At 36.5% G+C, this 576,716-nt stretch overlaps 1 long non-coding RNA gene and 1 pseudogene across 1 annotated transcript; both read left to right on the plus strand.

Moving 5' to 3' along the window:
- Nucleotides 1-51,290: 51,290 nt before the first annotated feature.
- LOC781502 (armadillo repeat-containing protein 1-like) lies at nt 51,291-52,539 on the plus strand (annotated as a pseudogene).
- Nucleotides 52,540-100,670: 48,131 nt separating this feature from the next.
- On the plus strand, nt 100,671-433,877 carry LOC132345473 (uncharacterized). Its single transcript, XR_009494816.1, has 7 exons — nt 100,671-100,808; nt 181,134-181,201; nt 375,441-375,505; nt 405,617-405,800; nt 409,208-409,474; nt 418,843-418,924; nt 433,824-433,877. It is a non-coding gene; the product is annotated as an uncharacterized lncRNA (long non-coding RNA).
- The last annotated feature ends 142,839 nt before the right edge of the window (nt 433,878-576,716 follow it).

Raw genomic sequence — 576,716 nt, forward strand, 5'->3', positions numbered from 1 at the left:
TTTTGGGAACATACTCATTTTCTGCCTCTCATCCTTTCAATCAAATCACAAAAGGCTTTGATAAACTGTCACAAACTTTTATTCATTAAATTATACTTTTAATAATTAACCATATTCATCTTCAGAGTCATGGCTTCTTGATTTTCAATTTGTGCCTATTAACTATAGTAGAAGAACAGTCATTAAACAAACATTTGCTGAGAAAATGAATACATATTTATTATGTGTCAGAACTATACTGGGAATTTTGAAAAACATCATGTCATATAATCTCATAATAATTCCATGATTGAAATAGGATTACTTGTTCTACTGATCTCCTGAAAGTGAAAGTGTTAATTGCTCAGTTGCATCTGAGTCTTTGGGATCCATGGACTGTTGCCTGTTAGGCTTCTCTGTCCCCAAAATTCTCCAGGCAAGAATACTAGAGTGGGTAGCCATTCCCTTCCCCAGGAGATCTTCCCAACCCAGGGATCAAACCCAGGTCTCCTGCACTGCAGGCAGATTCTTTACCACTGAGCCACCAGAGAACCCTCTATTGAGCTAATGAGACAGCAAAAAAATTTTCAACGTTCATACAATGTTAGAGCTGGGATTTACACTTTAAATGTTCTGACTCTAGAGTCAGTGATCTTTGTTTCCATATAATAACACATCTGAACTGTTGCCCTACCTTCATATTTTATTTAACATCACCCAGTAAAGTGTGTATATACTTACACACAATACAAACAGTATTTCTAAAGAATAGACACAATTAAAAATATTTTTTGAATTTAAAACATATATATTACCTAATTTTTGTATAAATTAGTTTGATTCAGGATAGCATATTTTTTGCATGGTAATAAAATTATTTAGTATAGGAATGTATCCAATACTATTTCTTTCATATTTCAGTAATCGACATTTTTCTAACTAGAATAAAACTACCAAATGTTACTATAAATGAAAAGAGAAGCAGAGATCTTTACAAAACATCAAATCAAATACAATAATATTTAAAAGGATAAGATATAGTGACTATGTGAAGTTTGTTTCAAGATTAGGAAACTGGTTTAACATTAATGAATAAATAAATGCAACTTGTGAGGTTAGTAGACTGTATGAGAAAAATCATAAGATGCATAGAAAGTAGTCAGCAAAATTGAAAACCTATTTGTGATTGTTGCTGCTGCTAAGTCGCTTCAGTCATGTCCGACTCTGTGTGACCCCATATATGGCTGCCCACCAGGCTCCCCTGTCCCCGGGATTCTCCAGGCAAGAACACTGGAGTGGGTTGCCATTTCCTTCTCCAGTGCATGAAAATGAAAAGTGACAGTGAAGTCGTTCAGTCACGTCCGACTCTGCGACCCCATGGACTGCAGCCTACCAGGTTCCTCCATTCATGGGACTCTCCAGGCAAGAGTACTGGAGTAGGGTGCCATTGCCTTCTCCAATTTGTGATGAAAAACTCCCAAAATTCTAGAATAGAACTCCCTTACCATAAAAATAGGCTATGAAGATGGAAGCATTAGTTACTCAGTCGTGTGCAACTCTTTGCAATCCCATGGCCTGTAACCCAACAGGCTCTCTGTCCATGGAATTCTCCAGGCAAGAATACTGGAGTGGGTTGCCATTTCCTTTTCCAGGGGATCTTCCTGACCCAGGGATCAAACCCGAGTCTCCTGCATTGCAGGCATATTCTTTACCTTTTAAGCTACTTGGGGAGGCCCTAAAACAGGCTATAGGTATGTGATACAGAATGGTGAGAGACCACTGCTTCAGCTGCTGCTGTGTCTTCCAACTTTTTGCAACTACAAGGACTGTAGGCCACCAAGCTCCTCTGCCCATGGGATCTTCCAGGCAAAAATACTGGAGTGGATTACCATTTCCTTCTCCAGGGGATCTTCCTGACCCAGGGATTGAAAACTCATTTCCTGCTTGGCAGGCAGATTCTTTACCACTGAGCCACCAGGAAATACTGAGAGACTACTACTTTCCCTCTAAGATCAGGACCAAGGAAAGGATGTGTTCATCTCCGACTTCTGTTCAACACCATATTAGAAGATCTAACTTCCCTTAGGGCAATAAAGGAAGAGAAAGAAAGAAAAGGATGCAGATAGGAAAGAAAATTGTGTTCATCTTCAGATGAAATGATTTTCAATACATTTTCAGTGATCTAGAGTAGAAAATGTCAAAGAACAGACAAAAAGCAAACAAACAAAAAAAGCAAGTCTCTAAGTAGTAAGCTTATTTGGCAAGGTTGCAGAATATAATGTTAATGTGCAAAAATGAATTGGTTTCCTATACCCAAGCAATAAACTACTGAATCTGCAACTTTAAAAAATAACATTCCAAATAGCACTACAATCATGAAGCATTTGTGTACAAACCTAAGAAGTATGCATAGGAACTATACATGGAAAACTACAAATTACTGGAAAAAATATAAAGATCTAAATTAATGGAGGTGTATTTTGCATAGATTGGAAACATAAGGTTGGAAGCCTTGGTATTGTTAGATGTTAATTCCTCCCAAATTGATCTATTAATTCAAGACAATTTCAATCAAAATATCAGGAGAATATTTTGTGGATATAAACAGACTGACGGTAAGATGTATTTGGAAAAACAAAGGACACAATATAGTCAATATTACATAAAAGAAGAAACAAGTTGAGAACTTCCTACCCAATTTCAAGACTACAGAACAATTGAAATCAAAAGCACATGATGATGGTAAGATACTAAAAAAGAGGTCAATAAAACATGATCGAGTGCCCAGATATAGACCTACATAAACACAGTCAACTGATTTTTGACAAAAGACAAAGGGATTCAACTGAGAAAGGAGAGTTTTCAGCAGATAGAGCTAGGACAACTGGATGCCTATATATAACAATTGAACTTAGATACAGGCCTCTCACCTTATATAAAAACTAACTTAAACTGTGTTATAGTCCAAAACTCAAAATGTAAAACCATAAGCTTCTGGACAAAAGCACTGAAGAAAATATGCATGACTTTTGGTTGGCTAGTGAGGTTTTGCACAACACCAAAAATATTATCCAAGAAGGAAAATGTGATAAGTTGAACTTCATTAAAATTAAAATTGAATTAGGCCTTCTTTGGGCTTCCCTTGTGGCTCAGATGGTAAAGAATCTGCCTGCAATGTGGGTAACCCAGGTTCAATCCCTAGTTAAGGAAGATCCCTTGGAGAAGGGGCCTTCTTTAGCCATCTGAAGATCATTCCTTCATTCTTGAGGGTCTAGACAAATAACATTTTTACCAGAATTGGGTTGCTGTAGTTTTCCACTGACTTTAACCATAGTGAAAATAAAAGTGTTAGTTTCTCAGTCGTGTCCAACTCTGCAACCCCATAGCCTGCCAGGCTCCTCTGTCCATGGAATTCTCCAGGCAAGAATACTGGAGTGGGTAGTCATTCCCTCCTCCAGGGGATCTTCCAACCAAGGGGCTTAAGCATGGGTATCCTACACTGCAGACAGATTCTTTATCATCTGAGCCACCAGGGAACATAAAGTAATAGTAAGATACACTGCTGCTGCTGCTGCTAAGTCAAGTCAGTCGTGTCCGACTCTGTGTGACCCCATAGATGGCAGCCCACCAGGCTCCCCTGTCCCTGGGATTCTCCAGGCAAGAACACTGGAGTAGGTTGCCATTTCCTTCTCCAGTGCATGAAAGTGAAAAGTGAAAGTGAAGTTGCTCAGTTGTGTCCGACTCTTAGCGACCCCATGGACTGCAGCCTACCAGGCTCCTCCATCCATGGGATTTCCCAGGCAACACTCTAGGGGATTTCAAATAACACAGGTATACTCTTCCTTACCTTCAATGTGGAGTAGCAGCCCAATTACCACTTGGAAGGCAACATTAATTATACAGATTTTTGCAAACTTATCTAGAGGCATGTGGTATCTAATATTGCCTTGTAGTAGCCGTAACTTTCAGTTTATTGAAATAATTGGTATGTTTCTTCATGTAGATATTTCTCCCTTTGGGACTAAGACCTTTATGCCAGTTGAGCATAAGGTCACAGTGACAGAAAGCAAAAATTTTGGTAGTGAGTTATTATGCATAAGAGAGAATGATGGCACTTTTATTCTCACACTGAACCTCTGTATCTTGGCTATGGAAGAAACAGTATCATATATTGGACTCTACTTGAGAAACTATATAGCCTTCTGATAAAACTGCCCCAGCCTTGCAAGATGTTGCCCCTTAGCTACCAGTGTAACTGAGTCTTCAAACAACTATCAAGCCAGTTGCTTAAGGATAATGGGTTACATGGTAAGACCAATGAATTCCATGAGTATGGGTCCATTCCCATACTTCATTACCTTTGAGGTGAGGTTTTCATTAAAAGCCAGGCTGTGTAGTATATTAGTATATAAGATATTGTGTAATCCCATATATAGCAGTTTTGGTAGAGGTATTGCAAGTAAGAAAGGCAAATCTATATCCAGAGTAAATATCTATTCCATTAAGAACAAAAGACCTCCTGTGACAGAAGCAATCCAATGTAATCAACTTGCCACTAGCTAACAGGGTGGTTATCCTGGCAAATGGTGTCAAATCAAGAACTGTGTTGATTTCTGATGTTGGAATATTGGACTTCATCAGTAACTGTGGACAGGCACACATAAGTCTAGTTCCTGAGCCTATGCATAACCTCCATCCCTGACACCATGCCCAACTTTGTCACATGAGCAATGACAAGTGTGCCTGGGGAAAGAACCCAAGGGTATCCACAGAACAAGTCATCCTATCTATGTTCTGATTAAAACCTTCCTCTGCTGAGCTTCAGTTCAGTCGCTCAGTCATGTCTTATTCTTTGTGACTCCACGGACTGAAGGACACCAGGCTTCCCTGTCCATAACCAACTCCTGGAGCCTACTCAAATTCATATCCATACAGTCAGTGATGCCATAAAACCATCTGATCCACTGTCATCCCCTTCTCATTCTGCCTTCAATCTTTCTGAGCATCAGGGTCTTTTCAAATGAGTCAGTTCTTCACATCAGGTGGCCAAAGTATTGGAGTTTCAGCTTTAGCATCAGTCCTTCCAATGAACACCCAGGATTGATCTCCTTTAGGATGGATTGGTTGGACCTCCTTGCAGTCCAAGGGACTCTCAAAAGTCTTCTCTAACACCACAGTTTCAAAAGCATCAATTCTTTGGTGCTCAGCTTTCTTTAAGTCCAACTCTCACATCCATACATGATTACTGGAAAAAACATAGATTTGACTAGATGGACCTTGTTGGTAAAGTAATGTCTCTGCTTTTTAATATGCTGTCTAGGTTTCTCATAGCTTTTCTTCCAAGGAGCAAGCATCTTTAATTCCATGGATGCAGTCACCACCTGCAGTGATTTTGGAGCCCCCAAAATAAAGTCTGTCACTTTTTCCATTGTTTTCCCTATATATTTGCCCATGAAGTGGTGGGACTTGATGCCATGATCTTAGCTTTCTGAATGTTGAGTTTTAAGCCAACTTTTTCACTCTCCTCTTTCACTTTCATGTATACCTGTGGCGGATTCATTTTGATATTTGGCAAAACTAATACAATTATGTAAAGTTTAAAAATAAAATAAAATTAGAAAAAATAAAAAAAAAGAGGCTTTTTAGTTCTTATTCACTTTCTGCCATAAGGGGGGGTGTCATCTGCATATCTGAAGTTATTGATATTTCTTCTGGTAATTTTGATTACAGCTTGTGCTTCATCCAGCCCAGCATTTCTCATGATGTACTCTGCATATAAGTTAAATATGCAGGGTGACAATATTCATTTCCTGATTTGGAACCAGTCTGTTTTTCCATGTCCAATTCTAACTGTTTCTTCTTCACCTGCATACAGATTTCTCTGGAGCCAGGGAAGGTGGTCTGGTATTACCATATCTTTCAGAATTTTCCGCAGTTTATTGTGATCCACACAGTCAAAGGATTTGACATAGTCAATGAAGCAAAAGTAGATGCTTTTCTGGAACTCTCTTGCTTTTTCAATGATCCAACAGATGTTGGCAATTTGATTTCTGGTTCCTCTGGCTCTTCTACATCCAGGTTGGACATCTGGAAGTTCATGGTTCACATACTGTTGCTGCCTGTCCTAGAGCATTTTTGAGAATTACTTAGCTAGTGTGTGAGATGAGGGCAATTGTGCAATAGTTTGAGCATTCTTTGGCATAGCCTTTCTTTGGGATTGGAATGCAAACAGATCTTTTCCAGCCCTTGGTTGGGTATGCCAGATTTGCTGGCATATTGAGTGTAGCATTTTCACAGCATCATCTTTTAGGATCTGAAAGCCTTCAAATGGAATTCTGTCACCTCCACTAGCTTTGTTCATAGCGATGCTTCCTAAGACTCACTTGACATTGCATCCTAGGATGTCTGTCTTTAGGTGAGTGATCATGCCATTGTGGTTATCTGGGTTTCTGGGTCAGAAAACCCAGAGGGTTTTCTGTATAGTTCTTCTGTGTATTCTTTTTATTGTTTCTTAATATTTTCTGCTTCTGTTAGGTCCATACCATTTCTGTCCTTTATTGGGCCCATCTTTGCATGAAATATTCCCTTGATATCTCTGATTTTCTTAAGAGATCTCTAGTCTTCCCTATTCTACTGTTTTCCTCTATTTCTTTGCATTGATCATGGAGGAAGGCTTTCTTATCTCTCCTTGCTATTCTTTGGAACTCTGCATTCAAATGGGTATATCTTTCCTTTTCTCCTTTCCTTTTTGCTTCCCTTCTTTTCACAGCTATTTGAAAGGCCTCCTCAGACAACCATTTTCCTTTTTTGCATTTCTTTTTCTTGGGGATGTTCTTGATCCTTGCCTACTGTTCAATGTCATGAACCTCTGGCCTTAGTTATTCAGGCATTCTCTGTCAGATCTAACCCCTTGAAGCTATTTGTCCTTTCCACTGTATAATTGTAACGGATTTGATTTAGGTTATACCTGGGAGGAGCTACCCCAAGCCCCCACGCCTGAGGCCTGGGGCGATGGGTGGGAGGAGCTACCCCACACCCCTAAGCCAGAGGCCAAGGGCGGCGGTGGGGAGGACCAACCCCACATCCAAGGAGCCGTGGCTGCACGGGCGCAGGAGGGCCTAGAGGAGCTATCCCACATTGAAGGTCAGGAAGGACGGCGGTAAGGAGATACCCCTCGTCCAAGGTAAGGAGCAATGGCTGAGCTTTGCTGGAGCAGCCGTGAAGAGATACCCCATGCCCAAGGTAAGAGAAACCCAAGTAAGACGGTAGGCGTTGCAAGAGGGCATCCGAGGGCAAACACACTGAAACCATACTCACAGAAAACTAGTCAATCTAATCACACTAGGACCACAGCCTTGTCTAACTCAATGAGCACCAAAGAATTGATGCTTTTGAACTGTGGTGTTGGAGAAGACTCTTGAGAGTCCCTTGGACTGCAAGGAGATCCAACCAATCCATTCTGAAGGAGATCAGTCCTGGGATTTCTTTGGAAGGAATGATGCTAAAGCTGAAACTCCAGTACTTTGGCCACCTCATGTGAAGAGTTGACTCATTGGAAAAGACTCTGATGCTGTGAGGGATTGGGGGCAGGAGGAGAAGGTGACGACAGAGGATGAGATGGCTGGATGGCATCACTGACTCGATGGACGTGAGTTTGAGTGAACTCCGGGAGTTGGTGATGGACAGGGAGGCCTGGCATGCTGCGATTCATGGGGTCACAAAGAGTCGGACACAACTGAGCGACTGATCTGATCTGATACCTGAATGGTTTAGTGGTTTTCTCTACTTTACTCAATTGCAGTATGAGTTTGGCAATAAGGAGTTCATGATCTGAGACACAGTCAGCTCCCCGTCTTGTTTTTGCTGACTGTATAGAACTTTTCCATCTTTGGCTGCAAAGGATATAATCAGTCTGAGTTCAGTTTTGACCATCTGGTTATGTGAGTGTACAGAGTCTTCTCTTGTGTTGTTAGAAGAGGGGGACCAGTACATTTTCTTGGAAAAACTCTGTTAGCCTTTGACCTGCTTCGTTTTATACTCCAAGACCAAATTTGCCTGTTACTCCAGGTATCACTTGACTTCCTACTTTTGCATTTCAGTCCTCTATAATGAAAAGGACATCATTTTTGGGTGTTATAGAAGGTCTTGTAGGTCTTCATAGAACCATTCAACTTCAGCTTCACCAGCATAACTGATCGGGGCATAGAGTTGGATTACTGTGATATTGAATGGTTTGCCTTGGAAATGAACAGAAATCATTCTGTTGTTTTTGAGATTGCACCCAAATACTGCATTTGAGCTTACCTACTGTTGAACAATGAGAGGGGACAAAACATTTTCTTTTGCCACTTAGAGAGGTCTACTTATACAACTATTCCTCAGAATTATTTGTCACCAAATATTCAGTCACATTCCTTCCAAGTCTCTGACCATACAGTTGAAACAGTGATCACAGTCCATGAAATGGTATTTAATCACACATCTGCCATTTTTCCTTTCAGGCAAAGTAAACTGTCTATATGTTTATCATCTCTGACATTGTAGTTTTCATGTTTAGATGTTTGATTGGTTTGATTCTAACTACATTATGAAGGTAAAGCAAACAGAATGTATTGATGAGTTCAATATGGTGTAAGAGAAAAGTCAATGGTGTATATTTTATTAACAGAGATAGTGAAGCAGATAAAAGGGAAGCCTTTTGCAAAAAACTCTTTTTTTTAAAATTAAAAGACTGATAATCATCGTTAGACCTGTTTTTTTTTTTTTTTTTCCAGGTATCACTCAGAGAATCAAACATCAAGAAAGTTCTAAAGAAAATGTTTGAGCTTGGAATAATTATAATAACATGGGCATACAGTGTTTAAAGTCTTGAGCTGGAATAACATCATCAAGTGATTAAATATACATTGAAAAGAGCAGCAGAGACTTAATACTTATGTTGACAAGAAGAGGAGAAAATAGTACAGGAGACTGTAAAAGAGTAGAGTCTGTGGTAAGAAGAAACCGAGAAAATGGTGGTATCTAATAAGCAAAGATAAAATATAATAGAGGGAGTGAATTGTCCTGCTACTTTCAGAAGTACCCTCAGGATTGAAATTTTGCCACTGCATTTGGCAATGCACAAGTTAATTATCACCTTAGCTTTAGAGTTTCTGTTCATTAATTGTAAGGAAAGCCTGTTTAGAGTAGACCTCAGAAAAAAATGGGTGAAAAGGAATTGGAGGCAATGCCTATAGCAAAGATGTTTGAATTTTGTAACATAAGGGCCAAAGAAATAGAGTTGTACGTAAAGAGCAGATAGTGTCAAGAGTAGTTTAAGATTATGAGAGAAAAGAAAAAAAAAAAGAAACATTAATCCTGATACAAATGCTCTAGTAGACATGAAACACACAAAGTAACAACAACCTGATGACAGAGGAGACAAAGATGGTAAATTTTGGTATGCCAAATTGATTAGATAAGAAGTGGAATTGTATGTCTACATGGAAACCCTTCATTGACTACTCTAAAGCCTTTGTGTGAATCACACCAAAATGTGGAAAATTCTTCAAGAGATGGGAATACCATATCATCTTACTTGCCACCTGTGAAACCTCTATGCAGGTCAAGAAGGAGCAATAAGAACTAGACATGGAACAAAAGACTGACTCAAAATTGGGAAAAGAGTATGTCAAGGCTGTATATTGTCACCCTGCTTATTTAACTTATACTCAGATTACATCATGAGAAACTCTGGGCTGGATGAAGCACAAGCTGGAATCCAGATTGTCAGAAGAAATATCAATAACCTTAGATATGCAGATGACACCACCCTTAGGACAAAAATCAAAGAGAAACTAAAGAACCTCTTGATGAGTGTGAAAGACGAGAGTGAAAACACTGCCTTAAAACTCAACATTCAAAAAACTAAGATCATGGCATCTGGTATCATCACTTTATGGCAAATAGATGGGGAAACAAAGGAAACAGTGACGGAATTTATTTTCTTGGACTCCAAAATCACTGTAGACGGTGACTGCAGCTATGAAATGAAAAGATGCTTCCTCCTTGGAAGGAAAGCTATGACAAACCTAGATAGCATATTAAAAAGTAGAGACATCATTCTGCCAACAAAGGTCCATATAGGCAAAGCAAAGTTTTTTACATTAGTCATGTGTGGCTTTAAGAGTTGAATCATAAAGAAGGCTGAGCACTGAAGAATTGATGCTTTCAATCTGTGGTGTTGGAGAAGATTCTCGAGAGTCCCTTGGACTGCAAGGAGATCCAATCAGTCAATCCTAATGGAAATCAATCCTGATTATTCATTGGAAGGACTGATGCTGAAGCTGAAGTTCCAAGACTTTGGCCACCTGATGCAAAGAACTGACTTATTGGAAAAGACCCTGATGCTGGGAAAGATTGAAGGCAGAAGGAGAAGAGGACAACAGAGGATGAGATGGTTAGATGCATTCACCAACTTAGTGGACATGAGTTTAAGCAATCATCTCCGAGATGGTGAAAAACAGAAAAGCCTGGCGTCCTGCAGTCCATGGGGTCACAAAGAATCAGACACAATTGAGCAAATTAACAACAACAAAAACACAAACCCTGTACAGGGGAATGGTGGAAAATATTGCCATACATTTAAGAGAAAATAAGTGCTCTATATTTGTTCTTCTTTATTATAAAGGCCTATCCACTCCAGTATTATTGCCTGGAAAATCCCAGGGACAGAGGAGCCTGGTGGGCTACAGATCATAGGGTTGCAAAAGAGTCAGACAAAACTTAGTGACTACAAAACAACAACAACAACATTATTAAACTGTAGCCTTAAATATTTTAACACTATGTTGCCACATTTACATTTATCCTTTATCACAATATTGTGTGAACTATTATTTTGTCACAGATTATATTATGCTTTATAAAGATATTTTTTCTGTCTTTTTTTAAATTCCCTTATTTTACGATATTGAAGTCTGTAACTTAGCTTTCTTTTAGGTCACATGTCCCTGCTATATCTTGTTCATTCCTTCATATTTGAACCCCTCTAAATCTTTTAAGGGTTTCCCTCATGGCTCAAGTGGTAAATAATTTTCCTGAAATGCATGAGACCCAGGTTCGATCCCTGGGTGAAGAAGATCCCCTGGAGAAGGGAATGGCTACACACTACAGTATTTTTGCTACAGTCCCACAGACAGAGGAGCCTGGCAGGCCACAGTCCATGGGGTTGCTAAGTGACTAACATACACAAATCTTTTAAGTTTAAATGATTCTTTATTGCTGCAGTAACTTTTTTTTTTAATTTATTTATTTTAATTGGAGGCTAATTACTTTACAATATTGTATTGGTTCTGCCACACATCAACATGCAGTAATTTCTTAAATCATCAATCTGAGATTTCTGTTTGTTTTAATTACTGAGTTTTATCACATCAATATTTATTATGCAGTGCAGTGCTAAGTTGCTTCAGTCATGTCATACTCTTTGCCACCCCATGGACTGTAGTCCATCAGGCCTCTCTGTCCAGGGATTCTCCAGGCAAGAATATTGGAGTCGGTTGCCATGCCCTTCTCCAGCGAATCTTCTTGACCCAGAGCTGGATACTGCTCAGGGATCAAACCTGTGTCTCTCATTGCCAGCACTGCAGGAGGACTAAACAGCTGAGCCACTGGGGAAACCCACACAAAACAATCTCTTTGAGCTATTTTGCAGATTCCAAAACCACCTCCAGGTGGTAGAAATTAAGGATTACCTACGGTTTGCTACCCACAATCACACAGACCCCAGACTATAATAGCCAAATAAAAATTATTTTCCTTGACTTTGTTTCAACATCTATTTCCATAATGATTCACATTATAGCCAAAGCAGTAACTGTGTAGAGTTCTACTCTGCTGCACACATAAAAACTGTCATGTAGATGTCTCACCTCAACACTCTGAGTTTCTCAATGAGTTAATCAACTCATTTGCTAATTAAGTAACTTAAATACTTTATTTTTATGAAATTAATTGTTAAGCTATATAAACAAATGTGTTACTGATAATCATTTTCCAAACCTGTTTTTGTTTTTAGTATAAAAAGGACTTAGACTAAATTGCAACTATATTTTTGTGACTCAATTCACCATTTATAACTTTGCTAGTAGTCAGGGGACTTCTACAATAAATAAAAGGATGAGCTATGTATCTCATATTATGGCTGTAAATTCTCACAAAGGCAACATTTCACTGCTATATGAGCTGAATACCAGAAAGGTTTCCATGTGATAAATTTATCAATGTCTAAACTCCCTGTTGAAATATGGCTGCTGTTGTCCTTAAAAATGTGAATCAGTCAATGCTACTGAGAACTTATCAGTGAACAATTTTTAAATTTATACTTGAGGTGTTGATTAAGCTTCAAAATTATTTAGTCTTCTCTGATTATTGTTGCTGTCAGAATCTGTTTGTCTACCAAGTTTTAGAAATAAGAACTTACACTTATACATCTTACTTGGTATATTATTTCAGTCATAATTGCTTTGTGTTTGAGTTTACTAACACTAAATAATCACTAAAAAAATTAATCAATAATTGTTAAATAGCCAATACATGACCCTCATATCAATTTGCTGTAGTTACTTGTAATCAGTGCTAAGATACACATTTCAATAGTTTGATGTGTAAAATAAATACTCTGCTTAAATATTCAAACTTTATAGGGAAAATTTATGTAAGTGTACTGGAAATTGTTTGCAACAGACTCTAGAGTACATATCTGTGTACAGTACTGACTACTCTGACAGCTACATATTAAGAAAACAGAAATTTATAGATATACTTGACATTTTCAAACACAAGTATAGAAATGCTGGGATTGTTTCTGCTTTTACAAAGAGCTGATAAGAATGAGCCTCATGCTAATATAGTAACTTTTCCTGTGATTATTTGCATAGAGTAAAGATTTTGGAATAAACAAAAAAGGTATTAATATATCTGTCTGTACACATTATTTCATCTTGGAAAAACAAAATCTTGGATGGATATCATTGCTTTTACATAACAGAAAATATCAATATAAAATCCTTTATCATATATGCATCCAAATGTTAGATTAGATTTACCATTTTAGCATTACATAATTTTCTTCCACTTATTCAGAGCTTCTCCAGGGTAAAAATAACATTTTAGTAAATTGTTAATCTTCTGAAGGCTATATTATTTTTAGACCACTAATGTGTCATCCTATCTTTTTTTAAAACAAATACTTTAAGGATGAGCTAAATTCCAGTATGGTTCACTGAGTTATTTCCTATAAACTATATAAATTCACCATCAATTATTACTCAATAAAATAGCATGGTAACTATCCTGTGCTAACTAGTATTATTTTTGTTAAGAAACAAATGAGATTAAATTGTATATATTTAAAGAACAAGGTATGAGCAAAATGTTATATAAGAAATTGAAATTGAATTTCAATGAAATCTAAATACATTAAATTTGAAAGACATTTTTCCTGTAATTCCATTGTATATACATGGAATCTACTTAAAAAAAAATATTTAACATAGAAACAAACACAAAAACTAACTCTGACTCATGTTTCACATTTATTTTGTCTTATATCTTAAATACTTTTGTAGTCAAACTGAAATTTAAAAAAAATTTGGTGTGGTCCTGAATATATTGTTCTTTTTTTATGGGGGGCGGGGGGTGGAGGACGTATTAATTCTACAAGGTCTTGTAGGTCTTCAAATCAGCTTCTTCAGCATTAGTGGTTGGGGCATAGACTTTGATTATTGTGACATTGAATGATTTGCCTTGGAAACGAACAGAGATCACTCTATCATTTTTGATATTGCACCCAAGTACTGCATTTTGGACTCTTTGTTAACTACGAGGGCTACTTCATTTCTTCTAAGGGATTCTTGCCCACAGTAGTAAATATAATGGTCATCTGAAATAAATTTGCCCATTCCAGTCCATTTTAGTTCACTGATTCCTAAAAAGCCAATGGCCACTCTTCCCATCTCCTGTTTGACCACTTCCAACTTACCTTGATTTATGGACCTAACATTCCAGGTTCCTATGCAATATTGTTCTTTACATTATCAGACTTTACTTCCATCAGCAGTCACAACCACAACTGGGGAATTGTTTTCACTTTGGCTCTGTCTTTTCATTGTTTCTGGAGTTTTTTCTCCACTCTTTTCCAGAAGCATATTGGGCACCTACCGACCTGGGGAGTTCCTATTTCAGTGTCCTATCTTTTTGCTTTTTCATACTGTTCATGGGGTTCTCGAGGCAAGAATACTGAAGTGGTTTGCCATTGTCTTCTCCAGTGGACCACAGTTTGTCAGAACTCTCCACCATGACCCTCCCATCTTGGGTGGCCCTACACAGCACGGCTCATAGTTTCATTGAGTTAAATAAGGCTTTGGTCTGTATGATCAGTTTGATTAGTTTTCTGTGATTGCGGTTTCCATTCTGTCTGCCTTCTGATGAATAAGGATAAGGGGTTTATGGAAGCTTTCTGATGGGAGAGACTGACTGTGGGGGAAACTGGTTCTTGTTCTGATATGCAGGGCCATGCTCAGTAAATCTTTAATCCTAGCCAACCTAAACACCATATTAAGAAGTACAGACATTACTTTGCTGACAGGGATCTGTGTAGTCAAAGCTATGGGTTTTTTTTTTTTAGTATTCATGTATAAATATGAGAGTTGGACCATAAAGAAAGCTGAGCGCTGAAGAATTGATGCTTTTGAGCTGTGTTGTTGGAGAAGACTCTCTAAAATCTCTTGGACTGCAAGGAAATCAAACCAGTCAATCCTAAAGGAAATCAGTCCTGAATATTCACTGGAAGAACTGATGCTGAAGCGGAAGCTCCAAGACTTTGGCCACCTGATGAGAAGAACTGATGAATTGGAAAAGACCCTGATTCTGGAAAAGATTGAGGGCAGGAGGAGAAGAGGGTGACAGAGGATAAGATGATTGGATCGCATCACTGACTCGATGGACATGAGTTTGAGCAAGCTCTGGGAGTTGGTGGTGGACAGGGAAGCCTGGCATGCTGCAGTCCATGGGATCGCAGAGTTGGACAAGACTGAGTGACTAAACTGACTGAATATACTGTTGTTGTTGTTCAGTTGCAATGCTGTATCCAACTTTTTGCAACCCCATGGGCTGTAGCACATCAGGCCTCCCTGTCCCTCACTATCTCCAGGAGTTTGCCTAAGTTCATTGAATTGGTGATTCTATCCAACCATCTCATCCTCTTTCACCCTCTTTTCCTACTGTCTTCAGTCTTTCACAGAATCAGGGTCTTTTCCAATGAGTGGGCTCTTCACATCAGGTGGCAAAAGTATTGGAGCCTCAGCTTCAGTATATGTGCTTCCACTGAGTGTTCAGAGTTGATTTCCTTTAGGATTGACTGGTTTGATTTTGCTGGCCAAGGTAATCTCAAGAGTCTTCTCCTATACCACAATTCAAAACCATCAATTCTTCAGCATTCAGCCTTCTCTATGGTCCAACTCTCACATCTGTACACGACCACAGGGAAGACCAGAGCTCTGATTATATGGACCTTTGTTGGCAAAGTGATATCTTTGCTTTTTAGTATGCTGTCTAGGTTTGTCATAACTTTCCTTCCAAGAAGCAAGAGCCTCTTAAATGTCATGGCTGCAGTCACCATCCACAGTGATTTTAGAGCCTAAGAAGAGAAAATCTGTCACCGCTTCCACTTTTCCCCCTTCTGTTTGCCATGAAGTAATGGGACAGATATCATGATCTTAGTTTTTTGAGTGTTGAGTTTCATGCCAGCTTTTCACTCTCTTTCTCCTCATCAAAAGGCTTTTAGTTCCTCTTCACTTTCTGCCTTTAGAGTGGTATCATCTGCATATCTGAGGTTGTTGATTCTTCTCCTGGCAATCTTGATTCTTGTAACTCAGCCAGCCAAGCACTTCTCATGGTGTGATATATATAGTGTGTGTGTGTATATATATATATATATATATATTCAATATACATATCCATAATTAGACAAATACTAAGTGTTTATTTATATTCTTGTTCATAATATTCATCCTCTTTAGTTTGAGGACAAAATTTTAGTTTGAAATTTTAAACTAACTTTGATATTTTAAAATAGATACAATGTGTGATAAAAATTCATGAAAATAGAAACAGTGACAAAATATAGGCAACATCATGCATTGCATGGATAATAAAATAATGGCTACACTACCCCATGAGGGAGAAAATTAGAAATTGTCCTCTTTCACAGAAGAATCCAGGGTAATCTTTTAAATTACTCCTTCCTCTGCTCTTTAGTTCATCTGTTTTTTAGCATTGCACCTAATTAATGATAGGCCTGCTGGTGGTTCTGAAGGTAAAGAGTCTGCCTCCAGTGCAGGAGACCTGGGTTCGATCCCTGGATTGGGAAGATCCCCTGGAGAAGGAAACAGCAACCCACTCCAGTATCTTGCCTGGAAAATCTCACGAAACAAGGAGTCCGGCAGGCTACATTCCATGGGGTTGCAAAGAGTCAGACACGACTGAGCGATTTCACTTCACAATTAATGATGCTCCAACTTCATCAGTACCCAGCATTATGTCGCTCAATCTTTGATGTGGGCTGCAGCTGTTTTGGACAAATCCAATGTCCCTTTCACTGACAACATCTCAGGAATGCCTGGTATCTTTCTACATTCTTTAAAGCATTCTATATCATCAATGTATTATTTCTCCTTGTATATATGTGCAGCTTAAAAATGTGGGGCAATTAATCTGTTCTCCCCAGCTGTAATTCTCAAAAATGGAGAATGAGACATGATTCAGCCTTCAGTATGTCAGGGATAAAATTCTGGGAAACTTCTGGTAAAATTTCTAAAGGTCCTGGATAATTGAGCCCTTGTTGCCTACAGCAGCAAATCCAATGATACATCTTTATATCTACTTCTTTTTTTCCTATTCTGTTGCTCTTTCTTTTACTGACTGATTTTGGTCCATTATACATTCTTCACAGAGTATCTTATACAAAATATGTATTGGAAATGCTTTCTTTCAATCTATGGTTTCTCAAATCATCCTCTTTATTGTACTATTTTAAGATATAAGTTCATGATTTTATTGTAGCTCAATTAATAAACTATTTCTTTTGTGGTTAGTACACTTAATTCCCTGTTTAATATATTATCACTTATTCAAAGTTAACAAAAGGATTGACCTATGATTATTTCTCAAACATTATTGTTTCACCATCACATTTAGATCGGTGATCCATTTAAACAGATGCTCTGTCTATGGTAAGCATCAAGATTCATTTTTTTCCTCGTGGATATTCATTTGACCTAAATTCACATATTAAAGATAGGCATCATTTCCTCAGTCCACTATCACTGCTTGGGAAAGTGTCTAGTTCTCTACTAAGCTTTATTTGACAACATCTGGGCAGTATAAGATGGTTTTATATTTAATTGGGCTTTGTTGGCATGAGTGAGTAGGAAGCCCGAAATTTTATGTCTGTGGTATTTTGAATTTACTTTCTAAAATATTTATGTCTTGCTAGTTTTCTATATTTCTCATCTTTTGATCTGAGAAAGTAGGCTCTTGTTAAATCATTCTTATCTAACTCTGTTGGCATTTCTGGATTGTGGATTCTTGCATTCTAAATCTAGCATATATGAAGCAAAACTCCAACCCAGGATATTTTCCTATAGATTTTCCTTTGGATCTTAAGTCCTGTAGGTGACTTTCCTTCTTCTGTCCATTTTTCAGAGTCACTCAATTTGTTTAGTGTATAATTTGTTTGTTCCTTGTCAAAAAATTTGGAAAAGTATGGATACTCTGCCTTCATTAAAACAGAAGTTTGACCTCTTTTCAGATTTTAATGCCTAGCCTTACACATCTTTGAGAGAAAAGACAAAATAAAAAACCAGAAAAACAGAGTGATATGTTCTCCACATCTCCCTGTGCTTCCCAAATCCCTGAGATCAAGGCCCATTAAACTGTGCTACTTGGCATGTCTAAGCTCAGTTAGTTTTATTTTTCCAGCCCACATTATTGCTGATAGTTCAGTTGGATTATCACCTCACTAGTTTAATATCTGGATTCTAATTTCTAATATGAATGGCTCACAATGAATTCTAAATAGATGTAATAGGTAAAGAAAAATAGTTAATTATTAGATTTAAACTAAAGATTTCTAGAAATGATATGATACACATTCACGAAAGAAAAAAAATTCTTATTGGGATTTAAAAAATTGCATTATAGATATTATAATTTTATATGCTCATTATGCATTGGGTGCAATTGATAATTAAATAGAATAAAAGATTTACAAATGCTTTACTACATGACAGAAGGTGACTGATTAAAATTCAGGTACTAACTGGCAAATATGTATGTATTTTTGATGAGTCCTTTTGGCACACAACATAAGGAAACATTTCTACTTTTATTTAAGAGTTAATCCTAAAAGACCTATCAGTAATTAAAATAAATAGTAATATGTAATCACTGTTGAGATTCCTACTCAGTTTCTTACTTCCACATGACTCTCACATCTTCTGCAGGAATTTTTATTATTTCTTTTCTTTTTTTTATTTTTTATTTTACTTTATTTTATATTTAAACTTTACACTATTGTATTGGTTTTGCCAAATATCAAAATGAATCCGCCACAGGTATACATGTGTTCCCCATTTCTTTTCTGTTTTTGGAATACAACATAGAGTTACTAACAGATTTCTAAAGTTTTCTTATATTTGAAAGTATCTTTAAATTAAAAACCAGAAACATTCATAATATTTAATGTAAAATTGGGAACTTCTTTTTAAAGGGATGCTAATTTTAAAAATGTAAACTATTAAGTGGTAATTGTGGTTAATGTAAGAAGACAGCTTGTCAAGGGAATTAGAAAGTGCAGATAATATGTACTTCCTCATCATTTAAAAGAACAAATATGATTAAAACATCAAATTTTCTTTCATTCTTAAAAAAAATCTGTATTTTTCTAGATAAGTTTCAGTTCAGTTTAGTCACTCAGTCATGTCTGATGCTTTGCGACTCCATGAATCGCAGCACGCCAGGCCTCCCTGTCCATCACCAACGCCCAGAGTTCACTCAAACTCACGTCCATCAAGTCAGTGATGACATCCAGCCATCTCATCCTCTGTCATCCCCTTTTCCTCCTGCCCCCAATCCCTCCCAGAATCAGAATATTTTCCACTGAGTCAACTCCTCACATGAGGTGGCCAAAGTACTGGAGTTTCAGCTTTAGCATCATTCCTTCCAAAGAACACCCAGGACTGATCTCCTTCAGAATGGACTGGTTGGATCTCCTTGCAGTCCAAAGGACTCTCAAGAGTCTTCTCCAACACCACAGTTCAAAACCATCAGTTCTTCGGAGCTCAACTTTCTTCACAGTTCAACTCTCACATCCATACATGACCACTGGAAAAACCATAGTCTTGACTAGATGGACCTTTGTTGGCAAAGCAATGTCTATGCTTTTGAATATGCTAGCTAGCTTGGTCATAATGTTCCTTCAAAGGAGTAAGTGTCTTTTAATTTCATGGCTGCATTCACCATCTGCAGTGATTTTGGAGCCCCCCAAAATAGTCTGGCACTGTTTCCCCATCTATTTCCCATTAAGTGATGGGACCAGATGCCATGATCTTCATTTTCTGAATGTTGAGCTTTAAGCCAACATTTTCACTCTCCTCTTTCACTTTCATCAAGAGGCTTTTCAGTTCCTCTTCACTTTCTGCCATAAGGGTGGTGTCATCTGCATATCTGACGTTATTGGTATTTCTCCCGGCAATCTTATTTCTAGCTTGTGTTTCTTCCAGTCCAGCGTTTCTCATGATGTACTCTGCATAGAAGTTAAATAAGCAGGGTGACAATATACAGCCTTGACGAACTCTTTTTCCTATTTGGAACCAGTCTGTTGTTCCATGTCCAGTTCTAACAGTTGCTTCCTGACCTGCATATAGGTTTCTCAAGAGGCAGATCAGGTGGTCTGGTATTCCCATCTCTTGAAGAATTTTCCACAGTTTATTGTGATCCACACAGTCAAAGGCTTTGGCATAGTCAATAAAGCAGAAATAGATGCTTTTCTGGAACTCTCTTGCTTTTTTCATGATCAAGCGGATGTTGGCAATTTGATCTCTGGTTCCTCTGCCTTTTCTAAATCCAGCTTGAACATCTGGAAGTTCACAGTTCAGGTATTTCTGAAGCCTGGCTTGGAGAAATTTGAGCATTACTTTACTGGCATGTGAGATGAGTGCAATTGTGTGGTAGTTTGAGCATTCTTTGGCATTGCCTTTCTTTGGGATTGGAATGAAAACTGACCTTTTCCAGTCCTGTAGCCACTGGTGAGCTTTCCAAATTTGCTGGCATATTGCATGCAGCACTTTCACAGCATCATCTTTCAGGATTTTAAATAGCTTAACTGGAATTCCATCACCTCCACTAGCTTTGTTCATAGTGATGCTTTCTAAGGCCCTCTTGACTTCACATTCCAGGATGTCTGGCTCTAGATAAGTTTATGAGTATGTAAAGTTTATAATCAGGGTCCTACGATTTTGTAAGCAAGAACACTTCATCGTTTTTTTTTTTTTTCCCTTGTGGAAAAGAAATAGCATGTGAAAACTTCAGGCCCTGTTTATGATTTGCAGTATAACCTTCCGATCAGTTTTTGAAAATCATTTTGAACCAGCACTATCTTATGGTTATGTGATTTAAATTTTAATGGTTATGTGATATTTAACCAATACAGTATACTAACGCATATATATGGAATTTAGAAAGATGGTAACAATAACCCAGTGTACGAGACAGCAAAAGAGACACTGATGTATACAACAGTCTTATGGACTCTGTGGGAGAGGGAGAGGGTGGGAAGATTTGGGAGAATGACACTGAAACATGTAAAATATCATGTAAGAAACGAGTTGCCAGTCCAGGTTCGATAATGGATGCTTGGGTCTAGTGCACTGGGACGACCCAGAGGGATGGTATGGGGGAGGGGAGGAGGGAGGAGGGAGGAGGGTTCAGGATGGGGAACACATGTATACCTGTGGCGGATTAATTTTTTTTTAATTTTATTTAATTTTTAAACTTTACATGATATTTGGCAAAACTAATACAATTATGTAAAGTTTTAAAATAAAATTTAAAAAATAAATAAATAAATAAAATTTGTGGTTATGTGATTTAAAGCGCAGGCAGCTGCAACGGTCACACTAAAGTGCAGGCGGCTGCGATGGGTGCGCTAAAGTGTGGCCGAGAGGAGCCACCCCACGTCCAAGGATAGGGGCAGAAGTCAGGAGGACCCCATGCCCGAAGGGCAGCAGCCAAGAGGAGTTACCCCACGTCCAAGGTCAGGGGCAGCGGCCGAGAATAGCAGACTGCAACGGCGCATGAACGGCCTAGAGGAGCTACCCCGTGTTGGAGTTCAGGGGCGGCAACGAGAGGAGTTACCCCGCATCCGAGGTCAGGGGCGGCGACGAGAGGAGTTACCCGTGTCCGAGGTCAGGGGCTGCGACGAGAGGAGTTACCCCGCATCCGAGGTCAGGGGTGGCTACCAGAAGAGTTACCCCATGTCCAAGGTCAGGGGCCACAGCCAGGAGGAGATACCATACACCCCAAGCCCGAGGCGAGGGGCAATGGGCGGGAGGAGCTACCCCATGCCCCTAAGCCCAAGGCCAAGGGCAGCGGCCATGAAGAGCAACCCCACACCAGAGGCCAGGGGCGGTGGCCGGGAGGACCAACCCCACATCCAAGGAGCCATGGCTGCGTGGGCACAGGAGGGCCAAGAGGAGCTATCCAACGTTGAAGGTCAGGAAGGGTGGTGGTGAGGAGATACCCCTCATCCAAGGTAAGGAGCAATGGCTGTGCTTTGCTGGAGCAGCCATGAAGAGATACCCCAGGCCCAAGGTAAGAGAAACCCAAGTAAGAAGGTAGGTGTTGCAAGAGGGCATCAGAGGGCAAACACACTGAAACCATACTCGCAGAAAACTAGTCAATCTAATCACACTAGGACCACAGCCTTGTCTAACTCAATGAAACTAAGCCATGCCCATGGGGCAACCCAAGATGGGCGGGTCATGGTGGAGAGATCTGACAGAATGTGGTCCACTGTCGAAGGGAATGGCAAACCACTTCAGTATTCTTGCCTTGAGAACCCTGTGAACAGTATGAAAAGGCAAAAACATAGGATACTGAAAGAGAAACTCCCCAGGTCAGTAGGTGCCCAATATGCTACTGGAGATCAGTGGAGAAATAACTCCAGAAAGAATGAAGGGATGGAGCCAAAGCAAAAACAATACCCAGCTGTGGATGTGACTGGTGATAAAAGCAAGGTCCGATCCTGTAAAGAGCAATATTGCATAGGAACCTGGAATGTCAGGTCCATGAATCAAGGCAAATTGGAAGTGGTCAAACAGGAGATGGCAAGAGTGAATGTCGACATTCTAGGAATCAGCGAACTAAAATGGACTGGAATGGGTGAATTTAACTCAGATGACCATTATATCTACTACTGCGGGCAGGAATCCCTCAGAAGAAATGGAGTGGCCATCATGGTCAACAAAAGAGTCCAAAGTGCAGTACTTGGATGCAATCTCAAAAATGACAGAATGATCTCTGTTCGTTTCCAAGGCAAACCATTCAATATCACAGTAATCCAAGTCTATGCTACAGAATGAAGCAGGGCAAAGACTAATAGAGTTTTGCCAAGAAAATGCACTGGTCATAACAAACAACTCTATCAACAACACAAGAGAAGACACTATACATGGACATCACCAGATGGTCAACACCGAAATCAGATTGATTATATTCTTTGCAGCCAAAGATGGAGAAGCTCTATACAGTCAGCAAAAACAAGACCAGGAGCTGACTGTGGCTCAGACCATGAACTCCTTATTGCCAAATTCAGACTGAAATTGAAGAAAGTAGGGAAAACCACTAGACCATTCAGGTATGACCTAAATCAAATCCCTTATGATTATACAGTGGAAGTGAGAAATTGATTTAAGGGCCTAGATGTGATAGATAGAGTGCCTGATGAACTATGGAATGAAGTTCGTGACATTGTACAAGAGACAGGGATCAAGACCATCCTCATGGAAAAGAAATGCAAAAAAGCAAAATGGCTGTCTGGGGAGGCCTTACAAATAGCTGTGAAAAGAAGACAAGCGAAAAGCAAAGGAGAAAAGGAAAGATATAAACATCTGAATTCAGAATTCCAAAGAATAGCAAGAAGAGATAAGAAAGCCTTCTTCAGCTATCAATGCAAAGAAATAGAGGAAAACAACAGAATGGGAAAGACTAGGGATCGCTTCAAGAAAATCAGAGATACCAAAGGAACATTTCATGCAAAGATGGGCTCGATAAAGGAGAAAAAATGGTATAGACCTAACAGAAGCAGAAGATATTAAGAAGAGATGGCAAGAATATACAGAAGAACTGTACAAAAAAGATCTTCACGACCCAGATAATCATGATCACTGACCTAGAGCCAGACATCCTGGAATGTGAAGTCAAGTGGGCCTTAGAAAGCATCACTACAAACAAAACTAGTGGAGGTGATGGAATTCTAGTTGAGCTATTCCAAATCCTGAAAGATGATGCTATGAAAGTGCTGCACTCAATATGCCAGCAAATTTGGAAAGCTCACCAGTGGCTACAGGACTGGAAAAGGTCAGTTTTCATTCCAATTCCAAAGAAAGGCAATGCCAAAGAATGCTCAAACTACCGCACAATTGCACTCATCTCACACGCTAGTAAGGTAATGCTCAAAATTCTCCAAGACAGGCTTCAGCAATATGTGAACCGTGAACTTCCTGATGTTCAAGCTGGTTTTAGAAAAGGCAGAGGAATCAGAGCTCAAACTGCCAACATCTGCTGGATCATGGAAAAAGCAAGAGAGTTCCAGAAAAACATCTATTTCTGCTTTATTGACTATGCCAAAGCCTTTGACTGTGTGGATCACAATAAACTGTGGAAAACTCCTCAAGAGATGGGAATACCAGACCACCTGACCTGCCTCTTGAAAAACCTGTATGCAGGTCAAGAAGCAACAGTTAGAACTGGACATGGAACAACAGACTGGTTCCAAATATGAAAAGGCTGTATATTGCCACCTTGTGTATTTAACTTATATGCAGAGTACATCATGAGAAACGTTGGACTGGAAGAAACACAAGCTGGTATCAAGATTGCCGGGAGAAATAGCAATATCCTCAGATATGCAGATGACACCACCCTTATGGCAGAAAGTGAAGAGGAACTCAAAAGCCTCTTGATGAAAGTGAAAGTGGAGAGTGAAAAAGTTGGCTTAAAGCTCAACATTCAAAAAACGAAGATCATGGCATCCGGTCCCATCACTTCATGGGAAAAATGATGAGGAAACAGTGGAAACAGTGTCAGGCTTTATTTTTCTGGGCTCCAAAATCACTGCAGATGGTGAATGCAGCCATGAAATTAAAAGATGCTTACTCCTTGGAAGGAAATTTATGACCAACCTAGACAGCATATTCAAAAGCAGAGACATTACTTTGCCAACAAAGGTTCGTCTAGTCAAGGCTACGGTTTTTCCTGTGGTCATGTATGGATGTGAGAGTTGGACTGTGAAGAAGGCTGAGCGCCGAAGAATTGATGCTTTTGAACTGCGGTGTTGGAGAAGACTCTTGAAAGTTCCTTGGACTGCAAGGAGATCCAATCAATCCATTTTGAAGGAGATCAGCCCTGGGATTTCTTTAGAAGGAATGATGCTAAAGCTGAAACTCCAGTACTTTGGCCACCTCATGCGAAGACTTGATTCATCGGAAAAGACTCTGATGCTGGGAGGGATTGGGGGCAAGAGGAGAAGGGGACGACAGAGGATGAGATGGCTGGATGGCATCACTGTCTCGTTGGAAGTAAGTCTGAGTGAACTCCATGAGTTGGTGATGGACAGGGAGGTCTGGTGTGCTGCGATTCATGGGATTGCAAAGAGTTGGACACAACTGAGCGACTGATCTGATCTGATATAAAAATTAAAGATGTTATATTCTCCTAATATGAAATCCAAAGCTAATAAAAAGAGAGAGAGAGAGAGAGAGAGAGAGAGAGACATGTATATGTAGCATTCATATAGAGGAATTGTGCTGCACTGTGTCACTCAGTCGTGTCCGATTCTTTGAGACCCCATGGACTGTAGCCCACCAGACTCTTCTGCCCATGGGGATCCTCCAGTCAAGAATACTGGAGTGGGTTACCATGCCGTCCTCCAGTGATCTTCCCAACACAAAGATTGAACCCATGCATTCCCATAATGCAGGCAGATTCTTTACCATTTGAGCCACCAGGGAAGCCCAAGAATACTGAAGTGGAATTATGAACATGTTAAAGCTCAGACAGTGTTCTTAGAGAGAAAAAAGAATTCTTGTAATATTTTCACTCTTTTGATTTTATTTTTTAATAAATATTTTGTATTACATTTTGATGCAAATGTCTTACAAATTTTTGTTATGTAAGCAATTATATTTTGGAGGTTTCTTGGGTGGCTCAATAGTAAAAAAAAAAAAAAAAAAAAAATCCTTCATCAATAGAGGAGACTAAGGAGACATGGGTTCAAGGAGACATGGGTTCTATCTCTGGGTTTGGAAAATCCCCTAGAGGAGGAAATGGCAACTCACTGCAATATTCTTGCCGGGAAAATCCAATGGACAGAGAAGGCTGGAGGGCTATAGTGTATGCGGTCGCAAAGAATTGGACAGGACTGGCAACTGAGCACACACACACACAAGCAATTTTATTTATAGGCTAAATAACTGTTTGCATCTAATTTTTTAATACATGATTCAAGGAAACAAATTATTTCTATGAAATTAACTCAACTAGCTTTGACATTGGAGAAGGCAATGGCACCCCACTCCAGTACTCTTGCCTGGAAAATCCCATGGATAGCGGAGCCTGGTAGGGTGTAGTCCATGGGGTCACTAGGAGTCGGACACAACTGAGTGACTTCCCTTTCACTTTTCACTTTCATGCATTGGAGAAGGAAATGGCAACCCACTCCAGTGTTCTTGCCTGGAGAATCCCAGGGACGGGGAAACCTGGTGGGCTTCCATCTATGGGGTCGCACAGAGTCGGACATGCCTGAAGCGACTTAGCAGCAGCAGCAGCTTTGACATTCTTAGTATGCATTAAGGCTATGCGAATGGAATACACACTAAATGATCAATACTCTTTTTAAAGAAGCTATGACTTCTTTGCAGGTGTAAATATTGCAATTGCAAACAATGATAGTGACAAACATAAATCTAATTTATTCAACCATCATCAAAAAGGATAAAATACCTACATATTTACTACGTTAAAGTATATAAACTTAATTATGGTTTTCACAAGTATTATATCAGTGTTTTCAATATATTTTAAAATTATTCAAATCATTTAAAAAGGTATAATTTGGTTATCTTTTCAATTCAAAATATTTCTGTATCTTTTTCTGTTTTAATATGCTTTTATGGTATGTCTTTTGATTTTGAAAATCAGAAATTATATTCACAATAAACAAACCAGGGCCTTAATGTTAGAATTCTAATTATTATTTTATTATTTAATGTGCTTTCCCTTCTAAGTTCAATTTAAATAGGTAGAATGTTATTCAATTAATTTCTCTCTAATATATCTATGATCATATCTTTAAAATTGTATGTTTTCTGTCAGCTGGAGATCTACTTATTTATTCCTTTAAAACTCACTAAGGTTCTACTATATAACAAGAAATATAATGGAGAATAAAATATAATCTCCACCCTCATGAGCCTTAAATTATGACAGAGAAAGAGTGAGCAGGCAAATAAGAAAAGAAATATAAATTCTTCAGCTGCAAATTAGCACTTGCCAAGGGCATTTGCCAGTGACTGAATGACAACAAAGGCATTTGCCCTTGCCTCTGCAAAGATTGAACCATGTGCTGCTGCAACTGTGGACACTTAATACCACCTAAGGGGAATTCAAGGTGGAGAGTGAGGCTCTCCAGGCCCCAGGGAAACTAGTGGAACAGACCTGTATATAGTTAGATATTTTCAGGAATGTTTTTTTTTTGATCCCAATCTTTGTATCTCCTTATATCTAAAGTGTGATGAAAGTGATAGTCACTCAGTTGTGCCACCTCTTTGCAACACATGGACTGTGGCCTGCTAGGCTCCTCTGTCCATGGGATTTCCTAGGCAATAATACAGGAGTGAGTTCATTTCAGTTCAGTTGCTCAGTCCTGTCAAACTCTGTGTGACCCCATGGACTGCAGCATGCCAGGCTTCGCTGTCCATCACCAACACCCAGAGATTGCTCAAACTCATGTCCATCAAGTAGGTGATACCATCCAACCAACTCATCCTTTGTCATTCCCCTCTCCCACTGCCTTCAATCTTTCCCAGCAATGAGTCAGTTCTTCACATCAGGTGGCCAAAGTACTGGAGTTTCAGCTTCAGAATCAGACCTTCCAATGAATATTCAGGAAGGATTTCCTTTAGGATGGACTGGTTGGATCTCCTTGAGAGTCCTAGGGACTCTCAAGAGTTTCTCCAACACCACAGCTCAAGTATCAGTTCTTCAGCACTCAGCCTTATTTACGGTCCAGTTCTCATATCCATATATGACTACTGGAAAAACCATAGCTTTGACTAGATAGACCGTTTTCAGCAAAGTAATGTCTCTGCTTTTGAACATGCTGTCGAGGTTGTTCATAGTTTTTCTTCCAAAGAGCAAGCATCTTTTAATTTCAAGGCTGCAGTTACCATCTGTGGTGATTTTGGAGGCCAAGGAAATAAACTCTGCCACTGTTTCAATTGTTTCCCCATCTATTTGCCATGCCATGATCTTAGTTTTCTGAATGTTGAGTTTCAAGCCAGTGTTTTCATTCTCCTCTTTCATTTTCATCAAGAGGCTCTTTACTTCTTCACTTTACACCATAAGGATGGTGTTGTCTGCATATCTGAGGTTATTGATATTTCTCCTAGGAATCTTAACCCAGCTTGTGCTTTATTTAGCCTGGAATTTCACATAATGTACTCTACATATAAGTTAAATAAGCAGAGTGACAATATACAGCCTTGACGTACTCCTTTCCCAATTTGAAACCAGTCTGTTCTTCCATGTCTGGTTCTAACTTTTGCTTCTTGACCTGCATACAAATTTTTCAGGAGGCAAGGAAGGTGGTGTCATATTCCCAACTCTTTCAGAATTTTCCACAGTTTGTTGTGATCCACACAGTCAAAGGCTTTGGTATAGTCAATAAAGCAGAAGTAGATGTTTTCCTGGCATTATATTGCCTTTTCTATGATCCAACAGATGTTAGTAATTTGATCTCTGTTCTTCTGCCTTTTCTAAATCCAGCTTGAACATCTGGAAGTTCTCAGTTCGCGTAATGCTGAAGCCTGGCTTGAAGAATTGTGAGCATTACTTTGCTAGCGTGTGAGATGAGTGCAATTGTGCGATAGTTTGAGCATTCTTTGGTATTGCCTTTCTTTGGGATTGGAATGCAAACAGACCTTTTCCAGTCCTGTGGCCTCTGCTGAGTTTTTCCAAATTTGTTGGCATATTGAGTGTAGCACTTTCACAGCATCACCTTTTAGGATTTGAAATAGTTCAGCTGTATTTCCATCTTGTCCACTCCTTTTGTTCATAGTGATGCTTCCTAAGGCCCACTTGACTTCACATTCCATGATGTCTGTCTCTAGGTGAGTGATCATGCCATCATGATTATCTGTGTCATGAAGATCTTTTTTGTACAGTTTTTCTATGTATTCTTGCCACCTTTTCTTAATATCTTCTGCTTCTGTTAGGTCCATACCATTTCTGTCATTTCATTGTGCCCATCTTTGCATGAAATATTCCCTTGGTATCTCTAATTTTTTTAAAGAGATCTCTAGTCTTTACCATTCTATTGTTTTCCTCTAATTCTTTACATTGATCAGTGAGGAAGGCTTTCTTATCTCTTCTTGTTGTTCTTTGCAACTCTGCATTTAGATGGGTATATCTTTCTTTTTCTCATTTGCCTTTAGCTTCTCTTTTTTTCAGCTATTGTGAGGCCTCATCTGATGACCATTTTACCTTTTTACATTTCTTTTTCTTGGGGATCGTCTTGATCACTGTCTCCTGTACAATGTCACGAACCTCTGGCCTTAGTTCTTCAGGCACTCTGTCTATCAGATCTGATCCCTTGAATCTATTTGTCACTTCTACTGTATAATTATAAGAGGTTTGATTTAGGTCCTTTGAATGGTCTAATGGTTTTCCCTTCTTTCTGCAATTTAAGTTTCAATTTTTCAATAAGGAGTTCATGATCTGAGTTACAGTCAGCTATCCGTCTTGTTTTTGCTGACTGTGCCCTGCCAGGCTCCTCTGTGCATGGAATTTCCTAGGAAATAATTCTGGCATTCCCTGGTGATAATGGCTACTGGGTAACCATTCCTTTCTCCAGCAGATCTTCCTGACACAGGGACTGGACTCAGGTCTCCCCTCTTGCAGGCAGATTCTTTATTGTCTGAGCCACCAACCTGAGATACTAGGGAAGCCCCCTCATATCTAGAACAGCACTAAGTCTCTTTATGGTGACATCAGCTCCTCGTGACTTAGCAGAAATCTTTTTTAAAGTAACCACTTGATTTCACTGAACTCCCCCTTCACCAAAATCATATAAATTGACCTTCCACCTCCTTTTTGGGAACAGTCTCTCAGAGTTACCTGAGGTGCTCTCTCCTGAGCCGCAATCCTCATTTTGCTTCAATTAAAACTTAACTCGCAACTCCAAGTTTGTGCATCTTTTTAGTCGACAAATTTAATATAATATATTCATATGTTCTAGGAGTATAATGAGGAAAGCTAGGGTATTACAAAGTGAAGAATAATGTATTTTAGACAGGTAAACTGGTGAAGACCTCGTCAAAGGTGTTGAAATTTGGGTACATGACTGGAGGAATGAGGGATAGATGCAAATCTAAGTGCAAGAGGTTTTCACAGTCAGTCAGTTCAGTCGCTCAGTCATGTCCGAATCTTAGGGACCCCATGGGCTGCAGCACGCCAGCCTTCCCTGTCCATCACCAGTTCCTGGAGCTTACTCAAACTCATGTCCATTGAGTCGGTGGTGCCATCCATCCATATCATCCTCTGTTGTTCCCTTCTCCTCCTGACTTCAGTCATTCCTGGCATCAGGATCTTTTTGAATGAGTCAGTTCTTCACATCAGGTGGCCAAAGTATTGGAGTTTCAGCTTCAGCATCAGTCCTTCGAATGAATATTCAGGACTGATTTCCTTTATGACAGACTGGATGGATCTCCTTGCTCTCCAAGGGAATCTCAAGCGTCTTCTCCAACACTATAGCTCAAAAGCATCAATTCTTTGTAGCTCTGCTTTCTTTATGGTCAAACTCTCACATCCATACATGACTACTGGAAAAACTAAAACTTTGACTAGATACATCTTTTTTGGGAAAGTGATGTCTCTGCTTTTTCATATGCTATATACGTTGGTCATAATTTTTCTTCAAGAGGCAAGTATCTTTATTTCATCACTGCAGCTACCACTTGCAGTGATTTTGGAGCCAGAAAGATAAAGTCTTTCACTATTTCCACTGTTTCCCCATCTATTTGCCATGAAATGATGGGACCAGATGCCATGATCTTAGTTTACTGAATGTTGAGTTGTAAGCCAATTTTTTTACTCTGCTCTTTCACCTGAGGAAACCAGAAGGGAAATAGACACGTGTACCCCAATGTTCATTGCAGCACTGTTTATAATAGCCAGGACATGGAAGCAACCTAGATGTCCATCAGCAGATGAATGGATAAGAAAGCTATGGTACATATACACAATGGAGTATTACTCAGCCATTAAAAAGAATACATTTGAATCAGTTCTAATGAGGTGGATGAAACTGGAGCCAATTATACAGAGTGAAATAAGCCAGAAAGAAAAACACCAATACAGTATACTAACACATATATATGGAATTTAGAAAGATGGTAACAATAACCCTGTATGCAAGACAGCAAAATAGACACTGATGTATAGAACAGTGTTATGGACTCTGTGGGAGAGGGAGAGGGTGGGATGATTTTGGAGAATGGCATTGAAACATGCATAATATCATATATGAAAGGAGTCACCAGTCCAGGTTCGAAGCACGATATTGGATGCTTGGGGCTGGTACACTGGGACGACCCAGAGGGATGGTATGGAGAGGGAGGAGGGTTCAGGATGGGGAACACATGTATACCTGTGGCAGATTCATTTTGATATATGGCAAAACCAATACAATATTGTAAATTTAAAAAATAAAATAAAATAAAAAATAGATTAAAAAAAAACTAAAGGCTTACTAATCAATTTATAAAAATGCAGCTTAATATTATAAATAATAAGTACATAATAATTAGGTTGGAACAGAGACAGTCCTTAAAATACCGAAGAAACATTGCACATATAATTCTGTGTTTAAAATATACAGAGGAGCTAGGTACACTAATAGGATTTGAAATTAAAGAGAATCAATATTCCAACCTTTACTATCATTGAGACTTACAATTTTTGTCCAGTATGAAAACTAATGCAACTGTTAACTTTGCTTTATAAAGAAAATAAACAAAATTGAAATGATATTGTAAAAAAAAAAAAAAAAAGAAGCTCTTTGGTTCTTCTTCGCTTTCTGCCATAAGGGTGCTGTCATCTTCATATATAAGTTTATTGATATTTCTCCTGGCAATCTTGATTCCAGCTATGCTTCATCCAATGCAGCATTGCACATAATGCACTCTTCATATAAGTTAATAAGCAGGGTGACAATATACAGCCTTGACATACTCCTATCCCAGTTTGGAACCAGTCTGTTGTTCCATGTCCAGTTCTAACTGTTGCTTCTTGACCTTCATACAGATTTCTCAGGAGGCAGGTCAGGTGGTCTGGTATTCCCATCTCTTTCAGAATTTTCCACAGTTTGTTGTGATCCACACAATCAGAGATAATAGCAAATACAGAACCTCTGAGGCTGGAGTGTGTGTGAAAATTTGAGGGACAAAAGATACATAGTCTTGGAAAGTGTTTTTGAAGATTAGTGATTAAGAAAATAAAAAGATGAAACACTAGCCAAAAAGCAGAGCATTTTTTATATTTATTGGTAGGCCCAGCTGAAGTCTTCAGATTTTATTAAGGATGGTTTGAATATACAATCTTATTGATGAGTGAAATTTAGACGGTTAGGTGTAAATATCAGTGAAACCAAGAGTAAGACCATTGCAGTTGCATAAATGAGAGATGATTGTGGCTTGGGCTAGTTTGACAGAGGTTGTGATCATGAAAACAGAAATTATATAATAATAATTATGTATATATCATATATAATATATATCTCAAATAAAATATATAAAATTATATATACACTCTCATGTACATACATACTGAAGAGTGACATCAGTTTAAATTTGGGTTCAGTTCAGTCACTCAGTCATGTCTGACTCCTTGTGATCCCATGAACCACAGCAGGCCAGGCCTCCCTGTCCATCACCAACTCCTGGAGTTTACCCAAACTCAGTTCCATTGAGTCGGTGATGCCATCAAAACATCTCATCCTCTGTTGTCCCCTTTTCCTCCTGCCTTCAATCTTTCCCAGCATCAGGGTCTTTTCAAATGAGTAGGCTCTTCGCATCAGGTGGCCAAAGTATTTGGAGTTTCAGCTTCAACATCAGTCCTTCCAAAGAACATCCAGGATTGATTTCCTTTACGATGCACTGGTTGGATCTCCTTGCAGTCCAAGGGACTCTCAAGAGTCTTCTTCAACACCATAGTTCAAATCATCAATTCTTTTGTGCTCAGCTTTCTTTATAGTCCAAGTGTCACAGTCATACATGGCAAATGGAAAAACCATAGCCTTGACTAGATGGACCTTTGTTGGCAAAGTAACATCTCTGCTTTTTAATATGCTGTCTAGGTTGGTGATAACTTTCCTTGCTGTAATCACCATCTGCAGTGATTTTGGAGCCCCCAAAAATAAAGTCAGTGACTGTTTCCCCATCTATTTGTATGAAGTGATGGGACCGGATGCGATGATCTTAGTTTTCTGAATGTTGAGCTTTAAGCCAACTTTTTCACTCTCCTCTTTCACTGTCATCAAGAGGCTCTTTAGCTCTTTACTTTTTGCCATAAGGGTGGTGTCATCTGCATACCTGAGGTTATTGGTATTTCTCCCGGCAATCTTGATTTCAGTTTGTGCTTCATTCAGCCCAGTGTTTCAAATTATATACTCTGCATAGAAGTTAGATAATCAAGGTGACAATATACAGCCTTGACGTACTTCTTTCCATATTTGGAACCAGTCTATTGTGCCATGACCAGTTTTAAGTGTTGCTTCCTGACCTGCGTACAGGTTTCTCAAGAGGCAGGTCAGGTGGTCTGGTATGCCCATCTCTTTCAGAATTTTCCACAGTTTATTGTGATCCACACAATCAAAGGCTTTGACATAGTCAATAAAGCAGAAATAGATGCTTTTCTGGAACTCTCTTGCTTTTTCGATGATCCAGCAGATGTTGGCAATTTGATCTCTGCCTCCTCTGCCTTTTCTAAAACCAGCTTGAACATCTGGAATTTCATGGTTCAGATATTGCTGAAGCCTAGCTTGGAGAATTTTGAGCATTACTTTACTAGCGTGTGAGATGAGTGCAATTGTGCGATAGTTTGAGCATTCTTTGGTATTGGCCTTTCTTTGGGATTGGAATGAAAACTGACCTTTTTGTCCTGTGGCCACTGCTGAGTTTTCCAAATTTGCTGGCATATTGAGTGCAGCACTTTCACAGCATGATCTTTTAGGATTTGAAATAGCTCAACTGGAATTCCTTCACCTCTACTAGATTTGTTTGTAATGATACTTTCTACAGCCCCGTTGACTTCACATTCCAGGATGTCTGGCTCTAGGTGAGTGACCACACCATTGTGATTATCTGGGTCATGCAGATCTTTTCTATATAGTTCTTCTCTGTATTCTTGAGCATTGTTTAAATTGTAATGGCAGAGGCCTAGATAGTACAACGTATATATTGATGAGTTCACATTTTTGAGCAGAAAATACAAGTTTTACAAGCTGTTCTTACATTTTGAAAATACAAGAAAAATAAAGCAATCTTTACATGGACCCATATACTAGAGATGAGTTAAGTAAAAATCTTAACAGAAAAACTATAAAGTTAATTAGATACAAGATATGAGAATGCTGTCAGGGCCAACTTTTTGTGGATAACAATGTCTTAGGCAAGAACTCCAAAGCACAAGCATATTTAAAATAAAATAAATAAAAACAGGAAGACTGTGAAGACTACTTTGGATACAGCAAACAGAAGTTTGCCAAGAAATAACAAATAGGTGATGAATCCCCCAAAAAAGTAGAGAGTAAAATATAAAAAGAAATGTCAAAAGATTAACAAGCATATGAAGAGATGCTTAAATTCATAGGAGAGATGCAAATTATAATAGCAATGACTAATTAATGTTTAACATTAGATTTGTTCACTTTAAAAAGGTGGCTAATGCTAAGAGTTTCCATGGATTTAGAGTCGAGGAAAATTATAGACTGGTGCTGCAGTCTTAGAAACCAAATTTAATTTCCATTAATCCAGTTTCTGAATGTATTATAGCTCAGAGGAAGTTTCCAAACTATCAGTGAAATTCTGTATACAAGAATTTGGAAAAATGAAACTTCCCAGAACTTCTCAGTGTAGTTATAAAGTCTCAGCCTCCTGAGATATAGGAAATGATATACTGTGAAGACAGAGTAGGTTTGTTTTTACTTCCCAGAAACACTTTGCATTTCACCTAATAAGATAGTTCATCTGTAGCCATTTGTCTCTCTAATAATATACCTAATTGCGCCTCTCCTCTGTGGTAAAAAGGGTTATAACTATAGACCTGAGTTACCGCAAAAGATGGTTGAGTAACAAAAACTCTGCAGGGATTCAGAAGTTATTTTAGTAGGGATTTACATTTCAAAAGAGACGAACATCTGGGTTATAAATCTGGAGAAGTTAAATCTCTCCCATTTAGAAATTTATCTACATACCAAAGGGTGAGAATAAGAACCCAGGATAACTTGCTGTTTTGCTAAGGAGACTATCTCAGAAGGTGACTGCTGACAGCTGCCTCTTTGCTCCATGTAAGAAAAAAAAAAAAAAAAGATATTTGTGGGTTCTTTGCCTAAAATATGGACCTCATGTGTGTAGGGTGAGATTTAGCTTTCATTGTGCTGCCTCATGCTAAATATTGCGGTGCAGGTGAAATAGAGCAGGACCCTATGGTCCTTGCCCACTCCCCACCCGCATGTCCTCTGCCTGTCTTTTGTCTGTGGAAAACTTAGTAAGTTAATAAGTTAAGTCAGAGAAATGAGAACATGTAGAACAAAGGAAAACAGTCAAGGAGATCAAATAATAATAATGTAAACATTAAGTATAATCAAGAACCTTTAGTTCCTCCTCAAGGGGTATAAGTAATATTCTGAGCTGTCTTGTAGATACTTAAACCTTCAACAGGTGGAAGACATTAACTACATAATGGCCAGACTGTGCCCAAGACATAAGCTGCCACAATTCCAAGAACTGGCCTTAAAGAAATGGAAACAAACTGACCCTGGAACTGAAGATCAACTGTACTGAAAACAATCAAACAATCAAGATGACACTGATCAGATCACCAATGATGAATTTCAAGATGTCTGTCAGAGCTGACGGTCTATTTCTGTATGTAGGCCCCTCTATCTGTTTATAAAAGCTCTTGTCCCTTGATTGCCAGTGGAGAGAGTAGACCTTTAGACAGACTTCTGCCTTCATTTACGTCTCCCACCAGATGATAGCATCCTCTCCACCAACCTGGTCTCTTTATTGGCTTCTGGGAAACAAACAGCCAGACCCCACTTTTGGTAATACAGGGAAACCAACTGTCTATTATTTGTCATAAATAATAATCTTCTTATTCTTGTTAAGTTGCAAAGTCATGTCTGACTCTTTGTGACCCCATAGACTATAGGGGACTCTCCGTCCATTGGATTTCCCAGGCAGGAATACTAGAGTGGTTACCATTTCCTTCTCCAGGGGATATTCCTGACCCAGGGATGTAACTGCAGTGCAGGAGGATTCTTTACCACCAGGGAAGCCCAGACGTTAACCTCCTCTGGTTCAAAAACCTTATGTGTGCTTTCAAGATAATATTAATAAATACTGATATTAAAAAGCTAACAATGAATGCACATCATAGTATTGTCTGTGTTAAAGTTGGAGGTGTCAAGCTCATATATAAAATAGTGAGTTATCTTACCAGTAAAATGGGTTTATTTGGAAATAGCAGAAACCTGCAGTTTTGGATAGGCAAGCTCTGGTGAAACATAGGCAAGTCTAGAGAACAAAGGTGGGGGGAGCTTGCTTTTATTAAGTCTTAGGCGAAAACTGGGGACGGTCGTTTTGAACACAAATTCACTGTGGGAGAATAAGAGTTTGAGGTTGTGGAGGTTTCTCACTGAGTGTAGGCCATGGCTAAAAGAACAGGATCAAATTCCCAAGTGATCAATGTACTCCTTCAGGCCAGAAGAAAAGCAATATTCTTTTCTTCCTTATGTCTGCAGGCTGCAAAAGTGGTATGTACTTGAGTGGTATTTGCTTCAGGGCTATCTGACTGTATTTTAAAATGTAGTTTTCCTTTATTTATTTTCAGAGAGGTCATCAAGTTGTCCAAACATAATATGAATTGTACTAGTACATGAATTAGGAGCCACATCTGATGTTTGAATACCGACAGATTCTGTCCTTAACCAAATTCTACTCATGCTCCTCTGAGTTCCTTTCCAACAAGGCTTCAACTTTGGGCTTCTGTGTTCATCTCTGTGTTGTTCAGTTTTTAGCAAGAATAATGCTAAGTCAGTTTAGCTAGAACTCTTCCTTCTCCATATCTGATCACCTTCAATATCGAACTAAGTTCCTTATCCTGCCCCATCTCCAGGTTATAGTCTGCTTTTAACCAGTTTAACCAGAACACCCTTTTACTCCTGACTGTTCTTCTTAGTAATTTTCCATCCACTTTACCTTCACTCATAGACTTTTGACTATAAATTCCCAAATTCCTGGTATTTGGAGTCAAGTAAAATCTTTCTCCTCCACTATAAGATCCAGTGCAGAGTTCCCTATACCTATGACAAACTCACCTTGAATAAAGTCTGCCTTACCATCTTTAACAATTATCATGAATAACTTTTTAAAAAATCAATGCTGTGAAATATGATTGGCAAACTGAAGTAATGGACATCAAATTACATAGATGGACATAAAACTGAGTTGAGAGGAGAAAAAACTTTAAAAAATGAAATCATGTCATGATTCCATTTATAGCTGAATTCAGAGTCCAGAGTGCTCACCATAAACTCAAGGAACCTTGTGCTCCTTGAAAGAAAAGCTATGACAAATCCAGACAGTATATTAAAAAGCAGATACATTACTTTACTGACAAAGGTCCATACAGTCAAAGCTATGGTTTTTCCAGTAGTCATGTATGGATGTGAGAGTTGGACCATAAAGAAGGCTGACCACCAAGGAATTGATGCTTTCAAACTGAGGTGTTGGAGAGACACTTGAGAGTCCCTTGGACTGCAAGGAGATCCAACCAGTCAATCCTAAACGAAATCAATCCTGAATATTCATTGGAAGGACTGATGCTGAAGCTGAAACTCCAATACTTTGGCCACCTGATGTGAAGAACTAACTCATTGGAAAAGACTCGGATGCTTGGAAAGATTGATGGCAGGAGGAGAAGGGGACGACAGAGGATGAGATGATTAGATGGCATCACCAACTCAATGGAGATGAGTTTGAGCAAACTCCAGGAGATGCTGAAGGACAGGGAAGCCTGGTGTGCTGCAGTCCATGGGGTCGCAAAGAGTCAGACATGACTTAGTGACTGAACAACAACAAATACAGAGAATAACCACACACATTTGTATAAAACATACACAATCAAAAGTGTAGCTATAGCTATCAAATACATTAGAATCCCTGCTGCCTAGGGTAGTAATAGTAGGCGGGACAGGATGGAAACAGGAAATAGAAAAATTAAGTATCTATTAATTTAAAGGAGAAAGTGATATATCAAGTACTATTTGACATGAAGTGGGAAATATTAATGCATCCTTCTGCTTTTGATGAAAAAAGTGAAAATATGTCTTTCTGAAATACTTAAAATATTTGAATAGGTTAATCACAATCATACATATTAAAATTATATTTTATTTTTGGATTATCATAATTGTATAGCTTTATATCCATGTTAAAACTGAAGACTTCCAAAGATAGGATGACATTTATGGAGACGAAAATGAAATGTTGTCATTATCATACTTTCCAAGTCCTTCCTGATAATTGAATAATCTAGAAATGGTAATTAACATTTTATTTGAACCTATGATTATTTATTAATGTTAAACCTGCTGAAAAAGAAGAAAACATCTCCAATATGGGCTTCCTAAACTCTGCATCACCAAATTGATATATAATTAATCACAGTTTTGGCTCTCTCAGAAATGAAATTTTAAACCAATCAATCAGAAATCACCTGGTCAGCAGAGGTTAGGTAATCAGCTTGATAGATCCCCTGCTGCTGCTGCTAAGCCACTTCAGTCGTGTCCGACCCCATAGATGGCAGCCCACCAGGCTTCCCCGTCCCTGGGATTCTCCAGGCAAGAACACTGGAGTGGGTTGCCATTTCCTTCTCCAGTGCATGAAAGTGCAAAGTGAAAGTGAAGTCGTTCAGTCATGTCCAACTCATAGCGACCCCATGGACTGTAGCCCACCAGGCTTCTCCATCCGTGGGATTTTCCAGGCAAGAATACTGGAGTAGGGTGCCATAGCCTTCTCCAGATAGACTCCCTACCATCCCCTAAAGGAAAGTAACCTTGAAATAACCAACACATTTTGCCTAATATAATTTCCTTCTGCTTGCTCCCTCTGGCTATAAAAATCTCATTTTATACAGCTCCTCAGAGCTCCTTTCTATATACCTCATTGGATGCTGCTGGGTTTGAATCCATTTTTGCTCTAATAAATTTTTTAATATGCCTCAGATAATCATTTAACAGTTAAGGAGTCAAAAGAGGAAACCAAAGGAAATGCCCACATCGTGGAGAAGCAATGCTGCTGCTGCTGCTGCTGCTGCTAAGTCTCATCAGTCATGTCCGAGTCTGTGCGACCCCACAGACGGCAGCCCACCAGGCTCCCCTGTCCATGGGATTCTCCAGGCAAGAACACTGGAGTGGGTTGCCATTTTCTGGAGAAGTAATGAGCAGCCAGATATAGGTATGAGTTGGGCCCCTTGAGCTCTCTGCTTTCTCCCTGCCTCTGAGGGTAAAAGGTCAGCCCCTCTTGGTCCCAGCTCCACAGTTTTTACATTGTAAACTTTCAGACTTTTTTTTTTTTTTTTTTCCCCAGATGGAGTCTGGAAACCACTGGAGTCAGACTAGGTCTCAGTTAGAAACAGATTTGGTTCAGGTTTGGACTGAGTCCCACTTAAACTGGATTAGGTCCAATGTGAGGTGACAGGTGAATACAGTTTTAAGACTGAACAAGCAGTTTAGTCCTACCAAAGATAATCTTGAATTACAGTAGACACATTGAGAGTTTTCAATTTAGGCTTATCCATTTAAGATATGCCCTAAGGAAAAAGGGGTCTTAACTGAGAACTCACCATAAAAAGTAGAGAGAAAATTATTCTCCCTCCTCTATAGTTTCTGGTGACCAGAAGACCCATTAGGACATTCCACTCTCTCTGCATTCAGAATCCTGGGAAAACTGGTAGAAGTGAGAATACTCTCTAAAGTCAGCGGTCCTTGATTTCTTTCTATGGTGTCTAGTCAAGACAGGAAGTTAAAATGTCACTTTGTCCCTTCCTTTCTAAATTCGATTTGGCAGGAAAAAAAAAAAAAAAATAGTAAAACAGAATTAGATCCTTGAATTGTGACTTGAGAATTTCCCTTTGGATACCCACTGGTCATTAATCTTCTTTATCTCCAGACATTGTTATTATCTTCTTGTTTGTCTCATATTGTGCCCTGAGAACTTTCTTGGCAACCTTAAGGTTGAGGGCTTGAAAAATACAGCCAGGTAGAAATTTGAGGTAAACTTCATTTGCTGCTAGTGTTTTACTATTGTCAGCTCTCAGGAGAACTAAGTCTTTCTTTTGAGGGGATATTTTTGGAATTGGCTCTGGATCATGTAGGAGCAGTAATTTTTGTATCCTTCTGAGGGATGACCCTTGCATTCATGGGCTTTCCTGATAGCTCAGTTAGTAAAGAATCTGCCTGCAATGCAGGATACACCAATTTGATTCCTGGGTTGGGAAGATTCCCCTGGAGAAGGGATAGGCTACCCACTCCAGTATTCTTGAGCTTCCCTGTGGCTCAGCTGGTAAAGAATCTGCCTGCAATGTGGGAGACCTGGGTTCAATACCTGGGTTGGGAAGATCCCCTGGAGAAGGGAAAGGCTACCCACTCCAGTATTCCGGCCTGGAGAATTCAATGGGCTGTATAGTCCATGGGGTTCAAAGAGTTGGACACCACTGAGCGACTTTCAGTTTCTTGCATTCATGAGGTAGTTCAATACTGCTAGGAATATTTACTGCTTGTTTTGGCTGAAACCTGACAGTATGCAATACTAAAAACTTTTATTTGTATTTAAAAAATAATTTAAGTAGCTCTATAATGAGAAGTTGGCCAAGCTGAAGCTGATAATTCAGAGTCATAAAGAAACATTGCTTCAGCCCTTCTCTCCTAAGATAAAATCAAAGTATGTACCTAAAAAGAAAAAAAAAAAATTTTTTTTTTCTCCTGAAAACTCTGTGGAAGCATTTACTAAAATATTCCAAAGATACAGAACTCTAAATCTAGAACATGGTAATATTTTAAATTTCATCATAGTTGAAGATTTTCTGCCTTATATAAAGAAACAGACTAATGTAGCTGGTAGAGTGTGTGAACCTCTATTGTTCACATTGCAGCCAACTTCTTTGAAGAATTAAAAACAACTATTTTTATTTTACAAATTGAGTCTTTACAAGAATTGAAATGTGGCTCCAGAAACAATTCAAAAGCCACCTATCGTTTTTACAAATTCCAAATCCTCCCCTCTTGCTGCTGCCAAGTCTCTTCAGTTGTGTCCGACTCTGTGCGACCCCATAGACAGCAGCCCACCAGGCTCCCCCATCCCTGGGATTCTCCAGGCAAGAACACTGGAGTGGGTTGCCATTTCCTTCTCCAGTGCATGAAAGTGAAAAGTGAAAGTGAAGTCGCTGAGTCAGACACGACTCAGCGATCCCATGGACTGCAGCCCACCAGTGTTCTCCTGTGTCCATGGGATTTTTCCAGCCAAGAGTACTGGAGTGGGGTGCCATTGCGTTCTCCAAAAGGCTTACAGATACTATAAAATATCTGGACTTAGGGAAAAAAAGGTGTAGCTTGTTGAAACTTGGACTTTTTCTCTGTGACTTTAATTTTTCTTGTAAAAAAAGTTAATGAACAGAAACCTAAATTAGTCAGGAGATCAGAAAAGGAGTTCTCTTCCCATGAAGACAGCAGAGTTCAACAGGGAAAAGACTCCTGTCCTGGCTACAAGTCAGCCAATTAAAAGCTATTGGCCTCTGTTTACTATAGTCCTCCCAACTTTCTTTTCAGCTATAAAAGTGATCATCTTCCTTGCCATCCAGAAATTTTATTGCCATCCAGAAATTTCATTGCCATGCTAACAGATACTATTCTCTATTGATCTTGAATCCATCTTGATTGGAAAAATATCTGTCAGTCTATTTGTTTTAGGTCTACACATTCTACCTGGTCGCCTCTAGAAACCAAGGTAATTCTTATCAAAAGGAAAAAAGTAAAAAAAGAGGTTATTTTGAAAACAAGAACTATGAAAGATCTTAAAAGGTTGCTTCACATATGTAAGTAAAAAGCTCTAGCCATGTGAGCAGGTAAACTTAACTTATTCCATCTGCCAGAAACAAGTTGGACCCAACTTTTCTCATAAAAACTAGTGAGTTTTGAATTATCATACTCATCTCCAAGACAGGAGATGTAAGAGATGAGTTTGATCCCTGAGAAGGGAAGATCTCCAGGGGGAGATCAGAGCAACCCCCTTCAGTATTCTTGCCTGGAGAATCCCATGGACAGAGGAGCCTGGTGGGCTATAGGCCATAGGGTCACAAAGAGTTGGACAGGATAAAGTGAGGTAGCATGTGACAAGCACTTGATCTCTTGGCTAAAATCTTAAAATAAAAGCTATATGTCTTGTTTCTGTCTATATGTATATCTATGTATATATGTTACAGATGTGTGATGTTTTTCTACCTCTGGATGGAATTACCTAAGTTCATTTTGTTAGATAGTTATAATAGGAAAAAGGAGTCCAAAATAGCAGTGGCTAAAAAGACAAAGAAAGGAAAAAGTCCGTAAAAATAGAACAAGGAAGGTCCGAGGACCGGAGTGAGAACCTCAGGTGAAGCAAACAGACCTCCTGGCTAGCCTAATTTACCTAGGATTGGTTCAGAGGGAGGACAAAAACCGTATAAAAAGAGGAGCCAAAACTGAGCCTTTCTCTTCTCTTTTCTGCACTTCTTTTGGGTGTAACACTGGTCCACAGTTTAAACTGAGATGTAACCGAGCTGCAGCATGGGTCTGCCATTTAAACTGAGCTGTAACCAAGCTATAATACTGGTCTGTCTGTCGCTTCAAATTTTTGCTGTGGTGAGACAGAACTCAGGAAATTACACACTCCCCTGACAATTTGTTCATGAGCTCTATTTAAATAGCTTAAAGACTAACAAATCCAGTCTAGATTCAGAAATATGGAAACTAAACCAAATGTTTTTTTTTTTTTTCAATTTTCCCTGATCTAGCATAACATTTGGTAAATATAAGGTAGCTTAGGTTTATTGTTTTAATTAAAACAGATATGCCTTTAGAGCTATCAGTATTAAATATAATTCAGGGAGAGAACTTTAGTTCTACCTAAATTTGAAAAAGTCAAATAAACTCATGTTACCTCTGTTATAGGATTTGTCCAAATAATTATAACTTAAGATGATGGTTATCTGTTTAATGCCATCATTTCATAAAATAATTTTATAAAGGGAAAGTAAAGTCTTTATATTTACCACATACCTATTACTTCTGGTGATTTTGCTTTTTAACATTGCTTCATATATTGCTGTTTATATTTTGCCTGAAAACCTTTTTAATTTCTTATATAGTATTTGTCTGCTGGCAAAAAATTCCCTCCACTGTTTTGTCTGATTTTATTTTGGCTTTATTACTGCAAAAATTTTTGTAGGTGTAGAATTTTAAGTTTTTAGGTTTTCCCCCTCCTCAAACTTATTTCATCAGCTTATTAAATAAGTTGTTAAACATATCATTCCATTGTGTTCTGTCTAACACTATTTTTGATGAGAAGATTGTGACTGTTCTTTTGATAGCAAATGAATTGCTCTTTCTCGTTTAAGTTTGAATGTTTTTATAATTTTCCCAAACATTAATTTTCACTAATTTAGGTTATGATGTCCCTTGTTGTTGATGTTTAATTATCCTGTTTAAATTTTGCTGCTATTTTAGACCTGTAGATTACAGTATTCATCACACTTAGAATATTTTGGGCTATTTATCTTTATTATTTTTCTGCTTACTATCATCCATTGGAGATCTAATTATTTTGGACATTTTCTCTATGTGCTTTACCGTGGCTCAGCATTTTTCAATTGGACTCTACAGTGATAGAAATGTTTTATAATATGCACTGTCTAAAGCAGTGTCTCAAAACTTTGTGTGAATATTGAGTACTGAAATGTTGTGTGGTGAATTGAATCTATCATACTGGAAAGTTCATGTTTTGATGGTTTCCATGGCTCTGTCTTCATATTTTCTTTTATTTTTCCCAGTGTCTAATATATTGTTAAGCCCATTTAAAATTTTATAAATATAATTTATTGTGTTTTATTATTTTTTTTTTCAGTGTTACAGCTCTATTTTATTTAGAAGATAGCAGGAGAGAGAGAGTGAGAGAGAGAGAGAGAGAAAGAGCGCACACACGCAGGAGAGAGAGAGTCCGCGAGAAAGCGTGTTGGCTCCTCCTTTTATAGGTTTTTTCCTCCACCTGGGGCTGCCCTATGCAAATTGGGCTTAGCCAGGAGTGCTGTTTGTTCTGTTTGTTCTGCCTGAAGTCTTCACTCTGGTCCTCAGACCATTCTTTGACCTTCCTTGTATTTTAGCCACTGACATTTTGGACTTCTTTCCCCTATTCTACCTACCTAACATTCCCCCCTCAAGAGATGGGAGGCCCAATTCTTTGGAAATAGAGGCGTTGAGGTCTTCTGGCTACTTCCTGCTGAACTGGGATGGCGAGGGGTATTGGGCATCCCCCTCTTGCTAGTCTCAATCCTCAGAGTCCTTATAGCGGTGTCCAAGGGTGTGTGATATTTTCCGTGGTTGGCTGTAGTTTTATATCTTTGTTGAACTGGCACTGCATGATATTTCTCTTAAGGTTGCATTATCTTAATTTCAGTATATATCTAGTAACGTTATTAGATATAGACATTACCAAATTTTGAGTTTCTGATTATGTTGTCTTACTATATAAGAAGTTTTAAAATATACTTAGGCAAGCAATTAAGCTATCTGAAAACTAGATTGCTACATTTATGATATTTTTATATTTGTGGGTGCAAATCAATATTAGCCTTTATGCTAGGGCCAGTTTAGCTCTTCTACTATTGGCTGATCCTTCTGGAGGTCATTCCTAAATGTCAAGGAGTATCTTTATTCTTGTACATTGACACTTGAATTTTTTTGAAGCTTGTGTGACTGAGAGGGTAACAGGCAGGAAGGCCAGGGGTCTCCAAATGGAAGAATTAGGCTGCAAGTGTCAGAAATTTTTATCTCTCTTAAGCAGCAGGAGGAAACAAGCTAGCTATATTTTTTCCTTCTCTATACAAATTTAAAAGGAGGTTTCCCTTAAAATACTGTGTTGCCATAACACCTGGTTTCACCTGAAGTTAATTATTCTCAAACCTTGAGTTAACCAATGCATTTTTCTTATGGAAATGTTTTTCTTAAGCTATGTTAATGTACTATGCATTTACCCCAAACTCTTGTCTTCAAGTTGATTCCACCTAATGGCTCAGAACCTACTTGACAAACCAGTATGTTATACTCAGATATTGTTCCCCTAATCTATGTAAATGAAACTATTTGTATGGTAATCTGGCCTTCTACAAAATTCAAGTCATTTGTTTTATGGCCCAGGATGAATCATCTGGTGCCAAGATTATTCCAAAATACATCTTATGGATGAGGGGCCTGGTACCATTCTGAGTTTTAAGACATTCCTTTCTTTCATTTACAGACTGCTAGTGACTGTATAACATCCAGCTGAAGACTAGCAGGGGGTACTCTTTCTGCTCCCTCTGATGCCTATGTTAGAAGCTTTCTCTATTGCCTTTATCCTTTAATAAAACTTTATTACACAAAAGCTCTGTGCGATCAAGCCTCGTCTTTGGCCCCAGACTGAATTCTTCTCCTCTGGAGGCCAAGAATCCCAGCATCTTTTCGTTCAGCAACAACCTTTCATGACATTTTAGAATTGTTTAGTGTACAATTCCTCTGTATATCTTTACAGATCTCGAGGAGTTTCAATTTAATGTTTAGTCCCAGCAGAGGCAAGCAACTACATATGTGATTTAGAGAGCTCTGTATTTTTATTCACTGCTTTTTCTATTACACTCCTCCATGAATTTCAGCTGCTTTAGCCTTTCCAATATTCAAACTTTCTCCAAAACTCAGTGCTCTACTTGGCTGCCTCTGACTCTGCTGCAGACGATAAAGCACTTCCAGGCAGACAGCAGTATAACCATCAGGGCACCTTGTTCGTTTCTCATTTTTATGGAATCAGAATCCTATGCTATGTGTTGTTTGGAAACAATTGAAACCAGAATATTACATCTATCTCCAATATGACAGAAGAATAAAATATTTTCTGGTACACACAGATTAAGAATGCTGAAGAAATCTCTAGATGTAGTACTCAAACAGGGTGAAAGGAAATCTTTATATATTGCAAGAATAATGAACATAGATAATTACTGATGCTTGCCAATGATATAGTCTATAGATAATGAAATAAAGCAAGAAAAGTGAATCAGTGTCATGAGGATAAAAAGGGAGAAAATACTGTCATTATTTATAGGTGATACAATACCCTACTTAGCGAAGCTAATGAATGAACAAATAAATTAATTACATAATGTAGCACATATATGGGATACAAGCTCAGCCTACAGAAGTGAAGTGAAGTGAAGTCGCTCAGTCGTGTCTGACTCTTTGTCACACCATGGACTGTAGCCTACAAGGCTCCTCTGTCCATGGAATTTTCCAGGCAAGAGTACTGGAGTCAATACTAATTATCTTCTCATGTGAGAGCCAATTATAAAATTTAGGAAAAAACAATATACAATAAATACTTGACATAAATACTGTTTTCCAAAATCTTTTTAAGCAATAATGCAAAACAACTCTATATTAAAACATTTACTTCTGATAAATACATCTGCTCATGTACCTCAAAAACAACTTTTTTTAGCATATTTAGAACAGTTTAGAAATTTTCAAAGATATTTGCTATTAATAATTTTAAAGATGTATATGTGTTTAGAAGTGAGACTTTATTATTTTTTATGGATAAATGTTTAAAGGTACTGAACAGATTTTTTTAATGATGCAAAGAGAAGCCAGTAAAAATGTTGAAAAATACACAGTACCTATATAATAGAAAGAACTTGCATTTTTCAAGTTTTAAGCATTGAGTTTAGTCTACAGGACTGGCAGTTTAGCAGGAAATACAGAGTATATTTTGAGTTGAAACTGACACAAACAGACTGTTTCTGGATCACTGTTTTAACACAGTGACCAAGAACAGTTTGTGTTTGTGGCAGAGACCCAGATATGAAATAGGCTAAAATAGAATTTAGTGGAATTAAACAGCTTAGAAAGAAACATGTTCTTGTTGGAAGAGTTGTGACTCTTGGAAAAACACCAGTTTCCAAAAAACTTGGGACAGTTTACAAAAAAAAAAAGATGCATCCTTTCCTTTCTCTCTCTGCCATCATACAATCAACCACCTGTTCTTCCAACTTCCTGGGGAATATTATAGTAAAATATAACATCTGGGTGATTTAACTAAGATATAAGATTTCCCATTACACTAATGACATACTTTTCTACAAAAAGATGGGTTTTCTGCACAACTACATAAGCTTGGCTAACTTGGAGTTCAGTGGAAGAAAATGCGCTTGAAATTTAGAAGTTTATTGTTATTCATAGATCTGCTGTCTTTCTCTTTATTGAAGCCATTCACAATTAAAATTGGTATAAGCATATTCATGAAATTTCTAGCAATTTTATATATATATTATTTTAATAATAATTGTATCTCAATATATTGAGATATATTAAATATATAAAATATATATAAAATATATTTAAAGTCATGTATCAAAGGGATTATATTAATCAGACATAACTATTCATGGAAATTAATCTACTTATTGCAAATCTCTGCATTATTTGAAACAATGCTGAAACTGTTTTCAGAGTCTGACACATTTATTAAAATGAAATTAGAGGAAAAAAGGGTGTATTTATTTATTATGTATTTTATTGGAAAAGAGCAAGATAAATTTAGAAGCTAAATCTAATACCTAATATATATATCACGTTAGGTAATATCTGAAAAAGAAACCTCAATGGGAAATAAATACCTTAAAAATAATCTTTACAAGTCACATAAAAATCACTCAAGTCATATGTATGACATATACCATTGCAAAGATATACCAGTTTTTCACCACTACCTACTTACTATACACAATATCTCTGCTTTCTCATGTCCTTCTAGCAATAAGTTCAGACATCTCTACTTTCCCATATCTGGAATATAATGAAAACAATTTACTGATCCCAGAAACACACACAGACCAGACTACTGAAACTCCTTCATGTTTGTTACCTGTCTTTTTTCATTCAGTGTTAGCTATGGAAGTATCCCAAGCATAAGTGTGCTCAAGGTTATGTATGCTTACAAAATTCTAAATATGTTTTGTTGATTCCTAAACATTGCAGTATAATAAAGGAAAATATTAGTATAGACAAATCATTAGCTTTCATATTTTTATTCATTTAATAGATGAACTATGTTTTTAGTTGATATATGGACACTCATATACATATACCTCATCAACTTTATAATTATTCTGGCATCAATTTTCTCCACATATGTAAGAAATAAATGACAGAGGTCACCTTGTATACAGCCCATGGGGGTGTGGGGGGAAACAGTAATGAGTGTATTTTTAAATATATTTAAAGAGATTCATGTCATATAGCTAATTCCTAGACAACATTAATTACAAAACTTAAAACTTAAAGGAAAGATAAAAACTATTCCATATAATACCTTGTTTTAAAGTTCAGATAACAGAGCCAAAGAAATAAAATTTCAGGCTGTATTTTTATCAGTCAAAGCTAAATACAATTAAAATATGATTTTTCTTGAAAGAATATTTGATATCACACATATAGAAATTCAAAATAGAGTGGCAAGTGATAACTGAAAATCAGAAAAGAAAATTATGATATTTGCAACCACTAGTATAAACTTATCTAAGCAAATTCTAAGGTATATATAACATTGCTGAGATTTTATTTTATAATGTTAAAAAAATCCTTATTCATTAAAATTAGTCAATAGTGTCAATAAAACAAATGAAGTCAAAGAGAAGAAGAAGGTAAAGTTAAAAAGAAAAAAAAATGGGAAGGGAAGGGGAAAAAGAGGATATGAAGAGGAAATAAATTGAAAAAGATATAAGTGAAAATAGCAGGTTTAAAAAAAAAAAAAGTTTTTCAATCCTAAATCTTCCCTGATAGAGGAATAAATTTACCAAGGTAAAATACATAATGCATATATATATATATACACACACACACACACACATACATATATGACTATATTAAGTGTATAATTAAAAGATTAAATTCCTTAAAGGTATACAATTTTAAAACTTAAAATAATTATATACTTCAAGAGATGTCTCCTCTACATAGAAAACCCTAAAGACTCCACCAGAAAATTACTAGAGCTAATCAATGAATACAGTAAAGTTACAGGATACAAAATCAACACACAGAAATCCCTTGCATACCTATATACTAATAATGAGAAAACAGAAAGAGAAATTAAAGAAACAATTCCATTCACCATTGCAACGAAAAGAATAAAATGCTTAGGAATATATCTACCTAAAAAGCTAAAGACCTATATATAGAAAACTATAAAATACTGGTGAAAGAAATCAAAGAGGACACTAATAGATGGAGAAATATACCATGTTCATGGATCAGAAGAATCAATATAGTGAAAATGAGTATACTACCCAAAGCAATTTATAGATTCAATGCAATCCCTATCAAGTTACCAACGGTATTTTTCACAGAGCTTGAACAAATAATTTCACAATTTGTATGGAAATACAAAAAACCTCGAATAGCCAAAGCAATCTTGAGAAAGAAGAATGGAACTGGAGGAATCAACCGGCCTGACTTCAGGCTCTACTACAAAGCCACAGTTATCAAGACAGTATGGTACTGGCACAAAGGCAGAAATATAGATCAATGGAACAAAATAGAAAGTCCAGAGATAAATCCAAGCATCTATGGAGACATTATCTTTGACAAAGGAGGCAATAATATACAGTGGATTAAAGACAATTTCTTTAACAAGTGGTGCTGGGAAAACTGGTCAACCAGTTGTAAAAGAATGAAACTAGAACACTTTCTAACACCATATACACAAATAAACTCAAAATGGATTAAAGATCTAAATGTAAGACCAGAAACTATAAAACTCCTAGAGGAGAACATAGGCAAAACACTCTCTGACATACATCACAGCAGGATCCTCTATGACCCACCTCCCAGAATATTGGAAATGAAAGCAAAAATAAACAAATGGGACCTAATTAAACTTAAAAGCTTCTGCACCACAAAGGAAACTATAAGCAAGGTGAAAAGGCAGCCTTCAGAATGGGAGAAAATAATAGCAAATGAAGCAACTGACAAACAACTAAATCAGAAATATACAAGCAACTCCTGCACCTCAACTCCAGAAAAATAAATGACTGAATCAAAAAATGGGCCAAAGAACTAAATAGACATTTCTTCAAAGAAGACATACAGATGGCTAACAAACACATGAAAAGATGCTCAACATCACTTATTATCAGAGAAATACAAATCAAAACCATAATGAGGTATCATTTCATGACAGTCAGAATGGCTGCGATCAGAAAGTCTATAAGCAATAAATCCTGGAGAGGGTGTGGAGAAAAGGGAACCTTCTTACACTGTTGGTGGGAATGCAAACTAGTACAGCCACTATGGAGAACAGTGTGGAGATTCCTTAAAAAACTGGAAATAGAACTGCCTTATGATCCAGCAATCCCACTGCTGGGTATACACACCAAGGAAACCAGAATTGAAAGAGACAAATGTACCTAAACGTTCACCGCAGCACTGTTTATAATAGCCAGGACATGGAAGTAACCTAAGAAAGCTGTGGTACATATACACAAAGGAGTATTATGTAGCTATTAAAAAGAATACATTTGAATCAGTTCTAATGAGGTGGATGAAACTGGAGCCTATTATAGAGTGAAGTAAGCCAGAAAGAAAAACACCAATACAGTATACTAACACATATATATGGAATTTAGAAAGATGGTAATGATAACCCTGCATGCGAGACAGCAAAAGAGACCTAGATGTATAGAACAGTCTTTTGGACTCTGTGGGAGAGGGGGAGGGTGGGATGATTTGGGAGAATGGCATATAAACTAGTATAATATCATATATGAAACGAATCACCAGTCCAGGTTCGATGCATGATACTGGATGCTTGGGGCTGGTGCACTGGGATGACCCAAAGGGATGGTATGCGGAGGGATGTGGGACAGGGGTTGAGGATGGGGAACATGTGTACACGTGTGGCGGATTCATGTTGATGTATGGCAAAACCAATACAATATTGTAAACTAATTAACCTCCAATTAAAATAAATAAATTTATATTTAAGAAAAAAATAAAAAGTGAATAACCTGAAAAAAAACAAAAGATGTCACTCAGTACTGTAAGGCAGAAAGCCAAATATGTAAAACACGACAGTACAGTTATATTCATATTTTATACTTATATTACACACATAATATTTATATGATAAACATTCATATTTATTCATGTTTATAATCAAACAGGAAAAATGGGAGACTTTCATTTCTCCCACCAGTATCCTCGCTTCTAGGCTTCAGAAGTCAGCTTGGTCGTTTGTCATCGCTGACCCTGCTACGCGACTCTGGGTTCCTCTACCTCATCGTCGATGTGGCCCTAATGGTGCGGCAGGGTGTAGATTCCTAGAGCACTGGAGTGAACTTAAGAAGATTTTGTCCACGTGTACTGCATAGAAGATGAATTCGTCATCTTCCATGATGAATGAGGAACCTGAGGCTCTCGCTGTAGTTAACCAGCTCCGAGACCTAGCCACAGATCCTTTAAACCGACAAGCCATTGTCCAGGATCAGGGATGTCTGCCCGGACTTACTTTATTTATGGACCTTTTGCTTTTCGATACTTGGCAGAGTACCATGCCAACAGAGAAAAGATGAAAGGAGAGTTGGGAAAGATGTTAAGCTTGCAAAATGTTATACAGAAATCTACAATTCCAGGGGAAACAAAACTGCTAGCCTCTGAAATCGATGACATTCTTCAATCTTCCAATATGGCAGTTGGGGATAGTTTCAATGAAATGAATTCATGTCGAAGGAAAGCTCAGTTTTTTGGGGGGGACTACAAACAAATGTGCCAAAACAGTGGTTTTGCATATAGATAGTCTTGATGATATGTCCCTGTGTGAAGTGGCCTTGTTAAAAATTAAAGGCGTTATTAGCTTTACTTTTCAAATGGCCGTTCAGAGATGTGTGGTGCGAATCCATTCAGATCGTAAAGCTTTGGCATCAGCAATAGCATCAACCCAGTTTATGAAGGCTCAGCAAGTTGTGAAGAGCAAAAGTGGAGAAGAGATACTAGTCCCATTCCAGGACACACCTGTGGAGGTAGAACAGAACACGGAGCTGCCTGACTACCTGCCCGAGCATGAGAGTCCCACAAAGGAGCAAGACAAAGTGGGCAGGACAAGGCGGTATCCCAGGTGGGCTCCGACCCGGAGAGCGGAGCCAGCTGGCTGAGCACAGCTGCAAACTTTTTATCCAGGTTCTTCTACTAGTGACTTCTCTTTGGGGCTCAAGGACTGTATAAGCAAACAAGGGGCCAGTTTTCCACTGTCGTGGTGAACTGTCAAGTGCAATTTGCAATAAGTTATCATGAAAAGTTTTTAGATCCCATGATTGAGAATGCTGCATTTTACATTCTACCAGACATTTTACCCCACTAAGTGGTAAAAGGGACAGAGGGGACAGGTGGAGTTGTTCTGTTGATGAAGGTATTTTGGTCTTGTTGTCCTTTGTTTAATTGCCTCACTTCTATTTAAAAAAAAAAAAAAAAGGTCCACTGTTAAACCAAATATGTATTTGTGCAGCTTTACATTTTACTTGACATGAAGCACGTGATTAGGAAAATTCGTTTTCTCAAGCTTCAGGGCCTAGAAGAGAATTTTTTTTTTTTTTTAGCTCAAGTTGCACATGAAGTTGGAGAAGGAAATGGCAACCCACTCCAGTATTCTTGCCTGGAAAATCCCATGGACTGAGGAGCCTGGTAAGTTACAGTCCATGGGGTTGCAAAGAGTCAGACACGACTGAGCGACTTCACTTTTCACTTTTTCATTTCATTTACTAGGGATATAATTTTTAAAATATTGACAACAAAGTATAAGAAGAATTTCTCTTTTCTGTAATAGTAAACTAGATATTTTTGTGCCACTGGGAAGTTACCAAGGAGACAAGGATTTATAGGACCGAATAAGGAAAGGGAGTGAAAAGCTCATTGACAGGGACTCATACTGACCCTTGAAGCACTTTCCTAGTTTACAGCTATAGCAGAGATACTAAGAAGTTGAGGTGAGTCTCCAGTGAACTCTTACAATAATAGCCAAAATATTACCAACTGAGATTTAAGTCCTGCCAAGAAAGAGGTTATCCCTGATGACTCATGCAGTAAAGAATCTGCCTCCAATCCAAGAGCAACAGGAGACATGTGTTCGATCCCTGGGTCAGGAAGATCCCCTGGAGGAGGAAATGGCAACCCACTCCAGTATTCTTGCTGGCAAATCTCATGGATTGAGGAGTCTGGCAGGCTATAGTCTATGGGGTTGCAAAGTGCTGGACATGACTGAGCCACTGAGCACACAAGAAAGAGGAGACATGGCTAACATGCAGACTTTTCAGTTGGTACAAAGGGCAAGGGTGAACCAAAAACAAACCCTACCTTCAAAAAATTGAAGACCAGCTTCAAGTCATCTCATCCCCTCCTTATTTAATCAGTATGGCCTGTCACAACCTAGTTAAAATAACTACTAGGTTTTATTATGAACACCTTTCCTTTCAACTTTCTTCTCTGCCCATCAGGGTACTTGATAGAGCATCAAAATATTTATGGCTTTAAACCACTCCCAAATATTCTGATTCAAATAGTTTGGGCAGGTCTTAGACATAAGATTTCTTTTATAACTTCTCAGGTGATTCTAATGTGAAGTCAGTGCTGAGAACTGTGTTCTACATGTTACTTGCCAAACCCAATTAACCGCACAGTTGTCTTTCTCCTCTACTGGGCTGGAACTTTTGAGGATAGGATTATGGTTTTTACATTTAGAGCCTACACATCTAAAAGAGTGCCAGATACCAAGTAGGTGCTTATAAGTTAGTTAGTGATAAATGACTGACTTTCAAAAGATGGTCATTTCAATTCAATTTAATAGCTACTAATCAAGTTCCAATTGTATGCTGGCCTATTGGTGTACAAAAGTAGATAATACAATGCCAGCCTTTGGGAGAATTATTGTTCAACTCAGTGGTCACAAAATTATCATTTACTATTATACTGATAGTGCTTTTAAGTGACTGCATGTCAAATTAATCTTTCAGAGCTCCAATGCTGCTGCTACTGCTAAGTCCCATCAGTCATGTCCAACTCTGTGAAACCCCATAGACAGCAGCCCACCAGGCTCCTCCATCCCTGGGATTCTCCAGGCAAGAACACTGGATTGGGTTGCCATTTCCTTCTCCAATGCATGAAAGTGAAAAGTAAAAGTGAAGTCGCTCAGTCGTGTCCAACTCTTAGCAACCCCATGGACTGCAGCCCACCAGGCTCCTCCATCCGTGGGATTTTCCAGGCAAGAGTACTGGACTGGGTTGCCAGTGCCTTCTCCGTCAGAGCTTCAGTACTCTCAATCTAATATACCAAGTCATTCTTTCTTTGAATGGTATTCCATTATCAATAAAATAATAAATAGAATGCATGTCAACTGCAGAATACGTATTCTTTACAGGTGGGCCTGGAACATATACAAATACTGACCTTATTCTAAGATATAAAAAATCAACATGTTTCAAAAAATTTTATTATTCAGAACAGATATGATCCTATTGGCAAATAGGGAAAAAGCCACAAATATAATTGGAAAACTGTGTATCTGTTTGAAAATTATGCACTCCACTTCAAAATATTCTTAGTCAAGGAAAGGACATATCTCAAAGTTAGAAAATATTTTGAACTAAACAATAATGAACAGATAATGTGTAAAAGTTGGATGATGTGGTTAATCATATCTTAGGGAGAGACTTATAAAGGTTATATATTATAGAAAACAAAGCTGAAAATGAATTAAGTATGCATCCATATTTTAATAAATGACAGCAAAAAAAAAAAAGAAAATATGAAGGAATAAGATAATGAAGATAAGAAATCAATGATATAAAATGAATTTAAAATAAAAAAAAACTTCTAATAGAGCTAAAATTTGGAGTTTGAAGAGCACTTTTTTTTCAAGAAAAAGAGATGATGAATACAACAATACTGTTCAGTGACAGAGAAAATATATAAGTTGCAAAGACTGGAAAGGACTAATGGATCACGCTACAATATCTTTACAGAAAAAAAAGCCAGATAAACAATCAACACAGAAATAATCTATGTTGCTAGATTCAAATACAAACTTTAAAAGCAAATGGTGCCTCTATATCCTATAAGTAATTGAATAGAAAACATAAATGACAAAATATGCTATTATGATACCATCAATGAAACAAAAAGCCTCCTTAAATTTTGTAATACATTTATGGCAAATAACTATGTTAAACAGATTGATATAGTATTTAATAATAGATTGAAATTCTCATATTTATGCAACTCAGTTTCCCCAAAATTTGACATCTAGATTAAATGCAATATTGTTCATAATCTAAATGGGTAAAAAGAAACAAAAGTCTACTGCTGGTATACTCTCTACAAGTTATGGCAAGGGAAATTTCAGGCAGAAGGAACAGAATACAAGACAAAAATATTTCAAACAACGAAATGAAGAGCACTGAAAATGAAGTAAAGATAACATATTTAATTAAAGTTCAGTAAAAGACAATGAACTATCTAAAACACAATTAACTGCAAAAGTATTTATATTTATAGTTTATTAAAATATTTATGCTTTCTTTAAAGTTTAATAAAATTGGTACAAATATTTAACAGAAGAAATGAAATAGAGTCATACGAAAAACTCACTTAAGCTAAGAGAAGTCAGAAAAAGTGGAAATACATAGCAAATGGGAGGGATTTTCAGCTCAATGGGTAAAGAATCTGCCTGCAATGCAAGAGACAGAGGAGACACAGGTTCAGTCCCTGTTTGCGAATATCCCCTAGAGGAGGAAAAAGGCAATCCACTCTAATAGTCTCACCTGAAATATCCCATGGACAGCAGAGCCTGGCAGAACACAGTCTAAAGGGTTACAGAGTCAGACACAACTGAGTGACTAAGCATGCAATTCCAATCATTATCAATTATCACATTAAATTTGAATTATGTAAGAAAACCAAGTATTGATAAAAGAGAATCACTGGGTTAAAACAAACAAACAAACATCTAATTAGATACTACCTATGGTAGCCTGCTTTAAATTTAGAGAAACAGACAGGTAAAAATTTAAAAAAAAATCATACCATTCAAATACTATTCAAAACAAAGCTAGAGAATTATGTGTACATACTGAACAACAAAGAGTGTTTTAATCTACATTGTACAATGATTGACAGAATTTAGAGGAAAATAAACAAATCTAGAGTTATGCAGACTTCAAAGCTTTTTAGTAATGGATGAAACAATTAGGCAGACAACAAATATGGATACAGGAGACCTAAACAATACTATCCATCAACTTTATTAAAATTGACACACAACTAATCAACAGCAGAGTAGACATTCATCACAAGTAAACATGAACTTTTCACTAATATAGTCCAGATCTTGGATCCTAAAATAATCCTCAACATATTTAAAAGAAAACAATACACACAAAGATGGTCTCAAAATATAAATGATTTAAACTCTGAATCAACAACAGAAAGATATGTAGATAAATCCCAAGCAACTGGAAATAAAACAATTAACTTCTAAATAATTCAAGGGTGAAAAAAAGTATAGAAAGAAGATAAAAATACTTTGAATTAAATGAAAATAAAAATATTGAAACATGAGGGATGAAACAGAGCTGTGATTAAAGGAAAATGTAAGCAGAAAATGTTTATGTTATTTTTTAAAACTCAATGTAAGATTACCTAAACTGGAATATGATCAAATTAAACTCAAAACTAGTAGAAGAAAAAATAGAAAATTCACAGAAAAATCAACATGATTTTAGAACAGTTACAGAGCAAAATGTCAATGTATAATAATTGGCTGCACTTGCATATAATTACAATTGAAACTTTAAATAAAATATGACATATATTAACATAAAATGTAATAGATATAAATCTCACAGAAATATACAGCATATGCCTAATGAACCTGGAAACATCCATGAAAGAAGTCAGAGAACAACTAAATAAAGGAAAAGTTTTATCATGCTTCTGGATTGGAAGACTCAACATTGTTATATCAATATTTTCCAGTGGGACCTGTAGCCTTGAATGCATTCTGAGTTAAAATCAAGTTGGATAGCTACTGACTAACTGATTTTTAAATTTATATACAAAGATGATAGAATTTGAAAAAAATGATATCAAACCTTATGAAAAAGACAAGACAGCATTCAAGAAAATACTGTTGAAAGGATAAACACATTGATTAGATAAACATCTAAATCTAATCAATGGATTAGAATAGAGACTACATAAATAGATACATGAAAATGTATTTAAGTCATTTTTGATGAGGGTAAAAATATAATTCAATAAACAAATGATAATGTTTTCAAAAATCTTACTGGAACATTTGGACTTCAACATATATAGCATAAATCAGTTCAGTTCAGTTCAGTCGCTCAGTCATGTCTGACTCTTTGTGATCCCATGCACTGCAGCACTGCAGTCCTCCCTGTCCATCACCAACTCCCAGAGTCTACCAAACTCATGTCCATTGAGTTGGTGATGCCATCCAACCATCTCATCCTCTGTCGTCCCCTTTTCCTCCTGCCCTCAATTTTTCCCAACATAGGGTCTTTTCAAATGAGTCAGCTCTTCGCATCAGGTAGCCAAAGTACTGGAGTTTTAGCTTCAACATCAGTCCTTCCAATGAATACCCAGCACTGATCTTCTTTAGGATAGACTGGTTGGATATCCTTGCAGTCCATGGGAATTTCAAGAGTCTTCTCCAACACCACAGTTCAAAAGCATCAATTCTTCTGCACTCAGCTTTCTTTATAGTCCAACTCTCACATCCATACATGACTAATGGAAAAACCACAGCCTTGACTAGATGGACCTTTGTTGGCAAAGTGATGTCTCTGCTTTTTAATATGCTGACTAGGTTGGTCATAGTTTTCCTTACAAGGTGTAAGCGTCTTTTAATTTCATGGCTGCAATCAACAACTGCAGTGATTTTGGAGCCCCCCAAAATAAAGTCAACCACTGTTTCCCCATCTATTTGCCATGAAGTAATAAGACTGGATGCCATGATCTTAGTTTTCTGAATGTTGAGCTTTAAGCCAACATTTTCACTCTCCTCTTTCACTTTCATCAAGAGGCTTTTCAGTTCCTCTTCACTTTCTACCATAAGGGTGGTGTCATCTGCATACCTGAGGTTATTGATATTTCTCCTGGCAATCTTGATTCCAGCTTGTGCTTCTTCCAGCCCAGCATTTCTCATGACGTACTCTGCATATAAGTTAAATAAAGAGGGTGACAATATACAGCCTTGACGTACTCCTTTTCCTATTTGGAAACAGTCTGTTGTTCCATGTCCAGTTCTAACTGTTGCTTCCTGACCTGCATACAGGTTTTTCAAGAGGCAGGTCAGGTGGTCTGGTATTCCCATCTCTTGAGGAGTTTTCCACAGTTTTTTGTGATCCACACAGTCAAAGGCTTTTTGGCATAGTCAATAAAGCAGATATACATGGGTTTCTGGAACTCTCTTGCTTTTTACATGATCCAGCAGTTTTTGGCAATTTGATCTCTGGTTCCTCAGCCTTTTCTAAAACCAACTTGAACATCAGGAAGTTCACGGTTCTTGTACTGCTGAAGCCTGGCTTGGAGAATTTTGAGCATTACTTTACTAGCGTGCGAGATGAGTGCAATTGTGCAGTAGGTTGAGCATTCTTTGACATTGCCTTTCTTTGGGATTGGAATGAAAACCGACCTTTTCCAGTCCTGTGGCCACTGCTGAGTTTTCCAAATTTGCTGGCATATTGAGTGCAGCACTTTCACAGGATCATCTTTCACGATTTGAAATACCTCAACTGGAATTCCATCACCTCCACTAACTTTGTTAGTAATGATACTTTCTAAGGCCCACTTGACTTCACATTCCAAGATGTCTGGCTCTAAGTGAGTGATCACACCATGGTGATTATCTTGGTCATGAAGATCTTCTTTGTACAGTTCTTCTGTGTATTCTTGCCACCTGTTCTTAATATCTTCTACTTCTGTTATGTCCATACAATTTCTGTCCTTTATTGAGCCAGTCTTTGCATTAAACATTCCCTTGGTATCTCTAACTTTCCTGAAGAGATCTCTAGTCATTCCCATTCTATTTTTCTTCCTTTATTTCTCAGCATTGATCACTGAGGAAGACTTTCTTATCTCTCCTTTTATTCTTTGAAACTCTGCATTCAAATGGGTATATCTTTCCTTTTCTCCTTTGCTTTTGGCTTGTCTTCTTTTCACAACTGTTTGTAAGGCTTCCTCAAATAGTCATTTTGCTTTTTTTGCATTTCTTCTTCTTGGGGATGGTCTTGATCCCTGTCTCCTGTACAATGTCATGAACCTCATTCCATAGTTCATCAGGCACTCTATCAGATCTAGTCCCTTGAATCTACTTGTCACTTCCACTGTATAATGATAAGGGATTTGATTTAAGTCATACCTGAATGGTCTAGTGGTTTTCCCCCACTTTCTTCAATTTAAGTCTGAATTTGGCAATAAGGAGTTCATGATCTGAGCCACAGTCAGCTCCTGGTCTTTTTTTTTTTTTTTTTGCTGACTGTATAGAGCTTCTCCATCTTATAGAGCTGCAAAGAATATAATCAATCTTATTTTGGTGTTGGCCATCTGGTGATGTCCATGTGTAGAGTCTTCTCTTGTGTTGTTGGAAAAGGGTTTTGCTATGACCAGTGAATTATCTTAAGCAAAACTCTATTAGCCTTTGCCCTGCTTCATTCTGTACTCCAAGGCAAATTTGCCTGTTACTCCAGGTATTTCTTGACTTCCTCCTCTTGCATTCTCATCCCCTATAATGAAAAGGACATCTTTTTTGGGTGTTAGTTCTAAAAGGTCTTTAGGTCTTCATAGAACCATTCAACTTCAGCTTCTTTCTAAGAAGAAATGGAATAGCCATCATGGTCAACAAAAGAGTGTGAAATGCAGTACTTGGATGCAATCTCAAAAACGACAGAATGATCTCTGTTCGTTTCCAAGGCAAACCATTCAGTATCACGGTAATCCATGTTTATAGAATAAATAAACCTCCATAAACTATATACTTTAATCAAAAATTATCATCAAATGGCTCACTGCCTAGAAATAAATATCAATTTTTCACCTGAAAAATTTCTAAAAGTTACATGAAACTCTGTGTGATCTTGAGTTTGGCCAAGAGTTTATGGCCTGACATCAAAAATATAATATTTTGTTAAAAAAGTATTTGACTTTATCAAAATTCAAGTTTTGCTATGTAAAAGTTGTTGAAATAATGCTGACCAAAGGAGGGTACAGATTAAAAGTAAATATTTCCAAAGCATGTATCTGATAAAGGACCTAGTGTATAGAATACAACACATACTGGTAAGAAAGCAAGCAATGAAATTAAAAAATGAGAAGATCCATGAATGGCAAATAAACATGTGAAATGGGCAAAAGATCTTTCAATATTAGGGAAATGCAAGTTACATTCATAAAGAGATGCCAGTATATACTTTATAAAATAACTAAAATCACCAAACCTGATACTATCAGTACTATTAAGGATGGAATCTTAACATTCAGCAATAAAGAGAAACAAACTATTAATTCATACATGCAAGATATTAAATACATCTTATTAAAGGAAAGAAGCTAAACTCCTAAGACTATTTATTATATGATTAGATTTATATGATTTTCTACAAAAAATAAAAATATGGAAATGGAAAATAAATCAGTGATTACCATTGGTTGGAGTAAGAGATGAGACTGGCTGAAAGAGACAACTTGAGGGAAACTTTGGGCTGACAAATATATGCTGTATGTTATTGTGGTAGTAGAAAAATGACTATCTGTATTTGTCAAAACCTATAGCAACTACACAACATGGAATGAATTGTGTAAGTGTATATAAATTTGAAAAGTTCAATCATGGTGTGCAGGGAATTCAAATGGAATGTAGACAGAAAAATAAATCTACTTGTGCTACAAATGAATTATGTATCCAACCAGTCCATTCTGAAGGAGATCAGCCCTGGGATTGCTTTGGAAGGAATGATCCTAAAGCTGAAACTCCAGTACTTTTCCCACCTCATGCGAAGAGTTGCCTCACTGGGAAAGACTCTGATGCTGGGAGGGGTTGGGGGCAGGAGGAGAAGGGGACGACAGAGGATGAGATGGCTGGATGGCGTCACTGACTCGATGGACGTGAGTCTGAGTGAACTCCAGGAGTTGGTGATGGACAGGGAGGCCTGGTGTGCTGCGATTCATGGGGTCGCAAAGAGTCAGACAAGACAGCAACTGAAGTGAACTGAACTGAATAGTACTTGAGGAGATGCAGAAGAAAAAAGTTGATCTAAGTAACTTTGGTAAATAGTTTAAAGACCAAAAGTAGTGTATATACTCTGGTGAATTTGTTTCTCACACGTTTCAAGATTTCTCTACCCAAATATGTATTGATTATAAAATTGAAAAATGTGAGAAGTGGAGAAAAATAGCAGATACTACCTAAACTATGTGATCAAAGCTTACATCATCAAAATGAAGAGATTGAAATAATGTTTGATATGATATATTGAAAAGGACACTTTTCATTTCTGTAGCATTATTTCTGAAAAATATAATTTCAATTTAATCAAAGGTACAGGGAGGGAGGAGGGAGGGGGTTCAGGATGGGGAACATGTGTATACCTGTGGTGGATTCATGTTGATGTATGGCAAAACCAATACAATATTGTAAAGTAATTAACCTCCAATTAAAATAAATTAAAAAGTAAACATCAGATATCAAGGGGCAATGTCAAGTACACAATAATTGACAAGTACTTTTGAAAAGTGTCATAAAAGACAAAGGAAGATGAACTTAGAACTGTTACAGGCTGGAGTATCTGTGACATACTCAAAATAATCCTATATAATCCAAGTAATCCTAATAGCATATATGGTTTATATATTAGTATTATACTGGTACTAATTCCTTAGGTTTTAGTTTTTATATTGTGCAACTGTTATAAACATTAGGGGTACTGGCTGAGGATAAATGAAAATGTCCTCCTAATTTTTTGCAATGCTTCTGAAACTTAAAATTATTTAAAAATAAAATCATACGTGAAAATGAGTATACTACCCAAAGCAATTTATAGATTCAACGCAATCCCTATCAAGCTACCAACAGTATTCTTCACAGAGCTAGAACAAATAATTTCACAATTTGTATGGCAATACAAAAAACCTCGAATAGCCAAAGCAATCTTGAGAAAGAAGAATGGAACTGGAGGAATCAACCTACCTGACTTCAGGCTCTACTACAGGGCCACAGTTATCAAGACAGTATGGTACTGGCACAAAGACAGAAATATTGATCAATGGAATAAAATAGAAAGCCCAGAGATAAATCCATGCACATATGGACACCTTATCTTCGACAAAGGAGGCAAGAATATACAATGGATTAAAGACAATCTCTTTAACAAGTGGTGCTGGGAAATCTGGTCAACCACTTGTAAAAGAATGAAACTGGACCACTTTCTAACACCATACACAAAAATAAACTCAAAATGGATTAAAGATCTAAACGTAAGACCAGAAACTATAAAACTCCTAGAGGAGAACATAGGCAAAACACTCTCCGACATACATCACAGCAGGATCCTCTATGACCCACCTCCCAGAATATTGGAAATAAAAGCAAAAATAAACAAATGGGACCTAATTAACCTTAAAAGCTTCTGCACATCAAAGGAAACTATTAGCAAGGTGAAAAGACAGCCTTCAGAATGGGAGAAAATAATAGCAAATGAAGCAACCGACAAACAACTAATCTCAAAAATATACAAGCGACTCCTGCAGCTCAACTCCAGAAAAATAAACGACCCAATCAAAAAATGGGCCAAAGAACTAAATAGACATTTCTCCAAAAAAGACATACAGATGGCTAACAAACACATGAAAAGATGCTCAACATCACTCATTATCAGAGAAATGCAAATCAAAACCACTATGAGGTACCATTTCACACCAGTCAGAATGGCTGCGATCCAAAAGTCTACAAATAATAAATGCTGGAGAGGGTGTGGAGAAAAGGGAACCCTCTTACACTGTTGGTGGGAATGCAGACTAGTACAGCCACTATGGAGAACAGTGTGGAGATTCCTCAAAAAAACTGGAAATAGAACTGCCTTATGATCCAGCAACCCCACTGCTGGGCATACACACTGAGGAAACCAGAAGGGAAAGAGACACGTGTACCCCAATGTTCATCGCAGCACTGTTTATAATAGCCAGGACATGGAAGCAACCTAGATGTCCATCAGCAGATGAATGGATAAGCAAGCGGTGGTACATATACACAATGGAGTATTACTCAGCCATTAAAAAGAATACATTTGAATCAGTTCTAATGAGGTGGATGAAACTGGAGCCTATTATACAGAGTGAAGTAAGCCAGAAGGAAAAACATAAATACAGTATACTAACGCATATATATGGAATTTAGAAAGATGGTAACAATAACCCGGTGTACGAGACAGCAAAAGAGACGCTGATGTATAGAACAGTCTTATGGACTCTGTGGGAGAGGGAGAGGGTGGGAAGATTTGGGAGGATGGCAATGAAACATGTAAAATATCATGTAGGAAACGAGTTGCCAGTCCAGGTTCGATGCATGATGCTGGATGCTTGGGGCTGGTGCACTGGGACGGCCCAGAGGGATGGTATGGGGAGGGAGGAGGGAGGAGGGTTCGGGATGGGGAACACATGTATACCTGTGGCGGATTCATTTTGATATTTGGCAAAACTAATACAATTATGTAAAGTTTAAAAATAAAATAAAATTAGAAAAAAAATAAATAAATCATATTTATAAATAGCACATTCAAATTTTTTAAAATTACTTGCAATATTTTAATTATTCCTTATTGGGTTATTAAGTAGGTCTATAACTATTTTGGATGTAACATAATTGTTCTGAAAATTAAGTAATATTTTCCGTAAGTGCAATCAATTTAAATGATACCTGTTTTATGCTAGAGTTTTATTTCTCATTTTATTTGTCACTCCTTACTAATTTGATTCACCACTAAATTTATAGATGAGACTTTATAAACTTTAACATTCAGTATTAATACACAAATCATAGCTATATAATCCATCAAATGCTCCAAAACAAGAACAAACATAATTAATTTTACAGAAGTATGGGTGAAAAGTCAAAGATTTGTGTAGACAACAAAATGTCATAAGTTTTAACAAAAAACATGCTATATTTGGCTGTCATATGAGGATTATAAAATTCTAGAAAAAATTATGTATCAAAGTCTTAGCAAAAGCACAATATATTAAACTATTATTTTAAAGGGATTACATTTTCATAATAACGAGGCTAGTTTTACTCTGCTGCTGCTGCTAAGTCACTTCAGTCATGTCCAACTCTGTGCGACCCCACAGACAGCATCCCACCAGGCTCCCCCAACCCTGGGATTCTCCAGGCAAGATAGTTTTACTCTAAGTGATACATAATCTAAGGTTATGCATTACTCTTCTAATTCACAATATGACATTTTACTGCCTATTATAATTATTTAAACCAAGAACAACATGGCTATCTCTTTAAATCAGGTAGAAACTCCTATAATGGGAACTAGGCTAGCGATATTCTATTATTTGGCCAGAGATGGCTAATATTCAATATAAAAAACAATAACAATTGAGTATATATGTATTTTTTTCTTTTCCCTGTAAAACCATGAATAGATATATTATCTGCCTTGAGGAGTGTATTGTAGAAATTTGACAAGGATTCTGCAACATATTTTTCTTTTTTTAACCTCAAAATAATAAGGGTTGAAATTTGTTGTTGCTTAGTCACTAAGTCGTGTCTGACTCTTTTGCCTGCCAAGCTCCTCTATCTGTGGGATTTCCCAGGCAAGAATACTGGAGTGGGTTGCCATTTCTCCAAGTATCTTCCCGAACCAGGATCAAACCCTCGTCTCCTGCATTGGCAGGTGGGTTATTCACTACTGAGCCACCTGGGAAGCCAAATAATTGAAATAGTTATACCCAAAATATATTTCTAACCCACAGAATGCTAAATTTGAATTCAACTTGAATATTTACTAAATTCTGGGTACTTTGGGTATCACATTTAACTGAACTGACAAATTCCCTATAGTCTCGGAGTTTACTTTTTGAAAAGCAAGACAGACATAAAATAATTAAGAAAATCAAGATGGAGTGTTGTCAAGATGACCCTTCCATTGAATAGAGCAGAAAGGCAAAATAGGATTTTTGTGAAGTCTAGAGCTGTAAATCACTCTTTCTCATGTAGGTGAAAGATGTGATTGTTGTAAATGGTGTACTTTGAAATGATTTTAGATTTATAAAAAGAGTTTCAAAGGCAGTACAGAGTTTCCATATCCCCTCTGGTCACCTTCCTGTAATGTTAACATTTATGTAACCATGGTGAACATATAAATTTCATAAAATTAACATTGCTACAAAATTGACAATACTACAAAGTAAGTCTTAGACTTTATTCACCAGTTTTCCCACTAATCCTTTATTGATCCTAATCTAAACATTTAGTTGTCATGTCTCTACTTCAGTTTGCTACAGATTCTCAGTTTGCCCCTGTTATTCACAAACTCAATATATTTGAAGAGTGCTGACTGGCTATTTTGTAAAATATCTTTATGTTCCATGTTTTCTCATGATTAGTCTGGGATTACTGATTAGGGGGAGAATATCACAGAGGTGAAGTGCCTTTCTTGTATCATATCAAAGAGTATGAAATAATATGTTATTTGGTGGTGGTAACCTGAACACCTGTTTAAGGTGGTGTCTGCAAGGTTTCTTCACAGTAAAAACACTATTTTCCCATGTTGTGCTCTAGTCATTCATCTGTGACTTGGTATTTGCTGTTTCATTTTGTGAAAAGTTCATTTCTAAACTTTGTTGATTTTGTTCTGTAGCTCAGTTAGTTATATTTTTTTTCTTACTTAAACTGTACAATTTAATGAGTTTTTAATAAAGTTATACTCTTAAATGCCAACACAAACAAGATATAGAGCATTTCCATCAACTTAAACAATTCTATTGTGCTACTTCTTAATTTCTCTCATTCTACTCTTTTTTTAAAATTTATTTTAATTGGAAGCTAATTACTTTACAATATTGTGGTGGTTTTTGCCATACACTCACATGAATCAGCCATGGGTGTACATGTGTTCCCCATCCCATCCCTCAGGGTCATGCCAGTGCACCAGCCCTGAGCACTCTGTCTCATGCATCAAACCTGGACTGGCGATCTATTTCACATATGATAATATACATGTTTCAATGTTTTTCTCTAAAATCATCTGACCCTTGCCTTCTCCCACAGAGCCCAAAAGTCTGTTCTTTACATCTGTGTCTTTTTTGCAGTCTCGCATACAGGGTCATCATTACCATCTTTCTAAATTCCATATATATGCGTTAATATACTGTATTGGTGTTATTCTTTCTGACTTACTTCACTCTATATAATAGTTCCACTCTTAAATATAGTCAATCAATGTTGGTTTTTGTTTGTTTGTTTGTTTGTTTTTCTGCCTATAGATTATATTTCCATTACTAGAGTTTCAAATAAATAGAAGCACCCATTACATATTTCCTCAAGCATCATTTCTTTCTCTCACCATAGTTTGTCCTATGTTCTTTCAGGTTGTATGCAACAATATTTCCTTTTTTTGATAGATCAATATTCATTGTAGAGACATAAAACAACCTATTTATCCAGACATTTTAGCTTACTTTCAGTTTTGAATTATTTTTAATGAAATTACTGTGAACATTTCTGTCCAAGTATGTGCTGACCTCTCTCTTTCATTTTGGGTAACTATGTTGTACCACAATTGAAAGGTCATATATTAAACATATATTTAATTTTCTGAAAAAGAGCAAAACTGGTGAGAGTACAGCGTTAGTCATGAGAATCCACTAACATTTCTTGGCTACCATCGTGTCTATTCCTCCTATTGTTCTTCACCACATTTGGAAACACATCAAACTTGACACATGATTTCCAGCATATGTCTGTAAACTTACTGGTTGTGATATCATTCTTCAAGCCAACGCTTCTTCTTTTCTGCCTTTTAGATATATCTGATAATTTCTAGTTAAATAAGCTATCTAGTTACTTTATGCAATTATAATTTTATAAGTTTCTATTTTATAATACATGCATTTCAAAGATTTGGTACAGGAATCTATAATACATGTTCAGTCTCTACCAAATGTAATTTTAGTGACAAAAAAACCCTACAAAGTAATCATATAATTTAATACCAAAACTGAGACACTGCAATAGTAAAAATATTACTAAATACAGTCAACATTCTAAAACACTTATTTGAAGATTAACCCATTTGCTTCATCATATTTGTAAAATTAAACTATTTTAACATCAAAATCTATTCTAAGAAATAAAAGCAACTTACATTTATACACTAAAATTATTTTAAATACATATGTATTAGGTAAAATGTAAATTATGTCATGGGGGTAAAAAATATTCCTGGTGTAATTTTATGAACTATAATAAATCCTACCATTTAATTTTCTTAAACTGCATCACTGTTTTTTTTTTTTTTTCCTGTAGGTTGTATTTGTCTGATTATATTTTTATTTGATAAAATTACAACATATTTTAAAATTTTATATTTTATGGATGTGCATGCATGCTAAGTTGCTTCAGTCATGTCTGACTCTGTAACCCTATAGACTGTAGCACACGAGGCTCCTCTGTCCATGGGATTCTTTAGGTGAGAATACTGGCGTGGGTTGCCATTCCCTCCTCCAGGGGATTTTCACAACCCTGGGAGAGAACCCACATCTCATATGTCTCCTGCTTTGACAGTAAGTTCTTTACCACTGTTGTCCCCAAAAGCCCATATGTTATGGATAAAATATATCAAATTATTGACATATTCAATTGGATCTGCTCCATAAATAATAATATTTTCCTGCTTGGATATATTATTACAGTAGATAATAAGGTCCTTGGTAACCTTCGAGTAAATTATATAAATGAAGAATATTCTTAAATCTAATTTTTGGTAAGTATAAATCAAAGATAACAGATTTAATATGAAAAATAATCTTACATGTACATGAAGCAAGGTGAAATGCTGAAACAACACAATAGTCTGGTACTAAAGTGATTTATGTTTTACATTTTCAACAAACTTTACATCATTGAGAACCTACTAGTGCTGCTCTCACACAAGAGCTTCATAAAGTGTTCTTCATAGTTTCAACAATCCAAATATTCCTTCTCCTTATTTATCACATAGCTATAACATATTTCTTACATCTTGTGATTTAGTATCACATCGAACTATATATGTTCAAACTACAAAGCTGTTGAAAATTTTAGAAACATTAACATTCAAATGCCAACTTATGGTTGCATCCTCGCAAAAAATACTATCTGTATGATGCCAAACACTCAATGTATGTGGATTCATTTTTGTGAATGAGCTTACATTTTTCAAGTCTACAAATGTCTCCCTCACTTTACTCAAGGCATATGTAAAAATGTTCCTATTTGATAGGATTAGTATTTTGGTAGCAATTCTAATTTCCCCCAAAGTTCATTTTTCACTCTTGGATGAGATTGGAGTACACCCAAGCATAACATAAGGAAATATTCATACACATATGCATAAGACTCCATCCATGGCAGAACCTCATACAAATAAATTAGCATACACATAATAAATTCAACACAACATCATCACACAGAATGAATAGCATTTAATTATTTCACAAAATCTGTTCCTCTATAAATTTCAGTGTGAATTCTTGGCAGAATATTACAGTCCTTATAATATTAAACTATTCAGTCTTATTTCAGAACTTGTATTATTTAGTAAAGATTTTTGGAAATGTCTCATAATTTTGATTCACATTATTTTTTATGGATCAAAAACTTTTAAAGATTATATTTACATCTTGCATCTGAATATGTTATAACTACAACTCTTCAGTATCAATAGATTTTTTAATCTTTATTGAAATCTGATTGATGTGCAAGAAGCTCTATATATTTAGTATATACAACTTGATTTTGGATATAAGTATATAACCATGAAAACATCTCCACAATCAATGAAATAAACATATTCATCACTTCCAAATGTTTCTTCCCACTCTCTTTAACTATTTGTGTGTGTGTGGGTATACGTCTGTGAGTGATATGGATACAAAATAAAATCTATTTTCTTAGAAACTTTTAAACTATAGTTAAGTATTGTTAACTATAGTCACTAAACTGCAGAGTGGATCTCTAGAAGTTCTACATAACTGAAGCTTTGGACTGTTTGACCAATACCTTCATATTTTCTCCTATCCCCAATTCCTGGCAACTACCATTCTCTTTGCTTCTACGAGCTTGACTTTTAGATTCCTTATACATGTGTGATTATGTAGTATTTGTCCTTCTGAGTCTGGCTTATTTGACTTAGCATAACATCATCCAGATAGCAAATGGCAAGATTTCTTTTTTTTAAAAGTCTGAATAATATCACTATATGTTGATACCACATTTTCTTTATTCACTTGCCTGTCACGAGGAAATAAAGGTTGATTCAATACCTTGGCCATAGTTAATAAGGTTGCAATGAAATTGGGAGTCCAGGTATGTCTTTGAAATACTGATTTTCTTTCTTTTGGAACAATACCCAGACATGGGATGTCTGAACGATATGGTAAGTCCATTTATAATTTTTTGAGGACATGCAATACAGTTTTCCACAGTGGCTGCATCAATTTACATCCCCACTAACAGTCTACAAAGTTTTCCTTTCTTCACATCCTTTAAATATTAGTTTATTTGTTGTATGTTGTTTTGTATTATTTTTGTTTTGTCTTCTAGGAGCAGCCATACTTAAAGCTATAAGGTGATATGTCATTGTGGCTTTGATTTGCATATCTCTGATGATTAGTGATATTGAGTACCTCTTCACATACTTACTGGCCAAATGTCTTCTTTGCAAAAATGTTTTCAGTTATTTTGCTCATTTTTAAATTGGGTTGTCTGTTTTCAGCTACTGAGTTATAGAAGAGGTGGTCTGTAGGCCAGTTGTTGAGATCCCTGCACTGATTGTTGAGAACTCCCGCCATTCTTTGTTCTTAGTTACCCCTAACAAACTAGTTCAGCTGATTCCCTTAGACTCCTAGGCGCAACGCATTAGAAACAGACTTTTTGGGTAGTGTTCTGAAACACTGGGAGGTCAGGTACCCACTTTGCCCCCTATTTTCTCCACAGGATATGCCACAAAGGGCTCTCTCTCTCTCAGTGCTGAATTGAAAGGAGAAAGGTGACTGAGGTAAAATGAAACTGCTCTTAACCTTTTCAATGCATCTTTTCATTTCTGTGTTCAACTGCAGTGCTATAAGGGAGACTCATAAAGGTATATTAATCCATAGACAGTTAACAAATTGGTGTTTTGTTGGAACATGAGGACTGAGACGTCTTATTCCACCGTTTTGCTGATGTTACTCTCAACAGAATTTTTAACAAGCAATTTTCACCCCTTTGATTATTTATAACTGTCAACATTGATTACAGGGATATTTAAAAATTCTTCATTGGATATAATGTATTCATGGGAACTGAACAGTTTCCTATGAATATTTTTAAATAAATTCCATCATGTATCATCTTTTTAGGACCACTTTCTGTTCCTCTGAGAGAACACACACACACACACACACACACACACACACACTGATAGTATGACTTAAGGTTAAAGAGCTTACTATAATTATTTAGCAATGTATCACATAACCTGAATGTGAAAAAAGCCATTCTCAAACTATCTATTCTTTGATTCTAAAGTCATAGAAATTGTTCAAAATATCTATGGAGGTATATCTACTCATATCTTGTATAATTTGTAATACCCCTGACATACAAAATATCAATCTGATCAACATTAAATTGTAAATTTCAGCTAGTTAGTGAAAGATCTCCATGTTATTCATATTACTAAACCAGTTTTTCCTTAAATAATAAGAAAGCTGACACCTTGGGCAAAAGTGATTTTCTGACTGAACCAAACAGTCAACATCCCTGAGATCTTTACTGGAACATCCTTCAGAAAGTCTTAAAACTCAGGAGGCAGCCTTACAGTATTACAAAAGACATGTACAGTCCTTTTCCATAATTATTCCATGTTATATCAAGGAGAAGGAAGTATTAAGCACTTTCAAATGATGCTAAAGAGTTAAGTGAAACAAGACAGACAAGTTCTACTGGATTTTGTCCTATAGCAGCCTTTGGTGAGCGAAGCAGGAGTTGTTTTTTTGAAAAAATGAGGAGCCCTATATTAGAGATAAGTAAAATGAATAAATTACAAAGCAATCACATCTATATTCAAGGATATTTGATGTAAGTAACCAGTACATAATTCAAAGAAAAAAGTTATCTATTTCCTAATATTACTAAAAGTTCGGTGACAAATCTTCTGGCAAACTACAATTCAAGACTTCATATTATGAGATGATAGGTCTAATTCTCTCTTATTTCAGCTCTCCTCTCCTCTAATTATTACTTGATAACTTCATAGCTAGCTATCAGAAGTGCAGGCTTACATTCCCTTAAGTTTAAGGTCTGGTGATGAAACAGACAGTGCCTCTTTTAAAACTGAGAACATTATTAGTTTTGAAAGTCTCTGAGACAAGTAGTCATTTCTAACCAAATACTCTGAAGAGTATACAATGCTTTGACCAGTCAAGCTGTGTTCACACATTCAACTCTGAAGTCAAAGAAAACCATCAACTCCACATGAACCATATTTGTCAGAATAGAGTAACAGTGATTCCCCCTAGGAAAATTCCAATGATGTTATCAATGTTGAATCCTTGAGTACATTTTTTTATTTCAATAGACAAGATATAATTGGAAGAGGGGGCATTCAAAGGATTGGAGGAGGATTTGGCATTAGTATGAGAGACATAGTCTTTATTATAATTGAAGAACAGAAGAAATTAAGTGAATTCAATAAAAATAGTTTTGCACATTTGTGAACAGATTTAGCAGTAGACCAGACGTTCTCCTAAGTGGAGTACAGTAAGTAATAGCAGTGAGGGCTCTGAGGTTTAAAGAATGTGAAAAAGGCTAAGAACATTTGAAGATTATAGCAGAGTTGTGTGCACATACACAATAATATATTTCCCAGGAACAGTTGAAGGTTCAATTAAGATACTAAAGTATGATTTTTGAGTAAGTTTCCTCTTGCTTATTGTGTGATTCATTCCAGCAGAACTTCCCCGTTCAAGTGCAAGTTAAGAAAAACAATAAGACTCTTCTGGAATGTTAAGGGTTGTGAGACACGGGAAACAAAAGACAGAAGGATAGGATGGCTTAGTGAATATATTAACATGATATGCAATCCCAGCTACAGAATACAAACTGAATAAGTGAGTAATGTATTCAGTTCAGTTGAGTTCAGATGCTCAGTCGTGTCCAACTCTTTGCGACCCCATGAACAGCAGCACACCAGGTGCCCCTGTCCATCACCAACTCCTGGAGTTTACTCAAACTCACGTCCATTGAGTCAGTGATGCCATCCAGCCATCTCATCCACTGTCGCCCCCTTCTCCTCCTGCCCTCAATCCCCCCCAGCATCAGAGTCTTTTCCAATGAGTCAACTCTTCGCATCAGGGGGCCAAAGTACTGGAGTTTCAGCTTTAGCATCACTCCTTCCAAAGAACACCCAGGACTGATCTCCTTTAGAATGGACTGGTTGGATCTCCTTGTAGTCCAAGGGACTCTCAAGAATCTTCTCCAACACCACAGTACAAAAGCATCAATTCTTTGGCACTCAGCTTTCTTCACAGTGCAACACTCGCATCCATACATGACCACAGGAAAAAGCATAGCCTTGACTGGACGGAACTTTGTTGGCAAAGTAATGTCTCTGCTTTTGAATATGCTATCTAGGTTGGTCATAACTTTCCTTCGAAGGAGTAAGCGTCTTTTAATTTCATGGCTGCAATCTACAACTGCAGTGATTTTTGAGCCTCCAAAAATAAAGTCTGACACTGTTTCCACTGTTTCGCCATCTATTTCCCATAAAGTGATGGGACCAGATGCCATGATCCTAGTTTTCTGACTGTTGAGCTTTAAGCCAACTTTTTCCCTCTCCTCTTTCACTTTCATCAAGAGGCTCTTTAGTTCCTCTTCACTTTCTTCCATAAGGGTGGTGTCATCTGCATATCTGAGGTTATTGATATTTCTCCTGGCAATCTTGCTTCCAGCTTGTACTTCTTCCAGCCCAGCATTTCTCATGATGTACTCTGCATATAAGTTAAATAAACGGGGTGACAATATACAGCCTTGATGGACTCCTTTTCCTCTTTGGAACCAGTATGTTGTTCCATGTCCAGTTCTAACTGTTGCTTCCTGACCTGCATATAGGTTTCTCAAGAGGCAGGTCAGGTGGTCTGGATTTCTCATCTCTTTCAGAATATTCCACAGTTTATTGTGATCCACACAGTCAAAGGTTTTGGCATAGTCAATAAAGCAGAAGTAGATGTTTTTCTGGAACTCTCTTGTTTTTTCCATGATCCAGCGGATGTTGGCAATTTGATCTCTGGTTCCTCTGCCTTTTCTAAAACCAGCTTGAACATCAGGAAGTTCGCGGTTCACATATTGCTGAAGCCTGGCTTGGAGAATTTTGAGCATTACTTTACTAGCGTGTGAGATGAGTGCAATTGTGTGGTAGTTTGAGCATTCTTTGGCATTGCCTTTCTTTGGGATTGGAATGAAAATGGACCGTTTCCAGTCCTGTGGCCACTGCTGAGTTTTCCAAATTTGCTGGTATATTGAGTGCAGCACTTTGACAGCATCATCTTTCAGGATTTGAAATAGCTTAACTGGAATTCCATCACCTCCTTAGCTTTGTTTTTAGTGATGCTTTCTACGGCCCACTTAACTTCACATTCCAGGATGTCTGGCTCTAGGTGAGTGATCACACTATCATGATTATCTGGGTCGTGAAGATATTTTTTGTACAGTTCTTTTGTGTTTTCTTGCCACCTCTTAATGTCTTCTGCTTCTGTTAGGTCCATACCATTTCTGTCCTTTATCAAGCCCATCTTTGCATGAAATGTTCCCTTGGTATCTCTAATTTTCTTGAAGAGAACCCTGGTCTTTCCCATTCTGTTGTTTTCCTCTATTTCTTTGCACTGATTGCTGAGCAAAGCTTTCTTATCTTTTTTGCTATTCTTTGGAACTCTGCATCCAGATGCTTATATCTTTCTTTTTTTCCTTTGCTTTTTGCTTCTCTTCTTTTCACAGCTATTTCCAAGGCCTCCCCAGACAGCCATTTTGCTTTTTTGCATTTCTTTTCCATGGGGATGGTCTTGATCCTTGTCTCCTGTACAATGTCATGAACCTCATTCCATAGAACATCAGGCACTCTATCAGATCTAGTCCCTTAAATCTATTTCTCACTTCCACTGTAAAATCATAAGTTATTTGATTTAGGTCATACCTGAATGGTCTAGTGGTTTTCCCTACTTTCTTCAATTTAAGTTTGAATTTGGCAATAAGGAGTTCATGATCTGAGCAATGTGTTCTCACTAAGTCGCTTCAGTCGTGTCTGACTCTGTGTGACCCCATAGATGGCAGCCCACCAGGCTCCCCCATCCCTGGGGTTTCCAGGCAAGAACACTGGGGTGGCTTGCAATTTCCTTCTCCAATGCATAAAAGTGAAAAGTGAAAGTGAAGTCACTCAGTCGTGTTCAACTCTTAGCGACCCCATGGACTGCAGCCTACCAGGCTCCTCCACCCATGTGATTTTCCAGGCAAGAGTACTGGAGTGGGTTGCCATTGCCTTCTCTGGAGTAATATATTAGGGCTACTTAATAGAGTGAAATTTATCCAATGAATTAGATTCTAGATTTTATAAATTATAGGTATATTTTCAGTTATTGAAGGAAAAAAAAAAACACAGAAAGACGGGATGCGATGTTTAGGAAGCAATATAAGCTTGTTAGTGATACTGAAATTAGGAGGTTTCTGTTGACAACAAGTGTTTTTTAACAAGTCAGGGACTGATGGCTAAAAAGGACAAAGGTAATAAAGCTGAAGATTGGATGACATGGCCTACATTTGAGATAGATAGTGGAAACGGTGCCATATAGGAGGGCCAGGTTTTACATACTACAAGGAAGAGATTTAGAATTTAGGATAATTTTCTGGTAATACACCAGGAGGAGAAAGTAGAAAGAAATGGGAGGAAAGAAGTGACAGATGGAGTCAGAGGCAATTCAGTACTTATCATTATGAAGCTGATGATAAAACTGAGCAGAGGCTGGCAAGATATGACCCTCAGGACAACTTCAGCCTGGCACCTGTTTTTACAAATAGAGTTTTATCGAAAGATAGTTTGTTGTCTTATTTACAACTTATCTATGATTGGTTTTGCATTACAGTGACAGAGTTGATTAGTTATGATGCATACTGTATGATCCACAAAACCTAAAGTATTTACTATATGGTCCCTTAAGTGAAGTGAAGTGAAAGTCACTCAGTCATGTCTGACTCTTTGTGATCCCATGGAGTATACAGTCCATGCAATTCTCCAGGCCAGTATACTGGAGTGGGTAGCCTTTCCCTTCTCCAGAGACATTCCCAACCCAGGGATCAAACCCAGGTCTCCTGCATTGCAGGCAGATTCTTTACCAACTGAGCTATCAGGGAAGCCCCATGTCCTTTAAAGAAAACATTTTTCTTTAAAGTGGGCGATGCACAGGGAATCCTGGCATGCTGTAGTCCATGGAGTCGCAAATAGTTGGACATGACTGAGTGACTGAACGAAAATTAGTAAACTCAGGAATTATATTTGAGTGAATTTTTACTGACAAAACAGGTATGAGATAACAATATCTTCAAGGAGGGCACGTACTTTCACAAAATGATTTCGTTTCCACCTACAGTCTTTGCCAACTTAATGGCTAAATTACCCTGTGACTGCCATGCCTATCTGTGTCTACCCTTGCCAGGTAACCTGAAGTAATGATGATTATAAAGCCTGCAATACTACATTTGGAAGAACTGGATGGAAAGCTATTCATGAGATTGCAAACTTTACCTGGGAGCCTAGGGAAGAGATGATACTAAAGTTGTCAGGATAATATAACTGCCCTAGGATGGTATGAATTTTCCTATAGAAAACTCTTCTGTGTGAAACACAGTATATTGATGGTGAAACATATGAACCAAACAAACAGGAGAGAGATCTGTCTGGAAATATTCTGTGGATTTTCCATTTCATCTCAATCTTTCCCTACCTTGAAAGTATTGTGCTATGTGAAAGTAGTCATAAAAGCCAGATACAAAAGGCCAGGTATCATATGATTCCATTCATATGTTGTGTACAAAATATGCCTATAAACAAAGTATAGAAGTTGTAATGTAGAGTTTAAGAGACTGGGGAATAATGGGGAGTTAGTATAATGGGTACACATTTTCTTTCTGGGGAGGGAAAAGTTTTCTAAAATTGACCTGATGATGACTGTCCAACTTTTTGAACATGTTACAAACCACTGAATTATCCAGTTTAAGTTGGTAAATAATACTGTATGTGAATTATATCTCAATAAACTTAAAAAAGAGACCTAATATAAAGAAAAGTAATAAAAAGTGAAGATTAAGATTTGTTTATATTTTCTCATTGAAATACAAAATAAAATCATGCATCAAAAATAACATTGGCTATTATAGAGAATGGCATTGAAATATGTATAATATCATATATGAAACGAATTGCCAGTCCAGGTTTGATACATGATACTGGTTGCTTGGGGCTGATGCACTGGGATGGCCCAGAGGGATGGTACGGGGAGGGAGGAGGGAGGGGGGTTCAGGATGGGGAACACGTGTATACCTGTGGCGGATTCATGCTGATAAATGGCAAAACAAATACAATACCCTAAAGTAATTAACCTCCAATTAAAATAAATAAATTTATATTAAAAAAGTAACATTTGGGTTTTATGAAGAATGAAGATGTAAAATATCATTCCTGAAGATTAGAAGAGATAATTGATTAGAGAAAGTAGAAGCATCACAGTGTATTCCAAAGGCTTTGCCCAAGACTTGTGCTAATTTATACAAAGCAAGAATAATGATCAAGTTAAGGGTCTTTTCTCTATCCACTTGCTTTTTCTCAATTTTAGGCATGGAGAATGCCAAAAAAAATAAAAGATTTAAATATAATATTATTAAAATCATCACACTAAATAATCAATTCAAGGATTTAAAGTTTAAGTATGTAGGAACATACATGTTATAACCAGGTTATTGGTTGTGCAATTGCCCACTGACTTTTTTTAAAAGTGTCATCCTATAATTTAGTATAGATTAAGTTCTGTAGGTGGAGAAAATTACCTTCTCTATGCAATATAAAATATACTGAAGACAAAACTTAGGTAAAAATATACTTCAGATGATTGATGCCAATATTCTCCATGATCTTTTTGATAACTGTAATTAATCATGTAACTGTAACTACTGAAATTTATAAATTATTGTCATCCTCAAAGAATCATTTGAACACTAAAAACTCATCAGTTTCATATTTCTTACCAATATTTAAGCAATATTAAATATTAATATTACATAGCAAAATGTCCTTAATATAACAATTAAAACATTGGTATATGTTTCTTCTAAAATATAAACATCCTGTTTTTAGACATCGTTTATGAAAAACATTATTTTAAGTGTTCAAACAAAATTTACATCAATTAAAAATCTTAATGGTTTCTAAGTCCAAATTCTTTTTGTGAGAACTCTTACATAGTTCTAAAGTCTAAAATTTGGAAGCACATTCCATGTACAGTTGACATTTTCAGAAAAAAAGAAAAACACATTTTATTATATTTTCATTATTTTTGTTTAAAGTTTTCAATCTGATGAACTGCTGCATAATAGATACTATAATAGCATCAAGGTAATATGTTTATACTTTTTGCTTCCACAATGGTTGATTTTTTTTAACTGAACTGTAACTGAAAATGTAGTGATATTAATGATATTTCAGAGGTAATCAGTATATGAGTATGCAAGGAGGCATGCCTCTGCCAAACTGTCAGTTTATGTAACTGCCTTGTGGCAAAACCAGTATTAATAGTTGAGAGTTCTTAATGCCCTAGGGCTCTCCTCATTTGCTAAGATATGATAATCAGCTGTGTCAGGCAATATGGCTGCATCTCTGCCAACTTGTGAACAGATTATTCAAATGAGGATCATTAACAGATAGAAGTGTAAGCTGCTTCTGTCTTTAAAGCCTTCTGTCAAGAATTAGAAGCTGGGGTGTTGTTGGGAAAGTAGGAGGCAAATAGAAGTCTTACTTAAAATGCAACAGATTAATGATAACCCTTATTGGAGAAATAACCATTAGGCCAGTATTCAATTTTACATGATCTTAACATAATACATAAAGAACACTGCCATCTCTAATCCTAAATATCCTAAAACATAAACCATCTATAAGTGAGGTATATTCTTGTGAACTCACTAAATTTCAAGAGAAAGATAGTCTTCTGGCATACTATAACAAGATGGTGGCTTGAACAGATTATTTAATCATTTTACCTTATACTCTTTCATGTTATAACTCATATGTTTCTTACAGATGATACCTATGTTTTGTAGAGAAAAATGCATTTATGTTTCAATACTATAAACCGAACTACATTTTATTTTTACTGCTACAGCAAAATCATTACCAATCCTAGGTTACAAATATATACATTTTACCAAATTAATAAACTTAAAACCAAAATATAATTTTTAATGTGTTTTAAATAATTAGCCCAATTTACAGCTGATGCTGTCAAATATGTAAATATACACTGGGTACATTTACATTCAGAATTTAGTCCTAACTTCTCCAGCAATGTTTAAATTCCACTCCATGTTACAGAAAACACAAGCATATTTCTGTAGGAAAATAGGCTGCAGTCACACATGGTTTGTAAAAATATAAGTTTTTCACATAATTCTTTGTTTATACTACTTGATTCATATTTAACATTTATAGAAAAATATTAATTGAAAAAAATTTCCACCAATTAAAATTTAGATTTTTAGATTATAAGGAAGCAAAATATATGATTAATTGTTCACTTCACTTTTAAAGTTCTGGTCTTTTTATAATTGTTAATTAACATTATTTAATTGTAAACATTTAAACAATTGCATGTACATAGCCAAATTTGTGTAGTTACAAGTAAGCCTCATCAGCTACCAATATTACTTCATTCACTCAGAGTAACTTCAAGAAGAAGTTGAAACTATTGCTCAACTTTCAGCAGCCCTTCTATCTGCCAGCAACAGCTGGGCAATCATTCATAACTATTTTTGGTGAGTAGCAAGTTCATGGCCAAGTCAATAATTATAAAATCAAATGGAACATCAGTTTCCATCCAAGATTTAATTTGGCAGTCTAGTGCTGTGAAAAATTAGACCCTCATATATTATTGCTACAATTTCTGATTTACTGGTTTACTAATGCTTCTGCCCGTTAGTGTAAATTATCATGTTTCCATTAATTTGGTAATGTAATTATTTAAAAATTGAATTTTGATAGTAACTCCCTCACTTAGAAATATTGTACATTTCTTGGTTTCTTATAGTAATTTTTAAACTATGATGTTTTCATTTTTATCATCTTAAATAATACTGCAAATACCTACTTATTTTTTATATACTTTTTTTTGAAGTTGGTTTATTTATGCATTCTACTTTTAGATATGTTTCTCAGTTCTAGATTAATTCAAGGCAGGTTTTCTTTTTTTTCGATAGAAAATCTTCTCATATTAAAAATGATGGTCTTGTCTCACTTTAGGATTCTATAAAACAAATGAACTGCTGTTCACATGGCTTACTTCCAAAATTCTAATCCTCTCTCTTGCTTATGCTATAATTGTTTATAATTCTCCCCAAATATAGACTTCTGAGGAAATACACTACTGTAAACACTTTATATATACTCAAAATTTTATTGGTGAAGTTGGCTGCCTCCAATCTGAAAAGGCGTTTATGTTAATGTGAGCTTCTTGAACTAATACTTGCATCTCACTGTGGTTACTCTACTGTAATTATATTAGTTTGGCTTTATGGAGTCAAATGAGTTTATGGAAGATCTTTCGTTGCAAGAAACACAGATGTTATAGTATTGTGAAAATCATCCTGTTCATTAAGTCAATATATATAAATATATTCATTTTCAGATAAAATATTATTATGGTTTTCTATGCCTTATATATAAGCACTTGTTTCTTTGTGGGTTGGGTGACTCTTGGATATACAACAGAAAGTCTAAAATACTGTAAAATAACAAATAGTGAGTATTAATTTTAAGTATTTTTAAAAGAAGTGATGAAAATGAAGGAAAGGGTAAATAAATTATTGCAGTAAGCTATAATAGGTTTCAAAGGAGCTGCAGTGAAAATTGCAGAATTGCGAAGATGAGAGCAGATTTATTGTAATCTTCACTAATTTAGAGTACCATTGATAGGTTTGTTACTATTCTGATTTTCTCTTGCTAATCTTGGCTTCATGCTATCAAAAATCTCTTATAGTGTTGTTTGTTGTGTGTGGAGGAGATAGAATTCTAATCACATAAAGGCATTTCCAGGTTTCATTATTAATAGCATACTTTCAATATGCAAATACTTTTAATATATTACAAAATCACATTGAAGTTTGAAAGAGTAGGCTTCTAAATTAGCAATATGTAGAAAAAACATGATTTTTTTTCTATTTTAAGTTTAAGTGTACTGGGACGACCCAGAGGGATGGTATGGGGAGGGAGGAGGGAGGAGGGTTCAGGATGGGTTCTTAAATTTGTAAGGAATATATTAAATTAAAAAAATAATAAAATAAAATAAAATGATATAAAAATATAAAAAAAAAGTTGAAATTAGTTAGCTTGGCAATGTATTTTATATGGAATTTGATATTACTCAAAATACGTTTCTAATATAAGTTTTTAGGATAAACCAACCAAATTAATTTTTCACATTTGTGTTAAATGATTTTTGAAATTATGTTAATGTATTTTAATTCATTTTAACAATTTTATTTCTATTATATTAATATAAAATATATTTTAACTGTTATCAGCATAGTTTTTGAAGAGTTTGAATAAAATAGTTGACTAGCTTAATTCATGTTTACAATTAGTGCAGCTAAGAAGGGCTTGGCACCCCACTCCAGCACTCTTGCCTGGAGAATCCCATGGATGGAGGAGCCTCGTAGGCTGTAGTCCATGGGGTCGCTAAGAGTTGGACATGACTGAAGCGACTTAGCAGCAGCAGCAAGAAGGGCTTACTTTTTAAATTTCCTGTGGGTTATAAGTGTACTAAAATAGGAAAATGAAAATAATATCTTGATGTGGATGGGTTCATAATGTATTAAAAAAACTTTTATAATATGATGTCTACAAGCAAAATTTATATTTCCTGTATTAAATTATATCAATGTGTATGTTTCTGTAAGACTAAACATTTTATGAAAAAATTTCTTATACATTAACATTGGTTAGATGTTAGGTTTTTCCAACATAGAAAAAATAACCTTATAAAGTGATCATCCATTTTTAGTATTCTTTTTTTCCTAATGTTTAACTTTGTACCTGCATTATTTTCCCTAAATTTTAAATTTCCCAAATGTACCAGCTATTGCACCTTTAAAAATAGTGGCTGACTTAATTGTTTTAATAGAAGCTAAGACAACTGTTTATTGGACCTAAGCATCAATCAATTATGAAAAGTTCTATATAGTTAAAAGGAAAAAGGCAGACACAGATGAAACACAGAGCAGAATAAAACAACACTCAGAATAATATTCTCAAAATAAGCAGAGTTGAATAGATAGTACAGGGGATTCTCAGAGTATTTGAAACTATTTATATGATACTGTAATTGTAGATATATGACACTAAGCACGTGTCAATACCCATAAGACTTAGCACACAGAGTGAACCTTAATGTATGTAAATTAAAAAAAAAATCATTTTGTAAGACAGGAAATTATAGGATGGGATGCAAAATGAGAGAAAACAATTTAACTGAATTATGCATATATGAAAGCTCCATGGTAAGCAGAAAATGCTGACTAAATAACTTTGGAAAGAATGGAGTTTGTAAAATAAAGCATATTATATTGTACATAAACACTGCAGTTTGGTTGACATACTTGTGTACATTGGAGGTCCTGGTTAACAGTTCTAACAATGCCCTGGTGGCTCAGAGCTTGCAATGCAGGGGACCCAGGTTTGATCCCTGGGACAGGAAGATCCCCTGGAGCAGGAAATTGCAACCCACTCCAGTATTCTTGCCTGAAAAATCCCATGGACAGAGGAGCTTGGCAGGCTACAGTCCATGGGGTCGAAAAGAGTCGGACACGACCAAGCAAGGATAGCTTCTATACATGATATTGGAAATGAACAATTAAGTGAATGGATGTGTAGATAGAGCAAACTTTCTCACTTTTGGAGTGGGATTCATATGAGTTCAAGACAGGGCAAAATTAGTTTATGATGACTGGTATAAAAATGATTGTTATCTTTGACAGGAATGGTGCCGAAAAAAATCTACCAGGATGTTATAAATGTTTGATCAATATATTTATTAGGTGGTGGCTATAGATATGTTTACATATGTAAATATTTGTCAAGTTCTTTACATATAAATTAATTTATTTTTGTTGTTACGCTTTAATCAAAGAAAATGATGAAATATAATCTCAAAAAATACTGGGAAAAAGAAAGTTATAGTTGAGGAAATCATTGGTTACCTGAAAAAGAGCACCAAAAAATAAGTAAATTATAACATAAATAATGGAAACACAAAAGCTTGTGAAATACAGTTATATATTCAAGAAACCTTAAAACACTAAGCAGAAATATACATATATGGGAAACAACTGCTGAAAATCAAAGACACATTGCAAATTTAAAAATTACCGCAAGGTGGTTGGATTGTCTCAAATAAGTAACAACTGCACTGAAATCTGATATTTTATGAGGAACAATGGAAGCCAGAATCAACATGTTTTTCTTAGTAAAGAAAATATCTGCTAGTCCAGAGTCTCACTAAATAACACTTTATTCAAATAGAATAAAATGTAAAAGACTTTTCAGGAAAAAAAATAAAGTGAGATAATTCATCAATAGCACATCTGTATTTACAGAAATACAAAAGGCAGAGAGGAAATCATCCCAGATGGTTGAGAGATTTGACATCAAAAGATCATTTAAAATAGAGTATCTGTCAGTAAATGTGTGTGTGTGTGTGTGTGTGTGTATACTTCAAAAATAGCAATAATATCTTATGTAATATTTTATATCTTTTTAATAAAAGTGATCAGTATAACATGAGTAGAAAGGAAATTTGTAGGGTTCTAGCATTCTTCTCTGTCTAGAGTGTAAAAATACCAGTCACTTTGTACTTTCTCTTATATCAAGAATATAAACTTGTTCACTTTTGCTTCTCTACCACTACTGTAGTATCTGGAAACAATATATAGAATGACTGTTCCATTATATATATATAATGCCCTCACTTATCTCAGATACTCAACTCCTCTAAGAGTCAAGGAGTTGAGTATCTGAGATAAGTGAGGGCATTTTTCTTTTTAGAGAACTTGTCAATTCTCATCCACGGTAAGAGAGACTGAATGGAAAGCAGTAGTTCGGGGATACTAGTGCTAAGTATATGCCTTCCTTATGACCCATTCAATTGCATCAAAATATGATTCTTTTATGAAAAACAATGGGAACCACTGTTGGGAAGAAGAGGTTGGAATTTAGGACTGCAAAGAAGACTAGCACTTGAAGGAGGAGAGAAAATTGCAAGGCAGGATCTTAATTTTTGATGACCTTGTCGTCAAGATTTTTGTTATTTCTCCAATTGTACACTTTTAGGAGAATACTCACAAAACAAGCAGAAGGCAACAGCTGGGAGGCTAAACATGCATGCTACGATCTTCCAACTATTGGAAATGATAGTCTGTTCCAATAGTATCTGGAAAACATCTGGTCACCTTAGAGCTGCTGCTGCTGCTGCATCACTTCAGTGACTCTGTGCGACCCCATAGACGGCAGCCCACCAGGCTCCCCTGTCCCTGGGATTCTCCAGGCAAAAACACTAGAGTGGGCTGCCATTTCCTTCTCCAATACATGAAAGTGAAAAGTGAAAGTGAAGTTGCTCAGTGGTGTCCAATTCTTAGCAACCCCATGGACTGCAGCCTACCAGGCTCCTCCGTCCATGGGATTTTCCAGACAAGAGTACTGGAGTGGGGTGCCATCACCTTCTCCGCACCTCAGAGAGTCTGGGGCTTTTGGTAACTTTCCCAATGTTGTGGAATGGTGTTGACTGGCCGTTATCTCCTTATCTGGTATTGCTGGTTGGTTTCAGAATGCGTTTACCCCTGTAGCTTTTGCACTCGATTATTTTTACTCCTCTAGCCAAATTGCTGGCCATTTAGTCTTTAAGCAGTCTCTTTACATCTCAGTCCTCCAGCAATTTTTATTAAAGTGGTGGTTTAGAATCACCTGGAGGCTTTCCAAAAAGCTCTCATACTTTGTATTCATACAAGATTAATTCAATCAGAAACTCTGGAAGTATTTGCCAGAAATTGACTTTTAATAGCAAACACCACTCCAGGTGATTCTTTATATTTTAACAGAAATACTATACACATAGTGTAAAATGTACTACTGTTTGATGTGATACAGTTTGATAATATTTTATACATAAATATCCTTATGTAACCAGCACCCTAGACTAAGATATATGAGATTTTCCACAAAAGCGTCTCTCATTTCACATCACCGTCTATAAGCCACCTATAGGAGTAACTGCTATCTGACTGCTATCACCAGAGATTTACCCTTGTTTTTGAACTTTACATGGGTGCAATTACATACTATATACTGCTTGGAGTAAATGTTTTTGCTCTTCTATTTCTATTGAATTGACACATGTTGCATGTAGTAGTGGTTTGTTACATTTTACTGAGTTTAATGTTCCATTGTATTAACATATCAAATTTATCTTAGTGTTGATAGAATTTTAGTTGCTTCATCTTTGAGGCTAATATAAACAAGTATTAAAAAATACAAACTTTCTGCACATTTTTGATGGATATTGGTACTCATGTTATTACATACCTATCTATCTATCTATCTAGGAGGGGAATGAATGGGTTATAAGGAAAGCATATATTCAGCACTAGTATACATTCTATATAGTTTCCCAAAGTGGTTGTAACAATTTCTACTTCGAAAAGCAGTGTATCAGTGTCTCAATCATTCTACATTTTTATCAAAGTCAGTATTGTCAGTTAAAAAAAAATAGCATCAAGGTAGGTGTATGTGTTGTGCTTGGTCGCTCAGTTGTGTCCGACTCTCTGCGACCCCATGGATTGTAGCCTGCCAGGCTACAATCTGTTCATGGGGATTCTCCAGGCAAGAATACTGGAGTGGGTTGCCATGCTCTCCTTCAGGGGATCTTTCCCAATCCAGAGATCAAATCCAGATCTATCACTGGCATTGCATGCATATGCTTTACTATCTATGCCACCACATTAAGGTTTTAATTTGCATTTTCCTTTTGCCAATGATATTAAGATCCATTACAGATGCTAACAGAAATTTTGTATTTATTCTTGATGAATTGAAAATTCAAGTGTTTTTCTTTTTTCTTTTTTCTCTATTGCATCATCTGATCACTTATTATTGATGTTTAGGTGTACTTATTATAATCTGGATATGAGCCCTCACTTTCCTTTTCAGTCTAATAATGCCTTCGGTGACCAAAATTCTCAGTTTTAATGAAGACAATTTTATAAATGTTTCCTTTTACAGTTAATTTTTTCATATTTTGTCAATAAATATATACTTACTTAATATTACATTGAAAATATTAACTGCATACTTTATCTTAAGCCCAAAGAAAGCATTTGTGATTTTTCACATTTTGAATCAAATGACTTTTGATATTATTAAATATTACTAAATAGGTCTCATATTTAGCAGTTTATACAGAATAATAGCCCCAACAGATAGCCATAGTCTAATCCTCAGAATTGTTGCATAGGTTAACTTGACGGCATAAGGGATTTTGCAAAAATAATTAAGCTTAAATAACTTAAAGATGGAAGATTATCATGAATATCCTAAGTGAGCACAATCTATCATGAGCCCCTAAAAAGCAAAGGATCTTTCCTACTTACAGAGACCAAGTGAGATGGCAGCATGAGGACCCTGCCCACCACTGTTGACTTTGAAGATGGAGGTAAGGGCCACAAGGAATGCAGGTGGTCTCCACAAGCTTGGAGAGGTAAGGAAGTGGATTCTCACATTCTTCCTGCTATTTTTCTCCAGGAAGAAATACAACCCTGCTGATGTATTGGTTTTAGCCAAATGAGACCCATGTTGGAATTCTGACCCCAGAATTCTATGATAATAAATTTGCATTGGTTTAAGCCACTAAATTATTTTAATTTGTTATAACAATCAGAATGCATGTACATATATGTGTGTATATATGCATATGTGCCTAGTATATTTATCTTTATTTTTACATGTATAATGTGTTATACTTCCTCAAAGGTCATGCCATTGCACTTCTAATTTCTCTAACCCTTGTAAGTAAAGAATTCATGATAGATCTATCACAGAATCAAATCTAATATTTTCCAAACATTTGATGAGCAATATTGGCAGAATAAGTAGGATGATTCTTACTATTTTTGATGTTTTACTGATGGAACACAGGAATTCTGCATGACTTATAAAGTATGCAGCCTGAAATAAAAGCTAAAACACGAACAATGTAAAATGTTTTGAAAAATGTTCAAAGTAATTTAGGATGTTCTGGTAAAGGCAAGTGAGAACAGATGGCTGATGGTGGATCATCATCAATCTCAGTTACTTAGACTGAAATAAACTTCTAAAATAAAGAGTAATTCAACAGGATACAGAAATATTAAAATCACTTTAATTCCCTCAATTTTTTATTTTCTGTTTAGAAACATAATACTGAGCTACAGTTGTGTCTATTGTGTGAACCTGCTCCCAAACTGGAGGATACCCTATCCGAACAATTGGTCTCATTTCCAAGACAGACTTAAAGCTTAGACTATTTCAGCCTACTCTGCTATTCTGCTGTTATAATATATGCCTGACTCAAAAACTGAAATTGGTAAATTTATGAAAACTACACTTCTTACAAAATATTATGCAATCATATTAAAATATATAGGTTTATAAAAATAATTTGAAACAGACATTCTTTAAAATATTTAAGTTAACAGGAATTTATATGTGTGGATAATACTTAGCAAAACAAGACAGTCAACTAACATATTGATAGCACGTTTACATCATGGCTCATGGAAACACACACATTCAATTCACACATCGACATGAACATAAACACAAATTTATGCACTGAATTGAAAATACTACAAATGTAATTCTGATATCAACTCTCCTATCTACAACTTTCTTAGATGCTGTTGAAAACCTCTAATAATTTCTGAGGGCCAAGATTTAAGTTGCAGATTTGATAGACATAAACTTCAATTTTCCTTATATAACACCATAGGTTCATGGTAGTATTGATATAATGTGTATTAATATATTAATGTGTATTAATAATGCTAATGTGTTAATATAATATTTAAAATATAATATATAAAAAACAGCATTCTTCTGCTCCACATTCTTTGAGTAAGATAGTCTGTTTTAATTAGGGACCATTCCCTATAAACTCATTAGTCTGTGCATGTGAAAATGGTTTAATGTCCATTTCAATACAACTCTGCCTATTGGCTCCACGGAAGTGTTTTCCTTTCATTTTATTTCACAAATGTTTGAAGACTACTTTACCAAGTATTTCCTTTCCAGTCAGTTGAGTAAGAAGATTTTATAAAATCTTTACAGAAAATACTTTTCTTCACAACCATTGGAAAATATACATTATAAATGAATTATAACAACCTGCAGATATGTAAAAACATTTTAGACCTCTTTTGCCTTTAAAAAAAGAGACACTGATGTATAGAACAGTCTTATGGACTCTGTGGGAGAGGGAGAGGGTGGGAAGATTTGGGAGAATGGCAATGAAACATGTAAAATATCATGTAGGAAACGAGTTGCCAGTCCAGGTTCGATGCACGATGCTGGATGCTTGGGGCTGGTGCACTGGGATGGCCCAGAGGGATGGTATGGGGAGGGAGGAGGGAGGAGGGTTCGGGATGGGGAACACATGTATACCTGTGGCGGATTCATTTTGATATTTGGCAAAACTAATACAATTATGTAAAGTTTAAAAATAAAATAAAATTAGAAAAAAAAAAAAGAACAAAAAAAAAAAAGAAAGAAAAATTTACACTGTCAGGGCGTGGAAGTAGCAGGTATCTTCCTTTGTCTGGGGGCAGAGGTCCTGGCATAGGGTTTCCTCTGGGTTTGGGATTCCTCAGAGTGAAGGAAGAGTCCAGATCAGGGCTGGCCTGCTGAGACGTGGAAGCCAGAGTCCTCTGGTGACTGAGAACCTCAACAATGAAATCCTGTTCTTTGCTCCCACTGTTCTAGGTGGAGTCCACCTGTGGCACCAGGTGTCCCTGCTCTGCTTCTCTGCAGGTAGGAGGCCAGAGCAAGGGTTGGGAAAGTATTTAGGGGCTAACCTGTCTCAGGTGACTTCTTTCCAAAGGTGTCTCTGTGGTAGGGAGCCAGGTGAATACACTAAAGTTTCCTTCTCTGGGTGCATCACCGAGAAGAGGTAGCCCCAGCCTGGAGACTGTAGGACTGGCTTCCCAGGTGAGCTGGAGATGTGGGCAGCATGTGAACAATGCTCTCCACAAGCATGGTTTGGGAGCATCAGAGAACTGCTCACAATAGCTTCCAGTCAATACCTACATCTGAGTTGGAAACTTCAACAGTAATCAATATTCTGTGGAAATTTTTCACTTACAGAAAGGTCAAATAAACAACCAAACAGAATCTAGGCTATGTCTGCCCTGTTCAACCTTTCAAATTTTCCTTCTAACAGTAGCAAAATAGTCCTGATACTTTTAGAAATAATTTTGTACCAGAAAGATGCATATGTCAAATTAAAGAGAGATATTATTTGACTAGAAAATAATCGTATAGGTCATTTTAGAGTTCAGATCCACTCATCTTTCACTGAAGGGGTCTTTCAAAGAATAAGTCCTCCTTCACCATACAGAAAAGATGGACTAAGAAAACAGAAACTGACCATGATACTGGATTATGATGATAACTGCACAGCTGTATAAATGAAATAATTGAACTGTACATATAAAATGGGTGAATTTTATGGCATGTAAAATTACGCCCCATAAAGATCTTCATAACAGCAACAACAGCAACAAAACTTACACAGTCAAAGTTTTGGAATTATGTATTCATACATAAAGCAACTGGACAATTTTAAGACCAGAAATTATAACCTATAATTTTAAAATAAAAGATACTTGAATATTTACCAAACACATGTTAATAAACTGAAAGCCTTTTGAACTATTATAAATGAAAACACTGATTAAAATATAAACAAGATTGATAAACTGGGCATTAATGTCCATGTTAAAACCCCATGGTACCCATGTGAAGTACCTAGCCAAATAGTAGTACTTCTAGAGTCAACTCATGAAAATGATCAGTGATCATGAGTATAAATATTTCAGGTATGTTAATTCTATTTAAGTTTGCTTTATTATTATCTTATTTTATATGCACTATAATATTACTTTTGCAGTGAAAACTAATTAATATATATCCACAGAGTGATTAAAATGTTGTTATGAAGAAAAAATTCAGAAAAATGTGCAAAAGACACTATTGTGGTAATAACATTATGCCTATAAATACATAATCAAAAAATGGAAAATTCATGAAATCAAAATTCAAGTTAGAGAGAATATTTCAACAAAATCAAGTGTAGTAATTTGGAGAGAGGGAAAAAAAAAAGAAACTTCTGAAGTTTTTAATTCTAATTTTACACTTACAGAAATCAAGTAAGTCCATCTGGCCCTCATGTACAATTCCTGGAAGCATGGACAAGTCAGGACCTGTGCTCCAGTCCCAAATTTCAGACAAAGAGAAGACATATTATGAACTCAAATTTTCACCCACTTGTATATAAACCACTTAGGAACATACAGCTCCTCCTCTGTTGTTGTACAGTTGCTCAGTTGTGTCTGACTCTTTGTGAACCCACTGACTGCAGCGCACCAGGTTTCCCTGCCCATCACCATCTCCCAGAGCCTGCTCAAACTTGTCCATTTAGTTAGTGATGCCATCTAACCATCTCAATCTCTGTCATCCCTTTCTCCTCCTGACTTCAGTCTTTCCCAGTATCAGGGTCTTTTCCAATAAGTTGGGTCTTCACATCAGGTGGCAAAAAAACTGGAGCTTCAGCCTCAGCAACAATCCTTCCAATGAATAGTCAGAGTAGATTTCCTTTAGGATTGACTGGTTTGATCCTCTTGCAGTCCAAGGGACTCTCAGGAGTCTTGTCCAACACTATAGTTCAAAAGCATCAATTTTTCAGCGCTCAGCTTTCTTTATTGTCCAACTCTCACATCTCTACATGACTACTGGAAAAACCATAGCTTTTACTATGCAGACCTTTGTTGGCAAAGTAATGTCTCTGGTTTTAATATGCTGTCTAGGTTCATTATAACTTTTCTTCCAAGGAGTAAGTGTCTTCTAATTTTCTGGCTGCAGTCACCATCTGAAGTGATTTAGAACCCAAGAAAATAAAGCCTGTCACTGTTTCTACTGGTTTTCCATCTACTTGCCATGAAGTGATGACCCTGGATGCCATGATTTTAGTTTTTTGAATGCTGAGTTTAAGCCGGCTTTTTCACTCTCCTCTTTCACATTCATCAAGAGTCTCTTTAGTTCTTCACTTTCTGCAATAAGGGTAGTGTGATCTCCAAATCTGAGGTTGTCGCTATTTCAACACCCCCTTTATATAAATGTATTTATTTGCCCCTAAATTTCTGAAATTATGTATGCTAATGAAAAATAAATCAAACCTCCTTTACTAATATTCTTAATTAATTGCAATGTTTTGACTGAGAAGGCATACTTCTCATATGGATTATTTGTAACATTTAACAAAACATGATATATTAATCCTGGCTTGGGAAAAATTTACAATAGAATGGAATAAATTTACATAATAAACTATTAATGAGGATTTATCCAATTATATTTATATATTTACTTGACTATTTTGTAAAGAAACCAAGTTATTTAGACAGTTTTTGCTATTATTTTTATTTTGTTTATTTATTGTTATTTCATTGTGTTATTTAGACAGTCCTTTTGTTATTTTTCAGATATATGGGATGATAATAACACAACTGGGGGGATGAATCATACTATCATAATTTTCTTACACTTTATATTACATAATGTAACGTTACTTAAAGGAAGAATATGTGTGTGTGCTTTTGTTCTCAGTTGTGTCCAACTCTTTGTGACCTCATGGACTGTAGCCCACCAGGCCAGGCTCCTCCATCCATAGAATTCTCCAGCAAGAATATTGGAGTGGGTTGCCATTTCCTTCTCCAGAGGGTGTTCCTGCATCAGGGATCAAACCCATCTCTCCTACATTGGCAGTCAGATTCTTTACCACTGAGCCATCTGGGGAGCCCCATCAACTAACTTTACTTAATGACATTTACAGAAGCTACAACCAATGATAGCAGAAGCCATATAAATACATTTAAGTACCTGTGAAACAATCACAGGTAGACTATATACTGATGTATACAGTATAGACTATATACTAAATGTAGACTATATACTGATCCACTAAACAAATATCAAACATTTAAAATAATTGATATTGCAGAGGGTACAGTATCTGACCATAATAAAATGGAGCTGAAAACAAACAAGGGAAAAATATTTTTAACATAAAATAGTTTTAAAATGAAACACTTGTATGGATCAAAAAGCCCAAAAGTTGTGGAAGCTAATAAAGTCATTCTTTAGAGAAAAATACATATACATATGAAGGGGGAAAATATAAAATTAGTGAGTTAAGCTTTCAATTTCACAAACCAGAAAAACAATCCGAAAATTTAAATGCAAAACAAGGACAAAGAAAATAACACAAACGAAAATAAGAATAAATGAAACTGAAAATAGAAAAACAGAGAAAATTAAAAATCAAAATTTGAAAAGATCAATAAATTGATAAACTTTCAGAGACAAAGAGAGACAAACATAGAGTTCTGGTGTGGGGATGGGGTAGATGAGGTTAGAGGCTGGAGAGAGGGGAAAAGAAAAGAAAGAGAATGATATACAGAGAGAAGAATACAAATTACCAGTATCCAGAATGAAAGGGATATCACTACAGACCCCAGCAGTGTCAGACGGGAAAGTAAGGGAATACCTCAAACAACATTGCATACACATAATTTATTTGTCTTTATTCACTGTCTCTGAATCAAAGGCTAATTATTGATTTCCCCGCCCCCCCACCACCACTAACACACAGACATACAGAGATTTTGTGTATTTTCCTTTCTTGAGGAGTGTCTTTTCAAAATTCTGGTAAATGACCAGTGCTACATATAATCTGAAGCAACAATGGAGTGAGTCTTGACATAGTTTGTTACGATATACTGAATAGCAACCATGTTAGGATGGCAGTAAAGATGTGGCTTTGAAAATATGAGTAACCACCAAGAAAGTCTAAAGATCTGTTCACAAATATGTAATTTAGGAGCAGAAAGTAAGAAAGACAGGGAAAGGACATATGACACTAGAGCCCATAATTACTTATAAGACAGACATTTGCTTGATTTGAATATTTATATGAGACATGAATAAAGAACAGAAATCTCATGTGGGTGATGATATAAGTAATTTAAGTAAATGGTCTGGCTATATTGGCAGGATTATGAGGGACAGTTAAACGGTTTTTGAGATATGCAAATATGGTAGGAAAAATAATGGCTCCAATCACAGGAATCTATGAATATTTAAGAGTACATGGCAAAAGGGAATTTATGTTGTTGATATGATTAAGATTGCTAATCAGCTGACTAAAATAGAGGTTAGGGTGATCTAGGTAGGCTGATTGTAATTATAAGTATCTTTAAAGTAAAAGAGGAAAGTGGGAGAGTCAGAATTAAAGAAGTGAAGATGGAAGCAATGTTATAGTGATACAATGTTAGAGTGATCAGGTCTTCTGACTGAAAAGGAGGGAGAAGCCAAGAGTCTAGGAATGTAGGTGGTCTCTTGAAGCTAGAAAAGAAAATAGATGATATCCCAAAGCTTTCTAAAGGAAACACAACTCAGTTGATCCCTTGATCTTAGAACAGAAAGTCAGTTTTGGACTTCAGATCTACAGAACCATAATTGAGGGGTCTGGCACTGGCAAAAGCATGATTTTTTAGGACCGACTACAGGCAACTACAAAAGTTTTATTAGGCAGGCCTCGGAGAAGGCAATGGCACCCCACTCCAGTACTCTTGCCTGGAAAATCCCATGGATGGAGGAGCCTGGAAGGCTGCAGTCCATGGGGTCGCTGAGGGCCAGACACAACTGAGCGACTTCACTTTCACTTTTCACTTTCATGCATTGGAGAAGGAAATGGCAATCCACTCCAGTGTTCTTGCCTGGAGAATCCCAGGGACGGTGGAGCCTGGTGGGCTGCCGTCTATGGGGTCACACAGAGTCAGACATGACTGAAGCGACTTAGCAGCAGCAGCAGCATAGGAAAAGCTGCCCTTTCCCCCACACTCCACCAAAGCAGGCTTTGTGTATAGCCAGTGCTTTGTAATCTCTGAAGGGAGTTGCAGTAAAGGACTCAGACCCTTTTATATGCTCTTTATATATTTGCATTCCTAGTTTAATTGCCTTCATTTCTAGGTCTCTTTGAGACCTTGTGCAGAGGTCCTCTTCAGGCATGTCTACCAAGGTCTTCTAAAGTAGGGGAGGTGGGAGAAATCTCGAATTTTTTTTTCCCATCCAAACTTGGTACCTAGTACTTTTCTACTTCTAGATTCTCCTCACCCCAGAGTCCATATAACTGCTGTACCCTTTTGTTCAGGGCTATATCAGTGAGATAACCCTCACATCTGCACTGATTATTCTAACACTCGACTGGGACAAAATTCCATAGAGGAAACGGGACAGGAGTTTTCTCCAGTTTTAGCCTCTTGTTTATACCAGGATAAGATATTAAAGCTTTAATTCTCATTTTCGGCTCATTGTTTTAATCAGCTACTCCAACACCTAGCAGTTTAGTTCTCAATTCCAGCTCAGTTGAGTTCTTGATACTAAGTAATATATCTATGTTGTTTTAAGGCACTCAGGTTGTGATAATTTGTTACAGTGGCAGTAGAAAACTGATACAACAACTAAGACTTTATCAATATTCAATTAGAAACTGTATCATTTAAGTACATGTAACTTGCTTTTACTAAGAGAAACATTTTAAATAATCCCAAGTAAATACTTTTGATCAGGTACCATGTTTTTCCCAGTAACAGAAATCTTGAAGCACAGCTTAAACAACAAAGTTTAGGATGGACAAGTTCCTCGTTGGCAGCATGAATAACTATGTGAAATTTCTCTCCAGTAACATAAACATAATAAGGAAAAGTACTTAAGAAGAGCTATTTAAAGGGTATGGAGATTATCCTAAGGAATTACAGCAAATGAAAGAAAAAGCAGCTAAACATACCAAATCATGGAGGAAAAAAATGAGAGTCTGTGGCATTAGTTCCATGACCCTTTCTCACTGTACCATTTCAGTGACAGAAACTCAACTCTGGGCAGAGGTGTCCAAGAAAATGGACTCCCCCCATCCACCTTCCATCCCCAACCAAAGCTTATTGTTTCTCCTGGAAGGGACAGGTCACAACCAGCAGCCTCACATTGCAAAAGCTCTCTTCCAGGCAAGAGTATGACCAAAAGATTCTTTCTTCCCAATCACAAGGCAGAATAGCAGAGAATGGTGTATCCTGAATCGGCCCTTGCCAAGGCTGAAAGGCTGATGTAAGGCAGAGGTCCCATGCTGGGAAAGCGCTACCTGTGAAAACCAGAGCTTAAATATCGCTGCAGGATTCTTGACAAGTGAAACTGGTGTGTCAAACTGAGAGAACCAGGGAAAGAGACAACTAAGAAGAGCACTCCTGGGGTCTAAACTTTTTGAAGTGTTGAAAGACAAAGACAAAAGAAACCTTGAAAGCAGGAACAGAAATGCCCTCATTATATGTATACAAGAACCCTGATGAAATTAACTGGATTTATCATCAGGAGCAATGAAGTCTAAAAGGTTGTAGGATGATATATTCAAAGTGCTTAAAGAAATCCTATCAGTCTAGAGTCTTCTCGCCAGGAAAAAAATATTAATACCTTTCAAAACTGAAGGCAAAGTAAAGACATTTTCAAACAAACTAATACTCAGAGAATTTATTTATTGCACATGGCTTTACAGGAAATATTAAAAGACGTTCTTTGGGCTGAAAGCAGGTGACTTAGTAATTTGAATACACACACACACATGCACATAGAGGCCCTTGAAATGTAATCACATAATGTAAAAAGGTATGATTTTATAGTTCTTCTCCTTTCTTTTTTAACTGATTTATTAAAAAGTTGAATTTAAAAACAAGAATATAATTTTACTGTAGGACCTGTAACACATAGAAAAAAATATATTTGAAAATAATAGCAGAAACATAGTGACTGGGAACAAAACCACTGGAGGAAGGTAAGGAAACAACACTAGGCAGTAACTCAAATTCACAGGAACAAATGAACAGAAACAGAACTGGTAAACAAGGAGGTTAATATAACAAATTCCGTCTATAGATGCGACTTTTTAAAATTTCTACTAGACATAAAATTATATAAAGTAATATTTTCAAAATGCATTTCTGGCTTACAACTTATAAAAATGCACTATAGAACTAACACCCAAAAAAGATGTCCTTTTCATTATAGGGGACTGGAATGCAAAAGTAGGAAGTCAAGAAACACCTGGAGTAACAGGAAAATTCGGCCTTGGAATACAGAATGAAGCAGGGCAAACACTAATAGAGTTTTGCCAAGAAAATGCAATGGTCATAGCAAACACCCTCTTCTAACAATACAAGAGAAGACTCTATACATGGACATCACCAGATGGTCAACACTAAAATCAGACTGATTATATTTTTTGCAGCCAAAGATGGAGAAGCTCTATACAGTCAGCAAAAACAAGACCCCTGGAGCTGACTGTGGCTCAGACCAGGAACTCCTTATTGCCAAATTCAGACTGAAATTGAAGAAAGCAGGCACAACCACTAGACCATTCAGGTATGACCTAAATCAAATCCCCTATGATTATACAGTGGAAGTGAGAAATAGATTTAAGGGCCTAGATCTGATAGATAGAGTCCCTGATGAACTATGGAATGAGGTTCGTGATATTGTACAGGAGACAGGGATCAAGACCATCCCCATGGAAAAGAAATGCAAAAAAGCACAATGGCTGTCTGGGGAGGCCTTACAAATAGCTGTGAAAAGAAGAGAAGTGAAAAGCAAAGGAGAAAAGGAAAGATATAAACATCTGAATGCAGAGTTCCAAAGAATAGCAGGGAAAGAGAAGCCTTCTTCAGTGATCAATGCAAAGAAATAGAGGAAAACAACAGAATGGGAAAGACTAGGGATCTCTTCAAGAAAATCAGAGATACCAAAGGAACATTTCATGTAAAGATGGGCTTGATAAAGGACAAAAATGGTATGGACCTAACAGAAGTAGAAGATATTAAGAAGAGATGGCAAGAATATACAGAACTGTACAAAAAAGATCTTCACGACCCAGATAATCACGATGGTGTGATCACTGACCTAGAGCCAGACATCCTGGAATGTGAAGTCAAGTGGGCCTTAGAAAGCATCACTACGAACAAAGCTAGTGGAGGTGATGGAATTCCAGTTGAACTATTCCAAATCCTGAAAGATGATGCTGTGAAAGTGCTGCACTCAATATGCCAGCAAATTTGGAAAACTCAGCAGTGGCCACAGGACTGGAAAAGGTCAGTTTTCATCCCAATCCCAAAGAAAGGCAATGCCAAAGAATGTTCAAACTACCGCACAATTGCACTCATCTCACATGCGAGTAAAGTAACGCTCATAATTCTCCAAGCCAGGCTTCAGCCATACGTGAACTGTGAACTTCCTGATGTTGAAGCTGGTTTTAGAAAAGACAGAGGAACCAGAGATCAAATTGCCAACACCCGCTGGATCATAGAAAAAGCAAGAGAGTTCCAGAAAACCATGTATTTCTGCTTTATTGACTATGCCAAAAAGCCTTTGACTGTGTGGATCACAATAAACTGTGGAAAATTCTGAAAGAGATGGGAATACCAGACCACCTGACCTGCCTCTTGAGAAATTTGTATGCAGGTCAGGAAGCAACAGTTAGAACTGGACATGGAACAACTGACTGGTTCCAAATAGGCAAAGGAGTTTGTCAAGGCTGTATATTGTCACCCTGCTTATTTAACTTCTATGCAGAGTACATCATGAGAAACGCTGGACTGGAAGAAACACAAGCTGGAATGAAGATTGCTGGGAGAAATATCAATAACCTCAGATATGCAGATGACACCACTCTTATGGCAGAAAGTGAAGAGGAATTAAAAAGCCTCTTGATGAAGGTGAAAGTGGAGAGTGAAAAAGTTGGCTTAAAGCTCAACATTCAAAAAACAAAGATCATGAGATCCGGTCCCATCACTTCATGGGAAATAGATGCGGAAACAGTGGAAACAGTGTCAGACTTTATTTTTCTGGGCTCCAAAATCACTACAGATGGTGACTGCAGCCATGAAATTAAAAGATGCTTACTCCTTGGAAGGAAAGTTATGACCAACCTAGATAGCATATTCAAAAGCGAGACATTACTTTGCCACCAAATTTCGTCTTGTCAAGGCTATGGTTTTTCCTGTAGTCATGTATGGATGTGAGAGTTGGACTGTGAGAAGGCTGAGTGCTGAAGAATTGATGCTTTTGAACTGTCGTGTTGGAGAAGACTCTTGAGAGTCCCTTGGACTGCAAGGAGATCCAAACAGTCCATTCTGAAGGAGATCAGCCCTGGGTGTTCTTTGGAAGGAATGATGCTAAAGCTGAAACTCCAGTACTTTGGCCACCTCATGCGAAGAGTTGACTCATTGGAAAAGACTGATGCTGGGAGAGATTGGGGGCAAGAGGAGAAGGGGACGACAGAGGATGAGATGGCTGGATGGCATCACTGACTCGATCAACCTGAGTTTGAGTGAAGTCCAGGAGTTGGTGATGGACAGGGAGGCCTGGCGTGCTGGGATTCATGGGGTCAAAAGTGTCGGACATGACTGAGTGACTGATCTGATCTGATCTGATGTATATTATTAGCAGCACAAAGGGTGGGCAGGGGTAATAAAACTGTATGTGAGAAATGCTTTTATGTTCACTGGAATTAAGCTCTTTTAAATCTAAAGTAGATTCAGATAAGTTCAAATGTATATGGTTAAAAAAAAATGTATATGGAGCTGCAGTACAACCATGAGGGAAACAAGATTAACATAGCTAAAAATCTTTAGAGGAATTAAAATATATATATTAGAAAATACTCATATAAAGCAAAAGAGAACATCAGAGTAAAAGAAAAAAAGAGATAAGACAGAAAGAGACAAACCGTAAAATGGCAAAGGTAGATCCAACCATATAAATAATATCCTTAAATGTGTATTGATTAATATTATCCATTTAAAAGACAGAGGTTGTCCTCCTATACAAAAAAAAAAAAAAGATCCTACTATATTGTCTATCACAGACATGCTAGATTCAACACACTATTAATAATAGTTCGAAAAATTTTAAAAATGGAAAGTATGTCATGTAAACAGTAACCTTAAGAAAGCTGGAATGGTTATACTGTTATCAAAGTAGATTTAAAACAAGAACATTCTTAGAGATAAAGAGGATCATTAAAAATGGCAACAGAGACAATCCATCAAAAAGTTATACGAATTACAAAAATATATATACATAAAAACAAAGCCCCTGTGTATACAAAATAAAAATTAAGGCAAGTACATGATATAGCAGACTTGAGGAATACAACACAGCAAAGATAATTTCAATGTCTAATTTTCAACAGTTGATTGGACAACTAGGCAGAGAATCAATAAAGAAATAAAATACCTTAACAACACTATGAACTATAACTATAAACTAGACCAGACATAAGTAAAATATTCCACCATAAAATAGCAGAACAGAGATTATTCTCAAGGACACATGGGACACAATCCAGAACAGCTGAAATCCTAGACCATAAAACTAATTTCAATTAATTTAAAAGTCACAGAACAATACAATGCCTATTTTCACACCATAATAGAATAAAATTAGAAATGAGTAATAGAACAAAATTAAAAATCAAAACCATGTGATGATTATATAACATTATATTCCTAAAGAGCCAATGGGTCGGTCAATGAATAAATCTCAAGAAAAATTCTGAAAACTTTTTGAGATGAAAAACAAACACTGAAACTTGTGGTATGAAATTAAATCAGAGCTTAGAGGAAATTTATAGCTGTATAAATGCATATGTTAAAGAGAAGGTCTCATATCAAACACCTCATTATAGATGCCCTGTAAATTGATCTACTGGAATGATTTGTGAAATGTGAAATAATGTGAATTAGATATGAAATGTAAGGACGCTACTATAAGCCCATTATTATCAACAATATATGACGTTATCTATTTGATACATTAATTTTAAATGATTAAGGCAAAGTTTTCACCCTTTTTCTAGATATAGTTTACTCTATTACTAGAAATTGTTAAAATAAGTTAAATTTCAATATATAATTTAGTTTATATAAATTTCTCTTCAACAGCACTTATCTGAAACATCAAAGCAGAGCAAAAATTATTTCCCACCTGTCATTTTAAATCGTGAAAGAAGTTGCACTCTATAAATATACATCTCCGCAAACTCCCAGTTCCTTTTTCAAGAAGCCGAGAACAGAAACAAAGCTGAAAGAGATAGATTTGTTTGTTCATTCACAATCTGGGGAGTTGTGGTGAAATTCCAAACTGGCCCCCCCTTCTGAGGAGGGCGAGGAGAGGACGAAGAGAGGGACAGACCACCTCAGACTGGTAGGTGGTGGATTTACGTTTAAATAAGCAAGGCGACTTACTGGGGAGGTTCATCTTTGACGGCCAAAAGTGAGTATGTAGACTTCTGCTCTCGCCAACCAGAAGCTTAGAACTTTTTATAAAGCATTCTTAATGCGGTTCCATCACCCTTCAGTCCTCTCTACTCTAAGTCACTAGCGCATAGCTCTGCGGCATAGGCTGCGCCCTCCGGCAGAGCTGCGACTGCGCACTGGGAGCAGTGGGCGGGGCCTAGATTCCGAGGCCCAGGAGGAGGGGATGGTGCCTTGGCGAGCCTGCTAGTCCGAGCCCTGGGGATTCGTCCCGTCCTGCTCTCGGTTCAGTCAGCCGTTATGTCCTTTCCGTGACCTCCTCCAGCAGGGTTTTAGGTAAGTAAATACTGTTTGTCTTGGTCCATCCTTCTTTGTTTATAAGTAATACTTTTTTTTTGAAATTCTTTGGAAAAGGAACTAAAGAAAGAGGCCGTTTTCTCAGAGATGAAATAAGATACTACGTTTTTGTAGGAATTTTTCAAGAGACCACTGAACCATAAAAGACGTATTTTCAAACTTGAAAATTGCACCGTGTTTCAAAAACATGTAAGTGGCTGCTTAAATATTTTAGTAGCAAATACACTCTGAAAATACATATTCAGGTTAATGATCATTAGGAATGTGGCTTTCTTTTTATAAAAAGGCCGTTCTTTACTTGGTATGATTTTTGTTGTTCAGTCGCGTCATGTCTGGCTCTCTGTGACCCAGGGACTGCAGTATGCCAGGCTCCTCCATCCTCCACTGCCTCCTGGAGTTTGCTCAAGTGTTTGTCCACTGAGTTGGTGAAGCTCACTAACCATTCCCAGGTGTCTCAGTGGTTAAAGAACCGGCCTGTAGGAGACTCAGGCAGACATGGGTTCAATCCCTGGGTAGGAAGATCCCCTGAAGGAGGCCATGGCAACCCACTCAAGTATTCTTGACTGGAGAATTCCCATGGACAGAGGATCCTGGCAGGCAACAGTCCATAGGGTTGTGTAGAGTTCTACACAACTGAACCGAGTTAACAATCATGCAGAGACCAAAATGTGTTTTGCATTATCTTTTCTTAAGGTTATTTGATCCAATACCATTTTTTTTTAATGACTAACCATTTCTGACTGAGCAACTGAAAAATGAAATGTGAAAAAATGTGAAAAATCTCCTGTGATTTTTCTTTATATCTTTGTAAAAAATAATTGATGTATATAGGTGTGTATATATTCTTGAGCAACTTGATTGCATCTCTGTACTCATATCAGAATCACACCCTCGTAATTAATATTGTATGATTGTAACTTTCAAAATCTGGTAGAATAAATCCTCCAACTTGGAATTGTTTTTCAAGATTGTCTAGGCTATTCTAAGCAATTTTATTCAAATATAAATTTTAAGATCATGTTGCAAAATTTCACAACCATAAGACTGTTAAAGCTCCTTGGGATTGTATTTTTTTTTTGTATTACATCTGTTTTTATTTATGCTGAAATTTTTATTTTAATTGCAGGCTAATTACTTTAGAGTATTGTGGTGGTTTTTGCCATACATTCACATGAATCAGCCATGGTGTACATGTGATCCACATCCTGACCCTCCCTCCCACCTCCCTCCTCAGCCCATCCCTCAGGGTCATCCCAATGCCCCAGCCCTGAGCACGCTGCCTCATGAATTGAACCTACACTGGTGATATATTGTATTGAATCAATATAACATGAGGAGAATTCACATCCTAAGTTATTTGCTAATTAAGAAATATGAGCTGAGTTTGTCTTTTAAATTTCTGTCAGCAACATGATCTGACCATATTAGACTCTTCTTTGATAATTGGTATATTTAGGCTATTTTAGAAGAAATTTTAGATTACATTTTTAATTTCACATGTCAGTATGTTGAAATATAGTTGATTTGTATGTATTGACTTTATATCTAGCAATTTAATTGACTTATTACTAATAGTGCATTTTATAGGTACTTTTAAAGTTTTCATGTATTCATGTCAATTGCACAAGAGATTTATGTCTTTTAAATCTTTAATCTGTGTTATTACTTTAGTTAGGAAGTCCCTCATAATAATGAACCAAAGAGTGAACAAAAATGCATCTTTATCTTTTGTCTTAAGGACAAGTTTGATAGTTATAAGATGCCAATAGGGTATTTGTAGATATTTTTTGTAACTTTGGAAAGACTTGCTTCTGATTCTAGATTACTTCCCTGATAATTCTAGGGTTTCCCTGATAGCCCAGTTTGTAAGGAATCCTCCTGCAATGCAGAAGATTCTGGTTTGATTCCTGGGTTGGGAAGATCCACTGCTACCCACTCCAGTATTCTTGGGCTTCCCTTGTGGCTCTCCTGATAAAGAATCCACCTGCAATGCTAGAGACCTGAGTTTGATCCCTCGGTTTAGAAGATCCCTAGAGAAGGGAACATTTATCTCTTCTAGTATTCTGGCCTGGAGTATTCAATGCATTGTGTAGTCCATGGGGTCACAAAGAGTCGGATGCAAAAAGCAAATTTGACTTTCATTGTTTCACTGTATTACTGGGAATTTTATCATAAGGCATATTGAAGTATACTATGTTTCTTTTATTCTGTTAATGCAGTGATTTTAGCAATTCATAATACAAATTTGCATTCTTAAAATACACTAGAATATCCCATGGATGGAGGAGACTAGTAGGCTGGAGTCCATGGGGTCGCTAGAGTCGGACACTACTGAGCGACTTCACTTTCACTTTTCACTTTCATATATTGGAGAAGGAAATGACAACACACTCCAGTGTTCTTGCCTGGAGAATCCCAGGAACGGGGGAGCCTGGTGGGCTGCCGTCTATGGGGTCGCACAGAGTTGGACACGACTGAAGTGACTTAGCAGCAGCAACAGAAATATTCCTTTTTTTTTTTTTCAGTTTATTTTATTTTTAAACTTTACAAATTGTATTAGTTTTGCCAAATATCAAAATGAATCCACCACAGATATACATGTGTTCCCCATCCTGAACCCTCCTCCTTCCTCCCTCCCCATACCATCCCTCTGGGTCGTCCCAGTGCACTAGCCCCAAGCATCCAGTATCATGCATTGAACCTGGACTGACAACTCGTTTCATACATGATATTATATGTGTTTCAATGCCATTCTCCCAAATCTTCCCACCCTCTCCCTCTGCAACAGAGTCGATAAGACTGTTCTATACATCAGTATCTCTTTTTCTGTCTCGAACACAGGGTTATTGTTAGCATCTTTCTAAATTCCATATATATGCGTTAGTATACTGTATTGGTGTTTTTCTTTCTGGCTTACTTCACACTGTATAATAGGCTGCAGTTTCATCCACCTCATTAGAACAGATTCAAATGTATTCTTTTTAATGGCTGAGTAATACTCCATTGTGTATATGTACCACTGCTTTCTTATCCATTCATCTGCTGATGGACATCTAGGTTGCTTCCATGTCCTGGCTATTATAAACAGTGCTACGATGAACATTGGGGTACACGTGTCTCTTTCCCTTCTGGTTTCCTCAGTGTGTATGCCCAGCAGTGGGATTGCTGGATCATAAGGCAGTTCTATTTCGAGTTTTTTGAGGAATCTCCACACTGTTCTCCATAGTGGCTGTACTAGTTTGCATTCCCACCAACAGTGTAAGAGGGTTCCCTTTTCTCCATACCCTCTCCAGCATTTATTGCTTGTAGACTTATGGATCACAGCCATTCGGACTGGCGTGAAATGGTACCTCATAGTGGTTTTGATTTGCATTTCTCTGATAATGAGTGATGTTGAGCATCTTTTCATGTGTTTGTGAGCCATCTGTATGTCTTCTTTGGAGAAATGTCTATTTAGTTCTTTGGCCCATTTTTTGATTGGGTCGTTTATTTTTCTGGAATTGAGCTGTAGGAGTTGCTTGTATATTTTTGAGATTAGTTGTTTGTCAGTTGCTTCATTTGCTATTATTTTCTCCCATTCTGAAGGCTGCCTTTTCACCTTGCTAATAGTTTCCTTTGATGTGCAGAAGCTTTTAAGTTTAATTAGGTCCCATTTGTTTATTTTTGCTTTTATTTCCAATATTCTGGGAGGTGGGTCATAGAGGATCCTGCTGTGATTTATGTCGGAGAGTGTTTTGCCTATATTCTCCTCTAGGAGTTTTATAGTTTCTGGTCTTACGTTTAGATCTTTAATCCATTTTGAGTTTATTTGTGTATATGGTATTAGAAAGTGTTCTAGTTTCATTCTTTTACAACTGGTTGACCAGTTTTCCCAGCACCACTTGTTAAAGAAATTGTCTTTAATCCACTGTATATTCTTGCCTCCTTTGTCAAAGATAATGTCTCCATAGGTGCTTGGATTTATCTCTGGGCTTTCTATTTTGTTCCATTGATCTATATTTCTGCCTTTGTGCCAGTACCATACTGTCTTGATGACTGTGGCTTTGTAGTAGAGCCTGAAGTCAGGCAGGTTGATTCCTCCAGTTCCATTCTTCTTTCTCAAGATAGCTTTGGCTATTCGAGGTTTTTTGTATTTCCATACAAATTGTGAAATTATTTGTTCTAGCTCTGTGAAGAATACTGTTGGTAGCTTGATAGGGATTGCATTGAATCTATAAATTGCTTTGGGTAGTATACTCATTTTCACTATATTGATTCTTCCAATCCATGAACATGGTATATTTCTCCATCTATTAGTGTCCTCTTCGATTTCTTTCACCAGTGTTTTATAGTTTTCTATGTATAGGTCTTTAGTTTCTTTAGGTAGATATATTCCTAAGTATTTTATTCTTTCCGTTGCAATTGTGAATGGAATTGTTTCCTTAATTTCTCTTTCTGTTTTCTCATTATTAGTGTATAGGAATGCAAGGGATTTCTGTGTATTGATTTTATATCCTGCAACTTACTATAATCATTGATTAGTTCTAGTAATTTTCTGGTGGAGTCTTTAGGGTTTTCTATGTAGAGGATCATGTCATCTGCAAATAGTGAGAGTTTTACTTCTTCTTTTCCAATTTGGATTCCTTTTATTTCTTTTTCTGCTCTGATTGCTGTGACCAAAACTTCCAAAACTATGTTGAATAGTAATGGTGAAAGTGGGCACCCTTGTCTTGTTCCTGACTTTAGAGGAAATGCTTTCAATTTTTCACCATTGAGGATAATGTTTGCTGTGGGTTTGTCATATATAGCTTTTATTATGTTGAGGTATGTTCCTTCTATTCCTGCTTTCTGGAGAGTTTTTATCATAAATGGATGTTGAATTTTGTTAAAGGCTTTCTCTGCATCTACTGAGATAATCATATGGTTTTTATTTTTCAATTTGTTAATGTGGTGTATTACATTGATTGATTTGCAGATATTGAAGAATCCTTGCATTCCTGGGATAAAGCCCACCTGGTCATGGTGTATGATCTTTTTAATGTGTTGTTGGATTCTGATTGCTAGAATTTTGTTAAGGATTTTTGTATCTATGTTCATCAGTGATATTGGCCTGTAGTTTTCTTTTTTTGTTGGATCTTTATCAGGTATTGGTATTAGGGTGATGGTGGCCTCATAGAATGAGTTTAGAAGTTTACCTTCCTCTGCAATTTTCTGGAAGAGTTTGAGCAGGATAGGTGTTAGCTCTTCTCTAAATTTTTGGTAGATTTCAGCTGTGAAGCCATCTGGACCTGGGCTTTTGTTTGCTGTAAGATTTTTGATTACAGTTTCAATTTCCATGCTTGTTATGTGTCTGTTAAGATTTTCTATTTCTTCCTGGTCCAGGTTTGGAAAGTTGTACTTTTCTAAGAATTTGTCCATTTCTTCCACGTTGTCCATTTTATTGGCACATAATTGTTGATAGTATTCTCTTATGATCCTTTGTATTTCTGTGTTGTCTGTTGTGATCTCTCCATTTTCATTTCTAATTTTATTGATTTGATTTTTCTCCCTTTGTTTCTTGATGAGTCTGGCTACTGGTTTGTCAATTTTATTTATCCTTTCAAAGAACCAGCTTTTGGCTTTGTTGATTTTTGCTATGGTCTCTTTTGTTTCTTTTGCATTTATTTCTGCCCTAATTTTTAAGATTTCTTTCCTTCTACTAACCCTGGGGTTCTTCATTTCTTCCTTTTCTAGTTGCTTTAGGTGTAGAGTTAGGTTGTTTATTTGACTTTTTTCTTGTTTCTTGAGGTGTGCCTGTATTGCTATGAACTTTCCCCTTAGGACTGCTTTTACAGTGACCCAAAGGTTTTGGGTTGTTGTGTTTTCATCTTCACTCGTTTCTATGCCAATTTTGATTTCTTTATTGATTTCTTCTGTGATTTGTTGGTTATTCAGCAGCGTGTTGTTCAGCCTCCATATGTTGGAATTTTTAATAGCTTTTCTCCTGTAATTGAGATCTAATCTTACTGCACTGTGGTCAGAAAAGATGCTTGGAATGATTTTAATTTTTTGAATTTATCAAGGCTAGATTTATGGCCCAGGATGTGATCTATCCTGGAGAAGGTTCCATGTGCGCCTGAGAAAAAGGTGAAATTCATTGTTTTGGGATGAAATGTCCTATAGATATCAATTAGGTCTAACTGGCCTATTGTATCATTTAAAGTTTGTGTTTCCTTGTTAATTTTCTGTTTAGTTGATCTATCCATAGGTGTGAGTGGGGTATTAAAGTCTCCCACTATTATTGTGTTATTGTTAATTTCTCCTTTCATACTTGTTAGCATTTTTCTTACATACTGCGGTGCTCCCGTGTTGGGTGCATATATATTTATAATTGTTATATCTTCTTCTTGGATTGATCCTTTGATCATTATGTAGTGACCATCTTTGTCTCTTTTCACAGCCTTTGTTTTAAAGTCTATTTTATCTGATATGAGAATCGGTACTCCTGCTTTCTTTTGGTCCCTATTTGCATGGAAAATCTTTTTCCAGCCCTTCACTTTCAGTCTGTATGTGTCCCCTGTTTTGAGGTGGGTCTCTTGTAGACAACATATGTAGGGGTCTTGTTTTTGTATCCATTCAGCCAGTCTTTGTCTTTTGGTTGGGGCATTCAACCCATTTATGTTTAAGGTAATTACTGGTAAGTATGATCCCGTTGCCATTTACTTTACTGTTTTGGGTTCGAATTTATACACCATTTTTGTGTTTCCTATCTAGAGAATATCCTTTATTATTTGTTGGAGAGCTGGTTTGGTAGTGCATAATTCTCTCAGCTTTTGCTTGTCTGAAAAGCTTTTGATTTCTCCTTCATACTTGAATGAGATCCTTGCTGGGTACAATAATCTGGGCTGTAGCTTATTTTCTTTCATCATTTTAAGTATGTCTTGCCATTCCCTCCTGGCTTGAAGAGTTTCTATTGAAAGATCAGCTGTTATCCTTATGGGAATTCCCTTGTGTGTTATTTGCTGTTTTTCCCTTACTGCTTTTAATATCTGTTCTTTGTGTTTTTTCTTTGTTAATTTGATTAATATGTGTCTTGGGGTGTTTCTCCTTGGGTTTATCCTGTTTGGGACTCTCTGGGTTTCTTGGACTTGGGTGATTATTTCCTTCCCCATTTTAGGGAAGTTTTCAACTATTATCTCCTCAAGTATTTTCTCATGGTCTTTCTTTTTGTCTTCTTCTTCTGGGACCCCTATGATTCGAATGTTGTAGCGTTTAATATTGTCTTGGAGGTCTCTGAGATTGTCCTCATTTCTTTTAATTCGTTTTTCTTTTATCCTCTCTGATTCATTTATTTCTGCCATTCTATCTTGTAATTCACTAATCCTATCTTCTGCCTCTGTTATTCTACTATTTTTTGCCTCCAGAGTGTTTTCAATTTCATTTATTGCATTATTCATTATATATTGACTCTTTTTTTTATTTCTTCTAGGTCCTTATTAAACCTTTCTTGCATCTTCTCAATCCTTGTCTCCAGGCTATTTATCTGTGATTCCATTTTGATTTCAAGATTTTGGATCAATTTCACTATCATTATTTGGAATTCTTTATCAGGTAGATTCCCTATCTCTTCCTTTTTTGTTTGGTTTGCTGGGCATTTATCCTGTTCCTTTATCTGCTGGGTATTCCTCTGTCTCTTTATCTTGTTTAAATTGCTGATTTTGGGGTGTCCTTTCTGTATTCTGGCAGTTTGTGGAGTTCTCTTTATTGTGGCGTTTCCTCGCTGTGTGTGGGTTTGTACAGGTGGCTTGTCAAGGTTTCCTGGTTAGGGAAGCTTGTGTTGGTGTTTTGGTGGGTGGAGCTGTATTTCTTCTCTCTGGAGTGCAATCAAGTGTCCAGTAATGAGTTTGAGATGTCTATGTTTTTGGGGTTTCTTTGGGCAGCCTGTATCTTGAAGCTCAGGTTTGTGTTCCTTTGTTGCTGGAGAATTTGCTTGGTATGTCTTGCCCTGGAACTTGTTGGCCCTTGTGTGGTGCTTGGTTTCAGTGTAGGTATGGAGGCGTTTGATGAGCTCCTGTCAATTAATCTTCCTTGGAGTCAGGAGTTCCCTGGAGTCAGGGTTTGGATTTAAGCCTCCTGCTTCCAGTTATTGGTCTTATTTTTACAGTAGTTTCAAAACTTCTCCTTCTATACAGCACCATTGATAAAACATCTACGTTAAAGATGAAAAGTTTCTCTACCGTGAGGGTCACCCAGGGAGGTTCACAGCATTACATGCAGAGGAGAAGAGGGAGGAGGGAGTTAGAGGTGACCCGAATGAGATGAGGTGGAATCAATAGTGGAGAGAGTGGGCTAGCCAATAATCACTTCCTTATGTGCACTCCACAACTGGACTGCTCAGAGATGTTCACAGAGTTATACAGAGAAGAGAAGACGGAGGAAGGAGACAGAGGTGGCCAGAAGGATAAAAGGTGGGAATGAAAAGGAGGGAGACAGATCCAGCCAGTAATCAGTTCCCTAAGTGTTCTCCACCGTCTGGAACACACAGAAATTCACAGATTTGGGTAGAGTATAGAGGGGTTAGGGAGGAGACACAGGCGACCTGGTGGAGAAAAAGGAGAGTCCAAAGGGAGAGAGAGCAGTTAAGCCAGTAATCTCGTTCCCTAGTGAAAAATGGGTACTGAAGATTGGGTTCTTAAAGGTACAAAATTGGTAACAAACACATAAAAGCAAAAATTAAAAATCTAGAGTAGAGTTTGGAATTTTAAAAGTATGATGTTAAAAGAAGGAAAAGAAAGAGAGAAAAAACGAACAAACAAAAACAAACAAGGTTGTGAAAATTATAAAGAAAATATAGGTACAAAGTAGATAACTAATACCAAAAAGCAAAAGTTAAAAATCTAGAGTAGAGTTTGGAATTTCAGATATACAATATTATATAAAAGAAGAAGAGAAAGAGAAAAAAAAAAGTCACAGAAATTATAAAAAAACTATAGGTACAAAATTGATAACAAATACCAAAAAGCCAAAATTAAAAATCTAGAGTAGAGTTTGGAATTTCAAAAATACAATGTTAAAGAAAAGAAGAAAAAAAAACCAAGGTAAAAAATTATAAAAAATATATATATGAAGTTTGCTGAAGAAAAAAAAATAGGGTCTTTTTTTTTTTTTTGCAAAGTAATAGGTTATAAAAGTGAAAATTAAAAGAATAAAAGAGGACTTAAAATTTTTTAAAAAAAATAAAAAAGAAAGAAAGATCGTAAAAATAGTAAAAATATATCGAGGACTTTCTCTCGTTATGTTGTGAGTATTGCGGGTTCAGCTCATTTTTGGCTAGTTCCTTGGTCCGACTTTTATTTCTCAAGATCTATAGGCCCCTTCCTTTGTAGTCGGTAATAACCACAGGGTTTTAATCTATTGCCTGTAGCTTCCAAGGTGGTTCCCTCTGTTATAGCTTCTTCTGTTTGCTGGACACTTCAGTGTCTGGTTTCCGCCCTGACACAAAGGGGACGGTGGAGGACACTTTTTTTTTTTTTTTCTTTTTAGGCTCGCTTGTTCAGTCGCACTGTGGGGAGGGAGGGAGGGATGCTGCAAACAAGTAACACTGGCGTGTGCTCACAGTGCCTCAGCCACACTGGGTCTGCCCCCACTCACGGCGCATGTAGCCTCCCTGCCCACACTGCTCAGGCTCTAGGTTGTTCTGCCGGGAACCATCTGAGGCCGGCCCTGGGCTCCCTGCACCTCCCAGGTCCAAGCCGCTCAGGTTCAGGCACTCAGGTAGTCCTCAGAGGTGCAGACTCGGTTGGGCCTGCGTTTTGTGCCCTTCCCAGGTCCGAGCAGCTCAGGTGATGAGGTGTTTAGCGAGCGCGATTGCTGCGACTTATTGCCTCCCCTCCGTTCAGTTATCTAGGTGTACAACCAGTGCACCTTCTCAGGGAGATGTTGACCGTCCAGACCCCCCAAGAAGTTTTAGTTAGCAAAGAAGCCTGCTTACAGTTTTATAGATAATGTCTCTCTGGGGCTGTGATTGCCCCCTTCTGGCTCTGGCTGCCTGTCACTGGAGGGGGAAGGTCTACAGCTGGCTACCTCTGTTCAGTCCTTTGTTCCGTGCGCAGGCCTGGCAGTGTCTTAGGTTAGGGCTGGCTTTTCACGTGGTAGATATCCCACAGTCTGGTTTGCTAGCCAAGATTATTTCGCTCAGATAGCGCTCAGGGTTTTCAGGCCAGGTCCTTACTCTAAGCGATGCAGCCCACGCCGCGCCTCACTGCCCAGCCCCCACTTGCTAATGGCGTGTGCAGGCGTCTGCACTGCTTTTCAGCTGGGGGAGTTACAGTAGGGCTTGCAATCTGCGAGTTTTAATTGTTTATTTATTTTTTCTCCCTGTTATGTTGCCCTCTGTGCTTCCAAAGCTTGGCACAGATTCTGCAGTGAGAAGGTTTCCTGATGTTTGGAAACTTCTCTCTTTTTAAGACTCCCTTCCCAGGATGGAACTCCGTCCCTCCCTCTTTTGTCTCTTTTTTTGTCTTTTATATTTTTTCCTACCTCCTTTCGAAGACTTGGGTTGCTTTTCTGGGTGCCTGATGTCCTCTGCCGGCATTCAGAAGTTGTTTTGTGGAATTTACTTGGCTTTTAAATGCTCTTTTGATGAATTTGTGGGGGAGAAAGTGTTCTCCCTGTCCTACTTCTCTGCCATCTTGGCTCCTCCCCCAGAAATAGTCCTTACTGCTCTTTAGTTTTGTTCATTCACTATGAAAAAGAAGTGTGTTAAAATATCTGATTATGTTTATAATTTATCTATTTCTCTTACTCTGATGTTCCTTTTTAAAAAATAAGCTTGAAATTCATATTATTAATATGTTTGCTATTTATTGGCCTTTTTTCATCTTTATGGAATGTCTCTTTGAGTCTGTAATGCCTCTTTTCATTTAAATCTCTTCTGTATGATATTAGTATAGAAGTTTACATTTTATTTCTAAAGGTTTTCAGCTTTTTACTTTCGAACAAGTCATGTCCTTATTTTTAAAATCTGTAAGCTTTGAATTTTAATGCATTATATTTTTTATCTAATGTAAGAAACTTTAGCTTTTCAGTAAAGAAATAAGTCCTTTCATAATGAGTATAATTTCTAAATTAGTTGAGCTTAATTTATCATTACCTGTTTTTCTTTTTTCCTGTCCTTTCTGTTCTTTGCCATTGTATTCCTCATTTCTCAACTTCATTTACATACTTTACATACTTTTTACATACTTTTCCTTTAATTTTTAATGTCCACACCTTATATACATATTTTACTGATTATTCTCGAGATTACATTCTTCACCTGTTATAACTGAACTTAACATAATTCAACTGCATTTCCCATTCCTTCTTTTCTATTATTTAGTCACGAAATTTTACTCATATATTTTATATGAGTAATTTATATTATGAGTATTTTATATGAGTAATTTAAATTTACTCATAAGTTTTATATATATATGTTAAAAGACCCCACAAGACATTGTTATAATTACTGCTACAAATCATTGTTACATTTATATTATATATTTGCCTATTTTAGTACATTTCATTATTTGTTTCAATTCTACGATTTCATCTGAAATTACTGACTTTATCCTGAAAAAAATTCCTATACCTTATCTTAAAATTGAAACTTATTTGAAACAAAAATCTGCTTTTTTTTTTGTTGTTGTTCATTAATGCCTTCATTTACCTTCACTTTTGTGCTCTTTTTGTATGTACAGAATTTTAGGTTGGTAAGTGCACAGGTGTTGTTGCTACAGTTATTGTCATTTTCAGTACTTTAAAGACATCATTTTATTGTCTCTTGCCTTCATATTTTCTGTTAAGGAAGGCCTTAGTCTTACTGTTGCTGCTTTGAAATTATTGTCTCTGTTAACTTTGATGAGTTTTAATATTTTCTGCTTATATTGTCTTTTCAGCATTCTAAGACAAGACTAGATGTGATTTAGTTTCTATTTATCCTACTTGATATTTACCAAGCTTCTTGAATTTTTTGGTCATGATATTCATCATTTTTGGATGATTCTCAGACATTAATTCTTCAAATATTGTTTCTGTGCCATTTTCTTCATCATCTTCTGATATGCCAATACACACAATTTAGACCATTTAATTGTACATATTATGTGCATCTTGGCATTATATTACCATAATTGAAAATAAAACCTTTAATGGACAGGCACCTACTGGGAGACTGGCTGGAAATGGAGAAAATTTTAGAGAAAATGTGTATAAAACATTCCAGAGGTCACAGTAAGGTTGCATTTATGAAACTGAGCAACAGGTGAATGTCTATGAGAAACATTGGTCAAGGAAAACAGGAAGTATAAAAACAGAAGCAAAGAGAATGTTATACTCATGAAACTATTTAAAAGTATAGGTAGCCAGACATATGAGAAAATGAAAATGATAACAACTTTTACTAGGTATAACTCTGTTATACAAGTTAAAAAATAAGGAAATCAGAACAAATGCTTATGACAAGAGAATACACACAAAGCATCCTATGTAGGTAGAAATGGATGACCACATTCCAGAAACAATTAGTGTGGTCTTAGACATCTCTCACTGGGGTACAGCAAGTTCTTGAACATTTTCATGGCACTGCACAAATCTGAGAGCAGGACAGTGGGCATGAATATCATAAAAGGGATTGGAAGAAAATAACTGCAGATGATGAGTTTCCTTTTATAAGTCTGGAGAAGGCATTGGCACCCCACTCCAGCACTTTTGCCTGGAAAATCCCATTGATGAAAGAGCCTGGTAGGCTGCAGTCCATGGGGTCGCTAGAGTCAGACACGACTGAGTGACTTCACTTTCACTTTTCACTTTCCACTTTCATGCATTGGAGAAGGAAATGGCAGCCCACTCCAGTGTTCTTGCCTGGAGAATCCCAGGGACGGGGAGACTTGCTGGGCTGCTGTCTATGGGGTCACACAGAGTTGGACACGACTGAAGTGACTTAGCAGCACAATTCTAAGGAAGAAAATAAAAAAGTATAGTTAGAATAATTAAAATTTAAGATATTTACCCTTTCATAGTGGCATATTGCACACTTATAAAATATGAAAGCACATCTACATCTTCAAAGGAAAACTTTCTTAGTATCCTAGAAATTATTTAGTTTTACTTTTCATAAATATTCAGTTAAATGCTCTATGCTGCACACTTTAAGAAACAGCTTTCAGGAGTTCATGTATTTTGTGATTCTTAAAACTATGAACAAAAGTTGATATTTTGTGAATTTGTTCATTAGCTCAAGATCAGTTTCTAATTGTGTCATTACTTGAATGCAGTTTTTCATGTAACTTTGTTATTCTGTTACTAATATCAGAGGCATTAACCAAATTCTCTTAGTTATTTTGAGAAATTACTTTGACATGAATTTTATATAAGTGTTTTATGAGGCATCAGTTCAGTTCACTCGCTCAGTCATGTCCGACTCTTTGCGACCCCATGAATCGCAGCACGCCAGGCCTCCCTGTCCATCACCAACTCCCGGAGTTCACTGAGACTCACATCCATTGAGTCCGTGATGCCATCCAGCCATCTCATCCTCTGTCGTCCCTTTCTCCTCCTACCCCCAATCCCTCCCAGCATCAGAGTCTTTTCTAATGAATCAACTCTTCCCATGAGGTGGTCAAAGTATTGGAGTTTCAGCTTTAGCATCAGTCCTTCCAATGAACACCCAGGACTGATCTCCTTTAGGATGGACTGGTTGGATCTCCTTGCAGTCCAAGGGACTCTCAAGAGTCTTCTCCAACACCACAGGTCGAAAGCATCAATTCTTTGGTGCTCAGCTTTCTTTATAGTTGAACTCTCACATCCATACATGACTACTGGAAAAAATAGATCTTCACTGGGACTAAAATTCAATGTTCAATTTAACATCTGTGTTATTAATAACTTGTGCATGAGCTTTAATTTTTCTGAATGTATTTGCTCAAATTTAAAATAATAATACTGATGTCTACAGAATTGGAGCTTTGTTAAAATATCCATCTTTATGTATTAAATAAACCATTTAATTGTTCATAGAAATTTCCTAGATTTTGGGGGTAAAATGCCTTTTATTGTATGAGTTTGTGTACCTGTAATACTTTAGTACTTCTATTCAGTTTTCTTAACTACCAATAACAACCAAAAAATACTCTCATATTTTTTATTCTCAAGAGAAAGGGCTCTTTTACTCTTCTATTCTTCGATGCTGATATTGTAAATCAGTATAGACCAGCCAGTTAGCTAGGGTTAGTTCCAGATTATGCTAGTTGTACCAGCATAGTTGTCAGTAGCATCTCCTTTTACTCACAGAATTGCCCAACTAAGACAATAGTATAGTGTCCCATTTTGTATGGCTCCAGCAATACCTCTGTGTTCTGCTTTGGTATGAGTTATTGTACACTCATTTTGACTTTAATTAAATTGACAGCTAAGGCTAAGTCTTCCCATTGGTACCTTTTTCTTGTTTAAGTTTCTGCATACTGCCTTGGATATAGATGTGACAAACAGATATTTACTGAGCTGTGTTTCAATCTTGATATTATAATTGGCATTATTTGGTAAAATATTTTTGTGAATGCTTTCATACACTTGAGGTTGGACCTTCCATATCAGAAAAATCTCTTCCTGTACTTACATTGTTTAAAGTTTGTATGAATGAGTGCAATAATAATATTTAAAAGGTCATTAATAAAAAGAGATATTATATAAGAGAAATTATAAAGATTTATTATCTTTTCATTTTTTAAGAACTCTACTAGATTCATCAGACACAGAAATAATTAAAAGGAAAAAAATAAGCCTCTGCTTCCTTGATCTCAAAGTGAGATAGATTGGTAATTGAAAAATATCTTCCCAGAAAAATCATAAATATAAATGTTAGTAATTATAAGTGGTTTAGTTAAGTTTACATAATTGCTGCACTGGAATAGAATGTCAGATAGTGAAACCTAGAAGGTTTCCCTGAATTAGGGATTATTTGCTAAAATCTGAAGGAACATACTTCTGTTTCTGTTAATATGATGGCTTATATATGTTTCAAAATTCTCCCAGTGGGGGAAAAACACAAGAGCTTCTTAAAATATGATTGTAAGTGTAAATTTACAAATATATTTACTTTCACAAGATAATAAGGAATAATCAGATGAGAAAATGAATAAAGAAATGAAAAGTTTTAGTATGTTAGAATCAAATAACTACTTTAACAAACTCAAAATCTCAGAAACTTAAGATATTAGAACTTAGTGGATTTTTTTTTTTTCTTCTTCTATAGAGCAATTCGATGTAAGTGTCTGGTGATGAATTCCATGTAGTAATTCTAAAATTACTCCTCACACATAGACACTCATTAGAGACTTGGAGTTCATTGCTTACATTTTCGGCTTATAATAAGTTACCTTTTGCAGCTCTGCTGGCACAACATTTTTGCCTTCTATTCCATTTTGCTTGGCTTGTAAAAAGAGCAAATCCTCTTGAGCTCAACAGTTTTGTATCTAATGTGTTTCTAAATGTAGCGATTTGCTACCAATGTCCTTCTAAAATACCATTTTCAATTTCTTCTACAGTTTTAGCTTAGTAGGCACTTGATCTATATTGCAACTTATATATCTCAGCATTACTTAGCATGGGTATAGTGCAGGTTACACTAAAAAACCAAACAACTTAATACCACAGTAGAATGAAACGAAACATTTCTCCTACCTTGATTAACGATTATATATCAAATTACTGTGTGACTCTGAGTTTTGCTTTGCGACATCTTTACTCTGAGCTGATAGTACAGTTACTTCCAGGAAGATTGCTGGTCAGTTGAACAGAAAAAAAAGAGAGAGGTTTGTAGAACTAATACCGTCTAATTAATGCTCTAGTCCCAAAGTGTTATGTTACTTTTACTTGTAGCTCATTGGATGGGACTAGTTCAGGAGGACCTCATTCAACTACAAATGAGGTCTTCCTGAACTAATCCTGTCCAGTCAGCTACAAATAAAGATGACAAGGCAATGGCAACCCACTCCAGTACTCTTGCCTGGAAAATCCCATGGACGGAGGGGCCTGGTGGGCTGCAGTCCATGGGGTCACTAGGAGTCAGACACGACTGAGCGACTTCACTTTCACTTTTCACTTTCATGCATTGGAGAAGGAAATGGCAACCCACTCCAGTGTTCTTGCCTGGAGAATCCCAGGGACGGGGGAGCCTGGTGGGCTGCCGTCTCTGGGGTCGTGCAGAGTCGGGCACGACTGAAGCGACTTAGCAGCAGCAGCAGCAATGATGGCTCTTCGCATTGAGCGACTGAACTGAACTGAACTGAATGATGGCTCAGCAGCTGAAGAATCTCCCTGCAATGCAGGTGAGGCAGTAGTCTCAGGTTTGAGTCTTGGCTTCCGAAGATACCCTGGAGGAGGAAATGACAATCCATTCCAATATTCTTGCCTGGAAAATCCCTTGGACAGAGGAACCTGGCAGACGTGACTAAGCACGTTACATGCTAAGTTGCTTCAGTCATGTCTGAGTCTTTGTGACACTATGGACTATTGCCCGCCAGGCTCCTCTGTCTATGGGATTCTCTAGGCAAGAATACTGGAGCAAGTTGCCATGCCCTCCTCTAGGGGATCTTCCTGACCAAGGGATTGAACCCACATCTCTTATGTTTCCTGCATTGTCAGGCGGGTTCTTTACCACTAGCACCACCTGGGAAGCCCATTTGGACGACAACCACGAAGGAACTGGGAAATGTAATATATGTGTGTAGGAAATGTGCTGAGACAGAAATATTGGGAAACAGCGGTAATTACTACTAGTATAGATCCATGTTTCTTCTAATTTTATGATGTTATGTGTTCTATGACGCCTCTACCAGCATCTTCTATGAATCTTAGCTGTTGTCACCTAACATTAAGGAAATGCCCTATGAATTATTAGAGCACTGCAAGTGACCAAATTATAGATTAGATAAAGTAATGCTAGTGCTGTAAAAGTTAAACCTAAAACATCACTGCCTTAACACAAGAAAGTTTACTTCTTGTTTACAAAAAGTTAAATAAGTGATATTGGAGCCTCTGCTTTAGGTGATTTAGGATCTACTCTCCTACAGTCCTGTGGCTCTGCCATTGTCAGTCAGCACATGGACACTGACCAGGGGACCGAAGAAAATAATTAAATGACTCTGTGAGAGATTTTTAATGTCTAGATCTGGAACTTTCATTTGTTACTTCGGCACATGTTCCGTTGTCTGGCACTTGGTCACACCACCACACCTAAATAAATATACATGAGCCAAGATAATGTTGATCTTGGTTGATTAATAATATTTCAGTAACATTTTAAGCTATGTAAGGAGATCTAAAAAATTTGGTGCAGGGCTTCCCTGGTGGCTCAGACAGGTTAAGAATCCACCTCCAATGTAAAATATTTGGTGCAATGTCATTTAACTCTATCCTGGCCAGATATCACCTTAAGATACCATCTAAGTTCTAGTAAATTTAGATGTTAGGCATCTCTTTTGAAGTCTGTGCTTTAAAATAATTCAGAAAATAATATTTGTCCATATTAGGGAATCTAGTAGAAACTTTTATAGAAGTAGGATCATAAACAGAGACATCTTCATATATTTTCATTATAATATTCAAGAGAAAAATAAACCCACTCTGAAAAAAAGATGTCTCTAAAGAATTTTTCTTGTCCTGATTCCTTTATTGAGTAGGTGGGGAAAAAAATTTATGTTTAATTTGCAGAAAAGACAACGGTCATAAAATAGCATGGATAAATTTAAACTTTATTTTGTGAAATATATAAAAATAAAATGAGGCCATTTAAGAAATTATTTTGAAGTGTTCCTTATTTACAATGTTGTGTTAATTTATGCTGTATATACCATACAGCATATACACTCTATAGTATGTATATGTATAGTTTTATATATATATATATATATATATAAACACACACACGTTATTTTCAGATTATTTTCTATTATGGTTTATCACAAGATATTTAATGTAGTTCTCTGTGCTATACAGTAGGACCTAATTGTCTGTCCATTGTATATATAATATTTTGTGTATTCTAACCCAAAACTCCCAATCCATCCCTCCACAATTCATTCTACCTCTTGGCAATCATAAGTCTCTTCTCTATGTCTATAAGTTTGTTTCTATTTCATAGATAAGTTCATTTGTGTCATATTTTAGATTCCACATATAAACAGTACCATATGCTATTTTTCCTTCTCTTTCTGACTTACTTTGTTTAGTGTGAGAATCTCTAGGTCCATCCATGTTGCTGCAGGTGACATTATTTCATTCTTCTTTTATGGCTGAGTTTATATATTTCATTGTATCTATGTACCATGTGTTCTTTATCCATTCATCTGTTGATGGGCATTTAGGTTGTTTCCATGTCTTGGTTATTATAAATAGCGCTGCAATGAATATTGGGGTGCTTGTTTCTTTTAAAATTATGGTGTTATCCAGATACATACCAAGGAGTGGGATCACTAGATCATCTGGCACCTCCATGTTTAGTTTCTTAAGGAACCTCTATACTGTTTTCTCCATAGTGGCTACGCAAATTTATATTCCCACCAACAGTGTAGGAGGGTTCCATGGGGGCATTTTTATATCAAGTTGTTTAAGTTGTTATCACACTTAGCCAACTATAAATTCAAATTCTCTCTGGAAAAGCACATATTCAAAACAGACCTCAAAGAATGTAGATTAATTTCCCAAGCATTTGCACTCATGTCAAAACACATGCATTCAAAAGAGAACCATGAGTGAGAGACACAGGGAAACAAAAAACAAAGTAAATTCTTTGTTTTTGTAATTTTATATAGAATGCAATATAGATTAAATTTATACAACTCAAAATCAAAAGCTTAAAGATAAATTAAAAATAAGAATTACAGAAAGCCCAAGAGAATTTTATAAGTAATTCTAGAAACAAAAATCATAATACATGTTATTAAAGCACACTGAAATCTTAAGAGGCACACTAAGATAAACTTAAAGAAAAACTTAATAACTTGTACTTGAAAAAAATGTAAAGACATTAAAATATAGTACAGATATATAATTAGAAGAAATGGTGAAATTAAGATACATGAAAGGTAATGTAAGAATGCTCATAAGCATAGTAATATTCAAGTAAAAGATGATAGAATGAAAAAGATATGATTTTTAAAAAGATATTAACCATTTCCATAATTGCAAATATATATTGTATTTAAAATATACAAACACTTTGCATTGGTGTTTAGTGAACAGGGCCAAGGGACTAAAAATTTTGCAAAAGCAATAGCTAAGAGTCAAAAATTGATGTCAAGGTTCACCAAATTATAGCAACAGTACTAAACATGCAATAAACTTATCTTCACAAAGGCCTGAAATCTAGTTCCAGATGGGCCCCAACCCATAAACTAATCACCATGTACTTTTTTTTTTTTTTTCACCATGTACTTTAATAGCGTGCTAGAGAGCAAAATTAAATGTTTAGAGGAAGGTACCATTAGAAAGAATTTAAATTATCTCCATCATTTTTCATACCAAATAGCCAATTTTTAATAAAAGATCATAAATCATGTTAATGGAAAGAGTTAAGTACAAAAAGAAGAGGAAGAAGGAAGAAAAGAAAGAGGTAGAGGATTGGGCAGAGAGGGGAAGAAAAATCAGAAGATAATAAGATAATAAAATTACCATACATGGATTTTAAAATAACCATGCTTAATTTATTCAGAAAATAGGTGATAAAATGGAAAATGAAGAATGTTGCCAAACATTTGTGATCAAAAAAGAGGGAGAATAAATAGTCTATGGATTGCTAACCACTACCAACAAAAACAAAGGAAAAACAAACAAACAAACCTACACTCACTGGAAAAGTTAACCTAGGAAAATAAAATAATTCAAACTGAAAAATTCAATAGAACAGTGAAATTATTTAGAAAATTTGTAACCAGTGAGGCAAATCAACATAAAACACACAGGTAATGATGTAAATAGAGGAAGAAAAAAAAAAAAAGATGTTAAATGACCAAAAAAATAACCAATTTAGTAATGCGTTTGATATCCTTTATTCAAGGAAAACATTATGGATTGGGAGAGTTCAGTGCTCATAAGCAGTGGGGTACTCTTTCTGACAGATGTCTAGGCAAGAGCAATTTTTTAGGGTGTTAGAAGCAGCAGTGCAGAGATGGCATGGTTTTGGCTGGGGTTGCATGGCTGACCGTCTTTAGAAAGATCAAGGAAAAGGGAAATATGTATACAGCCCAGAGTTGGCTTGGTGGTTCAGGATTGACTGACTAGATATTCTATGTTTCTGATTAAGAGGAGCATTTGTAAGAACAGGAAAGTTCAGTTTGCTTCCATGGCACCCCAGGCAGAATGACTCCAACTTGGGCCTAGAAAATGTTTTCAAGGAAACATTGTCTCAAGAAAATTATCTTTTTATATGTGTGATTACATAATGAAAACTCATCTGGATGTAGGTATTATTTTTTTTTTTTTCTGAAAGTATAGTATACTTCAATAAATAAGTTTATTTAAAGCATTAGTACTGATCATGGCATCACATTACCAGAAGCTTCTGGGGACAAGTAGAAGTCAAATCACATAGCATTTCATGAGGCAAATATTAAAGATTTTTGTTTATGTATAAGGTAATTGAAGATCCATTTACATATTTTAATAAAGGGCTTCATCTCAGCATCTCACTTACACTTTAGAATTCCCAATTCAGAAATGGGGAATGAAATGAAAGAGGGAAAGTGGATTTGGCAGAATAACTAATATTCTCTAAGATACGTAATGAGCACTTGTAACTTGAACTACTTTGTGGGTGTGGTTAGAGAGGGGCAGGGAGGGGGAGTTACTATCAAAATAAAATGATTACATTTAATGGATATAATTTAGGTTATACCAGTGGGACTTGATGCTGGGTCTGATTTGGGCATGGCTAGAGAAGGAAAGCGGAGAAGGCAATGGCACCCCACTCCAGTACTCTGGCCTGGAAAATCCCATGGACGGAGGAGCCTGGTGGGCCACAGTCCATAAGGTCGCAAAAAGTCAGACATGACTGAGCGATGTCACTTTCACTTTTCACTTTCATGCACTGGAGAAGGAACTGGCAACCCACTCCAGTGTTCTTGCCTGGAGAATCCCAGGGACGGGGGAGCCTGGTGGGCTGCCATCTAAGGGGTCGCACAGAGTCAGACACAACTGAAGTGACTTAGCGGCAGCAGCAGAGAAGGAAAGGGTTAAATAATATCTCCAAAGTTTCTATCTTGTGTAACAGAATAACTGGAAATATCTTTTATTAATAGGTAACAATGCAAAATGTTTACTTACATAGTAACATGTAAACTTTCTGCTATGGTTTATAATGTTGAGGATGAAAAATTTTTAAGACATTCAAATAGAGATGCCAGAGAGTCTTTTTCCATCATAATCTCTGAGGAGACATCAGAACTGATGACATATTTTTGTAAATTTTCTATGTGTAAGTGTATTTTAAAACCAAGAATATGGGTAAGATCATCCAGAGAGAGGACATTGATTGAGAAGAAAAGTCTTTCTAGGTCCAAACCTGGTGGGACTCAACTTCAAATTGTATTGCAGTTGAAAACAAATCTGCAAAGGAGACTGTGAATTGGGGTTCAGTGAGGAAGAACGAAAATCATGAGAATATTACAAAAGAGAATGTAGGGCAAATGGGAGTTCAGGAATGGACAGGGAAGGAGCCACACTCTGGGGTAGAAGGAAGGCTGGTTTTAGTGACAGAGAAGCTGTGGTTTGGATCCAGTAGTAGGACTGTTTTGGTCATTGAGGCAAAAACCAGTGTGGTCAGTCACAAGTCATGTATGTGATAGAATCAAAACAATAAAATAAGTGAACGTTTTGAGAACATTGGTTATGAAGGAAAGCTTCTTATTGGGAACAGGGAGAAGAGCGGGATCCACAGAATTTTGTTGTCATTGCTTTGCTGCTGCTGTTGTTACTGATTTTTGGAATGATGAGGTTTGAAAATATATTTTTAAAAATGAGAAAAATGTAGTTACATGCATCTGATTACATATTGAAGAGAAAGAATAGATAATAAGTGAAAGAAAAGATAGCCAAAAAGAGCTCCAAGGCACAAATTGAGGCACTCTCTTTTCAGAGAGGAAGAGGTGCTCATCTGCTGCAGCAGGTGGTTGGATTCCAAATCGATGGGTTTTGTAACTGAATAAAAGAGAGACTGCTTCCAAATATGTGATTTTGGAATCAATTTTAAATATACCATTTTTAATATAAAATTATGTCCAAGCTTAAATTTTTAAGAAAAAAGTGTATATGTTCAGATACATAGTTTATATAATATGTGTGTATGTTGCTCAAATTGTATTAAGTGAATAAATTATTTGAAAGGAAGATTTTGCTATAACCAAGAGCAAGTCACATTGCTTACATAATTCATCAATTCATGATATACTCCTCACAATGCTCCATTTAAAACTATGGATATAGTTTTAAAACTATAAAACTATAGTAAAACTATAATTGATATTATTAGCATTTACATACAGTTTAAGCATTTCAGATTTTAGGAGGTAATTCCTGGTAATGAAAAAGTTATCATCTTCAGGTTTCCGATTCTTGTATTTAAAACAAATTTAAATATTTTTCCCTTTATTACTTTAATAAGATGAATTATATTCTTTAAAAGAGTATTAGGATTATATTTTATTATAATGAATATCTATTTACATAAAAATAAATGTAATTGAAAGAGTGACTCTATTTGTATCTCCATAACCCAACCTTTTCCTAATCTTTATTCAGTTGGTTTTATGTTGTGGATATAATAAAACATTTTAGTTACTTGAGTTCTTTATAAGAAGGCATAACACCAAGCTTAGAGTTACATAGTGCTTGCCTCTGCAACAAGCAGTCAAAACTGAGTTCTGATTCTGAGATAAATCTTCTTGTCTCTTACATTCAGATATTTGAAAGTTTCAACAGTTAAAATGCATCTTAAGGCCAATATCTTAAGAAATTTTACAGCTATCAGTTAAGAGACAAAAATGATGATTTTTAACCCAATTCTTCCTTAATAAATTATGAGATTTTGAAATCTAGGACAGATAGGTGAGACCTAATTCATTTTTTCCAAATAATTACCATAAATGGGCAGAAATATGTAGCGAAATACAGTACGGGAAGGGAGAGGACTCTACAAGTGTAACCAAATTTAAACAGCAATACACATGACTCTAATCCTCTTTAATATGCATTACAATTTCAGGTGTACAAAATTCAAGACTACAAGTATAGGCTTTAGAAGGCAACATGTGATCAATACTGTGTTTTTATGATGCAGAACTGTTTATGCATTAATGTTGTACAAAAGAATCACTTTAGATTATTTATTATTATTAAATAGTTTAGATTATTTTTTATTGAAATACTGAAGAGATACATTGTAAATAAATATAATCATTAATTCATTTCTAAGCCCTCTAAAGCTCCTATTCAGGCTTCCCTGGTAGCTCAGCTGGTAAAGAATCTGCCTGCAATACAGGAGATCCCAGTTACATTCCTGGGTTGGGAAGATCCACTGGAGAAGGGATAGGCTACCCACTCCAGGATTCTTGGGCTTCCCTTGTGGCTCAGGTGGTGAAAAATCTGCCTTCAATGCGGGAGACCTGAGTTCAGTTCAGTCCCTGGGTTGGGAAGATCCCCTAGAGAAGGGAAAGGCTACTGATTCCAGTATTTTGGCCAAGAGAATTCCATGGACTGTATAACCATGGGGTCACAAAGAGTCGGACACGACTGAGCAACTTTCACTTAAAGCTCGTATTCAATACACATGATTTCTTTTAACAGTGGGATCTCAAATATGATATTTATTATTTGATTTGCTCAGTTTAAAATACATGAATACTAGCACTTCTAAGAAATTGATAGATAAACCAAGAGAAATAAAGCAATTTTGTAATTTTTTATGTGTAGATTAACCTCTTTAACAAATGATGAATGGAAACAGTTTAAACATTTATCTCCACCTATGATCAGCTTCACTTTCCTCTTCACTTTCTGCCATAAGGGTGGTGTCATCTGCATATCTGAGGTTATTGATATATCTCCCGGCAATCTTGATTCCAGCTTGTGCTTCTTCCAGCCCAGCGTTTCTCATGATGTACTCTGCATATAAATTAAATAAACAGGGTGACAATATACAGCCTTGACACACTCCTTTTCCTATTTGGAACCAGTCTGTTGTTCCATGTCCAGTTCTAACTGTTGTTTCCTGACTTGCATATAGGTTTCTCAAGAGGCAGGTCAGGTGGTCTGGTATTCCCATCTTTTTCAGAATTTTCCACAGTTTACTGTGATCAACACAAACTAAAAAGCATCTTGATGAAAGTGAAAAAGGAGAATTAAAAAGTTGGCTTAAAGCTCAACATTCAAAAAACTAAGATCATGGTATCTGATCCCATCACTTCATGGCAAATAGATGGGGAAACAGACTTTATTTTTGGGGGGCTCCAAAACACTGCAGATGGTGATTGCAGCCATGAAATTAAAAGGCACTTACTCCTTGGAAGGAAAGTTACGACCAACTTAGATAGCATATTCAAAAGCAGAGACATTACTTTGCCAACAAAGTTCTGTCTAGTCAAGGCTATGGTTTTTCCAGTGGTCATGTATGGATGTGAGAGTTGGACTGTGAAGAAAACTGAGCGCAGAATAATTTATGCTTTTGAACTGTGGTGTTGGAGAAGATTCTTGAGAGTCCCTTGGACTGCAAGGAGATCAGCTCTGGGATTTCTTTGGAAAGAATGATGCTAAAGCTAAAACTTCAGTACTTTGGCCACCTCATGTGAAGAGTTGAATCATTTGAAAAGACTCTGATGCTGGGAGGGATTGGGGGCAGGAGGAGAAGGGGATGACAGAGGATAAGATGGCTGGATGGCATCACTGACTCAATGGACATGAGTCTGAGTGAACTCCAGGAGTTGGTGATGAACGAGGAGGCCTGGCATGCTGCAGTTCATGGGGTCACAAAGAGTCGGACACGACTGAGCGACTGAACTGAACTGAACTGATGATCAGCTTCCTAGATTTGCACATTTTACTGTATAGATGTTATTGTAATTATGTCATGATATAAAAAAGAATTTATAAAAAGATAACTTTTAGATACAAATGGGGGAAATTTTTAGTTCTAAGTGAAACAGTATAAATAGACCCAGGAAAATTGTCCTGTTTTGATTCAACAACTGAAAAAGTTACATACTGGGTTAACTTAATGTTGATCTAGATTTGACAGTTTCAGAAAAGGCAAACTCTCTTCTTCTATAAACTGTTGTTTTGTAGTGTGTGCATGCATGTGCTAAGTCACTTCAGCAGTATCTGACTCTGTGACCCTATGGACTGTAGCCCACCAGGCTCCTCTGTCCATGGGACTCTCTAGGCAAGAATACTGGAGTGAGTTTCCATGCCTTTATCCAGGGTATCTTCCTGACCCATGGATCAAACTTGTGTCTCCTGTAACTCCTGCATTGCAGGCTGATTCTTTACATTTGAGCCATCAGGGAAGCTGGTTGTTTTGTAGTATACATACTATATTCTAAGGCTAGCTTTCCTTATGGTGGCAAAGTTACTGGCAGCAACCTCTAATGCTAAGACGTTCCATGTAGAATCTGAAGGATGTGAATGGAAATTCTAAGGAGCTGCAGCTGATTTCTCCTCATGTCTCATTCAACAAAACAGAATTATTGCCCACTTTTTAGCCAGTTACTCTGGATAAATGAGGAGAAGTGGTAATCAGGTTAAGAAAATCAGGTTTTCCAAGGAATTCCAGAAAATGATGGGATCAATTTACTAAAAAGCAACTGGGTTACTTCCAGGATGTGTGGATATCCAAACTAAAACTATGGAACTGTTACAGATGTAACTGAAGAGTATACCTGAGCCCAAACTGGTAAATGTGGCATATTTGTACTTGTAAACAATTACCTGTTAATGTTTACCTATATTGGGTTTCCTATATATAGATTTTCTAGAAAGAAAAAGAAAACAAAACTAGAAAATATGAATTAAACTGAAGAACAGTTTTTCTATTTCCCAACTTTCAAAGTGAACTTAAGATTATGGTTTATGTATAGCCTCATACATGTATTCCTTATTGACAGTAAGCAACAAATGGAAAGATAATGAAAATAGTGTATGTTTAAAAAAAAGTTTTAAGTGCTTGGAAAAATATAGCTGAGCTCTTCTCAACATGTATTATTCAGTTCAGTTGCTCAGTCGTGTCCAACTCTTTGGGACCCCCATGAACTGCAGCACGCCAGGCCTCCCCCAGAGTCCACACAAACCCATGTCCATGGAGTCAGTGATGCCATCCAAATATCTCATCTTCTGTCGTCCCCTTCTAATCCTGCCCTCAATCTTTCCCAGCATCAGGGTCTTTTCAAATGAGTAAGCTCTTCCCATCAGGTGGCCAAAGTACTGAAGTTTCAGCTTCAACATCAGTCCTTCCAATGAACATCCAGGATTGATTTCCTTTACAATGGACTGGTTGGATCTCCTTGCAGTCCAAGGGACTCTCAAGAATCTTCTCCAACACCACAGTTCAAAAGCATCAATTCTTCATTGCTCAGCCTTCTTTATAATACAACTGTCACATCCATACATGACCACAGGAAAAACCGTAGCCTTGACTAGACTGACCTTTGTTGACAAAGTCATGTCTCTGCTTTTTATTTTTTAATTTTATTTTATTTTTAAACTTTACAATATTGTATTGGTTTTGCCAAACATCGAAATGAATCTGCCACAGGGTGTTCCCCACCCTGAACCCTCCTCCCTTCTCCCTTCCCATACCATTCCTCTGGGTCGTCCCAGTGCACCAGCCCCAAGCATCCAGTATCGTGCATCAAACCTGGACTGGGGACTCGTTCCATATATGATATTATACGTATTTCAATGCCATTCTCCCAAATCATCCCACCCTCTCCCTCTCCCACAGAGTCCAAAAGACTGTTCTATACATCAGTGTCTCTTTTGCTGTCTCGTATACAGGGTTATTGTTATCATCTTTCTAAATTCCATATATATGTGTTAGTATACTGTATTGGTGTTTTTCTTTCTGGCTTACTTCACTCTGTATAATAGGCTCCAGTATCATCCACCTCATTAGAACTGATTCAAATGTATTCTTTTTAATGGCTGAGTAATACTCCATTGTGTATATGTACCAACGCTTTCTTATCCATTCATCTGCTGATGGACATCTAGGTTGCTTCCATGTCCTGGCTATTATAAACAGTGCAGTGATGAACATTGGGGTACACGTATCTCTTTCAATTCTGGTTTCCTCAGTGTGTATGCCCAGCAGTGGGATTGCTAGATCATAAGGCAGTTCTATTTCCAGTTTTTTGAGGAATCTCCACACTGTTCTCCATAGTGGCTGTACTAGTTTGCATTCCCACCAACAGTGTAAGAGGGTTCCCTTTTCTCCATACCCTCTCCAGCATTTATTGCTTGTAGACTAATGGATCACAGCCATTCTGACCGGCGTGAAATGGTACCTCATAGTGGTTTTGATTTGCATTTCTCTGATAATGAGTGATGTTGAGCATCTTTTCATGTGTTTGTTAGCCATCTGTATGTCTTCTTTGGAGAAATGTCTATTTAGTTCTTTGGCCCATTTTTTGATTGGGTCGTTTATTTTTCTGGAATTGAGCTGTAGGAGTTGCTTGTATATTTTTGAGATTAGTTGTTTGTCAGTTGCTTCATTTGCTATTATTTTCTCCCATTCTGAAGGCTGTCTTTTCATCTTGCTTATAGTTTCCTTTGTTGTGCAGAAGCTTTTAAGGTTAACTAGGTCCCCTTTGTTTATTTTTGCTTTCATTTCCAATATTCTGGGAAGGTGGGTCATAGAGGATCCTGCTGTGATGTATGTCGGAGAGTGTTTTGCCTATGTTCTCCTCTAGGAGTTTTATAGTTTCTGGTCTTATGTTTAGATCTTTAATCCATTTTGAGTTTATTTTTGTGTATGATGTTAGAAAGTGATCTAGTTTCATTCTTTTACAAGTGGTTGACCATGCTATCTAGGTTGGTCATCAATTTCCTTCCAGGGAGTAAGCATCTTTTAATTTCATGGCTGCAGTCACCATCTGCAGTGATTTTGGAGCCCAGAAAAATAAAGTCAGCCACTGTTTCCACTGTTTCCCCATCCATTTGCCATGAAGTGATGGGACCAGATGCCATGATCTTAGTTTCTGAATGTTGAGCTCTAAGCCAACTTTTTCACTCTCATCTTTCACTTTCTTCAAGAGGCTCTTTAGTTCTTCTTCACTTTTTGCCATAAGGGTGGTGTCATCTGCATATCTGAGGTTAGTGATATTTCTCCCGGAAATCTTGATTCCAGCTGTGTTTCCTCCAGCCCAACATTACTCATGATGTACTCTGCATAGTAGTTAAATAAATAATTAGGGTGAAAATATACAGCCTTGACGAACTCCTTTTCCTATTTGGAACCAGTCTGTTGTTCCATGTCCAGTTCTAGCTGTTGCTTCCTGACCTGCATACAAATTTCTCAAGAGGCAGGTCAGGTGGTCTGGTATTCCCATCTCTTTCAGAATTTTCCACAGTTTATTGTGATCCACAGAGTCAAAGGCTTTGGCATATTCAATAAAGCAGAAATAGATGTTTTTCTGGAACTCTCTTGCTTTTTCCATGATCCATTAGATGTTGTCAGTTTGATCTCTCGTTCCTCCACCTTCTCTAAAACCAGCTTGAACATCTGGAAGTTCACGGTTCATGTATTGCTGAAGCCTGGCTTGGAAAATTTTGAGCATTACTTTACTAGCATGTGAAATGAGTGTAATTGATTGCAGTAGTTTAAGCACTCTTTGGCATTGCCTTTCTTTGGGATTGAAATGAAAACTGACCTTTTCCAGTCCAGTGGCCACTGCTGAGTTTTCCAAATTTGCTGGCATATTGAGAGTAGCACTTTCACAACATCATCTTCCAGGATTTGAAATAGATCAACAGGAATTCCATCACCTCCACTAGCTTTGTTTGTAGTGATGCTTCCTATGGCCCACTTGATTTCACATTCCAGAATGTCTGGCTCTAAGTGAGTGATCACATGTATAATTTTTATCAAAATTACATCAAATCTAAAATTTGAGGTTCTGTCAATTGGGTAAAATTTATTTTTAATGAGATTAAATATGATGAGTAATTTTAATTTAGAAAGAAACTGTATGGAATTTTAATTAGCACCAAGCTAATTATTATTGGTATAAATTTTTATTTTGCTTTTCTTTTGTAGTATTGGCTCCAATATATGTTGTGTGATTGAAAAAGTCTTAAAAAAGTAAAACATTTTTAATAGTTTTGATTAATTTCTTCAGAATAGTTTTACATGTGTGTAGCAGGAAATTCTGATTCTAAATATAAACTCATCCTTTCATGAGAGGAAAAAATGTGCTAACATTACCCTTGTTATTTAAAATAATTTAATGAATGCTACATCACATATTTTAGTATTTATTTTAAATGTCACCATGGATATGTTAATTTTGATATTTCCCTTATTCTATTTAATCTCTTGAGATGTGTCTTTTTTTAGTACTAGAAAATGTACAGTGTGCAAATAACATTCATGTTTTTATTTTTTAATTTTAAATTTATCATCACTGGTAACTATCAAGTTGTGTTTCTTTACACCTCAAAATGGAGATACTCTGTTTTGCATGATTATCTGAGGACTATGCTTTGTAATGTTTTTTACCTTCAAACTTTTAGAAATTTGCAAAACACCACCTGAATTTTCTAGCAAAGGAAAATACAGTAAGAAAGAACTCAGTGTTTTTTACACCAAGCCTTACATCCAATAACAAATATGTATCTGAAATTCAAAGGTAATGTTTTCTTAAATTATACAAACAGTTTTTTGTAAGCCTATTTTTTTTTAATAATCGATTCAAGTAAAAGTCACATTCCATATATCCCTTAACTTTCCATTATACCTCATGCTCTTAATTCACCTATGTTCAGTATTATCTTCTTACATTCTACCAGAATTTCACTTTTTAAAAACTATCATTTTATAGACACAACATTTTGAACTTTAATTTTCTTTTCTTTAGTGAAGTTCTCGGGCCATGTTTTGGATTCTAAAATCAGAATGTTAAATTCAGTTGTGTGATAAGGTGAGAGTTGTAGAACACATCTCTCTTTTCATTAAATTAATATTTTAGCAGGAATATTTTGAAGCAATTTTCTCAGTTTTGTTTTCTGATCCAGTGGAATGAGCATAATGAACAGAGGGTGATCACAGATAGAAAAGAATGGTGACTTCCCAAAGAGTCATGAGGAAATTGATTTGGTAATGCCTAATTTGGTGATATACCAGTAAAATCTTTTCAGTTCTTGCTTATTTTATGTCCCCCTATATAGATCTTTTTGACTAGACTCTTATGTAGGTGTTAATGTGATTTAAAATATTTATGTAAATCATCAGAATCATTGGTTAATAGTTAATTCAGTCGAGGGAAGAAGCTAGCTCAGTAGACTCTGAATGGCACATGCTGTTTTCCTCCTTGTATCTGTTATATATGAAAATGAAGATTAGATGCTATCAGCAGAAAAAAAGATTGTTTTAAATATGAGACTTTTAAGCAAACCTCACAGTAACCACAAAATATGTGCAGAGTGGAGACATAAAATAATAAAAGGAAAATTGTGAAAAATATCATGTAAAGCCACCAAACTAAAATGGCAGAAACAGAAGGAAAAAGAAGCAATCTGTATACAGAACAACCAGAAAACAAAAGAAAAATGGCAATACTAAATCCTCAACTATCAACAATTACACTAAATGTAAATGGATTGAATTTATCTGTCAAAAGACAAACAGTGGCTAGATGGATTAATAAACAAAAGACCCAATATATGCTGCCTCCAAGACATTCACCAGTTCTAAAGACAATCAGGCTAAAATTGAAGGTATAGAAGGTGATACTCCTAGCAAGTGATAGCTGAAAAAAGCAGGTGTAGCTGTACTCATATCAGAAAAAATAGACTTCAAGCCAAAGAGGTAACAAGAGACAAAATTGGAGATTGTATAATGATAAAGGTGATAATTCATCAAGAAGACACAATATTTATTAATGCATATACACCTAACATAGGACAGCCAAAATATATAAAACAATTATAACAGACGTAAAGGGAGGAATTGACAAGATAATAATAGTAGGGGACTTTAACACTCTACTTTCATCAGTTGATGAATCATCCAGATAGAAAGTCAACAGGAAACAGGGAAAAACGGCCTTTGGTGAAACAGTAAACTGGATAGTTTGATATGTTTCTACAGAATATTCCATCCAAATGTAGCAGAATGCATATTCTTCTGAAGTGCACATGGAACCTCCTCAAGATAGATCATATGCTGGGATATGAAACAAGTCTCACTAAGTTTAAGAAGATAGCAGTTATAACAAGTGCTTTTTACAACATGAAGTAGAAATAAGCTATAAAAAAAGAACTGGAATTATGTTTAGACAGAATAGTGTGCTTCGGAACAACTATTAGGTCAATGAAGAAATCAAAGGAGGAAAAGAATACCTGAAAGCAAATAAAAATGAAATAGAGCAGTACAACATACTAAAATATATTTAGTGCAAAAAAAAAGAAAAAATAGTACTAAAAGGAAAGTTTGTAGCAATATAACAATACAGGCCTACCCCAAGAAACAAAAAAAAAACTTCAAATAAAGAATGTAGCCATACACCTAAAGGAACTAGAAAAAGTAAGAATAAGAACAAATGAAGTCCAGAGTTAGTAGAAAGAAGTAAATAGACTAAAATGACAATATAAAAGATAAACAAAATTGGTAAAACTTTTAGCTAGACTCACTGAGAGAACAAAGAAAGTGCTAATAAATCAGAGAAGAAAGGAAAATTACAATGGATACCTAGGGGGGAAAAAAAAAGGATTATAAGGGAACAATATGAGCTGCTATGCTATGCACAACAGATTGGACAACATAGGGGAAAAGAGGGAAAATATTAAAATCATGCAAATATTCAGAACTCAATCATGAAGATATAGAAAATCTGTACATTCATCAATAGTACAGAGATTAAAACATTAAACACATCGTTCCTCCTCAGGGGCTTCCCTGGTAGCTCAGCGGTAAAGAATCCTTCTGCCAGTGCAGGAGACACAGATTCAATCCCTGATCTGGGAAGATCCCACATTCTGTGGAGCAAATAAGCCCATGTGCCACAAATACTGAAGCCCATGCATCCTCAACAAGAGAAGCCACTCAATGAGAAGCCCATTCACCACAACTAGAGAGTAGCCCCTGCTTCCTGCAAATAGAGAAAAGCTCCGTTCAGCAACAAAGACTAGCACGGCCAAAAATAAATGAAATTTTAAAATACTTTGAAAGCTCCTCCAAAATATAAGGCCAGAATGATATGGGTTCACAGGTGAGTTCTACCAAACAGTCAAAGATTTAATACCTGTCCTTCTCAAACTATTCCATAAAACTGAAGGGGAGAGAGCACTTCCTGTCTAATTTTATGAGACCAACATCACCTGATACCAATATCAGACAAAGACCATACAAAAGAATGAAAATTACAACAAATGTGTCTGTTGAACACAGATATAAACGTCTTCAACAAAATATTAGCAAGCCAAATAGTGTAATGTATTAGAAGTATCAGGGATTCCTAGGTGGTTCAGTGGTAAAGAATCTGCCTGCCAATGCAGGAAATGCATGTTCAATCCCTGAATCGGGACAGTCCCCTGGAAAAGGAAGTGGTAGCCCTCTCCAATGGGAAATCCCATGGACAGAGGAGCCTGATGGGCCACAGTCTATGGGGTCACAAGAAAGTAGGACACAGCTTAGTGACTAAATAACAACAACATTAGAAGTATCACATATCATGACTAAGTGGGACTTATTCCAGGGATCGATGATGGTTCAATATTTGCAAATCAATCAACATGATGGACCACATTAACAAAATGAAAAATCAAAATCTGGGATTATCTAAGTAGATGCAGAAATAACTTAAACAAAATTCAATAATGATTTATGAAAAAAAAAATCTCAATAAAATGTAGAAGGAACATTCCTCAACATAATAAAAGCCATTTATAACAAACCTGCTGCTAACATCGTACTGAGTGGTGAAAAGCTGAAAGCTGTCCTACAACAAGGAACAAGACGACAGTGCCCACTCTCACCACTCTTACTCAACAGAATATTGGAAGCCTTAGCCAGAACAATTAGGAAGAAAAATCAATAAAAGACGTCCAAATTGGAAAGGAAGAAATAGAACTTTAACTACTTGTGGATGACATGATTTTATATATAGAAAACCCTAAAGACTCCACAAAAATAAATGAATACAGTAAAGTTTCAGTGAGCAAAATCAGCATACAAAATACTTTTGCCCTTCTGTTTGCTTACAGTGAGTTGGCAGAGAAATTAAGAAAACAATCCTAGTTATAATAGCATCATATATAATAAAATACATAGGAATAAATTTAACCAAGGATGTGAAAAATCTATACACTGAAAACTATATGACATTGTATTAAGAAAATGAAAACTATATAAACAAATGAACACTCTGCTCACAGATTGGAAAATTAACATTGTTTAAATATCCATATTGGTTCAATGGTCCAACATTGGTCCATATTTCCTAAAGCAATCTACAGATTCACTGCAATCCATATCAAAATCCCAATGATATTTTTTCACATGAGAACAAAAAAAATTCTAAAATTTATTTGGCAGCACCAAAGACCACTAATAGCCAAAGTAATCCTGAGAAAAATAACAAAGCTGGAGGTATCATACGCTCTGATTTCAAGTTCATTATAAAGCCAGAGTAAACAGAACAGCATCGTGTTGGCAGAAAGATACATAGGATAGTACATACAATGGAACAGAATTTAGAGCCCAGAAATAAAAGAACACATATATGGAAAATTAATTTATGACAGAGGAGCAAAAAAAAGGGCAAATGGAGAAAGCATAGTCTCTGTAATAAATAGAGTTGGGAAAACATGAAAGCAACATACAAAAAAAAAAAAAGAAAGAAACTAGACCACTCTCTCACTGTAAACACTCATCAACTCAATATTTGTAAAAGACCTGAATATTAGACTTGAAATCATAAAACTCCTAGAAGGAAACCCAGGCAGTATGCTGTTTGACATGGTCTTAAAAAATATGTTTCTTGATTTGTCTCCTTAGGCAAGGGAAACAAAAATGAAAGTAAACAAATGTGATTGCGTCAAACAAAAAAGCTTCTACACAGCAAAGGAAATCATCAATAATGCAAAAAGACAACCTGCTGATTGGGAGAAGATTTGCAAATTCTATAACCTATATGTTTTTAATATCCAAAATATATTAAAACCTTAATACCACTCAACAAAAACAAAAACCCACATGACCCAATGAAAAACTAAGCAGAGGTACTGAATAAACAGTTTTCTAAAGAAGACACACAGATGACAATAAGCACATGAAAAGATGTTCAACCTCACTCATTATTAGGAAAATGCAAATCTGTGATTATAGCTATAAAATTTAATAATATATTTTCATTGTTTGTTTTGAGGACCCCGATTAACTCATTAACATACAAATTATTTGTGTAATTGACATTTAATAGCCAAAAGCTTTATGCTAAGCATATAATAAAACATTCACTTGTCCTTTATTTTATACCTGGTGGAAGGTGAACTACAATTTGTATCCATAAAATAAGAATAAAGTTAAACACCTTGCCTTTCAGTAATATTTATTGACGAATCCCTTTTGTCCCATTCCATAGATATATACTTCCAGAGTCTCCGGGACTTGCCATAATCTCCCTTAAATTGACATGATCAAGAGGGATATTAGAACACAAAACAGATTGAATAAAATGTAGACAATAAAACAAAGTTTCTTTCTTTGTTGAATAGTTTCAAAGAGAAGAAAAATGAAAAACATCAATTAAACAAACATGGCTTCAGTACAGCAGAAGTACAACTTTACTTATAAAATAAAAATACATTTGAAGACAGAGAGTTTATCACCTCATTAATATGCTATTAGTCCTCTTTTATTTTGTACTTGGTAATGGCCATAGCTGTTTTCGACGTTCACAATTTATTGATGCCTCCTCTCTGTACAGGGTTGAAATTTTTTTTTTTCAAAATTTATACTTGAATCGATAGCATATTTAAGGGTATATGATAAGGCCAGAGTAGAAAGTGTGGTGAAGAAAGAGTAAATGAAAATAAGGGTGAGGAGGCTCCCTTTCTTCTTTTATTATTAATTCAGGAATGGAAATATCTCAGAATAGAAGTAGGAACAATGCTGAGCATAGGAAAAAAGATTGTTTCAAGTGATTAATAAATTAGATAAAATTATTTGTTCAAGTTTCTACATAATTCTGTTCATTAGGACGAGTAATATGAAAGAAATATAATTGGGACAGATTATTTGCATTATATTCATTTACCTGCAGAGATCTTTCTATCTAGTAAGTAAGTAGTGACTGAGTGACGAAAGGAAGAGGTTAATACATAAAGGAATGAAGGATAGAGATACAATATTCACCTTGCCCAGTTCCTCTGATGGCATCAGTGAGGTAATCAGAATGTTCTAATAATACACGGATTCCTAAGGGAAAAAAACTGCAAACCCATCAATCACCAGGTGGAGTAAAATAAATTTTGAAATCATTCAAGCTTTTTTGAAACTTTTCCAGCAACCTTTTGCAGGTGTTTTTAATAGAGAAAATGTGCCCATCTGCGACTGTTTACCCACAAAGACTGTTTCAACAGACCCATAGATTCAAAACAGCCCAACATTCAGCAGACTCATATTATGTACATAAGCATGTGTGATTAATTTTATTTACCATAGTGTATTACTGTGTGTATTTATTCAAGAATGAACAATGGGGAAGATATGGACCCAGCTGTCTGTGATTTAGCATTCAAGTTATTTGGACCAAGTGACTAAGCTATTACATGCTCCTCCAAAAAGGAGTCTATGATAGTCACTAAGCACCTGAAGCTCTGAATGTTGTTGCTGATTGCCTTTTGTTCAGAGTTTTCCATTTGTGAGTGGTATTACAGCATGCTGTGCTATCTGCAGCTGCGTCTTTACTAAAGCGTTGCTGTGGCGCTGGCATCGAAACCCAGAGGTGACTCTGGAGTTCACAAAAAACATGTAGAGGAAGAAAGAGTGGTGGATCTCTGTGAGACAACTTACTTGCATGGTTCTCATCTCTGTCTTCACATTAAAACCATTGAAGGAGATTTCCATACCTGCCAGCACTGATCCTATCAATTAATTCAATATCTGGGATGGGATGAGGGCATCATCTTTTATATTCACTTATTTTCACATCTCCTCAGGTAATTTCTCTGTGCTGTCAGAGTTGAGAAGTCCTTTGCTGTATAGAAAATGCATATATTATTTTGAGAGAAATAGAAAATAAATATCAAACGTAAGATTTTTTAAAAAAAACTAAAAGAAGGGGATCCAAATTTGGTGTAAAGAGTTAGGTAAGAACAGTAATATAGGAATAGCCCAAATTTGATATGCTTTAATTAAATATAGTTTATAACAAAGAAGTAGAGGAAAACAACACAATGGGAAAAACTAGAGATCTCTTCAAGGAAATTGGAGATATCAAAGGAATATTTCATGTAAGGATGGGCATAGGAAAGGAAAGAAATGGTAAGAACCTAGCAGAAGTAGAAGACATGAAGAGGAGGTGGCAAGAATGCACAGAAGAACTGTACAGGAAAGGTCTTAATGACCCGGATAACTAGACTGCTGTGGTCACTCACCTAGAGCCAGACATCCTTTTTAAAAAAAATTAATTAATTTTAACTGGAAGCTAATTATTTTAAAATATTGTGGTGGTTTTTGCCATACACTGACATGAATCAGCCATGGGTATACATGTGTTCCCCGTCCTGAACCCCCTCCCACCTCCCTCCCCATCCCATCCCTCAGGGTCATCCCAGTGCACCAGCCCTGAACACCCTGTCTCATGCATCAAACCTGGACTGGCGATCTCTTTCACATATGATAATATACATGTTTCAATGTCATTCTCTCAAATCATCTGACCCTTGCCTTCTCCCACCAAGTCCAAAAGTCTGTTCTTTACATCTGTGTCTCTTTTCTGTCTCGCATATAGGGTCATCGTTACCATCTTTCTAAATTCCATATATATGCGTTAGTATACTGTATTGGTGTTTTTCCTTCTGACTTACTTCACTCTGTGTAATAGGCTCCAGTTTCATTTACCTCAGTAGAACTGATTCAAATGTATTCTTTTTAATGGCTGAGTAATACTCCATTGTGTATATGTTCCACAGCTTTCTTATCCATTCGTTTGCAGATGGACACCTAGGTTGCTTCCATGTCCTGGCTATTGCAAACAGTGCTGCAATGAACACTAGGGTACACGTGTCTTTCAATTCTGGTTTCCTTGATGTATATGCCCAGCAGTGAGATTGCTGGGTCATAGGGCAGATCTGTTTCCAGTTTTTTAAGGAATCTCCACACTGTTCTCCATAGTGGCTGCACTAGTTTGCATTCCCACCAACAGTGTAAGAGGGTTCCCTTTTCTCCACACCCTCTCCAGCCTTTATTGTTTGTAGACTTTTTGATAGCAGCCATTCTGACCAGCATGAGATGGTACCCTATTGTGGTTCTGATTTTCATTTCTCTGATAATGAGTGATGTTGAGCATCTTTTCATGTGTTTGTTAGCCATCTGTATGTCTTCTTTGAAGAAATGTCTGTTTAGTTCTTTGGCCCATTTTTTGATTGGATCATTTATTTTTCTGGAATTGAGCTGTAGGAGTTGCTTGTATATTTTTGAGATTCTTTGTCAGTTGCTTCATTTGCTATTATTTTCTCCCATTCTGAAGGCTGTCTTTTCACCTTGCTTATAGTTTCCTTCATTGTGCAGAAGCTTTTAAGTTTAATTAGGTCCCATTTGTTTATTTTTGATTTTATTTCCATTACTCTGGGAGGTGAGTCATAGAAGATCCTGCTGTGATTTATGTCAGAGAGTGTTTTGCCTATGTTTTCCTCTAGGATTTTTATAGTTTCTTGTCTTATGTTTAGATCTTTAATCCATTTTGAGTTTATTTTTTTGTATGGTGTTAGAAAGTGTTCTAGTTTAACTCTTTTACAAGTGGTTGACCAGTTTTCCCAGCACCATTTGTTAAAGAGATTGTCTTTTCTCCATTGTATATTTTTGCCTCCTTTGTCAAAGATAAGCTGTCCATAGGTGTGTGGATTTATCTCCGGGCTTTCTATTTTGTTCCATCAATCTATATTTCTGTCTTGGGGCCAGTACTATACTGTCTTAATGACTGTAGCCTTGTTAATATAGCTCTCCAGAGAACTTTCTTGCACTCCAGAGATAAGAAATTCAGCTCCACCACCAGGACACTGACACAAGATTCCCTAACTGGGAAATCTTGATAGACATGCTTTAGTGTGAAGTCAAATAGGCCTTAGGAATCATTACTACAAACAAAGCTAGTGGGGGTGATGGAATTCCCACTCAGCTATTTAAAATTATAAAAGATGATGCCGTTAAAGTGCTGTACTCAAGATGCCAGGAAATTTGAAAAACAGCTGTAACCACAGGACTGGAAATGATCAGTTTTCATTCCAGTCCAAGGAAGGGCAATGCCAAAGAATTGTCAAACTGCCATACAATTGTGCTTGTTTCACATGCTAGCAAGGTAATGCTCAAAATCCTTCAAGCTAGACTTCAGGAGTTCATGAGCCAAGAATGTCCAGATGTACATGCTGAGTTCTGAAGAGGCAGAAGAAGCAAAGATCAAATTGCCAACATTTTTTGGATCATGGAGAAAGCAAGGGAGTTCCAAACAAACATCTTCTGATGTTTGATTACACTAAAGCCTTTGACTGTTTGGATCACAGCAAACTGGAAAATTCCTCAAGAGATGGGAATACCAGACCACCTTGCCTGTCTCCTGAGAAATTTATATGTGGGTCAAGGAGTAACAATCAGAACTGGACATAGAACAATTGACTGGTTCAAAATTGGGAAAGGAGTATGACAAGGCTGTATATTGTCACCCTGCTTATTTAACTTATATGCAGAATGGTGGTGGTGGTGGCTTAATCACTAAATCCTGTCTGACTCTTGCAACAGCATGCACTGTAGCCCTCCAGGCTCCTTTGTCCATGGGATTTCTCAGCCAAGAGTCTTGGAGTGGATCGCCATTTCCTTCTCCAAGGGATTTTCCCAACCCAGGAATCAAACTGAATCTTCTTCACGTAGGTAACCTTTTTCACTCCAGGTGGATTCTTTTCCACTGAGACACTAGGGAGTATATCATGTGAAGTGCCAGGCTGAATGAATCACAAGCTGAAATTAAGATTGCTGGGGGATATATCAGCAATCTCAGATATGCAGTGATACCACTTTAATGGCAGAAAATGAAGAGATACTAAAGAACCTCTTGATGAGGGTGAAAGAAGAGACTGAAAAAGCTGGCTTGAAACTCAACATTAAAAAAACTAAGATCATGACGTCTCGTCCCATCACTTCATGGAAAATTGGAGGGGAAAAGTGGAAACAGTGACAGATTTTATTTTCTTGGACTCCCAAATCACTGCAGACTGTGATTTAATTTCATGGATTGCAGCCATGAAATTAAAAGATGCTTGCTGCTTGAAGGAAAAGCTATGACAAACTTATGAAAAAGCAGAGACATCAATTTGTCAGCAAAGTTCTGTATAATCAAAGCCATGGTTTTTCCAGGAGTCATGTATGGATATGAGAGCTGGATTATAAAAATGCTGAGTGCCTAAGAATCAGTCCTTTTGAGTTGTGCTGGAGAAGACTCTTGAGAGTCCCTTGGACTGCAAGGAGATGAAACCAGTCAATCTTCAAGGAAATTAATCCTGAATATTCATTGGAAGGACTGACACTGAAGATGAAGCTCCCAAACCGGCCACCTGATGTGAAGAGCTGACTCACTGGAAAAGATCCTGATGCTGGGGGAGATTGAAGGCAAAAGGAGACAGGGGTGGCAGAGGATAAGATGAGTACATAGCATAACCGACTCAATGGACATGAATCTGAGCAAATTCCAGGAGATAGTGAAGGATATAGGGAGCCTGGTGTGCTGTAATCCATAGCTTCGCAAAGAGTTGAACAGGACTGAGTGAATAAGAACAACAGTGCCTCTTCTGCTTTGTACTTCTTTTATTTAACAGTTTTCCTTTCTCTCCCTAATCATGGATTTAACGCTTTTGTTTGACTTTGTCTTGAGTAATTACAAAATCCTTCCTTACCCTTGATTCCTCTATGAATCTTGTTTACAAATGCATACCTTAACTGGAATATAGCCATCCATCTTGACTGTCCTTCCCTTGCAAAATTCTCAAGTTATGGATTTTTATTTTTCAATATCTGACTCACATGCATCATGGTCAGGAGCTCGTGTCCTCTGTTGTCACTGAAAGTATCAGATCATTACTAACCTATCTTCTTGAGACAAACACAACTTATTTGAGACAGATTGAATTTTGTTTTCTTAGTATTGTTATTGACTCCTTTCTTTAAAACTTACCTGCCTTCACTGAAAACTTTGAAACTGAATTTAATCTTTCCTTCTAATCCTATGACCTACTGTCATCTAGAATGATGTAAATAACAGTGCATATTATCTATCCAATATCAAAGCCACTTAGTTTATTGTTCCTGCACTCCAAGAATGATCTCCAGCAGCCCTTTCTACAGACTTCTTTGTTCATGTCTGAATTTGGCATTCCCACTTTTGAGCTTAATATTTCATACTTACTGAAGCACTATGAAAACAATTATTATTTGACTTTATACTTCAGTAGAGTTCACACTTCTAATTTGTGTATGCCCATCATCCCTTCGTCTCTGTATCTCCTTTTCCAGCTAAATTTCCTGTGCCATCTTTTAAACATCCTCTCTTACTGATATCTCATATATCTGGGATTCAAGAGTAGTTTAGGGGTCATTTGCATGCAGGTTCCATGTAAAATTGTGGAACTGGATGGAAAACAAAAAGTGGCTGAAACTCTGGTTAAATTCTATAATTATCTTAACATGACTTACAAGGTTATTTTGTGCTTGTTGCTGTGCTAGACAATATACAAAGTTTAATACCTGGGCTTTTCTAGGTTAAAAAATGTCTGAAATTTATGCAAAGTTTTATTTACTCATTTGTGGTATATATAAATCTCATCTTTGGAATCAGTTACATCAAAAATAATAGATAAATTCACAGACAATAATCCACATCAGTTATCATTCTAATTTCATTTTTCCACTATGGTTCCAGTGCAGCTTGTTCTTATGAATGAGACATTCTTCTCCAGAATAAATGTGATTTCAAAGTCTTGGCTTGACTTTATTACTCTAAATTGTTAAAAATTCTTTTATTCTAAAGTCAAAAGGAAGAAGTTAGTCTCAGATCATCACTGAACTTGGACAGACATGCCAGGTCACAGCAACTAAATACCATACCTGCAGTGAAGGCTTAGACTTTAGTAAGCACTTTCATTCAAAAAGAAATATATACTATAGAAAGACGATAATGATAACCCTGTATGCGAGAGAGCAAAAGAGACACAGATGCATAGAACAGTCTTTTGAACTCTGTGGGAGAGGGAGAGAGTGGAATGATTTGGGAGAATGGCATTGAAACATGTGTAATATCATATAAGAAATGAATCACCAGACCAGGTTTGATGCTGGATACAGGATGCTTGGGCCTGGTGCACTGGGATAACCCAGAGGGATGGTATTGGGAGAGAGGTGGGAGGGGGTTTCAGGATGGGGAACACGTGTACACCTGTGGTGGATGCATGTTGATATATGGCAAAACCAATACAATATTGTAAAGTAAAAAAGAAAGAAAGAAATACATATCCGAAACAAGAGAGCTCTCAGTGCTTCTTTGCAAAACCCATGTTTGATATAGGAACTTATTTAAATTAAGTCAGAAGATTAGGTTTATTGAAGACTGGCCCAACTGACTTATTCTACTTAGAGCTAATTCAGGTTATTGACTTATATGGCTAAGGCTCAGCATAGAATAAAACATTAGGACTTTCTTGTTGATCCAGTAGTTAAGAATCCACCTTCCAATGCAGGGGACATGGGTTTGATCCTAGATCTGGCGGGCAACAGTCTACAGATCACAGAGTGTGACAAGACTTAGCAGCTACACAACAGAAACAACAGGGTTCCCACACACTGCAGGGCACCTTAGCATGCTGATCCCAACTACTGAATCCATGCCCTGCACCTAGAGAAGCCCTTGCACCCCAACAAAATATATTGCATGAGGCAAGTAAGACCTGATGCAGTCAAATAAATAAGTATTTTAAAAAGAATAAAGCAGTATCTCTTACTTTTTGCTTGTCTAACTTCAAATGTGCTGACTATAGTGGCTCAGATGGTAAAGAATTTGACTGCAATGTGGGAGACCTGGGTTTGATTGATCCCTGGGTTGGGCAGAACCCCTGGAAAAGGGAAAGTCTACCCACTCCAGTATTCTGGCCTGGAGAATTCCATGGACTGTATATTCCACGAGATCTCAAAAAGTCGGATACGACTGAGCGACTTTCACTTCACTTCACCCATTCCAGTATTCTTTTTTTTTTTAATTTTTAAACTTTACATAATTGTATTAGTTTTGCCAAATATCAAAATGAATCCGCCACAGGTATACATGTGTTCCCCATCCTGAACCCTCCTCCCTCCTCCCTCCCCATACCATCCCTCTGGGTCATCCCAGTGCACTAGCCCCAAGCATCCAGTATTGTGCATCGAACCTGGATTGGCAACTCATTTCTTACATGATATTTTACATGTTTCAGTGCCATTCTCCCAAATCTTTCCACCCTCTCCCTCTCCCACAGAGTCCATAAGACTGTTCTATACATCAGTGTCTCTTTTGCTGTCTCATGCACCGGGTTATTGTTACCATCTTTCTAAATTCCATATATATGCGTTAGTATACTGTATTGGTGTTTTTCCTTCTGGCAAAACCACTATGAGGTACCATTTCACACCAGTCAGAATGGCTGCGATCCAAAAGTCTACAAATAATAAATGCTGGAGAGGGTGTGGAGAAAAGGGAACCCTCTTACACTGTTGGTGGGAATGCAAACTAGTTCAGCCACTATGGAGAACAGTGTGGAGATTCCTTAAAAAACTGGAAATAGAACTGCCTTATGATCCAGCAATCCCATTGCTGGGCATACACACTGAGGAAACCATTCCAGTATTCTTGCTTAGACAATCCCATTGACAGAGGACTCTTGCAGGCTACAATCCACTGAGTCACTAAGAGTTGGACACTGCTGAATGACTAAGCATGCTGATTGTATAAAATGTATTAAACATGAATTTCAGTTTACCATTTACTATTAAACTGACATTTTTTTTTTTTCTAAAAGATCCAATAGAGAATAAAATGCACATTTCAATCCACATAATGACTTCCCAAAGAGACAACTTTAAGTAGTACTATAGTTCTCGTAGAGGTTTGGGTATTTTCATCAATTTGGAACTCATTTATAGGCTCAGGGATTTAAGGAATATTACCTTGCTCTATGAAACTTTTGTTTAACAAAAGAGTCTTAAAAAAGATATCTTATACATAATGTTCACCATTCCCAAGAGACTTATTTAGGTTCTTTTTCACATAAATTAATTCTAAAAAATTGTATCTGTCACTACCAATTTATCTGTATCATCGTGCTTCATATCAGGTACCTTGGCTTAAAAAAAACCCTAAAGGGAAATATACTGGAATATATATTTCATGCAATTAGGAATATCATGAAGTGTTAAAACTCTGTTTAAAATATAACAGGGTAAAAAAGGTCATCTTTTATCAAAAAAAGTATAGATCATATATCTAATATCTAGTTTAATAAATATTTTTCTTTAAATAATATTTTAAAATTTTGAGTAATAGTTATAAGTTAATTTACTTCCCAATGTTTAAAATGAAAGTTTTTTTATATTAAGGAAAAGTATTGGACTTTTTATTCTTTTTAGTTCTCTTTTTAAAAAATATTTACACCTTTATTGTAGTATATATAGAAATCACTGTGAAAGTGAAATAAAATGACAAATTTGTTATTCGATATAATTGATTTTATTTCATGAATAGCACAAATAGTATTCAAAAGAAATTGGCCTTGGATATTACTATTTCAATCAACTAAACATGTCTGATTTATATTCTGTTTACTTTACATTGACAATAGATAGGGAAAAAAAGATAAATCTTGGCTGTGTAAGCTTTATTTTAAAAATGACCATGTACCAAGGATTTCTGTCACTAAATCATTGATTTATCTGGATTGGGAGGCATATTTCTGAACTAATATACGTGCTTATCTTATTATGTAAGCCCTGCTGCTAAGTCACTTCAGTCGTGTCAGACTCTGTGCAACCCCATAGAAGGCAGCCCACCAGGCTCCCCCATCCCTGGGATTCTCCAGGCAAGAATGCTGGAGTGGGTTGCCATATAAGCCCTACCTCTCTTCAAAAAAAAAAAAAAGTAGATAGTTCCAATGGTTGTAGTTAAAAGCTTTATTTCCTGGGTAATCTCAAGCAGCATACAATTATATCTCTAAATATATAATTCCAAGAGTTGATACAGAATCAGAAAGACTCACCCAGACTACATCAGATTTATACTTCTATATGTCCATCCCTCCTTCCCCAAAAAACAAGGTCTCAAAATACAGTACATCTGAGAAAAGAGAAGATTAAAAAAATCTCCAAATGTGCTCAGTTGCCTTGACAAAGCTTTAAAAATATTTTCAGAAACAGAAAGAATGATCAGAGCAGTGTATGTTGAAAGACAGGGTCCTTCCTACATTATGTAAATCAAAAACTATAAACTACATCTGAGATCTGTTTAACCAAAGACAGCACAGATCATCAAAGTTATATATGATCTAAAATGATTTCAGAAGACTCCAATAGATGAAATTGCATGAGCTGTGCAAAACTGAAGTAAAAGCTGGGCCTATAAGCCTGAATATTGGGCTCTCAATTTGGAAGAGGAAGCAAGGCAGAAGATAAATTGAAGTAAGATGAGAATGATGGTGAGGGACTTATTTTATCATCGGGATTCTTTTGAAAACCTTGATAGGCAAAGTAAGATGTGAAAATGAAACAGAGTAGATAGATCATTTAGCTTGGCAGGCTGTAGTCCATTGGGTCACAAAGAGTTGGACATGACTGAGCATAGCACAGGAAGACAGGAGGTAAGAATATTTGACACAGAAATGTGTGGGAGAATGATTACATGAACTAGAGATAAGCAGGAGGAAAAGATTAAAATATACCTTCAAAATGGTGGTATATTAACATGCTTGAGTGACCACAACAAAATACCACAAACTAGGTAGCTTAAAGAACAGAAATTTATTATATCAGTTATAGAGACTGGAAGTCCAAGATCAAAGTATCCACAAGGTTGGTTTCTTTTGACCCTTTGGAAAGTCTGTTTCATGCCTTTCTCAGTTTCTGGTGGTTTGTTGACAATTTTTAAAAATTCAGTGGCTTGCAGAAACAGCACCCTGGTCTCTAGATTTATCTTCACATAGGGTTCATCTTGTGTGCATATCTTTGTTCACATTTCCCCATTTTTAAGGACACATGACATAATGGATTAGACAGGCAACTTGCTTCAGTGTGACATTATTAATTAATTTTCTATAATTCTATTTCCAAATAAGTTAACGTTCTGGGTGCTAAAGGCTTATGGCTTTAAGATATAAATTTTTGGGTGGAAACATTTCACCTTATAACAAGCGGGGATAAAAGAAACATGCAAAGTAAAATTTGATGTAAGTTATTTTGCATAAATTTATAAAATGAACAAAGAAATGGAATAAACACCTGGACAACTCCAATATAGGGAATTCAGTATGTGGAGGAATGAAAATGTGATATACTTCTTGTCAAATCCATTTGAAAATATATTTGTTTTTGTGTATTAAAGTTTTCTGAGTTTACAATGCAAAATAGTTTTCAGATAAGATCAGATCATTTGCTCAGTCCTGCCCGACTCTTTGCGACCCCATGAATCCCAGCACACCAGGCCTCCCTGTTCATCACCAACTCCCGGAGTTCACTGAGACTCACGTCCATCAAGTCAGTGATGCCATCCAGCCATCTCATCCTCTGTCGTCCCCTTCTGCTCCTTCCCCCAATCCCTCCCAGCATCAGAGTCTTTTCCAATGAGTCAACTCTTCGCATGATGTGGCCAAAGTACTGGAGTTTCAGCTTTAGCATCATTCCTTCCAAAGAAATCCCAGGGCTGATCTCCTTCAGAATGGACTGGTTGGATCTCCTTGCAGTCCAAGGGACTCTCAAGAGTCTTCTCCAACACCACAGTTCAAAAGCATCAATTCTTTGGTGCTCAGCCTCTTCACAGTCCAACTCTCACATCCATACATACCACTGGAAAAACCATAACCTTGACTAGACAAACCTTTGTTGGCAAAGTAATGTCTCTGCTTTTGAAAATGCTATCTAGGTTGGTCTTTCCTTCCATAACTTTCCTTCCAAGGAGTAGGTGTCTCTTAATTTCATGGCTGCAGTTACCATCTGTAGTGATTTTGGAGCCCAGAAAAATAAAGTCTGACACTGTTTCCACTGTTTCCCCGTCTATTTCCCATGAAGTGGTGGCACCGAATGCCATGATCTTTGTTTTCTGAATGTTGAGCTTTAAGCCAACTTCTTCACTCTCCACTTTCACTTTCATCAAGAGGCTTTTTAGTTCCTGTTCATTTTCTGCCATAAGGGTGGTGTCTCTGCATATCTGAGGTTATTGCTATTTCTCCCGGCAATCTTGATTACAGTTTGTGTTTCTTCCAGTCCAGCGTTTCTCATGATGTACTCTGCATATAAGTTAAATAAACGGGGTGACAATATACAGCCTTGATGAACTCCTTTTCCTATTTGGAACCAGTCTGTTGTTCCATGTCCAGTTCTAACTGTTGCTTCCTGACCTGCATACAAATTTCTCAAGAGGCAGATCAGGTGGTCTGGTATTCCCATCTCTTTCAGAATTTTCCACAGTTTATTGTGATCCACACAGTCAAAGGCTTTGGCATAGTCAAGAAAGCAGAAATAGATGTTTCTCTGGAACTCTGTTGCTTTTTCCATGATCCAGCAGATGTTGGCAATTTGATCTCTGGTTCCTCTGCCTTTTCTAAAATCAGCTTGAACATCAGGAAGTTCACGATTCACATATTGCTGAAGCCTAGCTTGGAGAATTTTGAGCATTACTTTACTAGCGTGTGAGATGAGTGCAATTGTGTGGTAGTTTGAGCATTCTTTGGCATTGCCTTTCTTTGGGATTGGAATGAAAACTGACCTTTTCCAGTCCTGCGGCCACTGCTGAGTTTTCCAAATTTGCTGGCATATTGAGGGCAGCACTTTCACAGCATCTTTCAGGATTTGGAATAGCTCAACTGGAATTCCATCACCTCCACTAACTTTGTTCGTAGTGATGCTTTCTAAGGCCCACTTGACTTCACATTCCAGGATGTCTGGTTCTAGGTGAGTGATCACACCATCTTGATTATCTGGGTCATGAAGATCTTTTTTGTACAGTTCTTCTGTGTATTCTTGCCATCTCTTCTTAATATCTTCTGCTTCTGTTAGGTCCATACCATTTCTGTCCTTTATCAAGCCCATCTTTGCATGAAATGGTCCTTTGGTATCTCTGATTTTCTTGAAGAGATCCCTAGTCTTTCCCATTCTGTTGTTTTCCTCTATTTCTTTGCATTGATAGCTGAAGAAGGGTTTCTTATCTCTTCTTGCTCTTCTTTGGAACTCTGCATTCAGATGTTTATATCTTTTCCTTTTCTCCTTTGCTTTTCAGTTCTCTTCTTTTCACAGATATTTGTAAGGCCTCCCCAGACAGCCATTTTGCTTTTTTGCATTTCTTTTCTGTGGGGATGGTCTTGATCCCTGTCTCTTGTACAATGTCACGAACCTCATTCCACAGTTTGTCAGGCACTCTCTCTATCAGATCTAGGCCCTTAAATCTATTTCTCACTTCCACTGTATAATCATAAGGGATTTGATTTAGGTCATACCTGAATGGTCTAGTGGTTTTCCCTACTTTCTTCAATTTCAGTCTTAATTTGGCAATAAGGAGTTCATGGTCTGAGCCACAGTCAGCTCCTGATCTTGTTTTTGCTGACTGTATAGAGCGTCTCCATCTTTGGCTGCAAAGAATATAATCAGTCTGATTTCGGTGTTGACCACCTGGTGATATCCATGTGTAGAGCCTTCTCTTGTGTTGTTGGAAGACGGTGTTTGTTATGACCAGTGCATTTTCTTGGCAAAACTCTATTAGTCTTTGCCCTTCTTCATTCCATATTCCAAGGCCAAATTTGCCTGTTACTCCAGGTGTTTCTTGACTTCCTACTTTTGCATTCCAGTCCCCTATAATGAAAAGGACATCTTTTTTGGGTGTTAGTTCTAAAAGGTCTTGTAGGCCTTCATAGAACCGTTCAACTTCAGCTTCTTCAGCATTACTGGTTGGGGCATAGACTTGGATTACTGTGATATTGAATGGTTTGCCTTGGAAACGAACAGAGATCATTCTGTCATTTTTGATATTGCATCCAAGTACTGCATTTCGGACTCTTTTGTTGACCATGATGGCCACCCCTTTTCTTCTGAGGGATTCCTGCCCGCAGTAGTAGATATAATGGTCATCTGAGTTAAATTCACCCATTCCAGTCCATTTTAGTTCGCTGATTCCTAGAATGTCGATATTCACTCTTGCCATCTCTTGTTTGACCACTTCCAATTTGCCTTGATTCGTGGACCTGACATTCCAGGTTCCTATGCAATATTGTTCTTACAGCATTGGACCTTTCTTCTGTCACCAGTCACATCCACAGCTGGGTATTGTTTTTGCTTTGGCTCCATTCCTTCATTCTTTCTGGAGTTATTTCTCCACTAATCTCCAGTAGCATATTGGGCACCTACTGACCTGGGGAGTTCCTCTTTCAGTATCCTATCATTTTGCTTTTTCATACTGTTCATGGGGTTCTAAAGCAAGAATACTGAAGTGGTTTGCCATTCCCTTCTCCAGTGGACCACATTCTGTCAAATCTCTCCACGATGACCCACCCATCTTGGGTTGCCCCACGGGCATGGCTTAATTTCATTGAGTTAGACAAGGCTGTGGTCCTAGTGTGATTAGACTGACTGGTTTTTTGTGAGTATGGTGTCAGTGTGGTTGCTCTCTGATGCCCTCTTGCAGCACCTACCATCTTACTTGGGTTTCTCTTACCTTGGACATGGGGTATCTCTTAACGGCTACTCCAGCAAAGCTCAGCCATTGCTCCTTACCTTGGACGAGGGGTATCTCCTCACTGCCACCCTTCCTGACCTTCCCAAAATAGTTTTAACAGCCATGAATTCTAGGCTAGAAGATGGGATGGTACTTAGAAAGTCGGATGGATACTAGGGAAGAACTTTGTAAGTCACTCCAAAAATAAAACCAGAAGTCCTACTATAAGTAATGAAAACAAAGTATATGCTATATAAAATTTTTAAATTCTTTAATCAAAAAGCAGAGAAAATCAGGCTAAACTGAAAAAATACATATATCACTTTATGCTAGGTTAGTGAAGTGAGTGAAAGTCACTCACAACTCGCAAAGAGTTGTGTCCGACTCTTTGCGACCCCATAGGCTATAGAGTCCATGGATTCTCCAGGCCAGAATACTGGAGTGGATAGCCTTTCCCTTCTCCAGGGGATCTTCCCAATCCAGGGATTGAACCCAGGTAAAGAATTGCAGGTGAATTCTTTACCAGCTGAACCACAAGGGGAGTCCTATGCTAGGTTAAGAGACATCTAAAAACAAAATGAGAAGAGTTAAAAAGTAATTAACAATAATATATCAAACAAATGAGATTATTAAGAAAGCAGAATCAATATTTCATATTCATATTTGATTTTGTACTGGATTATCTTATTTTAATATTCACATATTTCAGCTTTGTGTATCAAGACATATTTTAAGATTTTAAGATCATATAAGCAATTTCAGAAATATATTACACAGGAAAATAAGAACATTTATTAACATATTTTTATGAGCGAATTGTTGGCAGTAAACTACCTGATTGTTGCAGATCTGTTTAGAATTTATATATATATACTGTTAACAAGATATTGTAACCCAAAAATATGAATATTGCTTCATATTAAAATAAAAGCATATATTGAAAATATAATTATGAATTAAAAATAGTAAGTAACTTTATAACAATTTTATTTGTAAAATGTTTAGATACATAGATCAATGTTTTGTGTGTATATGTATGTATGCATGTATATATGTTGGGGGTGTGTATGTGCATGCATGCAAAGTTAAATAATCAGATCAACAGTGTATTTAAAAATACATTAAACACTAAAGATAGGGTGCTGATAGTGATTAAAGACTGGGACTAGATGAAACAAAGACAAAATAGAACAAATTTTGCAAAGATGCTTGACCATAATAATAGTATATCATAAGCCCAGGTGTTTGTTGAACTCAATTATTTATTTTAGAATATTAAACTAAAGACATAAATAGCAAATGAAGCAACTGACAAACAACTAATCTCAAAAATATACCAGCAACTCCTGCAGCTCAATTCCAGAAAAATAAACGACCCAATCAAAAAATGGGTCAAAGAATAAATAGACATTTCTCCAAAGAAGACATACAGATGGCTAACAAACACATGAAAAGATGCTCAACATCACTCATTATCAGAGAAATGCAAATGAAAACCACATTGAGGTACCATTTCATGCCAGTGAGAATGGCTGTGATCCAAAAGTCTACAAGCAATAAATGCTGGAGAGGATGTGGAGAAAAAGGAACCCTCTTCCACTGTTGGTAGGAATGCAAACTAGTACAGCCACTATGGAGAACAGTGTGGAGATTCCTCAAAAAACTGGAAATAGAACTGCCATACGACCCAGCAATCCCACTGCTGGGCATACACACCGAGGAGACCAGAATTTAAAGAGACACGTGTACCCCAATGTTCCTTGCAGCACTGTTTATAATAGCCAGGACGTGGAAGCAACCTAGATGTCCATCAGCAGATGAATGGATAAGAAAGCTGTGGTACATATAAACAAGCAGTATTACTCAGCCATTAAAAAGAATACATTTGAATCAGTTCTAATGAGGTGGATGAAACTGGAGCCTATTATACAGAGTGAAGTAAGCCAGAAAGAAAAACACCAATACAGTATACTAATGCATATATATGGAATTTAGAAAGATGGTAACGATAACCCTGTATGCGAGACAGCAAAAGAGACACAGATGTCTAGAACAGTCTTTTGGACTCTGTGGGAGAGGGAGGGGGAGATGATTTGGGAGAATGGCATTTAAACATGTATAATATCATATAAGAAACGAATCACCAGTCCAGGTTCGATGCAGGATACAGGGTGTTCAGGGCTGGTGCACTGGGATGACCCAGAGGGATGGTACGGAGAGGGAGGTGGGAGGGAGGTTTAGGATTGGGAACACGTGTACACCCGTGGTGGATTCATGTTGATGTATGGCAAAAATGGCAAAACCAATACAATATTGTAAAGTAATTAGCTTCCAATTAAAATAAGTAAATTTAAAATATATGAAAAAAGAAATAATAAACATAAAAGGACTGAAAAAAAGGAGAAATGTCTTTATGAAGCAGTCTATTTTAACAACAATAAAACAAGCATCTTTGCATCCTTAAAAGATAAAAAAATAAATAAATAAAAGACAAAAAATCCAAAACTATAGTTCATCTTGGCTCCAGATCTTGAGAATTGTCTTAATAATATGGTAGTTTCTTATGTATTTCAGAATTCCTTCTGAAACACTCTCTCTCTTCCTTCTTCTAAGTACTATTCTGAATTCAGAAGATGTCCCCAAATCTTCTGTTCCTCATATCCTTTTTGTTGTGAATGTGGCGATTTATCTGTTGCCGTATGAAATAAATACAGTACCATTACCCAGTTTCTGCCAGTTGTAACAGTTTGCAAAACTATAGTACTATATATCATATCTAGAATATGAACATTGATAGTTAAAATACAGAAGAGTTTCATTAACATAAGGATTCCTCCTGTTGCCCTTTTATAGCCACACTGATTTTCATCTCCACCTCCTCTTTAACTTCTGACAACAAGTGATCTGTTCTCCATTGTTATAAATTTGTCATTTCAAGAGTATTGTATAAATGGAATCATACATAGTTGACATTTTTCATGTGTCATAATTCTCTAGAGATCTGAATTATTTTGAATATTAATGGTTTCTCCATTTTCATTGCTAAGTAGTATTCCACAGTATATATGTACCAAATATATGTGTATAACCATTCACTCACAGAAGGACATTGGGTTGTCATCAGTTTTTGCTAGTATATATAGAATTGCTATAAACATTTGTATGCAGGATTTTATGTAAGCATAAATCTTTGATTCTCTGGGATAAATAAATTCCCAAGAGTGCTGAGAACACTTAAACATCGAGGTGTATTCTCTCCATTCTCCCTATTACCCCCATTTTTAGGTAATTTTACCATTTACAGTGTCTGAACAAATAACTCTTAACTTTACTTTCCCCCTCTTATGAATCATATTTTAAAACATCAAATTCTCTTTCCATTTTGAAAGAAGCTCAGTTATGTCTTTAGCCTTCAAAACTAAAACACTGTACAGAAGCTCATTTAATTATGCTCCAGCTGAGGTTTATCTGAGGCTTTCTTGTTTATCAACTAACATTTTATCTTTTATAAATAAAAATTCTTCAGTGAAGTAATTATCTTATTTCTCCATAACCTAATTTTATTTAGCAATAACATTTCAACTTTTACACTAAATTATCTGGTACTTTTCTTGGGTTCTTTAAGAAAGTTTTAGCCAGATTGTATTGGGCAAATTGCTTTTTCTTTGAGAAAAAAAAAATATCTTTCTATCTTGTCAAAGTCATTTTTTTCAAAACTTTCCACAAATAATTAACTTTGTTCAGATGTTATTTAACCATTATTTACAACATGGCATCCTGTAGTCATCCTTACTGTATATTCATTATTTGAAGATACATGCCTACACATCTCTTAGAAACTCTCAGTTTTTATGAAATGCATTTCCTGCCAAGTTTTACCTTGTGATAGCATTTATGTTGTCTTTCCTGCTATTTATGAAATACATACATAGCAGGGCGCCCACCCAGCACCCGCCCAGCACCCACCCACCATCCTCCCACCACGGGAGGATGAACTCTGGTCGAGTTCAGGCGGGGAATTGGGGCTTTTTCAAGAGGATAGGCAGGGCCGACAGGCCTCCCATCCTGTTGTGAGGGCATACTCGGTGTTCCATTGGAGCTGGTGCAGGGGAATCAGGACTTACTGGAGCAGAGGGGGAACTTAGCATCCATTTTCCTTGCAGCAGGATCCGCGGGGTTCCACTCGAGATTCAATTGGTGACACAGGCCTCCTCTTGTGGTGCGAGGGGAATTTGGGATTCCTCTTGAGTTGAAGCAGGGAATGGGCCCTCATCTCCAGATGAGGTGGGACACACAGGGCTCTTTTCGAGGTGTGGCGGGAAACTCGGCTTTCATCACGAGTTGTGATGGGGATCTCTGGGCCCCCTTGAGTTGCCTAAAAGGAGTCAAGCCTCCTATCGAGTTTTGAGCGGGAACTCGGGAATGCTGTCGAGGCGCTGCAGGAGAAAAGGGCCTCATCTCACGTTGACAGGGGAATCTCGTGGTTTGTCTTGAGTTGCAGCGGGAGGCTTGGGGTCCTCTGCAGTTACCACCAGGAGCTCAGGGAGCGTCGCTTGTTGCCTCAGGGAAGTCAAGTCTCTATTCGAATTGCGAGGGCAGGCGCTGGAGTACTCTGGAGTCATGGCGGGGGAATCACGCCTCAATTCGCATGGAAGGGGGAATCTCAAGGTGTTTCTCGAGTTGTGGCAGGAAGTGTGGGTTCCCTCGAGTTGCCACAGGGACCTGAGGGAGCCTCTCATGTTGTCTCTGGGAAGTTAGGAATCCTTCGAGTTGTGAGGGGCCTCTCAGGATTCCTCTTGAGTTGGTGCAAGCGACTAGGGCCTCATCTCGAGTTGAGGCGGGAAACTCCAGGTTCCTCTCCAGCTCTGACAGGGATCTCGGGGTCCCTATGGAGATTCCCCTGGGGAGTCAGACATCGTCTCGTATTGGGCCATGGAACTCCACTTTCCTCTCAAGGTGGAAAAGGGGTGTCAGGCCTCCTGTCAAGTTGACGTCGGGATCAGAGGCTATTTCTAGAGGCACCACGGGGCTCTCAGGCCTCCCTTCATGTCGTGAGTTGATCCTTTGGGTGACATTCCAGTCGTCGCAGGGGAATGAGGCCTTATCTCTAGTGGTCGGGGACATTGGGGTCTTTTTGAACAGTGGCACGACACGTGGAGTTCCTCTCGAGTTTCAAGGTGAGACCGGCCTCCTTCTGAGATGTGACAGGAACATCAGGATTCCTTTGCAGACGAAGCAGGGGAATGGACCCTCTTCTCGAGTTGAGGAGGGCAAACCGGGGCTCTTCTTGAACTGTGGCGGGAAACTCGGGGTTCCTCTCGAGTGGAGACGGGTATGTTGGGGAACTTTTTGAGCTGCCTTAAGGGTGTCAAGTACCCTTTTAAGGCTTAAGACAGAAGGTTTGATTTCTCTTGAGATGCTGCCGCGGAGAGGGGTCTCATCTTGTGTTGAGGGGAGAATCTCCTGGGTTTCTCGAGTTGTGGCAGGACACTTGGAGTTCCTCTCTAGTTGCGACGGGGACTTCAGGGACCCGCTCGTGTTCCCTCAGGAAAGTCAAGTCTCCATTCGAATTGCGAAAGGCCTCTAGGGATTCCTTTCCAGTCGGTGCAGGGGCATAGGGCCTCATCTCGAGTTGAGGCCAGAACCTCAGAGTTCATCTCCAGTTCTGACATGGATCTCGAGGTTTCTATGGAGTTTCAACAGGGGATTCAGGCCTCGTCTCATGTGGAGGCATGGAACTCCGCTTCCCTCTCAAGGTGTAAAAGAGGCGTCAGGATTCCTGTCGAGTGGCCATAGGGGTCTGGGGCTTTTTCTCGAGGTGCCACAGGGCTGTGACACCTCCCTTCGTGTTTTGAGACGATCCTCGCAGTTCCAGTCAAATCAGTGCAGGGGAATCAGGCTTCTCTGGAGTGGCTGGGGAAATCGGAGTCTTTTCAAATTGAGGCATGACTCCCGGGGATGTGCTTGAGTTTCAAGGGGAGACCGGCCCCCTCTTGAGGGGCAACGGCAATGTTGGGATTCCCTTCCCAATGAAGCAGGGGAATCAACCCTCATCTCGAGTTGAGGAGGGGGAAAACGGGGCTCTTCTTGAGTTTTGGCATGAAACTCGGGGTTTCTCTCAAGTGGGGACAGGTATCTTGTGGACATTCCTGAGTTGCATCAAAGGTGTCAACTACCCTTTCGCATTTCAAGAGGGAACGTGGGGTTTCTCTAGAGACACTGCTCTGGAAAAGGGCCTCATCTCACATTGAGGGAGAAACGTGGTTTTTCTTGAGTTGCGGCAGAAACCTTGGGGTTCATCTCAAGTTGCGACGGGGATCTCAGGTACCAGCCTGTGGTTGCCTCAGAGAAGTCAGGTCTGGTTTCGAGTTGCGAGGGTCTCGTTGGGATTCCTCTCGAGTCGCTGCCGGAGAATAGGGCCGTGTCTAGAGTTCAGTCGGGAAACTCAGTGTTCCTCTCCGGTGGCGTCAGGGATCTTGGGCTTCCTATCAAGGTTCAACAAGGGAATCAGGCCTCGCCTGGTGTTGAGGCATGGAACTCTGCATTTCTCTCGAGTTGTCAAAGGGGTGTCAGGCCTCCGGTCGAGTTCAGGCGGGGAATTGGGGCTTTTTCAAGAGGATAGGCAGGGCCGACAGGCCTCCCATCCTGTTGTGAGGGGATACTCGGTGCATTGGATACATTGGAGCCGGTGCAGGGGAGCAGGGGAATCAGGACTTATCTGGAGCGGAGGGGGAACTCAGCGTTCGTTTTCCTTGCAGCAGGATCCGTGGGGTTCCACTAGAGATTCAAGCGGTGACACAGGCCTCCTCTTGTGGTGCGAGGGGAATTTGGGATTCCTCTTGAGTTGAAGCAGGGAATGGGCCCTCATCTCTGGATGAAGTGGGACACACGGGGTTCTAGTTGAGTTAGCGTGGGAAACTTGGCTTTCATCTTGAGGTGTGGCGGGGTTCTCTGGGCCCCCTTAAGGGATCCTGCCTAAAGGGAGTCAAGCATCCTCTCGAGTTTTGAGAGGGAACCTGGGTTTGCTCTCGAGGTGCTGCAGGAAAAAAGGGCTTCATCTCGCATTGACAGGGGCATCTCGTGGTTTGTCTCGAGTTGAGGCTGGAGGCTTGGGGTTCCTCCTCAGGTACCATGGGGAACTCAGGGAGCCTCTCGTGTTGCCTCAGGGAAGTCAAGTTTCCATTTGAGTTGCGAGGGCGAGCGCGCGAGTGCTCTGGAGTCACGGCAGGGGAATTAGGACTCAATTTGCATGGAAGGGGGAATCTCAAGGTGTTTCTCGAGTTGTGCAGGAAGTGTGGGTTACCTCGCGTTGCCACGGGGACCTGAGGGAGCCTCTCATGTTGTCTCTGGGAAGTCAGGAATCCTTTAGAGTTGTGAGGAGTCTCTCGGGATTCCTCTCGAGTTGGTGTGGGCAACTAGGGCCTCCTCTTGAATTGAGGCGGGTTTTGCCTCTATCTCTTTTTGCGCTGTATAAGCAAAAAAAAAAAAAAAAAAATCACAAATATTGATGGATATTTTCCTGTTTTTGTTGCTTCTTCTAGTATATATATATATATTTCCATTTCAGGGTTCCAGAATTATTTATCATGTTTAGATCTTCTATCTTAATAATTTTTATATACATTTGACCACTACCATATCATAACATTCTTTCTGGAAGAAACTGATTAATTAGTCTCTTATTCTCCTACTTCTGTTTCTCAAAGATTTTCTTCTCATATTTTCTGCATAGTTTTTACCACATTCTATGGTTTTCCTCCTCCTCATTGCTTTTACTGCTTTGATGGGGGAGTGTCAGTAGTAACTCACATATAGCACGATTGGTGTTTCCTCAAAAATGCACCTGTCAGAAGTGAAATTGATCAGAGTCCATAACAGAATTTAGAGATTTCAAGTCAAAAATCTTATTTCTGTCATTTCCCAATGGAATTTTAAAATATGTGTGGAAAAATGCTTTATTACTGACATATATTAGAATTATATTAATTATTTTTGAATGCATTATCTCAACAAATTCTCATAACTTCCAATAAAGTTGATTTTGTACTAAAAGAAGAAAAAAAATAGAAATACTTCTTTTCCGAGGATCTCAGATTTTGGTTGCTTAAATTTAGAATATTTCTTAAATTCTATGTACGGAAACCAACTTCATGGTTAAAGTCTGATTTTGAAATCACAGATAAGAAAAAGCAACCAAAAGTAAACAAATACTTTAACATAAATCAGGAATGCATACTGCTAAGTTATACTGTACCATAATTATTTCAGCATTTAAAAATCAATACTAAAGAGCAAACAGAGAAATGTAGGTAAAAAGAGATGTTTTATGAAGAGTATCCAATGTGATTTTAATAGGGTTAAGAAATTTAAACAGATTAGTTATATAAAGTGTTTTATTTGTTTTAATATATTACTTCATATAATATATATTATATAGTGTATTTATATACATATGCATATATACATGAATGTGTAAAACAGCATAATATATCTTACTTTGCTATCACAGAATGTCAGTACTATAATAATTCTTTGAAAATCATTGTAAATCAGTAAACGGTATAACTTCCCTTTGAGAAGCTATACCATTTTCTTGTTTTTATTTCTCAGTTTTACTTTTCTCACCTATATTGTAGTTACTAAGGTTAGGCTTGAAGTTTAGTAGACTACACTTTCTTTTTTTTTTTTGATGTTTCTTTTTTTTTAATTTTATTTTATTTTTAAACTTTACATAATTGTATTAGTTTTGCCAAATATCGAAATGAATCTGCCACAGGTATACCCGCGTTCCCCATCCTGAACCCTCCACCCTCCTCCCTCCCCTCCCCTCCCTCTGGGTCGTCCCAGTGCACCAGCCCCAAGCATCCAGTACCGTGCATTGAACCTGGACTGGTGACTCGTTTCAAACATGATATTATACATGTTTCAATGCTATTTTCCCAAATCTCCCCACCCTCTCCCTCTCCCACAGAGTCCATAAGACTGATCTATACATCGGTGTCTCTTTTGCTGTCTCGTACACAGGGTTATTGTTTCCATCTTTCTAAATTCCATATATATGCGTTAGTATATTGTATTGGTGTTTTTCTTTCTGGCTTACTTCACTCTGTATAATAGGTTCCAGTTTCATCCACCTCATTAGAACTGATTCAAATGTATTCTTTTTAATGGCTGAGTAATACTCCACTGTGTATATGTACCACAGCTTTCTTATCCATTCATCTGCTGATGGGCATCTAGGTTGCTTCCATGTCCTGGCTATTATAAACAGTGCTGTGATGACTACACTTTCATTTGAAAATATGGAAATAGTATATGTTAATCTGCTCTGAGGCTTATTTAAGTTTAATAGACAATTAATGCAGTATAAAGAATTATCTGGAAAATTTGTTCTTGTTCAGTCATTCAGTCGTGTCTGACTCTTTGTGACCCCATGGACTGTAGCATGCCAGGCTTCCCTGGCATGTAAAAACCATTTAGTTTATACATAGTAAACTGTTCCCTAGTTCCCTAGTTTATTATGTATAAACTAAACATTACTATGTATAAATAGTGAGAGCCCCCTGTATAACACAGGGCACTCTATTCAACACTTTGCGTGCATGCATGCTGTCACTTGAGTCTGCCTCTTTGTGACCCTATGACTGTAGCCCACCAGGATTCTCTGTCCATGGGGATTCTCCAGGCAAGAATACTGGAGTGGGTTGCCGTGCCCTCCTCCGGGATCCTCCTGACCCAGGGATCGAACCTGGGTCTCCTGCATTGCAGGTGGATTCCCTGCCATGATCCCACTCAAGACCCTATTGACCTAAATGGGAAGGAAATCCAAAAAAGAGGGGATATATGTATATGTATAGCTGATTCACTTTGCTGCACAGCAGAAAGTAACCCAACCTTGTAAAGCAGTTATTTTTTGTGGTGGTTGTTTAGTCACTAATTTATATCTGACTCTTTTGTGACCACATGGACTATAGCCTGCCAGGCTCCTCTGTCCATGGGATTTCCCAGGCAAAAATATGGGAGTGGGTTGCCATTAGACTCATAAAGATACACAATTTATTGGTCAACATTGATCAAGAAACAGTATTCAAGTACTAAATTTAACAATAGCCCTTATAGACATCCCAGATATGAGATTTTAATAGGATGAGAAACAGAATAAGTGATAAAAAGCTGAGCCCCTGGAATTAGCCAGTCACTATTGTGCTTTGATTTTGTCATTTTTCTTATAATAACTGACCAGCTCTTTTACTGCGTTCAATGCCCAGAACAACCTTGTAGTCATGATATGTTGACATGCACAGGTGGAAGAGATACAGGCTTTGCTTGAGTAAGCAAGATTTTCTAAGTGACATATACAAGTAAAACATATTGGCTTTAGTGTGCCAGGGTTTTGCAAGAACAAGCAATTAAACATTCTTAGATTCTGTGCACCTGTGGCAATGCCAGTTCCAAGTTCATTAAGCAGGCATCTGTGTCCAAAAGAAGATGACCTCTCGATTTTTTATTTGCTAACATGTAAACCAGAGCTAATTCACACATTGCTACTGTAAATTTAGAGAAGAGGTTACCATTTCAAGAAGTTTTAATTGCTGGTGTTTTGTTGTTGTCATGTTGTTTTTTGTGTCTTTCCTAATCTGCAGAAAATTTTATAGATTTAAATGATCTATATGTTAAAGGATTTCCACTTTCCAGCTTAATTTTCAAATCATTAAGAACAGCAAATTAATCATATTGGGATCTTTGAAAATGTGATTCAGGCTATAAATCTCTCTTTACAAAGTCCATGTCAACTCAATATTTTTCATATATTTTAGTAGGTATTAGTTAAGATATAGGCTTATCTTAATCACTTTTAAATCACTTTTTTAAGTAATTTAATTAAGGTAGAAGCTTGTCTTTCATGTAAGAGTCTAGTCTAAGAGGAGTAGATGTACTCTCCTCTAGATTCAATTTTTTTGTTTCATTGCTAGTTTATTTTCATAACTTAGTTTATTTTCATATCTACAATGAAAATATGGTCACTGCTATGTTTGTATTTCAAATAGTAATGAGAGAACAGAAAGTGTGGGGCAAAGATAACTTCATTTGTATCGCGTTTAAGCATCAGGTGTGAACATCATTTTCACCCAGGTACTACTGATCACTACCTAGTGGCACAGCTGCCCCTGCCTACAAGGATAGTTAAGACATAAAATCCATGGCCAACCAACCAGGTGAACCGCCAGAGCTCTGTCAAAGGAAGTATCGTTGATTAATAGCAAACCTGCCATAATTGAGTTCATTGAACTCTGGTTCTTGGGACTGGTTCCAAGGACATCAGTACCTTAATATGTCTTGTAAACATGTTCAGTTATAAGCATTTGTCTCAGAATTTTAATCTGATTCTTAAAGGGGCCTCCTGCTCCCCATTTTTTAAAGAATTTATTAAGAGAACACTTCATCCCCCAGTGTGCCCTTATCCAGTTGTTAATGTCAAAATCTAGAAATAATTTTTCATATTTCTCATGCATATCATCCCCACACCCACTTCATATGTCCTTATTAGTTTTTCTACCAAATACATTCCTAACTTAATGGCTTCCACAACTTTCCACTTTTGTCGTGTTAGTCAAAGCCATCAAGGTAAAGATATCATCAATTCTCATGACTAGATTATTTTGAGAGTGTACAACCTGGTCCCTGTTGTTCTTTCTTGTTTTTTTCTTTTCAAAAGATAAAGCCAGGTATCTTACTAAATAATAATGATAATTATATGACTTCCAAATGCAAATGTTTGGATAATATTTAAAATTTATGACAACATGCAGTGTCATGCATTCATGACCACAATCTAATATAATTTCATGCCAAGCCCCTCTTCCTCATCATCTTCCAGGCTTTACAGTCTCTTTCTGTTCTTCAAACACATCAGCCTATTTCCCAGCTGAGAGCTGATGCAGCAAATGCTTCTTCTACCTTAAATCCTTTCCTCTTACTTCCCGCCATTTCAAAATATTTTTGTAGAAATTTGGTATAGACTTATTTTAATGGACATATGGATTTTTATGATTAAGCTAATTTATTTGCATTTCTGTTTATCCAGCTTTTTTTTTTCACTTGCACACATCTGATTCATCTATCTAGTAAACATAAAGAAGCATCCACTAAATTGTATTACCTAGATTATAATGGTTTAAGCCTCTGATGACTTGACTGATGAATCCTTGCCTCTGCTTTGCTATGAAATGTGCTCCTAAATGTTTTTTGAGGATGTGTTAAGGGGGGCATGTCCCACACTAAGCATTTATCAGTTGAAACTTTCTTCCTGCCAAGAACTGATTTTATTTCAGTAGTCCTCCTCTCCTACTCTGGCTTCTCTATCTAATTTTATTAAGTTGCCTTTAAGATACTGAAAGTTGGTATTTACACTAACACTAATGCCCATCTTGAGGCCATTATTACCAGTCTGAAGTATTTAGTTTCCTATTATCCCCAAATGTATTGTTCACTATTGCTCCCAAACAATCATGGATTCTGAAAGGTAAAGTTCTCATGATAACCACTTCTTGCCAAGCATTGATATCTTGGTTTCAGATCTTCATTGCTTGTACATATACAATGTGTCATCTAATATTTGCTCTGGTATACTACAGTCAAATTCTCAACTTAAAATGCTTTCAACTCCACATAACAGAAATATTCAATTCAAAATAGATTAAAAATTTAAGGTACAAAGTCTATGTGAGGAATTCTAGCATAGAAAACTATTTGGTAAATGGAAAAAATGCTTATTAATTTTTTATCACACTAACTAGCAATTACCGAAAACACATATGTACATGCACATACATATATAGATCACCAAATATAAAATACATGTCCTTTTATTTTGAACCTAAAGAAACATAAATATTAAAATCCCATTTCTATATGTCCTCTAAAATAAGATTAAGTATAAACAATACTGATAATGTTAAAAATATAAACAAAAACAAAAATATTGTCAGAAAATTAAACCCTCTTCTCTTGATAGAAAGTGAAAAAAAGTCACAATATATAAAAATTCAGTTCAGTTCAGTCATTCAGTCATGTCTGACTCTTTGAGAGCCCATGGACTGCAGCACGCCAGGCCTCCCTGTCCATCACTAACTCCACAATATTACCCAAACTCATGTCCATTGACTCAGTGATGCCATCCAACCATCTCATCATCTGTCATCCCTATCTCTTCCTGCCTTCAATCTTTCCCAGCATCAGGGTTTTTTCCAATCATTTTTAGTTCTTGGCATCAGGTGGACAAAGTCTTGGAGCTTCAGCTTCAGCGCTAGTCCTTCCAATGAATATTCAGGACTGATTTCCTTTAGAATGGACTGGTTGGATCTCCTTGCAGTCCAAGGGACTCTCAAGAGTATTCTCCAGCATCACAGATCAAAAGCATCAATTCTTCTGTGCTCAGCTTTGTTTATAGTCCAACTCTCACATCCATACATGACCACTGGAAAACCATAGGTTTGACTAGATGCACCTTTATTGGCAAAGTAATGTCTCTGCGTTTTAATATGCTATGTTATGTTGGTCATAATTATCCTTCCAAGGAGTAAGCGTCTTTTAATTTCATGGCCGCAGTCACCATCTTCAGTGATTTTGGAGCCCGCCCCCCGAAAAAATGAAATCCGCCACTGTTTCTACTGTTTCCCCATCTATTTGCCATGAAGTGATGGGACTGGATACCATGATCTTAGTTTTCTGAATGTTGAGCTTTAAGTCAACTTTTTCACTCTCCTCTTTGACTTTCGTTAAGAGGCTCTTTAGTTCTGCTTCAATTTCTGCCATAAGGGTGGTGTTATCTGCAGGTCTGAGGTTATTGATATTTCTTCTGGCAATCTGATTGTAGCTTGTGCTTCTTCCAGCCCAGCATTTCTCATGATGTACTCTGCCTATAAGTTAAATAAACATGGTGACAATACACAGCCTTGATGTACTCCTTTTCCTATTTAGAACCAGTCTTGTTCCATGTCCAGTTGTAACTGTTGCTTGCTGACCTGCATACAGGTTTCTCAAAAGGCAGGTCAGGTGGTCTGGTATTCCCTTCTCTTTCAGAATTTTCCATAGTTTGTTGTGATCCATGCAGTCAAAGCATTTGGCATAGTCAATAAAGCAGAAATAGATGTTTTTCTAGAACTCTTTTGCTTTTTCGATGATCCAGTGGATGTTGGCAATTTGATCTCTAGTTCCTCTGCTTTTTCTAAAACCAGCTTGAACATCTGGGAGTTCGTGGTTCACGTATTGTTCAAGCCTGGCTTGAAGAATTGTGAGAATTATTTTACTAGCATGTGAGATGAGTGCAATTTTGCGCTAGTTTGAACATTCTTTGGCATTGCCTTTCTTTGGGATAGCAATGAAAACTGACCTTTCCCAGTACTGTAGAACTGCTACGTTTCCCAAATTTGGTGGCATACTGAGTGCAGCCCTTTCACAGCATCATCTTTTAGGATTTGAAACAGCTCAACTGGAATTCCATCACCTCCACTAGCTTTGTTCGTAGTGATGCTTCCTAAGGCCCACTTGATTTCGCATTCCAAGATGTCTGCCTAGGTGAGTGATCACACCATCGTGATCATCTGAGTCATGAAAATCTTTTTGTACAGTTCTGTGTATTCATCCCACCTCTTCTTAATATCTTCTGCTCTGTTAGGTCCATACTATTTTTGTCCTTTATTGAGCACATCTTTGCATGAAATGTTCCCTTGGTATCTCTAATTTTCCTGAAGCTATCTCTAGGTTTTCCCATTCTGTTGTTTTCCTCTATATCTTTGCATTGATCATTGAGGAAGGCTTTCTTATCTCTCCTTGCTATTCTTTGGAACTCTGCATTCAGATGTGTATATCTTTCCTTTTCTCCTTTGCTTTTCACTTCTCTTCTTTTCACAGCTGTTTGTAAGGCCTCCTCAGACAGCCATTTTGCTTGTTTACATTTCTTTTCCATGGGGATGGTCTTGATCCCTTGTCCTGTACAATATCATGAACCTCTGTCCATACTTCATTGGGCGCTCTATCAAATCATGTCCCTTAAATCTATTTCCGACTTCCACTGTATAATCGTAAAGGATTTGATCTAGGTCATACCTGAATAGTCTAGTGGTTTTCCCTAGTTTCTTCAATTTAAGTCTGAATTTGGCAATATGGAACTCATGATCTAAGCCACGGTCAGCTCCCAGTCTTGCTTTGCTGACTGTATAGAGCTTCTGCATCTTTGGCTGCAAAGAAAATAATCAATCTCATTTCGGTGTTGATCATTTGGTGATGTCCATGTATAGAGTCTTCTCTTGTGTTGTTGCAAGAGGTCGCTTGCAATGATCAGTGTGTTCTCTTGGGAAAACTCTATTAGCCTTTGCCCTGCTTCATTCCGTATTCCAAGGCCAAATTTGCCTGTTACTCCAGGTGTTTGTTGACTTCTACTTTTGCATTCCTGTCCCCTATAATGAAAATTATATCTTTTTTTTTGCGGGGGTGGGGGGATTAGTTCTAAAAGGTCTTGAAGGTCTTAATAGAATTTTTCAACTTCTGCTTCTTCAGCATTACTGGTCAGGGCATATACTTGGATTACTGTGATATTGAATGGTTTGCCTTGGAAACTAATAGAGACCATTCTGTTGCTTTTGAGACTGCATCCAAGTTCTGCATTTCAGACCCTTTTGTTGACTATGATGGCTACTCCATTTTTTTTAAGGGATTCTTGCCCACAATAGTAAATATAATGGTCATCTGAGTTAAATTCACCCATTTCAGTCAATCTTAATTTGCTGGTTCCTAAAATGTTGACATTCACTCTTGAAATTCCAATTTGCTTTGATTCATGGACCTAACATTCCAGGTTCCTATGCAATATTTCTCTTTACAGCATCAGACCTTGTTTCCATCACCAGTCACATCCACAACTAAGTAGTTGTTTTCACTTTGGCTCCATCTCTTCATTCTTTCTGGGGTTATTTCTCCACTGATCTCTAGTAGCATAGGGAGCACCTACAGACCTGGAAAGTTCATCTTTCAGTGTCCTATCTTTTTGCCTTTTCATACTGTTCATGGGAATCTCAAGGCAAGAATACTGAAGTGGTTTGTCATTCCCTTCTCCAATGAATCACATTCTGTCAGAACTCTCCACCAGGACCTGTCTGTCTTTGGTGACCCTACATGGCATGGCTCATTGTTTCTTTGAGTTAGATAAGTCTGTGGTCCATGTGGTTAGATTGGTTAGTTTTCTGTGATTGTGGTTTCTGTCTGTCTGATGCCCTCTCTCAGCACCTACCATATTACTGGGGTTTCTCTGACCTTGGACGTGAATAATATAAAATTTATTCAAACCCAATTAAATAATAAAGGCAGAAATAATATAAGAAATTAAATTAATGAAATATGGAAGAAAAAATATTCGCAGACTCCCACATGTACAGTCAGCTTATTTGTGACATAATCAATACCATTGTGTCCTGCAAAAATGATGGTTCTTTCAATAATTAGTACAATGTCAATTGGACCCTTTGGGGGGGAAATTGGATTCCTAAATCATAATATTCATAAATGTCAATTTTAGTTGGATTGTAAAAATAAATGTGACAGATAAAGCAATATACTTTCAAAATCAAACATATGAGAATATCTTTATGACAAATGGTAAGCAAAGGTTTCTCAACTGGGGCACAAAAACCTTAACCATAATGTGTAAAATTATAATGCTGACTATATTAATGATTACATCTGGGCATCAAAATATTTCATTGATAAAGTGAAAAAGTGACATTGAGGAATATCTTTGTAATTCTGGTATCTGACAAGGACTTATATCCACAGTATACAAAGAACTCCTAAACATTAATAAGATAAAACTACTCTGTTCGGTAACCAAAGAGGCTTACAAACTTAACAGTTACTTCACACAGAGAGGCTTTCTAAATACCCAAATGATGCATGAACAGGCATTTAATTAGGATATAAATGAAAAATATAATGAAATAGAACTACACACTTACCGAATTACTTATAATAATACCAGGTGTTATTGGGAATGTGGAACACCTTCAGATCTCAGATACTTGTGGCTGGACACTAAGAGACAAAAATCAATATAATCCAGCAATTCTGTTTCTAATTGTATGTTTAACAGAAATTCGCACACATATCGAGCTAAAATCAGTTATTAGAAGGTTCAGAGCAACAATATTCAGAATTGACAAAAATAATGAGAATGAACAAACCACTATTCCATAAGTGATATGGATGTTACTTCCAAACATAATTTTTAAAAAGTAACCAGTTATAAAGCACGTGAACTCCTTACTTATCATTTAGCTAAAGTCCTCAAATAGCAAATCTAATCTATGTTGTTAGAAGTCAGGATGGTGGTTATCCTGAGAGAAAGACACAGAAAAGTTTCAAGGAGATTTCTGGAGTTCTGATGATGCTGACTTTTTGATTTGAGTGTGTGCTGTATTTAGCTTGTGAAAATTTATCCAGCTGTATGCTTCTTGTTTCTGTAGTTTATTCACTTAAAAAATTTACTTAAAACATATAACAATATATTAAAGGTGATTAAATAATAAAATGATGTTATTGTTTGGTTTCTATATACATTCTTAAATATAGCCACAAAATTTTAAAACATTTCCCAGAGTTAATAAAAATAACTCCAGATATCTTAATCCAGATATTCTATAACTGATAAAGTTGTGTTACCAATTTGACAACATCATGACATGTTGGCACATTTTTTCCACTGCAGCCTCAATTTATTCTGCCATGCTGCAAAATAAGTAAACCAGTGTCAAATAACCAGAGCTCAACATTATCTCTGAATCAGTTCAGTTCAGTCGCTCAGTTATGTCCGACTCTTTGCGACCCCATGAATTGCAGCACGCCAGACCTCCCTGTCCATCACCAACTCCCGGAGTGTACTCAAACTCATGTCCGTTGAGTCGGTGATGACATCCAACCATCTCATCCTCCGATGTTCTCTTCTTCTGCCCTCAATCTTTCCCAGCATCAGGGTCTTTTCCAATGAGTCAGCACCTCGCATCAGGTGGCCAAAGTATTGGTTTCAGTTTCAACATCACTCCTTCCAGTGTACACCCAGGTCTGATATTCATTAGGATGGATTGGTTGGAACTCCCTGAAGTCCAATGGACTCTATAAAGTATTTTCCAATACTACAATTCAAAAGTATCAATTCTTCTGAACTCAGCTTTCTTTATAGTCCAACTCTGACATCCATACATGGCTACTGGAAAACAATAGCCTTGACTAGATGGACCTTTGTTGACAAAGTAATGTCTTTGCTTTTTAATATGCTGTCTTGGGTCATAACTTTCCTTCCAAGGAGTAAGCGTCCTTAATTTCATGGCTGCAGTAAGCAACTGCAGTGATTTTGGAGCCCAAAAAATTGAAGTCAGCCACTGTTTCCCCATCTATTTCCCATGAAGTGATGGGACCAGATGCCATGATCATAGTTTTCTGAATATTGAGCTTTAAGTGAACTTTTTCACCCTCCTTTTTTACTTTCAACAAGAAGCTCTTTAGTTCTTCACTTTCTGCTATAAGGGTGGTGTCATCTGCATATTGAGATTATTGATACTTCTCCTGTCAGTCTTGATTCCAGCTTTTGCTTCTTCTAGCCCAGTGTTTCTCATGATGTACTCTGCATAGTAGTTAAATAAGCAGGGTGACAATATACAGCCTGCATGTCCTTTTACTATTTGGAACCAGTCTGTTGTCCCATGTTCAGTTTTAACTGTTGCTTCCTGACATGAATACAGGTTTCTCAAGAGGTATGTCTGGTGGTCTGGTATTCCCATTTCTTTCAGAATTTTCCACAGTTTATTGTGATCCACACAGTCAAAGGCCATGGCATAGTCAATAAAGCAGAAATAGATGTTTTTCTGGAACTCTCTTGCTTTTTAGATAATCCAGCAGATGTTGGCAACTTGATCTCTGGTTCATCTGCCTTTTCTGAAACCAGATTAAACATCTGGAAATTCACAGTTCATATTATTTTGAAGCCTGGCTTGGAGAATTTTGAGCATTACTTTACTAGCATGTGAGATGAGTGCAATTGTGCAGTAGTGTGAGCATTCTTTGACATTTCCTTTCTTTGGGATTGGAATGAAAATTGACCTTTTCCCATCCTGTGGCCACTGCTGAGTTTCCCAAATTTGCTGACATGTTGAGTGCAGCATTTCCCAGCATGATCTTTTAGGATTTGAAATAGCTCAACTGGAATTCCATCCACTCCACTAGCTTTATTCATAGTGATGCTTCCTAAGGCCCGCTTGATTTCACATTCCAGGATGTCTGGCTCTAGGTGAGTGATCATACCATCATGGCTAACTGGGCCATGAAGATCTTTTTTGTACTGTTCTTCTGTGTATTCTTGCCACCTCTTCTTTACATCTTCTGGTTCTGTTGGGTCCTTACCATTTTTGTCCTTTATTGAGCCTATCTTTGCATGAAATGTTCCCTTGGTATCTCTAATTTTCTTGAAGCGATCTCTAGTCTTTCCCATTCTAATGTTTTCCTCTATTTCTTTGCATTGATTGCTGAGGAAGACTTTCTTATTTCTTCTTGCTATTCTTTGGCACTCTGCATTCAAATGGGCATATCTTTCCTTTTTTCCTTTGCTTTTGGCTTCTCTTCTTTTCACAGCTATTTGTAAGGCCACCTCAGACAGCCATTTTGCTTTTTTTTTGCATTTCTTTTTCTTGAGGATGGTCTTGATCCCTATTTCCTTTACAATGCCTTGATCCTCTGCCCATAGTTCATCAGGCACTCTATCAGATCTAGTCCCTTAAATCTATTTCCCACTTCTACTGTATAATTTTTAGGGATTTGACTTTGGTCATACCTGTATGGTCTAGTGGTTTCCCCCAATTTCTTCAATTTAAGTCTGAATTTGGCAATAAGGAGTTCATGATCTGAGCCACAGTAAGCTCCTGGTCTTGTTTTTGCTGACTGTATATAGCTACTCCATCTTTGGCTGCAAATAATATAATCAATCTGATAGCAGTGTTGGCCGTCTGGTGATGTCCATGTGTAGAGTCTTCTCTTGTGTTGTTGAAAGCAGGTGTTTCCTATGACCACTGCATTCTCTTTAGAAAACTCTATTAGCCTTTGCCCTGCTTCATTCTAGACTCCAAAGCCAAATTTACCTGTTACTCCAGTTGTTTCTTGACTTCCTACTTTTGCATTCCACTCCCCTATAATGAAAAGGACATCTTTGTTGGGTGTTAGTTCTAAATGGTCTTATGGTCTTCACAGAACCGTTCAACTTCAGCTTCTTCAGCATTACTGGTCGGGGCATAGCCTTGGATGACTGTGATATTTAATGGTTTACCTTGGAAATGAACTGAGATCAATCTGTCATTTTTGAGATTGCATCCAAGTAGTGCATTTTGGACTCCTTTGTTGACTATGATGGTTACTCCATTTCTTCTAAGGGATCCCTGCCCACAGTAGTATATATATAATGGTCATCTGAGTTAAATTTACCCATAATTCACTTATTCCTAGAATGTGGACGTACACTTTTGCCATCTCCTGTTTGACCACTTCCATTTTGCTTTGATTCATGGACCTAACACTCCGTGTTCTTATGCAATATTTCTTTTTACAGCATTGGACCTTGCTTCTATGACTAGTCACATCCACAAATGGGTATTGGTTTTGCTTTGGCTCCATCCCTTCATTCTCTCTGGAGTTGTTTCTCCACTGATCTCCAGTATCATATTGGCACCTACTGACCTGGGGAGTTCATCTTTCAGTGTCCTATCTTTTTTACTTTTCCTACTGTTCATGGAGTTCTCAATACAAAAATATTGAAGTGGTTTGCCATTCCCTTCTCCAGTGGACCACATTCTGTCAGACCTCTCCACCATGACCCATCCATCTTGGATGGCCCCACTGCTTAGTTTCATTGAGTTAGACAAGGTTGTGGTCCATGTGATCAGATTGGCTAGTTGTCTGTGATTGTGTTTTCACTCTGTCTGCCCTCTGGTGCCCTCTCTCAGAGCCTACCATCTTACTTAGGTTTCTCTTACCTTGGACGTGGGATATCTCTTCATGGTTGCACCAGCAAAGTGCAGCCACTGCTCCTGACCTTGGATGAGGGATAGCTCCTCACCGCCACTCCTGTGCCCTTGAATGTGTTTAAACAAAAAATAAAGACTGTTAGAATTGGACCGAAGAAGACACTATTTCTCAATCAGAGATCCAAATTGTAGACTGTAGTAGACAGCAACTTACAGACTTCCCAGGTGGCTCAGTGGTAAAATAATCTACCTGCTAACAAAGGAGACACATGTTCACTCCCTGGGTCAGGAAGATCCCTGGAGAAGGAAATGGCAAATCATCCAATATGTTGTCTGGGAAATCACATTATCAGAGGATCCTAGCAGGCTACAGTCCATGGGGTCCCAAAACAGTCTGACATGACTTAGTGACTAAACAGCAACAATAAGACTTCAGCTTAGTTCAGTAAGCTAGGTATGAGTGAAATACACAAATAAATGGTTATACTGACATGAAAAATGTAAATTTAAGATATTTTATGATGTTAAATAATTGATGATTAATTTAGGAATTTAAGTGGAAAAAAAAAGAAAAACAGGAGGAAAAGTATGAAAAAGTATAATTATAAAGATGAAATTCTGCAGTTAGCCATATGCCAAACCAGTTTATGGAGAATGAGTTTCTTAAATGTAACTAGGGGAATGTGAAAAGTATGCAGGATATTATATATCATGTGAACAAGAAATTACAGAACAAACCAGAAATGTATATAAGAAGGATTCACAGTGATGATTTTATAGAAACAAGAAAAATATAGAGTTCTTGATAGAATACAAATGTTAAGGCTTGAGAACAGAAAGAACGTCATTCAGAGTGTAAGCCTGTTACGTATAAGAATGATAAAGCTAATAAAGCAATCACACAAAGAAGGGGAATCTAGTAAAAAATAAAATAATAGATATGCTATCAAATATGCCAAATAAAATGAAGGGCTTTGGAATGGAATTTTTCAAAGCAATCTTTACTGTTGCAATAGCTAGTTGTCATATCTGCCAGGTATGAAACATACAAAAGATTGGATGCATTTTAAATGTCTTTATCAACTGCCACTCAAAACACAAATATGATGTAAAGTTTAAAAATTAAATAAAAAAAAAACACAAATATGAGATTTTGTAGTATAATTTATATTGAAACTAAAATAAGAAATGACAGTAAGAATGGAGACAGACATATTTCTTTGCTTGGAGCATATTTATATGTATCAGCAATTGGACTTATTAATCAATAATTGTAATAAAGATTGTGTTTAAAATCTATACTGCTACAAATAGACATATTTCTTTTCTTTTCATATGGAACTTTTCACAGAATATGTAAGATGAGATTTAAAAGTTATATTCTATATATTAAAATTTGTATTGTGTTCAAATTAAGCAAAATAAAAATTAAAGTTCAAAGGAAAAGTGGATTTTATTATGTTAGATTTGGGGAGGAGGCACATTTTTATCCCTGAATATCAGAAACATTAACTCCAACATAGTGCATATTTCTAATATAACTGTGTTAAATAGATTATTTAAAATATTTAAATATATTAATGAGAGTATGAATAATGAATCCTTCATGAAATATAGTTAAAATTTCACTTGAACATATTTATGTTTTTAACAGAGTTGGTAGAATTTAGTGTTTTACTAGAGATATCATTAGGAAAATAAAAGCAATGTAATATAATATCTATTACTTTGTGGTAATCAGTCCATTCCAGAGAAGGCAATGGCACCCCACTCCAGTACTCTTGCATGGAAAATCCTATGGACGGAGGAGCCCAGGTGGCTGCAGTCCATGGGGTCACTAAGAGTTGGGCACAATTGAGCGACTTCCCTTTCACTTTTCACTTTCATGCACTGGAGAAGGAAATGGCAACCCACTCCAGTATTCTTGCCTGGAGAATCCCAGGGACAGAAGAGCCTAGTGGGCTGCCGTCTATGGGGTTGCACAGAGTCGGACACGACTGAAGCGACTTAGCAGCAGCAGCAGCGATCAGTCCATTCAGTCACTCAGTCATGTCTGACTCTTTGCAATCCCATGGACTGCAGCACTCCACGCTTCCCTGTCTATCACCAACTCTCAGAGCTTGCTCAAACTCATGTCCACCAACTCAGTGATGCCATCCAGGCATCTCATCCTCTGTCATCCCCTTTCCTCCTGCCTTCAATGTTTCTCAGCATCAGGGTCTTTTCCAGTGATTTTCAGTTCTTCAGTTGGACAAAGTCTTGGAGTTTCAGCTTCAAAATCAGTCCTTCCAATGAACACCCAGGACTGATCTCCTTTAGGATGGACTCGTTGGATCTCCTTGCAGGCCAAAGAACTCTCAAGAGTCTTCTCCAACACCACAGTACAAAAGCATTAATTCTTCTGCACTCAGCTTTCTTTATAGTCCAACTCTCACATCCATACATGACTACTGGAAAAACCGTAGCTTTGACTAGACAGACCTTTGTTGGCAAAGTAATGTCTCTGCTGTCTAGGTTGGTCATAGTTTTTCTTCCAAGGAGCAAGTGTCTTTTAATTTCATGGTTGCAGTCACCATCAGTGATTTTGGAGCCTAAGGAAATAAAGTATTTCATGGTTTCTATTGTTTCCCCATCTATTTGACATGAAATGATGGCACCAGATGCCATGATCTTAGTTTTTTGAATGTTGAGTTTTAGGCCAACTTTTTCACTCTCCTCTTTCACTGTCTTTAAGAGGCTCTTTAGTTTTTCTTTGCTTTCTGCCATAGGGGTAGTGTCATCTGCTTATCTGAGGTTACTGATATTTCTCCTGGCAATCTTGATTCCAGCTTGTGATTCATCCAGCTCAGCATTTCTCATGATGTACTCTACATATAAGTTAAATAAGCAGGGTGACAATATAGTGCCTTGATGTGCTCCTTTCTCAATGTGGAACCAGTCTTTCGTTCCATATCCGGTTCTGTTGCTTCTTGACCTGCATACAGATTTCTCAGGAGGCAGGTACCTTTGTGGTAATACATTTATATATTTATAAATGCATATATAAGACTACATGTTATGAACCAGTTCCTTAAAATCTCTCTCTCTCCCTCTGTATCTCTCACTCTTTCATATTCCTCATGTATTTTATTAGGGCATGATGGCTCAGCCAAGTTGATATATACATTAACCATCACATTGATGGAAACATTAACCTTCAAGAGGGCAGTGGCTGAAAGAGGCTGCTAGTGGTCAACTTGTAAGGAATTTTTGGAGATGATAAATATTTAATTTAGGTCTTTTGTTTTTTGTCATGAATACCTTTCTCCACTTCTCATATTTACTAATAAGAGAGAGCCAACTTTTCCACAAATATATTTGAGTGTGGTAAAAAATCTAATTGGAATGTATTATTTTTCTATCATAGCAGGCTGTGTGAAAGAGAAGAGTACCAGCTATAAAGTCCATTAAAATCCTCCATAAGAATAGTAGATAAGTCATCTTGGCCAAGCAGTTGGAATATGTACTCTAGGTTCTCATCCATTGTTATGGTGTCAGAAAGAGTTGGACATGACTTAGCAACTGAACGACAAATGAATAGCACATTTTATGAAGAAAATTATCTTTCCAAAAGAATTATTGAGAAAAACAGCATTGTTTTTTTTTTTTTTTCTTCAAGTCTCATTAATAACTGGTTGCAGAGAAGGCATTTGAATTTTCATTTCTAATTATTTATTTAACTGATGGTAAGATGACAATATATTATTTTGGTCAAAATATATTATGAAAATTTAGTCTTACACAGACATGTAGTTGGACAAATAGAGATACTTTAATAACATTTTTCAATAATTGTGAATTATTGATATTCCATCAAAGCTTTACAAGTTCTAGTTTGATAAAAATTATTCATGATGTGACAATAGAAACTGTGTCAAAAAATCTTTCCACTCTGTTACAATAAACTTAATACATCAATGATTTTGATACATTGTGCAGTTTTTTTGTTTGTTTTTTGTTTTTTATTTATTTATTTATTTTTATTTTTATTTTTTTAAATTTTATTTTATTTATTATTTTTTAATTTTATTTAATTTTTAAACTTTACATAATTGTATTAGTTTTACCAAATATCAAAATGAATCCGCCACAGGTATACATGTGTTCCCCATTTGGCTTAATCACTTACAAGATCTTGCAATGTTGACACATTTCCTTAGATAATACTGACATTCACATTTGTTAATATTTCACCAGTTTCATCAGAAAAATCAGTTAAGTGTTGGGAAGATGTCAAGTTCATAGCTGCAGATATGAGTTGTCTAAAAAACGTTTATTTCATATCAAAATTCTATTATTAGCAACAGTGTCATTTTATCCTTGTGAAATGTTAATTAAAAAATTACAATCTATCAAATAACAAGTCTGTATCTAAGTTCATCCATCAACTTTTTTTCAAATAAAATCGGTTTTCCATAGCAACAACAAAAAATACAAATGCAAAACACACTCATACAAACAGAAAAAAACACAGATGCTTTACTTAGAGAAAATCACCATATTTTCCAGAATTTGAAGAATTTCTTTATGTGTATTTATAATTTTGTTACACAGAATATTAAAAAATGTGTGCTTAGTGATGTTTAAGTGAAAGTGGAGAGTGAAAAAGTTGGCTTAAAGCTCAACATTCAGAAAATGAAGATCATGACATCTGGTCCCATCACTTCATGAGAAACAGATGGGGAAACAGTGGAAGCAGTGTCAGACTTTATTTTTTTGTGCTCCAATATCACTGCAGATGGTGACTGCAGCAATGAAATTAAAAGATGCTTCACTCCTTGGAAGGAAAGTTATGACCAACCTAGATAGCATATTCAAAAGCAGAGACATTACTTTGCCAACAAAGGTTCGTCTAGTCAAGGCTATGGTTTTTCCAGTGGTCATGTATGGGTGTGAGAGTTGGACTGTGAAGAAGGCTGAGCACTGAAGAATTGATGCTTTTGAACTTGAACTGTGGTGTTGGAGAAGACTCTTGAGAGTCCCTTGGACTGCAAGGAGATCCAACCAGTCCATTCTAAAGGAGATCAGCCCTGGGATTTCTTTGGAAGGAACGATGCTAAAGCTGAAACTCCAGTACTTTGGCCACCTCATGTGAAGAGTTGACTCATTGGAAAAGACTCTGATGCTGGGAGGGATTGGGGGCAGGAGGAGAAGGGGACGACAGAGGATGAGATGGTTGGATGGTATCACTGACTCGATGGACGTGAGTCTGAGTGAACTCCGGGAGTTGGTGATGGACAGGGAGGCCTGGCGTGCTGTGAATCATGGGGTTGCAAAGAGTCAGACACGACTGAGCGACTGAACTGAACTGAACTGAATGATGTTTAATAAAATTAATAATGTTACTATTTAATCAAGGCAATTGTTAAACAACACTGAATTTAAAAGTTTATTTATTGTAATTGCATGGTGGTGAATAGTGACATGCATAAGTACAAATATAAAGACAGGATAAAAAGGTAAATAGTATCTTAGTATTGATGTGCAAATTAGTTTGAATTTGAAGTCACCTGAAAATCTCAGAAATTCCCAGAATTCCACTAATACAAACTGCACGTTGAGAATCCCTGCCCTAAAAGGTGTTAGAAACTCAAAATGAAAGAGATGTCATTCCCTGAGAACAGAACTGTTGGAAGAGAGAAAAACAAAAGTTTTATTTATTCAAATGCTTATTCTCAGAGCTCTTTTTTTTTCTTTTAGTAGCTATTATTTTACTCTAGCAGAGATACTTGATCTCAGAAGGCATTTGATGTGACAAAAACAAATAATTTAGAATTGGCTGACAAGTTAAGTTGACAGTAAGGAAAAACTTATTGCAACTAGAATTTGACTTATAGACTTGATTAGACTTACAATTCTTTGGCAAAAATATTAGATAACATTTTTACTGCAAATTACCCAGTGCCTATTGAGATATAGCTGGAGGGAAAGTATCCAGAAAGTTAGGAGTAAGTGTTTGCTCCTTGGTGCTTTAGCAAAGTAGTCAAAGAAGACATGAACTCAGGTAACAAGTTGCTAGTTAGTAAGGAGTAATAGAAGGAAAATAATTTAGAGATTTGGAGCACCACAATATGAGGAAACCAAATGTTCCTATTTCCAAAGTAGCAGGATATTTGGCTATTCAAAAGGATATACCTTTAGACCTGTTAAGTCTACTAAGCCATGCAATAAAGGGGGATGGAGGGTTACCCCAGTGCAAGTATCAAAGATGCGTATTTCTATAGGCAGTTTATGGTTTTAAATGGCATAGGGTAGCTTCCTCTTAAATGAGAGAGAAGGACATTGGTGCAGAGTACAAACCAAACAATAAAGTAAGGTTGAGCATTATATGTTACTTGCACATAGTGCTGAGCTAAAGCCAACAGAATAGAAGCCTATGAAGTTAAAATAATGTAAGCTTGAGTATAAAGCAAAGACAGTGCCCAGTTGTGGATATGACTGGTGATGGAAGTAAAGTCAGATGGCATAAAGAGCAATATTGAATAGGAACATAGAATGTCAGGTCCATGAATCAAGGTAAATTAGAAGTGGTCAAACAGGATATGACAAGAGTGAACATTGACATTATAGGAATCAGTGAACTAAAATAGACTGGAATGGGTGAATTTAATTCAGATGATCATTATCTACTAATGTGAGCAAGAATCCCTTAGAAGAAGTGGAGTAGCTCTCATTGTCAACAAAAGAGTCAGAAATGCAGTACTTGGGTGCAATCTCAAAAGCGACAGAATGATCTCTGTTCCTTTCCAAGGCAAACCATTCAATATCACAGTAATCTAAGTCTATGCCCCAACCAGTAATGCTGAAGAAAGCTGAATGGTTCTATGAAGATCTACAAGACCTTCTAGAACTAACCTCAAAAAAAAAAAAAAAGGTATCCTTTTCATCACAGGAGACTGGAATACAAAAGTAGGAAGTCAAGAGATACCTTGAGTAACTGCCAAATTTGGCCGTGGAGTACAAAATGAAGCAGTGCTAAGGCTAACAGAGTTTTGCCAAGAGAATGCACTGGTCATAGCAAACACCCTCTTCCAACAACACAAGAGAAGACTCCACACATGGACATCACCAGATGGTTAACACCAAAATCAGATTGATTATATTCTTTGCAGGCAAAGATGGAGAAGCTCTATAGAGTCATCAAAAACAAGACTGGGAACTAACTGTGGCTCAGATCATGAACTCCTTATTGTCAAATTCAGACCTAAATATAAGAAAGTAGGGTAAACCACTAGACCATTCAGGTATGACCTAGATCAAATCCCTTATGACTATACAGTGGAAGTGAAAAATAGATTCAATGGATTAGATCTGATTGACAGTGCCTAAAGAATTATGGACAGAGGTTCATGACAATGTACAAGAGGCAGTAATCAAGACCATCCCTAAGAAAATCAAATGGAAAAAGGCAAAATGCTTGTCTCAGGAAGCCTTACAAATAACTGAGAAAACAAGAGAAGCTAAAGGCAAAGGAGAAGAGGAAAGATATATCCATTTGAATGCAGAGTGCCAAAGAATATCAAGGAGAGATGAGAAAGCCTTTGTCAGTGATCAATGCAAGGAAAGTGAAGAAAACAATAGAATGTGAAAGACTAGAAATCTCTTAAGAAAATTAAAGATGCCAAGGAACATTTCATACAAAGATGGGCTAAATAAAGGACAGAAATGGTATGGACATAACAGAAGCAGAAGCTATTAAGAAGTGACAAGAATATACAGAAGAACCATACAAAAAAAGATCTTCATAAAAAAGATAACCACGATGGTGTGATCACTCACCTAGTGCCAGACATCCTGGAGTGTGAAGTCAAGTGGGCCTTAGGAACAAAACTAGTGGAGGTGATGGAATTCCAGCTCAACTATTTCAAATCATAAAAGATGATGCTGTTAAAATGCTGAATGCAATTTGCCAGAAAGTTTGGAAAACTCAGCAGTGGCTATGGGACTGGAAAAAGTCAGTTTTAATTCCAATCCCTAAGAAGGGCAATGGCAAAGAATTTTCAAACTACCTCACAATTGCACTCATCCCACATGCTGATAAAGTAATGCTCAAAATTCTCCAAGCCAGGCTGCAACTGTACATGAACCAAGAACTTCAACAGTACATTAACCATGAACTTCTAGATGTTCTTTCTGGGTTTAGAAAAGGCAAAGGAACCAGAGATAAATTGCCAACATCCTCTGGATCATAGAAAAAGCAGAAGGAGTCCAGTAAAACATCTGCTTTATTGGTTACGCCAAAAGCCTTTGACTATGAATACAGCAAACTGTGGAGCATTATTCAAGTGATGGGAATACCAGACCATCTTCCTTGCCTCCTGAGAAATCTGTATGCAGGTTAAGAAGCAACATTTAGAACTGGACATGGAATAACAGACTGGTTCCAAATTGGGAAAGGAGTGTGTCTATATTGTCCAACACCTACTGCAAAATGTGTAATGGCCAACAGTAGACATGGATGGTTACATATTATTTATCCTCATACAGGGCAAAAGCACAGTTCATAAAAAAGGAGTATGGCTTTATACTGTCAACCTGCTTATTTGACCTATATGCAGAGTACATCATGCAAAATGCTGGGCTGAATGAAGCACAAGCTGGAATCAAGATTGCCCGGAGAAATATCAATAACGTCAGATACACAGATGACACCACCCTTATGGCAGAAAGTAAAGAGGAACTGAAAAGCCTCTTGATGAAAATGAAAGAGGAGAGTGAACACGCTGGTTTAAAACTTAACATTCACAAAACTAAGATCATGGCCTCCAGTCTCATCACTTCATGGCAAATAGATGGGGAAACAAGGGAAACAGTGACAGACTTTATTTTCTTGGGTGCCAAAATCACTGCATATGGTGATTGCAGCCATGAAATTAAAAGACGCTGGCTCTTTGGAAGAAAAGCTGTGAATAACCTAGACAGCATATTAAAAAGCAGAGATATTTCTTTGCTAACAAAGGTCCGTCTAGTCAAAGCTATGGTATTTCCATTAGTCATGTATGGATGTGAGTTTTGGACTATAAAGAAAGTAGAGTGCCAAAGAATTGATGCTTTCAAACTGTGGTGTTGGAGAGGACTCTTGAGAGTCTCTTGGTCTGCAGGGAGCTCAACCAATCAATCCTAAAGGAAATCAGTCCTGAATATTCATTAGAAGGACTGATATTGAAGCTGAAGCTCCAAGACTTTGTCCACCTGATGCGAAGAACTGACTCATTGGAAAAGACCCTGATGCTTGGTGAGTTTGAAGGCAGGAGAAGGGCACAACAGGCATCACTGTCTCTAGAGACATGAGTTTGAGCAAGCTCCAAGAGTTGGTGATGGACAAGGAAGCATGGAGCGCTGCAGTCCATGGCATCACAAAGAGTCAGACATGGCTGAGTGACTGAACTGCACTGAACTAGCTGATAGTGCTGATTTAAAAACAATAAATCAGAAGCCTACTAAGCTTTGGAAATTGTATGTTAAAGAGATTCTAAACCTGGTGTTCATAGCCCGCCATAAACACCACAAGGCAAGGTGTATTTTCCAACGTCTACTGCAAAAGGTGTAATGGCAGACAGTAGACATGGATGATTGTATATTATTTATCCTCACATAGGTCAAAAGCACAGTTCATAAATATAAAGGATGTTATGTAGACTGAGTGTTTGTGTCTACCCCAATTCATGTGTTGAAGTTTTAACCTCCAGTGTGATGGTATTAGGAGGTGGGGCCTTGGGGAGTTCATCAGTTCATGAGGGTGGGCCCCTCATGAGAGGGATTATAAATGGCAACCGCAGAGTGCTGTCCTATCTTTTCCACTGCCTTAGGACACAGAGAGAAGATGGCCATCCATAAATGAGAAGCAGATCCTCAACACTTTGCAGCCTCCTGAGTTGTGAGTAATAAATGTTAATTGTTTAAACCACCCATTTGGTAGCATTTTATTGTAGGAGTTCTAATGTACTTATTCTAATGAAACTTGTTCTAATGAAATTATTCCAGACAGAAGAACCAGGGGTAAATAGATTGTCTGAGGAAAGATTTTATCTCACTGCTATGGTAAGAAGTTTCATAAATCGTGCCAAGATAAATTTTAAAGTTACTATCAATAATTGTTTTCCAGTCTCCCCATTTTTAATTGATTGTTTTTACTAAAGTATTTGTGCACTATTGGTATAAATAACCTGTTTTGGGCTACTATACATTGAAAATGTGCTAAACTTTGGTTGAGTGGATGGTCATGAGGAGTTACATCTAAACTGATAAGGAGGATTTTACATTCTCTAGGTATCTGAAATTTGAAGTGAATATAGTAAATATATGAGATTTTTATTTTCTCACTTTAGGAGGGAATAAACATATTATGTGCATAGGTAGAAATGTCATCAGAGGGGGCCGACTCTTAGGAGACCATTACACACACACATATATTTTGTTTTTCTCTTCTTTGGAATTTTAGTTTTTGGGTCACAAAGCTTTCTGGGAACACTTTATCATCTAGTTTCTGTTATACTTATCCACTGGAATATGACCAGAAGTAATGTGTGCTTGTGATACCTCAGAATCCTAAATCACTGATTTACTCCCCTCTTTTTCCCCATCTAACCAGTAGACTTCTAAATAAAACAATGTGATTCTTTGACCAGCTTGACAACAAAAATGACCTAGAGGATTATGCAGCCTTGCAATAGAAGAAATCTGGACTCTAGAAGAGTTTATTTAGAATAGAGATGCATGCAGACCTGGATAATTCATATAGTTAGCTTCATGGAGATTAACAGTTTCTATCAATAAGCAAGTAAATTTGTAGCCATCTCTGGGCTTCCCTGGTAACTACTTTACCAGTAGCTCAGCTGGTAAAGAATCCACCTGCAATGTGGGAGAGCTGGGTTTGATCCCTGGGTTGGGAAGATCCCCTGGAGTAGAGAATGGCTATGCACTCCAGTATTCTGGCCTGAGAATTAGACTATAGTCCATGGGGGTCACAAAGATTCAGACACCACTGAGCAACTTTCGTTTCACTTGTTACAGTAACTCAGCTTTTGTTTTAACTGCTGAAGGGTAGTATAAATATAACATTTGAGGACACAGAATCCAGAGTCATGGAAAATATAAAATTCATGACTCAGAAAATTTGCATAAATCTTTTAAAACCTTAAGGCTTGAAAACTATAAAATCCATGGTTCATGTTGGGCCATACCTTGACATAAAAGGTGAGAATTTCCTAGTGATAAATGTCTCTCAAAAGTGAAACGCCATATTATCTTTTTTCTTCCTGTTTCAAATATAGAATGGAATTGGATGAGAAAGAGAATAGATTAAGTTAGGTTAAACAACAGAGTGAAATCAAAGAATAAAATGAAAGTCAGTGATACCAATACTGTGGGTTGTTTGGTAACATAAATCATTAACATACAGTCGGAAACCCCTCTTAACTATAAAACTCCTAGAGGAGAACATAGGCAAAACACTCTCCGACATACATCACAGCAGGATCCTCTATGACCCACCTCCCAGAATATTGGAAATAAAAGCAAAAATAAACAAATGGGACCTAATTAAACTTAAAAGCTTCTGCACAACAAAGGAAACTATTAGCAAGGTGAAAAGGCAGCCTTCAGAATGGGAGAAAATAATAGCAAATGAAGCAACTGACAAACAAGTAATCTCAAAAATATACAAGCAACTCCTACAGCTGAACTCCAGAAAAATAAATGACCCAATCAAAAAATGGGCCAAAGAACTAAATAGACATTTCTCCAATGAAGACATACAGATGGCTAACAAACACATGAAAAGATGCTCAACATCACTCATTATCAGAGAAATGCAAATCAAAACCACTATGAGGTACCATTTCACGCCAGTCAGAATGGCTGCGATCCAAAAGTCTACAAGCAATAAATGCTGGAGAGGATGTGGAGAAAAGGGAACTCTCTCACACTGTTGGTGGGAATGCAAACTAGTACAGCCACTATGGAGAACAGTGTGGAGATTCCTTAAAAAACTGGAAATAGAACTGCATTATGATCCAGCAATCCCACTGCTGGGCATACACACTGAGGAAACCAGAAGGGAAAGAGACACATGTACCCCAATGTTCATCGCAGCACTGTTTATAATAGCCAGGACATGGAAGCAACCTAGATGCCCATCAGCAGATGAATGGATAAGAAAGCGGTGGTACATATACACAATGGAGTATTACTCAGCCATTAAAAAGAATACATTTGAATCAGTTCTAATGAGGTGGATGAAACTGGAACCTATTATACAGAGTGAAGTAAGCCAGAAAGAAAAACACCAATACAGTATACTAACGCATATATATGGAATTTAGAAAGATGGAAACAATAACCCTGTGTATGAGACAGCAAAAGAGACACTGATGTATAGAACAGTCTTATGGACTCTGTGGGAGAGGGAGAGGGTGGGGAGATTTGGGAGAATGGCATTGAAACATGTATAATATCATGTATGAAACGAGTCGCCAGTCCAGGTTCTATGCACGATACTGGATGCTTGGGGCTGGTGCACTGGGATGACCCAGAGGGAGGGTATGGGGAGGGAGGAGGGAGGAGGGAGGAGGGTTCAGGATGGGGAACACAGGTATACCTGTGGTGGATTCATTTCGATATTTGGCAAAACTAATACAATATTGTAAAGTTTAAAAATAAAATTAAAAAAAAAACTTAAAAAAAGTATGCTAAAATTCAGTATTAAATTCAAATGCTAAGTTTACTGACACCGCATATCAGTCATATATGTATATCACTCTTAACAAGATTTCTAAAACATAGAAAAAATATGGTACTGCCAAAGATGTTTTTAGATATATGCGTCTGAGTGTCGATTACTCAACAGAAAATTTTGAGCTGAAGATTTTATTGAAGTTAACTGAGGAAAGTTGATTTCCCTCATGCTTCTCTAACTGTTAAAAAACAAAAGGACTCAAAAACCTCACTACTCTGTTGCTGGTATGATGACTTCATAATTTCAATAATTTTTTTCTCTGTGTGTTTAAATTTTCTGAAAAATTATGTGTACTCTTTAATCAAGAAAAGGAAAATAATACATGTAGAACTCATAGCAGAATGTTATATTGTTACATAAAGTTTGCTTACTGAGTCTTTTATTGAGTAACAAGGTCCTATCTAGATTTTATACTAAATGTAAGATCTGAATCAGATATTTCTACTAAGAACTAAAGCAGTGACTGCTGGGCTGGGAATATTATAATTTTTATTTTTATTTCTTTTTAAGGAGAGAAGACAATATTGATAAGAAAAAAGTAATCGAGGATGAAGTGATAGGGTACATAAAGCAAAAGGAAGGCTGGTGTTGACAGATATATTCAGAAGGAATATGAAAGGACTTTGGGTATTCTTACTACTGAGAGTCAGGAAGGAAACAAAGACAATTTAAATCCTCACAGTAAAATTTCCATTTTAAAAGATTTTTAAAGCACTGAATCTTCTGGATCCTACATAGAAAAAATTCCTCCTCAAGTAAAACTCTATATAAAATATATTGTGATAGAAAATTTTGGTATATGATATGACAATCCTGTAAATCCTCAAAAATACAAATAGGAAAGGATTATTTTTTATTTGCTTTTAGAGCACATTTGAGGTACATTACTGTATATGAGATATGTAAAAATGTTACAGTTCTTCTTAATATTTTTAGGGTCTTTTGGTTGCTTAGTAACAGGAATGGAAGGAGTGGTAAAAATAGGTCACTAGTAAGTGAGGGATATTCTTGTTTTTTTTTATGTCAGGAAATAATAGATATAAATCATGGATATGTTGTGTATTACTCTGAGACAGTCAAAGCTCTGTGTGCATTACCATTTTTTTTTCTGTCATTCTTACCCCTTCTAGAAGGGGAGATGTTAAACATAAAGTAAACCATTCCTCTTATTTTTCCATAAATGTTAACAATTTTTCTTAATAGCCTATGAGGACTTCAAATTATATATGAAATGAAATAGCACTAATTGCACATTTGGAGGTACTGTCAGTGTTTAATGCAACAATAATCACTATTCTGGGACTTCCAAACACAAATGAGTCATTCTTTTTCTGCAAACAAAATGAAATATAAAAGTTTTGATTTTATGTTAATGGTAAATGTAAGTATCTAGGACATTTAATTTAGACTGATTTAGGTAATCACTTTGCAGGTGTGCTACATTAATTATAATCACATTAGTTTAGTGATATTCTAATTATGTATTTGCATAACACGATTTAGCCTGAAACTGATGAGGATTTCTTTTCTTAGATTTTAGAAGACACAGAGGCACTATAATGTTTTATTTTCTATGCTGAAAAAGAATGACATTGGGTTCTGTTTCCAGATATTCTGAATAATTATTATTAACTGTGAACAATGTACATTTTTAAAAATCCAAGTATCCAGAGGAACTGACAAGCAACCAAAATGAAAACAAAACAAACCCTAGGAATGAATATGTCATTAAAAGAAGGTTACTATATAATAGAATATTTACATTTATATGGCCTTATACATAAATGCACACTGAAGTTTGTACACTAGAGAGCAAGCAGAAATCCAGCAAAAAGCCATGGCATTGCTGGTTACAAAATCAAGAGCTTGTAGAGCTGTTGCTAAAAAAACGGGATGGATTCTAGTAAGGAGAGGATCATAAAAGGGGAAAGTTCCACATAGGTGGGAGTGATATCAGGCTTCAAAAAGAAAAGGAATAACTGAAAGATTGAAGAACCTAAGCAAAGAGTTCAGCTGCATTCCACTACAGGGAAGACAGCATTTGGAGTTTAAGTCCAGTATAGATAAATATTACATAGACCAACATCATTCATATGCAGAAGACACTAACACAATATGCAGTATCTAGTCTAAAAATGAACAAGAAGCAAAAATATTAGGCATGAGAAGAAATTTTACACTATAGGTAAGGAAAAAAGCAGTCAATAAAAGTGGGCAAAAGAATTGCAATTTGCAGTTAAGAAATTAAAGAAAATATGGATATAGAAATTAATAGGTCAGTGGTCATGTATTGATGTGATAGTTGGACTGTGAAGAAAGCTGAGCACCAAAGAATTGCTGCTTTTGAACTGTGGCGTTGGAGAAGACTCTTGAGAGTCCCTTGGACTGCAAGGAGATCCAACAGTCCATTCTGAAGGAGATCAGCCCTGGGATTTCTTTGGAAGGAATAATGCTAAAGCTGAAACTCCAGTCCTTTGGCCATCTCATGCGAAGAGTTGACTCATTGGAAAGGACTGTGATGCTAGGAGGGATTGGGGGCAGGAGGAGAAGGGGACAACAGAGGATGAGCTGGATGGGGCATCACTGACTGGATGGACATGAGTCTGAGTGATCTCCGGGAGTTGGTGATGGACAGGGCGGCCTGGCGTGCTGCGATTCATGGGCTCACAAAGAGTCAGACACATCTGAACGACTGAACTGAACTAGTACAAAAATAGAAATTGTTTTTAAAGATATGTAAATTATAGAAAAAATGTACAGTACCTGTAAAAAAAATCTAATGGATAGAAATAACAGTAGATTGGAGGTAGCAGAAAAGTGGATAATTGAAATAGAAGATAGTTTATAGATATTGAATATGCATGAAGACTTAAAAACATTAAGAAAGGCACATCACTAAGATGTGAAACAGTATCAAGCATTTAGCATATGTGTCATTGGAATTTCAGAGGCAATAGGAAAAAAAAAAGGGATTTTTTTTTAAAGAGTAGAAAATTCCCAAATTTTATGAAAAACAAAAACTTTCATATGTATAAGAAGTTTATTAACCCAAAGCAAGGATTTTTATCTTAACCCAAAAATAGTAAGAAAAAAATAGGTGCAACATAAACTAATTTTAAAAATGGAGAAAATTTGCCAAATAGTTGAACATAAACACCATATTAAATATAAAGTAACAATGAAATAAAGGAAGGCTTGATTACCTTATATAAAAAATTGGAATACAGAGGACAAGTGGAATTTCTTTATAATTCTTAAAGAAAAACTTACGAAAATATATTTTATATCCATTTAAAACCTATCAACATAGAATTGACATGATGTGATTTTCTTATAATGACATAAAAGAGAGTTAATCATCACCCAGAACAGTAGTGGCTCAGATGGTAGAGGATCTGCCTGCAGTGCCACAGACCTGGGTTTGATCCCTAGGTCTGGAAGACCCTGGAGAAGAGAATGGCAACCCACTCCAGTATTCCTTCCTGGAGAATTCCATGGACAGAGGAGCTTGGTAGACTACAGTCCCCAGGGTCACAAAGAGTTAAACACAACTGAGCAATTAACGCTTTCACTTTTAAGAACCAGTTCAGTTCAGTTCAGTTCACTTCAGTTGCTCAGTCACTCTTTGCGATGGCATGAACCGCAGCAGGCCAGATCTCCCTGTCCATCACCAACTCCTGGAGTTCACCCAAATCCATGTCCATTGAGTCAGTGATGCCATTCAACCATCTCATCCTCTGTCATCCTCTTCTCTTCCTGCCCTCAATCTTTCCCAGCATCAGGGTCTTTTCAAATGAGTCAGCTCTTAGCATCAGGTGGCCAAAGTATTGGAGTTTCAGCTTCAACATCAATCCTTCCAATGAACACCCAGGACTGATCTCCTTTAGAATGGACTGATTGGATCTCCTTGCAGTCCAAGGGTCTCTCAAAAGTCTTCACACCACAGTTCAAAAGTATCAGTTCTTCAGCACTCAGCCTTCTTCACAGACCAACTCTCACATCCATACATGACTACTGGAAAAACCATAGCCTTGACTAGACCAACCTTTGTTGACAAAGTAATATCTCTGCTTTTTAATATGCTGTCTAGGTTGGTCATAACTTCCCTTCCAGGGAGTAAGCGTCTTTTCATTTCATAGCTACAGTCACCATTTGCAGTGATTTTGGAGCCCCCTCAAATAAAGTCAGCCACTGTTTCCAGTGTCTCCCCATCTATTTGCCATGAAGTGATGGGACCGGATGCCATGATCTTCGTTTTCTGAATGTTGAGCTTTAAGCCAACTTCTTCACTCTCCTTTTTCACTTTCATCAAGAGGCTCTTTTGTTCTTCTTCACTTTCTGCCATAAGGGTGGTGTCATCTGCATAACTGAGGTTATTGATATTTCTTCCAGGAATCTTGATTCCAGCCTGTGCTTCCTCCAGCCCAGAGTTTCTCATGATGTAGTCTGCATATAAGTTAAATAAGCAGGGTGACCTTGCTTGTAAGTTAAATAAGCAAGGAGCCTTGACGAGCTCCTTTTCCTATTTGGAACCAGTCTGTTTCTGTGTCCAGTTTTAACTGTTGCTTCCTGACCTGCATACAGGTTTCTCAAGAAGCAGGTCAGGTGGTCTGGTATTCCCATCTCTTTCAGAATTTTCCACAGTTTATTGTGATCCACACAGTCAAAGGCTTTTTGGCATAGTCAAAAAAGCAGAAATACATGTTTTTCTGGATGTATTTTTTCGATGATCCAGCGGATGTTGGCAATTTGATCTCTGGTTCCTCTGCCTTTTCTAAAACTAGCTTGAACATCTGGAAGTTCACGGTTCACATATTGCCAAAGCCTGGCTTGGAGAATTTTGAGAATCACTTTACTAGTGTGTGAGATGAGTGCAATTGTGCGGTAGTTTGAGCATTCTCTGGCATTGCCTTTCTTTGGGATTGGAATGAAAATTGACCTTTTCCAGTCCTGTGGACACTATGAGGTGATAGCTCACTGTGATTTCAATTTGCATTTCCCTGATGATTAACAGTATTAATCATCTTTTCATATGCCTGTTGGCCATCTCCATTTCCTGTTTGGAAAATTGTATATTCAGTTCTTCTGCTCATATTTTGATTATGTTTTATTTTTCTTTTTGGATGTTGAGTTTTATGAGCTGTTTATGTATGTTGAATATTCATCCCTTATCCATCATATCATTTGCAAATATCTTCTCATCTTCTCCCATTCAGTTGTTTGTCTTTTCATTTTGTCAGTGGTTTCTTTTGCTATGCAAAAGGTTATAAGTTTATATGTGTAAAAGACCTTTACTACGACATTTGATAAAGGATTGAGAAAGAACAACAACAACAATAAAATGGAGAAATTGGAAAACATAAATGAAATGGGAACACTGAATGTAAAATAGAAACAGTGAAACAAATAGATCAAAGTAAAAGTTTATCCTGTAGTAAATAGTATGTATAGTGTATTTATTTTAGAAAAGTTACAAATTTTTGCTTAACTAAAAATTTGTGACATTTGAGGTCCACTCATTTGACTAAGTCACAATAGAATGCTAGATATATAATTTATATTCACTCAAAAATTTGATATAGTTGTATTTATTCTGGCATCTAGTATTACTGCTAAAAGTCTGCTGCTGCTGCTGCTGCTGCTGCTAAGTCGCTTCAGTCATGTCTGACTCTCTGCGACCCCATAGTCAGCCCACGAGGCTACGCCATCCCTGGATTCTCCAGGCAAGAATACTGGAGTGGGTTGCCATTTCCTTCTCCAATGCATTAAAGTGAAAAGTGAAAGTGAAGTCACTCAGTTGTGTCTGACTCTTAGCGACCCCATGGACTACAGCCCACCAGGCCCTCGGTCCATGGGATTTTCCAGGCAAGAGTACTGGAGTGGGGTGCCATTGCCTTCTCCGGCTAAAAGTCTAGAAGATTTAAATTAATGAGGCTTGAAACTGCTAAGTCAATTCTGAGAGTATCAATAAATACTATGTTGTAAAACAACCAACCAAACAAACAAACAGAAAAAACAGGAAATGAATGTGTGATACAGTATTATTAGAGCTTCCTGGTAGCTCAGCTGGTAAAGAATCCACCTGCAATGCAGGAGACCCTGGTTCAATTTGTGGGTGGGGAAGATCCCCTGAAGAAGGGATAGGCTACCCACACCAGTATTCATGGGCTTCCCTAGTGGCTCAGCTGGTAAAGAACCTGCCTGCAATGCTAGAGGCCTGGGTTTGATCCTTGGGTTGGGAAGGTACCCCAAAGGAGGGCTTGGCAACGCACTCCAGTATTCTTGCCTTGAGAATTCTCATAAACAGAGGAATCTGTTGGGCTACAGCCCATGGGGTCTCAAAGAGTCGGACATGACTGAGCAACTAAGCACAGCACAACACAGTATGATTAACTAAAGTACAGATTTTGTTCAGATTTCAAAAAAATATGCTAGTGTCCATCATTTGTTTTCATACCTTATTCAAGATTCCACATTGTATTTAGTTGCACTGAGCACCTTCAGCTGCATGCAACAAATTCTGATAAATTCTCTTTTAGATACCTTTTCATATCTTTTAGATCCCCATCAGGATAGTCCCTTTCTTTTTCAATGTGCTCAGTCATTTTTCAATGTGTTCAATATATTCATTTTCATTGTGTGTGTGTGTGTGTGTGTGTGTGTTAGTCACTCAGTCGTGTCCAGCTCTTTGCAACCTTATGTACTGTAGCCTGCCAGGCTCCTTTTTCCATGGGATTCTCCAGGCAAAACTACTGGAGTGGGTTGCCATTTCCTTCTCCACATTTTTATTCTCTTCTCTGTCAACTATTGACAGCTTCACTGTACACATAAATAATTCTTCTGGCGTTCTTGCCACTCATTTCTTTGAACTCCTTTCCTCAGATAATCAGGTTGTTCCCAGGGTGCAGAGAACACCTCAAAACTTACTATAGTCTTATATTCATATATACCAACTTGGGACCCACTATAGTTTCAACTCACTCCAAGAATTGCTCTCTCACCTAGGTCCTCTAACCTATTGTTCCTGCTTCTTTAGCATTGTTCTTCACTTCCTTGAATCTTTTTACACCTCTCTGGTCAATTTAAACATCATGATAAATCATTATAGTCACTTCCTTGTACATACTCTTAATTCTCTTTCCATGTCACAAGAAGAACATTACTCAATATAATAATACGGAATGGGCTTCCCAGGTAGCTCAGTGGTAAAGAATATACCTGCTAAACAGAAGAGGCGAGTTCGATCCCTGGGTCAGGAAGATCACCCAGAAAAGGAAAGAGAAACTCTCCAGTATTTCCTGGGAAATTCCATAGACAGAGGAGCCTGGTGGGCTACAGTCCACGTGGTTCCAAAGAGTTGGACACGAGTTAGTGACTAAACAATACAACCACAAAATAATACAAAATGTTACCATACACATGTGTGTGTGCACATTTATTTACATTTATTTTTACGTCTCAAAAATCTGGTAATTTTTCTAATGCACATTTTCACATTTAAATTGTATTAATTACTAGGAAATGATATAGTATTCAAATACTACAGTAAATAGTATGCAGTCTATAAGTAGATTCATTATTTGTTTACTTTAAATGTAAAACAATTCAACTGACTTTTATATATTATTTGAATTTCCAACTGATTTGCTAAACTCTCCTGTGTTTTAAAAGTATATATTATTTGGGGTTAATCATTAGATAATAATAGTGTATTAAAGTAATAAGAATTTTATTCACTCCTTTCTAACGTGTTAGTCACTCAGTCGTGTCTGACTCTTGGTGACTCCCTGGACTGTAGCCCATCAGGTTCCTCTGTCCATGGAATTCTCTAGACAAGAATACTGAAGTGGGTTGCTATTTCCTTCTGCACTCCTTTCTAATAGTATGTATTAATTATTTTTTCTAGTTTTATTGAACTTATTAGGGCTTCCAATATCATGCTGAATAGAAGAGATATTAATAGGTGTCTTTATGTTATTCATGATTTTAAAGGGATCACTTCTAATCTTTTTTAATTTAGGCCTAATTGCTTTGATGTGTTAATACGGAAAATGACATTTATGGATATTTAAAATAGTGTACTATCCAAGCAAAATGGGATTTAAAAATTTAGTGATTGTATGTTATCTTTAGACTCATTGTTGGTGTTAATTTATCTTTTTTTTTTTAATTTTACAACTTGAAATCTGAAAGAAATTGACCTGTGGCACATTGCCTGCTTTGGTTATTAGGTTAAGCTGATCTTATTGAGTTGTAAGGAATTTTTTCTTTTTTATCAAAAAAAGTAATATAAAATTAACAAATTTTAAGCTACACTCTTGGTGGAAATTTAAAATTGGTACAGCCACTATGGAAAAGAGTATGGGAGTTCTTTAAAAAACTAAAACTAGAGCTACCATATGATTCTGCAATCCCAATCCTAGGCATATATCTAGAGAAAAATGTGGTGCAAAAGGAAGCATGTACCCCAGTTTTCATTGCAGCACTGTTTACAATAACCAAAACATGGGAGCAACCTTAATGTCCATTGACAGAGCAGTGGATAAAAAATATGGTGTATATATTCAATGGAATATCACTCAGCTGTTAAAAGGATGGGATGCCATTTGCAGCAACATGGATGGACCTAGAGATTGTCATACTGAGTGGAGTTAAGTCAAACTGAGAAAGGGAAATATATAATATCTCATATATGCAGAATCTAGAAAGAAATGATATAAATGAACTTATTTGCAAAACAGAAACAGACTCAGAGACTTAGAGAATGAATTTATGGTTACTAAGAGAAGGATTGGGAGAGGAGATAGTTAGGGAGTTTGGGGTTGGCATGTACACTATATAACAATAATAATATTAAAAATAAATAAAATGAATAACCAACCAGGATCTACTGTATAGCACATGGAACACTGCTCAATGTTATATGGCAGCCTGGATTAGAAGGGAGCTTGAGGGAGAATTGTATATGTGTATATATGTGTATGAGTTGCTTTGCTGTGCACTTATAACTATCAAAACATTTTAATCAGCTACACTCCACTATAAAATAAAAAGTTGAGAAAAAGTAATATAAAATTAGGATGAACATTCCTTGAATTTAGGAGGATTTATCTTATGGAATTATCTGAGTCTGATATGTTCTTTCAGTGCAGATATTTAACCACTGCTTACATTTATTGAATTCTTATAGGACAGCTCAAGCTTTTTCTTAATTTCATTTTAAGTAAATTTTGTTGACTTTTTTTCTGGGCATTTCCCCATTTAAAATTAGGCTTAAAAATTCTTGGCATATAGTCATTCATAGTATTCTCTTACTATCTGTTCTATCTCTGCTTCATCTGTAGTGATCTCTGTCTCCCCTTTCTTGCATATCTTAGGTCTTTGTTCTGTCATTCTTACAAAAATGTTTCTTTTTGGTAGATATTTATGAGCTTTTAAAATGCTTCAGTGTTCTCTAGGAGAATGTAAAATGTGAGTGTGACATGATTCTGTATTTTCACTCACCCTTAATGTGTTAGGATTTCCCAGATTTAGACTGAACTGTATGAAAATAAAACTTGGCATATAATTTCCAGAAATAGTAGAGTTAAAGTATGGTCAATATTTCTTTAATAGGGAGATTACAAAGAATTCAGAAAGATCACCCTATAACTCTTCAAGTTAAGGTTAAGACAAATAGAAAAAGAGTTTACATCAGTTAAATTGAAAGTAGAGATACACTGTAGTGATTCTTTGTTCTCCTTATAATAGCAAACATGCCATGAAAGACAGGTTGTGGCACTAATTATTGTTTTCGGTCCCAAAGGGTATTGGATTTAGTGATCCATATTATGTTTTCTTAAAAAAAAAAAAAAAAAAAACAGATCAGAGATAACAATCAATCCAATACTATTTATAGCAAATAATATAAAAAATAAAAATATTTATCAAAAAAGAAACAGAGTAATGAATAAGAAAATGATATCTGTTTTCTTTTTCTTGCTGTGCTTTCCTGTTAAAGCTGCAAACACATACTTAAATATTGTCCCCATTAGGCAAAAATATAATTGCATATCTCAAGAGAAGAACAGTATGTGGCCATGATATTCTTCAGGCTAATAAAGTAGTGATGTGTGAGAAATTTGAGGAAATAATGTATATTTAAAATTACTGAATAAAATAGGAAAGTAAAAAAAAATAAAACACTTATGCATTGCAATATTGGTTTCTATCTTAAAGAATCTGTAGTTCTTTTAACAGATCTACTCAACACCCTTCAACACCCTACCATATATTAATATATTATTCAAAGAGTGGTGAAAATATATAACAACTTCAGCATGGCTTGTTAATAAAAAGTTACCTTTCCTCACAAATTTACATTTTTAATTCTTGGTTTAGATTTATGTTTACCCTCAACTTCAAAGTCTCCTGTACATACACCTAGTACTGGAGAGAGAAGAGCACTCTAATGACCTATATTTGAATGAGATTTTAAGTGGATAATAGTATGATCTTCTTGCCCAATTGGTAACATCACAATACTGTAAAAATTTTCTAAATTCATTCAGTTGTAACATTAAAAGTGTAGTTTAAAATGTGTCAAATTGTCAAACTTTAAAATGTTCAGTTCAGTCGCTCAGTGGAGTCCGACTCTTTGTGACCCCATGAATCGCAGCACGCCAGGTCTCCCTGTCCATCAGCAGCTCCTGGAGTTCACTCAAACTCATGTCCATCGAGTCAGTGATGCCATCCAGCCATCCCATCATCTGTCGTCCCCTCTTCCTCCTTCCCCCAATCCCTCCCAGCATCAGAGTCTTTTCCAATAAGTCAATTCTTCGCATGAGGTGGCCAAAGTACTGGAGTTTCAGCTTTAGCACCATTCCTTCCAAAGAAATCCCATGGCTGATCTCCTTCAGAATGGACTCGTTGGATCTCCTTGCAGTCCAAGGGGCTCTCAAGAGTCTTCTCCAACACCACGGTTCAAAAGCATGAATTCTTCGGCACTGAGCCTTCTTCACAGTCCAACTCTCACATCCATACATGACCATAGCCTTGACTAGATGGACATTTGTTGGCAAAGTAATGTCCCTGCTTTTGAATATGCTATCTAGGTTGGTCATAACTTTGCCTCCAAGGAGTAAGCGTCTTTTAATTTCATGGCTGCAGTCACCATCTGCAGTGATTCTGGAGCCCAAAAAATAAAGTCTGACACTGTTTCCACTGTTTCCCCATCTATTTCCCATGAAGTGATGGGACCAGATGCCATGATCTTTGTTTAAAATGTTAAAAACACATTAATGGTTCATCCAAGTTAATAATTCAGTTTATATACATTTTGGAAAGAAGTATCTGATATAGTTCTTTACTATTATTTATGAAAACTTTTCTTATTACCACCTAGTAGGAAAGTTTAGAAAACATAATCCTAGTTGATTTGCTTACCTGTAATACTGCTTTTTAAATGGATCTGTTTTTTAAATTATAATCAGTAAATAAACCTTGAAACATATATAGCACAATTAGTAATAATTATAATAAATTTATCATCATTTGATATATAAAGTTAAAACAGATATGAAAGAGAGGTTATAATAAAAATAAAACAATTTAGGCTTTTAAAACTTACAATCATAAATGCAGAATGGTAAAATAACAAGTATTAAAAGATCATTAAATTTAAACATTCTTGTAACCAACATTATTACTTTAATAAACTCAATAATATGTGGAAAATCCCTATTTAATATGATGCCTAATATACCTCAGAGAAGGCAATGGCACCCGACTCCAGTACTCTTGCCTGGAAAATTCCATGGGTGGAGGAGCCTGGTAGGCTGCAGTCCATGGGGTCGCGAAGAATTGGACACAACTGAGCGACTTCACTTTCACTTTTCATTTTCATGCATTGGAGAAGGAAATGGCAACCCACTCCAGTGTTCTTACCTGGAGAATCCCAGGGACGGTGGAGCCTGGTGGGCTGCCGTCTATAGGGTCGCACAGAGTCGGACACGACTGAAGCGACTTAGCAGCTAATATACCTCCTATCAAATTACCATTATAATGACCATGGTGATATTTAATAAAGGAAAATCCTGTCCATGAACTTGCAAGGAAATTCAAGTAAAGGTAAAATAAAAAATGCCTGGGGACATCTTCTAATCACATCAGCAGTTGCAATCCAGCTACAAGGTCCACACTCTCATGTATAATTAAACAAGATGCTCCACTGTATATAGAGATGGACATTGACTTTTTCTGTTGTTTCGTTCTAACTTGGGATTGTAGGGGATATAACTAGAATATAAAGATCATATCTAATGTGTAGGGGTTATCTTGCAAATCAGTAAGACAATAAATTTCAACCCTCAATCCGTGTGTTCAACTCTACATCATTATAAAGATTAGTTCGTTTAATTTATAGACCATTTATAGACATTTACAATAAAGTTTGAAATGAAGAGGAATTTCATAGCATATTGTATTCTGGTATTCGTAGCATAAAGGGGCATAGTTGTATGAAAATGCAAAAGCAAACAAGACAGTTTTAAAATTATTATATTAGTAAAATAAAGTTTATTAAGCTTTAGCTATTCTCTAGTCTTGTCAGAGGACCAAATAATCAGGCTGTATCACAGAAAACCAGTGTATGGATGCCTGGTAGTCTAAACAAATAATATGATGTGAGGATTGTATTTGAAAGACCATTGGTCAAAACATGCAAGGGTGAAAGGGAAGGGAGCTAAGGCTATCTCATGGGTGTTGCCTGTTGAAAACCACCAGACATGAACAGAAACATTTACAGTTATCATTGTGGCAGGCCAGCCTGGTGACTCAGATGGTAAAGAATTTTCCTGCAGTGCGGGAGACCTGGATTTGGTGCCTGGGTTGGGAAGATCCCATGGAGGAGGGCATGGCAACCCACTCCAGTATTCTTGCCTGGAGAATCCCCATGGAGAGAAGAGTCTGGAGGGCTATAGCCCATAGGGTCACAAAGAGTCGGACATGACTGAGCCGCTAAGCACACACAGCAAACCCTAGTATGGTTCATGCTGTATACTCTGAGTATGGTAAGGTCTTCTGTCTAGAATAAGACATTGTTGATGTGTGGTCACCCTCGTGTTTTTCATATGTTATTTATAGGCCCTGTCACACTCGTACAAATGAGGAAAATGACTCTCTACTTTGCTACATTTGAAAAATGAGCTGCCAGTGGAGGGGGACATGTTCCAAGGAAATGTGGGGAGCCCCTAGGAGCTCAGTGGTCAGTTGCCAGTAGCCAGAAAAGAAAAGAAAAAGGGTGGGGGGAGCTCATTCCTACAGACACAACGAGATGCATTCTACCAGTGACCTACAGGAAGGTTAGAGGCAGATCTTTACCCGGAGAAGTATCTGATTTGTTATTAACCCTTGCTCCCACTGATTGCAGTCTTGTGAGACACTGAAGCAGAGAACTCAGGTAAGCTGTATGCCCAAAACTCTGTCCTGTAGAAATTTTGAGATAATAAATACATGTTGCTTTAAGCTAAAGCATTTGTGCTACCTTGTTTCACAGCAAGAGGCAACTAGTACAATGATAAAAACTTAACAAAATAAAAATCATAAATGAGGGGAATGTTTCCTTTGTCAGTTCAGTTCAGTCGCTCAGTTGTGTCCGACTCTTTGCGACCCCATGAATTGCAGCACGCCAGGTCTCCCTGTCCATCACCAACACACAGAGTTCACTCAGACTCACGTCCATCGAGTCAGTGATACCATCCAGCCATCTCATCCTCTGTCGTCCCCTTCTCCTCCTGCCCCCAATCCCTCCCAGCATCAGTCTTTTCCAATGAGTCAACTCTTCACATGAGGTGGCCAAAGTACTCGAGTTTCAGCTTTAGCATCATTCCTTCCAGAGAAATCCCAGGGCTGATCTCCTTCAGAATGGACTGGTTGGATCTCCTTGCAGTCCAAGGGACTCTCAAGAGTCTTCTCCAACACCACAGTTCAAAGGCATCAATTCTTAGGCGCTCAGCCTTCTTCACAGTCCAACTCTCACATCCATACATGACCACTGGAAAAACCATAGCCTTGACTAGACGGACCTTTGTTGGCAAAGTAATGTCTCTGCTTTTGAATATGTTATCTAGGTTGGTCATAACTTTGCTTCCAAGGAGTAAGCGTCTTTTAATTTCATGGCTGCAGTCACCATCTGCAGTGATTTTGGAGCCCCAAAAAATAAAGTCTGACACTGTTTCCACTGTTTCCCCATCTATTTCCCATGAAGTGAAGGGACCAGATGCCATGATCTTCGTTTTCTGAATGTTGAGCTTTAAGCCAACTTTTTCACTCTCCACTTTCACTTTCATCAAGAGGCTTTTGAGTTCCTCTTCAGTTTCTGCCATAAGGGTGGTGTCATCTGCATATCTGACGTTATTGATATTTCTCCTGGCAATCTTGATTCCAACTTGTGTTTCTTCCAGTCCAGCATTTCTTATGATGTACTCTGCATATAAGTTCAATAAGCACGGTGACAATATACAGCCTTGACGAACTCCTTTTCCTATTTGGAACCAGTCTGTTGTTCCATGTCCAGTTCTAACTGTTGCTTCCTGACCTGCATACAAATTTCTCAAGAGGCAGGTCAGGTGGTCTGGTATTCCCATCTCTTTCAGAATTTTCCACAGTTTATTGTGATCCACACAGTCAAAGGCTTTGACATAGTCAATAAAGCAGAAATAGATGTTTTTCTGGAACTCTAATCAAGTAATAATAGGATATAGATAAAAATAGTTTTCTGTTAGAAACAACTAATCATTTCCAATATAAATAAGTAAAATATGTAGTTGATATAGTCCAGATATGAGAGATGTTGCTTTTATGAAACAGAAGAAATCATTAAAGTTTAAGGGAAAAGTCAACAGTTTTAAAACAGGAAATATGTAAAAAGCCTACTTAAAATTTTTTCAATGCAAAAAAAATTCAACAGAAAGATTTTAAAATGCACCAAACACTATTTAAATAAAAACAATCAAGGTTCCATAGAAATATAACTAAGAGTAAATGAAAAGATTTCTTATAATCAGTTCAGTCACTCAGGCATATCTGACTTTTTGTGACCCCATGGAATGCAGCATGCCAGGCCTGCCTGTCTGTCACCAACACCCTGAGCTTACTCAAACTCATGTCCATTGAGTTGATGATTCCATCCAACCATCTCATCCTCTGTCATCCCCTTCTCCTCCTACTTTCAGTCTTTCCCAGCATCAGTGTCTTTTCAAATGAGTCAGTTCTTCATATAAGGTGGCCATAGAATTGGAGTTTCAGCTTCAGCATCAGTCCTTCTAATGAATATTCAGGACTGATTTCCTTTAGGATGGACTGGTTGGATCTCCTTGCAGTCCCAAGGGATTCTTTAAGAGTCTTCTCACCACAGTTCAAAAGCATCAATTCTTCGGTGCTTAGCTTTCTTTATAGTCCAACTCTGACATCCATAAAAGACTACTGGGAAAAACATAGCTTTGACTAGCTGGACTTTGTTGGCAGAATGATGTCTCTGCTTTTTAATATGCTGTCTAGGTTGGTCATAACTTTCCTTCTGAGCAGCAAGCATCTTCTGATTTCATGGCAGTACTCACCATCTTCATGAGTGATTTTGGAACCACCCAAAATAAAGTCTGTCACTGTTTCCATTGCCCCCCAGCTATTTTCCATGAAGTGATGGAACCAGTTGCCATGACCTAGTTTTCTGAATGTTGAGCTTTAAGCCAACTTTTTCACTCTCCTCTTTCACTTCCACTAAGAGGTTCTTTAGTTTTTCTTTGCTTTCTGCCACAAGGGTGGTGTCATCTGCATATATGAGGTTATTGATATTTCCTCTGGCAATCTTGATTCCAGCTTGTGTTTCATCCCTTCCAGCCTTTTTCATGATGTTTTCAGCATCCAAGTTAAATAAGCAGGGTGACAATACATAGCCTTGATGTACTCCTTTCCCGATTTGGAACTAGTCTATTGTTCCATTCCCAGTTCTAATTGTTGCTTCTTGATCTACATACAGATTTCTCAGGAGGCAGGTCAGGTGGTCTGGTATTCCCATTTCTTTCAGAATTTTCCGCAGTTTATTGTGATCCACACAGTCAAAGGATTTGCCATATTCAATGAAGCAGAAGTCGATCTTTTTCTGAAACTCCCTTGTTTTTTCCATGATCCAACGGATGTTGGCAATTTGATCTCTGGTTCCTCTGCCTTTTCTAAATCCAGCTTGAACATCTGGAAGCTCACGGTTCACGTACTGTTTAAGCCTGTCTTGGAGAATTTTGAACATTACTTTTCTAGCATGTGAGATGAGAGCAACTGTGCAGTAGTTTGAGTATTCTTTGGCATTGCTTTTCTTTGGGACTGGAATGAAAACTGACCTTTTCCAGTCATGTGGCCACTGCTGAGTTTTCCAAATTTGTTAGCATATTGTGTGCAGCACTTTTACAGCATCATGGATAAATGGTTCTAAGCTTAAATTTGAGTTAACACATTTAAACACATTTAAAAATGTTATTTTTCTCTCACATTCTTTAGTTTTCTTACTATCATCTTCAGAAGCATTATATATTTTACTCATTATTAGGTTTATTAGATCTCTACTAATGGAATAGAAGTCTCCTGCATGTAGCATTTTGGTTTGTTTGTTCACTGATGTACTCCAAATATCTATAACAGGGCATTTAGTATAATAGGGCTTTAGTACTGAAGAAATATTTGTTCAATAAATGAAAATAAAAAGAAGGAAAAACAGTAACAAGTTATAAGAAAACTAAAAGACATAAGGAGCAGAACAGATAAAAAAAAATCCACTGATTTTCTGAATTTCTTAGTCTACAGCTTATCAAACTCATTAATTTTCTATAAGCATTCATTTTGTAGTTGGTTCTGATAAATGTTTAAAAGTGAAAGAATTTATATGCTGATGATGAGGTATGGAAGTTATTTTTCATGTTATTTTCAAATATTCAAACTTTAATATTCTTCCATTCATTTAATATATTCATTAATAATATTTATTAATAATATGAATAGCAAAGTCAAATACAATATTCTAGTATTATTTGTGACATATTTTCATTCTTATAAAACTGCTGATGTAACATTGCTATTTTACTAATTTATATATTACACATTTTAAATTTGCTTTAACCTGAATATTATTAAGCCAGATATTTGCTTATCTTTTGTTAGATGGCAGTACAAGTTAGGTTACTTTGATAAGTTCATGGTTTCCATTTATTTGATGATTTGAAACAATTCTCTGCAAAAAAAAAAAAAGTCTCTTTCTATTTATTCTGATACATCAGCATATTTCTTTTAGAAGTAAAAGTTCTTGAAATACAGCTCAACAGCTGCTTTTCACTTTGCTTAATGTTTTATTTCATGGCCTGTGTTCTGCATCGTACTGTTCTATAAATTATTTTTCTATTCCTTGGGAATATGTGGTGTTCTTTATTTTCATATTCTAGAATGTATTCGTTTGAGTAATAACTTTGGTAGGTTTAGAATAATTTCAGTTCTGAAGTTATTTTAATTTTGATAGCAGTAATTTGGAAACAATCCTTAATTATAGTAAATACGCTTCTGCAAGTGAAATCACATTCTGGAAAAGGAAAATACAGGATATCAGGAAGTACAATTTCCTACAGTGATACCTGTTAAAGATTAAGTGTGATGACATACTGTCTCTTGTAATATCTCAAATAGTACAAAATTTACTAGTAATATATATCAAATACTCTTTTTAAAGACTCAGCCATATATATTCTGTTTTGTGTTATTGATATAAAAATTTAATCATATATTTGATGTAGCAAATAGTGCACATAATCTTTTTAAACACTACTTTACTTGGATGCAATCTCAAAAACAACAGAATGATCTCTGTTCATTTCCAAGGCAAACCATTCAATATCACAGTAATCCAAGTCTATGCCCCAACCAGTAATGCTGAAGAAGCTGAAGTTGAATGGTTCTATGAAGACCTACAAGACCTTTTTGAACTAACACCCAAAAAAGATGTCCTTTTCATTATAAGGGACCGGAATGCAAAAGTAGGAAATCAAGAAACACCTGGAGTAACAGGCAAATTTGGCCTTGGAATACGGAATGAAGCAGGGCAAAGACTAACAGAGTTTTGCCAAGAAAATGCACTGGTCATAACAAACACCCTCTTCCAACAACACAAGAGATGACTCTCTACATGGACATCACCAGATGGGCAACACTGAAATCAGATTGATTATATTCTTTGCAGCCAAAGATGGAGAAGCTCTATACAGTCAGCAAAAACAAGACCAGGAGCTGACTGTGGCTCAGACCATGAACTCCTTATTGTCAAATTCAGACTTAAATTGAAGAAAGTAGGGAAAACCACTAGACCATTCAGGTATGACTAAACCAAATCCCTTATGATTATACAATGGAAGTGAGAAATAGATTTAAGGGCCTAGATCTGATAGATAGAGTGCCTGATGAAATATGGAATGAGGTTCGTGACATTGTACAGGAGACAGGGATCAAGAAACGCAAAAAAAGCAAAATGGCTGTCTGGGGAGGCCTTACAAATAGCTGTGAAAAGAAGAGAAGTGAAAAGCAAAGGACAAAAGGAAAGATATAAACATCTGAATGCAGAGTTCCAAAGAATAGCAAGAAGAGATAAGAAAGCCTTCTTCAGTGATCAATGCAAAGAAATAGAGGAAAACAACAGAATGGGAAAGACTAGGGATCTCTTCAAGAAAATCAGAGATACCGAGGAACATTTCATGCAAAGATGAGCTCGATAAAGGACAGAAATGGTATGGACCTAACAAAAGCAGAAGATATTAAGAAGAGATGTCAAGAATACACAGAAGAAGTGTACAAAAAAGATCTTCACGACGCAGATAATCACGATGGTGTGATCACTCACCTAGAGCCAGATATCCTGGAATGTGAAGTCAAGTGGGCCTTAGAAAGCATCACTACAAACAAAGCTAGTGGAGGTGATGGAATTCCAGTTGAGCTATTCCAAATCCTGAAAGATGATGCTGTGAAAGGGCTGCACTCAATATGCCAGCAAATTTGGAAAACTCAGCAGTGGCCACAGGACTAGAAAAGGTCAGTTTTCATTCCAATCCCAAAGAAAGGCAATGCCAAAGAATGCTCAAACTACCGCACATTGCACTCATCTCACACACTAGTAAAGTAATGCTCAAAATTCTCCAAGCCAGGCTTTAGCAATACGCGAACCGTGAACTTCCTGATGTCCAAGCTAGTTTTAGAAAAGGCAGAGGAACCGGAGATCAAGTTGCCAACATCCACTGGATCATAGAAAAAGCAAGAGAGTTCCAGAGAAACATCTATTTCTGCTTTCTTGACTATGCCAAAGCCTTTGACTGTGTGGATCACAATAAACTGTGGAAAATTCTGAAAGAGATGGGAATACCAGACCACCTGATCTGCCTCTTGAGAAATTTGTATGCAGGTGAGGAAGCAACAGTTAGAACTGGACATGGAACAACAGACTGGTTCCAAATAGGAAAAGGAGTTCGTCAAGGCTGTATATTGTCACCGTGCTTATTGAACTTATATGCATCATGAGAAATGCTGGACTGGAAGAAACACAAACTGGAATCAAGATTGCCGGGAGAAAAATCAATAACCTCAGATATGCAGATGACACCACCCTTATGGCAGAAAGTGAAGAGGAACTCAAAAGCCTCTTGATGAAAGTGAAAGTGGAGAGTGAAAAATTTGGCTTATGCTCAACATTCAGAAAACGAAGATCATGGCATCTGGTCCCACCACTTCATGGGAAATAAATCGGGAAACAGTGGAAAAAGTGTCAGTCTTTATTTTTCTGGGCTCCAAAATCACTACAGATGGTGACTGCAGCCATGAAACTAAAAGATGCTTACTACTTGGAAGGAAAGTTATGACCAACCTAGATAGCATTTTCAAAAGCAGAGACATTACTTTGCCAACAAAGGTCTGTCTAGTCAAGGCTATGCTTTATGTATGGATGTGAGAGTTGGACTGTGAAGAAGGCTGAGCACCAAAGAATTGATGCTTTTGAACTGTGGTGTTGGAGAAGACTCTTGAGAGTCCCTTGGACTGCAAGGAGATCCAACCAGTCCATTCTGAAGGAAATCAGCCCTGGGATTTCTTTGGAAGGAATGATGCTGAAGCTGAAACTCCAGTACTTTGGCCACCTGATGCGAAGAGTTGACTCTGATGCTGGGAGGGATTGGGGGCAGGAGGAGAAGGGGATGACAGAGGATGAGATGGCTGGATGGCATCACTGACTCCATGGACAGGAGTCTCAGTAAACTCCGGGAGTTGTTGTTGGACAGGGAGGCAGCGTGCTGCGAATCATGGGGTCGCAAAGAGTCGGACACGACTGAGCAATTGATCTCATCTGATCTGAATCATAACTTGTTTCAATGATTATAGACAGTTTTACTCTTAATTTTACATATTTTCATCAATGTAAATAACAATTTTAGAAATGATCATACCATTTAATTAAAAATTAACTAACATTTTTTGAGTATCTGGGATATTGAACACAAAGCATTAGATATATGTGGAATAGAAAATATATAAGACTCCTACCATTAGTTGTGTTATATTCTACCTGAAAACAGAATTCTTATAGCACTTAATGTTATAAATCTCAAAAATATACAAAGGATAGAAATACAATTGTGCAGCAGATGTTTGAAAAAGCCTTGGAGAATGAGGTATTTTATTGGATTTTGAAGGCTATTTCAGGCTGAAATATAAATTGAAAATAATGAAAGCAAGAAGGGTGTTTGTATTTGGTTCATAGTGAATTTCAATTGTTGATTGGCTATCCTACTAGAAGTGTTTACTTTGGAGTTGTAGTCTTATAGCAAGGACATTATAGAGATAAATATGTATAAACATATGTTCTTATAATATAGGAGAGTATCTTATTTGTGATATAGAGAGTGTCTTCTCTGGTATTGCATACTTAAAGAATCATAATTGATTTGTAAATTTATCTAATTTGTATTCCTCTCCCTTTCCATTAATTCTTCCATTATTTTCAAATAAAATGAAGATACATGCCTTTTTAAAATTTTGATGAAATTCTACAATTAATGTAAGAAATATGGATATGTATTTGGACAACATTTAAAATAAATTATTTTTAAACAAAACACTAAGCATGTGTGGCTTCAAAATAAAGATATTTTTTAAAAATCTTCTTTATAAAATTTGTGATTTTATAATTAGTTTTGCAAAATTACAATTGTTTTCAATGTGCATTTATGATTGTGTACTTTCTATTATGCTTACTGCATGTTCAGGGTTTTTAAGATTTAGGTAATACATTTTAAAACATTTTTAAGAGAGGAAATGATATAAATATGATTTGAAAAACTCATGCCAAAAAAGACGAATCGTTCTCTTAAGTACTTTAAATACATAAAACCTTTACATTTTTTACTAATCACCAAGGTTGACACATAATTTTAATGTTGAAAAATCATCATATTTACTAGAGAATACCTTTAAAAGCTTAAGTCAGGATTTGGGTAATGTAATTGTTATCTAGTATATGATGTTACGTGTCTCGGTAATCACTCTTCTCCAAACTAAATGACTTATACAAAGTAAATGTATAGATGTGAAAATTGGACTATAAAAAAAGCCAAGTGCCAAAAAATTGATGCTTTTGAACTGTGGTGTTGGAGAAGACTTTGAGAGTTCCTTGGACTGCAAGTAGATCCAACCAGTCAATCCTTAAGAAAATCAGTCATAAATATTCAGTGGACAAACTGATACTGAAGCTGAGCTCCAATACTTTGGCCACTTGATGCGATTAACTGACTCATTTGAAAAGACCCTGATGCTGGGAAAAACTGAAGGCTGGAGAAGGGGACAACCGAGGATGAGATGGTTGGATGGTATCACTGACTTCATGGACACAAGTTTGAGTAGGCTCCAGAAGTAGGTGATAGACAGGGAAGCCTGATGTGCTGCAGTCCATGGGGTCACAAAGAGTCAGACATGACTGAGCGACTGAACTGACTGATATGAAGGAAGAACTTATCAAGTAAAAAAAAATAATGCCACCTTTGTCATATATAAAGTGTTGATGCATATATATTTTTTCCCTAGGCCCATCCTTGAGCTATAGTAAAAATTCATCTGAGAATCCCCAAAGAACTTGGCCTGTATATCGTAAAGGTTTGTTCACAAAACAGCTTGGATGCTGATGTCCACTGCTCCAACTTTGTGATTCTTATTAATAGGGAAGACTGACTGGAGGAGTCAGTTCAGTTCATTTGCTCAGGTATGATGGAATATTTGCAACCCCATAAACTTCAGCATGCCAGGCTTCCCTGTCCAACCACAACTCCTGGAGATTACTCAAACTCATGTCCATAGAGTCAGTGATGCCATCCAACCATCTCTTCCTCTGTAATCCCCTTCTCCTGCCACCTTCAATCTTTCCCAGCATCAGGGTCTTTACCAGTAAGTTAGTTCTTTGCATCAGGTGGCCAAAGTTTTGGAGTTTCAGCTTCAACATCAGTCCTTCCAATGAATATTCAGGACTGATCTCCTTTAGGATGGACTGGTTGGATCTCCTTGCAGTCCAAGGGACTCTCAAGAGGCTTCTCCAACACCACAGTTCAAAAGCATCAATTCTTCAGTGCTCAGCTTATTTATAGTCCAACTCTAACATCCATATATGACTACTGGAAAAACCATAGCTTTGACTAGCTGGACTTTGTTGGCCAAGTAATGTCTCTGCTTTTTATTTTGCTGTCTAGGTTGGTATAGTTTTTTTTTTTTTTTTTTTCCCCAAGGAAAGAGTGTCTTTTAATTTCATGACTAGAGTCACCACCTTCAGTGATTTTGGAGCCCCCAAAATAAACTTGATCCCTGTTTCCATTGTTTCCCCATCTACTTGCCCTGATGTGACGGGACCAGATATCATGATCTTAGTTTTCTGAATCTTGAGTTTTAAGCCAACTTTTTCACTTACTTTTTTCACTTTCACCAAGAGGCTCTTTAGTTTCGCTTTCTGCCTTAAGGGTGGTGTCATCTGTATATCTAGTTTGTTGATATCTCTCCTGGCAGTCTTGAATCCAGCTTTTGCTTCCTCCAGCCCAGCATTACTCATGATGTACTCTGCATATAAGTTAAATAAGCAGGGTGACAATATACAGCCTTGACATACTTCTTTCCCTGATTTGTAACCAGTGTTTTGTTCCGTGTCTAGTTCTAACTGTTGCTTCTTGACTTGCATACAGATTTCTCAGGAGGCAGGTCAGGTGGTCTGGTATTCTCGTCTCTTTCAGAATTTTCCACAGTTTATTTTGATCCACATAGTCAAAGGCTTTGGCATAGTCAATGAAGCAGAAGTCAATGTTTTTCTGGAACTCTCTTGCTTTTTTGATGATTCAACGGATGTTGGCAATTTGATCCCTGGTTCCTCTGGTCTTTCTAAACCCACGCTGGAGATCTGGGATTTCATGGTTCATGAACTATTGAAGCCTGTCTTGAAGAATTTTGAGCATTACTTTGGTAGCGTGTGAGATGAATGCAGTTGTGTGGTAGTTTGAACATTCTTTGGCCTTCTCTTTCTTAGGGATTGGAATGAAAACTGACCATTTCCAGTCCTGTGGCCACTGCTGAGTTTTCCAAATTTGCGGGCACATTGAGTGCAGCACTTTAACAGCATCATTTTTTTAGGATTTGAAATAGCTCAACTGGAATTCCATCACCTCCACTAGCTTTGTTCTTAGTGATGCTTCCTACGGACCACTTGACTCTGCATTCCAGGATATCTGTCTTTAGATGAGTGATCACAACATGGGTCATGAAGTTCTTTTTTATATAGTTCTATGTGTTTTTGTCACCTCTTCTTAATATCTTCTGCTTCTGTTAGGTCCATACCATTTCTGTCCTTTTTTGTGTCCATCTTTGCCAGAAAATCAATCTAATCACATGGAGGAGTCATAGATGTCAAAATAGAGAGAAAGAGGACAGAGACAGGCATCCTGAGCTATCACTGTTTGGCATATATTTTACAATGTGGTGTATACTATACATTTCTGTGTACTAACTAGATCCAGAAGAAGATGAGATAATTACTATTGATACTCACCAATAAAAAGCTTCCCTGTTGTCTCAGCCAGTAAAGAATCCACCTACCAAACTCAGGAGACATAAGAGATGCGGGTTCAAGGAATGGGTTGGCAAGATCCCCTGGAGGAGGAAATGGCAACCCACTCCAGTATTCTTGCCTGGAAAATCCCATAGACATAGAAGCTTGACTGGCTATCATCCATGTGGACACAGAGAGTTGGACATGACTGAATAAAGACACAGAATAGGGCAGCCTTATTCTGTTGACATGACACTAAAATACATCCTGTAAAAACAAAAAGAGTACATTCCCCAAGACAGTAGTGTAGCATTCTTTGGCAATCCCTTTAGAGCTCACATCTTCATCCCAAAAGGGACTCAGCATTTGTTAGTTGAAAGTAGACTGTGAGGGAGTTCCTGGGTGGTCTAGTGCTTAGGACTCTCGTGGACTAGGTCCAGTCCCTGGTCAGGAAGTGACAGCCCACAAGCACAGCCCCCCAAAAATTAGACTGTGAAACATTAAATATAGGCAGAATAAACCCTAGAGTAATAATTAAGTTTTATGGAAAAAGAAATACTAAAAAAAATGATAGAGATGTAAAAATGGTGGCATAAAAATGCTCAAACAATGACAAGACAAAAGGGAAGACAGAAATAAGAATCATTAGGGAAAATATAGAAAATCATTAATTTAACTTAAGGTTTTTCCAGTGGTCATGTATGGATGTGAGAGTTGGACTGTGAAGAAAACTGAACACTGAAAAACTGATCCTTTTGAGCTGTGGTGTTGAAGACCCTTGAGAGTACCTTGGACTGCAAGGAGATCCAACCAGCCCATCCTAAAGGGGAACAGTCCTGGGTTTTCATTGGAGGGACTGATGTTGAAGCTGAAACTCCAATACTTTGGCCACCTGATGCAAAGAGCTGACTCATTGGAAAAGACCTTGATGCTGGGAAGGACTGGGGGCAGGAGGAGAAGGGGACGACAAAGGATGAGATGGCTGGATAGCATCACTGACTTGATGGACATGGGTTTGGTTGGACTCTGGGGGCTGGTGATGGACATGGAGGCCTGGCGTTCATAGGGTCGCAAAGAGTCGGACATGACTGAGCAACTGAACTGAACTGAACTGAATTTAACATTTAACTAATTTAACTGAAGTGTAACATTGAAAAGATACTACAGTCAACTATTTTTACAGTACTTCATGTTCATCAGAACATTTGGTAAAAGTATTTGGAGTTATATGCTGCATTTGGCAATTGCGTACTAAGTAGAGTTAGACTATCTATTGACCTAGAGGAATTACAGTTTGTAGAAGGTTGTTACATAAGAGTAAGATGAATAATTCACCATTACATTTTAAAATTAGTTTTCTTTTAGGCATCATACAGTTTGATTTAATTCGGTTAACAACACCTGACTCTTAATTAAATTGTCTAGAATATTTGCATTTACTGTGATAATTGTTTCTAATATTTAGCATTAAATCTATCATTATTATTTCATTTTACATCATCTTCCTTTTCTGCTTTTTTCAGTATTATTAATATCATGCTAGAATGTTAACTATATATTTTGTTTTGTGTTTCTGTAATTATTTATAGTTAATACCATATATCTTCAAGGGATATTGTGCCATTTCATGTGTATTTTAGGAACATTACAATATTATCGTTTCATTATATCTCTCCTGGTTTTTGGGCAAATTTTGTTATTCATTTTACTTCTACATGTATTATAAACTAAATAATACACTGTTAATGTTTTGGTTTTCAGTTCAGTTCAGTCGTTCAGTCATGTCTGACTCTATGACCGCATGGACCGAGCAGGCCAGGCCTCCCTGTCCATCACCAACTCCCAGAGCTTAATCAAACTCATGTCCATCGAGTTGGTGATGCCATCCAACAATCTCATCCTCTGGTGTCCCCTTCTCCTCCTGCCCCCAATCCCTCCCAGCATCAGTGTTTTCCAATGAGCCAACTCTTCGCATGAGGTAGCCAAAGTACTGGAGTTTCAGCTTTAGCATCAGTCCCTCCAATGAACACCCATGACTGATCTCCTTTAGGATGGACTGGTTGGATCTCCTTGCAGTCCAAGGGACTCTCAAGAGTCTTCTCCAACACCACAGTTCAAAGGCATCAGTTCTTGGTGCTCAGCTTTCTTTATAGTCCAAGTCTCACATCCATACGTGACTATTGGAAAAACCATAGCCTTGACTAGACAGAAATTTGTTACCAAAGTAATATCTCTGCTTTTTAATATGGCTATTTAGATTGGAAATAAATTTCATTCCAAGGAGTAAGTGTGTTTTAATTTCATGGCTGCAGTCACCATCTGCAATGATTTGGGAGCCCCCAACAATAAAGGCAGCCACTATTTCCAGTTTCCCCATCAATTTGCCATGAAGTGATGGGACCAGATGCCATGATCATAGTTTTCTGAATGTTGAGTTTTAAGCCAACATTTTCACTCTCCTCTTTCACTTTCATCAAGAGGCTCTTCAGTTCTTCTTCACTTCCTGCCATAAGGCTGGTGTCATCTGCATATCTGCAATTGTTGATATTTCTCCCGGCAATCTTGATCCCAGCTTGTGCTTCTTACAGCCCAGTATTTCTCATGATGTACTCTGCATATAAGTTAAATATTCAGGTTAACAATATGCAGCCTTGATGTACTCTTTTTCCTATTTAGAACCAGTTGTTTGTTCCATGTCCGGTTTTAACTGTTTCTTCCTGACCTGCATACAGGTTTCTCAAGAGACAGGTCAGGTGTCTGGTATTCCCATCTCTTTCAGAATTTTCCACAGTTTATTGTGATCCACACAGTCAAAGGCTTTTGCATAGTCAATAAAGCAGAAATAGATGTTTTTCTGGAGCTCTTTTGCTTTTTCTATGATCCAGTGGATGTTGGCAATTTGATCTCTGGTTCCTCTGCGTTTTCTGAAACTAGCTTGTACTGGGGTCCAGCCCAGGTTGGATCCAGGGATAGCTTCAGGATGACGGCATTGGCAATTGAAAGTATAGATAAAAGGGGAGAGACAGAGGCTTGATCTGACTAGTTTACTTGGGAAACCAATAAAGTTCGTAACACCGAGCTTGTTCTGACCACAGAGGCCGCAGGCGCCTTCTCGAGTTGGTCTTAGAAGCCCAGGCAGGTAAGTGGTCTCAGAGGGCCCCCACACTCCAATCAGTCATCTTGAAGGAAGAACAGAGAAGAAAAGAAGAGAAAAGGAAGCAAGAACAACATGGGGAGACCGAGCCTGATGAGCAAGGCCCGTAGCTTTATTTTCAAAGGGAGCTTATACCTTAAGTTGTGCATAGAGGATAATAGGGGGTATAAAGTCATGTAAAGTTGGCAGTCTTTGATCTTTATCAAGTCTAGGCTTTTTTGTTTGTTTGTTTGTTTGTTTTGCAAACTTATCGTATACAAATGTTTTAGATGATTTACATCATCTTCTGGCCAGGAGACCTATTAACATTTTATGACTCTTTGTTCTGATAAAGATTAGTTAACCAGAACACTTATTTTCTCTAAAAGTAATTTTTTTTAAGTTTGGCGCCACTCTCCAAAAGCACTACATAAAGTTGCATTCCTATAGGGCAAAGGTGCAATGGGCTGTAGCAAGGAAAGAATTTATTACCTTAAGGGTCTAAAGTTGTTAACACCAAGGCCGCTACTTATTTTTTCTGTATACCAACTTATATTAATTAATATACTCCCAAGGATACAATACAGGGGATGTGGAAACTTGACAGCAAGCATTGGCTCAACAATGAAATCCTCCACCAGTTCTATTCTAATAATTTCTAACTCCCCGAGAGGCTCTAAACTGTTTGAATATCTTAAGCTTTCAGTGCATCTCACGGTTGAGAGGCTGTAAACAAGCGTAGCTGTAGGAGTCCGGATAAACCTGTCAGGCAAGTTAGAGAGCCATCTGAGGGGTTTGGATTGAAACACTCCTATTATGCCCAGGAGGCTAATTAACTAGAGCTTTAAGTTGATTTCCTTCAAAGAAAGGTGGTCGAGGATAGCCCCCTGTTAATGTCAGAGGAGTTGGTGAAAGTTGTAAAATAGTGAAACAGACAGATTCTGGTTTTGGGGTAAATGCTTAGGCAGATCCAGGGGGCCCCTTGAGTCCTGACTCGCCTTGCCTCGCCTTGCCCGTCAGGGCTCTCCCGCATGACCTTGTCATAGGTGGGAACGCCCGTACTGGCTCCTGGCAAGCTTGAACATCTGGAAGTTCATAGTTCACGTATTGCTGAAGCCTGGCTTGGAAAATTGTGTGTGTTACTTTACTAGCATATGAGATGAGTGAAAGTGTGCAGTAGTTTGAGCATTCTTTGGCATTGCCTTTCTTTGGGATAGGAATTAAAACTGACCATTTCCAGTCCTGTGACCGCTGCTGAGTTTTCCAGATTTGCTGGCATATTGAGTGCAACACTTTCACAGCATCATCTTTCAGGATTTGGAATAGCTCAACTGGAATTCCATCACCTCCACTAGCTTTGTTCCTAGTGATGTTTCCTCAGGCCCACTTGGCTACACATTCCAGGATGTCTGGCTCTAGGTGATTGATCACACCATTGTGATTATCTGGGTCATGAAAATCTTTTTTGTACAGTTCTTCTATGTACTCTTGCCACCTCTTCTTAATATCTTCTGCTTCTGTTAGGTCCATACCATTTCTGTCCTTTATCGAGCCCATCTTTGCATGAAATGTTCCCTTGGTATCTCTAATTTTCTTGAAGAGATCTCTAGTCTTTCCCATTCTGTTGTTTCCCTCTATTTCTCTGCATTGATCACTGAGGATAGCTTTCTTATCTCTTCTTGCTTTTCTCTGAAACTCTGCATTCAAATGGGTATATCTTTCCTTTTCCCCTTTGCTTTTGGCTTCTCTTCTTTTTATGGCTATTTGTAAGACCTCCTCAGACAGCCATTTTGCTTTTTTGCATTTCTTTTTCTTGGGAATGGTCTTCTTCCCGTTTCCTGTACAATGTTATGAACCTCCTTCCATAGTTCATCAGGCATTCTGTCTATCACATCTTGTCCCTTAAATCTGTCTGTCACTTCCACTGTGTAATCATAAGGGATTTGATTTAGGTCATGCCTGAATGGTTTAGTGGTTTTCCCCACTTTGTTCAATTTAAGTCTGAATTTGGCAATAAGGAGTTCATGATCTGAGCCACAGTCAGCTCTCGGTCTTGCTTTTGCTGACTGTATATAGGTTCTCCATCTTTGGATACAAAGAATATAATCAATCTGATTTCGGTGCTGGCCATCTGTTGATGTCCATGACCTGAATGTACCTTCAAAATCTAGTCCCCTGACTGCCTCTTAACCCTTTTTTTTTTTTTTTTTGGTTATATTTAAAATAGCAGAGGACTTTCAATTTATTAATATGAAGTTGCTTTTTAGATTCTGTTACTACAAATTCACTCTCCTCTACCTGGAACTTTCTTTCCTCATGGTTCTAACACACCACCATCTCCTCTTCGTGTTTTATCAGAGAGCCTTTCTCTGACTTCTCGTTAAAGTCAAGTATATGTTTCTTCAGCACATTTCACTTCTGTGTTTTAATTCATGAGTGTTCTGCAGTTATTTTAATGGACTTTATTTCCCCCACTAGACTCCTTAAAGGTTAATATATATTTTCTAAATTCATCATTATTGTTCTTAACATAGTAATTGACCCAGAATCAGAATAGACTATCAAAAAGGTTTTGAACGAATGAATAAGTTATTCTATTGATATTATATAAGTGATATGTTACATAAAATATATTTCTAACATTTCTAAGCATTTCATAAATATATTATGAAATTATATTTTTCTACCACCTTTTGCACATACGCTTTAATAATTCTAACGATTAAAAGCCTAACCAAAATGCCTCACTTCAGAAATTATCCTAACCCCTGTCCAGTCTCTGGGGCTTCCCTGGTGGCTCGGTGGTAAGATTCCACCTGCAATGTCAGACATGCAGGTTCAATCCCTGTGTCTGGAACATCCCCAGGAGAAGGAAATGGCAATCTACTCCAGTATCCTGCCTGCAAAATTGCATGGACAGAGGAGCCTGGTGGGCTACACTCAGTGGGGCCTCAAAGTTGGACACAACCCAATGATGACAGCACCACCACCAACCAGTCTCTACTTCTCAATGCAATCATTATTTCCTTCCTCTCACCTTGACTTCATTATCAGCATTTACATTAAAATAAGTCACAAGATCCTTCTGTTCTCTATAGTTACCTTCATGCACATCTTTATTTCTTTTTACTAAATTACTATGACAGATCTAAAGTAAGGTTTCTGTCATTGCCTAAGGTGGAGCCGTTGCTCACTCATTGTTTGTTAACTAAAAACTGAATGAGGCTAGATATAGTTGTGTGCATTCCATATTGTGTGCATGCTCCAAACGGTGAATAGGGTGCTTGGTAAATATGTGAATATAAAATGGTGAGATAAATTCATTAAATTAAATATCAGAAGTCATGAATTATTTGAAAATTCCCCAAAATCATGGTGATATACCTCCTTCTGTGTCTCAATGACACCAGGCCACTGCTTCCCTATCTGCCAGATGATCTCCTGTGACACTTCACGTTTATGCCTTACTGAAGTCCAGCCCAGTGTTCTGCTGATTCTTGTCTGCCCTTAATTCAAATTAAATTACTGGTTCTGAATCAGAGACACAGCCTTACTATTGAAAAGGTTATGTCCTTATAGATGAGGGTACAGATCCTAGCAACTTTATAACTTTTGGCAAGTTGTCAAGATGGTACAAATACCAAATGGTGGCACATACTACAAAATCGGTGCTAAATTACTGTATACATACAGAACATTTGGGAACACTGCAGATAAAATATGTCCAGTAACTGGAAGATACTAGTAATTTGAGCAACAGTAGAAATTACAGTGACTGTTCACCCATGTACCACTCCTTAGTACAGTTCTTTGTCTTATGTCTATTCCCTACTCATTGCTTATGTCTGATTCCTGAGAAAGTTTTGTATTTCCTTCACAAATCCCTTCTAAAGTCCTCCAATCAATGAAAGTAATTCAACTCAGATATGTTAAAAATAATAAGTAAGATCTAGTGCAATTGTGAGTGAATGAAAAAATGGAAGCTGCTATAAATACTGAGAGGATATGGAAAGCTGTATGAAAGGGGGAATCATGTTTAACAGGCTAAAAATCCTTAGTCAGCAGGCTTAATGACTCTGGAACCAATTTAGTTTTTGCCCAAAGATATTTTGACTTATAATAACCTATTTTAGCATCACCTTAGCATATCCCATGAGAATCATTGCAGAATTTACTAGAGTCAGAGAGCTAAACTGTACTGATTGGCTTCACTCCACTCAATATCTGTCAGTTGAAGGAAAAAAAAAATTCTTATGTGCACTACAGCATATGCCAAATAGAATACATGGAAAATTATCTGTAACAATACAGCAATAGTAATAAATGCAAATCCATTACATATATTGCAAATTACTTTTCAAGCCATATGAATATTAGACAGTTTTCCTAATTCTCAGAATTACCACAAAAGAGCTGTCTTTCTGTATTGTGGACGTCAGGATAAATGGATCACTTTAAACTAGAGTAATGCACACAACAATATAAAATATACACTGGAGATTACTTCAGACCTAACCTTTGTTTAACATTCCTCTGAATTTCTAATTACAGTTACAAAAGATAATACTGAATACAGATGTTTGCAAAAATTCTTCCACAAACAGGCTTTGAACTGCTTGTAAGAGCAGCAGTATTTATCCTGCCAATTATGACTTATTAAGTGTTTATTCCAGAATGACTAATTAACCAATCAAAAATTTCTTCAGTTTAAGAAAGGAAAAGTTTAGCTTTCAGTGCCACAATATCTTTGAAAACTTTCAGTTAGATAGAAAAAAAATTATCTCTTTAGATTTTAGTTTTCTGCTACTGTTCTGTTAAAATTGCAAAATTCTATCTGTGTGTTCTTTTCTCACTTATTTTTCTTTGGTTCTGCATGGTTATAAATTAATAACAAAGTCACTTTCTTAAAGTGAAGTCGCTCAGTCATGCCCGACTCTTTGTGACCTCATGGACAGTAACCTGCACCAAGCTCCTCCATCCATGGGATTTTCAAGGCAAGAGTACTGGAGTGGGTTGCCATTTCCTTCTCCAGGGAATCTTCCCAACCCAGGGATCGAACCCAGGTCTCTCACATTGTAGACAGACGCTTTACCGTCTGAGCCACCAGGGAAGTCACTTTCTTAAACATGTCATTAATTGATGCACTTAGTATTATAAATAAAGTTTGAGATTATTTAAAATATAATGGATGAGCATGGGGCTTCTGAATAGAGACTGAGCATATTTACACAAATTCTAGAATGGAAACCAAATAAAATTCACAATGAAGATCTGACTCTCATTGATAAGTGTGACTCTTAATGGCTGAGAAGTAATTAGGTACAAGTGATAAAAATGTGTTGTAAGTGACCACATTATTACTTTTCCACAAAAAGAACTGAATCTTGTATTGTCATTATTTGTAAAGGAGTGTGGTCATGGAGAGAAAATTTAACAATTTCTCTTTGGGGTTTGAATCTAGACTTCATGTCTTTGGGGGATTTTATGTGAAAAGGCTATCCATATTCATTTAATTGGTCTGTGAACAAAATTGATTGGTCTGCTCTATATCTCAAGAGGGCCCCCCAAAACATTATGGTGGTGGACTTTCAGCCACCAACATGATTTTCTATGTTGGTTTGCTACTCTACATATGCTCTGTTTCTATGTTCCTTCATGTTTCTGCTCACTAAAGAAAGAAAACTGTTTAAGAGTTTTTTTGGGTTTTTGTTTTTTGTTTTTTTCAAAAATATAAAGTTTTCTGAAAAACATCAATTAGATTTGATCAGATTTGATGTTATAAGTCAACTTAACTTTGACTTAAAGAGGACTTTTATTAATTTGCTAACATCCATCTGGAGCTCAGCTGATAAAGAATTCACCTGCAATGCAGGAGACCCCAGTTCAATTCCTGGGTCGGGAAGATCTGCTGGAGGAGGGATAGACTACCAAATCGTTTCTTTGGCTTCCCAAGTGGGAGACCTGGGTTTGATCCCTGAGTTGAGAAGATCCCCTGGAGAAGGGAAAGTCTACCCATGCCAATATTCTAGCCTGGAGAATTTAATACAGTCCATATACTATATATGTATACTGTCCATATACTATAGAGTCCATGGGGTCGCAAAGAGTTGGACACGACTGAACGACTTTCACTTTAACCTGTCAACATCATATTTGTTTCTGAAGTCTCAGGGAGTACATCAGAAAGCTATAATAATCTTAATGGCACAAATAAATTATTTTTATCGGTATAAGGAATATCTGAAAAGCCTCAATTATTCTGCTTAATATTCAGTTCAACTATGTAATAACAGAAAAGTATTCTGCAAAGAATTTAAAAAATTAGATAGGCAAGGATAAAAAGTTTTTTTAGGCTTTCTAGGTTCAGGAAGGGAGAGAATAATTTAGTGCAATACAACAGCTATTTGATACTTCAGGGTGAAAAGATAGCTGCCCCCAGAAGGTTTTAAAGAACTCATTAGAAAGCAAATGTGACTGGTGATGCTTTCTTATTATTAGGTACAATAGTTGAAGAAAATCACCTGTAGAAAAGAACGAAACCTCCATCAGTGTCTGGATCTAGCCTTTAGATTACCTAAAAACACAAAACTACCCATGCATGCTTTTATGTTTTCGAAATTGCAGCAATATATATGGAACTCTGTTTTGCTAAATAGTGTCTTGGATGCAGAGTTAGATAGCATCACTGTAATAACTAAAAGAAAAAATTATACCTTATCCCTACAATGTTTTAAAATAGACTCTTAAGTCTCAGAATTGTGAGGCAATCCTATAATTTTACCTAGCATTTAAGAAGTAAATATATTTATAAAAAAGAAGAAAGTAATACTTTTATAATAGGGAAATAACAGAAGATTTAAACTGATGGCATCTGATTCCCTCGAACCTTGAAATTCAAAGTGTGGTTGGAACCAGCAGCATCAACTCTACTTAGGGCAAGATTAAAAATACAGATTGCCAAGAAACACTCCTTTAGATAAACATTAAGCATACTGAGAAAGCAGAGTTTAATAAAATGGAAGAGCCTGAGGGAGGTAGCAGAAAATAATTTAACATATCTGATCTTGACATTTACATCATTTTTTTTCTTTTTCTTTCTTTTCTTTTGAAAATATTTATTGGAGTGTAGTTTATTTACAATGTTGTATTAATTTTAGGTGTATGACAAAGTGAATCAGTTATACATACACAAATATCCATTCTTTTTTAGATTTGTTTCCCATATAGGTCATTACAGAGTATTGAGTAGAGTTCCCTGTGCTATGTGATAGGTCTGTATTAGTTACCTATGTTATACCTAGTAGTGTGAATATGTCATTCTCAGTCTCCCGATTTACCACTCCCATCTTCTTACCCACCGGTAACCATTAATTTGTTTTCTACATCTGTGACTATATTTCTGTTCTGTAAATAAGTTCATTTGTATTTTTTTTTGATTCCACATTTAAGCAGTATCATATATTTGTCTTTCTCTGACTTACTTCATTCACTCTGACAATATCTAGGTTCAGCCATGTTGGTGCAGATGACATTATTTTATTTTTTATGGCTGAGTAATATTCCACTGTACGTATATAGCACAATTTCTTTATCCACTCCTCTGTCATTCACTCCTCTCTGATAACCATTCATATTTGAAATCATCATAAATTATATAACTGAAAATCACCTATGTTTTTACTTAGCTCAATTATTTCACTGTATATATGCCAGAACTATAGCCACAGAGAGTGTAATAGCTTCAATAACATGGAAACGGTTTATGGGACTAAAATCCAGCAGAGGATGCATATTCAGTGACTATTCTCCCTTTGTCCACTTACTTCCCTTCACTTCCTTTTATTTTCTTGCTTTATTTATATTCTTTCCTTATGTGGTGGGGGAGAATTTTTGTTAGGTAAAATATAGAGAATCAAAAAGATGCAAATTGCTCTAGGAAAAGTGGATATATTAGTACAAGCATACATGAGAACTAAAATATGCCATCAAAGGTTTATAAAATGATTTAATGGAAGTTTACATTTTATATTCACCACCATCCAACTCAATCTATTGCTCTGGGATTTATAATAACCAAATACACTGTATATCTTTTCTTTTCATTCTTCCTTACTCCCTTCTGCTTCCTTTCCTCTTTCTCCCATTTCCCCTCCTCCCCACTACACCTCTTTCTTCCCCTTCTCCTGTTTTTCATCCTCCTCCTCTTTGCTGTTTAAAGAAAAGATGAGCCAAGGCAGTATCCCTGTCAGATCATTTCTATTATCACCAAAAACAAAGTGTATTTCAAGAAATCAGTATATATACAGACATTCTATTAGGGTAGTAATTAGTGACAATGGACTTCAGCTATATTAAAAGACTTCCTGATTAGCAATAAAGAACATGACTTCACAGGCATTTTAATGGCAGCATCGATACTTTACAATGTCAAGTCACCTTGTTAAGGAAGAATAGCTAATTACAATGCAAATAAGTTACCTCTTACACATTTAGAATGCTTGTATCTCATGTAATATTTTTGTCCTAAAATCCAAAAAAAATAATATGAATGCCATTTAGCTTTCTACTGATGAATCACTTTGGATTAAGTAAAGTATAGGACAGAAAGTAATCTTAGAAAGTAGATACAAGCATATTCTTTTCTGTCTTTTCTGAAATCAAGGACGGTTGCAAATGAGCATGTTGAATAGCATATGTTAATTCTGTCTTGGAATACCATAAAGAACTATAGTACACTATAGGTACTGGCTTCAGATGACCTTAGCAACTAGTTCCAGCTTCCCTCCTTACTATATAATGGGCGTTGTGAACATTGATTTCAATGTTCTATTTTCAGGATTAAGTAAGAAAATGAATTTAAAACTGCTTACAGATTTGTCATTAAAAATATTTATCTTGCTGTTTTCTCTCTACTAAGAGTAACATTTTTCCCCAGTAGTGGATATTTTCAGAACATATAAAAGCTAATATAACTTTGTTGAAATTGTTTTGAATGCAAACATCATAAAAGACAATAATTATAAAATTTCATGTCTGAGACTAATAAAGATTAATATTGAGTTTCACTTAATAAAGACCTCCCAAAGCAACCCCCCTCAAAAAAAAAAAAAAGAAACAACTCATGTTAACAAACTAGAAAAGCCAACAGTGCTGTGACACTGAGCAAGGATTTTACCTGCAAAAGTCTGACTCTAGAGGGCATGTTACCTATAAAATGTGTGTGCTCAGCTTACTGGCTTTAAATCGTAAAGAAAAGAAGAGACAAGAAGGGAAGGGAAGACAAGAGAGAAAAGAAGGAAGTAGAAGGGAAGGGTCAGAGGAGGAGAGAGAAGAGGAAAAAAATCGGGAAGAGACAAGGGAGTACAGAAGCAGCATATTTTAAAAGGCTTGTTAAACCATGATTTATAGAGTTTTTAGACCTATTGAAATTTTAGTCTGCTATTGCTCATTGAAAATATTGAAGGAAACAGGTTTTTTTTTTCATTCCAGAACTCATTCATTTTTGACTATGCTGCATACAAACTTTGGCCCTTTTATAAAGAAATGTTGGAAAGAAAGATATTCATGTTATTTTCATTTTTCATTAAGTTTGAACCATAGCCTTAAATGGAAAGTGCACACTTGTGTTTTATAGTAAAACAGGTTAAATTAACAAGTTCTGAAAGGTTAATATGGTACACCAAAAAACTGGTCTTATAATTTATAACAAAGTATCTGCTTTACAATTTTGCCTCTCAAGATTCAAGTAAAATGAAGTTATCAAGCAAGTAAATAATATTATTGATGCTCATTAGAAAATTAAAGAAATCACGTAATTGTATTTACTTGCAATTAAAATCTGGAAAAGGCCATGGCAACCCACTCCAGTACTCTTGCCTGGAAAATCCCATGGATGGAGGAGCCCGGTGGGCTGCAGTCCATGGGGTCGCAAAGAGTCGAACATGACTGGGCGACTTCACTTTCACTTTTCACTTTTATGCATTGGAGAAGGAAATGGCAACCCACTCCAGTGTTCTTGCCTGGAGAATCCCAGGGACGGTGGAACCTGGTGGGCTGCCATCTATGGGGTCGCACAGAGTCAGACACGACTGAAGCGACTTAGCAGCAGCAGCAGCAATTAAAATATTCATAATGTTGATATGACTGTATGGCGTCACTGACTCCAGTGGATATGAGTTTGAGCAAACTCTGGGAGAGAGTGAATGACAGGGAAGCCTGATGTGCTGCAGTCTATGGGGTCACAAAGAGTTGGACATGACTTAACAACTAAACAACACCAATGTTGGTATGAAATAGAAGAAATTAATCCTCACCTATAATAAACTAGTGAATTATAATAGTGAGACATGAGACATCAATTTATGTTAGAAAATTGACATTAAAATAAAAAAGCAAAAAAGAATATTCAATATGATATCAGCTTTAGAAGATTGTGCTGGGAGCCAAGTACATTTGTTATAGTGGGAAAAATTTGAGATTAAGATATATAGTAATTCTGATGAAGTGAAAGCAGAAAAAAAAGAAGTTACAGTTTTTTAAAAGCTTGTAAAATACAACTTGTCAACATCCAGACTCTAACATTAATTTTTATGATCTTCTTTAATTATTAAAATCAACCATAATATATTTAATTCAGTATTGATAATGGAAGAGGTATCCAATTTTAGTCCAGAATAGAAAAGTATTACTGTGACTCCTATGTCTATTGAAAAATCAGAGCTTTGTTAGCAGTTTGAAACTCTTGCTGAGTTCTGTGCTAAGATTAGTAGAAACCAAGGTCAGTGTTACAGCCTGTGAAGTTAACTAAACAACAAGAAAAATAGCAAATATATTAAACACTGATGAGTTTTAAAGTTCTCTCTGAAGACAGTACTCTGCCTCTTTTAAATATGTATCATATTTTAATTTTTAAAAATAACATGTTGCATTTTATCAAATATATATGGTAATTTGCTTTGAGAAACATTTGCATATTAAACATGAATAAAATATGTAACAAAAATGAATGTCACCTATAGCAAAATATATGCAAAATTCTGCCATAAAGCTAGCAGCAGGAATTCTCTAAATGGATAAAGATGAATCACATTCAATAAATTATAAATAAGAAAAAAAAAGGCATACTAAAATTTTCCTTGAGGCTCATGACCTCAGCATCTAAGGATAATTATTTTAAATACAAAAATCTCTTTTCCTGATATCTCTGATGGATTGTTGCTGACAACTCTTCTACTTCCTAATATAATTTTTGTGAAGATTGAAACACCAAGTACACTATGGTATGATTGTGCTGCGTAAATTCACTGTGCAGAATGGTGAAAACAAAGAATCATATTAGAGGGAACAAGTTTCTTTTACCTAGCTTTTTAAAATATGTTGAATATATATGTCAATATATAAATATATCAATTCAGTAAACATTATGTCAGTCATCAGAAATGACTTGAGAAATGTAGCATCACATTCTTATTTCCTTAGAATTTGTTGGTAAATATACAGATGAGCACTATTTTTATTTTTTAGTAATCTGTATTACTAAGAAGTATTTCTAACCTTATGGTAGGGAGTCTGAATAGTCAATAATGGAAGCAAAAAAATTTGATGCAATAATTGAAAAATATGTATCTTAGTAAAAATAGAATGGTGAGGGTAAAAGTTCAGCATTCCATATCAGCAAGCACAAAATTAATTCTGTCTTTATGGATCTCATGTCTTAGAAATGAAGTCTATGGGCTCTTGTTTCAGAATGTCTGAATTTGATCCTGATTCTCGATTTACAGGTTTTATAATTCTGGGAGCATTATTTGACTCTTATGCTGCATTTTCATTATTTGTAAGATAGAGATTAATAACAATAACATTAAACATATATTTATTGTGAATATTACTTCACATCTTGTAAATTCATACATATAAATATTCGTTTATGTATGTTTAATACATTAGTTAATGCTATGATCTGAATGTTTGTTCATAAAGACTCATATGTTAAAACCCAATTCCCAATGTTATGGTATTAGGAGGTAAGTCAGTTTGGAAGCAGTTAAGTCATGGGAACAGAGCCCTTATGAATGAGAGTAATGTTTTTAATAAAAGAGACCTGAGAGCTGTCTTGCTCCTTCCACCATGTGAAGTTACAGCTAGAAAGTGCCCTCCACGAGGAAGTGAACTCTGCTCAGGCACAGAATCTGCCAGTGCTTTGATCTTGGACTTAGCAGCCTCTCAGAACTGTGAGGAAATTAGGGGGAGGGAGTGAATGTTTCAGTCCTCTATTCCTGGTTGACTGTCATGGTAACCCGGCCCTGTCCTTAGATGTTTTCCAAAGTCAGCTCATTCACACAACAAAGGATACCTTTGTTGCTATCATCACTTAGGAAACTGCAAGTGTTTTAGTTCTGTTGCAAACTAGGAAGAGCAAATATATATTTCTTATTATAAACCACTTTATCACTGAAGTGCAATGTGAAATACAGGCAGTTAGAAGATCTTGTAGGTTTATACTTTAAAATAGTCTTCAAATGTAGAAAAGCATGAAACCTAACGTGGAGAGTTTTAATGAGAAAAATTATCTAATACAAAATCCCTCTGGGTCCTATAATAAGTATATGTTAGAAGAGGACCGAATGTAGCAGGGGGTTGAGTTAATAGGCTATTAATAATTCAAATTAAAAAATAAGAGTCTTGAATGATAGTGATTATAGTTAAGATGGAAGGAAGAGAACACAATAGGCATTTATTCTAAGGTTGAGTCTAAAAGCTTTTTGAAGAATTAAGAGTGGAAGAGAAGGAATCAGTAGAATCAAAGTATCTCTTAGGCTTTCAGAGTGAGCAGCTGAGGGAGAGTAGTACAGTTGCTGGGAGAAGGCAATGGCACCCCACTCCAGTACTCTTGCCTGGCAAATCCCATGGATGGAGGATCCTGGTAGGCTGCAGTCCATGGGGTCTCTAGGAGTCAGACACAACTGAGCGACTTCACTTTCACTTTTCACTTTCATGCATTGGAGAAGGAAATGGCAACCCACTCCAGTGTTCTTGCCTGGAGAATCCCAGGGACGAGAGAGCCTGGTGGGCTGCCGTCTATGTGGTCCCACAGAGTTGGACACGACTGAAGTGACTTAGCAGTAGCAGTACAGTTGCTATCTACAAACACAGGGAAGATCAAGGGGAAGCGATGTCTTGAGGAAAGTGAGGCCAAACAAGAATTCTGTTGGGGCACGTTAAGTTCAGAAGCCAGCTTGACAAACTAATGGAAATACAGCAGTTAGTAGTACACACGGTTCTGTGGTTCAAGGGAAAAGTGGGGATTGTATCTATAAATCTGCCAGTTACTCTCATATAGATGGCATTTAAGTCCAGAGCACTGTATGACATCCTTTAAGCAGAGCATGTAGATGCAGACGTGAGGCTAAGATGAAACCCAAGGGAACATTTATTTTTAAAATAATTGGAAGAATTGAGAAAATTTTCTAAGAGAAGAATGAAGAGATTTGAATAAGAATTATCAATCAAACTAGAAAACAAATAAGATATGAAATCTTTGTAAATGAAAAAACTACTTATTAGTAAAAATATACAAACAGATGAAATTTACATTATAATTCTATTCTGTTAAATGTTTGCCAGGCAATTATCTAGACTCTTAATAAATGTTGACTCTTTGAAACCTCATAGCAACTTTTTTTAGACATTTGACAATAAGGCAGATGGTCATAGAAAGATTCAATATAGTGCCAAAGATGATGCCAGTTAAGTGCCAGTCATTTGATTTGAAACAGAGTTAATCCCACAGTGAATATCAGTTACTTAAATCAATTAGGAAAAAAATTTTAATGTATATACTCAGTCATGTCTGACTCTTTGTGACCCCATGCACTATAGCTCACCAGGCTACTCTGTCCATGGGATTTATCAGGCAAAAATACTGGAGTGATTGCCATTTTCCTCCTCCAGGTGGTCTTCCTGACCCAAGGATTGAAACCCCATTTCCTGTGTCTCCTGCACTGCAGGTGGACTCCTTACCTGCTCAGCCATCAGTGTAGCCCATATATGATTTAAGCTAAATTAAAGCAACAAACGGAAGTGGTACTAGTGGTAAAGAACCTGCCTGCCAGTCCAGGAGACATAAGAGATGCTGGCTTGATCCCTGAATTGTGAAGATCCCCTGGAGGAATAAATGGCAACCCATTCCAGTATTCTTGCCTGAAGAACCCCATGGACAGAAGAGCCTGGTGAGCTATAGCCCATAGGGTCACAAATAGTTAGATACGCCTGAAATAACTTAGCCCATGTGCACCCAAAGCAACAAAATTTAAGAGCATGCAGTGTATAGTTTGTGATTAAATGCAATTAAATATAAAACTAGAACATAATGCACAACACTGATAATAGTATGAAGTTAAAAATTGAATCAACATTTATAAATTAAAACAAACAAACAAACAAAACTCAATCCTTCTGTTATTGAACCAAACTTGGGTCTGCTTGCCCAGGCTCAGTGAAGCCAATCTACTGCCACTGAGTTGTGGTGAAGGAAAAGCACAGTGTTTATTGCAAGATGTCTAACATGGGGCCAAGGAAGGGAAATGGATGGCTCATACTCAAAAGACCAGCACTCACCAATGGATTTCAGGGAAGAGTTTTTAAAGGCAAGGTGAGGGAGATAGTCACAGGGTATGTGATCAGCTCCTGTATGATTTCTGATTGGTTGATGGTGAGGTAATAGGGTGATGCCACAGAGGTTAATGTCATCAGACCTTAAGCTCCAGCTGGTCTGGGGACTGTGTGTTTCATGGTCACCATACAATTATCTTCTTCCATCTAGTGTGGGTTTTAGTACCTGTAAAACAATTCAGGAATGTGCTTCAGACACTGTTATCTGTGTCCTTTGAGGGGAACTAAAGATTTTGTGACTCTGCTATATGACTGATCTGTTGTTTAATTTGTTACCAGTTCTTTTCACCCCGCTTCTATTTTTTGTTACTACATGTTCACATTTTCCCAATCATAACTCTTGAGCCAAATTTCTGTGACTCAGAAAGGAGGCCTGGGAGACTAAAGCTTTTCTACAAACTAGATGCAAGTAGAAGACTCAGGGTGGGGGGTGGGGTCTCTCCTGGGAAGGCCCTATAGAGTCCTGTTTGGTTATACTATTAAAGAATTATTTCCTTTCTTAAGTTAAACTTTCATTAAATTTATTGTTTGTGAAGTTCCTTTCTAAATTTATAATTAACATATAATTGATGTGTTTTAGAAATATAGTTAAGTGTGATTTATTTTAGAGTAGTAAGTGATTGATTAGGCTATCTGCCACTTCATGGATTAAACTTCTAATTCCATTAATCTGACTATTAAATTGTATGTCTTCCATTAACTGTCTATGTGCACCCTATCTGAAATTTAAGACTGGATCAAATAATCATGGTAAAGAGAGGTATAGTTCTTCAAAATATTGTTTTCAGAGATCTGCAGTTCCAATGAAAGAATTTCCATGTCAAGCTATTCCATCTAACCCTCTCTAAATATTTCAAATACTTCATGACAGAATAGCTATAAAGTATCACAAATGATTCTATACAGATAGACAAACCAGAAATTCTAATCAGCATTCTATATAATTTCTATCCTGGATTCCAGAGGGGTTTTTTTGGCTAAAATATGTTTTGATAAGTATTAAGATTATCTTGGATGGGTACATGGATAAGAACAGTCAAAAAATCTTCATTTCCCTATGGCAAGGTCATGTTAAATAAAATAGTTCCAGGCTTTTTTTTTTTTCCCTCTAAAAGTATAAATGTCATTTGTTGTTCATGTAATTTTAAGTTTTATTTTTCCCTAATGTAAACTGCTTTTTGTATCACCCAGTGAGACATTTATCTCTGCAGTGTGCTCAGTACTTCCTGGATGAGAAGTTATAGTATGTGACATTGTTGCTTAATTTAACTAAATACAACGTGTATTTGAACTGTACATTAAGATGCAACAGAAGAACTGAACTAATTGTAACTTCTAGAGAAAATACACAGCAAAGTGATCCCGTTTACACCAACTACCAGACGCTCATAAGCAGACAATTTAAAAACCATGTCAAAAGTTTTTCAGTAACAAATTGTGGAAATATTGAATAGAGATAGGACACCATCTTAAACGCTGTCATAAAATCATAAAAGTAGAATCATCATAAAAATAGAATCAAGGATATAAAGTAGATGCTGTTTACCAGCAATGGATACAATGTAGAGTTTCTAATGTCTAGCAAAGATTGCATTCAATCATTGGGTATTTGTATGATCCTGTAGACATATTTTGTATTTCATAATGAAATACTTCAGGATCTTCAGAGTGGGTAAAGCTCTGGTAATAAATTTGTCACAATGTGATAAATCCAAACGGAGTGAACCAAGATATAAATATAAAACTTTGACGTTTTCATCTACTTTGGCTCTTAGGGAAACTTGACTGGCAGTGTCAGTTTAATGAACTATATAGTGAAGGGCTTATTTGGTTTTTCTTATGAAAAAAACACTGTAAAAAAGCAAGTTCTCTTCCCTTGTCATAATAATTTTGACATCAAAGTTGGAAATAAATTATTTATATAGTATATAATAAATTGGAACATTTAAACTTCCCTTGATTATTTTTAGTATTAAGTAAAATATCTGAGTATACACAGCTGCATCATCAACATATTTATTAGTGTATAAAAGTTATTCTTGAAGTGAATTGATGTTAAATCAAATTGAAGATTAAGGACCAAATTGCAGGTTTCCCAGTTTTATCAAGTTTGTCTTAACTAAAGCCTTGCACACTTGTTGGAATGCCAGTCCAGTGGTTAAGGACTGGCAGTCCAGTGGTTAATGGTTCATGGTTAACTCCATGCATTCACTGCAGAGGGCCTAGGTTCAATCCCTGGTAGGGGAATTAAGATGTCAAAAGCCATGCCATGTGGTAAAAAAAAAAAAAAATCAATAAAGTCCAAATTAAAAAAGCCTTGCACACTCACTTTATGTTCATAGTTAAAGTCACTTTCCCTAAATTCTAAGACAAGTCACATAATCTCTAGAAGAGTTATGAAAATGAAATAATTCACCATGTGTTAAAGCAGTTGATTACAATTTAAGAAAACTTTAAAATATAACATTAAAGTAGAAATTTAAATTTATTCTTAATCTAAGCTACTAGAATCTTTCTCATATTTCTTTTAATATTATTCAGTGTATATATATCATAGTAGTGCTTTAACAAGTCTTTGTTGTTCAGTCTGTAAGTCATGTCCAACTCTTTGAGATCACATGGACTGCAGCAAACCAGGCTTCCCTGTCCTTCACTAGCTCCTGAGTGTGCTCAAACTCATGTCCATTGAATTGATGATGCCATCCAACCATCTCATCCTCTGTCACCCCTTTCTGCTCCTGGCCTCATTCTTTCCCAGCATCAAAGTCTTTTCCAATGAGTTGGCTCTTTGTATTCAGGTGGCCAAAGTACTGGAGCTTCAGCTTCAGCATCAGACCTTCCAGGGAATGTTGAATGTTGATTTCCTTTAGGATTGACTGATTTGATCTCCTTGTTGTCCAAGGGACTCTCAAGAGTCTTCTGTAGCACCACAGTTTGAATGCATCAGTTCTTTGGTGCTCAGCCTTCTTTATGGTCCAACTCTCACATCTATACATGTCTACTAGAAAAACCATAGCTTTGACTAGATGGATCTTTGTTGGTAAAATGTCTCAGCTTTTTAACGTGCTGTCTAGGTCGGTCATAACTTTTCTTCCATGGAGCAAGCATTTTTTAATTTCACAGCCGCAGTCACTATCTACAGTTATTTTCAGTTCAGTTCAGTCGCTCAGTCGTGCCCGACTCTTGGTGACCCCATGGACTGCAGCATGCCAGGCCTCCCTGTCCATCACCAAGAAAATAAAGTCTGTCACTGTTTCCATTGTTTCCCCATCTATTTGACATGAATGATGAGACTGGATGCCATGGTCTTCATTTGTTGAATGTTCAGTTTTAAGCCAGCTTTTTTGCTCTCCTCTTTCACTTTCACCAAGAGGCTCTTCAGTTCCTCTTCACTTTCTGTCATAAGGATGGTGTCATCTGCATATTTGAGGTTATTGATATTTCTCCCAGCAGTCTTGATTCCAGCTTTAGCTTCATCCAGCCCAGCATTTCACATGATATTTCTACCTAAAGTTAAATAGGCACGGTGACAATATGCAGCCTTGTTCTACTCCTTTCTCAATTTTGAATCAGTCAGTTGTTCCACACAAGACTTAACTGTAGCTTCTTGACCTGCATACAGGCTTCTCAGGAGAAAGGTAGCAAGGTATGGTATTCCTATCTCTTACAAGTTTTCCACAGTTTGCTGTGATCCACACAGTCAAAGGCTTTAGCATAATCAATGAAACATAAGTAGATGTTTTTCTCTGGAATTCCCTTGCTTTCTCTATGATCCAGTGAGTGTTGGCAATTTAATCACTTGTTTCTCTGCCTTTTCTAAACACAGCTTGTACATCTGGAAGTTCTCTAAATAAATTATATATAACATATATACATATATATGTTTATTTTACATGCATTCCTATTGGTAATTTTGAAGTATGATTTTATTATATATTATTATTTCTTAAATGGGAGTTGAGTAAAAACTAAACAGATAAAAGCACATTTTTTTTTCTATCATATCAACTGGCTTTAGGTACATTTTTTTCCAGCTTTCCTTTTTGCTTCAAAGAAATATAAATTCTTAAAATTCCTTAAAATTAGTTGTCATTGGTAACTTTCTAAATATTTTACAGAAAGAGTCAAGGGAAAATTGCTTTATTATCCTGTAAAATATTCACAATACATACAAATCAAATACATATTCTTTGCATTCAATTTAAAGATAGTAAGAACAGGAATAACACTTATATCTAATTTTGCTAAACAAGCAATTTATAAATACAGATTTTTTAAATCTCAATAGTATGAATTTAGATATGACAAATTATTTTTATTGTAGTAGTAATGTATATTATGGTCTCATAGTTTGATATTACATTTAAACCTCATTAAATTAAGATACTTTAATTCTGGATTTTTAAAAAATCTGAATTTGTGAAAAGTCCATCTTTTCCTTTTCTAGTTATAATAACATTTCAGAGCTTACTGTGTGAATATGACTATGGTTAGTCCCTTATATGCATCAGTTTTCTGCTTCTAATAACTTTAAATCTATTATCCTAAATATGTAATTCTATATAAATATATAGATATAAATCCATCTATGAATCATTTATTTATTTATACTTACACCCATTTTACAATTGGAGAAATGAATAATCAGAAAGCTTAGATTGATACTGATCACAGAACAATTAAATGGCACAGACCAACTCAAACTGACTCCATAGATTTTATAGTATTTTCTTCACTTATATGAAGATGCATGTATTTGAAATATATAGGTAAAAGTTACTAAATAATCATAAATAAAGAGTTGGATATATGCCATATTACATATATATAAACATTGATACACCTAACTATATACATAGATATGTAGTTAGGTATATAAATGCCACATTTACATACATATAATCCACAAGCTATTTTATCTCTTAACCAGAATTTAGGAAGTACATCAATATTGAATATTAAACAACTTAAAAGAGTTTGAATCTAATTGAAAGAATAGTGTGTGTGTGAGTTTGATACACAGAATAATTACTTCATAAATGTTAACAATAGAGTTATGGGTTGGGTAGTTTTTTAAACACAAATCTGAAATAGAAATTAAGTAATTTTACAAGTTTTGCTAGGAATAGAGCACTACCATTGAAATTAGAATATAAGTATCCCAGTTCTATAAGGTTTGTGCAGAATAATAATTGTGAAAGTTCACAGAAGAAAGAAAACACCTTCACAGGAAATCACTCGAGTTGATTGCATTTATGACTCCTCCAGATCAATATTGTATTAGTTCTAGGGCTCAGATGCCCATAGGACTATAAGGCAGGCTATTATTCTCCTGTTAACAGCATTTCAGACATCTTCTAACTCAATCACTACTTGATGGCTTTTGCAGTACTAAGGCTAAAATATTTATGAAAGGATTCAGCTCTCCCTACAGCATGTCTGTAGTCACAATCTATCATATACAGACTTATATCCAACCCAGTTTAGAGTATTGCAATATGTTTGTTGTACTAATATTTCTTAAGGATTACCCTGCCAAATCACCTAGTATAGATTTCAGAAACCAACAGTTTAGAGATGTGTGTCAAATGAGGTTTTTTCTTCCCCTTTGTTCTCTATATTCCCTGGAATCTGATATTCAGGAAAGAGTAATCTTCATTTAGATTCCTTTGATTCAAGTTGAATTTGTCTATTCACTTTTACCTTTTGTAGCTATCATTCAGTGCATTCCTAATAAGATAATAAATATAAGCCTTAAGAAAACAAAATTGGATTCAGTTCTCAAGAGGGTGCTCAACTCTGAATTGTTACAGTACTCAACCACATTCTGTCTTCCTTAAATATGTATAAATGACATGGCTACTGATTATCAGGTTACTCTATCTCTTTTTTTTTTTTGATATATTTTTATGATAGTAGATTTAAGAATATTATACATGTATTAGTACATATGCACAAAAATTATTTTTTAGAGTTTATGTTAGTAAAGTTTTCTATAATCTTGAGCTACTCAAGTAATAGAGATAATATAGCTTTTATTATAATTATAAAAAATAACATTTGCCTTGAAGATGAAGAATAAAGACATTGTAAATTGACTGGACTATTTAGTCCATGTAATTGGGAAGATAGTTCTTGATAATTCAGTGCTTTTGAAAATTTTAAAAATGATGAATATAAAACTATATTATAAAATTCATATGTAAGCCATAGTTTACTTCTTTAATAATCTAGTCCAATTAATAAATATTGATTATTAATTATCTTCTGTCTATATATCACTTCGTATGTACTATTTCGATTCCTAAAACCAATTTGCAAATAGATATTAATTCTCTCAATTTGTAGGTTTCATTAATAATTTATATTTATGCTTAATTTTATTAGAGAGGTTTGGATTTGTATTAAGAATAATGACTGATATGTAGAATGTTAAAGGGTTTTTGTTGCTAATAGTTGAAAAGAGATAAACTTTGGCTTTATGCCCGAGATTGAGTTTTATATATCAGTATACATTTAGAGAAGGAAATGGCAACCCACTCCAGTGTTGTTGCCTGGAGAATCCCAGGGATGGGGGAGCCTGGTGGGCTGCCGTCTATGGGGTCGCACAGAGTCGGACATGACTGAAGCAACTTAGCAGCAGCTGCAGCAGCATACAGTTCTCATAATTTATTACTGACATTGATGCAGATAATATATGTGTTTATGTGTATAAACACACACACACACACATACACACACATACATATATATATATATATTATATGTATCAGACATTGATGCAGATAATATATGTGTTTATGTGTATAAACACACACACACACACACACACACATATATATATATATATATATATATTATATGTACAGACACGTATATTATCCAACTTCAGGGGCTGGTGATCGAAAGGGAGGCCTGGTGTGCTGCAGTCCATGGGGTCACAGTCAGACACAACTGAGCGACTGAACTAAGCTAATGTGTGTATATTCAAATGCACATATTTTAATAAATATTTGCTTTGATAACTATTAATTGTATAATATATGGGGCCTAACTGGATTAGGAAAATATACCTCAGTATATTTTAGGTGCAAAATTAGGAAGTCTAGAAACATTTAATTAGCCGCAATTCTGTCATTGTATGAGTCGTCTGTATTCTATCAGAGTTTTAATTACATTGTTTTCATATTATGATATAATAGGTAGTGTTGCAGTGTCAAAGATGATATTTGCTGTTTATTGTACTTACAGGGTAAGGAAAAAATGTTGCAAACAACGTGAGGAAGGCAGGCAAGGAAGCAGGAAGAAAATAAAAGAAGGGGTTTCAGGGGAGAGGCAGCTAGAGAGAAATAGAACAAAGTAATAGTACAAAGTCTGTATTTTGCTTTCCAAGCAAACCTCCTCATAACAGACAATAATTTCTATAACTTGAACAACTAATGTATTTGCAGCTAAATTTTTGGGGAATGTCTGTAATTTCTAGCATTGTTGTTTTAAAAGAACTTGGAAATTTATCCAGTAAACCATTATATCATATTTGGCTGAAATAAAAGTTTTGTAAAAATAGTTATTCATTTAATCACCAAAATTAATGTTGTTTAGTCACCTTCTGTTTTCCAAAGAGGAACTAAAGGGTTTGGCAATATGAATTCCGACCTTTATGTTCAATTGAGGATTTCTATTTTATTTTTTTGATTCTATTTTTAATATAAATTTATTTATTTTAATTGGAGGTTAATTACTTTACAATATTGTATTGGTTTTGCCATACATCAACATGAATCCGCCACAGGTATGCACATGCTCCCCATCCCGAACCCCCCTCCCTCCTCCCTCCCCATACCATCCCTCTGGGTCATTCCAGTGCACCAGCCCCGAGCAACCTGTATCCTGCATCGAACTTGGGCTGGCGATTCATTTCATATATGATATTATACATGTTTCAATGCCATTCTCCCAAATTATCCCACCCTCGCCCTCTTCCACAGAGTCCAAAAGACTATTCTATACATCTGTGTCTCTTTTGCTGTCTCACATACAGGGTTATAGTTACCATCTTTCTAAATTCCATATATATGTGTTAGTATACTGTATTGGTGTTTTCCTTTCTGGCTTACTTCACTCTGTATAATAGGCTCCAGTTTCATCCACCTCATTAGAACTGATTCAAATGTATTATTTTTAATGGCTGAGTAATACTCCATTGTGTATATGTATCACAGCTTTCTTATCCAGAGAATTTCTATTTTAAATGTCATATCGCATTGTTATTATCTTGTTTTTAACAAAATTAGATCAATGATGAATAGGAATTTTCTTAAACTATGCAGCATTCCACCATTATTGCTTATGTAAATTAATTTGAAAACTATTAACCCAGTTGTTCAGTGAAAAATATTGTAATCTTTCCTCAACTTATTCATACTGCTTATCCAGTCCATCATTAAATACTATTATAACCATCTTCAGAATATATCTCAAATGTAAATACAACTCGCAATTTCTATTTTTTATTACATCCTTAGTCCAAGATTATATGTTCTTTTTCAAGGTGATATGGAGTCACCTCCTAATTGGCCTTCCAGATAATATTATTTTCTTAAAAAATAATTATTTTATTGAAGTATAGTTGATTTACAATGTTGTGTTAATTTCTATTATACAGTAAAGTGATTCAGTTATATATGTGTGTATATGTGTATTCTTTTTCATATTCTTTTCCATTATGATTTATCACAGAATATTGAATATAGTTCCCTGTGCTATATAGTAGGATGTTATTGTTATCCATCTGTACATAATAGTTTACATCTACTAATTCCCTGGGGCTTCCCAGGGGACTTAGTGGTAAATAATCCACCTGCCAGTACAGGAGATGCAGGAAATAAAGGTTGATCCCTGGGTTGGGAAGAACCTGTAGGAGGAAATGGCAACCCACTCTGGTATTCTTGCCTGGAAAATTCGGACAGTGGAGCCTGAAGCGTTGTCATCCATGGGGTCGCAAAGAGTCAGACACAACTGAGCGTTTTAAGCACACAATCATGCACTAATCTCACACTTCTAATCCACTCCTGCTCTGGCTTCCTCAGTCTTGGCAACTTCAAGTCTGTTCTCTATGTTTTCAAGTCTGTTGCATAAGCCAAGTCTGTTTGATTAAGTTCATTTGTGTCATATTTTCGATTCCACAAGTGAGAAATATATGATATCTGTCTTTCTTTTTTGGATTTACTTAGTGTGCTAATAATCTCTAGGTCCATTCATGTTGCTACAGATGGCATTATTTCATTTGTATGGCTGAATGGCTTTCCACTGTATATATGTACCACATCTTCTTATGCATTCATCTGTCAGTGAATATTTAGGTTGTTTTCATTTCTTGGCTATTGTGAATAGTGCTGCTGTGAACTTAGTGGTGCAAGTCAGATCATATTCTTGACTATGCCATACATATCATTTTTTGTTTGTTTTTCTTTCTCATCACAAGGAAACTTTTTTCTTTCATTTATTATCTATATGAGATGAAGGATATTCACTAAACTTACTGTAGTAGTGATTTCATGATGTGTATAAGTCAAGTCACTGTGCTGTACACCTTAAACTTATACAGTGCTATGTGCCAATTATATCTCAATAAAAATAGAAGAAAATTATGTGTATACTTGAATTTAGTTTGTATTATCCATGAATAATATGAAACATATGTGAATTGTGAAAGAAAATAATGAAAAGAACATCCAGCATTCTAACACTCAAAGAAAGTTGTACTTAACACTTCTACATCTATCTCTTTTTCCCCACTATGTATCAAACCAGTACCTTTCCTTGAAATAGCTTCTCTAAAACTTTTTTTACATGTAGTTTTATATACTTTTATCAAAAGTATATATATATATATATATATATGTTTTAAAAACTATATATATATATGTTTTAAAAATTAATGTTTATTAACTTTATCCTCAATGTACGTGTGAGGTATTCTGGATCAGAGACATATTTCTTATTGTGTGTGTCCATGTGTGTGTTAGTCGCTCAGTCGTGTCTGACTCTTTGCGACCCTATAGACTGTAGCCCACCAGGCTCCTCTGTCCATGGAATTCTCCAGGCAAGATTACTGGAGTGGGTTCTCATGCCCTCTTCTAGGGAATCTTCCCCACCTAGGGATCAAACCCAGGTCTCCCTCATTGCAGGCAGATTTTTCTGTCTGAGCCATCAGGGAAGCCATTGGAACAATGTGGTGAAAGCCAGATGGAAAAATACCCTCTGTGAGTAGCATGAAAATCCATAAGTGAGGGGAGAAAAATAGATAATCTCTGCTTACATAGAGGAAGAAAAGGCAGGAGAAAAATCTTTGTGTCATGATGAAGGTATAGAAAGACTTCTGGGTTCTCACTGAAACCTTTTGAAATGAAATATACCTCTCAAAGACAGTAAACTCTAGTGTCATTGGCTTTTATAGGCTTTTAGACATGTTTTCAAAGTTTCAAGCGTCATTTTCCCTGGAAATGTAAAAATGAATTTTTTTAGTTAGATGAGTTTCTCTGGATTTCTGTAACTTCTATAGAGTTATAAATAACTTTCCAAGGCTTTCTCTAAGATAAGGATCCCAAGTATTCAGGAAAATATATTCAGAAAACTCCACCTCTGCATTAATGCAAAAATATTTTTTCTTCAACCCACACATCCTAAATTAATCTTTCATTTTTGTTCATATTTCTATTCATTTTTGAAGAAAAATACACCCACTTGGTCCAAACATCCAAACATATAAAAAAGATACACAGTGAAAGATTCTCTCCACCCATGTCCTGCCCCTCCTTTCTTGGATTCCACCTCAATACTCCATAAATAAATTTTGTTTAGTTTCTTATATTTCCTTCCAGAGTTTCTTATATAAAATTTTTCTGGCTACTACTTCTACATAACAAATTATCCCAAATTGGTGGCTTGAAACAGCCATTTATTTTTTAAATTGAATAGTATCTATAGGTCATCAGTTCTCTCAGGGCACAGCAAAGATTGTTTGTCTGTACATGACATCAGCATTTTCAACCCAGACACAACTTAAAGGCTGGTAATCCTGTAGCTGGCTCCTGGCATCCATGAAGACTCATTCAGTCACAAAGTGTGCCCCTTGGCTCAAATGACTCAACGGTCCATTAGAGCACATGTACATGGCCCCTCCACATAGCTCGAATTTCACATAATGTGTTCAAAGTTGTTGGAGTTTTTAGGAAGTATCTCAGGACTCAACTGCAAACATTCAGTGGGTAAAGTTACATGCAACATTTCTTATGACCTAGCCTCAACAGTCGGAGAAGGCAATGGCACCCCACTCCAGTACTTTTGCCTAGAAAATCCTATGGACGGAGGAGCCTGGTAGGCTGCAGTCAATGGGGTCGCTAGAGTCGGACGCGACTGAGCGACTTCACTTTCACTTTTCACTTTCATGCATTGGAGAAGGAAATGGCAACCCACTCCAGTGTTCTTGACTGGAGAATCCCAGGGACGGGAAGCCTGGTGGGCTGCCGTCTATGGGGTCGCACCGAGTCGGACACGACTGAAGCGACGCAGCAGCAGCAGCAGCCTCAATAGTTATGCATAGAGCCTAGTGCGAAGTGAAAATACAGACCTAGTTTTTTCAATGATTATTAAGAATTTCAAGACCCTGATGGTAGAGTGTTAAACTGAACATGAGACCATTATAAGCATAGGGTTCTGTGTGACTGACAGATTACATGTCCATGAAGCTGGCCCTTGGTAATAATATAGCATCACTTTTGACACATTCTATTTCATTAACAGCTCTGAGCAGATTGAACAAGTGAGTCACAATCTTACAGGTTTAAAGGGTGATGCATGCATATCTTCCCTGGTGGCTCAGACGGTCAAGTGTCTGCCTACAATGCAGGAGACCTGGGTTCAATCCCTGAGTCGGGAAGATCTACTGGAGAAGGAAATGTCAACCCCCTCCAGTATTCTTGCCTGGAAAATCCCATGGACAGAGGAGCCTGGTGGACTACAGTCCATGGGGTCACAAAGAGTCGGACACGACTGAGCGACTTTGCTTTCACTTTTCACATGCATCTCATCTCTTGATGAAGGATTGCTGAAGAATCTGAGACAGTCTGTACAAACTATTATACTATATAAACAAATATATTTATCCATATTAACTCTGCCATTTTTCCACAAAATATGATGTTATATATAAAATTATACACGTTGCTCATTTAACTTAATGATGTATCTTATCTTGCATATCATCTAATTTTGTTTTGTCATTTTTTATTTGACTGGATAATAGTACATTAAATAAACTATACCATGATTTAAACAATCCCTTACTTGAGGTATATATGCATTCTTCCAAACCTCTGGTTAGAAAAAATCCATGTTGTAAGAGCTAAGCTTAATGCATTTTTCTTAACATTTATATTAGTTTGAAAGATCTCCACAACTGGGAATCCAGATCAAATGGTAAATGCATTTGGGAATACATATCAAATGATAAATGCATGTATAATTTTATTCAACTGAGTAAAAATTATATATGCATATATAATATGGGCAAAATAATATGGCTATTCATGGTGGTTGTTTCACTCTATACACCTACTGTTGATATTTTAAAGCACTTATTTTCCCATTGTATTTTATTGCATCTTTACTTTCCATGTTTATTACCAACATGAATTTCACCAATACTGTAGGCAAATAGTTGTTTCTTAGTGTGGTTTCAATTTGCATTTTTCTTGGTTAAATTGAACATCTTTCATATGTTTGGCAACCATTTATATTTCCTTTTATGTTAACTGTTTCTTGATGTACATTATTTATTTTTATTATTTATTCTTGTTGATTTAAATGATCTTCTATTTACAAGTTTAATCATTCTAACATTACTTGTATTCCCATTTCTTAAAAGTCAAAATAATTATTTATAGGAGATTGAATTAAATATGTTATGATAAATCTGTCCATGCAGCAAAGACTATGAAAGAGTAAATAGAAAAGCAAACTCTTATAATATTGTTTTAAAATACACCCTAATGTGTATTTAGTTGAAAAAGAAAAGTGCAGAACACATTGCATTGTACATCATTATTTCTGTTCTTTTCAAAAAGTATTTTTTGTTTGCTGTTATACACATAAAAAATAAGTTTTGAGAAGATACAAAAGAGAGTAGTAACAGCAGTTAACTTTACAGGAAGAAGAGATTAGATAAAGGAGGGAGGGCAGACATAAAGAAGTAATAAAATGAATTTTGCTGTAAAATATTAATACCTTTGAATTTTTAAAAGGTTAATTTAAATATGTACAATAAATATGTTTATAAACTTATACAGAGTTAAAGGAAGTTACAAGTGATATAGTTTGATCTTAATTTTGTATACTTTATTTATTGCTGATATGAAGTTGTCTATTTTTTAACATTTTGAGTGTTAAAATACTAGGATAACAGCTCCATCATTACAAGAAGTCATATTTTTTTGTCTTTTTCATATTGCCATTGTATTTGATACTTCATTTGAACAGTTTTTAAAATGAAAATGAAATTTAACTAAAATAAAAAATTGGACAATGAAGGAGGTATTTGTTGGTAATTTTTTAACTTAAATTTGTTTTGATTATATTTGTGATTGTAAATTATTGCATGATGAAAATAATCATTAACTGTGTTGTTTAACTTTCTTTTTTCATGGTCTTTGTCAAATGAATAGGATGTTTCACAACTTAATTCAGTGTATATATTTATGGTTTAAAAATGAGAATTAAGCTAAGAATATGAAGATATAAATTTAAAAGACCGTAGATGCAAATTGTCAAATTTTGAGTTTTTTAATGATTATTTGAGTCATTTCATTCTTCTAATTTTCTTTCAAACCTGTTCAAACGTTAGAAAGTTTCAGTTACACTTTTCTGAAAGAATAACTACTAGGTATGTGCCATTTTCTCATAAATTACCAATTCTGTTAATCTCAATAATTATATAAGTCCATGACCTTTAGCTATCAATTCTGACAAAGGACAATGATAATATGTATCAGAGATATTTGGCATGTAATGAAAATGGTCCAATTTAATTAAAATGTAAGTTATTGTTAGAAAGAAAGGTCATACTAAGAAAATGTCATTTCAGAAGTATATTAGAAAGCACCCTTCAGTGTTTGTTCCATGTAAAATATACATTTAGTATATGATGTTTAGAAAGGAAATTGGAACTATTCACAATATATGCTTGAATATTTTTAAGTTCTTATCCTGTATTTTTTTTTCATTTTATCCACATTATATTTTAATTGGTTAAATGTTAAATCTAACACTGTTTACATTTTATCTTGGGTACTCAAATGTTTTATTAATAAGAAAATTTATTTACAAATTTTAAAAGAGTAAGTGCAATTTATGGAATACTGAAAATGTTTTTGAATATAAAGTTTATGCATGAGACAGGATGCTCAGTGCTGGTGCACTGGGATGACCCTGGGGATGGGATGGGAAGGGTGGTGGGAGAGGGGTTCATGATGGGGACACATGTACACCCATGGCTGATTCATGTCAATATATGGCAAAACCATCACAATACTGTAATGGTAATTAGCCTCCAGTTAAAATAAATAAATTAATAAAAAACATAAAGTTTATGCATAATCAATACAAAATTAACATATAATTGTATAATATATATTTTTAGTAAATAAATTCAAGAAAAACATCTCATTTTTAATATGTCAGAAGCATAGAACCATCTTTGTGTATTGTCAGTATTCTTATTTAAAAGATTGATGTATCTTTTTATGGTTTATTGTGACACTCACTAGTATGTATCATGTTTTATCATATATTTTATGATGATACTTACTACTGAAGTTGTTTGAGAGTCAGGTTTTAGGCACTTAACCCCTATGAAATCAGTGTTCTGAAGTCTGTGAGTATGTAGAGAAATATATCTCCAATGATGATACAGCTTAGTTATCTTGATATAGGTTAGAAATGAAAACTCTTTTTCCTTAAAATTACTCATTTTAACCAAAAAATAGGAGCTCTGTTTTTTTTTTCCCCCCAGTCATCATGCAATTCACTGAACAGTCAACAATATGGAGTTAGACCAAATTACTATTTGGATTCATTGTAGATAATGCAGTTTTAACAAGGTTGTTCGATTTTACTATATGTTAAGCAGGGAAGGAAAAAAAAAGTTCAGTACTGCTTTAAATATATATTCTTCTAAATTACAGTCATCATTAGAAGGGTTTTATAGATTTACTACTTCAGACTGTGTATTTTGTTCCTTTGAAGGACAAATTTCACTCTAATACACTTTGACATTATGTCATTCTAACTGGCAAAATCAAGGGAAAAGAAATAGTTGAATCTAGAAGAATAGTTGGAAAAAAGAGTCAAATATATTTTTCTGTTAACTTTTTAAGGACAAAATTGATGATAGTGCCCATTTTCTTATTCAGTATCTCTTTTAAGACACGCTGAAAAATTTTAATGTCCTGTTTCAAAGCAAGAAAAATTGCTTTCTTATTTCAAACCATATTTTTTTTCTTTGTGGAACTTATAGCTATGTTTCTTTTCTTGTAATGACTAATAGGAAATTCAGAGACAAATTTTTAGCATCATCTATAAAGTACTTATGATTTATGACATATATATTTGTGATATGTCACATATGTTTGTCATGTCTGATATGACACATGACATATCCTCAACTTTGGTTTTACTTTGTTTAATATCTTCTGCTTTTAATTTCCTTGTTAACTTATTATATACATGTTGACTGTGAAATATTATAAACCATCTCATATCATCATGTCATCTTTTGTAATATGACATATTTCACTATTTAATTTCCTCTAAGTAATGGTTTATGATCAAGAAACAGAAATTCTTGGATGAGAGATATAGATTGCATTAGAGATATTAGTAATGCTTTTCTGATACATGAAGTGCATAGCAAGGGTTTATCTGTTTATAGACAGAAAATTTTTTCCTAGGCATTTTAAATAATGTAATTTTTTATTTATTTCCTGAAGCTATTTATTTATATATGTATATATATGAAGGTTTTATTAAATTATAGCTGCTTTACAATTTTGAATTATTTTCAAATGTATAACAAACTGTATATATATATGTGTGTGTGTGTGTGTATATATAGATAGAAAGATGCATATACATTTTTTCAGACTCTTTTCCAATATTATAGTTACCTGTGCTATACATCAATCATCCTGGTTTATCTATTTTATATATAGTGGTGTGTACCAGTTTATCTCATACTCCTAATTTGTCCCTTTTCCTCATGTTCCACTGTGTTAATGATATATTTACTTTCTCTGTCTGTGAGTCTTTTTCTGTTCTGTTAGTAAGTTTATTAGTATTGTTTCTTAGATTCTATGTGTAAGTGATATCATATAATATTTCTCTTCCTCTGATTACTTCATTTGGTATGATAATCTCTGGGTCTATCTATGTTATTGAAATGGCAGTATTTCATCCTTTTAATGGGAGAGTAATATTCCATTGTATATGTACACACATATACATATGTATGTATACACATGAACACACACCCCACATCTTCTTTATCCATTCATCATTAATGGGCAACTTAGGTTGCTTCCATGTCTTGGTTATTATAAATAGTGCTGCTATACACATTTGGTATATGTATTGATATTTTTTTCAAGTTAGTTTTCATCTTTTTTGGGTTATATGCCCAAGAATGAAATTGCTGGATCATAAAGTAACTCTATTTTTAGTTTTTGTTTTGTTTTGTTCTCCATAGTGGATGCAGCAATTTACAAACAACAGTGAGGAATATTCCTTTTTCTCCACATGTTCTCTGTTATTTTATTATTTGTAGAGGTTTTAATGATGGCCACTTTGACTGGAGTGAAGTGACATCTCATTATAGTTTTAGTTTGTTTTTCTCTAATAATTAGCTATGATGAACATCTTCTCATGTTCCTGTTGGCCGACTGTAGGTTTTCTTTGGAGAAATGTCTATTTAGGTCTTCTGCCCAATTTTTGACTAGACTGTTTGCTGTTTTGATATAGAATAGTATTAGCCACTTGTATATTTGAGAAATTAAGCCATTGTTGGTTGCACTGTTTGCAGATATTATCTCCCATTTGTAGCGTGCCTTTTCATTTTGTTTATGATACTTTTGCTGTGCAAAAGCTTGTAAGCTTGATTATTTTTACACTTGTTTACTTTTACTTTTATTTCTTCTTGGGAGACTTATTGAAGAAAATAATGCTGTGATTTTTTTGTCAGAGAATGTTTTGCCTATGTTTTCTTTTAATATTTTTATGGTGTTGTATCTTCAATTCTTTAAGCCATTTTCAAGTTAATTTTTTACAAGGTGTGAAGGAGTATTTTCATTGATTTGTATGCAGCTCTCCAGTTTTCCCAACACCACTTGCTGAAGATATTGTCTTTCCTTCATGTATATTCCTGCCTCCTTTGTCTAAGATTAATTGAGTGTAAGTGTGGGGGTTTATTTCTGGGCTTACTATTCTGTTCCGTTGATCCATATGTTTGTTTTTGTACCAGTATCATGCAGGCCTAATTACTGTAGCTTTGTAGAGTTGTCTGAAGTCTGGAAAAGGTTATACATCCCAACTTGGTTCTTTTTCTTCAGGATTGCTTTGATAATCTTAGGTCCTTTGTGGTTCCACATAAACTTTAGGTTTATTTGTTCTAGTTCTGTGAAGAGTATCATAGGTAATTTGATAGAGATTGTATTGCATCTGTAGATTGTTTTGGGTAGTCTAGTCATTTTAACAACATTAATTCTTCAAATCCAAGGGCATGGAATGTCTTCCAATTTCTTTGGATCATCCTCAGTTTCCTGTATAATGTTTAAATAAATGTTTTTGCATAAAATTTGGTGACTTTAAAAAAAAAACTTTTGTATCTGTGTATTCAGTTCCTCAATCAAGATAGAACCTGCATGCCTCTGTTACTCAGTCCTCAACCCTCACAGTCAACTATTACTCTGTTCAAACCTGCAGGTTAGTTTTAGCGCTTCTTGATTTTATGTAAATCAAATTGCTATCTTACTTTCTTTAGTGTTTAGATTATTTTGTTAACATATTGCTTTTGATATGCATCCATGTAGTGCATATATGCTATGCTAAGTCACTTCAGTTGTGTCTGACTCTGCGACCCTATGGACTGTAGCCCACCAGGCTCCTGTGTCCATGGGATTCTCCAGGCAAGAATAATGAAATGGGTTTCCATGCCCTTCTCCAGAGAATCTTCCCCACCCAGGGATTGAACCCAGGTCACAAAGAGTCGATCACGACTGAACAACTGAACTGAACTGAACTGATATATGGTCAATTGATTTTTTGAAAACAGGAAAATGTGTTTATATGAGAAAGCAGAAGTCTTTAACAAATGATATAGCAATAGTATTCATAAAAGAGAAATGATACTTGATATTTCATGTCACAATATGAACTGATACTATCTTAATACTGAATTATAAATGAATAAAAACATTAAAAGTTTCACTATGAAGCTTCAAGAAGAAAACACAGAATATTTTGAGGAGGTAAGCAGTAAAGATTTTGTGTATGGGACACAAAATTATAGAGGAAAATGCATACAAATTTTGCTTCATAAAACTTAAAATACTTACTGAGCAAAAGCCAGTGAAGAGAAAAGGATTTTTCTTAATTCTTTTTACCACAGAGATTAATGTAAAAAAAAAAAAAAATCTCCAAAAGTTAGTTTGAGAAACCTCTCATGTATATATTTTATTAAGAAAATTGTTTCTAAAATGTATTTTATCCCTAGGAACATAGTATTGCATATAGAGATGAGAAAGGATTTGAATTTGGGAAGCATCTAGATATTTGGGGAAAACAATGATACCAATCCTGGTTTGCCCAAGAAGAGACCTTGCTTCATCCTTGGAGAGCTTGCTAGGCAATCTCTATATTTGTTGCAAAGTGTGGACTCTGATCCCAAGAGAAACTGCTTTAGTGGCAGAATCAAGAAAGTTCTGATGACCTAGAGAAGATCAAGGACATCCTCAAATCATAGTAAAGCCAATATTAGAATTCAGATATGTTAAATATATCAGTCCAACAGTGTTACTCTATGCAAAGTAGAGTTTATTCTCCTGTGCTCAAATAAATTACAGAAGCATTAGAAAACTGTATTGAAATATTGCTTACATTTCTGTGAACAAATGGTTTATTTTAATATGGGACAGGCAGAATTAGTGAAGACATATTGGCAATTTTCATAGACATAAGACACACATACAAACGCACACTCTCACATAATTAAACATCTCTGTGAAACAACTTCTAACAGTATTATTCAGAATGTCAGGATAAATTTCTTCATATCCATCATCATTCCCTTTACTAACCTGGTACAATGGGCCATAACCTTGAGTTTGTGAATAAGATTAAAAATAAAAGGATGCAAAGGATATTGCCATTCCAGGAAAGCTGACTTCACATTCCTTATTTTTAAAAAAGTGCTTGCACATTTTCAGAGCATTAGCAAGGTGACTGAGGTATTAAATTTTTTGTTCGTTACTGCATGTCAAGTCTATGCTAATGGCAACACAAGGGCAGACCATAATCAACCATTTAAACCCAGAGTAAAGGCATAATAATGCAAAAATTACAATCTGATCATGTACTTGTTTTTCTTTGATATAATCTTTGTTTCTTAAGCCTCGTTAGGGCCTTAGAAAAGGTCAGGATTAGGAGGAAATTGGGTGAATCAGTTTATAACATGGGTAGAGAGGCTAGATATATGCCCTTAAGATAGTGCAATTACAAATTGATTCCTATCACCATGAAGTAATCTTCTCCATGATTAATAATATTTTTGGCTGTAAAATCAAATTTGTTTGATGTTATTATAGCTTTTCAAGTTTTCTTTTGATTATTATTATTGAAAATGTTTTCCCTTTATTTTAGCATATTTATTTGCTTACATTTTAAAATTAGTTTTCTTTTAGGCATCATACAGTTTGATTTAATTCAGTTAACAACACCTGACTCTTAATTAAATTGTATAGAATATTTGCATTTACTGTGATAATTGTTTCTAATATTTAGCATTAAATCTATCATTATTATTTTCATTTTACATCATCTTCCTTTTCTGCTTTTTTCAGTATTATTAATATCATGCTAGAATGTTAACTATATATTTTGTTTTGTGTTTCTGTAATTATTTATAGTTAATACCATATATCTTCAAGGGATATTGTGCCATTTCATGTGTATTTTAGGAACGTTACAATATTATCATTTCATTATATCTCTCCTGGTTTTTGGGCAAATTTTGTTATTCATTTTACTTCTACATGTATTATAAACTAAATAATACACTGTTAATGTTTTGGTTTTCAGTTCAGTTCAGTCGTTCAGTCATGTCTGACTCTATGACCGCATGGACCGAGCAGGCCAGGCCTCCCTGTCCATCACCAACTCCCAGAGCTTAATCAAACTCATGTCCATCGAGTTGGTGATGCCATCCAACAATCTCATCCTCTGGTGTCCCCTTCTCCTCCTGCCCGCAATCCCTCCCAGCATCAGAGTGTTTTCCAATGAGCCAACTCTTCGCATGAGGTAGCCAAAGTACTGGAGTTTCAGCTTTAGCATCAGTCCTTCCAAAGAACACCTAGGACTGATCTCCTTTAGAATGGACTGGTTGGATCTCCTTGAGGTCCAAGGGACTCTCAAGAGTCGTCTCCAACACCACATTTCTAAAGCATCAATTACACAGTGCTCAGCTTTCTTTATAATCCAACTCTCACATCCATTCATGACTACTGGAAAAACCATAGCCTTGACTGGATGGACCTTTGTTGACAAAGTAATGTCTTTGCTTCTTAATATGCTGTCCAGGTTGGTCATAACATTTCTTCCAAGGAGCAAGCATCTTTTAATTTCATGGCTGCAGTCACCATCTGCAGTGATTTTGGAGGCCAAGAAAATAAAGTCTGTCCCTGTTTCCACTGTTTCCCCATCTATTTACCATGAAGTGATGAGACCAGATGCTATGATCTTAGTTTTCTGAATGTTGAGTTTTAGGGCAACTTTTACACTCTCCTCTTTCACCTTCATCAAGAGGCTCTTTAGTTCTTCTTCACTTTCTGCCATAAGGCTGGTGTCATCTGCATATCTGAGGTTATTGATATTTCTCCCAGCAATGTTGATTCCAGCTTGTGCTTCATCCAATCCAGCATTTCTCATGATGTACTCTGCAAATAATTCAAATAAGCAGGGTGACAATATACAGCCTTGATGTATTCCCTTCCCTGTTTAGTATCAGACTGTTGTTCTCCATGTTTTGGTTTTAAACAGTCAATTATTTTTAAAGACTTTAAAAGATAAGAGAAAATTAAATGTACTCATAATGTTTACCATCTCCAGAACTCCTATTTTTTGTGTGAATGTACTGATTCTTAGGCTTCCCAGGTGACGTTAGTGGTAAAGAACCCACCTGCCGATGCAGGAGGGTATAAGAGACATGGGTTGATCTCTGGGTCAGAAAGAACCCCTACAGGAGGGCACAGCAACCCACTCCAATATTCTTGCCTGGAGAATCCCATGGACAGAGGAGCCTGGCCAACTACTGTTCATAGGGTCCACAAAGAGTAGGCCAGAATTAGTGACTGAGCATGCACACATGCCTGCACTGACTTATACCTGGTATCATTATCCTTTTGTTCGAATGACATCCTTTAACAGTGAAAACTGTACAGATTTGCTGGTCATGAATTTTTTCAGCTTTTTATGTCTAACTTTTATTTCACCTTTGTTTTGAAAAGTGATTTTTTTTTGTTATTGTTGTTATAATGATTCAAGGCCAATAGCTATTTTATTTTTAAATAATTTTAAAATGCTACTCTAGTCTGTCCTGGCTTGCATTATTTATAACATAAACCATGCTACAATTCTTATTTTTGTTCCTCTGCATGTAATGTGTTTATTTCCATTTACTGCTTTACAGGTATTCTCTTTATCTTTGATTTTAAGGAACTTGATTAATGTTTACTTGAAATTTTATTCATTATCTAAGATTTGGAAATGGTCAAGATTCTTGGATCTGTGAATTTATATACTTCATTACTTTCAGGAAATATGCAACAGTTATTTTTTCAAATATTTTCCTGTACCACCCCTTTCCAGGACTTCATTTATAACAGATTGTTTAAAGTTGTCCCACATCTCACAGCTGTTTTCATTTTTGATTTCACTGTTTGTCTCCATCTTTTTATTTCAGAAAATATAATTATTATGGCTCAGATGGTAAAGAATATGCCTGCAATGCAGGAGACCAAGCTTTGATCCCTGGGTCGGGAAGATCCGTTGGAGAGGGAAATGGCAACCTACTCCAGTATTCTTGTCTGGTCTGGGAAATCCCATGGATAGAGGAACCTCATGGGCTACAGTCCATGGGGTCACAAAGAGGTGGACAAGACTGAATGACTATCACTATAATATACTCTATCTTAAGGAAACTATTTTTTTTTCTTCTGAAGTTTCTAATCCATTGTTATTCCCACCCAGTGAATTTTTCATCTCAGATATTATATTTCTCATCTATAGAATTTGATTTGGACCTTTATGTATGTATTTTCTATGTGTCTAACTAATATGTTCAATTTTTCCTGTGACATTTTGAAAGTACCAAATACATTTCATAGTCACTTATGCCCTTATTTCCTTATTCTATCATTTTTGTGCTTCTATTGCTTGCTATTTTCTTAATTATAGCTCATGTTTTTCTGTTTCTATACATAATATACTAGCTTTTATTTGGAACCAGACATTGTGAGTTTTACTTTGTTCTGTGGGCAAGGTTTACATTATACTTGAAAAACATTTGACCCATCTGGATCTTGTTTTCTGTTTTGATGTGTGCAACCAAAGCAACTGTTAGTGTAGGGCTCATTTTGTAACACTACTGAGGAAAAACCGCCCTGGATTCTCTTGAATTATGTTTTCCACTGTGGTTGGTTGAAGTACAAACTATTCCTGGCTTTGCATGAGCTCCAGAAATCTCTATGCTTATTTCATGTGGTTCATTTCCCAAGCTTAATTTTGTTATATAAGTGCACTGATTCTTAGTGACTGAATGCTTCAGGTACACTTTACAGATTTCCATAGCTGGCTCTCTCCTCTCTCTCTCTCATCCTCCTCTTCCACCTTCCCTCCCTCTGACTCTCTGTTCTTCAGTACTTGTGAAGAACAAGTACTGACTTGTGAGCTCTAAAACTCATATCCTCCTAAGACTCTCAACTCCATCTCTTCAACTCAGGGAAATCACCATATTTCCCCCCTCCCTTTCTGAAACCTCAAAACTTTCATGGAGTTTTCAGTGTTTGCTTCATTCATTTCCCTCTCTCAGAAAGCACAGCACGGGTCATTTGATATGCAATATATGAATACTATTTTAAAATATGTTTTAGTCATTATAGATATTATTTCAGAAAGTTGAAGATTGTCTGTGTTATTCTGTCTTGACCAACAGCAAACATTTCTTATTTTTTTTTAAGATATTCCTGAAAAATTGAGAACTTTATTTCCTGGACAGCTTTTAAGTTTACATTCACACATTAATCTGAAAGAAATGCCTTCTGTTTATCTGTGTCTATAAGCAGAGACATTACTTTGCCAACAAAGGTTCGTCTAGTCAAGGCTATGGTTTTTCCTGTGGTCATGTATGGACGTGAGAGTTGGACTGTGACGAAGGCTGAGCGCCGAAGAATTGATGCTTTTGAACTGTGGTGTTGGAGAAGACTCTTGAGAGTCCCTTGGACTGCAAGGAGATCCAACCAGTCCATTCTGAAGGAGATCAGCCCTGGGATTTCGTTGGAAGGAATGATGCTACAGCTGGAAACTCCAGTACTTTGGCCACCTCATGGGAAGAGTTGACTCATTGGAAAAGACTCTGATGCTGGGAGGGATTGGGGGCAGAAGGAGAAGGGGACGACAGAGGATGAGATGGCTGGATGGCATCACTGACTCGATGGACGTGAGTCTGAGTGAACTCCGGGAGTTGGTGATGGACAGAGAGGCCTGGTGTGCTGCGATTCATGGGTTGCAAAGAGTCAGACACGACTGAGCGACTGATCTGATCTGATCTGATCTGATAAGCAATTCTCCTACATATTAACATAGTAATTTTTATAGAAGTTTAAAAACAATGATTTTTTTAAAGGAAAGCATGTGTATAAATCAAAGCAAGGCTGTAATTTTGTTACATACCAGGATTTGTTCACTAGTAGGAAAATCATTTCTCCAATGGCAGAAATGCCTATGTATTTTTATTGTCAATACAAAACACTTATATCAGTCTTTATTTATAGTTGTAGCATTCATGAGATTCAAAACATATACACAGGGAAAATGGTTTCATTTTACAAGTGCCAACTGAAAAAAATGTATGAGTAATATTTCAACTGATACTTCCAAATAGGCTTTATAATTTTACTAGCAAATACAGTTACCCAACATGCTTGCATTTCTATTTTTTTCTTTTTATTAGAGGCAAAATTAAGACTAAGCACTTTTTGAGGAACTATGCTTAAGAAGTTGGGAAAGGAATAAGATACTTCTACCATCTTCAGTATGAAGGTTAGTTTTCTTCAGAATAATAGAAAATGTGAAAAATAGAAGCAGCAATCCTACAATGTTGAAAAAAATACTTTTTCACCTGAGCAAGGATAATTATGGAGGAAAATCTAATGAAATAATTTTATTCAATTAAGCATTGACAGTGTTTAGAGAAGAATGTATAAGAGAGTGAAAGATCTCAAATGGGTATCAAATAGTGTCAGCTGTGTGTCAACTCTGTGTCAAATAACATGTCAACTGTATAATAATGTCTAGTCAAGCAGATTTTCATTGCCAGTTGATGAAAGCATCTTGCTTGAAAAATGAAGCTTTACTGCCTGAATATATAATGCCCATAAGGAAGTAAAAAGTCCCAGAGCAAACATTGTTTTTAGTATTTGAAACAGGATAATTTATTTCACAAACATAAAAAATGTTTTTTCAACTGCATTTGTGAACAGAGAAGGACTGACTCATCATTTGGATTGGTCAGAAACGTAGATTTCAGCCAACTTAAAAATGTAGCAAGAGATGGTTTGGCATTCCATTGACCTCTTCACATATGACACACAGTAACAAAGAAATGTCAGTGAAGGACTTCACAAATCAAGGAATGTTACCTGTGGTGTTAGCTATAACATTAAGAGCATTAGATAGAACATTAAGAACATTGCTTTGAATAATTTGAGAACTCTATAATCAGTGTAGAAGACTTTTAATGTGTGTTTCTACACAAAGGAATCAAACTGTTAAGTAAATTAAAAAACAAATCTTACTATTAAATGTTATAACAACTTTATTCAAACAACACTAGTTAAATATATGATTTAAATATTAAAAATAATGTAAAAAATTTCAGATATATGCAAAGTGTTTAATCATGTGTTCTGAAGCTTCAAGGAAAATGAAGCTTCAGTCATATTAAGGTGAACAGAGTGACCATGGTTTTCATAGACACATTATTTAAAAACAATATTAATCTTCAAGATATTTCCAGTTTCCAACTCAACTGCAGTTATAAAAGGATGTACTTATACTAGTTATATTTAGAACTATATTGTTCTTATTTGGATGCTATGAAAATTATGCTTTGTTGATTTTAAGCTTTCTGTACCTTTATGATATAAGACCATGGTATAGAATATATTCGGCTTCCTTGGTGGATCAGTGGCAAAGAATCCAGCTACCAATGCAGGAGACATGGGTTCAATCCCTGGGTCAGGAAGATCCCCTAAGGGAGGTAATGGCAACCTGCTTCAGTATTCTTGCCTGGGAAATCCGACAGACAGAGGAACTTGGTACAGTTATAGACTTGAGCTACAGTCTATGAGGTCACAAAAGATTTGCACACAACTTAGCAACTAAACAACAAAACCAACATAGAGTATTTTGGCACACTATAGAAAAAATTGGAATAAAAGTGATTTTGAAGTGAATACAAGTTAATCTAATTGCAAAAGGATTTATACTCAAACAAGACAAAGAAGATACTTGAGATTCCTTTGAAAAGGAAGTTTTTTTTTTTTTTTCAGTTTTTTTTTCTAATTTTATTTTATTTTTAAACTTTACAAATTGTATTAGTTTTGCCAAATATCAAAATGAATCTGCCACAGGTATACATGTGTTCCCCATCCCGAACCCTCCTCCCACCTCCCTCCCCATACCATCCCTCTGGGCCGTCCCAGTGCACTAGCCCCAAGCATCCAGCATCGTGCATAGAACCTGGACTGGCAACTCGTTTCCTACATGATATTTTACATGTTTCATTGCCATTCTCCCAAATCTTCCCACCCTCTCCCTCTCCCACAGAGTCCATAAGACTGTTCTATACATCAGTGTCTCTTTTGCTGTCTCGTACACCGGGTTATTGTTACCATCTTTCTAAATTCCATATATATGCGTTAGTATACTGTATTTATGTTTTTCCTTCTGGCTTACTTCACTCTGTATAATAGGCTCCAGTTTCATCCACCTCATTAGAACTGATTCAAATGTATTCTTTTTAATGGCTGAGTAATACTCCATTGTGTATATGTACCACTGCTTTCTTATCCATTCATCTGCTGATGGACATCTAGGTTGCTTCCATGTGCTGGCTATTATAAACAGTGCTGCGATGAACATTGGGGTACACGTGTCTCTTTCCCTTCTGGTTTCCTCAGTGTGTATGCCCAGCAGTGGGATTGCTGGATCATAAGGCAGTTCTATTTCCAGTTTGGAGAAATGTCTTTTTAGTTCTTTGGCCCATTTTTTGGTTGGGTCGTTTATTTTTCTGGAGTTGAGCTGTAGGAGTTGCTTGTATATTTTTGAGATTAGTTGTTTGTTGGTTGCTTCATTTGCTATTATTTTCTCCCATTCTGAAGGCTGTCTTTTCACCTTGCTAATAGTTTCCTTTTAAATTTGAAAAGATGTGTGCAGTGCATCGATATTATTCAATCTCATTAATAAATGTTAACTTTCAAAATATTTCCCATTTTTTTATTTTTTCATAAATATTTGTAGTATAAAATATTAATATTGTAACAATTTCATATTGACTTTTTATGAATTTTTGTATTGTCTACATTTTTCCTAATCTTACTTTGTTGCTCTTCCCAGAATTCTCCATATAATAACCATAGCATTTCACCCACTGCTTATTTTCCCAGTTAATCCTATGTTCTTTGTCACTTTTCAAACAATATGGTCTGCAAGGTCTTTTTTAACCTCTGGAAGCTGGGTGTATTTCTTGGTATACTATGGGATTTCAGGGTTTCTGTGCTAATTCATTATTTTGCCATTGTATATCATAACATCAAGAATTATTTTATCACATCACTTTTAGTAAGTTCTGAGTCATCAAGAGGAATAGCATACTTTTTTACTTAGTTTAAGTTTATGCTCTTTTTTCCTTACCATATACAGATAAATCATGTGTTTTATTACTTTTCCATACAGCTACTTTTACTCTAATGTCCACTTATACTTCTGCTTTTAAATATTCTTATATAAAATAATTTTTAAACACATTATTTGGCTTATAAATTGGTGTATGTCTTATAAATAGACAAATTCTGTCTATTATGTGTATCAGTATAGTCATATCTGGAAAGATCCCCTGGAGGAGGGAATGCCAACCCATTCCAATATTCTTGCCTGGAGAATCCCTTGCACAGAAGAGCTTGGTAGTCTATAGTTGATAGTGTTGCAGAGTGAGATACAACTGAAGCAACATAGCATACATCAGTCTCAGTCTCAATTCAGTTGCTCAGTTCTGACAGACTATGCAACCCCATGGAATGCAACACGCCAGGCCTCCCTGTCCATCACTAAGCTCCCTGAGCTTACCCAAACTCATGTCCATTTAGTCAGTGATGCCATCCAACCATCTCATCCTCTGTCGTCCCCTTCTCCTCCTGCCCTCAATCTTTCCCAGCATCAGGGTCTTTTCAAATGAGTCAGCTCTTCACATCAGGTGGCCAAAGTATTGGAGTTTTAGCTTCAACATGAGTCCTTCCACTGAACACCCAGAACTGATCTCCTTTAGGAGGGACTGGTTGGATCTCCTTCAAGTCCAAGGGACTCTCAAGAATCTTCTCCAATACCACAGTTCAAAAGCATCAATCTTTGGTGCTCAGCTTTTGTTATACTCCAACTCTCACTTACATACATGACTACAGGAAAAACCATAGCCATGACTAGACGGACCTTTTTTGACAAAGTTATGTCTTTGGTTTTTATAAGCTGTCTAGGTTGGTCATATCTTTCATTCCAAGGAGTAAGCATCTTTTAATTTCATGGCTACAATCACCATCTGCAGTGATTTTGGAGACCCCAAAAATAAAGTCAGCCACTGTTTCCACTGTTTCCTTATCTATTTGACGTGAAGTGATGGGACCACATGCCATGATCTAAGTTTTCTGAATGTTGAGCATTAAGCCAACTTTTTCACTCTCCTCTTTCACTTTCATCAAGAGGTTCTTTAGTTCTTCTTCACTTTCTGCCATAAGGGTGGTGTCATCTGCATATCTGAGGTTATTGATATTTCTCCTGGCAATTTGGTTCCAGCTTGTGCTTCCTCCAGCCCAGTGTTTCTCATGATGTACTCTGCATAGAAGTTAAACAAGCAGGGTGACAATATAAAGCCTTGACATACTCCGTTCCTGATTTGGAACCATTCTGTTGTTCCATGTCGAGTTCTAATTGTTGCTTCCTGACCTGCATACAGGTTTCTCAAGAGGCAGGTCAGGTGGTCTGGTATTCCTATCTCTTTCAGAATATCCCTTAGTTTACTGTGGTCCACACAGTCAAAGGCTTAGGCATAGTCAATAAAGCAATATTGATGTTTTTCTGGAACTCTTTTTTTACAATGATCCTACAGATGTTGGCAATTTGATTTCTGGTTCCTCTGCCTTTTCTAAAACCAGCTTGAACATCTGGAAGTTCATGGTTCACGTATTGTTGAAGCCTGGCTTGGAGAATTTTGAGCATTACTAACGTGTGAGATGAGTGCAATTGTGTGGTATTTTGTGCATTCTTTGGCATTGCCTTTCTTTGGGATTGGAATGAAAACTGATCTTTTCCAGTCCTGTGGCCACTGCTGAGTTTTCCAAATTTGCTGGCATATTGAGTGCAGCACTTTCAGAGCTTCATTTTTTAAGTTTTGAAATAGCTCAACTGGAATTCTATCACCTTCACTAGCTTTGTAGTGATGCTTCCTAAAGCCCACTTGAGTTCGCATTCCAGGATGTCTGGCTCTGGGTAATTGATCACACCATTGTGATTATCTGGGTTGTGAAGATATTTTTTGTACAGTTCTTCTGTGTATTCTTGCCACTTCTTCTTAATATCTTCTGCTTCTGTTTGATCCATACCATTTCTGTCCTTTATCAAACCCATCTTTGCATGAAATGTTCCCTTGGTATCTCTAATTTTCTTGAAGAGATCTCTAGTCTTTCCCATTCTGTTGTTTTCCTCTATTTCATTGCACTGACCACAGAGGAAGGCTTTCTTATCTCTCCTTGCTATTCTTTGGAACTCTGCATTCAGATGCGTATATCTTTCCTTTTCTCCTTTGCTTATGGCTTCTCTTCTTTTCACAGCTATTTGTAAGGCCACCTCAGACAGCCATTTTGCTTTTTTGCATTTCTTTTTCTTGGGGATGGTCTTGATCCCTGTCTCCTGTACAGTGTCACAAACCTCCGCGCATAGTTCATCAGGCACTCTGTGTATCAGATCTAGTCCCTTAAATCTATTTCTCACTTCTGCTGTATAATCATAAGTGATTTGATTTAGGTCATACCTGAATGATCTAGTGGTTTTCCCCACTTTCTTCAATTTAAGTCTGAATTTGGCAATAAGGAGTTCATGATCTGAGCCACAGTCAGCTCCCAGTCTTGTTTTTGCTGACTGTATAGAGCTTCTCCATCTTTGGCTGTAAAGAATATAATCAGTCTGATTTTGGTGTTGACCATCTGGTGATATCCATGTGTAGAGTCTTCTCTTGTGTTTTTGGAAGAGTGTGTTTGCTATGAGCCATGCATTCTCTTGGCAAAACTATTAGCCTTTGCCCTGCTTCATTCTGTATTCCAAGGCCAAATATGTCTTTACTCCTGGTGTTTCTTGACTTCCTACTTTTGCCTTCCATTCCCCTATAATGAAAAGGACATCTTTTTGGGTGGTAGGCTTAAAAGGTCTTGTAGATCTCATAGAAATGTTCAATTTCAGCTTCTTCAGTGTTACTGGTCGGGGCATATACTTGGATTACCATGACATTGAATGGTTTGCCTTGTAAACGAATAGAGATCATTCTGTCGTTTTTGAGATTGCATCCAAGAACTGCATTCTAGACTTTTTTGTTGACTATGATGGCTATTCCATTTCTTCTGGGATTCCTGCCCACAATGGTAGATATAATGGTCATCTGAGTTAAATTCACCCATTCCAGTCCATCTTAGTTCACTGATTCCTAGAATATCGACTATAAATTGTTTTATTTTATCTCTCCCTTACATCATAACAAAATCTTCATTTTATTTTTTTTAATAAAGTGTATAGGAAATTTTTGGAGAAGGCAATGGTGTCCACTTCAGTACTCTTGCCTGGAAAGTCCCATGGATGGAGGAGCCTGGTAGGCTGCAGTCCATGGGGTGGCTAAGAGTCGGACACGACTGAGCGACTTCACTTTTACTTTTCATTTTCATGCATTGGAGAAGGAAATGGCAACCCATTCCAGTGTTCTTGCCTGGAGAATCCCAAGTACAGGGGAGGCTGTGCTGTCTATGGGATTGCACAGAGTTGGACACGACTGAAGCGACTTAGCAGCAGCAGCAGCAGCAGCATAGGAAATGTTTATCAGTGTTATAGAAATCAGTCTTATACTGCTTACCACATAGCAGGCCAGTAAATCAATAGAAGAGTTGTTATGCCAAGGCATAGTGTCTTTATTCGAAAGCTAGCAGGCCTAGAAGATGGTGTACTCGTGTCCCAAAGAACCATCTTGCCTGGGTTTGGGTCTAGTTTCTTCAACAGATTAAAGAGGGGGAGATGAGGAGGTAAAGAAAAACGGCTATAAAAGTTGTTTCAAATATTCCTGGTTCTGGCCAGATTCTGGAGAGGTATGTTAATTTCTTTTTTTCTGCAATCATTCACAGTTGAGCTAGGTCAAGATGTTTCCTGTGAGCTAAAGGAAGGTATTTTAGCTTAGCACTCAGCCATGTGACACAGGGGGCTTCCCCGGTGGCTTAGTGGTAAAGACACTGCCAGTGGCAGGACATACACACTTGATCCCTGGGTCAGAAAAATCCCTGGGAGGAGGAAATGGCAATCCAGGCCAGTATTCTTGCCTGGAAAATTCCATGGACAGAGGAGCCTGGCTGGTTACACTCCATGGGGTTTCAGAGTCAGACATGACTGAGCCCGGGACACAGGGTTCTGGGGGGGATGGGTGTCCATGTATACTTTAGGCTACAGGCAACAAAGAACTGAGTCATTTGAAAAGACCCTGATGCTGGGAAAAATTGAAAGCAGGAGGAGACGGGGATGACACACGATGAGATGGTTGGATGGCATCACCGACTCAATGGACATGAGTTAAGCTCTGGGAGTTGGTGATGGACAGGGAGGCCTGGCGTGCTGCAGTCCAAGGGGTCTCAAAGAGTCAGACACAAGTGAGCTACTGAACTGAACTGATGGGCAACATTGCTTTAGTGATTGACTTACAACAAAAGCAAAAGAAGACAAAGTATAAAGTAATAGAAACTTATAAGAAACTTAAAAGATCCATTATGGATTCAGATTTGTTCTTTCCTATTATCAGTTAATTTTTATATTATACTAATAATGCTCATGTCCAATGTACTATACCTTGTCTGATTCTTTGCAACCTCATGTACTGTAGCCCGTCAGGCTCCCCCCTCCATGGAATTTTCTAGGCAAGAGTACTAGAGTGGGTTACCATTTGTGACTCCAGGGGATCTTCCCAACCCAGGAATCGAACCTGGGTCTTCTGCATTGGCAGGCAGATTCTTTACCCCTGAACCACCTGGGGAAGCCCTTATTATATTAAGAATAGTAAAAGTTACATTAAAATTATTTTTTGGCAAAAGAGGAAACTGCCTTCATTATAGTTAACAAGTGTGGAATATAGTTAGTGCATCTTACTATCAGAACATTGCCCTATTCTCCTCAAATTGATACTTTTATGGGGGGTTTCTTATCAGAGGGCCTCAAAAGAAATTATTAATAAGTGGATACCTCACCAGGTTTGTGTCTACATTCATGCTGCCTTCTAATTATTTTTATTAAGAGTAGGATTCCATTGGAAGCTTTATTTTGTTGTATTATACCATGTAAACGGTTAAAGACATACTGAAGAGAAAAAAACAAAGCTTCTTAGCCCATTTATACTGCTATAACAAAATACCGCAGACTGCGTTAGGTTATAAAAAAAAAGTTTTTTTTTCCATAGTTCTAAAGACTGTAAGTCCAAGATCTGGGTACCAGTATGATTGGGCAAGAGCCCTCTTTACGTCATAGATTAAGTACCTTGCAAGGGTCCCACCTCCAGTGCCATCATGTTGAGCATGAGGTCTGCAAAATATGGATTTGGGGGTAATAATTCAGACCATAGCAGTTCCCATTATTTCTAATAATCCTAAGCCATTTTTATTGTTAAAATAACATGACAATTATTACAAAAAGTGGCTGAAGGCAGTTTGCAGTTGGCACCAGCTCTAAAGGATGGTGAGGCAGTTTATAAGCCGAATCTTGTGTTACATGGTTCACTGTCACTCTGGGTTCTTTAAAATCAAAGACCAATTTAATAACTGCATGTCATTAAGCTTTATTACACTATTCTTCCTCTTCACTGGCTTTGTCCTTCTCATAAGGTATAAAATGTATAAATGCATTAATTGATAGTGCTTACTTTCATTCTATATCCTAAAGTATTGTAAAGTAGTTTCATCTATATTCTTTAAAGGAAAAAAAAATAAAAGTTGTTTCTCCTTCTAATGGCAGCAGTACTTCTTAGGGTTTTTTAAAAAATTTTTTGATAGTGCTTTCTTGCTAAACACAGACCATTATTTTTGTCTTACTCTAAATCATAGTCATTCATTGAGATATTGTTTAACATTCTAGAAGTTATTGTTCATCTGAAAAATCAAATGTGTCTTTCAGAAGGAGATCAACATATTTAGTGTTAAACTATTAGGATATGTCACCCAATTCTTTTTTTTTTTTTTCATTACTGTGGCTTATTTTGACAATTATTAGCACAAAGACTACCAGTACAAGATTGATTCGGAATAAAAATGAAAAACATGCTCATGTGACCGTAACCTTTCTGTAATGTTAAGTCCAGTCACAAATGTAACTCAGTGCTCACAAATATCACTTTCTTGACAATGAAGTCATTTTGATTTACCTCTACTTTTGGAGAAACTCAAAATTATGATTACAATCTTTTATTCTAGAACTTTGTCTCCCTTGTGACAAAGAACCTCTTGTCCTTTCAGTAAGTTCATCATCACATCACAGTGCTAAATAAACAAAACAGAAATGGATAAGATGTGAGTATATGAATGATTTATTAAGAGTGGAAAATTTGAAACTGCCTACTCATACTAAGAATCTTCCCAAATAAAATTTCTATAAAATGACCTTCACAACAATATGCTTTTGTAAAATACACACACACACACACACATTGAAATGTCAGTAGAGTAATACACAATTATATGTTTCTGGCATTGAAGTTGTTGTCACAGCTGGTTATTAAATGAAAAACAGGTATTAATAAATAAGACCTGATGACTAAAGTGGCATTTTACAATGCCAGTCCTATATGTACGATGGGAACTTTATATTTAATTACACGAACTGTCACTGGGAAATAAAATCATTTTTTTAAATGACTTCAATTTGAAATCATGTACAAAACCCCTATTATAACAAAACAAAACTGTGCAAAGCCAGCATAGTCATTTTAAAATCTACTGAAATAAGATATGCTCAAAGGAGAAAATTGGAAATACAAGGATTTTTATATCAATGTCATACCATATAACTAAGCAAAATTTTATCTCAAGCATAAATCTCCAAGGAGGGCAAATACTTTAAAGTGTAGGTCACAAAGCTTATAGTAAACGAGGCAAAGAAAGACAAATTGTAGGAACATCATCCATAATATTACTTTATGTTGCATGCTGAAATACGCATATAAAAACCTGTCTCTTCAGCATCCTCTTCTCTGCTTCACTGGAGGTAGAGGTTAATCCTTATCTTCAGAGAGTTCCACTCAATTCCCTCATAGCTGTCCTTGTGTCCCCATCCCCTGAGCCCCCTTGTACATGCGAGATGATAAACTGGAAAACTCAGACATCTCTTCATGCCCCTAGAAGCCAACATCCTTCCCTTAAAATCTTATAAAACCAGCTTATTGTTCAAAGTCATATTGTCTTACTGATGGAAATCACTTTAATAAATGGAGAAAAACCTGCAATGAACAGTTGCTTTAATACATGTTCTACAAAAATAATTTTAAATGCAACTTACTTAAAAAGTCACCATCCTCTCCTGACACTTAGGCCCCCACAGTTCTGAGTTTTTCTCTAATGCACTGGCTGCTTCATATTAACACCCAGCTCCTCTCTGAGGTCTTCCCGCCTGAGGCAATGCCCTCAAAATATGATTATTCACTCATCTTTTAAATTAAATTCCCATCCCATGCTCAATGCTGGTTATAAGGAGAAAAATCTGATAAGTCAATTTGTCAGTATTGACATCTGTTCACATAAGTACCTCATTTAGGCCAAATAGTTATGGTTGACTATCAAACACTTATAATAGGCAATGTATGACATATTTTGACTGTTAAGAGCTTTCACAGCATATTGTAGAGAACTTACTCCAATTACATAGAAGATCATTCTTTGTGAAACATAGATATGCTTACTAAAGTTCCTTGCAGCATTTTCCTGTGCATAGAGCAGGAAATAGTACTTAGAAAACAGTGAATGGTATGCTATTTATATTTTGGTTACTAAAATTATTATTTAATATGTGATCATGACTCTTGATTATGTGTACCCCTACCTGTTCCTAAAATTAAGAGTTATATTTAAAATGTATATACTGGAATGAGTATTGTTGTCCTCACTGCACGACAGACCAATAAATCAAGACATGAGTTGTTGACCAGGAATAATGACCTTATTTGGAAAGCTAGCAGATGGACATGGTGGAATAGTGTACCAAAGAATCATTTTCCCTGAGTTAGGATTCTTTTATCTTAAAAATGGAGGGGACATATGATTGTTGCAGAGTTCGTGGTTCAGGCCAGATCCTGGAGGGGATGTGCTAATTCTTTGTTCTTGCAACTGTTCATTGCAACTGTCCATTTTAAATCTAGTTAAGATGTTCCTGTAAACCTCCAACAGGACAAATATTCTCTGTTCTGCAACTTTTTTTTTTAATTTTATTTTATTTTTAAACTTTACGTAATTGTATTAGTTTTGCCAAATATCAAAATGAATCCATCACAGGTATACATGTGCTCCCCATCCTGAACCCTCCTCCCTCCTCCCTCCCCATACCATCCCTCTGGGTTGTCCCAGTGCACTAACCCAAGCAACTTTTAAAAATCTCTGTATGAATGGAAAAGTGTTATACCTTAAACAGTCAAGTCTGGGAGGCAGGGCCTTGAGAATGGGCTATCACGTATCTTTCAGGCTGTAGGCAACAATCTTTTTAAACGTGCAGAGCCAGCATGTCTAAGCATAGGCAGCCAAGCACAAAGGTAAGAGCTAAAGGAATAGACCAGTATGGAGTCAGCGTTAATGCTCTGTTAACAATACGTTACTGTTGAAATCAGTAAGATATGATGTTTCGACAGTTATACATGAGAAAAGTAAAATATGACTGAGAATATCCTATCTTGAGTTACTGGCAGAATTCTCAAAGATAAAGAAGGAAGAAATACAATTCTAGGAAGAAAAAAAAAAAAAAAACACTAAATTGTAAATGATGGGCAGAGATTTGCAAGATTTTATGTTGGAGCATTCAAACAATGAAATTCTCCTCCTCACCAACATAAACCCCTCCATTATGATTCTCACTTCCAGGGTTTTGTGTTTAAGGGTTCCTCTGTCACTCTTCTTTTTTGGTTGATTATTTAGGTCATCTTCAATTATATCTGAGGACACAGGACATGAAAGAAGAAGCATTTATTTCTTCAGTTCCCTGGGTCATTCAACTTGAGGGCTAGTCTTCTCAGGCTTCAGTCCATAAAATAAAATACTCATCAATTTATTTGTACTTCTCTTTAACTCCAGCCACATTTGGCCTTTCTGCTCATTGTGCGTAGCAGACACTGCTACCAAAGCTTTTCCCTCTCTTAATAGCTAGAATAATCTCCACCTTACCCTATTCCTATATCTCTATGATTCCACTCCATTAAATCTTCTACTCTTGACGCACATGTCTTCTTCACAGATTCCGATGTTTAGAGCCCAAATATGATATAAAGTCATAAAAGTGTTGAACAAATGAAAAACTGAATTACTGGGGATGGAGGTGGGAGTAACCTAATAATGCACATAACTATCAAGATAACGATAGATTACCATTTGGTTTATCCTAATTTATATTGACCTTTCCACATTTGGCAAAACACATCCCTATCAATATTTTTCTCCCTTTGAGCATTTTTGCAGTTAAGTATCCACAGGTCAAATATTCCTAGTATTGCAAAATTCTTGGTGTTTACTGGCAATGCCTATTCTGTTACAACCTGAGCTTTTGTGTATAGGTTCTAAGTTTCCCCAGATTTAACTGAACTGTGAGTATCAATGAGATTACAATAACACTGAAGAAAGGAAAATAATTACCAATCAACTATTTTACTCATTGTGCAAAAAAGAGACTGATAATGAACAGTTTTATCCTGAAGGCTGATCATACACTGGAGATTGATGAGGAACTGTAATGGAGGAGTATGGTTATTATGTCTTTAAAAACATTAGTCTGATAGCAGAGATTGAATTTTTATAATGTCCAAAAGATAGGAAATTGTAGAGAAGTCATGAATTAAAACAAGATGAATGGAACTAATAAGGAAACAGAAACATATGTATTTAACAGAGAAAGTCAGATCCTATGCCTAATGAAATGTGGGAAGAGAAGAGAGAGTAGCTTTATTGACCTCTAAGAATGACTTGAGAAATGGTAAGCTATAAAATATAAATAAAGGGGAAATGGTGGTTAGGTTTTTCATTTATATTTGGATTATGTTAAATTTTTATATTAATAGTACTGAAAATGTAGGTCAGACACTCAGTAGTGAGGTCTTAGCTGAAGTTGTAGATTTGGAAGCATCACGGTTGAAATGGGAAATATAGATGTGGAGTTTCAAATGAAGAATATGCAAAGAAAGCAGGAAGGACCATAAGAAATGTTTCAGCAATTGAAAGTGAACATAGAAAAATATTTAAAGATCTTTAATATAAACAGACTTTTAAGATGTTTGATGACAGAAGGAAAAGAAATAGATGAAAGTAGAAATATATACCGTGTGGGAGAGGGTACAGTGAATGAATGAACTGGTATATTAACTCTACAGATTATATATTTTATACCTTAGATGTTTCATACATTTTATTTTGTGTGAAAATATATGTATTTCAATAATAATTGCCTAATTAATCAATTACTTTTTATATTTTCACATTTATGCTATGTATCTTAGTGTCCAATGTTCATCACAGACTACAATATCTTCGGTTCGGTTCAGTTCAGTTCAGTCGCTCAATCATGTCCTACTTAGTGACTGAACAACAACAATAGTATATATGTCAACTGTGTCATCGTTGTTTTAGATATCTGCTTGCAGCCATTATTTACCCATCATGGTTAAGGTCATGAGAAAACTTAGCTAAAATTATCTTTTTTATTTTGTCTTATAATAATCAAACTCACTTAGAAAAGTCATCCCATGTATGTTTCAGTTAACTTTGTACAAATTATTATTGTAATAATTATTACTGTAAGTTTTACTCTTAATTAGGATAATCTCACTAATTTATATTGGTGCTTACTACAAGGAAATGGTGAGGTATGTATATATAACTGATAACAAATTCATGACTTCCTTGCATAAGATTATAAATGTAACAAACATAAATATACATTTAAGTCTAGTCAGTAGCACTCTAGCACTCTTCATATATGAATCATGTTATATGTTTACTTTGGAAGAAGTGGCATGATCTAATATCTTATTTTGGATGTTTCACACATTGGATGTTAGATATATCATCATTTGCCAATGATTTAAAGTGAACCATATCAAAAGAATTAAAATATCAAGAAAATAAAATTGGGAAAAGAGACTACTTTGTACTACAAAAATAGAAAATAGTGTAATATTCTATATTCTTATTTTATTATGCTATTAATAAAATTCTTCTTGCTGTTACCTTGAAAGTCCTACTTCAAACCAGTCTTCACATACTGAATTAAAATGATTTATGCATATAGAATATTCCTCTGAATATTATGGCATTTCCATCTTTCATATATTCTACCTAGTTTTAACATTTTGGTTTCCTTTGTTTAATCTTAGCTTACCACAGGAGTTTTATCTATACTTTCTGTGATTGAAATGCTATTATATCAAATAATTTTTTACTTGGTTTTAAATTATGATTTAATCATTATCAGTTATCTAAATTGAACCCTTATCAAGGTTATTTATTATTTCTATATATATTTTATATGTAATATTTTAGCAATCAGTTATGCCTATTTTATAATTAGAGAACCTGTGTCATTTTAACTGACAACATTTGGCCAGCTTTATACAGATGCAGTATTAAGTGATAATGACCATATATTCACAAATAGATTAGCAGGTGTGCTAACATATGAAAAATGATTGTATATGAAAGTTTTCTATACAGAATGACAGTATATTAGCTTAGGTCATGGTTAGAACACTGGTTATAAATTAAATTCCAATAATTATTGGGTTTATATAGTCATATCTACTGCTATAATCAAAGAATATATGACTAGGTAAACTTTACTCATTAGAAATCAGCTTATATATGATTAGAAATTTAGGTGCTCCAAATGTAAAAAAAAAAAAAAATTGTGGAAAATTTTTTAGCCATTTCAAGTGACTAAAGTTTATTTTGTAAGAAAAATAAAATGCCATAAAAGTTTATTTTCTATAATGACTTCTTTAAAAAATAAATTTAATACCTAATTCATTCCAAAATCATTTTGGAGCCTATTTTACTGCTGCCTAGAGCATGTGCTTTATCTTCCACTTGAGTAATCCAATACAAATTAAGCAATATTAATATACTACTTTGTTACATATTAGGCGTTGGGATGCAACAGTAAATTGAATTAATAAATTTTGAAGCTTGAAGGTTAACTAAAACATTATTTTCAAAAGATGACTCTTAGGCTAAGATGTAAAATTACTGACCCAAAAAGGAAATAAGAAAAATACTTAAGAGACTCAAAAAAGTAACCCAGATACAGTTATTAATCTGAAATTCAAATTTTCATAGGAACTGACAATATGGTACAGACAATTAAAAGACGCTTACTCCTTGGAAGGAAAGTTATGATCAACCTAGATAGCATATTCAAAAGCAGAGACATTACTTTGCCAACAAAGGTCCATCTAGTCAAGGCTATGGTTTTTCCAGTGGTCATGTATGGATGTGAGAGTTGGACTGTGAAGAAGGCTGAGCAACAAAGAATTGATGCTTTTTGAACTGTGGTGTTGGAGAAGACTCTTGAGAGTCCCTTGGACTGCAAGGAGATCCAACCAGTCCATTCTGAAGGAGATCAGCCCTGGGATTTCTTTGGAAGGAATGATGCTAAAGCTGAAACTCCAGTCCTTTGGCCACCTCATGCGAAGAGTTGACTTATTTGGAAAAGACTCTGATGCTGGGAAGGATTGGGGGCAAGAGGAGAAGGGGACGACAGAGGATGAGATGGCTGGATGGCATCACTGACTCGATGGACATGAGTCTGAGTGAACTCCGGGAGTTGGTGATGGACAGGGAGGCCTGGTGTGCTGCGATTCATGGGGTGGCAAAGAGTTGGACACGACTGAGCAACTAATCTGATCTAATAGGCCACTGAATCTTACCCTGTGGGTCTAAAGATATAATATTTTAGATCTTTTGAATAGAGAATCCATTTATTTTCAGAAGAGATTTTTGGCTAGGACTTCAGGTGAAGAGTGAAACAGCTGCAGGAGTAGAAGCATCACTTCAGGTTGCAAGGGTTGAAACCTGAAGCAGGTCCACTCCCCAGCCCATGAGTGGGGCCCTGTGGCCTGACTGAGTCTCAGCCACGCCCCTTAGGAGTGGCAACCATGGCAGTGTCTTCTGGCATCCTTCCTGTTAATAGGTGTTAGCAGGTTTAAGACAGATGAGAGTAGAAAATTTTGAAGCTAGGGAGATTTACATCTGATGTGCCTTATTGGGCTAGATGGAGAGCTGAGTATGCTTTTTCACTGATTGTGTTCTCTTTTAACACCTCTAGATAGGGGGCAGATAGGAGGTAAATTACTTCTTTTCTCAGTGTCAGGGATCATCACAGTTTAAGGTATGTAAGAAGAATCACCAGGATAATCTATTTAAAAAAAAACCAAGCCCCCATCCAGGAAATTATAATTGAGCTATTTGATGTGAAGCCTGAGGGTTTGTGTTGAAACCAATGCAAAAGATCAGTGGACCTATATTTGAGAAACAATTCTGCAAAAAATAAACACACACACACACACACACACTTGATTGTTGCCCTGCTAAAATGTGTCTTGGTTCAGAAGTAAGTCACAAGCTGCTGGTATTTAAATTTTAAAATCCACAACATTACTGAAAGAAAAAAATATATTATTTTGCAGATTTATTTTCATCTGGTAGAGTAGATACAATGAGTATATTATTTATAAGCCATATTGGGAAAAATTCAGTATATAAATTAGTGAAGTTGCCACAGTCACTACTACCTCTCTGATATTTCAAAGAAATAATAAAATACATAGTTCAATAAAGAAAATTTTGAGGTGAGAGACCACACCTGGGTTGCAAAAGAGTTGGACACAGCAACTAAACAACAACAACAAAAGCACACCTCAAAAATATCATAAGCTTTCAGAAGTCTTTATGCTGTAGACTACCTTAGCTCATCTTCAGCAGTTTGCATATGTTCACTGATTTCTATGAAAATATCATGTTGACTTACATGGTCAAAACTTTGCATAAATGTCAACATGTGGATTAACCCAGGCATCGAACCCAGGTCTCCTGCATCACAGGCAGATTCTTTACCATCTGAGCCACCAGAGAAGCCCACCTATAAAGATAGAAAGCTATAGTTTGAATATCTCAGAAGACCATGAAAAGCAAACCTTTTTGGAAAGGAAACTCCGGGTTCAGGATGGGGAACACATGTATACCTGTGGTGGATTCATTTTGATATTTGGCAAAACTAATACAATTATGTAAAGTTTAAAAATAAAATTTAAAAATAAAAAAATAAAAAGACCTATGATTTCTCTAAGAATCTATGAAAGAAACTTTGATCAATTGTGACCAAATAGGAAATGTCTCAACAGAAGAGACAAGGAAATGAAAGACTGAAGGTCCCTGTATATTGTTAGATATAGTCACAAGGGAAAATGGAAATGTTATTCTCATGAGAGCCAAGATATGTATTATACGAAAGGGACAGTTACAGTGTAAATGCATTGTAAGAGTACATGCAGGTTGAGAGTTAATAATAAGCTATTAGAATGGACTTGTGAGCTTGAAGAAAGCAAGATTTTGTAAACTGAAAGTGCAGAACTCATTCTACAGGAACATGGAAAGGGATGAAGTTACAATTTGGTAGCTAGTGAAAAGAACTCTTTTGAGAAGAGTCTCTTTTGAAACTTAGTGCAAAAAGACTTTTGCAATAGGGAGAATGCTTGGAACATTAGATCTAGAAATATTTCAAAATTAAATAGAAAAAAAAAAGGTTTTTCCTTACACTTTCCTTTGTAGGGAAGTGTAAGCAGGGCTAGCAAGAACTTTGTTATGGAGTAGGGCAAGCAGATGGAAGTGAGCAGATGGCATGATAGGGGTGTTTAACAGGAATTTATTCTCTTCTGAAGTCAGTCAGTTATTAGAATATTTTAAGGGTTTAAGGTTTTAAGCATAGAATGCTATGCTTCTTTGTGCTTGCTTAAGCTGAAGAGTGAGCCTATAATGGGGAGAAGAGCCTGACTCCAGTTGAGTCAAGTCAACTCATTGGGTCAATAATGGATAAAAGCAAGCACTTGGTCTTTACATATGCACTGTGTATGTACAGATAGATGATAAATTAAAAAGATAGAAAAATAAAAGACAGCATCTGGACAGTAAACAGAGGTCTGCTTGATTGCAGGTAACTACAAAAAGTAAATTTTTATGATGCTAACTTCTTACCCTTTCTAGGTCACAGGTATCTTCGTGGTATAATGAGGCATAAAATCAGATGGTCTTGATTCTAACTACTCATTGTAGCTACTCTACCAGATGAAAATAGATCTGTTAAATAATATATATTTTTCTTTCAGTCATAGCCATCCACCCTATGACTAAATCATGAAGAACGTCACAGAATTAAGACAGCTAAAATCAGGAAAGCAGATGTGGAGGCATTAGAAAGAAGATAAAGGTGGACCCTTCATTTTGTTTGTTGTCAGGAACATTGCTGCAGGTACAATCACTTTATTCTGCAACAAGGTGTTATTGTTGTTGTGACTCTCCAGAATAGAAATAAAATTTTAGCTTTTTTCCCCAAAGGTGGAGGGGAAAAATGTCAGGAGAAGATAAAAATGAAAAATGGAAGTTAAATAGTCAATCAGTCGTGTCTGACTCCTTGCGACCCATGGACTGTAGTCTCCCAGGCTCCTCTGTCCATGGACAGATTCTTTACTGTCTGAGCCCATTCTGCAGATAAATAATTTTTGCCACAACTGTCATTGGAAAATATCCTATTTGCTAAATTATATATTTCACCTTTCCTATGAGAAATTGTGTAAAAATATAATTGTTTTAGTGTTTGAAATCTGATCATGTGAATGCAAGTAAATATTTTTTCCCATTATGTATAAGAGAGAACTAGTGGATAAAATAAATAAGACTGTTTCTAAGCTCTTATAAGAATATGTGTCTTATTAATTTTGCCAAATATCCTATCTTATACTGCATACCCTGACTTCTTTCAAGTGCATTGATATTCTAATTAGCTCTATCGGATGATTAGGACAATTCTGTGTGAGTGCTAAAGGGCAAGGCTTAGGGCAGACTAAGGACTAAGCAGAATTGGTACAGGCAGAGAATATTTTTTTTTTTGAAGAATAAAATATATGCAAGTTGCACATACAAGAACATTTTCAAACATTAGCTTGAAGCTTTTGTGATTTTGTTTCTCTCATTTGATGAAGGAAGCGATTTCCAGCAAAATCGCTTCACATCTTACTGGTAATGGATTATGATGCATATGCAAGTCCACCTACAGCCCTTTGGCCATTACTTCCATTGCATTTGATCACTGTCCAACTTTGCATTTAGTCAGCTTTCTGCCTGATTCTCAGAAAGCTCAGAATGACTTTCATCACAGTGGGTGCACAGAGGTTGCTTATAATCTGTTTAGCAAGAAGAGTTGTGCAGATGCCTTGCTCCCTCTGCCCTCAGGGTCAGGTGTCTTCCTGCGCAGCGATCTGTCTTGGACAGGAGGACTTGAGGGGGAGACCGGCAGACAGTCTGTTCTATGCCGTGCTCGAGGGCCAGCAGCAGGGTGAGTTCTGTGCTGTGCTCCCAGAGCCAACAGCAGGGCGCTCTGCGTATGGTCCTTTTAAAGATTTAAGGATTGGGCTTTAGGTTCAGTCTGAGAGAAAGATTGATTGATTTTAGCATATTGGTGAACCCTCGCTTCAGGCTAGGAATAAAAACCTTACTTCTCAAGTCTGACGTTATTACTTTTCATTTGTTTTTATTGATTAGCTGTCAGTGATAAGATCTTGCCTCTCAAAACAAGACAGGTGCTGGTGGCAATTTTTCCTTTCTAAAAAAAAAACTATGTAGAAAACAACTTATAGAAAATAGAAATAAAGAAGATAAAAATGAAAACAAATGTACATGCCATTTTGGAAATAGTAGTTAGATATAAAATATTGATATATTACAATTTTACTGACTCAGAGATAAATTTAAGAAAAAAATTAATGAGACATACTTTTTACAGGTGAACCACACATATTTATCTAACTTAGGTGCATATTATCTCTACTCCATAGCTTGATTTTCTTAGGGAAGGAGTAGGGCATATTTAATACTTTTATTAAAAGATCATTTTTAACCAGCTGCTTCACAAATAGTCATGAAAAAAGCCAAATAATGACAATGTCTGTAAAAGAAGACAGAGCACATTTTATTTTATATTAATCATATGAGTAAAAATAAAATGAAAATATAAATTGAGAAATTAAATATACATAACTGGAAGTAATCGTATAGTATAAATATGGGAAAGAGGAAGGATTTTATTACATTAATGTATTTTTTGAAAAATGTATGTAAATATGAAATGAAAAACACTGTCCAAAAGTACACTCTACAGTGTACAAAGAATGCTATTCACAATGATTTCATTAATGAGTTCTGTTTCTTTGTATTTACAATTGCTGGGTTATCATTGTTTATTTTTGTATCCAAACAGTGAAATGGAATATGGAGCATTACAAAACTTGGAGATGTGAACTGTGCCCCAAGCAACCACAAGTGATTCTGAATGTTATGAACTAACTTTCAATGGGGTTCATGTGGCAAAGCTCTGTTGTGTCTAGGACTCTATTGTTGGGAGTTCTCCAAATTAACATCCACATAGACTACAGTTTTTACTAAAGTAAAAGTAACATGAATGCACTAATTAGAAGTTCAGTTATATATTTCATCAGTATTAACTGCAGCAATTTTCTCTAATAACAAACGATATTTTTATAAGAAGAATGTTTAATCAATGATGTTAATAATACTGAAAGTCACTTAATCATGTCTGACTCTGTGACCCCATGGACTGTAGCTAGGCTCCTCTGTCCATGAAATTCTATAGGCAGAATACTAGAATGAGTAGCCATTCCCTTTTCCAGGGTATCTTCCCAACCCAGGGATTAAACCCAGGTCTCAAACCCACGTCTCCTTCTTTGCAGGAAGATTCTTTACCATCTGAACCACCATAAGATTAGCAACACAAAATGAGTGTTTTTTGTTTTTTTTTTAAGTCCAATGTTGAATTGATTTTATCACTGCTTATGGATTTCCCATAGATTTTTTTCCCCCCCCCACAGCTTGGACAAACCGCTTTACCTGACCCACTGTTGGTCCACCACTGGAAAGGATGCATAGTAAGTACTTCACATTGAGTGTAACAATATTTAAGTTTCAAAACACTTAAATGACATTGAAATTAAATTAATTAGAAGTATCTAAGCTGTGTTTGGCAGACATTCATTTCAACTTGCCTTAAGAAGGAATTTATTAAGATACTATGGGAAAGAAAACTTTTAAGAATCAGGAGAGTTCCAGGTAATTTAGTCTCTAGAACATGAATTATTTTTGCTATGTTTCTTTATATCCCACTTTTACATGGTATGGGAAAACCTGTAGGATCATACTGTTACTGAAAAAGCATATAAGCTGATTGTGGTGAAGGAAAGTACAGCATTTATTTTAAGGGTCAAGCAGGAAATATGGGCAGCTCACCCCGCTCCAGTACTCTTGCCTGGAAAATCCCATTGACAGAGGAGCCTGGTGGGCTACAGTCCATGGGGTCGCAAAGAGTCAGACACGACTGAGTGACTTCACTTTCACTTTCATGCATTGGAGAAGGAAATGGCAACGCACTCCAGTGTTCTTGCCTGGAGAATCCCAGGGACGGCGGAGCCTGGTGGGCTGCCGTCTATGGGGTCACACAGACTCGGACAGACTGACGCGATTTAGCAGCAGCAGCAGCAGCAGTGCTCCAAAGACCAAACTCCCCAATGTGTTTCAGAGAAGAGTTTTTAAATGCAGGGTAAAAGGAGGGGAGTCTCTGGGTGTGTGATCAGCTTATGCACAATTCTCTGATTGGTTGATGGTGACATCACTGGATGGAGTCACAGGTTAACATTATTATGTGCCAGGCAGTCTGGAAACTATGTGTTTAGGATTATCATGCAGTTAACTTCTCCTATCTGGTTCCAGTTTTATTTGTAAAACAACTGAAAACAATGAGACACTGCTATCTATGTTCTTTAGTGAGGAACTAGAGATTCCGTGACTGCTATATGGCAGATTTCCTGTTGAAATTGTTACTAGTCCTCCTATCCCAGCTGCCATGTATTTTGTTTCTAACATGTTAACATTCTTTCAGTCATTAACTCTTGAGCCAGCAATTTGTTTTTAAGCTCAGGGGAGGCCTGGGAACCTAGTGTTTCTACAAACAAAAAGCAGATGGAGGACAAGAGGAGGAGTCTGTCCTGGGAAGGCCACATAGGATTCTGCTTGTTTACGTTATTTAGAATTGACATTCTCTATTGTTGCTTTGCTGCCATTCTCTATTGTTGCTTTGCTGCCATTCTCTATTGTGACTGCTATCTTTGAGGTTACATTCCTAACTTCTGACCAAGAAACGAATGGGAACAATTCCTAATTATCTCCAATTAGAAAAACCTAGGAAAACAATATGATCAGTCTGGCTTTCTTTGAGTATCCATTTCATAACTATGAGTAGATTCAAAAAAGGAATTGAAGATCTTTGCTTGAATATTTATTTTTAAATTATAACGCATTATTATTTATATGCATATGTGTTTTCCATTAACCTTGAAACTCTTTAGAACAGTTGCAGACAACAGTTAGTGTAGGTTCACAACAGTCAAGTAGAACTCTAAGGCTAATAGGAATAGAATATTCTGTGATAACTAATAGTGAGAAGTTAGGGAGAAGAGGAAACTGGTGAGTTGCTGTATTAAACATCTGTAGCTGTATTGAACAAATGAAAAATATGGAGAAGGATATTTAAAGACATGAAATGACCTTTTGCAGTGCTCAGAGACAGATATGTTGGGTGTTGTGAATATGGGCTATAAAGTGTACAAAATGGTGTAAGAGATGTTTCCTGTCTTAGAGGCATTTGGGGAGATAAGGAAAATGTTCAATTATCTAGCAATATAAAGTTTATCTGACTGATTTTAAATGAATGTGTCCATCAAAAGGTGTATTATGTTATATTATGATGATTATTATATTTTGCATAAACATTTAAAGGAAGAAAATTGATGGTATACAAGTGTGTCCAGTCACATAGAGGCAAAGGGCTTAGAGTAGGAAATAATCAATCGACAATAACTGGATCTGAATACAGAATGAGATAAGGCCCATTTTCATGTACAAAACATGGAAAATAGATGATCTTGAATAGACTACTCTCATAGGAACAACTTATTTATATTGTAAAGTAGATGAAAGAACTGGAAAGTTATGATGCAGCCAGATAGAAGAGAGTCTTAGAGAATAAGGTATATGTATGGCAATGCAGAGGTAATAAGTATTTCTAACAGAACAATGGGAAAATGAAAGCAGTTTAATTAGACTGTAGAGTTCAGGATTGTTAGAAATATAAGAAAATAAAACAAAAAAAACTGAAAATGAGAGAGTGGATGAGATTGCTACTATCTGGGTTTATAATCATGAGAGCACAGAAGAGATGAAGTGCAAAATGAATGGGAAAAGAAACCCACTGGCAGGAGTATATTAACTGAGAACTGATGCTGAAGTAATGGAACAATAAGCACATATTTCTGAGGATTTTATTCTTAAATCTCTGTGCTATTTTTAAGGAGCCTTTCTAGAAGCTCTTCCAACTATTGCAGTATCTTTAGTCAAGCTTAATTGCAAGAAAGGATGAGAAAATTATTATAACTTGACATTGCCTCGCTGGATATAATTGGAATTCTGTTACAGACTGGAAAAGAAAACATGGGTACACATGGATACAGAAAAGACAATATTACATTTCTACAAAAAATATTGCCAGCAGTGTTTATTTTTAATTGATAAAAAAATGAATTTTAACTTTTCTCTAAAAGAAATATCAAATTCTGAAACTAAAAGTATATGGAGTTTCCAATTTGTATGTAAAGACCCCAAGGAATTGTAATGTTACTTGAAATATCATGAAAGTCTGTCAGTCATGTCTCATTCTTTGAGATCCCATGGGCTGTACAGTCCATGGAATTCTCCAGGCCAGAATACTGAAGTGGGTAGCTTTCCCTTCTCCAGCGGATCTTCCCAACCCAGGAATTGAACCCGGGTCTCCTGCATTGCAGGCCGATTGTTTACCAACTGAGCTCTCAGAGAAGCCCAATATCCTACATAACATTGAAACAAAATGATTCTAACCAAGCATATTTATCTTGCTATTGCCAGATTACATATATTTGAATGAGAAAATAAATATACATAGGGTTTCACATTGGTTTTAATTTTGAATAATTATAGATATGTAAAATTAACATGTTATATATGTTCCTATATCAATTCACACATTTTGAAATGTTTCAAGGAAAAAAAGTGGGTGTGGGAGAGTTGTCTAGCTATAGCAGTTCGTATATAAGTCCTTAAATGTAGATAGGCTAAGGTAAGAATTATGTAAAAAAAAGATGGAGATTTTTCTCTTGCTTGCAATACAATGTATTTCTAAATATGAAGTAATGCAAATAACTGATTGTGTTTACAATAGCCTGGGACAAAAGTAATAAAGATTTGCTAGATACTCACTTCTGCAACAAAGTTTTTGCACTGAAGCGTGACCAACAATTAAGGAAAGGACAACCAAAGACTTTATAGTGCTCTTATCTGAGTGACTTTTAATCTCTGCTGTTGCATTTGTAAATCCTCATGTATGCCTATTTATTGCCTTGTTTCATCACTCTTCTGTTTATTGCTGCCACAGTACCCATTTCAATTTAGAATAATGCATCTGCATTTGACATATGTAAACATTAGAGGCAGAAAGGGATACTTTACCATGGTGCAAGAAGGAATAAATGAAAGTAATGGGAATTAAGAGAACAGCAAATACCAAGAGAAATCACCAAAGTCATTTTCATTGACCTTAACAGAGAACTTGGAAAGATACAAGGGCAAAAGTATCTTTTAAGACATTAGACCAAAACAAGAACAGAAACATTGGGAAATTTAAAGAGTTTTACTTTAAGGATGAAATTAAATGAATGAACTTTTATCTCTATTCCCTTCATCAGAAATATTATTTCATTGTCACCTAACAAATTTTTTGTAACTGAGTTTAAGAGTAGATACACTGTCTCTGCCTCACCTGTCACTGAAAAAAAGAACCTCACAGTGAAAATAAAAAAGAAATAATACATGACGGCATTATAGCTTAAGCATAGAATAAAGTAATAATTTATTCATTGTTATATTTTCTTTAATTCTCAAAAAATAATAGGTTTGTTTTTTCAGTTCAAATCAGGGAAAGCCGTTTCTATTGTTTCCTTTCATTGAAACTCATTTCCATTTGAAGGAACTGAAAAACTAGGTCAGTATTTCTCAACAGTTACTGGTTAAAATTACAGAATTCTGTTCCTTGCTACAGACCCACTGAACCAGTACTTCTGTGGATGATTTTCTATACACTGTCATGTACCCCGGGGAAGTGCAAGTTCAAATTTCTAAAATTTGAAAAGCATTGGGCAACACAGTAATATAAACTTTACCCTGAAAAATTCATAAGAACCAAAGTAAGTTAAATATCCAAGGGTAAAACAAAAGCATGAAAAAGTGATAGTTTATTGATATATTATGTGTATGTTGCACATTTACATGTTATAATTTATACTAAAATTTTAATAGATATTATATATATATATATATATATGTATGCATAATATACTTCCTTACATCTGTCTGTGAATATACAGAACTGAGTAAAAGTATTTGTATATCAATCCAAATATCATATAAAAGGAATTTATATATATATGTCTTGCAAGTAAAATTTTGTCCAGTTACTCAAGCATATTTATTTTTTCACTTAGTATTCCTTAGGCTTACCAGTCACTTATGTGTTATATTCTATTTAGATTGCATTTTATTGTAAACTAATTGAAAGCAATATTTCTATATGATAAATTTTTATTATATCCCTGAACACTGTGCTTTACATGTAGTATTCTAGGTATGCAAGTTGAAAATGTTACTACCCATGTGTTATGGAAGCATATACTAACATAAGTTTGAAAAGAGATAAGCAATATATTCTAGCCTGTGGGTAGGATGATACTTAAATATGGGATACATTTGGTGTTCTGTGAATAAATTTCATCCATTATCATTTTTTCTTAGGTTCTCTGTAATTAGCAGCTATTCAAACACAGAAAACACTGAAGGTTAAATTCAAGACTATTTAAATTTAAGCTAAATGGTCTAGTTTACTTTCTTTTTTTTTGTTTGTTTGTTTTTAATTTTATTTTTTTTTTTTAAATTAATTTTATTTTATTTTTAAACTTTACATAATTGTATTAGTTTTGCCAAATATTTACTTTCTGTGAGTAATAGAAGTTAGAATAAATCTTCTGTCTTAAGGATAAGGGGAAGTGGATCATGAATAGGTAAACCTAAGCAGCAAGCAATCAGATATTAAAAAAGACATTTGTGACAATTACAGCAGAAGTTATCACTTACAACTTAGAGAAGAAAGTCACCTTAGAAAATAAGTAGCTCAACCATACATATAAATATTAGAAAACTCAAGCCAAGAGCTATTAAGTGATTGAGCCAAATTAACTCACAGAGTTAACTATGGACTTGAGAACAAAATCTAATTATCTTGAGTTTAACTCTGATGCTTTAAAAAAAAAAAAAAAAGTGTGCTGCCTTCATAGCTCCTATGCATGGTAAGGTCAAACAGATAAACAAATAAAGTAGGTGAAGCCACCAACACAAGTGTCTCCCTTCCCCCAGCTCCTAGTTCAAGGGCTTTGATATGTTCTCATGAGGGAAGACTATCCATATTTTTCATTATTCCTCCAGCTACCTGTCATAGCAGCCATGTCCTGACTGAATGAGGCCAATAAAGGTGTGAGAGAGAGAGAGAAATAACCTGTGTGTGTGTGTTTATGTGTGTGTGTTGGATTTGGAAGTGGGTCTTTCTGCCCAGTTTCCTTTCATAGGATAGAGACTCTACCTTGGACTCTGCACACTGAGAATACTAGAAACTTCATCTCTTACCCTGGACCTAAGGAGAAGTAGATAAATATTTCTAAATAGTAGAAGTGAAGTGAAAGTCATGTCCAACTCAGTGACCCCCATGGACTGGAGCCTACCAGGCTTGTCTGTCCATGGAATGCTCCAGGCCAGAATACTGGAGCGGGTAGCTGTTGCCTTCTCCAGGGGATATTCCCAACCCAGATATCAAACTCAGGTCTCCTGCATGTTAGGCAGATTCTTTACCATCTGGGCCATAAGGGAAGCCATCAGAGAAGTTAAGTAACAAATAAATCAGAAAATAATAGCAAACCATGGAGTTGGGGCAGAAATGAAAATCACTACATTGTATTACATGATGTCTAGATTACAACAAAAATTATAAAATACAAGCAGAAGCAAAATAATCTGAGCATAACTGGACAGAAATAGCAAACAACAGAAACTGCCAGTGAGAGTAACCATATATTGGATTTAAAACAAGGAGTTTGGAGTAGCCATTATGTATAATGGCTGTGTGTTGTGCTGTGCTCAGTTTCTTAGTTTTGCCCAACTGTTTGCACACCCATGGACTGTAGCCTTGCAGGCTACTCTGTCCATGGGATTTCCCAGGCATGAATACTGGAGTGGGTTACAATTTCCTTCTCCAGGGGATCTTCTCTATCTAGATCAAACCCAGGTCTCCCGAATTGCAAGCAGGCTCTTTACCATCTGAGATACCAGAGAAGCCCCTTGAGAACTGTAACATCTTGATAAAGGAAATTGAAGATAACTCAAAGTAATGGGAAGATACTTCATGCTCTTGGATTGGAAGAATTAATATTATTAAAATTCTCATAATACCTAAAGCAATCTACAGATTTAATGTGATCCCTATCAAATTACTTATAACATTTTTTCACAGAATTACCACAAATAATCCTAAAATTTATATGGAATGTAAAAGACACATAATTGCCAAAGCTATTCTGAGGAAAAAGAATGAATCTGGAGGCATAACCCTCCAAGACTTCAGACAATACCATAGAGCTACAGTAAACAAAATATCATGCTTTCAGCACTGAAACAGACTTATGGATCAATGTAACAGAATAGGGAACCTAGAAATAAGCCTACACACCTGTGGTCAATTACTCTTCAACAAAGGAGGTATGAATACATGATGGAGAAAAGACAGTTTCTTTACCAGTGTTGTTAAGAGCATTGGAAAGCAGCATGTAAATCAATGAAATTAGAATACTCCTTCACACCATACACACACAGAGAAGTAAACTAAAAATGACTTAAAGACTTAAAGAAATGACACCATGAAACTCCTAGAAGAAAACTTAGGCAAAACATTCTCTGACATGAACCATAGCAATGTTCTCTTAGGTCAATCTCCCAAGGCAAAAGAAATAAAAGTAAAAGTAAACAAATGGGACCAAATTAAATTTATAAGCTCTGCACAGTATAGGATGAAAGGAAACATGAAAAGAAAGATGAAAACCTACAAATGGGGAGAAAATATTTGCAAATGATATGACCAATGAGGGCTTAATTTCTAAACTATACAAATAGCACATACAACTCAATAACAAAAAACAAACAAAAAATCCAGTCAAAAACTGAGCAGACATCCAGGAGAACAAGATGGAGGAGAAGTAGGTGGACGTGGAGTATATCTCTCTCCTTGGATACATCAGAATACACCTTCAGACACAGAAGGGCATGAAGAACACTAGCTGAGAGCAGACAGGAGTATCTGACCAGTGGGAAAGAATATATAGGACCAGTGGGAAAGAATATATAGAACCATGTAAAACTCACCAGCATTGGCAACTGAGCAATAGGGAGTCTGGCCTGTCAAAGGCTGACACACTGAACTACAGTGTAGGACCCCACCCAGGGTGCCCCTTTAAGTGCCTGATGCACCAATCTGCAAAGTAGGACCCCAGCTAGGGGGGCGCCTCTATGTGCCTGACGTGCTGAACAATAGAGAAGGACCCCAGGCAAGAGAGCCTTCTAAGTGCCTGAACGGGTGGAGCTACAAAGACCGGCCAAAGTGGCCTTCTGATCGCCAGCTACAAGAGGCTTGAAAAAAGACTCTGATAGGGCCGTAACTGCTGTGGTGGAGGCAGTCCATGTCCCTGCACACTTGGTGCTGCCAGGATCTGCACAAGCCAAGCAGTTGCACCACCTTCACGCTCAACTTGCACTGGGGCAGAGCTGCCACAGGAAAAAAAAAATGTCTTGCGTCTGTATGTGCGGGGTCGCTTCATTGTGTCTGACTCTTTGTGACCCTGTAGACTGTGGCTTTCTAGGCTTCTCTGCCAGAGAGGGGGTTCTCCAGGCAAGAATACTGGACCATATTGGCCAACACTGGCTGCCATACCCTTCTAGAGCACTATATTTCCTGCTGCCCTAGCCACCAACTCCCCTGAGTACCTGGTGCTGCCAGAACCCCTGTGACCCAAGCAACTGCACCACCTCCACACTTGGCCCTCACGGGGCAAAACCAAGCCCTCCAGGGCAGCCTCAGAAGCCAAATCTCAGTGGACGACCCCCATGTAGAGGAGGAAATAAAACCACAGTTGAAACCGCGGGGGCAGTATGGCTAAGGAAGAAGACCCAAAACCTTCCTATCAGCTGTACAAGCTGCAAATTAAATCCACATGCTCAACTAGGCAGACTGTGTGTCTGTGGAATATATAAAAGGCCATTGAGAGCTCCCAGAAAAGAAAACACACTAGTTCTGATAGCTGTGGACATTGGAGGCAAGAACACACAAGAGTAGGACCAGATTAGAATCTGAGCTGCCCCCACAGCAGGTCCAGAGATCAGCACAGTGTTAGAGGGCATCCTAGGGAGGTGAGGTGGACTGTGACTCCCAGCAAGGGAAAGGACTCTGACAACAGTGATACAATAAAAACATTTATTATTCTTATTTTTTGACTTGCTCTGTAGATTCTTTGGAATTTTTTTTTCTTCCCTCCCCCCTCCTATTCTTCCCCCTTGTGTTGCAGTTGTCAATTTTATAGGCACTAAGAAATCCAATTAAGCTTTTGAGCTTTTTTTTTTTTTTCCCCTCAGTCACAATTTTTTTTTTTAATTTTTGTCATAAACCTTTATTTACCTCTATGTTGGACTTTTACAGGTCTGTGGATTTTTCCTCTTTTTTTTTCTTTTTTTAATTTTAATTTTAAACCTATTATTATTTATTCCACACTTATTACTTTGTTTGCTTTTCCTACTGTTCTTTTCCCCTTGTGGTTAATCTTTAACATATATAAATCTTCTTTATCTACTTCTACTTAACTTTGCATATCTATTCTTTCTTTTCTTTCTCGCCTTTCCTCTCAACGTATTTCTTAGTTTTATTTTCATTGCTTTATTCCCCAAATGGCACCTTGCATTAGTTTTGTTTTCCAGTTTGTGCTTTAATTAGTTTTGTTCTGGTAGATATAACTTTTTGTTTTCTTTGTTTGCTGGGTCAATATATTGTACTTTATTTTTGTTGGACTGCTTTGATTTTGATTATGGGTGTATATGTATATGTGTATATTCAGTAACAATTTCTCTTGTTGTTATAAACCTCTGCCTATATTTTGGGCTTTAGCAGTTCTGTGGAGTTTTCCTTTCTTTCCTTTCATTTAAAAAAATATTTTTATAATTTTAATTTTTTAAACCTATTATGTTTTTTCTACATGTATTCATTTGTTTGCCTTTCCTGCTGTTCTTTCCCCCTGGCAGTTAATATTTAATATATATAAATCATCTTCATCTACCTCTATTTAATTTTACATAGCTATTCTTTCTTTATTTTCTTCTTTCCTTCCTCTCAAAATATTTGTTAGTTTTATTTTCATTTCTTTATTGCACAACTGGCACCTTGCTTTAGTTTCATTTTCCAGTTTGTGCTTAAGTTAGTTTTGTTCTAAACTGGTAAATATAATTTTTTATTTCCTTTGTTCATCAGGTTAGTCTACTGTATTTTTGTTGAATTGTTTTCACTTTGTTTATGGGTGTATATGTATATGTGGATATTCCATTATTTTAATTATTATTTACCTGATTTTGTAACTACCATTTGTCTAGGGTACATCTTCGATTACTCATTTTGGGTTTTTGATTTAATCTCACTTAATACCAAATCTCACTTAACAAACCACTTGTAGAATATTCATTCCTGAACAGAGATCAAGCCCTGAGCCTTCGGAGTGGGAGCACTGACTTCAGGACCTTAGACTACCAGAGAACTAACCCCAGGGAGTATCAAATAGTGAGAACTCACACAAAGGAAGCCACTTGAATACAAGACCCAGCATCACCCAACCACCAGTACCACCCTGTGCAGGAAGCCTCATCTAACAAAAAACAAAACAAAAATGCAAACTCAATCATCAGCAGACAGTATTACCACCTCACTCAGCCTTGCAGAGGAAAAACAAACAAATAAAAACTCAGCAAAAATCTCACCCTATAGGAAGCTCACAGAACCACTGGACCAATCTTAGAAGGGCATAAACTGAAAGGAAGACAGAATTCAACCTTCTTCAAGGAAAAAATTCATTTTCCTTGAAGCCTGGGAAAGGAGACCTCACCTCAAATATAATAACTTAAAAAAAAATAAAATAAAATCCAGCGAAATGCTGCAAAGATGAAGGAACAAACTAGGAACAGAGAAGTCCAAATAAGTGAAGAGGAAATAGGCAAACTGCCTGAAAAAGAATTCAGAATAATGATAGTAAAGATGACCAAACCTTGAAAAAACAAAATGGAAAAAATGCAAGAATTAATTAAGACAGACCTAGAAGAATTAAAGAATAAACATACAGAGACAAACAACACAATTACTGAAATTAAAAATACTCTAGAAGGAATAAATAGCAGAATATCTGAAGCAGAAGAACAAATCAGTGAACTGGAAGATAAAATGGTGGAAATAACTTCTGAAGAGCAGAATAAAGTAAAAAGAATGAAAAGAGCTGAGGAGTCTCAGAGACCTCTGGGACAATATCAAATGCACCAACATTCAAATTATAGAGGTTCTAGGGGTCCCAGAAGAAGAAGAGAAAAAGAAAGGGTACAAGAAAATTTTTGAAGAGATCACAGTTGAAAACCTCCCTATCATGGAAAAGGAAATAGTCAATGCAGTCCAAGAGGTGCAAAGAGTCCCGTACAGAATAAACCCAAGGAGAAACATGCCAAGACACATACTAATCAAACTTACAATGACTAAATACAAAGAAAGAATATTAAAAGCAGCAGGGGAGAAACAACAAGTAACATACAAGGGAAACCCCATACGCTTAACAGCTGATCTTTCAGCAGAAACTCTGCAGGCCAGAAGGGAATGGCAGGATATATTTAAAGTACTTAAAGCGAAAAATATATAACCAAGATTACTGTACCTGGCAAGGATCTCATTCAAAATTGATGGAGAAATCAAAAGCTTTTCAGACAAGTAAAAGTTAAGAGAATTCAGTACCAGCAAACAAGCTTTACAACAAATGTTAAAAGAGATTTATACAGTCAAGAAATGCAACAGAAGAAAAAAGATTTACAAAATAAACCCCAAACAATGGCAATAGGAACATATATATATCAATAATTAATTTAAATGTAAATGGATTAAATGCTCCAACCAAAAGGCACAGACTGGCTGCATAGATACAAAAACAAGACCCATATATATGCTGTCTAGAAGAAACCCACTTGAGACCTCAAGACACAAATAGACTGAAAGTGAGAGGATGGAAAAATATATTCCATGCAAATGGGAAGCAAAAGAATCATGGAGTAGCAATCCTCATATCAGACAAATAGACCTTAAAATAAAGATTACAAGAGATAAGGAAAGACACTACATAATGATCAAGGGATCAATCCAAGAGGAAGACATAACAATTATAAATATCTATGCACCTGACATAGGGAGCACCTCGATACATAAGACAAACACTAACAGACATAAAAAGAGAAATTGACAGTAATGCAATAATAGTAGGAGACTTTAATACCCCACAGCAATGGACAGATCATCAAAATATAAAATTAATGAGGAAACACAAATCTTAAATTATAAATTAGATGAGATGGTTCTCAATGATAGTCCATCTAAATGCAGAAGAATACACCTTTTTCTTAAGTGCACATGGGACATTCTCCAGGAGAGAGAATCACAAAACAAACCTCAATAAATTTAAGAAAATTGAAATTGTATCAACCATCTTCTCTGAATACAGTGCCATGAGACTAGGTATCAGTTACAAGAAAAAAAAACTGTAAGAAACACAAACACATGGAGATTAAACATCACATTTCTAAATAACCAATATGTTACTGAAGAAATCAAAAGGGAAATCAAACAATTTCTATAAAAAATAATGAAAACAAGGCAACTCAAAACCTATGGGATGCAGCAAAAGCAGTTCTAAGAGGGAAGTTTACAGCAATACAATCCTACCTCAAGAAACAAGAAAAACATTGAATAGACAACCTAACTTTACACTTAAAACAACTGGAAAAAGAAGAGCAAAAAACCCCCAAAATTAGTAGAAGGAAAAAAATCATAAAGATCTGAGCAGAAATAAATGAAAAAGAAATAATAGTAAAGATTAATAAAACTAAAAGCTGTTCTTTGAGAAGATAAACAAAATTAACAAACCTTTAGCTAGACTCATAAAGAAAAAAAGAGATAAAAATCAAATCAACAAAATTAGAAATGAAAAAGAGGTTACAACAAACAATGCAGAAATACCAGGGCTTATAAGAGACTATTATGAAAAACTCTATGGCAATAAAATAGATAACCTGGAAGAAATCGACATTCTTAGAAAAATTCAATCTTCCAAGACTGAACCAGGAAGAAATAGAAATTATGAACAACCCAATTGCAAGCACTGAAACTGAAGCTTTGATCAAAAATCTCCCAAACAACAAAAGCCCAGCACCAGATGGCATCACAGGAGAATTCTGTGAAAACATTTAGAGAAGAGCTAATGCCTAGCCTTCTAAAACTCTTTCAAAAATTTGCAGAGAAAGGAACACTTCAAAACTCATTCTACAAGGCCACCATCACCCTGATACCAAAACCAGACAAAGACAACATGCAAAAAAAAAACTACAGGCCAATATCATTGATGAATATAGATGCAAAAATCCTCAACACAATTTTACCTAACAGAATTCAGCAGCACATCAAAAAGCTCATACACCATGATCAAGTTTGGTTTATTCCAGGGATGCAAGAATTCTTCAATATATATGCAAATAAATCAATGTGATACATCATATTAACAAACTTAAAGATAAAAACTGTATGATAATCTCAATAGATGAAGAAAAAGCCTTTAACAAAATTCAACACCCATTTATGATTAAAACTCTTCAAAAATGGGCATAGAAGGAACCTACCTCAACATACTAAAGGCCATTTACAATAAGCCTACAGCAAACATTATTCTAAATGGTAAAAAACTGAAAGTATTTCTCCCTAAGATCAGGAACAAGACAAGGTGGCCCACTTTCCCCACTATTATTCAACATAGTTATAGAAGTCCTAGCTAGAACAATCAGAGAAGAAAAAGAAATACAAGGAATCCAGATCAGAGAAGAAGAAATAAAGCTCTCACTGTATACAGATGACATGATAGTATACATAGAAAACACTAAAGAATGTATCAGAAAATTACTAGGGCTAATCAATAAATTTAGCAAAGTTTCAGGATACAAAATAAATACACAAAAATAATTGGCATTTATATACACCAGCAATGAAATATCAGAAAGAGAAATTAAGGAATCAATCCCATTCACCATTGCAACAAAAAGAATTAAATATCTAGGAATAAACCTATTTAAGGAGACAAAAGAACTATACACAGAAAATTAGAAGACACTGATGAAAGAAATTAAAGATGACATAAACAGATGGAGAGATATTCCATGTTCCTGGGTAGGAAGAATCAATATTGTGAAAATGACTATACTACCAAGTGCAATCTACAAATTTAATGCAATGCCTATCAAATTACCAATGGCATTTTTCACAGAACTAGAACAAACTTTTTCACAATTCACATGGGAACACAAAGACCCCCAAATAGCCAAAGCAGTCTTGAGAAAGAAGAATGGAGCTGGAGGAATCAACCTTCCTGACTTCAGATTATACTACAAAGCTATAGTCATCATGACAGTATGGTACTGGCACAAAAGCAGAAATATAGACCAATGGAACAAGAAAGAAAGCCCAGAAATAAACCCATGCACCTATGGGTACCTTATTTTTGACAAAGGAGACAAGAATATTTGCAATGGGGTAAAGATAGCCTCTTCAATAAATGGTGCTGGGAAAACTGGACAGCTCCATGTAAAAGAATGAAATTAGAACACTTCCTAACACCATATACAAGTTAAGCTCAAATTGGATTAAAGACCTATATGTAAGACCAGAAACTATAAAACCCTTGGAGGAAAACATTGGCAGAACACTCAATGACATAGATCAAAGCAAGATCCTCTATGACCCACCTCCTAGAGTAAGAGAAATAAAAACCAAAGTAAACAAGTGGGACCTGATTAAACTTAAAAGTTTTTGCACAACAAAGGAAACTATAAGCAAGGTTAAAAGACAGCCCTCAGAATTGGAGAAAATAATAGCAAATGAAACCACTGATGAAGGGTTAATTTCCAAAATATACAAGCATCTCATACTACTCAATATCAGAAAGACAAACAACCTAATCAAAAAGTCATAAAAAGATCTAAACAGACATTTCTCCAAAGAAGACATACCGGTGGCTTATAAACACATGAAAAGATGCTCAACATTTCTCATTATTAGAGAAATGCAAATCAAAACTACAAGATAACACCTCACACTGGTCAGAATGGCCCTAATAAAAAATGTCTACAAACAATAAATGCTGGAAAAGGTATGGAGAAAAGGGAATGCTCTTGCACTATTGGTCGGAATATAATTTGATATAGCAACTATGGAAGACGGTATGGAGATTCCTCAAAAAACTAGGAATAAAAGCACCATATGACCCAGCAATCCCACTTCTAGCCATATACCCTGAGGAAACCAAAATTTTAAAAGACACATGTACCCCCATTGTTCATTGCAAAACTATTTACAATAGCTAGAACATGGAAGCAACCTTGATGTCCATTGACAGATGAATGGATAAAGAAGTAGTGGTACATATACACAATGGAATATTACTCAGCCATAAAAAGGAATGCATTTGATTCAGTTCTAATTGGGTGGGTGAACCTAGAACCTATTATACGGAGTGAATTGAGTCAGAAAGAGGAAGATAAATACCATATTCTAACATCTATATTAGATGTAGAAGGCTGAGCACCGAAGAATTGATGCTTTTGAACTGTGGTGTTGGAGAAGATTCTTGAGAGTCCCTTGCAAGGAGATCAGCCCTGGGATTTCTTTGGAAGGAATGATGCTAAAGCTGAAACTCCAGTACTTTGGCCACCTCATGTGAAGAGTTGACTCATTGGAAAAGACTCTGATGCTGGGAGGGATTGGGGGCAGGAGGAGAAGGGGACGACAGGGCATGAGATGGCTGGATGGCATCACTGACTCAATGAACATGAGTCTGAGTGAACTCCAGGAGTTGGTGATGGAAGGGAGGCCTGGCGTGCTGCTTCTGTGCTGTGTGCGTGCTGCTTCTGTGCTGTGTGCTAAGTCACTTCAGTTGTGTCCGACTCTTTGCAACCCCGTGGACTGTAGCCCACCTGTCTCCTCTGTCCATAAGATTTTTCCGGTATGAATACTGGAGTGGGTTGCCCTTTCCTACTCGAGGGGATCTTCCTGATCCAGGAACTGAACCCACATCTCTTACGCCTCCAACGTTGACAGGCAAGTTCTTTACCACTAGCACCACCTGGGAAGCAATCAAGAAACAATCAAGGCCAGATGACAGTAGGATAACATACTTAAATTATGAAAATGGGGGGAGAAAACCTGCTCACAAATAATTCAATATCCCCCGAAAAGCCACCTTATCAAAGATGAAACAAAGACATTATAAGAAAAGCAAAAACTGTGAATTTGCAGTAATTAGTAAACCCACTTTTATTAAGTATGCCAGAGGGAGTTTTTCAGGCTTTCTGTAAATGATTCCAGACAGTAATTCAAACTCATATGAAAAAGCAAAAAGCACCGATAAAGACAACTATGCAATTATGAAAGACTGTAAATGTATATCTCGTCTCCTTTCTTCTTTTAGCTGATTTAAAAACCAATTACATTAAACAATATGTTCATAATATTGCTGAGCATATAGCATAAAAAAACATATATTTTTTCAATACTAGCACAAAAGAGGCAGATGAAAGCAAGGCAGTATTGGGCTAAGTAAATTACTCCAGATTGTAACTGAAACCCACTGGAAAAAATGAAGGGTAAGAAAATTAGCAAATAGAGAGTTAATATTACAAAAACTATAAATATGTACTTACTCTCCATTCTTTTATTATAGTCCTTGAAATATGTAAAATTGCACACATTTAACAGATAATCATAAAATACACTGAGTGTTATATATATATAGATGAAATATGTATGTTATACTCCCATTTCATATCATACTGGAATAAATCTGAAACAGATTCTGTTATGATTTGTGTGATAACCCTAGAGAAATCATTAACTCAAAACTAAATAATGGAAAATGATAGAAGAATTTAAAATGTCAAATTAGCAAATAACCTCTTATTGCAAGTAAAGCAGTAAAGGGAGAGCTATAAACACACAAAGAGACAGAAAATAAGAGGTAAAATGGTAGACAAATTAAATTGTATTAATAATAACTTTAAATATAAATTGACTAAACAATTCTATCAAAACAAAGAGATCAAAAGATTTTAAAAAATACTGCTCTGCATATGGCATCTCCTTGAAACACACTTTAGATTCAAAGATACAAATAGATGAAATAACAAAGTGGAAATATATATATATATATATATATATATATATCATGCAAGCGTAATTTAAAATTAAAGAATTGCAATTTTGTTTAAGATGCAGAATGTTTATACGAGAATTTTTCTGAAAAGCTTAAGGGTGGCAATAACCCAAATATCCATCAACTGATGAACAGATAAACAAAATGTGATATGTAGATATACAGTAATATTATTCGGTCATGAAAATGATGACTTTCTGGTATATACTACAGTACAACATGGAAGAAATTTGAAAATATCCTGTTAACTGAGAAGTTACAAAAGGTATTTTATATGATTCAATTTATATTGAATGTCCAAAATAAACCTCTATAGAATCAGAAAAGAGATGAATATTTGCTTAAGACTTCAAGGCTTAGGGTGACTTTCCAGTGATAGTTAAGTGGTACATTTTTTTTTTTTTTTGAGGTGATAAAAATATCCTAAAATATACTGTGGTAATTGTTACCCAACTCTTGAATATTTATACAGACGTTGAATTGTACATTTAAATGGGTGAATTGTTGAAAACGATTGACTTGTGCACTTTAAAATAGGTAGGTTGTATGGATACCTCAACAAAGCTGTTGCCAAGAGAAAAAAACACCACCTTCCAACAAATGGCAGATGGTCAATATGGGAATCATTTGGAAAAAACTAAACAGGAAAGAGTTGTTCCTGCTTTTGAATTCGTAAAGGTGGCATATTTAGGGATTTAAGTTTAATACTTGATTTTGAATTTATGCTTAAAATTGTGTCAACTTTAAAAGGCTTGTTAGGAATTCATATTGCCAGTGAAAACTTGAAGTTTTTCTCCTCTTTTTGTTTTCCTAGTTTTCTGTGATATGTGGCTTATATAAGGCCAAAATGATTTAATGAAGCAGTAAATATTGTATTTACACTAAAGATGTGTTTTTAAATCCTTTGTTATGGAAACAGCCATATTCTAGATAAGCACAAGGATTTTATGATCTCTATTATCTAATTTAGCCTCCAGCTATCTCAAATGGGTATAAATAATTATGATAACTGCTTCAAAAAGGCTGATTTCATGGACCCCTTCAGGAAACATTTTCATATATTCTAGCAACAATTTCATCACTGACTCAATGGAGGTGAGTTTGAGTAAACTCTGGTAGTTGGCGATGGACAGGGAGGCCTGGCATGCTGCCGTCCATGAGGTCGCAAAGAGTCGGACATGACTGAGTGACTAAACTGAGCAACAGTTTTCAATTTAATGTAAATTAAATTCAAACTGAGTAATATAATTGTATAGTTCCATGAATATGGTTTTATTATAGTCAAGTTTCAAAATGTTGATACAATTTTGTTAATACAAAATGTGATAAAAATAAAAACATATTTTAAGGAAAGTACTTCTGCTACATGAAGCTCCTAAAATAAGACAGGATTATTACTTAGATTGGCATCATTGAAGAATTAGACTTTTCTTGTTATGCACTGTAATTTTTGTCTGCCTTATTATGCTTGTTATTGATAAGTAATTTGATCTTCAATAAGAACAAGAAGCTTTGGATAACATTTCTACTTCCCAAACAATCTTTTACTGCTTCACTCAAGTATTGACAGTAGACTCTCAATAAACATTGGTTGAATAAGAAAATAAATGGATACAAACGTGATAAATCTTAAATACTTGTTGTACGTGTCAACAGACAACACAGAAATACAAAGGATCATAAGAGATTACTATCAACAATTATATGCCAATGAAATGGACAACGTGGAAGAAATGGACAAATTCTTAGAAAAGTACAACTTTCCAAAACTCGACTAGGAAGAAATAGAAAATCTTAACAGACCCATCACAAGCACGGAAATTGAAACTGTAATCAAAAATCTTCCAGCAAACAAAAGCCCAGGTCCAGACGGCTTCACAGCTGAATTCTACCAAAAAATTAGAGAAGAGCTAACACCTATCCTGCTCAAACTCTTCCAGAAAATTGTAGAGGAAGGTAAACTTCCAAACTCATTCTATGAGGCCACCATCACCCTAATGCCAAAACCTGACAAAGATCCCACAAAAAAAGAAAACTACAGGCCAATATCACTGATAAACATAGATGCAAAAATCCTTAACAAAATTCTAGCAATCAGAATCCAACAACACATTAAAAAGATCATACACCATGACCAAGTGGGCTTTATCCCAGGGGTGCAAGGATTCTTCAATATCCGCAAATCAATCAATGTAATACATCACATTAACAAATTGAAAAATAAAAACCATATGATTATCTCAATAGATGCAGAGAAAGCCTTTAACAAAATTCAACATCCATTTATGATAAAAACTCTCCAGATAGCAGGAATAGAAGGAACATACCTCAACATAATAAAAGCTATATATGACAACCCACAGCAAACATTATCCTCAATGGTGAAAAATTGAAAGCATTCCCTCTAAAGTCAGGAACAAGACAAGGGTGCCCACTTTCACCATTACTATTCAACATAGTTTTGGAAGTTTTGGCCACAGCAATCAGAGCAGAAAAAGAAATAAAAGGAATCCAAATTGGAAAAGAAGAAGTAAAACTCTCACTATTTGCAGATGACATGATCCTCTACATAGAAAACCCTAAAGACTCCACCAGAAAATTACTAGAACTAATCAATGATTATAGTAAAGTTGCAGGATATAAAATCAACACACAGAAATCTGTTGCATTCCTATACACTAATAATGAGAAAACAGAGAAATTAAGGAAACAATTCCATTCACCATTGCAACGGAAAGAATAAAATACTTAGGTATATATCTACCTAGAGAAACTGAAGACCTATACATAGAAAACTATAAAACACTGGTGAAAGAAATCAAAGAGGACACTAATAGATGGAGAAATATACCATGATCATGGATTGGAAGAATCAATATAGTGAAAATGAGTATACTACCCAAAGCAATTTATAGATTCAATGCAATCCCTATCAAGCTACCAACAGTATTCTACACAGAGCTAGAACAAATAATTTCACAATTTGTATGGAAATACAAAAAACCTCGAATAGCCAAAGCGATCTTGAGAAAGAAGAATGGAACTGGAGGAATCAACCTACCTGACTTCAGGCTCTACTACAAAGCCACAGTTATCAAGACAGTATGGTACTGGCACAAAGACAGAAATATAGATCAATGGAACAAAATAGAAAGCCCAGAGATAAATCCATGCACATATGGACACCTTATCTTTGACAAAGGAGGCAAGAATATACAATGGATTAAAGACAATCTCTTTAACAAGTGGTGCTGGGGAAATCTGGTCAACCACTTGTAAAAGAATGAAACTAGAACACTTTCTAACACCATACACAAAAATAAACTCAAAATGGATTAAAGATCTAAACATAAGACCAGAAACTATAAAACTCCTAGAGGAGATCATAGGCAAAACACTCTCTGACATACATCACAGCAGGATCCTCTATAACCCACCTCCCAGAATATTGGAAATAAAAGCAAAAATAAACAAATGGGGCCTAATTAAACTTAAAAGCTTCTGCACATCAAAGGAAACTATTAGCAAGGTGAAAAGACAGCCTTCAGAATGGGAGAAAATAATAGCAAATGAAGCAACTGACAAACAACTAATCTCAAAAATATACAAGCAACTCCTACAGCTCAACTCCAGAAAAATAAATGACCCAATCAAAAAATGGGCCAGAGAACTAAATAGACATTTCTCCAAAGAAGACATACAGATGGCTAACAAACACATGAAAAGATGCTCAACATCACTCATTATCAGAGAAATGCAAATCAAAACCACTATGAGGTACCATTTCACACCAGTCAGAATGGCTGTGATCCATAAGTCTACAAGCAATAAATGCTGGAGAGGGTGTGGAGAAAAGGGAACCCTCTTACACTGTTGGTGGGAATGCAAACTAGTCCAGCCACTATGGAGAACAGTGTGGAGATTCCTCAAAAAACTGGAAATAGAACTGCCTTATGATCCAGCAATCCCACTGCTGGGCATACACAATGAGGAAACCAGAAGGGAAAGAGACACGTGTACCCCAATGTTCATCACAGCACTGTTTATAATAGCCAGCACATGGAAGCAACCTAGATGTCCATCAGCAGATGAATGGATAAGAAAGCAGTTGTACATATACACAATGGAGTATTACTCAGCCATTAAAAAGAATACATTTGAATCCGTTCTAATGAGGTGGATGAAACTGGAGCCTATTATACAGAGTGAAGTAAGCCAGAAAGAAAAACACCAATACAGTATACTAATGCATATATATGGAATTTAGAAAGATGCTAACAATAACCCTGTGTATGAGACAGCAAAAGAGACACTGATGTATAGAACAGTCTTATGGACTCTGTTGCAGAGGGAGAGGGTGAGAAGATTTGGGAGAATGGCATTGAAACATGTATAATATCATGTATGAAACGAGTTGCCAGTCCAGGTTCGATGCACGATACTGGATACTTGGGGCTAGTGCACTGGGACGACCCAGAGGGATGGTATGGGGAGGGAGGAGGGTTCAGGATGGGGAACACATGTATACCTGTGGCGGATTCATTTTGATATTTGGCAAAACTAATACAATTTGTAAAGTAAAAAAAAAAAAAAAAAAAGATTAAAATGAGAAAAAAAACGTCTTGCTAAAGTAAATCAGAGTGTAGATTTTGAGACCTAAAGTTAAGTCAGTAGGAATGAAGACTGAGAGGTGAAGGAATAGTAGAAAGAAGAAAAAAAGCTAAAGAGCAAACAAAAAAGAACCTACCTATAACTATGGTAATACCCATGCGTGTCAATTTGAGGAATATATTATAGAAATATCAAGAAATAAGAAGTCAAGAAAGAAAAGGAAACTGTAGAGATTTTTAAATCAGATTAAGTAATTTTAAGTTATTTACAATGAAAAACCAACCTTTTAATGTAAGTGTTTACATATATTTAAAATGATTGAGATGTATGGTAATTAGTTATCCATGGTTATTAAACATTCTTAAAAGAGAAAAAATATTAGTAAGAAATTAATATATAGCATGGAAATAGCCATTCAGTTATCTCTGCACAATCTTGCCATTGAAGTGAATACACTTATTATGTTATATTGAGAGAATGTTAAAAATAAAAGGGAATCCAAGAGAAAATTAAAAATAGCAAAGCAAAACTGTAATACTTCTCTTAAATTTAAACATAAAGTGAAATGTGTAATTGGAATGTCTTAGAGATATTTTCTGAAAAAGTGCTTCTAGTTAACATCAGGAAAATCTTTAAAGTATTTAAAGTTATACATTTAAAATTCACATTCTATAAGCCAATGAAATTAGGTATTAATACAAATTATTACATGTTATATACTTAGAAATTAAGAAATACAGGTTTAGATAATTCTTTTGTCACAGAAGAAATTTAAAGTGAAATTATATTCTCTCCACAAACCAATGAAAAAAGAAACATTTCAATGAAAGCCTATGGGAAATGTTGTTCAGAGGAAAAATTTACCTTTCAGTGACTTTATTATTTAAAAAAAAAGAAAAGAAACTATACTTTAAAAATGTTAGAAAAATAACAAGTTAAACTTGAAACTTTCTAGAAATGTAAATTCTAAATCTAAAAACTGACAAAATGAAATATTAAAAAATCTAATATAGAGAAATTATAAGAGAATCCCAAACTAGTTTGTTTAAAAGTAAATAAATAAATAAATAATTGTATATTTGTTTAAGTAAACCATAAATAAAATATAGATAGATTGCAGAGGTCAAAGATAAAAGGTAGAAGAAGCTAACTAAATTAGATTAACTTAGAAATGAGTAAAAAGATATAACCATGGGTGTAGAAAGAAAAACAAATATGATTCTGTTACAAAAAAAAAAACCATAAATTCAATTACATAGCAAAATGAGTACAATATTAAAGAATATTGATGGTTTTCTGGAAAAATTCAGTAACTAAAGTTTATAATCAAAGATGTAATTTGGATATTAGTTTTAATGTCATCTTTGTTATAATCTTCAGTTTGTTAACTATTAACTTCTGAATCAATGATTTTGGGGAGTCATTTATTAATTTTTAAAATGTTTATTGGAGTTTAGTTGCTTTACAATGTGTTAGTTTCTGCTGTGCAGCAAAGTGAATCAGTTATATCTGTACATGTATCCCCTCTTTTTTAAGATTTCCTTCCCATTCAGTTCACCACAGAGCATTGGAAGTCATTTATTAATGCATACTTTATAGGATTTTTCCACAGATCTGCAAGATCTCATTAGAGAAGGATATAACCAAGTGTTTAAGAGGCTGGGCTTTGAAGCCAGACTTATTTCAGACCTCAGCAGCAAGTGGTCAAAAGGCACAAGAGCAGATAAGTTTAGACCACTTCAGTGTGGGAAAGCCACCATCTCTGAAGTTATTTTACCTTTCACACCTTTCTACTCTGATAACTTAATCTGGTTCCTCATGAACTAATGTGGATATATATTTATTTTGGAACCAAACAGTAGGTAAAATCTAAATTCCTTGAATTACTGTTTTACAAAAAATATGACTTATGGTCAAAGTCTCTTCGCTTCTTGACATTAGGTTAAAGACCATAGAACCAGATGTCCACAAGATCAGGAAATCTGCCTGTTCAGAAATATACATAAGCTACTTTGAAGGGACATTGAGATGCTTTATTAGCTGTTCATATATGGCTACACAAAGTAAACAACATGAAACTTTCCCTTTGTCATATTGCCTGCTACATCTTTAAAAGAAACTGATAAATTCAAGTATGGGGAATGAATAGCTTCATAACTAAAAAATTTTTCACATATCATGTATGCCAGGAAATTGGAAAATAAGAGAATCACAAATACCAACCACAACAACACATTGTATGACAGATCACTCAGAGAAAAACAGATATAAATGTCACATTTCAGAAGGGTAGAGCAAGATATATGAAATGCCTAACTAGGTAGAAAATCAGGAAAATGAGCATCTAAATGGAGAAACAAAACCAAATTGCCTAATGATAGCTCCAATACAGTAAAGTTAGCTTGGATCAGTATAACTAACAAAATGTTACCTACAATTGGCAATTTTTTACACAGAGTATAATAATAATTATGCCGAGAAAGAATGTATTTTATGTTACCACATTTGGGTTTCCAAGTCTGTGTAATGTGTTACGGGGATAAATGAGCTGCACAGGTAGATAGTACCATAAATGTGGTCCCTTAACTTAGTGGGAATGCTGGAAAAACTTGACAGAAAAGTAAGATTTTCTCTAAGATTTAGACTGTAAAATCCAATAGTTGAAATAATATATCTGATAAGATATATGTAAAAAGAGACAAACAGAGTAGTTCTCAAGTCAGCAAAGTTTGGCTAGAATATGAATGAGTGAATTTATCCATCCAAGAAATAAATGTTTGATGAAGTTTTGAAGTCATGGGAGACAAGAATAGGAAACGTGAGACAAAGAAGTTTGGGCACTGTCTATCTGTATATTAGACAAGATACACAGGAACACTGAAACCATCAGAACTTGAATATTTATGGATCATCACTAGGGAAGAAATTATGTTAATTTAAAACTAATAGTCTCCTCAGTAATACCTACATTTCTATTGTGTGGTTATTGATTAGACTATCAGAATTTGTAGTCATTTAATATTGGGACCATGTAATCTCTTGTTCTAATGCCATCCAGGAATAGTAACAATTTATTAGTAACAATTTTATAGGCATATCATGATTCCCTGAATACTAACTAGATACCAGGTAGCAATATCAATATTTCATGTGTATTGCTTCAGTTTGTTCTTGCAATCATCCTGATGTGATTCTATTACTGTCCGTTTTTTGTTGAGAGGGAAATTAAGCCAAAGAGTGATTGCACTGCTGAAGAATGAGAATCTTCCTGAAGTTTAAAAGGAAGCCTTTACTACAAAAGGCTGTTTAGTTTTAACCTCTGCTGTCTACTGCCTGTTTGTTTTAAGTAGATCTGACTCATGAGGAAAAATTCAAAAAATAATATACAGTTTTGATTTTTTTTCATTTTAAAATGATTTCTTCTTATTAGTTAATAAAGTTTTGCTTATACTTTGTTACCTTCTACAATTACACAAGAAATAATAGTCACTTTGGCAGTTATATTTTCGTTGTACACTAATACGTGACTAACTTGAGCTCAATACCAAAATAGGAATATAGAGCGAAAGTTTGTTGATGAGAAAATAATAACAATATCAGTGAATGAGAAAATGAATAATAGAAAAGAGTGATGCTATGATAATATTTTGTATATCAATTTAACATAAATAACTTCCATGTGTATGTGTTCACAGAATTAGAATATGTACGATATTTTTTGATCCTGGAAAAAAATCAGTGAGTAATCAGTAAGCTATTAATCTGATTTTATAAATAACTCAGGGATATTACATATAAATTGAGGAAGATGAAGTACAGCATATTAAAGATTTACAATTATGTTCTGGAAAAAAGTTTGAGACAGTAAGCAAAAGTATTATGTTAAAATTAAATAGTGATTGACAAGAAATTTATAGATAGGTAAAAATGAAATATATATTACATACAAGGTATGTATTTTATACTGACTTTTAAAATGCAATATATAAGATGCATAAAGTATTGTAAGCTAAATCACCTATGAAATCAAATCAAAATTTTAAAACATGATTATTAACCTTCAGTGGAAGCAACATTCAAATTTATAATCTTTCACACTTTGAATTTCTTCCAGATAATTAAGTAGAATTAGATGTAGAACATTTCACAGGAAAGTTATAAAGTTCATGAAAATCAAAAGAAAAAAGTGAAATGGACTTAGCAAAATTCAGGCAAAAGTTTAGTTGATGAATCTGGAAAATAATCAAATAAGAACAAAGAGAAATTCATGCCAACTAATTTCCAGAGCAAATTAAGAGTACAGGCACAAGATGAATCTTATAATGGTTGGCAAGAGTACAGCAATTATATAACTGCAGAAGGTGCTGTAAATCAAATCAACCTAAAAAGGCTGGCAGTGGCCAAATTTTGGAATGAACAGCAATAGCCACATAAAAAGCAGTACAAACACAGACATCAACAAGTTGGAACATGATTTATTTTTCTCTTAATAGTATTAACCATCTTTATAAATCACTATTTTGGAAGAATACATAAAGAATATCTTATCAATTATAAAGCTTTCATACCTAATAAAATTTAAAAACAAACATAAAACCGATGTATGAACAGTTTCACACTTTATTTTTGTAACTAATTGTCAATCAGTAGCCTTAGAACAAGTGATGCAAAGCTTTTTATGGCCTCCAAATCATTGCCTAACCCTTCTAACAACTGCAACTTGATTTCTCTCTTCTTGTCTCCCAAGATCCTCAGTACAAAGGTTTGTGCTAGAAACTTTAGAAAGATGGCCAGTCTGTTACTTGGTTTTGAATGAAATCAGTTAATGGATGTACTGAGGGTGAAGGAAAACTGAACAATCTGACCAATGTGAATGGATGTATACATTAAATGTTAATTTCTCAATATTGAACATCATAGAACACAGCAACCAAAACTTAGAGAGGTAATAAAAATTGACATTTTTTTATACCTTTCAACTTTTGAATGTGTTTTAAAGTATTTACCTGTATTACATCTAAAAACTTAAAGCTGTCATATTAAACTTGTGCTTATACTATAAATGTATTTCAGTTCATATACACTGTTTATGAAATTTTTACTGTTAAAAATAGCAATAATGATTATTGGCATTTATTTCCCAGAGATTTCCTTTGACAGGATTTATGTATTTGTTATTTGACTTAATACTAGCTTTTAAAGTACCTATAATTACATTTATTTCAAACATTTTTTGTATGTCATGTACATTTCAGAACATTTGTAAGAACTATCTGTGGCTATCCTAACTTTACAGGTTGAGCCTCTTTTATGAACTTATTAGGCTCTGTGATCTCTGGGGCTTCCCAGGTGGCTCAGTGGTAAAGAATCCACCTGCCAATGTGGGAGACACAGGTGGATTGATCCCTGGGTTGGGAAGATCCCTTGCATTTCGGCGACCCACTTCAGTATTCTTACCAGGGAAATCCTATGGACAATGAACTCTGTGAAACACTGTAAATTTTTTTTTAGTTGTGTCCCCCCGACTTTGGAAACTGACCTAACTTATATTCAATTGTTAAAGGTTTTCATAATATAAATCAGGTAAAAACAAGTACTCTAAAGTTACAGATTTAAAGATATTCACCTTGTTTCACCGTTGGTTTTATTTATTTATTTTTTGTTAGGAGAGCAGATAATTAGTAGCCCATTTTTATATGCAGATTCATATTTTACAGCTCTCTGGCACAATTTTAAGTATGAATTTTGGGTATGAATGCAAGAACTGTCCAAAATTGCTTAAATCAACTCATTATAACCATGTATTAAAGAGTAAATGTTAACCACTGATTTATCTAGAACAACTCAATATAAAAAAAGATACTCAAGGTTTACATTAATGATGGTGGTCTTAAACCTCAAATGCAACATTTTATTATAAAGAATATACATTTACAGTCTTAGGCACTAATATCATCAGTTTAATCAAATATTATTTTTCAAAAACATCTTGGTATACAAAAGGAAGTTGATAAATACCTAAAACCTTCCAAATTCTAGCTCTCTGATTGAAGAAAAAATAGTTCTGTTGAAAATACTCCAGAATTCTGTGCTATTGCCGTTTTCCTACTTTAAACTAACCTACCCCCAAGTTTTCTGTTAAGCCATTTAAAAGGGGGAAGTAGAGGCATCTCCAGATCTATTTTGCTATCTCTTTGCTCACAGAATAGTAGAAAGTAGCAGACATCCAGAAGTAGGTCCAAATATCCATGGGCTTTTAGTATATGATAAATCGGGCTTAATGTTACAGATAGGAGAGACTGTGTTGCTGTTATGAACCTCCAAACTTCAGCAGTTTGTCTCTTGCTTACACTACATGGCAAGCTTGGATTGGTAGAATTCTGTTATGCCTCCTTTCTTAGATGTCTAGGTAGATGGGGAGGTTTGACTAGCTTGGAACTGAAATTTGAAACATGTGGTATTGGAAGTCTGAATGAAATGAGAGAGATGGGTGACTTATACCAGCTTTCAACTACCTACTCCTGAGAAGTGATAATATAACTAATTATTGCTCTTTGGACACATAGACACATATGGCTCTAGTCAAATAGAAAAGCTGACAGAAATATGTAGGGAAACATTTGGGCCATCTAGTAAGTGTCAACTCTGCCAGAGGTAACATCTATTAATATTGAAAATGGAGGGACAACTGACTAAATATTACTGGAAAAATGGAGTAGTGATTGTGAGAAAAATGTTGGATATAGAACACAAACTGTAAAACATGATAATTAAATCCAAATAGATCAAAAATCTTAATAGAAACAATGAAGTAAAAACCACTAGAAGAACAGTTTTTTCTTTTCTTTTTTTTTCAGTTTTATTTATTATTTTTTTTACTTTACAATATTGTATTGGTTTTGCCATACATTGACATGGTTTTTCTAATTAGAGAAAATTTTATATTAAAGCTATGACACTATCTACAGATGTGAAAAGATTGAAAAACAGACAACTACCAAAATTAATTAAATTTTTGACTAGCTGAAATATATATATATATATATATATGTATATACCATTAAAAATACAAATAGCAAAAGGCAAAAACTTGACAACTGATAGCACAAAAATTATTACTTTCTCTAGCTCAACATTCAGAAAACAAAGATCATGGCATCCGGTCCCATCACTTCATGGGAAATAGATGGGAAAACAGTAGAAACAATGTCAAACTTTATTTTTTTGCACTCCAAAATCACTGCAGATGGTGACTGCAGCCATGAAATGAAAAGACGCTTACTCCTTGGAAGGAAAGTTATGTCCAACCTAGATAGCATATTGAAAAGCAGAGACATTACTTTGCCAACAAAGGTCCATCTAGTCAAGGCTATGGTTTTTCCTGTGGTCGTGTATGGATGTGAGAGTTGGACTGTGAAGAAAGCTGAGTGACGAAGAATTGATGCTTTTGAACTGTGGTGCTGGAAAAGATCTTGAGAGTCCCTTGGACTGCAAGGAGATCCAACCAGTCCATTCTGAAGGAGATTAGCCCTGGGATTTCTTTGGAAGGAATGATGCTGAAGCTGAAATTCCAATACTTTGGCCACCTCATGCGAAGAGTTGACTCATTGGAAAAGACTCTGATGCTGGGAGGGATTGGGGGCAGGGGGAGAAGGGAACGACAGAGGATAAAATGGCTGGATGGCATCACTGACTCGATGGACGTGAGTCTGAGTGAACTCCGGGAGTTGGTGATGGGCAGGGAGGCCTGGCGTGCTGCGATCCATGGGGTCGCAAAGAGTCAGACACGACTGAGCGACTGAACTGAACTGAACTGAACTGAAGAGCTGGAAGCTTCTACAGAATGATTATAAATGACCAATAACCTAGTAAAATAATATACAAAGATATGTGCATTATGCCAAAATATAATATTTAAAATATGAGATACTAAGATGGCAGTTTTATAATGTGTGTTACAATTGCAAAACTCCCATACACTCTGTGACTCAGATACTCTACATCTAAGAATATCCTACATGATTATATGACTTCACACATGTGATTATGTGAAACATGGTATTTACAATATTTTTTACTTAATTGCCATTTACAACTTTGAATAATTGAATAAAAATGTTCATCAGTATGTTGATACGTATGGTACTGGATAAAATTCAGGGCATCTATCCAATAAAATGTTAAGCATCAGTAAAAATAATGAAGATTTTTATATTATATGGAAATACTTATAAAATATTTTTTTAATTAAAAGCAGGCAAGTTGTGTATAAACAAAATAGTGGTGTTGATAATCTATAATAACATTTTCTTGTATATCCTTAAGAAAGCTCAAGGAAGAGTTTGGGAAGGGTAGAAACTGAGAAGGTGAGGGATTGTGATGCAGGAAGTCTTTTCAATGTTGACATCCTTTTATACTCAATAAATGTAATACTAATTCAAAATATAAATTAAATGTAAACAATTTAGATGTACTGACCAAAGTATGGTATTTTGATGAATTAGACAGTTTTAATGGGCATGTTTCTAAAACACTTCAGACAACTACAATATTTATTTTACACAGTTGAAGTATATTGAGATTAAAATCAATTAAATATTCTTTACTTTTCATAAGCACTACTATTAAGGAATGTATTTCCTATTCAAATAGTTCTTGTGTTCTTGGTATTTTGTATATTATGCATGCGAATTTAAATTGTTGGTATTTCATTTAATCCTGATATATCTATCCAGTTCTTACTTTTCAAAGTCCTTTGAATTTTTTTTTATCTAAAATATTGTTATATCTTTCACTTCCATGCTTCTTCATCAGCATAGCAGCAAAGTACTTTTCCAAGCTATTGACAAAAAATTAAGAGTCAGAATTCCTTGCCCTCTAAATCTAGGGGCTGCAAGTGAGTGTGATCAAAATAAACAAACATCCCAAGCAAATGGGCAAATTCTCAAAAATAAAAAAGCCAAAATGTGGTGCTGTGAAAGTGGTAACGGTATTCTCTTAGGCTGAGGTTAAATAATCCTTAATGGAGGAAACAGTCCCTGAGTTCTTCTAAAGGATGTTTTGGAATTTGCTGAGTGAAAACTGATTTATTACACAAGAAACAGCACATGCCAACAAGCAAAGGCATATTATTTCCATTAAACACAACCATGTTTAGTGACTAATAAGAACAACAGACTGGTTCCAAATAGGAAAAGGAGTACGTCAAGGCTGTATATTGTCACCCTGCTTATTTAACTTATATGCAGAGTACATCATGAGAAATGCTGGGCTGGAAGAAGCACAGGCTGGAATCAAGATTGCCGGGAGAAATATCAATAACCTCAGATATGCAGATGACACCACCCTTATGGCAGAAAGTGAAGAGAAACTAAAAAAGCCTCTTGATGAAAGTGAAAGAGGAGAGTGAAAAAGGTGGCTTAAAGTTCAACATTCAGAAAACTAGGATCACGGCATCTGGTCCCATCACTTGATGGGAAATAGATGGGGAAACAGTGGAAACAGTGTCAGACTTTATTTTGGGGGGCTCCAAAATCACTGCAGATGGTGATTGCAGCCATGAAATGAAAAGATGCTTACTCCTTGGAAGGAAGGTTATGACCAACCTAGATAGCATATTAAAAAGCAGAGACAGTATTGTGCATCACCCTGGACTGGCCACTCATTTCATATATGATATTATACACATTTCAATGCCATTCTCCCAAATCATCCTACCCTCTCCCTCTCCCACAGAGTCCAAAATACTGTTCTATACAGCACTGGGATGACCCAGAGGGATGGTACGGGAAGGGAGGAGGGAGGAGGAGGAAGGTTTCAGGATGGGGAACACATGTATACCTGTGGCAGATTCATGTTGATATATGGCAAAACCAATACAATATTGTAAAGTTAAAAAATAAAATAAATAAATATATACCAATTAAAAAATTAAAAAAAAAAAGAAAAGCAGAGACACTACTTTTCCAACAAAGGTCCGTCTAGTCAAGGCTATGGTTTTTCCAGTGGTCATGTATGGATGTAAGAATTGGACTGTGATGAAAGCTGAGTGCCAAAGAATTGATGCTTTTGAACTGTGGTGTTGGAGAAGACTTTTGAGAGTCCCTTGGACTGCAAGAGATCCAACCATTCCATCCTAAAGGGGATTAGTCCTGGGTGTTCATTGGAAGGACTATGCTGAGGCTGAAACTCCAGTATTTGGCCACCTCACACGAAGATTTGATTCATTGGAAAAGACCCTGATGCTGGGAGGGATTGGGGGCAGGAGAAGGGGATGACAGAGAATGAGATGGCTGGATGGCATCACTGACTCAGACGTGAGTTTGAGTGAACTCCGGGAGTTGGTGATGGACAGGGAGGCCTGGTGTGCTGTGATTCATGGGGTCACAAAGAATTGGACAGGACTGAGCAACGGAACTGAACTGAACTGAACTGAAGAAACACTTTTCTCAAGGTGCTTCAGTCAGCTGTGTTTCACCTCAAAGATGCATCCAAGCCCCATGGTGTTTCTGTCGTGATTTGCAGCATCAACTATCCTCAATGCCAGTGTTGCTACTGTTTCACTTCGCTTGGTAGTCTACCCCAAAATAATGTACTGTTGTGACTTATTGTTCCTATGATAATCACTTATTTTTTTCTTTTTAAAGTTCAAGATTCTAATTACATTTTAGAGATGAGAAATTGATCTTTTAAGCAGTGTACTTGATACTCTTCCCTGGGATAGATTGTTTTGTTAACTATATTTTTCTCCTTTGTGGAACCACAACCTTATTTACTTCACATGAACTTGTGGTGCTTCCAGTTTAATAACATATTGCCTATATTTTAAAAGGTTATTCAGGCTCAACTGCCAGTTCTTTTAGTATCTTATGATATAATTCACAGAGATCAAGAGATTTAAAATCATTTAGAGCAGCTATCTGCTTTTCAAAAATCTCATTTATTTCAAGCTTCAATTTTCTATTTCAAATATTTGTTCTGTCTATAGCACATTTCCAAATAAATGTATGATCAATATCTCAAGCTCAGCATATCCAAAAATCTTTCGTTTTCATGTTTCCCTCCAATGCACAGCTATGGAAACTCCACATTTCCTACTTTTTAAATGAAATGCTTTTAATATAATTATAAAATAATGATTTATTTTACTTATTCTGTCTATATATTTGCAAACAAAAACCATAGCTATCTTAAGTGTAATATAAAGCTAAGCAGGCAACTATATTTGATTATTAATATTTCATAAAAATCATTAAAGCAAGTTATTTTGCTAGAAAAGCATGAAGGCAATGTTAAATATTTCCAAACATCACATAAATCATTTAATGTATTCTAAGGATACATGTATCCATTCAGAAAATGTAGTAAAAGATGGGAAAGAATAGTGTAATAATGGCTTGCAATAGTTACTCCTTCCAAACACGCCTGAGTAATATCACACTATGGTGGCTTTTCTTAAAAATAATCTGAAGGAAAATGATTCTAATTTCCTTGTCTGGTTCCTTAAAACAGCACTACACAACAGGAGGCAGAAATCTGAAAGTACAGTATGAATATGTACTCTTCTACATTAGTAACAGAAGCTCAGCATTTATCTTGATAAAAAGCAAGTAATGCAGACTAAACACAAGTCTGCATTTCCCAGTCTCCCTTGTAGTAGGTGAGGTCAAGTAGCCAAGCTCTGAAAAGCGCTGGCAACTCAGAATAGTCACTTCCAGAATATATCCTTAAAATGGGAAACTGCCACTTCCATTTCCCTATTTTTTTCATCCTGCTTCTGAGGGGTGGAAAATATCCCATACTCATAGCTTGAAGGACCTATTTCTAAAATTTCACCACTACCCAAGTGGATTTACAGATTCAATCCCTATAAAACCATTTTCCCTTCTTTATTGGCTTCCTTCATATTTTATTTTTAAAATGTTTGGCAGATATCAACAGCTGACACTCAAATTTATTTGGAACCACAATAGACTCAGACTATTTAAAGGAAGTCTGAAAAAAAAAAAAAAATAACAAGTTGGAGCACTCATAATTCTTGACTTAGTGAAGAAATGGAGAAATTGGAACTTTTATACATTGCTGCTGATACTGTAAAATGGAGTAGCCACCTCAAAAATTCTTCAGTTCCTCAGAATGATAAGCATAGAATTACTATCCAACGCTGCATTTCCACCCCTTTTGCTCAGTCATGATCAACTCTTTGTGACTCCAAGGATTGTAGCCTGCCAGACTCTTCTGTCATGGGGATTCTCCAGGCAAGAATACTGGAGTGGGTTGTCATGCCCTCCTCCAGGGGAATCTTCCGAACTCAGGGACTGAACTCAGATCTGTATTGCTGGTGGATTCTTTAACTTCTGGGCCACTCCTAGCTATATACCTATAATAAATAAACATAGATGTTTACCCAACACTTGTAAACAAATGCAGCTTTATTTATTAATATAATAGCCTCAAAGTGGAAACAATCAGAATGTCTCTCAATTGAAGAATGCATAAAGAGAACGTGGTAAGTCCATACAATGAATTGTTTTGGTGTTAAAAAAATAATGAACTGACACATAGTTTGAGGTGGATGAACACTGAAAAGCTCTAAGTAAAAAAAAAAAGAAAAATCTTTTATTCTATTTATATGAAATGTTTAGTATAGTCAAACCTGCCTATAAAAATGTAGATTAATGAGGAGTGAGTGCTAGTAGGCATCTGGTTTAATTTGGGGTGAAAATGTCTAAAATTAGATTCTGTTGGTAAATACACTAAAAGTATTACATTGTGCACTTGAGTTAATTTTACAGTATATAAATTGCATCTCAAAAAAGCAATTTAAAATTAAAGTTACTCTAGCTCTATGTATGGTACCATCCATTGCTTATAATCAGAGATAGGATATCAAATTCTTGTACAATGACTGATAATTTAGGGAGAAGCTCAAAGCATTTTTTAGGTCTCATCTTATCCAGTGTCCCATAAATTTTCTTCTCTAAATCTGTAGTCTTCATCAATAGCCTCCTCAATTTTTTCTAATTTTCATCAATCATCCAGTTTCAAGCTCAATGACACAATTTTTAATTTCTCTTTTTTCAGATTCCTAATTCCAATTATCGTATTTCATTCCAGTTAGCTATTGTTGATAACTAACAAATCTCCTCAAAATTCACTGACATAAAGCAAAACAAGTATTTTTATCATCTCTCATGGATTTTGTGAATAATGGATTCAGGAAATGTTCACCAGAATGGCTATGTCCTGGGGTAATTTATGTGGATCTAGTCTGGGACTAAGACTGAAGTGTTGGTGAGGTCCGGGTGCTGGATGAGCTGGTGGTTAGTCCAGCTGGTCTTTCTCCATGGAATGCTTATTTGATCTTCCTAAGAGCATGATGATATGCCAGTTGGAATGTGTACATGGCACTTGAAGGTTCGAAACATGAGTATCCTGATATTTCAGGTAAAAAGTCAGAAGTTTCACTGTCTTTCACTTCACATCCTTAGAAGTTGTACTGAATAATTTCTGACACATTCTGATGGTTTTAAGTGATTTAAAAACTCATTCAGATTCAAGGGGAGAAGATTATACAGTTATTTGTGAGGAGAATTAGTGAGATTCTAGAAAGGCATATTAGCTGACAGAAGATACTATGGTCGTCTTGGGAAAAGGCAGCATGCCAAAGTGTTCTGTTAAAAATTAAATAAATTTATATTCAAGGATATACCAAGGAAAAATGAAAAAAGAAGTAAAAGAATGCAAAGCAATTTTGGTAAGAATAATATTCTGTGAAGTAATTCACAGCAAATGAATGATTGAACGTGACAAATGTAATTAATTTGAAATACAGCATCAATTTATATATGCTATAAAAATCACAGAAGTGTGGAATAATGTTGTATTTGTCCTTTTGTAACTAACGTATTTCCTTAGCATAATGTCTTTCAGATCCATCCATGTTGGTTCCAATGGTAGGCTTCCTTTTTTATTCTTAACAGATAATGGTATATAGATGGAGTTAGAGAGATAAACATGAAGATAAATATCATGTTTTCTTCATCCATTTGTTTATTGAGGGGGATTTGAGGTGTTTCCATATCTTTTTTGTGAATTATGCTGCGATAAACATGAGAGTGCAAATACCCTTTCAAAGTCCCGATTTCCATTGTTTTGGATAAATACCCAATAGTAGAATGTTTGGATCATATGGTAGTCTGTTTTTAATTTGGGGAAAACTCCATATTTTTTCCTACTAACAGTGTGCAAGTATACCAATTTCTGTATGTTCTCATTAACACTTGTCATTTTTATTTTATTTTTTATAATAGCCACCCAACAGATATCAGATGATGTATAACTTGACTTATAGAAGCATAAAATAAAATGGTCATTGCCTAGAGATGGAGGAAGAGAGAAATGGGCAGCTTTTTGTTCAATGGGTATAGAATTACAATTATACAAGATGAATAAGTCCTAGAGATCCATTGTTCAACTCAGTGCCTGTAGTTAACAATAAGATGTTGTTTACCTAAAAATTTGTTAAAAGAGCTCATCTCATGTTAAACATTCTCACCACAAATACGAAAACAAAGGGACACAAGGAAACTCTGGGAGGTGAGAAATGTGCTTGTATTACATTAATTTTGGTGATAGTATCATGAGTGTATACATATGTTTGCACTCATAAAATTGTATACATTAAATACACGCAATCTTTTGTGTATCAATTAACCTCAATAAAACTGTTAAAGATTAACAGAATTGTGATATTGGTATTGATATGCCCATAAGGAAATAATAGATATAAAATTTTAGAAACAGATTGTAGTACACAATGTCAATAAATACTGATGTGTATTAGTACTTAATAATTAGTATGATGTTATATATTATATACAGACATATATACATAGGTTGTACTAGTATCTCAGTCATGTCCAACTCTTTGCGACCCCACAGACTGTAGCTCACCAGGCACCTCTGTCCAGGAATTCTTCAGGCAAGAATACAGGAGTGGGTTGTCATTTATTTCTACGGGGCATCTTCCCGACCCTGGGTTGAACTCAGGTCTCCTGCATTGCAGGCAGATCCTTTACCATCTGAGTCACCAGGGAAGGATCAGATCAGATCAGATCAGTCGCTCAGTTGTGTCTGACTCTTTGCGACCCCATGAATCTCAGCACGGCAGGCCTCCCTATCCATCACAATCTTCCGGAGTTCACTCAAACTCACGTCCATCGAGTCGGTGATGCCATCCAGCCATCTCATCCTTTGTCATCCCCTTTTCCTCCTGCCCCCAGCCAGCTCTTCACATGAAGGATAGGTTTCAATATATGAAATTGATATGACAATCTTTCTACTTGTGGAAAACAATAAAATTAAACCTGAGTATGTATTTTATTATAATTAGAAATAATTCATATGATTTAATCATAATTTTCCCTGGAGGTTCAGTGGTAGAGGGTTTCCCTGATAGCTCAGTTGGTAAAGAATCCGCCTGCAGTGCAAGAGACTCTGGTTCAATTCCAGGGTTGGGAAGATCCTCTGGAGAAGGGATAGACTACAAACTCCAGTATTTTGGGGCTTTCCTCATGGCTTACCTGGTAAAGAATCCACTTGCAATGAGGGAGAGCTGAGTTTGATCCCTGGGTTGGGAAGATCCCCTGGAGAAGGGAAAGGCTATCCACTCCAATATTCTGGCCTGGAGAATTCCATGGACTGTGTAGTCCATGGGGTCACAAAGAGTGGGACATGACTGAGCGACTTTCACTTTCAGTAATAAAGAATCCACCTGCCAGTGCAGAAGATGGAGATTCAGTGCCTGAATTTGGAAGATACACTGGAGAAGGAAATGGCAATCCACTCCAGTATTTTTTCCTGGGAAATTCCATAACAGATGAGTCTGGTGGGCTACAGTCCATGGGGTCGCAAAAGAGTTGGATATGACTTAGTGAGTAAATAGCAAATAAACCACATAGCCATGAAACCACTAAAACTAAGGTCCAAATATTATACCAATGGCAAAGAAAAAGAAATATTTTTGATATATATGACTACATGATATATATGATTATATGACTACTACATATTTATATCTAAAATATAAATGCAATAAAAACTTAATAGCTGAGAATAATTTTATTATACAAATTATTTAAAGAAATAACTCATGAGAGAAAATGAAAGTGAAAATAAACTCATTTTACATAATATCAAATCAAATTTTAAAAACGAAAATCCAAATTAGTTTGAGCAGTTCTAGCAAATTTTGTATCTATCCAAGCTAGGCTTTAACTTTTCTTTGCACTGACATTTTTTTAATGGCAACTAAATTTTTCCAATTATTTTGTATAATTTTACTGAAGTATAATTGAACAGTGTGACATAAGTTTCAGGTGTACATTATAGTGATTCATAATTTTTAAATTTATACTCCATTTATAGTTATTATAAATTGTTGACTATAACACCTGTGTTGTACACTATATCATTGTAGCTTAATTATTTTACACATGGTAGTCCATATGTCTTAGTCCCCTACACTTTTCCTGCCCCTCCCCCTTCCCCTCTCCCGCTGGTAACCACTAGTTTGTTCTCTGTATCTGTGAGTCTCTTTTTTGTTATATTTACTAGTTTGCTTTATTTTTTAGATTCCATATATAAGTTATATCATATAGTACTTATCTTTCTCTGCCTGATTTATTTCTCTTAGCATAATATACTCTAAGCTCATCTATGTTATTGCAAGTGGCCAAGTTTCATTCTTTTTTATGGCTGACCATATTACATAAGTTCCAGTGTGTTATGTAAATTGTTGTAACTTGGCAGAGAACATTTTCTTTATCCATTTGTCTGTTGATGAACACTTAAGTTGCTTCAGTATCTTGGAAATTATAAATAATACTATCAACATTAAGGTGCATGTATGTTTTCAAATTAGTGTTTTTAATTTTTTTGTATATGTACCCAGGAGTTATTTGCCATGAATTCTACTCCATCCTTCTTGCTTTTTTTTTGGTATTCTTAATTTTCAGATGTGTCAATTTTCAGATGTGTCAAAAATAGCACAACATAGTATTACACTTTTGCTCAACTTTGTAAGTCTTGGGTGAAAGAGTTTATTTTCCAGGTTAAAATATTCTTTGCAAGTTATAGCAATTTACATAATAAACTGGAACATTTAGACCATTTACATTTAATGTGATTATTGACATTATAATGGTTGCTATCAATGGCCCTTCTTGGTTAAGAAAAAGTTGCTTCAAATAGAAGATATTAAAATATCACTAAGTTCTTACAACATAATATCTCAAATGAGATATTCAAGAAAAAAGAAAGCCAGAACCTGTTTACTCTCCAAGAAATATATATACAAATTTATGAGATTTTTATTTCCCTGCCAATAATAATTGTTTTAATGATACATCTATCTCTATAAGCATAGAGTAAGCAATGCTTACTCATATTGGGATGTCGGAGAGTGCTGATGAATGTCAATAGAATGCACATAAACTTTCTAACACTGTTGATTAGGGGTTCATTAGCCATCAAGATACATAATTGACCATTTTAATTAGTACTGAAATGCCTCCATTTGACATCTTGTCACTCATGATGATGGAAAGAAAATGCTATTGCATTGGCAATCAACTAATGAGCAATAAACTGTAAAGACCTTTTAAGAAAAATGCTAAAACACTTGTAACCTATGTAGAAAGAAGAAAGCATAGAACAACCAAGCCATGAACAGCATTCTAAGTGTTTAAATATACCTCATGTTTTAAAAAATATATATATATCTTTTTGTCATTAGCAAGAGGTGATGATTTTAAGGAAAATTAACATATAAATCTTCTTAGTTCTTATTGTATTTCTAAAGTCATTCTAAGTGTGTTATGCATATCAAATATTTTAAACCTTGTGACTTCCCTATGAGGATCATATTGTTATTGCTACTTTATTGCTATTGCACAGACATGTTAAGTAATTTGCACAGTGTCACAGAGCATGTAAGGATCAGAACAGTTATTTCAACCAAGACAGTCATGTTCCACAGACTGTGCCCTTAGGTATCATGCTACATTAGATTTCTATGTTCTATAAGGTAGTGTTATGGAGGAGAGGAAATAGAAGAAACATAATCTTGGGGAAGAGACTAGGTATAAGTCCAGTATACAAGCAGCCTCAAAATACGCTTTTGAAAATCAAGCCAAGAACCTCTGAAGTACAAGTTTAATTTATAATCCACATAACAGAAAAGAGGAAGCAAAATAAAACAGAAGACCATAAAGTCTGAATTCAAGATTTGATTCAGATTCATAATATGTAACAGTAGAAGAAGACCAGACAGGATAAATGGCATGCCCCCACATTTTAGTTTCTATGTAATAATTTATGTTTGTGTGAATCAAATGAGAAAGTAAATAAATTTTTGCACATGATCTAATGGAAAGGAAACATGCACTAGAGAAAAGACTGCATAAATATTGAAAAGCTTTGATATCAAGGAATCAAAAAACATTTTACTATGAGGGCTTCTTTTTTGTGTGTCTTTAAAAAATGAAAAGAAAAGGAAAAAGGGAATTAATAGAGACAACTAAAGGAAAGAAAGAAAAGGAAGAAAGGAAAGAAGAAAGGAAGAGGGAGGGTGGAAGAAGAAAACAAAGAAAAAGCAATCTCCAAAGATTTTAATTACATTTGATCTCATCTGTCAGCCCCATTGCACATTTCAAGCCATCAAGCTACAGACACAATCTCTCAATAGGTTAGTGTATTTACTTTACATTTTATACTTTACTTTGTATATTATATGTTTGTCCATTTTTACATGACATTGCTTTATTCAAAAGCTTTTCTCTTCAACACCAACTGAAACAGTATTTGTACTTACTTAATCTATTCCACTCTTACATGAAGCCTTGGACTGATTCCAGAGCATGCATCAGGAGTGTAGTTATTCCTTACATTATTTAGTACCTGTTGAGTGGATTTCATGTCACAAGGAAGTGTAGTAGGTTTAGAAATATGTTAAGTTCCTAAACTACAGTTCCTAAATCTTAAATGTATTCAACACGCTCATGATTCAAACTGTAAAATAATCAAAGAAATTAATTAAATTGCAATGCAAAAGTTATTTTACAGATGAATGTGATGCCAGGGATTTCTCTAATGTATCACGATGGGCTCGGAGAAAGTTTTATTTAGAAAGACATAATCAACAAATACACAGAACTGAAAAATTGTACTATGCAATTGTATATAGCATGCAAGGATGCATATAAGATTGTACTTATAAGGAGAAACTTAGTCTGAAGAGAGAAAATAAGACAAAGCTTTATACACTAAGCTGTTTGAACTTTATACTGAGCGCTTTGGGAAAGCTCTTGAGCAGGGAAATGTCTTGATCAAATTTGCTTTTTAGAAAGGTCATTCCAGAATTAGTGTGGAAAACAGATTACACAGGAGCCACCTGAGGGATTGGGGAAGTAGTCAGGAGGATTTTCCTGATGAATCCACATGAGAATCCATGTGAGTCTGAACTGCACCTGTGGGAGAAATGGGGGTTGTGCTATAATGATTGATAGAACCTGCGGACTTACTGACATGATAGAATGTGCCAATTAAATGATACACTAACTCAAAAATTCAAACTTAAGGATGGATAACAAGTTCGCTATTGTTTAGAGACTATGAGAGAAAAATATTTTCTGAGGAAGTGGCAAAGTCTGATTTGGAACATAATTAATTTGAGATATCAATGGAACATCCAAACTTCTTGAGAGAGATGCTTGGCTCTGTATCCCCAGTGTTAACAACTGTGCCTACAATGCCTTGTGTACATGCTAAGTCACTTTCATTGTGTCCAACTCTGTGTGACTCTATGGACTGGAGCCTGCCAGGCTCCTCTGTCCATGGGATTCTCCAGGCAAGAATACTGGAGTGAGTTGCCATGCCCTCCTCCAGGGAATCTTCCTGACCCAGGGATTGAACCTGCATCTCTTACATCTCCTGCGTTGGCAGGCAGTTCTTTACCACTAGTACCACCAACACCTTAGTATCTTCCTGAAATTTTATTGCATGGATGAGTGTTGAATGAAATAATTTTGAATGAATATAATGTATAATTGTGTCACAGATTGATAAGACATCAAGATCATTAGATGAGGCCAGAAAAATAAATACTGTTGATCAGGGATTGACTATCTAGTGGTCAAGGTATAAGGCCAAGGATAGAGCTTCCAGAAGAAATGTAAAGTTTACTAGCAAAAACCTGAATAAAAAGGAGATCCCAGGAAGTAGCAGAAACATCCAGAAGACAGTGGTATCCCAGGAGCTGAGGGGAAAAAGATTCAAGAAGGAGAGGAAGTCCACGAGTAGCAGAAGTTTGGGAATATTTATTTAGTATTAGGACAAGAAGACAGAAAAGATGGCCTTTCTGTTTGCTAATATGGATGAAATCGAGGAATTCAGCAAGAACAGATTGAGGGATTTTTATGTTTGGGGGGAATTGTACAGTCCACCGTAAAATTGTCTAAGGTATGCTACTTGAGAAAAATATTTGCTCTTAAAAATAATGCTCCAAATCCATCAGGGCAGAGGCAGCTTCAAATCTGATGTGTTGTGAGATTTTTGGGGTGTGTGTGTGTGTGTGTTTGTGTATGCGCACACATGCCTATGCGTGTGTATGTGTGATGTTAGCAAAGAGGGCTTTGCCGTTAATAAAACCTCAATTCAATTTCCACCCCAGCTGTGTAAACTTGGATGCTCTGAGCAACTTATCTATTTAATAAAATTGGCAAAATAATACATGCTTCCAGGGAAGTTTTAAGCATTAAATGAAATAACACTTTTAAAGCACTCAGAACAGTGTCTGAAACTTAGTAGATGGTGAATAAAGGGCATCTGCTTTTACTGCCAGTGTTTCAAATCTTCTGTTATATACATGCAGTGAGAATTAAATCTGAATACAAGTCTATTCCTTCAGAGATTCTGATTACCTGATTTAATATATGGAGAAGGAGAAAAAGAAGGACAATGAAAAGCATAAATTGTACTATGAATTCTTTAAAATATAACACTGTCCTGTATTGTTTCTCCTTACCAGAAACATGAGTAAAGAAATCATTACCAGAAAGAACATAAGCCTTCTGATCGGCACTTTTGAACAAGATTCAGCCATGAAGAGTAGATGAAAGTTCCTTCTCTCCTGCTCTTTCTTCTTTCATTAATCCCTTTTCCATCCCACAGGAATCTTTGCATAATCTAACAGCATTAATCACCCCACCTTCTTAATTTCTGTGGTCAGATATGAAAAGCGAGCTCTTTCTCCCTTTTTCTACAGAGAGGGCAATTGTAGGTCGTGGCATTCCTCCATGTACAACAGCCTGTGTTGTCTCCTTTCTTCAGAATGAATATCCTATAAGATAAATGAAATTATTGTGGTAAAATACCCTACAACCAGGTTAGATGAAAATCAACACTATGAACAGAGATTATCATTGTGTCACATCAAGACATAGAAAAAAAAGTAATCTTGTAAATGATTCCTTTAGAAAATATCAGTCCTTACTATTAGTAAAACTAAGCAGTAATATCATACAGTTAACTTCTATATAATTATTTATGACAAACTATAATGTAGCTCTTATATAATGAATGTTCCTTTTCTAAAAAATCTCTCTTTTCTTTTAACCAGGGTTATCTTTTGCTGATCCTTGTCTAAATGTTACTGACCCAGTTTAACCCTGGTACTTGGGCATGATATTCTTATTTTTCTTTGAAAAAAAATATCATTATCTGTTACGAGGTGGGTCAAAGTTCATTTTAAATTCAGTCTTTTTCAATTGTCTTCCTGAAACATTTGTTCCCTCTGATACATTCTGCAAAAGCCTTGCAGCCTGTTGCATTATAACCTGGGACTGGCTCTCTCCACAGATTGCTGACCTAAATACTGTGCCTTCATGACCTATATTCTTCTTTGTGGATTCTTTCTTTTATTTTTTTCACTTTTTTTTTTTTTTTTACTGAAGCACATTGAAAAATGGGGAACATTTTATCCTGCTTCTCACGTATATCTTCCTTATTAGGAGACAAGCTAAAAATGGATTGGCATTTGGGCAGAAATATCTATTTCATGGCACTTTAAAGTGCCTTACATAACCTGTGATAAATGTGCATCTACTTGGCTATCTTTAACACAATATCAATATCCAGAAAACAACTGATAAATTGTTTTTAACACAGGCCATACCAGAATAATTTAAAATGGATGAAGTATAAAAAAGTAATCTAAAATTTAAAAATCACTAGAGATGGCGGCTGCTCAGGCACTCAGGCTGCAGGCCCAGGCCCTCGGCGGCAGCGGCGGAGCGCGGTGAAAAAAAAAAAAAAAAAAAAATCACTAGATATATTTTAGGTGTTCTGTGGTTAAAAATGTGTTCTTTTTCCTGTGGGTTTTGAAAGATGCTTTAAAAGTGACCTCTAACCTAAGTTACCATATAATGCAAAATACATCATTTAACCTTATTACCAGCAAAAATATATTTTGTGCTAGAGAATCACTACCAAGAGATGGAAGTAACATGTAGACACATCATGGTTGACTCTCAGAAACAGTCTGACATTCCAGCATGAAATTTTAATACTGAACTTTGATGACTTCACTTCTCCCATCAGTTTTCCTTTCTGGTAGATATAGTTTTATTAATATTTCCTCTGTTTACATTTGCTTCACTAAAGGTTTTAATTAAATACTGTTCTTGGTTTCTTTCACAATTAAATGTCAGTTATTCAATTGAAATACACTTCGATTTCATCTAAAATGAAACTACCAAAAAATGGAAGTGTTTAGGTGATGTAAAATCTGACTGAACAAAGAAAGCTTGTTGCCAGTCACAGCAGTCTGGCACCCATGATCTCTGCAAGTCTCACATTTAGTTAGAGTGAAAACTCATTAAAGTATCTGGGAATATTAAGATGATGGCATGATTCTAAATAGCTGCAAGCAGCCCTTTGACAAACAGTTTCCCCAGAGACATGGACATTCAGAAACATCCTTGTATGATACATATTTATTAAGAAAACCTGTGTAAAATTGCATATCTCCTACTTAGTCTCATTCATAACAACATGTTCTGGAAAGGGAGTGTATGTCAATTCAGTTCAGATCAGTAGCTCAGTCGTGATTGACACTTTGCAACCCCATGGACTGCAGTATGATGGGCTTCCCTGTCCATCACCAATTCCCGGGGATTACTCAAGCTCTTGTCCATTGAGTCGGTGATGCCATCCAACCATCTCATCCTCTGTGATCTCCTTCTCCTGACTTCAATCTTTCCCACATCAGGGTCTTTTCAAATGAGTCAGCTCTTTGCATCAGATGGCCAAAGTATTGAAGTTTCAGCTTTAGTCCTTCTAATGAATATTCAAGACTGATTTCCTATAGGATGGACTGGTTGGCTCTCCTTGCAGTCCAAGGGACTCTAAGAGTCTTCTCCAACTCCACAGTTCAAAAGCATCAATTCTGTGGCACTCAGCTTTCTTTATAGTCCAACTCTCACATCCATACATGACTACTGGAAAAACCATAGCTTTGACCAGACAGACCTTTGTTAGCAAAGTAATGTCTTTGCTTTTTAATATGCTGTCTAAGTTGCTCATAGCTTTTCTTCCAAGGGGCAAGCATCTTTTAATTCCATGGCTGCACTCACCATCTGCAGTTATTTTGGAGCCCCCCAAAATAAGGTATTTCACTGTTTCAATTGTTTCTCCATCTATTTGCCATGAACTGATGGGACTAGATGTCATGAACTTAGTTTTCTGAATGTTGAGGGGTTTTTTTTAATATAAATTTATTTATTTTAATTGGAGGTTAATTATTTTACAGTATTTTATTGGTTTTGCCATACATCAACATGAATCCGCCACAGGTATACACGTGTTCCCCATCCTGAACTCCCCTCCCTCCTCCCTCCAGTACCATCCCTCTGGGTCGTCTCAGTGCACCAGCCCCAAGCATCCAGTGGATGAATGTTATGTTTTAAGACATCATTTTCCCTCTCCTCTCCTTTCATTTTCATCAAGAGGTTCTTTAGTTCTTCTATGCTTTCTTCCATAATGGTGGTGTCATCTGCATATCTGAGGTTATTGATATTTCTCCCGACAGTCATGATTCCAGCTTGTGCTTCATCCAGCCCAGTGTTTCTCATTATATACTCTCCATATATGTTAAATAAGCAGGGTGACAAAATATAGCCTTGACATACTCCTTTCCCTATTTGGAACCAGTCTGTTGTTCCATGTCCAGTTCTAATTGTTGCTTTCTGACCTGAATGGTGATATCTCAAGAGGCAGGTCTGCTGCTGCTGCTACTAAGTTGCTTCAGTCGTTGACTCTGTGTGACCCCATAGATGGCAGCCCACCAGGCTCCCTCGTCCCTGGCATTCTCCAGGCAAGAACACTGGAGTGGGTTGCCATTTCCTTTACCAGTGCATGAAAGTGAAACGTGAAAGTGAAGTCGCTCAGTTGTGTCCGACTCTTCACAACTCCATGGACTGCAGCCTACCAGGCTCCTCCGCCCATGGGATTTTCCAGGCAAGAGTACTGCAGTGGGTTGCCATTGCCTTCTCTGCAAGAGGCAGGTCAGGTGGTCTCATATTCCCATCTCTTTAAGAATTTTCCAGAGTTTGTTGTGGTCCACACAGTCAAAGGCTTTGGCATAGTCAATAAAGCAGAAGTACATGTTTTTCTGGAACCCTGTTGCTTTTTTGATGATCCAGCAGATGTTGGCAATTTGATCTCTGGTTCCTTTGCCTTTTCTAAATCCAGCTTGAACATCTGGAAGTTCATGGTTCACGTACTGTTGAAGCCTGGCCTGGAGAATTTTGAGCATTACTTTACTAGCGTGTGAGATGATTGCAGTTGTGAGTGCAATTGCAGTGTATCTGGCAATGTATATTTTTGTTCCCTGAAGCATAACAAATAAGTTATACTGATATTAAAAAGCTGTTCTTCAGTTATCCTCAATGTTGAAAGTTAAGAAAGAAAGAAATCATTGTCAGACTGTTCAGTATTTCATATAGAAAATCTCTATAGGCTACTATCAGAAGTAGATTATAGTTGAATGATTATTGTAATTTTAAAGTAGTATAAAACAACTCAAAAGTATAAATAAAATTGAGCACTTAATGAATATTTTTTTCTTCTAAAATGACTAAATGAATCACAAAGAAGATTCAAACATTCCTGTAGAGAGCATAATATAATTCTACTTTTATTTTAAAATGGCTAACTTCTATACTTCTAGGCTTTATCAATTAAATATGCTACTACTTTGAAATACATTGAAAGAAATTAAGTGTCATACCTATACCTACAAAATTAATATAGTAATTGAAACACTAATTTTATGAAAATTTTTTTAAACAATATATTTTTCTACTTTCAAAAATAATGTATATATTTTTTCAGTTCAGTTCAGTTGCTCAGTCATGTCCGACTCTTTGTGACCCCATTGACTTCAGTATGCCAGTCTTCCCTGTCCATCATGAACTCCCAGAGCTTACTCAAACTTATGTCCATTGAGTCGGTGATGCCATCCAACCATCTCATCCTCTGTCATCCCCTTCTCCTCCTGCCTTCAATCTTTCCCAGCATCAGGGTCTTTTCCAGTGAGTCAGTTCTTCGCATCAGGTTACCAAAGTATTAGAGTTTCAGCTTCAGCATCAGTCCTTCCAATGAATATTCAGGACTGATTTCCTTTAGGATGAACTAGTTTGATCTCCTTGCAGTCCAAGGGATTCTCAAGAGTTTTCTACAACACCACAGTTCAAAATCATAAGTTCTTTGGCGCTCAGCTTTGTTTATAGTCCAATCCTCGCATCCATACATGACTATTGAAAAAATCATGGCCTTGACTAGACAGACCTTTGTTGGCAAAGTAATGTCTCTGCTTTGTAATATGCTGTCAAGGTTGGTCATAACTTTTCTTCCAAGGAGTAAGCATATTTTACTTTCATGGCTGCAGTCACCATCTGCAGTGATTTTGGAGCCCCAAAATTAAAGTCTGTCACTGTTTCCATTGTTTCCCCATCTATTTGCCATAAAGTGATGGGACCATATGCCCATACAAATTTGGATACTAAGATTTTGAGATTTTAAAAAAAGTTGGCAAAACCCAAAATGTACCCTTTAAATATTTTTTGACTGAAATCAGAAAAGAGATCCTTATTAATATCACCACTCATTTGATATATTTCTAATAATAAAGTTTTCAGTATAGCAATTACAGACATACCACAGTAATTATGATACATGTAAAACATTTAGACTAATGATGCTCCTATAATCTCTAAACTGTAATGTGTCTTCTTTCTATTAAACAGCTTGCTAAACCTACATTTTTCTGTAGAAGTTCAAAATTGGCTTGTATAAAAAAAAAATCAAGGATATAAAGAAAATAAATAAAAGCATAAAGCAAGGTGACAGTGTAAGACCACTAAAGTTTGTTATGACCATAAATGTAAGCTTATTAAATTCTTCAATTAATGGAAAAATGGACATTAAAATCCAGAAGAACATCAAGGTTAAAATAAATGAAATGTTGAAGATTCATCAGACATACATAAGGCTAAAAGAAATCTTGGAAGGCCATAATTTGAGACAAAATGTATGTCAAAGTATACAATTTGAGTTAAAATGTAATTGTCATACAAATATCAATGAATATGGAGCCAAAGGCAAAGAAACAAAACTCTTTGAAAGCCATTAACCAGACACCAGTTAGGGCTTCTCAGATGGTGCTAGTGTAAAGAATCCACCTGTCAATGCAGGAGACCTGGGCTTCATCCCTGGGTCAGGAATATCCCCTGAAGATGGGCATGACAACCCGCTTCAGTATTCTTGCCTGAAGAATCCCATGGATAGGGGAGTCTGGGAGACTACATAACATCGAGAAGAGTCAGACACAACTAAGGCGAATTAGCATGCACTCTGGCACCAGTAAAATGGTGAAATTCTTTCAAAGAGCACAAAAAATTGTTTTAAAATGCTAGGTTAGGTACAAAACCAGTTAATTGTATTGTTTTTTCTTTAAATCTGCAAGTTAATCTGTAGGTTAACAAGGACTTTCTCATGTTGGGTATCCTGTGTTGTTGAGTCACTAAGTTGTGTCCAACTCTTGCAAGCCCATGGACTGTAGCCCGCCAGGCTCCTCTGCCCATGGGATTTTCCAGGCAAGGATACTGAGTGGGTTGCCATTCCCTTCTCCATGGGATTGTTTCAACGCAGGTATCAAATCAGTCACCTGCATTGACAGGGAGATTCTTTACCACTGAGTACCAGAGAGGCCATAAGAGCAAATAGCAAAGTTGAAAACAGGTGTATTCTTTATTTTAAAATTTTAAGTAGGGCATAATTCATAGTACCTTATATTAGTTTCAAGAGTACAACATAATGATCTAATATTTGTGTATATTGTGAAATGATCATTACAATAAGTCTAGTTGATATCTCTTACCATGAATACATAATTTTATTTTCTTTTAATGAAAACTTTTAAGATCTAACATTTATTTTTTAACAGCAAGTTTGTCTTTTAACTCCCTTCACCCATTTTACCCCATTAGCAACCACCCATCTGTTCTTTCTCTGAAACTATGAGCTTGTTTTGTTCATTTATTTGTTTCAATAGGTATATTCTAATAGAGAATTAAATAATCCTTGGGCAGGACTTTTAGATGATATCTAGATTTGATATCTAATGAATATACTGCGCCCCCCATCATTTTATGTGCAAGTTTGGGTTAATTCTTAACAATTAAAACGTAAAGGGCATGGAATAAATTATATAAAACAAAATTGTTTAGAAGTATGAGAAAAGGCAAAAGCACAATTTTAGTAGGCTACATATTTGATTCATCCTGAAGAAATTAAGCAGATAAATGAAGACAAAGATAAAGACAAAAAAATGAAGACAAAGACAAAAATTTTAAAAGCTTAATGAATATTATTGTATATGTATATATAATGTATGTATATATGTATGTATGTACATATATATAAATTAAATATATACATAAATAGAATTTACAATCTATGTTCATATATATATATATATATATATATATATATATCAATTCAGTTCAGTTCAGTCATTCAGTCATATCCAGCTTTTTGCAGCCCCGTGGACAGCCTCATGCCTGGCTTCCCTGTCCATCACCAAATCCTGGAGCTTGCTCAAACCCATATCCATTGAGTCAGTGATGCCATCTAACCATCTCATCCCCTGTCATCAAATATACATATATATGTATATAAATACCCACAAAATATTAAATATGATTTATATCTTACAGTGAAAGATTATCTTTTAAAAATATATTTTATTTTCTTTTAAAGAATTTCTTTTAGGTAAAGCATGATTAGCTCATGATTTTTCTTTTTAATCCTGCTCTTTAAGGATTAGGGAAATTTTTTTCCATCTTTGGCAATATGTTCTTTGAAATTTTAATTTTATAGTGTGTTATCATGTTCTTTTTAACTTTTAAATTTTATATATATATATATACACACATATCTTATATTCATGGTTGCAAATTGATTAATGATGAAGTGAGATGAATGATTTTAATGAAAGCATCGGCCTTTATCTGATCACTCCTTATATATGATTAGATTTCTTGGGGCAATGTTATTGTTGGCTTTGTTTTAATCCATTTGTGTATCATAACTTTATATAGAATAAATTTATATATTTTGTGATTTACCCATATTATAAATCCCACTCTAACAGATATGGATTTATTTCTTATAATCACTTGTCACACAGGGACCCCTCCCCCTCCTCATGGTCTCTCTTACTTTAAGCTTCATCTTCTCATTTTTGTGTTGCTGTGATTGATTTTCAGTTATCTGAAAAGAAAATCACATGACTCATCTTTAACTTCATTACTAGAGGTGTTAGGAGTGGAAGCAAAGTTGAAAGACTTTTCTTAGAATCTCTTAATTCTATTTATCAACAGATTACTGGGCCTTAGTGAATATGGTGTGCTGTCTGTTGCACATTTCCATAATCTTGCATGTGTTTGTGGTGGCTAAGGAGTGTGCCATGAGCAGGATCTGACTGATCTCTTCAGTGGTCATTTAAATTTGATGAGAGAATTCATCTTTCATCTTGTGAGATTTTTATAATAGCATATATCAAATGTGCTGATAATTTTTCATCATATACCAGTATCAGCAAAGACAAAAACTTCATGAATGACATGGATATAGCATAATTATTCCAGGTGAATGCTCTAGGGACATTTATCTAAGTTGTGTTTTATATTGCTGAAGTTGTGTCTATTATATCTCTCTTTTATAACTCTTGTCTTCCATGCTTCATGTGTAAGTTTAAATCCATTAAAAGTATGTATACTTTTTGAATTATGCAAATATATTTTACTACAGTAACACAGTGTGGCAGGCAAAGTCTAGGATGGCTCACTATGATGCCCCCTTCCTGGGGTCAAGTATAATCCATTCCCTGAAATAGATACAGAATTAGTAGATCTCAAACTAATAGATTATAGCAAAATTAATGGGATGTCATTTCTGTGATAGCATTTCATTAGATAGGACTCTATATTGCTCATAGAGTCTCTTTAAAACTTTGTTTTGCTGGTTTGATGATGTGAGTGTCCATGGCAAGATATTATGGGAGGTTTCTATGAGCTGAATGATGTCGCTAGGATCTAGAGTATCCTCCAGCCACCAGCTGGCAAGAAACATGGAACCTCAGTCCTACATTCTGCACAATGCAATTTTTCTTTTTCCCATTCATCTCAACTGCACTGAAAAGAACCATTCAGTTTGGAAGGTACACATTTCCTTTGTCATGCTGAAAAATTCCCTCATTATTTCTATGGTAATAGAAAAATGGATCACCAAAAGATATCCACATTAAATCCTGGGACCTGTGAATGTCCAATCAATACTTATTTGTAAATGGATTCTTGAAGATATGATTAAGTTAAAGTTTCTGAGATGTAATCCTGTATTAAATCAGCTGTCTGTTATAGCACTAAATGCTGTCACAAGCACCTTTAGAAAGAGATCAGTACACAAAGAAGAAATGATCTGAAGATAGAAGCAGAAGTTGTAGTAATGAGGCCTTAGGCATAGTGATCCTGGGGTGGCCGTCAGTAGCTGGGAGAAAGGAACAGATTCTCCAGTTGAGTCTTTGGAGGTAGCATGACTTTGCTCAGAATCTTAAATTTGTACTTCTAGTGTCCAGAGTTTAGTAAATAAGTATCAGTTGTTTCAAGCTACCAAGTTTGTAGTACTTTGTTATGGCAGCTAGAAGGAAATAAACGTAACCTTTTCCCAAGATAAAACATGGGAGAAAATATCAATAGGACAGAAGATCTTCTAGGTGGACAAATACCCTACTCAGAGAAAGATCAGACTGTAAGCTAACAGTGAAGAAACCAGTGGCTCATTGAGAAAAAGAGCAGACCTCAATGAGTAGAAATTAAAACATGAGAAATGAGGTTTTATACTTACTAGAGGGGTAGATGGACTTCTTGAAATTCTGTTTCAACCGGTCTTGGAAGAACAGAACCCAGAATCTGACAAAACGATCCTATTTCTGAGACCTGAAATTTTACCATTCAATATTATTTGGGGTTGTTAAGCTGGAAATATGTGAATATATAGTAGGTGAAAAATAGTTATTATTGTGTTTTTATTGAAATATGTTTATTAGATCATATCTACCATGGAAACTAGCTAGAAGAGTCTAGTGTCTGACTAAAACTAAAAAAATAATAGGTTTTAAAATGCATTTATATAAACAGAAACCTAAAGCTAAGATACTTCTCAGAGACAGTTGAGTGGATCATTAGTACAGAATCTGTGGGAAGTCATTGAGTTCTATATGAAAAAGTATTTAGCGGGAACACTCACTGACCTGGAAAATGTAAAGACAATATTGTTAAATTTGTCTAAATATGTAGCTTTTTCAAAGAGAGATTTAATGATTGAAACATATCAGGAACACTTCTTATCAGTTGATTCATTCACTTACTCTAACAAATGACTTTGCACCATGCATCATGTGCTGTTCTAGAAACTGAGTTTTCCTTGGCCTCATGGAACTTACATCCTAGTGCCAGTAACAGATTAACATATAATTAATAGATATTTAAATAAATATTTGGGAGTAGTAATAAAAACAACAAAAGGAAATCAGATGAAATGGTAGAGAAGTAGTCTTTTAGATGAATGATAAAGAATGCCTCAGTGAGTATCAGAGGAAATGTAAAGCAAAGACTTGAATATGCAGAAGGAGTGGTTCTTAGTAGTACCTGGAAGATGGTTCTTCCAGACTGACCACCAGTGGAATGTCTCTGGTGCTCTAGCTTGCTTTCTATATCATGGAAAGGGAAGAGCCAATTTGCCTGAGGTAGAGTAAGTGAAGAGGAAAGCCATAGGAAGAGAAAGAGCTAGGTGCTGTTTTCGTTTTAGATGTAGGGTTCTCATTTAGAGTAGGATTCTGAGCAGAGTTATGACAGAATGTTACTTTTGCTTGAATATGATGACTGTTACAGACTGTATTATATTCCTCCAAAATTCATAAATTAAACTCCTAAATCTTAGTACCTCAGAGAGTGAGTGCATTTGAAGATAGAGCCTGCAAAGAGATAATTGAGGTAAAATGAGTTCATATGGATTGGCCCTGATTCAATATGACTGACAAAGAAGGGGAATTTGGACATGCAAAGAGACGCCCAGGACGCGTACACACAGAGGAAAGACCCTGTGAGGACAGTGAGAAGGCAGGCCCCTGCAGGCCGTGGAGAGAAGATTCAGAAGACACCGATCCTGCCGACACTTTGATCTTGGAACTTTAGCTTCCAAAATTGTGGGAAAATAAATTTCTTTTTTACAAGCTACTGAGTGTATGGTATTTTGTTATGGCAGCCCTAGAAAACTAATACAAAGACTCTGGCAAATATGTGGAAAACATGTATTAGGAAAGTAGGTTTAGAAGTAGTACTAACAGGTACTACTGAGTGAAATATTGGTGAAATGGGCTTAAGAGGTATGGGGAATGGCAGCAGATATTTAGGTACTAATATATACTAGGAAATTAGAGCCATAAGGATTTCCTGACAAAGTGAATATGGGATGTGAGATAAATTAATCTTTTGAGGAAGGATTAAACCCAAGGTGCCAATTGCCATGTTTCATTTTTATCCATGTTGAAATTAAGATTATTTTTTCTAGTCAAAAATAGGCTTTAACAACTGCTAGCCTTATTCATTTGTTTGTTTTTAAAAATATATTTTTCACTAATGAAAACATGCATTACATATTGTACATAAATATAGGAGCCACATAATTTATTACTAGACCCAGTTAATCCCACCTTTTCACAGCAAAGTTATCAGACAGTCTGGTTGGAAATACATTCAATGAGTGACAGCATGGCAAGGCTCTTTTCAGTTTTGAAAAGTTTGGATGAGTTCCAGAGATCAATGTGGAAATTAATTGCTTACAGTTTCTGGCACAAGTCTTCTCATCAGCACTGATTTTTTGAACAGCCATTGTAACAGGGCACTGCTTGCCAAGGTAAGGAGCCTGACAGCTTTGCAATTAGAGAGGATTGGGTGGATGATCTGTTGGTTTTAGGAGGAGATATGCACATTGTACATTATACTCAAAAGGCAAATTAACCAGTGTTTTAAAAAGGATTGTTTAATATTCTCTCACTTAACTTCTCTGTCATTCATTTTATTTCTTCCATAAGGGAGCGACTTGAAAATAATTAGACATAAAAGTATTTCTGAGGTTAACTTCTTTTGTATGCATTTTTATGATATTTTTACTTATAACTTAATCATTTTGGAAGGTATGGGAAATTGATTTTTATGAAAATATAGCATCTGGTGACATAAATAATGTTTGCAGAATTGAGTAATTTATAACACCTAAGGCATTGCATGCAGTGAACTTTAACTCAAAGTGATAATGAGAAACATCACCCTGCCTTTGCAGGTTTTAGAAAATGCTCTATGTTGTGAAACAACACAGATTGTTTCTGTATTATAACTTAAGATTTACATTATTTATGAAATGTTTACTACTCATTATCCTATATAAACTTTCAATTTATTTGCCATTAATCCTGACTATATAAGCAAGTAAATTGTGATATATGAATATTATTTTTACAAATAGTTGCACTTATTTAATGCATATTCTTTCTCACACATAGATGCACATTTTAGTTTTCGGACTTAAATCTGATATGCGTTATTGTTTAGGACTTCCCTGGTGGCTCAGAGGGTACAGCATCTGCCTGTGATTTTTCTGTAACTCCATTTAATTTTTATTTTGAATTACTTTTCAATCAAGATAGGAGAAAATTAATCTTAACTTGCCACTTACCTCCTTTTTTCAAGGTTCAGTAAAAAGTCTGAGAGGACTTTTCACTGACAAGTAGTTGGGAGCATGAAAATGTGTGTTAGTCTCTCAGTTGTATCTGACTCTTTGGGACCCCATGGACTGTAGACTTCCAGGCTCCTTTGTCCATGGAATTCTCCAGGCAAGAATACTGGAGTGGGTAGCCTATCCCTTCCTTCATTGCAGGCAGATTCTTTACCATCTGAGTCACCAGGAAAGCCTATGTAATCCTTGTATCATGTGTCTATATACATATCAACTTACCCATTGAGATGCATCATTCCATCTGTGTCCAATTTGTAAATGTTGTGAGAATGTTCTGTACTATTGTATCTAATAAAGACTCGGGTCCAGCAGCTTTCCCCAATCATCTCATGCTGTAGTTAAGATTAACTTTGCTACTTTTCCATCATACCGAGGTAAGAAAATCGCTGACAGGCTCTTTACAGTCCAAAATGACTAGGTTCACAATCTCTATTTTTTAAAGTTCTTATGGAAACACCTCTTTCTATAGAAAGGAGGGCACAGGGCTTCTGTTTCTTTCAAATCACAAGATGCAGAGTACTTTGGAACAGATTGTTCTACTATTTGCCCTTTTTTTCCTTTTCCAGGGAGAATATTTTCTAGTTTCCAGAAAAGGTCTGCTTATTTCTCAGATCCATTACTATATAAATTCTGAATATCTATCAGACATTTTGCCTATGAATAGAGTCTTTCAAAATTGCTTGAGTTCTTGGAAACCAAAGCATTAAAAATAACTTAAAAAAAATTTTTTTAATTGTTTTTGGTTGCATCCTTCCCCTGGGAAAATGAGCACCAAAAGCCCTAAGTGCTTGAATGAGATGGAGAAGAAGGTGTGAAAAATAACATGGGAAAGAAATAAAGAGTTTGAGTTAATATCACTGAAAAAATAAAACATATATTTGCAATGCAAAATCCTCCTTTAGATTCACCTTTACAGAAGACTAAATGGAAGTTGAAGGGTACTCTCAGAAACAGCATATTACCTACGACCACCATGCTTCATAAGAAAAATTAAAGATAAGCCTGAGGGGATTAAACTAGGTCATTTGTATAGTTAAGATGTATATATGAACTCTTTATGTGGCCAAGGAAGGTTTAAATTGTATCGAGCTACTGGTGTATTTTGTATTTTCTCTCCCATGTCAAGGGGAATGTAAGAAAATGCATATATATATATACATATATATGTATATATATACACACACACACACACACATACATACATACATATATACATATGTATATATATCTCAAGACATTGAAGGTCTTCAAGATAATTATTGGGAAAACTTGCCATATGTTCACTAGAGTCCAGGAGATATCTGAGTCCATCTGGTCAACTCTAGGGTGAACAGTAATTACTAGAGTTGCTACTGTTTAGCAGCAGAGCATGGATAGTTGGCTGTCCCAGAAATGGTACGGATGCATGTAATTTTCTGTAAAATTGATTAAGGAGTCAGACAGGCCCTTTTCTGTCCAGCAGAAATGCATGCAGGGGGCTAGCGTACACAGAGCACGGTACCATCCTAAGGCTGTAGGAAGAACAACCAGTTAGAAGAGGCATCACTAACTTCTCAGAGAGATGCCCCACAATGGAATTTTCTATAAAACCCACATAAGTACCACCTAATGGAAACAGGCAGAAATTTTGAATTTACCATGTGTGTGTGTATGTGTATGTGTATATGTGTGTGTATGTGTATGTGTGTATATGTGTGTATGTGTGTATATGTATGTGTGTGTGTATATGTGTGTGTGTGTATTTATATACATATGTGTCTGAAGTCTGTAAACCTTCACTGTGTCTTCACTGGCGTCCTGAATCTGCCCCTGTCATATGGAAGGAGCTAAAACAAATATCAGAAACAACATGTAGAGCAAGGAAGTGAGAAAACAAAACATATGGTAGGCAATCTTATTAAGGGGAAAGTTTGAAAAGATAATGAATAAACTTAAAAAGTTTATCTTATAGCGCCTAGTTATTCAAAATGCTTTAAACCTATATATGCTAATACTATAAAATACTTTATGGACTCTTATGCAGTCTAGTTTATTCAAAATTAGCATAGGTATTAGAAATGTATGATGCTTATTCACCCATTAATCTTCCCTGGTGGCTCAGATGGTAAAGCCTCTGCCTACACTGCAGGAGATGAGAATTCAATCCCTGGGTCGGGAAGATCTCCTGGAGAAGGAAATGGCAACCCACTCGTATTCTTGCCTGGAAAAACCCATGGACAAAGGAGCCTGATAGCTACAGTCCATGGGGTCACAAAGGGTCGGACACAACTGAGTGACTTCATTGTCACTTTTCAGCCATTAAACATATGTTTTCTGATTTATGCAATTTTATATTATAGACTTTAATTTTTTAAAACTTACCTGCTCATCAGTCTCTTCTTTTCCCTAGAGTATTTGGGCAAAAAAGAATTAATCTTAATCATTTCCCAGGGTGATTCTAAGAGGTGGCTTCTTCTCTGTGCCATTCTCATTTACTGCGTTCACTCTACTCGCTATCATGGCAGGAAGGATCTGACAAGCCAATTACTCTTCTCAGCACTGGCCTCCACATTGTAATTGAAGCAGAGATGTAAATATCGGAGGTAAATAGCACTTCTTTATGATATTTTTGCACCCAGAACCATAATTTGAGGCTTTCCTGGACTTAATCAGATTTTATTCAATGTTTGAGTAGATGGCTCAGTTTTACTATGTAACAAGACAAACAACCCAAAGTAAATATAACATATCTCTCACATTAATGAAAAATTAGCTGACAACCCCTCTCAAGGAATTTTTTATGATTTCTAGTTTCTACATCATTGCTTAATCACTCCCTGCTCCTTTTGATTTACATCCCATATTCTCTCTTCTCTATTTATCCCTACTTTAAAAACACTCTTTCATGTGCAGAGCATTTTATTTCTGTCCTCTTTTCTCCCTTCACATTTTGCTAAACTATATCCTCAGGTCTTTTATCCTAGGCAGATTATGTTTTTTTTTTTTCATGAACCAAAAATTTCAAACTATATATCCATACATATAAATTTATGTGCATATATATATATATATATATATATATATATATATGTATGTTTGTGTTTCAGGATTTGGAATAGCTCAACTGGAATTCCATCACCTCCACTAGCTTTGTTCGTAGTGATGCTTTCTAAGGCCCACTTGACTTCACATTCCAGGATGTCTGGCTCTAGGTCAGTGATCACACCATCGTGATTATCTGGGTCGTGAAGATCTTTTTTGTACAGTTCTTCTGTGTATTCTTGCCATCTCTTCTTAATATCTTCTGCTTCTGTTAGGTCCATACCATTTCTGTCCTTTATCGAGCCCATCTTTGCATGAAATGTTCCTTTGGTATCTCTGATTTTCCTGAAGAAATCCCTGGTCTTTCCCATTCTGTTGTTTTCCTCTATTTCTTTGCATTGATCGCTGAAGAAGGCTTTCTTATCTCTTCTTGTTATTCTCTGGAACTCTGCATTCAGATGTTTATATCTTTCCTTTTCTCCTTTGCTTTTCGCTTCTCTTCTTTTCACAGCTATTTGTAAGGCCTCCCCGGTCAGCCATTTTGCTTTTTTGCATTTCCTTTCCATGGGGATGGTCTTGATCCCTGTCTCCTGTACAATGTAACGAACCTCATTCCATAGTTCATCAGGCACTCTATCTATCAGATCTAGGCCCTGGAAAAGGTCAGTTTTCATTCCAATCCCAAAGAAAGGCAATGCCAAAGAATGCTCAAACTACCGCACAATTGCACTCATCTCACACGCTAGTAAAGTAATGCTCAAAATTCTCCAAGCTAGGCTTCAGCAATATGTGAACCATGAAATTCCAGATGTTCAACCTGGTTTTAGAAAACACAGAGGAATCAGAGATCAAATTGCCAACATCTGCTGGATCATGGAAAAAGCAAGAGAGTTCCAGAAAAGCATCTATTTCTGCTTTATTGACTATGCCAAAGACTTTGACTGTGTGGATCACAATAAACTGTGGAAAATTCTGAAAGAGATGGGAATACCAGACCACCGGACCTGCCTCTTGAGAAATTTGTATGCAGGTCAGGAAGCAACAGTTAGAACTGGACATGGAACAGACTGGTTCCAAATAGGAAAAGGAGTTCATCAAGGCTGTATATTGTCACCCTGCTTATTTAATTAATATGCAGAGTACATCATGAGAAACGTTGGACTGGAAGAAACACAAGCTGGAATCAAGATTGCCGGGAGAAATATCAAGAACCTCAGATATGCAGATGACACCACCCTTATGGCAGAGAGTAAAGAGGAACTCAAAAGCCTCCTGATGAAAGTGAAAGTGGAGAGTGAAAAAGTTGGCTTAAAGCTCAACATTCAGAAAACGAACATGATGGCATCCAGTCCCACGACTTCAGGGGAAATAGATGGGGAAACAGTGTCAGACTTTATTTTTCTGGGCTCCAAAATCACTGCAGATGGTGATTGCAGCCATGAAATTAAAAGACGCTTACTCCTTGGAAGGAAAGTTATGACCAACCTAGATAGCATATTGAAAAGCAGAGACATTACTTTGCCAACAAAGGTTCGTCTAGTCAAGGCTATGGTTTTCCCTGTGGTCATGTATGGATGTGAGTTGGACTGTGAAGAAGGCTGAGCGCCGAAGAATTGATGCTTTTGAACTGTGGTGTTGGAGAAGACTCTTGAGAGTGCCTTGGACTGCAAGGAGATCCAACCAGTCCATTCTGAAGGAGATCAGCCCTGGGATTTCTTTGGAAGGAATGATGCTAAAGCTGAAACTCCAGTACTTTGGCCACCTCATGGGAAGAGTTGTCTCATTGGAAAAGACTCTGATGCTGGGAGGGATTGGGGGCAAGAGGAGAAGGGGACGACAGAGGATGAGATGGCTGGATGGCATCACTGACTCAATGGACATGAGTCTCAGTGAACTCTGAGAGTTGGTGATGGACAGGAAGGCCTGGCGTGCTGCGATCCATGGGGTCGCAAAGAGTCAGACATGACTGAGCGACTGATCTGATCTGATCTGACCTGTTTTCTGTGTTTATAACTTTAACATAGATACAAAGTAGAAAATAATTTTTCATTTGTTTGTATCAAAGTTCTCTTTTATTTTAAAACTTAGATTCTGCCTTCTTGTATCTTTAATAGCAATAATTATCCTCTTTATAGAAGAAACTATAATTAGTATAGATAAATATATTGTTTTAATCACAGCATAAAATGTCCATTTGATTAGAATTCTCACATGAAACAGTTGGCAATCTGAAAAGTATAAATGAAGAGGGTTTCATGGAACATTATCTATGGAGGTAAAGACAAGTTTAGAGAAAACTAATCAGTGAATCACCACAGGACTATTAACAGCAGTCATCTGTTATCACCTCTAGGCTGGTAGGGATTTAGAGCTAGTGGTTATTACATCTTATGGCTGTAGCTAGTTAAAATAACAATAATAAAAAAAAAAAAATACTGGTGAGCAACCACTGCCAGAGTGCAACCAAACAGAAATCGAATGAACCAAGGTAATAAATACCCTGACTTTTCTCTCCAACAGCCCTTGAATGCTTTCCATTGCTCTCTATTGGATAACTCTCCTGGAAGATGGAAATCACAGCTTTGTTGGTTGTTAGCCCTTAGAAGCCAGATGTTCAGTGTTTCTAGCAAGATAAAATAGATGGGATAGTGAAGCTGGAGAGACAAATAGAGAATAACTTGTACAACCTACTTCTTTTCCCCCTTTTCTCCTTAGTGTCAACTCAGATGTTTTGGATGGAAGACACATAACATGGAAGAATAATGGAAATGGCAAATTAATATAAAGCAGGGTTGCTTTTATGTAGTAATTTAGTATTTCTTCTTATATCATTTATTGCATGTTTTCTTACCTTCCATAAGTGTATTAACTGGTTGGAGATTTTTTTTATGTGTAGGGTTAACTTAATACAAATCTTCATTCCCCTGAAACACATATTTTCCATGCTCCTGTGTTTACCAGGGTGACCACTGTTATCTCCTATGGGAAATAGGAGTCACTTAAGAGAACTCTCTCACTTTATCATTAGAATAATACATGTGTTCTTGACACTGCTATGGAGGAACAGCTTGATTTTTTCATTCGTAATAAACATCAATCCCTTTGTCTAGTACATTAACTCCTCTCAGTTCAGTAGCAAAGCTTCGAATAGCAAGTGGACCTCTTAGGTTTCAAAAAAATAAACCCATAATTATATTTCCTGATGAAAGCATTTCTTTTTGGGTCCTAGAGAATAAATAGAGTGATACTAAGAATCACAGAAGTTGAATGCAAAAATATTTTAAGTCAGGAAGCAACAGTTAGAACTGGACATGGAACAATAGACTGGTTCCAAATAGGAAAATGAGTACATTAAGGCTATATAATATCACCCTGCTTATTTAACTTATATGCAGAATACATCATGAGAAATGCTGGACTAGATGAAGCACAAACTGGAATCAAGATTTCCGGGAGAAATATCAATAACCTCAGATACACGACCTCAGATACACGACCTCAGATACACAGATGACACAACCTTTATGGCAGAAAGTGATGAGCCTCTTGATGAAAGTGAAATAGGAGAGTGAAAAAGTTGGCTTAAAGCTCAGCATTCAGAAAACTAAGATCATGGCATCTGATCCCATCACTTGATGGCAAATAGATGGAAAAACAATGGAAACAGTGGCAGACTTTATTTTAGGGGGCTGTAAAATCACTGCAGATGGTGACTGCACCCATGAAATTAAAGGACACTTACTCTTTGGAAGGAAAGTTATGACCAACCTAGACAGCATATTAAAAAGCAGAGACATTGCTTTGCCAACAAAGGTCTGTCTAGTCAAGGCTATGGTTTTTCCAGTAGTCATGTATGGATGTGAGAGTTGGACTATAAAGAAAGCTGAGCACTGAAGAAATGATGCTTTTGAACTGTGGTGTTGGAGAAGACTCTTGAGAGTCCCTTGGACTGCAAGGAGATTCAACCAGTCCATTCTAAAGAATATCAGTCCTGAATATTCATTGAAAGGACTGATGTTGAAGCTAAAACTCCAATACTTTGGCCACCTGATGTGAAGAACTGACTTATTTGAAAAGACCCTGATGCTGGGAAAGACTGAAGGCAGGAAGAGCAGGGGATGGCAGAGGATGAGATGGTTGGATAGCATCACCAACTCAATGGACAAGAGTTTGAGTAAGCTCTAGGAGTTGGTGATGGACAGGGAGGCCTGCAGTGCTGCAGTCCATGAGGTCGCAAAGAGTCACACGCAACTGAATGACTGAACTGAACTGAACTGAAGGATCACAGAAGTTGAATGCAAAAATGTTTTATGTGGGTTATTAGATATAATAGTAGGGAGGGACATTCTTAACCACCCCCACCATGGATTCTGGGCCTTTACTTCCTTTCTGTGGGAGAGAGCACGCTGAATATTGGCTCACACTGACTGTAGTTCCCTATGTTCTGCAGGCAGTACCAGGTCACACCTTTTGTTCATTATCATATTGAGACTTTGAGTGGTTGCTCTTTTCCCTCTGAAAACATGTTGGTTTCCATAATGTTACATAATCACCCCATTAAAGGCAAAGAGTGAATGCTCTAGAGCAGTTCCCTATGCTTTCAGGGAATTCTCTTTGCTTCCTGACATCATAAATCATTCTGAAGTAGGCTGTTTTGTAGTTTTACCAGGTGAACTGCTTCTGGGTGATGGAGCACACTAAGACCTGTGATTTCTTGCACATGAACTGATAGCTTCACTTTTGGGTAATTATATGAATTCCTTGATTAAGGGATATGTTTTTGAGATACCAAGGTTGTGATTAAGACTAAATGTGTAGCCTGCACATCAGTGCTGGTTGTCAAACTACTCGCTACCCATCAAGGACTAGATAAGTTCAAAAACTGAGAAAAAATAATTAGAAAAATTTGCAGAGTTTTGGCATGGCTGCTACATGCAAGTGTACATTATCAATCGGCCTATCTCAGAAAACATTAAACATCCAAAAAGTTCTGTCAGACTTATATAAATTGAATGTTTAGCAAGCTATGTACTTACCATGTGCAGTAGGTTCCATTGTGATGTTTGATATTTTAAGATTAGCTTGTCAGTGGTAACCCAAAGTTATATAAAAATCTGAGAATATATAAATATTCATAATTATTTAACATTATTTTACAATAATTTTTATTTTTATTTAAACTCCATTTTTTATATATTTTAACTGTATTAGCTAAATTGGGGAAGAAAATAATGGATTTATTTTGAAGCTGAATTTAATGATACCAAGAGAAGCCTTACTGGACATTTTTTTATATAAAGAAAATGTACAGATAGTCTCACTGTTACAACAGTAGTAAACCACATGAAAACTATGGAAGTGATTCTGGAAAAAATTAAGATCCAAAAAGTTCATGCTAGTTTTCTTTATTCAGTTTATTTTTGTATCCATAATTTCTGGAAAGGTGCTATAAAACTAATGTGCTTATCGAGGAGATATATTGACTAATGAAGCAGTGAAACCATCAAAAATTTAACTAGCTCTAGCTAACATTTTGGTGCCACCTGCCAAGAGAGTACAGGCCTACTCCACCCCTGGCACATTTTTAGATGGCATAATTGTTTACTCATAAAAGAAATTAGTGTTTTCTTTAATGGAGAGATTTGAAAGATGAATTTGGAAAATAAAATATGCTCCAAAAGGAAGAAACACAAATTGTTCTGAAAGAAAGTTCAACTGTAGGTTGAGTATATTTTCAAGAATGTCTCTGGTGAATGTGTGGTTTAAAATGTTAAGGAAAATTTTAATCTACTTTAAAGAAAGTTGTATATCTAAGTATAGATAATGGGGGCCTACAAAGTTTGTATAGTTCAGCAAATGATAACATACAGAAATAACATAGAACTAAAAAGAAATCACAAAATAAATGGTAAAACCAAATATTTATGAAACAAAATTGAAAAAGATATGCTTACACTGAAAAGAGCACATTTAAAAAAAAATCTAGTTTCAAGACAAGAACTAGACCCCAGTGTGTATTTGATATTAGTTTGATTTCTTGATATTCAAGAAATACTTAAAACTGAATGATGTAAGAAGATTAAAACAAAAAATAAAAAGTGGCCATTAAACAAACAAAAATGGATAAATAAAACAGTATACAAATAGCACACAAAATACAACTCTTAGAAAAAATTAAATGCTTATGTTAAAAAGTTAATAATGAAAATTAAAAAGAAATAAAGTCAATGGCTCTTGTAATTAAAGAAAAAAAAAACTATACTGGGCAGGCACATTGGAAGTCATTGGGATGCCATGGTAACATGCATTAGAGTTGATAATTAGGTATCAAAGCAAGAAAAAGCCCTCCCAGTCTCATTTGAATTAATTTAATTCAATTTAAACATATTTAGTCTTAGAAAACTTTTAAAATACAAATTATTGATTTGATTTTTCTCCCTTTGTTTCTTGATGAGTCTGGCTAATGGTTTATCAATTTTATTTATCCTTTCAAAGAACCAGCTTTTGGCTTTGTTGATTTTTGCTATGGTCTCTTTTGTTTCTTTTGCATTTATTTCTGCTCTAATTTTTAAGATTTCTTTCCTTCTACTAACCCTGGGGTTCTTCATTTCTTCCTTTTCTAGTTGCTTTAGGTGTAGAGTTAGGTTATTTATTTGACTTTTTTCTTGTTTCTTGAGGTGTGCCTGTATTGCTATGAACTTTCCCCTTAGGACTGCTTTTACTGTGTCCCACAGGTTTTGGGTTGTTGTGTTTTCATTTTCATTCGTTTCTATGCAAATTTTGATTTCTTTTTTGATTTCTTCTGTGATTTGTTGGTTATTCAGCAGGGTGTTGTTCATCCTCCATATGTTGGAATTTTTAATAGTTTTTCTCCTGTAATTGAGATCTAATCTTACTGCATTGTAGTAAGATCTAATCTTACTACAAATTATAATAGTTCTATGGTTTGATGAATTATTTCGCTTTCTACATTTATCTTTTATTAGTTGTCATTTTTCAGGCTCCTCACAGAAACATACAACTAGAGTTTGGAGATTTCTTATAGATTGGAAAAACATACATTTTAGAGATTAGTAAAATGTGCATCGTTTGATGCACGATACTGGATGCTTGGGGCTGGTGCACTGGGACGACCCAGAGGGATGGTATGGGGAGGGAGGAGGGAGGAGGGTTCAGGATGGGGAACACATGTATACCTGTGGTGGATTCATTTTGATATATGGCAAAACCAATACAATATTGTAAAGTTAAAAAATTAAAAAAAGAAAAAAAAAGTATTCTTCACACTAAGAGCTGTAAAAAAAAATATATATATATATATATTTATTGTACTTTTGTATGTGATAGACAAAAATCACAAAGTCATACAGATGTTTGAAGACATACCGTTAAGCCAAGTCAGCATCTTCAATCTCATGTCTACACAAGGTATTTTCTTGCTGACACAGTACTCCTGATATCAGCTGTGAGTTCCCAAGATTTGAATACCAGCTATAGGCAGGGCATGTTACAGCACCAATTTGGCTTTTTGCAGAGTCTCCTTCTTGGAAATGGCAACCCACTTCGATGTTCTTGCCTGGAGAATCCCCAGGAAGGGGGAGCCTGGTGGGCTGCTGTCTATGGGGTCGCACAGAGTCAGACACGACTGAAGTGACTTAGCAGTAGCAGCAGCAGAGTCTCCTTCTTACAACACAATAGTGAGAGGAAATTGTTTTTCATGAAATAAGAGCTCTTTTTTTTTTTTTTTTGGTAAAGTCAGACCCCAAAATGATGAATGACTCTGGGAATTTGGGGCTTTATCTCTTTCAATGAGAGAGGGACCCTTTCTCTCTTGGTAAGGCCCTCATGTGTTTATGCTAACATCAAATTGATTTCCAAGCTCTCTTACTCAAGCAGTTGGAGATTTAAAAGGACACAACAAAGATATAGCCAAGAGTAAGCCTAAATGATATAAAATATATTCATCTTGTGGTTAAATTCCACTTTAATATGATTTTTATAAAATAATTTAAATATATTTCTAGTTAACAGAATGTGATGATTAATGGTGTATAGGAATAATATACCTATAAAAAAGAAAATTTACTCCAGCAAAATTACTTTCAGCTAAAAATTTGGTTTTGAATGATATTCTCTTGAAACACTTGCAACAGAATATTAAATGTGTACCATTAAAAAAATAAAATGTATATGTAATCATGTCTGAGTCCTTTAAAATATCAAAAATGGCAAAGGAAAATATGAAAAATTATGGCCTCAGCCTCATAAGTATTTTTAAATATGGAAATTCAAACTGAAGCTATTTTCTATCCAAATCACAGGATTAGTTTGAGAAATTACCATTTAAAAAGATAATATTAGAGAGTGACAATTTATAGATTTTCTTTTTATGTTATTTTAAGGTTTTTTTAGCAATATTGGAAAAAATTAATGCTTCTCTGAATTAAAAAAAAAATAAGAGAAAAGTTTTCATAGTGATGAAACTGCAGGTTACTTGGTCCCTACTGCTGCTAACTTTTCATAAGTATATTTACATCTATATCTATCTATTTGTTATCTCCATATTCAGTATTACTCTGTTATCAGTAAGTTTGTTTCTGGGAATTATTTTTACAAAAAATAAAATATCAAAAATGCTTAATTAGTATTATGACAGGAACTATTTTAGTACTACATTTTACACAATGTAATTAGTAATACTATTAGTTTGTTTCATTCATTTTTAAATTAAAGATGAGCCAAAGTCTTTATGACTCATTGTCTCCTATTAAAAACAGGTAAATCCTGCAAGACATTTACCATTTCGGCAGCTAAATATTGTACAACCAAGGCACAGATTATTATGTCTATAAATCTAAGCAAAACTTGTCCTGGGATAGTAAGTCCCTTGATTTTTTCCCCTGCTTTACTCATACCTGAAGCAGGAAATTATTAGATTGCTCAGTCACTAACCCCACTTTCCAACTCCCACACATCCTATGGTTGATATGCAGACTGCCATTTGCCCACATACTCCTGGGCTGGAAGGAATGCAATTATGCCCAAATACAGGCCTTCACAGACCAGCTCAGGAATGGATTGGCGTTTCAGAATGATAAAGTCATTAAACTGCATCCCTCCCTTTCATGTCTGTGCTGTAGACCTGCTCCAGGACAGTTTCTCAGTTGTTAGTGAATTACTGTAACAGTAGAAAGAAATCCCCAAGAGCAAGATGTTCCTGTGTCCCCACTTCCAGACATGCTCTAGGACCTCAACTGCAGAATTCCCTGAACAGACAGCTTCTTACAGTGAAAGTGAAGCCGCTCAGTCATGTCCGACTCTTTGCAACCGCATGTACTGTAGCCTACAAGGCTTCTCTGTCCATGGGATTTTCCAGGCAAGGGTACTGGAGTGGAGTGCCATTTCCTTCTCCAGGGGATCTTCCCAACCCAGGGATCGAACCCTGGTCTCCCACATTTTAGGCAGATGTTTTACCTTCTGAGCTACCAAAGATAGCTTCTTGCCTCCTTTCAAAACCTACATGGTTTTCTCTGAGTCAGGGAGATAAGGGAGTCATATTTGTATCCATAAATGTGAGGGGCCTTTGTCTCAGAATAATGCTCTGTATTTTAGGCTTGAGTACATGCACCATTCAGTTTAGAGCATCTACATATACTCTTTGATATTCTAAGCAGATGCTCTTGAGAAATGGAGTGAACAACAGTTTAGATTTGCAATGTTCATTAAGAGAAGCCTAAGAAACATCTGAATGTACATGTTGGATTTAATAGAGAAATCTGAACAAAAGATATAAATTTTCAGAGCTGTGACCTGGAGATGCCATTTAGAGTTACAAGTATGGTTGAGGTTACAGGGAATGAGAAGAAAGACAGGAACTGCATCGTTTCACCTTGACCAGTCATACTCTCTCTTTAGTTTCATCATCTCCAAATACAGATGACTCTATTATCTATATAATAGATTTGTTACAAGTAAGACAATTTGTATAAAATAACTTAGCAAAGTTCCTTGCACAGAATAAGTGCTTGACAAACATTTATCAATGTTATTATTTTATTATTTTATTTTGGTTTATTTTGATTTTATTAATTTATGATGATGATTTTTATATCTTATTATTGTTATTTTAACATTTGTTTTACTTTAAACCAAAACATGAATCTCTTCAACACATAATGCACTATGAAAAATAAGAAACCTACAAAAATGTATGAGAAACAATGGCTAGGAATGTAGGGAAAAAAGTAGAACCTGTAATGCATAGAGTGTAAGAGAATATGTATAAAGGAAAGCAGTTATCAAGTAAGTTAATTGCTAATGAGAGATATTATAAAGATTGAAAGGCATCTACTGTATTTTAAACTACGTATGGGTGAATTTATAATGTACTTTTTTTAAAATTTAAATTTATTTATTTTAAATGGAGGCTAATTACTTTACAATATTGTATTGGTTTTGCCATACATCAACATGAATCTGCCATGAATGTACACGTGTTCCCCATCCTGAACCCCCCCTCCTACCTCCCTCCCCATACCATCCCTCTGGGTCATCCCAGTGTTCCAGCCCCAAGCATCCTGTATCCTGCATCGAACCTGGACTGGCAATTAGTTTCTTTCTTTTTTTTAATTTTTCTTATTTTATTTTATTTTTTAACTTTACAATATTTTATTGGTTTTGCCATATATCAACATGTATCTGCCACAGGTATACACGTGTTCCCCATCCTGAACCCTCCTCCCTCCTCCCTCTCCGTACCATCCCTCTGGGAAATCCCAATGCATGATTAGTTTCTTATATGGTATTATACATGTTTCAATGCCATTCTCCCAAATCATTCCCCCCCTCCCTCTCCCTCTCCCACAGAGTCCAAAAGACTTTTCTATACGTCTGTGTCTCTTTTGCTGTCTCACATACAGGGTTATCGCTACCATCTTTCTAAATTCCATATATATGAGTAAGTATACTGTATTGGTGTTTTTCTTTCTGGCTTACTTCACTCTGTATAATAGGCTCCAGTTTCATCCACTTCATTAGATCTGATTCAAATGTATTCTTTTTAATGGCTGAGCAATATTCCATTGTGTATATGTACCACAGCTTTCTTATCCATTCATCTGCTGATGGGCATCTAGGTTTCTTCCATGTCATGGCTATTATAAACAGTGCTGCAATGAACATTGGGGTACAATAACATTCTTTAATTAGTTTTGGAGAAGAGGGGAGCACATTGTAGTAAGATTAAAAATGAATGGAAGATAAGAAATTGACCCATAAAATATTTGCATCATTTCTTACAGTGAAGGTGTATAGAGACCAGCAGATTTGAGGAGTAGTGATCAAGACCATCCCCATGGAAAAGAAATGCAAAAAAGCAAGATGGCTGTCTGGGGAGGCCTTACAAATAGCTGTGAAAAGAAGAGAAGTGAAAAGCAAAGGAGAAAAGGAAAGATATAAGCATCTGAATGCAGAGTTCCAAAGAATAGCAAGGAGAGATAAGAAAGCCTTCCTCAGCGATCAATGCAAAGAAATAGAGGAAAACAACAGAATGGGAAAGACTGGAGATCTCTTCAAGAAAATTAGAGATACCAAGGGAATATTTCATGCAAAGATGGGCTCAATAAAGGACAGAAATGGTATGGACCTAACAGAAGCAGAAGATATTAAGAAGAGGTGGCAAGAATACACAGAAGAACTGTACAAAAAAGATCTTCACAACCCAGATAATCATGATGGTGTGATCACTCACCTAGAGCCAGACATCCTGGAATGTGAAGTCAAGTGAGCCTTAGAAGGCATGACTATGAACAAAGCTAGTGGAGGTGATGGAATTCCAGTTGAGCTATTTCAAATCCTGGAAAATGATGCTGTGAAAGTGCTGCACTCAATATTCCAGCAAATTTGGAAGACTAAGCAGTGGCCACAGGACTGTAAAAGTTCAGTTTTCATTCCAATCCCAAAGAAAGGCAATGCCAAAGAATGGTCAAACTACCACACAGTTGCACTCATCTCACACACTAGTGGAGAAGGCAATGGCAACCCACTCCAGTACTCTTGCCTGGAAAAGCCCATGGACGGAGGGGCCTGGTAGGCTGTAGTCCATGAGGTCGCTAAGAGTCGGGCACAACTGAAAGACTTCATTTTCACTTTTCACTTTCATGCATTGGAGAAGGAAATGGCAACCCACTCCAATATCCTTGCCTGGAGAATTCCATGAACAGACGAGCCTGGTAGGCTACAGTCTTTGGAGTCACAGAGAGTTGGACATGACTGAGCGACTAAACTTTGGCAGTGTGAGACTTGAAATAGTATACCTGTTTCATTGGAGAATAAAATCTTGCCAGGCAGGTGGAAAAGAAAGAGAAAGATTTAAAGGTAAAAGTGAATTGATTCAGTTCAGTTCAGTTGCTCAGTCGTGTCCGACTCTTTGCAACCTCATGGACTGCAGCTTGCCAGGCTTCCCTATCCATCACCAACTCTTAGAGCTTACTCAAACTCATGTCCATTGAGTCGGTGATGCCATCCAACCATCTCATCCTCTGTCATCCCCTTCTCCTCCTGCCTTCAATCTTTCCCAGCATCAGGGTCTTTTTCAATGAGTCAGTTCTTTGCCTCAGGTGGCCAAAGTATTGGAGTTTCAGCTTCAGCATCAGTCCTTCCAATGAATATTCAGGACTGATTTCCTTTAGGATGGATTGGTTGGCTCTCCTTGCTGTCCAAGGAACTCTCAAGAGTCTTCTCCAACACCACAGTTCAAAAGCATCAATTCTTCAGCATTCAACTATGTTTGTAGTCCAACTCTCACATCCATGCATGACTATTGGAAAAACCATAGTTTTGACCAGATGGACATTTGCTGGCAAAGTAATGTCTCTGCTTTTTAATATGCTGTCTAGGTTGGTCATAACCTTTCTTCCAAGGAGCAAGTGTCTTTTAATTCCATGGTTGCAGTCACCATCTGCAGTGATTTTGGAGCTCCCAAAAATGAAGTCTCTCACTGTTTCCATTGTTTCCCCATCTGTTTGCCATTAAGTGATGGGACCGGATGCCATGAACTTTGTTTTTTGAATGTTGAGTTTTAAGCTAGCTTTTTCACTCTCCTCTTTCAGTTTTATCAAGAGGCTGTTTAGTTCTTCTTCACTTTCTACCATAAGGGTGGTATCATCTGCATAAATGATGTTATTGATATTTCTCCTGTCAATCTTGATTCCAGCTTGTGCTTCATCCAGCCCAGCATTTTGCATGAATTGATGGTGCCTACCAAAAGTTCATTGGAGATTAAGAAGTAATGAACTGAGTATTATTCTTAATGTATCAGAATTTGTAATGTGTTAGTGAAGTCTCATAGAACGATGACAGTGTCTTCAATGGTGATATAATCAGCAGTCAGGTTATTTCATGACTATCATATAGTAATAGTAACCAATTAGTACACTAATTAGTACACTAATAGTAACCAATTAGTACACGGCTCTTACGAATGGATTAGATTGTTGGAAGATACCATTCTTTTATGTACTCAAAGAACTAATGTTAAACTATTGTCAGAATACAGTGATTACAATTCTAAACTATAATGAGCCTCTACTATATTAACTGACTTCTTTAATGTCACTGAATAAAATGGCATGTGAATTTTTAAAAATTCCAATAAGATCAGAGAATGATTTTGACTGGTATTTAAAATTTTACCCTATTTAATTAAATTGGTGAAGAATTCATATCTAATATAACTAAACCAGAAAGGCAATACTGGACTTTTATTAATCCTTTCCCAGTTAATTTCATGTTTAAAACCTCTGACATAAAATGTTTAATCTTGTGGGGAAAAGATAAAACAAAATATTTTTCAAAAGAAGACATGAATATTTTATTTAATAAAATGCATTATTTAAAGCATCCTACTAAGAGCATTTAAGGCATTTTAGGAATTAAATGATGACTATTGGCTATGATAACTATCGTTCTTAGCTAATGGGAGGTACAAAAATGTATTTTTAAAAGTCAGTGAACAATACAAAATTCTTAAAATCTGTTTTAAGTCAGAAAACAACTTGATACAAAAATAAATAAATAGCTTAATAGCTATTCATTAATAGCTTAATGAATAGTAACATAACAGCTATCTGCCTGGGTATTTATTAACCCTATACAATGTAGAGCTTAAAAAAGAAAAACATGTATCTCATTTAAAGATATTGAAATGGAAAGAAATTTAGCATATTATTTGATCATGTTATTTAAATAAAAGAAAAAAAGGTGTCTTCAGAGTATAAACCATAAGAATGAAAAATGTGTATGAATGTTCATGAATAAATATTTTAAAGCATATATAATAAAAGCAGTAATAAAGCACTCCTTCCTCCAGATGCTGAGAGTCTTAGTGACTGAGAGTTCACATTCAAGCTATCCTTCAGTGATTGCTTGTGGTCAAAGGTGATCTCACAAGGAAATGTCTTCTTTCTAGGGCAGGAATACTGGTCAACACTGGTATTAAAGAGCCTAGCCACCTTCTCCAAATTTGGGACAACTTTGAAGGGTCATTCAAATTCCAGATTTCCCTTTGGATTAGCTATATCTTCTGCTGTAAAGTATTGCAAACCAACTTCCCCATCTAGTAATACTATCTTCTTCTTAACCTGTAGGTATTGAAGCTAAAAACAATTATAATAAGTCAAAAAAAAAAACAGATTTTAGTATGGGGTTTTACAGTTGTATTAACACTAGTCATTTAGAGCCCAATTACTGGTGAATTGGTGGAGGTCAGAAAGATTTTGACATGCAATTAGAATGCAATTATTAAACTTTAATTAGTAATGACATGGGATGGGATAATCCTGAAAGGGAATGTATTTATGACTGCATTGTATCTGGAGCTTGAGAAATATGGGAGAAATAGTAATTATGAAGACAGTGATATCAAGTGGCTACTTCTGGGAGTAGGTGATATGGTTGGAGAAATGGGAAGAAAGTCTGAGTGTGATTAATCACCAACTGAAAGCTAAGCACTAAAGCCAGAGAGCCTTTCTGACAACATATAAATAGATTTTGGTATCCTATAGAATAAGCTCAGGTTGAGCTGGAAGAAGGCTGCATGCAAGTTGTGCTCAGGACTTAATTATGTTGTAGTAGCAGATGAGAGAATGTTGAAATTTCAGCCATAGCAGGTCCACTATATCAAGGTCATTGGACTCTGAAATGTGTGATGATGACATCTGCTTTGAGTCAACCCAGATTCCCCAGAACATTTTTAGTTTTCAGTGGTAGCATTTCATGTTGTTAAAGAGTAGTGTTTTCCACCCTCTTGCTTGATGATATTGATGCAGAAACCAGCGCTTATAAGTCAACATATATCCCCCCGAGAATAGGACCAAAATTCCTCTCCTGTCATTAAATCAATAACTAGGACTAAATCATTACTTAACTTCACTAGGAGATCAAAGTCTTCTCATGGAGAAAAGGGTCTATACCCCAAGGAACTATAAAACCTACCAGCTGGAGACACTGCATGAAACTAAATTCAAGGGGATAAGGAAAAATAAAATGTTGTATAACAGAGAATGTGTTGATTTGGGAACATATCCATGTTCCATAAGATTTAAAATCTTGGCAGCTGACACACTATGAGGCTGATTCTTGGACACTTTGAGAAAAAACCACAGTAGCTGTGGCACACTGTAGACAAAGGGAAGAAAAGGCTCAGATGATTAGCAGGCTATGATGTATACACTATGGATGGAAAACCCACAAAGGGCGTTGTGCCGCTAGAGGGTCTAGCAAACACTCCATTTAGTAAAACAGTAAGTAATGTTCTGGTGAGAGGAGAACCATCAGCTCTGAAAAGGCCAGTGGTGGCTGTACTCTCCAGGCCAAAACTGTCAGTAAGGAGATACTGTTAAGGAATTTGCCATCCTTAGAACAATTCACAGAAAATTACCCTTAATCAGTCAATAACAGATCTTGATACTTAACTGTCAGAAGCCAGTTTGTTATTATAATGAACAGAAATGTCAGAGCAGTGGCCCAAAGTACTCAGAAACCATGGCAATAGTAGCATAATATAGGGACCATGTGGACAAGATAGATAGGCATCCAGATGTCGATCAGTAATTGACAATAAATAATTAGATGGCTGGAGTGGCCAGATATAAACTAGTATTTATACCCAGGACACATTGACCAATAATCCACTGACTGAAAGAGAGGCTGGGCCTAAAATCAAAAGGATTAACCTACCTTGCCATCAAAGAGAATTATGGGAATACCAGACCACCTGACCTGCCTCTTGAGAAATCTGTATGCAGGTCAGGAAGCAACAGTTAGAACTGGACATAGAACAGCAGACTGGGTGTTCACTGGAAGGACTGATGTTGAAGCTGAAACTCGAATACTTTGGCCACCTGATGCGAAGAGTTGACTCATTGGAAAAGACCCCGATGCTGGGAAAAATTGAGAGCAGGAGGAGAAGGGAATGACAGAGGATGAGATGGTTGGATAGCATCACTGACTCAATGGACATGAGTTTGGTTATACTCTGGGAGTTGGTGATGGACATGGAGGCCTGGCGTGTTGCAGTTCATGGGGTTGCAAAGAATCAGATATGACTGAGTGATTGAACTGAGCCTAAAATATTTTGCATTTTGTTGTTGGATTTTGTTTTTAGGCAAAGATAGTATTCTTTAGTTTTTCTGGTCTTTTCTGTCTATATTGTCAATTGTCTTTTCTCTAAGAAAACATCCTTTTAAACTCTATTTCTTATCTCAGTGGTAAAACATGACATTCTGCCAAATTTTACTTGAGTGTATTTTGGTGACTTATTCTTAGATATTTTTAAAGAATACATATTTCCATCCTCTTCTGTAGATTTCATGTCAGTGTGTGTAACTGCTCCTTATTTACTCTTATTACATGGGCAGTTCATTTATTGTTCTTTATATGGCTTCACTGTATGTTCCCAGAGGCATCCTGAGACTGAGGATGCCTAATCCAGTTCTGGTCCAGTTCTCTCCACACAATATACTCTTTCTCTGGTTCTAGAAATTTCTTCCCCCTCTTGTTCTTCATGTTCTTAATTTATATTGCCCAGATCATGCGTGGAAGAAACATTTAAAGTTAAATTTTTGCAGGGGGAGTGGTGCAGATTAGTGATATAATAGATAAATAGATTAATCTGTCTCCCTACCTATCTATTTAAATATAGATATATAGATATAGATATCTACCGCTTGTCAGGAATCTGTCAAGGAATTGAGATAAAGTGTTGAATCAAGTGGACAAAGTTTTATTGTGATTGGAATATAGTGAGAGGAGACATACAGTAAATAAATATGTAAAATATTGAGTGATGAAAAAACTGCTGCTGCTGCTAAGTCGCTTCAGTCGTGTCCAACTCTGTGTGACCCCATAGACGGCAGCCCACCAGGCTCCCCTGTCCCTGGGATTCTCCAGGCAAGAACACTGGAGTGGGTTGCCATTGTCTTCTCTGAAACTAGAAAAGAAAAAAGCATAGTACACATATAGTGATGGCACCCCACTGCAGTACCTGGAAAACCCCATGGGCGGAGGAGCCTGGTGGGCTGCAGTCCTTGGGGTCGCTGAAAGTCAAACACAACTGAGCGACTTCACTTCCACTTTTCACTTTCATGCATTGGAGGAGGAAATGGCAACCCACTCCAGTGTTCTTGCCTGGAGAATCCCAGGGATACCAGAGCCTGGTGGGCTGCCGTCTATGGGGTCGCACAGAGTGGGCCACGACTGAAGCGACTTCACAGCAGCAGCAGCAGCAGCAGTGATGGGAGCATGAGAGAGTTTCCATTTTAATATCACGTAGCCAGGAAAGAACTGTGTTAAGGGAATTTGAGCCAGTGTGATCTGAAGAATGGGAGTGAATCATGTAACTGTGCCTCAAGGAGATTGTTCAAAGAGTATGCTGTGTGTGCGCTGTGTACCATTGCTTCAGTTGTGTCTGATTCTTTGCAACCCCATGGACTGTGGCCTCCCAGTCTCCTCTGTCTGTAGGATTTCCCAGGCAAGAATACTGGAATGGGTTGCCATATCATCTTCCAGGGGATCTCCCTGACCTAGGGATTGAACCCATGTCCCCTGCATTACAGGCAGATTCTTCACTGTCTGAGTCACCAGGGAAGTCCCAGAGCCTATAATAATGACATCAAAACTACAGTCCAGTCCAGCAGCCTGCTTAGTGTGCTTGAGGAACAGCAGGAGGCTAGTAATGGTTAGGTGGATTACGGGAGGATTTCCTAATATTTTATTAATTCATATTCTTTGTAACTAGTATATATTATTTTTATGATGTAAAATTAAGTAAGTTGTACATGTAGAATACTGGATGTCAGGCAACATGGTCCTCATCCATTACTGCTGCCATCTGGTTCATATGACTCAGACCAGTCATTCAGTTTACATTTATCTTCTGTTCAGGAATTGACTACATCGTTTCCTCAGACCTTTCTGTGAATATGTAAATAGGGAAAAGTATTATATAAAATTTTCCTGTATATATATATATGTATATATATATACATATATATATATACAGGAAACAATGTTTTATATATATATAAAACAATCTCTAGACCTTATTAATACTTCAGTAGAATGTTTCATTGTTTATCTTTTGTACATTTTCGTTTTCTTAAAACTTACAGGTCCTTTTTGGAAACTGAATTTAAAAAATAGATTAATATAAATTGTAAGCTTTGTTTCAAAATGTAAATTAATATAATAGCTTAAAAATCAAATGAAAGTGATAGTAGATTCGTTAAAATTGTAATTTAAAATGTGAAATCAATATATTTCAAGGAAATCTTGGTCCTGAATAACAGGCACTCTATTTCATATTTTTATATGTATGCTAAATCATGTTCTTTAGTCAATGCAAAAAGGCTACCAGTAAATGAAATTTTCTAACAAGATTTTCCAACATCAAATGGTATTAATGTTTCCTTCATGCAAATTACAAAATGTATTATTTCTCTTCTGGTGTCATATGTTTGCTATATTTTTAATAAAAAGAAATTAAAATACTAAACATCACAAATCATAATCACTTTATACTTACCTCTCATAGAGACTTGGATGAAATGTATAGAACATGTTTTTTTCAACATAAAATTTAAGAAGATTATTAAATGTAGAATTTAGAGACAGTAGGCTTTTACCCAATTTTCTAGTCTAAGTAAATTTTTAAAATTCATTCAGGACCAAATAGAGCTATTTTGCCCTCTCCCAAACTAATTTAAGCTAGCATTTTCAGCTCTGCTCAGCACGAGATTTGATAGCCAAGGATATATTTTATATTAGGTTTTCAAACTAGAAAAGTGTAACTGCTCTGGGTGAGATTGATGAAAAAGTCATTCCTGTTTATTATTCTTGATTGATAAAAATAAGTATTCCTATAGAGATAAGTGTTATACTCTATAGTAGATGACTGAATTTATCAATTGCATAATAGTATTGTTTTTGTTATGTATTTTATTCTCTCTTGAGATGATAAGGCCACATATTTTACTACCTTTTTTAGAAGCTAAACTAATACATAAGTTTATTTATTTTTAATTTTAGAGATTGTCTTTGGGAATCCCTGGGGAGGTTTTTTCCGTGTATGATTGAAGAAAATAACTTATGTTGAATGACAATATTACGAATTAGTAATATGTGATTTCTACTAAAATAGGATATATCATATATCAAAAATTATGAGCTTTATAAAAACATCAGAGCAAATGATAATGTAAGGCTAAACATTTCATATTTTGAAATTTAAAAAAATAAATATAACGAGTAAATTCTGAAAGATATATAACTTCTCTAATCCACTCAGTTTCTAGATAGATCTTTTTTGTAAGTAAAACTGGAATATACAATTTTAACATTCATATTAGGCTAAACCAATCATATAAGAAGTGAATGTTCCATTTATTGAACACTTAAGAAATGTAATTTTTATGTTTATATAAATGTTTACAATACATAATATATTACAAATTTTGTCCAGTTCAAATTTAGATGATATGGGATATTATTCTTAGTAATCAGTATTATTGAGAATGCTTTGTAATAGTCATCAGCAAAAAAATAATGATTGATTATATGTCAAGAAATAAAGTGGTGCTTATTAAAATGTCATTGATCTTTTTCTATAAAAATTATTCATTCAACAGATAATTATTGGGTATATTTTAAAATAACTCAAAACTTATTAGGGATAACTTGACAAGTTATAAATGGACATTTAAGAAATATTATATTCCTAATCCTGGTTTTCATGGAACTTATATTTATTGGGAAGAGACAGATAGGGAATGAAGCAATTATTTAATTACAATTATTAAAAGTATTATTAGAGTGAAGTAAAGCATGATAAAGAGGTTACAGTGGTATGAATAACTTTATCTAATTAGAGGGTACAGGGACAGCTTTTTCTTTTGAAGGAACGCTGAATTTGAAGTATAATTAGCTTATTGAAGAGGGAATGGGAAAGGACAAAAGAAATACTCCGGCTCTGGATATAATTTTGTGCAATCAGTTAGTTTCAGAAATTGAAGCTATAAGTACTACTCTCAACAAACTGTCTCTACATGTCAGTGGACATGAATTAATAACAGTATTTAGTTACCATAAAAAATGATGTTTAATAATTAATGGGAAGATTGGGATGACATAGCTGTTGTACTTTAAAAAGATCCCTACTTTACTCAATGAAATATTTATTTTGTTAATATAACAAATATGTATGGAGCATCCACTGGGTGCCAGGCACCACACACTTATCTCTCTCTTCATCTTTATATTACAAAGAGAGGAAGTAGTTAAATAACAACTGTAATAGATTAATTGATGACATATATATTATTAATGTTAAATAGAACAGAGTATAGAAAATTGGTAGTAATAAGAGAGGAGATTTATGGAGTTTATACATAGTGGTCAGGCAATGAGGATCTGATAATTGAGAAAAGGCAAAATATATGAGGAAATTGGTCTGCCTCTAAGTTGGGCAAGAGTGCACCAGGCCAAGAGAAAACCCATTGCAAAGGCCTAAGGGAGGCATCTGCCTGGTGGATTCATGGCCTGGCAAAGATGGCAGTGTGGCCAGAGAAAAGTGAGGGAATGAAGATTGAAAATGAAGTCAGAGATAACTGGGAGCCAAAATGTCTAAGGAATTACAGGTCATTTTAAAGATTTTGCTTTGAGACTGAGTGAAATGGGAGCTACTCAAGAGTTTTCAGGAGAAAATTAGCATAGTCTGAAATATGTCTTAATTGTACATCTCTGGTTGGAATGTAGGAAACAGACTTTTAACTGGCCAGGGGTAGAATTAAGAAAATATGTTGGTAGGGCATTCCCATAATCTGAGTGAGAAAGGATGGCGAATTGAACCGGGGCTACAGCAACTGAGATAATGAGAAGCGATCAGATTCTGAATCTAGTTTGACAATAGAAGTAGGAGGACTTCCTGCTAAAATAGATGTTAATATGAAAGAAAGAAAATTCAAAGATTACTCATAATTTTTTGCCTTAGTAATTGCATGAAAGCAGTTGTTTTAAATTATGAAGAGGAAGGTGCAAGTAGAGCAAGTTTAGGTGAATATGGAGTGATCAGTTTTAAATGTAAAGCTTGAGATGTCTGTACTTATTAAAGAGGATATATGATATTTCAGAATTTAGAGCTGATGTCTGAGTTTAGTATATAAATAATGTAAATGTAGGTTTTAATCATAATATGGATGCTAATTAAAGGTATAAGACTGGCAGCACCCCAAAGAGAAGGCACTGTGCCAAAGAAAGTTGCCAAGGACTGAGCATCCTGACAGTCATGCCTGGGAGAAGAGAAGGAGCCAGAAGAATCCAGAAAAAGAACATGAGATGTAATCATCCAAAAGACATGATGAAAACCAAGAGAGCTGCCTTTGTTAGTAATAACCGTGTGTGAGGTGCGATCATGGGAATGTGTAGCTGAGGTTATTGGAGGAGCTTCAAGGACTTGGAGCCACAATGTTGAAGGTGTCAGTCATATAATTATTGAAGTCTCCAAACATTAAAATGTGATTGTCATTGGAGGAAATAATTATGAGCTAGGAGTTAAACTCTTAAAGGAATTGTCAGGGTTGGGGGGGGGTAGGTGTGGGGTTATACTAAAGAGATTGCTTAATTAGACTTTAAGTGAGCAAGACTGGAAAATATAATCTGATAACATATGTTTCAGAACTAGGGATTTAAAGGAGGAAGGAAGGAGAATGATTTCAAATTAACAATAAATAACAAAAAAGATGCCCACCAACCTCCAATTATGGGGGTGTAAGAACTCTCAGAGAATAAAAGCAGTCACTACTTGAAAGTAAAGGGACAATTCAGAAAAAAGGTAGATAATATAAGTGATTTTGCTAAACATGAACTGTAAATTCAAGAGAGTAGGGTTGGAAGAACCTTTGGGCGTATTTATAATAAAAAATACTTGTTTATCTGAAATTCAGATTTAAGGAGACATGTACAGCAATGTTTCTAACATTACTAGTAATAATAAAAATCAAAATCTGAAAACAGCCCAATATCCATCAATTGTAGAATTGAAAAGCCAGTAGATGCTGTCTAGTGGCTGTGCAGAACTCTGGAGTTTAGAGTGTAGTAGTAAATTATGAGGAGAAGGCAATGCAAACCCACTCCAGTACTCTTGCCTGGAAAATCCCATGGATGGAGGAACCTGGTGGACTGCTGTCTATGAGGTCACACAGAGTCGGACACAACTGAAGAGACTTAGCAGCAGTAGCAGCAGTAAATGATGATCTGGGAGTCTAGGATTTTCTCATGATGAATAATGAAAACATAGAAAAGATAGGATAAAGATAGTTATGTACATTCAAAATACTGGGTGTAAATATTGTGGTATCAATGGAGTCTAGGAGTTTGGGGAAGATTGAATCCACAGGAAAAAACATCTCTGGCATTTGATGGCAGTAATAAAGCCCGATGATAGTTTAGTCTCTATGTCATGTCTGATTCTTGCGAGCCCATGGACTTTAGCCCCCTAGTCTCCTCTGTCCATGGATTTCTCCAGGCATGAATACCAGAGTGGGTTTCCATTTTCTTCTCCAGGGAGTCTTCCCAACCCAGGGATTGAAACCGTGTCTCCATCAAACCCTCATCTCCTGCACTGCAAGTGGATTCTTTACCATGGAGCCACCAGGGAAGCCCAACATATCCTAGGGGAGTTATATCTTAGACTCATGACATGAATTTATTGGACATGTGTTAAGAAAAGAAAGTGAAGTCGCTCAGTCATATCCGACTCTTTGCGACCCCATGGACTGTAGCCTACCAGGCTTCTCTGTCCATGGGATTCTCCAGGCAAGAATACTGGAGTGCATTGCCATTTCCTTTTCCAGGAGATCTTCCCAACCCAGGGATCGAACCCAGGTCTCCCACATTGCAGGCAGACGCTTTACCCTCTGAGCCACCAGGGGCTCTAACTGAAAGTTTTGGCTGAGGCCAGACTTTTGAAGATCTAGATATTATGCCAAGGGCTCAATCTCCATCTTTATTCCTAAAGAAGATGATGAAATGTTTAAATAAATCATGGACTTTATTGACCCTTATTAGAAGAAGAATACACTTACTGTTAAAATGTTGTTGTACACCCTAAGGAGACTGAGGACATCTGGGGAATTAAATTTCATACTGAAAATAGAGTGATTTTTAAGACCTCTTTTCTTTTCATAAAGAAAGAAAGGCATGAATCCTCAGGTTTTTTCCCTTCTCTGGGTAACTAAGATTCCTGCAGTCTCACACCAATAACTGTCCAGTTACTACCTGCAAACCTATGGAAGTATTTCTTCCAGCCAAGTAATCTATTTGGTCCAGATGACTTTTTTTTTTTTTTTTTTAATTTAACCTCACTTAAGCAACCAATGCCAAAGACTATACAACTAGGAGGGAAGTAATGATCTCATAAACCTCACAATCTAGTGAGGTGAAACAGATGATAAGCAAAGCAGAAAAGATATTAAGAAGTTAAGAAGTTCATGGAGGAGGATGGTAATTTGAAAGTTCATTGAGATAGTAAATAAAAATTATCTAGGAGGGGATGACATTTTAGGGAAAGAAAAAAAAAAAAGGATGGAGTTCAAGCAGCTAGATATTTAGAGATCTCGGAGAGAAATATTCCATAAGAGGAAAAAGCAAATGCCAAAGACCTAAAATGGACATTTTTTTTTAATATGAATGAGAAAAAAACTGCAAGGGAGTGGCTGAAACCAAGAATAGAAGAAAATAAAGCCAGAAGGGTAAGTATTTGATTCTAGAGGCAACTGATTTAATGCAATTTGCAATTTGAATGGTTTTGAGAGGATGACCTGATATAATAGCATCATAGAACAACTCTACTTAACTGTTATTAGTAATCTACAAGAGGCAAAAATAAAAGTGGACATTTAATAGCAGAGCCTACAGATGACAGTGGTTTGGACCATGGTGATAGAACAATGGAAATGGTGGCAAGTTGTAGAAGCAAGGGGATTTCCTGATTGTCTAAAATAAATAAATGTCAAGGATGTTTCCAATATTTTTGACGAGCAATCAAAGGAAGAGGCTGGAAATAATTGAGACGAGAATGCTCTGATAGAGCAAATTCAACATTTTAAGCTTAAATTGCTTGTTCGGCATCCAAGTGCAGGTGTTAATTATGGAACTAAATTTATGGTCCAAAGGTCATGAAAAAATATCCAGACTGAAGACAACATTTGGGAGTTGCAAGTTTCAGTTGTTCTTTGAAGCCTCATAATAAACTCTTGAGAAGAGAATGAGTGTAGAAAACAAAACAGGTCCAAAAAATACTTTGTTTGTAGATAGGGATATTTTTCAAGTTAAAATGAGAAACACTGGAAAATTATTTTGAGAGATTTATATATAAACATTCCACAAAATAACAGTATCAAAAGAAGTGGCATACTCTACTTTAAAAATTGATTTTTTTTTCTTTGCTAAAATGCTTTCAAGTATTGAATGTTATATGATTTCATCATAGGTGAAACTAGGCTATTACCAAGGTGTGCCACAGGTCTTTTTAATGCAATTTTCTTAGATGGAGTCCAACACTTATCAATTATATATGGAATACTATCACACTATAATTCTCACTAGTGTTATAGAGTCCTTCTACAATGTCTTACTATTAAACTGTGGAAAATTCTGAAAGAGATGGGAATACCAGACTACCTGACCTGCCTCTTGAGAAACCTATATGCAGGTCAGGAAGCAACAGTTAGAACTGGACATGGAACAACAGACTGGTTCCAAATAGGAAAAGGAGTACGTCAAGGCTGTATATTGTCACGCTGCTTATTTAACTTTTATGCAGAGTACATCATGAGAAACGCTGGGCTGGAAGAAGCACAAGCTGGAATCAAGATTGCTGGGAGAAATATCAATAACCTCAGATATGCAGATGACACCACCCTTATGGCAGAAAGTGAAGAGGAACTAAAAAGCCTCTTGATGACAGTGAAAGAGGAGAGTGAAAAAGTTGGCTTAAAGCTCAACATTCAGAAAACGAAGATCATGGCATCTGGTCCCATCACTTCATGGGAAATAGATGGGGAAACAGTGGCAGACTTTATTTTGGGGGGCTCGAAAATCACTGCAGATGGTGATTGCAGCCATGAAATTCAAAGATGCTTACTCCTTGGAAGGAAAGTTATGACCAACCTAGACAGCATATTAAAAAGCAAAGACATTACTTTGCCAACAAAGGTCTGTCTAGTCAAGGCTGCTTTTTTTCCAGTAGTCATGTATGGCTGTGAGAGTTGGCCTGTAAAGAAAGCTGAGCGCCAAAGAATTGATGCTTTTGAACTGTAGTGTTGGAGAAGACTCTTGAGAGTCCCTTGGACTGCAAGGAGATCCAGCCAGTCCATCCTAAAGGAGATCAGTCCTGCGTGTTCACTGGAAGGACTGATGTTGAAGCTGAAACTCCAATACTTGGCCACCTAATGCGAAAAGCTGACTCATTTGAAGAGACCCTAATGCTGGGAAAGATTGAGGGCAGGAGCAGAAGGGGACGGCAGAGGATGAGATGGTTGGATGGCATCACCAACTGAATGGACAGGAGTTTGGGTAGGCTCTGGGAGTTGGTGATGGACAGGGAGGCCTGGCACGCTGCAATTCATGGGTTTGCAGAAAGTTGGACATGACTGAGCAACTGAACTGAACTGTTATATAAAAGCTAGTAATAAATTATTGATATGTTTGGGTGCCACTAAAACCATATACATTTCCAGTTAATAATAAATACTTAAAAATTAATTTCTGTTGTTAGAATATGTAACCCATGCTTTCATGGTAGCTCCAGAAAAAATGTCAGCTAATTTCCCCCTTATCATTTAAGCAGCAGATATTTTTTGTGTGTTTAAACTCATATGTTAGTAGTATGAACCATACATACTATAACGAGTTAGTTTTCTCAATGAATGTACATTCTGTTCAATTAACACATTTTTAATGAAGTCATCAAAGAGGCATCAATGCAAATGAGGTGTTGAAAATGTTGCTTTTCCTTACTATTTTCAATAACACATAATTGATATTTCAAAACACTCATAATTTATTCTAAAGTGATCATTCAGTAACAGCAGATTTTCAAAGACTTTGCTTTAAAATAAAACAACCAATCTGTTTACTACATAATTTGTTCTTATTCTGAATTTGATTTTATGGTATTGCATGTTAAAAGTATCATACGTTACATCCATACACAAGTTTTATTTTTATGAAATACTCTTGCTAATAATATCTGTAGGATTAAACACCTCATATTGAATAATATATAAAAATAAAATATAAATACATGATATGTATATATGTTCAATTACATATGTACTTTCATTACATACATGTATATGCATTCAATTTTTCTCCACCAAATTGGCTTTAATTAAAAATATTTTTACTGAAACTTATATATAAGTTGATGTAAATACATTCCCATTTATTTATAAGATTCTAATATTCTTTGAACTTTGATATTATGAATCTATGTAAATAAAGATAGTATTTTAGTATATAAATATATTAGCTTTTATTTGAATTTTTTGAAATGTCTAAAAACCTTCAGCTATTTTTTAGAGGTACATATAGTTTACAAAATAAATTATTATGTGTTTCTGATTTAGTAAAACCATATATAATTATGAAAAAGAAGGATAAGCTAAGGCTAATTTTTGTGGATTTGTGATCTAAAACAAGTCAGAAGCATTGCAAGTACTTCTGCCTCAAATTCTCCACATTCAAAGGTGCCAGCAGGAAAATCCCGCTCAACACCGAGAAATTAAGGCTCACTGAGATTGGGTCACTATTGGTAAAAATACAGATTGCTTGTTTTATCTATTACTTAACACTTCATGAGAGGTTTACCCATGGAAGACTGAGAGAAGCATTTTGTCTTGTCTCTTTTGAAACATTAGTGAAGTCAGAATAGTGGTTTGAAAAAATAAAGGAGCTATGTGAAGAAGAATATGTTCATCAGTGAAGATAATTTGGTGAATCTGTAGAAGACAACATGTAAAGGAATGGAAGCCAATAGAGGAAAAATCCCAGAGAGGAAGTCACGGCCTGGGCAGTGCCGTGGAACACACTCCAGTGGGCAGCCTGTGGAAGCCGTGGGGCCTGCTGTTTTTTTCTGTGAAGAAAGCCCAGTAGTTTACTTAGGGAGGGAAAAGCCTTCAGTGCTTCTCTCTCTTTTTTTTTAATTTATTTATTTAATTGGAGGCTAATTACTGTAGTGATTTTTGCCATACATTGACATGAATCACCCATGGGTGCACATATGCTTCTTTTTTAAAGAAGCAGAATCAAATTCTTGGAGAAAATTCAGTATAACAGAAGATTTTGCAGTCAGAGTAAGCATCTCTGTTTTGACTTTTGTCTATTCTCCACTTACTCATTTGCTTGAAAAGTAAGCCTGTTAATATCTATAAACATTTATTCTTTTAAAACTTAGGAAATTTCAGGGTTTATGATGTTAACTGAGTATACTTCATTTTTTTCCAAAAAGATCACCTAAAATTCCAATGGCTATCTAAACAAATAATACTGTTTATGAGAAGTTCCTTAATATATATACAAAGGAAATGATACATAATTTTTATGTTATTTATTTTTATAGAAGTGCCATACATTAAACTTTTAAGGGAAAATGCTTTAAAATAATGTTTTACAATCTATTTTATTCATTAAGGAAGCTTTCAGATATTTTTTAATCCCCCTCCCCATCCATGGAATCTTAGTACCATAAATATCTGTTTGTGTTGTCCAGTAGAATTTGCGTGGGAGGGCCATAAACTATTGTATTATCTAGTAATTTTCCAGCCCCGTGAACCAACATCCATCCCTTGGGGGCTGATATAGCTCTCATTGGTAATGCATGATTTAAACCAAGTTAGTGTGAGACATTTTTGAACTTGGACTAAGCAAATGAGCGAGGTAGAACATATGGCTCAAAATATTTCCAAACACATTTGAATACAAATTCTGTATTTCTCAGATTTCAAGGGAATAGGGTTTCAACATAAAACAAAACAAAAATTCTGGAAGCAATGAACCTATATATAGCATTTAAGGATCGATGCATTTCTTGTGTTCTTTGATACTTCATTCCTCATATGTGCACTCATGCCCTGTGGTTTGGCATGAAAACGCTTACGTAGCATTGTGCTTGATCTTTTTCCCTCAGCTATTTTCCCATCTGTAGGTCGATGATGAGTGAAATTTGAATAAAATTTGGTAAATGATGGTCATTGAATGAATGGCATCTTAGCAAAGTATTTTTTTAATCAGAGACTTTCTCTCTCTTTGACAGAAAGGTATTTTCCCTGATTTGAAATGCAGTGGAAGTTTTCAGAAAGCAATCTGACTAGCTTCTCTAATAAGATGCTTTTAATTTAAAAAAATTCTCAAGTAATCAGTTTTGAGAAGGTGAAATACTATTCTAGATCTAAACTCCTATAATTAGGTCAAATATTTAATGAGGCATTTCTTAAAACTGGCTCTGAGCATTTTCAAAACATCTGTTTTATAAGTCATTTAGGAAACTCTTTTAAGAATATATTTAAAATAGTAATAATTACTATTAATAATAACAGTTACACATATTACTTTCATGGCCTTTAAAAATGTTATCTACAAATCATTGTGTATAAAAGGAAAAAAATCCCTTCATTTTCTTTTTAAATAAAACATGTCCTTATGGAAGCCTAAAGTCAAAAATGGCTTCCCTGTGGCTCCTGTTAAAGAATCTTCCAGTGAAATACATGAACAGAGCTCTCTAAATTGAAATACAGAGAGAAAAAGGAATGAAAAGACAAAACATAATATCCAAAAATTTTGTGACAATTACAAATGTGTTGAGGCTGCTGCTAAGTCACTTCAGTCGTGTCTGACTCTGTGCAACCCCATAGACGGCAGCCCACCAGGCTCACCCATCCCTGGGATTCTCCAGGCAAGAACACTGGAGTGGGTTGCCATTTCCTTCTCCAATGCATGAAAGTGAAAAGTGAAAGTGAAGTCACTCAGTCATGTCCGACTCTTCACGACCCCATGGACTGTGGCCTACCAGGCTCCTCCATCCATGGGATTTTCCAGGCAAGAGTACTGGAGTGGGGTGCCACTGCCTTCTCTGACAAATGTGTTACTTTTGTGTAACTGAAATGTCAGAAGCAGAAGAAAGAAAGAAAGGGAGAGAGAAAGAACAGAAAGAGGCCAGAATTTAAAATAAAAAGAAAATAGCTGAGAATTTTACACAGACACCAAACTATAGATCCAGATGTTCAGACAACACACCAAGCAGGAAAAATGCCAGAGACTATATACGACTAGGTGTAACATATTTAAACTAAAGAAAACCAAAGACAAAAAAGAAAAAAGAAAAAACTTAAAAGAATTCAGAGGAAAATTAAAATACCTTACTTATAGAGAGGAAGAAAATAAAATTTTATTATTCTTCATCTCTGCTTAAGGTCAAACACTGTTCAAAGTACTTGTTAGAGAAATGAATTGAAATGTTACTCCATGGACAATATGGGATTTCTTAATAAAATTTAGAACCCCTAATGATTAGTCTGATTGAATTCAAAAATTAGTCTTTATATTAGTTAGTTCAGGCTGCCGTAACAAGAATGGGAGGCTTAAACAATAAGCATTTATTTTCACACAGTTCTGGAGGTTGAAAGTCCAAGATCAAGGTGTCAGTAGGGTTGACTTCTGGGAAAACTGCTTTTCCTGTTTTGGCCTCCTTGTCACTGCCCTGATATAATCTTACCTCTGTATGTATGTGAAGAGAGCTCTCTGGTGTCTCCTCTACTTATGAGGACTCAGTTCCGTGGGATTGAAGCTTCACCATTATGATATCAGTTAACTTTACCTCCTTAAAGTCCCCATCTCTAAATTCGGTTTCATGGGGGTTAAGGCTTCAAAATATTAGAAGGAATCTGCCTGCAATGCAGGAGACCTGAGTTTGAGCCCTGGATCTGGAAGATCCTCTGGAGAAGTTCATGGCAACCCACTCCAGTATTCTTGCCTGGAGAATCCCCATGGACAGAGGAGCCTGGTGGACCACAGGCCATGGGATTGCAAAGAGTCGGACATAACTGAGCAATTAACACAAAACACACACACACACACACAATTCATACGATAACAATCTTTATGAAAACATATTTCTTTTTTCTTTAGAAGTACAATAATATTATAAACTTTATCCAGCACATAAAATGTAAGAAATGGACTCTAACTTCTGTAGCAAACTGTAATGGTTGCTGCTCCTGTTATTCCAAATGCCTATAATCTGTATGAGCATTTAAGCAGCTCTATTCTCTGTATAAGCATTGGGCAAGAGAAGTTTTTTGTTTCCCATGGATTCTCATTAGTAAGCATTTCAAGACACACATACACACTACACACTGGCGAAAGGTCCTGCCTTTAAGAGGTTTCTACTAATCATGAAAACCACTCACTCCTGAATCTCATCTTAGAGAAATTCATTAAACAAAATATCAACATGTACATCCTCTTCCTCTCTACTCTGATGAATGTCTATCAGTGGTAAAGGCTTCCACATAAAGTCTTGGATAAGGATAATATATAGGATGCTATTAAGTTATCTTTGAGATTCTGAAATTTAGAATTCATTAGTACAACCATGAAACACATGAAGACCATACCATACACAGAGGTTTGTCCATTCTACTTATTTATTTATCCTGAGATTTTCCTACAGCCACCAGAACAAAGTAAATGCATACAATAAAATGTCCAGTTACATTCATATTCCTCTGGTTGGCAGAGGAATATGCTCAGAGGATTTCAGAGCTGATGACATTGAAAGGGTTATTGACTCCAAACTCCTTTTTTTCCCCCACACATGAAGAAACAAAGCCTTAGAGAAGAAAAAATAATTTTCATGGTCACACAAAAAGTTAGAACCAGAATTTTCAGTGAAATATTTTTCTTATAGTCATTCAATCTACAGCATATTGTTGAGTAAATTATTCAAAACAAATTGTCAGTGGTTTATTAATTAAATTATTAAGAGAAGTCAAACTAGAGTGAAGTCTTAATAATAGGAAAAAGAGCTCCAGAATTTAAATTGCCTTTTATTGAAGAAGAATCTGTGCTGTTGTATGTGGCATGTTCAAATTCATTTCCAGGATTCACTGAATTTATGGAAGGCTAAATGCAGAAATAATTAATATAAATTTAAATTAGCTCTGGCTTTGTCTGCTCATTTGTTTATTAGCTTTAAAGTGAAGTAGAACAAAGTTCCCATTTCTGTTCTGTTCCATCTGCATCAAAGACATTAACATTTTAACAACATTCACATCACACCTGGCAACCTGAAAACTGTGGTTGGTTATCATGTCTTCGCATTTTTGGCTTTAACAGCATGTGATTGTCATTTTTAAGATAAAGATACTGAGTGCAATATAAGTGAAGCAATGTTAAGAGTAAAGAGTGAACAAAAAATTCCTTGGGGCTTTATGTGGATTTATTATAAATGGAAAGTTTCCAGATAACAGGTTTTTCCCCAGTTTTATTGAGAATTAATTAACATATTTTATATAATTTTCAGGTGTACAACATTATGGTTTGATTTACATAGGTATGGATAAACAAACATATATATGGTAAATAATTGTAATAGGTTCATCTAAAATCCATCTTTTCACATACATACAGTAAAGGGAATAAGAAGAGAGAAAATTATTTGTGATATGAATTCAGAATTTACTCTCTTAACAACTTTCCTATTTTTCATACATCAGTACCTAGTAATTATTTATCTTTTAACTGAAATTTTGTACTTTTAGCCATCTTCCTCCAATTTCCCCTCACCTCATCCTTCACTGCTAGTAACCACAAATTGGATTTCTTTTTGTGAGTTTAGGGTTTTTTTTTTTATGTTACTTTAGGTTCCATACGTAAGTGAGATCATATAGCCTTTGTCTTTCTTATTTCACTTAGCATAATACCTTCAAGTTCCATCCATGTTGTCACAAATGGTAGGTGCTTCTCATTCTTCCATGACTGGATGGTATTCTGCTGTGTATATGTGTGTATGTATATACACACATGCGAGCTCAGTCTCCCAGTTGCATCTGACTCTTTCTGATCCCATGTTTTATAGCCCACCAGACTCCTCTGTCCATGAGATTATCCCAGCAAGAATATTGCAGTGGGTTGCCATTTCTTCCTCTATAGGATCTTCCCAACCCAGTGACTGAACCTGTATCTCCTGCTACTCCTGCCTTGGCAGGCAGACTTTTTACCACTGTGCCAGCTGGGAGGCCCCTGCGTGTACACATACATACACACAATAGAATATTATTCTACTGTATTATATATATCACAAATTCTTTGTCCATTCAACCCTTGGTGGACACTTGTTTCCATGTCTTGGCTGTTGTAAATAATACTGCTAAGAAAATGTGGGTGCAGATATCTTTTGAGTTATCATTTTTGCTTCTTTATGTATATTCCCAGAAGTGGAATTTCTGGATCGTATGATAGCTCTATTTTTAATTTTTTGAGTTTCCTCAATACTGTTTTCTAAAGTGACTGTACAATAATGCCATGTTTTATCTGAAGATATCTGGCAGTATCTTGAAAAAAGAGTTTCCCACTTGTGTATATTTAGTTAAGTATTTAGTCCATTATTAAAAATTTCCTTATTTAACCTAAGTATTCAAAATTTTCCTTTATGTCTTTATAAATTATGCATTCCAGATTTTTTGGCTGGAAAGGCCTCTTTTGCTATTGACTAAAATTCAGCAACAACACCTAAACTAAATTTAGGAAGAAAACTGTTGACTACATAATATAGAAGTACAAAACATATGTTCAAATGAAGTTGAGCCATTTGTTAATAAATTTGATATTAATAAAAAGAAATTTAGGTTAATTATAAAAATAATCTAAGCTACTATATGTAGAAATATTAAAAATTCCCTATGTAAATAAAGCATTAATAATGATAGTAATTAACTTATTTTTTACTATGAGCTAAGCATTGTGTTACATATTTAGATGAAGTATCTCCTAGGGTACTCTAATTTAGATTCTCTTGTAACTTAGTTATCTAATTATATAAATCTTAAAGACACATTATTGACAAAATACTAACTAAAGAACCATGTACTGAAATTATTTAATCAGTTTGAAAATATCATAATGTCAAGGGCATCTGATACATACAGATATAGACACATGCATACATATAGATACAGATATAGACACATACATATCAGATCAGATCACTCGCTCAGTCCTGTCCAACTCTTTGCGACCCCATGAATTGCAGCACGCCAGGCCTCCCTCTCCATCACGAACTCCCGGAGTTCACTGAGACTCACGTCCATCGAGTCAGTGATGCCATCCAGCCGTCTCATCCTGTTGTCCCCTTCTCCTCCTGCCTCCAATCCCTCCCAGCATCAGAGTCTTTTCCAATGAGTCAACTCTTCGCATGAAGTGGCCAAAGTACTGGAGTTTCAGCTTTAGCATCATTCCTTCCAAAGAAATCCCAGGGCTGATCTCCTTCAGAATGGACTGGTTGGATCTCCTTGCAGTCCAAGGGACTCTCAAGAGTCTTCTCCAACACCACAGCTCAAAAGCATCAATTCTTCGGCGCTCAGCCTTCTTCACAGTCCAACTCTCACATCCATACATTTCCACAGGAAAAACCATAGCCTTGACTAGACGAACCTTTGTTGGCAAAGTAATGTCTCTGCTTTTGAATATGCTATCTAGGTTGGTCATAACTTTCCTTCCAAGGAGTAAGCGTCTTTTAATTTCATGGCTGCAGTCACCATCTGTAGTGATTTTGGAGCCCAGAAAAATAAAGTCTGACACTGTTTCCACATACATATAGATAGCTGAATTCTATATTGAGGTTATTGGACTAAATCTCCTAGGCAGTGTTTTATAAGAAAAATAAAGGAAATTTATGAATATATAAAAAACTAAAACTTAGAGGATAAAAGAAAAAGAGAGAAATAGTTTTCTGTATACAAGTCTTTTCTTTCTTTAGGTAAATTAATTCTCAGTTCAGTTCAGTTGCTGAGTCGTGTCTGACTCTTTGCGACCCCGTGAATCGCAGCACGCCAGGCCTCCCTATGTATTTTATTTCTTTTGTTGCCGTATAAAACAGGCTTGTTTCCTTAACTTCTCTTTCTGATTTTCCAACATTATCCTCTAGGAATGGAAGGGACTTTTGTGTGTTAATTTTATATCCTATGACCTTACTATATTCATCGACTAGCTCTAGTAATTTTCTGGTGTCATCTTTAGGATTTTCTAGGTAGAGTATCATGTAATTTGCAGACAGTGAGAATTTTACTTTTTTTCCAATCTTGATTCCTTTTATTTATTTTTCTTCTCTGATTGCTGTGGCTAGGACTTCCAAAACTATGTTGAATAGTTGTGGTAAGAGTTGGCACCCTTATCTTGTCCTGATTCTAGAGGAAATACTTGTAATTTTTCACCATTGAGGATAATATTTGCTATATTATATATGGCTTTTGTTATGTTGAGGTATGTTCCTTCTATGCCTCTTTGCTGGAGAATTTTTATCACAAATGGGTATTGGATTTTTTCAAAGGCCTTCTCTGCATCTGTTGAAATAATCATATTGTTTTTATCTTTCAATTCAATGAAATTAATATGGTGTATCATATTGATTGATTTGCAAATATTGAAGAATCCTTGCATTCCTGGAATAAAGTCCAGTTGGTCACGATGTGTGATATTTATAATGTGTGCTTGGATTCTGAAAGGAATAGAAAAAGGAAAGAAGGAAGGAAAGTAAGAGGGAAGGAAAGAAGAGATTTTTAATTGTAATCACACTGAAAGCTAAATATGAAGAAAATAAATACGCTCAGAGGAATATAACGTAAAGTATTTTAGAAGGCATATGTAGGAATCCAGATTAGATGGTGTTCTAAATTTAAAAGAAAACACTAAAAAACTTTTTTTTTCAAGTTTATAAAACTGATATATTTTAAAAGGTGTACAAATAATGCTATTGCTAATAGCAATAATGACAAGATAAAATAATGACAGTAATAAAAAGCAAAAAAATTCTTGTACTCAGAAGTTTCCATTTTGGTTTCTTAGTGAATGGTTAAATTCACTCTAAATTATGCATAATAATAAGACTGGAATGACGCAAATGTGTATTTATTAGGATACACTGATTTTTTTTTTTTAATTCGAACTGTAATAGCATCAGATGCTAGTGGTTTCCTGGAAAATAGGTCACCATCATTAGATAAAGCTTTCTAACCTTACCTTTCCCTTACCTTTCAGAAATTGTTTTTATGTTTTAATTAGAGGAATGTATAGTAAATAAAGAATAACTTTTGTGCAATAAATGACATACTAATAAACACAAAAATAAGCTGATAGTTATAATGTAGTTTGTAAAAGTTAAAGTAGTGGATCAAATGCAATTCATTCAAAGAACAATGAAAGGTATTGAGTTTTATATTAGTTGTTCAGAAAAAATTTAAATTCACTGGCAGCCTTCAGTTAGTAAAGATAATAAAAAAATTTAGAAAGTGGTGTTGTGTAATGTTACTACTTTTCATGTTAGTTTTTTTCCCTCTGTGTACATGATAAATAGTATACTGGAGCCTGAATATTGCCTTTCTACAGTTCAAGTTACTTTCACACTTTCCTTTTCTATATTGACCTCAGTACAAGTAAATTTACCTTGAAGTAGAAGCTTATATACCTGATAGACATAAAATCATGTACTTTAACTTATTTAACTGTTAGAAACTTTGTTGAAATTTGGAACATTTTATACAATAATTTATGCCAGAAGGTGGCACCAAAAGACTCAACTTCAAAACCTCGTTATTAATAAATTCATGAGATTATTCTATATTTGGATTTCTAAGTGCAGGCAAATAGCAGTGCAAATGTAGAATAAAATTATAAAGGTATTGCATACATTTCAAGGTTGTATGTTACACTGGAAAGAAGTAGTCTGTTTTGGACTTCAGATATGGCACTGCAGAGATCTAACACTGTATTTTTTTTATGCTCACTCTTACAAATGTACATGTATTTCTGAACTCTTTAAAAATAGGTACTTAAAAATTAAATCCAAATACCAAGTGTCATATCTCCTCCTCAATAAAGTATCTTTTTATTATCATATGCTTTAAATTTCTGTTATGAAACTTCAGCCATTTCAGCAAGTTTCATCACTTTGAAGATGTATCCAGTGCCACGTTAAAGGAATAGATTTCTGAGCTTCATCAGTGTTATTGATAACATATTATTCCTTTCACTATTCCCTTGGGAGGTAGTTAAGGTCAGTGATCAGGAGCTCAAGCTTTGCTGTACAGATGTGTGAGTTTGGGTTCTTGTTCTGCCATTTAGTAGCTGTGTGATCTTGTGGAACTTACTTAAACTCTCTCTCTCTTAGTTGAATTTGTTAATAAGCTGATTTTTGAGAGAAAAACAGTGAAACTTAAGATGCACACTTAAAGTGCCTGGACAAATCCGAACACCTTGTAAGCTTTCATGGAACATCAAGTGGCAATGATGTTATTTCAAAGAGAAGTTTTCCCTTCTGCAAGTTATCTTCAAATATGCCTTATTCTTAAATTCACAAATAATAAAAACTCCTTGATTAGAAATTGTTAAGTGAAAACGCTATCTGATTAGCCTCTGAGCACAGAAAAATTTGTAGAATTAAAGTTTTTCCCCAATTGTCACAAATATAAAGATATAAATGTTTTAACCCACTGCTAAAAAATTTTTAAAAACATTTATGCTTGAGCATACACTTCTCTATAAAATAAACCAATAGAAAAATATACAAAAAAAGCATATTTTTTCAGCAATAAGGATGAGTAAGACGTCAAGAATTCTACTGTCAGTTTAGGCAGAGAAAGAGCAAATTTGGTAAAAGAAGTAATAATAATGAGTTTCATGTGCATTGTTTAAGCTTATCTGTGGCTGCTGTAAATACATAAAACATTTATCTTTGAGGCATAAACATCAAAAATAGAAACTCTTCTACTTTTGTTAAAAAAGTTGAAGGGAGAGGCAAAACTTTTGCCACTTTGTACAACTGTAAATGTGTTATACAATTGAGGAATAATTGTACTTAGTTAATCACTACTTGCAAAACATATTTGCTAAGCAAAGGCCAGGTTCAATGCACGATACTGGATGCTTGGGGCTGGTGCACTGGGACGACCCAGAGGGATGGTATGGGGAGGGAGGAGGGAGGAGGGTTCAAGATGGGGAGCACATGTATACCTGTGATGGATTCATTTTGATATTTGGCAAAACTAATACAATTATGTAAAATTTAAAAATAAAATAAAATTTTAAAAAAAGTAGCTAAAATTTTCCTTAAAAGATAATTTAATCTGTCAGTCTCAAGAAAACACAACTGCCTTAATTTGTCTCCATAAAAATAAGATAATAATGATACAAACATAAACAAGGGACATAAGCCAAATAACTCTATCACAACAAAGAACTGAAGAACTACTTCTACAATAAAAACATAATGATTTATAACCCTGGCAAATTGTAACCTCATCAGCCTTTGTGTCTGTACTAGAAATTTCTAAATTCAAAACACCTTTATTACCATAGCATAGAAAACCAAAGTTCATTGTTGATTATCACATGACTTACAAATCAAGTTTATAACCTATTTTTTCTTATCGGTAAGACAGCAGGCCTTGAATTAGTGTTAGTCTGATCTCATGAGGTAAAGAGAGCTATCTAAAATAACTATTCTTAGTTCAAATTGACTTTTGAAAGCTTCTTTTTGAAACAATCACATTACTCTGCCATGTGACCTGTTGTTAATTATGGAAAGTTTGCATATGTCTACAAATAAATGTTTGAAATACACATATTGATATATGTATATATGTAATACATATATATATATATATATATATATATATATATATATATATATATATATTAGATCTAGGCCCTTAAATCTATTTCTCACTTTCACTGTATAATCATAAGGGATTTGATTTAGGTTATACCTGGATGGTCTAGTGGTTTTCCCTACTTTCTTCAATTTAAGTCTGAATTTGGTAATAAGGAGTTCATGACCTCAGCTACAGTCAGCTCCTGGTCTTGTTTGTTTGTTTTTTTTTTTTCCTAATTTTATTTTATTTTTAAACTTTACATAATTGTATTAGTTTTGCCAAATATCAAAATGAATCCGCCACAGGTATACATGTGTTCCCCATCCCGAACCCTCCTCCCTCCTCCCTCCCCATACCATCCCTCTGGGCCGTCCCAGTGCCCCAGCCCCAAGCATCTAGCATCGTGCATTGAACCTGGACTGGCAACTCGTTTCCTACATGATATTTTACATGTTTCATTGCCATTCTCCCAAATCTTCCCACCCTCTCCCTCTCCCACAGAGTCCATAAGACTGTTCTATACATCAGTGTCTCTTTTGCTGTCTCGAGCTTCTCCATCTTTGGCTGCAAAGAATATAATCAATCTGATTTCGGTGTTGACCATCTGGTGGTGTCCATGTGTAGAGTCTTCTCTTGTGTTGTTGGAAGAGGGTGTTTGCTATGACCAGTGCATTTTCTTGGCACAACTCTATTAGTCTTTGCCCTGCTTCATTACATGTTCCAAGGCCAAATTTGCCTGTCCAGGTGTTTCTTGACTTCCTACTTTTACATTCCAGTTCCCTATAATGAAAAGGACATCTTTTTTGGTGTTAGTTCTAAAACGTCTTGTAGGTCTTCATAGAACCATTCAACTTCAGCTTCTTCAGCGTTACTGGTTGGGGCATAGACTTGGATTACTGTGATATTGAATGGTTTGCCTTGGAAACGAACAGAGATCATTCTGTCATTTTTGAGATTGCATACAAGTACTGCATTTTGGACTCTTTTGTTGACCATAATGGCCACTCCATTTCTTCTGAGGGATTCCTGCCTGCAGTAGTAGATATAATGGTCATCTGAGTTAAATTCACCCATTCCAGTTCATTTGAGTTTGCTGATTCCTAAAATGTCGACATTCACTCTTGCCATCTCTTGTTTGACCACTTCCAATTTGCCTTGATTCATGGACCTGACATTCCAGGTTCCTAAGCAATGTTGCTCTTTACAGCATCGGACCTTGCTTCTATCACCAGTCACATCCACAGTTGGAGAAGACTCTTGAGAGTCCCTTGGACTGCAAGGAGATCCAACCAGTCCATTCTGAAGGAGATCAGCCCTGGGATTTCTTTGGAAGGAATGATGCTAAAGCTGAAACTCCAGTACTTTGGCCACCTTATATGAAGAGTTGACTCATTGGAAAAGACTCTGATGCTGGGAGGGATTGGGGGCAGGAGGAGAAGGGGACGGCAGAGGATGAGACAGCTGGATTACATCACTGACTTGATGGACGTGAGTCTCAGTGAACTCCAGGAGTTGGTGATGGACAGGGAGGCCTGGCGTGCTGTGATTCATGGGGTTGCAAAGAATCTGACATGACTGAGCGACTGAACCGACTGAATTAAATATATAAATATATATATATATATATATATATATATATATATATATCACTCAGTCATGGTTGGCTCTTTGCGACCTCATGGACTGCAGCACGCCAGGCTTCCCTGTCCATCACCAACACACAGAGATTGCTCAAACTCATGTCCATCAAGTCCGTGATGCCATACAACCATCTCATCCTCTGTTGTCCCTTTCTCCTCCTGCTTTCAATCTTTCCCAGCATCAGTCTTTTCCAATAGTCAGATCTTTGCATTCAGGTAGCCAAAGTATTGGAGTTTCAGCTTCAGGATCAGTCCTTCCAATGAATATTCAGGAGTGATCTCCTTTCGGATGGACTGGTTGGATCTCCTTGCATTCCAAAGGACTCTCAAGAGTCTTCTGAAATGCCACAGTTCAAAAGCATCAATTCTATGCTATGTATTTAACAATTAACTATGAACACACTGTTTTATACTTTCCTTGACTTACTTTGCTTATGGACTCCTATAATCAACTTTATGTAAGTATTATATTCTCAAATACATTTGTATACTTTTTTGGAAATCACTTTAAAGCCTAAAAAGGTGTATTCTATTTGAATTGGCTTAGGAATTAAAAAATAATAAAATATTGGCAAATAACTGAAATCACATTATTATTGTTTTAAAATGATTTATACTTCAGAGAAGAAAAATGTCTGGCCTTAACTGGAAAAGGCTTTGTGGGAGAGGATGATACTTGGTGGTCATTAAAAACAAAAACTGTGAATAGATGACTAAAACCCTGGGAATGTCCCTGGTGAAAATGTACCACACTAGAGCTTGGTTAAGCTGCCTGAGAAATAGTGGAAAATATCATCACTCACGTACAGCAAAATCTTATTATGCCAGATCATGAAAGCCAGGAGAGATTAGTAGATTTAATAAATTAAATAATAGTATAAAATTATGTACATAGGAGAGCAGTAGGAGGAAGGCAATAATTTATAAATATATGGACAAACTTCAGGCCGAGAGTTAAAAAAAGGAATGCTGTAAATAATAATAATGTATTCACACAACCAATGTTGGAAACTAATTCCAAGAGACTAAATGGTTCAGTGAGGAAGAGCAGACACTTTTGGTGGGAGTGTTTAAGATCACATTCTTAGGAGATCATGCATGTTTAGGCCAGCATCTGGATTAAGTAGACCATTCTGTCAGTGGCTAATATGCCTAGCAGAGATAGAGCTAGACTCATACCTGTGAGGCTGGTAAGTTGCAGAGTAATAAATCTGCCCCAGGCTAGTTCTTTCTAACCACATTGTTCCTTTTACTGAATGACAGGAGACCAGTTTATTGTAGAAGTTAACAGGAATTTCAAGGACTGGATGGTTAACAATATACAAGTCACAGTTCTGTATCATTTAAAGATTAACATTTAGATGTGGCATTTGGTCACTGGATTTATTGGAGAGAATTTGACTATTGGAAATCTTAGAAATCTTAATGGTTGTGAAAAATAGAAATAGAAATTTGATTGAGAGAACACAATCACAGAAAAAGGATCTTAGAAAAAATAAGGAAAAAAGATATTATATCGTAGCTAGAAAAAAAATCAAGATTTTCTATTTTTCATCTTGGGTATGAACCTCTGAGAAGAATCCCATGAACCACTAATACTCTGTGTGGTTCACACTGCTTACAACACATGTGGAGTTTGTATTTGCTATTCCCTCTGTCTGAAATATGGTTCTTCATCATGCTCTTCATTCAAGTCCCTTTTATAACACTCCACTCACAAAGACTAAGATTGTGAAAACTTCAATTTTCCAAGAAGGTCACTGATGGTGACTCAGTCTTTGAAAGCAGGGCAACTCCTCCTTCAATGCCTTGTTCCCAGGCCCATTTATTCTACCTGTTGGAATGACAGAACCATAAAATGTCCATTGATTTAAGGAATATTCTGCACCATGAAAGATAAGACACCAGTCTCATGTAATACAGTATTCAAGCTGGTGCTTTTGCTACATTGTCAAGAGGCTCTCCCATTGCTTTTTCAGGATGGAACTCTGGATAGTATAGCGTTTTCTGTGACCAGTGTATTCATGGCATTGTACCCACTGCAGCACCACATTCTCCATAAAATAGATTGCTCAAGTATGAGGGATACTAAGAGAAATCATGATATAGTAAATGAGACTTCTGTGAGCCTCTGATAGTGATGCTGGGTGAAATCTGTGTTCAGGTGAGGCAAACTTATAACTGTAATATATACAAACACAATTAGGATGAAATGCTATTATTTCCAGGGTGGAAGGGATGCACTTTCATCAACTGGTCACAAAGACATTGGTTGGTCTCTTAAAAGACCATGGCATTAACCTTTGCTGCTGGTAAGACAATGCTCAGTATGAATAGTAGACCATCAGCTTTGATGAGATAAAGTTATTGCTGTTACACATTAAATGTAGGGAATACTTTAATAGAAAACATGATAAAAGACAACATTAAGAGAATATGTAAACTACAATCAAGCATATGACTACTAAAACACAGAAAATATATATAGATGGTAAAGAATCCACCTGCAATGTATGAGACCTGGGTTTGATCCCTGGGCTGGAAAGACCCCCCTGGAGGAGGGCATGGCAATCCACTCCAGTATTCTTACCCAGAGAACCCCCATATACAGAGGAGCCTGGTGGGCTATAGTCCATGAGGTCGCAAAGAGTCAGACACGACTGAGCAACTAAGCACAGCACACATACATATGTTTATGTATGTGTATTTATGTATATATGTAAAGTTAGTGTTAGTTTAGGAATACGGAAAGGTGGTAGTAAAAATCAAAAGAAATTCATGGAAATTATATAAACTATATGTGGATAGAGTGGAAACAAAAGCAAAAGGACTGAGCAGAAGCTTCAATTACTTATACCTATTTCATTTATTTATATCTTTGCTGGTGGCTCCATGGTAAAGAATCTGCATGCCAATGCAGGAGACACAAGAGATGTGGGTTCAATTTCTGGGTTGGGAAGACCCCCCCTGGAGAAGGAAATAGCAACTCACTCCAGTATTCCTGTCTGGGGAATCCCAGGGACAAAGAGTCCTGGTGGACTACAGTTCATGGGGTTGCAGACAAGTCAGACAGGACTTAGTGACTAAACAACACTTTATTACATAGTTCATAATATTTTAGAGACACTGCTTGATAATCCATTGTGAATTTAGATAGCTTTTTTGTTTAGATAGCCTTTGTTTCCAGTGATCTTGTTAGTTTTATTAGTAATAGTAATGTCTTACATTTAAATAGAATGTAGCACACTTCATACTTATGTATCCTTATATGAAACTTGGATGAAACCATAGGAGTCACATAAACAGATTTTTTCAGAACCAAAGGAGCTAGGAATAACAGGAAATTATTTTGATGGAAATATTAGAATCAAAAATAACTAACAGGCAGGAAGAGTGGGCTATTGCAGAAAGAATTAAGCAGTGGGTTTAGAGAAAAAGAACTGACAGCACAAGGCATCATTCTAAATAGTCCCTATGGAAATGGAAACTAAACTGTTCAGCAACAGACTCCGTCTTATCTTATTTTCTTATATATCTTACAAACAATAATCGATTAAGCTATACTATGTATTATTAGCATGAGGAATGTGTGAACTTGCTATGATAGGTTTTGACTCCTTTAATAGAAATACAGCACAGAAAAGCATATAACTATTAATATGCAAATTATATTATGCCTCTGGCCAGGTCCATTTTACTTCTCAGGTTACATCTACAATATTGTGTAAAATTGTCTGAGTCATAAGATGATGTTAAATATAAGAAACATAAGTGACATAAGAAAGATATTAAAATTGTAGAGCATCATTTTGCTCATATATTTTTAAGAAACTATATCCATTAATCTGCTGATACTTAGAGTTTATCATTATTTCCAATTAAATCTAATTTTTTAATTAAAAATAAAATTTTAAAGATATATTTGAAAATAGTACAGTTCAATAAAATCCAATATAACCATGACTTAGGTTAAACAATTATTAAGATTGTATAATATTTACTTATTCACTTCTATTTATATGAATCATTTGAGAGCATAATTGCATCACTGGTGCAATAAACATGAACTTGGGCAAACTCCAGGAGATGGTTAGGGACAAAGAGGCCTGGTGTGCTGCAGTCCATGGAGTCACAAAGAGTCGGACACGACAGGGCAGTTGAACAACAAATCACTTATTATGTAATTCCATTCCTATAAACTTCTGCATTGATCTCTGTAAAACCTTACAATCAACATATTATTACCATAAATTATAAAAGTGACAGTTATAGATGATACTGATATTTGAAAATATATTTTATGGTATAATTGTCAATTCTCAAATACATACAGATTTCTTATCTCATTCTTCTTTCTTATATTTTTCTGTGTGAATAACATATGAACACAATGGTTTGTCCTATAAAAATGTACCATTAAACATATGAAAATAACATTTAAGATTATCAAAGTACACATCTTTTTTTTTTTCATAGAAATTAACATGGTAGAAAGAAACATAACAAACTTTTAAGGGAAAAATTCATGAGGCACAATGAAGAATACTAAAATGTTTATTAAAAAAAAAAAAAACCTCCCCAGAGAAATAGTTCTTTAAATCTTTAAAAACCATCGCCTTAGTGTGATTATGTGTCTGCATGTTAAGCTTTTATTTACTAATTCATATTTTAATTTCAAGTTTAAATCAATAAACATCAAGACTCTAACTTTCCTACCTCCTTGTTCCATCACTGAAATTTCCATAACCTCTTACTTATGTTACCCACATGGAAATCTGAAAATATTCATTGGTCTGGGTAGTGGTAGAACAGAGTCATCAGCACACCATAAACAGTCAAGTTTACTGAATTTTTGTCCCTCAGAATACAGATGTAAAAGAAGCACCCAGAACTGTAGTTGGAATTAAAATGTTTGTAGTGTATCAATGATAAATAGTGTTTGCTTCTAGAGAAATGGAGCTGAAATAAAAGTGCTTTAAAATATAACTAAATTTTTAGGCAGGAAGCTCAGGACTAGTTGTGTGTCTCAACAACGTCACTGTCCTCTGTCGAACCCATCTGTAGTATTCCAGTTTCTTTCTACTCAACAAGATCAATACTATAGTATTAACCACTAATTCCTAATTATACTCAGGGAAAAATAAGTGAAGGGGAGTGAGAAGGAATGAAGCTGCTCTTCGTCAAAGTGCCATTCAATGACTGCAGTATATGTTCTGACTACTCGTTTTTTCAAAGGAAAGCCAAGAAATTAAAGACTTTTTTATTGCTGAATTTATTCATATATTCTTATATCTATCATTACATTTTGTGTTACTGAAGTAAAAGGAGAGAACTGTCAATAGATAATGTGCAATCTCTGTCGTATTTCCCACATAAAGAACGTTTCAAATGCCCATGGATAAACATCATTTGAAAATGTTGGGAAGCTAGATTAATACATTTGAAAAAATTCTTTTTAAACTTACCCATATTATTTTTTTGTATTTCTTGAATACAAAAATTGAGATTTTAATGATATATAATGTAACATTCTATCAATGCCACAATAAGAAATGTTCATTTCAATTCAAATCAGAATAATAAGCTTTTGAATAATAAGAATGACCAATTTGAAATGACCTTTTATAAATTGATTTTATATAATCAATAGTAATTTTAGGAAAATAATTGCATTATGCCCCTTACAAGGAAATGCTAAATATAGCCTTTAATATTTTGGTTTAATTTTGTTACCAAGGATTTAATATGAAAAGAATGTATTTTCTTTTAAAATTGAGGATAATTATTCAAATTGCAATAATGGAATTTATTTTCTTATCTTTCATATCTTAGGTACATATCTAAGACTGATGTGCTGAACCAAAGGAACATAATTAAATCGCATATATTAGTCACAGGTATGTTAAGTTACTTGTGTCAGACTTTTTATAAAACTTATTTTATTAATGAAATCTTTCATTGTCATAATACCTTTATATATTTTCTGTCTTTCCAATTCTATTTGAATTTTCTCAATGTAAATACTGAGCTTTCTCTTAACACACAAGTATTCAAGTCAGCACTTTCAGCATCTCTAATGCTTCCAGTTGTAAGAGAATATGCACAGCATGGCTAAGCAGCCAGCTTAATCTTAAGATGGCCATCACTTCCCTGGCCATTCCCTGGCCCATATGCAAGTTTCAGTTGTACTTTCTTTGACCACAGTCAACCTCACCACTGTGAGAAAAAAAGGACTTGAAATATTTGGGAGAGCAGGAGTTGATAAAGGAAGAAAAAAAGGTGATGAGAGAAGAGTAGTAGGGTAAAAAGAAGAAAAGAGGAAGAAAAAATGGAAAACAAAATTCAAAGTTTCAAGTAAAATATCCTAAATTTACTTCCATTTCAGGTCTTATTAATCTATTAAAGTATTTTTTTAAGTTTTTATGATAACCTTAAGGTTGAGTTTGATAATGAAACTGCAGCTCAACTTTCGTTATTGGAAAATGAAATCCAAGCAAGAAAGACCATGTCAGAATATTTTTTTTATTTTTTTCCTTTTCAGAACAATACCACAGGCATTATTATCCATAACTAAGTCAAGTACCTGGTGAGGGATCAGCTGAGTAACAGAGACTTAAACAATGTAGCCTGAAATGATTCTGTGAGTAGTCTGCTTATACTTAAAGAGACATGGCAGAAAAGAAACAATAAGTAGGAGGTCAAATATTCATTCACTTGGCTGGACTCCTCTTTCAGACGTGTTTGTGAAGTCCACGTTTACTCCCAATGACATGTACAGAGCAGCTGCTTGAAGGCATTGACTGGTTTCTGCACCTGCTGAGTTAATCTCAAAATGTCCATTTTGCTGCCCCTTTGCTATAGCAATGAAGTATTTTTCTACCTTGATAACTGGTTAATCATACACCCAAATCTATAGCTCTAGCTTTTTTTTCTCACTGTTTCTCACTTTTCAGTCATAGGTACTGCCATTTGATGTCAACTTTTAGGTGATAATTTCAAGTATACTCTCATTTATGCTTTTTCTGTAAGGATGTTATGTGTAAAATCTGCTGCTTAAGTAAGTGACTTACAGACAATTACATTGAAAAGTTCACAGAGAACCTGTGGTTTTAAAAACCCTGAAACAGCCCATGCTGTTGCCCTGCCTCACTTCAGTCTTCATTGTGAATGAAATTTTTCTTCATGGCTTTTGATTATGCCTTCAAATGTGATTCGTCAACAGAGACCCATTCATTGACGTCAAGGAGTGCTCATCTGAGAAATAGTGACAGAACATGCAGACTAATGAGGAGTCTTAACATAATAGGAAAGGCAAATATGTAAAACTTGAAAGGAATGAAGATTATTTATTAAGCAAATCACAAATTTAAATAGTGTTTGACTCTAATGTTTACCATATAGCAGAAACAGGAATTTATATTAATTTAGAGCTATTTGCTATTTTATGTAGTTATTATTTATAAATATAAGTGGTGACCATATTCAGATATTCAGTGATATTCCATGAAAAGTTTATGATTACTTTTCTTTATATAACCTTCAGTTTATTCTATTTAATTAAGCAATCTTTTTTTTTTTTTTTTTTTACTTAGGTAACTAAGTACCTCTTTGGCTGGGGAGATAATAATTACAATAGCATTTAAAAGTATTAAAATATAATAGTTTTTTATTAAAGCTAAGTTGTATTCTGCCACTCAGTGTATCTGGCTTTACAAGAAAATGATTATTATTTTATTATTTTTTTTTTTATTCTTCCAATTTTATTTTATTTTTAAACTTTACATAATTGTATTAGTTTTGCCAAATATCAAAATGAATCCACCACAGGTATACATGTGTTCCCCATCCCGAACCCTCCTCCCTCCTCCCTCCCCATACCATCCCTCTGGGCCGTCCCAGTGCACCAGCCCCAAGCATCCAGCATCGTGCATCGAACCTGGACTGGCAACTCGTTTCCTACATGATATTTTACATGTTTCATTGCCATTCTCCCAAATCTTCCCACCCTCTCCCTCTCCCACAGAGTCCATAAGACTGTTCTATACATCAGTGTCTCTTTTGCTGTCTCGTACACCGGGTTATTGTTACCATCTTTCTAAATTCCATATATATGCGTTAGTATACTGTATTTATGTTTTTCCTTCTGGCTTACTTCACTCTGTATAATAGGCTCCAGTTTCATCCACCTCATTAGAACTGATTCAAATGTATTCTTTTTAATGGCTGAGTAATACTCCATTGTGTAGTGAAAATAGCTTGCATTCATACCTTACTTACAGAGGTTTTAGAAGAAGCATTCTCTCGAGAATAGTAAGTGGGACCAGTAGAATGACCTAAGACACTTAACATGTCTGTGCTCAGTTGTTCAGATTTCTACATCAGTATCCCATCTGTCATTTTAAATGAAATTACTACTTCTGTGAGATACATATGTTAAAACTTCTACCCAGGAAAAACAAAAGAAATTATTGCTTCTGGGAATTTTACGCCAGTGAAAAGTTTAAAGGAAGTCATACCTTATTTTGAAGACATGAAAAGATCATTTTATACATAAAACCCAATAATTTATATTCATTAAATAATGGGAGGATATATATAGGTTTTTCATGACTCAGTTATTGGATATCTAAATTAAATTATGTATTCATTTATTATATAAAAAAATTAGATTGAATGCAGTACAATGTTTCTTATTAAAGCTTTTCTCTTCAACAAATCATAGTTTAAGGTAACCATTAACCTGTTAAGTCTAAGCATTTCTATTACTGAATGCAGACCCTGGCCTTTATTAAGTATTCTCAGGGCGCATATACTATCGCATTGCTTCCCAGGCTTAGCTAAACATTAGAAGCACTTGAGGAAATTTTGAAGATTCTGGTACCAATTAAATCTTTATATGGGGGGAGTTACTTTGGGGAAGTATTTGTAAGGTTTCCCTTACAAATTATATGATTATAATGTGAAGCCAGAGTGGAGAATCACTGTGCTATAAAATATCCTAAATGAATCATGACCAGGGTCTCTCTGTTCTTTATCAGGATGCTCAATATAGGTAAATTCACTTACCAATGATATCATCAGATAATACATAAATGAGAGTGGTGAGGCAAAGTGCATGAACTGTATACTCTTATGCTGTTCAAATGTACCTCCTTCTGAAGATGTCACAGTTATCTCAAACTTTTAGTGCCTTTGTAGTTTCTCTGGAATCTTAAAGCACTTGATTTTTCTTCAACAAGTATTCAATAAAATTGTATGGAAACATACCATGTAACAAATACTCTACTATTTCTTCCACAGTCTAATTATAGTACCTTGATATCTATCCTTTAAATTAAATATCTAACATCTCAAATAAAATTGTAGTCATCTGGAAGGCATGGATATGCATTATATCTCTACAAAGTAGCATAATAGAGTGGAACAGCATAGACTTTGTTGTGGAACTATATGGAATATGAAAGCAGACATATATGAGTAAGTATCCCAGTTTTGCTACTGTGGAGACTCAGAAAAAATCATTTATTTGAACAGTGGTTATCTGGGTTATAAAATATAAATGACAAATTACTTCATCAAAAAGCCACGAAGATGAAGTGATATATCAAATGTGAAATACCTACCATAGATCTGAGCATGAAAACCAAGCATTTGTACACCTTTCCATTTATATAACAAACATTTGAGTGCTTGTTCTATAACAGTCACTTTTTTAGATGTTAATAAGCACACTGAGGTAAATCAAAACATACTGAATCTCTGCCCTGATGGTGCTTAAATTCTTATGTTGGACTCAGATAGTAATAAAAGAAATAAGTACATATATTTTATGAAGAAAGTAAAGCAGGGTAAGGAAAGGATACTTTTAGAGAATATTGTATTACATAGGTTGGTTAGTGAAGGACTTTTTTTATTTTTTATTTTTTTCTTCTTCCAGTTTTATTGAGATATAATCAGCATAAAACACTATATAAGCTTAAGAAGTATGGCATTATGATTATTATACATCATAAAATATTTTAAGTTTAATGAACATCCATCATCTCATAGATACAAAATTAAAGAAATAGAACAAATGTTTTCTTTGTAATAAGAATTCTTGTATTTACTCTTAATAATGTTTGTATATAGCACTTTTCAACAAATGAAATAACACAAAGGAGAAGTTAAAGCATGCATCTTTGAGAACAATTTTCCTCAGGGAAGAAAGAAGAAATGATATAAGATCCCTGCCAATGAATGAAATCCACATTTTTCAGATAACAAAAAGGAGATTACAACAACTTAAGTGTATCAAGGAAGGCACAAAATAAATATGACATGAAAAGTAGAAAGTTCACCAAGGGTGGCTTATATGAATTTATAATAAATGTGTGTGGTAGGTGGAGTAATAATCCTCAAGAACATCCACATCCCACTCCTCAGAATTGTGGATATTTTGTCATATGGTATGGGGGAATTAATATTTAAAATAGTATTAAGTTTATTAGTCAGATGACCACAAGCTGAATTTTCTGAGTGGAATCAACATAATGGCAATGGTCTTTAAATATGGAAGAAGAAGGCAGAAGAGTCAGGGTCAGGGCGCTGTAGCATGAAAAAGACTTGACTGGCCATTGCTGGCTTTGGAGATGCAAGGAGGACATAAGCCAAGGATATGAGCAGCCTTTGGTGGTAGTTTGATCATTAAGTTGTGCCAGACTCTTTGCGACCCAATGAGCAGTAGCCTGCCAGGCTCCCCTGTCTATGGGTTTCCCCAGGCAAGAATACTGGAGTGGGTTGCCATTTCCTTCTCCAGGGGATATTTTCAACCCAGGGATCAAACCTGGGTCTCCTGCATTGCAGGCAGATTCTTTACCAACTGAGCTACAAGGGAAGCCCTAGAAGCTTTTAGAAGCTTCTAAATCAGCCTTTAGAAGCTGGAAAAGCCAAAGAAGCAGATTTTTCCCTAGAGCCTCCGCAAGAAGCACACAAGTACACCCACTTTGATATTAGCCCAGTGAAACCTGTTTCAGACACCTGAACTCCCAAATTGACATAGTAAATCCACACTGTTTTCAGCTACTAAGCATGTAGTCATTTTTTTACAACAGCAGATACCTAATACAATATGGTGAAGATGACTCTGGTGAGTCCAGAAAGGAATAGGACCTTATCTGATTAACACTTTAAGAAAGGCATTCAACTACTGTGAAGGTGACATGTAGGAAACAAGAGTGGAAGCAGAAAAGTAAGGTAGGTATTTCAATAGTTCAGGGGAGAGGTCATGGGCATTTGAACTTGGGTAGGACAGGTTACGGAGAAGGCAATGGCACCCCTTCCCTTTCACTTCCCTTTCACTTTTCACTTTCGTACATTGGAGAAGGAAATGGCAACCCACTCCAGTGTTCTTTCCTGGAGAATACCAGGAATGGCGGAGCCTGGTGGGCTGCTGTCTATGGGGTCACACAGAGTCGGGCACGACTGAAGTGACTTAGCAGCAGCAGCAGCAGCAGGACAGGTTATAGTAAGAAGAAAGTTCAGTTTCATTTTGGTAGCAAAAGAGACAGAATTTGCTGATGGATTTGATGCAAGATGCCTTGTTTTGGGATTCCCTAGCAGCTCAGACGGTAAAGAGTCTGGCTGTAATGAGGGAAAAGCAAGTTCAGTCCCTGGGTTGGAGAGATACCCTGGAGAAAAAAAATGGCAACCCACTCCAGTATTCTTGCCTGGAAAATCCCATGAATGGATGAGCCTGGTGGTCTAAAGTCCATAGGGTCATAAAGAGTTGGACACAACTGAGCAACTTCACTTTCACTTTTTGATACAAGATATGATAATAATGAGGAATCTTAAATATATTAAAAATGCTTTGACCAGTAAGATGAATTGGGGAATTATTTATTGAGATGAATTTGTAGGGAGACCTTTTCTACTGTACCTTTAGCACAAAATATGTTAACCACCCAGTAAAATTCAATATATGTTTAATGAAAAACAATAAAAATGCTGATGAAGATGATGATAATGACACTGTAAATGGTAATGATGCAAAGTGATAATACTGATGTTGAAAAAGATGAGAAGAAAAATATAACCTTAATGGGCTTCTACTGAAATTAAAAATAAGCATATTCAGTTCAGTTCAGTTCAGTCACTCAGTCATGTCCGACTCTTTGTGACCCCATGAATCTCAGCATGCCCAGCCTCCCTGTCCATCACCAACTCCTGGAGTTCACTCAGACTCACATCCATCAAGTCCGTGATGCCATCCAGCCATCTATTCTCTGTCGTCCCCTTCTCCTCTTGCCCCCAATCCCTCCCAGCATCAGAGTCTTTTCCAATGAGTCAACTCTTCACATGAGGTGGCCAAAGTATTGGAGTTTCAGCTTTAGCATCATTCCTTCCAAAGAAATCCCAGGGCTGATCTCCTTCAGAATGGACTGGTTGGATCTCCTTGCAGTCCAAGGGACTCTCAAGAGTCTTCTCCAACACCACAGTTCAAAAGCATCAATTCTTCGGCACTCAGCCTTCTTCACAGTCCAACTCTCACATCCCATACATGACCACTGGAAAAACCATAGCCTTGCTAAGACGGACATTTGTTGGCAAAGTAATGTCTCTGCTTTTGAATATGCTATCTAGGTTGGTCATAACTTTTCTTCCAAGGAGTAAGCGTCTTTTAATTTCATGGCTGCAGTCACCATCTGCAGTGATTTTGGAGCCCCAAAAAATAAAGTCTGACACTGTTTCCACTGTTTCCCCATCTATTTCCCATGAAGTGATGGGACCAGATGCCATGATCTTCGTTTTCTGAATGTTGATCTTTAAGCCAACTTTTTCACTCTCCACTTTCACTTTTATCAAGAGGCTCTTTAGTTCCTCTTCACTTTCTTCCATAAGTGTGATGTCATCTGCATATCAAATAGCACTAATTAATTTCCCCCTTTTATGTAGAATTCTGGTGAGTCAGTTTTAGTGAGACAAAAATGAAATGTACCATGAGCTACATATGGATTTTGTTCCACTCTGGTAATTAGGATTTTCTCTCGATTTGTCTTTTTGTAGACTTATATTACCATCTTACCTTTAGCCAAGTAACTAAAAATTAATTTATATGATTATCTTTATGAATGCATTATTCCTCCATATAATATAAGGAAGCCTTATATATTTAAACCTTATTAACATTGAATTATCAGAGGTATTGCCCATTAAGATAGAACTTTGTTTTTACTGCTCTGTCCTTATAACCAAGAACAGCAAATTGTATATAAAGTTCTTAACAAAGACTTGATAAAATGAATAAATGGATATATCTTGTCTTAATGTTTTTTTTCTTCAGAATCACCTGATTAATGCAGATCCCTGAGTTATTCCATTCATCAAAATGTCCAATAAATTCAGCTGGATTAACATTCCACGTGGGTTATGCCAGACATGTTCATGAGGAAAACATAGATCATATTCCAGGCCCAAAGTTCATGCTTTATTAAAAAGAAAATTACTTCTGTGTTGGATGATATATTTATTCTAAACATGCTATGCAGAAATAGTAAAACATGACTTAGATTTAATATTGTGCTTATTAATGTATTACTAATTTTATTTTTAATCTCATAATAAAGAAACATTTTAAAACAAACACTTTCTCTTGAAGAGTTACAGAGAACAGATGATCAGATATTTAGATATGCAAAACACTGGCATCATTTCCGCTTTGGCTCAGGCTCCTCATTCTTTCTGTAGATATTTCTTTGCTCTTCCCCAGTAGTATATTGGACACCACTTACCTGCTTTCAGGTTTCATTTTCTTGGGCTCAAAAATCAATGTGAACATTGCCTGTAGTCACGAAATTAAAAGATGCTTGCTCCTTGGAAGAAAATCTATGACAAACCTAGACAACGTATTAAAAAGCTGAGACATCACTTTGCCGACAAAGGTGCATATGGTCAAAGCTGCGATTTTTCCAGTAGTCTTGTATTGATGTAAGAGTTGGACAATAAAGAAGGCTGAGTGCCTGAGAATTGATGCTTTTGAATTGCAGTGCTGGAGAAGACTATTGGATTGCATATAATTGAAATGAGTTTATACTGTAACAAACTATTAATTATTTATGCACCAAAGAAAGCAAGCAAAACTGTCCCAACTTCTAAATGTATTGCTGTTTTTATCATTGAATAGTTTTATCCTGTAAATTTGCATAAAAGTTCAACTGAGAAAATTTTAATGTTTAAAATAATACTGAATTCAAAACAAAAATAGTATTTTAATATGCAAATCACACTGAAATAACAAATAGAAAACTACAAATCTTTAAAAATTGAGAATTATTGTAAGTGATTGAATTTTCTCTTCAAGCACAGGTTGTTGTTTAGTTGCTAAGTTTTGTCCAACTGTTTTGTGACTCCCGTGGGCTGTATTCCACCAGGCTCCTCTATCCATGTGACTTCACAGGCAAGAATACTGGAGTGGTTTGTCATTGCCTTTTCCAGGGGATCTGCCTAGCACATGACTCAACCCAGAGTCTCCTGAGTCTCCTACATTGCCAGGATTCTTTACCACTGAGTCACCAGGGAAGCTCTATGTAACAATGTGAAAAATTATGACTGCTGCAGAAATGCAGTAATTATAATAGGTGGCCTATAGAAGGGATTCCCTGGTGGCTCAGATGGTAAAGAATCCACCTGCAATGAGAAAGACCCAGATTCAATCCCTGGGTCAGGAAGATCCCCTGGAGAAGGGAATGGTAAACCCACTCCAGTGTTCTTGCCTGGAGAATCCCATTGACAGAGGAGCCTGGCAGACTACAGTCCTATTTTTTTTTTAGTTGATACTATTGGGTTGAATGTTATCCATGAGCACATTTAGTCATTATGCTTTTCATAATGATACACTCATCACAATGTTTGGGATCAAATCAAAGAACATAAACAGTGTGGGAATGTCAAGAAGCATTTCCTGGAGACTAATTAGTATCTTTAGTGCATCTGGCTGGAATGCCTTAATAAAACACCATGGAGTGTGTGGTTTAAACAACAGAAATTTGTTTTCTCGTGGTTCTGAAGGCTGGGAAGTCCAAGACCAAGGTTCGAGCATGGTTCAGTTCCTGATGAGGCTTTTATCCCTAGCCTGCAGACAGCCACCTTCTTTCTGGATCCTCTGATGGCTTTTCCTGGTGAGTGCATGTGGAGAGGGAAAGAGTGAGCAAGCATTCTTGTGTCTCTTCTTAGAAGGATGCTATTCCTATCAGGTCAGAGTCCCGTGCTTATGACTTTATTTAACTTTAAATATCTCCTTTAGGTCCTCTCTCCAAATACAGTCACAGTGGGAGTCAGGAGTTCAACATATGGATTGTAGGGGAACACAGTTCAGTACATAGCATTTGGGAATATTACTTAATGATGGCAACTAAACTTCATGCAACGTATTCTTCTAAGTGATTTACATGTTTTATCATTCAATTTTCTATCTCTGTGGAGAAAATATCCTCATCTCCTTCATCATTATCATCTAATAATAAATGAAAAAAGTAATCAAAATATGCTAAGAAACATGTACAACTTTATTCATCATGTGTAGGATGGAATATGGAATTGAACTAGTCTGTTTTACTGAAGTAGTTTGTAATTGGAATCACTATGTAAAGTTGTCACTAAATGATATACTGTAAAAAAAAATAGAAAAAAATTTAGACTATTAATCAGAAGATTGTTTCCCAGGGCACAGAGTCTCAGGTTTTTGTTATACCTAAGACATTTAAGTGATTTCCAGAATTACTCCAGTATTGAAATTATATACAAGTTAATTAGGTACACTGACATAAAAACTTTTTATAAAAATGATTTTTAAAACTCAAAATTGTATAGGACTCAGTAATAGTCTTTTGATTCTACTACTACAACTTAATTATTTTTGCTATTTAAATAAATTTCTGCTGTCTTCTAAACAGGCATAAGGTAATCATACCTTGATTTTGGGGCCTTAAAGTCAAAAGTTTCTTTATTTGTTCATTATAGTCACCTGAATGCTAGAATACCAGTGTATTATTTGCTTCTGATGAGTTCCTGAACTGTGGTGGATATGGAGAATTCATGAATTTAGCCATGATTATTAGTGAAGACATGATGTACATTTTCCTTTTCCATGACTTTCTAAAAACTTTTTGGGGAAATAATTTTAGATTTAGAGACTAAAGTGCAGTACAGTGTTCCTGTATACCCTTCCCCCAGTTTCTCTTAATATTCACAGTATGTTGTTGTTGTTCATTCACTAAGTTGTGTTCAACTCTTTGTGACCCTTTGAACTGTAGCCTGCCAGGCTCTTCTGTCCATGGGATTTCCCAGGGAAAATATTTGAAATGGATTGCCATTTCCTTTTCCAGGGTATCTTCCCAACCCAGGGATTGAACTGCATCTCCTGCATTGGCAGGTGGATTCTTTACCACTGAGTCACCATGGAAGCTCCATTCACATCATACACAATTATTTTATATTTAATACAACTAGCATTTATGCTTCTGCAGTACTACTAACCAAACCTCAGACTTGAGTCTTATAACAGATTTTTTTTACAAATATCTTCTTTACATCCTAGAATTCAATCTAGGATACGACATTGTTTTCAGTCATCACATCTCCATAGTCTTAATCTGTGAAAGTATCTCTGTCTTTCCTTTTTTTCCCTGACCCTGGCACTTTTATAGAATATTAGTTACGTATTTTGTGGAATATCCCTCATATTCAATTTGAAATACTCAGAAAGACGTGCCCTTTCTCTTAAATTATAGTAGAGGATACATGATATCAGCACAGTTTATTGCTGATGATATTAATCTTCATCTCTTGAGTAAGGTTGTGTCCTTCAGGTTTCTCTACTTTAAAGTAACTATATTTCAGTTTTCATATTTGATTCATTGGGAGCAAGTCACTAAGTCCGGCATATATTCAAGGAGAGGTAATTAAGCTCTACCTCCTGGAGGATAAAAATATAGAATATCTGTAAGTATATGGTAAAACCACCACAAATAGTAATGAATATTTTTAAAATGATACTTTGAGACTATTTAAATATACAGTTTATTCTTAAAGTTTATAGATTTGGGGGGAGGTTCCTACACAGATAGTTATGACTTCCATGAAGGGGGAAGTAGTTTTATTTCTACCTCTCCAAGTGGGCATTTCATTTCTTTTTCTTGATTTATTAAAATTACCAATATTTCTAGTAAAGTTGAAATGCCACAAGTGTTTCTGCCTTGCTCTTGATCTTAGGGAGAAAACATCTCGTTTCTCATCATCCTTTTTGTCTTTTTATGTTTTCTTGTAGATGTCTTTTACTAGGTTACAAGATTTATCATCTATTCAAACTTAGAAGAGAATTTTTTATCATAAATAAATCTTGAATTTTATTGAAGCTTACTTTTGTATTAACTGATGAAACTATGAGTTTCTTATTCAGTCTGATAACATGGTGAAATAACATCAACTGATTTTCAATATTGAGTCAACTTTGCATTATTTGAGTGAACTCCAACTTGTTGTGCTATATTATCTTCTTAATATATTGCTGGATTCAAATTGCTAATATTTTGTCAAGGGCTTTTGCTTTTACATTCATAAGTGATATTGGTCTTTAATTCTCTGTTATGGTAATGTGTTTGCTACTAGAACAATGCAGACCTCATAAAATAAGCAAGAAAGTAATCTCTCTTCTATTTCCTGAAAAACTTTACAAAAATTGGTATTCCTACCTTCCATCCCTTGTGCTATGGAATTCATATATTTCAGTCTCGTATACATTACATACACACGCTGCACTGTTTCTCTTATTGCTTTAACCAATCAGCTATCTTTTACAGTAACAAAAAATAAGGAAAAATGATGTTTAACCTTTATTTATTCCATGTTTGGTACTCTTCATTTCTCTATGTAGATCAATCTTTCTGACCACATTGTATCATTTCTATCTGAAGATATTATTTTAATATTTCTTATAGAACAGGTCTTCAAAAACCCCATTTCTGACCAATATTTCCACTGGGTATTGGGATACTCAGTTCTAAGAGCTGTTTTGAATATTGTTTGTACTTTAATGGTATCACTCATCTTTTTGCTTGCATAGTTTCTAATAAGTTTTCTATAGCTGTTACTTACTCCTTTTTAGGTAATATGTATTTCTATAGTTGTTACACTTACTCCTTTTTAGGTAATATGTATTTTATGTTAATTAGAATGATATGCATTGGTTCAGAGTTTTTGTTTGTTTCTTCTGATTCTGCTTGATGTTCTCTTGAGCTTGTTGGTTTTATAAATAGGTATCTGTCACTAAGAAAACTGTTAGCCATTATTTCTTCACATTTATTCTCCCCATTTATCTCTTTTATTTTTCTGAGATTTCGGTTTGTCTGTTGACCTCTTGCAATGGTCACACAGTTGTTGGATGCACTATACCTCTGCCCACCCCATTTCTTTTTGCATTTCAGACTGAATAATTTCTAATAACCTATTTTTCAACTTACTGATTCCTTATTTGAACCTACTGATGAGCTCATCAAAGGTATGTTAATATGTCTCTGATTTCTAACATTTCTTTTTGATATTTCTAATGATTTTTCCTCTGCTGAAATTACCTGTCTGATCTTGCATGCTGTCTTCCATGTCCATTGTAGCCTTTATATATGTATTTACTTAATTTAAACTCTCTGTCTCATAGTTCTAATATCTTTGTAATATCTGAGTCTGGGTCTTTTTATTCTTTTATATTTTCTGACTGTGATTTTCTTACTTTTTTTTACATCATATAAATTTTAGTTGAAATGCAGGCATATTGTATGGGATAGATAGAAACTAAAATAAATATTATTTATTTTAAAGATGAGTATGCTGTCCTCCTGATTAGCCTTTGGTGGGGTTTTTGTGTTCATGTAGTCAGACATTGAGCTAGGATTAAATGTTTGGTTGCTTAATTGACTTTACATCTCATCTGATTCTAGATTTTCCCTTTGTTGTTCTAAACAGAGAAACTCCATCACTTGCAGCTTCCCCAAATGTATTCTGCTTTTGTTTTTACTTGATGCTTCTTAGCATGGTGACAGATATGAGGTAGGGAAGTCAGTCTCTGATATTCGGACTAAGCCTCAGTCCTAAGAAGGCATTGTGAGTTTTAGACTTCACCAATGCAATGGCACCCCACTCCAGTACTCTTGCCTGGAAAATCCCATGGATGGAGGAGCCTGGTAGGCTGCACTCCATGGGGTCACTGAAGGTCGGACACGACTGAGCAACTTCACTTTCACTTTTCACTTTCATGCATTGGAGAAGGAAATGGCAACCCAATCCACTGTTCTTGCCTGGAGAATCCCAGGGACGGGGGAGCCTGGTGGGCTGCCATCTATGGGGTCGCACAGAGTCGGACACGACTGAAGCGACTTAGCAGCAGCAGCAGCAGTGTTTCAATCCATTCTCCAGAAGTAACCCTGGGCATAGGGGATAAACCTGACCTTTCAAGTATAATGTTTTCAGCCTTCCTCGCTTCCTTCCTTGCTTCTTTCTCTCTCTGTTTTGTTTAATTCCTATTCTCCCTCCTGCTGCAATGGGTTTATACCTTTGTTCCAACTTATTATTTTGTTTCCATTTTCCCTGCACTGTAAACTCTTTGTTTTCTAGGGTAGAGAAGATAGATAAAGACATATTTTCAGTGCTCTCTGCTATTCTGCTCCCCAATCCAGTGGGTATCCACCAGTGTCCCAGGCTACTTTGTCCCTTGGCATTCTCCCTATAAGCAAAGTCTGCTGTTCCATATGGGAAAAAGGAAAATGGATCTAGGCTTATTTTGGCAGTAGCTGTTATTTCTGTCCACAGCACCACAGGGAAAACTTCTTCAAGACTCTCACCAATATTTCCTGTGAATCCCTTGGGGTTCTTGAAGAAAAGTTTTTAAGATAGTGAAAATTTCCCTATTTCTGTGATTCCCAGGGGCTTCATGTACCCAGCTAGTCCACAATCAGTCTTTAGCAGTTTTTAAAAACGTTTCTTGTTGAAGATGAAAGAGGAGAGTGAAAACCCTGGCTTAAAACTCAACATTCAAATAACTAAGATCATGACATCCGATCCTATCACTTCATGGCAAATAGATGAGGAAAGAGTGACAGACTTTATTTTCCTGGATTCCCAAATCACTGTGGATGGTGACTACAGCCATGAAATTAAAAGATGCTTGCTCCTTGGAAGAAAAGCTATGACAAACCTAAATAGCGTATTAAAAACCAAGGACATCACTTTGCTGACAAGGGTCCATATAGTCAAAGTTGTGGTTTTACAAGTGGTCATGTATGGATGTGAGAGTTGTACCATAAAGAAGGCAGAGCACTGAAGAATTGATGCTTTTGAACTGTGGTGTTGGAGAAGACTCTTGAGAGTCCCTTGGACTGCAAGGACATCCAACCAGTCCATCCTAAAGGAGATCAGTCCTGAATATTCACTGGAAGAACTGGTGCTGAAGCTGAAGCTCCAATACTTTGGCCACCTGATGCAAAGAGCTGACTTATTGGAAAAGACCCTGATGCTGGGAAAAATTGAGCTCAGAAGGAGAAGGGGATCACAGAGGATGAGGGCATCACTGACTCACTGGACAGAGTTTGAGCAAACTCCAGGGAGTAGTGAAGGACAGGGAAGCCTGGCGTGTGGCAGTCATGGAGTCACAGAGTCAGACATGACTGAGTGACTGAACAACAACAAAAACATTTCTAGCTGAATACTACTTGTGTAACATCCAGTAAATCTGTTCCAGGTAGCAGATTCTCAAGTTTTTTATTCTCCCTGCAGGTGCTTATATTTCTCCAAATTTAAAGTTGGTTTTTTTTGTTTTTTTTTTTTTTTGGCTTGTGGCTTCAGTTGTCTAATGACTGCAGGGGAAGTGTGTGCATCTTTTTCCTTGTTATGTGGAGCAACACAGTGACACTCTTTCAAGCATTCTATATCTGCAAGCTAAAACCGTATATGCCTTAGAGACTTTTGGTTTTGTTCAATCAGCACATTCAAATTTAATCTTAAAAGTTATTCAGAATACCATTATTGTATTAAAAGACTTTTGTTAACAACACATTGTTGAGTTTCACAGAGTTTATAAGCAGAGGATTTTGAGATATCTGTATACAAAGACATGCACTTAAGATGTTTTCTACAATTAAGAAAACCTGCAGTAGTAGCCTGCTCTTCCTTTTCCAAGTATTTGACATAGAAAACAGGAAAGGACTTAGGTCACATTGATGGGAGTTTAAAAAATCTACTATATATAAAGTACTGTGGATAATACCTCAGTCAAAGAGTAGATATACATTAAACAGTTGAAGTCATATTACTAACACAAACGTCATAAAGGTCATCTGCAGAGGTTTTAGATTAAAACTTCTACGAGACCCACCCTAAGAATTACAGTCTATGACTACAAGATGAATAGTTTTGTGTTGAAGTCTGGCCAATGAACATTTTGAAAAGGCTTATAACAACAATGGACAACTGGTTATATAGTGGTGCTTAATAGATGTATCTATTGTGTTCTTCCCACTGTTTAGAGCTCTTTTAAACACATACAACACACACAATTATATGGTTATCTTAAATTAATTGCTAAAAAAGGTGGTGAGATAAAAACACAAAAGAATTAGAGAGAATTCATATTTTTTCTGCTGCTGCAGATATTAAATTATGAGCTCACAGAAGAGACATATTCAGTTGATTATCATTATTAATGAATTCCTACTATAAGCAAGGTATTTGTAACCCTAAAATTAATATTCACAGTGTTTTCAAGGACATTTGCAGGTATATGTAGAGTAGCAAAAGTTTTTGGTCACCCTAAACTCATGTAAGTGTCTTCCCTGTAACTCAAATGGTAAAGAATCTGCCTGAAGGGCAGGAGACCCGGGTTCAACCCCTGAGTGGGGAAGATCCTCTGGAGAAGGGAATGGCAATCCACTCCAGTATTCTTGCCTGGAGAATCCCATGGACAGAGGAGTCTGGCGGGCTACAGTCCATGGGATCACAAAGAGCTGGACACGACAGCGACTATCACTACTACTAAACTCATGCTCTCAGCAGAGAGGCCACACAAAGCAATTATTTCTGCTCTCATACAGAAATGAGTAGAGGGTGGAAATGCTGGGGGCGGTGGAGTACAAGAAACTCTTGGCCTTCTTGGCCTTAGAAGGCCAAGAACCTAAGACTTGGCCTTAGGCAAGTCACATAAAGCATCTAAACCTTGTTTCCTCTTTTGTAAAACTATATATATAAATATACTACCAGGACGAATTATTTTTAGGATTTAAGATTATAATCTGTGTGAGATAAGAATGTACAGATATAGGTATATAGATATGGATGTATGATTTCTCCTGGGGGTAATGCTCCAATATTCAGTGTTCACAGCAAATTTATAGAACACAAATTTATAGAACACAGCAAATTTATAGAACACAAACCCCACAAATGAGGAGATTTGCTATATATCACCATGAAAACAAAATCTGTGACTTAAGTATGTATATGGTGAGAAGACACATCTCTCTTAGGTAAGACTTCACAGTCAAGAAAGGATTATACATTTAGAAATACAAACAAGCATGGGAAGCAGGGTGAAGGACAGCAAGAAAAAAATTATGTGCGAGGTCACGCCATTTTTATCCAATTTGCCTGACAATTCAGAGGAGCAAAAGTTTCTAACCAAGGGAATAAGTGCTGAAAGCGATGTTAAATAGAGTGTTAATCTGGAAACAGTATAAAAGTTATCCTTCTGGCAAATGAAGAGAGAGAGATTGGAGAATCTTGTTCTAACATGTCAAATAGAAAAAAAATGAATCCAATAACAAAAAAAATTTGATAAGTAATCTGATTGGAGGTGAAGCAGTAATAGGAGTAAAAGTAATGCTAAAATTGTGATCCAGAGTGATTGGAAAGAATAGTAATGATCTTGATGGAATTGAGAATTTAGAGAGCAGAGCAGGATAAGAAGACAGATGTAAAGCACAGCATCTGAAAAGCTGCTATTTTTCTTTTTAAATGAAGGCAAGAGAAATACTATCAGGATGCACCAACACACAGCTGAATTCACCAAGGCATAGATGTGGAAAACAGAGAAAGAACAGTGGCAAACAAATTAAAATGATGTCCAACCCAGCAACGATGAATTGTTCTTTTTCAGCAATGACTTAGTTAGCGGAGGTTGTTAACCCTGCCGAATTATTGCTGGGGAAGCTGAAATGTTCAAAAATAATTTTGGATAGGCAAGAAATTTCTGAGTAGCATGTGGATATAATGGGGAAAAGATTTTTTTTTTTTTTTTTCTCCTGATAAAGTCACAAGATGACTAGTGTTGATTCATTGTAAAGAGGCATCTGGATGTCAAACCAAGTACTTCAACTTGCCTCTTTGGGCATGAATCTCATTGTTTCTGGGGAACTACATTAAGTGGATCTGATTAGACTGGAGAGGCTCTTCTTTATTCCTGTAAGAAGAATAACAGTCGTACATGGCATACACTGCCCATGTTCATGAGAAGTTTCTCCTGTGGTTCTGTTGATTTCTCCCCTGGGCCGTGGATAAGGCTTTCCTTTCAGGCCACCACCACACAGGGTGTGCAAAGCCCCTGTGTTCCTTTGGTTTGCAACAGGGCAGGGGCTGTGCTTAGAAATGTCTTTCACTGTAACAGTATAGGCAGCCCACAAATGAAACAAGAGGTGCATGCGTGCTCAGTGGTACTTTATCCTCACAGCTCCTCCCCAGTCTCTGAGGTACTCTGTGGTAGCTGGCTCAATTAAACTGAATACTTCTCTTCCACAGTGTATCAAAGCACCTTGCTTCTCTCTTTCCTCTCCCTTTCAGACACTTAAAGATGAAATATTTCTTCTACAAGTCAGGCTTTTTGTTACACTAAGATTTGTGTTTTCTTTGAATCATTGGCTTTGATTTACTGTGGTTGGGGAAAGAATAAGTCCTGAAAAAAAGCAAGGGATTAGGGGAGAAATAAGCACAGTTTTAAAAAAAAAAAAGTGCTTTTGATTGTTGTTGTTCTATTGTGGCAGTCTGTTTCCACCATGATTGCAGTGAACTATTATTTCACTCCTTCATTTACAAATCAGTAAACCAATGAAAGTTATGACCAACCTAGATAGCATATTCAAAAGCAAAGACATTTCTGTGCCAACAAAGGTCTGTCTAGTCAAGGCTACGGTTTTTCCAGTAGCCATGTATGGATGTAAGAATTGGACTGTGAAGAAAGCTGAGCACTGGAGAATTGATACTTTTGAACTGTGGTGTTGCAGAAGGCTCTTGAGAGTCCCTTGGACTGCAAGGAGATCCAACCAGTCCATTCTAAAGGAAATTAGTCCTGGGTGTTCATTGGAAGGAATGATGCTAAAGATGAAACTCCGGTACTTTGTCCACCTCATGCAAAGAGTTGACTCATTGGAAAAGACTCTGATGCTGGGAGGGATCAGGTGCAGGAGGAGAAGGGGACGACAGAGAAGGAGATGGCTGGATGACATCGCCGACTCAACGGACGTGAGTTTGAGTGAACTCCAGGAGTTGGTGATGGACAGGGAACCCTGGCATGCTGCAATTAATGGGGTCGCAAAGAGTCGGACACGACTGAGCGACTGAACTAAACTGAACTGAAACCATTGAATCTAAGAAGAGTCACAAGGCAAAAAGTTAAAATGACAAACTGTAAGAATCTATTATCAAATTCAGTTCAGTGTCTGACTCTTTGTGACTCGATGGACTGTAGCAGACCAGGCTTCCCAGTCCCTGACCAACTCCTGGAGCTTAGTCAAACTCATGTCCATCAAGTTGGTGCTGCCATCCAACCATCTCATCCTCTTTTGTCCTCTTCTTCTCCTGCCTTAAATCTTTCCCAGCATCATGGTTTTTTCCAATGAGTCAGTTCACATCAGGTGGCCAAAGTATTGGAGTTTCAGCTTTAGCATCAGTCCTTCCAATGAATATTCAGGACTGATTTCTTTTGGATGGACTGGTTGGATTTCCCTGCAATCCAAGGGACACTCAAGCATCTGCTCTAACACCACAGTTCAAAAGCTTCAATTCTTCAGCTCTCAGCTTTCTTTATGAGAGTTGGATGTCTCTCACATCCATACATGATTCCTGGAAACACCATAGCTTTGACTAACTGGACATTGTTGACAAAGTAATGTCTCTGTTCTTTATAAGCTGTATAGGTTGGTCATAGTTTTTCTCCCAAGGAGCAAGAGTCAATTCTTCAGTGCTCAGCTTTCTTCACAGTCCAAAGCTCACATCCATACATGACCACTGGAAAAAACATAGCCTTGACTAGACAGACCTTTGTTGGCAAAGTAATGTCTCTGCTTTTGAATATGCTATCTAGGTTGGTCATAACTTTCCTTCCAAGGAGTAAGCGTCTCTTAATTTCATGGCTGCAGTCACCATCTGCAGTGATTCTGGAGCCCAGAAAAATAAAGTCTGACACTGTTTCCACTGTTTCCCCATCTATTTCCCATGAAGTGATGGGACTGGATGCCATGATCTTCGTTTTCTGAATGTTGAGCTTTAAGCCAACTTTTTCACTCTCCTCTTTCACTTTCATCAAGAGGCTCTTTAGTTCCTCTTCACTTTCTGCCATAAGAATAGTGTCATCTGCATATCTGAGGTTATTGATATTTCTCCCGGTAATCTTGATTTCAGCTTGTGGTTCATTTAGCCTGGCATTTCTCCTGATGTACTCTGTATATAAGTTAAATAAGCAGGGTGACAATATACAGCCTTGACATACTCCTTTCCCAACTTGGAACCAGCCTGTTGTTCCATGTCCACTTCTAACTGTTGCTTCTTGACCTGTATACAGATTTCTCAGGAGGCAGGTAAGGTGGTCTGTTATTCGCATCTCTTTAAGAATTTTCCACATATATATTTGATATACGTGGAATATATTTGATAGGTTTATATTTGATAGGTATATATTTGATAGGTTTTGAGGTTTAAGGTTTGAGGATTATAAGGTTTTGAGTTTATAGGATTAAGGTTTAAATTAGACATATTTCTTGCCTTCTCTGTGTTTACATTCTGCTTAAGCAGCTGTTGTATTTCCCTTGGTTTTACTGATGTGTAATTTGTATAAAATAAAACTCACCTATTTTAAATATAGAGTTTAATGTATTTTGGCATTTCTACAGTCATGTAAACACCATGACAATCAAAATATAGAACATTTACATCAACTTTAATTTTCTCCTATGCTTTTTAAGTTGAGCTCCACCCGGAGATTTCTGCTATGGTAACCACAGTTCTATTTCAAATACTGATTTTCCTTTCCTAGATTTTATATGCATCAAATTATGCAGTATGTACTTCTGGTATTTCACTTATCAGTTTTTGATGATTATCCATGTTTAGTTCATGAATACTCTACTCTGTAAATTGATAAACACAGGAACATTGTGTAGCTATAACACTGTCTTTTAATTTACCTGTGATGGATATTTGACCTGTATTAAACTCTATTAAAAGAAATAATGCAATAAAATGTTTCTTATTTACAATTCTTTCTCTGAATGCATGGTTTCATATCTTGGTTAATGTAAATAATGCAGTAATGAACTTGAGAGTGTATATATCTCTTTGATATACTGATTTTATTTCCTTTCCACTTAGTGTCTATTTAGAAGCACGTTGATGGATCATATTGTTCATTTTTTAGGAAATTCCATAATGTTTTCCATAATGGCTGTTACAGTTTTCAAATCCACCAACAGTGCAATAGGGTTCCTTTTGATCATATCTTCACCAACAATTGTATCTTTTATTTTTTATGATAATCTTCTAAGAGGTAGAGGTGATATTTCATTGTGGTTTTAATTTGCATTTTCATGATGATTAGTGATGTTGAGTAAATATTCATATACCTATCTCTCTCTATATATATATATTTTTTTTTTTTTTTAATTTTACATAGGAAAAGTCTCAGCTCTGTGCTTTTATCCCGGTGATACAGAGCAGAGTGGATATTTGCACCTTGTCTTCATAGCTAACTTCCAGGCGACTGTGTTCTATAGGTTGTTCATTGTTTGGTATGAAGCAAGAAAAAATTGGCTTCATGGAGAGTGCTCTAAAATGCTGGGATAAGGCTCTTCAACTCCTTCTAGCTGTAACTGAAGAAAAATAACCTCTGTTCTGTACCTATTCCCAGTCTCACAGAGCCATGCTTGGCTGTTGGGGAATTCTCTTCCCTTTGTTCCTCCCTGTCCATAAGAGTGGTGACCTGGAGTGCAGGTCACTCAGGACTCCAGATAAGGTGACGTAGAACCTGACCTCATGCAGGATGCCCCGAGAGGCCAGGAGCTCAGTCCAAAATCTCATGTTCCCCACGGATCACATCACAGAGCAACCTTTTCTCAGAACAAAGCAGATTTGAGGCAGGGACTGTCAGGGAGAAAGTGCAGTAGTTCTTTTCACCCATTGAAATTTGACTGCTCTGTGCTCCTCCAGAGCTCTGCTCCTTAGCTGTATACTGAATTTCTCTTCAAGGTGCTTTAGTATCAGTGTCATTGTTTTAGTGGAAGTGAGAGGTAGGGCTTCCTATTTCTCCATCTTGCTGACATCACCCTCCAAAATCGATTTTAGGATCAAATATTTCAGTCTTGTCAGATATGGTAGTTTTCATTCAGAGCTGCTTTGACTCTGCTTAACATATGCTTCCTTCGTATTCGCCAAAATGTGGGTAGAGAGAATTTGGGGATCTTTTCTATGGCTTTTTTCTACCTGAGATTCCCTACCTACTTACCCAGAAGTTTCTCTCAGTTCAAGTTTCTGATTCCTCAGGCATGAATAACTGCATATTTTCCACCAGTACAAACACCCCAGATGTCACACTACAGTGTGACTGGCAAAAGGCTAAAAACTGTGAAAGCAAGAACTCACTGAATAAGATTTCCTTCTCTGAGAGTGTATGCTCAACAAGAATTTGTTTGCTGTGTTTTACTCTCTGGATCCTCCAGGTTTTCCTTATGTCTAGATTTTATAATTGTTTTCCTCAGAGAAAACAGTTCTGTAGGAACTTAGTCATTAGAAGAAATGGAACCTTGTTTTTGTGTTTTGACTACATAGAGATTTTACTTTCTAAACCATACTGAATTTTCAATTCTGAGAAAATGTTAGTAAAGACTGAACTCTTTTAGGAGAGTATATGTTATTTAATATTGCACTACTAGTATTGAGTGCAGTGCCTAAAATATTGTAATTTTTGTAAAGCCTTTAATAAATCTCAGTATAGTAATATATAAAATAATAATAAATAATAAGTAATGATAAATAACACTATAAGTCATAATAAGCAAAAATCAGTTCAGTAATATTGGGGGCTTCCCTGATAGCTCAGTTGGTAAAGAATCCGCCTGCAATGCAGGAGACCCCAGTTTGATTCCTGGGTCGGGAAGATCTGCTGGAGAAGGGATAGGCTAACCACGCCAGTAATCTTGGGCTTTCCTTGTGGTTCAGCTGGTAAAGAATCCACCTGTAATGAGGGTAGACCTGGGTTCAGTCCCTGGGTTGGGAAGATCCCCTAGAGAAGGAAAAGGCTACCCACTCCAGTATTCTGGCTTGGAGAATTCGCAGAGCCTGACAGGACTAAGCGACTTTCACATTTTTAGTAATATTGCAATGGAATATTTATAGTGACAGTTTTTAAGAAAGAGATGCTTTCTCTTACAGGGTACAATTCATAAAGATGACTGTGGTGACATTTCTAACGTATGTTCTATGAAACACCAGTTAAAAAAGTTCTTTGAAAGCAAAAATAAAAACCGTTCATGATGAAATGCTACATTATATATTGTTTCACCTGGAGATGTACAGTGTAATTAAAATATTTAATAAAATTATTTTATATGTTATGGAAATTAATCTATTTTCACTGTCTACCCCTTTATACTTCTTTAATCTTTATTGTAGTGTTAATGAGGGTTAGTCTCCTAGTAATATATTAAGTGAGAATCTCCATGAAATTTGTTTCTTCTCTATCTCTTTAAAAATGTAAAAGCCATGACAGGAAGAGTCCATGTAACTTTTGACTGCTCTATCCCAGCCCCTAGAAGAGAACTTGGCACAAAGGAGCAATAAATGAATGGCAGTATCCCGTGTGCATTTATTCAGAAAACACGTGTTAAATACCAATTAGATGTGAAGCTTCATTTTAAGCTCTGGGTATAGAGAGGAGGAATAAAATACTGATCTTCCCTGATGGAGTTTATATTATTGATCATTTCTGAAGAAGTAGAGATAGCAAATATATCATCTATAAAGAGTATAAAATTATTCGGTTTTACTGTCATCACATGTGGCTAAATTGAAAGCAGACTTGAACACAAGGTAGTTGGTCTGCAGCAATTTAAATATATTCAGAAAACTAAATAGAAAAACATTTTTAGCCTGTAAACAAAAAGAAAACAGTTCCTTTTTCAGTCTCAAGGTATTTTACTGCTTTCTTTTACAAGCCATAATTTATATAATACATTAAAAAGCAGTCTTTTTCTACAAAATAAAAAGTCAATTAAAAGAAAATATACTTGAATAGTTTTAAAACTTGACCATTTTATTCATTTTAATATAAAGCTGTGTAGGCAACATTACCTTGTAATCATTATTTTAATGAGAAAAGGTTGGAGTGGTGTCCACTTGAGTCCTTTAATGAGTAAAGTACTATGAAGAATTTGTACTTTTTTGGTTCCTTTTTGTGGATTTCATTATCAAATGTGCTCTATGATATAGACAGAATTTTATTATTAAAATTATTCTCATAAGAGAAATGATACTTAGATAAATTGTTATTTATTTATTTATTTTGCAAAATGAAGACAAAATCTTGAGTATCCTCATTTGTTGCTAATTTAGCAAAGAGCCACCACATATGAATTTAATTAAGAACTGCCTTTGCCCAATTTACCACTCAATGAGCTATAACAGGTTTGGAAGAACTACTGCCAGTTTTCTGAGTTAATGCAATATTTAAATTAATGACCTTCATGGATAATATATGAAACTTCTAAATTGAGTTTACATGAGGAAATGTTACCTAGTATGATTTTGTAGTCAGAGGAAAATTTGTCTCTATATTCTCTTCTTTGAAGAAATATAGACTGCAATGCATACAAAGTAATGCAAATTTTATCACATTGATTCATATGTTCCTGTTTCTCATAAATGTCAAATATCGATTGGGTCTTCCTGATATCATACTTTGATGATATTCCTTCATCTAATGAATTTCCCATAAAATGTCTATCTGAAGTTATGCTGCTCTATAAGCCTATCCCTTTGCTGTAAACTCAGTGCATAGCTGAACTCTACACTGGACTATCTCATTCAAAGCAAAGCATATAATTTCCTTGCATTACTTTTTCATTTATAATAAAATGAAAAGTATATATCTTAAATTATTTGATAATATAGCAGCATACAGCACATCATAGCAGTAGTTTAATATTCAAATATATAAATTTAATAGTCCACTTTATATATTTACAGTCCATTTATATATGTATGTATATATATATATATATATATATATATATATATAATGACACCACCCTTATGGCAGAAAGTGAAGAGGAACTAAAAAGACTCTTGATGAAGGTGAAAGTGGAGAGTGAAAAAGTTGGCTTAAAGCTCAACATTCAAAAAACGAAGATCATGGCATCCGGTCCCATCACTTCATGGGAAATAGATGGGGAAACGGTGGAAACAGTGTCAGATTTTATTTTTCTGGGCTCCAGAATCACTGCAGATGGTGACTGCAGCCATGAAATTAAGAGACGCTTACTCCTTGGAAGGAAAGTTACGACCAACCTAGACAGCATATTCAAAAGCAGAGACATTATTTTGCCAACAAAGGTTCGTCTAGTCAAGGCTATGGTTTTTCCTGTGGTCATGTATGGATGTGAGAGTTGGACTGTGAAGAAGGCTGAGCACTGAAGATTTGTTGCTTTTGAACTGTGGTGTTGGAAAAGACTCTTGAGAGTCCCTTGGACTGCAAGGAGATCCAACCAGTCCATTCTGAAGGAGATCAGCCCTGGGATTTCTTTGGAAGGAATGATGCTAAAGCTGAAACTCCAGTACTTGGGCCACCTCATGCAAAGAGTTGAGTCATTGGAAAAGACTCTGATGCTGGGAGAGATTGGGGGCAAGAGGAGAAGAGGATGACAGAGGATGAGATGGCTGGATGGCATCACTGACTCGATGGATGTGAGTCTGGGTGAACTCCAGGAGTTGGTGATGGACAGGGAGGCCTGGTGTGCTGCAATTCATGGGGTCGCAAAGAGTCGGACACGACTGAGTGACTGATCTGATCTGATCTGATAAACATATAATATAATAGCATTGTGCTGTGCTTAGTTGCTCAGTCGTGTCTGACTCTTTATGAACCCGTGGACTTTAACTTGCCAGGCTCCTCTCTCCATGGGCACTCTCCAGGCAAGAATACTGGAGCGGGGTGTCATGCCCTCCTCCAGGAGATCTTCCCAACCCAGGGATCAAACCCAGGTCTCGTGAATTGCAGGCAAATTCTTTAACATCTAAGCCACCAGGGAAGTCCAAGAATACTGGAGTGAGTAGCCTATCCCTTCTCCAGGAGATCTTCCCAACCCAGGAGTCCAACTGGAGTCTCCTGCATTACAGGCAGATTCTTTACCAACTGAGTTACCAGGGAAGACTTAATAGTCCAGTAGAATTCAACAGTGTGTTTTTCCTGTTTTTTGTTTTTTTTTTTTTCCTGCCCGACAATGCTCAAATTATTTAAAACATCAGTTATTAATAAAATGCAGACTAAATAATGTCAGTCATGATATCTTCTATCTAACCATGATGGAATCAATTGAATGGGCTTTCCTTGGAAAATATATTTGTTATATTTTTGATGGTATCTTTGATTTTTACAAATTCTTGAGTGAAATACCACATTATTTTCTTTTCTTTAATTTTTTTATTGGTTTCTGCCACACATCAACATGAATCAGCCATAGGAATACACGTGTCTCCTCCCTCTTGAAACTACCTCCCACTTCCCATCCTATCCCATCCCCCTAGGTTGTCACAGGGCATGGGGCTTGAGCTCCCTGCATCATAGAGAAAATTCCCACTGGCTATCTATTTTACATGTATTAATGTGTATATTTCCATGTTACTCTCTCAACTTATCCCACCCTCTCCTTCTCCCACTGCATTCACAAGTCTGTTCTCTCAGTCTCTGTCTCCATTGCTACTCTGCAAATTGATTGATTAGTACCATCTTTATAGATTCCATATATATTCCATTAACATGTGATATTTGTTTTTCTCTTTCTGGCTTACTTCATTTTGCATAACAGACTCTAGGTTCATCTACCTCATTAGAATTGACTCAAATGTGTTCCTTTTTATGTCTGGGTAATATTCCATTGAATATATGTACCACAATTTCTTTATCTGTTCATTCATTGATGGACATCTAGCTTACTTCCATGTCCTAGCTATTGTAAATAGTACTTTAATGAACATTGGGGTACAAGTGTCTTTTTCAATTATTATTTCCTCTAGGTATATGCCCATTAGTAAGATTGTTGGGTCATACGATAGTTTTATTCCTAGGTTTTCAAGGAACCTTCATACTGTTCTCCATAGTGGCTGCATCAGTCTACATTCCTACCAACAGTGCAAGAGGGTCCCTTTTCTCTGCACCCTCTCCAGCACTTACTGGTTGTAGATTTTTTGATGATATAAAAGGAAACATGTTCAGAGAGTAAAAATTTTGAGACATAAATTATTAGATAAAACACTTTTCTATATTTATTAACAATCTGTTAACTTGTGAATTCAGTATTTACTTTCTTCCATATAAGGTAATATATGATAATTATATCTGATTTAAATGCAATGAGTATCCATTTATCTGTCAATGGGTGTTTAAGTGAATAGATAAAGAGGATGTGATATATATATTCAATGGAATATTACTCAGCCATATATAAAACAATGAAATAATGCCATTTGCAGCAACATACTTGGACCTAGAGATTATCATACTAAGGGAAGTAAGCCAGACAAGGAAAAATAAATATCATATGATATCACTTACATGTGGAATCTAAAAAATGATGCAAATGAACACTTACAGAAATAGACTGTAATAGAACAGAAATAGAACAGAAATAGACTCACAAACATAGAAAACAACTTTGTGGTTACCAAAGGGGAATGTAAGGAATACACATGTATATAAGTTGAACAAGTATATCAGATCAGATCAGATCAGTCACTCAGTTGTGTCCGACTCTTTGCGACCCCATGAATTGCAGCACGCCAAGCCTCCCTGTTCATTAACAACTCCCGGAGTTCACTGAGACTCACGTCCATCATGTAAATATACATATATATAACTGGACCAATTTTCTGTACAGTTGAAACAAACACAACAGTGTAAATCAACTACACTTTTATTTTTAAAAATAAAAAAAGAGATATCTATAATAAATAATAAAACAATATAGAACTTTTTCCCAGTCGAAACCTAATGTGAATATACTGAAAATTATTTGCTAATTATGTGATTAAAATAATAAATTATAAACTCATGTGAACATTAACTGATTTACAATTATGTAAATTCAAGTAAATAACAAAGTAAAGGATAGAATATTTGTATCTTTTGAATTGATCAGAGTAATTATCAAAGCATACTAGTCAATTGAGTGCTAGACACGCTTCAGGGAGACCTGTATTCCAATCCATGATATGTATGGCTATTTTCTTTAGATTTATAATGTTTGAATTTTACAACAGTATTATTAAGATGATAGGAGTTAATACTGGTAAAGTATTATCAATGATAAAACTTATTTCATTATTTTAAATAGTTTACTGTCCTGTTTAATAATATAATCATTCTAACAAGGAAAATAAGCATTTCATTATTTGGTTATGACAGACATATTTTGTAGGTTCTATAAGCAGATCTATATATAGTCAGGATTTAATAAGTACATTGCATTACAAAATATATCAGAGATGAAATTTCTGGGCCTTTTAAAAAGTGGTCATGTAATACCAATACCCAACTTTGAGAATATTACTTTTTATATTATTTCAAAGAAAGTTATTATTCCAACTTAAATTTGTCCTAAAAATCAAATAAGAATCTAATTCTCTGAGGAGCACCAGGTTTCTCCAAGGAAAAGACCGTGAAACATTGCAACAGAAGAAAAATGATCCAGATATATTATACTGCAAAGTTTCTCTATTTTCTCCTAGTTCTGGGTAAAATAAGCATTAAATGTATAACTTATTTTAATATATAAAGAATTTTGGTAAAAGATGAAAATCATCTAAGAAAATCTGAAAGCAAGGCAACACTAAGACTCTAGATAAGGCAAAATTTATTTTGTGTTAAATGTATGTTAGAATTTTTAATGTTATAATAAGATTAACTATATAAAAGCGTTAGTATGTATATGTATGAGGTGAAATATTTGACAACTGCCAAAATGTGAAGCTATCATGATGAATGGTATCAGTCTGCCGTCTGTGTGATGTAAATCTTCTATTTCCCATGAATCTTTCATGATTAAGCAAAGCATTTGGAAGTGTAATAGACATGGTTTTGCAATTATATATGTTTTATAAGCCATGATAATTGTATTATTTTTATTCTAATTTCACACAGAAAATACAAGTTTACATTTGCATTTAGATGGCAAATTTCATGCAAAAATGGTTCAATTATTTTAGTATAATTTGTATTGAAAAAATAAGACTGAAGTGTAAGCTATTCTTTTGTTTTTTTTTTATTTTTACAGTTTTATAATTCTATATTTGCCTTTGTTCTTTCATTCATTATTTTATTACCCATAAATATTTAAACCAACCAGAATTGAATATTAAAAAGTCATAATAAAATCACATAGCTTCCCTAGCATATTACTTTTTTCCCAGCCTTGAAGTTTGTTAATAAGCACAGTCTGAAATAATGATAAAAATATTAAGTGGTAGTCACCCTACCATCAATATTAAGAATTGAAAATAACAAAAAGACTTTGGTAATTCATCCTACTCTTTATATCATCTGCCATTTCTGAATTAATATATTTCATTTTATTATATGGCAAGAGAACATTTGTTTTCAGCTCAGATGTAGAAGCCAATTGTGTTCCTTAGAGAATCAAGTTATTATTCAATCATTAGGACAAATTTCAGTTGGAATAATACTTTTCCTTGAAATAATTGCGACTCCATAAACTGTAGCCTATCAGGCTCCTCTGTCCATGGGACTTTCAAGGCAAGAATGCTGGAGTGGATTGCCATTTCCTTCTCCAGGGGATCTTCCCAACCCAGGAATCGAACCCGGGTCTCCCAAATTGCGGGCAGACGCTTTACCGTCTGAGCCACCAGGGAAGCCCAAAATAATATAACAAGAAATATTATAAAATTTGGGCATTGCATGACTATTTTTAATAGGACCCAGAAATCTCATCTCTGATATATTTTGTAATATAATGTCCTTATAAAGTGTTTGACTATATACAGATCTTAGTACATCTCATATATTTTATTGACAGAGACACGGTGAAAAAAAGAGGAAACTTTTTGTCTTTACTAGGCGTCTTTACTAGGGCATGCTGGGAGGGATAGGGGCAGGAGGAGAAGGGGACGACAGAGGATGAGATGGCTGGATGGCATCACTGACTCGATGGATGTGAGTTTGAGTGAACTCCGGGAGTTGGTGATGAACAGGGAGGCCTGGCATGCTGTGATTCATGGGGTCACAAAGAATCGGACACAACTGAGTGACTGAACTGAACTGAGCATCACCCTACTCACACGTATTGTTCTAGGGATAGATGTTTAAAACATTTTGGGTTAAAGAAACAAATATTTTGAACAAGGCATAGTATTAAAAAATGTTACTCTGCTCCTTAATAGGAGATGTAGTACAGACATTCTACATTTGTCTAATTATTTAACATGTCTGTTTTTGCCAGTAAAGAGGACTCCGAATTGAAGGACACTACAAAGGCCAAGATTGCGTTTATTGCTAGAAAATGGAGCAGGAATGCTGATGATATTATGAACTTTTTGATCAAATGGCACTCAAAATGAGAATCATTCCAGAACTTCTTTTCAAGTGGGGTTAAGTTGCTATACCTCTTGTGCATTCTGTCTGAGGTCAGTACTAGATAAACGACTCTGACATTACTAAACTAGAGAAAAGATCTCAACAGAAGAGAATTTACAACAGAGACAAGGTGATGTGTTGGCATCTTGTAAAGGTGGACTGGTAAATGTCATTTCTATAGACAGAGTAAGTTAAATGAGAAGAAAGTCCTGTCAAATAATGTTATTTGTATTTCAATAAAATAAAATGCATTCCAATATAATAGAAAGATACAAATTGTGCCTAAAACATTAATATCAGAGTAGAAGTTAAGGACTTCACTGATGGTCTGTTGGTCAAGAATCTGCCTTGCAATGCAGAGTTCTATCACTGGTCTGGGAAGACGCCACATGCCATGGGGCAGCTAAGCCCGTGCGCCACAATGAAAGATCCTTCATGACACAACTAAGACCCAACACAGACAAATAAACAAAAATTAAATTAAACAAATAAATAAAAATTCCAGCATTCTGGGGGGAAAAAAGTAGAAATTAAGGCTAAAAGCATTATAAAGCAAGGAAAAATAAAATTACAATGGTTTTGTAAAATAGAAACAGTAAAATACAGAAAGCAAAAAAATCCTTTCAGAACAAAATATGATGAAAACAAGTTTAGCAGGAAAAAAGTGAAGTAGAAAAAATGATATTCTTTATCCTTATATTCAACCAATATGGTGCTTTTCCTATCTGTGAAATTGTACCTAAATTTTACACTAAATATGTAGAAAATAAGAGTCAAAGAAGACTACTTGAGAATAATTTTTAAGAAACTTAAAACTGAAATCTTATATTATCTAGAAGTAATAAAATAATACTTCTTAAATTCTTTCAGTTCAGTTCAGTCACTGAAGAAAGAAAATATTGTATGTTTTTTGTTGTTGTTGTTGTTGTTTTTTAGGCCCAGTGTAGAAGTATATGGAGAAGGAAATGGCATCCCACTCCAGTGTTCTTGCCTGGAGAATCCCATGGACAGAGAAGCCTGGTAGGCTGCAGTCCACGGGGTCGCACAGAGTCGGACACGACTGAAGCGACTTGGCAGCAGTAGTATACATCTCTTCTCATCTAACATTGGGAAGAACTAAATCAAATATCTACACTTAGCTTTCATAAGAGCTGAAAAATTCACAGCCAGTCAGCCCATACCTGCTACAACTCTTACCAGGAAAGTGGTACAGAATGGATCTTAATAAGCTCTCAGCCATCTTGCCAAAGCAGTCATAGAAATGTTGCAGTTTCTGAACGTTTTGAATCTTAGAGTAGATAGGTTTATGTGATCACTTTATTATTTATTTTAAAATATGTAAAATTAATATTTGCATAATTTTTAAAATTCAGAAAGTAATATGTTCTACAAATGACGTTGTTTAATTTCTGGGAGATAAAATACACAGTAGAAAAATTTTGACAACAATTTACAGAAGCTTTAGTTGAAACATATAGTTTAATTTTAAATGGATATATATATTCAAATTCATTAGAACTTAGTTCATTATACTGTATGAACTGCTATAGAACATGAAAAAACTTCAAATTTCCTTTATGTTCAGAAAAATACATGATTATTTTAATACTTATAAGTGAGAGAGGCAGTGAAATTCCTTATTTGCTATTAGTGACATATAATTTATATAACTGGTCCTCCTATGGTTAGAAAAACAGTTGTTTTTATAAATGTTTCAGTTCAGTTCAGTTCAGTCGTTCAGTCATGTCTGACTGTTTGTGATCCCATGAATCGCAGCATGCCAGGCCTCCCTATCCATCACCAACTCCTGGAGTCCACCCAAACCCATGTCCATTGTGTCGGTGATGCCATCCAACCATCTTATCCTCTGTCATCCCCTTCTCCTCCTGCCCTCAATCTTTCCCAGCATCAGGGTCTTTTCAAATGAGTCACCAACTGCATCAGGTGGCCAAAGTATTGGAGTTTCAGCTTCAACATCAGTCCTTCCAATGAACACCCAGGACCAATCTCCCTTAGGATGGACTGAATGGATCTCCTTGCAGTCCAAGGGACTCTCAAGAGTCTTCTCCAACACCACGGTTCAAAAGCATCAATTCTTCAGTGCTCAGCTTTCATTGTAGTCCAACTCTCACATCCATACATGCTTACTAGAAAAACCATAGCCTTGACTAGATGGATCTTAGTTGGCAAAGTAATGTCTCTGCTTTTTAGTATGCTGTCTAGGCTTGGTCATAACTTTCCTTCCAATGAGCAAGCATCTTGTAATTTCATGGCTACAATCACCATCTGCAGTGATTTTGGAGCCCAGAAAAATAAAGTCTGACACTGTTTCCACTGTTTCCCCATCTATTTGCCATGTAGTGATGGGACCAGATGCCATGATCTTGGTTTTCTGAATGTTGAGCCAACTTTTTCACTCTCCTCTTTCACTTTCATCAAGAGGCTTTTTAGTTCCTTTTCACTTTCTGCCATAAGGGTGGTGTCATCTGCATATCTGAGGTTATTGAGATTTCTCCCAGAAATCTTGATTCCAACTTGTGCTTCCTCCAGGCCAGTGTTTCTCATGGTGTACTCTGCATATAAGTTAAATTATCAGGGTGACAATATACAGTCTTGACGTATTCCTTTTCCTATTTGGAACCAGTCTGTTGTTCCATGTCCAGTTCTAACTGTTGCTTCCTGACCTGCATACAGGTTTCTCAAGAGGCAGGTCAGGTGGTCTGGTATTCCCATCTCTTTCAGAGTTTTCCACAGTTTATTGTGATCCACACAGTCAAAGGCTTTGGCATAGTCAATAAAGCAGAAATAGATGTTTTCTATTTCTATTTCTATTTCTAAAGCAACTCTCTTGCTTTTTCAGTGATCCAGCAGATGTCAGCAATTTGGTCTCTGGTTCCTCTGCCTTTTCTAAAACCAGCTTGAACATATGGAAGTTCACGGTTCACATATTGCTGAAGCCTGTCTTGGAGAATTTTGAGCATTACTTTACTAGTATGTGAGATGAGTGCAGTTGTGCAGTAGTTTGAGCCATCTTTGGCATTTCCTTTGTTTGGGATTGGAATGAAAACTGACCTTTTCCAGTCCTGTGGCCACTGCTGAATTTTCCAAATTTGTTGACATATTGAGTCCAGCTCTTTCACAGCATCATCTTTTAGGGTGTGAAATATTTAGAATAGGATTCTAAGTGTTTAGTTGTTTTAAAAAAATCTTAATGCAGTGCAAGAACATATTCTACACTAAATAAAGGTGAACATTTAAAAATTAAAGGAAAGCAGTATAAATACATGTAATCTTATAAAAGCAATTCTCAGTTCATGCTCATAAATTAAAAATCAAACTAGCCACTTTCTGTTATCCACATTTTTAAAGTAATGTTTACCATTAGGAGAAAGCAGCACTTCAGTTAGAGTGTCACTTCCTAACATGCCACATCTGCAACTCAATTTTTCTTTTTCAGATCTGAGATATCAGAGTACGTTTTTCTCCAAAGAGACTTCTAGTTCTTTCCCAAGATTCCCAAGACTTTTTCTGCTATTCAAAATGCCAAACAACCAGGTGTCAAGTTGGTCAGCTGGAGCAATGAGTCAATGTGAAAGGAGCAATGAGTCAATGTGAAAGTAACAATCAGGCCTTTATTCACTTAATACAACAGTGTGAGCAAGAAGGAAGAAAAGCAAGGGGCCGGCTGCCCAATATTCAATTTCCCCCCACAGAATGGCACCAGGTAAGGTTTGTAGATGCAACTCAGATATGGGGTATCTTCTTTTTGCCAGGGAACCCCCAAAAGGGTGATTGCCTGCTTATGGACCTGTTTGTCTTGGAAAGGCTAGGAGAAGAAAGCTAGTGAATCAAACTATGGAAAAATCCCTTGGCCAGTTCCTCTGATGTAGCCTCTGAATAGAGGTGCCAGGATCAAGTGCTTGAGTATGGCTGGTCTGGGGATGGAGTAAGGTACTGAATCTCGACTCTAATGCCCTGCGGAAATCTACAAGACATTATTGTGCACCAAATCTCATGTGAGGTGGGCAGCTTCAAACTGTGATTACAGACGGCTGAGCCTGAAATATCACCCAAGGATTCTGTCATACAGTAGACTTCTCAAAACAGCATCTAGGATTCTCTTAAACATGGATGTGATCCATCCTGATTTGCTCTGTGATTTATGTGTTTATATCTTTCTTGGTCTTTATCATAGAAACTTTCATTGGTAGAAAGTTTTATTGTTTATCCACGTCTGGTTCTCCTTTTTTTCCAGGTATACTGGAGGATTATGCTTTTTTGGCCCCTGGAAGTTAGGCAGAACTCTGTCTGGTTTTAGAAGAGTGATGGATATCAGTTCTGGACCAATATATTTGTCAGTGAAAACTATCCAGTGTTTTCATTCCTTACTGGGGAGATAAAGATGACATGTTCCAGATGGTATAGCTAGAGGACATTGGGGCATAGTTTAAATGTTTATCCCCTGGTTATAGGTGATTAAAATTTGCATTCAGCATTATGTTTAAAATTAAGCATTGTTTTTACGTCACATTTGCTCTTTTACACTCTATTTTAATGAGAGAAAATTTTAATTTCTATTTATCCCTCTTACATCACACATTTCCTCAAGAATCATTGTCGTTAGATGTTGTTACTAATGAAATGTTTTTAAATCATTATTACTGTCTCCTCTAATATATTGGGAATCAGTTTTATATATCATTTATTTAAAAAGGTGATTTAATGTCATTGATTGAAGAATGTCTTAGAGTTATATACAATATAATGATTAGAACTGAACAAATTAAGTCTTGTTGAAGTGATTTAAGAAAAACAATTAGTTGAAGAAATGGTTAGCAAAATATATATGGACATAAGAAGTGGGAGAATTGAAATGAAGCCAATAAATAAGTAGATTTTATCTAGGTGGAAAAGAAAATTAAATTGAGTAGTAGTTATTTTGATTCCAGAGAGCCTCAATAAGTCCACTTAAAAGCATATGAAAAACTGCATGGACTATTTAAGGTATAGATGATCATGAAATAAATTCACTTTGAAAAAGAAGTATAATTGATGTGCCCTGCATTAGATTATGGAGACGGCAATGGCACCCCACTCCAGTACTGCTGCCTGGAAAATCCTATGAACGGTGAAGCCTGGTAGGCTGCAGTCCATGGGGTCGCTAAGAGTCAGACGACTGAGCAACTTCCCTTTCACTTTTCACTTTCACGCATTGGAGAAGGAAATGGCAACCCACTCCAGTGTTCTTGCCTGGAAAATCCCAGGGACAGGGAAGCCTGGTGGGCTGCCGTCTATGGGGTCGCACAGAGTCGGACATGATTGAAGCGACTTAGCAGTAGCAGCAGCAGCAGCAGCAGCATTAGTATATAAAGTACAAAATTTTGAATTAATGAAACATACATTAAAAGATGATATTTTACCTTTAACATGATTTTAACTTTGTAATATTCTCTTTGAAAAAGAGACATGATGGGATTTATCAAAACAATATAGTATCAATAATGATATAGCAATGATGATGAATGTATTTAGAAAATTGATAATTATCAGAATAGTTGATAAATAGGAGTGGCATTGATGAATTCATATTTATATTCATTAGCAGCATAATTAATCCTGAATAGATAACTTTAAGTCAACTTAATTCAGCTTATTTAACTAAAAGCCTTTGACTGAAATACCTCTATACATAGCCATAATATCTTCCAGTTACTGGAGTAAATTTAGTGTTAAATTCAATTCTTGTATGAATTTATATGGGATAAAAGCAATTTGAATCAAAGTATATTTTGACATTTCAGAAAATGATAAAATTAAATATAATAGTGAAACATCAAGATTCTTTTTCTTTATATTGTTTATTACTTCAATCTGCATTAAGCATAACAAAACTGGAAAAGAGTTTGGTACTCTCATGTTCTAAACCATAAATGCTAATGTGTATATGTTTTGAAAAAACATTTTGTCACTTTATTGTTTTAATTGAAGGATAATTGCTTTATAGAATTTTGTGGTTTTCTCTCAAACATCAACAAGAATCAGCTATAGGTACACCATACAGAAAATTATTTCAAGATGTCTGTTCTGAAAATGTTTTAACTAATACATTAGAAGAATGCAAGGAAAGAAATATTTGTTATTTTAAAAAGAGGTCTTTTTAACATCTAAAGACAAATATGATGTTTAAAGTACAATTAATGAAGTAAAAAAAGTTATAATTTTCTTTTCAACATTGTTACTACTTATGAATTAATGCTATTTCTTTACACATTTTGTAATATTTTCAAATGAAACAATGTATCTAAAATGTTTAAAAATCTAGTAATATTATGCATAAAAACCAGGCTAACTAACTGGAAATCTTTCCCATTGGGTATTCATTATTTACAAGGGCCAAACAAATCTGAAGCAAGAGCAGAAAACAACTTATGAGAATATATTTTTTCCCCAGGGCATCATTATGATAAAAACCCAGTAATAGCAATGTTCCTAGCAACATCAGTTTAGATCATTTTTCTAATCCTCATGAATGACAAATTTAAAGACTTTCAACAATGGGACATGTACTAGAGGGAAATGTTGGAAGGAAAAGTGAAAATAAGAATCATTATTGAATTTTCACTAACTTTTTTCTACAATTTGGATGAAAACTAAATGGGAATTTTTTGGGGGGGGGGGAATTTTTAAAAATTGGTTATTTGTGCCAGAGATTTTTTTTAGAGATAACTTTAGTTCTATCTTTATTCTTCATTTATATATAAATATTTTTATATATTTTATGGATTAATTTGCTGGGTACTGTTTATGCTGTTTTTAATGTGAACTAGAAAAATGCAAAGAATGGGAAAGGCATGCCAGCAGGAAGACAAAGATATCTATTTCCACATGAACATCATTGGCATTGATTCTGTAAACCATAAAGAGAAGTGTCAACGACAGATGCCCTTGAAAAATCTCTGGCACAGGGTCATCACTAATAAGATCTGCAATAATAAGACAAATCTCTATGTCAATATATCAAAAAATCTACTGTAAAATGTTTATCAAGAAAAATTTCTTGCAACATTTGTTAATAAAAACTCCATCAACCATGAATGTTTTACTTCCCTTGGAGGAGTATGATATTTTATAAGAGAATTAAATATTTTCATAAAATAATTGGAGTAGAGAATTACTGGCATGTAGTGGCCTAGCGGCGTTAGTGTTAGTTGCTTAACTGTGTCTGACTCTTTGTGACCCCATTGACCCTCCAGGCTCCTCTGTCCATGGAATTCTCCAGGCAAGAATACTGGTGTGGGTTGCAATTCCCTTCTTCAGGGGATCTTCCTTACCCTGGGTCTCCTGCACTGCAGGCACATTTTTACCAACTAAGCCACGACCTGGGAGAGAGGCATACTGTTGAGGATCCTGTTATACAGTGCAGATTCAGTAGCAAGGGATTGTCCCATCAAAAGAGTGATATGGTGGACAAACTTTAACTGTAGTTGACTTTGACTTAACACTTCATTTTTCACATGCCTGTGTTCCATCATTAAGAAGTTCAGTAAAATCTTTTACATATCTGTCTATATATACAATCTATGGTTTGATAATGTACCCTATAAATAATTACATACTATATAAAGCAGTCCTCATCTGTATATGATTTAGCAGTACCTTTTGCAAGCATGTTATGAATAAGGATTATATTTGTGATCTGCTTATCACCTGTCATACTAAGAGTAATGCTCAGTTTGTTATGTTTTTCTTTTTCCTTTGTTACTCCATTTTTATTCTCAAGTTTCATGAATACCACAGACTTTCATAACAGTGAATAAAGTCTTAGGAAGATATATTTGTGTTATGGGAAAAATAGTGACTGTGTAAGTATTTAGCTCACAGTGTTTTCTCAAATTCTGCAAGCATCTTAGTCTCGCTTGCAAACAAGGGAGAAACACACCTAACCTCACACTGAGTCACCAGGAAAACCAGGTATCCATTTGCAGCAGTGAAAGAAATAAAAAAAAAAACAAATTAAGGAAATTTTAATAACACATATCCTGTTTTGTGTTAAGACAAATTCTATAGACTTCCATCTTTGTGGACAAATCAAGCCTGGTTTTTCATACAAGCCACAGCCATCTTGCTTGAAAATGAAGACTATTTTAGAATATTCCTATTGGAGACATCCATGGTAAATCAGTCTGCCATCAAGCCTTCCAGAGACTAACCCTTCCATATTTCCCAATGCATTTTATTACCCTAAGTTCTTAGTATTTTCTGGACAAACACAGGAGGAATGGCAGCCTCTGAAAGACAAAAGACTTTATCTGAATCTCAAAGGTCTGAAATTTTCAAGCCTCAGGTTTGCTAAATCTCCTTACTCCATAAATGAGCATTACTGGACAAAGTCGTCTGTTGCAAAACTTAAGACAGGATAGTATTTTGAGATTCCAACAAAATCGAGATCAAGGACAAGTTTCCTTTTTAACATTTACTGAAAATGTATGTAGACAGAGGATAGTACCAGGTGAAAAGGAAAGTATTAGAAGAGAGGTGACAGATAAGCCTCATAAAAGATGTTGGAGTGAATATTTAAAGTTTGAATCCTTTTTTTTTTAATCTTTTGCCTCTGTTCATGAAAGCATGTACTCAGCAAATATATTGTGGCGTCATTCTGGGTAATAGTCACTCAAAAGCAAATTTTGCATAAAAAAGCAAAGAAATACAAGCCCTAAACAAGACGAAAATGCAGTGATACTGAAGCATGGCCTTCTACTCATTATCCTTTGAATAATAATTTATTTCTAGTGTACCTTTAACTATGTATTAAATAAAATATTTTCTTGACAACAAATGTTATATTGGGGTATATTATCTGAATTTACTTTAAAGAATGTTTTAAATAATCAATATTATATATATTGAAAATGTCAAATCTAAAAAAAAAAAAAAAAACTCATGACTGTTTCTTCTAAATGTTATAAAGCTATCAGTAGGTTTTTTAAAATTTTTTATGTCCTTACAGGGAGTTAGAATTTTTTTATCTACACATATATTTTCAACTAGTGCCATGAAACTAAACAAGTAATCAATTTTTTAATGTATAGAATAATTCAGTTACCCAAGCTTCAAAGAGTATATACATTTTTCCTCTCTTCAAGGATAGAATAATAAAACTCATACTTTGAGCGTTCTGCCCAAAAGTCTTCTGTAAGGCTTATTCCCAATGATCAACAGCTTATTTTTCCTCTCATAAATATTTTTGAAGAATCATTTAAGACTTGATAATAAAGAAGTTAAGTTTTTGAAGCAATAAAATTTATGTCCTGATATTTTCTTTTGTGTAAAAGACCTTCATCTTGACTCAATAGATTAATTTAGTAGCTATCATGCTGATATTCATCCTCCATAACATCCTTTATCTTATAATCAGTAGGAAGTGGCTATTCAGACAGTATACTTAAAATGTCAAGCAGAGATATAAAGGGTAGAAGATATGAAAGTGAAAAGGCTTCTTTGAATGGTTATTAAACTGATTATTTACAATGTGCATATGCAAGCAGGTATAGTAAAAATATGCAACTAGTTACATTGTTGGGCTTCTTCCATAACATTGATAATATGAAGCCAGTGTAATATTTCAAGCTTCCCTGATGGCTCAGATGGTAAGAATATGCCTGCAATGAATGAGACCAGAGTTTGATCCCTGGGTTGGGAAGATCCTCTGGAGAAGGGAATGGCAACCCGTGTATTCTTGCCTGGAAAATTCCATGGACAGTGGAGCCTGGAGGGGTACAGTCCATGGGGTTGCAAAGAGCTGGACACGACTGAGTGACTAACACTAGAATAACACTAGAGTTAGATCATTGGGCTTCTTCTATAACACTGATAATATGAACTCAGTTGTAATATTCCGAGAACAATGTTGAGGGTTGAATTCAATACTGAACAATCTCTGTAAATGCTAAGAACCTGTTAATATTTAGTAACATTCACAAAAATATCAATTTTTCTTAAATAGTCCTCCTTCATTCTATTTACTCCTTTATAATGTGACTTTACAGTTTGTCCCCTAGACAAAGACAGTGCTTCCTTGCCTATTAACTTTGGGCTAATCATAAGGCTTGCTTTGGCTGACAGGATGTTATTTATACCAGACTTAATTTGTAAACAGAGGCTTGAAATATGCTTATGTCAATGAGCTTGCTTCTTTCTCTTGTTCCATCTTATAATAAAAACTTATCCTTGTCTGGTCAATTATCAAAAATAAATAAATAGATAAGACTTGTAAAGCAGATCTGGGTCCAACATGGAGGTTGGAGCCAAGTCCAACCTAGACCAGCCAACAATCAATGGAAACTCAGATGTATAAGAGTAATGATTATTGTTTTAAGCTAATAAGATTTGCACTGGTTTGTTACACATTATTGTCAAAAATAGAGCTAATGTTTTCTGTCTTTATTTTATTCATGAGAGTGAAAATATAAAATTCTTTTATAAAGAGTAAGATTAAAAAATTAGAGAACCTGCAAGTAATTAAAACACAGTCCATTGAATCATTACTAGAACCCTTCAGCTTCAGTGCTGTATTTTGTCTAACCTATCTTAATGGTTCTTAATAGTTTTTGACCCATAGTCACTAAGTCTATGGTGTTTTCATGATGAACATCAATTTGCTGAGAATGACACTGAATAGCCAGTCTATCATGGTTAGTCTCTATCTCTAAGTCCTATTGTCATGTCATGGAAAATAGTAAAATGACACTGTTCAAATTTTAAAACCAGAAAAAATTCATGTACATCTGAGACATCTATTGATACAAAGCAAATATATCTAGTATGAGGGCTTGGTAATTATAATGGTCATAATAAAAGGATGTTAGTGGGTTAACAGATACACGAGTTATATAAGAAATGAGATGACATTACCTTATCCTTAAAGGATTAAAATTGATAATGAAGTTAAATTTTAAAATTTTTCTAAAAATAAAAAGTGAAGTTGATCAAAGAGCACAGAAGCTAACGGAAGAGGCCTGGTGATTAATTACCTTCATATGTTCTTACCGCTCCTTGGCTAAAAACTAAATAGAAGAATGCTGTGTCTGAACTGAGTTGTTTTCACATTCATATGTTAAAGCCCTCACTTCTAGTGTCTAAGAATAGGAAATAGAGCCTTTAAAATTTAATTAAGTTAAAATAAGGTCATTAAGTTGCACCTTAATCCAATTTGACTGGTGTCCTTGCAAGAGAAGGAAATTTGGACACAGGAAAACTAGCGTTACACACACACAGAGGAAAGATCATGTAAGGACACAGCAAGACAGTGGCCATCTGATAGACAAGGACAAAGACTCCAGGAGAAACAGAACCTCAGGACACCTGTATCTCTTAGACTAGGAGAAAATGAATTCCTTTTGTTTAAGCTGCACAGTCTGTGATACTTTGTTTTGGCAGCCCCAACAAACTAATACAAAGATGCAATGTAGAATCATGGCGGCACAGGCAGGCAAGAGGTGGAGCCATGAGGAAATGTAACTGCTGAGAATTACAGTGCAGTGCTGAGGAGGTGATGTCTCTCTTCCCTTCATTCTTCATTCTAACCATCCTTGCCAGTCAGAGGGGAAAATACATCTGCCTATTCCATAGCTTGGAGAAGACAATGGCACCCCACTCCAGTGTTCTTGCCTGGAGCATCCCACGGACAGGGGAGCCTGGTAGGCTGTGGTCTGTGGGGTCGCACAGAGTCGGACATGACTGAAGCGATGTAGCAGCAGCATTCCATAGCTTCATACAGAGTTTCAGGGACTCTGTTAATTAGCTTCAGATAAAATTGGAATACCTTGTTTACAGTGAGAGTGTTCCTCAAAATTCATCAGGCTTAAGTGCTGATGTAAAATGTACTCTCATTTTCTTTGCTTTTTAGGCAGCTTCAACTTTAGAGTTGATCTCTTCTATCTAGGGTAATTCAGAAGTGTAAGTCTTAATTTGAAAATAGTAATGTCCATGCATGCTCAGTCATGTCCGACTCTTTGCAAACCCATAGACTGTAGCCGCCAGGCTCCTCTGTCCATGGAATTTTCCAGGGAAAAATACTGGAGTGGGTTTCCATTTCCTACTTCAGGGGATCTTCCCGACCCAGGGATTGAACCCACATCTCTCTCTTTAATTTGATTCTTTTAATGTATTGTTTATAATTAAAAACTGTTTTTACATTAGTTGTCATTGATGCTGCTGCTGCTGCTAAGTCACTTCAGTCTTGTCCGACTCTCTGCGACCCCGTAGACAGCAGCCCACCAGGCTCTTCTGACCACAGGATTCACCAGGGAAGAATACTACAGTGGGTTGCCATTTCCTTGTCCTAGTTGTCGTTATCTGCTCTAGTTATTTTGGCTCTTTCTTCATGATTTTTACCTTTCTGAAATTTTAACCTAAGTTTTATGATATTTCTTCCATTTAATCTTTCACGTAAGAGTTTATCTATCCAATAGAGAAAATTATTTCAATTTATCTCCTGATTATTTTCAGGAAATGTGTATTTCTTAAATTCTTCAAACTGTTTTGTGCTATAAAAGTACTCCATGACAATACTGAATGTTGCCATTTATGTGAAATCCTAGAAAACAGCCAAGGTTAAGAAATCTACTCACCCTTTGTTTTCTAAAAAAGGGTTTGCTGCAAAGGACTTACTGCTGCTGCTGCTGCTAAGTCGCTTCAGTCGTGTCTGACTCTGTGCGACCCCATAGATGGAAGCCTACCAGGCTCCCCCGTCCCTGGGATTCTCTAGGCAAGAACACTGGAGTGGGCCGCCATGTCCTTCTCCAATGCGTGAAAGGGAAAAGTGAAAGTGAAGTCACTCAGTCGTGTCCGACTCTTAGCGACCCCATGGACTGCAGCCTACCAGGCTCTGCCGTCCATAGGATTTTCCAGGCAAGAGTACTGGAGTCTCCATATAATTTCAATAAAATTCATGGACACCTCCATGTGTACTTATAACGAGAACAGACAGAGATCCTTCAAATTCTCATTCTTTGTCTCATAAATGATAGGCTGATCAATTGGAACAAAACACTTTTTAAACAAACTCTGATTAATTTTCTCTCCTTGCCAAAGGTACCTAAAGTTTGACCCACCTTCAGCCTGAACCAGCGTACCTACCCTCCTCAGCCTCCCCTGAGAATAAGCTGGTGTTCAGGTAAAACATTCTCTGATCTTGTGTATGAGACAGCAAAAGAGACACTGATGTATAGAACAGTCTTATGGACTCTGTTGCAGAGGGAGAGGATGGGAAGATTTGGGAGAATGGCATTGAAACATGTATAATATCATGTATGAAACGAGTTGCCAGTCCAGGTTCGATGCACAATACTGGATGCTTGGGGCTAGTGCACTGGGACGACCCAGAGGGATGGTATGGGGAGGGAGGAGGGAGGAGGGTTCAGGATGGGGAACACATGTATACCTGTAGCAGATTCATTTTGATATTTGGCAAAACTAATACAATTTGTAAAGTTTAAAAATAAAATAAAATTTAAAAAATAAAATAAAAACTTCTCAAGATTGAAAAAAAAAAAAAAACATTCTCTGATCTTCTGCCCTATCATTCCCCTTCCAACCATCCCACTTGCCCATACTTGGTTCCTTCTAACCTTCTTCAGTTCTCTCTATGAAAGAAAAACCCTTGAGACACTTGTTGATATAATGATCAGAATATTCTCCCTGCTGCAATGGTGCCACTCCCATGTTGAAATAGTACCTTTCTTCTTCTTGGAATAGCCTTTCAAATAAGGTTTCTCTTTACTAAGTTTGGCTCTGGTTTTCATTTTACATCCTAAACTCAATATCCCTCTCTGTCTTTCTCTTTCTTCTCATTGTTTTTCAAATTGCCACCTCTCTCTTCTAAAAATTCTAATTTACAATGACTTATCTGATATTCAGTATGTTTTTCTTTCTTTTCTTTTTCTGGCTGCTAGAACATATCAGGTACATTGTCAGAGGATTTTGAAAACTACTTAGAGCATGGGTTCAGGTACTAAATAACTTAGGTGGGCCCCAACTTCTGATTTATTGACTATGCCAAAACCTTTGACTGTGTGGATCACAGCGAACTGTGGAAAATTCTTCAAGAGATGGGTGTACCAGACAACCAGACCTGCCTCCTGAGAAATCTGTATGCAGGTCAAGAAACAACAGTTAGAATTGGACATGGAAAAACAGACTGATTCCAAATCAGGAAAGGAGGACATCAAGGCTGTATATTGTCACCCTGCTTATTTAACTTATATGCACAGTACATCATGAGAAATGCTGGACTGGATGAAGCACAAGCTGGAATCAAGATTGCCAGGAGAAATATCAATAACCTCAGATATGCAGATGACACCACCTTTATGGAAGAAAGTAAAGAAGAACTAAAAAGCGTCTTGATGAAAGTGAAAGAGGAGAGTGAAAAAGTTGGCTTAAAACTCAACATTCAGAAAATGAAGGTCATGGCATCTGGTCCCATCACTTCATGGCAAGTAGATGGGGAAACAGTGGAAACAGTGGCAGACTTTATTTTTGGGGGCTCCAAAATCACTGCAGATGGTGACTGCAGCCATGAAATTAAAAGACACTTTCTCCTTGGAAGAAAAGTTATGACCAACCTAGACAACATATTAAAAAGCAGAGACATTACTTTGCCAACAAAAGTCCATCCAGTCAAAGCTGTGGTTTCTTCAGTTGTCATGTATGGATGTAAGAGTTGGACTATAAAGAAAGCTGAGCACAAAGAATTGATGCTTTTGAATCGTGGTGTTGGAGAAGACTCTAGAGAGTCCCTTGGACTGCAAGGAGATGAAACCAGTCCATCCTAAAGGAAATCAGTCTTGACTATTCTTTGGAAGGACTGATTCTGAAGCTGAAACTCCAATATTTTGGCCACCTGGTGCGAAGAACTGACTCATTGGAAAAGACCCTGATACTGGGAAAGACTGAATTCAGAAGGAGAAGGAGATGACAGAGGATGAGATGGTTGGATGCCATCACCTACTCTATGGACATGAGTTTGAGTAAGCTCCGGGAGTTGGTGATGGACAGGGAGGCCTGCCATTCTGCAGTCCATGGTGTCGCAAAGAGTCAGACGACTGAGTGACTGAACTGAAGAATGGTAGGAGTTATTAGATCTCACTCTCTGTTGGCCAGAGCCAGGATTTTCAGTTCCCTTGTCCAGAAAGTAGTTTTTCTTCTCCTGATGTTGGCTAGAAACTTTACAGCTTTCCTAGCATTTTTAAGTTTGAAGAGGCTTCTGTCCATCTGATTTACTAATTTTCAACCTCTTGAGATTCAAAGAGAATGTCATCTTTCTACACTTCATAAATCTGTTCAAAGCAATGATTCTCCAAAACCTCTATTCATGAATACATTCCCTGAGATATTCTGCTTGTGGTATCCCAGATATCATTTGACCTAAGGGAAAAACATCACGTAACTATTTTCATTTCATAGGACCACACTTTTTTATCCTAACTCTCAGACTTTAAATCTGTTTGATTATAGAGACACTAGTGATTGGTACAGAGTTAAGGAGCACACTTAGTAGAAATGCTTTGTACTGCCATTTTCCATGATTTTCTCAGTAACTTTCTGTAGTGTTAATAGTTTTCCTGGTCTTATATCAATATGATGGAATTTTGGTGTTCCCCAAGATATGGAAATATTTCTAATTTGTTGAGGGAAAAGAGAGCTTGAATATTATCTCAGAAAGATCATTAAAGGCAAATGAGTGGGGACTCTGCTGGTATAAAAAAGCAAGAGGAGAAGATCCAATATTCTTTGCAATGCTGGGCAGTTATCCAAGCCAGTGAACTTAGGTATTTGCTATAGCCAGGGCTAAAACAAGCAATCCTTCAGCTATAGAAGCAATTGACAAAGTGATATCACTGCCTTAAGTAAGAAAAATGACCCTTTCCCAAGCCTGTAGCATTGAAAATGCTGTTGCTGATATTTATGGAGATGCCCAAAGAAATATAGCTTTTTACATCACTTCTACTGAACATTTCTAGAAGAATTTATTTGTTTGTACTTGTGATCACACATCAAAAAAAAGTAAATGTTTCTGATACAATAAAAACTAGCCAAATACTTTGATACTACCAAATATGTCAAGCTACTGGGAAACAACTGAGTTTTGATTTCTGATTCTGTTGTACTCATAATTAAAATAAATATAAATACAAAATTTGCAAATTTATGTAGTACACTTACACCAACTAAAAATTGCTATATCACAACAGAATTCATAACAGAGAGTGGAGAGTTTAGGTAAGAGCAGTCTATGAAATTATCTTTTATTATAATCAAACCTTATAAAATGGCAAAAGAATAAATAAGACCTTCAGTCAGTATAGAAGAAAATCAATAAAGTTGGCAAAAAGAAATAAAAGAGGAAAAGTACAATTGATGCTGAAATAAAATCAACATTATCGACCAGTCCTTAGTGAAGCTGAAACTCCAATACTTTGGCCACCTGATGCGAAAAGTTGACTCATTTGAAAAGACCCTGATGCTGGGAAAGATTGAGGGCAGGAGGAGAAGGGGACGACAGAGGATGAGATGGTTGGATGGCATCACCGACTCAATGGACATGGGTTTGGGTGGACTCTGGGAGTTGGTGAGAGTCGCAAAGAGTCGGACATGAGTGAGCGACTGAACTGAACTGAACTGAACTGAATGCATTAGAAACTTGAAAAATAAGGAGAATCTAACTCTTCGTCGAATGTATGGTAAAATTTGCTGGAAATTATCTAGGGAATATCAACATTTGGTTTCCCAGATAAAATAATCTTGGACCAATATTGATGAGTTTTCTTTTGATAAGTATATATTTACAACTGATATAAAAAGGAATATGAAATCTTGAGGCAGCATGCTAAGAAAAACTTTATTTGTACTCTATCTGCTACTGACTCAATCGAATGCTTTCTAATCTGTGCTGAATTTAATAGGAAATAATATTTGTTGCCCCTGTTTGGATGATGAAACTATTTTGGCTAATTATATAAATTAAGGTGCTAAAATAGGGACCATTCAACATAAGTATTAAATCAACTTTTAGACATTTAGTTTTCATTCATATGGATGAATGAAAATTGTAGATCATTTGAAACCAATTAGGTCAGAAATCAAGGACAAAATACATTGAAGAGAACACTGACAATAAGGAAATTGAGCACAAAATTATTTCAATTAAAATTTTTTCTGGGCCGCAGAAATAAAAATAGAATAATATGCATAATTCTATAACAACTTTGAACTAAAAAATACATTTTTATAAAAAGTTTAGAAAAATCAACTTAAAAGCGTGAGTGGGAATGAATAGATCAATAACAGTTGTAGAAATTTTTTAATTGTCAAAGAACTATTTTCAAGAAAGTGACTGAATCCAGATGAATGTCAATTCATTCATCAAAACCTATTTATTACTCTCCTACTCTGTGCCAGGCACTGAATTAGGTGCCAGCTACTCAGTGGTGAATAAAACTAGTGTGGTGGTTGTATTCGAGGTTGAAGAAGGAGGAAAGGCAACCAAGTGTTATAAGTTTTTTTAGGAGATTAGATTCATAAAGGAGCGATCTCACTCTGATCTCATTTTGGAAAACTAACTAGGTGAAGTACCAGAAATTATAAAAAGTGGAGAGTTAGCATTCTTGGCAAGGAAAAAAATAAGAAGAAAATAAAAATGAATATCTGATCTTGGTTTACAAGTAAAATGTCAGACGAAAATGTGATCTATGATAAAACAGCAAAGGAAAAAACCATGAAAGAAAACGTTAGATTTATTGACTAAAATTTTTTCATATTAAAATGTCATGAAGGTAACAGAATGGCAAATGACAATATTTAAAATGTTAAAATATGTAGCAATGAAAAATATGTAAGATGTTACATGAAGTTTAATATATAAACTAATCTGCAGTAAGTCAAGGAGAACCAATACCCTTAAAATAGAAAATGTTCAATAAACATGCATAGGACATTCACAAATTACTTTTGAAGAAAAACAATGCTGCCAGAAAACATGAGTATTTTGGTTCTCCTAATATCAGCTCTTAAGATGAGGCTTTGTTGCTGATAGTTGTGAGAGGTAATCATGAGAAAATCAAATGAGGGGCCAAGGAGAATAAGCTATGAATGGGGGAAATTAACTATACATAAGTGGCTAAGTGACTGGCATGGGCAACTGGGACCAATCCTGCCTACAACTGTGAGAAAGCACATGGAGTGTGCCTGAGAATCGTTCCACCGAGGAATTGAGAAGTGCTCCTTCTAGGTCCCTAACCAGTTAATCAAATGTATTTCCCACTGTCCACAAGTTAATGTGCGGCTTGCCAGGTGAGTCAGTCATAAAGAATCCACCTGCCAATGCAGGAGATGTGGGTCCAATCCCAGGGTAAGGAAGAGCCCCTGGAGGAGGAAATGGCAACCCACTCCAGTATTGTTGCCCGGAAAATCCAATGGACCGAGGGGCCTGGTGGGATACAGCCCACAGGGTCGCAAAACAGTCAAACTCAACTTAGCAACTTAACAAACGTGCACAAGTTAATGTATATCTTTAGCTCAAACTATTTCTCCCTCCATGCAAAGTTGATGACCATGTATGCTGCTTGAAATTCTTTCCATTAGGGTTTTTTTTTTTTTCCTTCAACATTATCATTTAATGCTACTCATATTGTGGCAGTCCATTTTGAGCTCAGATATATATTTCACTGACCCATCCTTGAACTAGTCCTCAGTATTTTCCTCCATCAGCTGATTATGTGAAAGTAGTTCTTAGCTGAGGGAGAGGTATTGGTGCAACATTTGTAGCTGATGTTGGATTATGTTCATTTAACTCATTTGTACTCTCTCTGCCTACTCAATGACTGTGGCTCCATCAAGATTGAGTGATTTCCATCATGTGACGGATTGCTGCTGTGCCCATCTAAACTTATTAATTGGTATATCTGACAACCCAGCTTATAAAGAACAGAGTCAATTTCATAGTCTCTTGTAATATTTTCAGATCCTGAGTCTCTTCTAGGCTCTAGAAGAATGCTAGAGGCTACTAAGAGTGATCATAATTACGGTTTGTGAAAGTCACTCAGTCGTATCTGACTCTTTGTGACACCATGGACTATAGCCTTCCAGGGTCTGCTGCCTATGGAATTCTCCAGAAAAGAATATTGGAGTGAATAGCCATTCCCTTCTACTAATAATTCTTTATTGCTGAAGGCTTGACCTTGCTCCAGCTTCCTAGTAATCTGCACTGCAACCCACCTTTCAGAATTGGCCTCTGCTCCCTATATGGATACCTGAACCTGGTGCAGACTCATCTCTTGCCCAGGGCTTCACTCAAATTAGTAGGCCTTTGAACCCTCCTTCCCAAATCTGAGTGGTTCTCAGAACGAGAGCATACATGTAAAAGGTCTTTTCTATGAGTATCTAGGAAAAATACATTTGCCAGATCAATAGCTATCCATCCCATACTAAGAGGCTATGTGGGTTTATTCCACTGAAGATGCTGCATCTGGCACAATAGATGCAGATGGTCTTCCTATTCTCACATGATAAATTCATCCTAGCATGCTTGTCTCTGAGTTTTCTGACTTCCTTTTTTTCAATTTTCTGTCAAAGCAGTGATGATTATCTTTTCCCAAGCTTCAGGAGAGATGGGATATTTGAAAAATGGCTCAATTATCTACTCCTTCTAGTACCAATTTCTTTGTAATATGCCTTTGCAGCTCAAGAGACAGAATCTTTTTCTTTATTCTCTGAATCGCAGCTGGATCTTTAACCTGCATTGACCACTAGAATGAAATGGAAGGAACAATGTATGTGTATCTAGCCTAGAGTAGTACATACTTCAGTTCTTTCTCTTCAGCCTCTGTCTCACCATCCAAGGAAGTGTAAATTAAGCTCCAAGAGGATAAAAGGCTATATGAACTAAGGTGGTACTAGAAAAGCTACATTCACACCACCTGTCTGCTAGTGTTGTATGCCTGAGAGATAATCCACTGGCCATTTATTGAGATCTAGAACAGCAAAACACTGAATAAATGATTCCTCTTTTAAGTCATTGGGTTTTGTGGTTATCTGTTTTACAGTATTGTTATTAACAGTAGAAAACTGATACAGATCTACTTCAGCAGTATATTAGGACTGGCTGCAGGCGTTTCATCAAACCTGCCAGTCTGTTAGTCCTGATGAGTCAGATATCACTCCCATAACTATATACTCTCTTGCTAAGTAGCTTTATGTCTTTTCTTCTTTCTTCTGTGCAATATACTCAAAGTTCACTTTCATAGTAAACTGGCTTCTACTGTTTTTTTTTGTTTTCCCAACTTTTAAAGAAATACTTGACAAATATAATGGTGTATATTTAAAGTATATAATGTAATGATGTGATATACATCCATATTGTGATAGGATTACCAAGATCAAGGTAATCAACACATCCATCATCTTACATAGATAACACTTTTTTGTGTGTGATGAGCACTCAGGATCTATACTCAGTCACTTATTTTCAAGTTTACAATACTGCATTATTAACCATAGTCACCATGTTATATACTTAATCTTACATTATAAGATGTTATATATTACAGAATTGATTCTTCTCCTGTTAGATGTTGACCAGTTTATGGTGTTCTTACAAATGGATAACTCTTTTGTTCACGTAATATAGTCATACTTCCCATTTGATACATGCTGAGAGTTTGGCTTGGCTATTAATTTGCAGGCAATGAAGGCAAATGATAAAGATCAATGAGGGAAAGTATCATTAACATATTATCTCTCTTAGGTAAGATAGTTCTTGATCTTCAGGCAACTTTTCCCTCCTATAGCAAGAGATGAGGACACATTTCCATCCCCTCAGAGGGTTCAGGGAAATCCTATCCAGTGTCTTTTCCGGATCTCCAGTTCCAACCCTTCTCTATAAAGGGTGTAAGTTTTTCTGTGAATATGCTCTGGGGCTCTGAATTTAATATTGTTCGGTGATTCTAGAGCTCTTAAAATCAAAACATGGGTTTAAGCTTCAGCCAAATCTGACCTTTGGTTACTAAATATATGGGTCGTGCTACATTTTGCCTTGAAGGATTTCTGACTTGCAGTATGACTTATGTTGCTAGTCCCCTGACATGAGTTTGTCATTCTCTTTTTTCCCTAGGTCAGTAGATAATATTAATATGTAGCCAAGTTTGATATCATTAGAATAGCTGTTGCACCAGTATGTTTCAAATTTTTGAACTACTGCATGAAACATTTTCCTTTCTACTTGCACATGATTTCATTCTCTGAAAATGAGGGTCTAAGTAACTGATGCTTCAGTTTAGCATGCATTGTCAGTCTACCAGTCTGACCTGATCTGCCACCAGCAGTGTGGGGCTCTTGGTGCTCTCTGACTAATTCCAGCATTTCAGTTTGATCACCAATACTATTGGCATTTTGGCATGATTTCCTTAAAATAAAATAAGTAAAGGTTTGGGATGCAATTAATTTGTCCAGGAGGTAATCACAAGAAACACAAATGAGAAAATGGGGAAAGTGATATGGGACCAAGAAGACAGGGCTCCCTTCGTGGATATACAAGCTGTGCTTTCACATGGGGCCTATGCTGAGAAGGACACTGCCCATAATTCTGTGTGGTGCTCTCACCATCATGGTGACATCTTAACAATTTTTTTAATTTGAGTTTCGTAAGTGATGTGTGATGGAACAATGAAGCGTGCATGTGATCAGAGGAATATTTGCAATGTGCATGTCTAACATTCCTTGCCATCCCATTACACGTATTACTTGTAATGTGTCATGTGTACAGAATGCCAATACTGTGAGAGTTCAGTAAGACTCACTATATGTCATTTAAGGCCCCCAAATATAATAGAAACAGATACAAAGGAAATGGAGTTGGAAATATGAATGTAAAAGTGCTGAGATATTAAGGAAAGAGACATTTTAAGGACAGGAGATGGGGTGGAAAAGAACAAGGAGAGGGAAAAAGCAGGGAGACACAGAGAGAGTATGAGTTAATAAGAGCTTAAAAGGTCAACAATGTCACAATACCACTTTAATAAATGGACACCAAAATTTTAATAAAACTTTTGAAAATATTAGCTTTCTGAAAATTTCTCTGTTAACTCAGTTTCTGGAAGGAATTAAAAAGATATTCAAGAAGGATTACTAACTTTATTCATGAGAAGCTTATGGTAATACTATAATAGGTTAATAAAAAAAATCAGAATAACCTAAATTCCTAATTCTTTAATACCTGTGGACTACTAGAAAAGCAGTATAACCTGTAAATATGTAGACTTGAAAATAAGTCCAATTTTGTGCCATTTGGCACAATGATTTTGACTATAGCAATAAATTAAAGAATTTGATATTCAAGCACTGTTAATTTAATTAAACAAAATTGTTTATATTTAAAAGATACAGAAATTGGGGTATCTGAAAATCATACCCTAAATATTGTTCAGGAAATGTACTATGAGTACAAATATTATTTATATGAATATTATAATAAATTTCCCTTTGGGAATACCAGAGAATTCTATTAAACTTAAAGAAGTGAACAAAACTCACCTACAACTGAAAGCATTCAGAAATTATAGTTGTTAGCTTTGGGATATATATCTTTATGAGATACATTTGACAGAAAATAGCTCACAAAGATGCTCGTGTCCTGATCCCTGTAAACTGAGACTGTGCTACCTTATACAGTATTAGGGATTTTGCAGATGTAATTAAGGCTAAGTATCTTGATATAAAGAAATTATCCTAGCTTATCTAGGTGGACCCAATCTAATCATATGATTTCTTTTAAGAGGAAAACAACAAAAGAAAAGCATGTCAGAGAGATGTAGCTTGAAAAATCGTTAGCTCATCATCACTGGATTTGAAAATGGAGGAAAGGGAGTAGGAACCAAAGAATGTAGCTGTCTCTAGGAGCCAACAAGGAAGGACATGAGTCCAGCAACCTCAATGAAATGAATACTGCCAATGTGATGAATTGGCAGGAATCACATTCTCTGCTGTTGCTGTTGCTAAGTCGCTTCAGTTGTGTCCGACTCTGTGCGACCCCATGGACTGCAGCCTACCAGGCTTCTCCACCCTTGGGATTCTCTGGGCAAGAACACTGGAGTGGGTTGCCATTTCCTTCTCCAATGCATGAAAGTGGAAAGTGAAAGTGAAGTCGCTCAGTTGTGTCCGACTCTTAGCGACCCCATGGACTGCAGCCTACCAGGCTCCTCCATCCATGGGATTTTCCAGGCAACAGTACAGGAGTGGGGTGCCATTGCCTTCTCCCCAACATTCTCTGCTACGTTCTCCCAAAGAAACACTACCAGTACGTTGATTGTAGTCTACTGAAACACACTGGACTCCTGACCTAGAGAACTGTAAGATAGTAACTTTGTGTTGTTCAAGCCATTTGATTTACAGTAATTTGTAACAATAACAACAAGAAACTAATGTTCATGTCACTTCTTATCCTTGTCTAGTCTGCACAGACTATTAATTTTTTAAACAAAAATGTAGGTTGAAATTTACATAATATTTTGTTTCCTGTCTTAGTCACCCTACAGTGTACTGTGAGTATGTCACAAGAAGCCATACAATGTTTGGGAGTACAGTTTCTGTAGCCAGACTGCCTCATTTCAAATCAATCATCCATCTTGTTTAACTGATTTATTCTCTGTTTCTTCCTATATAAAATGAGAGAGATAAAAATACTACCAATTTATCAGGTTGACATATGAATATAAAGTGTTCATATGTGTAAGGTAACTGAAACAACATTAAATGCATTCTAAGTGAAAAAGATAAATAATGGTTCTTAAGTTTTATTATTATAACCCATTCTACTCTTTATAGATCTGTATTTATAATCCTTAAAATTGCCATGCAACCTTCCATTTTCAGCATGTTGCTTAACAGAGTTAACAACCCCTAACATATTAGTTTGTACTTCTTTGTGTGAGTAGCTTTTGCTGTGTAACAGACCACTTCAAAACAAGGTGGCCTAAAACAGCAACCATTTAGTTAGATCATAATTTTGTAGGCTCTTTTGGCAATTATTCGGCATTGGGCTAGCTGAATTCATTTTTGCTGGGTTTTCTGTTGCATGATAGTGTGATAGTTTGGTTATTGGATACTCCAGTTTGGCCTCACTCATGTGAATGGTTTGCAGATTGTCAGCCAGGTCAATGGAGTTACCAGTTCATATGTCTCTCATCAATCTGGTAGCCTGACTAGGCTTCTTTTCAAGGTAGTAGAAGCTACAGGAGCTATAAGAGAGGGATTTTCCAGGCAAGAATACTGGAGTGGTTGCCATTTCCTTCTCCAGGAGATCTTCCCGACCCAGGGATTGAACCCAGGTCACCCGCATTGTAGGCAGATGCTTTTTTACTGTCTGAGCCACCAGGGAAGTCCATAAGAGAGGACTAGCCATCTCCAAGTACTAGTCAGGCTTCTGCTTCTATCACATTTGCTAACATGACATTATCCCAAGCAAGTCACAAGCTCAGGCCCTGATTGGGAGCACAGGGCAGTTCATAAGGCAAGGAAATAGCAGTGCAGAAAAAGTAAGTGCTTAATCTAAGTCAGACTCTTCTCTGGCTCTTTTTATTCAGAGAAATGCTTTTAATAATTTGGTTTCAAGTCATTATAAAGATAAATATTGTAATATAAAGTAATATATGAAGTGTAACATGTAATGCAGTATTTAGCTAATTTCCTGCTAATTTGAGATTTTATATAATTGTTATATTTAATGCAGTATGCCAAATTATATGTATAACAATCAGTTATAATTTTCAAATTATTCTCCTCAGTGATTTGTTTTGGTCACATATATATTATAATCTATTGAATTTTTATAACTGAACTACATTTCATTGTTATTGCTTCCATTTTCTTACTCTTCAGTTGCAGTGATAAAATGTCTGTACTCGATTTAAGTGCTGTGGGCCATCATGGTAGTAATAGAACATAATAGAAACCACAAATTAAACTGTATGTGTGTGCATGGGTCTGTGTTTAAAGTAGCTAGACCATATATACTGATCATGGCCTTGTAACTACTGAGAAGATTTTACACACATTTCTATATCCATCGCTAGTGCTTTCTATGCTAAGCCCCTTGCAATATTAACAGTAAGACTTGCAGAGATTCTTACACAAATGAAGTTCTTACCATCTCCAGTAACAAAGGAGTTTTGTTAGCATATAGCATAAATGTGCTAAGAACTCTGAGACAGTTCTGTAACTCTGATCTAGCATTTATTGACTATGCCAAAGCCTTTGACTGTGTGGATCACAATAAACTATGGAAAATTCTAAAAGAGATGGGATACCAGACCACCTGACCTGCCTCTTGAGAAACCTGTGTGCAGGTCAGGAAGCAACAGTTAGAACTGGACATGGAACAACAGACTGGTTCCAAATAAGAAAAGGAGTACGTCAAGGCTGTATAGTGTCACCCTGCTAATTTAACTTATATGCAGAGTACATCATGAGAAATGCTGGGCTGGAAGAAGCACAAGTTGGAATCAAGATTTCTGGGAGAAATATCAATAACCTCAGATATGCAGATGGCACCACCCTTATGGCAGAAAGTGAAGAAGAACTAAATAGCGTCTTGATGAAAGTGAAAGAGGAGAGTGAAAAAGTTGGCTTAAAGCTCAACATTCAGAAAACTAAGAACATGGCATCTGGCCCCATCACTTCATGGCAAATAAATGGGGAAACAGTGGAAACAGTGGCTGACTTTATTTTTCTGGGCTCCAAAATCAATGCAGATGGTGACTGCAGCCATGAAATTAAAAGACACTTTCTCCTTGGAAGGAAAGTTATGACCAACCTAGATAACATATTAAAAAGCAGAGACATTACTTTGCCAAAAAAGGTCCATCTTGTCAAGACTATGGTTTTTCAGTGGTCATGTATGGATGTGAGAGTTGGACTATAAAGAAAGCTGAGCGCTGAAGAACTGATGCTTTTGAACTGTGGTGTTGAAGACTCTTGAGAGTCCCTTGGACTGCAAGGAGATCCAACCAATCCATCCTAAAGGAGATCAGTCCTGGGTGTTCATTGAAAGGACTGATGTTGAAGCTGAAACTCCAGTACCTTGGCCACCTGATGTGAAGATCTGACTCCTTTGAAAAGACCTTGATTCTGGGAAAGATTGAAGGCAAAAGGAGAAGGGGATGACAGAGGATGAGATGGCTGGATGGCATCACCAACTCGATGGACATGGGTTTGGGTGGACTCCGGGAGTTGATGATAGACAGGGAGACCTGGCTGTACTTCATGGGGTCACAAAGAGTCGGACATGACTGAGCAACTGAACTGATCTACATAAAACTCCTATTATATATTTTTAAGTAGCCATTTTATTGGGTAAAATTTTCCCTGTATTCTTAAAGCTCTATGAAAGCATACAGATGTCTTTAGGCTTAATAATCTGACCATGGTCTATAGCCCATAAGGCTTCTCTGTCCATGGGATTCTCCAGGCAAGTATACTGGAGTGGGTTGCCGTGCCCTTCTTCAGGGGGTCATCCCAATCCAGGGATTGAACCCAGGTCTTCTGCATTGCAGGCAGATTCTTTACCTGCTGAACTACTCGGGAAGCCCCTAATGATAAAAGGATGTTTATGTTGTTTATACTTATATTTTAAAACACTGTCAAAATTAAAAACGATATGCTTCTAATGACCCAAAGTATGAATTCTGTACATTTCAAAATGTAGTTTGGTCTCTTTTGTCCCTTTTTCCTGTGAATAATGCCTTTCAGTGCTATGTATTGAGATGACAATCAAGAAGCTTGCTTCCTTAAACAATGCATTTCTTTAACCCCTCTCTTTTGGAATGGCAACTGTAACATCCAGAAATATTTCTTACCGAAGTCTGTACTGTTTTCACTATTGAAGACTGAGGATTCTGTATAAGAATATGCAACAATGACAAGGAAAAGAAAAGTACTATGTAATTTAGACCCTAAATTATGTCATTGCAGGTACAACCCTACAATGCTTTTAAGCATAGTCAAACTTGTGCTGTAGCCAGTGGATATATTTGCTTATGTCACAGAGAAGAAGCATAGTCAAGATGTCCAGTTCAGTGGGAAAATATTTTCAGGTTGAATTCACATGATCTCTTCCTTGAAGAGTCCCGAGTAGTCTCTAAAGTGTTGGCGTGACTACAGAAGAAAAAAAAAAAAAAAGTAGAGTAAAATCACTGTTATTCCAACAAATTACAATGGTTTTATCAGATATTTATAATAGAAAGGAGGGAGTTTCTCAACCTTACAGCCTTGCTAAGATTTAGAGGAGCAGATAAAGAATGTTGGTTGCTTGAAAAATAGCAGTATATTGTAACTGTAGACTTTTTCCAGTTTATCTTTGAACTAGGAAATTTCATAAGCAGGACTACTGATTGTATACAATACATATATGTATATGTAACCTTCATCAAGTTGGAATAACTTCTTACTTTGAGTTGGTATTTCATTCAAAGAATATATGGTCAACAAAAAATAAGATAATTTATTTTTTTAAATTAAAAAGAAGTATCTAAGTAAAAGGACATCTACACAATTCAGTAAAAATTATTTCATTACCTCCCTTCTCCATCTCTCCATTTCTACTAATAATTCTCACACACAATATGGCTGTTTCCAAAAAAATCTTGCTTACCCATATTCCAAATTTCTCTACTAATCTCTCATACAGTTCCTTCTGGACTCTTCCTCCCTCTTTCCTTTCCTTTACATTTTCCTGTGGAGTTCCTCTCGCCTCTCCAGAACCCCTCTCACTCATTACTTCAACCTACATAATGAGACCCTGAAAAAATAAAACTTGCCATCTGTTTGAAATTTGGGGTTAGGATGTTTATGGAGAATTGAAAGGTAGAAAAGCAATACCATCCTCCTGAATGTGTAGGAATAAGCAGAGCTTGTGATCAGATGTACTCACCACTAAAAGTTTTATTCCTTGTTTTGCATTCATCAACTCATTAACCTCACAGTAACCCAGTGAGGTATGTATAATAATTACTCCTATTTTACAGATGAGGAAATTCAACTTTACAGAGGTTAAACAGCTTGCAAGGGATCCATAGTAAGTATAAAGGCTTACCTTCATATCTAACTCTAGAAATCATGCCCTTAAATGCTAAATTATGATCCTGTATTAAACTCATTGGTGCTAATAATTTTAGTCCCTGTCACACACATGACTGACATGAAACTGACCAGCACTGGGAAAGAAGAGAAGCATCTAGAAGGGGAGGGGAGGGTGTATGCAGACCCTTGCTTCCTTACTTAAAGCAGAAGGAGGGCAACACTTCCTTAATAATAAGATACCTATCTGCTCAGCTCATATCCTTTGGTTTGATGTTCTATGTGTCTTATATGCAAAGATAAATATCAAAGTGATTTGGCAAAGAATGCTTAGGTTATAAGCATCCTTTTAACAAAAAAAAAAGTCTCTATTATGAAAATCATAATAAATCTCTATCCACTCCTCAAAAACTGACAATCAAAAAATAAAACCATAATTTTTAAAGTTACTTGATGTGCTCTTCAATAGAGATGTTTTTCTAAAAATGTAAGACTTTAGAACATTTATAATGTTACAAAGAACCAGGTACATTAACTCAATGTTTGTATTGGTTTAATTAACACCATAGAAATGAGACATTCACATTAACCAAATAAAACATTGCAACAATATGACAATTTTTTAAATGTAATTCACCACAATTTCCTCATATCCTGCTGTTCAGCTTATATTAAATTTTCATTAGCTGGCCATTAATGCCAATCTAATTACTTGCTATCTTTGAGATTTTCCCTGAGGAATTATACATTTGATGCATTAGCATTCCTGAGCAGCATTCAAATAATAGTATAGTGTCTTTAATTTAATTTCTTGCAGAAGGAAGGTATATGAAATATAAACTTTGTTGATACGTTTTGGGAACTGTAAGTTTAATATTACAGGGCTCTAACTTACCAAGTTCTGAAAAGCACTCAGTAAGAATAATTTGCTAGCCTATTGGTATTTTAGACTAACCATGTAAAATATTCTTTAAATGACTCCCTTGCCATAGTAAATGTAAGAACCAAAGAAAGTCCTTAATTTCAATTTTTTTTTCTCATGATCATTGAAGTATTTGTTGTAAGGATAATTTTTTTCTTTGTTTATTAGAGAAATATCTGCCAAGAATTTGTTCAGTTTCTGAATTTTTAAAACTATAAAGCCACAAGTGTTACTTGGTGAAAAATGCAGTTCTTTCTTGTTTTAGTAAAAAATACTATCCAAGTGCTAGCCATTCACCTGGCAAAATGTGGGTATCACTGACATTACAGTGGAGATGGTGTAATGTTGATGTGAAACACGAGGCCTTATTGATGACTACTAACAAGAACTGTGAGATCATAAAGAAAAGAAAATACATATTGATTTATATAATGGAGACAAGACAGTTCTCCCACACTTAGTTAATGTTTCAATATATCTGCATCACTGGATAAATCTGGTAATAATTATTACCTATAATTTTTCCCAGTTACACTTTTTTCATGTACCAATTTTTTTTTGAACATCTGCTATTTGGTAGGCTAAGGAGCTATCCATAAAAATGAAATAGGCTCTATGGCATGATGGATGTAATTACAACATTCCATGAAAACATATCAGAAGAGTACCTAACTCTTGTCTGATAGATAAAAGCTTCACAGATGAGTGGATATTCAAAGTGAGTAAAGTAAAATTAGCCATACTCAAGTTTGGAAGACGATTCCAGGCAGAGTGAGGAACATGTGAAACACATTGGTATCTCTGAACATGGATGAGTGGTTACAGATGTGAAAAAATAAGTAGAGTTTGATCACAATATTTTTTAAGCCATGCTTTGTGTTGTTTTTTTTTTTTTTTTTCAGGAAACAAACCAAAAAAAAAAAAAAAAGATGTCATTGAAATATTTGCAGCTGAATAATGAAACAATCAGATTTACATTTTAAAAAGCCTGATTCAGTGTCAAAGGATTGCAAGAGGGTCAGCTTGGTACCTCAGAGAACAGGTGAAAACTCTAATAGAGAAACTTCTTCACCTAGAAGGGTAAACTGCAGTTTCATTCCCTTAGAGGGTTCCACCAGGTTCCTAGATGTGTGTATTAAATTACATCCCATGCTCCTCAGGTCTGCATGTTAATGTAAATGGTGAACATCCCATACTTTAAAGTCTGGATGCCATCAGCTGCCTCTGAGCTGGGCCCTGGGCCAGATGAGTCTGAGCACAGGAGTCCTTTAAGAGCAGCTTCCTTTTGTGTGTGGTGTTAAGGTGTGTTCTAATGTCATCTTTTACATATAGCTGTACAGTTTTCCCAGCATCACTTACTGAAGAGATGTCTTTTCTCCATTGTATATTCTTCCCTCCTCTGTCATAGATTAGGTGGCCATAGGTGTATGGGTTTATCTCTTGGCTTCATGTCCTCTTTCACTGATCCACGGTTCTGTTTCTGTGACAGTGCCATACTGTCTTGATTACTGTGGCTTTGTAGTATAACCTGAAGTCAGGAAACTTGATTCCTCTAGCTCTGTTGTTCTTCCTCAGTACTGATTTTGCTATTCAGTGTCTTTTGTATTTCCACACAAATTGTAAAATTTTTCTTCTAATTCTGTGAACAATGCCATTGGTAATCTTATAAGGATTACATTGAATCTGAGGATTGCTTTGAGTAGTATAGTTATTTTCATAATATCGATTCTTCCAATCTAAGAATATGGTATATCTCCCCGTCTGTGTTATCTTTGATTTCTTTCATCAGTATCTTACAGGGTCCAGCTCAGAGGCAGCTGATTGCATCCAGACTTTAAAGTAAAGGTTGTTCACCTGTTTACATTTCTAGGTACAGGTCTTTTGCCTCTTTAGGTAGGTTTATTCCTAGGTGTTTTAGTCTTTTTGTTGCAGTAGTAAATGGGATTGTTTCCTTAATTTCTCTTTCTGATCTTCCATTTTTAGTGTATAGGAATGCAAGAGACCATTTCTATGTATTAATTTTATATTCTGCAACTTTACCTGATTTGTTGATGAGCTCTAATAGTTTTCTACTGGCATCTTTAGTATTTTATATCATAGTATCATGTCCTCTGCAAACAGGGACAGTTTAACTTATTTTTCAGTTTGGGTTCCTTTTATTTCTTTTTCTTCTCTGATTGCCGTGATTAGGACTTCCAAAACTATGTTGGATATTAGCGGTGAGAGTGGACATCATTGTCGTGTTACTGATCTCAGAGGAAGTGCTTTTGGTTTTTCACCAATGAAAATGATGTTTCCTGTGGGTTTGTCATATATGACTTTATATGATAATATAATATATGACATTTATTATGGCCTAGCCTTTCATACCCACATTGATGTGATTTTCTTTTCATTTGTCCAATGTGTAGTCATTACTCGCCAGCCATTAGGTTTTTATAAGAGGAAGTTGTTCCATGTGTAGCTATAGACTCTTGGGAGGAGATGAGTTAATGGTCATCATACATGGCCATCTTGAACAAGAACTACTCTATAATGTTCTTAAGTGTTTTTTTCTTCATTTTCAAATTAACTCCAGATATCTAAGGACCTCTTTAAAGCAATACATGGCTGAAATTATTTATATTGGCTAATGCATAAACAACTAAAACAGTTGTTTCATAGCTCTGTTAAGCTTACTTTATAATTTAGACTTAGCTGATTTAGACCAACTTTCCATAAAAATAAATAAAATGCATTTTATCAGGTTAGTTTTATTAAAGTTTTCCTCAGTTAATTTTCCTCAGTTCTAACTTATACTTTTTAAAGAAACAAGTTTATACATGAATTATGATATACACCAATAATAGTGTCTGTAGCCATTTATTTTGTTTACATGATGACTATTAATATGTAATAATACTAGAATCTCATGTCATAAAATCATAATGTTTTAATCATTTAATATATATTGACATATATATAGTATTGTAAATTATAAGAATTAATAGTTCTACTGTAAATTTTATGAGAATTTCATACTTTGAATTCTGTTAGAATTCTAACATATAAATCCAGAACACAATGTTTCAAAGTTTTTTATCAAAAACTTTCAAGTCTGCATTGCTTTTTCCAAAGACTGCAGATTAATCAATTGGGAAATATTTTTTTAATGTGCATTGCTTTAGGTTGTACATAAATCTTATAACAAAGTAAATCCCTATAATTCAAAGAACCAAAACTACTTTCACTTCAGCCTGCTGTTTTCCCCTACAGCCCTGTTGTTGCTGATTAATCTCTTAGTTTAAATTTGAACTAGAAAAATAAGCTTTCCAATTTTAAGATCAACACTAGCATGGTGAAATTTTCTTACAGGAAAACATAATGTCAGTGAAACTCTAGATGTTGCTGTTCATTGAAAAAAAAAAGATTCATAAGTAAACATTAGAAATGGGGATGTGTGAAATACTTTTTTTATTCTATCAAAAAATACACTTAGACTATATATTCTCCTTGGGCTGCTGCTGCTGCTGCTAAGTCACTTCAGTCATGTCCGACTCTGTGCAACCCCATAGATAGCAGCCCACCAGGCTCCTCCGCCCATGGGATTTTCCAGGCAAGAGTACTACAGTGGGTTGCCATTGCCTTCTCTGGGGCACTGTAGGGGAAACAATAAAAGTCATGGTTGTACTTAAGGAACATATTATTGAGGAATAGGAGGCCTAATTTCTGTTCTATTTCCTTGGGATGGTAGAGGAGTAAATATGGATGTCAAACTCTGTGAAGAGTATAAAGTTTGTTACTCTGGGCTTCCTTGGTGGCTCAGAGAGTAAAGAATTTGCCTGCAATGCAGGAGACCAAGGTTTGATCCCTGAGTCAGGAAGATCCCTTGGAGAAGGGAATGGCAACCTACTCCAGTATTCTTGCCTGGAAATTCCATGGGCAGGGGAGCCTGATGGACTATAGTCCATGGGGTCGCAAAGAATCAGATGCAACTAACACTTTCACTTCACTTTTTTAAGCCAACAGTACAGCTGCCCAGCCTCATGTATGTTGGCAGAAAATATATGTCCTGGTCTAAAAAAGACTTTTACTCAGAACCCCAGGCAGCATGCGGTTTGTGTTTGCATTGGTTGGCCTACCCCCGAGTTCCATGGGGAGGGTGTGGAGTGGTCCAGGTGGATGCTGTACATGCAGTGAGTGTCCATTGCAGCTGAATGACTTCCAGCTAAGAAAACCTCCCAGTGGTGTAGAACAGTTGCTAGCAAATGGGCCAGTCAGTGCCCAGGAGGGAGACATTGTTTTTATTAGTTTCATCAGAAAACAAATCTGTCCTTTGTCTGGAGAGAAACACTGTTCACTATCGTTCTAAAATGTCTGGTATACAAAGATTCTTCAAAATATAATCCAGTAAAAAGGGGGGAAAAAAAGAAAGCCTGTGTTTAGAAGAAGAAAAGAAACATAAGAGACTCGGCGAGAATTATCTTCCAACATTAACCACACCATATTTCTAAACCATCTTGACTTTAGGTAAGTTTGGCCGTGAGCACACTACTCTCTGTGTTACTCTAATTTATCCATTGAGCAGGAGCTGAAATGGAATCTGATTAGATCTTCTCAGACAGCATTGAACTAAGGTTGCAATCAGCAGGTGGCCTAGCATCAGGGTGAGGCCAGTCATCAGTGCCGACTTCAGTCATGCACTCCAGTGTCCTGGGTATACAAATTTATGAATCCCCCACCATTCAACATACAAAGCCACATGAGTGTAGGACTGAAAATTTCCACTTGTTTTGAGGATTATGCAGATTCCACCTTGACTATGGTCATATGTTAGAATTTTGGACGATGAGTTGAGTCTGCAAAAGTGCCTTCCAAGGTTCAGGTGGTATTTCCTTAAACACTTAAAGATCTCTAGTCTAATCCACATAAGATGAAAATCAAGAGAGGCAATTTAATGCCTGGTATTCACACTGAAAGTAGAGTCCTAGGAGGCAAAGAATACACTGGAAATGAAAGTGCTGTTCACACTTATTGGGGCTCCCCATGTTGGACTTGCATAGGGGGACATAGGTTGACAGTACTTCCCACATGGTCATTCCCTGTATTAAATGCATTAAAGCTCCAGTTCCTTTTAGAATCAGTTCAGTTTAGTCACTCAGTCATGTCCTACTCTTTGTGACCCTGTGAAATGCAGCACACCAGGCTTCCCTGTCAATCATCAACTCCTGGAGCTTTCTCAAACTCATGTCCATCAAGTTGGTGATGCCATCCAACCATCTCATCTTCTGTCATCCCCTTCTCCTCCTGCGTCAGTTCTTCACATCTGGTGACCAAAGTATTGGAGTTTCAGCTTCAGCATCAGTCCTTCCAATTAATATTGAGGACTGATTTCCTTTAGGGTTGACTGGTGAATCTCCTTGCAGTCCAAGGGACTCTCAAGAGTCTTCTTTAACACCACAGTTCAAAAGCATCAATTCTTCAGTGCTCAGCTTTCTTCATAGTCCAACTCTCACATTCATACATGACTACTGGAAAAACCATAGCTTTGACTAGACAGACCTTTGTCGGCAAGGTAATGTCTTTGCTTTTTAATATTCTATCTAGGTTTGTCATAGCTTTTCTTCCAAGGAGCAAGTGTCTTTTAATTTCATGGCTGCAGTAACCATCTGCCGTGATTTTGGAGCCCTCCAAAATAAAGTCTCTCACTGTTTCCATTGTTTCCCCATGTATTTGCCATGAAGTGATGGGACTGGATGCCATGATCTTAGTTTTCTGAATGTTGAGTTTTAAGCCAACTTTTTCACTCTCCTCTTTCACTTTCATCAAGAGGCTCTTTAGTTCTACTTTGCTTTTTGCAATCAGGATGGTGTCATTTGCATATCTAAGGTTATTGGTATTTCTCCCAGCAACCTTGATTCCAGTTTGTGCTTCAATCCAGCCCAGCATAGCTCATGATGTATTCTGCATGTAAGTTAAATAAGCAGGGTGACAATGTACAGCCTTGATATACTCCTTTCCCAATTTGGAACCAGTCTGTTTTTCCATGTCTAGTTTTAACTATTGCTTCCTGACCTGCATACAGATTTTCAGGAGGCAAGTCAGGTGATCTGGTATTCCCATCTCTTTAAGAATTTTCCACAGTTTATTGTGATCCACACAGTCAAAGGCTTTGGCATTGTCAATAAAGCAGAAATAGATTTTTTTTCCTGGAACTATCTTGCCTTTTCAATTTTCCAACGGATGCTGGCAATTTGATCTCTGGTTCCTCTGCCTTTTCTAAGTCCAGCTTGAACATCTGGAAGTTCACAGTTCATGTACTGTTGATTCCTGGCTTGGAGAATTTTCCTTTTAGAATAATTGAGTCTAATTATACTTTAGGGGAACTTCCTGAGACCAGTTAGACTCACCTGTCCTGTTAGTTTATGCTACCAGCCAGGGTGGCATTTATGTACCCAAAGGAATGATGGAGAGTATGGTTGGAGAAGACCTCCATAGGTATTTTAAGCATAGGTACTATCTCTGCAGTTCCTGTCTTTTCTTCTTTGATTAACAGGAATGGAGATCAAAGCATGGTTAGAGTTATATGGCAGGACAGCAGACATAGCAGTCAATTAAATTTACTGCATATCTGCCAGTTTGAAAAAGCTGTGCCATCTGAGGAATTTCTTTTGCTATCCACAGAATTTATTAGCAAATTATCACAACAGTTCTCAGGCAGTAAGAACAGAAATGTCCCCCATACGGTGTGCCTGACCCATTCAGGAGAGGTTCTGGGAGCACATCCATCCATAGTGTAGTAGGTGGTGATATTTTCATCCTCTAGAGCCCAGTGCCTGTTCCACAACTCTGTAACCCTTTTGAGAAGTGAATAAGATAACAATCCCCATAAAGGATGATTGACAGTCAGCGCTGAAGTTCCTTTCATCACAGATTCCATTACCATTCTGATAAAGCCTAAGACTTAGGAAGAGTCTGTGCACAAGCCAAAGGCACAGAGTCTAACTACTGCACTGCCATGTATGGTCACTGGATCCATATGGCCATACATGTTAATTACAGTGTCAATAAACCTAGGACCTCAAGAACTGCTAAATACTGCAGTGTTGCAAGCACTGATTATCTTCCCCAGTGGCAGTTCTCAAAGACTGTTGAGATGGAAAGAGTGATTAGGGTATACAGAAGGATGGAGTGGTCTTGTTCCACAAGCGACATTTTATATTTACTTTCTATTTTGAGCAGCACATTGTCTGCTTTGACTTAATTAAGTAAACTTTTCAATTCATACAGAGCTCTATGTCCTCATTGCTGGTCTGATTTACTTCATCTTTGGGACCCCTTTGACCCTCCCTTCTCCTACCAGGAGGAAAGCATCCCAAGCACCTCCTGTTTCGGTACTCACTAGCAGATAGATCCCTCTACCAGCCCTTCTTGTGAACAACTTGAGCTAGAACCTTTGAGGCTGCATCTCAGGGAGTTTTCTCATACCTCCTTTACCAAACAGCCATTATTATTTCTGACTGAGAAAGGTGTTTCTGTTTCAGTAACAAATCTTCATCACCAAAATGGTCAAGGACTGTCAAGGGCCTACAATTTACCCTATTTGCTAGATAAAAAGTTAGCTTGCCACAGTTTTATGGGCAGTGGCAGAAGATGCAATAATTTGGGGGTGAAGACAAGCAAGACTCTGTTACCCATAACAATAACTGTAGCACTTGGAGTTTTACAGAGCAGTGGTTTTGATAAAGGTTTTGCAGTTGTTGGAATCTGGTGGGGTATAGTCCCATGGGGTTGCAAAAGAGTTGGAGAGGACTTAGTGACTAAAGAACAACACTTAGTTTACTTCAAAAAAAAAAAAGAGTGACAGATTCAAGTCAGTTATCAATTCAAGGAATAGCTCAAAAGCCAAAAAGTCTTTATAACAACATTTAGAGAGAGACCTACATCATCTCCAGTTAAAGGTCATATTATGCTAAAAATCATTTATGACTGTAAGGATTATATCAGAGAACCATGAAACAGACCAAATGCCCAGCTTCAGTATGTCTCCTGTGCTGAAGTCAGAGTGCAGTTTCTCCATATCATATCCAAACCATGGTATTCTCAATGTTTTCAATTTTATCCATTCTAGTGAGAATAGAGTGAAATCTCATCACAGGCTGCTTACTATACAAACGTCCTTGACAAGAATCTTTAATAAAACACACCAACCTTTTGCTCGGAAGATGAGCAGAAATGCAAGATACCCATGGAGAATTGGCTCCCAACAGTGGGCAAGTCATTTTTCCTTTCAGTGAACATTGGTTGCTCATTGATTATAAACTTTAAAATCTCATGCTGTTTATATCAGAGAGATATTCTGAGAAACAAATAATCTAATGCATAATAGAAAGGAAATGAATTTCTTTTACTTGAAGTGTTATTAAAAAGTTTAAAAACTACAATGCATTTGTATAGTATTTTTAAATATACGAGTTATTATAAACTTTGACTATTATCCTTTTTTTTTTTTAATTAGCTGCTTCAATTCTTATTTTGGCAAGTATTAATTTATGCTGACAGATAGAAGGGAAAGATAAAAACTTCACATATCTTTTGAGATGGCTTGAACTTAATGAGTGGTAAAGATATTCAGAGGCTTTGGATTAGACTAGTTATACTGGAATTGGATGACCAGAAACTTTTCCAGGTGTTATAACTATTCACAGAATCTAACACACAGAACACTGAGTGTTCCAGTTTCTTGGGATAGAAACTAAAATACAAATATTATATTTGTGTTAGAGATTCATAAATCATCACCCAGTTGAATAAGTCACTTTTGTGTATTTGTGTTAGTAAATGTGCAGTTCTTTCTTTTAAACAGTATTCTTTTAAATAATAGTTATCTACTTTCTTGCTGTTTAGAAAGCATGAACGTTGATGTGGAGGAAATAGAAAACATTCAAACATAGGATACAAATCACCGCATGATAGCAGCTTCTCTTCTCAGAACAATGTCGACTCTGAACTTCTTATTTTTATCACAGTGTGATCAAAGAGTGAGATTTTTCATGGCCAAAGTGTTAAATTGACTTGTTGCAGTGTCATCTGCCTAGATAATGAAAAGTGTTCTCAAGTCAAGATCGGCACCAATATGTTCAAAACAGGCTTAATATGCCTGTGCTCTGGCTGTAGGTTACAAGTGACGGTTTCCTTACAAGTTTCTGTTAAATATCTTGTAGATTTGCAAAAAAGTTTCCCTTGCCTGTAGAAAGTCAAATGGAATGGCTCAATTTAGACCAAACATCACAAATCACAAGAGATTATAAACACTATATTCCTTCAGTATTTGTGTTTATTAGGCTTGAGTTCATGTTTGACAGAATTACTGCCTTGATATGGCATTTTCATTTGGGATGTGCATGGTCCTCATATTTGTATCTTGGCCTATGTAGCGAGTAATAAGATTTAACATTATGCTTTTGGCTTTCCTTTCTATAATCTTCCCTGTGAAAATCAAGTTCAAAATGAAATAGCATTATTTAAAAACACTTCTCTGCCCTGTACTGGTTTACAGGCTTAATGGAAGAAGATGAGGTCATGCTTATTTCTTTTTAAAATTTTCATACTAGTCTTAAAAATATATTTTCATAAAAGTGAATCATTTAGGAACTGTGCCACAGCAGAGCATGGTGATAGCACAATTATTGTTTCTGTCTTCTAGAACTGTGAGGTGAAATTTAATATGATAGGTGCAGCTTTTCTTTCAAACATTTTCATGGTGAATATAATAGGTTTCTTCCAAAGAATGTTAAATAATTTTTATAATTAAAGTAACAACAAAAAACAAGAATAGACAATGGACAAGTTCAAGAAGGTAAAGTAATAGGAGACAGATTCTTCTACCTTATAAGAGAATCTTTTTCAATATAGGTATTTTCCTATCAAAACTTACATATTTAAAATGAAAAATTAATTTAGTGTATAGTAATAAAATTATTGGCAATCAAAATAGATAGAAAACATACTCCAAGGTTTATTCATGTCATATTCACGTAAGGAAGAGCAATGTGGCTCTAACTAGAAAATTCATTACCTAAGAGTTCACTTTTCTCTTAAAGTTAAGAAGGCTTGTACATCACAATATATACAAGAGTACATAAACTCTTGCCTAACAGATATATGGCAGGACTTGCTTGTTTCTTTATTCAGATGATTTAGTACTTAATATTCTAGGCTCTGAAGAACAGTATATATTTTTAAAACTCCACTTTCAATGTGAATTATTTATAATGATACATTTGTAGAATATATTAGTTTTAGGTATTTCTCTGGTTTTTAGCTCTTTCATCTCCAAAATAGAAAACTAAATGTAGCTGCTTCATTAATCTTCTGTGACAAATAAAAGATTGAAATAAAATTTAAAATAATTTATACTCATAAAGCACTTAAAACAGTTCAGGGTACACAGGAGGGAAAGAATTAATTCTGAATAATAACTATCAGCTAGATGTAGTTAGGTTAAATTTTCATAATGATAGTAGTATAGCAGCAGTAGTTAATTCAAAATTATGTTTTAAATGGCAACCATAAGAACTCTTTATGAAGGTGAAAGTCACTCAGTCGTGTCTGACTCTTTGCCACCCCATGGACTATGCAGTTCATGGAATTCTCCAGGCCAGGATACTGAAGTGTGCAGCCATTCCCTTCTCCAGGGGATCTTCCCAACTCAGGGATCGAACACAGGTCTCCTGCATTGCAGGCAGATTCTTTACCAGCTGAGCCACCAGGGAAGCCCAGGAACTCATTATAGTTATAGTCAAATTTATAAATATTACTGAATCTACTACACTAGGTATATTTTATCTCTGAAATGTCACTCAAATGTGAAGCCACACCATTTCTGCAGTAATTTAAATGTCACTAAAAAATTAACTTTCTGCATCACAGGCCACTTCTAGGACTAGAGAACACTGAGACTCTTCTAGCTGGAAATCATGTTCATACCTCTCTTTCTCCCATAAGACTAATGCCCCTTGAGAGCAGCAACTTTTCTGATTCAATCAGGTTAAGGAACTGCAGTTGCCGACTGACTGAGCTAATGACATACTCTTTATATTTTAGAGAGGAATTGGACACTTTTCGTTGTTCGCACGGACTGAAGGTTTAAAGGCCATTTGCCATTTGCATTTCCGTCTCCCACATCCACCAAGTTGGGATCCAGTCTCTTCTTTTGTCTTGGCATTTTGCTCATTCCTCTCCTTCCCACTTCCTTTATTTTCACTTTCCTGCCCAGGCCTTGTTTATGTGTATCTAACTGTCCCTTTAGTTTATTATTTTTTGTGAACTGACTGAAGATGTCTCACTTGAGATGAAAAGGACAAAAGAAGAAGTGTACAACACAATGTTACCACAAACTGAGCATGACTCAGTTCTAGAAATAAACTATTAATAATTCCAGAAGCCCATGAAGTTGCCATCTTGTCCCTTTTCAATTGCAAATTAATATTTCTTTCCTTATTCTATAGGTAATTATAATCTTGACTTTAACATTACTTTACGCATACTATGTATACATATTTATATATTATATAATGTGTGTGTTAGTCACTCAGCCGTGTCCAACTCTTTGTGATCACATAGACTGTAGCCCACCAGGCTCCTCTGTCAGGCAAGAATACTGGAATGGGTTGCCATTGCCTTTCCAAAAGGATCTTCCCGACCCAGGGATCAAAAATTGGTCTCCTGCATTGTAGGCAGATTCTCTACCATGTGAACCACCTAGGAAGTGCAAATGCACTCATATATACATATATATGGGAGAAGGCAATGGCACCCCACTCCAATACTCTTGCCTGGAGAATCCCATGGATGGAGGAGCCTGGTAGGCTGCAGTCCATAGGGTGGCTAAGAAGCACAACTGAGCGACTTCACTTTCACTTTTTACTTTCCTGCATTGGAAAAGGAAATGGCAACCCACTCCAGTGTTCTTGCCTGGAGAATCCCAGGGATAGGGGAGCGTGGTGGGCTGCCGTCTATGGGGTCACACAGACTCGGACACGACTGAAGTGACTTAGCAGCATACATATATATCTGGTGTAGTACTTTTATGTAATTATACATAAACCACAGAATATACATATACATATAGATATAAGTAATATCTATCTTTCATGCAACATCATGTTTATGAAATTTATCTCTGTTGTTAAATGTAGAAGTAATTTTTTCATTTAATTGTGTTTTAATATTGTAATGAATGAATTTATCATTTCACTAATGATGAAAATTGGATTTTCACCAATATTTTCTTATTGGTTTCTTTATGATGTTGCTATGAACCTTCTTGTACCTGTCCATATTTGCACAAATGTGTTCTCTAACTAGGGGCAGAATTGTTAAGTTGTAAGCCTTATATATTTTCAACTGAAATGGATTGGATCCAGACGTCTTCAGTAATAGTTGAATAAGTTGCACATTTATATTTTCTTTAACTGTTTAAGAGAGTTACTACTGCCACATATTTGGCAACACTTGAATCTGTCAGGTTATTTGGTTTTGTTTTCTTTTAATTTTGCAATTTTGGGGGTTTATATTAGCATTCACTTGCTTTTAATATGTACGTCCCTGTTAATTAATGAAATTAAACAGTTTTTCATACATTTAGTGAATATTGGTATGTTCTTATAGAATATTTTCCTCACACTTCTTGTTCTTTTTTCCTAAGTTCTCTTTTACTTAATTATGCATTTGAGTTCTTGAATATTCTGGAAACAGGAAGTTAGTGTAAATATTGAAATAAATTCTCTCTGTTGATGTTTGTTTTTTCCTTTTTAACGGTGGATTTAATAAAACTTTGTAGTTCTTAAGGTATTGAATTTATAAATCTTTTTTATTATTGTTAGGTCTTGTGTCATATAAAGAAATCCGCTTATAAAGTGATCCATGATGACATTCTCTTGTGTTAACTTCTTGAAGCTTTGTTATACTGTTTTACATTTAAATCTACAGTCCAACTAATTAATATTTTATGGAATATAGTTATTGGTGAAGATTTATTTATTTGTTCCTCTTTAGGACTATCCATACATGACCACTGGAAAAACCATAGGCTTGACTAGACGGACCTTTGTTGGCAAAATAATATCTCTGCTTTTCAATATGCTATCTAGGTTGGTCATAACTTTCCTTCCAAGGAGTAAGCGTCTTTTAATTTCATGGCTGCAATCACCATTTGCAGTGATTTTGGAGCCCCAAAAAATAGTCTGACACTGTTTCCACTGTTTCCCCATCTATTTCCCATAAACTGATGGGACCAGATGCCATGATCTTCATTTTCTGAATGTTGAGCTTTAAGCCCACTTTTTCACTCTCCACTTTCACTTTCATCAAGAGGCTTTTGAGTTCCTCTTCACTTTCTGTCATAAGAGTGGTGTCATCTGCATATCTGAGGTAATTGATATTCTAGCTATGGTTTTTCCAGTGGTCATGTATAGATGTGAGAGTTGGATTGTAAAGAAAGCTGAGTGTCAAAGAATTGATGATTTTGAAGTGTGGTGTTGTAGAAGACTCTTGAGAGTCGCTTGGACTGCAAGGAGATTCAACCAGTCCATCCTAAAAGAGATCAGTCCTGGGTGTTCATTGGAAGGACTGATGCTGAAGCTGAAACTACAGTACTTTGGCCACCTCATGCGAAGAGTTGACTCATTGGAAAAGACTCTGATGCTGGGAGGGATTGGGGGCAGGAGGAAAAGGGGATGACAGAGGATGAGATGGCTGAATGGCATCACCGACTTGATGGACATGAGTTTGAGTGAACTCCGGGAGTTGGTGTTGGACAGGGAAGCCTGGCGTGCTGCAATTCATGGGGTCACAAAGAGTCAGACACTACTGAGTGACTGAACTGAACTGAGGACTATTCAGTTGACCCAGCACTCCTTATTGAAAAGATCATGTTTTCTCCACTAGCCTGTATTGATAAGTTAATTATCAATATTTGCATGAATTCTATTTGCATATTCATGTGCCAATATGATACTATTTATTATTATTATTTATAGTAATTCTTATTATCTTAAAATGTGTCCTGTCAGATGAAGGATATTTGTAAGAAAATAGCAAATAACATACTCAGTAATATAGTGCTGAAACCTTTCTTCTGTGATTGGAAGTGAGATAAGCAAGTCCTACCGTTACTTCAAGAAATCCTTGCTAATCATGACTGTGGAATCACTATGTAAATAAAGACTATACCAAGTTTGTGTGTGTGTGTATATATATACATATATATATATATATATACACACTTATATATACAGGTATATATACACACACACAAGTTTTTTATTTTAATAACTTTGGGCAAAGCAAAGTTGTTTGTACTTATATCTAAGCTAATCATATCTTCTTTGATAGAATGTACCTGCCTCGAAATTTGTATGCAGGTCAGGAAGCAACAGTTAGAACTGGACATGGAACAACAGACTGGTTCCAAATAGGAAAAGGAGTTCGTCAAGGCTGTATATTGTCACCCTGTTTATTTACCTTATATGCAGAGTACATAATGAGAAACGCTGGACTGGGAGAAACACAAGCTGGAATCAAGATTGCCGGGAGAAATATCAGTAACCTCAGATATGCAGATGATACCACCCTTATGACAGAAAGTGAAGAGGAACTCAAAAGCCTCTTGATGAAAGTGAAAGTGGAGAGTGAAAAAGTGGGCTTAAAGCTCAACATTCAGAAAACGAAGATCATGGCATCCGGTCCCATCACTTCATGGGAAATAGATGGGGAAACAGTAGAAACAGTGTCAGACTTTATTTTTCTGGGCTCCAAATCACTACAGATGGTGACTGCAGCCATGAAATTAAAAGATGTGTACTCCTTGGAAGGAAAGTTATGACCAACCTAGACAGCATACTGAAAAGCAGAGACATTACTTTGCCAACAAAGGTTCGTCTAGTCAAGGCTATGGTTTTTCCTGTGGTCATGTTTGGATGTGAGAGTTGGACTGTGAAGAAGGCTGAGCGCCAAAGAATTGATGCTTTTGAACTGTGGTGTTGGAGAAGACTCTTGAGAGTCCCTTGGACTGCAAGGAGATCCAACCTGTCCATTCTGAAGGAGATCAGCCCTGGAACTTCTTTGGAAGGAGTGATGCTAAAGCTGAAACTCCAGTACTTTGGCCACCTCATGGGAAGAGTTGACTCATTGGAAAAGACTCTGCTGCTGGGAGGGATTGGGGGCAGGAGGAGAAGGGGACGACAGAGGATGAGCTGGCTGGATGGCATCACTGACTCCTTGGACATGAGTCTGGGTGAACTCTGGGAGTTGGTGATGGACAGGGAGGCCTGGCGTGCAGCAATTCATGGGGTCGCAAAGACTCGGACACAACTGAGAAACTGATCTGATCTGATCTGAAGCTCTAAGTTAATTTAAATGCTTGCAGTTTAGTTTTAAGACAGTAAAAGCACATGTAGAAACACTGACTTCATGATTCATGATTGAAAAATATTGAGCTACTGTATACATATCTACCCAAACTCTGTTTCTGTAAACTCAAAACACTTATACACAAAATATGAGAGCCAACAAAAATTTTTTGAAAGAATATCATAACCTGCTCCAAAAAACTCCCCTGGCCTTACCCTAACAAATCTCAGTCAGATGTTCTAGTCAGGAAACTAGAACCCAAGTTTCCTATCTCTTTGTCTCACTGAATTTCCAAATTTTGGCCCTTTGAAATTATTTTAAAAAGCTCTGAACCCTTAAATTTGCTGACCATTTATAATTTACTTTAGAACACAGTGGACTAGCTTTACTTCTCATCTTCCATCACATAAATCACAGGCTTTGTCAGTGAGATACTTAACAACTGGAATAGCTGCAATAAGCTCAATTCTCAACAGTGTTTGGGAATTCAGGTTATATATAAATACTTTGAATATTGATTTAAAGATATATTGCTGCTGCTAAGTCCCTTCAGTTGTGTCCGACTCTGTGCGACCCCATAGATGGCAGCCCACCAGGCTTCCCTGTCCCTGGGATTCTCCAGGCAAAAACAGTGGATTGGGTTGCCATCTCCTTCTGCAATGCAAGAAAGTAAAAAGTGAAAATGAAGTCGTTCAGTTGTGTCTGACTCTTAGCGACCCCATGGACTACAGCCTACCAGGCTCCTCCATCCATGGATTTCCCAGGCAAGACTACTGGAGTGGGGTGCCATTGCCTTCTCCGTATATTATTAAGGCATTTTAACAAAGATGGAACCCTTTGATTATGTATATTATGAAATGAAAAATAAAATCCATACATAAGATATTGCTTATTATTTTTGCTATTCACAAATACCTAATAAAACTTTAATAAATGTATATTAAAAATAATGTCCCCTCAGTTCAGTTCAGTTCAGTTCAGTCGCTCAGTTGTGTCTGACTCTTTGTGACCCCATGAATTGCAGCACACCAGGCCTCCCTGTCCATCACTAACTCCCAGAGTTCACTCAAACTTTCATCCATCCAGTTGGTGATGCCATCCAGCCATCTCACTGCCTCCTATTAAAAAGGAAATAGACTGCATTTAATGGCTTGTTTAGTAGCTTCCTTGGTGGCTCAGAGGTTAAAGCGTCTGCCTCCAATGTGGGAGACCCGGGTTTGATCCCTGGTTTGGGAAGATCCCCTGAAGAAGGAAATGGTAACCCACTCCAGTACTCTTGCCTGGAGAATCCCATGGACGGAGAAGCCTGGTAGGCTACAGTCCATGGGGTCGCAACAAGTGGGACAAGACTGAGCGACTTCACTTTCTTTCAATGGCTTGTTTACCCAGTCATACATAATGTACATATGTAAAATAGATGTGTATTCATGTTTGTGTGCACAATTATATTCCAAAGATACATATATACAAAATCAATACATATAAATCCATATGCTATAACAATACACACTCTGATAGTAAGTTTGATTTGAGAAATGCTGAGGCAAAGTAAATGTTTTGATGGAGCTAGGCTTGTATACAAAGGAGTAATTATAAGCTATATAGTTATAATTTGCTAGAATATGGTCAGTGCAGTGGGAAATAGTTTATGGCTTGCAGATTTAGTTTTCTAATTTTGAAAGGAAGGAAGCAATAGATCACAAAGCTTAATCAGAGAAAGTCTTCAGAGCCAAAGCTCCTCTGGGGCAGAATTTACTCTGATGAAATGGGAGGCTATACTGAGTATATTTATCAACAGAACAACAGACTTATCCATCTGCAGCATTCTTGTTAAAATATATGCTAAACGTACTACTGTATAGCCTAGAATTTTTAATCCTCATGTCAAATAATAAGGTCAAATTCTCTGCCCGGGTGCGGATCACCACACAAGTGGCAATGATATTGAGAAAATGGTTTCTTCCTTATCAGCTTGTCTCTCTTCAACCAAGAATAAGTTCTCAATTACAGGAAAGGCTGAGAACTGACTATTTTGATGTCTGCATGCACACTCTTTGCTTTTACTTATTTTTCAAACTTAATAAATCCCCCCAAGAGCTTATACATTTGGAAAGAAAAAATTAAGACTTGCTTCCTTTACTTTTTGATCTGTCCTACAATTCCTGAGGAAATTAAATATAGAGTTAGCTGACTTCTTTAAATAAGACAAACTTGACATTTTTAGGAAAAAAATTAGTAAAGTCTTAAACAGTATTCATCCTGTTATGATCATATTTCCTCTTTCCTGAGAAGGTACAAATGATATTTCTCTCTACATGGTATCACATTCTCATTCAGTGCCTCCTCATGGCAAGTTGAGGGTAGCAGGGCTTTCCAGGTGGCACTAGTGGTAAAGATTTGCCTGCCAATGGAGTAGACTGGGGTTCGATCCCTGGGTCAGTAATATCTCCTGGAGGAGGGCAGGGCAGCCCGCTCCAGTATGAATCCCGTGGACAGAGGAGCCTGGAAGACTACAGTCCATAGTGTCACAAAGAGTTGGACACGACTGAAGCAACTTAGCGTGCACACAAGAGCTAAATGTTTTCTCAGAGTACATTCAGACATCAGGAATTATATAAAACCTGGGTGCTTTGCAGAACTGGGACATGATTTTTTATGTAACTTATATTAGATATAGTACTTCCTCTTACCTCCAAGAACATCTAATCAGAGTTTAATTCAGATGTATAACAGTAGATCCTATGATTCTTCATCATATTATCTCATTTAAGCACAAAAAAAATCAGTATTTTTTCTTATATTATTTCTTCAAATATGCATAGGTGGTGGCTTGGAAGACAGGAGACTCATTTTCGTTGTCTCTCTGCCTATATATCCTGTGCCTGGTTTGTCTTGCCTTTTTCGTTTTGAAAATCAGAAGCATGGGCTGTACCATTTTCACTGCCATCTCGACATTTGGAATCCTTCTGACTCCAATGGGATTATCTGGTTATAGTGTGTGGCATCTCTGCCAGGAGTAACAAAGGTCATGTAACCAAAAATCCAATTAAAATTTAAACTTTGTTAATAATATGTTACAAAGAAATCCCAACATTTTCAGAAGTTACTTTTCTCAAATCAGGTAGCGCAGCATCCAGATAATTAATGAGCAAGAAATAAAATTTCAATCAATGAGACTGTCCTTCTTTTGTCTCCATGGCCTCTCTCCCATGATATCTTACCTAATTGTGCCCCCTTCATGAACCAAATGAGGAAATGAACGAAAACTAAGGAAGAAGAGGAAATGATTTTTTATTCTCTCAAAAGAATATGAATAATTACTTTTAGAATTCAAATGTGTACACTATGCCAATTCTATCTTCTTCTATGAAGGCTACTCCTATAAAAAGAATTAGACCCACTAATGAGTGTTTGTAAAAGCCCAATCTAATTTCAGGGCCTCAATTAAATACTGAAAGGATAGAGCAGTAATTTTATGAGATAATTTCTGAGAAATGTGTGGTTTCTGCAGCAGTTGCTTTAGGAAAAGGCACTCACATGCATCTTTGAAGAAAGACATAAAATAGGTACCTGAAGGAAGATGAGAAATATAATGTTATACTATCCTGATGGAAATCAAGTTGTTAAAGGGAGAACGTGTCCCCTGTTAATTTTCAAAGAATAAATAGCTTTATCCTATTTCTCCACTGAGTATGGTGCATTTACACAAGTTCAAGTAAATAATTTCTCCAAGATAGCTCTTCATATGTAAAGTGCAATAACAGTTTTGTCTTATTCCTTACATTTTCTAGAAATCATTTCTACAAAACCTCTGATTTCAAATAATTTATTCTTCAGATGCAATCTTTCAAACACTATCCACTAAGGATGAAAGTCTTTATCCACAGTCAAGACAAATGTATACACAAAAAATTATTGGATCTTTTCAAGTGACACTGTAAACAGGACACGTTTAGAGGCACAGATGGTTAAATTTGGAAAGTGTTAGCAGTACTACAATAGTCAGATTGCTCTAAATGGCAGTGCTGATTTGATTCTCAGCAAGAGAATGACCAATGTGCGTCATTATTAAGCCACATTTTCCAAAATTGTTACAGTGAATAGGCAGGGCTTTCAGAGTGTTGCTACTTCATTTACAATCCAAAAAAATTCCCAACTCAATTCAGTACTTTGTTGTGAAGTCTCAAACACTCCACATTTTTGTTCATGTGTACTGTGCTTAATCTTTCGGTCACATCTGACTTCCACCCCATGAACCATAGCCTGCCAGGCTCTGTCCATGGGATTCTCCATGCAAGAATAGTGGAGTGGGTTGCCCTGCCCTCCTCCAGGGAATCTTCCCAACCCAGGGAACAAACCCAAGTCTCCCGCATGGCAGGCGGATTCCCTTCTGTCTGAGCCACCAGGGAAGCCCATTTTTATTCATGTTTCACCTTAATCACCCATGCAGTGATTAGAAGTTATTGCTATACTTACTAACTTACCTTTTGTATTCAGAAAGAAATAAAAATACTATTAGCAGAGTCCTCTTAGAGTCTCATTTACAAATATCGGAGAAGGCAATGGCACCCTATTCCAGTACTCTTGCCTGGAAAATCCCATGGATGGAGGAGCCTGGTGGGCTGCAGTCCATGGAGTCCCTAAGAGTCGGACACGACTGAGCAACTTCACTTTCACTTTTCACTTTCTTGCATTGGAGAAGGAAATGACAATCCACTCCAGTGTTCTTTCCTGGAGAATCCCAGGGACGGGAGAGCCTGGTGGGCTGCAGTCCATGGGGTGGCTAAGAGTCAGACACAACGGAGTGACTTCACTTTCACTTTTCACTTTCATGCATTGGAGAAGGAAATGGCAACCCACTCCAGTGTTCCTTCCTGGAGAATCCCAGGGACGGGGGAGCCTGGTGGGCTGCCATCTATGGGGTCCCACAGAGTCTGGGGACATGACTGAAGGGACTTAGCAGCAGCATTTACAAATATAATTTATTGTATTTTTAATCTATAATTGGAATTCTTCAATGCATATTTTAGATGATTGGTTTACAATGCACATGCATGGTAGAATTTATATATTATTTATGTAAGTAGTATTAAAAAAATTTTAATATCCTCAAGAATAGTTTGATAAAATCTATAGAAAGCTTCTTCAAATGAGCATATCTATCATTAATAGAAGTTGAGTTTGTAATATCAAAATTTAAACCTATTAAATCATATCTTGAATTTGAAACACCCATGAATCCTATAAGGAAGTGGTCATCAAGAATACAGGCTGGTGTAAAAATGAAATGAAACTGAATCTAAATTGACCAGAATGGAAGAATGGGTTCAAATTCAGAGTAATTATATTCTCAAACCAGTTGTGATGAAGCCATTCTGCTCTCAGTAAAGCAAATATATTGTCCTTCCACCTAGGAACCACTGCATGGTTGAGAAAGAGTGCAAAAGGAGCATATTTGCAGTAGAGAAACAAATGGTATTTTTATGTCTGTAATTCAGTTCAGTTCAGTTCAGTCGCTCAGTCATGTCTGATTCTTTGCGATCCCATGAATCGCAGCACGCCAGGCCTCCCTGTCCATCACCAACTCCCGAGGGTTCACTCAGACTCACGTCCATCGAGTCAGTGATGCCATCCAGCCATCTCATCCTCTGTCGTCCCCTTCTCCTCCTGCCCCCAATCCCTCCCAGCAGCAGAGTGTATTCCAATGAGACAACTCTTTGCATGAGGTGGCCAAAGTACTGGAGTTTCAGCTTTAGCATCATTCCTTCCAAAGAAATCCCAGGGCTGATCTCCTTCAGAATGGACTGGTTGGATCTCCTTGCAGTCCAAGGGACTCTCAAGAGTCTTCTCCAACACCACAGTTCAAAAGCATCAATTCTTTGGTGCTCAGCTTTCTTCACAGTTCAACTCTCACATCCATACATGACCACTGGAAAAACCATAGCCTTGACTAGATGGACCTTTGTTGGCAAAGTAATGTCTCTGCTTTTCAGTATGCTGTCTAGGTTGGTCATAACTTTTCTTCCAAGCAGTTAGCGTCTTTTAATTTCATGGCTGCAGTCACCATCTGCAGTGATTTTGGAGCCCCCAAAAATAAAGTCTGACACTGTTTCCACTGTTTCCCCATCTATTTCTCATGAAGTGATGGGACCAGATGCCATGATCTTCATTTTCTGAATGTTGAGTTTTAAGCCAACTTTTTCACTCTCCTCTTTCACCTTAATCAAGAGGCTTTTGAGTTCCTCTTCACTTTCTGCCATAAGGGTGGTGTCATTTGAATATCTCAGGTTATTGATATTTCTCCTGGCAATCTTGATTCCAGCTTGTGCTTCTTCCAGCCCAGCGTTTCTCGTGATATACTCTGCATTTAAGTTAAATAAGCAGGGTGACAATATACAGCCTTGACGTATTCCTTTTCCTATTTGGAACCAGTCTGTTGTTCCATGTCCAGTTCTAACTGCTGCTTCCTGACCTGCATACACATTTCTCAAGAGGTAGGTCAGGTGGTCTGGTATTCCCATCTCTTGAAGAATTTTCCACAGTTTATTGTGATCCACACAGTCAAAGTCTTTGGCATAGTCAATAAAGCAGAAATAGATGTTTTTCTGGAACTCTCTTGCTTTTTCCATGATCCAGCAGATGTTGGCAATTTGATCTGGTTCCCCTGCCTTTTCTAAAACCAGCTTGAACATCTGAAAGTTCACGGTTCACGTATTACTGAAGCCTGGCTTGGAGAATTTTGAGCATTACTTTACTAGTGTGTGAGATGAGTGCAATTGTGTGGTAGTTTGAGCATTCTTTGGCATTGCCTTTCTTTGGGATTGGAATGAAAACTGACCTTTCCAGTCCTGTGGCCATTGCTGACTTTTCCAAATTTTCTGGCATATTGAGTGCAGCACTTTCACAGCATCATCTTTCAGGATTTGAAATAGCTCAACTGGAATTCCATCACCTCCACTGGCTTTGTTCGTAGTGATGCTTTCTAAGGGCCACTTGACTTCACATTCCAGGATGTCTGGCTCTAGGTCAGTGATCACATCATCGTGATTATCTGGGTCGTGAAGATCTTTTTTGTACGGGTCTTCTGTGTATTCTTGCCACCTCTTCTTAATATCTTCTGCTTCTGTTAGGTCCACACCATTTCTGTCCTTTATTGAGCCCATCTTTGTATGAAATGTTCCCTTGGTATCTCTAATTTTCTTGAAGAGATCTCTAGTCTTTCCCATTTTGTTCTTTTCGTCTATTTCTTTGCATTGATCGCTGCAATTAGCACAAGTCTAATAATATTGCACTTGCTCTTTCCACACAAATTTACTTCAGAAGAGCTTAAAGTGCTTTCCTAGTCTATTTTACCTTTAGCAAATCCTGCTAGTGCCAATTAAAATGATTAAAATATTCTGTAATTAGAAACGAAATGCCATAAGTATATGTTTTTCCCAAAGTAATAAAATCTGCAATGCCTTTGGAAATACAGTATTGATTCATTTGTATTTGTCTATCCATTGTCAATGTCTTATATATTATAGTTCTTAATAACTAAATTAAAAACTCACATCTTTCTATATGATAGATATTAACATTTCCTGACAGTGAAGTCATATTACAGTTTTTTAATATATTGATGTTATCATGATTATACAGATATAGCAGTTTTGTTCTAATATTGTGGTACTTACATCTGGAACTGGGAAGGAAAGGAGACTAAGGAACTAATGCTTACTGAACATTGCCAAAGGTTTTACATTTGTAAAAAAAATAAATCCCAATTATAAGAAAGTGGGGCTCAGGCAAATTAAAAAACTGTATCATAATCATATTTTAAGAAAATGTAAGTATTCTGAATCTAGTGTTTGCCATCTCAGAACCTGTGGTCTTTCAATCAGTACAGATGAGGCAAGTGCTTAGAGCAGTAATATCAACCACATACCCACTTTGTTCCGAATCCCCACTTTGCTTATCTAATACTAGACATCCATATATGTGGTTCTCTATGCCTGAAGATGAGGCCATAATTTTCATAGTGTTCCTGATCAATTTATTATAATAGACCTATGAATTAAAACTACTCTGCCTAAGAACTGTATGTGTACTTGGAAATTTAAGAATCCATGACCGCCATTGTTCCTAGATATAGGAAGAAAGTTGAAGGAATTTGGAGATGGGAAATCTATCTGATCTAAAAAAGATTCAGTATGATAGTTATGGGGGGAAACAGGGCGCTTGACTAGAATGTGAGTTCTTCATTGAGATGGAAGCTTCAGATATTCTGGGATTGCAGAGCACCGATGTTAGTCCTGAAGGATCTATTAACAGAAAACAATTATAGCACTTCACAGGTGCTTGTACATTTCACAAATGTGTGCATCACACTAACACAAATGAGTGCAATTTGTAGGGAAATGGTTTAAAAAAACACTAATCAAATGTTTGTATTTTCTTATTAATGAAACTAGTCATTTCCCTCTCCACTTTATGGCGGCTTGAACTAAAAATACATAAGAATATTTTAGGAAATATATCTATTTTCCATATCCCAATTACTTGATGAAAGAACATATAGAAAGTTGGTAATAGTTTTACATCTGTTTTCCTTTTATTTCTTCTATTTTGATTAACTAGTAAAGCACCTATATTTTGTCTCTCTCAAAATCTTCAGGTCCTAATGCAAGACTTTCTAAACTAATGATTACCACATTTTCTCAAGCAGTATATCTAATAAATGGTCAGTCACTAAAATTAACTTTAAGAACAAAACTTTATCCCAGATATGGTGTACTAAAATTATTTATAAATACAGTATAGAAACATTCTTAATCTACATATATTTGGCTTCCCTGCTCTTTCAGGTTTTAAGCCCTGTTTTTGGTAATTTTACAACATAATGCAATGCTTAAAGCAAGTTAATTTTGTCCTGAGGTTCTATCGACTTCAGTGAAAGACCATGTAACATAATAAGACTACACAAAAATGCTCATACTCCATCTCCCGTCCTATTTCCCTTATCATCTCCATGGGGTGCCGCCAAAACTAACGAAGGGGGTGAAAAACCCTGTTTCCACATCAAAACCATTTTGAGTTTCCTGTTACAAGGCATGAATTCCACTCGTGTTGAGATGTCAGTTATTGAGCCATTGTCTGTTGGAACAGCATCACATATGCACACAATCACATATACATGCAGTCTATATTTTGGACCCACTAAAATGTGATGTAGGGTCACCTTGGAGTTAATAGCTCTGTCAGTGAACACGCATCACTTCCTTAACATCCTCTGGGACTTGAGCGGTAGAACAAGCTTGCTGAAAAAGGCACTACTCCTACAGGGCTGAGAATTGCTATTCTCCACCCTCTGTGTAAACCTGTGGATTAGAGAATTAGGCTTATAATGTGCAAAATTAAAAGAACAGTAGGAAGGAAAACGTATGTTTTAAAGAGAATTTTAGACTAAATGTGGGCTTATTCAATGACACATATAAGAAGACTAAATTTTAAATTGATTAAAAGGAACAACAAAATGTCTCAAATTCTAACAATGTTCAGAATGTAGGAGAGAACAAAGAAGACACATTCACTTTTGAATGTACTGTATTTTTAAATAGATTTTATTCCATGTGAAACTGACATTTATGAGTAATAGTTACTGCATTTAAGAATCAGAGAAAAAAGGGGATTAGAATCGTGGTTTCCAATTTTAATCTAAAAGAGTGTCACAAAGAAAGAACCATTCCTATGTAACCCATAATTTTCAAACTGTAGGTATTAGCAATTTTGGAAGAAACTAGATGAAGAAAATGATAATAAACATCCAAATAGCCTTTAGAACCAAGGAATCCTGCCTCTGTGTGTGTGCGCTAACATTTTAAAGTGCCAAGAGTAAAAAGGAGTAATAATCTTTCCTCATTCAGTTCCAATGAATAAAGTAATTAGCCATCAGTCTTATTATTAAGATGTAAATCTAGATAAATTACTTCTAAAATTGTCCCTTTTTTTCAGAATTTCCATCTATTCCTATACGCTTAAAATTAAATTCCTTCTAAAATTGCATTTTTGTCTTCCTTCATTTTAAGTTTGCATATATTTGCTTGTAAAATGTAAGCATATGCATATCTGTAAATATATGTTGGATATATATTATACATCATATGTATGTATATATGCAGTGGAATAATGCTTCTCCTTTAGATTTCTATTCAGATAATTATCTATATAAAAGTTTATTTCATGTTTTGGGAAACATTACCCAGAAAAACAATCTCATATTCTAAGTTCATTCATTAGATTGATTTACAAATGACACATTTTGAATAGGGCATCTCATTTTTTTATATATAGTAACATTAAGCCATCACTACCTAAGACAACTGACAAAATGATATGTGGGAAAACTACTTTTTGCTTTTGGAATTTTTGGCAAATGTAGTTTTAATAGCTCATATTCTCAAAATATATTCTTACAAAGCATAGCATACAAAAGCATACAAATTCAAAAATGGCCACACATGCAGTAAGTTACATACTTTTATCCTCTCTCGATGTCAATCAGTATGTATAGCTGTTGCAGTAAGGGGAACCCCTTCCAGGGCCCAAAACTGGGCTCTTATCTAACACTCAGAAATGAATTGTTTGAGGAGACACATGTGCTGACAAAGTAAGAGATTTTATTGGGAAAGGGCACCACGGTGGAGAGCAGTAGGGTAAGGGAAACCAGGAGACTAGCTCTGCCACGTGGCTCACAGTCTCAGGTTTTATGGTGAAAGTATTAGTTTCGGGTTGTCTTTAGCCAGTCATTCTGACTCAGAGTCCTTCCTGGTGCCTCCATGCCTTGTTCAGCCAAGATGGATGCCAGCAAGAAGGATTCTGGGAGGTCGTCGGACGTGTGGTGTCTCCTTTTGACTTTTCCTGAACTCTTCTCATTGGTGATGGCTTATTAGTTCTGTGTTTCTTATCAGGAGCTCCTGTCGTAAAACAACTCATGCAAATAGCTACTATGGTGCCTGGCTAGGGTGGATGGTTTCAGTCAGTGTGCTTCCCCTAACATAGGCGTTAAAAATGTGAATAATTCAATGATTTTTCACAGGTGTCTCATAAAAAGGACTTTTAAGAGTCTGATCCAGTTCACTTGTTTTAAAAAATTAACTGATCATTAAAAACAACTGCTGAAAGAATCTACTGAAATCATTTGATCCTTTCACAATGAATAGTATGTGAATTTCATTCACGCTAACAAAATTTTCCTTAAATATAAAACTTTATTATAGATACATTTTGAAAAAGACTAACTCAAACTAAACTGAAAGACATTAATCTAGCCTATGAATGTTTGAGAGTCAAAAGATTTTTTGAAACTATTTTTAGTGACTAAAATATAAGTTCTCCAAAGAAATTTGCTCGTAGTAATTCCACTGAAAGTAAGTTGCTTAAATGTAATTCTTTTTCAGACATTTCCTCCTGCAGCCAAACCAACAGCTGCCTATTTTATTATGTAACTTCATAGCAGCCCTGCTGTTACAGATGATGGATAAATTTGCAGGCTCAATTCATAATTGTTTAAAGAAGCCCAGATTGTTATAGTGAATTAGAATAGCTTATCACCACTCTGTGTCAGGAGTGGAGCCTCGTGGTTTTCCTATCATTCGACCTCTGGCAAGCAAGTATCCATACGGAACTGTGCAGGACATTTGGGGATTTCTTCTGCTGTCTTTATGCATTTCAAAGGCCTGCCAGAGAACTGTTGCCTGAAATCGGAAATCACTTACTAATTACTCAAAATTTCAGAGTAACAGTTAGTCATTGAGCAAATATACTACAACCCAGATTCTTTACTTTCATAATTTTGTTAGTGTATATGGCATGGGAAATAATTAAAATGTAAGAAAAAAATTGCATATTTGATGAAGTCTAGTTTGCTATTCAGAGAAGGCAATGGCACTCCACTCCAGTACTCTTGCCTGGAAAATCCCATGGATGGAGGAGCCTGGTAGGCTGCAGTCCATGGGGTCGCTAAGAGTCAGACACGACTGAGCGACTTCCCTTTCACTTTTCACTTTCATGCATTGGAGAAGGAAATGGCAACCCACTCCAGTGTTCTTGCTTGGAGAATCCCAAGGATGGGGGAGCCTGGTGGGCTTTCTGTCTATGGGGTCGCACAGAGTCGGACATGACTAAAGCGACGCAGCAGCAGCAGCAGCAGCAGTTTGCTATTTCATGAGAATTGTATACTGTTTGATCAACGCTTCCAATCTTTGGTTCCAAGGAAAGTGAGATGCTTAAAACTGAGGCAGTGTTAATGATGATTTTATATACAGCATCTACAACTTTAGGTTAGATTTAAGACAAGTTGAGAGAAAATCGCTTTCCAATATATATAAACTGTGCTGGCTGTCTAGATGGCATCTTGTGGGTTTTGTTTTAATCTTATTTAAGATAACTCAATGGAGAAGGCAATGGCACCCCACTCCAGTACTCTTGCCTGGAAAATCCCATGGACGGAGGAGCCTGGTAGGCTGCAGTCCATGGGGTCGAGAAAAGTCAGACAGGACTCAGAGACTTCCCTTTCACTTTTCACTTTCATGCATTGGAGAAGGAAATGGCAACCCACTCCAGTGTTCTTGTCTGGAGAATCCCAAGGACGGTGGAGCCTGGTGGGCTGCCGCCTATGGGGTCGCACAGAGTCGGACACGACTGAAGCGACTTAGCAGCAGCAGCAGCAAGATGACTCAAACTTTTTTGTTTTTTCCTTTGTGGCATAACTTTATTCATCATTTCCTTCTTCAGGATCCTTTTGCAATGATAGTACAACCGTATTAATCATTACATGTGTGCATACAATTGGTATATTAGTGATAGCTTACATACATTGTGATCTGAAAAATTTTGCAGTATGATAAAATTGGCATGGTTTCTGTAAAACTATTTGTGAAATATTTTGTGTAAAAATTGACTAGCAAGAGTTATTATTTTATCATTTAAGTTTTCCTGTTAACTTAATATGTTTTCCAGGCTTGAATTAAGACTAGGATCACCAACATTTTTATGATTCCTTCTTATATATGTATTACTCTACTTTTCCCACATTTTCCAATGAGAATTCTGTCCATTGCTTCTGTGTTTTCTTACTACAGTTTCCTCTGGACTCTGTGCAGTGTAGTCTCTCTTGTATTACTTGATTAACACTTAATTAAGGCAATTGTAATACACTTCTTATTCAAATCATTATTTATTAAAATTCAATTTTCTCTTTTCTCTTTTTAGTCACATTTGATATTTAGCATGTGTTTTAAAATTTTCCCTTCTTTGATTTTCATGCCAAAACAATCTCTTTGTTCTCTGTTACATCTCTGAAAAAATCCTTATTAGCTTCCTTCAGATAATTCTTTGAAGAATATAATTTATATTTCCCAAACTTATTATAACATTCTGATATATGCTTTTATATCTCCACTCAGTTCCCATGTGTGAACAATTTTTTGTTGTTTCAACTGTCAACTCTCCTCTGATTATTCCCTACTGAATAGTCTTTATATAGAAAAGCCACAATGTCTACAAATTCAGTCCAAACTTCTTAAACTATAATTCCACACCACAACAAAGAAACATACAAGAAAAATATCTCTAATTGAACGTATTTATATATAATAACATTTTTCCTCTCTTTACCTTGAATTGCCTGTGAAAACAATAGCAATTATTTCCTAGTAAGCTATTTCTTTTAGAAGAAATATAATTTCATTCTTCATATTTGTTATCTTACAAATATTTTAAAATCTTGTATCTCTGTTTAACATTAATATTCAAATTTCAAATATCTTTGGTTATATTTTTGATCTTTTCTTTCTTATAATCACCATCACTACAATAGTGTAATTTGTGAAATAATTATTAAGAAATTAGAACATGTATACCTGTGATGGATTCATTTTGATATTTGGCAAAACTAATACAATTATGTAAAGTTTAAAAATAAAATTAAATTTAAAAAAATAAAAAAATAAAATAGACATTCAAAAAAATAAAAATATTGTGTACAATGTCTATGAAAATAGCAGTGAACAGAAATGTAATAATAACAATAATAAATCTCATATTAAAAAAAAGAAATTAGGAATAATTATTGTAGTGACAAATATCAAATGGAACATTAATCTGAAGTAAAATAAAGTAGAAATTAGAAAATATATTAACAAAGGTCTAGGGAAATGATTGGTAAAGAATATTCTGCATGCTAACTCTCTTCAAACGTGTCCTACTCTCTGAGATTCTATGGACTGTAGCCTTCAAGGCTCCTCTGTCCATGGGATTTTCTGGGCAAGACTACAGGAGTGAATTGCCATGCCCTCCTCCAAGGGATCTTCCTGACCCAGGGATCAAATCCACATGTCTTATGTCTCCTGCATTGGCAGCCAGGGGTCTTTACCACTAGCACTACCTGGAAAGCTCATTAAAATTTTAAAATAAGCTAAAAGATAATCCCTTAATATATATTTTACAGAATTGCAGTGGCCTTTACATTATTCCAGCTCTATCTATTTATTCTTTTGTAAAATTTAAGTAACAGTTTCAGAATTATTTATAATGTCATTGATTATTTTCCAGAAAATAAGTAGTTTTGATAGAGATTTTGAAAGTTAAAAGAAATGATCTGCATATTTAGCTTAAATCCTGAACTTTGTATAAGAAGTTGCTCTGTTAATTTCCCTCTCTGCAATATTTCTACAGACATTTCCAAGTCTGGGAACCATGGTCTTTAACTGTTTTGTCACAGTAGCAGAATTAATTTTACAACAGATATAATATTCCAACCAAAAATTACTGAAAATGACATCTATGTAGACAAATTTATCAAATAATTTGAACTGCCAGGAAAAAATAGAACATATAGAAAACAAAAAAAAGTTACCTGATTAAAGAAAAATAAGAGAACAAAAGTAGAACTAGACATTTTTGAAGCACCAATATCGAAGAAGCTAGAAAGATTTTTTGCAAAGTGTTTAGACCTACTGTGTCATTTTCACCGCCATTATTTTTAACTTGTAAACATAAAGGGAAGTTTTAAATAATTTGAAAATATTTAAAATGTTTATATTTTATGTTTTATAGTTTAAAATGTTCATATTTTATATGTATTCATGTTAATGTGAATTAATCTGGCCTAAAATTTGTGAACTATTCCACTTGCTTCCCTAGAATTCAAGTAAAATGGTCAAATAATGAAAAAGAGAGGATGAGCATTTATAATACATGAAAGCAAAGGAAAGCCTACAATTGTAAAGTCAGTGCAAAAAAAGCAGACCTGACAAATACTTGAAATCTATACTAAATACTAGAGTGACTGATGGTAAACTGAGAGATGAAAAAACTGCTCGCTAGACCTTGAATAAGAAAGAGATTTCTCCAGAAGGAGGTGTCACAATAATAAAAGTCTGTTCAGTGATACTTGACTAATTTGAGAACAAGGGCAAAGATAGGAATAAGAAAACCAGAATATGCTTCTAAAATATCCTCAGAATACATTCCTTCTATAAAAAATATAAAATGAATCCATAAAACCTAACAACATGCTATGAAAAAAGAAACAGGAAGTAAGAAATAGGTCGTGGAAAATAAAAACAAATTGTCTAGAAAAAAGTCAATTTGTATGAGAAAATAAAGCTTAGGAAATGCACCCACATCTGTCTAATAGAAGTTTCTGAAAAAGAAAAGAGTGATAGTGAAATAAAGGAAATAATCACAATAATAATGGATACATTTTCACAAAGTGAAAGAAAGGCTTTGTACTTTATTTAAAAGGCTCTGTCAGATGTTAGAGCCTTTAAAAATAAATATGTAGACACATTCTCCTAAAATGTGGGGATTCAGAGAATAAAGATAGAATCATAAACCCTTCCATAGGGCGTGCGGAAACAGGTGCCAGCTGATGGTCACGTACACACATGAAATGTAGCGCCCACGACTGGAGACCAAGTGCTGTGGCTCTGACCGCGGGCAGCCCCTGCCACTGCCATGCCTTGCCTCAGGCCCAACTTCCGACTGCCGGCACCAGACCGTCTTTGCCTGAGAACTTTCTCATCTAATTGGTGCCCGTGCCAGGAAATCCAATTCCACATCCAGTGAACTCCGTATCTGATGCCTGGAAAAAACTGGGGAATAGATCCCCTAGACCTTCACTCCTCAGATGGACTCACTTTGAGGAACATCATCTTAGCTGAACCTGAGGGGTGCTCTGTGGGATTAGGTAGGCTTCAGTTACCCAGGGCGGTAACTCACTTGATAACAAAGCTTCTACTGGCCACCTTCCCATCTCTGTACAGCTTACTCTCTCTGCTTAAAGTGTTTTTTAGGTTCACCTATAATATCAACTATCTAAAATCAAATGCATGCCTCAAAGTCTGCCCTGAGGAAATGTAAACTACAAAAAGAACTTTTATTAACTTTTATCAGGATTTTCATTAGTAGTCATAGAAAAAAGCAAGGCAAGCAAAGTTCTCAACAGAAACAAATTTCCACCTGAAATAATAGGCCTCATCATTGGCATATGGATAAAATAAGATAAATGACAATATGCTAGGACCCAGATGCATGTCTTAGGTGCTGAAATATGACTTAAAAGAGCTAAGACTAAAAATATTGGAATTAAAAATAGCCCAGATATGTATGTATTGAAATGAAATATCAGGACAAGAGTCATATAACTCACTGGAAAGGAAGTCAGTAGACACTTATTTGTTTTATCAAATAAAGATGCTTGTGACTTATTATTGTTCTGTCTTAAGAGCAAAATAAATGTGAAAGGGAAAGGAGAAAAGGAAAGATATACACATTTGAATGCAGAGTTCCAAAGAATAGCAAGGAGAGGCAAGAAAGCCTTCCTCAGTGATCAATGCAAACAAACAGAGGAAAACAATAGCATGGGAAAGCCTAGAGATCTCTTCAAGAAAATTAGAGATACCAAGGGAACATTTCATGCAAAGATGGGTTCAATAAAGGACAGAAATTGTATGGGCCTAACAGAAGTAGTACTCTTGCCTGGAAAATCCCATGGGAGGAGGAGCCCGGTAGGCTGCAGTCCATGGGATCGCTGAGTCAGACACGACTGAGTGACTTCACTTTCACTGTTCACTTTCATGCACTGGAGAAGGAAATGGCAACCCACTCCAATGTTCTTGCCTGGAGAATCCCAGGGATGGGGGAGTCTGGTGGGCTGCCGTCTATGGGGTCGCACAGAGTCAGACAAGACTGAAGCGACTTAGCAGCAGCAGCAGCAAGAGAAGCAGAAGATATTAAGAAGAGGTGGCAAGAATACACAGAAGAACTGTACAAAAAAGATCTTCATGACCCAGATAAACACAATGGTGTGATCACTGACCTAGAGCCAGACATCCTGGAATGTGAAGTCAAGTGGGTCTTAGGAAGCATCACTACCAAAAAAGCTAGTGGAGGTGATGGAATTCCAGTTGAGCTCTTTCAAATCCTGAAAGATGATGCTGTGAAAGTGCTGCTCTCAATATGCCAGCAAATTTGGAAAACTCAGCAGTTGTCACATGGAAAAAGTCAGCTTTCATTCCAATCCCAAAGAAACACAATGCCAAACAATGCTCAAATTATCAGACAACTGCACTCATCTCACATGCTTGGAAAGAAATGCTCAAAATTCTCCAAACGAGGCTTCAACAGTATGTGAACTGAGAACTTCCAGATGTTCAAGCTGGATTTAGAAAAGGCAGAGGAACCAGAGATCAAATTGCCAACATCAAGTGGATCATGGAAAAAGCAAGAGAATTCCAGAAAAACGTCTACTTCTGCTTTATTGACTACAAAGCCTTTGTGTGGATCACAACAAACTGTGAAGTATTCTTAAATTGATGGGAATACCAAACCAACTGACCTGCCTCCTGAGGAATTTGTATGCAGGTCAAGAAGCAGCAGTTAGAACTGGACATGGAACAATATCCATGGACTGATTCCAAACAACTGGACTGGTTCCAAATTGGAAATGGAGTACATCAAGGCTGTATATTGTCACCCTGCTTATTTAACTTCTATGCAGAGTACATCCTGAGAAATGCTAGGCTGGATGAAGCATAAGCTGGAATCAAGATTTCCGGGAGAAATATCAATAACCTCAGATGTGCAGATGACACCACCCTTATGGCAGAAAGCGAAGAAGAACTAAAGAGCCTCTTGATGAAAGTGAAAGAGGAGAGTGAAAGAATTGGCTTAGAATTCAACATTCAGAAAACTAAGATCATGGCATCTGGTCCCATTACTTAATGGTAAATATATAGGGAAACAATGAAAATGATGACAAACTTTATTTTCTTGGGCTCCAAAATCACTGCAGATGGTGACTGCAGCCATGAAATTAAAAGACACTTTCTCCTTGGAAGAAAATTTGTTAACTAACCTAGACAGAATATTAAAAAGCAGAGACATAACTCTGCTAACAAAAGTTCATCTAGTAAAGGCTATGGTTTTTCCAGTAGTCATGTATGGATGTGAGAGTTGGACTTTAAAGAAAGCTGAGAACCAAAGAACTGATGCTTTTGAACTGTGGTGTCAGAGAAGACTCTTGAGAGTCCCTTGGACTCCAAGGAGATCCAACCAGTCCATCCTAAAGGAAATCAGTCCTCAATATTCAGTGGAAGGACTGATGCTGAAGCTGAAACTCAAATACTTTGACCACCTGATGTGAAGAAGTGACTCATTAGAAAAGACCCTGATGCTGGGAAAGATTGAAGGCAGGAGGAGAAGGGGACAACAGAGGATAAGACGGTTGGATGGCATCACTTACTTGATGGACATGAGTTTGAGTAAGCTCTGGGAGTCGGTGATGAACAGGGAGGACTGGTGTGCTGCGGTCCATGGGGTTGCAAAGAGTTGGACACAACTGAGAAACTGAACTGAACTGAATAGTAAAATAATGGGAAATTCATTGGAAACTTTGGAGAAAGTGGGGTTTGGAAAAGAATATGTAGAAGAAAGTGAATAAATTTAAGTTAGGTAAATTAAACATTTTAATTGGTTGAAAAAGTGTCAGAAAATATGCTGCATCTGATTTTTAAATTTGAAACAGCATGCTTAGTGACATACAATAATATTTACATATCTATGATTTCACTTTGAACATTCACTCATGCACTGGAGAAGGAAATGGCAACCCACTCCAGTGTTCTTGCCTGGAGAATCCCAGGGACGGGGAAGCCTAGTGGGCTGCCGTCTATGGGGTCACACAGAGTCGGACACGACTAAAGCGACTTAGCAGCAGCAGCAGCATGATTTACTTATATTATAAATTTAGAGAATCTTTATATAATAGGAAATGATATCTGAAACTAGGTAGACTTAATCAGGTTATAAGTTTACTGCATGTAACTATTTTGATGATGTAAACATAATAGGAGAACAGACAGAGACTGGGAGCTAAAAAGGGAAAAAACAGTTGGAAGGAAATGGAGAAGTACTATTTTCTTAATTGTACAGAGTGGTAGATAAATAATGTCCAAAACCGAATGGGAAGTAGAGGTCTAAATGTAATATTTTAAAAAGGTAACCAGTAGAAAGTATTAATTAAAATTAATAAATATTTCAGGTTATGGTAAGAGAGATTATTTTAACCAAACAAAATTCCACAGGTTTTTTAGTGAAAAATTAATTAGAATTAACTGAGTTGAAGAATCAAGAAATCAGTGTTCTGTTGGCACAGTTAAATAAGCAGCTCTGAAATCACACTGATTGTAACCTTTGGAAGAGTACTTCTCTCCTTCATGTGCTTTGTTCTTTACACAATAGGGATAATAGTAGTAGGTACATAGTAGGGCTATGGTGAGTACTAAATGATTGCTGTTCAGTTGCTCGGTCCTGTTTGACCCCATGCGTAGCTCGGTCAGTAAAGCATCTGCCTGCAATGCGGGAGATGTGGGTTCAATTCCTGGGTTGGGAAGATCCCCTGAAAAAGGAAATGGCAACCCACTCCAGTATTCTTGCCTGGACAATGCCATAGACAGAGGAGCCTGGCGGGCTGCATTTAGTGGGATCAAGAGTCGGACATGACTTAGCACTATATTTCTTTCTTTTAACATACTGTAGATTAGGACTTCAACATATGAATCTGGAGAGGGAGATACAATTCAATTCCTAAATTGGAACAGCCACATAATATACTATTTAGAGTTACAGATTGAACTGTCAGACAAACTAGAAACAGGAAAGGACAAAAGTGAGCTGAAGTTACGGCAATGGCCAAAAAGAAGACTACTTTCCTCACTGTGTCCACTGAGATGGTGTACAATTTAAACACTTAAAACATACTTATATCCCTTCAATAACCATAAAAAGGATAATATGAGAAACTGTTCATTTTAACCAACTAAAGATTAATGGTAATTATGAGACACAATCTGCAAATAAATACAATCTTAAGATTTTAGCAGCATTTTTTCAGTCATGGAGTGATTTACTTTGCAACTTGATCTGAAAATCTTGTTAAACTAAATCTTATATTACAACCTGTGGCATACCCAAAACTCATATTTTAAGGCCATAATTTATTTTTTGTTTTAAATTTTGACAAATAACTTTGAAATACAGCCACCAGGATTGAAGCATTGGCCTTTTCTACTTGTAAATTTGACTGAACAGTTTATTAGATAAGTTCAATTTATCTGTCAGACATGATATATATTTGTAACATAATTTTTAAATTGCAACATGGTATTTTTATCACTTATGTCAGTCAAAAGCATGTATTTGAAGGCAACTACAGTTTTCAAATGATTTTAGCAAAACTGGCTTTTTTCATCATCAAAGAGGCTTTCCTGACCTAAACTGTCTCCATAATCAAAATGGTCTCCCTCTATCTGTAAAGGAGGCTGAGCATGAAGAATTGATGCTTTTGAACTGTGGTGTTGGAGAAGACTCTTGAGAGTCTCTTGGACTGCAAGGAGATCAAACCAGTCAGTCCTGAAGGAAATCAGTCCTTCATTGGAAGGATTGATGCTGAAGCTGAAACTCCAATACTTTGGCCACCTGATGCAAAGAAGTGACTCATTTAAAAAGACCCTGATGCTGGGAAAGATTAAAGGCAGGAGGAGAAGGGAGTGACAGAGGGTGAGATGGTCAGATGGCATCACCAGCTTGATGGACATGAGTTTGAGCAAGCTCTGGGAGTTGGTGATGGACAGGGAAGTCCATGGGGTCACAAAGAGTCAGACATGACTGAGTGACTGAACTGACTATCCATCCATATATATTTTCTTTCCCATTATCCTAATTTTATTTTTAATTTATTTTTAAATTTTATGTATCACTTATTATTTGAAATACCATTATGTATTGTACTTGTCATTTACTGTCTGCCACTGAATTGTAAATGCAGTGAGAGAAAATAATTAGTTTGTCACATTTCTGTTGGTATCCTTAGATCTCACAGTGGCATGTGGTATGAAAAAGGACATATTACTATAAAGCACAATAAATAACTATTTAATAGATAAGAGTCATGCAAAAGAAAAAATAAGGATAATTTTAACTAATTTTTCTATTAATATCCTTATTTTTGTTTCAAGTTTAAACAGATAAAAAAGATTACTTATAGGGCAATCTTGTAAGAAAAGATCTTTCTTTATATCTATTCAAATGTGAATTATTCAGATTATTTCAATGAAAATTTTAAGTAAAGTGAAATGTTTTTGTATAAATATAAAACTTTGTTCTCCAACTCTAGTTTTAACTTATTTTTACAAATTTTTAACTGTTAAGAAAAACTACCTCTAAATTTCAAAACAAGCAAAAAAATCTGATTGGTGTATCTTTACAATATCATTTGGGGGGAAATGTAGGAGACTTAAGAGACCCAGGTTCAATCCCTGGGTGGGGAAGAACCCCTGGAGAATGGTAGGGCAAACCACTCCAGTCTTCTTAGAGTCCCATGGACAGAGCAGCCTTGGGGGCTACAGTCCATAGGGTTGCAAAAGAGTCAGGCAGAACTGAAGGGGCTTAACACACATACATGCATGAAAGAAAAAACCATCTAAGCGTTGTGATTTATAATATTTAAATTTAAATATGAATCTTACCCAGAAAATCTTATTATAACATGCCTTAATTAAATGCATAGCTTTTCAAATACTTTAAATTGATCTGAACATCTTTCTGAGTGTCTCCTTTGTTAATGAATGAAATAAAATTTTTGACACATTTTCAAATTTTATATTAGCATTAAGGTCATAATTTTACCTTTTTTTGAAAATTGTCCTATAATAAAATTAGGAATATATTACAGAATGTATATAATAGTTATGTTAATTTTGAGAGAAATAATGAACACCTACACAGTTTAAGAATAAGAATATTACCAATAGCATGAAGACCTCTCATATGCTTCTAAATGATGTCCTCTCTCCATCTCAGAGGTATACACTCTCCTCTAAACTTTTATATATGTATTTTCCTGTAATTTCTGATACTTAATTTTTGGATGCCATAAGGTTTGTTCAGATAAATTCTAAAAATCACTTGGTATAAATTTTTTTTTTTCTTAAAAAAATACATCCTTAACAATGTAAGCAGGTCCTTTCACTATTTTGAGCTTCCCTGGTGGCTCACACAGTAAAGAATCTGCCTGCAATGTAGAAGACCTGGTTTGATCCCTGGGTTGGAAAGATCCCCTGGAGAAGGGAATGGCTACCCACTCAGAAAGTCAGACACAACTGAGCAACTAACACTTCACTATTGTAAGTTTCTCAAGCCACTTAAAAAAATGCAAAATACTAAAGAAGTCAAGATATGTAATGGAATTCAATGCTTCAGGAGAAGCCTGGACTAACACATACTTTAGTCAAAAGCAAGCTGAAAGAAGATAGAACATGATGCAGTTGTCAAGAATATAGATCATTTTAGTTGTGGTTTGTCCTTTAGTCACTCAGTCGTGTCTGACACTTTTGCAATGCCATTGACTATAACCTGCCAGGCTCCTCTGTCCATAAGATTTCCCAGGAAAGAATACTGAAGTGGGTTGCCATTTCCTACTCTGGTATGATTTTAGACTGTGTTTAAAAATATATCATCACCAGGGAAGGAAGTGACATTTATTTTGTGCTTCGTTGCTGTTGATATTTAGTCACTAAGTCCTGTCCCACTCTTTACGACCTTATGGACAGTAGCCTGCCAGGTTCCTCTGTCCATAGGATATTCCAGGCAAGATTACTGGAGCGGATTGCCATTTCCTCCTCCAGGGGATCTTCTGGTGCTATTAAGAAGATGAGAAATACAACTTAGAATACATATATATTTTATAATATGTTAAAAATATACACAAACACCCACCATTATCAAATATCATGAATTTTTATTCAGAAGTTTAAAAATAGCCTTGTTTTTACTTAGTACGCACCACGCACAAAATAACAATGCATTTGCTACCCACACAAAATAGTGCATTAGAGGCTAAAATAAACAGAACATTTTTAACATATAATTTATAGTAAGCAACTATGTTTATAAAATATATAAAATGGCAGCTGAGCAAACCGTAAAATTGACTGTAAACAAACTAAAGTATATTGCTTCTGTTGCAATGACATACAAACATTTTTCTTATTGCATATTGTATCTGTTGATAATAAAGAATTTCACTTATTATAATAACCTCCAGGTCTATCACAAATGATAGGACTTCTCTTTTTTATGGCTGTGTACTATATTTATTACAATGAAGCAATGGTGTGAAGTGACATGTGAATCACATTTTCTCACTCCATTCTTCTGTTGACAAACCCTTGCCTTTTTCATTAGTAATATATTCTGGGTGTAGGTGAATTATTAATCAAAATAAAGCACAAATAATTTAAATGTCTATTTTATCCATGTATGACTATGTGATTATATTCTGGCTAAGGAGATACAAACAGAAGTGGTTTTGCCAACTTCTAGAAAATATCTTTAAAGGGAAAGATTAAAGCCCTCTCCTCACTTTCTACTTGGTGGACAGTACTCTAGCAGCCACACACATCAGGAGTTTAGCTATGGAATGGCCATTTATGGCAAAGTAATAAAATTAAAGGATATCGGGAGTCTGACTTCATGGAGAACGGATCACACTAGCTCTGAACTTACTACTTTTAGAATTTCAAAACTTGAGAAACGATTTATTTTGTTATACATGGTTATTTTGGTTTAATCTGTTACATGCAGTCAAAACTAATCTTAGCTAATATAAAACCCTTTTTAAAAAGGTTTTGAAACCTAGATTTTAACAGAGTGCATGTGATTGTTGAAGAATTAGTACTCTATGGCCAAGTAGGACTTTCTCAAAAATTAGATGGAAAGTATAATGTAATAATATCTATCAATATATACTCCCTTACTAATAGGTTAAACAGTTGCCCTGGTTCCTTAGTTTACAAGGTTTCTTGAGATACTGGATTTCCAATACTAAAATTGGAATAGTCCTGTGCAACATGGAATATTTGGTATTGTCTATTTAGTCTACAATGTACAAAGGAAGGAAGTAAATGAGTAATTCATTATATTTAGAAACAACAATTAATGTAAAACATTCATTCTTAATTAAAAATGTCATTCTTCGGGTTATGGCATATTAGTTTATTTCTGACTTATATACTTACTAATAATAACTAGAAAAGGTAGAAAAATAAACAAACAAGCAAAAACAACTTTGTTGAAGACCTCAGAGAATGAGGAAGAACCCAATAACTTGTAAGGCAAGAGAAGAAAAAGAAGAAAATCCTGGAGAAGTGGGCCAAATGGGGCCTCTTGCCTGTGGGAGGCATTTACAAGGAGTTCAGGAATGACCCACACTTCTATAGACATTTGCTAGAGATAAGGAAATGAAGACCTCGCCAACTATATGTTACATGAAAAAATAATCTGGTCCCAATCTTCCATCATTCGAAAAATCATCTCCTATTGGACTCAGATATAAATGAAAAGGAAAAACTCTAAAGTCTCTCAAAGATAATAATGTAGTTCAGTTCAGTTCAGTTGCTCAATCTTGTCCAACTCTTTGCGACCCCATGACTGCAGCATGCCAGGCATCCCTGTCCATCACCAACTCTTGGAGTCCACCCAAACCCATGTCAAACATCTCATCCTCTGTCATCCCCTTCTCCTCCTGCCCTCAATCTTTCCCAGCATCAGGGTCTTTTCAAATGAGTCAGCTCTTCACATCAGGTGGCCAGTATTGGAGTTTCAGCTTCAGCATCAGTCCTTCCAATGAATACTGAGGTCCAATTTCCTTTAGGATGGACTGATTGGATCTCCTTGCAGTCCAAGGGACTCTCTTTCTCCAGCACTACAGTTCAAAAGCATCAATTCTTCTGTGCTCAGCTTTCTTTGTAGTCCAACTCTCACATCCATACATGACCACTGGAGAAACCATAGCCTTGAATAGATGGACCTTTGTTGACAAAGTAATGTCTCTGCTTTTTAATATGCTATCTGGGTTGGTCACAGCTTTCCTCCCAAGGAGTAAGCGTCTTTTAATTTCATGGCTACAATCACCATCTGCAGTGATTTTGGAGCCCCCAAAATAAAGTCAGCCACTATTTCCACTGTTTTCCCTTGTATTTGCCATGAAGTGATGGGACTGGATGCCATGATCTTTGTTTCTGAATGTTGAGCTTTAAGCCAACTTTCACTCTCTTTCACTTTCATCAAGAGGCTCTTTAGTTCTTCTTCAGTTCTTCCATAAGGGGGTGTCATCTGCATATCTGAGGTTACTGATATTTCTCCTGGCAATCTTCATTCCAGCTTGTGCTTCCTCCAGCCCAGAGTTTCTCATGATGCACTCTGCATATAAGTTAAATAAGCAGGGTGACAATATACAACGTATATTGTCGTACTCCTTTTCCTATTTGGAACCAGTCTGTTGTTCCATGTCTGGTTCTAAATGTTGCTTCCTGACCTTCATACAGGCTTCTCAAGAGGCAGGTCAGGTGGTATGGTATTCCCACTTTTTCAGAATTTTCCACAGTTTATTGTGATCCACACAGTTAAAGGCTTTGGCATAGTCAATAAAGCAGAAATAGGTGTTTTTCTGGAACCCTCTTGCTTTTTTTGATGATCCAGTGGATGTTGGCAATTTGGTCTCTGGTTCCTCTGTCTTTTCTAAAACGAGCTTGAACATCTGGAAGTTCACGGTTCATGTATTGCTGAAGCCTGGCTTGGAGAATTGTAAGCATTACTTTACTAGCGTGCAGATGAGTGTAATGGCGTGGTAGTTTGAGCATTCTTTGGCATTGCCTTTCTTTGGGATTGGAATGAAAACTGACATTTTCCAGTCCTGTGGCCACTGCTGAGTTTTCCAAATTTGCTGGCATATTGAGTGCAGCACTTTCACAGCATCCTCTTTCAGGATTTGAAATAGCTCACCTGGAATTCCATCACCTCCACTAGCTTTGTTCGTAGTGATGCTTCCTAAGGCCCACTTGACTTCACATTCCAGGATGTCTGGCTCTAGGTGAGTGATCACACCATCGTGATTATCTTGGTCATGAAGATCTTTTTTGTACGGGTCTTCTGTGTATTCTTGCCACCTCTTCTTAATATCTTCTGCCTCTGTTAGATCCCTACCATTTCTGTCCTTTATTGAACCCATATTTGCATGAAATGTTCCCTTGGTATCTCTAATTTTCTTGAAGAGATCTCTAGTCTTTCCCATTCATTGTTTTCCTCTATTTCTTTGCATTGATTGCTGAGGAAGGCTTTCTTATCTCTCCTTGCTATTCTTTGGAACTCTGCATTCAAATGGGTATAGCATTCCTTTTCTTCTTTGCTTTTCGCTTCTCTTCTTTTCACAGCTATTTGTAAGGCCTCCTCAGACAGCCATTTTGCTTTTTTGTATTTCTTTTTCTTGGGGATGGTCTTGATCACTGTCTCCTGTATACAGAAACAGGGATCCATAGTTCATCAGGCACTGTGTCTATGAGATCTAGTCCCTTAAATCTATTTCTCACTTCCACTGTATAATCATAAGGGATTTGATTTAGGTCATACATGTACAATCTAGTGGTTTTCCCCACTTTCTTCAATTTAAGTCTGAGTTTGAGAATAAGGAGTTCATGATCTGAGCCACAGTCAGCTCCCAGTCTTGTTTTTATGACTGTATAGAGCTTCTCCATCTTTGGCTTCAAAGAATATAATCAATCTGATTTCAGTGTTGACCGTCTGGTGATGTCCATGTGTAGAGTTTTCTCTTGTGTTGTTGGAAGAGGGTGTTTGCTATGACCAGTGCATTCTCTTAGCAGAACTCTATTAGCCTTTTCCTGCTTCATTCTGTATTCCAAGGCCAAATTTGCCTGTTACTCCAGGTGTTACTTGACTTCCTACTTTTGCATTCCAGTCCCCTATAATGAAAAGGACATCTTTTTGAGGTTAGTTCTAAAAGGTCTTGTAGGTCTTCATAGAACTGTTCAACTTCAGCTTTTTCAGTGTTGGGGCATAGGCTTGGATTACGGTGATATTGAATGGTTTGCCTTGGAAACGAGCAGAGATCCTTCTGTCGTTATGTCATAATGTAGACCTTTAGTTAAATAGGCATGTCTTTATCAAAACACAGGAAATAATCACTACAAACGTAAAGACTCCTATGTTTGATTTATTCAAAGATATCATTAGTAGGGTAAAAATGCAAACTGTGGCTGGGAGAAAATATTTTCAATACATAAAACTGACAAAAATACTTTTCCACTAAAAACAAAACAAAAAGTTAACAACAACAACAAAAAAAGGTGATAAAGGTCAAACCACATGAGTTGACATGTCACAAGTAAAGATATCTTAATGGATGTTAAACATTTAAAAAGATGTTCAGACCATTATCAAGGAAATTCAAGTAAAGGCCACAGTGAAATATCATAACCCACCAACAAAATTTCTAAAATGAAAGAAAGTATTAACACCAAGTTAGCAAGGACAGTGAGCAATTGAAGGGGAATTGGGTAAAATCACACTGGGACATTTCTTGTATGTTACAGATTATAATACTAAGAAATGGTGATTACTCTTTTTTAATTTATTTACTTTTTAATTGAAGGATAATTGCTTTACAGAATTTTGTTGTTTTGTCAAACCTCAACATGAATCAGCCATAGGTATACATATATCCCCTCCCTTTTGAACCTCCCTCTCCTCTCCCTCCCCATCCCACCCCTCTAGGTTGATACAGAGCCCCTGTTTGAGCTTCCTGAGCCATACTGCAATTTCCGGTTGACTATCTATTTTACATATGGTAATAGAAGTTTCCCTGTTACTCTCTCCGTACATCTCACCCTCTCCTCCCCTCTCCGCGTGTCCATAAGTCTATTCTCTATGTCTGTTTTTCCATTGCTGCCCTGCAAATAAAGTTTTAAAGGACATAGGACAAATATGGATAGGCATATTTGTCTGCAATATTTCCTTCAGAACACTACTGTTTTTATTTTTTTATGTTGCTTTAAAAATTTTAATCCAGATATCTCAAAATTTTAAATATTTTAAACATTGCCAAAATGTTGTCAATATCTTTCCAGTATGTTAAAATTAAAATATATATATATTTTAGTCACAGATACAATTCCACATTTAGCCAATGGGAGCTTGCTTTACCTAGATAGTTAAATACTTGTTTGAATTGAAATTTGGCAATTTATAAAATGCATCAAAGTGTTATTATGATACTTGAAATCACAAAATTGTAACTATTTTTACTGGAATTTTTTGATAAAAATTCCTTATATTCAAAAGGGCAACAGGTGACCTTTCCTGATTTACTATTTTTGAGAGGCTTTGTTAATTTAGTCAAAATTATGTTTGCCATTCATTAAGATAAAAAGCCAATTTGTAAATAGTCTCATGAAAAATGTTTTCTTTCACTTAATCATTTATAATTAATGTCTGTCTCCAAATATACTCTGTGTAATTCTACTTGCTTATCTTAGAAATGACTACACATGCTCATAACATTTAATAAATTGCTGAAAGTCCCTTGTGATTGAAATTGTATCCACTGAAATATGCCAAAATTTTTATATTTGGGTATCTCCTAAAAAACAAAAGTTTATTGTGACCTATTGTTGCTGTCTTTGTTTGAGAAATTTGTGGGTTGTTACTAACACCTGCCATGCATTTTTAAAGGTCATGCAGATGTCTTTTGGGTCATTTGTTGTTCAGTCATTCAGTCATGTCCGACTCTTTGCAACCTCATGGACTCCAGGGTTCCCTGTCCTTCACCATCTCCTGGAGCTTGCCCGAACTCATGTCCATTGAATCAGTGATCCCATCCAACCATCTCATCCTCTGTCATCCCCTTCTCCTCCTGCCTTCAATCTTTCCCAGCATCAGGCTCTTTTCTCTTGAGTTGGCTCTTTGTATCAGGTGGCCAAAGTATTGAAGCTTCAGCTTCAGCATCAGTCATTTCAATAAATATTCAGGGTTAATTTCCTTTAGCATTGACTGATTTGATCTCCTTGCAGTCCAAGGGACCCTGAAGAGTCTCTTCCAACACCACAGTTCAAAAGCATCAATTCTTCAGTGCTCAACCTTCTTTATGTTCCAACTCTCACATCCATACATGACTACTGGCAAAACCAAAGCTTTGACTGTACAGACCTTTGTTGGCAAAGTAATGTCTCTGCTTTTTAATATGGTGTCTAGGTTTGTCATAGCTTTTCTTCCAAGAAGCAAGTGTCTTTAAATGTCAGATAATTGGGAGCATTACTTGGTAATAAACAAAACTGAAGAAACAATTCAAAATAGAGTTTTTACAATCCTATCTCCTTTCTGAAAATAGAAAAAATATTTCACTGTTTTCTAAGAAAACACAAGTGTGATTAAAATAGGGATATTTTTACCAACACCTTGCCATCCATATTGGTCCTAAGCTCCACAATTCTTCAAATCTTTTAATTAAAATAATGGTATTTTTGTGCATCTATCCTTATCTGGTCCTTTCAAGCTAGTTGTATAACTCATACATTTTAATTATTCCACAAATGTTTTCATTTAATATGTTTGTTATCATTTGTGGATCTTTATTTGGTTGCTTGTCAGGTATCTAAACTAAAACACCTTACAGAAAAAAAAAATAATAATAATAAAACACCTTAGAAAGTTCAGCCTTTTGCATGGAGTTTTTCATCTTTCATAGTTGTTGTGTAGTATTCTGTTGGATGTGCCTGCTGCAATTTTTGGATCAGTCCTAATGAGGTGGATGAACCTAGAGCCTACTATACAAAACGAAGTAAGTCAGAAAGAGAAAGATAAATACTGTGTACCCACTGCAATTTTTAATCCATTCTCCTAGTGGTAGAATTGGAGGAGGCTCACCATGTTTGGGGATGCCGATCAGAGGAGGAAGTGCTGCCTTGGTGGCTTTGTTTTCTATGAATGGATATCATGCTATTGTCAGAGTGGGAAAAAAATGGGTGACAGAACTGGAATAATAATAATTTGAAAAAACAAACAAAACTCAAAGGGAATTGCAAGTTGAGTAATTTCTGGCATCAGTGTTTTCAGAACCCCATATTGGAAAATCCTATAATGCAGCTAGCTAACAAGGGAGCTTTATTATTTGTAAGCCATAGCCCCAGCATCCTCAAGTACAACATAGTAGAGTGGGTTTCAAGTTGAGACAGGAGTATTTAATATCCAGTAAGGATGTCAGTGGCCTGCTTCTCATCATTGTTGGGAAGAGATAATATTTGGGGTTATGGGGTTGAATAAGCTTGCTTCCCCATGTCTCAGGGTGAATGTAAGCTACTTCAGTGTCTCTCCTAATATCTTGTCAGTACAACCTCTCTGGAGAACAGAATGCCATTTTTCTACCTCCTTTTATTCTTCCTTTATGAATAGGATATGAAAAACAGTATCAAATTGTGCTTCTTTATTTTCTTGAACCCCAAAACTTATATTACAACACTTCCCAGTAAGTCAGAGGACCTTGTTTGGAAGTCAGGCTTGTTTTTCATGATGAAAACAAATGTCATCTCTGCCTTAGGCTCGGTGTTAAAAAAGGAAGAATGGTTAGACCGATGTTCTATTTAAATTGCCGAGTTTCTTGTGCCTTGTTTAATCAATGACTTCTGGATTAGAAATATTGGGAGTATACTTTGGAAGAAATTTTATCTTTGATCTTTTGTACTAGGACTTCAGACATACAAATATCCAATCCCTTGTCTCTTATTTATTGAAATATGCAGTTCCCTTGAAATCATCCATTCTTGTCTTTTCAATATGTTTATGCATGCACACATACACATATTAAAATATTAATGTGTTTTAGTAGACAGGGGAAGTAGACATTTTGATTCAGATCAGCATCCTGATACATTTACTCTTTTCCCCAACTTGAAGCCATAAATTGTAGTTACAAAGTATTTTCCACATCAACAGCTATGTGAATAGATTTTAACAATAAGAGCCCAAGGATAGGAGAACACAATGCGATTTGAATTATGGTATATTTTAGATTATGTTGGGTAAGCAAGGTTCTTGATAGGAGTAAAAGCTTAAATTGAGAGGTTATAAATTAAACAAAAGCAAACATCTTAGAAGAAAATAAACATGTTTTCAGGTATATTTATAACTGCCTAGAGTTTCTAATGCTTTGGGCTGATTTTTAGGCAATAAATTCACAAAACTACAAATCATAAAGGAGATTATTTTATATTATATACATAATGGCAGAGGACATAAAAAGCACCAAAAAAAGATTAATTATTTTCTTCATTGAAAGAAAGCCTTGATAATTTAGGCTTAGGATAACATTAAACCAGTTCAGTTTAGTTGCTCAGTTGTGTTCGACCCCACGGACTGAAGCATACCAGGCTTCCCTGTCCATCGCCAACACCCAGAGCTTACTTAAACTCACATCTATTGAGTCAATGATGCTATCCAACCATCTCATCCTCTGTCATCTCCTTCTCTTCCCACATTTGATCTTTTCTAGCATCAGTGCCTTTCCCAAGAAGTCAGTTCTTCACATCAGGTGGCCAAAGTATTGGAGTTTCAGCTTCAGCATCAGTCCTTCCATTGAATATTCAGGACTGATTTCCTTTAGGATGGATTGGTTGGCTCTCCTTGCAGTCCAAGGGACTCTCAAGAGTCTTCTCCAACACAACAGTTCAAAAGCGTCAATTCTTCAGCGCTCAGCTTTTTTTATATTCCAACTCTCACATCCATACATGACTACTGGAAAAACCATACCTTTGACTAGATGTACCTTTGTTGACAAAGCAATGTCTCTGCTTTTTAACATGCTGTGTAGGTTGTCATAACTTTCCTTCCAAGGAGCAAATGTCTTTTAATTTCATGGCTACAATCACCATCTGCAGTGATTTTGGAACCCCCCAAAATAAAGTCTGTCACTGTTTCCATTGTTTCCCCATCCATTTGTAATGAACTGTTGGGACCAAATACCATGGTCTTAGTTTTCTGAAAGTTGAGTTTTAAGCCAACTTTTTCACTCTCCTCTTTCACTTTCATCAAGAGGCTCTTTAGTTCTTCTTCACTTTCTTCCATGAGGGTGGTGCCATCTGTATATCTGAGGTTATTGATATTTTTCCTGGAAATCTTGATTCCAGCTTGTGCTTCATCCAGCCTCACATTTTGCATGATTACTCTGCATATAAGTTAAATAAACAGGATGACAATATACAGCCTTGAGGTACTCTTTTTCCGATTTGGAACCAGTCTGTAGTCTCATGTCTAGTGTGAACTGTTGCTTCTTGACCTGCAACATTAATTCAGTTGTTCCCAATTATTTTGAACCAGAATAACCTGAAGGCCTGTTTACACACACATTTTGGGGCACCTATCCCTGGTTTCCCATTCCATTCTGAGCTCGGGGATGTCACTGCAATTGCATTTCTGAAAAACTCCCTGGTAATACTGATGCTGCTATCTGAGGACTCCATGTGGAAAATGACTGCAGTAAAATAATCTTGCACAATATAACATATATATATCATGCAGAAAGATAAACATTACTCAATAATAGAATACATACTTAAAACTATATACAAAAAGACTTTATATACTTTGGAAAATGTTCAGTTCAGTTCAGTTCAGTCGCTCAGTCGTGTCCGACTCTTTGCAACCCCATGAATCACAGCACACCAGGCCTCCCTGTCCATCACCAACTCCCGGAGTTCACTCAGGCTCACGTCCATCGGGTCAGCAATGCCATCCGGCCATCTCATCCTCTGTCGTCCCCTTCTCCTCCTGCCCCCAATCCCTCCCAGCATCAGAGTTTTTTCCAATGAGTCAACTCTTTGCATGAGGTGGCCAAAGTACTAGTGTTTCAGCTTTAGCATCATTCCTTCCAAAGAAATCCCAGGGCTGATCTCCTTCTGAATGGACTGGTTGGATCTCCTTGCAGTCCAAGGGACTCTTAAGAGTCTTCTCCAACATCACAGTTCAAAAGCATCAATTCTTTGGTGCCTCAGCTTTCTTCACAGTCCAACTCTCACATCTATCCATGACCACTGGAAAAACCATAGCCTTGACTAGACAGACCTTAATTGGCAAAGTAATGTCTCTGCTTTTGAATATGCTATCTAGTTTGGTCATAACTTTCCTTCCAAGGAGTAAGCGTCTTTTAATTTCATGGCTACAATCACCATCTGCAGTGATTTTGGAGCCCAAAAAAATAAAGTCTGACACTGTTTCCACTGTTTCCCCATCTATTTCCCATGAAGTGATGGGACTGGATGCCATGATCTTCATTTTCTGAATGTTGAGTTTTAAGCCAACTTTTTCACTCTCCTCTTTCACCTTAATCAAGAGGCTTTTGAGTTCCTCTTCACTTTCTGCCCTAAGGGTGGTGTCATCTGCATATCTGAGGTTATTGATATTTCTCTCAGCAATCTTGATTCTAGTTTGTGCTTCTTCCAGCCCAGCATTTCTCATGATGTACTCTGCATAGAAGTTAAACAAGCAGGGTGACAATATACAGCCTTGACGTACTCCTTTTCCTATTTGGAACCAGTCTGTTGTTCCATGTCCAGTTCTAACTGTTGCTTCCTGACCTGCATACAGATTTCTCAAGAGGCAGGTCCGGTGGTCTGGTATTCCCATCTCTTGAAGAATTTTCCACAGTTTATTTTGATCCACACAGTCAAAGGCTTTGGCATAGTCAATAAAGCAGAAATAGATGTTTCTCTGGAACTCTCTTGCTTTTTCGATGATCCAGAGGATGTTTGCAATTTGGTCTCTGGTTCCTCTGCCTTTTCTAAAAGCAGCTTGAATATCAGGAAGTTCACAGTTCACATATTGCTGAAGCCTGGCTTGGAGAATTTTGAGCATTATTTTACTAATGTGTGAGATGAGTGCAATTGTGCAGTAGTTTGAGCATTCTTTGGCATTGCCTTTCTTTGGGATTGGAATGAAAACTGACCTTTTCCCGTCCTGTGGCCACTGCTGAGTTTTCCAAGTTTGCTGGCATATTGAGTGCAGCACTTTCACAGCATCATCTTTCAGGATTTGAAACAGCTCAACTGGAATTCCATCACCTCCACTTGCTTTGTTCGTAGTGACGCTTTCTAAGGCCCACTTGACTTCACATTCCAGGATGTCTGGCTCTAGGTGAGTGATCACACCATCGTGATTATCTGGGTCATGAAGATCTTCTTTGTACAGTTCTGCTGTGTATTCTTGCCACCACTTAATATCTTCTGCTTCTGTTAGGTCCATACCATTTCTGTCCTTTATCGAGCCCATCTTTGCATGAAATGTTCCCTTGGTATCTCTAATTTTCTTGAGATCTCTAGTCTTTCCAATTCTGTTGTTTTCCTCTATTTCTTTGCAATGATCACTGAGGAAGGCTTTCTTAGCTCTCCTTGCTATTCTTTGGAATGGTGCATTCAGATACTTATATCTTTCCTTTTTTCCTTTGCTTTTTGCTTCTCTTCTGTTCACAGCTATTTGTAAGGCCTCCCCAGATAGCCATTTTGCTTTTTGCATTTCTTTTCCATGGGGATGGTCTTGATCCCTGTCTCCTGTACAGTGTCACGAACATCAGTCCATAGTTCATCAGGCACTCTGTCTATCAGATCTAGTCCCTTAAATCTATTTCTCACTTCCACTGTGTAATCATATGGGATTTGATTTAGGTCATTAGATATCATCTAATTAGTTTAATATTACCTCATCTAAGTATATACCTATGTGCCTATCCTCTAACTCTTTGAATCTATCATCTCAGCATCATTCCCTCATGACCTTTTATTTTTTTTTTTATTTTTTTTAACGACGTGAAGAACAGCTCACTCTTCCAACCCAACCGCCACCACCGCGTCCCACAGGAAACATCCACAAAATGGCCAACGCCTTCGCTCGCTGCTGTCTCCTGTCAGCCCCTCATGACCTTTTAAAATTTCAGCCTCTGAGGGAGATGCAATGATCAGTGAGTAGACTGAAAAAATGAAAATAACACAATTTAAATATATACAATATACCGAATAAAAAAGTAAAAGGTAATTATTTTATTTATGTACAATCATTTTTTTCTTTTTTTTTTTCTGTGCTTGAAATCATTATATGTAAGATCTATGCATATGCTACTTTTGAGAGTCTGTAAAGGAGGAAAGATTCAGGAAGTACATGCAGAATGCAAATATGCATGGTTACAGAATGTAACAATGAAAAGAGTGAACATTAATTAAAAGTGGTCTGCTTTTAATTGTTTTATAAATAGAAGTAAAAGGGTTTTTTTTTTATTTTAAAATCATTTTGGATATTATGTTTTATGTTAAAAAATATCTGTCATCAAAAAATATCCATCATCACTTATGAATGCTGAGAGAGAAAAGCTTTAATACCTATTGTGGAACAAATCGGGTCAATTCATAACTGTGCTCAAGGGCTGATTTTTGTCTATACTAGTTGGGGTTTGGGTAGTTGATTACCAAATGACCAGAGAAGGGACGAACTCTGAAAGCAAAGCTTTTTGTTATGAGGAAGAAGGACAGAAGTAAAGCTGAGGGAAGAGAAACTGGAAAATAAAAGATAACTTGTGACCAGGTGGCATTAGGCAGAAAACAGTATTATCTAGTACTAAGTATCACTTGAGAAATTAACAGACTCATCCATTCTTCTTCCAAAGAAAGAATTGGAAGAAATTAATAGAGATTGTCATTCCTTTTAATGAAGAATGTCATCACTATCACTTGTAAAGCTCTTTTGTGCCCCTGTCAACTTAGTATTCAGTGGTAGAAATACTGGGAAATGTCAGAGAGAGGCTCATTAATATAGCCCATAGAACCAGGGCATAGCAACCCCTATCCATGCTTCTCATCATCCCAAAACCTGACCTCTAACTAGAAGTGGAACAAGGTGATAGTAATTAGTTTTTAATTGAGACCATATTAAAAACAAAAAATGAAACTTTGTTAAGGGAAAAGGAGAAACAAAAGTGCTAAAGAATAAGGGGTCTTCTTGTGGAAGAGCTTCAGTTTTCCCAAAGGAGAGCAGTAAGAATAATAGTTTAAGAGCTGAAGGAAATGTTACTGGAGAGGCAGGAAAGTGCAGTCAGGAACAGAAGGAGGAAATGCCCACCAGAGATTTCTTCAGTGTGAAAATCTAGGCATTTAAAAATGAATTAGTTCATGTTTACATGTAAGTGAAATTTCAGGATACCTAGTATTAAATGGTCCTTTCTGTTTGAGAATTAGTTTCTTTTCTTTAAAAAAGAGTCTTGCACATTTAATCCTGAGGAGGCCAAGGGCAGGGGTGGGAAGCTAGACAAGTGAAGGGGAAGCAATATAAAGCAATATAATAATATAAATATAGACTATAAATTCTCCCGGCTCCAGGGACCCAGGAAGGAGGTCTGTGCCACTGTTACCATCACAGATCATGATTACTAAAATCGAGAAGATTAAGAAAGAGCCACTGTGATCTGTAGTCTTAAGGGAATGCTCTCTGAGGAAAAACATTCATGGGAAAGAGTGAAAGAAAGTCTTCTGATTATCCCAAAAATGTATTCAGGGATTCCCCTGGGGAGGGCCTCAGGAAACTCTTGGGAGAAGCAAATGGAGCTTTGCAAGATGCACGTGTGAGTGTGCATGTGTCTGCATTCCTTCCTGGACCTGTGACACACCTTTTCAGGGATCTCAGCCTAACTGGGGAAATATGGAAAAAGAAGTTAGGGCACTGTGATACAAAAAAGAAAAAAAAAAAATTTAACTTTATTAGAATGAAAAAGAAATGGGCAATATTCTGCTTCTATTGTTGAAAGCATTGCTAAATTTGCAAAAAAACAAAACTAGCTAAAAACCCAAGACCTGAATCATGAGCAATAAGCAGACATAAAACTAAAATTACAGCTTTATAGGATAGAAAACCGAGTCTAGGGCCAGAGGCAATGTGTAGGAGCCAGTCCTCAGATGCTTACATTAACTAGCACCCAGGTAGCATACTAAAATGCTCCCCACCCGTGCACATTCACTTCCAGTCAAAAATAAACCTAAAATGCTTTTAGAATAACTTTAGTTTGTTAGCATTGCTACCAATTGGGTACAATCAAATATGTAGTACCACTGTAAATATATATATATATATATATATATATATATATATACCATTTAAGAATATGCTTTATAAATGAGTTTCAGCAAAACTATAGATATAGATCTTTAAAGACTTTATATTTTGGAATTATATAAAGAATGAATGAAAGCTAAATCCAATCACTTAAATATAGAATTAAAATAAGCAAGCAAAAGGTTAATTGTCAATTGGAAGACAAAAGTGAAGAAATAAAGCAGAATAGAGGGCAGAAAGGCAGTGTGATGGAAAATGATGAGAGCCTAGCAGTTTGGAGGATAAGCAGGGAGATGGGAACCTTGAATTTGAAGGAGCTCATGGTGAGCTTCAAAGTCATCACTGATGTTCAGCTTTTATACTGGAGGGCTCACAAAGGTTCATGATATTAGTATTATCACACAATATTCAATCAGTAACAGCACCGTATTCCCTCTCTCTCTCTTGTTTGCTCTCTAATAATTATAACAAACCAAGACAGCAAAGAAATGCTTTTTTAAGGAATCTTAAGATTTTCACTGTTAAATGTATTCTTAGAATATATGTATAAGACAAAGGAGGGGAAATGACTATAAAATATTAAAAGTAAGCCCAAAATTTAATGCTGCAGAGGGTGGCTTAAGTTTCTTGATTTTTGCATTGATTTATTTCTTGAGAATTTACTGAATACCAACAGTAGCCAGTGTTCTAATTACTAGGTAGACAAAAGTAAAAGAGACAAGTTCCTAGAACATTACCTTCTACGGTTAAAAAAGAGAAATTTTAAATGATGACTAAATGCATAATAAGCTATAAGAGATTGTGTTATGGAGAATAAATAATTATAAAATGAATTGGGTATGAGGAGGATATAGTCTGTTCAGGCTGCCATAACATAATACTAAATACTGAGAGCTTAAATAATAGAAATCTATTTCCCGCAGTTAAGAATTAGGTTGAAAGACCACTATGAAGGGGTCAGCAAAGTAGCTTTTACTCTGAGACCTTTTCTCAATGCTTATAGGCAGTCATCACCGCTGTGCGCTTGTGCGGCATCTTTTTTGAGCACGCGCTCAAAGGTGTGTGAGGGATGGTGTGGGGAATCCTCTCAGGTGTCTCTCCCTATGAACTCACCTATTTCACCATAGAAGTCCCACCGCCATGACCGCATCTAAACCTAATTATCTCACAAAGACCTTATTTTTAAGTATTATCACATTGTTGGGAGGGGTTTAGCACCTACAAACATTCCATCCATAATAGAGAGGGACATCAACAATGTTACTTTATGAAAAATGAGTTCTCTGGCTCTTTCAGAATACAATCAGATGTCAAATAATATATTTTATATATTATTTCTCAACTAAATTCCATCATAGGAAAAAAAATTATTTTAACATCTTAAGAATAAATATTTCCATATTTATTTATCTATTATATTCAGAATCCTTAGACCGGATGACAGTATCTTCCATAAATTGATGTTCTGGTTCAGTTGCTAAGTTTTATCTGACTCTTTGTGACCCAATGGACTGCAGCACGCCAGGCTTCCCTCTCCTTCACTAACTCCCGGAGTTTGCTCAAACTCATGTCCATTGAGTCAGTGATGCCATCCAACCATCTCATTCTCTATTACCCTCTTCTCCTCCTGCCCTCAATCTTTCCTAGCATCAGGGTCTTTTCCAATAAGTTGGCTCTTCATATCTGGTGGCCAAAGTATTAGAGCTTCAGCTTCAGCATCAGTCCTTTCAATAAATATTCAGGGTTAATGTCCTTTAGGATTGACTGGTTTGCTTTCCTTGATCCAAGGGATTCTCAAGACTCTTCCCCAGCACCACAATTCAAAAGCATCAATATTTCAGTGCTTAGCCTTCTTTATGGCCCAACACTCACATCTGTACATGACTACTGAAAAACCATTGCTTTGACTATATGGACCTTAGTCAGCCAAGTGACATCTCTGCTCTTTAACAAACTGTCTAGGTTGGTCATGAGTGAGTGAAGAGTGAAGTCACTCAGTCGTGTCCAACTCTTTGCAACCCCATGGACTGCAGCTGACCAGGATTCTCCATCCATGGGATTTTCCAGGCAAGAGTACTGGAGTGGGTTGCCATTTCCTTCTCCAAGGTTGGTCATGGATTTTCTCAAAAGGAGCAAGAATCTTTTAATTTCATGGCTGTAATCACCATCTGCAGGGATTTTGGAGCCCAGGAAAATAAAATCTGCTACTGTTTCCTTTGTTTCCTCATTTATTTGCCATGAAGTGATAGAACTGGAGGCCATGATCTTTGTTTTTTGAATATTGAGCTTTAAGCCAGTTTTTCTCACTCTCCTCTTCCACTTTTATCAAGTGGCTCTTTACTTTCTGCCATAAAATTGGTGTCATCTGCATATCTAAGGTTGAGGTTGCATCTTCCATAAATGATTCATCATAAAAATATATGTATAAATATATAGATATATAATGTATTGATATGTATAAATATATACACTCTTTCATTTTTCTTTATGCTTTCATTTTAAAGTGAGGAAGAAAAGAGTTCAGTTCAACTTAATATGAATGTATATCTTTTACTTCATCATGCTTGTACTTCCTATGAAGCTGTCATGACATCTAAGATCTGTGTGTGTGTAACACTAAGAATTACACAGAAATCAGTGATAAAATAATAAAATCAAATTGCAATGGATGTTGCTTATTTAAACAGTTTGGTAATATTTATCATAAATGCTATTTATAGCATAGGAATATTTTTTCAGTTAATGACTCTGAAATGAGAGCAATATTTGGCTAAGATGATGTCACTTGCATGGTTGTATTAGATTTTGGATTTCTTTTAACTTCAAATTTCAAATATGATGTTCAAATATCTTGTAGTCCAGGAAGTAGCAAGGAAGGGCCAAATAGTTTCCTATTGCAGAAAGTGGCTCAATCCTCTAAAAAAATAGAAAGTACATGCCCATAATCTTAGATCAGGAAAATAAGACAAAGAACAAGACACTGAAAAGGCAGATGAAAGTAACTTGTCAGCATATTGGAAGCCAAGAATGGATTCATTTTCACCTGCCTGGATATCACCAGCAGGATTAATTCTAATTTTTCTCTCTGGCAAGAAGATTATTTAGTTTAGAGAATCCTATGTTTATAATGGAAAAAGAGCAGGGAAGAGGGGACAATTCTTTTTTTCACAATTTTTAAATTTTATGTGCTGTTGAAGCATGGTTAATCCCTAAGAGAGCATTTATTTTTGTGGCATTGTAAAAAAAATCAATTAGATAAGTACATTATTATAATAATAGACCTCACTAGAACTCACTGCACAATTGGTATGTGCCAGACACACATATTTTAAATGCGTCTGCATTTAAGTTTATTTTTTTAATTATTTAATTTTTATTTTTTTACTTCACAGTATTGTACTGGATTTGCCATACATCAACATGCATCTGCCACGGGTGTACACGAGTTCCCCTTCCTGAACCCTCTTCCCACCTCCCTCCCCATACCATCCCTCTGGGTCATCCCAGTGCACCAGCCCCAAGCATCCTGTATCCTGCATCAAACCTGGACTGGCGACTCATTTCTTATATGATATTATACATGTTTCAATGCCATTCTCCCAAATCATCCCATCCTCTCCCTCTCCCACAGAGTCCGAAAGACTGTTCTATACATCTGTGTCTCTTTTGCTGTCTCACATACAGGGTTATCGTTACCATCTTTCTAAATTCCATATATATATATGTTAGTATACTGTACTGGTGTTTTTCTTTCTGGCTTACTTCACTCTGTATAATAGGCTCCAGTTTCATCCACTGCATTAGAACTGATTCAAATGTATTCTTTTTAATGGCTGAGTAATACTCCATTGTGTATATGTACCACTGCTTTCTTATCCATTCGTCTGCTAATGGACATCTAGGTTGCTTCCATGTCCTGGCTATTATAAACAGTGCTGTGATGAACATTGGGGTACACGTGTCTCTTTCCCTTCTGGTTTCCTCAGTGTATATGCCCAGCAGTGGGCTTGCTGGGTCATAAGGCAGTTCTATTTCCAGTTTTTTAAGGAATCTCCACACTGTTCTCCATAGTGGCTGTACTAGTTTGCATTCCCACCAACAGTGTAAGAGGGTTCCCTTTTCTCCACACCCTCTCCAGCATTTATTATTTGTAGACTTTTGGATCACAGCCATTCTGACTGGCATGAAATGGCACCTCATTGTGGTTTTGATTTGCATTTCTCTGATAATGAGTGATGTTGAGCATCTTTTCATGTGTTTGTTAACCATCTGTATGTCTTCTTTGGAGAAATGTCTATTTATTTCTTTGGCCCATTTTTTTATTGGGTCGTTTATTTTTCTGGAATTGAACTGCAGGAGTTACTTGTATATTTTTGAGATTAGTTGTTTGTCAGTTGCTTCATTTGCTATTATTTTCTCCCATTCTGAAGTCTGTCTTTTCACCTTGCTTATAGTTTCTTTTGTTGTGCAGAAGCTTTTAATTTTAATTAGGTCCCATTTGTTTATTTTTGCTTTTATTTCCAATATTCTGGGAGCTGGGTCATAGAGGATCCTGCTGTGATGTATGTCAGAGAGTGTTTATAAAATTCAATGTGTAAATATGATTATCCTCATTTTGAAGGTTATGAACCAAACAAGTCAAGATTTAGGAGTTTTAATTATAATGCCCAGGATTACAGAGCTAATAGTACAATTGAAATTTAAATATATTTTTTTGAAAAATAGACGTTTCTTGGGGACATTGTAAATTTATAGATAAATGAGCAGAAAATTCCCTCCTAGTTGCTCCTATTAACTTTTTGCATGAGGATGACATATTTGTAATAATTGCTGAGATAATACTAATATATTATTAATTGATAAACTAGGTATCCTTGGAGTCAGACTGTGAACAATCTATGTGTGATGCAGGAGATGTGGGTTCAATCCCTGGGTTGGGAAGATCCCCTGGAGAAGGAAATGGAAACCGACTCCTGGGTATTCTTGCCTGGAAAATCCCATGGACAGGGGAACCTGGTGGACTAAGTCCATGGGATATCAAAGAGTCCAACTTAGAGACTAACACCATCACTTTCATTGTTAACTAAAATCCATATTTACAAATAGCTGAGAAAAGAGAATTGAAAGGCAAAGGAGAAAAGAAAGACATACCCATGTGAATGCTGAGTTCCGAAGAATAGCAAGGAAAGATAAGAAAGCCTTCCTAAGTGATCAATGCAAAGAAATAGAGGAAAACAATAGAATGGAAAAGACTAGAGATCTCTTTAAGAAAATTAGAGATACCAAGGGGACATTTCATACAAAGATGGGTATAATAAAGGAAAGAAATGGTACGGAACTGGCAGAAGCAGAAGATATTAAGAAGAGGTAGCAAGAATACACAGAACTATACACAAAAGATCTTAATGACTCATGATGATGTGATTGCTCACCTAGAGCCAGACATCCTGGAGTGTGAAGTGAATTGGGCCTTAGAAAGCACCAATACGAACAAATCTAGAGGAGGTGATGGAATTCCAGCTAAGCTATTTCAAATCCCAAAAGATGATGCTGTGACAGTGCTGCAGTCAATACACCAGCAAATTTGGAACACTCAACAGTGGCCACAGGACTGGAAAAGGTCAGTTTTCATTCCAATCCCAAAGAAAGGCAATGTCAAAGAATATTCAAACTACTGCACAACTGCACTCATTTCACATGCTAGCAAAATAATGCTCAAAATTGTCTAAACTAGGATTCAGTGTTGAATATGGTAAAGAACCCACCTGCAGTGTGGGACACCTGGGTTTGATCCCTTGGTTGGGAAGATCCCCTTGAGGAGAGCATGGTAACCCACTCCAGTATTCTTGCCTGGAGAATCCCATGGACAGAGGAGCCTGGCGAGCTAGAGTCCATGGGATCGCAGAGAGTTGGATATGACTGAGTGACTAAGCATAGAACAGGCTTCAACAGTATGTGAACTGAAACTTCCAGAAGAAAAGGTAGAGGAACCAGAGATCAAATTTCTAACATCCATTGGATCATAGTAAAAGCAAGAGAATTCCCAAAACACATCTACTTCTGCTTCACTGACTGTGCTAAATCCATTGACTGTGTGGATCACAACAAACTGTGGAAAATTCTTATAAAGAGATGGGAATACCAGACCATCACCTGCCTGTCAAGAAACCTGTATGCAGGTCAAGAACCAACAGTTACAACCGGACATGAAACAATGGATTGGTTCCAAATTGGGAAAAGAGTATGTCAAGGCTGTATATTGTCACCCTGCTTATTTAACTTCTATGCAGAGTACATCATGAGAAATGCTGGGCTGGATGAAGCACAAATGGGAACCAAGATTGCAGGAAGAAATATCAATAACCTCAGGTACACAGATGACACCACCCAGATATGCAGAAAATGAAGAGGAACTAAAGAGTCTCTGGATGAAATTGAAAGAGGGGAGTGAAAAAGCTGGCTTAAAACTCAACATTCAATAAGGGAAGGTCATGGTATCCAGTCCCATCACGTCATGGCAAATAGATGGAGAAAAAGTTAAAACTGCCAAACTATCTTCCAAAGTGGTTATTCCATTGTGTACACCTACCACCAATGAATAGGAGTTCCTTATGCTGCACATTCTCACCAGCATTTGATGTTTTCAGTGTTTTAGATTTAGGCCCTTCTATGACAGGGAGGCCTGGCGTGCTGCGATTCATGGGGTCGCAAAGAGTTGGACACGACTGAGCAACAGAACTAAACTGAAAAATTATATATCTCATTGTCTTAATTTGCCACTCCTTAGTGACATATGACCTGGAGGACTATTCTTCCATGGAGAATCCCATGGACAGAGCAGCCTGGAGGGCTACAGTTCATGGGGTTGCAAAGAGTCAGACATAACTGAAGTGTACACATGCACAATGGTATATGATATTGATTTTTTCACATGCTTGTTTGCCATCTGTATGTGTATATGTGTGTGTGTGTGTGTGTGTGTGTGTGTGTAAACTCCCTATTCAGATCTTTTGCCTGTTTTTTACTGGATGTTTGTTTCTTATTGTTCAATTTTAAGAGTTTTCTGTATAATTTAGATACTAGTGCTTTATCAGATATATACTTTGGAAATATTTTTTCTCAGATTTTGACTTCCCTATTCTTAACTGTCTTCTGCACAGTAGAGGTTTTAAATTTTGATATATATTCAAGTTATCCATTTTTTCTTTCACAGTTGTGTTTTTGGCTTATCTAAAATGTCATCACCCAACACTTGGTCACATAGATTTCCCTAATATAATTTTGCTAATTAATCTACAAGTTAAATACATAAATAACTTATTTCTATCCATCTAGAATTATTTTAAATTTAGTTTTTATGTGTCATTTTGCTTTGAAGTTTGTATTATATATTTTAGGCTGAATTGAGAAATTTAAGTGTGTATAAAATATGCTATAGATGATGTGAAAATATTTCCACTAAAATTTTAGAAATGTTCCTCCCAAAATATTAGAATGTGGTTTATATTAAAGGACTGAGCAAACACGTTAAAAATAGAGAGGATTCCTGCTGGGAGCCAGCGTGAGGAACTCCACCCATGGCAAAGGTCATGAGGAAGGAGGCTCGGCATACGCAAAGGCGGGATCGAGCCTCAGGAGTCCTCCTGGAAATTCTTGAGCATCTACCCCCAAAACCAGAGTCTGCCTACTTTCTGCTTTGTGCTCTCACCTACACCTCTGACTTTACAGGGGGCTGTCCCCCACCACCTCTCTCTGAAAAAAGAGTTAACTTACAGCTCCAGTTAATAAAGTTCCTGGGCGTGACAAGAGTGTTTTAGTTCACGACTGTGAGAGGCATGAGATGTTCTAAACTGTCTGAATACAGATTCCTTTGAGCAGTTAAAAGATTGATTAGAAATTGTATTGGTGAAGGGTTTTTCACTTGTTGGGCCAATGTTTGCTGCTAAGTTTCCATATCCCTTACCTGCTGTGTCCCTGGCAGTGTATTGATTAATATAATTGGTCTAAGTAGTAGCTTTAATGTTTGTAACCTTGGACCCTTGAGTTAATTCTTTTTTGTTGTAGCCCACCACACCTTTGCCCTATAGGAATGCAACTTTAATGCTTTTGGAGGGTGGCGCCTGACTAATCACCTTTAGAGAAAAATAAGTTTTCTGAAGAAAGGGTCATAAAATGTTAACAGGCCTCCAGACCAGAAGATGATGCAAATCACCTAAACTTTTGCATATGATAAGTTTGCAGGAAGAAAGCCTGCCTTACTGCATGACTCTACCCCTTCCCCCATTATCCTCTATGCATAACTTAAGGTATAAAAACTACTTTGGAAAATAAAGTGCGGGCCTTGTTCACCGAAACTTGGTCTCCCCATGTCGTTCTTTCTCTCACCTTCTGGCTGAATTATTCAGCCTCTTTTCTCCACTGAATATCCTCACTGAGCTATCCTTATTTAACCACTCTTTATATCCTTAATTAACGTTTAATTAAGCAGTTGTTTCCTGATCCTCGCCGACGCCGTCCCCACTTCGAATTCCCTGGATCCACCGGGGCTGGACCCCGGCAGATTCCAAACAATATCTTAAGATATTATGGTTTTCTTTCTCTAAAGCTGTGTTTACCATTTGATATGAATTGATATTTTTCTGCTGTATTTATATCTGGAGTATGTATTAGATGAATGTCACTTCCCCAAAGCTATCTGTAAGTGCATTTCTGACAAACACTTGGAGAGTTGATCCCAGCAAATACATTGAAGTTTTTGGATATTCTCTTCCTATAGTACAAAGAAAAAATAATTAAAACATCAGCCCCTATTATATCTTATATATATGGCATAGATACTGCATTACTTTCCCTAAAAGATAAGTGACTAAATTCCTGTGAAAACTGTTTTCAAAGAACCTGAAAAAGAGGTGATTACTGATAGAGGTGATTACTAAGGAGAAACTGACTTTTCCTCATAATGAATATGTATTATTCAATTACCAAACTGTTCTGAACAAAACAAAGAATAGCCTTGAGATAATTACATACTTGTGGTTTTGTAATACTGTTTGACGGGAGAAATATCAATAACCTCAGATATGCAGATGACACCGCCCTTATGGCAGAAAGTGAAGAGGAACTCAAAAGCCTCTTGATGAAAGTGAAAGACGAGAGTGAAAAGGTTGGCTTAAAGCTCAACATTCAGAAAACGAAGATCATGGCATCCGGTCCCACCACTTCATGGGAAATAGATGGGGAAACAGTGGAAACAGTGTCAGACTTTATTTTTCTGGGCTCCAAAATCACTACAGATGGTGACTGCAGCCATGAAATTAAAAGACGCTTACTCCTTGGAAGGAAAGTTATGACCAACCTAGATAGCATATTCAAAAGCAGAGACATTACTGTGCCAACAGATGTTCATCTAGTCAAGGCTATGGTTTTTCCTGTGGTCATGTATGGATGTGAGAGTTGGACTGTGAAGAAGGCTGAGCACCGAAGAATTGATGCTTTTGAACTGTGGTGTTGGAAAAGACTCTTGAGAGTCCCTTGGACTGCAAGGAGATCCAACCAGTTCATTCTGAAGGAGATCAGCCCTGGGCTTTCTTTGGAAGGAATGGTGCTAAAGCTGAAACTCCAGTACTTTGGCCACCTCATGCGAAGAGTTGAGTCACTGGAAAAAACTCTGGTGCTGGGAGGGATTGGGGGCAGGAGGAGAAGGGGATGACAGAGGATGAGATGGCTGGGTGGCATCACTGACTCAATGGACGTGAGTCTCAGTGAACTCTGGGAGTTGGTGATGGACAGGGAGGCCTGGCATGCTGCGATTCATGGGGTCACAAAGAGTCGGACACGACTGAGCAACTGATCTGATCTGATCTGAATACTGTTTGAAATGTGGTCTAGGTTCTCAAATCATTTTCTCTGTAAAAAGAAACAGACTTATCTAGTGTTCAAGTCCAAAGCACTCTTCAAATATTACATGCTATACCATTTAGAATTTATGTAACATTAAGGGATATTACTGAGCTGGAAAATAGAGAGATGCTCTTTTTTTCCAATTCATTCTTCACTCATTTTCCAGTCTAAACTGCTCAGAAAGTGAAAGTCAGTAAAAATGCTGTAAGCTGTTCATAGTTTCCGTTGGGAAGAACTCATAGAAATACTTGAAAAAAATTATAAATTCTGAGGCAAGGGCATCTTGATGTTAGAGTTAAAATATTTTTAGAGCTGCTTTTGCAAAATAACTGCAAATATGCTTTCTCCAGATTGAAAACATGTCAGATGTGTTGTATAAATGGATTGAAAAAACCCAATATTATGCAAATTTTTCTAAATTAAGTTCATGGTTCAGTGATCTAAACACCCCACCAAAAAATTAAATGACATTCTGAGGAATTCTGAATCTAATTAAATATCAGCAGATAACTGCTGGATAAGGCCTTGGACAAGTCAAATAATCTTTCTAGGATGTACATTTCTTTACAGCTCAATTTCTTTTCAGCTACAGCCGTGCTGTGATTTTATGAAACAGAATTTAATGAACAATTCTAGGGAGTGGTAAAGTGTGCTTCTCAAGCAAAGCATCCTTTGTTTGAATAGGGGGACTCTTTGCCCCCTCTCCATCTCCCCAGAGTAGAGCCTCCACTGCAGATGATTAGGAGTTCACCTCACCAGGTCCAGAACATTCTCCACTCTGGCTTTCAGGACTCTGCTTTACTTGGTACTGAGCTACTTAGGCACTGCAAAAGTTATTCTTCTGAAAGAAACCATTTCATTATTCAAAGCTGAGTTAAATAGTATCTCATTCATAGAATTAAAACATCCAGGAAAATCAACTTATACTCATAAGAAAACTTGCATTAAACAAAAATCAGCATTTTAAAAAATCATATATTTTAACACAATCTCTAGTCTTAGTGTCTTTCTACATGGTTTAAGTAGTGCAATGTAGTTTTATAAGTTCAAGAAGGTTGAAGAGTTCTAATCTTTTTGTTTGATTTGTTATAATTTGTTAAGTGGAGGTTTTCTTTTAATGAATATTTCTTGTGACATAATTAAACATAAAAGTTTGTAAATAGCAGTGATTCCAATTTGAGAACCATTTGGTCATCAATCCACACCTCAAGTTTATATCTTATATAATCATTCACCAAAAAAAGAAAAACAGCAGAAAGAAAACTGTTTCTCTGAAAACAAAAAAAAAATACTGTATAACACACTGTAAATTATATTTACCCAGTTTAAGTTACATATTGATCTTGAATGTGTGTATAGTTCTACTGATAGTAGTTAAATGCCATTCTGAAAATTAGATAAGACTTATTAACAACCCTTTTTCTGCCTATATAGAGAGCAATTATATGATACTATTAGCAGTACCAATTAAGACAGATAAAGTAATAGTCTAATTGAATGCATGAAAAGTCTAATGGTTTTGCTTTCCTTGATAATGGATTGTACTCTATCCTCAAGTACAATAAGCCAGACACAGGATCAATAGAATTTTATGCTTAGAAAAACTACTAGCCTGAAGGATACCAATACCTAATTTAGGACTCATTATACAAATTTTTAATATAATTAATTGAAATACGCCTGAAATTAAACAATTATCTCTGAAACCAAAGTTTATGTTGTTTCATCCCTAAACACTGAGGCTTTAACATTTTTTATTTCTATAATGAATAGTCCATCTTATAGCTATACTATTTAGTTCAAAACTTTTGTCTTATGTCTTGTGATTTATGACATTTTTAGGTGCTATAAAATGAATTTGAGCATGGGCGGGTCAGTGCATCAACCTCCCGGTAGTTGCATAATTCAGTTGCCCATGAAAATAATCTGAGGAAAAATGTGAAGTTATTGTAACTTGCCTGAGCACTCCCCTGGTGAAGTTAAACTTATTTTGGCAGAGAAACTAATCTTTATTTTGCAGAGCTTGTGAGGATATAGCGTCTCATATCAATCACTGCCTTGCATTCAAGTATAAAGCAGCCTTGGGAAAGCTTCAGGCTTCTAGATATTTCCCAATATTCTTGATAGACGCAATTCTGGGGAAGCAGAATGGATGACAAAAGGAATTCAAGTAAAATTTATGTAGGCAACCCACTCAGATGAAGCTAGAGTATTTTTAAGCAACCATAGATTTAACGAGCTTTGCCACAATCCAAGCTTTAACCAAGGCTTTGTAAAACTCATAAGCCCTGCTTCTTATACTTCCCTCAATATCTAAATGATTAACAGGATATACAAGAATGGTAGTGAATGCATAGAAAAGAAAAATAGAGACTTCTTGTGAGAATATGCTTTATTATAGACGTCACAGTCCAAAGGTGTACAGAATAAATGACATGGGAGCTTTCAGTCTCTAAGCATAGTATCGGTACTCTCACTTAGCATAGTATAATTTAAATTTAGATATTCATATTGTAGTGGAATATGGGGCAATGGGCATAGTCAAACAATTAGTTGGGAGTGAAAATTGGTGTAAACGTTCTGGAGAGCTATCCAATACCATTTACTACCATGTAAAATTCACAAATTGTTGACTTAGCAATTCTGTTACAATGACTTCCTGTGAATATACTCAAAAAGGAGCCTGGGGCTGATACAGTCTGTGGCATCGCAAGAGTCGAACATAGGACAGAGTGACTGAGCGTGCCCTGATGAAAGTTTTCCAAGTTTTCCATTATAATGTAGATTAGCACAAAATAGCAAAATTGGGATACAATTGAAATAAATAATAGAGCTAATAAATTAAATAAGTGATTATTAAATAAACTATAGTACTCTAATGTTCTTGCCAGGAAAATCCCATGGACAGAGGAGCCTGGCTATGGTCCATGGGATCGCAGAGTTGGACACAACCAAAGCAACTGAGCACACACACACACACACACACACACACAGAACATGCTCATGAGGCATATCTGCATAGTCATGCACTGATATGGAATATTTTTAAAATTTATTGTTATAATTAAAAACTGAAGTGTAAACAAGATACAGTGTATGTACGATCCCATTGTAGAAACAAAAGTTATGAAAAGATAAAAAATAGAAAGTGTGACAATGTGATTTATTTTTCTAGAGGTAGATGCAGAAATCAATTAAGGCAAGTTTATTTTATTGCTAAGGATTATAGTGTGCTTTTCTGGTTATCTTTTTAATCACATCTACATGCAAATTTTTAACAATATTACAATATCCTCATGGAATTATAGGCTATGTACACATCGTTTAAAAATAATATGTATAAGCATTCATAAAGTAGCTATGTTAAGATAAATAGTTATTCTCACATAATATTACAAAATATAATTTTATCTATTTATTATGTTTTGGTAAGCAAAACCATTTTTAATTACGTAAGCATCTTTGTGAGATGATTCCTATCTGGTTCAGAAAATTTCAGTACTGAGATATTTGACCATTTTGACTCTTTGAAAAAAAGATAATAAATCCGTGTTTATCAAAAATAAAATAATAACTATTATGATTATTTTCTTAAATAATTTTAATGAAATCAATGTATAACATAAAGCTGTATCAATCAAATAATCATTTGGACCTCTACAAATTATAAAGTAGTATCATTGAATGGGTTTAAATATATATACATCAAATGCATTTTGAAATTACTTTAAAACTATTGGTAGTAACTAAAAAGGACTTCCCTGCCAGCCAGTGTTTAAGCATCCACATTTCTACTGCAGAGAACACAGGTTTGATCCCTGGTCAGGGAACTAAGATCCCTACATGCTGCATGGTGTGGCCAAAAATAACTAATTAAATAAATAAATGTGAATTTTAAAAAATAAAATTATTAGTAGTATCTTTGAATTTTAAACTCATAAAAATATTAAATAATGATACTACTACCAAGAATACATACTGTTAAGCATTTATTGAGCTGGCAATAAGACACTGAGCTAAGCACTTTAAATACAACATTATGTGGAATTAAGATGGGAATCATTCTCAAAGCAACCTGATAGAAAGAAAACCTAAGAATAAGAGATGTTAAAGCTAACATATGGCTTAAAACCTCATGAAATTAGTGTTATTTTCATTAGTGGCATGCTGTGTATCTGTTAGCGGTATATCATGTTTAATGTTTTTTTGCAACATGAAGCAAGCACCATAGAGGACAGTCTTTGATAAATAGCTGTCAGGCATTTCTGAATCATCAAGTCTGTCAGGCAGAGTATGTTACAGACAGTGTTTCAGACAATTAAATCTTCAATTAGAACCTGAAAGTCATCTCTACTGCCCTAATGTGGAAGATGTAATCTTTCATAATATACTTAAGTTTTTAATTTCTCTGTCTTCCATCTTTTATCATTTCCTAATAAAAAATCCTTAATTGGTCATTGAGATTTGGCCTTCCTTATATTTCCAAATATGATTGTGTCATTTTTAGAACTAGAATATGTATTTGGAAAATGCTATTAACTGTATTGACCTATTTGCTTTGTCAGATTAATAAGACCAAGCTTAAGTGTGTAATTTTTTTTTTCTTGTCCTTTTACTTATTTATTTATTTAATTGGAGGCTAATTACTTTACAATATTGTGGTGGTTTTTGCCATACACTGACATGAATCAGCCATGGGTGTACTTGTGTGTTCCCCATCCTGAACCACCTCCTGCCCCATCCCATCCCTCAGGGTCATCCCAGTGCACCAGCCCAGTGCAACATCCTATTTCATGCATTAAACCTGGACTGGTGATCTATTTCACATATGATAATATACATGTTTCAATGCTATTCTCTCAAATTATCCCACCCTTGCCTTCTTCCACAGAGTCCAAAAGTCTGTTCTTTACATCTGTGTCTCTTTTGCTGTCTCGCATATAGGGTCATCATTACCATCTTTCTAAATTCCATATATATGAGTTAATATACTGTATTGGTGTTTTTCTTTCTGACTTACTTCGCTCTGTATAATAGGCGCCAATTTCATCCACCTCATTAGAACTGATTCAAATGCATTCTTTTTAATGGTTGAGTAATACTCCATTGTGTATATGTACCACAGCTTTGTTATCCATTCCTCTGCTGATAGACATCTAGGTTGCTTCCATGTCCTGGCTATTATAAACAGTGCTGCAATGAACATTGGGGTACACGTGTCTCTTTCCCTTCTGGTTTCCATGGTGTGTATGCCCAGCAGTGGGATTTCTGGGTCGTATGGCAGTTCTATTTCCAGTTTTTTAAGGAATCTCCACACTGTTCTCCATAGTGGCTGTACTAGTTTGTATTCCCACCAACAGTATAAGAGGGTGTGTAATTTCATAGAAATTTTAATAGAAATGTTACCAGAAATTAAAACTTGATAGAAAAAAGTCTCTTTCTAAAAAGAGATTTTATTGCAGTGCTCCTACTACAGAGAATGATACAGAGAATAATTATATAAGAGCAATTTTGTTCCCTTGTTATAGCACATAAGCACACAACACATAAATAAAAGCAAAAATACTTTTTAAAATAAGTTTATTTAATATAAGAAATTTTGACTATATAGCAAACTGTAAATAAATATTTGAAATTAGTCACCAATCCATTCTGAAATTCCTATGAATTTTTAGCATTAATTTTGAAAGAAGAAAAAGTCCTTTCCCAAATAGAAGCCATGAAAAAATGGCAAAGAATATAAAAATCAACATTTTCAGCAGTGTTGATTTAATAAAAAATGGCCGAATCTCAAAACAGTGATCTTCATGGCATTTTAAAGTGTCCTAATTCTATATTTCATTCCCAGGTCTGTGGCAGTCTTAAAAAGCAGGACCTCTCAATTACAGTAACTTTGAAAACAAGTTGTCTAGTGGTCCCTGAACAGGGCAGAGCAAGTTTGGAGCTCCTCAAAATTCCTATCCTCAGACGTTTTCACTGTTTGACTTGTGTAGAAGCGTGGTGAAAAGCTTCCTTCTCAGGGCGTGTCTTTACTTAACCTGGTGCAGGTGGTGCTAGTGTTAAAGAACCCACTTGCCAGTGCAGGAGACTTAGAGACATGGGTTCAGTCCCTGGGTTGGGAAGATCCCCTAGAGGAGGGCATGGCAACCCACTCTGGTATTCTTGCCTGGAGAATCCCATGGACAGAGCAGGCTTACAGACTACAGTTCATAGGATCGCAGAGTCAGACATGACTGAAGTGACTTAGCACACACAGAGTTTACTCTGTGCAGAAATCTTATTCCAAAAGCATTTGTTGAAAACAAGTCGCAATTGTTTAACATCACAAGTGTTAGTCACTCAGTCGTGTCCAACTCTTTGTGACCCCATGAACTTTAGCCACGAGATTCCTCTATCCATGGAATTTTCCAGGAGAGAATAATGGAGTGGGTTGCCATTTCATTCTCCATTAACATCACAACTGTTTATTTTAAAGTGAAAATATGTGTGGTATGTATGATTTTCCTTCTCTTTGGTAACCTACATTAAAATTTTTTTCTTTATTCACTAAATAATAAATATGTTGTATTTTACATAATTATATCTCACTGGATAAAGTGGTCTTTTCACTAATGAGTGTAGTTTTTAAAAATAAAAGTTTAAACACATTCTCTTGATAGTAATCTATCTTATATAGAAACAAACTTCAGGATTTACATAATTTTCAACATTTGGTTAATATCCTTTTGTTTCTTTTCTCTTTAGCTATTGAATAATTCCATAGAAGAGAGCAAAGGATTGTATCATTAAAGTTATATAATTCTAAGCATGAAACCCAATGCAATAATTAACTTGTGTAATAGACACATTCTTCAACTAAGAATGTTAACAAGGAACTACCCAATAGGATGATTTTTACGTACATGCAGTTGAAGGAAATAATGCAGAGAGATCCTGAGTAAGTCTACAGAGATTCCTCTAATGGTTATATTTTTTTTCAAATTATAGTACAATATCACAAAAAGTATATTGACCTGGATTTAGTTAAGAAACAGAACATTTTCATCACAAGATCACTCCTGTGATCCTTTTCGGCTACTCACAAATTATTCCTCACATGTCTAACCATTAATGTGTTCTTTACTTCATTCTGGGGGCTTTCCTGGTAGCCCAACTGGTAAGGAATCTGCCTGCAGTGCAGGAGACCACAATTCAATTCTTGGGTTGGGAAGATCCCCTGGAGAAAGGATAGGCTACCCACTCCAGTATTCTTGCCTGGAAAATCCCCATGGACAGAAGAGCCTGGCTGGTTACAGTCCATGAAGTCACAGAGAGTTGGGCGCAACAAAACATAGCATTTTATTCTTTTGTAATTTTAATATAAATGGGACAGTAGAGTATGTAACCAGTATTCAAGCCGATTGGCTTATTTAACTCAACATCGTTTTCCAAAGATTCATGTAAATTGTTGCATACATCAATAGTCTGTTTCTTTTTAAATTGCTGAGTCATTCCATGGTATGAATGTAGCACAAGTTGTTTATTCAACCATTGAATAACATCTGGGTTGTTGCAGTTTTGAGATATGGCTAATAAATCTTCTATAAATATTTATGTACAGGTTTTTAGGTGAACATAATTTTTCATTGCTCTGGGATAAATGTCCAGAAATGCAACTTTTATGTCATATATTAACTGTATGTTTAACTTTATAATAAACTGTCAAACCATTTTTCAGAGGAAATACAGTCCCATTATCAAGACATAACTGATTTTTTTTCTACCTCCTTTAGAGCATTTGATAGCATCATTTTTTTTCTTAATTTTAATTGTTCTGATAGGCTGATTGTAACATCTCATTGCAAGAGTATTTGCACTTCACTAGTGATTGGTGATAGAGGACATAATTTTATGTATTTATTGCATCTGTGTATTTTCTTCAGTGATATCCAAACATTTTCTTCTATTGTTGTTAAAGAAAGTCCTATAGTTTTAAGTTTTAAGTCCACGGTCCATTTTGAGTTAATTTTTTATAAAGTGTGAGGTATAGTCAAGGTTCTTTTTCTTCTTCTTCTTTGCCTCAGTTCAGTTCAGTCGCTCAGTCTTGTCTGACTCTTTGTGACCCAATGAATTGCAGCACGCCAGGCCTCCCTGTCCATCACCAACTCCCAGAGTTCACTCAAACTCATGTCCATCAAGTCGGTGATGCCATCTAGCCATCTCATCCTCTGTTGTCCCCTTCTCCTCCTGGCCCCAATCCCTCCCAGCATCAGAGTCTTTTCCAATGAGTCAACTCTTCACATGAGGTGGCCAAAGTACTGGAGTTTCAGCTTTGGCATCATTCCTTCCAAAGAAATGCCAGGGCTGATCTCCTTCAGAACGGACTGGTTGGATCTCCTTGCAGTCCAAGGGACTCTCAAGAGTCTTCTCCAACACCATAGTTCAAAAGCATCAATTCTTTGGTACTCAGCTTTCTTCACAGTCCAACTCTGACATCCATACATGACCACTGGGAAAACCATAGCCTTGACTAGACGGACCTTTGTTGGCAAAGTAATGTCTCTGCTTTTCAATATGCTATCTAGGTTGGTCATAACTTTCCTTCCAAGGAGTAAGCGTCTTTTAATTTCATGGCTGCAATCACCATCTGCAGTGATTTTGGAGCCCCCAAAAATAAAGTCTGACACTGTTTCCCGATCTATTTCCTATGACATGATGGGACCAGATGCCATGATCTTCGTTTTCTGAATGTTGAGCTTTAAGCCAACTTTTTCACTCTCCTCTTTCACTTTCATCAGGAGGCTTTTGAGTTCCTCTTCACTCTCTGCCATAAGGGTGGTGTCATCTGCATATCTGAGGTTATTGATATTTCTCCCGGGATTCTTGATTCCAACTTGTGCTTCTTCCAGCCCAGAATTTCTTATGTTGTACTCTGCATATAAGTTAAATAAGCAGCGTGACAATATACAGCCTTGACGTACTCCTTTTCCTATTTGGAACCAGTCTGTTGTTCCATGTCCAGGTTCTAACTGTTGCTTCCTGACCTGCATATAGGTTTCTCAAGAGGCAGGTCAGGTGGTCTGGTATTCCCATCTCTTTCAGAATTTTCCACAGTTTGCCTAGAGAAGTCCAATTGTAACCAGCAAGGGTTACTTTTGACTCCCTCCTGGGTCTGCTTCTTTGACTTTAACCCTTGTTTTTGCTCTTTTGTTATTGTAATCCTGCCTAATGACCTGCCTCAGAGAATTCCACCTCCACTGCCTGACCTTTTTGTTAGCTCACAGGGAGGTAATCTGACTCTGCCCACCTGTGAACTACTGAAAGAAGAAAACTAACACATCCCCCTGACTGAGGCTTGTCATTCTAGGAGATATTTGCAAAAGTTAAATGGTCTTTTTACTTTATTTCTTTATTCCACCCATCTCTGATCCATAAAAGAATCTGACATCCAGGCCCTGAAAACATGATTATTTTGAGACATTTGTCTGCCATCTTCTTGGTCAGCAGGCTTTCTGAATAATATCATATTCCTTGCCTCAACACAATTTCTCTAATGTCATTGTTTAAGAGTATCCTTTCTCCAACAATTGTTTTCACATATTTGTCAAAAATCATTTATTTTTCTTCCCCCTAGACCCCTCTACCAGTACCCTGGTAGGGAGATCAGAGCACAGTCTCTCTACCAGAGAAGGGTTGCTTTATTCAAGTTGAAAGGAAGAGGGAATATATGCACCCTCCTTGACACTTGCACCCAGTCATAGACACTGCTAGGCAGGAGAGTTGGAATACTGCCTGTTTTTGCCAGATGAGGGATGAACAGCCCCTTAGGGACATGTGTGGGGATTGATTTCCATTGGTATTAGTTTGAGGAAGGATAGATATTGGCAAAAAAAGGTATCCTGTCCTTAGACCATTGTTATCCCAGCCCTAGACTTTTCTTGGAGATTTTTGTCTGTGTCTGTTGGCAGTTCCTGATAGAGGACCTCTGCAGTTTTCTGTCTGGGATATATGGAAGGCAATAAAAAATCCCAAGGAATTCATCACCAATATTGTTCATTCTCATCCTAGTCATCCATATTACTTTGCCTTTTTATTTTTTATTTTAGCAATGTGTCTCAACTTTATCCTTTATGTATTTGGCTGGACTTTCTGCAGTGTTTAATCTGTTTACCTGGCTTCTATATGGATAATTTTGTTTCCTTTTTCATCCCTCCAATATTTTTGGAGGGTTTCTCTTCTTATCAGTTAATTTTTTTCTCTATTTTCTTGATTCAGCATATTATGTCATTTATTCATTATTCCTTACATCATGTAATAGAGGTCTTTAATGCTACTGGAGAAATAGAATAGATTATATACAAATAATTTTTTCTTCTTTTTTTTTTTAAGTGTGCTCTTCTTTTTAGTTTTCAATATAGTTAGTTTGGTCACTCAGTTGTATCTGACTCTGAGTCCCCATGAACTGCAGCATGCCAGGGTTCCCTGTCTATCACCAACACCCAAAGCTTGCTCAAACTCATGTGCATCGAGTTGGTGATGCCATTCAACCATCTCATCCTCTGTGGTCCCCTTCTCCTCCTGCCCTCAATCTTTCCCAGCATCAGGGTCTTTTCCAATGAGTCAGTTCTTCTCATCAGATGGCCAAAGAATTGGAGTTTCAGCTTCAGCATCAGTCCTTCCAATGTATATTCAGGACTGATTTCCTTTAGGATGGAATGGCTGGATCTCCTTGCAGTCCAAAGGACTCTCAAGAGTCTTTTCCAACCCCACAGTTCAAAAGCAGCAATTCTTCAGTGCTCAGCTTCCTTAATAGTCCAACTCTTTTTCCATACATGACTACTGGAAAAACCATAGCTTTGACTAGACCGACCTTTGTTGGCAAAGTAAGTCTCTGCTTTTTAGTATGCTGTCTAGATTAGTCATAGCTTTTCTTCCAAGGAGCGAGTATCTTTTAATTTTGTTAGATAGTTAGAATAGGATAAAGGAGTTCAAAGTGGTGGTAGCTAAAAGACAAAGAAGGGGAAAAACCCACAAAAATAGAACAAAGGAAGGTCCAAGGACTGGAGTGAGGACCTCAGGTAAAATAAACAGCCCTCCTGGCTAGCTCAATTTACATAGGGCAGGATCAAGGGGAGGAGAAAAAAAAACAAAAAGAGGAGCCAATCTTGAGCTGGGGGCTTCTCCTCTGTGCGTCTTTGGGTTGGTCCACCCTCAGGCCTTGAGGATGTCGTTTGCTTGCCAATAAAACTGAGCTATAACACTGGTCTGTCTGGGGAATTACAAACTCCCCCGACATCTACGGTGCCGTTTCTCGGATTTAACCTGGTTGAAACAACCTCAGCTCAGCCCCAGCGAGGCAGAGGCCAAACACAGCAGAAGCCCAACTCGGCAAAACTCCTACTGTGGAAACTGAATGTGAAGAAACCCCAGCACAGTGGAAGTGACAAGAAGCCAGCATGCTGGAAACTGGGGCAGCAAAAACAAACTCGACAGAAAGCTCACACAGCTCAGTCTCAGATTCCAGAAGACCTCCGGTTGGGGTAGGAAGTACTCGCTGCTATGTCCAAAAGTACATATGACTAACAAAATCTTAATTCCTTTACAATTTCTTATTTCTTGTTTCCTCGAATCCCCTCCCAACATGTGAGTGGCAGTGGGTGCCTCAGGGTGTCCTGAAGGCTCTACTATCTGCTGTGCTTTAGTAGCTGTTGGCCAAGCAGGTGGGGGTTCTTTCATCCTTAATCTTTGTGGAAAGGATCAGGCCAATAAAAACGGTGAGCCTAGGTCAGGTATTTAGCAGATATTCCAGCAGGTTATGAAGGGGATTCCTTGGCACATTTTACCCCACTGCTTTTTCCCTCTTGTCCTTCAATACCTCTCTCCCAGGACCTGAGCCCAGACAAAACCCATGGTGCCTAGCTTCAGGACCTAATGAAGCTCAGGCTCTGATGTCTCACTGCAGAAATTCAGTGAGAGACACAGCGATAGGTAAGAGGTGGATTTGTTAGAATTCAGAGAGAAGCACACCCCACAGGGTGTGGGCTATCACAGAGAAGAGTACATCCGCCATGGAATGTGGTATGGTTAGGTTTTGTGAGCTGGATGAATTCATATGCTAATAAGTGGAAGGATCATCCCAACAATTGGGGAACCACCCACTCCTCTGTCCAAGACAGTGACTTGGAACTGTCCTGGCACCTCTGGGATGTCATTTAGCTTGCAGACTGAGGATCAAAATTTCTTTGAATTTGACTTGTCTTCTTGGACCCATTTGATTTTAATTGGTTTATAGCCCTTGGACTATGTCATTTTTGCAAAAGTTGTGCCCTGCCCTCTTCCCTCCTGTTTCCTGCTCTTTTCCTGAGCCCTATTTGGGCCCACGATGTTGCCTCTACAGTCTTCAGGAGAGACAGCCAGAAAATATCTGGTCTTTGGGAGAGAAATTCTGGATAATATCCAATCCTTCTAGATACTCAGGCCTTCATCTTCCATTTTTCCTACAACATGTGCAACAACAGCATCTCTCAGTGAACCCACTAGGGCAGATGGCAGGCACGCAATGCCTGCTAGAAGTCTTATATTGGTGGCATCCCTTCAAGGGCAATTCAGCTTCCAGCGATGTTTGCCACTTTGAGAGTTAGCCCTGTAGGCCATTTGGGCCAAAACCCTTGCCACCCTTCTCCTAAAGTTACAAACATACCCCCAGACCAAATCTCCACTCCACTTTTAGAGAACATCTGATCTGTTGCCTCTTATCATTCTGTCCTTAAGCCACTTACTAACTCCTACAACCAGGACCCTGCCCCCTTGTAGGCAACAAGTCTCCTTTGTCATTACTTCTGTTATTACCCAAAGTGGATCTATGACAATGAAATGTTTACTATTGGAAACACCCTAATAGTATTATGAAGGACTATTATGAAGGACTTCATAAGGACTGCTCTTATGAAGGACTAGGGGAGAAAACAATGAATTACATTCCCTCAGAACAGAGGATAAGGATTATGGATATTTCACCATGTTCCCAGTCTTAGGGCATAGGCTTGGATTGCTTTGCATCATATCTATTCCCATCAGCGGTGGACAAAATGCCAATGAGTTAAGATTACAATCCCTTAATACTACCCAGTAATAGTCACGCTGGGGGCCTTGGGAACACCCAACTTCAGCCTAGGGTCCCAAACTGTCGACCCACTTAGGGGTCTGGTCCTTGGGAGGTTGTCACGCCTCAACCTGCTCGGGGATCCACCAGTCTGGGGGTCCCAGGAGGTGGGCATGTCTCAACCTGCCCAGGGACTCACTTCTCAGGAGGCTGACCTGCCTCAAGCTTCCTGGGGATTTGATCTCCAGGAGGCTATCACACCTCAGCCTGTCTGGGAATCTGCACCCTGACCTGGAGATGCCTGGCTCTCAGGTTGCAACAGTCCCGGGTAGGATAAGCTTCAGAAAGACTCACCCCTATGGAAGTCCAAGCATGGAAACAGAAGGAAGCCTATTAGTTGTGGGACTGTGCTTGGTCTCAGCAATAACTCAGGAGTCCAATGAGAACCTCATTGCCTTTCTGGAAAGTCAAAAAGAGGCCCTCCAAAAGTTTACCAACCTAGACTTAGACTCTTATGAGGAACAGGTGATTTTAAAGGACAAATTCCTGTCCCAGTGTGCATCAGACATCAGGATAAAGTTACAACAGCTACAGCAGCAGGACCCTGCTGCCTCTTTAGATGAGATGGTCCAGACAGCCACCAATACCTTTTATAACAGAGAACAGGAGAGGGAGGCCAATGCCCAGGAAGGGGAGAAAAGGAAAGAGAAAAGGCATGCCTATGTGCTGGCTGCCCTCCAGAGAAGCCCTATGGCAAACACCGAGTCCTTGAAGGACAAGGCAAATGCCCAGTCTGTAGACAAGCGGGACATTGGGCCAAAGAATGTCCAAACCATGACAAGTCTCCTAAAATGGCTTGCTACAAATGTCATCAACTGGGACATTGGGCGGCACTCTGCCCTCAATACCCAAGAGCCTCAAGGTCAAGAGTCAAGCCATCCCTCATGATGGTTCAACAGGAATGAAGGAAGCTGCCGGCTCCAGCCAGCCTGCCTGTCACAGATAACCATCACGGGGCTGGAGCCAAGGGTGCAACTGGATGTGGCAGGTAGGTCCAACCATTTCTTGGTTAACACAGGGGCTACCTACTCTGTCCTGACCTCCTATCCGGGAGCCTTCTCTTCCCAAACCCAAACAATTAGGGGTGCTACAGGAAAAATAATTACAAAAAGATTCACCCGAGCACTTCTTTGTTGTTGGGATGGACAAATATTTTCCTACCACTTTCTGGCAGTCCCTGAGTGTCCTACTCCTTTATTGTCCTACTCCTTTCCCTGCCTTTGAAACCTTGCAGCTATTGCAGTTCTGATAGAAGATGCTTTAAAACTCTTTCCTGGGGGCAAATTATTTTTACCAGCCACCAAGTGAAACAACTCCTAAATAGGAGAGGCCATTTATGTATGTCTGATAAAAGGATCCTCAAATATCAAGTAGGGCTGATGGAAAATCCAAGCCTGACTACACCCCCTTGTGAGGTTCTCAACACAGCTACCCTCCTGCCTACCCCCAGGGGCTCGATCCCCTTTCACTATTCCCTAGAAACCTTGGACCACTGGACAAAGCCCCGAGAGGGATTGTCAGAAAATCCTCTGACCGATCCTGAGGAAATCTAGTACACTGATGGAAGCAGTTTTATCTTGATGGAAAAAGAAGAGTTGGATATGAGGTAGTCTCCAATTTTGAGGCAGTAGAGGCTAAACCTTTGCCACCATGTACTTCAGCCCAATTAGCTGAGCTCATAGCCCAGACTCAAGTTTTAGAGCTGGGAAAAGGAAAAAGAGTAGCCATTTACACTGACTCCAAGTATGCCTTTCTAGTGCTACACGCACATGGTGCTATTTGGAAAGAAAGAGGCCACTTGACCATCCGAGGGTCCCCAATCAAATATGGTGATCAAATCCTTAGACTCATGGAGGGAGTCCATCTGCCTGCTGAGGTTTCAGTCTCCCTTTGTAAAGGACACCAAAAAGGGAGCATGGAAGTGGCACAAGGGAACCAAGCAACTGATCAGGCAGCTACGAGAGCAGCATCACAGAACAATGACCTAATGGGGTTGCCACCTTAGTTCCATAGACTAAGTTGCCAGAAACTCCTTCATATACTGAAGGTGAGACTTAAAACTAAGAGTCAGGGGCTTCAAGAAGATCACATGGGGTGGTTCCAAAAGGAGGGACCACTATAAGGCAAATGGCCTCCTCTTCTCCCACTTGCCAATTAAACAACCCCCAAGGAGCTCCTAGAACCCAGCTTGCCCAGCTCATCCAATGACATGGAGCTACCCGGGAGAGGACTGCTGGATGGACTTCCCCAGATGCAGTTTCTCAAAGGTATAAATACCCATTAGTCATGATAGATACATTCACGGGATGGATAAGGCTTTCCCACCCAGACTGAGAAGGCTGAGTTCAGTTCAGTTCAGTTCAGTTTAGTCGCTCAGTCATGTCCGACTCTTTGTGACCCCATGGAATGCAGCAGACCAGGCCTCCCTGTCCATCACCAGCTCCTGGAGCTTACTCAAACTCATGTCCATTGAGTCGGTGACGCCATCCAATCATCTCATCCTCTGCCATCCCCTCTCCTCCGACCTTCAGTCTTTTCTGGCATCAGGATCTTTTCAAATGAGTCAGTTGTTCGCATCAGGTGGCCAAAGTATTGTAGATTCAGATTCAGCATCAGTCCTTCCAATGAATATTCAGGACTAATTTCCTTTAGGATGGACTCGTTGGATCTCCTTGCAGTCCAAGGAACTCTCAAGAGTCTTCTCCAACACCACAGTTCAAAAGCATCGATTCTTCTGCACTCAGCTTTCTTTATAGTCCAACTCTCATATATATAATGACTAATGGAAAAACCATAGCTTTGACTAGATGGACCTTTGTTGGCAAAGTAATGTCTCTACTTTTTAACTTGCTGTTTAGGTTGGTCATAACTTTCCTTCCAAGGAGTAAGCATCTTTTACTTCATGGCTGCAGTCACCATCTGCAGTGATTTTGGAGCCCCAAAAAATAAAGTCAGGCCCTGTTTCCACTGTTTCCCCATCTATTTCCCATGAAGTGATGAGACCCAATGCCATGATGTTAGTTTTTGGAATGCTGAGTTTTAAGCCCACTTTTTCACTCTCCTCTTTCCCTTTCATTAAGAGGCTCTTTAGTTCTTTGCTTTCTGCCATAAGGGTGGTGTCATCTGCATGTCTGAGGTTATTGATATTTCTCCTGGCAAGCTTGATTCCAGTTTGTGCTTCATCCAGCCAGGCATTACACATGATGTATTCCAGGTGACAGTATACAGCCATGATGTACTCTTTTCCCAATTTGGAACCAGTCTGTGGTTTCAGGTCCAGTTCTCACTGTTGCTTCTTGACTTGTATACAGATTTCTCAGGAGGCAGGTCAGGTGGTCTTGTATTCCCATCTCTTTAGGACTGTTCAACTGTTTGTTGTGATCCAGACAGTCAAAAACTTTGGCATAGTCAATAAAGCAGAAGCATATGCTTTTCTGGAACTCTCTTGCTTTCTCAATGATCCAACAGATGTTGATTATTTGCTCTCCAGTTCCTCTGCCCTTTCTAAATCCAACTTGAACATCTGGAAGTTCACAGTTCACATATTGCTGAAGCCTGGCTTGGAGAATTTTGAGCATTATGTTGCTAACGTGTGAGATGAGTGCAATTGACCAGTAGTTTGATCATTCTTTGGCACTGCATTTCTTTGGGATTGGAATGAAAACTGACTTTTTCCAGTCCTATGGCCACTGCTGAGTTTTCCAAATTTGCTCGCATATTGAGTGCAGCAGTTTCTCAGCATCATCTTTTAGGATTTGAAATAGTTTACCTCGAATTCCATCACCTCCACTAGCTTTGTTTGTAGTGATGCTTCCTAAGGCCCACTTGAGTTCGCATTCCAGGATGTCTGGCTCTATGTGAGTGATCACACCATTGTGATTATCTGGGCTGTGAAGATCTTTTTTGTACAGTTCTTCTGTGTATTCTTGCCACCTCTTCTTAATATCTTCTACTTCTATTAGGTCCGTATGCTTTCTGTCCTTTATTGAACCCATCTTTGCATGAAATGTTCCCTTGGTATCTCTAATTTTCTTGAAGATATCTCTAGTCTTTCCCATTCTATTGTTTTCCTCTATTTGTTTGCATTAATTACTGAGGAATGCTTTCTTATTGCTCCTTGCTATTCTTTGGAACTCTGCATTCAAATGGGTATATCTTTCCTTTTCTCCTTTGCCTTTCATGTCTCTTCTTTTCTCAGATATTTGTAAGGCCTCCTCAGACAGCCATTTTGCCTTCTTGCATTTCTTTTTCTTGGGAATGGTCTTGATCACTGCCTCCTGTACAATGTCATTAACTTCCATAGTTCTTTGCACACTCTATCAGATCTAATCCCTCGAATCTATTTGAATGCTTGAATGGTTCTCTGGAGACCTACAAGTCCTTCTAGAACTAACACCCCAAAAAGATGTTTTTTTCATTATAGAGGACTGGAATGCAAAGTAGGAAGTCAATAGATACCTGCAGTAACAGGCAAATTTGGCCTTGGAGCACAGAGTGAACCAGGGCAAAAGCTAATAAGGTTTTGCCAAGTGAACAAACTGGACATAGCAAACACCCGGTTCCAACAACACAAGAGAAGATTCTACACATGGACATCACCAGATGGTCAATCCTGAAATCAGATTGATTACATTCTTTGCAGCCAAAGATGGGGAAGCTCTATACAGTCAGCAAAAACAAGATCAGGAGCTGACTGTGGCTCAGATTGTGAACTCCTTATTGCCAAATTCAGACTTAACTTGAAGAAAGTAGGAAAAACCACTAGACCATTCAGGTATGATCTAAATCAAATCCCTTATGATTATACAGTGAAAGTGACAAATAGGTTCAAGTAATTAGATCTGATAGTCAGAGTGCCTGAAAAACTATGGATGGAGGTTCATGACATTATACAGGAGAAGGCTGAGGAGGTGGTAAAATAAAAACTGCTCCATGAAATCATACCAAGATTTGGTCTGCCCAGGTTACTGCAAATTAGCAATGCGACATCATTTACCTCTAAGATCACACAAGGGATCACTAAAGCATTGGGCACTGCTTATTATGTGCATTGTGCCTGGAGGCTTCAGTCTTAGGAAAAGTAGAAAGAGCCAACCAATTCTTAAAAGCAGCAATAAAAAACAATGCAGGAGATCTCCCTGGGATGAAAGGAGGCTTTACCAATAGCTCTCCTCCACACCTATATTGCCCCTAAGGAACAGGTTGGTCTTAATCCTTATGAGACGCTATATGGGAGACCGTTTGTTTATGTCAGTGACCTCTTTCTAGATCTGGAGGCTCAGAACTTCCGATCTTATACCATGGACATTGGGTAATTCCAACAGAATATACACTTGTGGGGTGTCAGATCAGATCAGATCAGATCAGTCGCTCAGTCGTGTCCGACTCTTTGCGACCCCATGAATCGCAGCACGCCAGGCCTCCCTGTCCATCACCAACTCCCAGAGTTCACTGAGACTCATGTCCATTGAGTCAGTGATGCCATCCAGCCATCTCATCCTCTGTCGTCCCCTTCTCCTCCTACCCCCAATCCCTCCCAGCATCAAAGCCTTTTCCAATGAGTCAACTCTTCGCATGAGGTGGCCAAAGTACTGGAGTTTCAGCTTTAGCATCATTCCTTCCAAAGAAATCCCAAGGTTGATCTCCTTCAGAATGGACTGGTTGGATCTCCTTGCAGTCCAAGGGACTCTCAAGAGTCTTCTCCAACACCACAGTTCAAAAGCATCAATTCTTCGGTGCTCAGCCTTCTTCACAGTCCAACTCTCACATCCATACATGACCACAGGAAAAACCATAGCCTTGACTAGATGAGCCTTTGTTGGCAAAGTAATGTCTCTGCTTTTGAATATGCTATCTAGGTTGGTCATAACTTTCCTTCCAAGGAGTAAGCGTCTTTTAATTTCCTGGCTGCAGTCACCATCTGCAGTGATTTTGGAGCCCCAAAAAATAAAGTGTGACACTGTTTCCACTGTTTCCCATCTATTTCCCATGAAGTGGTGGGACCAGATGCTATGATCTTAGTTTTCTGTATGTTGTGTTTTAAGCCAACTTTTTCACTCTCCTCTTTCACTTTCATCAAGAGGCTTTTTTTTTTTTTTTTTCTAATTTTATTTTATTTTTAAACTTTACATAATTGTATTAGTTTTGTCAAATATCATAATGACTCCGCCACAGGTATACATGTGTTCCCCATCCCGAACCCATCAAGAGGCTTTTGAGTTCCTCTTCACTTTCTGCCATAAGGGTGGTGTTATCTGCATATCTGAGGTTTTTGATATTTCTCCCGGCAATCTTGATTCCAGCTTGTGTTTCTTCCAGCCCAGCGTTTCTCATGATGTACTCTGCATATAAGTTAAATAAACAGGGTGACAATATACAGCCTTGATGAACTCCTTTTCCTATTTGGAACCAGTCTGTTGTTCCATGTCCAGTTCTAACTGTTGCTTCCTGACCTGCATACAAATTTCTCAAGAGGCAAATCAGGTGGCCTGTTAGGACCCAAAAGATTCTAAAGAGTCACCACTATATGTTCCAGGAACTCAAGTCCTAATTAAAGTCTGGAAACATGGGTCCCCAAAGGTTCAACTCCAGCCCACATGGAAGGGCCCTTACCCTCTAATACTTTCTACCCCCACAGCAGTCAAGGTACCAGGGCATGACTCTGGGATTCACTACTCACAGGTCAAGGCACTAAGTAAAACAGAAGAGGACACTCAGTACATTGTGAGACCCTGGGAGATCTCACATACCTATTTAGGACCACAAATGAGTGTCATTCTAATGAACACTTCTAAGATTAAGTTTCTGGGGATAAGATTTCTCAGGATAGTTCTAAAGAGCCAACACTGTTTGGCAGGGGTTGTACTCCAAAATAGACAGGAGATAGATCTCCTGATCTCTGAACAAGGAGGGACTTGAGCCATCTTGAATGAGACATGTCATTTCCCAGTAAATACCTCCAAAAAATATTCAGATCCAACAAGATCTCAAAGAATAAGCTGGGGAGTTCTTGGGGTGGCTACACAGTTTCTCTCTTCTCCTGGTGAAGGGGGATTTGGTGTTGGTTAATGCCCCTACTAATCCCTGTTATTACCCTATTGATGCTGCTTATGATTGCTCCATGTATTATCAATTGTCTAGCCCATTTTGTCTTTGCCTAGGTCAACAGGCTACAACATGCAGTGCCAGTTTAACAAGGATATATACAACTACAGCCGACCATAGAGAATATCACTTACCCTTGGATGGACACTGCTATAAGGACTCTGAGGCTTAAGACTAGCAAGAGGGGGAGGCTCAATGCCCCTCGCTGGCCCAGCTCAACAGGAAGTAGCCAGAGAGACCTTGATGCCCCTATTCCCAAAGAAATGGGTCTCCCATTTCTTGAGGGGGGAATGTTAGGTACTTAGAATAGGAAAAAAGAGTCCAAAATGGTGGTGGCTAAAAGAGAAAGAAGGGAAAAGCCCTCGAAAATAGAACAAAGGAAGGTCCGAGGCCTTCTGGCCCAGTTTACATGGGACAGGCTCAGGGAGTCCAAACGTATAAGAAGAGGTGCCAAAATTGAGCTGGGGGCTTATCTTCTCTTCACGTTTTTTGGGTCAGCCCGCCCTCCCACCTCCAGGATGTATTTTCATATGCTTGCCAATAAAACTGAGCTATAACACTGGTCCGTCTGTTGCTTCAAATTTTTGCTGCAGCAAGACAGAACTGAGGAAATTACATACTTCCCCGACAGTTTCATGGCTGCAGTCACCATTTGCAGTGATTTCGGAGCCCAAGAAAATAAAGTCTGTCACTGTTTCCATTGTTTTCCCATCTATTTGCCATGAAGTGACATGAACGGATTCCATGATTCCAGTTTTTTGAATGTTGCATTTTTAAGCCAACTTTTTCACTCTCCTTTTTCACTTTCATCAAGAGATTCTTTAGTTCTTCTCTTTCTTCCATAGCATGGTCGGATTCCATGATTCCAGTTTTTTGAATGTTGCATTTTTAAGCCAACTTTTTCACTCTCCTTTTTCACTTTCATCAAGAGATTCTTTAGTTCTTCTCTTTCTTCCATAGGATGGTGTCATCTGCATATCTGAGGTTATTGATATTTCTCCCTGCAATCTTGATTCCAGCTTGTGCTTCACCCAGCCAGGTATTTCACATGATGTACTCTGCATATAAGTTAAATAAACAAGGTGACAATATACAGCCTTGACATACACCTTTCCCGATTTGGAACCAGCCCGTTGTTTCATGTCTGGTTCTAATTGTTGCTTCTTGACCTGCACACTGATTTCTCAGGAGGCAGGTCAGGTGGTCTAGTATTCCCATCTCTTTAGGAATGTTCCACAGTTTGTTGTGATCCACACAGTCACAGGCTTTGGTGTAGTCAATAAAGCAGAAGTAGATGTTTTTCTGGAAATCTCTTGCATTTTCCATGATTCAACGGAAATTGTCAATTAGATCTCTGGTTCCCCTGCCTTTTCTAAATTCAGCTTGAACATCTGGAAGTTCATAGTCCGTATACTGTTGAAGCTTGGCTTGGAGAATTTTGAACATTATTTGCTAGCATGTGAGATGAGTGCAATTTTGTGGTAGCTTGAACATTTTTTGACATTGCCCTTCTTAGGGATTGGAATGAAAACTGACCTTTTCCAGTCCTGTGGCCACTGCTGAGTTTTCCTAATTTGCTGGCATATTGAGTGCAGCACTTTCACAGCATCATCTTTTAGGATTTAAAATACTCAACTGGTATTCCATCACCCCCACTAGCTGTGTTTGTAGTGATGCTTCCTAAGGCCCACTTCCCATTCCAGGATGTCTGGCTCTACATGAGTGGCCACACCATCATGATTATCTGGGTCATGAAGATCTTTTTTGTATAGTTCTTCTGTGTATTCTTGCCACCTCTTCTTAATATCTTCTGCTTCTGTTCAGGCCATACCATTTCTGTCCTTTATTGTGCCCATCTTTGCATTAAATATTCCCTTTGTACCTTAATTTTCTTAAAGAGATCTCTAGTCTTTCCCATTCTATTGTTTTTCTGTATTTCTTTGCATTGATCACTGAGGAAGGCTTTCTTATCTCTCCTTGCTATTCTAATTGTTTTTAATATATTTCCTTTCAAATGTCAGCATTATTTATAGGCCCAAGTTTTTATATTTTTCTAAGTGACTAAAAGTTTTCTGTATGTCACCAGGCATGGTGCACTGTTTAGTCTTATTCATTGCCTGGTTTTATGATACTCCCCTTTGTTCCTTAGATTCAGGTGTCTCTAGCAGTGAATCATTGATGTAGTTCATTCAAATAAAAGGTTGTCACCAACCCTTACTGCTCTTTCCTTCAAGTTAAAAAGAAGAATGTATCTTTCAAAATATCTTAAAATTTTAAGTATTTTCCAAACATGCAGAGAATGAAAAAGACTCTTTCTTAACCAGGGCTCTGCCTGTAGAAAGGTGTCATCCAAGAGCATAAGGTGTTGTTGGTCTGGGTAGGTTGAAACAGAGCCCTGATTAAGAAAGAGTCCTTCAACCTACCCAGACGAGCAACATCTTATGCTCTTGGATGACACCTTTCTACTCCTGAGTACTATCCTCATTTTCTCCAGCTATAACCTGGTGATAGCCTAAGTACCGCAGTATCTGGATGGATGATAAAAGTATGGTTGGCACATTAAGAGAAAAGAGGAGGCGAGAAAGAAGCTTTAAAAAGGATACTATATTGATCATTTAATAAAGACTGATAGAGTCTTTTTCAGGTTCAATTTCTTCATCAAAACATTTATCTTAATGGAGGGGGGAAAGTAGTTAAGGCCAAAATCTTATTATTTCTACGTCCAGTGTAATAATGCTTTTGTACATCCAATAAGTTAACATTCAAACCCTTCATCATTTTAACTGTTAAAGTTTATTGCATAATCTCACTATTTTTCCATGGTAGTGTGGTAGTATTTTTTATAGCTTTGTTGTGCTCAAGGACACTGTGATGTGGAAACAGGAGTAAATAAACCAGGATCTATCATTCTGGTGTTGTTTTAATTCAGAACATAATGCACATTCTAAAAGATATATAAGAAATGTGTTAGAATCGTTTGGAAAAGTATATTACATATACTCAGCTGTATGATTAAGTTATTCTTTTCAAATAAAATAGGAACCAGATTTTACTCTGCCCCAAAAAGACAGATTTTATTTAATAGCTCATTATGTTAGATTTATTTATTGCTCTAGAAAATGTCATCATTGTACTGGAGTCAGGCAGATAAGCAAAAATTAATTTAAAATCTATCATGTACTGACAAATCATACCAACACAGGGAAACTTTTAGGAGACAAAAAGAAATGTAAATTTGAATATTGTATTCCATGGCATCAAAATTTGGCAGTAATTTAACAAATATCTCAACTGGGAGTGGGGGTTTATCTGTTAACAGTACAGTAAAAATATGAGAAAATGCAGTGTATGAATCAGTGCATGAATTAACAGAAAGAGAGGGAATCTGACATGAAACAAAAGTAAGAATGGAAGTCTGTGGATCCCAATATATATTCAGTATGACAGTCAAAAAACTGTATCCTTGCAAGTTGCCATTTGAGAGCAATGAGTACATATGATTATCATTTTATATTAAAGAAAAATTGTGAAGTGATTGGAACAATTATAGACTTGGTATAAATAATTCCCAAAGGTTTTTACACTTTAGGTCTAAGCATAAAAATAAAACACTTAGTAGCACATTTCATTCCTACATCATTATATAGTCTTGGCATTTTAATCTTATTCATGGAACAGGTATAGGCAGCTAATTTCATATGGTCTACTAATTTCAAGGAGTGCTTTTGTAGTGCTTAATTGTCATTTAGATTTTAAAAAATTGAAAATAGATTTGAAATGTGCATTTTGGAAAAATATTTAATAAAACATTGACACATTTGCAGGCAGCATGACACTCCTCAGCAAACTACTGTCAGCTGGAGAGCTTCATCAACCCAGTTTGCATTCAGCTGTTTCAAATAGCATAAATTCTCCACAAAACTTCATAGATACATTTATCAATTTCTGCAGACTGTGAATTATAAATTCTGTTTAAGACTGTGTTAGGTACACAAACTCAGAAAAAAAAATGAGCTGACAGTTAAAAACTACTGATTTTGTAATATCTAGAGCAGTTGTTAAGCATTTAAACTTAGAGCTAATTTATTCAGTGTGTCAAAGATACCAATTCATGAGGGATAGTTTTTATAATATATAAAATCTTAGTAAAGACAATTTTATAAATTTGGGAGATCAATAACACATCATTCTTCATACTATTTGTTGTCTGGCTAAATCATGATAGGAGAATATTATGATATCAATTTTCTGTATTTTTCTCATCAAATTATATACTGTTGTGACAGAGATTGCCTGTTTTTCACTAAAATTCTTTCTCTACACTTTCAATTAAAAATAAAAAATAACTGTAGCTGGATATATTACTGCTCAGCTAAACTATCCTTTCCAGCCTTCCTTATAGTTAGAAATGGTGAATAAATTTTTGCTAATTGAATGTAAACCAAAGTGATATCTGTCACTTCCATGTTTGGATGTTATTAAACCACTATACTGATTCCGTACTTCCTTTCCTCTCCTTCACAGTGAAACTCAGACATGGTGGTGACCAAACTTCAACCATGCAATAGTAGCATTGCTCTAGTACAGTAGTTGGCAAACTGCTGCTTACAAGTAAAATTCTTCCTTCTGCCTGTTAAACAACAACAACAACATTATTGTAACATAACCATGTCCATTCATAACATAGAGTCTATGACTACAAGGGCTGGGTTGAGTGGCTGCACCATATACCATATAGCCTGTGAAGCCTAAAATGCTTACACTCTGAGCCTTTACAGAAAATGTTCACAGATACCTGCCCTAGAACACAGTGGAAGCAGTCTGTGTCCCTGGATGAGCACACTGATCAGGGCTGCACCGCTACGTTGTGTCATCACTGCAGGAGTGTTATGGGAAGATAAACGTTATTTTTTTTTTTAAGTCACTTATTATTGTGGAAACAGTGTCAGACTTTATTTTGGGGGGCTCAAAAATCACTGCAGATGGTGATTGCAGCCAAGAACTTAAAAGACGCTTACTCCTTGGAAGGGAAGTTATGACCAACCTAGATAGCATATTAAAAAACAGAGACATTACTTTGCCAGCAAAGGTCCATCTAGTTAAGGCTATGGTTTTTCCAGTGGTCATGTATGGATATGAGAGTTGGACTGTGAAGAAAGCTGAATGCCAAAGATTCAATGCTTTTGAACTGTGGTGTTGGAGAAGACTCTTGAGAGTCCATTGGACTACAAGGAGAGCCAACCAGTCCATCCTAAAGATCAGTCCTGGGTGTTCACTGGAAGGGCTAATGCTCAAGCTGAAACTCCAATACTTTGGCCACCTCATGCGAAGAGTTGACTCATTGGAAAAGACCCTGATGCTGGGAGGGATTGGGGGCAGGAGGAGAAGGGGACGACAGAGGATGAGATGGCTGGATGGCATCACTGACTCAATGGACATGAGTTTGAGTAAACTCTGGGAGTTGGTGATGGACAGAGAGGCCTGGCGTGCTGCGATTCTTGGGGTTGTAAAGAGTCAGACACGACTGAGTGACTGAAATGAACTGAACCGAATATTGGGTCTTTTAATTACCAGCAGCTTGGTATTTTGCTAAATCAAGTCACTCTGAAAAGAATATGAAAATGAACAGCAATAATAAAATAAGTTCCCAAAATAAAAGCTAAGTATCTAATCAACACTGTCCTAAGTGTAGAACATGACTTACTTCATTCTAGAAATTCTGTCTCATTAATAATAAGCATCATAGAGACAAGTGCTGAGGTCCAGCCCCAGCTGATCCAGGGTATTCGAAGGAGAGACAGTGTCGGCAACTATTTACATATTAATTAGAGATATAAAGAGTAATAGAATGAGGATAGCTCAGTAGGAAAATTCAGTGGAGAAAAGAGGCTAAGTAGCTTGGTTTACGCGGAAAATCAATATAACCTGTGACACCAGGTTAGCTCTGACCACGGAGGCCGCAGGCACCCTCTCGAATAGCGGAAGGTGCCCCACCTTAGACACCTTCTCGAGTGGGTCTTAGGACCTCCGCACTCCAGATGGAGACTTAGCTGGAAGTTAAGGAGAAAAATGACATGGGGAGACCAAGCTTTGGCGAGCAAGGCCTGTAGCTTTATTTTCAACAGGGGTTTTTATACCCTAAGTTACACATAGAGGATAATAGGGGATGCAAAGTCAACAGTCTTTGATCCTTATCAAAAGCCAGGGTTTCTTTCCTGCAAATTTATCGTATACAAATGGTTTAGGTGATTTACATCATCTTCTGGCCAGAAGGCCTATTAACATTTTATGACTCTTGACAAAGGTTTGTCAACCATAAGACTTATTTTCTCTAAGAGTAATTATTTTAAGTTTTGGCGCCATCTTCCGAAGGTGTTAAATAAAATTGCATTCCTATAGGGCGGATGTGTAATGGGTTTACAACAAAGGAAAGAATTTATTACCTTAAGGGTCTAAAGTTGCTAACACTAAGGCCACTACTTGTTTTTTCTACATACCAACTATATTAATTAATACACATTCAAGGATACAATACAGGGGATGCGGAAACTTGGCAGCAAGCATTGGCTCATCAATGAAATCTCTTACTAGTTTTATTCTGACAGTTTCTAACTTTCTGAGAGGCTCTAAGCTATTTGAATATCTTAAGCTTCCCGTGCCTCTCGAGGCTGGGAGACTGTAAACAATCATGCATAGCTGTAGGAGTCCAGGTAAACTTGTCAGGCAAGTTAGAGAGCTATCTGAGGGGTTTGGATTTAAACACTCCTAATTGCCCAGGAACTTTATTAATTGGAGCTGTAAGTTAACTCTTTGACAGAGAGAGCGAGATGGTGGTGGGGGACAGCCCCCAGTAAAGTCAGAGGTGAGAGCACAAAGCAATAAAGTAGGCAGACTCTGGTTTTTTGGGGGTAGATGCTCGAGAATATCCAGGGGGACTCCTGAGGCTCGATCCCGCCTTTGCGTATGCTGAGCCTCAGGAATCATGACCTTTGTCACGAGTGGAATGCCTCACCGGCTCCCGGCAGACAAGGACAATATTTTGCTATAATTCATATGCCAGTAATATAGCTAATTAGTTTTATGGAGGATATCCATTTTGCTAACAAATGTTTGTCCTATTTACTGTATAATAATTAATGTCTTTTAAATTTAATATCAAAAAATTATATGTGCAATTTTAGCATAATTGGTCTTAAGTTCTATAATCAACATCTTTTTATTTGTTCAAAGAGAATATATGATTATCTGATATATAAACCAAGTTACTATTGTCAAAGTTAGTCTATTAAATGTTCCCAGAACTTGAGAACCATATATCTAGAGAAAGGTCACTGATACTTTTCTAGCTTTAAGAATGATTTAACAACAGAATATCCTGTATCAATGGCATCCTGTGTCCTGAAAACAATGCAAGAACATAAATACCAGTTATTGAAATATCTGTTTATCTTTCCTAGCTATGCTGCCGCTGCTGCTAAGTTGCTTCAGTCGTGTCCGACGCTGTGTGACCCCACAGATGGCAGCCCATGAGGCTCCCCCGTCCCTGGAATTCTCCAGGCAAGAACACTGGAGTGGATTGCCATTTCCTTCTAGCTATAGCATTTCTAAAATGAAAGTATGAATTTGAATTTTATCTGTGTATCTGCCAGGTTTTGCCATCAGTTTGTCAAATTTTACTATCTGAAATAAAATTTCAACAAGAATGTATAGTGTTGGTAACTTTGGCAGGAGAAATACAATGGTTCTGGGCAGTCAAGATAGCCTTTTCCAAAGGAACCTAAAATAAAGAGAATTTCTTGAGCTGAAGACTAAATATGAGCATTTTACATTAAAAAAATACAAAATTTTATTTAAGAATGGATATAATTCAATTGAATAGTCAATAATTTGCAATATAGGACTACTCTTCATTTACCAAATTCAAAAACAATGCTGTAACCCAAGACAGTTGTACCTTGCTAAAAAGTCCTTTCTAAATAGTTTCTGAATAACTTGAGGAACTTTAGGAGTAGCTTATCAAATTGTCCTCAAGACAATCTAAAGCCTATGAATTATAAAAAATATCCCCCTCATACACACACACACACACACACACACACACAGATCGCGTTGCTGCTGCTGCTGCTGCTGCTGCTAAGTCACTTCAGTCGTATCTGACCCTGTGCTACCCCATAGACGGCAGCCCACCAGGCTCCCCCATCCCAGGGATTATCCAGGCAAGAATACTGGAGTGGGTTGCCATTTCCTTCTCCAATGCATGAAAGTGAAAAGTGAAAGTGAAGTCGCTTAGTCATGTGCGACTCTTCACGACACCATGGACTGCAGCCTACCAGGCTCCTCCATCCTTGGGATTTTCCAGACAAGAGTACTGGAGTAGGCTGCCATTGCCCTCTCCGAAGAGACCATGTTAGTTTTGCTTAAATACAAATTCTTCTTTTAAAAATGTGGATGCTCCTAATCTGAAAAAATAGATACTGGGTTCATCTAAATAATAGCCGCCATTTACTTTTTTTAACTTTTCAATTATAATTTTTTAAAACAATTATCAATTGAAAAGGAGCATTTTGCTAGAATTTCTTGAGATATTTTACTGGTTTCCACATATTCACAAAAACAAAAAATGATGAAAACTCCATCATAACACTGAAAACTAAAAGTGACAAATAACTAAGTTTAAAACGTGGTAGCAATTCTAAGACAAATAGAACTAGGATAAGAAAAATCTACCAGCTCCCATCATAGCTTTGATTTATTTTGTGAAACAAAGATCAGATGAGGAACCTAGAATCTTCTCAGTTTTTCCTATGTTTTCAGGATGTAGGGCTTGACAAGAACACATTCTTGTGAGGTTAATTAAGTATTTCTCCCAATTTCTAACTCCTCCACCTCTTCATTTGATTTTATTTGCTATAACACAAGTGATTTTACAATTCAAAAAATAAAAATGAAATGAGTTAGCAACAATGGAATGCTTTTTGAAAATTCTGGGACTCATAATCTCCAAAAGTAAATTTTAGAGCATGGTAGCATGCCAATAATAAGTTTTAAGTGCTGGGCCTTTTGGACTGAGAATTGTATATACGTTGCATTCAGAATATCAGAAAAACATAACTAGAGACAGCAGGGAAAAACATTACATTGCAAAGAAAAGTATAAAAGTGTAAAAGTTTAATGGCTTCAGAGGAATTCAGTTCACTTTGCTTTGCTCTAAAAAGTAACAATAGAAAATAAAAATATATTCTTTATTAAATAATGTAAAATTGTAATACCATCTTGACAACACTAAGGAAAAAACAAACAAACAAACAAAAAAACAGATACCATGAAAAACAGAATGAGTAATACAGAAGACCAGAGAAGATTTCACAGATGAAAGAAATAGCCATTAATTTTTTTTTATTCAACAATAATTGAAATTCAAAAGAAAAAGTACAGTGTTATGATATGGGTAATATGTGCTCATGACCCAAATAAATTGAGGATATACAATAATCAAAATTGTAACCGTTAGGTAGTTAGAATAGGAAAAAGGAGTCCAGAATTGTGGTGGCTAAAAGACAAAGAAGGGAAAAGCCCATGAAAATAGAACAAAGGCAGGTCCAAGGATCAGAATGAGAACCTCAGGTAAAACAAATAGCCCTCCTCCAATTTACATAGGGCAGACTCAGGTAGAGGAGAAAAAACATATAAAAAGAGGAGTCAAAATTGGGCCAGGGACTTCTCTTCACATCTTTTGGGTTGACCCACCCTCAGCCTCATGGAGAAGGCAATGGCAACCCACTCCAGTGTTCTTGCCTGGAGAATCCCAGGGATGGGGGAGCCTGGTGGGCTGCCGTCTATGGGGTCGCACAGAGTTGGACACGAGTGAAGCAACTTAGCAGCAATAGCAGCAGCACCCTCAGCCTCAAGGATGTATTTTCCTTTGCTTTCTAAATAAAACTGAGCTGTAACACAGAGCTGTAACACTGGTCTGTCCGAGGAAATTACATGGGGCTGTAACTCTGGTCTGTCCGTCATTTCAAATTTTTGTTGTGATGAGACAGAACCAAGGAAATTACAAACTCCCCTGGCATAACAAAAGTTCAAGTACATGCTAGTCATGTTTATTGTTAATTTATGAATAATATAATCAGACTCTGATTGAATCAAACATAAAATAATTTATTGATATGTTTACAGTTTACTGAATCTCTAGAAAGAGGCAGAAACAGGCTCAGAAAGTTAGCAAGAGGTAAAGAAAGCTGGACAGCGGGAGCTATTGGCCAATTGTCATTCACCAAGAGGTATTACTCTGTCAACAAAGGTCCTTCTAATCAAGGCTATGTTTTTCCAGTGGTCATGTATGGATGTGAGAGTTGGACTATAAAGAAAGCTGAGCACTGAAGAATTGATGCTTTTGAACTGTGGTGTTGGAGAAGACTCTTGAGAGTCCCTTGGACTGCAAGGAGATCCAACCAGTCCATCCTAAAGGAGATCAGTCCTGGGTGTTCATTGGTAGGACTGATGAAGCTGAAACTCCAATATTTTGGCCACCTGAAGATAAGAGCTGACTCATTTGAAAATACCCTGATGCTGGCAAAGATTGAGGGCAGGAGGAGAAGGGGACGACAGAGGATGAAATGGCTAGTTGGCATCACCAACTCAATGGACATGGGTTTGGGTGGACTCCGGGAGTTGGTAATGGACAGGGAGGCCTGGCATGCTGTGGTTCATGGGGTCACAAAGAGTGAGACATGACTGAGCAACTGAACTGAACTGAACTGAAAGCAGTCTAGTGAAGGAGCCAACTACTGAGAGCCCTTAACACCAATGACACAGCTTGCATGACTGATATCATTTGAGATGGACATTGGGAGCTACCATTGGCAATGATGCTGCATCTCACGTGAAAACCACATGTTGCTTCTTCCAATAATGGCAACATTTTTCTCTAAAGGCATTTTTTCATGGTTCTGCTTCTTTGCATCATTAAATACAAGTCAGAGGTAAGAACCTCTGATGCTAAACAATTCTCGTGTGTTCTAGTTGAAAGGGCATCTAAGGAACTGAATATCTAGTCTTCTTTAGTTTCCTATTATGAGTCAAATTCTATATTTGTTTGTATAGAGAAATCCCCAAAGGAAAGAGATCATATTTTGGGAAGTCAAAAAGAAAAAAATGTCCTAAGTAATTCCAACTCGGGCTTCACAGTGTCAATATAAACCTTTTCCCCTATCATTTCTCTATCCCCCACTGTGTTCCCTCTAATGTAATCCAATTATCTTTAAGAAATACAAAGTACATCTCAAGGCTCATTAATTCCACATTTATTTCCTAGCTAAATACATCTGGGTTATGGCTATTCTTTCTTTGGTTCTCCAGACTCAGAAATTAAGCCAAAAAACCAAAAGAAAAAATAAATATCACTACATAGAAAAATAGATGTGACCTATATCTATTATATAAGGTAAAATATACATCAGAATAATATGTGTGTATTATTCCTATTTCCCTATTAGATCTAGGCTTCCCTAGTGGCTTAGATGGTAAAAAAAAAAAAAAGCCTGTACTGTGCAAGACCTGGGTTTGATTCCTGGGTCTGAAAGATCCTCTGGAGAAGGAAATGGCAAACCGCTCCAATATTCTTGCCTGGAGAATCCCAGAAGCCCACAGAGGAATCTGGTAGGCTACAGTCCACGGGGTCACAAAGACACAACTGAATGGCTTACCCTTTCACTTTCAATACATATAATCCATCCATGTGATATATATGTCAATACAATAGGTTATATATAATACATACATATACATGTGATGCAACAAGAAGAGATGTTGGTATAGGACACAGCTCTCAGTTCTCACTTCACTTCTCTAAATGACAGTAGGGTAAGGCTGTCACAAATGATGTCATTCTTCTGTTATTTGTTCTTTTTTCTTTTACTTTATCTTCCACTATTTCTTCCACACCAACATTTCCTTACATCCTATAAATGCTTTCTTCTATATTATATCAAGCAATATCTAGGACTTTAAGTCCGTCACGATTTTGTCACTATTGGAATCAAAGTTTCAGTCAATCATTAAAGCAAACAGCTTCTAAAGCAGCTCGGTCTACTAAAACTTTGTGCGATGAAAGAAAAATGTTATTATCTCAGAAACCTGCAAAACAAAAGAAAAATAAAATATCAGTGGCATCTAGAAAATCAAATAGTATCAGAGACTTATGGTATAATACTCAATATGGCCCAGACAAAAATAATAATTACTCAACATTAAAAAACAGAGAACTCTGCTCAATATTCTGTAGCAAAGTAAATGGGAAAAGAATTTGAAAAATAATAAATACATGTGTATGTATAACTGAATCACTTTGCTGTATACCTGAAACTAACATAACATTGTTAATCAACTATAAAATACAACAAAAAAGTTTTAAGAAATTAAAAAAAATAATCAAAACTGCAGCACGTACAGGAAAACTGAAGAGGTCAAATCCTATGTGTGGTTTTTCAAGTCCAAGCCTAGTCAGTTACAAAGCCTTTATCAGGAAGTCCTCATTGGAGAAAACTCTCCTCCCTACACCAGACTTTGTGCACAGTCTTTGTGAAGTCTCAAAGGAATTGGAATCAAAGACTCAGGAGCTGACAGCCCATGCATGGCCTTGCACATAGCTGCATTCAGAACCCAGGTACTCCTGTATTGAGACCTCTTTATGAGTGTATTGAGGGTAAAGGAGTCCTGAACAAAGGCCTACCCCCAGTGCCTCTGCCAAGGTCTCCTACTCTGAAGGAGAAAGTAGAAGCTTTGAAAATACCTTCCGCTCTGGCTCAATACTTTTCCACTCCTGGCCTTTCTCCTCTTCCTTTTCTCAAGTCTATAAAAGAGCATGAGACTTTGTTTGGGACTTCCCTCAGCAGGGAGAAGAATCCCTGTGTCTGAGCTGGTCCATCTGCCCCTCACCCAGTGCAGTTCTGTGTGGGAAAATGTGACACTAGGAAAACCAGTTTGGTCTCTTTGTTAACTCCTTAGCAGGGACTTCCTTGGTGGCTCAGATGGTAAAGTGTCTGCCTACAATGTGGGAGACCCGGGTTCGACGATCCCTGGGTTGGGAAGATCCTCTAGAGAAGGAAATGGCAACCCACTCCAGTACCCTTGCTTGGAAAATCGCTTGGATGGAGGAGCCGGGTAGTCTACAATCCATGGGGTTGTAAAGAGTTGGACACGACTGAGTGACTAAACTTTAGCAGTAAGTGATTAAAGGCTTGAATGTTACCTTCACTGCTTGAAATGCTTTCGTGAGACAAGTCTTTTACTTATAACTTTATAATTCACCCATTAGTGTGCTGAGATCCTAACTGTAGTTGTGTGTAGAAGGGAGATGTTTGGAAGAAGAAAAATTGGCATTCCCTCACATATAATTTGCTTACATTAAGTTACTGCACACACTTCAAGAACGCAAGAACTATACCTGAGTAATAAGGAACCAGCTCTTCAGGTGACAATCCCCCATGGGTTTGCGAAGATGAATTACTAAGAGCTCTTTTCCAGTTCTTAGTAACCCCCTCTATTTTATTAAATAACCTCAATCTAATTTCTAAAGCCTGTGAGATAGTAAATCCTACTAACAATTACAAATTGGCAAGCAACCAATTCTGACCTTGCATATGAATTTTGGCAGCTCTGGCCTTATGGTTGCGAATTAAAAGAATTATAGGAAGTCCTTGGATTCAGTATACTTTGAGATTAAAATATAGGTTTTGAGCTTATCTTTCTCATTATTCTGGTTATTTGTAAGGATTAGAGGAGTTCAATCTACCTCCAATACTTATATTTTCCTCCTCTAAAATAGGTGTCATATTTTGTTTTACTATCTGTTTTAATCAATCTCTACTTAATTTTTCAGTCTTTTCTTAATGTGTCCTTCAATTCCAGATGATCACATATTATTATTTAATTATTTGTTTTACAACTGTATGCTCTATGCTGCCAAACTCTAATTATGCAATACCTACTGGATTTTTAATTGCTCTCAGCTCCAACTGGGGCCAGATAATCAGTATCATATTACCATATTAAAAAAAAAGTCTGTCTGCAACCAAGTATTCCTGGTACCTGAATCTCTATATCTGCTTTGGTAATGTCAAGGAAGGCAAGCTAATTCTGATTTGAAGCAGGAAAAAGAAATTCAGTGAATGTGTGGCAAATCTGGAGAAGTAGGCTGCCTTATTTTCTAGACTTGGGAAGAATTTTGGAAAATATGTACTAAATACCTAAATATGTACAGAATACAGATAAAGGTACTGGAGAAATGAACAAATATTTTAAAAGATATCTACATGTGAATTTGGTCAAAATTGCAATTTTGATTAAAGTCAAGGAGGTAATTCAGTACAGATTTCTCTACTGCTATTTCATGATAAAATGACAAAAATATACAGTTTTGGGACATTTTACTTTGTAATGCTTTTTAATCATTTATTGCTGTTTAATCTTTTTATATTTTCATCATTTAATATTTCATTTTGTATAGGCAGTTTTTATAAAGCTTTTTTAAAAAGAAAATTTAATGAGGTGAAAGAGTATTTGCGCCAAGAGGTGCGTGGGAAGGGTCCCAAGAAAGTCTTTCAAATTTTAAATATTGCTGATACTTGATTATAAATTACTTGTTATAACAAGTCTTACACTTGTATGGTGTATTTCACATTCATGAATGATTACAGCAAAACCTCAATTACTATAAGAGAAAAAGTAGAAATGTAAAGGGTATAAACTCTACACTGAAAGGCAAAGTATTTTTGGTCTTAAGATATTAGGATACTTCATAAACAAAATTATTCTTAGGCTGGAGCTTGTAGTTAGAAAAGGCTGTAGTTAAGGATATTGATTATGGAAGCTTATTGTTTGGACACAAATATTTGTTCTGCCACCATTATGAATTGAAAGATTTTGTTCATCTCAAATTTATACGTTGAGATTCTCACTCCAGGTATTATAGTATTAGGAGGTGTGGCCTTTGGAAGGTGATTTGTTTTTGTTGTTGTTTAGTCGCTAAATTATGTCTGACTCTTTTGTGACCCCATGAACTGTACCCCGCCAGGCTTCTCTGTCCATGGGATTCTCCAGGCAAAAATACTAGTGTGGGTTGTCATTTCCTTCTCCAGGGGATCTGCCTGACCCAGGGATTGAACCTATGTCTCCTAGGTAGGCAGGAGGATTCTTTATCAGTGATTAGCGAAGGCAGTGGCACCCCACACCAGTACTCTTGCCTGGAAAATCCAATGGACGGAGGAGCCTGGTGGGCTGCAGTCCATGGGGTTGCGGAGAGTCGGACACGACTGAGCGACTTCACTTACACTTTTCCCTTTCATGCATTGGAGAAGGAAATGGCAACCCACTCCAGTGTTCTTGCCTGGAGAATCCCAGGGACGGGGGAGCCTGGTGGGCTGCCGTCTATGGGGTCGCACAGAGTCCGACACGATTGAAGCGACTTGGCAGCAGCAGCCTCGTCTCTTTAAAAGAAATCCCAAAGAGCTTGCTTTGCCATGTGAGGACACAAGGAGACAGAATTTGTCTGGTGAGATCTTGAACTTACCAGCCTCCAAAACTGTGTGAAATAGATGTTTAAACCACTCAGGCAATTTTTTTTTTTTTGTAGCAACCCAAGTGGATTAACACAGACACTAACCGGCTGTCATTTAACTTCACTGTGCCTCGGTTTTCCCATCCATAAAATGAAGGTGGTGGTGATAACTATTTTATCAGGTTCTTTGAGGATTAATGACTTAACAAACATAAAGCTCTTAGAGCACTGCCTGGGGAAATAGTTATGATGATGAAATTGAAGAGGAACTTGTATTAATATTTTGCCATGGAAACAATGAGGAAGGGATGCCATATCATAGTCCAGGATAAACAGGCCAATTTAGAGAGTAAGATTCATGGAATCATTGCTATTTTGCTGTGAAGATGTGCAGCAAGTTAATACTAAAAGAACTGGGAAATACAGGGAATACAAGGAGGATGTTAACAATCGTGAGAATGTTTCATAGGTACAATGGGAAGCCAGCAAAGGCCTTCAGTCATGGAAATTGCAGTGTTTACTTGCGACTGTAGACGTTTAGAGAAAATTTTAGCATATACAGTAATAACAAAATAAGTGTTTTTCCAGTCACAGAATTTAAACATAATAAAAGCTGATTATTATTTGCATATACAAAATTGTCTAAAATGTAGGGTATTTTGCAAATCTAACTGTAGAGTCACAAATAGGAGTCAACTGTAAACTAATTTATTAGTATTAAAATATCTAGCTGAGAAAGAAATAATCACACTTTCTCACAATATAAAATACAAAATGCCAATAAAATAAATACATAAGAAACACATGCATATAATGTGTAACATCCTATATTTAAAACATATCGTTTCAAAGGACATGAAAGACCTAGCATTTAGGAGATTCCAAATATAAAGACAAGAATATATTACAAGGAGTTGAGACAAATATAAAAAAACACATTAGAAAAAACTATAATTTTTTAGCAATAGATCTTCTAAGATCCTCGGATTAAACCTTAAAGACTGTTTATTTCTTGAATGTAATTTTAAAATTAATAATTGAATGTTTTTCCATATCCTGAAGGAAGACAAGGTCCACATTAACCATAGTCAATACACGCATCTATTATTTATTAGGCATATTGGATGTTCCAATCACTTGGCAGCCTTCAGGCATATTTCTAATAGAAAGGATACTATAGGGTTTCAAAACAGTCTTAATTTGCAGATTTAAGTATAGAAATGCAAAGGCTAACTTGCATGAAAAGACAACATTTTTATTTACAGATGCATCTAATAATACTGAAAATGCAACTTGCAAAAATACATTTATTTCTGTGTTATTCTTTTCATATAGCCACATTTAAAAATAATATAAGCTCAGAAAAATTCAACGACCGATTACATCCTGATTGTCACTCACTTGGGAAAGCTGAAAGTTAAAGGCCTTCAGGGTAAATGTCAAGTGAATGTGCTTGGAATGTAGCCCATATCTGATTAGCAAAGCTGTTTTCAGCATATTCAATTGCTAGGCATGTATAATTTGCCCTATGTTCCTGAAACATAATGGGAGAAAATAAGGTACTCTGCTAAATCTGGGCAATTAAGGCAATGGGGGTGAGGATTCAATTCCAATTAAAAAAAAACATCTATTGAATATCTAAAATTGTCAAATAAATGTGCTAAATTTTGTCAATTTTTTTTTAAAAAATGAGCTTCGAGCTACTTCAGCTCTCTCTGTAAATATATGAATTTTTTCACATATATTGACTATATTTATGGTCAGATGCTTAACATAACTGAATTAGATACAATTATTTATTGATATACAGCTTTCTCTATGACTGGATTTTAAAAATACCTGCCAGTGAGTGAGGTCAGATATTACACGTTTAGGGTCTTACATGTTTCTGTTTGCTTGTGCAGTATAATATATATAAAGTAGATACTAAAATAATTCTTAATTAAATTATTAGTAGATAGAGTAGTATATTTCTGATTTTTGCTTCCAAGCATGAAACATCACTTGCACGATAGAAAAACCTCAAGAAAAATAACCTAGAAATTTTTCTGGACTCAGAAAAGGAGAATAAGATTTGGATGTATTAAATAGTTGTCTATTAATAAGCTTTTCAAGGAACTCAGGTGAGGCTTACAAGTAGGATTGCTGTTGTTGAAAAGTGGCATTATTAATTTGGCTGAGAAAGTTTGATAAACTTGAATTAAGCAGTAAATGATTGACTCTTTCCCACTGATAGTGATGAGAAATGCTAACTCAAGAAGTCAAGATTAAACTCATCCTATGCTATATTGCTGAATGATTTTTGTTGCATTATCTTGGGGACATCTTACAAATGTAAAGAAACTGCTGTCACTTCATAGAAATACTGTGTGGAGGGTGATCTAGTTATCTCTTCAGAATTAGTATAAACTGTGAATCACAAATGGTAATCTTATCCCTGACATTAAACTCTCCAATTAATGCTATTCAGTTTTATAACCTCTCAAAAATCTAGTGAGTTTGTATTCTCATACTTATGGCTCAAGAAAAGAAAATAGAATAATGAACAAAATGTGCTTAGTATGGCCATAATCTCTTTTGATACCAAAACAATTTTATTATTTTTTGTAAGAGAAACTATCCTTAAACAAATTTGTTAGGGTGTTTTACAAGTATCTTTTTTTTTTTTTTATCAGTTTTTCTATAGAAAAAGAAAAAAAAGGGAAAGAAGAGGAAATGTATATACAAGTGACATTTCTAAAACTTCATTTTTCAGTGTTCACTGAAAAATTGGCTCCTGCCCTGAAGTCATGGTTGGGCTCATGAGTATATATGCCCATCTTGCCACAGAAAGCATACCATAAAATGTAAAGTCACACTTTACACTCTGTAGTACTTTCTTCCTTTTCTCCCTATTTTAGAGAAAGTAAATTTAATTTGGGCAATCTTCTATTTGCCCTAAATGAAAACATATTTTTAAAATAAAATATATTCAAAAATTTAAATCTTTCTTTAAGCAGGCTACCGTACCTATGACTGTTAGTAGTTTCTTTGTGATTGTAGAAGCCACTTCTTGAGGGTAAATGGGAACAGGTACCACTAATGTAGAACAGGATACATTTGTTTGACTACCTATAATATCTAATCAGTACAACTTCCTACAGTATATACAAAAACTGTCAACCAAGAATCTCCATAGAAGAAATACTATGCTAAATATAACGAGTATGATCAGTTGATAAGTGAAGAATAATCTAATTCCACCTCAGCAAGCCCATTCATGACTCTTTTCAGGTCTCAGAGATAATAATTGTGAATTAATTCTGCCAAGATTCTAGCATTTGATAGGAAGAACTATTCAGTTTTACCTAGGAAAACATAGACATAGAAATATTGATTTTTTAAAAGAATTATTCAAAGACTAAGAAAAATAAATTAAGATTGAGTAATAGCACTCTATTCATATTTTTAAATAGAATAACAGGTTTTTGAAAGCAAGAAGGAACCCCATAAATTATACCATCTTTTTCCGAAGAATAGACCTGGCATTTTCACAAATAAGTGATTTTAAAAAGATAAAAATAGCCTAATTTCTTATTAAAATATATTTTAAAAAAAGGAAATTTACCAGAAAAAAATCATAAATTTGTTTTCATGGCATTTGGGTTTTGCTTGCATGATAATATGCTTTCAAATATAATGAAATCATATTCATGGTGTATGATTTACACAATCCTATATAAAAAAATCATATCATTGAAAAGTTAAAGAAATGTACATCTCTCCTTTTTTCTCTATAGAAGTAAACAATTTGTTCATCATTTTCAGTGATTAAATTGAGGTTAATTCTTGCACAATTAACATTTTCTAGAGTTCTGTTAAATTTTCTATGACCTGGGTAATGTGTAAAGGGAATTTTCTAGACCATTGATCTCCTAACTTTATAAATGTTTAAAATTAGCTTACATTTATTTAAATGTTTAGTTAATTATTTATACAATTATCTATTATTATATAGACATATGATATATATTGGGGCTTCCCAGGTGGTACTAGTGGCAAAGAACTCACCTGCCAATGCAGACGACACAAGAGACGCAGATTCGATCCCTGAGTCAGGAGGTTCCCTAGAGAAGGGCATGGCAATCCACTCCACTATGCTTGCCTAAAGAATCCCATGGATAGAGGAGCCTGATGGGATATAGTCCATGGGGTCACAAAGAGTCACACATGACTAACCAACTTAGCATGCCTGATATACATAGTACATGCAGATAATAACTGAAAGAATATCCAGATGAGACAAAATAAATGTGATAAAAGCTCTAGTATATTCTTCTCACACTAATGTCGAAACTCCTCTTGGATACACATGTTTTAGAGTCAATAGGCCTTGAATATTCATGCACTTAAGGAAATACTTAAATGTATTTAAATCACACTATTATCTTTTTTTGAGGGGGTTCATTTTCTGTAATTAATGGTGCCATCCTATGAAGAAATCAGATTTCAAAATATAGATATCATTATTGTTCACCTTCAAATATCACCAATTCTCTATAAATCTTAAGTTACTCAGTCCCAAAACTAGTAGCAATATTCTAAGTAGTATTCTACTTAGAATGGTCAGAGTAGTCAGAGTAGTGGTCAGAGTGGATTACAAAATTAAAATAGATATCAATTTTATTTTGAGAATCAAAATTCTTAGCTTCTTAACAGATATATATAGCTAAAATATATGTAACACAAGCTCTTCTTAACAGCTTAACAGCTCTTTTTTTTTCTCCCACACTGTTATTCATTAACGATCACATAATGGAAAAACAATCACATAATGGAAATAGTGTTAATATTCTTTTATATTCACAATGAAATATATATATATATACACACACACACACACACATATATATATATATATATATATATATACATACATATACATATATTCACTTTTTGAAACTTGGGATAAATTTTTTTAGTGGTTAAATGTGAATGACATCTCTAATTCTTTTTTTCTTTTTTTAAGCAGAGATTTATTATTATACTGGTGGTTGGAATCTCCTTGTATTAGGGAGTTAGAATGAGGAGGGGCAATCTGAAAATATATATCCTCTGAAAAGCAATTCAGAATCCACTCTTCAGAGAAAGAGGGAGGGTAGTTATGGACAGATGCAAAAGACCTTCCCCTGAGGACCAACAGTGCATATAGAGGTAAAGGAAAAGCAGAGTGAACAGTATTCCCAAGTGTTGGTTCCCCATCCACTCAGTGTACCTTAAACAGTCTACATTACATGGATATTATTTATTTATGTATATGTTATATTAAGTACATATGCTATATTTTGAAATCAAAGTACTTTACTGACCAGAATTCTAGGCCATATGGATTGACATTTTTCTGATGAACATGTCTGTGCTTTTATGTTGTTTTAATTTTGTTTTTTGTTTTTATTTTTTAGTTAAGAATATAGGATGCCAATCTTCTCATATTATTTTAAAATATATCTAAATAGCATTTCTAACCTGTAACTCAAAATTATTAGCGTTGATAATCATTAATTAGCAGAGCCTGAGGACAAGGGAAGAGCAAGGCAAATATTAGTCAACACATTGTATAGATGTGTAAACCAGGCCTAAGTGTAACTGTTGATGATCACTATCAATCCTCATTCATAAAAAGCTATACGTTTCTGATTTCCCAACCTGTAAATTTAAAGGGTAATGAGGGAAAAATTAAGATCACAATTTCAAGCAAATTAACAGGTAAATACTCTGTTTTTTTGTTTGTTTTTGCCATACATTGACATGAATCAGCCACGGGTGTACATGTGTTCCCGATCCTGAACCCCCCTCCCACTTCCCTCCCCATCCCATCCCTCAGGGTCATCCCAGTGCACCAGCCCTGAGCACCCTGTCTCAGGCATCGAACCTGGACTGGCGATCTATTTCACATATGGTAATATACATGCTTCAATGCCATTCTCCCAAATCATCCCACCCTCGCCCTCTCGCACAGAGTCCAAAAAACTGCTCTATACATCTGTGTCTCTTTTGCTGTCTTGCATATAGGGTAACGGTAAATATTCTAAAATTGACCCACTTACTGCTGTCCTCAATGTGTGCTCAGGATTTAAATTATAATGAAAAATCAATTATTTAATAATTAACCTCTCCCCCGGCTTTGCTGATAGCTCAGTTGGTAAAGAATACCCCTGCAATGCAGGAGATCCTGGTTCAATTCCTGGGTCAGGAAGATCTGCTGGAGAAGGGATAGGCTACCCACTCCAGTATTCTTGGGCTTCCCTAGTGGCTCAGTTGGTAAAGAATCCGCCTGCAATGTGGGAGACATGGGTTCGATCCCTAGGTTGGGAAGATCCCCTGGAGAAGGGAAAGACTACCCACTCCAGTATTCTGGCCTAGAGAATTTCATGGACTATATATAGTCCATGGGGTCGCAAAGAGTCAGACGCAACTTTTGCTTTCATTTTCAACCTCTCCCCAATGACTTTGTCTAGTGTTGTTTCACATTATTGCTTTTCAGTAAAGAATGAAATAATGAGCAGTCTGTATATTCAAGGGTATAGTCTTCCCAGATGTCACCTACAGTTGTGAGAACTGGATCATAAAGAAGGCAGAATACCAAAGAATTGATGCCTTCGAAGTGTGGTGCTGTAGAAGAGTCCTGAAAGTCCCTTGGACAGCAAGGAGATCAATCCAGTCAATCTTAAGGGAGATCAAGCCTGAATATTCACTGGATGGATTGATGATGAAGCTGAAGCTCCAGTATTTTGGTCATCTGATGTGGATACACAACTCATCGGAAAAGTCCACAATGCTGGTAAGGATTGAGGGCAGAAGGAGAAGAGGGCATCAAAGGATGAGGTGACTGGATGGCATCACCGATGCAATGAATATGAACTTGGCAAACTCCAACTCCAGGGGGTGGTGAGGGACAGGGAGGCCTGGGGTGCTGCAGTCCATGGGGTCACAAAGAGTCTGACACAACTGGGCAGCTGAACAACAACAAACAAATTAAATACAAAACGTGTGTTTAGCTGTTGCATATAGCATGCTAGTATGCAAGGATCATAGGAGTACCAAATGTCAGTACATGAAAGATCCTTGGAATGAAATAATTGTGCAAACAAAGTGGCTGCATAGAAGTGGGCAAATGATGCAATGGCAGAAACTATTTCTTTCCATTGCTATCCTGAATTTAGTTAAGAAAATGTCTCTTGAAATATTTAAGAATGTGTGTATGAATCAAGTGTAAAAGCAAATAGAAAGGTGAATGACTGTAAGGTAAGTGGAAGTCCCTGTTAGGTCTTTTATTTTCATTCCAATTTTATAAAGTATAAATTTGGGAAATTAATTACAAGCTAGAATTTTACATACATGGGAAGTATATTTTAAATTTCAGTTCTGCAGTCTTCTTTCTATTGTTTCATTTGACAAAGCATGTAGAAGGATAATTATAATTTATACCAATAAATCTATTAACAATTTCTTCCTCTCACAATCCTTGTGACTCCCACCCACCAGTATCATAATAAATCTCTGCTTTATATGGAAATTATAAAAATAACACAATTTTTGGTGTATATATCACATTTATATTTTAAAACTAGAATTGTATATAGTATTATCTTATTTGATGCTCAAACTTCAAAGAAAAGTGAGACAGCTATTTTTTTTTCCATTCTGAATAGTGCAGCTGAGAATTTTTTGTGTTAAAGTGATGTCTTCACGTAAGTTTGTAGATTCTGAACTTGATTCTTGATTATTTGATTCTTAACTCCAATTTTTTAATTCAAGTATAAATAGATTTTATGTAAACTTTTCCCATTTTCTCATAAAATGAAATGCAGAGCCCTTGTTCTTGTTCACCCACAGGCCGCTCTGAATTGGAATCAATAAATACTTGCACATCGTTGGTTGGTTTAAAATGAAAATGTGAAAAATCTTTATTTTCTTATTTTCTTATATTAACAGAGAAGGACATATATTATCAAAGTAAAAGCTTATTTAAATGCCAAACTCTCTTAATTAAAATGGTCTGCTTTAAACACCCCTCTATAAATCATGTACATTTGGCCATTATGCTTCTGATTTAAGCAAACAAAAGGAAATATATTTTTTCTTAATCAAAATACAAGCAATCTGTACAATGTGGGTGATAATATGTAGAAGTCGTGATGTCGTTTTGTTAAGAAGATTATTTGTTTATGGGTTGTACTTTTCACTTGCCTCACTTTCTCACAAAAGGGGCATGACAAACACCTGGAAAAAAAAAAAGGGAGAACAGATTCCAGCATTTGCTGTTGCTGCTATGAGAATGCAAAGGGAACGCGAATGAGAAGCCGGGGTAAGAACTGCCTTCCCAGCCCTGAATGGGGCACTGGCGTCTTGTGTGCGGTAAATGATCATCCGAAAGCATTTTTGTTTCTCTCACTGTGCTGACAGGGGCACTATGTTAACATATGATTTCTTATAAACTACAGTATCCCTCAGTGTTAATATCCAAAATATTCAGTCATAGTTAACATGGAAATGTGTTACACAAGAAAGTGTGGAGGTTGATGTGTTTTTATACACGTGTAGACATTGTTTTCTCTTATACTGATTTATTAATATGAATAATTATAGGAGTTGATGTGAATAGGTGTATAAAGAGATTATAAAGTTAAATTATGCCCTTTTTCTTAAAAATATTATATCTTCAATGTTATGATAATTATCAAATTATACATGGTTTAGAAAACAAAAAGTATTTCTAATGATTTAGAACCATGATTTAATTAAGAATTAAATAAGAATTAAGTAAGAAATTAAAGAATTAAAAGAATTAAGTAAGAAATAAATAAGAATTAAGAACCATGCCTTTTTCTTACTTAAAGATCATATTATATCTTCAATGTTATGATGATTATCAAATTATACATGGTTTAGAAAACAAAAAGTATTTCTAATGATTTAGAACCAGTCAAGTCCATAATAATTATGCTGTTAATCACACCTAAGTTATCAAGAATATAGCTTGGTTTCCATGAATGCGTATGTGCACATTCCAGCCCTGCTCTTTAGAAATGTCAAAGCACTCTTCTAAATGGACCTTTGAGGAACATACTCTATCCTCTTTGATACTTTCCTGTTTCATTCTTAGCATTCATGTATCCTGGCATAATCATTTGTGTCATGTGTTCTAGACACTACACCTTTCATTTTTCTTCATCTGAGTCCTCTGGTTAATCACCAGAGGTGATTTATTCAATATTTATTTAATATTTAAAATGGAGTCTTAAGAATTCAATATGATAATTCAAATGTGTAAACCTAGTCCAGAATATATTGAAATTATTACCGTTCTTGATCTCTGTACTGCAGTAGTGGACACTGTTCACTGACTGTTTAACACTCACTCACCGTTTTAAATGGCTAAGCACCTTGACTTCAGTAGTAGTACCTCTCACATATAACTCAATGCACAAGGGCAAATCCTGAGTCATCTAAAACAGTTATAATGGTTCCATCCTGTGATGTGCTGATAAATATTTAACAGTCATCGTAATCTGTAGATTAAGGAGAGAAAAAGTGAGAGAGAGAAAAAGAGAGAGATCCTGAATTGTAATGTGTAATAATTATTTTACTGTAAATATTGTAAACATGGAGTATACTAAGCTAGTATCATGATTTGTCTCTGAATAAGCAGTTACAGCTTGACATCCACGATCAGCTGTCATGAACTGATTCAAGCCAACTGATCTCATCTCTCATGCTGGAAATGGTTACATGAGGAAACTTGGTTTTGATGTGATTAGACATGTGTCCCAATACTGGCTAATGCGGTTCTTCTTAATCACCCTGCAATCCCACACATCTTTCTAAAAACATCCAGAATGAGCTGTTCAATTTTAACCTATCCACATCATCAGAAAGATAGATAGATAGATAGATAGATAGATTAGTCAGTCACTTCAGTTGCTCAGTCATGTCTGACTCTTTGCAACCCCATGGACTGCAGCACACCAGGCTTCCCTGTCTGACACCAACTCCTGGAGCTTGCCCAAACTCATGTGCATCGACTCGGTGATGCCATCCAACCATCTCATCCTCTGTCATCCTATTCTCCTCCTGCCTTCAATCCCTCCCAGCATCAGAGTCTTTTCCAATGATTCAATTCTTCACATCAGGTGCCCAGAGTATTGGAGTTTCAGCTGCAGCATCAGTCTTTCCAATGAATATTCAGGACTGATTTCCTTTAGAGTTGACTGGCTTCATCTCCCTGCAGTCCAAGAGATTCTCAAGAGTCTCTCTTGAAGAATTTTCCAGTTTGTTGTGATCCACACAGTCAAAGGTTATGGCATAGTCAGTGAAGCAGAAGTAGATGTTTTTCTGGAATACTCTTGCTTTTTCTATGATCTAGTGGATGTTGGCTGGAGAAGGCAATGGCACCCCACCCCATTCCAGTACTCTTGCCTGGAAAATCCCATGGATGGAGGAGCCTGGTAGGCTGTAGTCCATGGGGTTGCTAAGAGTCAGACACGACTGAGCGACTTCCCTTTCACTTCTCACTTTTGTGCATTGGAGAAGGAAATGGCAACCCACTCCAATGTTCTTGCCTGGAGAATCCCAGGGACGGGGGAGCCTGATGGGCTTCCGTCTATGGGGTTGCACAGAGTTGGACACGACTGAAGTGACTTAGCAGCAGCAGCAGCAGCAGCAGTGGATGTTGGCAGTTTGATCTCTGGTTCTTTTGCCTTTTTTTTTTTTTTCCTCTTCTTAATTTAATTTAATTTAATTTTTTAAATTTACAATATTGTATTGGTTTTGCTATATATCAAAATGAATCCGCCACAGGTATACATGTGTTCCCCATCCTGAACCCTCCTCACTCCTCCCTCCCCATACCATCCCTCTGGGTCGTCCCAGTGCACCAGCCCCAAGCATCCAGTATCGTGCATCAAACCTGGACTGGTGACTCGCTTCATATTTGATATTATACATGTTTCAATGCCATTCTCTCAAATCATCCCCCCCACCCCCGCCACAGAGTCCAAAAGACTGTTCTATACATCTGTGTCTCTTTTGCTGTCTCACATACAGGGTTGTCATTACCATCTTTCTAAATTCCATATATATGTGTTAGTATACTGTATTGGTGTTTTTCTTTCTGGCTTACTTCACTCTGTATAATAGGCTCCAGTTTCATCCACCTCATTAGAACTGATTCAAATGTATTCTTTTTAATGGCTGAGTAATACTCCATTGTGTATATGTACCACTGCTTTCTTATCCATTCATCTGCTGATGGACATCTAGGTTGCTTCCATGTCCTGGCTATTATAAACAGTGCTGTGATGAACATTGGGGTACACGTGTCTCTTTCAATTCTGGTTTCCTCAGTGTGTATACCCAGCAGTAGGATCGCTGGGTCATAAGCAAGTTCTATTTCCAGTATTTTAAGGAATCGCCACACTGTTCTCCATAGTGGCTGTACTAGTTTGCATTCCCACCAACAGTGTAAGAGGGTTCCCTTTGCTCCACACCTTCTCCAGCATTTATTGCTTGTAGACTTTTGGATTGCAGCCATTCTGACTGGCGTGAAATGGTACCTCATAGTGGTTTTGATTTGCATTTCTCTGATAATGAGTGATGTTGAGCGCTTTTCATGTGTTTGTTAGCCATCTGTATGTCTTCTTTGGAGAAATGTCTGTATAGTTCTTTGGCCCATTTTTTGATTGGGTCATTTATTTTTCTGGAGTTGAGCTGAAGGAGTTGCTTGTATATTTTTGAGATTAGTTGTTTGTCAGTTGCTTCATTTGCTATTATTTTCTCCCATTCTGAAGCCTGGACAGTATGGTACTGGCATAAAGACAGAAATATAGATCAATGGAACAAAGTAGAAAGCCCAGAGATAAATCCTCACACATATGGACACCTTATCTTTGACAAAGGAGGCAAGAATATACAATGGATTAAAGACAATCTCTTTAACAAGTGGTGCTGGGAAAACTGGTCAACCACTTGTAAAAGAATGAAACTAGAACACTTTCTAATACCATACACAAAAATAAACTCAAAATGGATTAAAGGTCTAAATGTAAGACCAGAAACTCCTAGAGGAGAACATGGGCAAAACACTCTCCGACATACATCACAGCAGGATCCTCTATGACCCACCTCCCAGAATATTGGAAATAAAAGCAAAAATAAATAAATGGGACCTAATTAAACTTAAAAGCTTCTGCACAACAAAGGAAACTATAAGCAAGGTGAAAAGACAGTCCTCTGCCTTTCTAAATCCAGCTTCAATATCTGGAAGTTCTTGATTCATGTACTGCTGAGTCTAGCTTGAGAATTTTAATGATTACTTTGCTAGCATGTGAGATGAGGTAGATAGATGAGATATATAAATAGCTGGAGATTATAGATAAATTTGAATTGAAAACATGCATACTTATAATTGTTGAGCTTCTTTAATTGAGATATTTTCATATTTACTGAGAGCTATTAATATTTTCCTATGAACTTGATTTTTTTTATCAACAATACATCTTGTTATTGAAGATTCTTTTATAGTTGGCAATCTGATGTTTTAAAAACCTTATGTTTGACGTTGAACATTTATTTTATCTCCCAAAAGTTTTCGTTTACATTTGTCTTTTTAAAAAAATCTGTGAATGTTTGTTTTCTATTTGCTGTTGGGTTCCTGTTTTTTATATTAACTTACGTGTATTTGTTATGTAAAAGATGCAAGCCCTCCAACATACACAGCAAATATTTTACCCAACTTATCTAAACAAGGCTGCAATAGTTAAACATTACATTATGAAATTAAAAGATGCTTACTCCTTGGAAGGAAAGTTATGACCAACCTAGATAGCATATTCAAAAGCAGAGATATTACTTTGTCAACAAAGGTCCGTCTAGTCAAGGCTATGGTTTTTCCAGTGGTCATGTATGAATGTGAGAGTTGGACTGTGAAGAAAGCTGAGCACCAAAGAATTGATGCTTTTGAACTGTGGTGTTGGAAAAGACTCTTGAGAGTCCCTTGGACTGCAAGGAGATCTAACTAGTCCATTCTAAAGGGGATCAGTCCTGGATGTTCATTGGAAGGACAGGCTGAAGCTGAAACTCCAGTACTTTGGCCACCTCATGCGAAGAGTTGACTCATTGGAAAAGACTCTGATTCTGGGAAGGATTGGGGGCAGGAGGAGAAGGGGACGACAGAAGATGAGATGGCTGGATGGGATCACGGACTCGACAGACATGAGTCTGAGTGAAGTCCGGGAGTTGGTGATGGACAGGGAGGCCTGGTGTGCTGCAATTCATGGAGTTGCAAAGAGTCGGACAAGACTGAGCGACTAAACTGAACTGAACATTTTTCTCTGCTGTTACTAGCTTTTCCACAATTGCTTCTTTCATCATAATTCTTCACACTGAAATAATAAAAATAGTCACATATTTCTTAATATTTTATTAACAGTTATTCTTCCAGGGTTTGAATAAATATGCACAAAAAAATTCTTATCCCGTGATTTCTACTCATCAAGAGGGAATAGGGAGGCTCTGAGAGATGATGTGAGATCCAAGCTTGAGGGAGTATCAGGTATGTCCCCTGATTCTGTACTTGCTTTTTTTTTCCATTTCGAGTTGTCCTTTGCATATCATCAGTTCAGTTCAGTTCAGTTCAGTCGCTCAGTCGTGTCCGACATCCAACCAATCTATCCTAAAGATCAGTCCTGTATATTCATTGGAAGGACTTATGTTGAGCTGAAACTCCAATACTTTGGCCACCTGATGCAAAGAGCTGACTCATTTGAAAAGACCCTGATATTGGGAAAAATTGAGGGCAGGAGGAGAAGGGGACAACAGAGGATGAGATGATTAGATGGCATCAGTGACTCAATGGGCATGAGTTTGGGGAAACTCCAGGGGTTGGCAATGGACAATGAGGCCTGGCGTGCTGCGGTCTATGGGGTCACAAAGAGTCAGACACGACTGAGCGACTGAATTGAACTGACCTGGAAATACATTCCCCCTTCTCTGAAGATTTTATGTAAATTTAATCTTGAATTGCAATTTTAAATGGACAGGCCCCAATAATGATTATTTTCTCCATTGGATGCTGATCTCAAAAACATACATACATGAAAGGCATATATATGTGTGTGTGTGTGTGTGTGTGAAAGGCATTATCCTTGCTGTTTCTCTGACTTAGTCAGCACACACCATTTATTCTTAGTAGTAGAATTTGGGAGAAAGCCTAAAACCCACTCTGCTAACCTCAGGCTGACTTTGTGCTTTTATATCAAATTGAACCACCACATCTACTGATTGCACAAAAGCATAATTGGCTAAGCCTGCTGCTTCTCTCATAACAATATCATAGTTATATGTTCCAAAATAAAATTTCTACCTTCCTCGGCTTTCAGCTGTCTCCATTATTGATCAAATTGCAATATTAACACCTCAAATTCCCTCTCTTAGTTTTTCTTCATGACGCATTCACTTAAAAGCCAAGAAAAGGAAAAAGCATCTTCTGTGAATATCTCCGTACTTTTCTATACCTACTCTTGGTTTGAAGTAAAAATGTTCATGGTAAAGAACTGCCATAAAAATACAATTAAGTGTATACATTAAAAAATTTTTCATAGCTCTTTTGCTTTCATTTTGCACATTGTACCTTTTAAATGTTCTAGCGTCCATGAAGACTTGAGTCCTTCTTATAGAATAAATGAATGTGATTAAAATTATTATATTAAGGAGCTTATTATATAAACAAGCACATGTGTTATTGTTTTCAAAGCAGCATATTCATAAAATGGCTATGGCAGACAAGGTTCTCTTTAATTGACTTACATCTGTACTTAAAATAATCTCTAAACTATGAGTGAAATGTCCATTTACCCATCGTGTATTGTGTTTTTATCTTTGTTTTAAAGAAAATCTCCCCCAACAGTCAATTCTGAGTAGATGTACAGTCTTTTCCATTTACTATGAGTCCTGTTGATACTCAGAATCAGTACCTTTGGCACTATTAACACAGTAATACTTTTTTAACATTTGCTCTTGTCAGCCACACCCCTGGAAACTGGATCACCGGTGTAGGTAGAAATAGTACATGGAGCTCCCCTTCACACCACTTGGCACTTTATGCTTTTTTTTTTTTTTTTTGCTTTAGTTTAGTTCAGTTCAGTCTCTCAGTCATGTCCGACTCTTTGGGACCTTATGTACTGCAGCATGTCAGGTCTCCCTGTCCATTAACAACTCCTGGAGCTTGCTCAAACTCATGTGCTTTGACTCGGTGACGCCATCCAACCATCTCATCCTCTGTCGTCCCCTTTTCCCACCTTCAATCTTTCCTAGCATAAAGGTCTTTTCCAATGAGTCAGTAATTCGCATCAGGTGACCAAAGCATTGGAGCTTCAGCTTCAGTATCAGTCCTTCCAATGAATATTCAGGATTGATTTCCTTTAGGATTGACTGATTGGATCTCCTTGCAGTCCAAGGGATTCTGAAGAGGTTTCTCCAACTCCACAGTTCAAAAGCATCAGTTCTTCAGCACTCAGCTTTCTTTATGGTCCAACTTTCACTTCCATACATGACTACTGGAAAAACCATAGCTTTGACTAGACAGATGTTTGTTGGCAAAGTAAGATCTCTGCTTTTTAATATGATGTCTAGATTGGTCATAGATTTTCTTCCAAGGAGGAAGTGTCTTTTAATTTCATGACTGTAATCACAGTCTGCAGTGATTTTGGAGCTCAAGAAAATAAAGTCTGTCACTGTTTCCACTGTTTCCCCATCTATTTGCCATGAAGTGATGGGACAGAATGCTATGATCTTAGTTTTTTGAATATTGAGTTTTAAGCCAACTTTTTCACTCTTCTCTTTCACATTCAACAAGAGGCTCTTTAGTTCTTCTTTGCTTTCTGCCATAAGGGTGATGTCATCTGTGTATCTGAGGTTATTGATATTTCTCCCAGCAGTCTTGATTCCAGCTTATGCTTCATTCAGCCTTCCATTCCAAGTGATGTACTCTGCATATAAAGTTTCTTCTTTTTTTTTTTTTTTTTTGCTTAAATTTATGTATTTATTGAAGGCTAATTACTTTACAATATTGTACTGGTTTTGCCATACAATGACATGAATCCACCATGGGTGTACATGTGTTCCCCATCCTGATGCCCCCCTCCCACTTCCCTCCCCATCCCATTCCTCTGGGTCATCCCAGTGCAACAGCCCCGAGCATCCTGTATCATGCATCGATCCTGAACTGGCGATTCATTTCACATATGATAATATACATGTTTCAATGCCATTCTCCCAAATCATCCCACCCTTGCCCTCTCCCACAGAGTCCAAAACACTGTTCTATACATTTGTGTCTCTTTTGCTGTCTCACATAGGGTTATCGTTAGCATCTTTCTAAATTCCATATATATGCGTTAGTGTGGTCATGGATGGATGTGAGAGTTGGACTGTGAAGAAGGCTGAGCACTGAAGAATTGATGCTTTTGAACTGTGGTGTTGGAGAAGACTCTTGAGAGTCCCTTGGATTGCAAGGAGATCCAACCAGTCCATTCTGAAGGAGATCAGCCCTGGGATTTCTTTGGAGGGAATGATGCTAAAGCTGAAACTCCAGTACTTTGGCCACCTCATGTGAAGAGTTGACTCATTGGAAAAGACTCTGATGTTGGGAGGAATTAGGGGCAAGAGGAGAAGGGGACGACAGAGGATGAGATGGCTGGATGGCATCATTGACTCGATGGACGTGAATCTGAGTGAACTCCTGGAGTTTGTGATGGACAGGGAGGCCGGGCGTGCTGTGATTCATAGGGTCTCAAAGAGTCGGACACAACTGAGCGACTGAACTGAACTGAACTGATACTGTATTGGTGTTTTTCTTTCTGGCTTACTTCACTCTGTATAATAGGCTCCAGTTTCATCCACCGCATTAGAACTGATTCAAATGTATTATTTTTAATGGCTGAGTAATACTCCATTGTGTATATGTACCACTGCTTTCTTATCCATTCATCTGCTGATGGACATCTAGGTTGCTTCCTTGTCCTGACTATTATAAACAGTGCTGTGATGAACATTGGGGTACATGTGTCTCTTTCAATTCTGGTTTCCTCAGTGTGTATGCCCAGCAGTGGGATTGCTGGATCATAAGGCAGTTCTATTTCCAGTTTTTTAAGGAATCTCCACACTGTTCTCCATAGTGGCTGTACTAGTTTGCATTCCCACCAATAGTGTAAGAGGGTTCCCTTTTCTCCACACCCTCTCCAGCATTTATAGCTTGTAGACTTTTGGATAGCAGCCATTCTGACTGGTGTGAAATGGTACCTCATTGTGGTTTTGATTTGCATTTCTCTGATAATGAGTGATGTTGAGCATCTTTTCATGTGTTTGTTAGCCATCTGTATGTCTTCTTTGGAGAAATGTCTGTATAGTTCTTTGGCCCATTTTTTGATTGGGTCATTTATTTTTCTGGAATTGAGCTGAAGGAGTTGCTTGTATATTTTTGAGATTAATTCTTTGTCAGTTGCTTCATTTGCTATTATTTTCTCCCATTCTGAAGGCTGTCTTTTCATCTTGCTTATAGTTTCCTTTGTTGTGCATAAGCTTTTAAGTTTAATTAGGTCCCATTTGTTTATTTTTGCTTTTATTTCCAATATTCTGGGAGGTAGGTCATAGAGGATCCTGCTGCGATTTATGTCGGAGAGTGTTTTGCCTATGTCTTCCTCTAGGAGTTTTATAGTTTCTGGCCTTACATTTAGATCTTTAATCCATTTTGAGTTTATTTTTGTGTATGCTGTTAAAAAGTGTTCTAATTTCATTTTTTTATAAGTCGTTGACCAGTTTCTCCAGCACCACTGGTTAAAGAGATTGTCTTTAATCCATTGTATATTCTTGCCTCCTTTGTCAAAGATAAAGTGTCCATATGTGCATGGATTTATCTCTGGGCTTTGTATTTTGTTCCATTGATCTATATTTCTGTCTTTGTGCCAGTACCATACTGTCCTGATGACTGTGGCTTTGTAGTAGAGCCTGAAGTCAGGCAGGTTGATTCCTCCAGTTCCATTCTTCTTTCTCAAGATTGCTTTGGCTAGTCAAGGTTTTTTGTATTTCCATACAAATTGTGAAATTATTTGTTCTAGCTCTGAAAAATACCATTGGTAGCTTGATAGGGATTACATTGAATCTATAGATTCCTTTGGGTAGTATATTCATTTTCATTATATTAATTCTTCTGATCCATGAACATGGTATATTTCTCCATCTATTAGTGTCTTCTTTGATTTCTTTCACCAGTGTTTTATATTTTTCTATTTATAGGTCTTTTGTTTCTTTAGGTAGATATATTCCTAAGTATTTTATTCTTTTCGTTGCCATGGCGAATGTAATTGTTTCTTTAATTTCTCTTTCTGTTTTCTCATTGTTAGTGTATAGGAATGCAAGGTATTTCTGTGTGTTGATTTTATATCCTGCAACTTTACTATATTCATTGATTAGTTCTAGTAATTTTCTGGTGGAGTCTTTAGGGTTTTCTATGTAGAGGATCATGTCATCTACAAACAGTGAGTTTTATTTTTTTCTTTTCCAATCTGGATTCCTTTTATTTCTTTTTCTGCTCTGGTTGCTGTGGCCAAAACGATGTTGAATAGTAGTAGTGAGAGTCGCCACCCTTGTCTTGTTCCTGACTTTAGGGGAAATGCTTTCAATTTTTCACCCTTGAGGATAATTTTTGCTGTGGGTTTGTCATATATAGCTTTTATTATGTTGAGGTATGTTCTTTCTATTCCTGCTTTCTGGAGAGTTTTTATCATAAATGGATGTTGAATTTTGTCAAAGGCTTTCTCTGCATCTATTGAGATAATCATATGGTTTTTATTTTTCAATTTGTTAATGTGGTGCATTACATTGATTGATTTACAGATATTGAAGAATCCTTGCATTCCTGGGACAAAGCCCACTTGGTCTTGATGTATGATTTTTGTAATATGTTGTTGAATTCTGCTAGAATTTTGTTAAGGATTTTTGCCTCTATGTTAATCAGTGATATTGGCCTATAGTTTTCTATTTTTGTGGCATCTTTGTCAGGTTTTGGTATTAGAGTGATGGTGCCTTATAGAATGAGTTTGGAAGTTTACCTTCCTCTGCAATTTTCTGGAAGAGTTTGAGTAGGATAGGTGTTAGCTCTTCTCTAAATTTTTGGTAGAATTCAGCTGTGAAGCCATCTGGTCCTGGGCTTTTGTTTGCTGGAAGCTGTTTGATTACAGTTTCAATTTCCATGCTTGTGATGGGTCTGTTAAGATTTTCTATTTCTTCCTGGTCGAGTTTTGGAAAGTTGTACTTTTCTAAGAATTTGTCCATTTCTTCCAAGTTATCCTTTTTATTGGCATATAGTTGCTAATAGTAGTCTCTTATGATCCTTTGTATTTCTGTGTTGTCTGTGGTGATCTTTCTATTTTTATTTCTAATTTTGTTGATTTGATTTTTCTCCCTTTGTTTCTTGATGAGTCAGGCTAATAGTTTGTTAATTTTATTTAACTTCTTAAAGAACCAGCTTTTGGCTTTGTTGATTTTTGCTATGGTCTCCTTTGTTTCTTTTATATTTATTTCTGCCCTAATTTTTAAGATTTCTTTCCTTCTACTAACCCTTTTTTCATTTCTTCCTTTCTAGTTGCTTTAGGTGTAGAGTTAGGTTATTTATTTTACTTTTTTCTTGTTTCTTGAGGTAAGCCTGTATTGCTATGAACCTTCCCCTTAGCACTGCTTTTACAGTGTCACATAGGTTTGGGGTTGTTGTGTTTTCATTTTCATTCATTTCTATGCATATTTTGATTTCTTTTTTTATTTCTTCTGTGATTTATTGGTTATTCAGCAGTGTGTTGTTCAGCCTTCATATGTTGGAATTTTTAATAGTTTTTCTCCTATAATTGACATCTAATCTTACTGCATTGTGGTCAGAAAAGATGCTTGGAATGATTTCAATTTTTTTGAATTTACCAAGGCTAGATTTATGGCCCAGGATGTATCTATCTTGAAGAAGGTTCCGTGTGCACTTGAGAAAAAAGTGAAATTCATTGTTTTGGGGTGAAATGTCCTAAAGATATCAATTAGGTCTAACTGGTATATTGTATCATTTAAAGTTTGTGTTTCCTTGTTAATTTTCTGTTTAGTTGATCATAGGTGTGAGTGGGGTATTAAAGTCTCCCACTATTATTGTGTTATTATTAATTTCTCCTTTCATACTTGTTAGCATTTGTCTTACATATTGTGGTGCTCCTATATTGGGTGCATATAAATTTATAATTGTTATATTTTCTTCTTGGATTGATCTTTTGATCATTATGTAGTGTCCTTCTTTGTCTCTTTTCAGAGCCTTTGTTATAAAGTCTATTTTATCTGTTATGAGTATTGCTACTTCTGCTATCTTTTGGTGTCTATCTGCGTGGAATATCTTTTTCCAGCCCTTCACTTTCAGTCTGTATGTGTCCCTTGTTTTGAGGTGGGTCTCTTGTAGACAACATATATAGTGGTCTTGTTTTTGTATCCTTTCAGCCAGTGTTTGTCTTTTGGTTGGGGCATTCAACCCATTTATATTTAAGGTAATTATTGGTAAGTATGATCCCATTGCCATTTACTTTATTATTTTGAGTTCACCCTTTCTGTGTTTCCTGTCTAGAGAAGACCCTTCAACGTTTGTTGGAGAGCTGGTTTGGTGGTGCTGAATTCTCTCAACTTTTGCTTGTCTGTAAAGCTTTTGATTTCTCCTTCATGTTTTAATGAGATCCTTGCTGGGTACAGTAATCTGGGCTGTAGGTTACTTTCTTTCATCACTTTAAGTATGTCTTGCCTTCCCTTCTGGCTTGAAGAGTTTCTATTGAAAGATCAGCTGTTATCCTTATAGGAATCCCCTTGTGTGTTATTTGTTGTTTTTCCCTTGCTACTTTTAATATTTGTTCTTTGTGTTTGATCTTTGTTAATTTGATTAATATGTGTCTTGGGTGTTTTGCCTTTGGTTTATCCTGTTTGGGACTCTCTGGGTTTCTTGGACTTGGGTGACTATTTCGTTCCCCATTTTAGGGAAGTTTTCAACTATCATCTCCTCAAGTATTTTCTCATGGCCTTTCTTTTTGTCTTCTTCTTCTGGGACTCCTATGACTCAAATGTTGGGGCATTTAACATTGTCCCAGAGGTCTCTGAAGTTGTCCTCATTTCTTTTAATTCTTTTTTTCTTTTTTCCTCTCTGTTTCATTTATTTATACCATTTTATCTTCTATCTCACTAATCCTATCTTCTGCTTCAGTTATTCTATTGTTGGTTCCCTCCAGAGAGTTTTTGATCTCATTTATTGCATTATTCATTATATATTGACTCTTTTTTATTTCTTCTAGGTCCTTGTTAAACATTTCTTGCATCTTCTCGATCTTTGTCTCTAGGCTATTTTTCTGTAACTCCATTTTGTTTTCAAGATTTTGGATCATTTTCACTATCATTATTTGGAATTCTTTTTCAGGTAGATTCCCAATCTCTTTCTCTTTTGTTTGGTTTGGTGGGCATTTATCCTCTTCTTTTACCTGCTGGGTATTTTTTTGCCTTTTCATCTTGTTTATATTGCTGTGTTTGGGGTAGCCTTTCCGTATTCTGGCAGTTTGTGGTTCCTCTTTATTGTGGCATTTCCTTGCTGTGGGTGGAGTTGGACATGTGGCTTGTCAAGGTTTCCTGGTTAGGGGAGCTTGTGTCAGTGTTCTGGTGGGTGGAGCTGGATTTCTTCTTTCTGGAGTGCACTGAAGTGTCCAGTAATGAGTTTTGAGGTGTCAGTGGGTTTGGTGTGACTTTGGTCAGCCTGTATACTGAAGCTCAGGGCTATGTTCCTGTGTTGCTGGAGAATCTGCGTGGTAAGCCTTTCTCTGGAACTTGTTGGCCTTGGGTGGTGCTTGATTTCAGTGTAGGTATGGAGGCATTAGATGAGCTCATATCAATGTTCCCTGGAGTCAGGAGTTCTCTGGTGTTCTCAGGGTTTGGACTTAAGCCTCCTGCCTCTGGTTTTCAGTCTTATTCTTACAGTAACCTCAAGACTTCTCCATCTATACAGCACCGAGGATAAAATATCTAGGTTAATGATGAAAAGTTTCTCCACAGTGAGGGAAACCCAGAGAGGTACACAGAGTTACATGGAAAAGAGAAGATGGAGGAGGGAGATAGAAGTGACCAGGAGAAGAAAAGGGGAAATCAAAAGGAGCAAGAGCAAGCTAACCAGTAATCACTTCCCTATGTTGGAAAAGACTCTGATGCTGGGAGGGACTGGGGGCAGGAGGAGAAGGGGACGACAGAGGATGAGATGGCTGGATGGCATCACCAACTCGATGGATGTGAGTTTGAATGAACTCCAGGACTTGGTGATGGACAGGGAGGCCTGGCATGCTGCAATTCATGGGGTCACAAAGAGTTGGACATGACTGAGTGACTGAAATGAACTGAACTGAACTGATGTGCTCTCCACAGTCTGGAGCCCTCAGAGATGTTCACGGAGTTTTACAGAGAAGGGAAGAGGGAGGAAGGAGACAAAGCCTGCTTGCAGTTTGGTAGATGATGCCTCTGTGGGGCCACGATTGCCCCCTTCTGGCTCTGGCTGCCCTCGCCTGCCTATCTCCAGCGGGGGGTGGGCCAGTCCACAGCCAGCTAGCTCTGCTCAGTCCTTTGTTCTGTGAGCGGGCCTGACAGTGTTTTAGGTTAGGGCTTTTCACAGGATAGCTATCCCACAGTCTGGTTTGCTATCTCAGGTTAGTTCCTTCAGATTGCCTCAGGGCATTCAGGCCTGGTCCTTACTCTAAGCAATGCAGCCCAGGCCTCCCTGCCCAGCCCCTGCTTGCTAGTGGGAGACGAAAGCCTCTGAGGTGTTTCTCTGCTGGGAGTTGCCTTAGGCACATAATCTGTGGGTTTTAACTATTTATTTTTCCTCCCAGTTATGTTGCCCTCTGAGGTTCCAAGGCTCGCCACAGATTCACCGGTGAGAGTGCTTCCTGGTGTTTGGAAACTTCTCTCTTGTTTACGACGCCCTTCCCAGGATGGATCTCCGTCCCTCCCTCTTTTGTCTTTCTTTTTGTCTTTTATATTTTTTCCCCTACCTCCTTTTGAAAACAATGGGCTGCCTTTCTGGGTGCCTGCTGTCCTCTGCCAGCATTCAGAAGTTGTTTTGTGGAATTTGCTCAGCATTCAAATGTTCTTTCGATGAATTTGTGGGGGAGAAAGTGGTCTCCCCATCCTATTCCTCCACCATCTTAGGACCGCCCCTCTACATATACGTTAAATAAGCAGGGTGACTATATTCAGCCTTGATGTACTCCTTTCCCAATTTGGAACCAGCTTATACAACCTTAAACTTGAATTTTTATCTGAGAAGATCCTATGACTGCCCATTTTTCTTGAATGTTAGAAAGACACCAGGGAGATTGGGGTTCCCAAAGCAGAGACAGTATATATTCTTCTTAATTTCCTTAACACACTAACACAGTGCTTAGTTTATAGATAAACATTCAGTAAATATTACTAAAGTGAATTGACAGAGATTTGTATATGCTATAAATATTCCAATCTCAGCCCCATAAAAGTACACAAATTTGTGCTGTTCTTTGTAAGAATGTCCTTGGATATCTTTTAAATAAAGCTTTGATGGGTTAGCAGGAGGAAAAAGGTAATCAAACCAGTAAGTCGTTTTATGAGAATGGGAAGGGAGGGTGCTGTGAGGAGATAAGACAAAATAGGAGTGAAGTCAAAGGCAAAAAGTTCAAACCAAAGAATCAAAAACATAGCATTATCAAAACAAATGGGAAAAACCTATGTTTTGAAACTATAAAAACTGGGGGTATGGAAGAATACCATTCAGATTAATAAACAGAAGGAGTGGGTCCTAACAGAGACTTAACTTCCGATGAATATAAATATTACTCTGTACAAGGTTTTGCCTGTTGATCCTGACACATCTGTCTCTTTCTTTTTCCAAGTACCTGTTAACTCAGGATAAACCAAATGAAATAGAGAGAAAGAATCAGAAGATTCTTAATTCAAATGTGATATTTACATTTAGAATATCTTCCAGAGTTCAAGGAAATTTCCATAAGGAAGTCAATGTTTGTTTCTCCAGTTCACTGCTGTATGTTACTACACTCAGCTAGCGCTGGAAACAAGCTTGAGATGACTTTGTACGTGCAGAGAGAAATAACGAGAGGAAAGCTGGAAGAAGTAGGGAAGTGAAGATGTGCTATTTCCCATCACCACCAGCAGAAAGGACTTGGGCTCTTTTTACTGAATCTTTCATTTAATCTTTTTCTGCCCTGACACAGAACATATATTATTAGTTTACCTCTAAATGTATTATTCCTTTAATATGAGAACCAAGGTATATAAAAAAGATTGAGAATAATGATTCTGCTGAGGGCCTTGCTGATATTTCCTCTCTGCCTCCAGCTCTGAAAAGCAATGAGTGTTCTTAGAGACTTACTAGGCTCCATTGACAATCACGGTATTGATTCTAAAAGAAGGAAGAAAAATAGACCTGCTTGTTTGTGTGCATGTGTTAAACTATCTGGAAGCAGGATTTATCTATGGAAAATGTTTGTATCAATATTATTTACAAACCTAGTGGCAGAGGGAAAATATGTGAATGGATATGTTGTACAGCATTAGTTATAGGTAATAATACACAGCAATTTCTCCATCATTTTCTATGCTTAATAAAGCTAATAATAGTCTTAGATATTGGATAGCTTATTTGCATCTTTCCTTAAAGGAAACATTAACAGAGATTCCTAAACAATAAAATACCAATTTTTAACATTAAAAATATATAAAGAATAAAACTAGAGATTGTCATCAGATCAGATCAGATCAGTTGCTCAGTGGTGTCCGACTCTTTGCGACCACACGAATCGCAGCACACCAGGCCTCCCTGTCCAACACCAACTCCCGGAGTTCACTCAGACTCACGTCCATCGAGTCAGTGATACCATCCAGCCATCTCATCCTCTGTCATCCCCTTCTCCTCTTGCCCCCAATCCCTCCCAGCATTAGAGTCTTTTCCAATGAGTCAACTCTTCACATGAGGTGGCCAAAGTACTGGAGTTTCAGCTTCAGCATCATTCCCTCCAAAGAAATCCCAGGGCTGATCTCCTTCAGAATGGACTGGTTGGATCTCCTTGCTGTCCAAGGGACTCTCAAGAGTCTTCTCCAACACCACAGTTCAAAATCATCAATTCTTCGGTGCTCAGCTTTCTTCACAGTCCAACTCATATCCATACATGACCACTGGAAAAACCATAGCCTTGACTAGCCGGACCTTTGTTGGCAAAATAATGCCTCTGCTTTCCAATATGCTATCTAGGTAGGTCATAACTTTTCTCCCAAGGAGTAAGCATCTTTTAATTTCATGGCTGCAGTCACCATCTGCAGTGATTTTGGAGCCTCACAAAACAAAGTCTGACCCTGGTTCCACTGTTTCCCCATCTATTTCCCATGAAGTGATGGGACCAGATGCTATGATCCTAGTTTTCTGAATGTTGAACTTTAAGCCAACTTTTTCACTCTCCTCTTTCATCAAGAGGCTCCTTAGTTCCTCTTCATTTTCTGCCCTAAGGGTGGTGTCATCTGCTTATCTGAGGTTATTGATATTTCTCCCAGCAATCTTGATTCCAGCTTGTGCTTTTTCCAGCCCAGCATTTCTCATGATGTACTCTGCATAAAAGTTAAATAAGCAGAGTGACAATATACAGCCTTGATGTACTCCTTTCCCAATTTGGAACCAGTCTGTTGTTCCATGTCCAGTTCTAACTGTTGCTTCTTGACCTGCATACAAATTTCTCAGGAGGTAGGTCACGTGGTCTGGTATTCCCATCTTTTTAACAATTTTCCAGTTTGTTGTAATCCACACAGTCAAAGGCTTTGGTATAGTCAATACAGGAGAAGTAGATACTTTTCTGGAACTCTCTGGCTTTTTCGATGATCCAATGGATATTGGCAATTTTATGTGTATATATATATATATATAGAGAGAGAGAGAGAGAGAGAGACAAAGTGTGTATATATATATGTAGTGAGTGAAGTCGCTCAACTGTGTCCAACTCTGCGACTCTGTGGACTCTAGCCCACGAGGCTCCTCTATCTATGGGATTCTCCAGGCAAGAATACTGGAGTGGGTTGCCATCTCCTTCTCCAGGGAAATACAGATATATACATTCTTGTCACTGTTTTTAAGAGGTATTAACTCACCCATTGCTCCCAAGAGCTTCACCAGACAGCAGACATTTATCTACATATTCAGAGAAGGAAACTAGCATATAAAGAAGATTAAGTAGAACATTGCCATTCACTCAAATTTGAAGAAGTTCTCTATTCCACAACCTACATTTTATTCTATGTCCTGTGGTTGTTTTGTTCAAAAATAAGATAATTTATGGGAGAAGGCAATGGCAACCCACTCCAGTACTCTTGCCTGGAAAATCCCATGAACATAGGAGCCTGATAGGCTGCAGTCCATGGAGTCGCAAAGAGTCGGACGTGACTGAGCGACGTCACTTTCACTTTTCACTTTCACGCATTGGAGAAGGAAATGTCAACCCACTCCAGTGTTCTTGCCTGGAGAATCCTAGGGATGGCAGAGTCTGGTGGGCTGCCTTCTATGGGGTCGCACAGAGTTGGACAAGACTGAAGCGACTGAAGCAGCAGCAGCAGCAAGCTATTTTATTACTATTGTTATTGTGTTTTAAAAATCCCCATTGGGGAAGAGAATAATACCATTAAAAACAAAGTTACAGAAGAATATTTTATGACATGGCAGGATACAATACAGACTGTAAAGTGAAGGATAGACATTATCACTCTTGGTCAGTCCTGGAGAGTAGAGAAGACAAGGGATAATTAATATACACCAAGTGGTGATCTTCATATCTATTTGGTGGGCTGTGCATTGGAGAAGGAAATGGCAACCCACTCCAGTGTTCTTGCCTGGAGAATCCCAGGGATGGGGGAGCCTGGTGGGCTGCCATCTGTGGGGTCACACAGAGTCAGACACGACTGAAGTGACTTAGCAGCAGCAGCAGCAGCTGATTTTTAGTTGTTTTCCTTTTGCTTACATTTTCTTTACATATTCTACAATGAACCTCTTCAATTCTTATAGTATCAAAATATGTTTGTTTTAGTGTGCTGGTTTATTTAGTGCTGGTCCCTCTGAAAGATTTAAGAAGCTAAGCAAATTAGTCTTATTTACTTTAGCAGAAATCTTTTCAGTCGGTAGGAAGTAGTCATTTGCTCCTAAAGGTGGATTGATAGTAAATAGCTTATTATTTTAAGCATGATTCACAAGATTGCAATTATTTTTTAACCTTAGTTTTTTGGTTTTGTGTTTGCTGCATTTTTAAAGTGTGTTTCCACCCTTAGAAAAGTCACTTATATTGAACCTATCATAAATTAACCAACATAACCTTATAATATGAATATTTTCTCAGGATTCCAATAAGCCAATCCAACAATTTGACTGAAGCTGTTTAAAATCCTGACACAGAAGGAATATTTCTTTCAACCTTATTTTAAGCACTCAACATTTAAATTCCTGCTTTGATATTTTCAGATTTTAATTTCTTTTAAATTCCCCTCAATAGGTGATTTTTCTGGGTTTGTTTTTAATACTAGAAAGTGAAAGTCACTCAGTCGTGTCTGACTTTTTGCGACCCCATGAACTGTAGTCCATGGAATTCTCCAGGCCAGAACACTGGAGTAGGTAGCCTTTCCCAACCCATGGACTGAACCCAGGTCTCCCCACATTGCAGATAGATTCTTTACCAGCTGAGCCACAAGGGAAGCCCAAGAATACTGGAGTGGGTAGCCTATCCCTTCCCCAGCTGATCTTCCTGACCCAGGAATCAAACTGGGGTCTCTTGAATTGCAGGTGGATTCTTTATCAAATCAGGGAAGCCTTTCACCTATAATAGCCATTTAAAATTCAAGAAAGCAATGATGATATTAAAGAATTCTAATTAGGACTAGAAATGCTGTGATGTATTGAAAAGCAAGACTAGTGTCTACAAAGTTCCTTAGAGGACACTGAAGGGAATGTTCCATGTAACTGGGAATGGAGTGGATTTTTGCAGCACATGCTATTGTTCCTTCAAGCATTTGTTCACCCGGATTATTGACAGAGGGATAAGTAAAGTGTACAAGTGCCCAAATCTACTTTATAAGGTTATAGAGAATTCATTCTGAACCAGAAGAGGCAAAATTGAACAAAATTACTGTCAAAAGATTTTATTGTTTGGGTATCATGGAAAATAGGCATTTTTCTACCAAAATAGGCAGTCTATCTTTACTCTTCTTTTGGGTTGTCTATAGTCCCATTGATTAGTGCATAAACCCAATTAATTATTTACTGATATATCCTATCTTCTGCAAGCTACCATATGTAAGAAAGTAAATTCAAGTGTAGATATACTAGTGCAGCTTATTATTGCCATAGCCAGGTATTCAGATTCAGTAGGTCTGAAACAGATGGTAAAAAAAAAAAAAAGAAAAGAAAATAGCTCAAATAGAAGTGGCTTATAGAGCATGGAATTTGAAGCCACAGACTTAAATTGACTTAATAGTGATTTTGACCTACTTGATATTTTTAAATATCAAATTTCTCATTTTAACATGGATATAATTATAGTATCTATTTCATTGGGTAGTTAACAAAGATAAAGGACTACATGATAATCACCTAAAGAGTAATTATCATATAACAGTATAATTGCTAAAAAATGCATTAACATTGTGTGCGTGCTCAGTCACACCCAACAGTCTTTGACCCCATGTACTCTTCCGCCAGGTCCAAAGAATTTCCTAGGCAAGAATATTGGAGTAAGTGGCTATTTCCTTCTCCAAGGTATCTTCCTGACCTAGGGATGGGACTTACATATCCTGCTTTGGCAGGTGGATTCTTAACCAGTTAGCCAGTAGGGAAGCTGAAAAAAAATGTATTATCCTTATTATTGTTGTTATTCATGAATAAAAGCCCTCCTACACAGTAAAATCTTTTTCATTCACTTTTTAAAGTTTTGACTATATTTTGATTTGCATTATTCTAAATTCAAGGTTAAATTCTGATTCAGGGAATGATGAATAAAGATCAGATTTTATGTTATTTCACTGTGTAATTCTCATTTAACTTGGTGATGCTAGTTTCTAATTCTGTAATAAATTTTATTTTTGTTCTGATGTGCAATAAAAAGTTTTGGACAAGGACAGCTCTGCTCCTAATTTTCTTCAATCTAGAAAATTTTAATTTAGTTAAATAAATAAATAACTTGGAAAATCTGATTATCTAAAAGACAATCCTGAAGGAAAAAGTATTAGGAAATACTAATTACAAGAGTTATAAGAACGATAATAAAAACATACATTTACATATATCAAGCATATAAAAGTAACCCTGCATTGACTATAGTGGATATTGTAAACTTTATTATAAATCAAAGAGTAGCTTTATAACATTGCCTAGTAAAGATAAGTCTTAAATTCTAGAGGTATGAAGTCTATAAAGTGAAGGCAGAATCGCAGCAGATCAGAATGGCAAAGAAAAAAATCATCACCCTGAACCATAAGTAGTTATGATTTCTCATTATACAAATGTGCCTTGAATTTCCCCATTACCAGAGGGTTATTACACCCAATAACTATTGACCTCTAGGTCACAAATTAAAATCAACCAGATCTATAACCCCATTTAAATTATAATGTACCTCTCATTTCCTGGAAGAATCTCATCATGGAGATCATAATTGCAAATTGGCCAATATACACATTAGAAGTACTGAGATTTACTTTAAATTAAAAAAGTAACATCTAGTACATTCCATCAACATAATAGAAGGTTGTTTGTAACACAGTTAAAAAGTTAAGTTTGAGTGTTTACTTACCTGTTATTAAAGAAATATAAGGTACATATTTAAATTAATAAATATATATCTTTCAGTTGAAAGTGCATAGGAAACAAGTTTTGTAACAAATACAATGCGGCTTTATTCTTTTTCCATAGACTCTTAACTAAAATATAGTAAATATAATAGATATAATTTCTGTGAAATCTATCTCTGGCTAAAAGAAAATAAAAAGGCCAAGACAAATTTTATTAAATAACAATAATAATAAATGGAGTCATACCATGCCCCTACTTGCTAATGAAATTCCATGTTAATCACTTTAGTAATGACATCACTTTGAATCTAAAATAGTCACTTCATGTAAATAAGCATGTGAAGGGATAAGACTCATAGTAATTTCTAGAGACATAATTTTGGGTGGGAAATTGAAGTGGCCAAATGACTTTAAGAGAGTAGAAAAAGCCATTTATGCTGGCTACCTTCTTTATAAGAATTCCACAGAAAACTGCTGATGAGGGTAACTACCTGCTACTATCTGAAATATCTTCAAAACAGAATTTTTTTTTTCCTATTACAGTTCTAGCCCAGGCTTCAGAGTTAGTATATAAAATAGTATTTCCTAATATAAATCCTTTTGTGGGAATGTAAATTTATTGTTTTAGCATAATCTTACTGTGAACAAAAATGGATGATTTTACCAACTACTCAACCTAACCCAGGCTATTTGTATGGCTTATTTCCCGCTTAGAATAATACCATGACATCAGCACAATTCCTAATGTGTTCAAATTTCTACTGAATTTAACATCAATTAAGGGTGTCAAGATTACATGCAGAGCATGCTAAATAAAGATTTAGTATTTGTTTTTATTTAAATATTAAGATAAGATAAAGGCAAATCCCCCGAACTTGCAATTAGTAAATTTGAAGAAATTGGTTAATTTAGATTTAATATGTAATACACTACTAATTGCAACAAAATTAAATTGTAATTTCAGTTGCATATTACTTTGCTTACATAATATAAAGAACTTAAAGATCCAAAATAAAAAAAATTACTGAATGCCAAATTGTGATTTAAAATTGTTGTTTGTTAACAAGTCTTTAAATTCTTCATTTTGAACACTTAGAATCATTTTTTTTGAAAAATATTTTTCTTTTATGATTTTTTTTGATAAAATAGGCCTATTTATTAAAGAAAAACTATTATTTTAAGTCTAAGTTATTTATAAGTTACATAATTAAATCTGTTGACAGATTTACTTTGAATCACTATAATTCCCTCTTTACTACTTAATCTTTTCTAATAGGCATTTTCAGTTCAGTTCAGTTCAGTTCAGACCCTCAGTCGTGTCCGACTCTTTGCAACCCCATGAATCACAGAATGCCAGGCCTCCCTGTCCAACACCAACTCCCGGAGTTCACTCAAACTCACATCCATCGAGTCGGTGATGCTATCCAGCCATCTCATCCTCTGTCGTCCCCTTCTCCTCTTGCCCCCAATCCCTCCCAGCATCAGAGTCTTTCCCAATGAGTCATCTCTTTGCATGAGGTGGCCAAAGTACTGGAGTTTCAGCTTTAGCATCATTCCTTCCAAAGAACACCCAGGGCTGGTCTCCTTTAGAATGGACTGGTTGATGTATGGCAAAACCAATACAATATTGTAAAGTAATTAGCCTCTAATTTAAAACATAAATTAATAAAATAAAACAAAAAATAAATAAAAAATTAGAATGGACTGGTTGGATCTCCTTGCAGTCCAAGGGACTCCCAAGAGTCTTCTCCAACACCACAGTTTAAAACCATCAATTCTTGGGCACTCAGCTTTCTTCACAGTCCAACTCTCACATCCATACATGACCACTGGAAAAACCATAGCCTTGACTAGACAGACCATGGTTGGCAAAGTAATGTCTCTGCTTTTCAATATGCTATCTAGGTTGGTCATAACTTTTCTTCCAAGGAGTAAGCATATTTTAATCTCATGGCTGCAGTCACCATCTGCAGTGATTTTGGAGCCTCCCCAAATAAAGTCTGACACTGTTGCCACTGTTTCTCCATCTATTTCCCATGAAGTGATGGGACCAGATGACATGATCTTCGTTTTCTGAATGTTGAGCTTTAAGCCAAACTTTTCACTCTCATCTTTCACTTCTACTTTATTTTTTTAACTTTAAAGTAAATAAATACATATATGAATAAACCTCTTTCTAAACCCAAACCCATCCTCTGCCCCTGCAGCTATGATCTCATGCTTTTGAAGTGAAGTGAAGTTGCTCGGTCGTGTCTGACTCTTTGCGACCCCATGGACTGTAGCCCACCAGGCTCCTCCATCCATGGGATTCTGCAGGCAAGAATACTGGAGTGAGTCGCCATTTCCTTAGCCCTCTACATATTTTAACTTCTTAATAGAATTGTTGCTGTAGGTTTTATTTAAGACCATCAAGGCAATTAAAAACTGGCTTTGAGAAAAAGTAGAACCAAGATATTGAACTCCATCAGGACTATCTTACTGCTTCTTCTCTGCTTTTCTGTTTGTTGCACTCTCTTCCCTTGTTGTCTGGCTTTGTCCACACAGAGCTACCTCAAAGATCATATACTCCCAGCTCACAATAGCACAAAAGAATCTTCTTACCAGCTCTAGTTTTAACTCTGATTACCATCATTTGGGGTACATGCATACTCCTTTTACCAATAAATATAACCAAGAGACTGATGCACTACTTATGATTGGTCTAGTTTTGGTCAAGTGCACACTCTTGGGCTAGAAGACTAAATGAATAGAAACTGGGAAGACTAAAATAATAGCATTTACAATGCACTATCTTTATTTCTTTTCTGCATATTATGCAATAATTTGTCTGCTTTATATATGTCATCACTAAATTAACAACCTCAAATCTGTATTACTAGATCAGATTTCACTATTCGGCTTCAAATCTATATTTAAATGACTCATGTGTATCTGGATCAGGAATTCCTTTGTATCTCCAATTAGCATGTCTAAAATCCCCACCCAAACTTGCTTCTTCACTTCATTTGCTTCCCTTCACTGAGCTGCCTTCTCTGGCTCAGTGGATGACACCATGAAATACCTAACTCACTAGTAATGCTCTTTGAAAATTGCATTTGCCTATCCCTCTTAACTGTACTCTCACATCCATACCTGACTACTGGAAAAACCATGTGAGAGTTGGATCATTAAGCTGAGTGCTGAAAAACTGATGCTTTTGAACTGTGGTTTTGGAGAAGACTCTTGAGAGTCCCTTGGACTGCAAGGAGATCCAACTACTCAATCCTAAAGGAAATCAACCCTGAGTAATCATTGGAAGTACTGATGCCAAAGCTGAAACTCCAATACTCTGGCTACCTGAAGCAAAGAACTGACTCATTGGAAAAGACCCTGATGCTGGGAAAGATTGAAGGCAGGAGAAGAAGGGGACAACAGAGGATGAGATGGTTGGATGGCATTACTAACTCTATGAACATGAGTTTGAGCAAGCTCTGAGAGTTGGTGATGAACAGGGAAGCCTGGTGTGCTGCAGTTCCTTGGGTCACACAGAGTCAGATACAACTGGGTGACTGAACTGAACTGAACTGTACAGACCTTTGTCTGCAAACTGATGTCTCTGCTTTTCAGTACACCATCTAGGTTTGTCATACCTTTCCTTCCAAAGAGCAAGAGACTTAATTTCATGACTGCAGTCACCACCTGCAGTGATTTTGGAGCCCAAGTGATTTTTTTTCCAGTGGTCATGTGAGGATGTGAGAGTTGGACCATAAAGAAAGCTGAGCACCAAAAAGTTGATGCTTTAAAATTGTGGTGCCAGAAAAGACTCCTGAGTCCCTTCAATTGCAAGGAGATCAAACTGGTTAATCCTAAAGGAAATCACCCATGAATATTCTTTGGAAGGACTGATGCTAAAGTTCCAATACTTTGGCCACCTGATAACTGACTCATTGGAAAAGAGCCTGATGCTGGGGAAGATTGAAGGCAAAAGGAGAAGGGGGTGGCAGAGGATGAGATGGTTGTATAACATCACTGACTCAATGGCCATGAATTTAAGCAAACTCAGGAGATAACTGCTTAAGACAGAACAGCCTATATACTGCAGTCCATGGGGTTGCGAAGAGTGACATATGACTTAGCAGCTGAACAGCAACAACAAATCTGTCAACAACAACTTCCCCATAGTCTATTTCTAGTTCAGACCATCCACCCCCTCAGTCAATTCCAGGTTGGACTACTACAGTGGCCCACATAGTGATCTCACTATGATCAGGCTTAGTCTCCTGCAGTACTTCTTATAAGTTGGCATTTTGACAAAATGATAATTGCAAAATATCAGCAGCAAATATGAGTATCACACAACAAAATGCTTATAATAAATGTCAGATTTTCTTTACGCCACTTAATAAAACTTAATTCATTCTATATTCTGTCTCACCAGAGGAGCATAAAACTTAATGAAGTTGTTGAAGTACTTCTGCTACCACATTATGGTAGTGATCCTAGGGGTCATATAAAATTGAGAACCAGACAGATATAGGTTGATATTTGTATCTACCCACAAAGTTTCTTGAAAAAAGATGGCTTGAAATTAACATTTTTCTGGAAAATATCTCTCCATGGGATCATGTCTTGAGCATGTACTACTGGAACATTTCAAGTCTGCTTCCTCGTTCAGGGAATGCATTCAACACCTCTCCTTGGTGAGTTGCTTTTGCCTCTTTCCTTTTCAAATCCCAGAACACATTTCTCCCATATTTGTGCATTAGCCTTGGCTAGAGATTCCCCAGAGATCTAAGGGTGTTAAGATTGTTCTGTTTGGAATAAAGAATGTTTAAAGATTGATTAATTAAGTAGCAACATTAAAATGCTGGTGGTTTCATATAAAAATCTGAATTTATAGCTTCTCCTGAAAATTAGACAACTGGCCAACACTAGGCCTATATCTCTTCATGTGAAGAACACTGAGTAATAACTTCCTAATTTACAAGACTTCTCCTCAGTTAAGCACAGTGCCTAACATTCTTACTCCATTCTTACTAAAAGTAAGTATATACTTACCTTTGTTGGCAAAACATTTTGAAGTAAAATGCAAATATCATGATATTCATATCTAAATGCTTTGGTGTACATCTCTAAAAAAACTGAAAGAACTTTTTTTTCTATATAGCTACAATGCCATTATTACACCTAATATTTAGCCTAATATTTATTAACATCTAATACTCAAGCTATATTCAAAATATCCAAGTATTCTCTCCAATAAAAAAAAGAGTTAGTTATTTAAGCTGCTAATTCATTTAAAAAAATATATAACCCAGTTTACTTATCTAATTCCAGTTGGCATTTGAGTTTGTGTAACTAAGACTTCACAACCTAAAACTCTGGCCCCTATTTACCTTTAATTTAATCTTTGAAATGTCAAATCTTCTCTTGGAACAAAGGAAACTCTAAGACTTCACAACCTAAAACTCTGGCCCCTATTTACCTTTCTTAGGCTTGATGGTAGATGGAAAGTATAGCTGGAGGATGGAAACTAAAGCCAATAAAAAAATTAAAAGCTTTTTATTTTCCATGATTTTTTAAATAGTAACAAGCACAACTTAGAATTTCTCCAAGTTTTCTAGACACAGTTCAGTACTTTTGATAGCTGATTTATGCTCATGGTAGCGCAAAGAAGGGCAGATGTTTTCAAAGCTAAGGGAGTGTAGAATCAGTCATAAATGAGATGAGGAGAAACATAGTCAAAGTCTTGAAGAGAAAGAGCACTTCAACCCCTTCTTAGCCTTCCTGTGGTTCTGGAAATAGAATTCAAATCCATGAATGGGTGGCTTATACTTCATAGTATGATTTGTTTTTAGCTTATAACATTTTCCCCCCCGCCATTCTACTCATACTAAATGTGTTTTTGTTCCCTGAATGTAACCATGTTTGGAAGCACTTTTTCTCAAGCCTTGTCTTAAGTGAAATGTCAGTAACATAATGGAAAACTTCTTAGTACTCACCCATGTCTTGGTCAGCAAACCTCCAATCTACTTCCTGAGAGCCCTGTACCTCCACTGGAAGATTTCTGCGCATGCTCCACCATGGTGACCCATTAATTAGCCTTACCTGTAAGACTGCTCAGAGAAGGCAGTGGCACCCCACTCCAGTACTCTTGCCTGGAAAGTCCCATGGACGGGGGAGCCTGATGGGCTGCAGTCTTTGGGGTCGCGAAGAGTCGGACACGACTGAGCGACTTCCCTTTCACTTTTCACTTTCATGCATTGGAGAAGGAAATGGCAACCCACTCTAGTGTTCTTGCCTGGAGAATCCCAGGGACGGGGGAGCCTGGTGGGCTGCCGACTATGGGGTCGCAGAGAGTCAGACACGACTGAAGCTACTTAGCAGCAGCAGCAGCAAGACTGCTTGCTGTATCAAAGCAGGAGCCACTTCTACCTCATCATCATTTTGCCTTCGACACCTTCTGTGTTCCAAAGCACATAAGAGATATCCAGTAAATGAACAAAAAATATATGAAGTTACAGTGTTATTCTAAGACAATTTTATTTAAAATTTAAAATGAGGTCATAAAATATAGTGTAAAATATATTGCATGCATTTCAAAACAATATCTTATTTCTCCCTGAAAGTACTTCATTATCATAAATAAATGGCTAGGATATATTCTATAATGAAGGGGGGGGTGGTACTTAGAAGAATAATGTTTTAGCAGATCATTAATGTGTTTTAGTTTTGTTCCTGTACATCATCAGTTCATTATGCATTTCCTGACTAAGATTTTACTTGCTCCATTACTAAATTACAAGAATCAGATTCCATTTCTTTTATATATCTCCTGATCAAAGAGGAGGAAGATTAGACATGATTATTACTAAAACACTGGTTTTAGGCTATAGGAACATAAAAACACACGAATGGCAGAAATACAGTTTTCAAATGGGTAAATTAAAAAGAGCACAAAAAACAGTTATCAGAACAGAAGTGAAATTTATGTCAAGCCAGTGTAGAAAAAACACAAAAATGTATGCGAATTATAACATTGAACAAATTATGTAGTTTTGTTTTGCTGGTAAGTTATTTATGATTCTAAACTGAAATCTCATGGCTCAGGCTCTGCTCAAAGGTTTCTAAATGCAGTTATGCCCCTGCCCAGGGCTCTGTGACTTTGTCAAATATCTTAGCTGTTGTAGTCTCATTTTCTTTACTTGTAAAATAAGGGATTGGTAGGTTGTCTGTATGGAGAAGGCAATGGCACCCCACTCCAGTACTCTTGCCTGGAAGGTTGTCTCTCAAGTCTGTCTCATATTGAGCTGTTCCTATTTAATTTTTTCTCTCGGCTTTCAGTCAGCATGTTAAAAAGAGTATGTTTATCTGACTTAATGGGTGGTCATTTTGCTACTTTTGAAATCCTCCTATACATTCAAAAAAGTTCATAACATAGCATAGCATTTTTGCTTTCATTATTTCATTTGAAGCCCAAACAAATATTTATCTACATATATATTTTTACAGATAGGGAGACAGAAGCTCAAGAACTTAATGACTTGACTTGGAGCACATACACCTTAAGTCATATATACTCATAAAGTGTATTTACCTTGACTCCATCTGTATCTCTTTAGCTTCACAGGCTTGTCCTGGGTTTTCAAATTGTCCAGATGCTAGCTGTACTTGTTTCTGCCAAAAAATCATTAAAGTCATTTTCAGAAGATTTTTAAATATAGAGCTGTGTGTAATAAATATAAAGAGGATTGCAATTGGGAGAAATTTATATGCATCCTACCAAAATTTGATTATCACCACAGCAAATTCCTTGGGGGAAAAACATACAGAAGAATTTGTGTGTGTGTGTGTGTTTTTCCAAGAGTAAAGAAACATCTTTAGTAATACAAACATTATGATTACAATATTGATGACAATGTCCACTAAAAGACTATCTTAGTACCAAAAAAACATTTTATTTTCATACTTTTAGATGTAATATATATGATAATATATTCATTGGGAAGAATTACTTGTTTCAAATCAAGTCAAGTCTGGAACTAGTTTAATCCTCTAATACTTAATTTGGAAAAAAAAAAGTGTAAAGCTTTTAACAAGTTTAAATATTTCCATTTATTATCAAAATCTTGATTTAATAGGCAAAACCTTTTAATGAAGAACTTTATGATGTATGAAATGCATGTCATGAACATACAAATCTCTTAACAGGTCTTTTTTTAACTGAAGCATCATTCTGACCTATGAAAATTGAGTTTGACAACTTTATTAAAATGAGATGATTTAGGGATGAACTTTTCCATCAGTCCTTCAAATATATTGCCTTGCACTCACCAGTTTAATTACATTTAAGAATGAAGTAATGGAAAGATATGTGTTAAAAACAAAGGGATAATATTTAAAATCCATATTTGCTGTTCTTCAATTTTTTTAATATTTTAAATTGCTACTTATTTTCAATAGTTAGGAGGAATTATTCTACCACCATAAGCAGGATGTTGAAAGAGCTATGATTTTAATTATACCTAGAATATATCTGCAAAAACAAATGTCCCATGAAAGCAAGAGGTCAACTTTGCTGCTCATAGTATGAACAGATAGCTGATTTGCACACACATACTCCTTTTATCCTGCAGATTTCCTAACAGGCAAGGTGGGTGCAACAATTCTATGTTGTTCATCAATAATAACAGTCAGAATACATTACTATGTGAAAATTATTTGACAGATTAGATACAATGATATCATCTAAATAACTAGAGGAACCAACTGGATCCAGAATTTTTCTTCTCTTTTCCTTGATGAGTTGGGGAGAGGTAAAGAAAGAGTCTTTCTTAATCAGTTATGATAATTGTTAAGTGCCTAGAGGTAAAGAAAGAGTATTTCTTGTATCAGTTATGATAGTTGTAAGTGCTTGGCATGTTTCTAATGGTTCAGATCAGTTTAGTTCAGGTGCTCAATCGTGTCCAGCTCTTATAATGGTTATTACTATTAAATTTTGGAAAACATAATTTTCTGGACAGTAGCATTATTTCCATTGATTCCTTTGAACTGATATTTCTTATCCTACACTCAGGATCATCCCCTTTGTTCTCAAGTGTCAACTCAGAGTTTCCTTTTCTTTCATGTCTCTGATCACCAGGCTCAGTTAATATTTATCAAGAAATGTATATATTATGATCATACAATATATGTACAAAATATTTTATAATTTCCCATCTGTACTATAAATTCCAAAAGACTGATATTTCAACTTTTATTTTCATTTTCTAACTTTCTATAAGGACTTCAGCATTTTTTTATATGGAAGGATGAGGTCATTTTGGAAGGATGGAGGAAGATCTGCAGTGAAGAGACAACATCAGGGTACTTAAATTACTTCATGATTCACATGGATGAATCAGTTAAGCAGGGTTGAGACTGTGATCATCTGTCAAAATGGAAATCTGAACAAATAATGTAATACGTCAATATATTTAGGCCACTTTCCAAGGAAAAAGTTAAAGTTAAGGAGAGTGATGCTAGATTGAATCCAGAAAATAATGAAGTGCAACCTGCTAAACTAAATAAATACAGGCTAAATTCTGTAATAAAAGATAAACTTAGGACATATTCTAGAATATATAACTCCCAATGAATTGAATGCTTTTTTAAACTACCAGAAGGATTTTAACATCTAGTGGGGCTGGTTCTGGATTCCTTCCTTGTTTTCCAGTAGAATTATATCTTCTTTGTCAAGTTACCTGTGTTTCAGTAACCTTGCAACAGAACACGTTATACATAGTAAACACTGAGTAAATATATCACAGTCTGATGATTTGCACTGTATTTAAGAAAAGAGATATCATCTTTCAAAATTGTTTGTTTAAATTTAATGTAAAGTTTTTGGATGAAGTCCAGGGATATTTAGGTGAATCTTTCATAAATTCACTTAAACAATAAATATTTCCTGGACATGTAAATCTGTCAGTCCCTAGTGTATTGGAAATATTGGGGGGAAAAACACAGAAGACCCCTTTGTCCCTCATCCTTTTGAAGTTAGTAGTTATTATAAATAGAATCTACTCTATACGCTATATGTTCTATTGTAAATAGTATAGTGCAAAAAATATATAGTCTAAAACAAACTTTTAAAACACATGAGAAAGTCTTTCTAAATTAAGTCTTTGCAACTCTGATGTTACACTGTCTAGTTTGCAACCATGGCACTCCTTTGGATGGACTTTTGGAAGTGTTACTTATTTTTCTTGGAATGAGTTATATATTTCTCAAAGAGTACTCCACTGTAAAATAGAAATACTAGTAACACCTTGCTTCAAATGTTTGTGGTTTGATTTAAAGAAAATAATATATATGAATTCCTTAGCAAAATGCTTGAAGGTGAACATTGCTTAGTTATGTCCAACTCTTTGTGACCCCATGGACTATACAGTCCACGGAATTCTCCAGGCCAAAATACTGGAGTGGGTAGCCTTTCCCTTTTCCAGGAAATCTTCCCAACCCAGGAATTGAACTGGAGTATCTGTATTGCAGGCAGATTCTTTACCAACTGAGCTATCAGGGAAAATGCTTGGCTATAGGCAAAGAGTGCTACCATTCAACAATACAATTACTATAATACTTTTTTGTGTAGTAATAATTCTAAGCTATATTTTCTAGCAACCTAGCAGATAGGTGGAATCATATGACACTATATGGGTAATACAATATGAACAAAATTTTAATAATTCCCAATCCTTATATAAAATATTCCATGAACAGTCTTCAGCAGTTTCCATTTATGAGGCTAGATGCATTTGAAAATGACTAGATCAGTTCAGTTCAGTTCAGTAGCTCAATTGTGTCCAACTCTTTGCGACTCCATGGACTGCAGCATGCCAGGCTTCCCTGTCCATCACCAACTCCCAGAGTTTGCTCAAACTCATATCCATCGAGTCGGTGATGCTATACAACCATCTCATCTTCTGTTGTCCCCTTCTCCTCCTACCTTCAGTCTTTCCCAGAATCAGGGTCTTTTCTAATGAGTCAGTTCTTTGAATCAGGTGGCCAAAGTACTGGAGTTTCAGCTTCAGCATCAGTTTTTCCAATGAATATTCAGGACTGATTTCCTTTAGGATTGACTGGTTTGATCTCCTTGCAGTCCAAGGGACACTCAAGAGTCTTCTCCAACACCACAGTTCAAAAGCATCAATTTGGCACTTTATAGTCCAACTCTCACATCCATATATGACTACTGAAAAAAACATACTTTTGACTAGATGGACCTTTGTTGGCAAAGTAATGTCTCTGCTTTTTAATATGTTGTGTAGGTTAGTCATAGCTTTTCTTCCAAGGAGCAAGCATTGTTTAATTTCATGGCTGCAGTCACCATCTGCAGTGATTTTGGAGCCCAAAATAATAAGGTCTCTCACTATTTCCTAATAGATAGACAAGCATATATCTATGAATAAATGAATGGAGCAGAGAGATGTTGGTTCTCAGTCTCTTGGCCTCTGACATGGCTAAAATAAATATGCATCTACTGAGCTTGCTTTAAGTGAGAAGTTGTAAAATGTGGTGTTTGTAGTGTATCCAGATTGTTATGATCTGTATTTAGTTAGGTATTCAATATAGAGGAGGCAGAGAGTTCTCAAAATCTGGCAAACAGTATTACCTGCTTGTGAATATTATTGCATTGGTTTCTTATCAGTACTAATAGCAAATTATCACTAATATGATGGCTTTAAACACCAAAATTGACAAAGAAATTATGAATATTTTGGCTTTTGTGGTCAAGGATCTTGAGATAGAAAGATTATTTTACATTATCTTAATAAGTTGAGTGTATGAACAAAGGTCCATATGTTATTCAGAGGGAGTCTGAATAGTCAGAGAAGGAACCATCACAGAAAAAAAGATAGAGAGAGGTTATTATGTTGGATTAGGTAAAATATGATTGTGGCTTAGTCATGCATGGTAGCTGTGGAATTAATTACAATATTTGTATTTTGGATGTATTGATAAAGTACAATCAGAGCACATTACTGCCACAATGGGTAAAAGCTGGAGGAGGGAATGAATCAAGGATGATTCCAAAGTTTTTATTCTGAGCAAATGGAAATGAACTTGAAATCAATTGGGATGGGACATACTACATATGGCATAGCTTTGAGGGAAGGTCAGGAATTTAGCTTTGTATTTGTTGTGTTTAAAATATCTATATGAGAGATCCAAGTGGAGAAGTGGATCAATATGTTAATAATATGCAGAGATAACTTTGGGAGCCATTTACATGTAGAGGAGGGTTATTACCATGTGATTGGATGACATTGCCAAGACAATGAATGCTGACCTAGAAAAGAGTCAGAGAAAAATACAAATCTGGTTTTAATTTACTTTGTAAATCATAATTGCCAGAGAAAGTAATATTGAGTGAATGACACTTTGGAAAAGTGGGAAGCAGAAAGGTGGTTCCTTAGTGGAATAATATCTATTGATAAAGAGTGACTAGAAAAAGTCATTTAAAAGTTTAAGCCATGTAAAGTAATTAGCCTCCAATTAAAATAAATTTATATTTAAAAAAAGTTTCAAACTTTTGGGAACTTTAGAAAGAAGCATTTGCTGGCTGACCAAAGACAATTAATAATTATACCCTGTGAGAAGACAAGAATGCTGGTTTCTATTTTGCTGCATGAAGAAACAAGCTGATGGGCTGCGTGTGGACTATTAATATCTTCATTTCCATATAAAGATTTCTTACGTTAGTAAATAAATGCCATTTGTAGAATGCCTTGTAGAATAGAGAGAAAAGAGACAGAAATTCCACTCAAGTTTGGTTGATAAGAGCCAGCTGACCAATATCTGAGACAAAATAATGACCATGAAAATGAAGTGGAGTGGGTATATATGAAAAATGCTTGAGAACTGACTGCGTGCTTAAACGTTATACAACCTAATTTAAAGACATGGTGTTGTTTTATTTATTTATTTATTTATTTACATCCTCTCAGTCTTTCTTTCTCTCTCTTTCCACACTCCAACAGGTTATTTTATTGTTTTTATTTATCAAATATAGACTCATTCTATTATTCAGCTTCTCAGACAATGTTATTCTAGTTTAAGGCAATTTTTTTGCATTCTACTTATTTTCTCCTTTCATCATCTAAAAACATTTTATAAAGATGTGATCTCATAAATGAACAACTAAGTGTATGGCCCAGTGCTTTTTATAGGTATTTTGGGCAAAGTTCTGATTGTGTCATCAGTGTCAACATCTTATCTTTGATAATTACAGTCTTTCTTGAGCTTGGTTATAGGACACTTTTTTTTCCCCTTTAGAATTATTTTTCAGGATGAAGATCCAGAAAATTCTGAAGAAAAATTTTTAT

Source organism: Bos taurus, chromosome 6 (genome assembly GCF_002263795.3).
Source record: "Bos taurus isolate L1 Dominette 01449 registration number 42190680 breed Hereford chromosome 6, ARS-UCD2.0, whole genome shotgun sequence".
Lineage (NCBI taxonomy): Eukaryota > Metazoa > Chordata > Mammalia > Artiodactyla > Bovidae > Bos > Bos taurus.